This window comes from Sciurus vulgaris, assembly GCF_902686455.1.
Source record: "Sciurus vulgaris genome assembly, chromosome: 1".
NCBI lineage: Eukaryota > Metazoa > Chordata > Mammalia > Rodentia > Sciuridae > Sciurus > Sciurus vulgaris.
In genome coordinates this window covers 19,039,130-19,478,544 of record NC_136461.1, presented here as the reverse complement: position 1 = coordinate 19,478,544, position 439,415 = coordinate 19,039,130, and the positions used below count along the sequence as shown (strand labels likewise).

Below are 439,415 nucleotides of genomic sequence, written 5' to 3'. Positions count from 1 at the left end.
CAACATATCACATTTAATTTGACAACTTTCAATGCTTTCCCATTGCAATTAGTATAAAGCACAGTATTCTACCCTGGTTTACAAAGTCCTGCACCATCTGACCATGGCCCTTTCTTACTTGTTCCTTATGCTGCAGCTACTCTGCCATTTTTTCAGTTCCTTTTATGGGTCATGTTCTTTCATATCCAGGGACTTTGCACAGTTCCCCTCCTCCTGAAAGGCCCTTCCTACCCACTCAGACTTGATAACTTCCATTCTTCAAGTCCGTTAAATGTCACTTTCTGAGAGCTGGTCTGTGATCTCCCAATCAGAATTAGAAAGTCCTTCCTAATCTCCTCTGGAAATTCCTTTTCTTTATAGCACATTTGTAGCCATGTACTGCTCGCCTCCCCCACTGGAAACTCCTCCAGGGCAGAGTATATTTGGTTTGTTCACTTCTCGTAGAGTGGTAAGCACATGATATCTGTTTAATAAGTATTCATTAATCTTAAAAAATGGCAAAAACTTATAGGCTGCCATCACATGAGGGCAGGAACCTAGTTCGTCACCTGCTGTCACTTCATGCTCTGAAACTTTCTAAGGGGTTCCTGGAGTTGGTGGGCACAGAGCTCAGGCGCAGTTCTGATCAGAGCCTCGCTCCCTTTCCTAAGGCCTGCATCATCCTCCCTTTGGCCTGGGCAGGTGCAGAAGCAGGGGCATGAGGTTCAGGAAGCTGGAGGAAGAAACAGCTCCTTCTCTGGCCCTCCTGGGGCCTCTCCCAGGCTCATCCTCTCCCATAACCCATCCACAGGGTCCCTGCTCTCACACACATCACCTTGGTTCTCAGCCAGTGTGACGGCCTCCCTGGCCTGTGCCTTTGCTTCCTCTGCTTCCCTTTTCACCCATAGACAGATGGGAAACCTCCATCAAAGACTAAAACTGCCTTCCAGGCTCAGAGGATCACAGCAGGGGCCTGGAAGAAGCTCCTTTTACACAGAGAGCTTGGGTCAGGATTGATAGGGTTCAGAGCTTTCCCTCCCTCAACACGTATACCAACCGAAAATAGGAATGACCATCTGGATCCACTTACTGGGCTGGCTGGGGGAGAGAAAGATGGCAAAGAGGGAACTGTTAAGCTGGCAAACCTTTGAGAGAGAGATGCTGCTTGTTTGAAGGGTGAACTTCGGACACTTCTGTCTTGGGAGTCAGGGCACCCCCTCAATTGAACCCATATAGTAGTCCCCAGGGCTCACGCACCTCCTCTCTCAGGGCATCTGGCTCATCCTGGTATTCAGGGTTCCCCACGGGCTGGTCCCAAATTTCCTTTCCAGGCTCATCTCTGTCCCCCTCCAACTTACTTGGCGCTAACCTCCCTGGCCTATTTGCCCTTTAGAGAGCAGGCCCTGCACTTTGTACCACACGCCTTTGCTTACACCGTTCCTTAATTGAGGATGTCCTTCCCCGCCTCTTCCATACCATGTTCAAGGTTTCAGGCAAATGCTCCCTCTTTGCTCCCAGAGCACGAAGGCTGTTTCCACCTATTGAATATTCATGTGTACTTGCATTAGCATTAGTTGTTTACATGCCTGTCTCCCCCAGGAGACTGTGAACTCCTTGAGAAAGAAGACTAACTGGATCTACTGGTCACTGTAGTCAGCAGGGTATCTGGCAGACAGGAAGTGAACAGGGAATGTTTCTAGAGTTATTTGTTGACCATAGAGTCTCCTGAAGGAAAGAATTACCTCAACCATTTATCCTACAATGGTGAAACAGGGCTGAACCAGGTGCTGCCACAGCTACAGGATGGTGGAGCTGGTGGGCATGATGCCGTGTGAGGCGTGGGATAGGGCAGTATCTTCTCTTCTGCAGTCTTTCTGCTCAGCTCCATAATCACCCTCTCTGGCTCTGTGAGACCCGGTCTCTGTCTCTCTCTGCTTCATGGATCCAAAACTTTTCATGACTGCAGGGGAGGACCCAAGGGTCCAGCATAATGCAGGGTACCCTTTGATGACTGACTCTGACCCTTCACCAAACTACTTCCTTCTTCACTCCATTGTGTAGATGGGCAAACTTACCTAAGGTTATAGAAAGCACAGATAGGGATGGAATCTAATATGCTATTTTGGGGTGGGCAGTAAAGCATAAGGTCAGATGTGTGGACTCTGGAGTGGGCCAGCTGATCCAGTGTTTGAACCTTAGCTCTGTTGGTGACTGTCATGCCATCAAAATTAGCTGAACCTGTCAGGGCATCAGTTTCCTCATCTCTAAAGTAAGAAACAATAATCTGATCTTGTCTTTTGTGCAGCTTGACAGCTTCCACCTGAATCTGGTCAAAACACAGATTCAGCGCTAGCCCGTCGCACTCATAACCACACATCTCTGCTGTAGAACACGTAACTACTTCAAAGCACTTTGATGTGCGTGATCTCACTATGATTTGGAGCCTCCTTACAATGCAGTTAGATAACCAGAGCAGGTAGCAATACCCATTTTACCCATAATGAGAAGTATATTCAGAAGTTCAGTGACTGGACTGAAATCTAAGCATGTATTAGACAGAGTTGGGGTTCTGAATCCAATAGTTTTAGGGCCACCGGGGTGATGAGGTCTGACGAGTCTTAGTATTTATAAGTCAACGTAAAATAAGTATAAACTGTGGCTTCACTAGGACCAGGAACTCTTTTATTTAAGGAAAAGAAATACGTGGGAGTAGGAGGTAGAACCATTGAGTGGCACATGCCTGCCATCATGTTCTCATCAGAATGCCTTCCATCTGCCCGCCTTCCCTGCCAGACGTGTTTGTATCCCTAGGCCTGACAGAGCCTGGCATGTTGTTGGGCACTCAATGGTGGCAGGAAGCACTGGAGAGGACTCACGTTTCCCAGTGAAGTCCACCATTCAGAGATCATTCACAACCCAGTGTTTGTTTTCTCCGACTTCCAGATAATCTGGGGTCTCCAGGAGGTCAGGGACAGGGTTTCTTCTGTGCCTTTCCATTAAGCCAGTGCACGGTCCAATGCCAGGTACACAGAAGCTCAAAGAGTAGTCAGGCCTTAACTTACAGGAAAGTGGCTTTCTTCGTGGGTCACTGGATATTGAACTCAAAGCTCCACAAATGCTAAGAAATTTACTTTTAAAGAAACAGATTACAGCCTATTATGTGCAAGGCCCTGTGTTTGATTTCCCACCACTACCAGGAAAAAAGAAAGAAAAAGAAGAACTGGATTAGGAATCAGAGATCAGAGATTCTCATTCACTGGAGGTCCTGGGGCAAGCTATCCCCTTTTTGCCCCCTTTTGGAACTCAGTGTCCACATTTGTACAGTGTGGATAGGTCTAGTTCTCACTGATCTAGTTCTCAGTTCTAGCTGCACATTAGAATGAGTCTGGCATGCTTTAGAATAATGGATGGGTGCCTGGGTTCCACCTCAGACCAATTAATATCTCTGGGTGTAGGGCATGGGAAGTTTGCAAAACATGCTGGGTGATTCTGATCCACAGCCATTGCTGAGAACCTTTGAGATAGCTAACTTCTCACTGCCTTTTAAGTTCTATAACCACATTTTGGCATGCTCCTCAGCAAAGTGACTGGCAGCAGGCCTCTGGGGTCACACTTGCCTACCACAAACACAGACGTCCCAATTCCTAATGTCTGTTTTGCTATCCATTCATTGTGTGGGCTTATCTGAGCCCCAAGCTCTCTATCAGCAGGGCCCGTGAGTTTGGATGACTCATACATGCACAATGCTTTAAAAATGGAACAGCAGTGATCTTAGTAATCTCTATAGTTTTGCCTTTTCCAGAAAGTCATATAATTGAAATCGAAGAATACACACACACACTTCAGATTGGCTTCATTCACTAAGCAAGATGCATTTAAGTTTCCTCCATATCATGTATTTGGTTTGTTTTGGAGAAGTGAGTCTCACTATGCTGCCCAGGCTGGTCTTGAAGTCTTGAGTTCAAGTGACCCTTCTACCTTAGCCTCCCTAGTAGCTAGGAGGCCCTTGCTACTGCTCCCAGGTGCTGGGGATTGATTCCAGGGGCACTTTACCACTGAGCTACATCCCCTGCCCTTTTTATCTTTTGAGACAGGGTCTCACCAGGTTGTTTAAGGCCTCGCTGAATTGCTGAGGCTAGCCTTGAAGTCGCAACCTTCCTGCCTCAGCCTCCCAGAGTCCCTAGTTTACAGCCGTGCACCCCACGCCATGCAATTGTGTGTGTGTGTGTGTGTGTGTGTATAGGGATGGAACCCAGAGACTCCTGCATGCTAGGCAACTGCTCCATTGCAAGCTACAAGTCAACCTCCTGTTACCTTTTGTTGTCTTGATAGCCTATTTCTTTTAATCATAAATAGTCCATTGTAGGTTGCACCAGTTGATCCATTCATTTTTTGAAGAACATCTTGGTTACTTCCAGCTTTTGGTGATCAAGAAAAAAGATGCTATAAATATTCATGTACAGATTTTTGTGTGGATATAAGATTTCAACTCCTTTGGGTAAGTACCAGGGAGTGTAGCTGGATCATATAGTAAGACTATGTTTGGCTTCATAAGAAACTGCCAAACTGTCTTCGAAAGTGGCTGTACCATTTTGCATTTCCATTGGCAATGAATGAGAGTTCCTGTTGCTCCACATCCTTGGCAGCATTTGGTATCGTCATTAATTTTTTCTTTCATTTTTTTTGGGGACCATTCTAAGAGTTTGTATAGTGTTATTTCACTGTTTTTTATCTATCTATCTATCTATTTATTTATTTATTTTTTATTTGCAGTACTGGGGATTAAACCCAAGGATGCTCTACTACTGGGCTACATCCCAGCTGTTTTAATTTTTTAAGACAGAATCTTGCTAAGTTGCCCAGGCTTACCTTAAACTTGTGATCCTCCTGTCTCAGCTTCCCTAAGGAGCTGACATTACCAATGTGAGCCACTGTCCCCAGCTCATTGTTTTAATTTGCAATTTCCTAATGACATGTTGAATGCCTTCTCATATGCTATCATCGTTGGTAAGGAATCTGTTCTTTTTTTTTGGTACTGGGAATTTAACCCAGAGGCACTTTACTGGCTCTTTTTTATTTTGAGACAGGGTCTAAGTTGCTGAGGCTGGTCTTGAATTTACTATCCTCTCGTCTCAGCCTTCCAAGTAGCTGGGATTATGTGTGTGCCATAGCACCCAGCTTGTTCAGATCTTATGCCCATTTTCAAGTTAGGTTTTCAAACTGCTGAGCTTTGGGAGTTCTTTGTATATTTTAGATTCAAGACCTTTACCTGATATGTGTTTTGGAAATATTTCTGCAGAGTCCTTGGCTTGTCTTTTTCATTCTCTTAACAGTGTCTTTTGCTGAGAAGTTTTAATTTGAATGAAGTCCAACTTGTGAATCTTTCTTTCACGGATTATGCTTTTGGTGTTGTATCTAAAAGCTTATTACCAGATTCAAGGTCATCTAGCTTATTATTTTCTAGGAGTTTTATACTTTTTGTGTTTTACACTTTTTAAAAAATATATTTTTAGTTATAGGTGGACACAATACTTTTATTTTTATGTGGTGCTGAGGATGGAACCCAGGGCCTCACATATGCTAGGCAGGCGCTCCCCGACTGAGCCACAACCCCAGCCCCTGTTTTATATTATACATCATGAGTTCATTTTTGTGAGCTCTTTTGCATGTGGATGTCCAGTTGTTCCAGCATTATTTGCTGAGAAAGGATAGTCCTCTATTGAATTGCCTTTGCTCCTTTGTGTGGGTCAATTTCTGGATTCTTAGTCATTCCATTGGTCTCTATTCTTTTGCCAATACCACACTGAAGGCTGCAGCAGGAGGATAACAACAAGTTCAAAGCCAGCCTTGGCAATTTAGTAGACCCTGTCTCAAGATAAGAATAAAAAGGGCTGGGGATGTGGCTCAGTAGTTAAGTGTCCCTGGATTCAATCCCCAGTACAAAATAAAAACAACAAAAAAGAAAAGAAAAAGCTAATGAAATGAGGAATAGGAAACATGGATAATAGGGTCTGTTCTGATTAGAAGGTTTGACACAAAAACTTGTGTGCCCAACAGGTGCACAGATCCCATTAGTAATTGCAGTTATTTAAGAATATTATGTATACTATTTTTTAAGTAGCAACTAACTTGTTAGGACATAAACATGTGTTAAGTGATTTGGGCTTGACTATTAATAAATTGAACTGATAGGTATTTCTTTTGACTTAGGGGTTCCATGAAAACATTACTGGGCTGTTAATGGTGCTGTGAACTGAGACAGTTCGGAATCCTCTGGTCTTAAGAAATCATCTGATAATCCAGAACACATAAAACTGAAACAGAAACAAAAACAAAAACAAAAACCTTGCAGGTTTTGAAATCAATTTAGTGGATTACAACCAGTATTTTTTCCCTAACAAAATAGAAAGGTAAATAGAGCAAATTGCCTGTAGCAAGGGTAAGTAAAACTTTTTGGCTCATTATACACACACACACACACACACACACAAACACATATGCATATTTGTGTGTGTATGTGAGATATTAAAGTGTTTATATACACATACACAATACACACATACATATACACAAGTATGCATGTATTTCTTGGGTCACAGTATGAACTGTATATTTCTCATTTGAATATTTGAATTTTGCTTTTAAAAGTTTGAAAAACCACTAAGACTCCAAGCCCCTTATATTTCAGAAAAGAAAGCCAGACAAGGAAAACTGATTACTGCAAACTGCAGTCACCAGTGCTGGGCTTTGTGCTGGGCCCTGCTGGGCTGAATGGGCCCAGCTCATGGTGACCCTACAAGGCAGGCCTCATTCTGCCTGCTGGAGCAGTGGTTGCTCAAAGTCATGGAACCACAGAGAGGAGGCACCCTTACTTTTGTCCCAAGACCCATTGCACCCCACAAATGCACCAGCCACAGCTAGAACAAAACGGTTTAATCAATCGCGTCGCCCTCACTCTCCTGGGAGCGGAGCAACAAAAGGCTCGGCTCCTGCCCCAGAGGACAGTAAGGCTTATGTGTCCCTCCATACTGCAGGGCCCAGGCTGGGCAGGCAGGGCGGGAGGAAATGGCAGGTGGCTGGAACACAGGAAAGCAGAGGGGCCCTGGCCGGTTCTTGTGCCCTAGGGCCCAGCCCCAGCACTCCTGCTCCCTGCTCCGGGCTTGAGAAAGGTCGTGGAGAAGAGACAGGGGAGCAAGTCCCAGCAGCAGGAGAAGCAGCAGCAGCTGTTTCCTTCACCAATAAATATACTTCATTACCAAGCTAGAGAGAGGGGTGGGAAGCAGGACTGGGGTGGGCAGGAAGGGAAGAAGCTGCCACCTGTGTCGCTGGGATTAAAGCAATGAGATGGTGCCAGACCCCCCACCACTAGCCTCACCCCCCTCGTCGTCTTAAAACTGTGAAAAAGCTTTTAACATGGCCCTCCTGTCTCCAGGGCTGCTCTGAAGCCTGACTGAGAGGAGGCACCTGGCAGAGACAGGGGCTGAGTGAGGGAGAGGGAGGGAGGGAGGGCGGGAGAGAAGGGAGGCTGCTGCTCCCCAGAGGCTGCAGCTGGAGGGCTGGAGCCAAGGAAGCACCAAGGGTAAGGGAGAGGGAGAGAGGAGGGGGGAGAACCAACTACCCAGAGCAGCTCCAGAGAGGAGCCAAAGGGGCAAGGGAGCAGGGCTTGGTGGTGGGGTGACTGCTGCATCCAGTGTAAAGCTTGGGGCTGAGGAGAGAGGGGCTGAGTTAGGCATTTTCCCACCAACCTCCCCCCAGAGCAGCAGGGGACAGAGAGAAGCCATCACTTCTTTGGTCTTTGTGGCTGCTCAGCAGTGGGGTGGGAAGGAGGGCAGAAAGGGCAGAGCCAGGCCCTTAGCAGGAAGCGCCACCTCAGCAGAGTAGGCCCAGCTGGGAGCTCAGGCAAAAAGGTCACAGTGAGGCCAAGGAGCGCCCAAGAGGAGAGTGGCCATGGTGCAGAAGTGGCTGCACGGTGGGTGGGGTATGGTGCAGTGCCCCAGTTCCTGCCAGGTCCCTCAGGAAAGGCAGAGCCCCTGACGGTGAGCAGGCTCAGGGCCCAAGCCAGTGCCCAAGAGCAGACAAGGAGGCTCCACTGCCACCAGGGCAGGTGGCTTGGCCTTGCCCACTCCAGGGCTCCCATCCTTCCCTTTGCTTCCACCTTAACACTGGTGGCTGTGGAGGGAGGGTAGAACTCCATCCTTCTTCAGAACCTTCCCTGAAGACCACGGGGAGCAAGCCCTGCAGGCAGGAGAGCAAGAGTGGCAACGGACCAAGCTGGCCTTTACCACCAGCAGTTCCACTACCCTTTCTGCTGCCAACTGAAGGGCAGGGCAGTCTTGAAGACAGCGTCAGCCCTTGCCCTGCCACTGGAGGCAGAAAGGGTTTTGAGGCAGGCCAGAGCCCTCCATGGAAGTGGAAGCAGGAGATGTGGCATAGGGAGGGGTTTCCCCTCCTGCTCTTCTGCTCAGGGTTGGGGACAATCAAGGGACAATCAGCTCAAGAGTCTGAAAGCCAGCAAGTTGCAGCAACCCCCACCCCCAACGCCAAACTAACAAACAAAACAGGGGAAATGAAAAAATGGGGAGGTGGCGGTGGGAAGACAAACCAAAACAGAACCCCCTGGCCTCCTGCTCAGGGAAGAGGGTCCAGCCAGTAGCATGGGGCTAGGGGCCGGGGCTTGGAGTGTCTAGCTGGGCCGGCATTGCACCTGACCCTCAGAGCTGTCCTCATCATCAGAGGCCCCGGCGCCCCCGCTGCTCAGGCCTGTGATCCGGTAGCCCATGTTGAGCAGCATCACCTCCAAGGGGTCCGCATTCATGCGCCGCTGGTTGGCCTGAGAAGCACCCTCCATGTCTTCCACAACTCGGCCAGTGAGGTCCTCACTCTGTGGTGGAGGAGAGGGATGTGTGAGTGCACCCGGGGTCGGGGGACTCCAGGATACTGAAGGGGGCACTTGCACCAAGACACATGCATGGGGTGGCAGGGAGGGAAACAGACTGGACAACACAGGGCGGGGCTGCAGGTACCTGGAGACCTGTGCGGGGGCAGGACACATGTACCAGAATATATATATGGGGGAAACACACAGCAGGTGTGTACGAGGCAAACGGCACTACTGGGCTGTATCTGTATGGGACACACACATGCTGGGATGCACATCGGGGACACACCATGTCAGGAGAGCACACAGACTGGATCTGGGGAGAGGGCAGGTGTAGGTCCCTCCTGTTCCCTTCTGTCCTGTGCTCAAGCCCCGCCTTCATCCTTCCTTTCCCTCTGCTCCCCAGGGAGGCGCTTCACAAATGAGCTTGGGGTTGGGAGTGGAGGGACCACACTGGCCTCAGCCCCATGGGCTGGGCACCACAGGTACCACTTCCGAGTCCTCACAGTGACCTCTGGAGTGATGCTGTCATTCCCATTTCCAGTGTAGATGGTTAAGCTGCAGTGAGTGAAGGCCCACCACACACCAAATCCTGCACCCTTCCCTGTGGCTGAGGGACTGGTCTCTGAACTGCTGCTGGGCGGACACACCGGAGTATATAAGAGAAAGGATCCCTGGGAAATCCTTCTCATGAGGGTTGCGCTGGTCAATTCTCTCTGCCCTCCTGCACCTGTTCTTGATGAAGGGGCTTCTCATCTTTACAGCTAGCTCAAGGATATGCTCCAAGAAAGCAGGAGCCAACTCTTGCCCCCAGAAGTGCCCACTATATTTGGAGCTTCCAAGACCTGAGGGGTTCTTCCTGACACGGCCTGGGGCCCTAGGCTGAGCTGACTCACATGGGTAGCCTCTGTCTTCTGTGTGACTCTCTTTTTAGCTCTCACAGGCTCAGCTGGAGGCGTTGTACAGGGTCCCTCCACCCTCTTGCCTGTCTGCCTTTGGCCACGTTGCCTGTACCCTCACCTCTGGTCGGGGGTTCCAGAGTCGCACGACAGGATCGATGCCACTGGTGGCCAGGAAGCAGTAGCTGGGATGTGGCTGCAGGCAATTGACGATGGACTCATCCCCCTGGAGCACGCGCACTAGGTTGGTGGTCTCCTTTTCCCAGATGAAGAAGGAGCCATCGTCAGAGCCACTGACGATGTACTGAGCGTTGCTGGCGGGGGGCAAAGGGCAGGGAGGTCAGGTGGGGTACTGCCCTAAAGCCTCAAATAGAGGCCACATGGCTCAGGGCAAGAGGGAGCAGGGAAGTCTGTTGTCACCCAGTCTCCCCCTCTCGGGGGTCTGCCCTTGACTCAAAATTCCCCCACACGCAGGAATCTGTCCATGCTGCAGACCCTAGTCACTGTTCTCTTAAACCTAGGCTAGGCGACTGCCTAGGTTCCTCCAAGAGTCTCCTCCAAAGCACAATGTAACCCCAGTGATGCCAGGCTGGGCTGTCACACCCCTCAGGTCTCTAAGAACACCCTGGCCTAAGTCTTCCCTTGGCACTCACAGACGTCTCAGAACCAGACTCTCAGTCCACAGCACAGGCCCTCACATGCTGACATTTAGAGGCGGAGAGATTCTTGATTCATGTCCATGTGTCTCACCTACCCAAAGATTTAGTGTGAACCTCCACAAAGGAGGGTTGGGGTGATGGTATCTGAGATATGGGCTTTGTCCCTTAGTACCAGGGCACAGTTCTGAGCACACAATGGGCGTGCCACGATTCCCAGCCTCTGAGGGCTCTTGCCTCATCCTCCCCCAGCAGAGAGAAGCTGCAAGCAACCAGACAAAGAAAGCAAGTGTGTCAAATGTAGAGAGCGGGTGAGTTGGGGAGGAGGGATGGTCAGGCACTGGATGCTTCACTTGGATTATCTCGTTAGTCCTTGTTATGACCCCATGAGCAGATATGATATCCGCTCAAATGGTTTCATATCATAGGTGAAGAGACTGAGGCTGAAAGAGGTAAAGCCATGTGCCCATGGGTACAGAGAAGAGCTGGGAGCTGAGGCTCTTTTCTAAAAGCATTATGGCCCCAATGCCACCCCACCCCATTCCTGCTACCAACTAGGCTGTGCCCTCCTCCTGTTCAGGGCCTCGGACCTGCCAAAGAAATTGGCCTCCTTGATATCTGTTGTGGTGTTGCAGTGGCCACAGTAGCGGAACTGATAGTCATAGCTTCGCTCCCGCAGTACCATCTCATCTTCTGAGATGGAGTCCTTGCGGCTTGTGCTTCGGAGGCGGACTGGGCCTCCACCACCACCAGCTCCCTTCTTCTCTTCTGCGGGGAGAGAGCAAGGAAAGGTGAGAGTCCTGATCCTCCCTCCCTCCCTCCGCAGAGCTTTTCCCCACCTGGCCAGGTTTTCAGCCCAGTACTGACAATCGAGCGTTAACCTGCCTCCACCCTTACTCTGGAGAATTGGGAAAAGGTTGTGAGAAAGATGTATCTTTGGATCCTGCCATCTTTTGAGGATGTCTAAGAGGAGACCTTTGAAACCAGGAGAGTCTTGGTTCAGTTCCCTGAGCAAAGGAATAAAGGCCTGGAAGCTCTGCGAATGCACAGGCTCAAGGAACGTTTCTGTGGATAAGAGAGGCAGGGTAGGGTAGGGCAGGGCACTAGTAAAAAGAACCTGAATGGGTGACTTTCACAAAGACTTACAGCTCTTATAGCTCTTAAGGAACAAGCTTGTATACTCTGCATACTTGTATACTCTGGAAAACAAGTTTTTATGGATTCCAACCACAGTACTGATTGGTTAACAGGTAAAATCACACTGATTTTCTCAGTTTCCTAAAGGTGCCTCATTTCTACCTGCTCTGGGGCCTTCTTTGTATGTACTGGTTCCATGCGAAGGACTCCACACCTCCTAGACACCTGTATCCTCTGGACCCTCAGATCTTGGCTTCATCATCTGTTCCTGAAGAGCCCAGATTGCCTCGAGCCCTGCCCCATACACCTGGGCCACGCATGGCCCCAGGTACTCGTCATTCTCTTTGTCTCTTTTAGTGCTTGGTTCGTTTATGAAGCTACCAATTCTACCAACAGTGAAACCTCATTTGACAGGGTCACAGCTGTATTTCCCAGGTAGTTGTCTGTTAACTATTCATTGAACAAATTAAGCAATCCCATGGTTAGTAAATCACAAAGGAGAGAGGCAAGGTTCTGTTTTTTGCCTCAAGTGAGCTCAGCTTCCATGTTTGTAAACCACACTACCTGCCCAGCCCACTCTCCAATGCTAGCTAGCTAGTGAGGTGAGCTGGGCAGGGCTTCGTGAGCCCTCTGTGCAGGGGAGGCAGTGGTTCACAGGCTGTGCTGTACCCACAGCCACACAGTTACCACCTGGTAGAGCTCAGGTGGGAACCGAGGCATTTCTGTTGCTCTGTGCTGTGGTCTCTACTGCATTTACACAGACTGAAACAAAGGCAATGAGCAGCTCCTGCCTCTCTCTCAGCCCAGTGATGCTGCCAAGGCCCTGTCTGTGAGCAGGTGGGAAGGCCCAGCTGGAGACCACATGGCCTGACTGGGTTCAGCTTCCTCCTACGCAGGTGCTTTGAGCACGCTAGAGCCAATCCTCCACAGAAACCCTCAACGGGAGGTGCTAACATTTCCCTTCTTCAGGTGAGGAAACTGAGTCTCAGACTGAGAGACTGTTTCAAGGTCACATGGTTTCTGAATCAGCACCTGAGTTCAGGCCTCTCTAATTCCAGAAACATATTCTTTGCAAAAGGTCACACAGCCCCTCAAACAGGTGAGTGACAGCCACCCATCGACAGTGCCCACTCACCACCATCATTTTTGGAGAAGAGGGCGGCTGTGATGTCGCGGCCCAATGCATCACAGCGCTGCTATGGGCCTGCTCCGGGAACTTCCCTTTGAAAGTCGTCCAGGCACTCCAGGGCCTCAGCCACATACTTGAGCCAAAGAGGCAGCGGGCCAGGCGGAAGTGTGCCTTCGGTGGCATGGGTTTAGGGAGATGGCCTTCAGGCAGTCCCTCAGGGCATCATAGTGGTCACCGTCCCTGGAAGGCAGGGGAGTGTGGCTTGGAGGTGGTCTCCCGTGGTAAGCAAGGGTCAGTCTTACTCGTCTCCTCTGCTTCCTGTGGCCACCCTAGCCCACCTCTGATAAACCTGAAGGTGAGGGAGTTGGGGGTGAGGAGAATCCGGGCTCAGCACAGGTCTTCCTCCCTGAGAGACAGAGTATGTGAAGGAGCAAACTAGGAACCCTGAGGAGTTGGGGAGGTAGCAAAAAACCAGTGTTAGGCTGCCCTCTGCTGGGCACAGATTGCAACTGCACACTGCTTTCCCCCCAGGCACCCGCAGCTCTGCAGCAGAAGGCCTGGCATCCTGCCCACCTCAGGCTCCCCAAGCCCTCCTTCTCTCTTCCTTCATCCACCTCCTCAAATCCCCCTGCTGGCCTTCAAAGCCATGTCCAAGGCAGGGGGCCCTCAAGGACAGTTCTGTGGTCTAGGGAAGCCAGAAGTGCCAGGCTGGGGACTCGGGGTCTGACCAGCAGGCAGCAGCCCTCATCCAGACCCCCCTCTGTCCTGGCTGACTGATCCGCAGCAGCTGTGGCCTCTACCTCCTGGGGCTGGAGGATGGGGCCTGACTGTCTGGCACAGTCAGCTCTCTGGAAGCTGATGGCAAGGGGGCTGAGCATGCCAGGAGCTCCAAATTGTCCCCACTCACTTCTCCAACCTAGAGTATGGATGAAGGGAAGTGGGAGAGCTTTTTTGGAGGGGGGAGTAAGCAGACGGAGGTAAAAGGAGAAGTCCCTCCTCTCATCCTGTGCCAGAATATAGGAGGCATGCTGCCCTGGACCCCAGAGACCAGTCCTTGTCTCTCATCTGGAGAGCGAGACAGGTCACAAGAGCCAATTCCCCTTTCGAAGCATATTTTCTTTTCCTCTTGCTGCTGGGATGGGGTTGGTCTATTCAAGCAGTAAGCAGCGCTCCCTAGAGCTGATGGCCCCTCCACCAAGGGCACAGCTCACAGCCCTCCTGCACAGCCAAAGCAGGCCTGGCACTGGAAGGCTCCTTCTGATCCTTCTCTCCCTACAGCACTCCAGAGGGAGCACCAGTCCTGGAATAGCCACTCTCAGACCAGGAACCAGCAGCTCAGCAGTGTGAAGGGTAGGAGACAGAGCTGCTTTGATAGCATGGCCTGCGGTCAGAACCAGTGGGCTTATGACGAAGGAGCAGGCGCTATTTGGAAACCCAATTACTGCCTACAAGGTGCCCCTCCAGGCTCCTGGGGAGAGCCAGACCGGAGACCAGCCAGGAGCCAGAGGGTGGTCTACATCCAGGAGCAGATGGTAGCCCTGGGGAGACTGGCCTGGGACAGAATGTGACATTATAGGGGTCACTGATAGGCATGTGGGGATCGGGGGAGAGAGAGGCTGGCCCCAGGGCTCACCCATCCTAGTTGCACTGCCAGATCAATCTCCCTGAAAGGACAGCTCTCTGAGCATCCCTCTTTTGCACAAAACTCTCTAGTAGCTGCCCATCATGCACTGAATTGAGGCCAAACGCCACTGCTCTGCATTCCAAGCCCTTCCCAGGCCAGCCCCAGGCTACCTCACAGACTCATCTCCTGCCAGTCCCTTCCCGAACCCTCTGCTCCAGCCAAATGGATTGGCTGTTCTAAAGCAAGCTCTTCAGTCAATCCCCCACCCCCACACCTTTGTTCACACCATTTCATCTCCCTGGAATGTCCTTCCCCATGGTACCTTCCTCCCTTCATCTCCTGTCCACACTTCAAGTCCATACAGACATCAGGTCTTGTCTTTTCTTTTTTTTTTTTTTTTTTTGTGCTGTTGGGGAAGGAATCCAGGGCCTCATGCATGCTTGGCAAGCCCCATCTCTGGGCTATACCCCCAGCCCCAAACACCATGTCTTTCTGGTACTTCACTGATTACCAGCTAAAGTGACCATAACACTTTACCTGACCATTTACAAGACTTACTGCTTTCTGCTTCTTCAGTACTGAACTATGCCTGGAACTTTACTATTTGCCCAGAGGCTGGGGTCTTTGGAGCACAGGGCTACAGAAGGACAGAACTTTGTGTACCTAGCACATAGGAGAAGCTCAGAGAATAAGGACATTATTAATTCTCTTAGCAAGAATGTAGGTTTGAAGCTGAGCTCTCAGCCTAGAACCTGGATGAGGACTATCACACTGTATCAAACTCTTGGGACAGAGAGGTGACACACCTCAGGATAAAACCCAAAACAGTCCACTTGAGCCCTGGGAAAACTCCTGATGCCTGAGCTAGGCCTACAGGGGTAGCATCTTCCCTACCCCCACCAACATCCTGCTGACTTGGGTGGGTTTCTTAAGCTTCCCCAGGCCTGCCTAGTTTCAGCCAGACGATGGCACACCAGCTGGCCTGTCTGTCTGGGCAGAGCCGACGTATGCCAGACGGAGCAGAAATGGCTGTGGGCCCAGCTCTATCCATCTCCAGTTCTGGCCCTGGCTGGGGGATGGGGGTCTGCCTGTCTGCTTGCCTGCTGGTGCTGCAGGCAGAAGGGCTGGGGGCCCTGATGGTTTCCTCAAGATATGGACCACCATATCTTTACCACCAACCACTATACCCCAGCATGATCCACAGCTGGCCCCAGATCTCTGGAATTTTGTTTGCACTTGGTATAGTGGGTCTAAAAATATGGAAAGCAAGGCCCAGGGGCAAGGAGCTGCAGAACCACTTAAGATGATACCAAGTGAATTCATCAAACTCCTCATTTTCACCTAGAAAGATTCCACTGCTACTTCAAAGTCCAATTCAAGACCCAATTCTCCAACAGTTGGGACTAATCATTCTCTCAACTCCTACTTCCTCAGTGGCCACAGAACTTTATAACAAAGCATTATGTTGGAACTACTTGTGAATTTGTCCACTTAGCTTTGAGCTTCCTTGGTGTTTGAGACTTGGTTCACCTGCCTACTGTCAGCCTGGAGTGGGGAGGAGAGGCCTAGGCCTAGGTAGCAATGTTCCCTCCCTGGATGCCTTGGCAACTCGGCTCCATTAGGCCTGCTGCCTTTGTGGTCCAGCTGCTACATCCCTTGTTCTAGCCCAGGTCTCCTCTGCAGGCCCACTTACCACTTGCGCTTCATGTAGGCAGCAGCTCGGTTACCATAGAGCATAGCATTGTGAGGGGCCCTCTGCACAGCCTTGCTGTAAAGCTGAATGGCCTGGGTCCACTGCTGGCAGGCAAAAGCCTCATTGGCTTGCTGCTTCACGCGCTCCAGGTATGGGGGCAGCTCCACCTGGGGGCTGTAAGGGAAGCAGTGCCAAGTCAGAAAAGTCAAAGGTCAGAGCAGCCCTCCAGACATCTGTAGCACTGTTTGAGGGTCAGGCAGGCTTTCTCAGCCCCTGTGATCTGCACTACCATCTAGAAGAGGGGGCCACTCCTGTCCCTGATCTGGGTTATTACCTATTAACCTAAGAGGAAACAGGCACAATTCCAAAGCTGTGAGTCATTGAATAAAAGAGGCAGGAATGAATTCATCCTAAATGGCCTTAAGGCAGTTCCTTTTGCAGTACTGGGGGTTGAACCCAGGGACCCTCTATCACTAAGCTATATCCCCAGCCCTTTTTAATTTTTATTTTGAGACAGGGTCTTGCTAAGTTGCCCAGATGGACCTTGAACTTGTGATCGTCCTGCCTCAGCTTCCCAGAATTATAGGTGTGCACCACTGCACCTGGCTTAAGGTGATTTTTTTCTTTTTGTACCGGCGATTGAACCCAGGGTGCTTAGCCACTGAGCCACATCCCCAGTCCTTTTAAAAATTTTTTAAATTTCAAGACAGGGTCTCATTAAGTTTCGCAGGGCTTTGTTAAACTGCTGAGTGTGGTGTTTAACTTGCAATCCTCCTGCCTTAGCCTCCCCAGCAGCTGGAATTATAGCATGCCCCACTGCACCTGGCCCAGTTTAAGGCAATTTTTTTTTTTTTTTTTTTTTTGGTATTGGGTGTTGAACCCAGGGGCACTTAACCACTCAACCACATCTCCAGCCCTTTTTGGTATTTTATTTAGAGACAGTCTTACTGAGTTGTTTAGATCCTTGCTAAGTTGCTGAGGCTGACTTTGAACTCATGATTGTCTTGCCTCAGCCTCCCGAGCCACTGGGATTATGGGCATGAGCCACCACACTCAGCTTAAGGCAATTCTTTTTTTTTTTTTTTTTTTTTTTCACATGACTTTCCTTCCTTTCTGTTTTTATTTTATTTTATTTATTTATTTTTTTATTGTAAACAAATGGGATACATGTTGTTTCTCTGTTTGTACATGGCGTAAAGGCATACCATTTGTGTAATCTTAAGGCAATTCTTAATAAAACTCTTGGGCATGACAGTAACTGACACTACGTGACTCCATGCTAAGCTGAACCTTATGGCCACCCAAGTTCCTCAAATGAATGTCTCTATGGACAACTGCTTATCTGAATGGATAGAAAATTTGACCATGACGTACTCAAGCCAGCATAAGACCTGGCACAGAATAGAGGCAGGAATATGCTATAGGGCGGGGAATAATACAATGGGGGAAGATCATCTGTTTGGAACCTCAATTTGGAGGTAGCTTAGTGAGAGGCAGCTAGCCTGTGGGCCCTGACCCCCGCTACTGTCAAGGGACTGGAGCTTCAGTCTGAGCATCGCTGGTATCCTACTAGGTAGGAGAGGCCATGGGACCATCAGCCACCCTCCAAGAAGCTTTCTGCCTGTCTCTTCCCTCTGGGATGTGTGCCTGGGTGCAGGTCAGGGGTAAGATTTATAGGACATATTCTTCCCTCAAGTTCATAAGGTGTAACTGAGGCTTGGAGGACTGAATGGGTCTGCTGGCCTCACCTGATATGCCCCCTACTCTCTGGCAGTCGGAAGCCGTTGCTGTGAAGGTGCAGGCCATTAGACACACCGTTGGACACACCATTGGTAGACATCTTGCCGTTCTGGACTTCTGGCAGGATGGGGAGAAAGACAACTCAGGATGAGACCCTCGTTTCTTCTCTGCAGCCCTTCAGCTTCCATCACTGGGTCTGATGGTTCCACTGCAGGACTATTCTGCCAAGGTAAGACCCAGTCCCAGGGACCCAAATTTGGACAGATCAGCAGGCAAAGGCATAAAGAAAAGCCTGCACGCCCTCTGCTGGCTAGTAAGGGACACAGCTTCAGCATGTCATTTCCCTTAGCTGGAGACAGGGGAGATAGGGGTGAGAAGGTGCCTGTATCAACTGTAGGACCCAGAAAAAGTGATAAGCCAGGATGCAAAGAGGAAGGGCAACTACTCAGGTCCTCAAGAATCAAGCTGTGGGAAGAACCTGTTTTCAGAGGGAAGCAAAAGGGCTTTGATGCAAAGCCCTGGAACAGATCTCTGACCTACTGTTATCTTCCTTCTTCCTGTAGGACAGGATCAACGAAGACCTGCTTGCTTTTGGAATACTGTCGCCACAGTTCAGAGTAATGGCAGGCTTCCCGCAGAGGCAGCTGGTGTTCAAGCTACCCACCCCACTTCAGCAGAGATACCCTAGGAAGGACTTACCCCCTGATGAGTGGCATTTCTAGAGCAATAGGAAGTGTATGGCCGCTGCTTGTAAGTCAAGTCAAACAAATAGACCTAAAGTTGAGGGTCAAAAAAAGATATGAAGGCTATGAGGCATAGATGTGGTGGAACCACTCACAAGGCTACGGCGGTTCTCAAGAACCGGGACTTCAGGATACAGTGACTGCTGAGCACGGGAGTCATAGAGCTAGCCCAGGAAGTGAACTTCAGGCAGGAAAATCTTCCTCGTTCCTCCAGGTCCTTGGGAAGGGCTGTTCGATCTACCCAAAGCCCTAATTGAAACACTGTCATTAATTAGAATCAAGTGCTCAAATTGGAAAAGAGCTCAGAGGTCACAAAGCTAAATGTCTTGAGGTCACAAAGCTAAATGTCTTTGATAGGAAAAGTGAGGCTGCAGAAAGGAGAAGCAACTTGCTTAAAGTAACACGGCTAGTTACTTCTCTCAGTAGGTAAATATTATCTATTAACTTAACGCTTATTGAATGCTTACTTTTTCCAGAACTCTGCTAAGTATTTTTTTTAATATTGACTCATTTCATCCTAGAAACTACCACATGGAGAATACTATTATAATCATCCCTTTTGCAAATGAAAAAATACAGGTTCAAAATTTGAAATTTATCCAGGATCAAAGAAGCAGCACATGGCACAGCCAGGACTCAAACCCATGTCTGTCTGGCTCTGAAGCACTCCGCTAAGATAGCCTCCCCACTTACCCTTATGCCACCTTCAGGCCAGGTGATGCTTAGCTTTGTGAAGCCAGAGGACTATTCTGAACTCAGGTGCTCACCCATTCTCCAGCCCATTTCTTTGGTATATATTCATGCCTTGCCTGTAATGTCATCACAATTTCCTTGCCTTGTCTCCTGTCATCCTGAGGATGGATCATATTTGCATTGTCTCCCCTATATTTACTAGTATTCTGGTTCTGGGGATCCAACCCAAGGCCTCATGCATGCTATGTTTAAGAATACTCTAGTCCCACAATGAGTGCTCAGTAGAATAAAAAATTTATGGAAGACTAACTAAATACCCTGAAAGCACACAAACAGAAGGTTTAGCAACCTATTATCAAAGAACATTCTTAAAACTGGCCCTAAACCACAGCTTGACTGTGTGCTCTGAGGCCCAGGGATTTTCTCCTAAGAAAACAACAGATGAGGAAAACTGAGGCTCAGAAAAATAAAGGGACTTGCTCAAAGTCACAGTACACGGCTAGAAAAACAGTGGGCCATGATGGAGATAGATCTGTCAATTTCAAAGCCTGTACTCTTAACCAAAATCTCATACTATCATATTATCTACCTAGTTCATTAAAAAATAAGCCAGGTGAAGTGATGCACATTTGTAATCCCAGTGACTCAGGAGGTGAGGCAGAAGGATCACAGGTTGCCTGGCCTGGGCAATTTACCAAGAACCTGTTTCAAAATAAAAATAAAAGAGGCTGGGATGTAGCTCAGTGGCAAGAACACCCCTGGGTTCAATCCCAAGTATTGCAATTTAAAAAAAAAGAAAAAAGAAAGAAAGAAAAAGAAAATAGAAGGAGAGAAACACAGAGAGAGACTCAGCATTCTTATGATGCCACGTCACTCCCACATTGCACGGTAATGTCATTTGCAATGAGGCTGTTACTTCTGTCCACCTTAGGGTGGTGGGGGTAAGGTACACAGGCCTGGTTTGCTGGATATGGGATGGTGATGCAGTAGTGACATGAGGCAGCTGAACCTACCTGTTCCCCTCCCATGTTGACTAGCAGCTCCGTGCCATTGGGGCTAAAGGTCACATAGGTGGCAACCAGCACTCTAAGACGGTTGTTATAATCAGGCAGCTTCACTGGCAGGTGACCTGGAGGAAAGAGCCCCGTTACCCTAGAATTAGACTCTCAGTCCCCCTCGAAGGGGCAGGAGATTATGTGAAGATACCTGAATTGAAAACCTTAGCACCCAACTTCATCATAGAAGCAGCTATGAGTGTTGAGCCCTCTGATCAGCACTGGGCTGGCTGCTTTACATGCTTTATCTCATATATTTACAACCCCATTTTACAGAAAAGAAACTCATTAAGGTTAAGTAATTTGCTGAAGTTTAGCATGAGAGGATTAAAGATCTGTCTGACTCTAAAACCCTTGCTCTTGACTAGAATGGCATGTTGACCCACTGCACTGCCCCAGAGAGAGTCAGCATCCAGCCAAGAGTTTGGGGCCAGAGTCAGGCTGAACCCTACCTGCTACGTAATACTGGGCTGCACCATCAGGAAGGGGCTTCTGCCGATCACAGAAGGTGTGTACACCTGCTGATGGGCTCTGCTTCATGCTCTTTCTGGTGGGAAGGAAAAGATAGGCTGAAACTCTAAAAACAATAACAATGACAACAAAAAAACAATTACCCCCCCCCCCCAAAAAAAAAAAAAGACAACCAAAAAAAGAACAAGAAATTCTAGCACTGGCCCTGGCTAGACAGACCAGACTCCCCTAAAAGATGCCTAAGTTTGGGTCTCTGAGAAATAAAGGAGGCACCTTTCTTCCTTACCTAAGTGACTCTGAAGTCCATCTACTAGCCAGGTGTGGACACAGACATTACAGTGCTTTACCAAGGAGGTCCTGTCTGGACCTCAAGGCCACCTCATACCCCCCATTCTACAGATGTCAAAGCTAAGGCTCAAGGCCCACTCCGAGCCATGTAGTGTGGGAGGGACATCAGTGGTCACCCACACTCATGAATGAAAATAAAGCAGGCCAGGTATTGTTGCACCTGTCCCCCAAATCACAGAAAGCCATAGCCAGGGCAGGAGTCACTCAGGTTTAGGACTGCTGTGAGGATGGGGGTGCTGAGTATATTCTTACTTTTTTTTTTAAAGAATAAGATAAAACATAAGCACAAAGAAATTACATGCATAAAACTAACTGTACAATCATGTTAAAATAACTAGCAGAAAATACATACAGTGATTTCTTTCAGGTCATGGGATTTCAGGTAATTTGTTATATTTTCCATATTTTCCAAAATAAGCATATATTGATGTTTTAAATCACAAAGTTAAAAAAAAAAAAAAAAACAAAACTAAGAGGACATGGAAATGAAGGAACGAGATGGCCAGTTCCTAAGGCCTTGCACCAGGAGGCTGAGTGAACCGTACCTATGGTTATGGATCATGCGAATGTCGTAGAGCCTCACGAAGGGCCCACTGGCCCCTACTGCCAGGCAGTTGTTGTCCTGGGGATTGACTGTGAGGCACTTGGCTTCCACCAGCTGGCCACAGTACTCTGTCAGGTCAATCAGCACCTCTGAGTGTTTGCTGTTTTCCCGAAGGTCGTACTGGCTGTGAGAGAGGACAAAGTTAGGGGTAGGGGTCTTTGTGTGGAAAGCAAGGGAGAAGCAGAGTCCTTGTTGTGCATGGATTGGGAGGGCTTTGGACCCATATGTAAATAATAAGAATGCCAAAACCACTCTTCCATTTCTTAGTGCCCACTGTGTGCCAGGTTCCTGTAGTAGGCTTCTCGCACATTCTTTTTTATCCTAATGTAACTCCTTAGGGCATATACTACTGTATTTATTTTACAGATGTATTATTGTTACTATTATACTACCACTGATTACAATGCTTAGTGAAAACATGCTGTGTGTCTAGTATTGTCCCTAGGTGTAGAACAGGGCTGACTGGCCAAGGCTGGATTTAGACTATTCTGCTCTGCTCCTTCCTAGTCTAGTTTCTTTCAAGAAACAAGGGGATATAGATGGAAGAGAGAGAGGAGAGAGGGAGAGATGGAGGGAGGGAGGGAGGGGAGAGAGAGAGAGAGAGAGAGAGAGAGAGAGAGAGAGAGAGAGAGAGAGAGAGAGAGAGAGAGAGAGAGAGAGAGAGAGAGAGAGAATATGAATGAATCTGGGTATCGTCTAAGAGCTATCTAGAAAAACAATCCCAGCCACGTGGTGAAGGGGATGCCAACACATCCAGCAGCAGCACATTCCTACTCTCCAGCTTGGAGAACTTTTTTTTCTTATAATACAGTTACCTCCAAAGAGTTGGGAGGGACATCACCTATATGCTCACCTTCCTCTTGCCTAAACATCTACAACAATCTCTTTGCTGTTTGCCTTTATTAAGCCATCCTCACCAGAATGTTCTTCTGAAAATAGTTTTAGAGCACTCTCCTGTCCTCTGTCCCACAAAATGTATTCCTCAATACTTTGTTTTTACCAAATCCCACATTTTTTCTAAATGTGGGTCAATTATAACTATAGAATTCTCTATCCTATTCATGCCACTTTCATCCCTGCCTCTGTAAACTCTACTCATACTGAGGAAGCCACTCAGACTTTCCTGGATCATCCAAATCCCTCTGTTCTGGAAGCCCAGCTTAAGTTCACCTGCTGCTGTTGCACCTTTCCTGATTGAATTTGCCTCAGTCCCTAGGATCCTACCCAGTGCCCTAGATGCTCAGCTTCTACCAGCCATCCCTGGCAATCTGGTCAGTTAGGTTAAACAAGTGCACATGCCACTGATCAAGTACTTCCTAAGTACCATGCTAAAGTTTTACATGTACTATCTCAATTTTAATGCTCAGATCAACAAAGGAAATACTGAGATTATTCCCATTTTACATATAAGGAAACTGAGGTTCAGGGGTGAAGTGATCTTCTCCAAATGCTGAATGAGAAGTAGGATTTCACCCCGGTTCTGACTTCAATGGCCTGCTCATAACTCCTGTGTTATAGCTTACACATGACTTATAAAGACTTCTCTTCTGTAACAGTGAAGAGAGACAAAGTCCTATAGGAACTCAAGGGAGGCAGATTAAAGTAGGTTGGGGAGATATGAAACCATTATAAGGTCACATGTGCAGAAAGGGGTTAAAGAAGGGCAAGGAGAGCCGAGTGCTGCAGTGTGCACCTGGAATCCCAGCTACGTGGGAGGCTCAGATGGGAGGATCGTTTTAGTCTACAAGTCTGAGACCAGCCTGGGCAACATGATGAGACCCTATCTCAAAAAGGTATGGTTGCGGGGGATACTGGGAGTGTAACTCAGTGGTATAGTGCATGCCTGGCATGCAGGAGGCCCTAGGTTTAATCCTCAGTGCCACATTAAAAAAAAAGAAAGAAAGAAAGAAAGAAAGAAAGCAATACCATTTTAGGATGAAGGAAATACAGGGAAATGTGTAACAATATAGGGCACGAGAAAAGGGGAAAGTATTTTCCAGTTTCTGCTGGCTCTCCCTGTCCCAGGCATATGCTCAATGACAAAACTGATGAAGAGAAATGTGTCAAGTGTGCCAGGCACTGTTCTAGGGACACTACCAAGAATAAGATAGACATGGAGTTGCTCTAAGAGAATTTACTATTTTTTTCTTTTTTGGTGCTGGGTATTGAACCCAGGGCCTTGTGCTTGCAAGGCAAGCACTCTACCGACTGAGCTATCTCCCCAGCCCGAGAACTTACTATTCAAGTGTAGACACAGACAAAAATGTAAACCAACAAGCAAAAATAAAGTATAGATGGTGATTAAAGTTATAGAGGATGAAATTAGGGTTATGAAACAGAATAATGTCTATCTACTTTAAATGGATAGTCAGACAAGGTATTTCTAAAGAGGTGACTCAAGCTGAGAGTCAGACATGTAAAGAGCTGTGGACAGAGAATCGAGGAAGAAAAAACAGCAAGTATGAATACACAGAGATGGCAGAGACCTGGGCATCTGAGGTGGTGGGAGAAGGTCAGTGGGCCTGGGGGTAGTATGGAGGATGACAGAGACAGAGGATGGTGAAGGTGGGGTAAGCAAATGTTCCCGCCTGAGTTTGTACCAGCAACTGCCCTGGGCAGAAAAATGAGGCTGAACCTCTGCTGGAAGGAGGAACCAGGCCTATAGAAGGAACTACTGTGAGCAGATGGGATGGGGAATCACCACGCACGGGGAGCAGGGCAAGCACAGGCCACTCAGTGCCCAGACCCTTACCGGATAAGCCCATCCTCAGCAGCACTCCAGAACGTGTTGGGCCACATGGGTGCTGTGGCGATGCGCTTCACCCGGTTTGTGTGGTCTCCAAACATGTGGATAGTCTCCTTTACAGTCAGGTCGTGGACATGCACCTTGGAGTCAGCTGCTCCCGTGATCAAGATGCGGTCCCCAGCATGAGGCAGGAACTGCTCAGGAGAGATTGAAGAAGAGATTGGCAGGTGGTAGGGACAAAGCCAGCCATTGAAGGAGATGAGCCAGGATGTTAGCACCCCTGTTTCCTCTCCACATCAGGCAAGATAATAATTTCATCAAGACAATTCACATATATATGCATACACACGAACACACACACACACACACACACACACACACACACATACACACTCTCTCTCTCTCTCTCTCTCTCTCTTAGATATCAGATAGCAGCCTATTGGCCTAAAGGTCAAAATCAAGATACACACTTTAATTTTGCCAACATGGTCATGACCTATGCCAAGTTGAACTACTTGAGGAACCCTTTTCCTTTGATTCTTCCCCAAGTAAGAGTAAATGATAATCACAGTTATTACAATTTTCTAAAAATTTTCCATGTACTAGATACTAGGCAGGAACTTTATCTTACTCATACTTAAAAAGAACTCATTAAAAATAGGATTTGGGGCTGGGGATATAGCTCAGTTGGTAAAGTGCTTGCCTCACAAGCACAAGGCCCTGGGATTTGGGGGTTGGGATGTAACTCAGTGGTAGAGCACATGCTCAGCATATGAGAGATCCTGGGTTCAACCCCCAGCACCTAAATAAATAAATAAGTTTAAAAATTGAGTTTCAGTACTAATATGCAGCAGGACTGGGTTCAAACCCATCTGCCTGACTCCCACATGCCATACCACCTTATTTATTTACGTATTTATTGATGATGATGATGCATGCTAAGCATGTGCTCTACCACCGAACTATACCCCTAGTCCACCATGACTATTTAATAACTTAAGAATTAAGTAATGAATTAGTCCTAAGGAGAAAATAACTTTCAGGGAATTTTAAGGTAGTAGCTGTTTTAAATTGGTTCAACTGTTTCTGGAGAATAATCTGTCAATAGGTAACAAAGACAAAAAGCTGTTCCTATATTTTAACCTAAAACTTTCACTTCTAAGAAGTAATTTAAAAAGAAAAAGGGACATAGCAGAAATGTTCAGAGCTTCACTCCTTATAATAACAGTGAAAATGGCTCAAATGTAGGACCTTGGGAAAGGTCTGACTACCAAGAAATCCATCTCTATGTAACTAAGAATGAGTTCTGCGGCAGGGGGTGCAGCGCAGTGGAAGAGTGCTTACCTAATGCACATGAGGCCGTAAGTTTGATCCCCAGTATCCAAACAAAACAAAACAAGAGCCCCACTATAATGATGAAGTCAGGAATATCATAGTCTAGATGACATCTGGCAAGATCAAAAGAGTCACAAACACTGCTTCAAATAAGGGGAATAAAAGTAGGTCATTTTTATCACCTAACTTTGAGTTGCCTAACTTCTTTTGAGTTCAAAAGACTGAATTTTCTTTTTCAGCATTAGGGATTGAATCCAGGGCCTAACACATGCTAGGCAAGTGCTCTGCTACTGAGTTGCATCACAAACTTCTTACATTTTTTTTTTTTTTTTTTTTTTTTTTTTTTATTTTGAGACAGGGTTTCACTAAGTTGCTCAGGCTGCCTGGAATTTGTGATCCTCCAACTCCCCAAGTAGCTGGGGTTACAGGCATGTACCACCATACCAAACTTGCTTTTTTGCTTTTGAACTTCAAAGTTCATCCCAACCCATACTAAGGCTGAGCAGTAGTACTGAGGGGGGCATCATTCTGCATTTAAATAGCTGCAGTTCCTCTTGGCTCTAAATGTTTATGCAAGAGCAACAATCCACTTTTTCCATATATGCTTCTCCACTGGCGCATTAGACAGGGATGGATGAAATAGATAGAATTCAATCATCTTAGGGAAATCAGTAGTTTTTAATCCTGTCTGGTGATAGCATATACTCCATGCAGAGCAGAAATAAACAGGAAAGCCCGGGCCATGGCTATGGGCCTATACCTGCTACCAAACGTCATATAATAGTTGCCACTAGGGGGAAGGCATAGGTGAAATACTGTAAATATATCTAGTGTTTTGACTACCCCAAGACAGAATCCTTTTCTACACTTGTCTTTCTTTTTAAACAGAAGAGGAGGGTGATGAGCTATGTGTAAGTGACTTGCCTAAAGTCTTACCAAGAGGTTGTATTAAAAAGTCAACATTTTGTTCTCCATGATGTAAAATTGATGGCTCAGGTCCCCTTCCCCAAGTCTGAATGCACAAACTAAAACTTTGCAGGGGCAGGAAGCAGTCTCTGTTGGTCATGTAAGAGGTGAATTGTCATTGTTATGTCTCTAAAACAAATTCATCTGGAATTGGGCCCTAGAACAGGAGGTGAGAAATGAAACTTGGGAAAGAGCAAAATTTAAGGAAAGAAATATATACATATATATATATATATTTTTTTTTTCGGTGCTGGGGATCGAACCCAGGGCCTTGTGCTTGCAAGGCAAGCACTCTGCCGACTGAGCTATCTCCCCAGCCCCATATTTTGAGTTCTTAAATCTATGTTATAGTTTGGGCATATGGGAAATAAGTAGGTGTTGAGTTCTCTAATTTACTTTCTTTTCAGGTGTCTGATCACTGGTGTGTGTGTGTGTGCATGCGTGCATACGCATGCATGCTAGGGATTGAACCCAGGGCCTCAAGCTGGCTAGGCAATTGCTCTGCCACTGAACTACATTCTCAGTCTTTTAAAAAATTTTACTTTGGGACAGGGTTTCACTAAGTTGCCCAAACATGCTGTGAATCTGCAATCCTCCTGCCTCAGTCTCCCAAGTGGCTGGGATTATAGGCATGTACCACCACACCTAGCCTCTTTTTTAATAAAAAATCAATTATTTAATTGAATGGTAACATCGATTACTACTTCCTTTGTAAAAAATTGTTCAAGCTCAGAATCATCCCCCCACACTCAATGCTCAGATAATTATAAATCTATTTCGAGTTGGCTTCTTGGTTCTAAAAGACAAAGAAGGGCATGGAAAGAGATGAGGTTTCAGGCATCACCATCAAGTGCTCAAATCATGGTGGGGGAATCTGTGACCCCAGAAGGTACATGGAACCCACACATGCCAACAAGACCATGCCCAAAGTCCACCACCTTATCACTTGTTCTCTGGCTTGTCTGGCTCACCTTGACAGAGAAGATATTTGCAGTGTGTCCTGTGTGCATGGAGAGCAGCTTCTTGTGGTGCAGCGGGTCCCACACAATTGTGTGCTGGTCGTCGGAACCAGAGGCCAGCAAGCTGCAAGCAGAATGAGGGGTTTTGACCTCTCCTCAAATTCCCAGGCTCCCTCTTTCACATTCCCAGCTGATAAGGAGTTGGGCCACAAAAAAACTAAGAATTTCCCATTATCCTTGAATATACTGACTAGTTAAAACAAACAAACAAACAAACAAAACAAAAACCAGTTTGGATGGTCACCCACCTTTCCATCTAAGTGGATTAATGTTTAACCATGTTGAGAGTTATAGGCTAAACATAGGAAGAGAGTAGTTTTTTTCACTTAGATCCACTTGAAGGAAGGAAGGCCCCTTCTCTCAGCTTCTTACCCCTCCCCTTCAGAACTCTCTAGCTCATACTTACTCTCCTTTCTCATTCCACTCCAGACAGTTGACACATCCTGAGTGACCCTGGGGAGGCAAATGGCAAGGGACAAGAAGAGAGCCAGTTAGAGATTCTCCTGGGGAGCTGTGGAAGTGAGCAGAAAAACTTGCCTTTCTTTTTGTTTCGTTCTGCTGTTTTTGTGATATTGGGGATTGAACCAAGGCCTCATGCATGCTAGGCAAGTGCTTTACCACTGAGCTCTGTCCCCAGCATTGATGGGTCTTCTCATCTTCAGTGTTTTCTACAGTATGTGGGTGGACAGAATTGATACACTGCTTGGCATACTACCACGTATAAAGTGCTTTCATAATCACAACCTCACCTGATGCTGGGAACCTCTGAGCTACAAAGGGAAGGTTTCATTGATCCCATTTTCTAGAAAAGGCAACTAATGTTCAGATAGCAGCAAGAAGTAGATATGAGATCCAAAATATTTCTGCTTCTACCACCAGAAGGAATATGTCAATGGCCCCTCCAAAGGACAACCCCTCAGTCAAGAAAATTTGCCCAGAGGAGCATCGACCCAAGGGCAGTCAAATAACTAGAAGAATAATCTTTCATTTGTTTACTTATATTTATCAAGTATGTACTGCAAGCCAGATACTACTTTGGACACTGGGCATGACAGTATACCAAGTCTTTGTCGGTCTGAAAGTCTGGTGCAGTACACTGGGCTAGAGTCCTGATCCTAGGGATTCGAACTGAGAAATGCAGAGACGCTGAAGCTGAAAGGATGCACGAGAGAGAGAGAATGGCACGTTAGGGTTATGAGGACAGAGTATCCTTGAATAAGCAGAAGGTACAACTGAGTCTCACATGGTAGGAGAGAACAAGTCACTAGGCATTCCTACAAACATTCTTTGTTTCTTCACCTTCCGTTCTTTCCGAAGAACACCTGATTTACATTTCATTATTATCTCCCTGCCTCAAATCAGATGTTTTAGGAAGCAAAACTCATTGTTCTTGCCACAGTAATGGGTTTAGGAACTCAGGACTAAACCAAATAGGATGTGTCAGACACTTGGCCACAAGGAATGGCCTGTGAAATGAACCTGTGACCCCTATTGGACACAATGGGGAACAGGTGCTGGAACCTCTGAAATGGAGTTTTTCATTTTCAGGTGACAGTCTATGGAAAAGATGTCTGTCTTCCTCTGAATGCTTGGGGATACTGAATGACAACCTGAAACTTGCTGCATACATTTTGCCATCATGAGGGAAATTAGCTTGAGAGTAAAATAACCATGCAGAGGAAAGTTTAGCCAAGGGATCATTAAAAAATGGAGTGAGACCAAATCAGAAATAACCAACCCTGACACTGACTTACTCCTGTCCTTCCAGTTAAGTGAGTCAATCAGTTCACTATTTTTTAAGGTAATTTGAGTTGGGTTGTTACTTGTGACCCAAAGCTTCCTAACCAACTCATTCTTCAGGTCTCAGTTTACAGGTAGTTTCTTCCCTGTCCTGTGAAGTATGGAAGGAGAAAGTACATTCCCAAGGGCTCCTAATGTCATATTGTATTATGACTCAGTATTGATATGGTTGTTCTTTTTCCACCAGCCCTGAGAAAGCAGGCTTTATGGATTAGTTTACTGAATCCCCAAGCCCAGGCACAAGTGCCTGGCATGTATCTGTTGCCTAAATGACCAAGTGAGTCCAGTTAGTGGGACTAGTGGGAAAAATTGAGAGATATGGACAAGTCTAATCTCCCAGCTGCCTAGTCAAAAAAGGCTTTTCCTCTGCCTTCTCCTTCCCTTTTACTCCCTGCCTGTAAATATTCTCATCTGGATTGAAACCCATTTCCTCACAGGTTCTCCACTTGTGTACATGACTGACATATCTCTGTTCAAACTTGCCAGATCACTTGCTGACCTGAGGCCTTTTAGCCTTCCCATGACACTTAGGTAAAACCCACACATCTCATGTCACTCTGGGTCAGAATTATTTCTGTCCTTAGCTCTTTTCATTTACCCACCTGACTGTAAATTACTTGTGCCGAGGGCCAAAGCTTCACCCTCGGAATCTCACAGAGCACCAAGGGCTTTGAATGACTGACACTTACTGAGGGTTTACAAAGAGCTAGGAATGGTGCTAAACTGAGTACTTCTGGCAAACAAAAAAATGGACCCCTCAGCTGTGACACCTGCATCCTAATTCTCTAAAACTGATGGAATATGTAATTTTAGGTGGCAAAAGGGACTTTGCAGATGTGATTAAGGTTAAGGGCCTTGCAGATGTGATTAAGATTAAGGGCCTTGAATGTAGACTGCAGATTTGGCTGAAAGTCCAATATACTATCCACTGCGCCTGGAGTCAATTATTAAGGGCCTTGAGATAGGAGAGATTATACTGGATTATTCATATGAATCCTTAAAATCAGAGAAGCTTTCCTGGCTGCAGAGAACTAGAGAAATGGAGGTGTGAAAGGGACTGTACCCACTGTTGCTGACCCTAAAGTCAGAGGAAGGGTGACAAGAGCCAAGAAATGCAGCAGTCTCCAGAAGCTGGGAATAGCAAGAAAATGAATTCTATTCTACGGTTTGCAGAAGAAACACAGCACTGCCAACCCCTTGATTTTAGCATGGTGGGATCTGTATTAGACTTTTGATCTGTAGAACTGTAAGATGATAAACTTGTATTGTTTGAAGCCACTAAATTTGTTATGGTAGCAACATGAAACTAACACCCACTCTACATCCATCACCTCATTTAAGAGACCATTCATCATTACTCATATCAGGAATAGGAAAAGCAATGTTCAGAGAGGTTAGCAGCCTGCCTAAGGTGGTACAACTGATAGACACATGAAGGATTTTAAATCAGGAGTTCAGGCTTTCGGGTAACAAATGCATTAATGCTTCCAGAATGACTATATTTGAGAGCCGGGTATGGTGGCATGCATCTGTAATCCCAATGATTCAGGAGGCCAAGGCAGGAGGATTGCAAGTTCGAGGCCAGCCTCAGCAACTTAGCAAGGCCCCTAAGCAACTAGTGAGACCCTGCATCAAAATAAAGAATAAAGCACTGGGGAGATAGCTCAGTCGGTAGAGTACTTGCCTTGCAAGCACAAGGCCCTGGGTTCGATCCCCAGCACTGCAAAAATAAATAAATAAATAAATAAATAAATAAATAAATAAATAAATAAATAAATAAATAAAAAATAAAAAAGTAAAAAAATAATAATAATAATAAGGGCTAGAGATGTGGTTCAGTGGCTCAGTGGTTAAGCATCACTAGGTTCAATCCCTGATACCAAAAAACTCAAAGCAAAACAAAAACAAACAAAAATACCAACCAAAAAACAGAATGACTGTATTTGTCCTCAAATTAGTAGCCCATCCAAAGTGCAGAAGACAGGGGCTACAGTAGACAAATATGATACTTAGGATTCATCCTCACATGCTTAAAACTCTCTGAGGCAGGTAAACTGGAATAAGTATAGAAAGAAATTTCAAACCATTACAAAAATACAAAATAACTACAGTAAAAATAGTAATAAAGGCCTTTACAAGTTAGAACACACATTTTGGAACCTACCCTTCAAGGAACAGAATATTTAAGAGGAGTTATCTTGGTCTTGAGATAGGTTGACTTGGCGACAGGTATACAATCTATACTTGCATTGAAGAATAGGAGAAAATGTGCTCATGACATACCAGAGTTTAATAGTGAACAACAAAAATAAAGGGAGGGGCTAAGGACACAGCTCAGTGGTAGAGAGCTTGCCCAGTGCACACAAAGCCCTGGGTTTGTTTATTTATTTATTTATTTTAATACTGAGGAATGAACTCAGGGGCACTTAACCACTGAACAATATCACCAGCCCTTTTTACATTTTATTTAGAGGCAAAGTCTCACTAAGTTGCTTAGGCTGGCTTTGAACTCATGATCCTCCTGCCTCAGCCTCCCAAACTGCTGGGATTACAGGTGAACCCAGCTAAAGCCCTGAGTTTAATCCCCAGCATCACAAAGAAAAAAGTGGGTAGGGGTGAGAAAAAAAAACCTTTTTTTTTTTTTTTTTTTTGGGGGGGGGGGGGGGGGGGGGAGGTCTATACTGGGGATTGAACCCAGGGCGCTCCGCTGCTTTGCTGTGTCTTTAGCCTTTTTTTAAATTTTGAGACAGGGCCCCCCAAAAAGTCTTATTTCTACCCTCGCCTTAGAGAAATGTTTGGCAATTTCTTATAAGCTAAGCTTACTTACATCTACCCTATGACTCAGCAAGTCTCTGGTAGGTATTTACTTCAGAAAAATGAAAATTTTGTCCACACAAAAACTGGCATGAGGATATTTAGAGATGCTTGTTTTTAAAAGCTCCAAATTAGAAATAACCCAACAACAACAGGACAATACACAAACTATGGTATATCCATACAGTGACATGCTACTCGGCAATAAAAAGCTATGAACATGAGCTGGGGTTGTAGCTCAATGGTAGAGCACTTGCCTAGTACACATGAGGCACTGGGTTCGATCCTTGGCACCACATAAAAATAAATAAAATAAATGTATTATGCCAATTTACAACTAAAAAAAATTTTAAAAAGAGCAACGAACACAGAAACATTCAACATGCGTGAAACAAAAATAGTTATGTATAGCAAAAGGAGTCAGATATAAAAGAATACGGACTATAAAATTTCATTTACAGGAAGTATAAGGACAGGCAAAACGAGTCCATGGACAGAGAAGCCAGAAAGTGGTTGCTTTGAGGTAGGAAGGTGATTGGAAAGGGGTACCGTGGGAATGTCTTGGGTGATGGAAGCATTTTTTTTTTTTTTTTTTATCTTATTGTATGTGATAGTCACACAATTGTCAAAATTCATCTAAATGCTTGAAATGTACTTTACTTTAGGTAAATTATACCTTGATAATGAAAAAGAGAAAAAAAGATTTTAGCAATAGCAGCTAGAGCACACTGGGCACTGCCTCACCACATCAGACACAACACTGCGCCCTTCATACGTGCTTTATGGCTTACTACCTCATGAGGAAAACACTCTCACTATCCACACACACAGTTCAGATGAACACAAAATTTAATGAACCTGGCTTATCTAGAATGTGAATCCATCTTTGACAAAACTCCAGAGCTTGACTTTTAACCATGATGTCACGTTGCCTATTTTTTATTCAGAGTGTTCTCTCTTAAAACCTAAATGCTTGCTGTATGCCAGCATGGTACCGGCTCAGGAAGACACGACTGAATCAGACCGACGTACCTCCTATCCCCACAAAGCTGTTGAGATTGTTTTCTCACCCTCGTCTCCCAACCTACAACATTAGCTTTCTCCTCCTAAGCATCACTACAAATGATTATACAATATCCATGTCAAAGGTTAAACCCTATCTATTCATCTCTCCCTTAGTGTTGTACATTTCAACAAAAATAATTCACACTAGAAAGTTTCTCCTGAAACTAAGCATACATCTTCTGTCTCTCCAAGTTTTCTTTACTTATTCAATTTTTGAACACTTATCTGAGCACCTACTATGTACTAGGCATCTTATACATGAAAAAGCTACTGTGGTGAAAAAGGCAGAAAACTCTAGTGGGGTGGGGAGAGGAAAAATAAATAAGAGTCAGTCAGATGAGTACAGAGAGCAGTTAGGTGCTATGAAGAACATAAAACATGGTGGTCAGGACATGCTTTAGATGTACTTTAGTCAGGAACAGCTTCTCTGAGGAAGTGATACTTGAGAAGAAATCTGAATGTGGACAAGGAGTAAGATACAAAAAGATCTCAAAGCAAAGAATTCCATATGTAAGGAAGAAGAAGCACAGAGATAGGAAGAGGCTTGGTATGCTGTAGAAATAGAATGAAAACCAAAGTGGCCAGAGAATAGTGATGTAAGGGACAAAGTAAGATGAACAAAATGGGCTCAGGGACATAAACAGAGACCAGAATTTAAGGGAGTGTTGTAGGCCATGGCAAGGAGCTTCCAAGCGGCCAGGAACAGTGTTGGACTTATTTGCTGCTATATTCATCTCCCAATGTCTAGAACATTTCTGGCATATAGTGGGCACTTGTTATTTGCCTGAATGTATGAGTGAATTAATGAATGGCATGTCTAGAATGAATGGTCCTCTAGTGCTTCGAAGCATGCGTTTACTCCATTATCTAAAGTAGGGCTTGACAACTTTTTCTGTTAAAGGGCCAGATAGTAGATATTTTAGGCTTTGCACACCATATGGTCTGTGTCTGAACTACTCAATTCTACCATTGAATCACTAAAGCAGACAGACAATACATAAATGAATGAGTGTGGCTGTGTTCCAATAAAACTTTATTTATAAAAACAGGTGGCAGTAGACTTAAAATTTATATGGAAATTCAAAGGACCCAGAATAACCAAAAAAACAATCTTGAAAAAGAACAAAGTTAGAAGATTCATACTTCCCAATTTCAAAGCATGCTACAAAGTAGTACTGGAATAAGGATAGACATTTAGATCAATGGAATACAGCTAACTGCTAATAAAAGAATCCCATATTTTTATGGTCACTAGATTTATGATAAGAGTTCAAAACAATTCAATGGGTGGATAATCTGTGTCTGTGTGGATATGATACTGGGGATTGAACCCAAGGGAGTTCTACCACTGAGCTATATCTTTTTGTTTTTCATTTTGAGTCAGGGTCTCACTGAATTGCCCAGGCTGTCCTTAAACTTGCAATCCTCCTGCCTTGCCTCCCAAGTAGCTGGGTTATTGACATGCACCACCACACCCAGCATAGCAATGAATTCTTAGATGTAACATCAAAAGTAGGAGTGACAAAAGAAAAAAATTAAATTTGATTTCATTTAAATTAAAACTTTTGTGCATAAAAGGCACTATCAAGAAAAGATTGCAAGTTCAAGGCCATCCTGGGAAAGCTAGTGAGACCCTATCTCCAAATAAAACTTTTAAAAAAGAGGGGGCTCAGGATGTAGCTTCTGGGTTTGATCCCCACTACTAGAAAAATAAAAATAAAAAAGAAGGAAAGAAGACAACACAGAGAAAAAATTTTCAAATCATATATATAAAGAACACTTATGACTCATCAATAAAAAAGACAAATAATCTAATTACAAATGGACAAAGGATCTGAACACATTTACCCACAGAAAATAAACCAATATGGCCAATAAGCACATGAAAAGGACTGTCAATATCATTGGTCATTAGGGAAATGAAAATCAAAACTACAATTAGATACTACTTTATTCCTCCTAGGATAGTTATAATCAAAAAGATGGATAATAAGAACTGTTGATGGTGGATACAGTGGCACAAGCCTGTAATCCCAGTGACTTGGGAGGCTGAGGCAGGAGGATTGCAAGTTTGAGGCTAGCCTAGACAATTCAGTGAGACCCTGTCTTAAAATAAGAAAGTAAAAAAATAAGGGTTGGGATGTAGTTTGGTGGTAGAATGTCCCTAGTTCAATCTCTAGTACTGAAAAAAAAGTTGGCAATTACTCAAAAAGTTAAACATTTAATTACCATATAACTCAGCAATAACATCCTTAGGTACATACTGAAGAGAAATGAAAATAACAGTTACACAAAAACTTGCACATGAATTAAAAAAAAAATATATATATATATATTTTTTAGGGCTGGGGTTGTGGCTCAGTGGTAGAGTGCTTGCCTAGTGTGTGTGAGACACTGGGTTCAATCCCCAGCACAATAAAAAAAAAAAAAAAAACTAAACAAAATAAAGGCATTATTGGACAAAATAGCTACAACTATAAATATTAAAAATATATACATTAAAATATATACATATATTTTTAATTGTCAATGGATCTTTTGTTTAATTTTATTTATTTATGTGTGGTGCTCTGCAACTGAATCACAATTCCAGCCCCGCACATGAATTTTTATAGCAGCATTATTCATAATAACCCAAAAAGTAGAACAATCTGAATGTCTGTGAACTAATGAATGAATAGACAAAATATGGCAAATGTAACAATGCAATGTTATTTGGCCATAAAAAGGAACAAAGTATTGATTCATGTTACAACATGGATGAACCTCTAAAACATTATGCTAAGTGTAAAAAGTCAAACACAAAAAAGTCACATACTGTCTGATTCTATTTATATGAAATATCAAGAATAGGAAATTCTATTGTGATAGAAAATAGATTAGTGGTTGCTGGGATGCCACCGGGATGGGACGAGGGGAATGAGTGACTGCTAATTTGAGTAAGAGGTTCATTTTGGGGATGATGAAAATGTTCTGGAGTTAGCAAGCACTAATGATTGCATGACTTGGTGAATATACTTAAAAACCACTGAATTGTACACTTAAATAAAACACAAAATAAGCAAACAGGTAGCAGTCTGACTTTGGCCCACATATTATAATTTACTATCCTTTGAAATTTCTTATGAAATCAAATCTCCTCTCCATCTTTTTCTTTGAATGTGACTATTTGATGAACTTGGTACCAAGTTTACTTCTCCAAGATGATTAAAAAATAATAATATTAAATTGACAAGTGGTTAGGATCAGGTTACACTATGCCCATGGAACAGCTCTACCAATTCTATTGAAAAAGCATACTGATCTAGGTTATGATTTGCTTCCATAAAATTTGTAACGAGTTTATACATAAATTGTACAAGAAAAAATGGAAATAAAGAGCAATAAGAGCAGATTCCAGAGGTGAAATATATATAGTAGGATTCCTATATTGGTGGATTCCATATCTATGGATTCGACCAGTCATGGATCAAAAACAACTATGATGGCTGCATCTATGTGATGCAGACTTTTTTCTTATACTTATTCCTGAAACAATGTAACATTATGTTATGTAAATAAAACACATTTTATTAGGAATTTTGAGTAATCTACAGATGATTTAAAGTATTTGAGTATATGCATAAGTTATATGCAAATACCACACCATTTTATATAAGAGAATTGAGTATCTGAAGATTTGGAATCTGTGGGAAGTCCTGAAATAATCCCCCAAGGATACCAAGGGATGACTTGTATAGTATATGTAACTTGTTTAAGGGTAATACTAAGAAAACTAATAAGGCAAGAGAATAAATCCGCTAAGCAAAGAACTATTTAGTAAGTCCTTTTAGTAAGGAAGACACAATGATGAGGTGGAAAGAATATGAACTCTGGAGTATGACGGGACTGATATAAATCCCATTAATCTTATTTCCACACTCATTTGACCTTAAAGATGTTCAGTTTTATTCTCATTTGTAAAATGAGTTTTCTCTCTTCTCTTCTATACCATGTATCTAACCCAATGCCAAGAAATCCCATAGATGAATGAAATAGGAGGGATCAAAATGTGTCACAACCTCAATGTGAAAAAGTAAAATTTTGGTGATACAACGAAAAATGAAAGCAAGTGCCCCCTGCCCCATGATGACTGCAGAAAAGTCCAGATATTTGGCTCCTGTCCAGCTAGGAATAAAATTCACTGAGCCAAGATGACCTAACACACATAACTAAAAGGGGCTTGGGGAATTTTCAGCAAAGATGTCCAAAGAAAAAGGAAAAGTGATTTGGTTTTATATAACAGAACATCTTAGAATTAATTCTAATTAACATTAAATTCTCTAATCTCAATTTCCCTTCTGGCTCTCTTATTTGGTTGCTACTATAACAGTCCTTTGTATTTTCTCAATGAACATTTCTAACTTGCTATTTTGAAACAATTTCAAATGTATAAAAAGTTTCAAGAGTAGTAAAGAACGCAACTACGTTCAGATGGAAAGAACACCCATTCGTTCTTTCCATCTAATTTATTAACACCACCATAGTTTCTCTCCCTGTCTCCTGCTTTCTCTCTGTGGGTACAGAGAGACACACATGTGCAAGCACTTTCTTCCTGAACCACTGGATAATAATGTGCAGACTGCAAGACTCTCTCCACTTAACTGCATCATGTATTTTCTAAGAACTTGGTTGTTCTTTTATTTTTATTTATTTTAATTTCCTTTTTTAGATGTTGATGGACCTTTATTTTATTTATTCATTTATATGTGGTGCTGAGAATCAAACCCAGTGCCTCACACATGCTGGGCAAGCACTTTACCACTGAGCTGCAATTCCAGCCCTATTCTTTTATTTATATGGAGTTGTTTATCAAAACAGGAAATTTAATACTAACACGATACCAATATCTAATTATAATCCATATTCAGATTTTGACCACTGTCTCAATAATATCCTCTTTATTTTCCTGACCCAAGATCCAACTCAGGAGCACACACTACGTTTAGCTCTCACTTACTCTTTGGTCTTTAACCTCGGAATAGCTCCTCAGCATTTCTTTGTTAATGACATTGACATTTTTGAAGAATAAATCAGTTCTTCTGGTTAGTTTGGATTTGTCTCAGTATTTCCTCATTAGACTTAGCTACTGCATTTTGACAGATATACTACCTCAATGATTTTGTGTCCTTATTGCTTAATATCAGGTGGCACATATTGCCTGTTTGTCCTGGTCAAAGTACCCACCAGATTTCTCCACTATGTTAATATTTTCCCCTTTGTTATTTGTGAGGAAATACTTTACATTGTGCAAATAATCTTGTCCTCCATCAAATTTTCACACAATGGTTTCAATCACCCATTGATTATTCCTGCCTCAATCATTTATTAGTATGGTAATTATAAAAGGTTGATTTTCTAATTCTATCATTTCTTTATTTAATGGTTGGCATTCTATTAGAATGAACTACACCCCCCATAAGTGCAAACTCAGATTTTTTATCTGATGGGTTTTATTACTCTCATGATTCATCCCCATACTAAAATTGTTCCAGATTTGGCCAATAGCATGGCCTGCAAGTTGGCTCCAATGTCCTTACAATATATTTCTATCATTTTTAATGTGTTTCTTTACAAAATGTCATAGTTTCACCTTATACTTTCTCTGTCCAAGCCAATTATTTCTCCAGGGATACTGATTCCTTGCAGTAAGGAATGATATTTTAAAAATTGTAACTATTTATGAGACACTGGGAATTGAACCCAGGGGTGCTTTACCACTGAGTTACATCACTATCCCTTTTTATTTTGAGACAGTGTATTGCTAAGTTGCTGAGACTGGTCTCAAACTTGTGATCCTCCTTTCTCAGCCTCCTGAGTTGCATGTGCCACTAGATCCATTTACTAAAGAGTAACTGCTGAGGTATAATGCCTTTAGACCCTTTCAATGGACAAAAGTTGGAAATACACACACACACATTTTACATATATATTTTAAAAATCATGAGTTCATATTGATACTGCTAATATCAATCCAGTATTTCAGAGTTCTTTGCATTTTCCTATTCCCTATTCGAATATACCTTTTGCCACAGTGATAATTTTGGCTCTTCAAAACATTGTTATATTTATTAATTCATTCAATTCTACAACACATACAAAATAGTTACAAAATTGCTATAGCAATACCATCACCAATAACAAATCTACAAAGTATAATTCAGGATTTCTTTGAAGTTCAGATTGAGCATGGTGGCACCCACCCGTAATCCCAGAGACTCAGGAGGTTGAGGTAGGAGGATTCCAAGTTTGAGGCCGGACTCGGCAACTTAGTAAGACCCTGTCTCAAAATTTTAAAAAATCTAAAGGGTTAGAGATGCAGTGGTAGAGCTGCCCCTGGATTCAGTCCCTGGTTTAAAAAAAGAAAAATATTTCATTGAAGTTCATTGTAATCCCAGTGATTTAGGAGGCTGAGGGAGGAGGATTCCAAGTTCAAGGCTAACTTTAGCAATTGAAAGAGACCTTCAGGAACTCAGTGAAACCCTGTCTCAAAATAAAAAATAAAATAAAAAGATTGGGTATGTAGCTCAGTGGTAAAGTACCTCTGGTTTCCATCCCCAGTACCCCCATGCCAAAAATTACTTGAGTTAGTTGGCATCCACCTTCTAACCTTTCTTGATTTAGTCTTACTTTTTAGATATGTAAAATCTCAACATGATTCTTAAAGTAAAAATTATAAAAAGGAAAGTCCAGAGAGGAGTTACTTTCCTTTTTATTCCTCCACTATTGCCACCTCTACTCCTGGAGGTGACCAATTTCATTAGTTTCTGCTTATCCTTCCTGTGCTTCTGTGTGCCAAAAAATATGTGGAAACATATCAATTCTTATTCTCTCCTTTGTTACACAAAAAAATGGCAAAAATTATATTAAACAGCCCTCAAACATATGAAATGTATGGTCAACTTCATTCACAAGAGAAATGTAACTTACTCTGAGATAACATTTTTCTTTTGTTCAGATACTATTTTTTCACCTGTCAGAATGTTAAGAAAAAAGTCAAAAGCTTAACCACACAGTCCATTGGTAAGCTGTGGAAAACAGGCACTCTCATGTATTGCTGATGAGACGGCATATTATGCAACTCCCATGGTGGGAAATTTGGCAATATCTAACACATATGTTTGCCCTCTGACCAGCATTCCACTTCTAGTTTTTTACCCTAAAGATACATCTCCAGAAATACTAAAATAACATATATTCAAGGCTATTCACTATGATATTGCTATAATTGTAAATTATTAGAAACAATTCTAAGTACCCACAGTTGGGAAATTCATTAAATAAATAATGCTATACAAGAGCATACCACACATATAAAAGATAAGGAAGAACTCTATGGACTTATAAGGGATGATTTCTAAGATATATTGGTAAGTAGAATAAGCCAAGAACAAGATAATATGTTTTTATCTGTATACATCATGCTTTGGTAGTTCTTCATCTCAAAAGGACCTCCAAGCCCAGTCAGTCAACCTGTCTCCTCTCTCCTTCCCTATCCAGTCAAGCGTCCATGATTGAGACTAGCATGGTGGCACATGCCCAAAGTTCCAGCCACTAGGGAAGGTGAGGCGGGAGGATTACTTGAGCCCAAGATTTTGAGACCAGCCTAACAACATAGCAGGACACCCCTTCTCAAAGATACATCCATAACTCATTACCACAATAATCTCTCGCAACATACATCTGACAAAACCCACATTTTAGATCATTTTCTATATCTTCATTTTTTTCTTTCTCTACCAATTCTTTCTTCTAGAGATTAAACATGCTCAAATCTCTCTAACCTAAAAAAGTCCTTCCTTGGTAGCAAATCTGTGTCTACTTATGGCTTTCCATTTCTCTTCCCCTTCACAGCTGGGCTGAAATAGTAACCTGTACTTGGTATGCTCTTCCTTTCACTTCTCAATATCCACACCACACTCCAGAGACATGGCTTTTGCCAAAGTTACTATTGTAGCTTCCTTGCCCAAAATCAATGGATACCTTCTTGGTCTATATTGTACTTGACCTTTGGCAGTATTTGATGGTGTTGTCCATTTTCTCCTTAATAAAAGTTTCTTCAGAGTTCTGCAACATCATGCTCTCTGTTCTCCTTCCTATCCCTTTGGTTGTTTTGTTTGTTTGTTTTGGTTTTGATGGTACTGAAGACTGAACACAGAGCTTTGTGTATGCCAGAGAAGCACTTTATCAACCCCCAGTCCTTGGTTGTTACATACTCCTCTTCGTGTATCTGGTCCTTTAATGTTGGTCTTAATGGATTCATCTAGACTTCCTTCTTGCTGTACACAATGCCATCACAACTCACTTTCATGGCTTCAATCTATATGTTGCTCACTACTCCCAAATGACATCTTTAGTCTGTACCTCTATTCTGAGCTCAATCCAAATAGTTCAACTACCTGTCTAGATAGTGCTGATCTATCACCAGTCATCTTTCCCTCAAATCTGTTCATGTACCCCCCTGCTACTCAAGACAGAAACATGATCTTCATTCTTTACTCCTCTCTTCCTGTTTTCCCACATCCAATCACCAAGAATTCTGATAATTCTACCTCTTATACGTTTCAGATTCACTGACTTTTCTCCATCCAAATTACCACTTAGTTCAGGTAACCCACAATTCCTCCTGAGTCACTGTCACACTTCTAAACTAGTTTGGCTGTCTCCAGTTTAAATTTCTGCAATCTATTCTTCATTTTGAATGCCATTATTTTTTAAAATATTCTTATTTTGAGACATTGTCTAAGTTTCTTAAGGCATTCCTAAATGGCTGAGGCTGGCCTAGAACTTGCAATCCTCCCATATCAGTACCCTGAGTGACTGGGATTACAGGTGAGCACCACCAAGCCTGACCCCGACAAGATTGATTTTGTTTAAAGCATATTCTGACCATGTTGTTCCTATGTATAAGCCATTCAATGGCTCTCTACCTCCTAAGGATAAAGTCCATAGTCTTCAACATAGCTTACAGTGTTCATTATGTTCATTGTGAACAATTCATCCACACTCACCTCACCAGCCTCACCTGTCATCCCTCTTCTGTTTGTATTCTTTGACAGTTTGCTCTCTTGAACTGAATACCTTCTACTATCTCTTGTATCACTCACATGCTGTTCTGGAACATTCTTTCTCCCTACCACCCCACCCATCTGATTAGTTACTCCCATCCATCTTTCAGGTGTAAACTTAAAACACATTTTTCTGAGCAGAAGTTGCATGGAGATCTCTCTGGTTCATCATTTTGCACTTGTCTGTAAAATGTCTCAGAATGATGATGATCATATTGGTTTTGGGGAGAAAACAGTATTTATTGAGCATTATGTCTGATATAAGAGTGAAGGAGTATAATAGAAGTTTAAATTAGTACAAACTTGCCAGGCACAGTGGCTCTCACCAGTAATCCCAACAACTCAGGTGGCTGAGGATTGAATTTGAGGCCCAGTCTGGGAAACTTAGTGAAACCTTGTCTCGATAAAAAAAAAAAAAAAAAAAGGCTGGGGATGTAGCTTAGTTAGTGGTAGAGCATCCCTGGGTTCAATCCCCAGTACCTAAATTAATAGGTTAAAAACTCCATGGAAGGCAATTTTGGCAATATTTATCATATATTTCTTACCTATTAATCCCTCTCCAGGTATTTATCCTATAGATATATCCTCATATGTGCCAAGTGACATTGCAAGGAATAACGCTAAACATACAAAAGATTAGAATCAATCAACATGTCCACATTAGGGACAATGTAAATAAATTTTGGCATATTCATGTAACAGAACACTCTACAGTCATGAAAGAATTAAAAATATCTTTATCTATTGATAGAGTAAAATTATTAAGTGTGTTCCTAAATTTAAATACTAAGGTACAAAACAGTAAATATGTTAGGCTACAACTTGTGAGAAAAAGTGAGAATTTTACTCATAAAATCCGAAAGTATACTGATTGCAATAGTTGACTTCAAGTGAATGATAAGTAGCTGGGGAAAAAAGTGGCAAGGAGATCCTGAAAACTTTTTGAATTAGAACCATATGAATGTTGACCTACTAAAACAATAAGCAAACAAGAAAGGAAAGGGCACAAATAAGGTGCCATGTTAAAGAACATGTTTAGGAGTTATCATTCATGTGGTCCATCCAAACCTCCAGACCCGAGAAGACAGTGAAGTCCTCTAGGATTAAGACACAAGGAGGGGCTGGGGCTCAGTTGTTGGAGTGCTTGCCTAGCACAGGGCCCTAGGTTCACTCCCCAGCACCTCACACACACACACACACACACACACACACACACACACACACACACAGACACGATGAGGGGCTGGGGTTGTGGCTCAGTGGTAGAGCACTTGCCTAGCATGGGTGAGGCACTGGGCTCAATCCTCAGCACCACATAAAAATAAATCAAATATAGGTTGTGTCCATCTATAAAGAAAAAAAATTTTAAAAAGACACAATGAACACTTTTAGATCATGATTTAGTTTAAAAATCTACAGTGCCAGGATTTGAGAGTGCCAAGGATAATTTCCTAATACAAAAGAGGGAGGAATGCAATACAATAAATAAACTTCTTATTCAGAAGAAAGAACTAGGAGTCAGATGTGGTGGCACATACCTGTAATCCCAATGACTCAGGAGGCTAAGACAGGAGGATCACAAGTTTGAGGCCAGTCTCAGCAACTTAGCAAGGCCCTAAACAACTCAGTGAGACCCTGTCTCTAAATAAAATATAACAAAAGGGCTGGGGATGTGACTCAGTGGTTAAGTACCCCTGGTTTCAATCCCTTGTACAAAAAACTAACAACGACAAAAACAAAACACTAAATTTTCCAAGACAAAAATAATTTAATGAGAAGAGTGGCATTGTTTTACATTTTTGTAAACCTCTTTTAATATCTAGCTTAATGGCAGACCAATAGGTTTTCATCTGCTTTTGCACTCAGAGTGTTGCAATGTTATTTTAGTTGAAGTAATATGACAATAATCCAGCCTCACAAAGATAAGTAATTGGAAGAGGGAGAAGTATTTTAATAGCCTTTTCAGATAAATTGTGTATATCCTTCTTTGACACTATACCAAAATTTGATAAGTAATAGTTTCTTAAAGGTTAGATTAAAATTTGACAAGTAATAGTTTCTTAAAGGTTAGTCAGAATGTAGAATCTGGAATCTCATAAATAAATGAATGATTGGTCCCCTGCTACATTAAAATGAATTGGTGAGGGTCTGAAGATGTAGCTTCATGTAGAGCACATTCTGCATGTCCTTAGCATGAATGAGGCAGTGGGTTCAATCTCTAGCACCATAAAACCCAAATGCCAAAAACACATTGGTGTATTCTACACTGAATCTGTAAATGGGTCTACACATATATGATTTTGTTACATCATACATCGGTCAGTTTGAAATCAGTGACTCACTGAAATATGGAGATCTTTAAGTGTTAACACATTTTATTATATATATATATATATATATATATATATATATATATATATATATTGCTAACTTCCTCTGCCAAACCTGCAGTGCCCATACAATATTGCTAACATTTGTTAATATTACCAGAGATTCCATCAAAAAAGTCAATTAAAGTGTCAAAAAGTTATCAACCTTACGTGACAGATACAAGTTTTCCTATATTCTATTTTTTTCTTTTTGCTTAAAAACTCTAACTTTTTCCTTGGCAAAAAATACTGTCAGTTGTTTTCCATGAAGTGACAATTCACTTCATTCATTTCAAGAAAATGTCTGCCAAATACTCATTTTTGAATAATCATAGTTTTTGTCTGCTAGCCATTCTTTTTTTTTTAACATTAAAAAATTTTAATTTTTTGATTAAAAAATTGTACACAAATGGGGGACAACTTTTCATTTCTCTGGTTGTACACGAAGTAGTCACACTGTTTATGTAATCATATGTGTACATAGGGTAATGATGTTTGTCTCATTCCGTTATCTTTCCTTCTCCTCCCCTTCTCCCCATCCCTCATTTCCCGCTACACAATCCAATGTTCCTCCATTCTTCCCTAATCCCCTCCCCCTACTTATGTATCATCATCCACTTACAGGAGAAAACATTCAGCCTTTGGTTTTGGGGATTGGCTTATCTTACTTAGCATGATATTCTCCAACTCCATCCATTTACCTGCAAATGCTATAATTTTATCATTCTTTATGGCAGAGTAATATTCCATTGTATATATATACCACAGTTTCTTTATCCACTCATCAATTGAGGGACATCTAGGTTGGTTCCACAATCTAGTTATTGTGAATTGAGCTGCTATGAACATTGATGTGGCTGCATCACTGTAGTATGCTGATTTTAAGTCCTCTGGGAATAGACCAAGAAGTGGGATAGCTGGGTCAAATGGTGGTTCCATTCCAAGTTTTCTAAGGAATCTCCATACTGCTTTCCAGAGTGGCTACACTAATTTGCAATCCTACCAGCAATGTATAAGTGTACCTTTTCGTCCACATCCTCACCAACACCTATTATTGCTTGTATTCTTGATAATCGCCATTCTAATTGGGATGAGATGAAATTTTAAGATAGTTTTGATTTGCATTTCTCTTATTACTAGAGATGTTGAACATTTTTTCATATATCTATTGATTGCTTGAAATCTTCTGTGAAGTGTCTGCTCAGTTCCTTGGCCCATTCATTGATTGGGTTATTTATATTTTTGGTGTTAAGTTTTTTGAGTTCTTTATAAATTCTGGAGATTAGTGCCATCTCTGAAGTGTGTGTGGAAAAGATTTTCTCCCACTCTGTAGGCTCTCTCTTCACATTGTTGATTGTTTCCTTTGCTGATAAAAGCTTTTTAGTTTGAATCTATCCCATTTATTGATTCCTGCTGTATTTCTTGTGCTTTGGGAGTCCTGTTAAGGAAGTATGGTCCTAAGCTGACATGATGAAGATTTGGGCCTACTTTTTCTTCTATTTGGTGCAGGGTCTCTGGTCTAATTCCTAGGTCCTTGATTCATTTTGAGTTGAGTTTTGTTCAGGGTGATAGTTAGGGGTTTAATTTCATTTTGCTGCATATGGATTTCCAGTTTTCCCAGCACCATTTGTTGAAGAGGCTATCTTTTCCCCATTGTATGTTTTTGGCAGCTTTGTCTAATATGAGATAACTGCATTAATGTGGGTTTATCTCTGTGTCCTCTATTCTGTACCACTGGTCTACCTGTCTATTTTGATGCCAATACCATGCTGTTTTTGTTACTATTGCTCTGTAGTATAGTTGAAGGTCTGGTATGGTGATAACTCCTGTTACTCTTTCTGCTAAGGATTGCTTTGGCTATTCTGGGTCTCTTATTCTTCCTGCCAGTCATTCCTTTTGGTGGTATTCCATTAAAAGAAAAAAAGTTTACTTGAACTTGCACCTCAAGTAACTACACAAGTGTTTTCTTCAAGCCTACTATCATGCTTCAGAATGCAGCACAAGGAATCTGAGTACTTCACATCAATCATACAGAATGCCACAGATTGAACTTAAGGATTAAAATTTAATAAAATTAAAACCTTTTGCTGCTTAACACCCAGGGCATTTTAAGTAAAACTGGCTTTTCTGTTGTCACTACATGTGCATGAGAATGAATAATTAAAAGACAGTTTGAGCTGGGCATGGTGGCAATACAACTCCCCCACCCCTCTACCCCCCAAAAAAAAGACAGTCTGATGCCATTTGCCTTGATTCTTGCTAAGGCAGCAGTAGTTTTACTCACTACTTTCTTTCTTTCTTTTTTTTTTTTTTTTTTTTTTTGATGCTAGAAATTGAACCCAGGGCCTCAAGTGTGCTAAGCATGCATTCTATTGTTGAACTATTAGTACAGAATACCTCTATGACTCTCCAGGTTTTTTCTCTAGTCCATATGTATCTTTTGATCCTAGACTTCACTGGACCCTGTAACAATGACAGAATCGTCCTTGCTCCTCCTATCAAAAGCTACATCCTCTTCTTTTACTCTGAATCCTTCCCTATAGCCTTCCCCAGGACATTCCTGATTAGATATTCTGTCAATATCTTTCTCTCTCATCAACATACAAACACACTAATTTTTCTTCCCATTCTTACAAATTCTTCCTTTGATCCTATAGACCAGTTTGGTTATTGACCTGTTTCTCTGTTTCCTTTTGTTAAACAAAAAGAAGCTTAAGAGTTGTCTACATTTGCTGTTGTTGATCCCTCACTTCCCATTCACTAACCAGCCCCTCCAACGTAGCTTTTGTTCCCACTACTCCAAAAAAGCTGCTTAGGTCCCTAGGCATGGGTGTGCACACCTATAACCCCAGCAACTTGGGAAGCTGAGGCAGGAGGATCTCTAGTTCAAAGCCAGCCTTAGTAGCTTAGTAAGGCACTAAGCAACTTAGTGAGACCCTGTATCAAAATGGAATGTGGGAATGTGGCTCAGTGGTTAAGCACCCCTGGGATCAATCCTCAGTACCAAAAAATCAAAATAAAAAATAAACTTGGGATAACTTGTACAAAGCAATACCACTAAAAGTGGAAAAGACAGGATTAAAATTTTTTTCCTTTAATATCCAGTCTCTTAACTAGAATCCTGCTTCATAATACACAAAGTAATATACCAAATGTTATCAATGTTTACCTATAACTTGCAGAATTAAAATTATTTTGTTTCCTTCCCTGTATTTTTCTATCTAGTCCATATTTTCTACTATTACATTTATTACTTCTATAATCAGCAAAACATTAAGGAAAAATTATGATGACTACTTGGTAACATGGAAAAAAGGATTGTATGTTGACTTTAAAAAGACAAATTTCAATGTAAAGTAAGATTATAATTATGTGAAAATTTGCAAGAGATAAAAGGAGTTATTAAAATGCCATTAATAATTGTATTATTGAGGTGGGATTAAGAATGTGATTCCCTAGGCTACAGATGTAGCTTAGTGGTAGCATGCTTGCCTAGCATGTGCAAGGTTGTGGTTTCAATACCTGACAAAGCAAAAGTAATAAGAATAATAATAAAAAGGAAATAATTTCTCCATCTTTTCCATATTACTATTAATGTAATTATTGTTATCATTATTAATGTAATATTTTATAATAGATACAAGTTTAAGATTAAAAAGAAGCAAAAAAACCACCTATAATCTCATTACCTCAAGATTACACTGCTAACATTCAACAAAATTCTACTTCTTTTTCTAAGATCACTTATATATACTAACCTAAAGGAATCAAAGAGAATTCTTACTCAACCTACAGGTAACAATAAGTTGGATAGGACAGCTAAAATTTAGATTCAAATAGAATCATAAGTAAGAAAATGGAATTAGCATTATAGAATACCTCTATGTCAGACAAAATGAAGAAGATGAATTTTTAGACTAAAAGCCTGGCCCCTTCATGGATTTGTCAGACCAATCCTGGACAAGGTCTTGGCTTTCTAAAATGTTTTTTTTTTTTTTTTTTTTTTTTTTTTTTAATACCTATTTCCTATTTATCTCCCCAAATAATTGCTTTTAAGTTAAAATGAAAAATTGTGTGTGTGCATTTAAGTAAGCATTATGTGTATATATGTCTGAAAATACTTTGTAAATTCTAAATTTCTATATACAGGTAAGAATCATTACAGTCTACACTAATAGTAAAAAGAGTGCTATGGAATTCAACAAACTTTTTCTAAGCACACAGCAAATAACAAGTTCAAAGAAAATGATTTCTATGTGACCGTGTTGATCACTAAACTGGATTCAGATTTAGCTGCCTAATAAAACTGCCTAATAAAAGGAGAGGTAATATTTAAGAATGAACTGTCTTTGAGCAATACCAAGAGGATTCTCTGTAGTCTGAAATGAAGAGAAGGTCATATGTGTCAAGGGTGCAAACTGCACCTCTTACCTGCAGCTCTGCTTCCAGGCCTAGTCTCCGGATAAAGGGGTCAGTGACATGGTAGCGCCGTTCAAAGCTCAGGGCACCCCGCTCCTGGAAACAGAAACTCATGATTTCATTGATTCAATTCAACATGATTTAGTACATACCTAATTCTATATCCAGCCCTGTGCTGGGCATCACAGGAGCTATAAAAGATAAAGAGTTGGTGTACATGAGTTTGTGCTATTCCTGGGCAGACATTAGAATATAATAGAAGAGAATGTAAGTACTAAATTGAAAATTAAAATGAAGCAATAAATTGTGCTGTTGAGGTTTTTTTTTTTTTTTTGAGACAAAAAGTAAAAGAAAAAATGGAAACAACAAATACATAATTTTTTCATCTATTTAGGTTAGAGAGAATAGGCATCATCTTTAGGATATATATGTTGTAGAAGATACATAAAGATAAAAATGACCTACTGAGTTTGTACCTCTAAGTAATAAATAGTCTGTTCTTGAGGGCCACACCCAGTCTAATGACATCCCCCAAACCCCCACAAATAGACAAAGCTAGAAGGATTCAGGGATGCAGGGGGAAATATACAAAACATACAGGCTAACATGCGCCAAGTACATGCTCCTGCACAGACATGCACTGAATTCTTCTAGATGATGACCACAGTTTATGATAAATACTACTTAATTTAAAAACATATTTTAGTTTACATTTTTTTAGCACTTAAGATTTTCAAAGCACTTTCTCATGTTCTTTAAGACTTCATTCTCAAAATCATCTTGGAAGCAAACAGATATTATTATTTAACAACAGGAAAACAAGGCATGGTCTATGGCCACACCATTCTGAATGTGCCCAATCACACTTGATCTCAGAAGCTAAGCAGGGTCGGTTAGTAACTGGTTAGTACTTAGATGGGAAAAAAAGAACCAAGGCACAGTGACTAGTTACATAGGTAGTTAGTTTACTTAGGGCAGTGGTGAGAAGAAACTCCTGACTCCAGTTTGGGGTTCTTACTATAGAAATACATTATGCCTAGGTTGATTCTATTCCATTAAACCTGGATGGCTCATACGTTGCTGGTGGGACTGCAAATTGGTGCAACCACTCTGCAAAGTAGTATGGAGACTCTTCATAAAACTTGGAATGGAACTACTATTTGACCCAGCTATCCCACTCCTTGGCCTACACCCAAAGGCTTAAAATCAGCACACTACAGTGATGCAGCCACATCAATGTTTACAGCAGCTTAATTCACAATAGCTAAAATACGGAACCAGCCTAGATGCCCTTCAACAGATGAATGGATAAATAAAATGTGGTATTTATACACAATGGAATACTACTCAGCCATAAAGAGAAATGAAATTATGGCATTTGGCAGTAAGTGGATGGATCTGGAGATTATCATGCTAAGTAAAATAAGCCAATCCCAAAAACCAAAGGCCCAATGTTCTACTGATATGTAGATGCTAACTCACAATAAGGGGTGTGGGTAGGGAAGAATAGTAGTACTTTGGATTATACAAAAGGGAATGAAGGGAAGGGAGGGGGAATGGGAATAGGAAAGACAGTGGAATGAATTGGACATTACTTTCCTGTATGCATATATGATTACATGACAATTCATTTAATGAATCACACACACACACAAACAAACAAAAAACAGGGGTTGGGGATATAGCTCAGTTGGTAAAGTGTGTGCCTTGCATGCACAAGGCCCTGGGTTCAATCCCCAGGACCACAAAAAAAAAAAACCAAAAAACCAATAACAACAACAAAAACAGGATGGCCCCCTTAGTAAGGGCTTCCCTGACAAAGCCTGGAGCCATCTCACCAACTGAACTGGACTATCCAGTCTTCTGTTCATCTCACAGGTATCAGAGACTTGGCTTTAGTACAGATGACTCAAAAAAGAAGAAACAATCTAAGCGACACTGGGACTAAGATCCCCCCAGGTTCTACATAACATTTACAACTGAGTGGCTGTAGCAACATAAAGAAACCATGTTTACTCTTGTGTGTACTGCCCAACAATCGGATGTGCACACATGCACAACACATTGATGGTGTCCCTCCCTCACCACACTACATTAATCTCAGCAGCCCAAGCACAAACTCTTAGACACAGGACTCTCCATAAATTCCATGTTCTTGAATAAAAGAAGATAGGAAGGTGTGGGTGGCACATGCCTATAATCCCAGCAATTTAGGAGGCTGAGGCAGAAGGATTGCAGTTGGAGGTCAGCCTCAGCAATTTAGACCCTGTTTCAAAATAAGAAATCTTAAAAAGGTTGGTGAAATAGCTCAGTGGTAAAGCACCCTGGGTTCAATCCCCAGTACCAAAACATCAGCAACAACAACAACAAAAATTACATAGTCCTGGGTCATTATCAACTAGCTATGTGACTCTAGTCAAGTCACCAACTTTAGACCTCAGTTTTTTCATCTGTAAAATGAAGAAAGAACCTCATGCTCTGATTCAGAAGTCTGGAATGCTTACCTTGATCTGCCTACGGATGAGGTCCCTAGTTATGTTGACTTTTGCCATCTTCTCTTAATAGGTTCAACAGGAAGAAGCTATGGAAGGATCTTCAGGACTCTGGTGCATTCCAGCCAAGTCCAGGTCCGCAAGACACACATTTAATTCCCTGGGGAAAGAAATATCATAAAATTTGGAGGGTAGAGTAAGGTGACTTCTGGGCCCTGATTCAACAGCTAAAACAGTCCACCAGCCCACTCAGTGAACTATTTCCTGTGATTTGTGTCAGAGTGGGTTGGCCCTGATCTGTAGTGTTGAAGAACCTCTGGAATGGGTAAAGGCAGCAGGGAGGACAGAGGCTCAGAGGCACAGGAAACACTGGAATAAACGTATGCTTTACCAGAAAATTGTGGAGTGGGGGGGAGGGATGTGTGTACAAAAGAAGAGAGCCAGAACAAGGTGCAGAGCTAGACTTTTACTTGCTCAGTTTGCATGGGTAGCAGCCATCTGAACATTTAACTATGCTTCAAATCCCTGGCCCTCAGCTTGGCTCTCCCCAAAACCAAATCAGAATCAAACACAGAACCTCAGCTCTCTCACAGATTCACATAGTCAAACAGTGGAAAGAGGACTGTCCAGATAGCTGAACAAATGGAAGTTCCTGGAGGGTGGTTCCCTTCCTGTATGCCGTGCTCTATGCATCTCTTTACCTGTATCCTCTGTAATATCCTTAATAATAAACCTGAAATTTTATAAAAAAGTGACACAGAAATGTAATGGTGACCATGTCCAAGATTCAACTCGATAAAGAAATTCCTCTTTAACATCCTGATAGATCCACCTTTAGTCTCACCATATCTTTTTTTTTTTTTTTTTGGTACTGGGGATTGATCCCCAGCCATTTTTTATATTTTATTTAGAGACAGGATCTCGCAAGTTGCTTAGGGCTTTGCTATATTGCTAAGGCTGGTTTTGAACTCACAATCTTCCTGCCTCAGTCTCCAGAGCCTCTGGGATTACAGATGTGTGCCACCACGCCTGGCTACCATATCTTGAATATATCCCTGTGTTATACTGCCTGGATTAGAAAGAACAAGTAATCCCATTCCCGAGAATTCTGCACAGAAAAACTAAAAACATTAAAGAAAAAAGTTCCATACTTCAGCATATTCATCACAGATTTTTTTTAACAGAAAAAAAATTAAAGCCACAAGTTTCTAATAATATAGGAATGGCTAAATGATAGTCATAGGATATTATACATTACTAGAAGTGTGAAAAATGCTATGTCATCATAGTATGCTTCTTTTTCAACAAACACATCATAGCTGTTTTAAAAAGGAAATATAAAAAATAATAATAGCTGCTTTGGATAACAGTATGACTGATTTTTTCTTCAACTTTTCAAATGTTTTAAATTTTTTTTTTCCCCTAGAAAGACACGTTTTGTGTGTGTGTGTGTGTGTGACAGGAACTGACCTCAGGGGCACTCAATCACATCCCCAGCCCTTTTTATTTTTTATTTTGAGACAGGGTCTTACTAAGTTGCTTAGGGCCTTGCTAAATTGCTGAGGCTAGTGCTTGAACTTACCATCCTCCTCCCAGTTGTTGGATTACAGGCGTGTGCCACCACACTCAGCCCACCGACACTTTTTAAAGGAAGTTCTGTCTCTTGTTATTTCCATATTTTGGTCTTAGTTCCACCTCTGGGCCACACAGAAGTCTACTCTTTCTTCCCCATGACAGCCCTCTGTGCGATGAGAATGGTTCTGTAGCTCCCCCAGACATTAGGACCTCCCAAGACCATTTCTAGATTTTCCACTAACCACCTGCAGATTTCTAACAAACCTGCCTGAAATTACACCTTTTTTACCTGATCTGTGAGTAGCCTCCCTCCTTTCTTTTGGCATTTAACGCAAAAGGAAACTGTACTTCTAAACATTAGATCATTACAGTGTTCTCCCCTTTAATGCTAAAACTTGCTGCTTGGTTAGGTGTTCCCATTCAGTTTGAGTTCTTTGGGGCCAATGTCTCCATGATTGATTTTAGAATCAGAAACTGTTTAAAAAAAAAAAAAAAAAAAAAAAAAAAGGCAAGAAATTTCTCTTACAGCACCTGTAAGCACCAAGAACATCCAGGAATACCAGATGAAAACAACTACATTTTCAAGATGTCTTTTCCAGGGGTTGTTGGCTACCGGATTAATGTAAGCTACATAGTGGCTGCAACTGTGTTTATACTCTGATTTGTGGTATAATGATCAAACCCAAAACAAAAATATAATTTCATACAATCAACCAACAATGTGGGATAAACCTTATTAAAATGAAAATAACACCAAAGCTAGGACCAGTGTGTGACCTTGCTCAAGTCTCTTAATCTCTCACAGGCATAGGAACAAAACACTGAAGGGTCCATGTATATCACCAGAAAAAGGTTCATTCCTTGCCCCTAATATAGTTTTCTTTGGAGAACTGCCATAGGAGTCAAATAAAATAATGTAAATCAGAAGTTTTTTTTTTTGTTTTTTTTTTTTTTTTTCAGGTTAGTGGTATAGCTCAGTGGCAGAGGACTTGCCTAGCATATATGAAGCCCTGGATTCAATTCCTGACAGAAAGGGGAAAAAAATGTATTTTTCTGTTAACAATGTAAATGCTTTTATCTGCTAAGAATAGTAATTTGCCAAATATTATGTATTTACTATGTGCCAGGCATTATGCTAAGAGCTTTTTATTCATTCATTAACTCATTTATTTATTCATTTAAAAAATGCAAGAAGTTTCTACTATGTGCCAGGTACTGTTCCAGGCCCAGGAGACAGCAGTGAGCAAAACAGGCAAGGTTCTTGCTTTCATGGTACTTAAACTGTAACAGGAGGAGACAGACAATAAATAATAATATAAGGCAGGCTGGGGAGATAGCTTAGTCGGTAGAGTGCTTGCGTTGCAAGCACAAGTTCCTGGGTTTGATCTCCAGCACCGAAAAAAAAAAAAAAAATATATATATATATATATAAGGCTGGGGATGTAGCACAGTGGTAGAGTGCTTGCATAGCATACACACAAGTCCCTGGGTTTTGATTCCCAGTACCACAAAAAATGAACACAAAATACCCAATATATACACATACGTGCATGTACACATACACACAAATAAAAATAAGAAGATAGCCAACAGTGAAAAATGCTATGATGACAATAAAACAGGATGATGTGACAGTGACTCATGACCTATTTTTAGACTTGAGGTTGAAGATGATGTAGCAGTCATTTTTGGAATTGTCTAGCTGCTCAAAACCCTTTCCCATATTTTGGGAATTCCCCATCTAATGAGTCTGGTGGGAAGCAGAGCCCCTTCCCAGTACAAAGTGAGAATGATGGCCAGTGAGATTCTCTTTCTGAGACTCCCTTGTAGCTAGAATGTGCACATATGGTCCAGGCTCCACCAACTAGACCCATTATTCCTGGATCTTGAACTGGGTTCTCGTGTCACAGAGTCTGAGGACAGCAAAGAGTCCCCACTGGGGTACAGCAATGGGTGGCTATAGTGACCATCAAGGTCCAGAGCTGCTGGTGGTAGTGGTATACACTGTGTGCGTGGTGATAGCAACAGTGTCCTCACTGGACTGGTTCTGTGAATTACAGCCCAGATTTTCTTGTTCTAGCCCATTTTCAAGTCTGTCTCTGTAGCCTTCCCTGAGAGTGCAAAGGCAGAAGAGAAAGGTGGGGGAAGAGAGATTCAAAAATTTGTAAGATTCGAGCTCCTACCATCTCCATTCTACAGATAAGAAAACAGATTCATGGACATAAAACAATTTTCACAACATCACTCAGCTAATAACCTGGAGCTGGAGCAGAGATTCAAACCCAGGGCTATGAGTCCAAAGTCCATACTCTTAACCCCTATGGCATGTAATGTCCTACATTAATAAGCATTATGAAAATACCCCAAAAGAGTCAACTAAATTGTCTCTACTCATTAATTTTCTTACAAAATTAACTGAGTATTTACCAATCACCAAGCAATTTTTTGTTAGATGTGGGGAACACTGAGATGAAAGAGTACACGTACTGTCTAAGAGAGCTCATATACTAAGAGAGCTCAGAATCAAAGACAAGGAACTTCAACTAAAATTGGTATGTGGCTTAGATATACTAAAAGGGTCAAGAGAGCAAAAAACAAAACAAAACAAAACAAAACCAGACAAGCAGGAAACCACATTCAGGTAAAAGGTAAAATGGAACTGGGTGCGGTGGTGTGTGCTTGCAATTCCAGTGACTTTGGAAGCTGAGGCAGGAGGATCACAAAGTTCAAAGCCAGCCTCATCGACTTAGTGAGACACTGTCTCAAAATAATAAGTACTGGGAATGTAGTTCTGAGGTAAAGTGGCTCTGGGTTCCATTACTGACACACACACACACACACACACAAAAGTATAATGAAGCCAGGTGCAGTGCACCTGCAATACTAGCAATTCAGGAGGCTAAGGCAGGAGAACGGCAAATTCAAGGCCGTTCTTAGCAATTTTGTGAGACCCTCACTCAAAAGGGCTGGAGATGTATCTCAGAAATAGAGTACACCTAAGTGCAATCCCTAATACAGCAAAAATATACATATATGCAAAATGGAAATTAGGATTTATATCAGACTGGTAGGCAGAGGCTTGAAAAACTAAAGTGTGAAATTCATTACAACTAATACCTAGCTAGCATTCTGATGAACATTTTTTGCTCCCATGAGAAAAAAAGATAATGTAATAGCAGATAGCTCATACTGGACCATAGCCTACCTTATCCCTTCACAAGGAAACAGAAATTCAGTGCCTTTCCACAAACTTTTCCTAGCAGACAAACATAACTGAAAACACATCTAAGTGGATATTATTTAAAAGATTCACACCACAAAGAAATACACTTAAATCTAACAAAGGGGCACAATTAGTTTTCATACTTCAATCCGAGTCTCTCAAACACAAATAATTAGGTCAATAACTTAATGGTTACTTGATAAGAAGATTTAATTATGGTCAAATTTTAAAAACATAATTTAAAGGGGGGTTCTTGAAATAGTGAAAAACTTAGATATGGAATGAGAGATTTGGAATTGACATAAGGAGGTTACATATATGATTAAACACTAGAGAAAAGTACATCAAGGGGATTTCTAGCTCTGGTGTGGTATGTAAATTACATAATGTTCAATTCTACTGAGAGGTAAAAAGGCTGAAATTAGTGACTTTGAGAATTCCGAAAAGTTTTAAAGTGCTAGACTTTGAAAATATAGCTGACACTAGGTATAGTGGTTTATGCATGCAATTCTAGCTACTTGGGAGGCTGAGGCAGGAAGATGACAAGCTGGAGGCCAGCCTCAACAACTCGGCAAATCCTGTCTCAAAATAAAAAATGAAAAGCATGTGTGAGGTTCTGGGTTCAATTCCCAGCACTGAAAAAAACAAAACAAACAATAACAACAACAAAAACAAAGTGAGTGGTAGAGCTCTTGGCTAGTATGCTGGAGGCCCCGAGTGGAATCTCCAGTGTTGTATGGTGTACATACACACACACGCACAAAAGAAATAGAAAAAAAGGAAGGAAGGAGGGAAAATACAGCAGAGAACATGTCAAACACAGACCCTTCTCTTTAAGAGAACTCAGTATGGTGTCAGACGTACAGAGACATGGGAGGTTTGAGGCAGTGCCAGTCACAGCAACTTATGGAAGCCCTAACTAACTTCATGAGATCCTGTACCCCAGATTTTTAAAAATTAAAAAATAAAAAGGGTTGGGAATGTAGAGCAGTGATGAAGTGCCCCTGGGTTCAAACCCCAAGACCCCCCAAAAAAGAACACAATGTAGTTGTCCTTAAAAGAATATCAGTGGTAGCAATGCCATCACAATCAGAGCCATTGAAAGACTTTAGTCCCTTTTTCAAACAGGAAATTTAACTGAATTAACAACAGGAATAACAAAGACAGTAAATTCAGAAGGAATAACATGGAAAAAAATTAAATCTTGTTTATACTAATTTTTTCATATCTTAGAAGAAACTACAAAAATGACAGCAAGGAAACAAATTAAACATATGAGAGTAGAGCAAGACAACCAACCTGGAAGTTGCTAAAGGAAAATGGAAACCATGATAGGCCACAAGAAATGTTTAATGCATATTCTTCATTCTAAGGCAAACACAGTTAATTTCATATATCCTGATATTCACACTTAAAGTTCTAATAACACTGAGGGTTAATTTGTTTACAGAATATGAAAGTTCAACAAAAATTTCTTCAACTAGAGTACAAAGGTTCAAAAATGGCATCTTCAGAGCTAATTCTAGCAGGTTGGGAGGCTGAGGCAGGAGGATCTCCAGTTCGAAGCCAGTCTCAGCAACTTAGCGAGGCACTTAGAAACCCAGCAAGACCTGTCTCTAATAAAACATACAAAATATTTTTTTAAAAGGGGGTGGGGATGTGGCTCAGTGGTTGAGCACCCCTGGGTTCAAGTCCCAGCACCAAAAAAAAAAAAAAAAAAAGAAAAGAAAAAGAATGGCATCTTCTATATTTTAGGATACTGCAGGCCAGCTCTAATAGGTACTCAATGAAAAGCAGGAAGAAAGTCAGCGTCTGAGCTAAGAATGAAAAACATAAAAATACTATGGCACACAGGAAAATATATAATATTATAATAAAAATATGAGCTGCTATGCAGATGTTACGCCTCTGAAAAGGTATTCTATTCCTGGAGCTCTAATATGCCTAGCACTTAAGCCTCATCTTTTTTACAAACTTTCATTTTAAAACTGGAAAACTTTCTTCTATGAACATATCTTTGCTATTATAAAGAATGTTAATAACAATACAATATTCACCAGGCATAGTGGCACATGCCTAGAATCATATCTTCTTGGGAGGCTGAGAAAGAAGAAATGCAAGTTTAAGGCTAGCCTGAGCAACTCAGAAAGACTCTGTCTCAAAATAAATTAAACAAATAAAGGGCTAGAGAGATAGCTCAATGGGAAAGCACCCCTGGTTCAATCCCCAAGTACTGCAAAAAAAAAAAAAAAAATTCAACTAATAGCTTAACTTGGAGGAAGTGATCTACTCACAATGCAAAGGGCACCAATAATATAATAGCCTGAGGTTAATAAGCCTTAGAACAAAGTCCATCTGCAAAGATGACCTATCTGGAACCAAGAACTGAATGGTAATATTCCAACAAAAGGAACCATCTATGCCACATGTGTCATGGGGCTATCTGGATAATGTAACAGAAAGAGAATAGATTTAAAACACTGAAGTATCTGGGGGACCTGAATTCCAGCACTTTCAACATGCCAATTAGGCAGGCTATTTAAACTTTCTGAGTTTTAATTTCCTCATTTGTAAAGTGGGGATGCAAATACCTACTTCAATAGATTGTTATGAGAAATTATCTATGAAAGTGCATAATAGTACCTGGATCACAGTAGGTGCTCAAGAGATGTTAGCCAAATGTGAACTTTACTAAAACCTGATAACTCTTGTTATGTATGCTCAGTAGCATGGCTACATTTCTTCCTCATTTCCCTACCAGAGACAATGAGAATTCCATTGTAGTATTGGGCAGGGGGCAGCTGGGGCAGGGAGTATAGTATTTATCACCTCTGTTAGCTTTAAAATTTAAGATCAAAAGGAAAATGTGACTTGTTAAAAACAAAGGAATGTCACACAAAAATTTGTGCAAGAATGTTTATAGTAGCATTATTCATCATAACCAGAAGGTAGAAACAACTCAACTGCCTATCAAGAGATGACTAGATTTTTAAAATGTGTATATCCACATAAGAAATGTTATTTGACTGTAAAAAGTAATGAACTATTGATACATACTAAACATAGATGAACTTAGAAACATTATTCTAAGTGAAAGACTATATATTGTATGCTTCCATTAATATGAAATATTATTTGGGAGCATGGTGGTGCACACCTGTAATTCCAGTGGCTTGAGTGGCTGAGGCAGGAGGATAGCAAGTTCAAGGCCAGCCTTAGTGAGGCCCTAAGCAACTTAGCAAGACCCTGTCTTAAAATAAAAAACAAAAAGGACTGGTGATATAGCTCAATAGTTAAGCACCCCTGGGTTCAATCCCCAGTACGAAAAAAATACATATCTAGATTTGGGGGGTGGGTACCAGGCATTGAACTCCAGGGTGCTCTAGCAGTGAACTAAATCATCTTCCCTTTTATTATGAGACAGGTCTTGTTAAGTTGCTGAGGCTGGCCTTGAACTTGTGTTCCTCTAGCCTCAAGTGGCTGGAATTACAGATGTGCATGACTGTGCCCTGTTTAGGTTTTTTAAGTTATAGCCATCCTACCGAGTATAGCGTGGTATTTCACTGTGGTGAGAGGTTTTTGTTGAGGTGGCTTAAATGTTTTAAAACTATGGTGGTTGGGCATGGAGGCACATGCCTGAAATCCCAGTGACTCGAGAGGGTGAGGCAAGAGGATGGCAAATTTGAGGCCACCCTCAGCAACTTAGGTAGGTTCTAAGTTACTGTCTCAAAATAAAAAATAAAATAATAAGGGCTGGGATGTAGCTCAGTGGTTAAGCACCCTTGGGGGTTCAATCCCAAGTACCAAAATAAAGAAATAAAAAGCACACCTCAGGCTGGGGATGAGACTCAATGGCAGAATATGTGCCTAGCATGTGCAAAAGACCTGAGTTCTATCCCAAGCACATTAAATCTAAAAAAAAAAAGGGAAAGCCCACCTCAAAAGTTTATAGAGTTAATACACAACCTAGAAATCCCATTCCTTGGTATATACCCAAGACAACTGATAACAAATAGCCATACAAAGACTTGTGCAGGAATGTTCACAGTAGTGTTATTTATAATAGCCCCAAAATAGAAACAACCTAAATGCCCATTAACTTATGAATGGATAAATACAATGTGGTACAGTCACATAATGGAATATTATTTACATAAAAAGGAATGAAGTACTGATTCATACTACAATATGGATAACTGGAAACATTCTAATGAAGAGAGTCAGTCCCAAAGACCATGTGTTATATGATTACAAAATTTCAAGAACAGGAAAACCTATAGAGACAGAAAGTAAATTAGTGGTTGCCTAAGGCTGAAAGAGGAAATGGGGATGATTGGTGGACAGGTTGTAGTATCTCAAAAGTGTGTTTCTCAAATAAATGAAAAAATACTCAGCATCATTAGCAATTAGAGAAATGAAAATCAAAACTACACCGAGATTTCATCTCACACCAGTCAGAATGGCATCATCAAGAATACAAACAGTAATAAATGTTGGTGAAGATATGGGGGGGAAAGAACACTTTTACATTGTTAGTGGGATTGTAAGATATTGAAATCAGTATAGATGTTCCTCAAAACAGTACGACCCAGCTATAATGCTCCTTGTTATTTATCCTAAAGAATTAAAGTCAGCATGCTATAGCAATGCATGCAAACCCATGTTTATAGCAGCACAATTCACAATAGCCAAACTATGGAACCAGCCTAGATGTCCACTGACAGATGAATGGATAAAGAAAATGCAGTATATATACACAATGGAGTTTTATTCAGTCATAAAGAAAAATGAAAATTCATTCACAGGAAAATGGATAGAACTTGAGACCATTATGTTAAGGGAAATAAGCCAAACTCAGAAAGTCAAGGGACATATGTTTTCTCTTACATGTGGAAGCTAGAGAGGGAAAAAAAGGAAGGGGGGTGATTTCATGAAAAGCAAAGGGAGACCAGTAGGAATGGAGGAAGGGGATCAGAAGGTAGGAGGAGGGAAGTAGGGAGTGCTGGGGAGGGAAACTGGCCAAATTATACTATGGTATTGTGTGCATGTTCCAAAATGCAACAACAAATCCCACCATATATACAACTACAATGCACCATTAAGAAATGTGGAAGGGAAAAAACTCTTTTTTTGAGTGATAAAAAGGTTCTAAAATGAGATAGTGATAATGGCTGCACAGTTTTGTGACTACTGAAAACAGCTCACTGCAAACTTATTAAAAGTACATTTTATGTGAATTATGTATCCACTATTAAGTCCCAAATATTTTTTATTTTCTCTACATCAAAAATTACAACATATATATAAAAAGAAAAAAGAAAATTCAGTTCTTATCCTTTCCTCTGTCTGTATTCTACCTCAAGTTGGAAGAGTATGTGGCTTCTGTTCCTTAAAAGACAAAGCATCCTGAGGGTCAGCTCTTCATCTCATTCATCTATTTATCCTCCTAGGTCTCCCAGGACCTAGGAGGATAGGCTAGTGATGAATTGGCAGGTACTAAAAACATTACTGAACTGTTACTGAATGAATAACAGCATGATTACCTTGCATACAATGTTTTATACCTATCAAAGCGCTTTTGTTTATACTTTTAATTTGCTTCAGAACTATCCTGTGAGGAAGCTATAAAGCTGTTACTATCCCCACTTAATGATACCGAGGAAGAAGCACTGGACTGGGATCTGGAGTCTTGTGCTCCAAGCCATCCTCTGCCTTTAGCTGGCTGTATGACCCTTAGTGAGGCATTTCACTCTCTTTCTCCATCTGTAAAAATGCGAGGTTGACTCAGAGATGAGGTACAAAACCCCTTCCAATAACTCTCTCTTATGATTCTAAGGAGACATTGCTATTTAGCAGCAGACAGAAGAAAGAATTTAAATCATCTATATTCTCTTTCCTTTGGACATGTTGCCTCCAGCCAGGGTGACAACCAGACCCCCTCTCAACATTCTCATTTATGCAAAAGAGGTATGCAAATTTCCTTTAGTTCTATTTGTAGTGGTTTTCCTACTGGGGCAATCCTATAGAAAAGAAGAAAAATGCAACAAAGACCCAGCTATATTTTCAATGCATAAAGGTCACTGAAAGTAGCATAATAAGAGTTGAGTTGTGGACTCTAACAGATCTAAGGTTCAAAGCTCTGCCACTATTTTCTGTGTGACATTTCTAAATCTCAGTTTCCTAAACTAATAATACCCTCCTCTGCAGGGTGATAAGGAATGAAAGAACATATGTGTAAAATGCCTGATATCAAGCCTGTAAATGATATTTATTGAACATTCTAAACATTTTTGTTTTTGTTTTGGGGGGACTTTTTTGAGGAGGTATGGAGATTGAACTCAGGGGAACTCAACCACTAAGCCACATCCCCAGCCCTATTTGTATTTTATTTAGAGACAGAGTCTCACTGAGTTGCTTAGGTCCTTGCTAAGTTGCTGAGGCTGGCTTTGAACTCTCAATCCTCCTGCCTCGGCCTCCCAAGTCACTGGGATTATAGGCATGCGCCACCATGCCCAGTTTCTAAATGTTTTTATAAGTGCTATCTCATAGACTCCTCATAACAGCCCTATAAGACAGGTACTATTATCATCCTCATTTTGCAAATGCAGGATCTCAGGCACAGAAAGTTAACTTACCAAAGTTACATAGTTACTAAATGGAGTCAATCTAGATATTCTGACCCAGAGCCCAGGCCATTGACTACTAAAAATCACTACTATTACTATCTCTAATTGAACTACATCCAAGTCAAAATTTCCTTGTCTGGGGGTGTAGCTTAGTAGTGAACACCTGGTTAGCATGTGCAAAGACCACCTGGGTTTGTTCCCAGAACCAAAACCCACTCAACCAACCAAACTGCTGGTCTTAAACACAAACTTAGAATCCACTTCAGAGTCACAGACTAAGCTAGCACAAGGAGAGTTCCTAGAAAAGATGTGGCTGGTAGGAAGTCCCATTAGTAAAGCATCTTTGGAAATGTTCTTTACCATCTTTGAGGCTCCTGGCTCAAATGATCCTATTTGAAGCTTTCTCTATGGAAGCCCATCCTAAGAAATTCTTCACTTTCTGGAAGGCTTTGAATGAGAACTCACTTGGATGTCTCCACTGCCTGAATGGGCTCTATAGTGCCATTTGAGCTTTGTGAATATTTCTGAGAATGTTTTCAGAACCTTGTTTTTCAGTGATCATAGTTTACTTGCCTTCTTGTAGGCCCACAATTATCATAGGATAGCAGAAGGAAACAGAAAAAGGAACATATTTTGATGACACTGTCCTCTCTCAATATTTAATGAAGAGCATCTAGGCTTGGACTTTGCCTTTAATTTGCATCTTTCCAAATCATGCCCCAATTCAAAGCACCTCTTGGAGGGAAGTCCACCCTCTAACTTTATTTAGCAGAAAGGTCAAGGAAAAGTAAGCCAATCAATTTGGAAATGCTTCCTTCCTAACTTGGTTACATCTGTGCTACATCCAGATGTGTAACTCAAGAGGGAACCAGCTAAGAGAGCAGTCCCCCAACACTCGGGCCTCAACTGACAAAGGTGTCAGAAAAGGACTACCTGACTCAGCTTCAGAGAAATCGAAAGGCTCCTTGAAAGGTTCAGAAATAAGCAGTTTTACTTTTCCTGAAAATAGAAACTGGGGTTATGAATAGGACAGATATCTTACAAAGGTTCTGATCCTAACACTGCCCTTGAAAGCCCTGAATAGCTTCCTGGGCAAGGTCTTATCCTGCTTCCCCCTACAACCCCACCCCCAAGAAAATGGGGTTAATACCTCCCCAGATGGCTACAGGGAGGATTAAGGCTCATTATCCCTGGCATCCAGCTCTGGCACAGCTCTTGTATTTCTGACCTTGTTCATTGTAAAAGAAGATATTAAATATAAAAATGTAAACAGTGACCCCTGAATCTGGCTCTGAGTGGCTGAGAATTTGCTTTGCACTGAGACTGACACTGCCTCCTATATTCTGACCTGTTGGCTGCATCCTCCCCTTACTCAGGCTTCAAGTTTTTAGTATTAGTCACTATTGCCACAAAGCCCTTTGAAGAGTCTGCAGCTATTACTAATAGCACAAAGAATGAGACCCAGAACTCTGAGGGGTTCACTCAGGCCCAAATTCACCCTGAGGAAGCCAATAAAATGGTACTCCTTTACCCCCAAGCCCTGGCTCTCGAGGGCAATCAGTGAGGTCCAGTAAAAAGCACATATTATATCATTCAGTCCTCAAAAACCCACTATAAGGTAGGTACCATCATAAGCCTCACTTTATGAGAAAACTAGCTCAGAGATGACCTGGGACTTAGCCTAGGTCACCAAGCTAACAAGGAACAAACATGGGTTCAAATAGTATTCCTATCATTACTAGCTATGTAACCTCCAGCATATTTCTTTACTTTCTAGGGTCTCAGTTTCTTCATTTGGAGATATTTCTACCCCAGGATTTCTGAGGATTAAGTGAGATATTGTAAAAAAGTATCTAGCAAGTACCCAGAATATAGCAGATAATCAGTACATGTTAGTTTTTATGATCAAAAAGAAAGAGAGTTTGATATCATTTTCACAGAATCACACAGTCTAAAATACTGAAAGATCACTTAGTTCAATTATCTACCTAAGTATGGACCCTTCTATCATAGCTATGATATAATGCAGCAGATTCTGCTTGAACACCTCCAATGATGGGTGACTCACTCCCTCAGAAGGCAGTCCATTTTGTTTTTAGAAAGTCAAATTCTTTGCTAGGTAAGGTGTGATATGCTTAGGTATTTTAAATTATAGCCATCCTATTGAGTATAAAGTAGTATCTCATTGTGGTATGAGGTTTCTTTTTGAGGTGATTAAAGTGTGTTAAAACTATGGTGGTCAGACATGGTGGTGCATGCCTATAAAATCAGCTAATTGGGAGACTGAGGCACGAGGATCACAAGTTCAAGGCCATCATGGGGAACTTAGACCCATACCAAAATAAAAGGGCTGGGAATATAACTCAGACAGATGCTTGCATAGTATGTACAAGGTCCAGGGTTCAATTCCCAGACCACAAGAAAAAAAGAAAGAAAGAAAGAAAGAAAGTCAAATTTTCTATCAAACCAAAGACTACCCTCTTGGGATTTCTCTCCTTTAATCCTAGTGCTGCCATCTAGAATCACATAGAGAAAGTCCAGTTTCCTCTCTCCATGGCAATTCTTCAGGTATTTTCAGGCAGGTATCATGTTCCCTAGGCTCTCTCAACCTTGGTCTTTTCAGCCCTTTCTCATGTGTCATAGTCCCCAGAGGCAACTCAATATCACAAAGCAGACAGATCTGGGTTTGAATTCCAATCCTTCTTCTTACTAGCTGTGTGATTTTAAGCAAGTTTCTTAACTTCTCTGAATCTGTTTCTTCATCTGTATAATGGAGAAAATTATTCTCACTTCACAAGACAATCATGAATGTTAAATTAAATAAAGTAAGAACACTACCTAGTACCAAGCCCAACATATACCAGACCCTCAATAAATGTCAGTCACTTTTTAAGACATATGCCAACTGGTAAATATCTCTCAAAGTAAATTAGCCTGAATTAACTATAATAATGGCACTGGTTTCTAATGGCAACTTTCAGGACCTGGGTTTTTGAAGACATGACAGCAAAGAAGAAAACACAGCCTAAGAGTTCTAAGGCTGCAACAACTTTCAATGGCAGCCCAAAGACGTAGAGGAGAATCTGCAAAGGAGAGCATGAAAGAAGAAAGCAAACAGGACAGACTTTTTGCAGTTGTTGTTTTTTGTTTTTGTACTGAGGACTGAACCCAGAGGCACTATACCACTGAGCCATATCCCCAATCCTTATTTTTTTATTTTGAGAAGGGATCTATGTTGCTGAGGCTGGTCTTGAACTTTCAATCTTTTTGCCTCACCTTCCAGAGTTGCTGGGATTACAGGCATGCACCACTGTACCCAGTAATTGTTAAACTTAAAAGGCAAGTATCACCATCTAACATGTCGTCTATGACTTTCTCTGACACCCAGAACTGCATGTGTGGGCCACATGCCCTAATTTAAAAGGAGAGAAGAAAAATAAAAATAATTAAGAATGAGGCACAGTCTGAGTCTTTCTCAGAAGTTGGTACCTCACGATCCACAGATATTTGCAAATGGGCTTCAAGATCTTCAGTTCTTCTATATCCTGAAGGCCAGATGTGTGAAAACACCCTACAGAGGATGCTTGATGAATGACTCAATACTGAATTCCTTCCAGCTAGAAAAATTGCCACCTGTGTGACAATTCAAAACTGGCCAATAGTAGTTAACACTATCATCATAAGTATTACACATATTCTCTCTTTCCTTCAGTGACCACCAGGAAAGAAGTTCCAGGCAGAAATACAGATTATTGCTCAATTATTCTGCAGAGTTGATTCAAAAGCACTGTTTCTACAAGTTGAGATGTGACTTGAGTATAAGTGTTCCCAAAAAGGTCAAAAGGAAAAGGACCCCAGACTTCAAAACAGTATGATCACAAACTAACAGAAAAGTTTTTTTTTTTCCCTAGGCCTGCAAATGAAATACAACAATCTACAACAAAGAAACCAATTGTTAATCTCAGCCCTGTTATTCTTTGGTTTGTTTTAGAGGATCTGGGTATTATATTCAACAGTAAAATTCAATTCTATCTCTCTAAAGATACAAGAATTACAAGGAAGAATAAGTCAGAACTCAAACAAGAAATAGCCTTAAGCAGTTCCTTCATGGTGAGTAGAAACTGGCCACCCAGGGCTCTAAAGTACAAAACAAACAAACAAACAAACAAAAAACAAAAAACAAAAAAACCCAAACAAACTTATTGCAGACTACTGGGCATACCTGTGCCCTAGGTAGGGATTTCATAATGTCTCTGAACCAGATGGTATCCTCAGAATAGTTTTCCCCTCAAAACTGGATCAGGCTTATTTTAAAAAGGAACACTCAACTGTCACTTTGCCCTGATTATCCATCCCATCCTTGGAAAAAATGGGGACTATATCAGGTTCCTAAACTCAAAAACTTGAGAAAACTTTAAAGTCGCTTGACCACTACCTCAGGAAGTTAAAGAAAATCCGAGAAAAACTTTAGGGAAACAGTCATATTAGGCTATCAGACATTAGTCATAAGCCCCCATACCTCTTCTCTAGAAACCCTGGCAGGGGAGAATAAGCCAGAGGGCACCAAGCAAATCCAACCCGCCTGGCAAGGGGGCGTCCCACTGCAGCGTTCAGGAAGAATAGATCCTGCTGATTCGAAGTCTCTTCTATCTCCTCACTTCCTATTTACCCTTTGAAGTGGGTACTGAACGGCCCATATCCAAGCAGAGGTCCTTTGTACCGGGCGACTGATGGAAACACCTTGGCAAAGTTCAGTTTGGAGTCAGGACGGGCCACTGAAGGCATCTGCAGTTGCCAGAAGCCTACACACACACACACACACACACACACACACACACACACGGAAAGAGGGAGAGGGGGAGAGAGGGAGGGGGAGGGAGAGAGAACACACACGAACGAGAGAGCAGGTCAGGTCACTGCCCTCCTATAACTTCCACCTGCCCCCTTCTTCCTGAGACCGGTGCCAGATCAGATGTCAAAAACTCCGCAAAAAAGTCCCGTGATGGGACGACTTCCACCTCTCCCCCAGCAGAGCCTCCCGGGACACCCACAGCCTTCTCCTGGCTAGCACTCCGTCTCCACTCCGCCCCCGGCCCATTCTGCCCGCCGCCCCAAGCAGGCCCGTCCCTCTCGGGACACCCCGGGGCTCAGAGGCGGGCAGGCTCAGGCCCCCAGGCCGGCAGGGCTGGAGCCAGCCCAGAGCCGGCGGCCCGTGCGCCGGGGCTGCGAGAGCGGGTGTCCGCCTCGGCGCCCGCGGAGGGCAGGGGGCGGCGGCGACTCGTACCTGTCAGGTCTCTTCCTCGGACCAGCAGCCGCGCAACTTCAGGAGCCCATGTCCGTCCGGGGGGCCCGGCCCCTCTCCCGGGAGTGGGGGCGCGGATCCCGGGAAGGGGGCTGGGGGGCCCGGGCAGCTCTAGCCTCTTCCCATGCTCCCCGCCCGGCGCCTGGCCGGGGCCGGACAGCGCCTCCGCCCGCCCCTGCGCACCGCCTCACACCCGCGCTCACACACACTCACACTCCCTCGCGCGCTCTCACACACGCACTCCCCTCCCTCCTCCTGCTCTGTTTATCTCCTCCAGCTGTCTGGGGACCCAGGAGAAGCCCAACACTGCGCCTGCGCCACGCAGTCTCCGCGCCCGCCCAGCGCCTCGCAGCCCGCAGCTACGCTACGGAAACGGCGCCCGACAGTTTCCAGAATGGCGAGCTGGGGCCCCAGCTCCCCCCCCCGCGCCCGGTCAACGTCTGCTGCCGGCGGCGCCTACTAACCTGCTAGTGGGGGAGCCCCGCTCCGCCGTGGCCAATCCGCTTCGCCGCTCGCGGGACCGGCAGCCAGTGGGCGGGCGGGAAAGCCAGGTTAAGCCCTCGGGCATCCTGGGAGTCGTAGTTTTTCGCCGCAGAGGAGCCCAGGCAGAGCTGGCTCGCCCCGCCCGGTTGCCATTAGTTACCTGGACGCACCTCCTTTCCCACCACAAGGAAAAATGCTTCTTCACGCTGCTTTCGGGACCCTCCCACACACACTCGCCCATCCCCCCCAGAAGAGCACACCCGTTAAGAGCTCTTCAAGACTTATGAGCCCCTGAATTGCTGTATCCCACATGCTAGGGCCCAGGACCCCCAGAGCCAAGCCTCAGGCTACTACTTCCCTCTGCGGGGCAAGAGGTGGCTGTCGAAGTAATACATTCTTCACTCACGTTCCCGAGCCTGAAGGAAGAGATAAAAGGGAATTGCTCCAGCACTCAGTAGCCGGGAGGGCAGTCAGACACATCACTCTGGGAACCCTACGACTGATGGTAGGTCCAGCTAATACTAGTGCAGTCACTGCTGATCCCTCCTCCAGAGAGGCAGTTCCAATCTTATAGAGACACTCTCTCTAAGGAAGTCACCAAGATGATTAGGAAGGCACTAAGCCTAACTTTTTTTTTTTTTTTTTTCCGGTGGTGGTGGTGGTACTGGGGATTGAATCCAGAAGCACTTGACCACTATGCTACCCTTTTTATTTTTTAGAGACAGGGTCTCACTAAGTCACTGAGGATCTCACTAAATTACTGAGGCTGGTCTCGAACTTGCTATCCTCCTGTCTCAGCCTCCCCAGTTGCAGAGATTATAAGTGTGTACCATGGGGCTGGCTATACCTAACTTCTTAAGGCAGAGACACAAAGGCTCAAGTCAAAAAAGAAAGACACTGTCAACTTTTGAGAAGTTGACAGTACTCACCCGTAGGGTACGACTTGTCAGATAAAAACAACAATTTGCTTGTATTTTACTGTATTGTGTGTGCATAGTCCCTTAGATAGTATTCATTATCTGTGTTTTGCAGAGAGGAAGTTTGAAGCATAAAGAGAGTAAAGGGTCACCTGCCACGTTAGGAAGCAAGTTGGGATTCAAACCCATATCTGCCTGCCTAACTCCAGAATCTGAGCCTTTATATTTGCAATGCTCAGAATGGAACCCAGGGCTTCGCACATGCTAGGAAAGCACTCTACCACTGAACTACACCCACTAGCCTCTAAGAATCTGAATATTTAAACATTCCCTGTCCCTGCTGTGAAAACCAGGCAGCACCTACCCTCAGGAAAGACTGGACATATATATATATATATTCAGCATTTATAGTGTTTGTCTCATGTTTATCACTTTGTGAATTGCTTTTCCCCAATTCTACTTTCATTATTTATGTATATTAGTTTGTGAGCTCCCAAAGGGTAACTCCTCCCTATTTGAAGAGTAAAAACCTACCCTTGCAAATTCAGCTCACAAAGCCTTTCATGCCTTTCTCCTAAAAGTGTTTTGGTCATTCCTCCCGACCTTTTCCCCTCAGCTGTTCCACTGATTATAAAAGAATCATAGACTTTGGAACTAGAAGAAAACTATCATCTGTCAACTGCAGTTACGATTGATTATTTTCTATGAGAAGCACTTGTGTGCTCCATCCCCCGTGCTCTGTGAATGTCTATGCATATGTGTATATACATGTGTGTGTACCCATATACATTCACACATGCTAACTCATTTGGTCCTCACAACCACTTTATGAGTTAGGTATTCTTCTTCGTGTATGTGTGTGTGTGTGTGTGTGTGTGTGTGGTGCTGGGTATGGAACCCAGGGTCTTGTGCATGCAAGGCAAGCACTCTATCAACTGAGCTATATCCCCAGCCCTGTGATTATTTTTATTCCCATTTTACACAGAAGAAACAAGAGACTCAAAAGAAGGTTAGGGGTTGGGGATATATTTCAGTGGTAGAGCGCTTTGCCTAGCATGTGCTGGGTCCTGAGTTTGATCCCCAACCCTGCAAAGAAAATAAAGTTACATTCAAAATCAGATACTCCTCCCAGCCATAAGTGTATTCAGATTAACTGAAGAAGAGAACTTTCTAACCATAGAGCTGGACAACTTTGAGAGGTTATGAGTTTTTTCTCTCTGCTAATATTCAAGTAGAGGCTATATATTCACATGTCCAGGACACTCTAGAAACAATTATTGTATTAGGTAGATACTTAATTATTCCAATATTCTCTGATTTAGTTTTTGGAAGCAAAGGTTATTCAGATAACTATGGAAACTGGGCACAATGGTGCACACCTACAATCCCAGTGACTCAGAAGGCCGAGGCAGGAAGATTTAAGTTCAAGGCCAAGCTGGCTTGGTGACGCATGCCTGTAATCCCAGCAACTCTGGAGGCTGAGGCAGGAGGGTCTCGAGTTCAAAGCCAGTCTCAAAAACTTATAGAGGCACTTAGCAACTCAGAGAGATCCTGTCTCATATAAAATATTTTTAAAAGGCTAGGGAAGTGGCTCAGTGGTTAAGCAACCCTGGGTGTTAAATCCATAGTACAAAAAAAAAAAAAAAAAATTCAAGGCCGGCCTGGAAAACTTGGTGAGGCTCTGTCTCAAAATAAGTAAATAAACAAATTAATAAATAATAGAGCTTGGGCAGTCGCTCAGTATTAGAGCACCACTGGCTTTAATCGCCAGTACCACAAAAACAAACAAACAAATAAATAAATAAAGCCTATGGCAGTGAATGAAAAGAGCTGCCTTTTTCTCTTTTGGCATCAACTGAAGCTGGGCATAGTATAGGCCTGTAATCCCAGCAACTTGGGAGGCTAAGGCAGAAGAATCACAAGTTCAAGGCCAGCCTCAGTGATTTAGACTTAGTGAGGTCCTAAGCAATTTAGTGAGAACCTGTCTCAAAATAAAAAAGGGTTGGGGATGTAGCACAGTGATAAAATGCCTCTGGGTTCAATATCCAGTAGAGGAAGGAAGGAAGGAAGGAAGGAAGGAAGGAAGGAAGGAAGGAAGGGAGGGAGGGAGGGAGGGAGGGAGGGAAGAAAGAATTTCATTGTTTAAACAATATATGAGGGCTGGGGTTGTAGCTCAGTGGCAGCACTTGTGTAGTATGTGTGAAGCACTAGGTTCAATTCTCGACACCACATATAAGTAAATTAATTAAATAAAGGTCCATCAACAACTAAAAACATATTTGAAAAAAAAAAAAACAATAAATGAGGGGCTGTAGTTGTGCCTTAGTGGTAGAGCACTTGTCTAACACGTGTGAGGCACTGGGTTCGATTCTCAGCACCACATATAAATAAATGAATAAAATAAACCTCCATCAACATCTAAAACAATATTTTAAAAAAGAACAATAAATGAGGTAATACCTCTTTTAAAACGTCTAGTGGAAAAACTTTTGTTTGTTTGATACTGGGGATTGAATCCGGGGGCAATTCACCTCTGAGTTACATCCCTGGGCATTTTTATTTTTCATAGTGAGAGTCTTGTTAATCATGAGGCTGGCCTCGGACTCACAGTCCTCCTGCCTCCTTCTCCCAAGTTGCTGGGATTGCAGGCATGTACCACCACACCCAACTTGTACAGTCTTTTAGGGTACAACTTAGGTCACTGTGAGTAAAGGATGAGAGACTTATATTGTTTTCAGTTAGTGCCTTCATTTAACCAAGCTGGGGAGAGACTGTGGCCTAGAACAATGGTGATTTGCCTAAAGCCCCCAAATAGTCAAGGGTCCAGATTCTACACTCCAGTCCTGCTGGTCATTGTAGAGTATCTCATCTGATCTTGTGCGCATTGCAATTATGGTTTCTTCCCGTTGAAATCACCCTCTTCCCATTTATCTTACCAATTCATTTCCTTCTTGAAAATTCTACTTAGGCTACCAAAGAATTAGCCAATCTTACCCCCGAGACCTGAGTCTGAATCAGAGTCAAATGGGCCCTATTGGCTTCCCTTCTCAACTCCCCTTCATTCTTAAGAAGAAAACAAGCCGTTCGTCTCACAGGGCAACATGTTTTCTTGTTTGAACTATTCTGATCACTAGGTAGTTGGATTTTTTTTTTTTTTTTTTTGTACTGGGGATTTAACCCAGAATCTGCTGCATGATAGGCAAGAACTCCATTACTGAACTACACCCCGAGTCCTTTTTCTGTAGAGTCTCACTAAATTGCTCTGGCTTGCATGAATTTAGCAATCCTTCTGCCTCAGTCTTCTCTGTAGCTGGGATTATAGGCCTGTACCACCATACCTGGATCCTAGGTAGCTTTTAATAATATAGTTTTTATTTCCATTTGTTTGTCCCAACTCTGTTTTCTACGGCAACATAGGTTTTGTGTATTAAATGAGGGGTTGTTCTGTGGGGAATTTGTAAGAGTGGTTGTTACCTTTTGCTTTTAAACTTCAGATAACAAAGCTCTCCTGTCCCCACTGAGTTTTCTCTTTCCCAAGCTAAATATCTTTCAATCCAATCAAAAAAGATAAAGATTGCTACCAATGGGGAGTCAAGAGAATATGTAAAGGATTCCTGGGCATTTCGAAAAGAGGCATTCCAAAGATGTCTACGTAAATATGGCCCCCAGCTGACCAGGGTGTAGCTCTGTAGTAGAGTCTGTGCCCAGCATGCATAGGCCTTGTGTTCAATCCTGGGCACCAAAGATGGCCTCCCATAAAATAGTTAGGAGATCTGTTAAAATTTTTTTTCTTAAATGTTCAACATCTCTAGTAATAAGAGAAATGCAAATCAAAACCACCCTAAGATTCCATCTCACCCCAATTAGAATGGCAATTATCAAGAATACAAGCAACAACAGGTGTTGGCAAGGATGTGGGGAGAAAGGTACACTCATACATTGCTGGTGGGGCTGCAAATTAGTGCAGCCACTCTGGAAAGCAGTGTGGAGATTTCTTAGAAAACTTGGAATGGAACCACCATTTGACCCAGCTATCCCACTCCTTGGCCTATACCCAAAGGACTTAAAATCAGCATACTACAGAGATACAGCCACATCAATGTTCATAGCTGCTCAATTCACAATAGCCAGATTGTGGAACCAACCTAGATGCCCTTCAATTGATGAATGGATAAAGAAACAATATTCCATTGTGTATATATATACACAATGGAATATTACTCAGCCATAAAGAATGATAAAATTATGGCATTTGCAGGCAAATGGATGAAATTGGAGACTATCATGCTAAGTGAGATAAGCCAATCTCAAAAAACCAAAGGACGAATGATCTCACTGATAAGTGGATGATGACACATAATGGGGGGTGGGAGGGGTTAGTGTTAGGGTTAGAGTTAGGGTTAGGGAGCGGGGCAAGAATGGAGAAAGGAAGAACTGTATAGAGGGAAAAGAGGGATGGGAGGGGTGGGGGGAAGGCAAAAATAACAGAATGAATCAAACAACATTACCCTATGTAAATTTATGATTACACAAATGGTACGCCTTTACTCCATGTACAAACGGAGAAACAACATGTATCCCATTTGTTTACAAAAAAATAAAAAAGAAAAGAAAAGAAAGGAGGAGGAGGAGAAGGAAAAAAGCAAGAGGAGGGAGCTTCTTGGAGTTACAGTACAGTGTAAACATGAGTGCAAGAGTGATGTGCGATCCTCTTCTGAGGGATGCCACTGTGGTGATTACTCATTATAAAAAAACAGAAAGAAAGGAGAAATTAAGCACATTTGTGTGGCATGCAAGCACCTATTTTCTTGCAATCACTCTGCTGTCATGTAAGAACAGTGCATGGAAATGGTATTAGGATAATTTACTATTGCTTGTGAATAATAAATTAACAGGACTGCTTAAATTTTTTTTTCTTTTTTTCTTTTGGTACTGGGGGGTGAACCCAGGGACACTTTAACACTGAACTATATCCCCAGATCTTTTTATTTTTTAAATTTTGAAACAGGGTCTCGCAGAGTTGTTGAGGCTGACCTGGAACTTGTGTTTCTCCGGCCTCAGCCTCCCAGGTCAATGGGATTGCTGGCATGCACTATCACACCTGGCAGTAAAGAGTTTTTTCAGTTGCAAGTAACAAATAATATGATCAGTAGTGGCTTAAACACATGAGGTTAAGTTTTCTCACACAAGAAACCTTTAAATAGAAGATTGCTGTAATTTGTTCAGTTGGTCAACATAATTCATTTCTACATTTTTTCCTGTTCCAGAATCCTTAGTTTTCATTATCCCTATGGTGACAACATCGATGCTGCAGCACTATACATCATGGCAAGAAAAACAAAGGAAAAAATGTAACTACTTTTTATCAAAAAAAAAAAAAAAGTGAAAGTTTTTTGGGAGACCCCCAACAGATTCCTGTTTATGTCTCACTTGCCAGCAAAACACATCTTGCAATTATATCTGTCCACAAGGTAGGTCTGGAAACGTTCAGGAAAGTGATTCTTTTTTTTTTTTTTTTTTTTTTTTTTACCATTTCTAGCCTCTATATTGTAAGAGGAAGCAAAAGTAAAGAAACCAAGGTATGTATCTGGACTAACCAACCAGAATACCTGTCACAGAACATTTAAAGGTGATAATTTGGGACAGAACTCAAAATCCAAGACCCAAGCCTAGTTCTATGTAGTCAGACTCTTTAGCAATGTCCATCAGAATCAGGGTAGATGACATCTGCTGATCAAACTCCAGACAGAACAAGTAGAATTCCCATGTTTTAACACACAGGAGGAATAATCATTAACCTTGCTGACAATAGACCGAGTGTTGCTGACAATAGACTGAGTGTCTATTGTCACTCAGGGAGCAGGTTACTGCGCTCAGGCACTGAAACACCGAGACCATTACCTGTTGGACGAGCAGGTACTTTAGCCTCTTATTCCCTATACACAGGGAATGCCATACATCATCACCTACTTGACAAAAGTAATAAGTAGAAATTCACCACATGTTTGTAGGACATTTTGAAATTATGACATTCAAATTTTAAAACACCAATGAATTGGAGAACTGATACTACCCCACTTCAAGACTTATTATAAAGTTACAATAATCAAAACAGTGTGGTATTGGTGAAAGACTTGCCAAATAGATCAATGGAACCAAATAGAGAACTCAAATATAGTCAACTGATCTTTGACAAAATGGAAAAGGTAATTTGATGCAGAAAGGATAGTCATTTTAACAAATGGTGGTTGGATCAAATGGACATCCATATAAAGAATAAACCTAGGGGAATGGTCCGAATGTGCATGTCCCTCTCTCTCCTACTCATATAATGAAATTCTACTCTCCAAATTGGTGACATTAGGAAATAGGGGCATTTTAGAGGTGATTAGGTTGTGAGGGTGGATGGCTCCTGCATGGAATTAGTTCTCTGACGGAAGACACCCAGGAAGCTTGTTCATCCCCTTTCAGCATGCTGAGACAGAGCAAAAAACACATCTGTCTATAAACCAGGAAGTGGGATGTCACCGGACTCTAAATTTGTCAGTGCCTGGTCTTTGTACTTCCCAGCCTTTCAGTATTGTGAAAAAAATAAATTTCTGTTTTTGGGGTTTTTGTTTTTGTTTTTTGTCTTTGTTTTGGTATGGAGATTGAACCTAGGGACACTTTGTCATTAGGTGCCCAGCTCTTTTTAAATTATTATTATTATTTTTATTTTGAGACAGGGCGTCACTAAGTTGCTTAGGGCCTCACTAAGTTACTGATGTTATCCTTGAACTTGTGATCCTCCTGCCTCACCTTCCCCAGTTGCTGGGATTACAGATATATGCCATCATGCTTGACAAATTTCCGTTGTTTATAAACTATTCAGTTGATGATGTATTTTATTATAGCAGATCAAATAAACTAAGACATTGAGACACTGACCTTAAACTTTTTATAAAAATTAATTTGAAATGGATCATAGACCTAAATGTGACATGCAGAATTACAAAACTTCTGGAAGATTTTATAGGAGAAATAGTAGGTGACCTTAAGTTAATGTGTTTTTAGATCCATGAAAAGAAAATGGCAAGGTTATGGGGAAGAGAGCTGGAGAGAGGGTGGTTAATGGGGTACAAAAGGATAAGAGGAACTGGATACATAGCATAATTATGGTTGACAAAAATTAGTTAATATTTCAAAATAGGAAATAGAATTTTGAATGTTCCTAACACAAAGAAATGATATATCATTTCATATATTATTATGTCTGAGGTTTTTATATGCATATTATTAATTTTATACATGTATTTAAATGCCACACTGTGCAATATGTAAAATTACTGGGTCATTTAAAAATATATATTAATGGGACTGGGGTTGTGGCTCAATGGGACAGCACTTTCCTAGTATGCATGAGACCCTGGGTTCGATCCTCAGCACCACATAAAAATAAAATAAAGGTATTGTGTCCACCTACAACTAAAACAAAATATTATATATATATATATAAATTTAAAATGTGAAAATTTTTATGAAAAAGCAAACAACTTAACACACACACAAGTAAAAAATCATAAGTTGGACTTCATTAAATGAAAAACTTTTTTGCAAAAGATGTGAAAAGAATGAAGACCAACTACATACCGGAAAAAAATATTTATAAAACACTTATGAGATAAACAACTTGTAACCAAGATGTTCTTCAAAAGGCGAATGGACAAACAAACTGGAACAACTTTCCAGTGGAATATTATTCATGATAAAATGAGCTACCAGTCCACAAAAAGATATGGAGGACACTTAACTGTACATTGCTTTGTGAAAAAAGCCAGTCTGAAAAACCTGTAATAGTATAATGCCAACTATATGACTTTTGGAAAAAGCAAAATTATAAAGACAGTAAAAAGATCAGTGGTTGTCAGGAGTTTTGGGGAAAGAGGAAGGGAGCAATAAAAAGGATTTTTAGGCAGTGAAACTATATTATATGATATTGTAATGATAGCTATATGATATTATGCTTTTGTCAAAACCAAATTTCCACTGGGCACAGTGGCACAAGCCTGAAATCCCAATGATTCTCTAGGCTGATGCAGGAAGGTTGCAAGTTCAAGGCCAGCCTGGCATCCTTGTCTCAACATAAAAATTAAGAAGGACTTGAGAGGTAGTTCAGTGGTAAAGCACTCCTGGTTTTAATTCTTAGTACCAAACAAATAAATAAAAAACCATGTTGCTGTACAACATAGTGAACCATAACAACTATGGACTTTAGTTAATAATAATGTACTAGTATTGGTTCAATTGTAACAAATACGCCATACTAATGTGCGGGGGGGCGCCTGGCAACCCAACCAGTGCTTGACAAGGATCCACTGGGGGAATGATGTTTGCAAGGACTCATCATCCCGGGAGATGCCAGATGCTTGCCTCCGGGCTCTGGTCCTTTTTCTGCATTATGTTTCTAATATTATATTACTCATACTATTCCTTGGTAGTAATCACTGAGGGTGAAGGGAATACTACAGAGTTTCCCAAGAATATTAATAAAACATTAGGGACTATAACTCCTTCTCAGCCACAAGTAGTAAAAAATCTTTTACCACTGTGTGATGTGTCTTCTTCCTGGGGTGCTTGTTATGAACATGTAATGCAGTACATAAATTTGGCCACGGAATCGTCTGTCTTTCCAACCATGAGTATGCAAAAAGCACCTCCCACAGTAGCTACTAGAAATGGACTAGCTTATTTTATCAATGGCAAGCCCTGCTACCCCACTAAAGGCAAGTCCTTAGAGAAGGTAGATATAGATCTCCCCCTGTCTCCTACAGGGTGGTTTAATCCAGATGATGGTTTTGTTAATGTGTGGTGGTAAGGTAAAAAAATAAGGTTTTACAACATTCCTTCCTTCCTACAAAAAATGTCACCCCTATAATAAACGTTGGTACACAATAACCATTGGGACCGCTGCCCTCCTATAACCCTTAACTCAGCAATTTAGATATTAACCAGAAGGACCTAGTAGAGATGGTCACATGACATTATTTGTCTATCGCTTTACCACAAAAATAATAAAAATAGTCTTAGGTCATATAGAGTTTAGATATTAAGGAAATAAACATTGTATTAGCTCATTGACATAGTTAGATATTCTTAAAATAATTGTGATTAAGTAAGGATAATCTGTAAGGTTACTGTTTTCTCATAATCTTTCGGTAAAAACAATTTCTGCCTATGCTTTGGAAACTTCTTTGATTTTATTAATCATAAGCCTGTCATCATAGCCTGAAGAAAAATGTATATAAACCCAGCCTTCCCCAGAATAAAGTGGAATTGATTGCACCAGAACTAGAGTCTGTGTCTTTCATTCTCCATCCATCGCCGACGCTGTCTCCCCGCACCCCGTTTACCAGTGTGGAACCCATGGACTCCTGCTAGGGCTGGACCCCGGCACTAATGCAAGATATTACTAATAGGGTGGGGGGGCGTAGCTTAGTGGTAAAATGCTTGCTAGGATGTATGATACCATAATTTTAAACCCCAGTGTGTATACACAATCTCCCCAGCCCCCATGGAAACTATGAGGCAAGTAGAAATTGAGTATATGGGAACTTTCTTTGTACTATCAGCCCAGTTTTCTTCTCTTTCTTTTTTCTTTTTGTTTTGTTGTTGTTACCAGGTATTTAACCCACTGGTGCTTAACCACTGAACCACATCCCCAGGCACTTTTAATTTTTTATTTTGAGAGAAGATTTTGCTAAGTTGCTTAGGGCCTTGCTAAGTTGCTGAGGCTGGCTTTGAGCTTGCCATCCTCCTGCCTCAGCCTCCCTGGCCATTGGGATTACAGGTGTATACCACCATGCTCAGTTTCAGGTTTGGTTGTTGGGTTTTTTTTTGGTTTTTTTTTTTTTGTTTTTTTTTAATAATATCGAGAATTGAATCCAGGGCCACTACCACTAAGCTCCATCCCTAGCCTTTTTTATTGTTGCATTTTAAAAATTTGAGGCAGGGTCTTGCTAAGTTGCCCAGTCTGGCCTAGAACTTGTGATCCTCCCACCTCAGCCTCCAGAGTCATTGAGACTATAGGTGGACATCACTACACTCAGCAGTCTTTTGCTATTTTAATAAACAACGTTGCATTGGGATTGATTTTATATAACTTTCCAAATCAGGCAACTTCTCATAAATACATTAATTATTTACATAATGCATAGATAAGTATCATACCCCTTGAAAATTGCACCTGGTATCATGGTAATAGTTGGTTTCAGAAGTTCAGCTGATGGTCAGCAGCAAAAAGAAAGGCCTGGCAGTAGGGCAGCCTCTGACCGGCAGGCACTAACGAGGAGACTATCTTGGCTATAAATTTCCTGGGGATCAATTTGGGTAGGAGAGGTGAGGCCTAATGGAAAGAATTGGGAAGCCCAGATGAGAGATTGAGACTACATCCTCACAGGCACTGGGGAGTCTTTGAAAACGCTTGATCAAGGGAAATGCATTCAGTCTTCAGAGATTCACTGAAAACCCATACAGCATTGTGCACCAACTTGGCAGATATCAGGCATGGTTCTAGACAATCATAATATAGTGACATCCATGGTCAAAGCAATAAATTTGGTATGTTTCATAGAGGTTTATGTAGTTTGCCCACAGGAAAGAGCTGTGAACTCTGTTTTAGGGGAAGAGACCCAGAGAGGGGTTCAAAGTGAGCCTAGAGGTTGACAGTCAGAAGTTTAGTCATGACATGAAATCAGAAACCTAAAACTAACATTCAAAAAGTAGCTACTGGGCTGGGGTTTTGGCTCAGCAGTAGAGCATTCACCTAGCACATGTGAGACAATGGGTTCAATCCTCAGTACTACATAAAAGTAAATAAAAATAAAGGTGTCCACCTACAACTAAAAAAATATTTTTTTTAAAAAAGTAGCTACCAACAGGCATGGTGGTGCATGCCTAGAATCCCAGAGACTAGGGAGGCTTAGGCAGGAGGATCACAAGTTGGAGGTCAGTCTCAGCAATTTAGCGAGACTCTAAGCAACTTAGTAAGACCCTGTCTCAAAATAAAAGATAAAACTGACTGAGGATGTGGTTCAGTGGTTAAGTGACTCTGGGTTCAACCCCCAGTACAAAAAAAAAAAAAAAAAGAAAGAAAGAAAGACAAGAAAGGCACAACCTCCTAGATGAGGAACAGAGTGGCTCTGGGAGAGGGGAAGAAAGAGGTTAATTTACTTTTCACTTTGTACCTTTTGGTACTTTGGAATTTACCACATGCATCAGGACTTTTTCCAAAGTTCTGTTGCAAGGTGTGCGTAACTCTACTCCACACTCTTAATTATTGCACTAGGTCACCTCCCAAATAATTCCAGGCCTTGTCCCTTTGAAAGAGAAAAGACAGGTGATAAGATTTGGGCCTTCTATGGGTGAAGGAGACAGAGCTCAAACAGAATTCCTAGTTTTGAACCTGGGTCACTGGAGGAGGGTAATGCCAATGACCAACAGGGAAGGTCCATTAGTTTGAGGAGGAAGACAAAGAGTTTGTTTTTGGAAAGAGTAAAATTGAAATTTGGCAGAAATATGTAAACAAAGATATCTTGTAGACCAATTCCCAAGACCCTTTCAGGGGATCTGCAAATTCAAAACAATGTCCACCAACAAAAACATTAAAATAACTGGGCAGAGTGGTCAATGTCTGTAATCCCAGCAACTTGGGAGGCTGAGGCAGGAGGACCACAAATCTCAGGCAAACCTGGGAAATTTAGCAAGACCTGCCTCAAAATAAAAAATAAAAAGGTCTGGGGATATAGCTTAGTGGTAGAGTGCCCCTGTGTTCAATCCCCAGTGCCACAAGAGAAAAACAAACCAAAAAAAGCACCCAGTATTCTTAATTAGTACTAAAAAGTAAAAAGTTACCTTTTCTGTTGTTATTTTCTCACAAGGGTACAGTGTTTTCCAGAAGCTTCAAAACATGTAATGACAAATTCATTCTGTTAATTAATGACATATGTGCTTGCATATTCCTGTAATTTAAATTTTTGTTTTAATTTTATTGATTTGTTTATTTATGGAAATGAACCCAGGGCCTCACACATACAAGGCTGTCATTAGGCTGCATCCTTCAGCTCCCTTAATTTTAATTTCTAATATGGCAAATATCAAAAGATAAAACCTAAAAAAAAACAAAATTTGGGGGAGAATTCTCAATATTCTTTTAAAATTGTAAGGGGGTCTTAGGACCAAAAGTTTGAGATGCTCTGCTACACAATATTTTTTAAACTCTTTAACAAGGTGTGTTAGTCAACTTTTTTGCTGCTGTGATTAAATGACTGGACCAACACAATTATAGAGGAGGAAGAATTTCTTTGAAGGATCACAGTTTCAGAGGTTTCAATCCACAGCCAACTCCATTCCTCGAGACTTGAGGTGAGGCTGAACATCATGGCGGAAGAGTGTGGTAGAGGGAAGCAGCTCACATCATGAGGAAGCAGAGAGACTAAACTCTCCAGATACAAATATATATCCAAAGCCATCACCCAGTTCCAACCTCCCCCAGCCACACCCCACCACTTCAGGTACCACTCAGTTAATCCCTATGAGGGGATTATATCACTGATGGGGTTAAGACTTACAAGCCAATTATTTCTCCCCTGAACCTTCTTGCTTTGTCTCACACGTGAGCTTCTGGGGATACCTCACATCCAAACACATCACAAGGCCTAACAGCCAGAAACCCATTTTATATCATGACCCCCATATCTGCATGCATATGCAGATGTGTAATTGAATCAGACTCTCACAGGACAGTACTCTGGCTCTCTACTGGGGTTGAACCAGATGTTTTCTATTTCATTAAAAAAATTAAAATGCTGGTAACGGTTCATTAAATTGATTTCATGACCCACTAACAGATAATAACTGCAACTTGCAAACTGCTGCTCTGAGGTCTAGATCATGGGAAATGTGGAAGGAAGCTACAGCATTGGGAAGAGCCACTCACAACAGAAAGTGTCAAGTGTCATTAATATTAGTCAAGGAAGTGAATGGAGTGATCTTAATGGTCTTCGAGCCTCTAGTTCTTCAAGTGTGTAGCATTTGCCCAAAGTAAAGGGGTTGCAGGCTGAGCACATCCTTAGCATGCCTGAGGCCCTGGGTTCAGTGCCCAGCACCAAATAACAAAGAAACAAACAAAGGTCATTGTGAGGTTCAAGTAAGAAAATCTTGGTGAAGTCTTTCTATACCACAGAATAGGAAGGTTTTCTGGTAGAAGAAACTGAGGGAAAGGTATAAAGATCATTGGCTGCGGGCTGTGGCACATGCTTGTAATCCCAGCAGCTCAGGAGACTGAGGCAGGAGGATGGAGAGTTCAAAGCAGCCTTAGTAATTTAGTGAGGCCTTGTTACTCAGAGACCCTGTCTTTAAATAAAATATAAAAAGGGGCTAGGGATATGGCTCAGTGGTTAAGTACCTCTGGGTTCAATCCCTGGTACCTAAGATGGGGGAAGAGATCATTGTCTGCTACAGTTTTAATGTGTCCCCCAAAAGTTCACACATTAAGAACTTAGTTCCCAAATTCATATGTTGATGTTACTTACAGGTGTGGGCTTGTGGGAGATGATTAGGATTAGATGAGGTCATGAGGGAGAGACCTCTGGAATAGAATTAGTGGCTTTAGAAGGAAAAGAAGAGAGATTTGTTTGCTGCCCCCTCTTATCATGCGATGATGTCCAACAACTTAGCAAGAAGACAATCACCAGATGGAGCCCTTCTACCTCAGACTTCCAGCCTCTAGAACTATGACAAATTTCTTTTCTTTACAAATTACCCAGTCTCAGGTATTCTGTTATAACACAAAATGAACTAAGACACTGGCCTTAGGAAAATTTAGGTTTAAGTCCTAGCTCCTAGCTCCATGATTTGCTAACTCCATGACTTGGGCATCACTAACAATAACTGCTATTTGTTGCTTACTGTATGCTTCATATGATGCCAAACTTTAGTAAATATTTATCTCACATAATCCTTAAAATGACTTTATTCTCTGGGAACTGTTATATATTGTCTTCATTTTATATATATGGAAACAGGCTCAGAGAGCTGAATTTACAAGGTTATTTCATATAGCAGAATTTAAATTTCTGTTAGCTTATTTGCCTGTCCAGCATCTAATTCCTTTTCTTCTTCTCCCTCTCCTTCTTTTTTTGGTGCAGTGGAATTGAACACCGGACCTTGCACATGCTAGGCAAGAACTCTACTATTGATCTATAACCCTAGGCTGCTTTTCTTTGAAGAACATCTAGATCCTTGGGGAACCACTCTTCCTAGGTGAGGGATGTGACTCAGTGGTAGAGTGTTTGCCAGGCAGCCATGAAGCCCTGGGTTTGATCCCCAACACCCCAAGAACCATTCCTCCTACATCTCCCATCCATGTGAAAGAACCTGGCTCCACCATTTAGACTCAGAGCTGGCCAAGCAGCATAGCCCTCCCCATTAGTCACAGTGATTGGTCGAGGCGTGAGCATGTGATTCAAGTAAGGCCTGAAGAGAACTCAGGACTCTTCCTGCAACAATGGCCTGGAGGCACCTCTTATCTCTGGGGCTCTAACCCTGTAGCTGCAGCAGCCACCTTGCCAATATTGGGTGAGAGGTAGAACAGAGCTGAACTGATAAGAAGTTGGGGAAGAGGGAAGAAGAGGAGATGGGGAGTGGGGGTGGAGATAACCAGTGATATCACTGGTTATACACTTTCAGCCTGTTGGATCCAGCATGAATAGACACCCATTCATTTTTCAGTTACAAGAGCCAATATATTTGCTTCTGTTGTTAAGTCGTTAATTAACTTAACACTTAATCCTTAGCCAGTGTTTTTCAAACTCTCATTTATTACCCTCCTTTTTCACTATTACTGAAGTATAGACCTTATATCTACATTCATTTAATAATTTCCCTTATGTCCACCTTAAGTCAATTTACTTCTTTATTTATCCAGAGCTCCAATAGTAATTGAAATCATGAGTGTAATGTCATAGACATATTTTTTCTATGAAAAATGACATTAATGGTCAACATAGAGAATGTTTATCTGTGTGGCACCTGAAATCTGTATGAGGACTCCTGCCCCCTGCATCTCCTCTCACCTCAGCTCTCTGATGCTCAGTTTCTTCATTTGTAAAATGGGGTTATTAACGTTTCCTTCATGGGATTATTCTTTGAAACAAATGAGGAAATAGCTGAGACCTCATTTCGTGGCTTCTAAAGCACTCAAGCTGTTAAGATGATAAAGTCCGGGCTGGGGATGTAGCTCAGTGATTGAGTGCTTGCCTAGCATGCAAGAGACCCTGGGTTTGATCCCTAGCTCTGCAAATAACAAGATCCTACACTTCTCAGGCTGTGGGCGTAGCTCAGTGGTAAAGTGCTTGACTAGGTCCTGGATTGCATCACCAACACACGCAGACCCACAAAAGAAAAGCTAAAGGGAACGAATGAGGGATCTGGTTTTCAACCTCTTAAGTCTCATCTTCTACCAGCTTCTTCTCTTGGCTACATGCCAACCTTGTCAGGCTCCTTTAGCCCTGCCTTCTCCCACGGACACCTTCTTCCCACTGTGGCAGACTGTGTTTTCCAAAAATGGTCACAGCAATATTTCTGCTCTTTTAGAACTTTGCCACTCCTGGATCAAAACATGGAGTCTGTTTCCCTTTACCTTGAAATTGAGGGGTGGGCCTTTGGGCTGCTTCAACAATTGGAATGTAGTAGAAGTAGTGCCGAGTGACTTCTGAAGTTGGGTCATAGAAGGTGATAATGCTTCTACCTGGCACTCTTTCTTGGATTTTTTTTTTTTTTTTTTTTTTTTTTTTTTTTGGTACTGGGGTTTGTGCCAGGGGCACTTAATCATTGAGCCACATCCTCAGTCCTTTTTTGTATTTTATTTAGAGACACGGTCTTACTGAGTTGCTTAGGGCCTTGCTAAGTTTGAGGCTGGCTTTGAACTGGCGATCCTCCTGCCTCAGCCTCCTGAGCCACTAGGATTACAGGTGTGTACCACTGCACCCAGCTATTTGCACTTTTTTTTTTTTTAACACTTATCACACTTCTCATGATTTTTTCAGTGTGCTTTGCCATACAGTAAGCCCTGTGAAGACTGGGACCATATTTGCCTGCAGAATCCCCCGCAGCTAGCTTGGCAGATACCTGCACACAGGATGCTTTCAGTGAATGTGCACTGAGTGACACTTTTACGACTTTGATACAGTTTGAGTGTGTCCCTCAAGGGTTTCTATATTGAAGGCCTGGACCTCAATGTGGCAGTGTTGAGACAGTGGGTCTAAAGACTACCTTGTAGACACTACCTCTTAAAGGTTCTAATGCCTCCCAGGGGTGCTACCCTAAGAAACAATTATTTAATACACGAGTCTTTGGGGATATTGAAGACTAAAACCATAACAAGATGTTTTCCTTTTCATTTGTTTGCCATGCTGTGATGCAGCCAACCAAGCCCTCTCCAGAGGCCAAACAGATGGGGCCACCTGATCTTGGACTTTAAGTCACAAACCAAATAAACCACTTTTATAACTACAAAGGGAAACAAGTTTTTCAAAGATGTGATGGGCTGGGTATGGTGACATGTGCCTGTAAGCTCTTAGGGAGGCTAAGGCAGGAGGATCACAAATTCAAGGCCAACCTCAGCAACTTAATGAGGCCCTAAGCAACTTAGAGAGCCCCTCGAAATAAAAAATTAAAAAGGGCTGGGGAGATAGCTTAGTGGTAAAGTGTCCCTGGGTTTCAATCCCTGGTACCTGCCACCCCCCTCAAAAAAAAAAAAAAAAAAAAAGATGCAATAGGACACAAGCATGTCACCTTTGTTACAGCATAGGTAAATGTTGGCTACCGTCCAAGAGGGCAAGGAAAAACCAGGTGAAATTTTAACAAGATTTTAAAGATCAAGAGTGGTCAGATGGGGTGCACCTGTAATCTCAGCTACTTGGGAGGCTGAAGCAGGAGCACCTGAAGTTCGAGGCTAGCCCCAACAACTTAGTGAGGCACTGTCTCAGAGTAAAATTAAGAAAAATAAGGTCTGGGAATGTAGATCAGTGACAGATTGCTTGCTTAACTTGCTCAGTGTCCTGGGGATCGAGTCCCAGTGAATAGACAAAAAAGACACAAGGGGAGTTTGCATTTACTCCAAGCCCTTTACCATAGACCTCTAGCAGGTGCCTCAAGAAGGACTGGAGGCCAGGAAGGGGACCAGAGAGGGACAGAGCACTCTCAATGGCACAGGTCTGCAGGAGTTAATGAGCTGCTGCAAAGATGAGCATAGCATCCACAAGCTTTTCCAGGTTCTTCTTTCTTCCCAAAAGAAGGCATCTGGGATAGGAGAAGCAACCCCCCACCCCCCATGCTAGCTTTTAGCAAAAATTGTATTAATTCTAGCCAGGTGAAATGGTACATGCCTGTAATCCCAATGGCTCTGGAGGCCGAGGCAGGAGGATTCAAAGTTCAAAGCCACCCTCAGCAACTTAGCAAGACCCTGTCTCAAAATAAAAAATAAAAAAGGGCTGGGGATGTGGCTCACTGATTAAGCACCCCTGAGTTAAATCCCAGTACCAAGATAATAATAATAATGATGATGAAAGAAAAGAACTGCTCTTAAAAGATAGTAAGAGGTAGGGCTGGGGTTGTGACTCAGTGGTAGAGCATTCACCTAGCACATGTGAGGCCCTGCGTTTGATCCTCAGCACCACATAAAAATAAATGTATTGTGTCCACCTAAAATATACATATATATTTTTAAAAGATAGTATGAGGCTGGGCATTGTGGCACACTTCTGTAATTCCATTGACTCGGGAGGCAGGAGGATCTCAAGTTCAAGGCCAGCCTCAAGAACTTGTGTCAAAATGAAAAAATGAGCTGGGAATGTGGCTCAGTGGTAAGGCACTTCTGGGTTCAATCTCAAGTAACACAAAAACAAGAATTTTACCCCCCCCCCTTTTTAAATTTTCTTCTGTATTCTCTAGTGCTTGATATGGTTAAGAACTCAGGCTGGGGCTGGGGAGATAGCTCAGATGGTGGAGTGCTTGCCTTGCAAGCACAACGTCTTGGGTTCAATCCCCAGCACCGCAAAAAAAAAAAAAAAAAACTCAGGCTGAGGGGCTGCCATTGTGGCTCAGTGGTAGAGCACTTGCCTAGTATGTGTGAGGCAATGAGTTTGATCCTCAGCACCACATAAAAATAAAATTAAAATAAAGGTATTGTGTCCATCTACAACTAAAAAATAATAATAAAAAAGAACTCAGGCTGAGAACTGGAAGACCTTATACATTTAATACCACCCCCTCCAATGCTTGTACAGATATTCTTAGGATACCGAGGCTGGAAGAACATCCAATGTTGTCCAATACAACCATCTGCAATAGTGGAAGTGTTCTCTATTTATGCTGTTCAATATGAAGCTACTATCCACAATCATTTATTGAGTTCTTGAAATATGATGAATGTGACTAAGGACTGATTTTTTTTTTTGGTGGTGGTAGTGGTGTTGGGAATTGAACCCAGGGCCTTGTGCATGCTAGGCAAGCACTTTACCAACTGAGTTATATCTCCAGTCCCAGGACTGAATTTTTAATTTTAATTAGTTTTAAATATTTTAAATTCAAAAAGCCGCCATGTGGCTAGTGGCAACCATATTGACATTGCGGATCTAGACTAATCTTCTATTTTATGGACAGGAAGACTGAGGATCAGAAAGACATCAGATGTCTTTAACCAGCATTTAAGGTGCTCTATACCTAGACCTGGGTCTCCAGTACTGGCTTAGTCACAAAACCGGGCAACTTGGAAAAATTCTCTGGCCCACCCATCTCTTCTAGAAAAGGAAGAATTTACATTTCCTTGCTCTACAATCCCCTGTAGTTCTTCAGGTTGAGAGGTGGTAATAGGGTATTTGTGTGCCCTCCTCTCGTGGTGCCACCTAGTGGTTCGCTGTAAACCTTGCATCTTCTCCTGGATCAATTTCTTGGTGAGGGAGGATGGAAACCCTGAACTGACTACCCTTACTGCAAGTGACCTGGCCATTAGAACACACTCCAGCCTCCTTTCCTTTTCCTTACTTACTATGTGGGCGACAGTTCAGTCCTGACACTGCTCGAAGATGTCCCAGAGCTTTCCCTGACCACCTCCCACCCACTGTGTCCACAGAACCAGGGCTTTGTGACAGTGCTGAGTGCACTCATGCTCTCATTTCTTGTCCCTGGTATGACAGCCACCTCCTCTGCTACACTCCTCATCTGGACACGGCTCAGCTGAAGACCAAGAGAAGAGCCAGTAGGTGGAAAGCCACAAGCCTCTTAACATAAGCCTGGAGACAGGATCAGAAAGATTCCCAAGGCCCCTTTCCCTAAAGTCCCCAAAACTCCGTGACCTTGGACAAGTTATTTAATTTTCCTGAGTCTCAGGTTGCATAGTGAAGATTTTAAAAAATAGCTGTCTCTTGGGTAGTTTTGAGAATTAGAAATAATATATGTAAAGTGCTTAGTGCATAATAGGTGATCCATAAATAGTAGTTGGTCATAATCACAGTAATCACGTATACCTATTGCGAGGTACCAATCCCTGAAAGTTAGGGGATGCAGAACAGCCAGAGAAGGTTGATCCCAGCGGCTTCTATGCAGAGAATAGAGAGCAGATTAATGGAAGCAGGGTATGATGAAGTTCAGAGGACAAGTCATGGCCAGTGGGAGCTGTAGGAGCACAGGACCAGGGCCGAGAATCATCATCCTCGGGTCTACATAACAGAGCTTATGCTCTTCTTTAATGTTTGTAATTTTACTCATAACCGTCCCAAAGTGGATATTATTAATGTGATCATCTCCGTTTTAAATGGAACTGAGATTCTCAAAAAAAAAAGCACCATGCTCAAGGTCACATGACTAGAAATGGCAGAGGTGAGACTTGGGCTAATAACCTCCTGAGGATGCCTTCTTGTCACTCCCAGGTTTTCTGGACAACTCCACACTTGAGACAGGTCTTAAGGGATGAGAGGCATCAGAGAAGCAGAGGCGGCTGTTGAAACATCCCTTTGGAAAATGAAGAAGGGTAGAAAATTGCACTGGGAGCTCTCCAGGTTGGAAGAATTCCAATTCTTTTTTTTTTTTCTTTCTTTCTTCTTTTCTTTTTCTTTCTTTCTTTTTTTTTACTTAGTGCTAGGGATTGAACCCAAGGGTATTTTACCACTGAGCTCTATCCCCAGTCCTTTTTATTCTTGTTTTGAGACAGGTTCCCATTAAATTGCTGAGGCTGGCCTTGAACTTGCCATCTTCCTGCTTTAGCCTCCCGTGGGATTACAGGTGTGCACCACCCTTCCCTGCTTCCCTGATTCCATATATTAAGGATTCTTAACGCAGCCTGGCCAGACGAAGAGGTCGGGAATGACTTTCTGGAGAAAGTGACATTCAGGTTGAGGTCTGAATGATGAGCAGGAGTTAGCTAGAACTTCCAGGCAAAAGAAATAGCCTTAGGATATTTGGAGAACTACAAGTAGTTGAACCAGGCAGGAGGAGAGTGTGATTAAAAATGAGACTGTGGTCCGATTGGGAAGGGTTTTGTAAGCCTCATTGTGGACTTTGCCTTAGGCAACTGAGGACTCAATGGCATAGTCACCCAGGCAAGGAAAGCTATAAAGCCAGGTATAGTGGTGCATACCTGTGATCCCAGCTACTCGGGAGACTGAGGCAGAAGGATCACAAGTTGGAGGCCAGCCTCAGAAACTTAGGCCTTAAGCAACCCTGTCTCAAAATTTAAAATAAATAAATAAATAAGAGCTGGGGATGCAGCTTAGTGGTAAAATGTCCCAGGTTCAATCTCCAGTACCAACCAAACAAACAAACAAACAACAGAATTGGGGATGTAGCTCAATGTTTACCGAGGCCTAACTAAGTGCTTGTACAAAGCCCTGGGTTCAATTCACAATATCATAAGAGAGGGAAGTATAGATCTGTTACTCTTGATTCCTAGAATGGAGGCAAGGAAGCTAGTAAGGAAGCGGTTGCAGTAACTCAGGCAGGAGAGGAGGGTCACCTGTGAAGGGGCATAGCAGGGATTGGAAAACAATTAAGACAATTAAGAGGCAGGATGGGATGCTACAGAGGCAAATGCCTGTAATCCCAGCAACTTGGGAGGCTGAGGCAGGAAGATCGCAGTTTGAGTCCAGTTTCAGCAATTTAGCAAGGCCCTAGCAATTTAGTGAGACCCTGTCTCAAAATAAAAAATACAAAGGGCTGTGAATGTAGCTCAGTGCTAAAGTGCCCCTGGGTTCAATTCCCGGTACCAAAAACAAGAAAGAAACAAGAAACAAAAAGTAGGCCCGGATTTCTATCACATTGGCTTAGGATCAGACTTCCTTAACAAGACCCCCATCGCGCAAGAAATAAAAGCAAGAATCAATAAATGGGATAGATTCAAACTAAAAAGTTTTTTCTCAGCATAGGAAACAATCAAAAATGTGAGAAGAGAGCCTACAGAGTGGGAGAAAATCTTTTCCATACACACTTCAGACAGAGCACTCATCTCCAAAATTTATAAAGAACTTAAACTTTACACTCAAAATACAAAGAACCCAATCAATAAATGAGTTAAGGAAATGGGCAGACATTTCACAGAAGAAGTTATACAGGTGATCAACAAATATATGAAAAAGTGCTCATTATCCCTAGTAATTAGAGAAATGCAAATTAAAATCATCCTAAGATTTCATCTAACTCCAAATAGAATGACTACTATCAAGAACACAAGCAATAATTAAGTGTTGGTGTGGATGTGGGGAAAAAGGCACAGTCATACGTTGCTGGTGGAGTTGCAAATTGGTGCAGCCACTCTGGAAAGCAGTATGGAGATTCCTCAGAAAAGTTGGAATAGATCCACCATTTGACCCAGCTATCCCACTCCTTGGTTTATACCCAAAGGACTTAAAATCAGCATACTACAGTGATGCAGCCACAACAATGTTCATAGCAACTCAATTCACAATAGCTTGATTGTGGAACCAAACTAGATGCCCTTCAATTGACCAATGGATAAAGAAACTGTGGTATATATACACAATGGAATATTACTCAACCATAAAGAAGAATAAAATTATGGCATTTGCTGGTAAATGATGCAGTTGGAGAATGTCATGCTAAGTGAAATAGGCCAAGCCCCAAAAAACCAAAGGCCAAATGTTTTCTCTGATAAGTGCATGACAATATATAATGAGATGGGGGGTGGCAGGGGGAAGAGAAGAATGAAGGAACTTTGGATGGTGTAGAGGAAAAAGGGGTGGGAGGGGGTGGGGGACAGAAAGATAGTAGACTGAGACAGACAGTATTACCCTATGTATACGTATAATTACATGAGTGGTGTGAATCTACATTGTGTTCAACCTTAGAAATGAAAAGTTGTACCCCATTTGTGTACAATGAATCAAAATGCAGTCTGTAAAAATAAAAAAGATTTTAATTAAAAAAAAAGACCAAAAAAAAAAAAGAAAAGAAAAAAGGAAGGATTATGTGACTCAGATTGGTGGAAGGAACCATAAACAAGGTTTTAAGCTTACTCCAAGATGCAGGGATTCTTGACCCACAGTCATTTCTGCCTGCTGCTAAGTAAGGGACATCCTGTGTAGACCAGAGAACAGGGAAAAGCCAAATGCACTCAGGGCTTGCACTGTGAGTGCCAGCTGAGCAGTTTCAGCTTGGTCATCATAAAAAGAAGAGGCTATTCCTGCACTGACTGATACCACTGTGCATGGTCACTTGGGGCCCCAAAGAGTGAGCAGAATCTGCACATTTTTCAATATCTCTAAAGATGATGATGTGTGCCAATACACTGTCAGAAAGTCCTTAAAGAATATGAGAAACCCAGGGCTGAAGCACCCAAGATCCAGCCCCTTGTCATTTCACCTGTCCTGAGACATGTATTTGGCAGACTGCTCTGAAGAAACGGAATTTAGAAAAATAAGGAAGAGGCTGCAGAATATGATAAAATTTGGCAAAAAAAAAAAAAAAAAAGAAAGAGAGAGAGAGAAGAAAAGAAAAAAAGAAAATGCTAGGAAGAGATTGCCAAGTGACACAGGCTATTCTCTTAGAGAGATGCCACTTCTGAGTACAGTCGACATGGGAATTTTATAGAGTAACCCGCTGGGGGTATGGTATAGTGGTAGAGCACCTGGCTAACGTGAAAAGGGTCCAGTTTTGATTCTCGTCACCATGAAACAGAAAAAAAAAAAAAAAGAAAAGAAAAAAGAAACAGGGTTTGAGAATGATTTCTGGTTTCTAGCTGAAGTAGCCACATGAGTAGCAGTGTGGATCCCTTGTCTTGGGGAAGGTGTGTGAACAATGGTCTCTGCTGGGACAGCAAAGGACAAAGATACTTGGAAGCACAAGAGGGGTTTATTTAGAGGCTGATGGGGAGGCAGGGCCAAATACTTGGGAAGAATGATTAATTTTCCTTTCTTATTCTTTCAACACATATTTGATAGAGCACTACTATATGTCTGTCCATTATTCCAGGAACCAGGAATATATAAGTGATAAAATTAGACCTGCTCCTTGTCCTCATGGAGTTTACATTCTACTGGGTGAAGACTGATAATGAGTAAAGAAATAAGTCTATCAACAGGCCAAGGGGTGGGATGCTACAAAGGCAAATGAGACATTTTCAAACCCATGCAGTTTTCTAAAGACCTGAACCGGTTTTGCTCTCTCCTAGCTCTGGCACTTACCAGATATGTAATCTTGAGCAAGTCACATATCTTCTCCAAGTCTCAGTTATCTCATTTATAAAATGGATATACCAATAGCATTGCTGTGAGGACCAAATGAAATTATGCCTGACACAGAACAGATTGTTCAATAATGTTAGCCTTGCTGGGCACAATGACATAGGCAACTCAGGAGGCTAAGGCAGGAAGATTACAAGTTTGCAAATTTGAGGCTGGTCTGGATAATTTAATGAAACACTGTTTCAAAATAAAATAAAGAACCAGGAGTCATGGAGCACACCTGTAATACCAGCCACTTGGAAGGCTGAGGCAGGAGGATGGCAAGTTCAAGGCCAGCCTCAGCATTTTAGAGAGACCCATGCAATTTAGTGAGACCCTGTCTTACGATAGAAAATAAAAAGGGCTGGTGATGTGGCTTGGCAATTAAGCACCACTGGGTTAACTCCCTCACACCAAAAAAATTAAATAAGTAAAATAAAAAGGGCTGGGGATGTGGCTCAGTGGTAGAGTACTTAGAGACCCTGGGTTCAATCCCCAGTCTCCTCCCCCAGAGTTAGCCTTTTGTTTTTCCACAAAGGGATAAAAAAAGGATGCAGAAAACTGGTTTCATTCGGTAAGAGAGTCTGATTATTCTAGTACTGAACTCTCATTGGTATTATTGCTGGCAGTAAGAGAGTCTATTGATAACCCCCTTCACTCTCTTTTGTCTCCCACTTTTCCTTCCCCCAGTTTCTGACCTGAACATGTTTCTGGTTCCAAGCAGGTCTATCGAAGAGAGGCTGATAATGGACAATTTACCTTGTGTTGCCAGTACTTGGCTCAGTCTTGAAGCTTCTTCTGTCCCAGAACTTCTTTCCCCCACCACTAGACTGGATTCATTTCAAGGTGTGAGGAGGGAGTGAGCAGGGGATGTGGTAGAAGAAATGACTCAGTGTAAGACTTGTGGAATTTTATACAAATTTGCTCCACTGGCAACTCCCTCCCTACCCAGGGGTCTCTGTGTTGGGTGGGTTGAAAGGTGGCTCCACGCCTTACCAGGTGTGTCATGTGCAGACTCTAATGACAGCCAAACCTCGCTGGGGTGTGGGTAGGAGGATGGGCAGTGGAAGAGACCATCACTTAGCTCATTGAATGATTCAAGCCAGAGGTAGGCCTCTGGAGGCAAAGAAGGAAGAGCTGGTGGAAGGAAGGGGCATTGGGTGGAGGAGGGGCAGTGTAGGAGACCTCAGGAAGCTGAACTGTGTGAGTCTGGCTGAGTCACTAAGTAATCAGGCCACGCCCTTGCTGAACAGCCTCCCATGACTTTCCACTGCCTTAAGATAAAGTCCTGAAGACCCAACCTTCAATTTCAGTTGGGCCTGCTATGCTACCCCTTCCTTTCCCCTTACTTCTGGCAAAGCAGCCTCATCAGAGGAGTTACCTAAAAATTACAGGAGACCAGGACTGGGGATAGAATTCAGGGTAGAGCCTGTGCTTTGTAGGCCCAAGGCTCTGAATCCCAGCACTGGGGAAAAAAAAAAAAAAAAAAAAAAAAAATCGCAAGAGTTCATTATTTTGACTAAGCTCCCTGCACCAGGCTCTTATGGACTAGAGTAAAGATCAAAATAGAGGGACTAGGGACTGTAGCTCCATGGTAGAGTGCATACCTGCATACTTGAGGCCTTGGATTTAACCCCCAGGACCACCTAAAAATAAAAATCAAAATGGAGCAATTCATACTAAAAGTCAAATCACAACTAAGATGTTTCTGGGTGTAGTGGTGCATGACTATAATCCCAGCAACTCTGGAGGCTGAGGGAGGAGAATCGCAAGTTTGAGGCTAGGCTCAGAAACTTAGCAAGATTCTGTTTCAAAAAGTAAAAAAGGCTAGGAGTGTAGTTCCATGGTAAAGCATCCCTGACTTCAACCCCCAGTTGCAAAGTAAATAAATAAATAAAAATGTGTTATCTGATCTTCAAGAAAGGGGAAATGAGAGATAACAGGCAAACTTTCCAGAAAAGCTAGTTTCAATTCTTGTGATAATCAAGATTCCTCCATCTTTAATCCTTCCAGAGAGTAATATGTTGTTAATTAACCAAATCAGTTTTCTATTGCTCTGTCCTTGCTTTACAAAGTAACTTTGAAATGAACAATCCATTACTTATTTTTTCTGCAGTTTTTTTTAGGCTTTCTGTGTCTTGAGAGGCTGAGGCAGGAGGAACACAAGTTTAAGACCAGTCTGGGCAATTTAGTAACACCCTGTCTCAAAATAAAAATAAGGAAAAAAGGACTTGGGGTGTAGCTCAGTGGTGGCGCACTTGCCTAGCATTTCCAAGGCCCTGGGTTCAATCCCGCACTGTAAACCGCAACCCAAAACACCTACCCTCTCTGCTCAGCTCCTCAGGGCGCCCATTCTATTTTATGGAATTAAGTGCTGACTGATTCTAGAATTGAAAAATAAAGCCAATTAAGACCTTCAAGCAGGATGTGAGAGTGATCTGGCTGGGACATCTGTCACCCCATTGATCACCAGGCTGATCTGGCTGGCTAAGCCAGTGTCCCCTTCCTCCCTTACCAGGCCATGTGCATCCCTCCCAAAGTTGCACTTATGCTCTCAGTTGAAGAGGACGACCTTTCCTGATGACTTTTCTTGGATCAAGAGTATACAAGTAGCTGTGCTCCCCTGCTAGAACCTCTAAACAACCTCTCGAGACCTTTAAACTAAACTGCAATTTTGGCCTTTGACAAAGGTCTCTGTTTGGGATAAGCAAGACCTGCTTTCTCTCCTTTCTCTTTTTATATGCCTCTCCCCCCAGGTTTCTTTCTTCTTCCTCCCCTCTCCCCTTCTCCCTCTCCTCCTCCTCCTCCTCCTCCTCCTCCTCCTCCTCCTCCTCCTCTTCTTCTTCTTCTTCTCTTCTTTCTTTCTTTCTTTCTTTTTTTTTTTTTTGTACTGGGGATTGAACCCAGAACCCAGCTTTACCACTGAGGAACATCCCCTGCCCTTTTTATTTTGCATTTTGAGATAAGTTCTTGCTAAGTTACCGAGGCTGGCCTTGAACTTGCCATCCTTCTGCCTCAACCTCCTGACTCACTGGTATTACAGATGTGCACCACCATGCCCAGCTTCACCTGGGTTTCATATATTCTATAAACACATTGTGTATGAGTATTGTACACACACACACACACACACACACACTTTCACTTTAGAATAATTTTATATTTACAATAAATTTGCAAACATAGCATTCCAGAAAAACCTAGTCCTAGTATATAAGAACCAACTCTGTGGTGGTGTGAGATCAAAGAATGAGAGACACATCCAGAATTGCAGAGTGCAAATTTCTTTTGGTGGTGCTGGGAATTGAATTCAGGGCCTTGTGTATGCGAGGCAAGCACTCTATCAACTGAGCTACATCCCCAGCCCAGACAGTGCAGTTATTTATTGGGGGAACTTATTGATGGAGTGTGGTCCAAGGCAGCACCAAGACTAATTGGATCCCTGCAATTTGGATCAGAAGGAGGAATGCGTTGCTGGGTACAGTGGTGCATGCCTATAATTTTACCACTCGGGAAGCTGAGGCAGGAAGATCACAAGTTGAAGTCAGCCTGGATCCTATCTCAAAACAAAAAAGAAAAAGAACTAGGGATTTAGCTTGGTGGTAAAGTGCCTTGGATTCAATCCCCAGTGCCAAAAAATGAAGGAGGAGGAAAAAGAAGAGAAATCAGCATTGGTATGTTATCATTAGCTAAATTTTGGACTTTATCTTGATCTCATTCATTTACCCATTAATGTCCTTTTTCTGTTCCAGGGTTCCGTCCAGGATACTCTACTGCTTTTAGTCCTCAAGTCTCCTTAGTCTCCTCCGGTCTGTGACCATTTCTCAGTGTTTCCTTATTTCTATGACAAATACGGTCTTTTTTTTTTTTTTAATTTTAGATGGACACAATACCCTTATTTTATTTATTTTTATGTGGTGCTGAGAATTGGACCCAGTGCCTCACTTGTGCTAGGCAAGTACTTTACTACTGAGCTACAACCCCAGCTCCAATATAGTCTTAAGGAATACCGATCAGGTATTTTGGAGAATGTTGCTCAGTTTGGGTTTACTGATGTTTTTCTTTTGACTGGGTTATGGGCTTGAGGGAGGAATCCCCCCAAAATAGGATTCTTCTCTTCATATCATGTTAGGAGGTACATGCTACCTACACGCCTTATCATGGGCAAGGCTAACCTTGATTACTTGGTGATGTTTGCAGGGTTTCTCCACTGTAAAGTTACTCCCAGGATATCCACCTCCTTCTTCCTGACAAGGGAGGAATATAAGCATAAATTATTGGAATTTTTAATTTTTCTTATTTTGGTATTGGGGATTGAATCCAGGGTCGTTTTACCACAGAGTTACATTCCCAACCCCCTGCCCCTTTTTTTCAAAACAGGGTCTTGCTAAATTGCTGAGGCTGGTTTTGAGCTTGCAATCCTGCCTCGGCCTCTGGAGTAGCTGGAATTACAGGTGTGTACCACCTGTAAAGTGTTGCTTCTTCTCTCTTATTTAATTTATTCAATCATGTAGCTGTGTCAGTATGGACTCGTGCATGTTTACTTTATATTTTTGGTTATAATCCCATACTGTTATTTTTTTGTGCCTCAGCTCATCCCCACTTTGGTGATTGGGAGCTCTTTCAAGTTAACTCCTATGTCCCTGTGACATGTCCCCATCTTTCTTTTTTTTTTTTTTTTTTTTTTTTTTTTTAGCATTTCCTTACTTTCTGGTACTACACGATGCTCTGGACTTCTCTTGCCTTTTTCCCTGCCCAAGTCCTAGAATCCATCATTTTCTGAAATTCCTTTTATTGGAGAAGAATGGTTTTGGAAGCCAAGAGCTGAATGCCAGATCATTGCTCATTGCCAGTGGGAAATAGACCTGTGTTTTGAAACTGTGAAATATGTCATACGTAAAGAAGAGTACAGCAAGCGTATAAGTATGGTTTAAAGAATAATTACAAACTGAACACAATCAGTGTGTTTTTAGCATTAATTATACCCATTCCTCTGTATCTTCCTCCTGCAACCTTTCCCTGAACTGCAAAGCCAGGATTGGGTGCCCCTTTTAAGAGTGCTCATAGAACCTAGTACTTATTCCTTTCCTGATTGCATGTTGTATCATGTCTGTGGTGGGTGCAGTGGTGCAGCAACCTGGGGAACTAAGACAGGAGGATCACAGGTTCAAGGTCAGTCTCAGCCACTTAGTGATATCCTGACTCAAAATAAAAAATAAAAAGGGCTGGCGATGCAGCTCAGTGGTAAAGTGCCCCTGGGTTAAATCCCTGGTACCAAAAAATATATAAAATAAAATAAACCATGTCCATGATAAACAAGTGAGAAGGTGCAGAAGACTTTAAGGAAACCAAATCAGCCTTATTCTCCTGTCATATAAGGGAAAACTCAATCCACTAGAGGGGTCTGAGAATATAGTGTGCTTCCTCTATATTTCTGCTTCATTCATCAGCCTCCCGGGGCTAATGAGCACATGAAATAACCTGATCTGAACTAAAATTATTTAGTACTAGAAAAGAACATAAAAAAACTCATTAATAATTTTTGTAGGACTGGGTATGTTATTCAGTGATGAGAGTACTTGGCTAGCAGGAAGTTCTAGGTTTGCACCCTAGCACCACAAAAAAATTACTTTTTGTTTGATTACATATTGAAAGGATATTATTTGGAAATGCTGAGATAAATAAGATATAAAGAAATTTCACATGTTTATTTTTACTTTTTTGATAGTTACTAAAAATTTTAAAATTATATACATGGTTTGTGATGGACTTGTACCAGACAGGGGTGCTCTATAGAGTGAGTTTCCTATGACCGGAAGTTCTTAAACATTTAGTGGATTTGGGTGTGTGTGGGCAGGGGTGGTAGGAGTGGAAACTGGATTAGGTAATTTGTTTATTTTGTGAGCTCTAACCCCTGCCCTGCAGCATGCATGCTAAGCATGCCTTCTATCACTAAGCTATACACTCAGCCCAGATCTTTAAGGTGGAATTTAGCCTCTCAAGGGCTTATGATTCTGCCAGGCATGATAGCACACTCCCTGTAATTCCAGCAACTTGAGAGGCTGAGACAGGAGGATCACACACACCCAAGTTCAAGGTCAGCCTCAGCCACTAAGGGAGATCCTGTTTCAAAATAAAAAAATAATAAAAAGGGCTGGGATGTAGTTCAGTAATAAAGCTCCCCTGGGTTAAATCTCCAGTACCAAAACGTTAAAAAAAGTTTATGATTCTGAGGCTAGGGCCATAGCTCAGTGGTAGAATGCTTGCCTAACATGCACGAGGTTCTGGGTTCAATTGTACCCACCCCCACCACACACACAAAAGTTTTTGAAACTGCGAGGTATAGCAACTCAGGAGACCAAGACAGGAGGACAGAGAGTTCAAGGCTAGCCTGGGCAATTTAATGAGGTCTTGTCTCAAAATAAAAATAAAAAGGTCTAAGAATGTAGCTCAGTGGTAGAGCACTTGCCTGAAATGTAAAAAGGCCTGGGCTTGATCACCAGCACCCCCACACCCCAAAAAAGAGTTATATTCTCTGTTTTCATCTTTTTCTCCTACTCTGTCTATGCCTAAACCATTTCCCTCAAACCAGGTTTTTTTTTTTTTTTTTTTTTTTTTTTTTTTTTTTTTTTTTTGCTACTGGGGATTGAATCTCAGAGGCATTCTACCACTGAGCTACATCCCCAACCATTTTAAATATTTTGTATTACTTGGTGATGTTTGCAGGGATTCTCCACTGTAAAGTTACTTCCAGCCACAGACAGGGCTGGGGACCTAGCTCAGTGGTGGAGTGCCTGTGGAGTATGTATGAGGCCCTGGGTTTGATCCCCAACACTGCCAAGAGGGGAGGGCTGTATTGTTGGGGATCTAGCTCAGGGATAGAGCACTTGCCTACACACACACACACACACACACACACACACACAATCTTATTTCAAGATTTCGCTAAGTTGGCCCAACTGGCCTCAAGCTTGCAATCCTCCTACCTCAGCCTCCAGAGCTACTGGGATTACGGGTGTGCACAACCACACCAGGTTTGTTCTTATTTCCCAAAGATGCCTCTGGGTTCTTGTCTGTGTCTTTGTTCATGGGTTACACTCCATCTGGAATGCCCCTTCTGCTATTTCTTGTCAAAATCCTACCTAACCTGAAAACCAGCTCCCTTACCACCTGATCCATGAAACTTTTCCTGGTCCCCTACAGCCAGAGGTAAACTCTGAGTACCTCCAGTCCCTCAGTACATTTTGTCCTTTGGCAATTTGCTAACTTCTCTCCTTTAGTGAACTGAAAGTGTCTTGAGGACATGCTGCTTATGGATTCCTCGGTGGTGGAGTAGAAGTAGTGCCATGTGACCTGGGCATGTTAACATCACTGAAATTTTCTTTCTTTCTTTCTTTCTTTCTTCCTTCCTTCCTTCCTTCCTTCCTTCCTTCCTTCCTTCCTTCCTTCCTTTCTTCCTTTCCTTTCCTTTCCTTTCCTTTCCTTTCCTTTCCTTTCCTTTCCTTTCCTTTCCTTTCCTTTCCTTTCCTTCCTTCCTTCCTTCCTTCCTTTCTGTATTGGGGATTGAACCCAGGGTCACTTAACCACTAAGCCACATACCAGACCTTTTTTTGTCTTTTATTTAGAGACAGGGTCTCACTGACTTGCTTAGGGCCTTGCTAAGTTTCTGAGGCTGGCTTTGAACTGGCGATCCTCCTGCCTCAGACTCCCAAGCTGCTGGGATTACAGGTGTGTGCCACTGCACTCAACTGCTGCTTTATTTCTTTATACTTTGGTAAAATAGGGATTAGTGAGAACTATGCTTGGCACAGAGTAGGTCTGCTCTTTCCTAATGCATGTAAATGCACAGTAAGTGGAATGCATGAAGGGTAGCCTCCACCCTCAAAAGTTACAGTCCTGTAGGGCTGGGGATTTAGCTCAGAGGTAGAGCACTTGACTAGCATGCTCAAGGCCCTGGGTTCAATACCCCCCAGTACTGGGGAAAAAAAAAATATAGCCCTGTAAGGGAATGTGTGTGGGGTGAGATTGTACCATTCAGCAAAAAAAACTAGACCCATAGAGAAGGAGGAGGTCACTGAGTGCTGAAGAAGAGTGGACCTCGGGAGAGGAGTGAGAAGAAGGGGATGGAGGAGGTGAGAAGGAGCAGGCAGTTCTTTGGGGACTTAAGAAGCCCAACTTCCTGAGCAATTTGTTGTCAGGGGGACAAGTCGATGAAGGCACAGGAGGATTGATAGCCAATGATGAGCACTAGAGAACAGAGTATAGGTCCAGGGCTCTCTGCCCCCATGCCTTTATGTATTTTGGAGACCTGAGGCTGTACAGCTAGACCTTCTGGAAGTAGTACTTTGCTGCTAGCTTGAGGCCTGTAGGAAAACCTGTTTTTTTCTTTTTTCTTTTCTTCTCTCTCTCTCTCTCTCTCTCTCTCTCTCTCTCTCTCCCCCTCTCTCTCTTTCTTTTAAGAAGCAAACAGGTTTCTTCTGCCAGATTCAAGCCCTGTGTGATCCTCCATGTGATTAGGGTATGTGGGATCAGCCAAGTACACAGGAGAGGTGAGCACCAGCTTACCCGGTCCAGGTCCTGAGGGCCCTGAGTTCATGCTGACAATTTCAAGAAGTGAGGCCATGTCAACACTCTTTCTGGAACAATAAGGGAATAATAACTTGAGGGCTCCATCCTGCTAGAAAAATGCTGGACCACCAGTGAACAGAGTTGTTCTTGCTTGAAGGCTTACTTTGTATTTTTGTTTTACCTTCTGTCCTTAATTCTCAGGAATACTCATTCTGTCCACCCATTTCTTAGTGTCAAGTATTACCTGTCCTTCAAATGCTATTCGTTCACTCATTTATTCATGTCACCAGTGAACTGACCATTTCCTGAGGCTGCTGTGCCTCGGGTCCTTGCCAGTACTGGAAATTCCCTGGGAAACATGTTCAGCGTGGGAAACAGGAGCAGCAATTGAAGTGCAGGTGGTTGGTACCCAGCCAGAGGGGCCTAACTCTGCCTGAGAGGGTGGGTGGTGGGAGCCTTCTCTGACCCCGGTCTCTTTCTCCCATTGTGGGAGTTTCCTTCTATTGAAACTCCAAGGGCGTAGAGCATCTCTCTTTTGCATTGGTTTCCTGTGTTATTATCACATCTCCCTAGTCAGACCAGCAATATTCAGATTGTGGTTCATGAAGATTTTCCACAGGTGGCACAGATAACTCTCAAGTACACTAATCAAGACCCCAACCTCTATGTGTGCTCTTTCCTATGACCCATCTTCTAGACAATAGGTCCCACCTCTCTCTTCATGCTTTTACTTAGGAGGCTGAGGCAGGAGGATCACAAGTTAGACGCCAGTCTCAGCAACTTGGTGAGACCCTGTCTTGAAATAAAAAATAAAAAGAACTGGGGATGTGGCTTAGTGGTAGAGTGCACCTGGGTTCAGTCCCCAGCACCAAAAAGAAAAAAGAAAAACAAAGCTCTGAACTTTCCATGGCATTGCCCCAGGGTGGGGCAAGAGGTAAAACCCTCCAGGGCACCAATTAAAGTGAAGGGCCCTACATCCCTCCTCCTCCCCCACCCAGGGCTGGGCCTCTAACCCAGGATCTCATACATGTAGGGCAAGTGCTCTACCACTTAATTACATCCTCAGTTCTATTTTTAATTTTTATTAAATTTTTTTTTTTTTTTTTTTTTTTTTTTAGCAATTCTGGAGCTCAAACCCAGAGACTCACATATAGTAGGCAAGCACTCTGCCACTCTGCCATTGAACTACATCTCCAGGCCTTTATGTTTTGAAATGGGATTATTTTGTTTGGGTTATTTTTTGGTACAGGAGTTTGAACCCAGGGGCACTTTTACTACTGAGATACATCCCCAGCCCTTTTTGTTTTTTATTTTGACACAAGGCCTAAATTGCCCAGACGGATCTGGAACTCATGATCTTCCTGCCTCGACCTCCAATAGCCAAGATTACAGGCAAGCACCACCAAAACTGGGTGCAAAGTTCTTATTATGTAGCCTAGGCTGGCTTGAACCCCTGGCCTCAAGGAGTCCATCCACCTGCCTCAACTTCCTCAACAGCTGGAACTATGGACATGTGCCATTGCACCTGGTTTGAAGAGCCCTAATGACCATTAACAAGGACCTTTCCAGTTGTTTGCTTTCAACAAAGTTGCAAGAGGTTCTAATTGTGTGGTCATTAAAAACTAGTTTATGCAGGCACATACCTGTAATCCCAGTGGCTTGGGAGACTGAGGCAGGAGAATCACATGTTCGAAGTCAGCTTCAGTAAATTAGACTCCAAGCAACCTAGTGAGATCAACCTTAAAATAAAACATAACTGGGATGTAGCTCAGTGGGAAAGCACCCCTGGGTTCAATCTCCAGTAACAAAGAAGTCAACAAATCAAAAACCAACTAGTTTTTTGGCTGGTAATGTAGCTTACTAGTAGCGTGTTTGCCTATTATGTGTGAGACTCTGGGTTTCAAGCACTGAAAACAAAATAAAACGAAAAGCAGAAAACCACACACACAAGAAAAACTTCTGGTGGTAGATCACTATGTGGTTTTTGGCTTGTATCCAGAAAGAATTCGAATAACTAAGTGATGCTACTGTAACAAAGTTGCCTCGGTTCTCTATGGTTCCCTCCATTCTCTCTATTTAGGTAAATATTCTATCTATAAAAATGAAAATGAAAATTCTATCTATAAAAATGAAAAATGGAGAATTGATGCTGAGTCCAGGATCATTATAGCAAAAAGTGATATTTATCTATAAATACATAAATTAATTTAAAAAATGTTTCATTGAGATGTCCATCTCCCCCCAAAAAAGATTTATTTTCAATATGATGTACTTTTATTTTTATAATTACTTATCAAACTTATGTTTTATGTTGTTTTGATCAATTGATACTACTATGATAATAATTATATGTCATACTTCAATCCAGAAGGACATTTTGGAAGCATAGAGTCATTGTCAGAGCAAACTTAAAGTTATTTAAATTTCAAGAATTTTTTTAAAGTATTTTTTTGCTATTGTCAATGGACCTTTATTTTATTTATTTATATGTGGTGCTGAGAATCATACCCAGTGCTTCACACATGCTAGGCAAGTGCTCTACCTCTGAATCACAACTCCAGCCCAAATTTCAAGAATTTTTAAATCATAATTTTACATATAAATTTCTGTTGAGTATGAATTAGGTGAGCCATAGCAAACTTTCAAGTATAAACATGTTACATTAGGGTTGCATCCTGTGAGAACAACCAAAATGTAACTCTACATTCAAGAAGAAAAATAAGGATGCAGCATTTCTGACTGTGAAAGTAGAGCTTGTTCCAGTTGCTTCTTTAAATGAATGATAGTGGGTATCAAATCACATTGGTCCTTAGATTCAGTGGCGTAATGGAACAGTTTTATTTAAAATATTAATATTCACATTGTGGTAGGTAGTATGTCCTTGGCAATGATTTTTTTTTTTTTGGGGGGGGGGAGTGCTGGGGATCGAACCCAGGGCCTTGTGCTTACAAGGCAAGCACTCTACCAACTGAGCTATCTCCCTAGCCCCGATGATTTACTTTTTGTGTCTGTGTGACACAGGGGATTTGACCCAGGGGTGCTCTACCGCTGTGTTGCATTCCCAGCCCTTTTTATTTTTTATTTTGAGACAGAGTATCACTAAGTTACCCAAGTAGGCCTTGAACTTTCAATCCTCCTGCCTCACCTACCTAGTAGTAGCTGGTATCACTACATGTGTGCCACCATGTTTGGCTGACCTTTCTTTTTATTGCTGGGGAACTCCCAGCTTCCAGCATGCTAGGCAAGCTCTCTACCATTGATCTACCCCCATCCCTAGTAGATGAACATTTTATTTTGTTTTTTTTTGGTGGTGCTGGGGATTGAACCCAGGGCCTTGTTTATATGTGCAGGAAGCACTCTGCCAACTGAGTTATATCCCTAGCCCTAGATGAACATTTTAGCTGTTTATTTTAAAATGTGCCAGATATCCTGCATGTAACCCCAAAGGTCCATTCTCTGTCCTTCTGTACTCTGCCTCTCTCCCCTGGTGAGCTGAATTGGATGGTGGTCGTCCATAGCTCCTCTGTCCTCTGGCTTTGGCTTGGGTTTGGCCAGTAGGGAGTTCTGGAAAGAAAGTAGAGGGATGAGATTGAGGTCGAGATCTATTCCTTTGGTTTCTGCCCTGTAACATTGACTCAGGTTGGCCTTGGAAGTGGATCAGAAATGAGTGTCCCTTTTTTGGGTACTAGAGATTGAGCCCAGGGGCACTCAACCACCAAGCCACATCCCTTTTTATTTGAAGATAGGGTCTCGCTAAATTGCTTAGGGCCCTGCTAAGTTGCTGAGGTTGGCTTTGAACTTGCAATCCTCCTGCCTCAGCCTCCTGAGCCACTGAAGTTAGAGGTGTGCAACACTGTGCCTGGCTTAGCATCCCTCTTAAGGCTGAGGACTTGCCCTTTTAGGCCTAGTGTGCTAACAGCCTGGCCACAACGATTTCCAGCTTCCTGTATGATCTTCGTGATTTTCTTAGTCCTCTTTGTCCAAATTGGTCCTCCATGAATTGTCTTTTTTCCCGTGTACTCTGCAGATCGAATCCAGGGACTTGTGCATGCTAGGCAAGTGCTCTACCAGTGATCTGCCCCGCAGCCCTAATTGTCTTGTGTCACTTGTATCTTCTTGGACTCCTCACAGACATGGTGGGTGTGGCACAGAGTTTTACAGTTCTTCAGGGTCACAAAAGCAAAACTTCTGAAGACCACTGATCCAGGCTATGGCCTCATTCATTCAATTACTGCATTCATTCATTTACATTGGCTGCATTGAGCTCGGTGCGCCATTAAAGACAAATTAGATGGGGTCCCTCTTCAGTAACAACAGCCAACTTGGAGAGCCGGATACACAATTAAACAGGGCACTATAATAGAGTGCAAGATGTGCTTTAATAAAAATTTGGGCCAGGTGGGGTGGCACATACCTGTAATCCCAGCAGCTCAGGAGGCTGAGGCAGGAGGATCATGAATTCAAAGCCAGCCTCAGCAAAAGTGAGGTGCTAAGCAACTCAGTGAGACCCTGTCTCTAAATAAAATTAAAAAATGGGGTGGGTTTGTGGCTCAGTAGTTAAGTGCCCCTGAGTATAATCCCTGGTACCAAAAAAAAAAAAAAAAAAAAAAAATTGGACAGCAAGGTGCTGTGGTACCTTTAATCTCAGTGACTCAAGAGGTTGAGGCAGAAGGATAACAAGTTAGAGACAGACCTGGGCTATTTAGAGAGGCCCTGTTTAAAACAAAAAACAAAAAAAACAAAAACAAAAACCAGAAATATAGCTCATTGGTAAAGCACTGCTGGGTTCAATACCCAGTACTGAAAAAGAAACATTTTTGGACAATTTATTCAAATACTGTGGAAAGAACAACCAACTAATTCTATCTGGGGCCTTCGAGATGGCGTCACAGAGAAGATTTCCTTTGCTTTATGATGGTAAACATGAGAAGGAACTGGGCACAGCAGTGCACGCCTCTAATCCCAATGACTTGGGAGGCTGAATCAGGAGGATCGCAAGTTAGAGGCTAGCCTCATAATTTAGTGTGTCTCAAATAAATAAATTAATTCAAAGGGCTGGGGATGTAGTTCAGTGGCAAAATGTCCCTCTGTTCAATCCCTAGTACTGGAAAGAAAGGAAGGAAGGAAGGAAGGAAGGAAGGAAGGAAGGAAGGAAGGAAGGAAGGAAGGAAGGAAGGAAGGAAGGAAGGAAGGAAGGAAGGAAGAAAAGACAAGTCGGAGTTTGCCTGTAAGCGAAAGGGAGGAAGGACACTTGGCATTTGAGGCAACATGTCATGAGGATTGCTGGTTATTAGGGGATACTGAGTCATGGCTGGGTGTTCAAAAGGTTGTTCCAAAAGCACAAAGAATAAAGTTAAAACAATATTTAAACGTGACTAAATTAAAATTTAAAGCTGATAGACGGTGTGAGATTTTATAAACAAAATTAAAAAACTAAACGACTCCCTGGGAGAAGATAATTGGAACTGATATATAAATAACACCTAGAGAGCACTGAGAACGAAGGACAAGCAAACAAGTTGAAACATAGGCAAAAGACTGAGTAGGCAATTCCTGTAAGAAGGTTGCCCTACAGCCAATATCATGAAAAGGTGTTCAGCATCATGAGTAATCAGGGAAATGAAAATTAAAATGATTAGACACCACTTTCCGTGAACAGAGTACAGAAAGGGAAAACGTGGTAACTACAGTGGAGAAACCTGGAGACTTTCTGTTCATAAACAAGTAATCAAGTTAACATCACTAGTGATAAGTCATGGGGACAGCACATACCCCTGACATGATGTGAGGTGAAGGGACTTCACCTCTGAGAGATCCTTCCCCAAGTCCTGTAACCCCAGTTAAGTCAGGAGGAAAATATCAGGCAACCCATGTTGAGCAACATTGTGCAAAATACTCAATAAGTCTTTCTATCAAGAATATCCTGTCTAAGAAAATGATTGTCCTAGGAGCAAGGAAAGACAGAAATTGTCACAGACCACAGGAGGCTAAGGAGACATAAGAACTAAATGCAATATAGTATACTGGAACAGAAAAAGGAAATCAGTGAAATCTGAACACAGTTTGCCAATGTTAGCTTTCTCTTTTGGTACCAACTATTGAAACCAGGGATGTTTAACCACTGAGCAACATCCTCGGTCCTTTTTAGATTTTCTTTTGAGACAGAGTCTTGCCAAGTAGCTTAGGGCCTCACTAAAGCTGGCCTTGAACTTGAGATCCTCCTGCCTCAGCCTGAGTAAATATGTTTGTCCTGAGTAAGTGGGAAGATGAGGGGTTTTTTGTTGGAAGACGGTGGGAGAAACAGGTTTGGGGAGAGCGTGGGAAGGTCTGCAGTTCAATTTTGGAAATACTGAGTTTCAGGTGTCGTCTGTTAGACAACCAGGTAAGATGTTGACTATTCAGTTTGACATAAGAGTCTGGAGTTGAAAGCAGTGAACTGGACTAGAGATGTATACTTGTGAGCTGTCCTCATATGATAATGTTTGAAATCATGAGAAAAGATGAATTCACCAAGAAATGAATGTAGAGAGAGAAGGGAGAAGGTTGAGATCAAGCCCTGAGTGCCCTAAAATTTAGAGTTGTGCCTGGGGAGGAGGAAGAACAAGAGAAAGATTCAGCAAGGGGACACAGGAGAAGTGAGGGCAAAACCAGAAAGTTAACTGAAGAAAGCATTTCAAGAAGGATCACATGACCAGGTATGTCCCAGGCTGCTGATGAAGAAAGGCTCTGGTATGGTTTGAGTGTCTTCAAGTGTTGAAATTTAACCCCTGTGTAGTGAGGCATTAAGAGGGTGGGAACTTAATCTCCCTGTCTCATTAGAGGTGGGGTCTTGGAAAGTGATTACGATGAGATGAAGTCATCAGGGTGAAATTCCCGTCACCAAATCCTGGTGACTTTATAAAAAGAGGGAGAGAGACCACACAAACAGATACACGTGTTCATTATCTTTTGCTATGTGATGCTCTGTGCTACCTCGGGACTCTGACAACAAGAAGGCCATCATTGGATGATGATCCCTAGACCTGGCAACTCCAGAACTGTGCGCCAGAATGAATCTCTCTGTCTCTCTCTTTTTTTTTTTTTTTTTTTTTTTTTGGGGTGTTGGGGATCGAACTCAGGGCCTTGTGCTTGCGAGGCAAGCACTCTACCAGCTGAGCTATCTCCCCAGCCCATGAATCTCTTTAAAAAATAATAATAATAATAATAAAGTAGTCTCCTCCATTATTTCATGACAGGAATGAAAAGCTGACTAACAAGAGGACTAAGTTACCATTGGCTTGAACAACGCAGAGGCCGTTGGTGATGTTGGAGAGCAGGGTAGGTGTAGATTTCGGGGTGAAAGCCCAGTTGGACCATTCAAGAGAATGGGAGAAGGCAAATTTTGAGTTGTGGTCCTTGCTGGAGGAGGATGTGGGTGAAGAAATGTGTGTTAAAGTGTCAAAATGATACAAAACACTCATGAAGGAGGTTCCCTGGGGGCTGGAGGAAAGGAGGGAAATGTTATTGATGTTCAAAGGATTGTTAAAATTTGGTAAAACTGCACTAACATTTGTCAAACACAAAAGGAAAACATATTGAAAGCAAATATAACAATCTAAAAGAGCTGATCATTCTGAAGGTTGACGATTTGGGTGTTTATTATGATATGTTTAGGTTTTGAAAGTTTCTTACAAGTAATTAGGAAGAGGTTTGTAGGCTAAAAGCTGTGGAAGGCTCACCGCCATGCCAGGGCTGGGGCTCACGCCTTCACTCAGGGGACAGTAAAGAGCCCCTGAGTTCAATTTCTCGTATGATAAACAAAAAAGGTTTTCCTGGAGGGTGGGTAGGAATGATTCCGAGTTTACTTTAATGGTCTAGGCCAGAGATTCCCAAAGTATGGATTATGAATCATCCGCATCAGAATCTTTTAGGGATATGTAATCAAAGTGCAAGTTCTGGACCTGTCTCCTCAGGACATTAAATCCTAACCTCTCCAGCCAGGTGAGGTGGTGCACACCTGTAATCCCAGCAACTTGGGAAGCTGAGGCAGGAGGATTGCATGTTCAAAGCCAACCTTGGCGATTTAACAAGACCCTGTTGCAAAATAAAAAAATAAAAAGGGCTGGGGATGTATCTCAGTGGTAGAGTGTCCCTGAGTTCAAACCCTAGTACCTAGTACCACAAAAATAAATAAATAGGTAAATGATATCATAGGCATAAACCACTTTTCATTTATATGTATATATATGAATTGGATGGTGGTGGTAGCCACGTTACTGTTAAATAGGGTAACCACCTAGTAGCCCATGTTGTGAAGGGAGATGTGTGGAAAGGCTTTTTTCTTTCTTTCTTTCTTTTTTTTTTTGTATGGGGGATTGAACCCAGGGCTGCTTAGCGGCTGAACCACGTCCCCGGCCCTATTTATTTATTTATTGCGGTGCTGGGGATTGAACCCAGGGCCTTGTGCTTGCAAGGCAAGCCCTCTACTGACTGAGCTATCTCCCCAGCCCCCTTTTTATTTTTTATTTTCAGACAGGATCTCGCTAAGTTTACCAAGCTGGCTTCAAACTTGTAGTCCTCCTGCCTCAGCCTCCCCAGGAGTTGGGATTATGACCTGCACACTGCATCTGATTGTGGAAGGTCTTGAAGGAGGAAGGGAGTGAGCTGAGTGGCTGTCTGGGGAAGACCGTTCTAGGCAGAAGGAATAGCAAGTGTGAAGCCTCCGGGGCAGAAGTGTGTTTGACAAATGTCTGAGAAATAGCACAGAGACTAAGGTGATGTGGTTGGAGCCCAGTGAGTGAAGGGGAGATTGGAAGAAGGCCTGTGGGCCTGTGATATTATGACAAGAGAAAGAAGGAAATGAACTGGGCCAGGAACTGTGCCTGACATACACTGACCTTTTAATCCTTGCAGTAAACTTACAAGGCTGACCCCATCCAACTTTTTTATACCTGAACAAACTGAAGAACAGAAATCGGACAAGGTGAACCCACGATGCACAGCTCTTAAGTAACCAAGTTGGGGTCAGAGATACGGCTCAGCCCTAGGCCACTTGCTTAGCATATGCAGGTCCCTGGGTTCAATAGCTAGCACTACTGAAAATTAAAAAAATTATGACCTAGTGGATCTTTTCCCAGTGCCATGCATTATTGGGCATGCGTCTGTTGATATCATAGCTACAGCAATTCCATAACATTCTCAGTCCTTTTAGTGAAAATGTTACCAAGGAAAAAACTAAATAAACCCTGTAGCTTTACTTGCTTCTAATTAACTTTAAAAATCACTAATTTTGGAGGGCGTGTGACTAGGCAATACATTATCAGTCTCCCACTAACTATGCTGTAGACACCCCTCTGTTGAATGGGTTATGATGACAGTTGTCTAGGTTACTCTTCAGAGACCTGCAGGTTGCTTTTGTTGAAAACAATGACTCTTCACTTGGGTCTGCAGACATCCAATGACTGACCAGAATGGGAGGGGAAGACTTGGCCTCTATTGCTATTGTGTCTGTCTCCTTTGTTGCCTTAACCTTTGGATCAGATTCTACTCAGCACTGCATGTAAACATGTTGTTTATTTGAGATATTAACTAAACCTAGACTTGACAACTCACCCCCACCCTCCACCCCCACTTTAAAGATAAAGACACCTATCAGCCATCATGACCAGAAACACCAGACCATGCAAAGAGTGACAAGTGGTGGCATCCAAATTCCTTAAAGGGTTCCCCTTGTTCCCCTTCGCGGCCTCTCCGTCTCCCTCATCATTACTCTCCTAGTCTGGAACCCTTCTTTCCCTTGGAGTTGAGAAGCTGATTTGTGAGCAAAGCTCCTTCTTCTCCATTCCTTGGCTACTTATCTCTTGGATGCTGGTTGTTCCATGGGATGAGCCTCTGAACCTGGTTTAGTAACAAAATAATTCAATGAGAGGTTGGGGAGCAGACATGACCTCAGCAGGGGTTGATGGTGCCAAGGGCTAGGAATCTTGAGGCTGTCCTAGATCAACAGGAGGAAGAGTCTGTGGAGACATGGCCTCTATGAGTCAAGAACAGTGTGGGCATGGAACGGTTTAAAAGTGAGAATTTGCTTGGTGCATGCCTGTAATTCCAGCCAGCCTCAGCAACTTAGTGAGACCCTGTCTAAAAATAAAAAATAAAATGGACTGGGGATGTAGCTCAGTGGTTAAATAACTCTGGGTTCAATCTCTGATACATACATACATACATACATACATACATGAATAAATAAATATGAGGATATGCTGGAAAAGGTTACAAATACTGCAGTGATTTCATTTCTTATTTTACTTTGTTGCCAGGAATCATACCCAGGGCTCTATGCATGAGAGGCAAGTGTTCCACCCCTGAGTTACATTCCCAGTCTCTAGTGTATTTTATCTGACTACTTTTAACAACATAACTCATTTAACACGAACAACACACAACAATATAATTACTTCAAAGTGTTAAATTCGGTTGGGTGCAGTGGTGCATGCCTATAATTCCAGAGATTTGGGAGGCTGAGGCAGGAGGATTGCAAATTGGAAACCAGCTTCAGCAATTCAGTGAGATTCCCATCTCAAAATAAAAAGGACTGGGGATGTAGCTCAGTGGTAAATTGCCCTGCGTTAAAACCCCAGGACCCAGACGCCCCCCCAAAAGTAAACAGGCCCTCTGTACTTGCAAGCAAAGATAATGATGGCAAATACCCATGGAGTTTACTGGATGCTGCTCCAGAGATTGTGTTCATTGGTTAATATCTTCACCACAGCAGCACCAGTTGGCAGTTACTACTGTTCCCCATTATGAAGAAAGAAGCTGTGGAACAGAGACTGATTTATTCCACATCTGGTGAGTTGTGGTGCTGGGTCTGGACCCAGACAACGTGCCTAATGTGTCTTCATTAGGCAGCCCCTTTCACCACCCTGGGGCTGGGCCTTAACCACAGGTTATCTCAGGTGGTTTCTCCCAAGAACTATTTCCTGGTATTATCATATTTTTATAACCTTCTGCAGGCCATGGATCTCAAAGGTGGCATTTCCTTGTCCTCTGGGGATCAGCTACCTCCCAGGCTGGCCCCCATCAGACAGAATAATAAGAGTGCACCAAGTCCTTTCCTAGACTGGAAAGGACTGCAAGTCTCAGGGTTCTGGCCCCAGGACACCTCTGGAAAATTCTTCCATTAGCCCTACCCTCTCCCTCTTCTCTTTATTCTACCCTGAACCTGTGGTATTTTGATAGAGCAGTGGACTCAGATGTCAGAGGCCTGACTTAAACCCTAGATCAGCTTCCTAATTGCTGTGTGACCTTGAGAAAATGACTTTGTGTCTTTGAGCCTTGGTTTATCATCTGTAAAATGGGGATGAGAATCATCACCACTATACACTGACCCTGACTATGCAACAGGACTTGGATCGTTAATAAACCTGGGCGAATGACTGTGAACTATCAAGGGCTGAATAATTTTTAGGCGATATTGTCATTATTGTTTTTTATTTTTTTATTTTTTGATACTGGGGATTGAAACCAAGTGCATTTAACCATTGAGTCACATCCTCAGCCCTTTATTTATTTGTTTGTTTGTTTATTTATTTATAGACAGGATCTCAACAAGTTGCTGAGGCTGGCTTTGAACTTGTGATCCTTTTGCCTCAGCGTCCAGAGCCACTGGAATTACAGGCCTGCGCCACCATGCTCAGCAATATGGTCGTTATTCTGATCCTTGAACTAAACATTGTTCCTCTCTTTGGTTACTTCTACTATAGCTAATATTCCTTTTTTTTTATTGTAAACAAATGGGATACATGTTGTTTCTGTTTGTACATGGAGTAACAGCATACCATTTGTGTAATCATACATTTACATAGGGTAATAATGCTTGATTCATCCTGTTATTTTTTCCTTCCCCCCCCCACCCCTCCCACCCCTCTTTTCCCTCTATACAGTCCCTCCTTCTCCATTTTTGCTCCCCTCCCACCCCCCATTATGTGTCATCATCTGCTTATCAGTGAGATCATTCGCCTTTTGGATTTTTGAGATTGGCTCATCTCACTTAGCATGATATTCTCCAATTTCATCCATTTGCCTGCAAATGCCATAATTTTATTATTCTTTATAGCTGAGTAATATTCCATTGTATATATATATCACAGTTTCTTTATCCATTCAAAAGCTGATATTCTTTCATCTGCTTCTGTATAACACATCTACCCCTCCCCCTGGCCTTTTTTGAATGTGTTTCCCTCTCTTTATCATCTTCTAGATGACTGAAACTATATCTGAAAAATGTGAGGTGCAGAGAACCCAGTCTAATATTTTTTCCCATAATATCACTCTACTGTTATTTTAATATACCTTTTCGTGGAAGGATAGCATTAGCTAGAGAAAACATGCACTCTGCGTGTTCCATGAGTTATCACAGAACAACTACCTCTGTGCAATCTTGGTAACTATAACTCAGTAAAGAAACCAACTCAGAAGCCCTTGCTGTGTCCAATTTATTATCTTATGTCTTATATTTTGTGTTGCTAGAATCCAGCACAAATCCTGGTTAAGAAGCCCAGAAAACATTTATTAAACTACACTTACCCCCTCTGAGATTTCTGTGATCTTGAGTTCGTCACTTTGACTTTCTTTACCTTAATTTACTCTCCTATAAAATAGGACAGCAATTCAGTTATTCCACAAAACTTCTCAGCCTAGTTGCACATTAGAGACTTGGAAAAAACTTCACATGTGGGGGCACTACTGTGGAGCAACTGAACTTAAATCTGGGAAGGTGAGTCCCAGGTAATGGTATTTGGTAATTTTCTTGTGTGTGTGAACCCAGGGCGCCCTACCACTGATCACTTCCCCAGCCCTTTTGATTTTTTATTTTAATTTTCAGACAGGGCCTCACTAGGTTGCTGAGGCTGGCGTCCAATTTGCAGTCTTCCTGCCTTGGTAACCTGAGTAGCTGGGGTTACAGATGTCTGCCACCACTACTGGATAGTAATGGTATTTTAAAAAAGGCTTTCCAATGATTCCACCATTCCAGTACTATGTCCTTAGCAGGTTAGAAAGTTGTCAGAGTCCAAATAACTTGCTCAAGGTCACATGGTAACCAGATACATACGATAATGTATCCTTCACAGGTTTATTGGGAAGCCTTCATGCGACTTCGGATGTAGATGTGAAAGATCCTTATAAACAGAACGGAATTTTGCCCGTGTTAGAATCTGTAGGTTCTGAACTTTTTTTTTTTTTTTTTTTCCCCCATCCGATTCGGGTTCCTCTTCCTACGCAATACTTCCTTCCCTCGGCGACAGGGGCCGCTGCACCGAGCTGGCGCTGACAGGTCCCTCTAGCCCGCGGGCCGGCTGCTCTCTGGTGCCTATAAATTGCAGCGCCTGGCTTAGCCGGGCATCAGTTCGCTGCCGCCGGGGCTGAGGTCGGGGCTAGAGCTGGAGCCAGCGGTGGAAGGACTGCAACTGGGCCGGGGCGGAGCGCAGCGACGCGCGGGGGTCGCAAGGAGGGGCGTGTTGCTGCTGGCCCACAGCGAGCCGACCCCAGCCGGCGCCAAGGCACCTTCCCGCCAGGCCGCCTGCCTCCTCCTTCCGCCTCCCTCCGCCTCCCTCCATTTCCCCGGAATCTCAGCCGGGTGCTCCTGGACCCCGGCCCTCCCCTGGGTGGGGAAGCTCCCGGCCGCTTTCCCGCTGCTTCACTTTTTCTCGCAGGCTGGGCTTCCAGCCCTCTCTCTCCTTTCCTTGCACTGGGTCTCACCTTCTTCCTCCTCTTCCTTTAGCTCAGGTCCCCTACCCCTACCCCTAGCGGAGTCCCAGCGCCCCAGTCACTTTCCGCAGCCAGAGGTCCCCAGTTCCTTTCCTTTCCTTTCCCTTGCCCGGGGTCCAGCCTATCCTGCCCCTTCCTCCTTCTCTAGGGTGCAGTCCCTCCCATTCCCTTCTCCCTGGCCTGGAGTTCCAGACCTTTTGGTCTTCTGTGGTCCCTTCTGGGTCCTTGTCCCTCTTCCCACAGTTCGGAGTCCAGTTGCAAACCTCGCCCCCCTCCACCCTCAGAAGACGGCCTCTACGAAAATACTCTAAAACATGAACTTTTCCTAGAGACTGCTCCAGACGCTTCCCTCTCTGCAACCCATGCTCCAGGTCTTACTCTGACTTACTAAGGATTGAGGCCTGCTGGGCTGAGGGAGGAGCACGATGATTTGGTGGTCTGGCTTCTGGGGACCCTCTTCGCTTCGGATCTTCCCCTCCTTGCTGGTGGCGGTGGCTTTGGTGGGGCTACTACCTGTTCTCAGGAGCCATGCCAGCACCATCGGAGGGTCCGAGCCACCACAGGAACGCTCAATTGGGGATGTCACCACTGCCCCACCGGAGGCACCCCATCCAGAGAGCCGCCCTGTTAACCATTCTGTCACCGAACATGGCATGAAGCCGCGAAAGGCCTTTCCAGTCTTGGGCATTGACTACTCACATGTTCGCACGCCCTTTGAGATCTCTCTGTGGATCCTGCTGGCCTGCCTCATGAAGATAGGTAAGTCCAATTTGCTTGATGCTGCTGTTGCTGCCACTGCCACCGCCACCAGACAAGTGAGCTTCTTGCCCCAACTCTTACCATTTGAGACTGCCCAGGATTTACAGGTCCGAACTACTTCTGTAATGTAGGGAGCCTGCACCCTGCCATCTTGGTTTCTCTCAAACTCCAGCTCTGTGGCCTCTGTTCTGAGGCCTGTCAAGATTGGGACATACATCGTGCATGGGAGAGAGAGCAGGATTCAAGGATGGGACACTTTTGATACTAGGTACTTTCAGCAAAGCTTCCAGACCTGGCAGGTCTCCTCTGAATGAGCCAGACCAGAGAGGAGCCAGGCTTCCAGCTATGTGTGAGACATAGAGAAGTATCTTCCAGCAAGTGACACTTTTTGCTCTATCAACAGCATCCAGTACAATTTATTACCTGCTTCCTTGGAGGGTGTTCCAGGACGGAGTATGTTTCTACTTGGCCTGTCTGAGGAGTGTAGGTATAGCAGAGACCTGGGTGCAAGGATACATGGAAGTGTGGTAGAACATCAGGGGTTCCCATAGTCTCACCTTCCTTGATCCCCAGAATGTTATCTGTCAGTTTTGCCAGCCCAGGCTGGTCAGAAGCCCCTGAGTCAATTTCTGGTACAGTAGTGCCATCCTTTATACAGTTAGTGGGAATTTCCGAAGGCTGTTTTGGGGGTGGTAAGAGTCGGGGAGGTTGAGGCTTGGTCTGATCCCAGCTTACCCCAGGTTGGTGTCTGGTCCTGTCTCAAGGTGCTGCTGACTGGGCTGACATTGTCCACTTATTCATAGGAGAGGCAGAGGGAGAAGGGTTAGGGGTGTCCTGATCTGAAGAGACTTTGAAATATTCCCTCCCAGAGAATTGGGCTCACTGCCCAGTTTGAGCACCCTATTCTGCTGGGTGATTGGTGGAGCTCCCCAGAGCCTGTGTAGCCCAGAAATTCCTGGAAGAGGTGTCTAGAGGGGCTTTGCAAGCTGCCTTTGCTTCTTCAGCCCACCCCCAGCTAGCTATGGAAGGCATGAAGTCTGGGACTCTGCTCCCCTCTTTGCCTGATTTGGGGGCTTGGAGAGTTGTGGGACTTGGCAGGAAGCCTCACGGCTATCCCAAGGACATGCAGGAGCTGAGAGCTGATGCCAGGCTGGTGTGAGGCAGGCTCTGGGATGTGCTGCAGGAATGAACTGGTGCCTCTGTTTTGATAGATCCAGGAGCTGGCTTCCTGGTGCAGGGCTTTGGTGCTGAGCCAGTCACAGTGGTTGGGCCTGGCCATGGAGCTGGGCCATCAGCACCTATACTCTGATGGTCGCCAGCTTCCTGGAAAAACTCAAGGACTGGACAAGGGGAACCATGTGTACTGATTCTGACATAAATTCATGACCTTGAATAGCTTGGGCCTTTTCTGCAGGTTTCACTTGTGAAATGGGCGAGAATCTTAACTGCTCTCTGAACATATCAATTGAGTCATTAAACCTTGTGTCTGAATTTGTTGTAAGACACTAACGTGACCATGGTGTGTCATTTGCTTGTGTGAGACCAGGAAGAGACCTCACAAATGCTGTCTATAAATTGCCTCCTCCCTCTAATTCCCTCACCTTCCAACCACACTGGGCATTATATTGGGGCACTGGGGGCTGGCACTTAGACTAAGGGTCCCAGTGCCTGCTGGTGGGACAACAGCATGACCACAGAGATTCCACTCTAGGCAGTCTGAAGTTTCTGCCTGCAGGCCTGATGTGGCTTGACCTAATGGGGTCAGGCTGGTTTTGGCCTGCTTTGTCACCACCAGAGTGCTGGGCCCAGGACTCTGGGCAGCTGGAGAGCAGAGATGGTGCTGTGGCAAGGATATCAGACTAGAAGTCCGGAAACCCAGCTTCTCATTCATCTTCCCTTTGTGACCTTGGGCCAGTCATGCTTCCCACCAGGCAGATGATCTTTGTGACCCTTTCCAGGTCTGACATTTTTGCTGTTCCCCTGACAGTGAAACCCTGGCAAAGTCACTTAACCTTGGGCCTCAGTTTTCCCATTGTAAAATGAGGAGGATGGGCATGATCTCCTTTACAGTTCCAAAAGGCTGTGTCTTTGGCTTGGAAGGCATTTTTTTTTTCTGCCTCTGAAAACAGGAGCACTAACATCTGGCCATCTCAGTAAAGAGAGGGGAAGGAAAGATGGCCAGAAGATCCGAAGGGCTCCTGTTCAGATGTCTCCTCTCTTCCCCCTTTACCTTTGTGTTGCAGAACTGAGGTTTGAGTTGAGGTTGCAGGGTAGAATTCAGCTACCACTCTGCCACTTATGCTCTCTGAGCCTCAGTTTCCCCATGCATAAAATGGGAAATAAAGGCAGGGGGTGCATGTGCAAGGTCCTGGGTTCCAACTGCAGCACTGTGGGGGGAAAAAGGAATAATGATATCTAGCTGTAGTGCTACTGATGTGATGATGACATCAATTAATGCATGTAAAACTGACTTTGTACACACAGGGAGTGCTCAGTGAGCAGCGGCTGCCTCTTATAATATTTTACCCACTCAGGGCAGATGTGTCCCTGCCTCCTATAGTCTCCCTCCCAGGCAAGAGGATGACAAATCTCTCAACCCTAGGTTGCCACTGGATGTTCTTCCTAAAGGTTTCAAGGTTTTGGGTGTATCCAACTGACTATTCTTTCCTTTAAGCTGTCTTCCGGAGCTGGTCATGGGAGGAGGGGAGATGGTACCAACTGCCTTGGGGAATAGGGCTGGGGGCTGACACCATGCTCTCTGCACTGCCAGATACCCAGGAGCCTGTGAGCCTATTTCAGGGTCTTACCTGTTCTCTGTTCTCTCAACACCCCAGCGTGGGCAGGAGTTATGTGAAGCCCTCATTCTGTCAGCTTTGGCAGCTGCCTCCCTTGCAAGGAACCCCTCCTTTAAGAATGGAAAGTGCTGTGTGCAGTTTTCCTTCCTATCCTAATCATGGAGCAGAGTCTCAAGGAGACTCCTGCAGAGGCTGGTGTGGGAGGGGCAGGGTGAAATCTGCCATTCTAGAATAATAGATGCCTCTGGATTCTCTTCTAACTTGGACTCAAGGGGTGACATTAGGCAAATCACTTCCTTCTCTGGACCTTAAAAAAAAAAAAAACAAACAAACTCTAGGAGTCAGGGATACTTGCCTTTCCTCAGTGGGGAGGTGCTGGTGGCATGAGGGGGATTTAGACATTGGGAGAACTGTGAGAATTTCCCTAAGCCTTAAGGGGAGGGCCATTCCCCACCTGCTTCCCATACTGTGGTTTGGCTCCTGCATGGATTCTGCTTTGTCCCAGTTCATCTGACTCCTGGGGCAGTGCTTGTTCTGAGGGAGAGCCTCACCCAGCTCACCACTGGCAGCACCCCTGTTGTTTGCCCATATTCCTGACCTGGAACTCCTGGCTAGCAGAGGCCCAGAAGCCCATAAAGCAGGTATTCATCTCGTCTTCTGAACAGGGACAAAAAAGGCTTCTTTTGTCCCTTTACATCTTATAGCACTTTTGGTTTTGGTCTTTGTAAAATATATCCTGCCATTTCCTCCTTAGAAGAAGTCTGTGAGCAGGGGAAATAAGGTCATTGTTGCCCACTTCACATGCATGAATATCAGATCCAGCAACTGATTTCCAGTAAAAATGAGGCTGGAGCTTGCCTCTCCTACTTTGCAAAAGGAGAGAGGAAGTAACGACTTGAAGGTCACCTTGAAGTTGTCTCAAGAAGCCCAGATGGGCTGGGCACAATGGCATGCCTGTAATCCCAGCATGTTGGCAGGCTGAGGCAGGAAGATCCTGAGGTCGAGGCCAGCCTCAGCAATTTAGCAAGACCCTGCCCCAAGATTTAAAAAAAGGTAGGGCTGGAGATGAAGGGAGGTAGCTCAGTGGTAAAGCACCACTGTGTTTAAACCCCAGAACAAACGAAAGGAAACGAAACAAAACAAAACCCAACCCAGATGGGACTCAGTAAAAAGAAAGAAGCATCCTTTTTCTCTTTGGAAAAACAGTCACTTGACTGCAAGATGTTGGGAGGGATGGGCTGGGGCTGTAGCTCAGTGTTGGAGTGCTTGCTTAGTATGTATGAGGCACTGAGTCCGATTCTCAGCACCACATATAAATAAATAAAAGTCCATTGACAACTAAAACAATATTAAAAAAAAAAATGGTGGGAGGGAGGTCAGCTGAGGCTTGGGAGGAAGGGATCGTGTAGTGTGTATGTCTTTGAGAGAGCCAGGGCCCTTGGAGAGCCTTGCTTGGTCAGGTGGCCTGGACTTCATTCACCTGAGCACCCACAAGGTTTGCCTTTCCTCTTTCTCAGCCAACCCAGTCCATCCGGCTCTAGTATAAAGGAAAGATGTGGTCAGAAACCCTGGGCTATCTACCCCTGCCACTGCCTCTTGGTTCCTGTGTGACTGGGACTGTGGGGTTCACGTACCTCATTTCTTGAATTAGTAAGGTGAAGATGCTGTTTCCACTTTCTAAGACTGAGGTGGAGATAGATTTGAGTTTGCCCAGTTCACTGTAATGACTTTTAGGTCCCTTCACATTCCTTCCTGTGTTAATCAGCTTTCTGTCACTATACCAAAATACCTGAAATAATAGACTTATGAAGAAAAAAGTTTTGATTTTAGCTCATGGTTTTGGAGGTTCCAGTGCATGATCGGTTGGCCTCGTTGCTTTGGGCTAATGGTCATATAGCACATCATGGCATGAATGCATGGCGTACAATACTGCCTACCTCATAGTCAAGAAGAAAAAGAGGACTGGGCATGGTGGTGCACTCCTTTAATCCTAGCAACTTGGGAGACTGAGGCAGGAGGATCACAAATTTGAGGCCAGCCTCAGCAATTTAGTAAGGCCCTAAGCAACTTAATGGGACCATCTCAAAATAAAAAATAAAAAAGGGCTGGAGATATGGCTCAGTGGTAAAGCACTCCTGGGTTAAATCCTCAGTGCCAAAAAAAGAAAAAAGAAAAGAAAAAGAAGGAGGAGGAGGAGGAGGAAAAGAGGGCAAGGTGAGGGTAGAGGTCCCACAGTCCCTTTCAGGGGCACACCCCTAATGACCTAAAGACCTCCCACTAGGCCCTACCTCTTGAAGTTTCCACAGCTTGCCAATATCACCACTCTGGGGACCTTTAACACGTGGCCCCTTGGGCGACATTGAAGATTCAAACTGTAGCCCTCCCCTTTTGGGAGGTCCTGGCTGCCCACTCTAGCCTGCAGCAATTGCTTTTCCTTTCTCCTCAGAACCCTTCTCCCTTATTGTTTATCCACAGCTTTGGCATTAGGCCTAGCTTGTCCTGTGACATCTCCTCTGTTGGGGGTGGAGGGTTGTTTTTAATAATAATTACCATTTATTGAGTATCTACAGAGTAGTGTCAGGCACTTTGTAAGAGTAATCTCATTTAATCCCTACTAAAATCATAGGAGATAAAGGCTCTCTGTTTGGCAGACGAGGAAACAGCTCAGGGGTTAACTTCAGTGATGCTGAACTGCTGTTTATTTTCTGTTCGAGTATTGGCACAGCCTCCTGGAGGGGTGCAGCTGCATCTCCTGCCTCTCACATTGCCCTCAGCAGATGGACATGGCCCTGTGCCAAGTGGTACCCAGCCTAATGCACCTGCACTTGGGGACTGCAGGGCTCCCTCTGTGATGTGGGCAGATGTCCATAGTGGGAACCCTGTCCCTGCCTGAGAAAAGGTATAGGTGTTCTGCACCTGGCTTTGGGCCTGTCCTCTGTCACTGCATCTGTGTAGGTATGCACAAATCATGTGGTCAGGTTCTCTGCCTGCCACCTTTCTGCTGGTGGTGGCCTCTTAGCTGCCTAAGCAGCGCTTGCTTCTTCCTTTCTTGGGCAGGGGAGTGACAAAGTTGTGTGCGTGTGTTGGGGGGTGGGGGGCAAACCTTGTGACTATGACCTTTTATCCCTAAGCAGGAACAGTACTGGGCTGCTCTTGGTTACCCTCAGGGCCCAACAGAATTCCCTGAGAGCGCCTTTGTGTTGGGAGCAGGTGGCGCAACTTTCTTTAGCCCTATAAGCAGGGGAGTTTAGTAGCCGTTCTCATTAGTGCTATAATTTGTTTCTAAAACCCTTTCATGTGCAGGATTTAATTTTTTTTTTTTTTTTTTAAATATCTTAGGAGACAGTCTTGGACTGTGGCCTACCTGAGGTCACTTAGCAAGTAACTTGCGAAAGACACGATCCCTGGTTTTTAACCTAAGGTCTTATCCTTTTTCCTCCCTAGATAACATGGTGGGTTATTGTAAGGATCTAGGGTGCTGGGCATAGTGGCACATGCCTGTAATCTCAGCTGCTCAGGAGGCTGAGGCAGGAGGGTGGAAAGTTTGAGGACAGTGTGGGCAATTTAGTGAGACCCTGTCTCAAATAAGAAATTAAGAGGAGTGGGGATATAACTTAGTGGTAGGGTGCTCCTGCTTTCAATCCCCAGCACTATAAAAAGAAAGAAAGAAAGCATGTGTGTGGAGGGTTGGGGGCAGGAATCAAGGGGAACCAGAGATCCACAGGGGTTTGGTTGGTTTTTTATATTTTTGCTTTGTTTTTGTACCAGGGATTGAACCCAAGGGTGCTTAACCACTGAGCCACATCTCCAGCCCCTTTTATTTTTTATTTTGAGACAGGGTCTCACTAAGTTGCTGAGGCTGGCATTGAACTTGCCATCCTCTTGCCTCAGCTTCCTGAGCTGCTGAGATTACAAACATGCGCCTCTGTGCTCTGGCTTTTTTTCTTTCTTTCTTTTTTTTAAGTGGCTTGAACACAGGAACACTTTGCACTGAGCTGTATCCCTAGCTCTCTTATTTTTAAAAAAAATTTTTTGACCTTTTATTATTTATTTATATGTGGTGCTGAGAATTGAACCCAGTGCCTCACATATGCTAGGCAAGTGCTCTACCACTGAGCCACAACCCCAGCCCCTGTTTTTTTTATTTTGAGACAGGATCTCACCAAGTTGCTTATGACCTAAGGTGCTGAACCTGGCCTCAAATTTGCAATCCTTCTGCCTTGGACTCCCAAGTTGCTAGTATTACAGACATGTGCCCAGCCCAGGGGGGTTTGAGGAGAGTAGATGACCAGACATACCCACATTGGTAGCCTGGATGGTTGTCAGGAGGGACACCTCCTGTGGGAGGGAAGAACTGAAAGAGTTGGGTAGTCTGGAGCCCTGGCTGGATCAGCAGCAAGTTCTTAAACACGCTTCCTGTACACCTGCATTTTTGTGAAGAGTGAGGGCTGAAGTCACATGGAAAGGTCATTCTCATAGCTCTTGTTTTAAGTGGAGGGCTTTTTCTTTCCCTCCAAGTGTTGTAGGCTTTCTAGAAGAGACAGAAGAGGCAGGGGAAAATGAGTTACAATGGAAAACTTTCTGAATGGGAGGGGGAATTTGGGAGTGAGGAAGCAAGAGATCTGAGATTTTTTTTTTTTTTTTTTTTGGTACCAGGGGTTTGAACCCAGGGGCCTTAACCACTAATCCACATCCCCAGCCATCCCCCACTTTTTAAAAATATTTTTTATTTAGAGACATAGTATCTCTGAGTTGCTTGGGGCCTCACTAAGTTGCTGAGGCTGGCTTTGAACTCGAGATCCTCCTGCCTCAGCCTCCCAAGTTGCTGAGATTACAGGCATGTGCCGCCACTCCCAGCTTTTTTTTTTTTTTTTTTTTAACCCTGGGCCTCATATATGCTAATAAGCATGTGTTCTACCACTGAGCTACACCTCTAACCCTGATCTTAGCTCTTTTCTGCCCAGCTGTGTGATCTTAGGCAAAATACAACTTCTCTGAACTCCTTTTTCCTAACTTATAATATTTTTGTTTAGTATTTGTTTAAGGAAAAAAAGTTTTTTAGACAGTCTTGCTAAGTTTCCCAGGCTAATGTCAAACTCCTGGGTTCAGGTGATCCTCCCACCTCAGCCTCCCGAACAGCTGGGACTACAGGTATGTTCAGCCTCACCCAGCTTGTTAAATATTTGTTAATAACATTAGCTACCATTTATTAAGCTGTTTCAGAGATTGGGTCAGGTACTTGCACAGCTAGGAAATACTGGGGTTTAAGCCCAGATATGTCTGACTTTGGATCCTCCTTTCTTTTCATCATCATGCCATCATTCCAGTTTAGAAATTTAATTTTTCCTGTAATCATTCTAGAGGTTTACAGGTTTGGCCGTTTTCTGTTGATCACTTCTTGGGTTTGGGGAAAAAAATTGTGACCTACTTCAAGTCCTACAGTGACAAAATTTCCCATCTCAGAAGTAGTGGTATTCCTGAACACACAGGAGTATCAGAGATGTCACAGCTGTACACAGCTGGATGGCCTGCCACCTTCCCTCCTCTCCTCCTCCCGTTACCTGCCCCCCCACCCCCGCTTCGCCCCTTTCCTTCCTGGGCAGGCGAGAAGCCGTGCTCAGCAAGGCTGGGACCTGGGTTATTCCTGAGTCATCCATCGCCTGTGTGGGCCGCCTCTACAGCGCTCACCCCCCCTGCAAATGTCTGAGTCAGACGTGTCTCCCCAAGGTTGTCTGCACACACCACACTGGGCCAAACCGTCTCTTTAGATGCCAATAAACATCAACTGATACTTTAAGGCAGCTTGTGATTATATGTGGGTATTTTTAATCTTATGGGCTAATCTAATTTTAACTGAACTAAGTTTTAGGTTGGGTCTGGATCAGTGGGCTACCCCCCTTCCCTGGAATCGTGCTGCTTTCCTTTCCTTCCTTCTAAAACTCATCCAACATGCAGGGCCAGTTTTGGGCTTTATTAGACCAGACCTGAGCCATGAATTCTAATACTACTTGCCACAAATCTGGAGTTCCCCAGATTATCCCAGCAAGCTCTTTCCTGCAAAGGTGTGTCCTTAGGTAACACTGACTGTGATTCAGGGTGAGAGGGTTTTTCTTTCCCAGGCTCTTGGAGGATTCTTACCTATAAGCTGGACTGGGCCTTCCACCCAATGCTGAGCCTGTTTGAAATCAGGCCACTGGAGACGGAGGGGTGACATCACAGCTGTGAGGCAGATCCCACAAGTTCACCAGAACAGTAATAGCTAACACTTACATTGCACTTGCTGGGCACCAGGTAAAACCCAAGAAGACCCCGTCTTTGTGCTGGCCAACTGGGACTAAGCGGCCAAAAGCCAGGTTTGAGGAGGCGTGGCAACTGTAATCGGCAAGCTGGCAACAGCTTGTGGCCTTTGGGAACTAAGAGCGAAACTCAGGAGCTGCTCAGTAGGAGCTTCCAGTCTGCTTAGGACCAGACAAGATGAGACGAGTTGAGACAAGATGTGATCTGTGCTGAGGGCTAGGTGGACTCCTGGCAGAGGCATGGTTCAGAGGGAGCCAGCGGTCCCTGAGGGCTGGGGTGGTTAGAGAAAGGCCTCTTGGAGGAGGTGGCACCTGAGAGGGATCTTGAAGGAGGGAAGGGATTGGCTAAGAGGGCTATACTTAGTATCTAATTCCCATAAGAATGTAAACTCCTGGAAGACAGGGCCTTTGTGTTCCCTTTCTGGGGTGGTTTGTTTTGTTTGGTTTTCTTTTCTTTTTTTAAGGGTCTGGGGATGGAACCCAGGGTTGCCCATGCTAGGCCCTGACCTACATCCCAGCCCTGTGCATTCACTTTCTTATCTGTGTATGGCGCAGGGCAAGGGCTCTGCAAATATTTAGGAAGTGAATGAACGAAGGAGCACCTGACTGATGTCCGTGTGGAAGTGGGGTCCATGCAGAGATTGGGACAGAGAGGAAACCAGGTTGACTGCTCTGAGAGGAGGGAGAAATGGGTCCAGAGGCTCTCTGGCGCCAGGCCGAATTCCAGGCCAGGGAGTTTAACCCAAAGTGACATTCATAGACTGGTGCTTTAGGCGTTAGCTGGTGTCTAAGTGGTGCTGTGGTGGCCACCTCCCTCCTGGGCCTGGCTCTAATGGAGGGTCTGCAAGGGCATCCTCTTTGGGCTGGGTGGGGTCTCTCTGGGAAGATCTGAGTCTGTTTGGTCTGCCCTCAATCTGTGTAAGTAAAAGTGAGATACCAGAACTTCCTTAGGGAGTCGCTGAGAGGTCTAATTGAATTAAGCTCTTCCTGAGAAGATTTCTCAAGCCATAAACTGCACTGTGACCATGAATTCATGAGACCAGTGGCCATAAACTGTATAAGAAGGTAGTATTGTTAATTTATAGTTGTACCTGTACAGGTTTACTTATGGCTTGTCTTTGGGTTTTTTTTTTTTTTTTTTTTTTTTTTTTTGGAGGCGGGGTGGGGTGTATGCCAGGGATTGAACCCAGGGGCACTTAATCACTGAGCCACATCCCCAACCCTTTTTATTTTTATTTTGAGACAGGGTCTTGCTAAGTTGCCTAGGGCCTTACTAAATTGCTGAGGCTGGCTTTGAACTTGTGATCTTCCTGTCTCAGCCTCTTGAGTTGCTGGGATTATAGGTGTGCGACACTGTGCACAGTTTTGTCTTTGTTTTTTTTGTGTGTTATCAGTGTACTGGAGCCAGAATCTGTTTTATATGGTAGGGTTTTTTGTTTTTGAGGAACCCAGTGGCCCTCTACCACATTGACCACTGAGCTACTGCCTTTTTAATTTTTGAGACAGGGTCTCACCAAATTGCTCGTGATCCTCTTACCTCAGCCTCTTGACTTGAGTTGCTGAGATTACAGGTGTGCACCACCATGCCTAGCTGGTAGATTTATTTTTATATGAATAAATACAACTTGTAAAACAAAACAGCAGAGTAAAACCCAGCAACAGTACAGAGGGGAATTAAAGTGAAAAGAAAGTCTCCCTCTTTACCTCCTTCACTGTCCCCTCTGTTATACTCTCCAGATGTTACCATTGTTAACTTTCTCGTACATCTTTCTTTCTTTTTTTCTTTCTTTCTTTATTTTGCGGTGCTGGGAATTGAACCCGGGGCTTTGTGCTTGCAAGGCAAGCACTCTATCAACTGAGCTATATAGCCCCAGCCTTTCTTGTACATCTTTTTAGAAATTCTCCATGCATATTTGAGCATGTGAGTATGTGTTCTTGAGGGCAAATTTGGTTTTTATAAAGCCACTTGGGTAAAGGCAAAGAGCTCTAGGATGGGAATTCAGGACCTGGGACCTAGTCTCAGCTCTTCCTCTTTCCTGCATGTGGGCTATGGTCAGTTATCTTTCCTCCCTGGGTCTTAGTTCCCCTGCCTATGGATTTCACTGTGGAAAGCTCCGGGGGCTTTCCAGCAAGAAGCCTATCAGTCCAGGGGAGCCCCTGCTCTGTTGGGGCCTGGGCAGACTGGAGGCACTCGAGGGGAACTCCACAGTCTCGTTTCCTTTGAGGTTAGGCCTGGGCTGTCCTGGAGCCCTGGCTTCAGAGCACAGAATTCTTGAGTATAGGTTCATGGTCATCTCTAACTCCAACTCATGGTTACAGGTTTGGAGAAATGAGCCCACAGGGGAAGTAAGACAACACACAAGGGAGAAAGCACAAGTAGGTAATTGTGTGGTTCAGGCTGGGGTGGGGGAGGTCAGAGCAGAGGAGAGATGAGGGAAGCTTCTGGAAGGAGACAGTCTAGAGAAGTGGGCCAGGAGAGAAAAGGAGCATCACTCAGGAGTGGTTGCTAAGGGATTCTGGCCTAGATGGGAGAAGGGCCTGGACGACCTGCTGTTCTTTTGGCATCTACATTTCTAAGGTTGTTTGAGAGTCATGGTTCCTCCAGAAGAGTCGATTGTATATGTGGACTTTTGCCAGGGAGACAAGGCCCATAGTAGCCACAGGTTCTAAAGGTTAAGTTCTTCTGCCTTTTGTGCTGTGGGAAATTGAAGAAGGATAAAGGGATGGCCCCTTGGACAAAGTGTTTCTTGATCCTGGAATGAGTGGAATTTGCCTGAGAGACTGTGGAACACCTTCAGGGAAAGGGGAATGAGCCCCTCAGAATAAGCAGGCTGTGTCCTGAGGGAAGAGAAGTACAAATGACTCCCTACAGAAAACCTTTTCTGGGTTGGGGATCAAAGCTATGAGCAGGTTTCTCCTACCCTGTGCAAGAAGGTACCTGGTTTCCCTTCTGCCCCCTGGGGCAGCTGGGTTGTCACGGTGAATCAACTCGCACCCCAGGTGTGGCTCAGGTCTCCCTCCCTTTTTCTTAAAGTGCCTGGGGCCCAAACACACCTCCGAGTCCCTGTGAGGGGAACAGCCACCTTGGAGACAGCAGACTCAAGGGGCAGCCTCAGAAGGAGGGTAGGCTTGGGGTGGCAGGGTGTGCCCGAGGAAGCCCTGACTGGCCTCTGCAGTTTCCTGAACCAAGGATCCTACACTCTGCTCTCACCTTGCTTTTGGGAGTGAAAGTATAAAGTATTCTAATACTTCACTGGTAGAAAGAATCTTCTCCCAGCCTGTGGGCCCCAGGCCCAAAGGGAAAGTGGAGATGTTTTGATCCAGTCCTATCATTTTCCAGTTGAGGCCCAGAGAAGACTGGCCCTGGACCACACATGAACTAATGACAGAGGCAGGGCTCTTCTCTAACTCAGGGGTCTCTAGACATAGGACCTAGGCAGTGGACCAAGAGAAGGTGCTGTGGTCTTTGGCTTTATGAAGTGACCACTGAGATAGGTCATGAAGGATAGCTAGCGTGTCGATGAGAAGCTTGAAGGAGAGCTCCCTGGGCTGGTCAGAAGCTTCTACCTGGGGCAGAAGGGTCCCCCAGCAGTTCCAGCATGCTCACAAGCATGGTGGTTAGGAGCCCAGGCTTTGCAGCCCAAGAGACCTGGGTTCAAGCTCAGCACTACTGCTTTGAGGCAGTGACCTTAGAAAGTCACTTACCCTCATTGAGTCTCAGTTTGATCCATAACGTGGGATAACACAATAGGAAGGAATGTTGGAAGAATTCAGAGCACCTGTGTAAGATGGGTAGTACGAAGTTTGGCACATATAAAATAAATGGTGGCTTTTAGGATTAGGAAGAAGAGAAACACTGGCTTGTTTTCCCACCTACTGACTTCTTAGTGTCTTGTATATGCAGTGATGCTAAGCACGGGGTGAGGTGGCTATGGGTAAAGAATATTGATTCTTTTAATGAATACACCACTAAGATAGGTAGAGCACTTCCTTACATATCAGGAAACTCTTTTTTTTTGCAGGGGGAGGGGAGGGCGGTGCTGTTGATCGAGCCCAGTATCTTGCACATGCTAAGCATGTGCTCTTCCACTGAGCTATGTACCCAGGCCCTTGGGAAACCCTTTGAGGGAGATGCTATTATTGCCTTTTTTTTTTTTTTTTTTGATACTGGGAGTTGAACTCAGGGGCATTCAACCACTGAACAACATCCCATCCCTATTTTATATTTTATTTAGAGATAGGGTCTCACTGAGTTGCTTAGCATCTCGCTTTTACTTAGGCTTGCTTTGAACTCATGATTTTCCTGCCTCAGCCTCCCGAGCTGCTGGGATTGCAGGTGTGCACCACTGCATCCAGCTGTTATTCTTTTTTTTTTTTTTTTTTTTTTTTTAATTAATGAGGAAGCTGAGACTCAGGGGTTAGGTGGGTTAGGTGGGTTAGGGGAGGGTTAGGCGATGACAGCATAGCAGAAGCAAGAGCCAGGACTTCTCACTCCAAGTCCAGTGCTATTTCTGCCACATAGCAGTTATGTTACAGTACACCACCTAGCTGTAGTAGCAAGACTTATTGCCTAGAACATTTCATGAGTAAATACAGTAGTACATGACAACTCGATGTCTAGCTGTAAAAGCATTCAATTATGCAAAACAGATAATGGTTTTAAAAAATAGGCCCAGCTGCGGTAAGTGCCAAGCAAGCTGTGTCAGTTAAGGCAGGAGGTCCTGCCGCTTCCTAGCTGCGTCACCCTGCCTGAGCCTGTTTCCCTAGTCAAATGCGATAAGGTCTGTAAAGTCCTGAGCACTGTGAGGACTTAGCAGGAGCTGCCACACGGGCCTTCTTAAACTAAAGGAAGAGATGAGGGGAGAGTTGAAGTTTGTGAGCCGGAGGGCATTAGGGTAGGGCGAATATCACCAGTAGGTGGGGTGGGGGTACCAGTGGGGCCCGAGCTGAACTGTTTGATTTGGGTCTTTAGTTGCGGGAGGGGTGGAGACCTACACTCAGCAAACATTGATTTGAGCTGATAAATGTGCTGAAGATGGAAAGTGAACAAATATAATCCCAACCTCAAGGGAGAAGCTGACATGTAAACACGCATTCATGGTGTGCCGTGAAGCGCCACAGCAGGGGCCCACAGAGGGCTGGAGCTCTGGAGGGACTTGTGAGGCGTGGTTCAGGGAGGTCTTCCCAGAGCCCTGAGCAGGGTCCTGAAGGTTAAGCAGGAGTTTGCTCAGCTCACATGGAGAGAGAACTGGAGAGAGGCACAGAGAAAAGAACGTGCAGAGCAGAGGTTGCGCTGAAACTTTGCCCTTTGCTTTTGGAAACACATTGGGATATTTGTAGCCCGTCCACCGAACTCATCTCACCCACCTGCTTGGCTAGCAAAGAAAACAGAGGTGCTCAGCCACACTTGTAGTGCTGAGCAGTTGTGATGGATGTCACCCTATGTGGTCAGTGAGGAGGGAACTGCCACCAACTGAGCCCCTGCCAGTGACTGACCTTATGCTGAGGGCTCCACAGGGGGCATCAATGTCTCATTGTTATGACAACCCCGAGGATGCAAGGCATGGTGTCTGCCTTCATCCAGCTTACAGTTACCTTGGGAAAGTTAAGTTAGGGAATAATTAAGTGCTTGGTGTTTGCTGTGCTACTCTGCTTAAAGCACAGGAGGCCTCCAGGGACCAGCTAAATGTAGTTGAGATGAGCAGTAAGCAGATGCCGTGGTGCAGGAATCTTCACCAGATCCCATAAGAGGAGGGGAGGTGGCAGAGTGGGTGAGAGTCACAACAGCAGCTGAGTCTCAGAGCAGCCAGTGTGGGTGACCACCTGGAAGGACACCCAGCCAGCTGGGGCCAGGAGGGTGAGTTGAGGATCAGTGGGAAGCAAGATTGGGCAGGTGGGTTCAGCTGGATTGCTGAGCATCCAGACTCCAGCTAGAGGGGTGCGGCTGTGGCCAGGACTCCTCAGGCTGGTGAGAGCCTAGCCACATGAGTCGAAGGCTTGCCCCGTGCTGCATTTCCACCCCTGCTGTCCCTGTCCATGCCATGATCATCTCATGGTGACTCCCATGGCCACCTGAGTGGTCTCCCAGCTCCACTGCTGCCTGCAATAATCAACTCCACAGAGCAGCCAGAGGGAGTTTGTAGAAGTGTAAACCAGAACTTGGCGTTCCCTCTGAAGACCTTTCAGACGCTTCCTCATGAACATAGGATGAAAGCCAAGACAGATGTGGCCTGCACCTTTCTCGCTTCTCTCTGCCCTGAACCACGCCGACCTTCCCGTGTTCCTCTGACACAGTGTCCCTTGCCAGGCCCTTTCTTCCATGCAGCTGTGGCACTTACTTGTCCCCAGCCTGGAATACTGCCCATAGACTGCCTCAGGCTGGTGCTCTCATTCAGGCCTCGGGTCACATGTCCTGTCTTCAGAGTGGCCTCCCTGGTCACCCAGGCTAATATGAGCACACACCAGGCAGCTTCCTCTCTCCCAGTGCCAGACTCTATTCTGAATGATGAGAACACAGCCATGATCAAGACAGAAGAGGCTCCTGAGGCCAGGGGGCTCGCATGCCAGCATGGGGCAGTGGATGGACCTGACAACATCAGGCTGTGATAAGTATTCCAAAGGAAATTAGTGTGAGAGAGAAATGGGGGCTACTTTGGATGGTCAGCAGAAGCTCCGGAGGAGATGGCTGAATGGTGGAAGGATCCCACGTTCAGAGACCAGGCCCCTGAGGAGGGTGTGTTTGAGGAAGCTGGAGTGGGTAAGAGGGGCAGTGTGGTGTGAGAGTGGAGGGCAAGGCAGGGGCCAAATGGTAAGGGGCCTGTGGCTGTAGTGTGGGTGTTAGAGCCAATGCCATGTGCTGTGTGTAGTGCTCTTGGAGGATTTGGAGCAGTCTCACGTGGTCTGACCCAGCGTGGAGATAGCTGGGAGTCAGATGAGGAAGGAATTGGCTTGGGCTGTGGGCTGACCACAGGGTGATGAGCAAAGCAGGTCCCTGCCCACCAGCACCCCAGCCAAGCTTGTGAGAGAACAGCAAAGGTTCCAGGCATCTCTGGCCAGGCCAACAGTGGGGGCAGGAGCACCAGGCTAGGAGAGCTGCTCCCAAGGAGGCAAGAGGAAACTGGAGCAGAGATGGCGGCCACAAGGGCACATGGCTCGGTGGGGTGCCAGGCTCTACAAGACTCCTGCTGGCCATCCCTTCTCCTGCCCAGTCTCAGGGGGGTCAGCAGGTGGATGGTCATCAGACTTATGTGGGAGATGGGGCACCACAGAGCTCTAGGATCTGGACATGGCTTTCCCCAGCTGAACCCAATGGCATGACCTGGGCTTGTCGAGGTCAGGGAGGGCAGACCTAGAATCAGAGATCAGACGAGTGAGCCAAGAGGGATGCTAGTGTTAGCACAAAAAGACTGTTCCAGATGCAAACCTCACAAATCATCTCAGCTGTTTATTCAGGAACAAAGTTTCACACCCAAACAGGGGATGCAGGGAGGAAATGGTATCAGTGGACCCACTTTCCTAGTGGAAAATGACCCACTGAACAAAGAAAGGGGTGGTCTAGTGAATATATCCGTTTCCTTGGGTACTCGGGAATTTGAACTTTTTTGGGTAGGGGGGTCTGTGGGAAGTGTCTGGAGAGGATTTACTTTGAAGGAGATTAACACTTCCTAGAGACTATTACTTTAGGGGCGATAAAACACCTCCTCCCTGTCTGCAGCCAGCATCTGGAAAACATTTGTCTTGGGAGAAGGCTGTCACTGTATGGCCTTCTTCTCACTCCCTTTTCCCAGGCCGCATTATCTTGGGTTTTTTTTCATTTTCCATATCTATTACCTAGAGACAGTGTGCAGAGACCAGAAAGTGTAATGGAGGAGATGAGGGTTTGGGAACAGAAAGTCCTGGCCCTTGCATCTGTGGCCATGTGGACCCAAGCAGGTTACATGAGCTCGCTGAGGAGCGTACCAAGCAGGAAGGCCCATGAATGTTTGGTGAATGGTGACAGAGCCTGGCCCGCCCCCTCATCTTACAGAGGAGGAAGCAGAAGGCCTGAGCGGAAGTGACTTGCCCAAGGGCTGCAGCAGCTGGTAGCAGAGCCGGGGTTGTCAAACCCCAGCCTGGGCCCTTCTGCCATGATGCAAGTGGCCCTCCTCCCCCGACCCCATTCTCTCAGAAACGGTTCTGTTCCTTCTGGAGAGGATGGTGGCTTTCCCTGGTGTCCCACCTTTCCAGATTGCTTCTGAGCACCTACGATGCATCGGGCGCAGCTGTGGGAGTTGGTTCCCACCCTTGAGACACTCACACTTGTGTGGGAGACAGACATGTAAACAGCTAAAGTACAAGGCAGTCGAAATGGCACAGGGATGCAGCACAGTGTAGCGTGGGCCTGGTGGCAGACGGGTCTTGGTGATGCTGCTGCTTGGAATGTGTTGGTGACAAATCTGAACCTAGGTTAGAACCAATCAAGGAGGCCTTAGATTCAGTGCAGAGGAGCGTGGACTCCCCTGCAGATGCGGGGACTGCAGATGTTTTAGGGGGAGGCATGACTGACTGGCTGTGATTAGGACAGTGGCCATCCTGGCAGGTGAATGGACTAGACGAAGTTTTCTTCCAGTTTTCTTGGCTCTAAGAGTTTTCCGCCTCCTCCCTCCATGGATAATTATCCTTCCTAAGAAACTGATCAGATGGGAAGCTGCAGGAAATGGCTTGGGACAAGGATTGTGTAGGAGTTGGGGGGAGAGTGGAGAGGATGTAGCGGGAGAGGGGGATCTGTGCCAAGCAGCAGGAGGTGGCTCCCTTCAGAGAGGGGAAAGGAAAAAGGAGCAAACCCTGGGCAGGGCTGAGAATGCAAAGCAGGATGCAGGTGGCTTCGAGTCTGAGTCCCTCCAACTCCTCTGGTCTTGATCTCTGGTTAGGAGAAGGGTGAGGCCGACTGGCAGGATCTAGCTTTTCTGGATCAACAGGAGCCGAGGTCCTAATGGGAAAGTGTGAGGCTGTGTCGCCCAGAGGCCAGACTGTTGGGCCAGCTGTTGGAGCCAAGCCCAGGCCCGCTGTACTGCTTAGCTGTTACCTGACTTGAAGACCCTGGTCCTTCACATCTGAAATCTCGTTCATGTGACCAGGGCCTGTTTGTGAGTGATGGGCATGTCTGGGCACCCTCTCGTGGCACAGAGCAGCCCTCCTCCTGCCCCATGTCCCGCACACCCAAAGCTTTTTAGTGGGGGGCTGACTTTGGCTCCCATTTCGCCTCCCTGACTGAAGGGCAGCTCTCAGGGTGCTAAAGCTTCTGGGGAGCCTGGTTCCACTTAGGGCCTGAAGCACAGTGACCAGTGATTAGCTTACTGCAGGAGTAAGTGGCTCCCACATCTGAACCCGGGAGCACGGCGGCCTCCAGAGGGGCCTGCATGGCGCTGCAGGTGGAGATTCAAGGCACCCTCTGGGCAGTCAGGGCTCAATGTAGCCTGATAACTTAAGGTCATCAGAGTCCAATAGACCTGGCTTGAATCCCGGCTCCACTACCTGCCAACTCTGTGACCGCCGAGTGTCATTTTTCTGCAGGTAATTCTCTTTCCCATTAAAAAAAAAATTGTCCTTCCACCTATCTGTCTATCTATTTATCAATCATACTGGGGATCGAATAAATAGTGCACTCTACTGCACTCTTTATTTTTCATTTCGAGTCAGGGTCTCACTAGTTAGTTGCCAAGGCTGGCCTCTAAATTGTGATCCTCCTGCCTCAACCTCCCAAGTTGCTGAGATTACAGGCATACACCACCATACCCAGCTCCCCTCCATTTATTTGATTAATTACATACATACACATCATGTGTGCTAATCTTAGTGTGCAGCTCAGTGAATCTTTAAAATGTCTACATCCATGTTTGCCACCCAATCAAAATAAAGGACATCTATGTACCACCTGGGTTCCCACATGACCTTCCTAGTCTGCACCCCACACTCCCCTGGGTTAAACACTCTTCTGTCATCTATCACCATTAATTGGTTTTACCTGTTCTTGAACTTCATATAAATGGAATCATACAATAGGTACTCTTTTGTGTGTGCTTCTTTTGCTCAGCATATTTGTGAGATTTCTCTTTGTTGTTCCGTATACCAGAGGTTTTTTCTTTCTATTGCTGTTCCGTATTGCTTCAGATGAATGCAGCACAGTTGGCTGGTTCTCCTGTGGATAAGCATTTGAATTGGTTCCCTTTTTTGACAATTATGAAGAAAGCTGCTCTGAGTATTCTTATACTCTATAGGGTTTTTGTGAGAATTAAATGAGATAATCCATTATAGTAAAGTATTTAATACTGAATCATGACTCAGAGCAGGTGCTCAAAAAAATTTCTCCCAGGTTTTTTTTTTTTTTTTTTCCCCAGAGAAAGGAAGAAAACAATCCAAACATGACATAAGTGTTAAAGAAAAAAAGCAAATCCTATTCCTTTCACTCCCCTGCCCCTTGGGCTGAGGTCTCTTACTGTTTGTGTCTGACTGGACTTTTCTCTACAGTGGTGTGAACTTCTTTATAATTAAAAAAAAAAAAAAAAAAAAAAAAAAAAGTTGGCATAAAAACCAGCATGTTGTCCATACTCTTTTTTAAGAATATACTTTATTTTTAATTGGCACATATGACTGTACACATTTAGGGGAACAGTGTGACATTTCAGTACATGTATTCGACATATCCTGATCAGATCAGAGTAACAGGCATGTCTGTCACCTCATTTATCATTTCTTTGTGTTGGGAACATTCAGAATCCTCTCTACAGCTACTTGGAAATATTAAATGGGTTGCTGTCGACCATAGTCACCCCACCATGCTGTGGAGCACTAGACCGCTTCCCACTCCCAGCTGTACCCTGCCAGCCTTTCTACATCTCCCCCTCTTCCCACCCTTCCCTGCCTCTGGTACCCACTCCTATTCTTGACTTCTGTGAAATCAACTTTTTAATTTCTATGTCCATATTCTTTTCGAAACTGACTTTAAATTAAACCTGATATTTTAAAGAGTTCCCTTATTTGCCTCAAGGGAGCAGCTTCGGGAGGGAGAGGCTGGGATGAGCCTGGGAACCAGTCACTGGGGGCCTTCTACCCTGGGCCGGCTGCTCTCTCAGGCTTCCCTCCATGTGGAACCCAGGGTTGGGTTTCCAGAGACCTGGCAGCACATCCTGGCTGAGTGTATTCTTGGGTCTCGAGGCCCTGAGCTTTGTTCTCAGTGTTAATGTATAGAACCCATACCCACCTCGGATAGATGTCACAAGGTTTAATGAGATAAAGGCATATGAAAGTACAAAGCACAGTGGAAGCCATGCATGCGCACTAGTTATCATGTAAAAGCATGGGCTGCCAGAGCTGGAGGAGACCTCAGAAGTGAACCAGCCCTGTCGTCTTACACGGGAGGAAACGGAGGCTCAGGGAAGGCCACAGAACTGACAAGTAATCGAATCAGAACTGAACCACGGAGTCTGCTCTCCACCTCCTGGGAGATGGACCTCCCTGGAGACTTCCAGTCTTTGGGCCTCAATTTAGCTCTGGCCCACTTCTTTCTCATCCTGCTAGGGAGAAAGGGTGCTTTAGGAAGTCCCCGGGGCTGGGGCTGGGGATGTAGCTCAGTGGCAGAATGCCTGCCTAGCATGCATGAGGCCCATTACCACACACACATACACACAAAGAAAATGTCCAGGATGGGCTGGGGCTGTAGCTCAGAGGCAGAGCACTTGCCGGGCATGTGTGAGGCACTGGGTTCGATCCTTAGCACCACATAAAAATAAATAAACAAATAAAATAAAGGATTGTGTCCATCTACAACTACAAAAACTAAAAAAAAAAAAACAGGAAAATAAAATGTCCAAGGCTCCAGTCTCCCACCACACTCCACCTCCCGTCCCTCCCTGTCTTCTCAGGCGCCACCACAGGCCTGGATTTGAGTTGTTTCTTGAACCTCTGACTCCGTATTTGGATCTTCTGATCTTTTATTCTCACAGCTTCTGCAGGAGAATAGAGAGGGGTCCCCAGATCTTTGAGGTTGCAACCTAGGCTAAGTCAAGAAATCTGGAAACAAATTAGAACAAATTATATTCTATGTTTTGATGATTATGTTAAAATGAATCCTATTGTTATGAATAACTAAAAAGAATGACAACAACAACAAAAATTGGAAACACCTGACTGGTGTGGCTGGGGCCTTGGCCTCACTCACCTGCTCTGTCCCAGGAGGCATCTGGCATGGTGAGGGTTGCATAGTGCAGGCCCAAGTGGGCCCTCCTCTCCCAGGTGTTTAGCCACTGTGCTTGGTACCAGGTACAGTGGCTCCTGGTGCCCCAGGTCTTGCTCCCTCTTGGTGCTGCAGCCCAGTGTGAAAATATCAAGGCAGTGATAATCAGGGAGCCAGGCAGGGCCAGCTGGGCGTGCCCTGTTGGCCCAGGGCAGGGTCTGGGGAGAGCCCTGGTATCTGCTTCTCAGGGCGTGGGCTGGAAGTGATGCATGTTGTGGTGGCAGTGAGAGGCGATGAGAAAGTCCTGCGCCAGGAGAGGGAGGCACCATCCCCTCATGCTCCAGTGCTGGCCTTACCTGCTCCCCTGGGCCCCTTGCCTTCATGGTCGCAGATGGTCCTACCTGCCCCTGTGAGGACAGCAGAGTATTACCAATTTTAAAGGAGGCCCCTGAGGCCCAGAGAGGTCAACTAACTTACTAGGAAAGCCGTGAACCTGGATGACCTTGAATGCTAGGCCATCAGAGTGCAAAAGCCATTTGAGCTTGTTAGTCCCCTCTCTTCATTATACAGTTGAGCAGACAGGAGGCCCAGCGCGTCACTTACTGAAAGCATTAGGGCAGCGTGGGGACTGGTGTTCAGGAAGTGTTTTTTCCGTTCCACCAACAGCAGCCATCATGGTTACCATGCTGAGGCCTTGCCTGCTCCTGTGGGCCTTCTGAGACAGCTCTGCTTCTGTCCACCTTTGAAGCACTGAGAAAGTCGGCACCCAGATCATTTTCTCAGAGGTACAGATGAGGAACTGTTGAGAAACGCCCTGGAGGGTCAGCACTAACTGGCTCTTGAAGCAACTTTCTGAGCCTGAATCCAGCTTGGCCCCACCACTTACTAGCTAGGTCATCTCAAGCACCTCGCCTCTGTGAGCCTCAGTTTGCTCATCTGTGATATGGGTGCAACAGTGCCTAGCTCACTGGGTGGTTGTGAGTACTAAGAAGCCCTCAACAAGTGCAAGCTATCATTATCACCCACATCCCCATCTCACAAGTAAGCTGGGTGACTGAGCTGATGAGAAGAAGCCACCCAAGTTCCAGATCCTCTGTGTTCCTGCCCAGTGGTGGCTGCTTCCCCATTTCCAGCTGCCACAGGCATCTGCCCTGCCCTGCCGCAGGGAGGCACACACAGCCTGCCTCTGTGCCCTGTGCAGGACCACACAATGGGCCTGTGCAGACCCAGCAGCCAGCACCCGGCCAGGCGGAAGCAGGCACCAACAAAGGCTCCCTTATCTCCTTCCTGGGCCCTGTGCACTTGCTTCTGTGGGGTGGGCTAGCTGGCAGGCAAGTAGGCAGGCAGGCAGCCCCTCACCCTGCCTGGGACTCCTGGCCTTCCGCACCACGCTTCACTCAGGGGCTCCCAACCTCCAACCCTGGTCTCCTTCAGAACCTGTTCCCTGTTCTCTGCATCGACAGGAGGCAGTTACCAGGCCTGGTGTGAGGGCAGAGCGAGGCCTCTGGAGTCAAGCATTCCTGAACTCCAATACCAGTTTGGTTGCTTACTGCCTGTGTGTCATTTGAGCAAGTTTTTTTAAGCTGAGCCAGTTTCTCCACTGGAAAGTGGAAACAGTAATGTCTGCCTTGCACTGTGTCCCCAAGGCAATGCACACGGTGTGAAGCAGAGGCCTGCAGGCCAGATCCAGGCCTGAGAGGTGCTGCCAATAGAACCCCATTCCCCTTCGCTAAGGCCCCAGATAGCTCCTGCTTCTTTTCTTACAGGGCACACACAGAACCAGGGCCTGTTGATATTGCTCTGGGTCTTAGAGGGGCCAGAGGTAAAGAGATGGCAGTGAACCCTGCCTGGGCTTCTGCTACCCACACTCATTTGGTCCAGAGAAAAGATCGAGAGCTGCAGGCAGCATGGTAGGGGCCATGGCTCTGCAGTCAGAAAGACAGATTGTGGGGTCTGGGGTAAGTCCTTTTACCACTCTCTGCCTCAGTTTCTTCACCAGTAGAATGAGGAAGTTGACACTTAATCAGAGGGCTGTGAGGAGAATCATGATGTTAAGGTATACAGAAGTGAGGTGCTCAGAAAAAGGTAGTTAAAACAAAGTGCATGTGGTTTTGGGGTCAGCTTCGAGTTCTTCCTGAGAACCAGTTTTGAGGTAGATCATTGTGAGTGGAAGTCCCTGCTTTGCTACCACTTAGCTGTGTGACCTTGGCCAAGTCCCTGACCCTCTCCGGGCTTCACTTTTTTGCATCTGTGAAACAGGGGTTAAATTGGATGGTCTTGGAAGACCCTGCCTCTTCTAATCTCCTATGCCTTCTTCCTGCCCCCTCTTCTGCCCCAGGAGAGGCTTTGAGTCTTGGACCCACCTGGTTTGGGACCAAGGCCTGCTGCTGGCCATGTCCTCATCACTTCTCTGCAGTGTCCTCTAAAGGGCAGCCTTCTCTGAGCATGCTCAGCTCTCCCATCCATTCAGTACATCTCCTGGCTCCTAGAAGCATGAGTGACAAACCATCCCCAGTGTGGGGGAGAGGAGGCAGGGAGAGGCCCTCCCAGCATGCACTGTGTCCCCCACCTTCCTGGGGCTCAGCCAGCTGGACTGTCTTCAGAAGAAGCATGTGGGAGACTTTCAGGACCTCACCTGGAGATGGGTGCCTCAGCCCTGCCAACTTGCCTCAGGGACCCGGCTGCTTAGGGCTTCAGGGAACCTGCATGTACACGGGAGCGTTCAGCTTTTACAGAGCCTGGGCACACCTCACAGTCTATGAGGAGGTTTTCCAGATTTTACAGTTGACAAGGAGCATGTTTTATGGGGTTCCAAAGGGCTTCTGCTTCCCTCAGTTCCCTGGAGACTCTTTTGGTTAGACTCAGTCTGAAACTAAGATGACAGGGACAGGGTACCAAGCTCTGCTTTTGCAGGGGCCTCTGGCCGCTTCTCTGGCAGCTGTGTCCAGAAGCCAGTAGGCTGTCTGCAGGACTCTGGTGGGGGGATGCAGAGATGGGACAGCACCCTTGGCTGAGTGCTTTCTTTGGCTCCAAATTGAGGTCCATAATTTTTCTCCCCTGGTACTGGGGATTGAACCCAGGAGTGCTCTATCACTGAGCTACACCCCCAACCTTTTTAATTTTTTATTTTGAGATAGAATCTGGCTGAGTTTCAGAAGCTGGCCTTGAACTTGTGATCCTCCTACCTCAGCCTCCTGAGTAGCTAGGATTTTAGGCATGTGCCAGTATGTCTGGCTGAGGCATATAATCTTACCACTTGCTCAAAACAGCTCTTGCTTTTTTTGTTTTTGTAGACTTATCTTTTTGTTATTGTTTAATTATTGGTGCATAGTACTTATACATTACGGTGGGATTCATACATTACGGTGGGATTCATTGTGACGTATTCTTACATGACTTAGTATAATCTGGTCAGTTTCATCCCCTGGTCCCTCCTTGCCCTCCTCTCATCTCTCCCCTGGAATCCGTTTCTCTCTTCCACTGTTCTCCTTTCTATTTTCCTAAGACCCTTGACTTTCTGTGTCTAGCTTGCTTCTCTTAACATGATGTTCTCTAATTCCATCCATTTTCCTGTAGATGACATGATTTCATTCTTATAGTTGAATAATACTCCATTGTATATATATACACCACACTTTCTTACCCATACACTTGCATTTACACTGGTTTTCTAACTTGGCTGTTGTGAATTGTGCTGCTATAAACCTGGGTATGCATGTATCATTATAGTATGTTAACTTTTTAGTTCTTTGGATACATACTGAGAAATGGTATAGCTAGATCATATGGTGGTTCCAATCCTGGTCTTCTGAGAAACCTCCACATTGATTTCCATATGGCTCTACCAGTTTATGGTCTCACCAACTGTGTGTAAGAATTCCTTTCCCCGTCTCCTCTCCAGCATTTATCATTATTTGTATTCTTAACAATTGCCATTCTAACAGGAGTGAGATGAAATCTCATTGTAGTTTTGGTTGGTATTTCCCTAATTGCTAGAGATGTTGAACATTTTTTTCATATATTTGTTGTCTATTTTGTGCTTCTTTTGGGAAATGCCTATTTAGTTCACTTACCCATTTGTTGATGGAGTGTGTGTGTGTGTGTGTGTGTGTGTGTGTGTGTGTGTGTGGTAAGTGTTTTGTTTGTTTTGTTTTGGTTACTAGGGATTAAACCCAGGGGCACTTTACCATTGAGCTACATCCCCAGTCCTTTTTATTTTTTAAATTTGAGACAGGGTCTCGCGGGGTTGCCAAAGCTGGTCTGAACTTGGGATCCTTCTACCTCAGTCTCCTGTATTGCTGGGTTTACAGGTTTGTGCCACTGTACCTAGCTTGGTATTGTTTTCTGAGTTCTTTGTATATTCTGAGTATCAGTCCTCTGCCAGAGGAGCAGCTGGCGAAGGTTTTCTCTCATTCTGCAGGATCTCTCTTCATGTTATTAATTACAGAACAGCCCCTTGAGATGGAAATTGTTGGGCCACCCTTTTTAGATGAAGACAGTGAGGGCCAGAGGTTGAATACCTGCCAAGGAGCCGTGGCTGGTTGGCGGCAGGAGACCTGGCTGCCTGGTTCCATGGAACCCTCCTGCTTCCCTGACTGGTAGCTGAATCTGGGTTGAAACTCTGGACAGATCCCTAAGCTGACTTTCCACTTGTTCTTCTGATGCCTCCCTTCCCAGCCATCTTTCTCGGCATCTCCCAGCTTGAATGTGGGGTCCCTGTCCCTGTGCCATAAGCCCCAGAGTGCTGGATACCCAGTCCTAAGTAGAAGCTGCCTCTAGCATAGCCTACTGCCCTGGCCACTGGGTCCTCACCTAACTGGGACCTGGCTATGGGGTGGGCTGCACCCCCAGTGTGTGACAGGCAGTGAATAACCTCTGCTCCAGCAGAGGGCCCAACCCCCCTGCTTTTGTACCCCAGCTGTGCTGATGTTGAGCCCACATCAGGGCAGGCGGCAGCCACACGAGGCTACAGAGCATGCCAGCCCCCGAACAGACCTACCATGTCCCCTTGAGGAAGGAGAAGCTCCTTGACCTCCCACCACCATCCAAGGTGCTGTTGTCTACCCCTGCGTCTTTCTTGATTTTCTAGCGGGGAGCAGAGTTGGGGATCAACCTCAGGGCCTTGTACACTCTAGGCGAGCCCTCTACCCCTGGGATCTTATGCCCACAGCCTTGTGTCTTCCTTGAGAGCAGAGCTGTCGGCTGGACGTGGTGGTACACACCTCAATCCTAGCTACTCAGGTGGGCAACTTGGCAAGACCTGTTTCTAAATTTAAAACAAAAACAAGCAAACAAACAAAAAAGAACTGTCAATGATGGTTGTACTTCTCCAGGTGGCTGGTGGCTTTTGCTTTCTTTGGTGTGTTTCCACCTCCATTCCCTCTTCTTGGTCCCTGTAACCCTGTGCCCTGGGCATTTCTTATCCCAGTGAAGGAGGAATAAACTGAGCTCAGCACAGTAGGTGATTTGCCTTAGGCCACAGAGAAGTTAAGCTTCCAACTAGAGCAGACCCCGTTGGCAGGCCAGGGGTCCTTACGCTGCCCTGCCCCATGATCTTGCTGTGGCACCATCACTGGGCCCAGATGCTGCACTTGTTGGCAGAGACAGAGATGGTGAGCGTTGCAGAGCCTGGCTTTTTCCAGAAGCAGAGCTCCTCCATCAGATGCCAGAGCTCTCAAAAGCCTCTGGGGATGGAGAAACTGAGGCCGGAGATCTCCTGATCCCTAGCCTGGGCTCGACTCTGGCTCTTTTTTCCTTTTTTTCTCGTGGTACTGGGGATGGAAGTCAGGGCCTCATACATGTTAGGCAAGTGTGCTACCCCTGAACTGTACCCCAGCCTTTAAAAAACTTTTATTTTGAAACAGGGTCTCACTCAGTTGCCCAGGCTGGCCTTAAACTTGCAATCCTCCTGCCTCAGAGTAGCTGGGAATACAGATGTGGGCACTGTTCCCAGCCCCTTCCTCCCTCTGACCGTAGCCCTCTGGTGTCTGGAAGTTTTGGGAGGTTAGAGGGGGAGGTGTCATGCAGGAGGCAGTGCCAGCCATCCCTGGAACCTAGACTTAATGGCTGGGCCGTTGGACGCTCTGCACCCCCCAGGAGGAAGAGCTGGGTGGTCAGTGCCTCCCTTGATTTTCTCCCTGGGGTGTCTGGTTAGCTCCATCTGGTTCTTCAGGTTGATTAAGACTCTACCCCCAGCACCCCCGCAGCTTATTTCAGACCTTTCACCATCTGGCCTTAGGCGAGCACTGGACTGGAAGTCAGCAGTTCTGGAACTGTGACCTGCCTCCACTGCCACCGTGTGATCTTGGGTCTCTGGACCTCTCTGAACTTCTCTTTCCTTGTCTACTAGCCACTGTCCAGGGTCGTTGTGAGGGCCAGAGAAAAGACCGCTTTATGGCCGTGTAGGTGATGACTGCCTCTGCAGCTTTTGCTGCCTGTTGCTCCCAGTGGATCTCCTCTTCCTACACCTGCCTTCCCTCCTCCTGCCTTGCCAGGTGCTGCTGCGTACCTGCAAGGCCTTCACAGTGCCTCCCGACTCTTACCTCCTTCAAGGCGACGGCCAGTTCAGCGGCAGCTTAGCACCAACAGACTGGCATCAAATGCTGGAGAGGAAGAGAACAGGAATGTAGCCCTCAGTAGCCCCACAGGCTCAACTCGCAGGTCTCAATCCCTGCCCTACACTCTGCTCTGTGCGGGAGAGTCAGAGATGAACAGGACGGGGTCCTCACCTTGCTCCAGGTAGGATCTTGCCTGTGGTCTAGAAAGGGAGACAGAGCAGCCCAGTGCCCAGTGCAGTAGAGCCACGTGTCTGCTCTGCAGGACTCTGGGGCACAGGATATTACTAACTCAGCCCGACAGGGTCTCGTGCTCTGTGCTCTATGCTCTGCTCTCATGTGACCCCTCACTATAACCTGGGACAGTGATGAGACAGGAGATAACCATCTCTTCACCAGATATCAAGTGTGGGCTTACTGCATGCCAGGCACGAGTCTGGGTGCCAGGGACACGTCAGTGGTGGGGACAGAACCCAGCCGCACGATTGGTGGGAATCGTCAGTAAGCACTCACAGACGGTCTGGAAGTGATGAGTGCCATAGGAAAGATAAAGCAGGGTGAGAGGATAGAGAGGGTGGGGAGGACCTCCCTGAGGAGTGGCCTGGAGCAGGGACTTGAAGGGAGGAAGGGAGCCTGGCAAAGAGGTTTCAGACAGAGGGAACAGCAAGTGCAAAGGTCCTGAGGTGGAATCACATGTATGCTCAAAGAAAAGCAAGGCCAGGAGGGCTGGTGGGGAGTGAGTGGAGATTTAGGTGTGGTGAAAAGTCTCTGGCAGGTTCATTCTTGGCTGCTGTAGCAAGAGCCTGGGGGCTAGAGTGGACGCAGGAGGCGGATCAGTGCTGCGGCAGTGGGCTAGGTGAGTGGTCACGTGACGGGTCCAGTGTTAGCAGAGGAGGTGGAAGGGGGCCCAGTGGGCCACATCTAGAAGGAAGAGCCAGCACACTTGTCCATGGTCGGATGAGGAATGAGAAAGGCAGAAAGGGGTCAGGGTGAGTCCAGGGTTGGGGCCTAAGCAACTGAAGGAGGAGCAGGTTTGGGGATAGGTAAATGAGAATCACCTTGTGTCTTCACCACTCTGCAGATCCTCCTGTGCCCGCTGTTTGCACCCCTCCAGGAAGCTCCTTATCCTCTTGGTCTATGCCAAGCTTTGTCCTCTGAGAGTCACCAAGATGTCCATGATGAGGAGTGCTTCATCACTGCGCAGACACTGCAAAGCATGCAACAGACCTCCAAAAACTAGCTGAGCTATGAAGAACAGAAAGGTCCAGTCACCTCCCGGAGGTTGCTGTTGCCTGTCCCCTACCCAGCCAGTGCCACCTGACACTTGTTCTTCTATGCAACCCCCAGGCCCTGCCAAATAGCACTTGAGAGTTGGACATTGTGCCAGGCATCATGGCACACACCTGTAGTCCCCATAACTTGGGAGACTGAGACAGGAGGATCACAAGTTTGAGGCTAACCTTAGCAACTTAGCAAGACCCTGTCTCAAAAAATAAAAAGGGCTGGGGATGTGGCTCAGTGGCACAGCACCCTGTGTTCAATTCCTGGTACCAACCAAAAAGAAAAAAAAAGAAGGGAGGGAGGGAGGAAGGAAGGAAAAAAAGAAGAGAAAAGAAAAATTGGGGTGCTGTGATTGGGCTTTTTTCTAAGCAGTTGTCCTAGAAATTGTAGGAATTCTTTGTGTTGCTTTCTTCTGCCTCTCTATTTCCCATCACTATATCCAAGTATGACATTTCAAGCAAGTTCAAGTTATGTATAATAGATTTTATACAATTTAGTGCTTCTAAGCTAAATGACTTCAACCGGAAGGGACACTGGGAACAACAGGTATTTCATATGCCCAATTTAGGTTTTCTCCCAAATTTACATTTTGCACACGATACCCAATCCCCCACCCAAAAGAAGAGAAAAACCAGCTTTACCGTGGCTGTAAAGTTTCTAGAAATGGAACCTCTCGTTTCTCCTCTACCTCTGTCACAACTCAAGTGTGGGACAAACTGGCACTTGGAGCTCCTGGCTGTAAGTCCTGAGAGCAGCTCGAGAGACACAGACAGGCCAGCGACAGGTGGTCATGGGAGGGCCAGCCCAAGCTGGGGAGCCACACACCAAGGCCACCCAGCATTCTGTTTTTACTTCCCCCACCCTCCAAGGTTGAAATTTGGGAGCCTAAAACAGCCCCCTTTGCTGGGAATGTCATTTAGATTTTTCTAATGCCAGCAGTGCCACTGGGTTAGGTGACAGTAGAGATAAACCAGAAGCCAAGATTTCGCTGCCAGCAACACAGGCGAGGAAGGCCTGCACGGAGCTCCTGGAGGAAACTGCCTCTGCCCCCATGCACTGCGGGACCACTCAGCTTCCACAGCCCAGGCAAGGCAACACCGCGCGGGAGGTGGCTTCACAGGCAGGGGTGGAGAGGAGGGGTAGGGTCAGCTTCGCCTCAGGTGGCTCGGAACATTGCTGTGTAGCCCTGGCTGTGTGTTCTTGGGGCGAGTAGAAGTCATCCTCTGACCTTCTCTTTGTGTGTCTTAAAACAGGGATAACAACAGTACCCACTGCTTTAAAGCTGTTGAGAGAATTAAATGAGATACTGCTGTAAGTGTTTAGAGCAGTCTCTGCCCCACAGAAGGAGTTTGACTGTTTACATGTAATTTTTTAAATTATTTTTTTAGTTGTCGATGAATCTTAATTTTATTTATTTATATGTGGTACTGAGAATCAATCCCAGTGCCTCACACATGCTAGGCAAGCACTCTGCCACTGAGCCACAACCCCAGCCCTCATGTAATTTTTTAAATTAAATTTATTTTTAACTGATACAAAAAAATATCAAATTTGTGCATATCAGGGGCCAAGGGTGTAGCTCCATGGTCAAGCACTTGCCTAGCATGTGTGAGGTCCTGGATCTGACTCCCCAGCACCACAAAAAGAGAAAAAAATATTATACATTATTATTGGGGTACCATGTGACATTTCAAAATGTGCACATTGTGTAATGTTTAAAATAGATTAAGCATATACCTCCTCAAATATTCATCATTTCTCTATGGTGAAATCTTCCATTTACAAATGATTTTAAAACTAGAGATGCAGAAAAGTTTGAAACTTAATAGTGTGAATTGGCATAGGGCCTGGGATAGCAGGCTTAGGTAAAGGGGGAGAAGCACCAGATGTTTCTCCTACTGAAAAGCACTTATATATTGTTGGGAAAGATTTTTTTCAAATGACCATGGTTCTATTTAAAATCATCAAAGCAAGCCAGGCATGGTGGCTCACACCTGTAATCCTAGCAACTTGGGATGGCTGAGGCAGTTAGAAAGTTCAAGGTCAGCCCCAGAACCACAAAATGAATAGATAGCAACTGGCCAAAGAAACGTATTTTCATTTTGAAAAAGTCAGACCAGTGCGTATCACATGGTCACCTACCAATCCAGGGCCCAATCCAGCCCTGAGGGTCAGGAGCTAGAGGTTCTACCTGACCTGTCCCAAGTAAAACCCACCCCCTGAGCTGCCCCTACCCAGGTGACCTTCCTGCTGGCTGCGGGAGCCTCTCCCCTTGCCAGGCACTGTTGCTGCCTGTTGTTTTGTCTCCTGTCAACACACGCTGTTTATTGCTGTCCTGGTCCCTGTCCCTCCCCTCCCCCTGTGTGAGTCATCCTCCGCCTCACTGCGGGGGCACAGAATCTGCCGAGTGGAATTCATTCAATATGGTTTCGTGGAGAGCTTGGGACACCAAAGCATGCTGCTCGGGTGTGGGGTGAGATGAAGTGGGGGCTACTAAAATGGGTCTTTGAGCCCCAGGGCAGTAGAACCTGGCTGCAGGCTGGGACAGGCGCCTTCAGGGCCAGGCTTGTGGCCCAGCCCCAAGGTTGGGGGACCTTCAAGTCCTGTAGTGTCTGCCTGCTTCAGGACCACGTGTCAGCAGCTCCCTGTATTCAGCCTCATTTCCAGGTTGGCTGTAGGCCTCAGCAGCCTTCGGTGGCTTTGGAGGTTAACTCTGATCATTTGCACCCAGTCTTGTCCCATCCTCAAGACCAAGCTTTCGTCCCACGTGCTTCAGGAAGCGGCCAACATTCCCTTAAGCCACATTTCCTGGGCGTCACCTTTGCAGGGCCAAGAGCTGTGTGTTGGGGTGCCTCAGAGACCTGAGCACTAACTACAGAGCATCCAGCTCCTTGGTTTGTAGGAGCGCGAGACTCAGCCTATGGTGTGCAGGGAAGGCTTCTCAGAGGAGGCAACAGCTGACTGCCTTTTGAGAAGTGGGTAGAAGTTCAAGATGAAGTTTCCCACTGTATGCTGAGATGGGGTTGGGAAACTTCTGGTAATTGGAGTAGAAGAGTCCATGGAGACAGAAGGGTGAGAAGAGAGGGACTATAAATTGGGAGGGAGCTTGTCCCCAGGGCCAAGCTTCCGAGCCCCGGAATCTTTGATCACAGTGTCTGGCTCTGGAACAGCCTTTCTTGCTAGGCCAGAGGTGACTCCTGGTGACATCACTCTGCTTATTACTCAGCCCCCTCTGACCTGCCATGGCCCTTCTGTCCTTCCCTGTCTTTGATCAGCCACCTCTGTCACTTCACAGTGTATGAGGTGCTTGATTCTCACTTGCTGGCACATGAGGAAATTGAGGCCCTTCCACAGTGTAATGATTTGCCCAAAGCTCATGGCTACTGCAGGGAAGAGCCCAGCCTGGAACCTGGGTCTGGTCCCCTGGCTCAGCCTTCTTTTCTCCAGGCCTCAGGCGCCCAGCATTGCCACTTGTGTGTTCAGCGAGACTTTCAGCTCTTTCCCAACAAACGCTGATGTTCCTGGAGGGTGGGACCCTGTCTCCCCAGCCTAGCAGGACACCCTGAAATGTGGATTGACCTAAGAGGCGCTCTCTGGAAGAATGTTGGGAAAGGCACAGAGATTGACTGGGGATGGGAACCATTCCCGTACCTGGAATGTACAGACTTATTTATGGCTGTGTTTGTGGGGGAGGCACATTACAGACTTGAATCTCTTCCTGTGGATCCTGACAGGCTTGGTTTTCACAGTAGCAGCATGGCACAAGGAACTGGCAATTAGGAGCCCTGGTTTCTAATTATGACTGCCCTTCCCAGCTAGGGAGCCTTGGGCAAGTCACCTCACCTCTCTGACCCTCGGTCTCTTCACCTGTCACCTGGGGTCATGTATAAAGTGAAATGAGAGGAGGTGTGGAACAGCCCAGCACAGCACCGAGCCCAATACTGTGTGTGTCAGCATCTTTTCCTTCTTCCCGGTGCTGGGGGGCATGTCTTACAGTAGAACATAACACATGCAGCCCTACTGAATGGGCATTATTGGTTTACAATTTTTTTTAGGTGTTATTCATTGAGTGACTGCTGTGGGCTAGGAGTTCTAATTAAATGATCTCAGTGACACTTCCAGCCACTCTAGAGATGGCACCACCATCCCAGTTACAGAGAGCAAATGACACATGTACCAGGTATTGTGCTAAGTGCTTTAAAATACAGCCTCTCAATTCGTCTTCACAGCGCCCTCATGTTTGGATGTTGGCAGCAGCCTGGGGGCATCAACCTGCCTTCCTGTTGGCCTTCTTTCCTTGTTTTTCATTAATTCATTACGCATGTATCCATATGAAGGCTACTGTGTGCTAGGCTTTTTGGAGGATACCAACTGTTGCCCCCTTCCCCCCGCTTGTGTGTGCACCTGCGCGTGTGTGCGCACGTGCGCTCGTGTGTGGCATTAGGGACTGAACCCAGAGCCTGGTGCATGGTGGACAAGCGTTCTCCCACTGAGTGACATTCCCTACATCCCCAGCCCTTTTAAAATTTTTGAGATAGGGGTTGCTAAGTTGCCTAAGCTGGCCTTGAACTTGAGAGCCTCCTTCCTCAGCCTCCCAAGTAGCTGGGATTAGAGGTGTGTGCCACCATGCCCAGCCTGATCCTTCTCTTCAGGCATGCTTCTGTTGATTCTTCAAAGCCCTTCCAATGGCCCCTGCTCTGAAAACACCACCTACTCTTTTTTTTTTTTTTTTTTAACAACAACATCTACTCTTGAAAGCACATAGCCATCCCTTTATATCTAACAAATAAGTTTAATCTCAGTTTACAAAGTCAATGCCTACTCCATGCTAGAAGCTAGATACCCAGATGACTCTAGAAAGTTCCCACTGTCGGGGGCTTATAGCCCGGTGATGGATGCACATACACCAATAGGTCATATTATATGCATGTTATGCTCAGATTTTGAAGAAGATGACCGTCACCACTTTTGCTTACATTGAACAGCAGCATTGGCTGGCATTTTTTTTACCATTATTATCTCTTCTTGTGCTCCAAACACCCTCTGAAATAAGCTTTTGCACAGGGGAAAATTGACCACCCCACTAGTTGGTGGCTACACCCTGACTGGAGCTCAATTTGCTGGAGGTGGGAATACAGGGCAGGGTGGCTAATGCCACGTGTCTGTCTCCTCTGCCAGTCTGGCTGGGAACCTGCTGGGGCAGTGACTAAGTCACTTCCAATCTAGTTTATCTTTCTCCCTGCCCCACAGCCAGGCTTGGTGGGGGAAGAATCAACAGTCTGATAATTCCCACTCACTGCCCTGAGTTGATAGAAAAGACTGACCCCTCCCTGCTCAGTTAACTCCAGAAGGCTTCTGGGAGGGGCGCACTTCACAGGTGGAAGGACTGTACTCGGCTCCAAGAGAGGAAGGGGGGCAGTGGGGAGACGTCCCTGAAGAAGGGCTCACGGAAAGAAATGGCTACCTCTGAGCCTCTGGGAACTGTCTGCATCTCTAGTCCTGCGTGGACACTCCCCTTGGAAACAAAATAAGACTAAATCTAGGGATAATGTAGCAAGTGGCTAAGAATAATAGACTCCAGAGCCAGTGCACCTGGGTTTTGGATCCCAGCTGGCAGCTGTGTGACGCTGAGCAGGTTGTTTAATTTTTCTGTGCCTTCATTTCCTCACTTTAAAATTGGGACCTTCTGGAGCTGTGGTAAGGAGTAGACAAATGTAAAAAGTATCAGCGTGCCCTGCTCCAAACTGTAGAGTGCTGGGCTTTCATGGTGAGGTATTACCTTTCATTGCTGTAGTTGAGACTGGTTGCTGGGGCAGTTGAAGAGGGAGTTCAAGAAATGGAATCATTGTACAACTAGGAATCCCTGGGGACCTGGCCGAGTTGCAGCCCCAGAGCCGTCCTCAGGCCTGGAAGTAGGGCGGCAGAGCCCCCAGCCTGCCCCTGGGTCCCTGGTGACCTGGCACTCCAGTGGGCCTCAGAGACCCCTCTTCCCAGCACTCCCCTCTGATTTCCCAGGGATCAGAATATCTGGTCACCCTGGCAACTGAGGGTGACCTGGGGCAGCCTTGCCTGCTCCACTGTGCCGGTCTGAGCAGATGGGGATGATCTGAGAGAGGTAGATAAAACATTTTCGTAGCAAAGGACAGAGCAGCTGCAGAGTGGCTGGGAACCCATGCCAACCCCAGGTTTGATGATGTGTCTGCTGGCATGCCGTGTGTATGTGTGTGTGTGTGTGTGTGTTCAGACTAACACCTACACTGGATGGAATAAGAAACATTACTCGCCTATTCTCTTCAATGGGAGGCCAGACTTGAACATGACTGAGGGTTTGTCCCAGGGCTGGACGATGCTAAATTCCACACCTTCTGGCCTCTTTGCTCTGGGAGGACAGAATGTCTGGAAGGAGGCTGTGTGGCTTTGATGGATCACTGGACTTGGAACGTCACAACTCTGGTGGTGGAACTGGTCATGTGACCATGGACAGGTCACTGACTCTCTTTGAGTCTCCATTTCTCTATCTGCGTAATGGAGAATTAAATGCTCTCCAAGGTCTGTTCCAGCTCTCATGTCTCTGGATCTGATTCTAACTGCCTCTGCCCCACCCCGATTCCATCCTGGTGATGTCACCAGCGTCGTTAAGTTTGAGTGTTGGAAGTTTTGCCTCACTTCTTGGCCTCCTGGGATCTTTCCTCAATACTGGGCCCTTGTCAGGCTATCAGGGACACCATCCATTCTCTGTTGCCCCTTACACCCCACCTGGAGTCAGCAAGCTTCCAGTGCTTTGAGGAGACTCTTCAGGGATGCAGAATGGGAACATTGGGGAAATCAGAGCCTTGGGAGAGAGCAAACTAGAACAGGCCCCCATGCGCTCCTTCCCAGAGCCTGAAGGAGCCTCCTCCTCCTCCTGACGGGATCTGTCCTCCCCCAGTCCTGGAAGCCTTTCCAGTAATGTGCTGCCTGTGGTGGACAAGGAGCCAAGAGTGGATCCAGACCTTTCCCCGCTGACTGGACCTGGCCCTGCCCTAGGCCCAGAGCACTGGGCAGGGCCCAGAGCTCCTGCTGGTCACTGGGAGGCAGGACCAAACAGAAGACTGGGGAGGACTGCTCCAGGAACATGGCTCCCACGCCAGTTCCCTGGGGACTCGTACACAGAGGAAGTGCTCTGTCTCCTGGTCAGGGGCCTGGGACCCAGTCGTGGGTGGCCTAGCAGGGAATGTCCTGCCTCTTCTCGGAGCTTCAGTTCCTCCTCTGCCCCATAGAAATGCCAGCTGTGTTTACCTGGGGTGGCAGTCCCATGGTCCGGAAAGGCATGGCTGCCCCATGAGCTTCCTGTGAGGTACAGAGCCTGGGGAGCCACTGCACTGTCCCAAGTGCCCAGCCCAGCCTGGCTCAGGAGAATGACTGGTGCTTGAGCAGAGGACTAAGTAGTGTCCAGCTCCAGCACTGCGACACCTCGCTAAGGTGATGTTCCTCCTGCAGCTCCAGAGAACTTATACCACCTCACCGAGCCCACTGTGTCCTCTGCAAAATGGGGATAGTATCCACTCCACAAGGCTGCAGTGAGGGCCGGGTGGGATGGCACATGCCAAGCTCCGGCACAGTGCTGGCTTGTGGGACCTCTAGGAACGTGAGCATCCCTCATGTTACTGCTCTTGGCTTCCTTTACATGCCTTCTCCGGCCCAGGCAGGAGCTGTGGGCCTCCAGCTCCCTGGTATTTCCTAGGCCAGGAAAGCTCTGTGGTTTGGACCTACAGATGGCAGAAAGTGAGAGGCATTTTCCAGGCTTTCCTTGCTAGGTGGAGTTAGAAGCTGTCATCTGCCTGTCCCGGGCTGCCTCTTTAGACTCTGTCTCCTCCTAAGGCAGCTGTAGGTACTTTTTCCTGGGCTGGACCTGGGAGACTTGAGGAGGGTCCACTGGCTGGAGCTGGATTTCTGGCCTGGAAAAGCTGGTCTCTGGCCTGTGCCTCAAGACCTACTCCCCTAAGCCCCATGTCAGTCAGCTTTCTTGTGACTATAATGAAATACCTGAGATAATCAACTTACAAAGAGAAAACGTTTGTTTTGGCTCACAGTTTTTCAGGTTTTAGTCCATGATTGATTGACCCTTGGTTTGGGCCTGCAGTGAGGCAACACATCATGGCAGGAGCACATGGCAGATAAAAACCGCTTAAATCACCAGCCAGGGAGCAGAGAGCAAGGAGAGGCCAGAGTGTCCCCCAGTCCCCTTCAGGGCATGCCCCCATGACTGAAAGACTTCCTCTGGGCTCTACCTCTTAAAGATTCCTCCACCTCCCAATATTGCCACCCTTAGGACCAAGCCTTTAAAACATGGACCTTTGGGGGACATTTAAGATCCAAACTGTAGCAACCCCCACACCTTCCTGTCTCCCCTCGAGGGCAGCACAGGTCTGGGGTAGGGTGCCATGGTCCTGCTGCACTACTTCTACCTGGGCTATCTGACCTCAGTGGGTGCTGGGGTGAGAGGAACCTGGGTGAATTGGATTGAAGGTTGTGAGAGAGGAAAGTGTCAGAGAAGGACTCTTGGCCTGACTGGGGCATGGGTGGTCAGGAAACACTTTGGGGAGGAGGAGTCGCAGGCACGTGGTGCCAGCCACATGGTAGGGGTGGAAGTGCAGGAATGGTGTCTAGAGAGAGGAAGCGAACTAGGCAGAGGTTTGCAGGCAAAGAGGATGTGGCTATTTGGGGCAACTGCAAGGACTTTGGCAAGGCCGAAACGTAAGGGTTGACTGGGGCAAGACCAGCGGACAGAGGCAGTGCTGAACATTTGGGCTTTGTGCTCTGCAGCAAGACAGACTGGGACCGGCGTGACCTAGCCCTCCTCTGAGCTGAACGCTGGGTGTGAGCAGTGGACTCTAAAGACTGGGGAACTTTTCAACACAAAAGGTGACTTTTGGTCAACTCTGTTTTGAAATTAAGAAAATGTAAAAGGTAGTTTTGAGGTCCCTTCCCAACCTAGGATGGAGACGTGTCTTTTCCCAGCACATTCTGAGTGTCTGCTGGGAACGTGGCACCGTGTCAGGGTTCTGGGCCAGGATAGTGGTTTCAGTTGAGCCTTGACTTATAGCTATGTTACTGTTGCCCATCAATGACTGAGAGGAGCTGGGCCTTCGATTCCCCCTCCTGCCCAAGGAACTCAGGGCAATGAGAGCCAAGGTCTGGCCAGACAGGTTCTCCAGAATCATGTGGGTATGTCTCAGCCCTCTGCATTTTCCAATCAGCAGGTATTTGTTCAACATCTACTGTGTCCGCAGCCCTGGGCAAATAATAATGAACAGATATGAAATCTCCCTACTCAGAGCTTATAGCTATGAAGGGGAGGGAGGGAGCTTTCTCCTTGGGCACAGGGTCACACTCTCTGTGAGGGTTAGAGTACCCAACATGCAGCCGGATGCCCAAGTCTTCTCCACCCACCACCCTACCCAAAAACAAAGCAATCAAATAAGCAAAACCAAATAACTCGGGGAACTTGGGGCTCTGGCCAAGCCTGGCATTGAGAGAGGCCCTCTCTGGTGAGGATTTTTACTACCTCCCAGACCTGGGTTTGAACCCCCAGGTGGGCCACAAAAGAGTAGCATGTTGACGTTGGCCAGAACTGGCTTGGGGGAGTGGTTGGTGGGTCCCAAGCAGGGCAACATATGGAATCTCCATGGGACAGAAGGCTAGGAGAGCTTAGTTTAGAACTATGGAGTTTGATGCGCGCCTGGGAGTCAGACCTACGTTCCCTCTTGGTTCTGCTATGTATTTGCTCTGTGACTTTGGCCAAATCCCTTCCTCTTTCTGAGCCTCAATTTTCCCATCTTTAGAGTGGTTAAGATTGGGCTTTAGAATAGTGACCAGTAGATTAATCTCACACACTGAAGCTAACTGATCCCTGTTGGCTTCTTGGAGCCTGTCTCCAGCTGCCACCTGGCCTCCAAAGGAGAGCATGCCAGCCGCCTGCAAGGCTGGGATTAGAGCTCACTGCATGTGTTCTGCAGGTTTGCAGACCCCAGGCTGCAATGTCCCTGAGTTCCTTCCTGCACTGAAGTTCTTCTGTGCTTTCTTCTGTCTCCTAGATGCCACTTCATCATCTATTGTCTGCTTTTGGCTTAAATACCTCCATGACAGAGAACTTGCCACCTGCCTCAGACAGAATCGTTAGATTGCTATTCTTTGTGTGAAGCTCATGTCTGTCTGCCTCTCTGAACTTGTGTCTGGAAAGATGCCTTGGGTTCAGGCAGAGTTTATGGCCTTAGATACTTGGCGCCTTAGTAATCAATTTATTATTACTGCCTTCTGGAAGCATACAGAATTTCTGCTTTCTAATATTATATGACAGTGACAGAGAAAGCTTGGGAATATCATTTGAGAAAAGCACTTTTAAAACATGGCCACTGCTTTTATACTGCAACCCTGTGAAGCTGGTATTGTCCCTTCATCTTACAGGCGAGGAAGCCGAGGCTCAGAGTTAACAGAGCGGCCTTCTGAGACCAAGCCTGAGCACCTCCCACCAGCTGCCCTCCCGGTCCCCAGCCCTGTCCCCAACCTTCTGTTCTGGCTCCCCCGAAAGCCCATGGCCTCCCGTTCTCTCGCCCCCCGCAGGTTTCCATGTGATCCCCACCATCTCCAGCATCGTCCCAGAGAGCTGCCTGCTGATCGTGGTGGGGCTGCTGGTGGGGGGCCTGATCAAGGGCGTGGGCGAGACGCCCCCCTTCCTGCAGTCAGATGTCTTCTTCCTCTTCCTGCTGCCGCCCATCATCCTGGACGCGGGCTACTTCCTGCCACTGCGGCAGTTCACAGAGAACCTGGGCACCATCCTGATCTTCGCCGTGGTAGGCACGCTGTGGAACGCCTTCTTCCTGGGCGGCCTCATGTATGCCGTGTGCCTGGTGGGCGGCGAGCAGATCAACAACATCGGCCTCCTCGACACCCTGCTCTTCGGCAGCATCATCTCGGCCGTGGACCCAGTGGCCGTGCTGGCCGTCTTCGAGGAGATCCACATCAATGAGCTGCTACACATCCTTGTCTTCGGGGAGTCCCTGCTCAATGACGCCGTCACTGTGGTGAGGGGGCCGGGGGCCCTGCACACAGGGCACAGTCCTGAATCCGGGTCCAGGAGCCAGTCCCTCACCCGCCCGCTGATACCAATGATAAAAAGAGCCAAGTCACTTGGTGCTTGCTGTGGGCCAGGCACCATCTGAGCACTTTGACGTGGATTCTCTCGTTTCATCCTCAGGACAACCTGAGGAGAGACGCACTGTTCTCATTTTACAGAGGAAGAAACAGGCTCCAAGAAGTTAAATAGCTTGCTAGAATGTAATAGAACCAGTTTTGTGCTTGAACCAGGTCCGTCTCACTCCAGGGCCTGACTTCTTGCCTCACGAGGTCACGTGCTCCCTCCCTGACTTGTGTTTTGATGTTATCTTGGCTAAGTTATTTGTCCTCCTTGTTCCTCAGTTTCCTCTTTGTGGCCTATTTAATCTCTGAGGAGGTCTTTCAGCTTTTCCATAAGCTATTTAAGTTAGAATTTGGTATATGCAGAGTTTTGGGGTAGATTGTGAAAAAGGGCCTTGCCCCTCAAACTTGCAGAAGGTGATAAGTGAAATGGATTAGTCACTTACTTGCTGTGTGACCTTAAGCAAGTGACCCTACTTCTCTGGACCTCACCTTTGATAGATGCAAAGTGATTTTCTCCCAGGGCCTAGTGAGGACAGGCACCCAACACAGGAACTTCACATACCAACCAGCACTGCAGGCACCCTCCCAGCTAGTTTCCTCAGGAAACAGGCATGTGTGTGCACATTCATCACCCTCTCCTAAGCTGGACCCCTCAAAGAGGAACTGCTCATACAGGAAAACACACACTCACACACTCCCTGTTGCCCCAGCCCCTCAGGAAGCAACACCTCCAGGTGGAAACAGACTGTGGTGGCTAGTAGCCGGCAGCCTTAGCTTCCTCTTCCTGACTAGCCAGCTCCTCATGGGGCTGGGAAGATTAGCAAGTCTCTATCCTGGTCTAGCACCAGCTCTTGCCCCAGGTCACCACAGGAGCCTCAGCTTCCCCCTGTGATGCACCACCAGCCCATCATCCCCTTGGATGACAGGAATTCGGCTCACTAGTGTTTATGAAGCCAGTGAGTGCCATTCGGATCCGGGTGTGAGTTCAGGTTGGCACTACTGGGAGTGACTGCACTTGGGTCAAGTGGATAACTCTAACCTGGTCCCTTCAGACCCATGGCTGCATCCCCTGCAGGCGGTGGGGGAGGTGGTCCGAGTGCTTCCTGTCTGATCTGCACAGTAACTCCATGAGATTGACACTATTATTATTTCGGTTTTTCTAGATGAAGAATCAGGCACTGAGAGGTTATGTTCACTGATAAGTGATGCAGCCAGTACTCATGTCTACACAGTCTAGTCCAGCGCCCAAGCATGGGCTATGCCACCCTGCCTTTCTGTATGCCGCTGATGGTAGTACCAGGCCAGCAAGGAGGACCTTGCCCTCTATGCCTTGCCCCTTTTATCCAGGTGGTAGACCATGAGGACCCTAGTCCCTGTGGACCCGTGGTCCCTGCAGGCCAGGAGTGAGCTGAGGTAGCTCCGGGCTGAGGCGCACCTGCTGACAAGGTTGCCTGTGCTGGTCCCGCCCTGTCTCCCAGACAGCTGTGGTCCAGGCAGCACGAGGCCTGGCCAGTGCCCAACATCTGCCTTTCTCTGGGCATGAGTTTGAGTGTCCTGTTTCCCAGACAATAAGGCTGCTCCTGAGCTGCCTGGCATCAGGTCTGTGCCCTTGTGTAGGTCACTCCCCAAGTCCCACATCTCTGCCTCCAGAGACTGCCCAGGTGCTGAGGGTTTTGGAGAGTTCCCTCTCTTGGATTCTCAGGCCTGCCCCGCCTTCCCACCAGGCCTGGAAACTCCCCGACTGGTTCCTGGCAGAGCCGTCTATAACTGGGCTCATGTAGGCCTGGGAGCCACTGTGCCAGCCCCTGGGAAAGTGAGACTTCGAAGCTGAACCTCCTGGGGCAGCATCAGCCCACAGCCATCAGGGAAGGAGTTCTGGGCCCAGGCCTGCGGCTCCTGGCTGGAGCCCTCTGGCCTGTTGCTCCACCTCTCTGAGCCTCAGTTTCATTCCTTGGCATGCCTTCTAAGAAGTTGTTGAGTGTCCACTAGGATAAAGATCGTTCAAAGGGTTTTACAGTGTATAAAGTGCCACCCAGAATCCAACAATAGCGTAAGGGGCATTTATTTCCCTGTCCAGGAGATGGGAAGCCTTAGAGAACCTCCAATTCCACAGCATCTGAACCTGGGGAGCTTGTTAATAGAGATTTCTCAGGCTTGCCCAGAAAGCCTAAGTTAGGGGTGGCCTGGCCATGTGTCTATTCAGAGGTTAAGAAAACCTGTACTAAGCCCAGCACAGTGGCACATGCCTGTAATTTCAGCAACTCAGAAGGCTGAGGCAGGAGGATCATCCGTTTGAGGCTAGCCTCAGAAACTTACTGAGACCCTATCTCAATATAAAAAATATTTTTAAAGGACGGAGATATAGTTGAGTGTAAAGTGCCCTTGGGTTCAATCCTGGTGCCAAAAAGAAATGGAAAGAAACCGTTTTCCCTGCTTTGCCCTGAAAGAGACTGGCCTCCGAAGAAGAGTGTGATTGGCGTGAGGTCAGACGGCGAGGGAGAAGGCGTAAGAGTACCAGTGGCCGCTAACACTGCGCCAGGCGCTTCTGGGCACTTCCCTTTCCCAGCCCAGTCCTGCGGCAGCCCATTTCAAACCCACTGTAGATGGGAAACGAAAGCAGGGTGGCGCGCTGGCTGTGCACACGGCGAGGAGCAGAGGGCCATTCGACTTCAGTTTCGTGTGCAGGCCCCTCTGGCCCCTGGTCATGGAGCGCCTGCTTGGCACTAGGGTTTCTCTGCTACCACGTGGCCGCTTCTTGTGGCCGCAGTCCACTGAAGGGATGGAATCACCCGGGTGGACCCCCAGGGAGCCGAGGGCCCACCCTGCCCTCCTGCCCTACTGCCCACCAGCCTGCCCGTCTTCCCCAGGTCCTGTATCACCTCTTTGAGGAGTTTGCCAACTATGACCACGTGGGCATTGTGGACATCGTCCTCGGCTTCCTGAGCTTCTTCGTGGTGGCCCTGGGCGGGGTGTTTGTGGGCGTGGTCTACGGGGTCATCGCAGCCTTCACCTCGCGATTCACCTCCCACATCCGCGTCATCGAGCCGCTCTTCGTCTTCCTCTACAGTTATATGGCCTACCTGTCCGCTGAGCTCTTCCATCTGTCCGGGATCATGGCGTGAGTCTGGGCACAGCAGGCTGTGCGCTTCGTAGGGGAGGTCGCCAGGACCCAGCTCCAGGCATGAGACACGCTGCAGGCTCCAGGACTGCTTGGCAGCAGCTCATCAGAGGGTTCCTAGAAGAGGGCACTTTGGTGGGCTATGCAGGATTCAGGAACCTGGAGAGGACATTCTGACCTGTGTTAGAGTTAACCCAGGGTACAGGGCTGCCCTCGGAAAGTCTCTGCCCTGCCACTTCCTCCCTTTGTCTCCAAGGGAGTCCATAGTTGGAGCTGGACACCGGCCCTCATGCACCCCTGCTCTCAGTGGCCCCCGTGAGGGACTTACCGGGATCTTACCAGGTCTGAGTGACGGATGCTGTGGAGAGGCAGAGAGGAGCAGAGGGCTTCCCAGTGGGGAGAAAGGCAAAACGCTGAGGCTCCCAGGGACCGTGGGACATGCCTGGCACCCCAGCAACTCAGGAGGCTGAGGCAGGAGGATCGCAAGTTCCAGACCAACCTCAGCAACTTAGTGAGACCCTAAGAACGTAGCCGAGACCCTGTCTTAAAACATTTTTTAAAAGGGCAAACGACTGGGGATGCAGATCAGTGGTTAAGCGACCCTGAATTCAGTCCTCAGGGATTGAAAAAGAAAGAGAGAGAGAGAGAGAGAGAAGGAGGGAGGGAGGGAAGGAAGGAAGAAAAGAGGGAGGGAGGGAAGGAGGCAGGGAGGGAGGGAAGGAGAGAAGGAGGGAAAGAAGAACTGGGCGATTCGGGGTGTAGGGAGGAGGCCTGGGCAGCAGGAGCAGAGCCCACTGTGGATGCCAGGCTGAGAGGACTCTGGCTACTACCTAGAACAAAGCCCCTGTGGGGACCCCTGTGCATTGAGAGGAGGGGGCAAGTCACTCTTGGGAGAAAACCCAAGAAACCATGGAGTATGTTGTTGACTCTCCTTGGGCAGAAGCAGTGTGGCCTTGGGGAGAAGGCACAGAGTTCGGAATGGGACAGACCCTAGTGTGCCTCTCAGCCCTGCTGCTTGCTGAAGTGTGACAGTGGTCAGGGGACTTTCTCCAAAAGTCATGTCTTCACCTGAAAATGCAAGACCGTACCCAGCCCTGTGGGGCTTATGTGGGGATTGAGTGAGGACAGGTGCACAAAGCACCCCAGGGCGCCTGGCCCCTGACGGGTGCTGGGTAAACGGGCACCTTTCAACCCAGCGCCCTCAGCCACGGAGGGCACTGGGAAGGTGCGGCTCGCCCCTGAACCCGCTCTTCCCCCACCCCAGACTCATCGCCTCGGGAGTGGTGATGCGCCCCTACGTGGAGGCCAACATCTCCCACAAGTCCCACACCACCATCAAATATTTCCTGAAGATGTGGAGCAGCGTCAGCGAGACCCTCATCTTCATCTTCCTCGGCGTCTCCACCGTGGCCGGCTCCCACCACTGGAACTGGACCTTCGTCATCAGCACCCTGCTCTTCTGCCTCATCGCCCGGGTGCTGGGTGAGGGATGGGCCCAGGCCACGGGAGGAGGGAGTGAGCATGTGCGTGTGTGTGTGCGTGTGTGTGTGTCTTGGAGGGTCTCTGGGTGGCTTCTGGCTTCTCATGTTCCTTCTCCACAATGCCAATGCCATGATTGGCCCTTGAGGGGAGAGAAGCCCATGCTCACAGTGGGTGATGATCCCTGGAAATAGTCACTGTGTCAGGGTGAGGGGTCTTTGAGACCCTCCGACCCTGAGCCTTTTGGTTTTCTAAGGAGGGGCCGAGGCCCACAGACCCAGGTCTGTGGCTCTGGGCCAAGTGTTAGGTCATCACAGCATGGATGTCACAAGTACTTGCAGAGCTGCTCTGCCAGCCCCAGGTCACCTGTGGGTTCCACTCCCATGGGCCAAATGTGCCTCATCTCTGTGGCTAGGCCACTGTCCCTCTCTGGACCTCACTCACCTCCCTTGAAAGAAGGGCTAGGCTGTGTCCCTGAGCCTGCCAGGACTGCATTTACCTGGTTACTGTTTTAAGTCCCTGTTGCTCCTGATCCTTATTCTCCAGGAATTCTAGTTCTATGGATCGAGGTTGGACCCAGTCTGCACTTTAAAATAATATTGTATTAAGGTCAAATACATAGAAAAGTCAAGAGAATCGGATAATGATTCCCTGTGCCCTTTATACTTAACAAGTATCAACTTGTGACCAGACTTGCTTCATCTTTTCCCTTTCCTGCTCTTGACCTCCAGCCACTGGAGGCCTCTATGTTGTCTCCAAACCACACCCAATTGGAAACCCCCTGAAGGATCCACCCAGCTCTTGGATTGAGAGATTTGGAGTGGCCTGGGCGGAGGGACCCAGGAAATGAGTGAGCTGGGTGGCTTAGTGGTAGAGGCTTCCTGGATAAGCACTGAAGTCCCTGGTGCTGGGGACAGCCTGACCCCTCTTCCCACTCCCTGGCAGGTGTGCTGGGCCTGACCTGGTTCATCAACAAGTTCCGCATTGTGAAGCTGACCCCCAAGGACCAGTTCATCATCGCCTACGGGGGCCTGAGAGGGGCCATCGCCTTCTCCCTGGGCTACCTCCTGGATAAGAAACACTTCCCCATGTGTGACCTGTTCCTCACTGCCATCATCACCGTCATCTTCTTCACCGTCTTTGTGCAGGTGCTGAGCAGGCCCCAGCCTTGGAGACCCTGACTTCCTCTGGGAAGAGAAAAGTGTGTTACTCAGCATGGGGCCATGGGTTCTAGTCCAGACTCCAACGTTAACTTGCCTTGTGGCCTTGGGCAAGCCACTGCCCCTTTTGGGCCTTAAGTTTCCTCAGTTGCAAAGTGAAAACCGTGACACTGGGTCATTGTGAAGTGACTGATCAGAATATAAGGCGAGCAGAGAGCTGCCTCCCTCACTGTGGAACCACTGACATGGTGGGATAAAGTCAGCAGGCCCAAGATCTGATTCTGCCCCCAGCCTATTGCCAGGCTTCAGCAATTTAGTGTCTTGGAATCTTAGTTTCTGCAACTAGAAAATGGGAAGAGCAGCATAGCATAGGCAACTGGAGGAGGCCTGGAGTCAGCCCTGGCTCTGCTGCTGTGTGACCCTAGAAAAGACCCTCCCATCTCTGTCTCTGTTCCCCATTTGCGAAGTGAAAGAACTGAACTAGATGTTCCCCAAGAATCCTTCCATCCTGCTGGTTAGGGTTTCTTTCCTTTTTTTTTTTTTTTTTTTTTGTACTGGGCCTATTTTATTATTTATTTAGAGACGGTCTCACTAAGTTGTTTAGGATCTCTCTAAGTTGCTGAGGCTGGCTTTGAATTTGCAATCCTCCTGCCTCAGCAGGAGTTGAGCTGCTGGGATTACAGGCATGTGCCACTGCACCCAGCTGGTTAGGGGTTTCTGTACATTTCAATGACAGACCCCAAGGAAGCATAGCCTGGGATAATGCACATTGCTCTACCATACATGACTCTTGAGTGGCCTTGGGCAGGTGAGAAGCTCTCTGGGCCTCCATTTCTTTCCCATCCCTCCTGTCTTTCCTGGGCATTAATCTTCAGAAGTTCTAGATGGGACACATCTTTGTCTTCTCAAGAGAAAAAAAAATCACAGGGGAAACCAGGGACTGGGTATATTTTCTGTCCTTTTAAAGGCAAGAGGGGTTGGGCGAGTCATAGGTTCCAGGCCAGCCTGGGTAACTTAACAAGAACCTGTCTTAAAATAAAAAGGGCTGGGATGTAACTCAGAGGTAGAGCACTTGCCTAGCAGACACAAAGCCAAGTTCAAACTCCAGCACCACACACACATGAGCAAGGGGCTCTCTCTTTTGTCCTCTTGCCCTGCTTCTATCACTGAAAGTATTGTTTCACCTTGACTTTGCAGCTGTACATGCCAATGGTTTTCCAAGCCTATTTTCACTGAAGGCCACATTGGGGTGAAGACCCCCCTTGGAGCCATCCTGCTGGAGTTGTTGTTTTATTTAATTTTTTTCAATAACTTTATTTTGTTTATTTATTTTTATGAAGTGCTGAGGATGGAACCCAGTGCCTCACACATGCTACCACTGAGCCACAAACCCAGTCCCCTGCTGGAGTTTGAGTCTCAGCTCTGTTGTTCAGTGGGTCCTTAGGAAGTTGCTTATCCTCTTTTGAGCCTCAGTCTCTTCATTTGTGAAATGGCAGCAATGAAAGGGTGTTGTGCCCTTAGACTGTTGTAGGTATGGAAGAGCTAATGCTAGGAAGACACAACCTGTCTGTCACGAGGCGAGTGTGCAGTTCAGTTAGCTGCTGCTGTTATTTCTAGGTCCTCCCAGCAGCCTATGAGGGTGGCAGATCTCAGCCAGTTCCCCCGTCTGCCAGACCAGACTCCTTGGGCTGCAGAGCGAGTCTGTGATGGAGCCCACATTTGAACTCAGGCCCCAGCTAGATGACCAGTGTGAGGGTCATTTGGCTTTGGGCTGTCAGACCTCTGCCTGTGTCTCCCAGAAGAAGCACACCTCAAGCACCCACCTTTATCTAAGTGCTGCGGTGGAGATGGGGTGTTCTAACACCCTTGGGTCTTAGGAGATTGAGGCCCTACCTCAGAGCAGAGCAAAGTGCCTGATACCCACCTGCCCCCCTAGGGCATGACCATTCGGCCCTTGGTAGACCTGTTGGCTGTGAAGAAAAAGCAAGAAACGAAGCGCTCCATTAATGAAGAGATTCACACACAGGTACCAGAAGCTGAGGCTGTACTCTGGGTTACAGGAGGAGGCTCGGGGAGCTGGGGAGAAGCTAGGCCTCCACTGCCCTCACCTCTTCCTCCCTTATCCTGGTACTGGGGAGATCCAGCCGCTCCTGGAGGCTACCTGTCAGGGTTCAGCCATAGGGAAGTGTAGTGTGAGACGCTAGAAGCCACTTCTGCCTCTAGCTGAAACGTGCTCTAGGTGTTGGGTTCAGGTGGGTTCAGGATGGGGCTCTGCAGACCCCAGGAGTGAGGGTAGATACCAGGTTCACTGGACTTCAAGATGTGAGTGGTGGCTGCCACCTCCTGGCTGCTCCTGGAACTACAGGCTGTGTTGAGCAGGCCTGCAACTGGGGTGGAAAGTGGAGGCCTGGTCAGAGATCTGGGTAGGGAAGAAGCCCAATAGTGAGGCTTGACCTGGCCTTGGGCCTGTTTCAGTTCCTGGACCACCTTCTGACAGGCATTGAGGACATCTGTGGCCACTACGGCCACCACCACTGGAAGGACAAGTAGGTGACAGACTTGGTGGGCAGGGGGGTGGGAAGGGGCAGGCAGGGGTCTCCCAGGGCCTGGGCATCTCCCCATACCTAGGAGCTGGCTCCATCCATCTCCCTCTTCCTCCCCTCAGGCTCAATCGATTTAATAAGAAGTATGTGAAGAAGTGTCTGATCGCTGGCGAGCGCTCCAAGGAGCCGCAGCTCATTGCCTTCTACCACAAGATGGAGATGAAACAGGCCATCGAGCTCGTGGAAAGTGGGGGCATGGGCAAGATCCCCTCTGCCGTCTCCACCGTCTCCATGCAGTAAGTGCCAGTGGCTAATCTGGGCATCGTCTGCACCCCCATGCTGACCCATCATGCCCAGCCTGGGGCAACCATCCGGTGGGGGAGGTGCTCTGTTGTCCTGTCAGGGTGGGTGTGAGGTCCTCAGGATCTCACCAAGGGCCTGAGACGTTGGCCACCCACGCAGGCCATCCCCAGCATGATCTGCTTCTGGCCCAGCCCTACAGACTCCAGGATCATAAGAATGGGGTCCTAATGTGTGTGTGCCCTGTTGTCCCAGGAACATCCACCCCAAGTCCCTTCCTACTGAGCGCATCCTACCAGCATTGTCCAAGGACAAAGAGGAGGAAATTCGCAAAATCCTGAGGAACAACCTGCAGAAGACCAGGCAGCGGGTGAAGGCCTACCCCGACCGGAATGCCCCGGCCCTGTGGTCTCCTCTGCAGCCTTCCCCTGCATGTGCCCCTTGGCACCCTCTCCAGAGTTTCTGCCCAGCCTCCTGCACTGTGCCACATGTGGCCAGAGCCTCCTGAACCCTGGACATCCAGGGGGCCTGCCCTAACATCAGTTCCTCCTACAGCTGCGGTCCTACAACAGACACACGTTGGTAGCCGACCCCTATGAGGAGGCCTGGAACCAGATGCTGCTCCGGAGACAGAAGGCCCGACAGCTGGAGCAGAAGGTACGCCCCAGACTGAAACTGGCCCCACTGCCTCTCAGGGAATCTGGGTTCTTCCTGCACCCACACCCCTAGTGTTTCACCAAATCCCTCCAAAGAAATATGCCCATTCTAGAAACTAAGAGGAGTTTGAGGGGCCTTGTTGCTGGTGTCAAGGATTGGGCTTTATCCCAGGGGAGTGACATGCAGAGGAGATAAGTGTGGCCTGAGTTAGGGCCATTGAGAGAGGAAGGAAAGGGTAGATTTCAAGGACACTAAGGAAGATGGTGCATTGGTACACACCTATAATCTCAGCGTCTCAGGAGGCTGAGGCAGGAGGATCACAAGTTCAAGGCCAACCTCAGCAACTTAGCAGGACTGCCTCAAAATAAAAAGGGCTGGGGGTGTAGCTCAGTGGTAAAGTGCCCCTGGGTTAAATCTCCAGTTCCCCCATTCCAAAACAAGGACACTGAGGAAGTGGAACTAGCAAGATGTGGTCACCAGTTGGAGGTGGGGCTGAGGGAAGAGGAAAAGGGGTCTGGGTTGGATCCAGGCTCCAGCTGGATGCGTACAAGTGGCTGCCATGGGGATCCTGAGAAAGGAATGAGATTCTGAGGCATCGTCAGGGGCTGAGTTCAGTTGTGACGTGTTGAACTTAAGATAACTGGGGGCCAGCCGGGGCCCAGGTGTTTCCTCTCAAGTTGGCTTTTTGGTCTGGAACCTCAGGGGCAGGAGTGTTTAAGGCTGCCCAGGGGAATAAGCCTCCAAAAGCCCCCAGAGTGCCAGCGTGGGTCCCAGTATAGGCACAGTCGAGAGAGCCTCATGAGAGGACCCACCGCCTGCAGGTGCAGTCCAGCGGGCCTCGCTCCTGCCGTGCTGCCCAGCTCACCCTGACCCCTCTCTCTGTCAGATCAACAACTATCTCACGGTGCCGGCCCACAAGCTGGATTCGCCCACCATGTCGCGGGCCCGCATCGGCTCAGGTAAGGGCCTCGAGAGGCGCCTTCAGCTGGTCGCTCTGCACTAGTGCTGAGGTTCCAGCAGGAACAGGCGTCAGGGATCCCGTGGGGAGGACAGGCTTCTTCCAAGCCAGGAGCAGGCAGGGCTGGGGGAGGGCAGAGCAGGTAGGATGGCCCTGCCTTTATTCCCACACACAGAGGTGCTCCAGGTGGGCTCATGGTGAGGACCATGACAAGGGCTCATGGTGAGGACCATGACAAGGGTGGCAGAGTGGGTCTTGAGCCCGTGGGGGGATGAGGGCAGACCCTCTTGCAGGCCTGGCCTCTGGGACGGACCGTGACTCAGGAAGGAGGCTTAATTTTTGACCTGGGGAGGGACACCTGTGGAAGACCTTGATTTGAGGAGAACAGTCTGAGGGAAGCGAAGTTGGGGACAGAGGTGTCACTCAGGCCTGTATAGAGAGTTCTGAGGCCCATGGATGGCCGCACTCACAGGGAGGCTCTGGGAGTTACAGAGGCTGAGGGAGCCCTTCCTGCAGAGTGGCACCTGCTGGGCAGGACTGGGGGCAGAACCCAGCTGTCCTTGCTCTCGCTTCTCAGACCCCCTGGCCTACGAGCCGAAGGCAGACTTGCCGGTCATCACCATCGACCCGGCCTCCCCACAGTCTCCTGAGTCTGTGGACCTGGTGAATGAAGAGCTGAAGGGCAAGATCTTGGGGCTGAGCCGGGATCCAGCCAGGGTGGCTGAGGAGGACGAGGACGAGGACGGGGTCATTATGATGCGGACCAAGGAGCCTTCATCCCCAGGCACTGACGATGTCTTCACCCCTGCGCCAAGTGACAGCCCCAGCTCCCAGAGGATACAGCGCTGCCTTAGTGACCCAGGCCCCCACCCCGAGCCTGGGGAGGGGGAGCCCTTCATCCCCAAGGGGCAGTAGCACCAGGGCCGGGGCAGTGCCCATCCCACAGACTCTCCCACCAGAGCAGGACTGGGAAGCCGAGGGCTCCCCTCACCCTTCCTGACCTGGTCGGCCTTGCCCCTCCCCCACCGCATGGCAGCTGGGCCCACAGCCCCCACCGCAGCACGGCTTCCACCTGCCTCCTGGGAAGCGTCCCCCTCTCACTGGAACTGTCTTCCCAGTCATTTGGCAGAACTGCTGGGTGGTGAGGCAGGCCCCGCCCCTTCTCCAGATCCAGGCTGCCCCATACCCGGACCAGGGCCACAAGGCCACTAGTCTCCCAGGCCACAAGGCTCCTCTCTCCACTCCATTACCCTCCTTCAGACAAATCTTCATTTCTAACCAAAGAGCCTCTGGCTCCACTGTGGTCCTACCCAGGAAAAGAAGGAGCTGAGGCCTCCCTTGCCTTTGGCCAGGCCCTCCTTTATCAGGGGAGATGCCAGGGGCACAGACGTGGCTGGGGAGGGATCAACAGTCCCACCCCACTCCTGCCAGCCATGTCACCCTGGCCAGCCCTCTGAGCTGTCCTCACTCAGAACTGCAGGCCAGGGGCAGGTCTGAGCTTCTCTGTCTGGAGCTGGGGCGCTGTGGACTTGTCTGATGGGGACCATTAGGCTTTCTGCTGCCCGGGGAGGGACTGTCTAGGACTTCAGAAAGCGCTGCCATTTTTTGTTTTGTTTGTTCGCACTTCCACACACGATTCTATTTGCACAAAGGCACTCCTTTTTTTAGAACCTCTGAAGCCCCGTGGCCAGTCAGGCCTCTGCCCCTCTCACCCCTCGTCCTGCTCCAGAGTTCCCCCTCATTTGCCCCTGTCTCTCCCACACTCCCCGAACCCGTCTTCTGCCTGCTGGGCTCTTGACTTTTGCCCAAGGTCTGATTCCAGACGTGGCCCCAACCACGACCCTGTCATGATTCTCCAACCTCACAGGCGGGGTCCTCCTGGTGCCTGTCTTGCTCTTGGCCTGACCCTCAGTTCCTGCTGGCCTGTTCTTTCTTACTGCCCCCCAAGTCCCAGGAACCTCTCCTTCACATGTACACTCAACTTGCTGTGGAGCCCAGCCTGGGGAGAAGGCCACCCCTGAAGGTCTCCCACCCTGGCTGGGCTGCTTGGGTAGACAGAATCCTGGGACCCCAGAGGCCTTTGCTCACAGGCACATACTCCCTACCCCCACTGCCACCACGGCTGGGCGCAGGCTATGGGTGTCTGTACTCCCACTGGGCACTCCCTCCGCCAGGATCGTGCAATAGTCAGAGCACCCTCTCCTAGGGGACGGGGCCACGGGTGCTCGGCCCATCTGTCCATCTCCTCTCCATGCAAGTGCCGTTTGGGGCAGGAGTCGCCATGCAAAGTGACGTCGACAACCATGTACAAAGCCACCGCAGCTGCTGCAGCTCTGCCGCCTGTACAGAAGAAACTGAACCTTTTTCATATTCTAATAAATCAATGTGAGTTTTTGATAAGAGTCCAGGGCTGCTTCCTGGGGGTGAGGGACTTCAGAAGAGAGGGGCACCTGAGGTACTCCACTTAAAGGCTGGCACAGAAGTGCTTAGCCACCATCAGCTGCTGTTGTGGTCATTACCATGTGCCAGGCACCAGAGATACAGCAGTGTGAGCAGGACGTGGCTGCCCTTGGGAGGCAGCTTTGCACGGGAGAGCAGCGCTCATCAAACGTTCCGCAACGTGGAAAATTCCAGTGCACATTACATGAATAAAAGGCTGGGGAGGGGTGAATGAAGAGGACTATGTGCCGATTATGTGACATCCTAGAGGACTGACGCAGGCACCAATGTGACTAGGTAGAGAAGGTCTCAGGGAGGTCTCAAGTGAGACCTGCGTGTACAAAACCTGAAGTCTGAGAAATGCTCGCACAGCGGGGTCAGAGCGACAGCAGAGGAAGGATAGGATCCTGTAGTCCATGGTTACAGTCTTGGTCCTTAAACTAGGAAAGTCACTGAAGTCCTGTATTCTCACCTGTGAAATGGGGACAGTGACCCTTGGATGAGGTGCTCAGGTGCATGTAAACAGCTCAGCCAATCTTGGACTCCTGAGGTGCACTTCCAGGAACTGACCACCAGAGGGCAGTGGGGCCTTGGCTCACACCCCAGCTCCCCTTAAGACCTGAGCTGTCCAGAGAAGATCTTTGCCCAGCCTGGAACCTGAGTATGGAGCTAGTTTAACTCACAAAGCCTGAAGTAGGCAGTGCAAAAGGACTGTAGGGAGGGACCACCCTGCATATCTGTGCTGATGTCCCAGCAGGAAGCGGATAGCACACTCAGAGGGTGTAGGCAGGATTATGGGAACCTACCAGGGATGGGACCCAGTGGGGCTCACTACAGGAAGCTGTGACAATCCCCAGAACTGAAAGGGCACGAGGAAGGAGCTGAAACTCTAGGAAGAGTGGGAGGAGCTGCCTAGCTAGAACTGTAGCTGCAGGTAGCAAAACCCAGCCCCTGCCAGGGGTGGGCCAGGGGGCGAATGTTCTGGCTTCTTTGATCCCGATGGTGTCCCCATTGGCCAAATCCAACTGAGAGAAGGAGAGGAGCACAAGCTGAGTGAGCAAATTTAGACGGGAAACAGGACACCCAAACAGGCTCCCTGTGTCCCTCAGCAGCTACCCTGTCCTTTGGGTGAAAAACTCCAGTTCCTGTTGCTTGGTAGTGACAGAATTTGTTTAACATGAAAAAAAAAAGTTTAGGAAATAGATTGATGTACAACATTGTGAATGTAGTAAATGCCACTGAATTATTCACTTTAAAGTGGTTAATTTCATGTAAATTTCACTTCAATTTTTCTTTAATGGAAAAAAAAAAAAGACCCTCATCTCCAGCAGGGGAAACAATTTCACCAACACCATATCCTTGTCCTCTTTTGCTCATATTCACTTGAATATTGGAACGAATATTCAATATTCGTTGTCAGCCTGGCTCTTTAGAACAACGGAGGCACAAATAACAACAGAAAACTATAACAGCACCCGCTTTTCTAGTTGGTCTCAGGCCTGAGACAATAGCTCTGACATCCCGCTAACTCCCTCCATGTTCCTCCTACCATGGGCCAGCTAGAGTTTTTATCTAGTGGAATGTCCTACTTTTGGTGGGCAGCGGGTGGGGACAGAACGCAGGGCTTCACACATGCTTAGCAAAACCCCTGGCCCCATCCTAAAGCTTTGTTCATACAGTTAAGCTTCTAGCTGCTCTGATCCACTGGGCTGCCCAGTTTCCCATTGACATCCTTATTGGACCTGGCAGGACTGGGAGGCCTTTGGTGAATCTCCTGAATCCCAGTCATAGTCTTCCTGTCCCCTCTCCCCCGGATTATGTAGCAGAACTTGTTTACCTTCTGGTAATCCAAACTAATCGCCCTATTTTGTGCAGTTGACCTGCCTCTCAGCCTTTTGGTTAAGCAACAGATTAACAGGGGCCACTCCCAACTTGAACCTTATCTGTGTTCCTGGGAACCCATCCCACATTCGGGCATGAAGGACTTCAGGCACTCTGAACCACAAAGTCGAGGGGATAAAAGGCAAAAATCCCTCCAGGAAATGAGTTGGAATGATAGAAGGGGCACTGCCATGTCCGCCGCTTGGTCCCTGGGCCTGTGCATTTGGGCTGTGAGAGGTGGAGCCACATCCTGGCTGCTGACTTAAGCACATGCCACCTGCCACCATCAACCCAGCCTTACAGCCTGCTGTCCCCCTGCTGGTGCCCTCAGCTGCTGTGCACCCCTACCCCCGCAACATGGCACACCGTAAGGCCGGTGCAGTCCATGGCTGAGACCACTGCTGGATGTCCTTCACCATAAACAAAGGTAGGCGGGCAGTGTGGGGGGTGGCAGAGTGATGAATGGGACATGCTGTGGAGTCCAGAGGGGAGGGTGCTGCCAGAAGCAGTGAGGCGGGAAGGCCAGTCCAGATTGGGAACACACCTTTATTACCATAAAGGTAATGCATAACGGCTCCTTCATGAGGGAGGAAGGAGTTATCAGCCTCCTAATAGGTGGCTAGCTGTTCCCTCTAGGCCAGTGATTCTCGATGTTTTGATCTTAGGGGCCCATCACACTCAGAAATTATCGGGGCTCCCAAGGGGTTTTGTGGGGGCTATGTCTGTCCATCAGTTAAACTGGATTACAATTTATTATTGGTTTTAAAATAATAAAATAGTAATTTATTTTGATGAATTAACAGGTTAATATGAATATAACATTTTTCATGAAAAATAACTTTCAAAACAAGAATGACGAGATGAGGGACATTATTTGACGCAGTGAGGCTTAATAGAAAACAACTAAATTCTCAATTCTTTAGCATTTCATCTGTTGTATGCTCTGTAGCCTCTGGATGATTCATACGTGTATATATATATATGGGCACTGGAATTGAACTCAGGGACACTTTACCGCTGAAATATATCCCCAGTCCTTTATAAGTTGCTGAGAGCTCCACTGAATTGCTGAGACTGGCCTCAAACTTGTGATCCTCCTGCCTCAGCCTCCGGAGTCCTTAGGATTACTGATGTGTACCCTCTTGAAAGAATGGCAGTGTAAAAGCCAAATGATATCTTAGTACATATGAAATTAGAATTGATTTCATAGAACTGAAGAGACTTGGGCAGCCCAGGGAAGAGTGCCTTACAGGAAACTCAGTCTGGTCTTCCGCTATTGGCAACTGGGACACACAACGCCAGCTTGCCAGGTCAGAGTTGATAAGGGAAATGTATTGAGTCTCTGTGTTGTAGCTGCTATCCAATGAGCACAACGTTGGAAGTCAGACATCCGAACTGGTCTTATTGGCCTAAAATCAAGGTGTTGGCAAGTCTGCGTTCCTTTCTGGAGGCCCTAGTGGGGAATCCATTTTCTTGCCTTTTCCTGCTTCTAGAGGGCCCCTGCCAATTTTAAAGTCAGCAGTGGCTGGTCAAGTGTTTCACCGCACATGTCTCTCACACTGGTTTATCGGCTTCCTTCTTCCAAATTTTAAAACCCTGTGATTAAATTGGGTCCACCCAGAAAATTCGGGTTTATCTCCCTATCTTCTAAGTCAGTTGATTAGCAACCTTAATTCCATCTGTACCTTAGTCCACATGTTGTCATAGAGCATGTAATAAATTTGCAGGTCCCAAGGATTAAAGCATGAACATTTGGTTAGGAGGCTCTTACTCTGCTTACCATGCCATGCGTAGCCTCTGTCCCTGCCACCATGGCTTCTATGAATGAGGGCCCATTGAGCAAGAACCAGGGTAACCAGGGAAAGAAGTTGACCTCTTTCTTCAGGAGAGATTGTCTTGTCCACCCAATTACAGAGAGCCTCCCCCATCATGGCTGCCCTCCTAGAGCACCCAGTGGGTTAAAAATAGCTTCACCGCTTATGCCCAGGTCAAGCAGTCCATCCATAGATCTCCCCATCACACCTCTTCCTCATCTATCTCTCAGTCTGTGGCTTTCCTGCCCCAGATCAGTCAGCTCAGTCCTTAGCCACTGCTCATAAATCAGTGCAGATCTGTACTGTGGATCATCTCTCCTTCTATATGAAGTGGATCATCCATATGGCCAGAGATCTGCCACCAGGAAGCTCTCCCTTCAATACCGTCCTTCAGGGACACCCTGAGTGTGACGGTAAAGCAGCAGTTGTCTGCTGATGGTCCTGCTAGCTGGCCACATGGACTCATTTGGAAATCTTGTCTGTGCTTTTTCCTTTGTGTTAACAGATCACAGCAACTTCACCAAGTGTGGATTGAGGGAAGAGCTGCAAAGCAATGAGAGGAGGTCCCAGGGGAATTTGAGTCACCTGCTCGTGCAATTTCCTTGTGCCTTCTGGACTTGCTCAGACCTGATCTCATATGCACTACATAATAACAGAGCACCACCATGTGTGTCCAATTTTATGATGAGGTGGGGCAGAGACTCTCCAGTTCTGGTTGCACAGGTCACTTGGTGTCCCACAGTCAGGCATTCTGTCTCTACCACATCCAGTGTGAGCCAGGAGCTGTTTCTAAAATGGAGAATAGTTGTTGGCAGGAGAGGGCACAATTTAATCCAAAACCCTAAGGTTTTGTGCCGTGAGTCTTGGATTGGAGCTTGTCCATATGGCATCGTTTTCTGCCATGGTCACTTCCCAGTTATAACATCACATGACAGGCAGTGGGCTCTGCAGCCTGCACCTGCTCCAGAGCCTTCTCTTGCTCCAGGCCTCACTTAGAACTTACAGTCCTATGGGTTTTCCAGTAAATGGCTAAAACAACACAGCCGAATGTGCCATATGCTGCCTCAAGACCACAGTCCCATCTTTTGCCTCTTTCTTTCTAGTGGGAAGTATAAGGTTCAACAATTTGTCTCTCATTTTTTAAATTTATTTATTTATTTAATTTATATGTGGTGCTGTGAATCAAACCCAGTACCTCACACGTGCTAGGCAAACATTCCACCACTAAGCTACAACCTTAGCCCTCATCTCTCATTTTCAAAGAGCGATCCTGACATGTCTGAACCACTGGATCCCCTGGAAACTTCATTGATATGGAAGCCCCTGAAATGTTTTGTGGGATTTATCCCCCTTCCTTTGGCAAACATGTTTTTACAAGACTAGATTGTTTACAATGTCTTACTCATGTGGCCCAATTAACCATCATGTCAATGTAATGGGCTAGCATACCGTTCTGAACTGTCAACAAAGGCAATGGCCCTTTGGGCTATATTGTGATAGACATTGGGAGTGTAGGCAAAGCCCTGAGGTCAGAGTAACTGCTGTCCCTGTATTTATAACTATCTTTACTTTGTGGAATAGAGAGGAAAGCATTTGGGGTTTGGAGATGCACACAAACCCAGGGATTGTACTGACTTGTTCCAGTAAAAACTTCCTTGTCTGGCAGCAGGGCTGGGACTGGCAGCATTCCTAACTTTCCAGTCATCTGACACCATCCCAAGTCAACTGGTTTTTACACCAGTCAAATAGGTGCCTTACACTGGATCAGGACAGGAAGGGCTGCCTCTGTCTTTTGGATATTTAATGGCGGCACTAAGACCTAGGATGCCGTATTGTCTTTGGCTTGATATTTTGATGGTAAATTCGGGGACTTCCACTTGGCGCTTTCAAATGAAGATCAGTTTTTAGCCCTCTCTGTGAGTCAGGAAATCAGTGGAGGATTTGGCCACTTAATATCCAGAGGCAGAGTGAGTCTGGGGTCCCATTGCATGCACTGGGCTGAGACCTGACCTTCATAAGCCCCTTCTAACTGGTGGACTGTGTGGAGTTGAATCTCCAGTGGTCATGAACAGTTCAGAGCTAGGATTTTCCTCTTTCCCAAGGAGACTACAGGCCCTGCTGGAGACTGTAGCCACTTAGGGCAGCCTTGTGGCACCCTTCCTCCAGGGCTCCCTCAGTCAAGGGATTTGGAAAACTGGGTAAGAGGCTTACCCATCCGGAAAACTACAACCAGGTTTTTCCACCCACCAGACCTTGTAGAGTTTTTCCACATATTTAAGTTGAAAAAAAAAAAAAAAAAATTAGACGCTAGGCCTCCCACCCACTAGGCACCCATGATCAATTAGCCTTCACACCGATCCTAGTGAGTTAAAAACACTCATCAGGTGGCATTTTGGTAAGAAATGTAGCAAAAAGAAGTCCAGTTAACATTGTAACAATAACATTGAAAGAGTAACATTGTAGCCGCCACCGGCCACAGGGGGGCGTGCCAGGGAGGCGTCGCCGCACCCCTATCGGTCTCAGGGACCCCCCAGCTCGGAGCCCCATTAAACTACCAGAGAGAACAGGCGCCCAAGGACCCGCCCCAGCCCGGTCCACGTTCCTCCTAGGAAGCCAGGCTCTATGGGGCTGAACCCTGCGGAGCCTGAGCAGAACCTGGAGCCAGCCCGAACCCCTGAAGCTGGGGCCAGGGGCGCCTGGGGACCACCTAGCCCGTGGGCGCGCCGCCACCCGCCGAGCAACCGTGAGCGAGACAGTTATCTGTTCCAGCCGGGCTACTGTGATGCTTTATGACGATGGCAATGAGCGGTGGCCACCTGCCCGCACCGGTCCCCAGGCCTTCTGCCGTGTCCAGATCTACCACAGCCCCACGGCCAATCGATTCCTTCCAGGTTGTCGGAGGCAAGATGCAGCCCGGCCAGCAGGTGCTCAGCAACTGTGCCATCGTCCAGGGCGTCAAGTATAACCAGGCCACCCCCAACTTCCATCAGTGGCGAGACGCCCGCCAGGTCTGGGGGCTCAACTTTGGCAGCAAAGAAGATATGGTGCAGTTCGCGGCCGGCAGGGCCCGTGCTCTAGAGGCCTTGGAAGGAGGTGGGCCTCCTGCACCCCCAGCACCGCTTGCCTGGGCTCGCTCCACCCGGGAGGAGGTGGAGCCCCAGAAAAGGCAGGGGCCCAGCCAGCCCGAGCTTGTGGGGAGGAAGCGCTGGGTCGCCAACGCAGGAGGCCCACCCGGCCCCCCGGTGGGGGGACCACCCCAGCCTCCAGGACCTCCCTGTCCTCCGGGTCCCTCCCCACCAGGTCTGCCCCAGTCAGGGGTCCTGGCTTCAAGGCATGGAGCAGGAGGAGGCCCACCGGCTGCGCCCACTCTCTCTGCAACACAATGCCGGAATGACTGTGGGGCTCGAGCCCCTGGCTTGGCTGCAGCCATTTTGGGAGCCAAACTCAGGAAAGTCAGCAAGCAGGAGGAGGCCTCAGGAGGGTCCTTGGCCCCCAAAGCTGAGAACAGTGGAAGCACAGGTCCAGGGCTCATGGAGGAGATGAACGCCATGCTGGCCCGGAGAAGGAAAGCCACACAGGCTGGGGAGAAACCCAAAGAAGAATCTGCCAGTCTGCAGGAGTCAGAGGCCAGAAGCCCAGCCCAGAGTGAACCTGTGCAGAGACCCTGGGAGAAGAACAGCACGACCTTGCCAAGGATGAAGTCCTCATCTTCTGTGACCGCTTCCAAGGCCCAGCCTTCCAGGCACAGCTCTGGAGAAGAGTCAGACCTGGAGAGAGTGAAACGGGAGCTTCTGGAAGAGGTGAGGAAGGAATTACAGAAGATTAAAGAGGAGATCATTGAAGCCTTTGTCCAGGAGCTGAGGAAGCAGGGTTCCCCCTGACCACAGGAACCCCCGAAGCCCATTCCTCCTTTCCACACACCCCGCCTATAACCCTGCCTCTACTTGACATGGAATTGACTGAAGACTATACAGGAATGAACACCTTCTCCCCTCCTATCCCACTTAGAAATTCCAAGGGGTGTGGTTTCCCCCAGCACCATGCCCACATCTACACTGGCTTATTGATTAGCTGGGGAGGCCCCCACCCTTTGCTCCCTTTGATCCTTCCCCACTGCTGTCCCCTTGGGGCTGGTTCCTCCGCTGGAGATGTACCAATTAACCCCACAGTAAGGGGGAAGGAAGGAGGGAATTTCACATTCCCTTCTTCTGGATTCACCCTAATGCTTAATGTCTTTGAATTTTTGTGTTTTCTTTTTTAAGAAAAAAAATATATATATGTATACACACACATATACTTATTTGGGTTTTGGGGAAAAGGGAAATTTTGTTTTCCTCTTTGGTTTTGATAAAATGGGGTGTGGAAATGTTTAGATGCCATGTCCCCAGGCTAGCCCATTTGGGGCAGCTTTTTAAGGGTGGGTGGAAGCACCAGGTTGGGGTGCTTCCCCCCACTCCAGGGAACCACCCACTTTCCCTCTAGTTCCTTCCTTTTTCTATGAGGAATTTCTTAAACCTCAGTTTTTTTGGTTTTTTTGTTTGTTTGTTTGTTTGTTTTTATTAGGGTAGGTTTTGCGGTCCAGCCATTTTTACTCCTGGAGAGTAAGGGAGGGAGAAAGGGAGGAAGGAGAGGAAACTCCCCCTTAACCTCTAGCTTCTTGAGAATGGGCCCTTGCAGAATAAATCTGCAGCTTTCATTTAAAAACAACAAAACACTGACCACTATTCTTCCCTGGGCTTTATTATCAAAAAATCCCTTATCCCTGACTCGTTGTTGTCACCTGGCTTCTATCATCATGGGATCTTTTTCTCATTAGGGGCAGAAAACCAAGAAACCAAATTCCGTTTGGTGTCTCCTACATTCTCTCCAGTCTATAGAAGAAAACCAGCACAGAGCTTTCAGAAAAGAGCAGGGTGAGCAGCGTAGGCACATTCCCATCTCCCCCAGCCTTCCTCCACAGATTGCCAGGGAAGTCCTGGCTCCTCAGCCTCTTTGTTAGGCCATGATTGAATCCAGGTTCCAGTTAGTCAACTCAGACTGGTCAAGCTGACACAATTCCAGATTCTGGGCGAGATCACCCACACCAACCCGTGTGGCCCCATCTAAGATTTTGTCTTCCTTGTCTAGCACTCCAGGATGCTACCCAGACTCCTGCCAATGCAAATTGGTAGGATTCAGCAGCTCCTCCAATGCACAAACTACCTCCTCCTGGGTGGGCCTTGTACTTTTCTGATTGGATTATGCTGGGATATAATTGTCACTGTAGGCCTAGAGGTGAGGAGACATGCTGGGAGTCACCTGGGGGACTCCAAAGTCCCAACTGAAGTCACTGAGTGATTTTTGCGCGAGGACTGATTTCCTCCAATCAAAGGTGGTGTGGGGGTGTGCTGCCTTTGAAAGGGAGACTCAGTGGTATTGGTGTTCAAATGGGTCCAAACGGCCCGTGTAATGACTCTGAGATACTTAGGGTCAGACTGAAGTTAGTCCTCAGCCATATCCACCTGCGACAGGTAGAGATCAGATTCCTACCGCCAGGGGCAGGGGCACACACCTGTAATCCCAGTGACTCAGGAGCCTGAGGTAGGGAGATTGCAAGTTCAAGGCCAGCCTCAGCAATTTAGCCAGACCTTGTCTCAAAAAGGACTGGGGATGTAGCTCAATAGTAGAAAGCACCCTAGGGTTCAATTCTCAGTACCAAAAAAAAAAAAAAAAACCCATCCTGGTCCTTTCTGATTCTCTAACCTAGCACTAAACTGGGAATTCATGGCTTTCACGCTGTCCTGTTCTTTGTTTGTGTTTTGAGAGCAATCTGAAGCCCACACTACAGTCTTTGTCACTATTTCTTAGTTACTATTGTCACCATAGTGACTAAATGCCACAGTCACTTGATCTGCCAGCATCTTAACAGTCATCTCATGCCAATGCTGGTCGTAAAGTGAGTAACCATGACACTGTGTGCCACAGATTACCATGGTCCATTAGTCCCTGCCCAGTTTATTCATGCACTGATCAAGATGTGAGTGCAGCCCCATCCCAGCCTCCCGCCGAGGATCTGTTTCCCAGGGCCACTCCAGTACCCAGTACTCTAGCAGCCTGGCCCTGGGTGCAGACAGATGGCACACTCACAGGGGTGACTGGAAAAGGTTTGATGAAGAGACCCTTTCAGAGGGGGTGCAGAGTTAGAGACCAAAACAGGCTGGTGAAGCACTCAGGACTAGCAGCCGCAGTAGTTCTTTCCATCTGGAGTAAGGGAAGGTACCAGAACTTATAAGAGCTTTAAGCTTGGGAAAGGAGCCCAGTGCAGATGGAGAAAGAAGGGGGCCTGGACTGGCAATGAAAGCACAAGACGCAAGATCCGTTTTACAGACAGGAAAATTAAGGCTTAGCTGCCCCTGTGCCAAATAGACCCAGAGCGCCTGCCTGTGTGTGTGTGTGTGTGTGTGTGTGTGTGTGTGTGTGTGTGTAGAGCAGGGGACCCAGCAAGCTGCTGGGGCACATGATCATACTCAGTCTCATTTCCTCACCTCTAACAGGCCATTGAATTTCTGCCCACATCACAGGCCTAGTGAAAGGGTCATATGAGAGCCAGAAAAGCAATTTCTAGTCAAGACATCTGTTTTAAGGGCCACCGTGTGCTGTCTGTCCTCTGCTCTGGGAAAGGGAAAGGTTGAAGGGGGCACTGAGGCAGAGTTGAAGGTGCCCCTCAAGCCCCCAGGATGCCCAGAGAGGGACTTCAGGAAGGAGGGTCCAGAGAACAGAGCCCAGGAACTAGAGTCCAACTCCAAGGTGGAAAGCCTGGGGGCTGTGGAGAGAGGGTGGCCTGGTCATATCCCTGGGACTGTCCCTCTTTCTGCATCCAAGGGAGCATCTGTGTTCCGAGATGGGCCGAGGTGAACTGCTAGACTGGACATGTGCCCCAGGGGACATGATGCTGGGGTCCCATATCCCATCTACTGGACTCATTGACTCAGCAGCCACCTGCCCGGGGTCCCCTGGCTGACTCTCCAGGCCTCTGGGCCAGCCCCTCACCCCTAGTGCTGAGCCTGTCCTGCTGGTCTTCCTTTGCTGCAAGCCTGAATTTTTGCAGGTTGTGTGATGTCTGATGTCCATTGACTTAATCTCTGCTCCTATCAGAGAGTGCATTGCTGGGAGGTGGTGGGCCATAGGTCCTTACGGAGCTGGGAGAGCCATTCTCCAGGCCGGGTCACACGAGAGCATCAGAAATTTTTTTCTCCATTGACCGCAGATGCCATTCTAGTTAGCACACTGAACGTTAGAAACATGTCTCATTGGTAAAAAAAACAGTGGTGTTAAGATTAGTGGCCTGGCTGGGATATCACAGAGCCTCTCCACTGGGTGTAATAATCCAGCCAGTAACAGCAGGGCTCTAGGTTAACTGGAGGGAATTTCTGGTGATGGAGGTGTGTTCTGGATTTTTTTTTTTTTTTTTTTTTTTTTTTTTTTTAGTACTAGGAATTGAAGCCGGGGTGTTTAAACACTGAGCCACACCCTCAGCTCTTTTTATGTTTTAGAGACAGGCCTCACTAAGTTGCTGAGGCTTGTTTTGAACTTGTGATCCTCCTGCCTCAGCCTTCTGAGTCACTGGGATTACGGGCATGCACCACCGTGCATAGATCTTGGCTGGTGTGTTGCCAAAACTCTGGATTATATACTAAGAATCTGTACATTTTATTATAATCTTATCTCCATTTAAAAAATGATTTTAAAAAATCTAGTCACCAGTCTGGCGAATCCTGATGCTCCTGGGGGCTCTTCTGGGAGGTTGGCTGGTTGGATGTTGGTCCCACCCTTCAGCTGGAAGCTCTCTGCTCCTCTGGTCTGTGGCGGAAGATGGACAGTAAACAAAGGCACCTGGCATTCAGTGTGCAGAGTGCACCAAGGAGACAAGATGGAGAGGAGCAGGAGGGGACCAATAAGCCGAGCAGTGAAGGAGGCCTCTGAGAAGGTGCTGAAGAATAAGGAAACAGCCACAGAGTATCAGGGACGATGTCCTGGTTGGAGGGATGGGCGGGACTGTGGCATTTGGAGGAAGCTAAGGGAAGGTCTTTTGTGGCTAGGGTTTGGCAAGCAAACGGGAATGTCCCAGGAGAGGAAGCACTTGGTCACACCACACAGGCCTTCTTGACACACAAAGGGAAATTATGCATGTGATTTAAGAAGAGGAAGTATCTGATTTATGAGGATCATTTTGGGCTGCTGAGAACTGGTTGAAGGGGTCCGGAATGAAGTAGGGAGTCAGGAGCCTGGAGCAGAGGCCCAGGGAAGAGGAGATGGGGCCAGGTCGGAGGCGGAGGCTGGAGACATGTGGGCAGACACTGTGGCTTAGAGGAGGGATGACGGGTTGAATCTGGGGTGCAAGGGAATACTGGGGAGCCTGACTCCAATGACCAGGTGGGTGTGGGGCCACTGAGCTGAGGAAGAGGGCCAACAGACAAGGGGAGCGGGAGCCCCCACAGCCCCTCAGGGACAGGCAAGGTGGAGATGCTAGAGACAGTTGAGTGGACGGAATGAGGTCAGGGCTGTAGAGAAAATGCCCTGAGTCTCTCGGGGTCTAAGTGGCATTTGGAGCCACAGGACGGGAGGAGTTGACCCAGAGATAATGGATAAAAAGGAAAAAGGGACCCAGCCCAGAGCTTCAAGAAACTCAAGTTTCCAGGGCAGAAGGAAATGAGGAGAGCGTGGCATCCTCTGGATCCGGGGAGCAGAGGCTGCAAGGAGGAGACAGCCCAGTGTTCACGCTGCCTAGAAGGGGTGTCCAGTGGTAGCAGAAAAGGGCCCAGTGGACAGGGGAACATATTCAATGACACCACAGGGATTCAACCCGCCAAATCCAGAATGCAGGGAATTGTACACAAACCATGACTCCCTTTCTTCAAAAATTAAGTGATGAAGCAAACAAACAAAAAAGTGAATGAATTAAATGAAACTTAAGGAACAAGTCAGCCGAATGCAAATAATGGCTCTCATTTGGATTTTGATTCAGAATAACCCATTATAAAAATATGTATCGAGTAATCAAGGAAATGTGAAGACCGATGTCAGGCAATATTAAGGAATCATTGCTAAATTTTTAAGTTATAATCTACTTGGATCCTTTTTTCTTTGGCAGTCCTGGGATTGAACCGAAGGCCTCATGTATGCTAGGCAAGTACTCTGCACAGAGTTACACACTTAGTACAACTGAACTGTAGTCATATTTTAAAGAATTATTATTATCTCTTAGAAATTCACACCAAAATAGTAATTTATTCACTAATGCTGTAAATAACGGGATTCAGTCTTTCGGGGGAGAGAAGGTACTAGGGATTGAAACCAGGGGCACTCTGCCACTGAGCTACATTCCCAGCCCTTTTTTATTTTTATTTATTTATTTTTTTTATTTTGAGGCAGGGTCTTGCTAAGTGACTGAGGCTGGCCTCAAATTTGTGATCCTCCTGCCTCAGCCTCCCAAGTCACTGGGATTATAGGCCTGCACCTCCTCACCTGTCTTGTATTTGCTTTAAAATAACCCAGAAGAATAGAGGGGAAAGAAGTTGTGGGATGTGTATGAAATATTAGCTACATGTTGACTTCATTGAATCTGGGTGTTGGAGTTCATCTATGAGCATTAAATTTTAATTCTATTCTACTTGTTTCCATAATAAAAAAGTTTTTCCTCAGAAGAAAAAAATTGAAAGAAAAGTGCTTATTGGATTTGGCAAGAAGGGTGTAAGTCACTTGACAAGCAATCTCAGCAGATGGGAGCCAGACAAGTGAGTTGAGGAATGGAAGTGGAGTCTTACTGGCCCTGGTGAGGTTGCTGGGTCAGGGAGGAGGGACTCCAGACAGGAACTAGAGCAGAAGAGAATCAAGGGATGCTGAGGTAGGTAAAATTCTAAGTTGGCCCCCAAGATTTCTGCCTCTCGCTGTAGGTGACTTATATAACCCTATCCCCATGAGTAGAGGGAGAACCTGTAAGTAGATGGGATGTCACTGTGATTAGGTAACATTATATGACAAAGGTGAATTTTGCAGATGTAATTAAGGTCCTTAATGAGTTGGCTTAGAGAGGGAGGCTCTCTTGATGGGACTGACCTAATCAGGTGAAACCCTTAAAGTGATTCTACTGCTGACGTCCACGGAGCAAACTTCCCTATTGAGAGGAGTGTCACATGACTGAGAATAAATGGTGGCCTCTAGGAGTTAAGAATGACTCTCTTGGCAGCCAGCAAGAAAGCAAAAACCTCGGCTCAACAGAGCCAGGTACTGAATTCTGCCAACAACCAATAGAAGAGGATCCCCAGCCCCTGCTGAGGTCACAGCTTTGGCTAGCACCTTGATTTCAGCTTGGTGAGACGCTGAGCGGAGGACCCAGTGAAACCCCGCTGGTGGTTTCTCCTGACCCACAGAAACCACCATGCAAGACACTTGTGTTGTTTGAAGCCGCAGAATTTGTGATCAAGTGCTACACGTCACCAGATAACCAACACAGGTGTTTTGTTCTGGTGTGTGTGTGGGGGGGGGTTGGGGGGTTGGGGGGCTAGCTTAGAGACACTTTTGAGCTGTTGGAAAACGACCCAGTAGAGAAGGAAACATTTTGGGAATATGAAAGGTGTAAAGCCTCGGAATTAAGATGCCTTGGAGAGAGTGGAGGCCACTTTGCAGGGTGCTGCAGACCTGTTGGGTGGAGGAGCTGGGCGCGGGGTTGCTCACCTGAGAAGGAAGGGCCTGGGGATGTCGCTAAGTGAGGGCCTTGGGTTTGACTCCCAGGACCGCACAAAAAGAAAAGGCAAGATCACCAATTAAAATGAATCTAGAGAGGGAGACAGGAGATTTGAGGGAGGGGGAAGAGGAATGGAATAGTCATCTTGAGAGAGAGGAAAGGAAGGAAATTGTGCTTATTAGGAAAGCAGTAGAATTTTCCATGTTAAGTCGATTAGATGTTGGAAAATAGTGAAACCAGTTTGGCCTAACTGTATTTATTTTTCCCTAATTCTAGACACTTGAGTACCAGCACCATGTAGTATGGGCTTTGAGGGGCAAATAAGAGGAAGTGAAAGAGATGCTCAGCAGTTAGGAGCATTTGCAAGGATTTGGTTAGAATGATGAACCATAGAGTCTAGAAGAGGCCCAAAGAGAAGAGATGACTGGAGGAAGTTGCTAAGAACTAGAGCCAATGGACCGACACCTGCACGAGATGGAAGCATTCAATGTGTGTATTAGTTGGGAAAATGGCTAAGATATCTCCAAATACAGTAGCTTCACAGACATTAATTTTTTTTCTCAAGCAACTGTACTGAGCTAAGTGGTCCAGGGGGCCACTGTGTTCCCTGCAGTCATTCAATGGCCAAATCCCTTCCACCCTGTTACTCTGATTTCCACAAAGGTGTGAGCCTCGTCTTCATGGTCAAATGCCCATGTTTATCCTAAGGAAAGGAAATAGGCATGAAGAACATACCTTGTTGGCTGGGGCTGTAGCTCAGTGGCAGAGTGCTTGCCTAGCATGTGTGAGACACTGGGCTCCATCCTCAGCATCACATGAAAATAAATAAATAAAATAAAGGTATTGTGTCCATCTACAACTAAAAATATTTTTAAAAAGCAAACAAAACATACTCTGTGTAAGAAACACTCACCTTCCCAAATCCAAAGAATGGACTGGGAGACATGAGGTACAATGGGAGCGAGATTTTTCTGATGCTTTTGCAAGATCGGGTGTGTGGGTGAGCAGGCATCCTCAGAGATGTTACAATCAGCATTTTATCCCTCACCCCCGCCCCCCATTCCTCATGGGCTGAGTACTATGGGGTGTTGCCTAGGTTTTATTTTCTCCTGTGGGGTCTTTTAAAGAAATGTACCTTTGGTTGACTCCACCTCCCTTTGTTCTCTTGTGGTGGAAAGGCCTTTTGGGGGTGAGTACACTTTGGCATATACTCACTGTATCTCTGTTGGTCAGGCTGGCCCCTTCACCCACTTCCTGTTTGTATGTACTTTGAATCTGCCACATTCAGATGTTAACTGCTGGTAACCTTTGGCCGTTTTTCTTACATTCCCAATAATTTTACTTTTAAAGCTAAATCCTGTATTCTGAAAATGGACCACTGGACTTTCTATTTCTCACACCTTGGAAATGACACCTACCTCTTCCATTCACCTCCATTGAAAACAACTTCTCACATAGCCTCACCCAGCTGCAAGGGAGGCTGGGGAACATAGTCTCTAGGTGGGCTGCTAAATAGCCCTACTGTTGATACAAAGGAAGGAAAGATGCCAGGCATGGTGGTGTGTGATGCCAGCAACTCAGGAGACTGAGGCAGGAGGACTGCAATTTTGAGGCCAGCCTTGGTGACTTTCAGCAACTTAGCGAGACCCTATCTCAAAATAAAAAATAAAAAGGGCTGGGAATGTTGCACAGTGGTAAAATGTCCCTGGGTTCAATCCCCAGTCTAAAAGCCAAACAAAAAAAAAAAAAGGAAAGAGAGACTAGATTAGACGCCCAGCAGTCTGCCAGAGGGGATATTTCAGCAAATGAGCTTGGTAATTGTCATATGTGATCCCATAATTTACTTACTAATTCTGTCTTTGTCTTTGAACACATAAGTTGTTTTTACCTATTACAACTAGTTTGCCAATTAACATCCTACTCCATAAGTCTTCAGTAATGCAGTTTCTGGAAAACATCTTCCTACCAACATCTTCCTGGAAAGAGCGACAAGTTCATGATCTGGCAAACTGTTAACAATCCAGCTGAAACGAGAGTGAAAAGCCAAGGTCTAGATCTGCTTTCCCCTGATGCCAATTTGGTAAGCAGGTACACAGGGACTTCAGGTCAAAGGGCTCACAAAGTCCAGAACTTAACCAAGATAAGGAGTCTCACAGGAGACCTCAAAGGGTCACATCCCAACGTAAGGGTGAACCAGAAGAAACCAACCCCCACCCCAGGGACCTGTAAGGAAATGTGTCATCCTTCCAGAAAGAGTAGGAGGAAAAATCACGTCCCTGAGAAATCACATCCTGAAGGGTTCGGTGGGGAGAATTGCATTCCATGTTCGTATCACCTGTCATGGTCTACAAATCTTCAAACCATGGATTTGGTTTAAAATAATGCCCCCTCGCTCCTGACAGAAACAAACACAAATGCTCTCCAAGGAGTGCACTTGCCTTCTAAGCCTCAAGAATTCCAACAAATTGTGTTTTTAAAAATGTGAACTGTTTACCATGTATATGAGGGAACAAGGTACCAAAGGCAGGGAGCCAGGCACGGACAAAGACATAATACCTGAACACATGAATTTAATAAAGGAGTCCTATCCCAAATAAAGAACTCCTAGAGGCTGGGTACGGTGGTGTACGCCTGTAATCCCAGCAGCTCGGGAGGCTGAGGCAGGAGGATAGGGAGTTCAAAACCAGCCTCAGCAAAGCAAGGCCCAAAGCAACTCAATGAGACCCTGTCTCTAAAATACAAAATAGGGCTGAGGATGTGGTTCAGTGGTCGAGTGCCCCTGAGTTCAATCCTTGCAACCCCCCCAAAAAAAGAACTCCTAGCAATCAATAAGCAAAACACAAACCCACCAACAGAAAAATGGACAAATAAGTTGGATCCACACTTCACACAAAAACGAAATTCAAATCACTAATAAATATATGAAAAAGTGTTTTGCTCCAGGGAAATGCAAAACTACAGTGAAATACCACTATGCACATAGCAGGTAAAATTCAAAAGTCTCACGCCACCAAATAGTGATGGGATGTGCTACACCAGGAACTTCTGTACAGTGCTGGCGTGCAACTTGGGGAAAAGTTCAGCACTTCCTAAGAAAGTGAATTAAAACTCCTGCCTTGCAGGTGCAGGCAACACAACTGTGACCCAACAGGAGGATCACAAGTTCCAGGCCAGCCTCAGAATTTAGCAAGATCCTGTCTCAAAATAAAGAATAAAAAGGGGAGATAGCTTGGTTGGTAGAGTGCTTGCCTCAAAGGTCCTGGGTTCAATCCCCAGAACCACAAAAAAAAAAAAAAAAAAAAAAAGGACTGAGGATGTAACTCAGTGATAGGAGAAAAAAGAACAAAAACCTGAAACAAAAAAAAAAAACTCATGCCCTTAGGACCTAGCAACTCCACTACCAGAAAAATGCCCCAGGAAGTATGTGCACTATGGGCCAGGAGATATGTATAAAAATATTCAGAGTAGAAATGCTTATGTAGTCCCACACTGGCAACAACTCAAATGCCTGTTGATAGTAAAATGGATAAATAAATTTTTATAATCATACTATGGAATATTAAACAGCAATGAAAATAAATAAGCTAGAACTTTACAACAGATTGATGTTGTAAATCTAATACTAAGTTAAAAAAAAACCTTGAGATACACTGGGAATGATTCTATTTACATAAAGTTCAAAAACAGAAAAATCTAAATTATATTGTATTGCATGGATGAACTATAAAGAACCATAAAACTATAACAGTAGGCAGAGATTATCATAAAAACAGAAGCATGATTACCCTTGAGAGGAAAGGAGCTCACAGGGATTCCTGTGGTGCCAGCAATCTGCCATTTCTTGAGTTGGGTGGTGAATATACAGATGTTTATTTTATAATTACGCATCATACTATGCACTCATGTTCTATGCACCTTCCTATGTGTGAGTTATATTTTGCAATCTAGTTTTTAAATAGAAGATAAGAATAGCTTTGTGCCAAACATATTTGAAATTTTATGCAAAATGGACAAATTTCTAGAAAGCATTTACTTTCTAAAACTGAACCAAAAGAGTTAAAATACCTAAATAGTTTTATAACTAGCTGTATTAGTGACCTATCACTATGGAACAAATTACCACAAATCTAACAACATAGAAGCACACATGTGCTAGAGGAAACTGGATTCAATCCCCAGTACAAGACAAAAGGAATAAAGAAAGCAAAAGTAAAAACTGTAAACAAATAATGTTGAATCCTGGTCTATGTGTTTGTGCTGAAGTACTGAGGAGTGCAGTGTACTAATATCTGCAAATTACATTAAAAATAGCATGCACTGATTCAGGCATGGTGGCCCACGCCTGTAGTCCCAGCCACTCAGAAGTCTGAGACAGGAGGATTGCAAGTTAAGGCCAGCCTCACCACCCTCATAGTGTCTGTGGGTTAGGAGTCTGGGCTCGGCTTAGCTGGATGCTTGGCATCAAGGTCTCTCACAAGACTGCACTTGTCAGCCAGGGCTGGGGTCTCATTTGAAGGCTTGACTGGGGAAGGATCTACTTCCAAGTTTACACAACACTGGCAGAATCCAGTTCCTTAAGGGTCATTGGACTGAGGGTCTCAGTTCTTAGCAGGCTGTTGACCAGAGGCAACCCTCTCTTTCTGTCAGATGGACTTCTCCAACCAGCCACTTGCTTCACCAGAGTGCAAGCCACAAAGGCAATAGGGACCGTCTGCAGCAAGAAAGAAGTTATAATGGTCTAAAACCTAATCACGGAAGAGATATTTCACTACCTTTGCTATATTCTCCTAGTTAGAAGCAAATCACACGTCCCGCCCGTACTCAATAAAAGATTGAAAGCAGAAAGTAGATATCACTGACCATGTTCATGACTAAAGAAATTGAATGAGTCACATATCTTCCCATAAGCAAGCTCCAGCCATCCCCGCTCCTTATTAACCTAACCATTTGGATCTTGCATAGATCTTTGTACTCATTTATTTCCCTTTTTCTTTTTTGGTACTGAAAATTTAACCCAGGGGCAATTTACCACTGAGCCACATTCCCAGCACTTTTTATTTTTTAATTTTTGAAACAGTCTCATTAAGTTGCTTAGGGCCTTGCTGAGTTGCTAAGGCTGGCCTTAACTTGTAATCCTCCTGTCTCAGCCTTCTGAATGGCTGGAATTACAGGCGTGGGCCACCGTACCTGAATCAGTGCATGCTATTTTTAATGTAATTTGCAGATATCAGAACACTGCACTCTTCAGTACTTCAGTACAAGCAACATAGACTAGAATTCAATATTATTTGTTTACAGTTTTTATTTTTTGCTTTCTTTCTCCTTTTGTCTTGTACTGGGGATTGAACCCAGTTTCCTCTAGAAACTTTTTGGTTTTAGGTCTACATTTAACTTTGACACCAATTCATAAGAGTTAGATACTGTTTTCTCTCTTTAAAGGGGAGGAAACTGAGGCCACAGGAAGGCTAATAACCTTGCATTTGGGCATACATAGGCCAGCCACACCCCTAGTAAGCGTTCTGGAAAGAACCCAGGCGGTCAGCCTCAGACCCAAGCTCTGCCACACCATGGGGACCACCTCCACAGGTGCTGTGGGACCTTCCTCACAAGGGAATAGGGGTCCCTGAAGGGACCAGATCAGACTACAGTTAGATAAACTAAGTCTGTCCTTTCCTACTGGAGAGAGCTGGGCATCAGGGGCCAAAAAAAGGAGGGACAAGAGGCCACTAGGAAGGACTCAGGATCACAGGGGACTCCAAGAGGGACTGGACTGATCTGTGGCTCCTCCAACTGTCCCATTTTAGCTCCTGCCCCCTCCCAACCCACCCAGGGGCTTCAGGTCCTGTTGGTGGTCCTAGGCCATATTTCTCCAGCTCAACCTATTTTACATTCCTTTTGCCTGTGACCAGCACCACAGCTAAAGAATTCATGATTCAAACCTTTGTTCTTGAAGAATCTGAACCCTGGGGTGCTTTTTGCTCGTTTGCCCATATAGGGTAAAATGGCCTCATTGACTTTCACCACAGGACCTGCAGGAAAGAGGCTGCTCCGACCCCACACACCACCCCCACTCCTCTCTCTCCAGATGACTCCCTGGCTTTGCAGTAATGAGCAATATACATATTGATCTCTGCCCCCAGGTCCTGATACAGAGCTCCTAAACCCCTGAACTTCCCTGGATGGTAGGAGGTCTTTTGTTCTAACCAGATGACTCTGTGTGGGCTCCTGGATGGGGGCTGGGTGTCAGAAAGACCAAACCATGACTATTATAAGTCTGCAGTTTGCAGCCCCACCTGGTGCTCTGGGGAGGGAGGGGGCTGAAAACGGAGTTAATATCACACTGTTGGGATGGAGCCCCCCTAAAGATCCCTGAACTGTGGGGTCCGGAGAGTTCCCGAGGTGGCAAAGTTATCAGTTGCTGGGAGAGTGGGGCAGCCCGGCCCCACAGGGCGGGGCGGAAGCTCCTGTGCTCAGGACCCTCCAAGCCACCCCAGATGAAGTCTCCCCTCATCTGGCCGCTCACCTCTATCCTTTGTAACCTCCTTTAGCAATCTGACAAACTGGCAACCATTAAGTAGCATTTCCCTGAGTTCTGTGAGTCATCCTAGCGCATTAATCTAACCCAAGGACGGGGAGTGGGGCCCTGGTTTATAGCTGGTTGGTCAGAAATGAAAGTGACAACCTACTACTTGGAATTGGCCTCTGAGGTGGGGGCAGCCTTGCGGGGCTGAGCCCTTAACTGTGGGATCTGAGCGACTTGCTGGCATCCGAATTGGATTAAGAACTGGATTAAGTTATAGGGCAGCCAGCTGGGGTCCTCTAGATGGCACGTGAGGAACCCAGCAGCTGGGGTGTCAGAAGCCTTGTGCTTGAGGCCAACACCAAAGGACACCTTATTGTCTGTTTTCCCAGCGGTGACAGCAGTCTCAGTGTCCACTTCAGATGAGTCATTTTGGTGCCTCTTTATAGGGCTAGTCCTCCCCTGGACACTAAGTAGGTGCCACTCCTACCTTGTACCACTGGCTCCCAGACCCATGGATGTTGATTCTGGGAGAAGCTGCGACATCAGTTGTCCCCAGTTCAGAGCATGTACTGAGTTCTGCAGGTCAGTAGCCTCACAAGATGGTGTGTCTCCCTGCACACTGTGGCCAGGCCTGCTGCAGGGTATCCCACCATGCAGAAGGTCACCTAGTCTTGGGGACAGACACAAAGGAAGAGCAGTGAATGCCAGGACACAGGGCATTGAATTCCTCAGTGGGAGGCACAGCCATGCAGCGCACCATGCCAAGTTGGTGAGCAATGGTGCAGAGGGAGAGCAAATCCAATGCTATAACAAGGACCTGCTGCAGCTGGACAAATTGCTGCCTTGCATGAGGGGAGGCCTTGGTGTAGTCATGCAGACTTGCAGGTGCCTGGCTGAGCTTCAAGGGCATGGGTTTGGCACCAGAGGTGACGGTGGCCAGGCTGGCCTTGGTGGGGCAAGTTCATGCTGTAGAGGTTGAGCAGAGTCTCAGCACCCACCTCTGTGGTCCCTTTGCTCCTGGGCCCATTGACTGGGATTCAGACCAGCTGCTGCTTGTGAGAGCCGCTCAGCACCCAGGATGTCACCACGTAACAATTTGTCCTCCTCTTGGGAAGCAGATGGAATTAACAAGTGTGACTATTAAGCAAGTTATACCAGGAGATAAATTATACATATTGCAACAAGGGGAAAGAGAACATGTGACGTTGACAAAATCCTTAGGGGAATTTGTCCTTGTCCTGGAAAAAAAAATGCTACCTTGCTGTTCAACATTTCTATTAGAAGATTAAGGCTCTTTGTGTCTCAAATAAGGTAAGAAAGTCATGCTGGACACCCTGGTGCTGCCACAAATCAGGTAAGAGTCACGACCTCCTTACGACCAGGAGTAAGTCAAGCGTTGCTTAGCATTGTGAAATCAGGGTGAGGGGACAGGGACAGTCCCGTGAATGGCCTGGATGCATTGTTCTAAAAATTTAAGTCTCATTGCAGTTCGGAGGATGAAAGGTGAGGCCTAGTTGTGACTGAAAGATCTTGAATCTTGTCCAGACCCTAAAAATAGAGTTTGGGAAGATGGTGGCACCCACAGGGTCACCTGATCACTAACCTCCTCTAGAGGGATGACCTTTGGTGAACAGTCACAGGGGCAGGTGTTCTCTTACAACCGGGCCCCACTGTGAGTGTAGTCACATAGCGCCTCCCCAGCACCTATCACCAGCCCCCCACGCTCCCTCCTCCAAGGCCTTGCCTCTGGGCAAGACCACCAGCCACTGCCCAGGGCTGCCCATGCCTGACCTCAGACCACCTCTCTGTCCACACAAAATGGCCCACGCAGTGCAGCGCATGGCCTGGGTGGCCTCCTCCTCACTCTCGTGGTGCGGACAGGCTGCCAGCCCAGCAAGCGCCTCAGGCTGGGGCTGCCACTTGCGGGACCATCTGTTCACCGGCTGTGGAGAAGCTCAGCGCTGTCTGAGAAATGACCTCGAAGGCTCCTCCTGGGTTGCCTGGCAACTAGCAAGTGGGGACCAGTGGCTCCCTGGCTCTGCGGGGGACAGCGCCTGGGCTCTACTCCCCTGGGATGAGGGTGTGAGGGTAAGGTGAGATCAAGAGACCCAAGGCCACCTACACAGCTGACACATCAGTTCACACTGCGCAGCAACTGAGCACAAAACACTCAGGTGCCTAAGAGGACTCTGAGTTCAGCCAGCACCGAGTGTTCCCACCCACATTCCCTCGCTGTCAGCACAGCACAGGCCGAGCCTTTAATCCTCCCTAACTGAGCCTAGGGACCAGTGTCTAATGTTGGGTAGAGACGGGGGCAGATGGGAAGCCTGAGAAGGGACTCTGGGGACTAAACCACCTGCTCAGCAGCTCCCCTGGGCTTCAGGATGCGCCTGCGCTGTGTCCTCACCCATGTGTGTCCTCTCCCCTTGATGACAGATGCTGCAGGGCACACCTGACTTTGTGGCAAGGTCAGAGAGCGCTCAGCTCTTATTGCATTGTCCCCAGTTGCCTCGTCCAGCTTTTAGTCTCCCCACAGCCCACCAGATCACCAAAGGCGTGGACTGCTTCTCAGAAAGAGGTCGGTGCTCGAAGCGGGGCTCAGTGATGCACTGAAGCCTGGCTGGCTCCTGAACCGAGCTCCGCCTCCAGGGGCATTTCAATATGCTGTAGACACTCAGGCCTCAGATTCCAGCAGGCTTTGGAGAGACTGCTGCACGTGAGGACAGGATGTGGGGTGGCTGGTCACCTCCACCATCCAGGACCCCCGGAACAGAGCTGGTTTCTCAGGAGGGGCTGCTCCGTGCCTGGCTCAGGGCATGGGTGTAGATCACCCGAGGGCCTGGGCTCTTATGCCCACAGCCCTCCCAGTCCCCAAATGCCCAGAGTTCCTCCTGCGTTCACCTCACCCAAACCATTAGAGTGGACTTACAAGAGGAAATAAAATACAGAAAGTGTTCTTAAACTCTGGGTGGGAACTTGTTTAAAAGAGAACTGTCTGGGTTCCACATCTGGAGAGTCTAATTGAGCAGAGTTGAGGTGTCACCCTGGAATATCATTTTTATTTTATTTTTAATTAATTAATTTGTGATTTGGGGGATTAAAACCCAGGGCACTCTACCACTGAGCTATGTCTCCAGTCCTTTTTGCTTTCTATTTTGAGACAAGTTCTCACTAAATTACCTAGACTAATCTCAAACTTTCGATCCTTCTGCCTTGGTCTCCTGAGTAACTAGCATGACAGGTGTGTACCACCAAGCATGGCTGGTGTATGCTTTTTTAAATTTTGTACTAGGGATTTAACCAAGGGAACTTTACCACTGAACCACATCCCTTGACCTTTTTTATTTTTTATTTTGAGGCAGGACCTCACTAAGTTGCTTAGGGGCCTTGAACTTGTGATCCTCCTGTCTCAGCCTCCCAAGTTGCTGGGATTACAGGCACATGTCACTATGTGGAATATGCTTCCTACCCCATGGTTCTGATACAGGTAATTTGCCATCTAAACTCTGAGAAGTATTGGAGCAATATTCTAGGGTCAGGCAAGTCTGGATCCAGATCTAAGGGCTACTTATATATTAATTTGAATTCATTTCAGCTGTGAATGATGGACACCTGAAACAGCAGGGGCATAAATAACATAGAAATGTATTTCATTTAAATGTCTAGGGATACACTCAAGGGTGATAATACCACACTCATTAGGGACCCAGACTTTTTCTCTCTTCTTGTACCCAAATCCTTCACATTCCACTTTTACCTCATGGCCCAAAACAGCTGCTCTGTTTCCGACCATCATGCTTTCATTTCATGCAGCAGGAAAGAGAAAAGGAGAGGAGAGAACTTCCTGAAAGTTGCATTTACCATACTTCTTTATATTCCATTGGCCAGAATTTAATCATTTCAGCTAAATCTATAGCAAGGGAGGTGTGAAAGTGTAGTTTATCTGTTTGTAAATGGTGATTTAAGGCATAGAAAGTGTTCAAAGTAGCTGAGAGAAAGAGAGAAGGCGATGCAAGCTAAAGATAAAATCAGTTGCTAATATCAACCACACACTTAACTAAATGCCAGTTACTGTTCTAAGCACTTTCTGTGTAACCATGAATTTAATTCTTCCAACATTCCTGTAAGGGAGGTTTTACTATTCCAGAATAGGGATGCACACACCCCTAAACCACACCGATGGAGAGATTAGCTTTGCCTGGTTACTCCCTGAATAACATGGCGAGTTCTTTGCTGACAAAAGGGAAACCACACTTACTTTAGGCCAGATGTTGCTCAGACCAGACATTGTTCATTCCAGACCTGGGGATGTTGCCCTCAGCACCTTGACAGGGTCAGGCCCTGCCAGGTAGGAGGAAGGGGTTCATGTTGCCCTGATGGCTATCACCCAGGTGTCAGCAAGGGCACCCTGTGATCATGAGAAGACCTGTACATTCTCCGTACATTCCAGTTTGTTCTCTGGGCACTTCTTGTTCTGGTTTCTTGCTTCCGATAAATTCTTACGTCTGCAGATGTTTGGGACCTGGAAATACAGTTGCTGGGCTCTGGCACTTCCAGTGGGTCTGTGGTTAACACAGTGCCAGACACAAAGTGGATGTTCAATAGATGCTTGTTGAATGATAATGATAACCATCATTTAGCAAGTGCTTCCACGGGCCTGGCACTGTGCTAAGAGCTCTACATAGATAATGCCATTTGGCCCTGACTACTGCCACATCTTCATTTTACCATTACTGAAACAGACTCACAAAAGTTAGGGACTTGCTACAGCTGCGAGGGGGCAGACCCGGGCTTTGAAGCTGCTAGTTTGAACCGTAATGCTCAGGTGTCTACAGCCCTCCAGGGCAGCCCCATGCGCATGCGCAGCGCAGGAACCCGTAGCCTTGAGAAGTACAGACTTCGCAGGGTTTTATGGGCTGACACCACAAACAGGCCAAGGATTCAAACCACTGCCGGAAGTGCGTGTCCAGAGCCTTCTGGCTCCTGTCCCCAGCGACTGTGCAGTGCAGAACAGAGGCCACTTCCACTGTGGCAGAGGGAGGGCACTTGTGCCTTTTGACCAGTTGGAAATTAGGCACAATTTCCAGAAAAGCAGCAGAGAGCCCAGTAGAGAGACTGGATTGCATCCTGCCACTCCAGCTGTGTGGCCTCGGCCCATCTAGCAGGAATTCAAGTTCACACAGGTCACTACCAAGTTCTTAGGAAGTGGCCATTGCCCCCCATCACCCCAGCGCTAGCTGTAGATATGAGCTTGGAGCTAAGACTAACACAGTAGAGGCCAACCATCCTGGAGAGGGGTGTGTCCAGTCCCTTCTCCTTCTTATAAATAATAAAATTGACTTTTATCCAGCACGTGACATGTCAACTATAGAAAATATAAAAATTTAGATTTAAAAAAATCACCTAAGACTTGCCTAACCATATGCAAGGCCCTAAGTTTCATTCACAGTGCCGAAAAGAAAAAAAAAAAAAAAAAAAATCAAAAATCCCAAAGAAATCAGCTAGCCAGGTGTTCACACAGCTACTCAGGAGGCTGAGGCAGGAGGATCACTTGAACCCAAGAGTTCGAGGCCAGCCTGAGCAGTATGACAAGCCCTGTTTCAAAAATAATAGAAAAAAAGTTTTATTTATATTTATATTTATTTCTTTTTAAAATAAAAGAATCACCCACAATTCCAGTCTCCAAAGATCATTGTTTGAGTCTCTGTTTAATAGTATCATAGTGACTTGGCACTGTTTGTTTCTTTCTCAGAGGGTGACTGGGATTTGTGGCTCACTCACCCCATCAGCATCTGCCATTGAGTCACCCTAGTCCCTGTCACCGGGACTCTGGGTTTGCTAAGAGAGTGATGTCTCAGAAACCAGGAAAAGAGGCTGAAGAACAGGCCTCACAAGTACACTGGCCTTGTCCCCAACCTTGTGAACAAAGCATTTCAGAAACATTTAGAGATTCAGAGCTGCCACCCGCTGTCCAAAAACTTTCAACAGCTTCCTGTCATGCTTAGCAAAAGGTTGAGATCTCTAACCAGCCTGGCATGCCCACATCTGAGGTCTGAGCCTCTATATACTCTAAGATGTTGGTCATGGTAAATTATGGAAGCTGGCCTCAAACTCATGATCCTCCTGCCTCAGACTCCTGAGTAGCCGGGATGATAGGTGTGTGCCACCGAGTCCAACAAGGTGTATGACTTTGAATGTCTTATTGAAACCTGTCTGTGTCTCCGTGTCCTCATCTATAAAACTGGAATACCCAGACCTACCTCATAGGACTGTTACAAGGGTAAAATATGCTGTGAGGCACTTAGAACTGGCTTGACCTGAGGAAAGGCCTTGAAAAATATTAGCTGTTCTTACTATTATTATTGTGTCCCATTCATCTCCTTGCTCTCTACCCTAGGACACACATCCCAGCAGCCCCCACTTCTAAACCTGTGTTATGTGGCCTCTGATAGCACCCAAAGGCAGAGGACAAGGCAAAGCTTCTCCTCAGATGTCTTTCTTGTTATGAGGGGTGGGGATCATTCCAGAACCCCCTTCTGTCTCACAGACCAGAACAAGTTCAAGACCCGCTAGTCTGCCTCACATAAATAATTGGCAGAGATAAGGGAATGCCTTAGTTACACAACACGTGAACAAAATCGGGCTTCAGTTAGCAGGGACTAGTGGGTCTTGAACTGTAGGTGCATCAGAATCACCTGAGGGTTTGTTAAAATTTACAGATGTGTGAACTCCACCCTAGAAGCTCATTGAACAGGTCTGAGGGGGCGGGTCTTATATTCCCCACCTGTGTCCAGATAGTGCTGCTGCTGCTGGTCCAGGGACCATACTTTGAGAATCCGGGCATGGAAGGGGGCTAAGGTTATACCCAGGCTCCAGCTGTAGGCTCCACCCCTAGAGAGTGCAGTAAGGTGTGCCAACCCCAGGGGGACGGGGACAGCCATGGCCACTGAGGTCTCCACCAGCTCTCAGGGCTTGTGCTCTCAGGATTGTGTTCCTGCATTTGCTGGATTCTGGAAGCTGTTGCCTTTATGTCTGCCCTGGAGTTGACCCAAATGCAGACTGAGAACTGGAGAACATTTCTCCCTGATCCAGAGAAATCGCAGGTGCAAGGCTACAGGGTGAGCTGTAGCGTGAGCTGTGGCGTGAGCAGGATTTTACTCAAGACAACAGCACACAGGAGCAAAGAGCAGAAGACACACTGCGGCTCGAAAAGCCCTGAGGCCGCCCCAGCAGGCTCACATGCCCTTCACCCCCGCCCCTGCTTTCTCTCACACGCTCCCTCCTCTCTGCCCTGAGCAACCTGAACAACTCAGCTGCCTCCGCCCCCTCCTCTGCCTGTGGCCAAACCCTCTGGCACAGGGAGCAGGGCAGGAGAGTTGTGCTCCTGTTGAGGACAGTGGGGGAGACATGCTCTGAGCACAGGAGGTGTGGGAGTGCCTGGGGCCAGTGCCTGAGGGAAAGGGCATTGGCTGGGACTGACTGGGTTTCAGGCTGGTGCTATCCTGGTCCTGAGTCTAGAAAGGGTTAACAGTTTCTGCAAAAGAAGGCAGTTTCCTTCCAGTCTCCTTCAGCTCCCCAGAACCTCACACCAGGCTCCTAGAAGGAATCTGAGTATACTGAGCCTCTGGGGCCTGAAAGCCAGCTGGCCAGGCGAGGGAACCCCTCAGAGATTTCCAGAGGCACCAGTTTTGGGAACAGGAATTTTAAACTCAAGGAGGACAATTCCTTTCTAGTGCTATGAGATTCATCTTCTCTGGTTCTGCAAAAGGACTGTGTCCTTCTCTGTGACCCTCCCAGGGACTATGAGGGGCTAAACAGGCCCCACAGAGGTAGGGCCCCTTTGACTGCCTCTTATTCTGAAATTTGAATTTGCAGTGCTCCTAGAAGATTCCAGACAGTTGCTATTCACAACCAGAGTTTCCTCCTAAGGAAAGTAGATCCTGCTTTATTAAATAAAAGGTCCTTTTGTTCTAAGGCCCTGTTGGTTTTGGCCTGGCAAAGGCAGCCCGGCAGCGTGAGTTTGGGAGGGAAGGGAGGGCTGGCGAGAGCCCAATTGCTGGCATCACGTAAGAGCTGGAAGACCCCTGGGGGCATGGAGGTGGCCTGCAGAGGCTGAAGGGCAGAGGGAAAGTAGAAGAGCAGCCCGCAGAGGAGCCCATGGCTCTGCAGGGGTGGGTGCGGGATGAATGAGGAACCAGCTTTTAAGGACAGGGATGTCCTGATACATCCCTCAACTGTGTGCTGGGCACCCCTATATCTCTTCCTGAGACCTACAACTCTCCAGTGAAATTCTGCTCACAGAGCAGCCTAGTATTCATGGTTTCCTGGGAGAAGAAATGGCTGCATCCTGCGTGTGAGTCGATTCCAGCGCAGAAATAATGGGAACAGCTGCTAGAATTCAGCCAAAGCAGAAAGCCAGAGTCACACAATTGGAAGCCGGAGAAATTGCAGAAGTCTTGTGGAGAGTGAGGGATGGCGTCTGCGCCAACCTTATTTTATCCCCAGTGGGCTAGCGACTCTAGCTAACCCCTGCTTCCACCACGGGGGAGTATCTTTGCTTCCTTGCTAAAAAGAAGCCCATTCTGATCAGGTGAGAGGGCAACTATCCACCTCGCCTTGGGGCGGGGTTTGAGTGAGGGCTCCTCCTCCCCTCTGCCGGTGATTGGGTGGGAGGTAGACATGTGACCTGTTCTGGCCAATGAAACAGAAGCGGGCATCTGCTGGGGCTTCTGGGAAAGATTTTTCCTCTCTAATAAAAGGAGAGGCGCTTTAGAGTGAGCCCTGCCCTAGCCTTGTCTTCTGGTGGCGCTATGTGTGACAATAGAGCAGAGCAGTGCAAAGTTGGGGGGGGGGGGCTCCAGGGGGCTCCACAGCACACCCTCCGTTAAAATGTGCCCCTGCCTCTGATGTGCTGTTGTCTTATGCAAATTATCTGACCTTTCTGTACCTCGTTTTCCTCATCAGCAAAATGAATAATAATTGCATCCTTTTCATAGGGTTGCTGTGCAGATCGGATGAGTGACTATTCCTAAAGTGGTTAGATGGTTCTGGCACATAATATGCCCCTGCCAGGGGCCCAAAGCAGTGGGGTCATCTGTTCATAATATGCACTTGACAAAGAATAGCTGTTATTAGAATTTTGTTATCTGTGAGCATGATGCTGGGAGTCCCTGGAGCCATCTATGAGCCAGGAAGGAGGACTTCACACCGAATTGGAGGGCAGAAAAAAGAAAGGGAAATATGGATTCAAAGATGGTCTACTTCAAGACCTCTGAAGATAAAGCTCTGACTTTGTGTGTGGGTTTATGGTGCTGGGGATGGAGCCCAGGGGTGCTTTACCTCTCAGTTCCATCCCCAGCCCTATTTTTTTTTTTTTTTTTTTTTTTTTTTGTGACAGAGTCTATAATCCCAGCTATTCAGGACGCTCAGGCAGGAGGATCACAATTAGAGGCTAGCCTTAGCAACTCAGCAAGACCCTGTCTTAAAATTTAAAGGACTGGGGATGTATCTTAGTGGTAGAGCACCCTGGGTCCAATTCCCAGCAACACACACCTACATACACACAAACTGCTATATTTCAGCTGGATATGTGCTGGCTGGCTAGAAACTACATGCCCCAGTCATTTTGATACTAGGTGAAGCCATGTGCCCACATTTTAGCAAAAGAATGTGACTAGAAGTGATGTGTGGGCTCTGCCCTTGAAAGACTCTGCATGTCCTGACCTCATTCTCCTCTCTTCATGCTGGCAGAAAGATACAAGAGAGGGAGCACTCACCTTGGATCCAGAGAAGAGCCATTTTGAGTGTGCGCATAGCTGCTCCACAGTCCTGACCCACCCACCTATGACCTCCTATGTACAAGAAAAATAAGCAATTCTGTCTAAGCCACTGTATTTTTGGATTGCTTCACTACAACAAATTTATTTGAAGTTTGCTATGCTTTGGATGAGTGTTCCCCAGAAGTCCATGTGTTAAAGGCTGGTCCCCATGGTGGCATTATTGGGACAGGTAGAATCTTTAGTAGGTGGGGCCTAACGGGAGGTCCTTAGGTCGATGAGGACGTGCCCCCAAGCAGGATTGCTGTACTCCAGCCCTGTCCTCTCTCTTCTGCTTCCAGGCTCATGATATAAGCAGTTTTGTTTTGTATTTTTTGTTTGATTCTGGTACTGGGAATTGAACTCTACCACTCTACTATTGTGCTCTACCACTCACCTACATCACAGACCTTTTTCTTTTCCTTCCTTCCTTCCTTCCTTCCTTCTTCTCTCTCTCTCTTTCTTTCTTTCTTTTCTTTTCTTTTTCTATTTTTCTTTTTTCCCCAGACAGGGTCTTTTTAAGTTGCTGAGGCTGGCCTCAAATTTGCAATCCTTCTGCCTCAGCCTCCCAAGTTGCTGGCATTACAGGCATGTGCCATTGTGCCTGGCTGATGTAGCAGTTTTTGTTTCATCACGTGCTCCTGAGGTGATGTGTCGCCCTGCCAGGGGCCCAAAGCAATGGGGTCACCTGATCATGAACTGGAACCTCCAGAACTATGAGCCAAAATAAACATTTTCTCTTTACGAGTGAATTGCCTCAGGTAGTTCAAACAGCAATGGAAGCTAATACAAGGCTGCAGAATATCAGGCAGAAATAATGACACGGAAACACTGTTCTGTGATCATTACCTTGACCCTACATCAGCTGGATGCATAATAAACCACACAAAAGTTACGGCAAAAACAGCAATGATTTATTATTTCTCATGATTCTGTAGGTTGCCTATATTCTTCGACTGACTCTTCCAGGGCTTCTTTGTGTGGCTACATTCAGCTGAGGAATGAATGGCGGTAGACTGTGTCAGCTGGATTGGTGGGTGCTGTTGGAGCCCCCTCTCCATGTGAACTCTCATCCCCAAGGAAGGTAGTCTGGGCTAGATTTCTTCATGGTGGTTCCAAGAAAGCAAGCCCCAAGCAGAAGCATTTGCCAGATGCTTGTATTGTGGTCGCTGATATCCCACTGGTCAAAGTCACATGGCCAAGCCCAGAGTCAACGTGGGAGGGGCCTACAGAAGGGCTGGATACCAGGGGGCTTGATTCATGGGGCCATTTGAGTAACAATCAACCTCACCCTATTACACACCATGAATTTTGGAAGCTCATTAAGGATAATTAGAAATCCCAGTGCAATGCTCATTAGGCCCATCTGCACGGGGACTAATAACCCCTCGGATTAGGAGCAGTTGAAATTCATTCCCTTATTTGGTTATTCATCACCTAGCTACAAAAAGAAGTTTGGGGTTGTTTACGTAAATACAAGAGTTTTCAATGATGAAATTAAAAATAAGTGTTGGAGAGAATCAAAACAGAAAGAAAATGAAGGTAGGGAAACAAGAAGAGATGTATCAGGAGCAGTTAGAACAAGAGATGTGTCGGGGCCAGGCTCCTGTGAGGAGAGGGACATGGGGTCAATGGAGAGTGCTGGGATAGGCTAGGGAGAGGGTCAGGGGATGGTGAAGGGGGAAGGGGGCAGGACATGGCCTCCCAGAGAGCTCTGGTGCCTTGTGGAGCTCTGGGGGACTAAGATGAGGCCTCCTGCGAAACACTTCCAGGTTGTGCGCCTCCGCCTTTGCTGTACGCTAGGCTCACCCATGAGCAGGCTTAAGTACAGGTCTAGGCCTGATCCCGAGACCCTGTTTTGAACCTCCCAGGTGATTCTGAAGCAGGTGTTTTTTGAATTACATTTTATTTATTTATTTATTGTGGTACTGAGATTGAACCCAAGGGCACTTAACCACTGAACCACATCCCCAGTCTTTTAAAAAAATATTTTATTTAGAGACAGGGTCTCACTGAGTTGCTTAGGGCCTTGTTAAATTGCTGAGGCTGGCCCTGAACTTGCAATCCTCCTACCTCAGCCTCTTAAACTGCTGGGATTACAGGCACGTGCCACCTCGCCTGGCTAGAATTACATTTTGACTTTGAAATCCCTAAATGAGGGTCACAGTCTGGGAGGGATGTCCACAAAGAAAGAATAGAGAGGAAAGATTCTTGGGTTGAATGACTCTCAGAGTCCCAGGAAGATTCTAGAAAGAGATAGGGATAAGTGTTTTGAGTGGATTGAACTTTACCACTGAGCTACACCCCCAACTCTTTTTATCTTTTATTTCAAGACAGGGTTTTGCTAAATTGCCAAGGCTGTCCTTGAACTTGCGATGCTCCTGCCTCAGCCTCCCAAATCGCTGGGATTACAGGCATGCGTCACTGTGTTAAGCGAGAATGTGTTCTCGAAGCACCTTGATCTCTGATACTCCTTGGTGCACAGAACAAACCTCTTCCCTGAACCTCAGCAATATTTCCTGCCCTAGCACCTTCCCCCACCCCAGATACCACCATAGCTGGAGTTCCGCTCCTTCCTGGGCCATTGCTGATTGGACCAGTCTTGGGCACTGACCTCAGCAGGGCCAATTGCATTCTGCCAGGAACTTGGAGTACAGACAGGGGTCTTTGATGCCACATCCAGCTGTGTTCCCCAGGGAGAGCCGGTGAACCTCAGCTATCAGGTCGACAGCACTGCTCTGGTCCCTGCCCTTCCTGGATGTTGACTCTTCAACTTCCCTGTGACACCCTCTGGCATTCTTCCACTAAGTCCATTTTTAGCTGAGTTAGCTTCTGTCATGCTTCCAAAAGAACCTTCACTGCAGCAAGCTTGCAGAGTGAGATGAGAACAGAGTTAGTGAGTCTAAGTTTGTCCCTGGTGTCTCACACTGGGCTGTCCCTGAACCATGGGCCCATTTAGTCAATGTCTTGAGGAAACCATGAGATGCCAACAAAGGCTGTTTTTGGAACAGCTGTGGCACCTGGGAAGACACCTTTATGCTGCAGTTGGAACTTTGCTGAGACACGGGAAGTACAGATCAGCAAGGGGCAAAGAAGGAAGTGAGCCATGGAAGACTGGTGGGTTCTACACTGGGGTCCTCATCTCTCTTCAGAAGAGTCCATGATGGCATAGAATAGATGCTTAAGATCACTTGAATAGTTCCAGGAAGCAGGGAAACTGCAGGGTATGAAGTTCATATTTTCTGGAGATGTACCTAAAAGCTAGTGTGGTAGCCAGGTTCCAAGATGGCTCCAGCCATCCTACCTCCTAAAGGTCATGCCCCTGTGTGGTCTTCTGCACATTAGATAGTGTGGACCTGGACTGGGATGTGGCTTAGTGGTAGAGCCTTTGCCTGGCATGTGCAAGGCACAGTACCACAAAAAATAATATTAATGGGTAATATTAATGGGGCTGACCTCGGTGGCCAATAGGGTGCAGCAGGAATGAAGGCACAGGAATTTCAAGGCTAGGTCATGAAAGATATTGCTGTTTCAACCTGTGTCGCATCACCTTTAGGAGGAACCAGCCACCTTGCTGTGAGCATATACAAGCCTGAGGGGAAGCACACAAGGTGAGGAACTGAGGTCACCTGCCATAGACCAGCACCAGCACACCATGGGAGTGAGCCGCCTTGGATCAGCCCCAGCGAAGCCTTCAGATGAGAGTTATCCCACTGATAACCATGACTTCACAAGAGAACCTGAACCGCCCAGCTAAGCTGCTCCTGGATTCCTGCTCCACCAAAGCTGGGTGGGAGAATAATGTATATTGTTTTAGGCTGCACAGTTTGAGGTAGGTGGTGCCCTAGCAACAGAGAACAATACATCTGAGGATGACATGCTGAACTTGTGCCATCTCCAGAGAGTAGTCACAGAGAGCATGGTGGGATCAGGCTGTGTGGTCCAGACTTGCCTCAATGGACTTCAGCCATTGCAACATTGGGGAGAAGAGGAGGGGAGCCATTTTGGAATCTGAGGGAAGGAACCCAAACCACTGGAAAAAGTTGCTGACTTCCACGTCCTTGCTCGGTGTGTCCTACTTCATCATTTTGAGAGCTAAAATAAGTTCAGCATCTTTCTGGTATTCAAAATACTAGGATTCCTGAATGCCCATCCTACCGATGGTGAGAAGTCCACCTTTTCTTCTCCTGAGTAGGCCCAAGGACAATTCAAAGAAGCCATCTTGGTTGGTTTTTCCTGGAAAAGGGCAAAACTAGAAAATCTCCTCTAGACCACTGAGGGATCCAGTCTTCCTCAAAACCAGAAGTTCCAGCAATTTCTTAGCGCACATATTTAGGAAATAGAATATTGTCTTTGCAAAACACCCAGAGGACTTGTCCTGAAGGAATGACTCAGGGATGTCCTATTTGTTAGAAAAAAGCCAGGCCATGGTACAAGCTCTCTTTCAACTCATGAGCTACATCCTCAGTCCCTTTAAAGTTTTCTTGTTTTGTTTAGTTTTGAGACAAAGTCTCACTAAGTTACCCAGACTGTCCTCAAACTTGTGTGTCCTCAAACTTGTGATCCTCCTGCACCGCACCAGCTCAAGCTGTCCTTCAGGAGTGATGCATGAGTGGGCCGTGTGCTTCCTTGGGAAGAAAGGAGGCTCCTGGATGGACTGCCATTTCCCTGGGGGAAAGGTGGGCTCTGTGGTTTCATGAGTTCTTCGCCTGCCTCCCAATTTTCCACACGCTCTTCACCTCATTGCTCCAGGAACGCTGAACCTCCCTGCCCGCAGGTCCAAGGTGCTCAGAGACCAAGGGCCTTTCCCCCACCCGACGGCTCTACTCTTCTCTCAGCCATTCTCCTTTTGCATCTTGACGATAGCACTGTGGTGAATGCTGCTGGTCATGGGGTGAGGGTCAGAGACCCTTGTCCTCACACTCCCGCCTCCCATGATGGGGGGAAGGTTTTCCTCCCCCCCATGCCTCACAGTCCAACGCATCCGGAAGGGTGAAGGAGCCAGGGAAATCCTTCCCACTCCCAGTGGAACAGATGTATCCTCTGGGGACCCCAGGCCACTGCCTGCCCTCTACTCTTTGGATGCCCCAGCACCATCCTCACATCATGGTGGAGGTCCCTACCCCACCTGCCACCTCCGGCCCCTGGGCCAGCTGAGGAGGGAGGTGTGCCCACTCTAGCGCCCCCTACCGGTGGAGCTGCAGTACGACTGAGTTCTTCATTACCCTCACTTTACCCTTGTCAGAGCCCTGGGAAGGGCCAGGAAGGCTGCAGGACGCCTGAGTGTGAGCACAGAGAAGGACCAGGCGGGTGGTGAGGCCTGGGCGTGGCATTCCAGCCAGTCTCTGGTCTCAGCAATGTCTGTGCAGAAGGGAGGTGGAGCGGTGGCCTTCTGCACAGTCAGGACACCCTCAGAGGAGGAGCGGGGGAGCCTGCTTCACACCTGCAGGAATCTTTAGAGCTCGAGAGGAGATTATGGAAGTAAAGCCCTTTAGGCAGGTGATGTGGTGCACGCCTGTAATCCCAGCGACTCAGGAGGTGGAGAGGGGAGGATGGCAAGTTCAAGGCCAGCCTGGACAACTTAGCAAGACCCTGTCTCAAAATTTAAAAAGAACTGGGGATGTGGGGCTGGGGTCGTGGCTCAGTGGTAGAGCGCTCGCCTAGCATGTGTGAGGCACTGGGTTCGATTCTCGGCACCCCATATAAATAAATAAAAATAAAGGTCCATCAACAACCAAAAAAAAAAAAAAAAAAAAAGAACTGGGGATGTAGTTCAGTGGTAGAGCATCCCTGGGTTCGACCCCAGAAATACACACACACACATACACACACACACACACACACAAAGTAAAGCCCTTTATTCAACCTCGGATGAGGTGAGTTTCAGCCAGGCCTGTAATCCCAGTGGCTCGGGAGGCTGAGGCAAGAGGATCACAAGTTCAAAACCAGCCTCGGCAACTTAGCAAGTACCTAAGCAACTTAGAGAGACCCTGTCTCTAAATAAAATATTAAAACGGCTGGGGGTGCAGATCAGTAGTTAAGTGCCCCTGGGTTCAATCTCCAGTACCAAAAAAATAAAGATGAGCTGTGGACACGTGGGAGCAGGCAGGGATGGGCAGGGGCAAGACCAGGAGGGGGCAGAGTTCAGCCTCTGAGCTGAAAGGGAGAGGGAGCCGCAAGGCCAAGCAAGCCACGGCAAGGACCTTTTTGGACTCATGGCAATCCCTTTCTGGAGAGCTTGGAGTGGGATTTTGGGCCTGGACACACATCTATCAAAGTGACTGAATCAGTGACTGCCTGCCTGCACAGCCGTATATGAGCTAAGTTGAAATCCCGCCATCATAAAACCTGACTCTCGAAGGTCAGCAAGGGTCAAAAATTGGGCCCTGCCTTGCAGCTCTTAGCCCTGGAATTCTGTCTGGTGTGGCTGAGCTTTTGCCACAGAGCCACCTGCTGGCAGCACCGATTCCAGCCAGCTCCTGCCACAGTTGGGAATCTGTCACTTAGATGAGGAAGGGAATAATGGGAGAAGGGGGACTGGGCTGCCTTCAGATGAACTTTCTCCTCAGGTGCATCCCAGTCCTTCTGAGGATCAGTCAAGAAAACTTACGGAAGCCTTGGAAAGAACCAGAGATTCCTGGGAGTCTGTCCTTCAGGGGAGGGCTGGGCATCTGCTAGGTGACCTTCGATGATAAGCTGATTCTTTAGGGGCACGTGTTCTTTGTCATCTTTCACTGACTTCATAACTCTGTATGGATAGAGGCAACGAGGAGAAAACAGATCATAATGCAAACGATTCCTTTACATAACCACGCAAAGGAATGTTGTTCAGTAGAGAATGCAAATAAATTGTTTAAAATCTTGCTGGTTCCTGTTAATCAGTGAGTTCAAGAAAATCTTTGACATATTTTTTGTTAATTTGTTTCTGTCTGAGGGTCATGATTTTACCTTTTTGAAAATTATACTTGAGGCTGGGGGTGGTGGCTTCTCCTGCAGGCCTGTAATCCCAGCGGCTCAGGAGGCTGAGGCAGGAGGATCCTGGGTGCAAAGCCAACCCCAGCAATGGCAAGGTGCTAACAACGCAGTGAGACCCTGTCTCTAAATAAAATACCAAAAAGAGCTGGAGATGTGACTCGGTGGTTAAGCACCCCTGGGTTCAATCCCTAGTACCAAAAAGAAAAAAAAGAAAAAAAAGAAAATTATACTTGAGCAATTCTGTGGTCCCCAGGGAATCCACGGAGTCTCTCACAACTTCCTGCCCTAAACCTGTTCAGGTAAGATCAGCAAATGCATCCTCAGGGTCCCCAGTGACCAGACCCAGCCCTGTCCTCCTGACTACCTGCTCCTGAGGGCAAGGGTCAAGCCTGGTCCTCTCAGGAACTTCAGAGCTCCATAGATGCTGGGGAATGAATTTCCGAATATGCTGAATTTAGACCACACCTCACTAAGGACCGTAGAGCCACGTGGATGGGGGCGGGGGCAGTTCGTGCACACAGTGTGACGCTTCTGAGCCTGATCTCTGCCTCTGTGAAGAGATCGGTTCCAAAACCCAGATGGGAAGGAGGTTTCAAGTAGCTCCTGCTGTTCCCCGTCCTCTCTTTTAGTTTCTATCCCCACTCCTCACCCCACCCTCAGGAATCTGAGAACAGGACCAGGGTCGTTTCCGGTCCCCCCGGGAGGCCCGTGGGAAGTGTTCGGTTACGGACCCTGCCTGGCTCCTGACCCAGAAGGGGAGGAGAAAGGGCCTGCCGCACAAGGAATGGGGTCTGCTCAGCTTGGGTTCCAAGGCTGGGGGAGGTGTGGGGAGCTGGGTGCCTGAACTTGGACAGGGAAACCCGAGGAGACCGACTGAAGGGAGGGAGGGAGGCCCGAAGTACCTGGACTTCAAGCACATCCACGTCCCGCCTGGCCCAAGCTCCCTAGCCCAGGAGCCGCCTGCCGCCCTGGCCCCTGCTCCTCAGGCCTCTAAGCATCGCTGGCTGAGTCCCACATTACTGGGATTCAGGCGTCATCTTGTGGCCATTTCTGGAACTTCTCCCGCACTAGGCTGAGCTGGGACCAGAGGTTCAAGAGCAAGGGGAGCCAGGCCAGCACTTCTCCAGTGGTCCTGTCTTTCCTCCGTCTCTTCCCCACCTTCTCCTTTCCTTTCATATTTTTTCGGTGCTGGAGATTGAACTCAGGTCCTCATGCATGCTAGGTAAGCGGTCTGCTACTGAGCTACACCCTCAGACCTCCTTTCCATTTATTGAGCACTGACTGCATGTGCTTTAGTACATTTATTTCTTGGAACAGCCTTAAAGGTCTGGTAATACTCGCCAGGTGTGGTGGTGCATGTCCGAAATCCCAGCAACTCGGAAGGCTGAGGCAGGAGGATCACAAATTTGAGGCTGGCCTCAGCAAGTTGGTGAGGCCCTAAGCAATTTAGTGAGGTCCTGTCTCAAAATAAAAAAAATAAAAAGGACTGGAGATATAGCTCAGCACCCCTGGGTTTAATCCCCAGCACCATAAATAAATAAATAACCAGTAATACTTAATACCATTTACAGATGCAGAAAAGAAGACACAGGGAGATGAAAGAGATTTCCCAAGTCCTCACAACTGGGAAGTGAGCCAGAATAACTTCCCTGCACAGAAGAGGGACGTGAGGCAGTTGGTCATGCCCCTTAACAGCCAGCTGAGCTTGCGGCCATTCAGCTCAAATTCAAATGTTTTTGGTTCTGACCTTGTGATTCCCTGACCCTGTAATCCCATCTCAGTCCCCTCCACAGCACTTGCTACATGTAAACTGTCCTATAAAACATTGCAAACCATTCCCCCTAACTTCCCCTCTTTTCCATCTTTGGGAATTTTTTCAGGATTCATCCACCCGCTCCACCATATTGGTCCATGTGCTGCAGGAGCCTAGTCGGTGCCTAATAACCATTCGTTGGGAGGAAGGGGCGCCCATGTTTACATGGCCTTGTTAACTTGTTCAGTGTCTATCTCCCACCTTGCCTGTGTTCTTCACTGCTCTGACCCAAGAGTTCAAAATGCATTTCAGGAGACATAATAGGTGTTCAACAAACACATGCGAATGAACTAATAAATCAGTGAATGAATACAAGATATGAGGCATGTGGGGGTGCTGGCACAAGCCTGTCATTCCAGCTACTGGGGAGGCTGAGGTAGAGGATCACAGACTTGAGGTCAGCCTTGGTAATTTAGCAAGACCCTGCCTTGAAAATAAAATTTAAGTAAAGCGGAACTGGGGGTGTGGCTCAATGTTCGACTTGCCTAGCATGTGCAAGACCTGGGTTCAATCTCAGCACCTCAAAATTAATTCATTAATTTTTAAAATGAGAAAAGGGTCGCGGGTATAACGCAGTGGTAGAATACTTGCCTAATGTGCGGTTGGTTCCGTCCTCAGCACTGCAAAGCAGAGACAAACAAACAACAAGATGCAAGAAGCTCAGTCTAATGAAGGGGACAGATTGGTGCAGGGCAGATGTGGTTCCTGCCCCCACACACCTCCGCGGCCCTCAGTGTTTTGCAGGAGGGAAGGGCCCGGGTTTGGGGAGCCCTGAGACCTGGCCCAGGGCCTTCGGGGCAGGCTTGCTGGAGAAGACAACGCAGCAGAGCTGAGACCCCTGAAGAAAGGCAGGGGAGACACTCCAGGGAGAGGCCATGGCAGGAGCAGGTGCCTGCGGGGTAGACCTGCCCCGGGAGCTGAGGGATTCCGGAGCCTAGGGGGGAACAGAGACGTCCACGGGGACTCCCCAGGTGGGCCGTAAGAATCACATCCGTCCCTTGACTAGGCCTTGAGCTCCTCGTGCACAGATGGGACGACATGAGGGCGAGGTGAGGTGGAAACAAAGCACCTGATCCGGGCCTCCCACAGGAAACTGCGGCCCCCTAACCCGCCCACGCGTCCCGTGCGCTTCAGGAACAGGGCCACCAGGGGCCAGTAGTGGGCCCCAGGGAAAGGTGGGGACCTCAGCAGCCGGTGCCCAACAGCAGCCCCGGAGACTTGGGGGCTACTCACCCAACCCCCATGAGCTGGCAGAGCTTCCCCAGCTGCCTCAGGGCGGCTCAGCCAAGACCGATGAGCACCTGCAGCGCAGCTGCCTTGGAGGGCAGCTCCCCGTCGCCGGAACGCGCCCCTTCCTCCCAACGAATGGTTATTAGGCACCGACTAGGCTTCAGCAGCACATGGACCAATATGGTGGAGCGGGTGGATGAATCCTGAAAAAATTCCCAAAGATGGAAAAGAGGGGAAGTTAGGGGGAATGGTTTGCAATGTTTTATAGGACAGTCTGGGAAGACCTCCTTCAGAAAAGGCCTCTGACTAGAAACCAGACAATGTGGTGGAGCAAGACAAGAGGACCTCTGAGGGACGGTGAGTGCAAAGGCCCTGGGGCCAGACTCTGCCCACCCAAGATTCAAGGAGCAGAAGCCCAGGAGAGGACTGAGTCGGAGGAAGTGGGTCAGGGAGTTGTTTAGTAAAGCGAGGAGGGGGCCAGAGGGAGTGTAGCAGTATAGGCCACTCAATGCCCAAAAGAGGATGTGACATGTGGCGACAAAGATACACAATGGGAGAGAAGCACGGAACCGCTCATCAGACAACTCTAAATTTGTGCCTCATTACCCAGCCACACCTCCTACAGTGCACTATGAATTAATATTTTCTATAAATCCTGTAATTATCTTGTGAATAGCACAATTATATTGCACTGCTTTTTGCGTGTTAAAAGCATTCATTTGTTAAATGTAAACATTTAAAATGTACCATGTTTTCTGCAATCTTTATAACTTTTTATTTAATATACTGGAAACCTTAAATCAGAAGCAGCAGGAGCCTTTTCACTTCCAAGAGGCCCCGAGGGGAGGGGGGCTCCCTCACACACACTCACATACACACACTCACACTCACACCTACCCATCCACCACACCCAAACAGAGCCCAGGACTAGAAGGCAGAGACCTCCCTTGCCAAAGGCGGGTGACCTTGGGCAGGTCACTGAGCTCTTCCACTGCCCGGCCTCACCTTACCCAGCTCTTGCCAGTTCACACTCAGCACTTTGGTCCTCAGAGCCCTTACTACAAAAGGAGCAGGTTGGTACAGTGTGTCCATTTTACAGACAGGCAAACCGAGGCTCTGAGAAGTGCCTGCTCAAAGCTGCTGAGCCGGAATCTGGAGGAGACAGATTGAAGATGGGGAAGAGTCAGTAGTTTAAATAAGAGAGAGAAATGGGGTGTATCTCCGTGGTAGTGTTTGCCTAGCATGTGCCAGGCCCTGGGTTCGTTCCCCAGGACTGCAAAAATAAATAAAATAGAGAAGCAGGAGAGAGTCAGTGCTAACTCTGGTGAACTGGGACTTCAGACATCTGAGTTTAAATCTCTGCCCAACCATTTGTTTATCTTGAGTAAATTAACAAAGCTCCCTGAGCCCTGAGCCTCTACTTATCGGTCTTAGAATGGGAACAATGGTAGTTTTCACCTCGTGCATTTGTTGTGCACATTAAATGAGGTAGTAGGGATGAAACTGCTGTCCTGATTACTATGATGATTGTTATTTTTCGGTCTTACTGAGTCTCATGACCCTGCAGTGAGGGGTGGGGTAGGTGGGGCTGGTGGAGGCTGCTCAGATTATACCTTGCTGGGCCACATGGGGCTGAGGCTCTTACGCAGCGGCTTCCTCTGCCTGCGTAGACAGCAGTTATTTTACAATTATCACTGTCCCACCTGCCTGGTCACCAGGCCTTGCAGTTTACCGAGGGCTTTCATTTACTCACCCCCAGCCTGTTCATTCCTGCAGCTTTCCGAACTGGCACGGGTTTCTCCTGGCAAACAAGACAGGCACCATCCTTGCCCCCAGAGAGCTGGCGACACGGAGTAGGTGACCACACACGCACACACACAGAGGTAGTCAGAAGCTGGGGTGAGGGCTAGGAGAGGAAGACACGAGGGGAGGGTCGCAAGGGGCACCAGTTCAACCTCAGCAAACCTGCCCAGCCCAGTCAGGCATAACCCTCACCCAAGGCCTCGGAATCAAGAGGCCAGGCACAGTGACGCAGGATGAAGGAACTGACTCTCTGTCCTACCCAAGCTGGCCAGGAGAAGGAGGCCTCCGCCAAAGGGCCTCTCTCCCCACTGAGTCCTGCAAAAATGGCCGGGAAGGCAGCGAGCCTGCCTGAGTGCTATGTCCCCTCAACATCTCCTTAGTGTCCTCTAAGCCCAGGGGGTCTCAAGGGCAGTGGGACTGCCCCCCACCCCCGTGGGTACCAGCCCGAGCACTTTCTTCTTGGGCATAGCTGTTCCAAGCTTGGACTCCCCCTGGGCTCCGGGGAGCCAGGCTGTGAGTGGGGAGGCTTCTCTCCGGGGAGATCATGCCAAGTTGGCCTGGTCGTGTGCCCACCTTCCAGCAGAGTGGGCGAGAGGCTGGCCTGGCTCCAAGCTGAGTCTGGTAAGCCACTGCCTGCTAATCACCCCACGGCCACCAGCCCGTGGGCTCTGTTTGGCTACTAGCAAAGCCCTGGCCCAGCTCCTGTTCCTGGATCCTCTCTAAAAACCTGGCGAGAGAGGAGGCAGGAGCTAGCAGGCAGGGTTGGAGTTCCCACCGGGGCCACGTCCTACATTCAGTCCTGTAGCAAACATCCATGAAGCCTCCATGGCGTCCCAGGCAAGAGGCTAAACCCAGTGAGCTAAGGCAGACCAGGAAGAAATCAAGGAATCGCAGAGGAACGGGGGTCCAGTCTCAGGCCTGCACCGGCAGCATCTCTCCTCTGCACATCCCAGTCCGTCCACGGGCACCACCCACCTTCCACCTTTCACATCCAGCAGATTCGGCTCCACCCCACCATCAGCCATGGCTTCCAGGATGAGGCCCAGACACCCCACTGCAGACAGTTCTTTACACAGCCCAGGGGAAGTGTCTCCTCACCCCACACCGCCCTCCCTCTGGCTCACCATGACCTCCCGCCCTGCAGAATCAAATGCAAACTCCTGGGGACTGGAGAGGCCCTGGTGCTGGGCAACCGTGACCTCCCCACCTCATCCCCTGCCCCTGGCTCCTTCCACCCTAGACCCACCGTCTCCTTGTATCTCAAGTTCGCAGGCACACTGCTGCCTCACGGCCCTTTCCGCTTGCTATTCCCTCTGCCTGGAATGTTCCACGCGCGATGCCACCATGGTTTCCTCTCTCAGCTCAGACGGGCCTCCCCAGCCTTTTCCTCTCCACACAGCACCTTCCCTTCCTGCTGTCCCTTGCCCACCTCCCCGAGCGCCACCTCACATCATGTTCCGTATTTATGAGTCGTTGTCGGTCTCCTTGTCCAGAGCAGGGAAGCTTGCCCCTCTCCTTCTCTGCTCCGTTGGTGCCCATAACATGCTGGATAGAGGAGGCGCTCAATAAATATCGGAGGAGCAAACGAAGCAGTTATAAAAGGGACAAGGGTCGTGATTGACAGGCAGGAGGTCTCACTGAATGGGTGGTGAAGGCCAGAACGCAGAGGCTAGGATGCCTTTCAGAGCATGCAGGGCCAGGCCTTTCAACCTCCACACTGATCAGTCACAGGCTGTCCCTGGGAGAGGACACGACATTGTCCCTGAGAAGGAGACACTGGAGCTGAAATCTGAAGGATGTGAAAGAGCTGACTGAGCCTGGAAAAAAGCCCTGCTGTGACAAAGGTTGGCAGAGAAACCCGAAGGGGAGAGAGACCACTCAGAAAGCTGTGGTGACTCAGGTGGCCTCTGGTGGTGGCCTTGGAAATGCCGAGGCGGGAGGAGGAGGCAGTAAGTCAGACCCTCTGTGAAGCTCAAGGTGGTTGTCTCAGGCGCTGGGCCCTGGTTGCCAGCGCTCAGGGGGCTGGAGATTCTCACGCAGGGGTTCAGCAGGGTGCAGGGGCCACCCCGCAGGATGAGTGCCATGCAGAAGTTGCAGAGAGGCCGCAGCCATCCCGCAGGAGCTGTGGGGCTGAGACAGCTCTTCAGAGGTGATGCAAACTGAGGAGAGGACAGGCCTTGAACCTTTTGAAAACCTAGACTTGCTCAGAGCGGGAGGCCGAGACAGGAGGATCACAAGTTCCAGGCCGGCCTGGGTAATTTAGCAAGACCCTGTCTCAAAATGAAATTTTCAAAGTCTGGGGACGTAGCTCAGTCGTAGTGCATTCACCCGGCCTGTGCGAGGCCCTGGGTTCCATCCCCAATACCAAAAAAATGAAGAAGAAAGAAAACCTAGACTTCATGAAAAACTCCCTCCCTCCCCGTGTGGGGGCTGCGGGGTGTCACACGTCCTGGAAACCGCAGGACTCAGCCTCACCTCCCGGTTTTCTCTGTGGTTTGGGCCCTTGGCTGAGACAGAGGCTAAGCTGTCAAGAGAAGATGTATGTGGTGGGGGTGGACACGCCAGGGGTGTGGTGACACTGAGCTGTCCAGAGGAGGCCTAGTGCCAGACCCCCAGGAAGGAGGAAGGGAGGTAAGAGGAGACTGGAGGAGGGGAGCCCAAAAGAGGCTCAGGAACCTTGGCGCTGACATGAACGCGGGGAGGGAGCAGAGATGCGGACCAGGAAGAGTGCAGAGGGCGCTCACGTGCCTGGACTAGGGAAAGGCCCCAGGGCCAGGTGTCCCTGGCGCAGTCAAGCAGAGGTGAGCAAACCAGGGGCCAGGAGGTGACCAACAGGGCTTCCTGTTAGGAGTTAGGCCCCCACTCGGGTGCCCAGAAGCCCCCACTTCATTCTCCAAGAGCCCAGACTCAAGACTCAAGCCATTACCACCACATCTCCTGAGGCCCCTCTCACAAGACGTCCAGCCGAAGAGGTTCCTCCCTGGAAAGTGCTGCCTCCGCCCATATTCAAGTCAGACAACAGGAAGGACTTCCTGACTGGGAGGGATGGGAAACCTGGACAAGGTGAATGGGGGCATTTCTGTCCCAAGACAAGGGACTAGATGCAATGACTTCTAGAGGCCCTTTTCCCACCTGCTGGGCAAAAAGAGTGGTGGCTTCACCAACCTTGACAGTGCAAAGAAGGTAGATTTTTAAAACGGGCAGTGGGGGGGAGGTACTTGCTACCCAAGAACATGAGGTTAAGAGCTCAGGCTCTGGAGCTGCATCCCCTGTGTTAAAATCCCAGCCCCATCATTAGCTAGCTGTGTGACCTTGTGTAAACTACTTAACCTCTCTGAGCCTCAGTTTCCACATCTATAAAATGGGAGCAATAGTATTACCTGTCTCATAGAGCTCTTATGAGGTCTAAATGAATGAAATTTGTAGAGTGCTCAGAACAGTGCCTGGTATGATGTGTGCCCTATATAATTGTTTGACAAAAAAAGGAAAAGATAATAGTGGCTTCTATTTGAGAGCTTCCTGGATACTGGATACTGTGGCAGGTTCTTTTTGTTGTTGTTCTTTTTAATTATACATGACAGTAGAGTGTATTTGTTATGTCATACATACATGGAGAATAACTTCCCATTCTTGGTTGTACGCAATGTGGAATTTCACTGGTTGTGTATTTACATATGCACATAGGAAAGTTATGTCCAGTTTATTCTACTGTCTTTGCCATTCCCATCACCCTTCACTTCCCCCGATTCCCCCCACCCCCATCCAATCCAGTGAACCTCCATTCCTCCCTGCCCCCCACCTATTGTGAGTCAGTATATCAGAAAAAAACATTCAGCCTTTGGTTTTAGGGCATTGGCTTATTTCACTTAGCATGATAGTCTCTAGTTCCATCCATTTACCTGCAAATGCCATAATTTCATCCTTCTTTAAGACTGAGTACTATTCCATTTTGTATATATGTACCACATTTTCTTTATCCATTCATCTGTTGAAGAGCACCTAGGTTGGTTCCATAGCTTAGATATTGTGAATGAAGCTGCTGTAAACATTGATGTGGCTGCGTCACTGTAATATGCTGATTTTAAGTCCTTCAGGTATAAACCGAGGAGTGGGATAACGGGGTCAAATGGTGGTTCCATTCCAAGTTCTCTGAGGAATCTCCATACTGCTTTCCAGAGTGGCTGCACCAATTTGCAGTCCCACCAGCAACGTGTGAGTGCGCCTTTTCCCGCGTCTTCGCCCACACATTGTTGCTTGTGTTCTTGATCATGGCCATTCTGACTGGAATGCGGTGGAATCTCAGTGTGGTTTTAATCTGCATTTCTCTAGTTGCTAGAGGGGTTGAGCGTTTTTCCATGTGTTTGCTGACCTGTGGCAGGTCCTTGACTTCCCCCCAGGTCCCCATGCTGTCAGGTAACTCCTCCCTTTCCCTTTTTACAGATGAAGAAACTGGGGCCCAGCAAGGTCATGTCGCCTGCTGATCCCGACTATCCCACCAGCTTTCCTCCACCACAAAGGCGCAGCATCGGTGAGGCAGAGGGATGGACAAATGGCGTCCCAGAGGCTCTCCGGGACCCTCGCAGCCGCACTCGCAGCCAGAGCCCTCCTCGGCTTCCGAGCCTGGGAAGACTTCCTAGCAGTGCAGAGTCCCTTGCAAGCTCCGGCCATGGCCACGACATTAAGCAATTACCCTGGGAACACCGAGGCGAGGAGTGACCTCACTGCCATCTGGACACTTCCTGCCTCTGGGGAGGAACCTAATGGGGGTGATCATGACGGTGGTGGCAGTGACTCTAATGATGACGCTGTCAGCGATGGAAAAGGAGACAGCTCTGTCAGATCCTGATGCTGGGAGAGGAGGCGGCAAGGCTGGGAATGACTCGGTGGTGGTTCCGGGGATGGCTTGTAATGGTGGCAGATGGTAGTCTCGATGGAGAGGAGACAGTGGTAGTGATGTCACCGGGCAGGGACTGTGGCTTGGTGTGCTCAACCTGCTGGGGTGGTTGGCCAGGGAACAAGGACATCAGCTCTGCAGTGCGCGCCTCTGGAATCCAATTAGACTCACTGGAGTGGGACGCGGATGCTGGAGAGAGGCGCCCTCCATCCTGCTCTTCAGAAAGAGGGACAAGACGGCCAGCGCTGTGGAGGTGCTGCTTGTTGCTGTGACTTTGCTATTTCATCTTGTATTATTTCTTGCCCCCTTTTGGCCATTTTGCCAGCTAGCAAGGTCACAATGACATGCGGGTTTTCTGCAGCAGTCACCTGGTGTCAGGTCATCAGCATTTAGATCTCCAGCTTCCTGATTGCCCAGCAGCAGCTGCAGTGGTGACAGCAGAGCCGGCAACTTCTTAAACCCAGCTTCCTGGTCCCCAGAATGAAGATGCTCGGTCCCCTCCCCCTCTACCCCAGTGGAGAACAGAAAGCAGGCTTGACATTCTTTGTTTTTGAGTGGGCGGGTTCCTGGAGATTGAACCCAGAGGGCCTTAAACATTGAGCCACATATCCAGCCCTTTTTGTTTTTTATTTTGAGACAGGGCTTCACTAAGTTGCTGAGGCTGGCCTTGAACTTGCGATCCTCCTGCCTCAGCCTCCTGAGTCACTGAGATTACAGGCATGCGCCACCATGCACCGCAGGCCTGATATTCTAACAAGATGCTATCAATGGCCCGGGCAGGGCAAAGAGGAAATAGCATAGACATTTTTTCATTTATTCTACTGCCATTTGTTGGGCACCAGGCACAGCAGAGAATGAGTTTGCAATCTGGTGGGGAAGACAGGGATGCAAGTGATACAGGGAAGTGGCCAGGCACGGTGGCAAGCACCTGTAGTCCCAGCACTTGGGAGGCTGAGAAGAGAGGATTGCTTGAGCTCAGGAGTTCAAGATCCTGGACCCAAAACTAGTAACACATATAAACAAGGCGATGGTGGATAGGACTGGCGTGGGTGGGCAGAAACAGGGGTAATGTGGCAGAGAGTGACTGTGGGAGCCCCTACTAGAAGGGGGGTCAGGGAAGGCCTTGTTGAGCTGAGGCTGGGAGAAGGAGCGACCAGATAGCTGGAGAGCTGGGGACAGGTGTGTCCTTCCTGTCAGGGGAGCCAGGGGCAGGAGGAGGAGATGAGGGGAAAGTCAGCCGGGAAAAGAACTGAAAGAACTGGCCTTTTAGGGCTGGACCGGGGCTCAGTGGGAGAGGGCTTGCCTCACATGTATGAGGCCCTGGGTTTGAGCTTCAGCACCACATAAAAATAAATAAATAAATACAGGTAGGGGGCTGGGGATGTAGCTCAGTTGGTAGAGTGCCTGCCTCGCGTGCACAAGGCCCTGGGTTCAATCCCCAGCACCGCAAAAGAAAAGAAAAAGAAAAGAAAAAGTTATGGTGTCCATCTACAACTGGGAAAAAAAAAAAAAGAACTGGCATTTTATTCCCACCACCAGGAAGCCACTAAGGACTGTCCCTTGATAAGATCAAGGACTTGTCCTCAGGAATGACTTGGGGGGAGAGATGGGCATGGTGCAGGGAAGCACCTGGACTCAGGACAGCAAGGCGAGGCCTTGTCCCCAGCTAGGCCCTGAATGTGGCACGAGACCAGGTCCTCGCTGCACAGAGCAGGAGGGCAGAGTGGCAGTAGGTGAGGCACTTAGGCTATTTCAGCTGCCCAGGGTCTTCATGCTCTCGTTTGTTTGTTTCTGAGGGACAGAAACACTTCCTTGACTGTCCCCACCCCCATCACTGAGAGGAGACCAGTGACAGAAGACTCAGCCATCACAATCACAATGTCACCAAAGCCACAATCATAGTCACCTTCACACCAACAGGCACAAGGACAGGGCAAAGAACCCTTGGGGGAACCCTAACCTCGTGGGCCAACTGGACCCCAGTCCCTACTGGGCCCTGTGGAAGGCAAGGGGACTGTGCTCGGGCAGAGCCAGGGCACATCGGGACATAGCATTGGAAGTTGGCCATGGTGGGGGTTCCGGGGCTCACGGTTGCTTTTGTGGGGCAAGCCTGCTTCCTGGCATGCACGCCTCTACACAGAGCCCGGAGGACTATGCGAGAACCTGACCTCCAACCTGAGCTCGGCTGCCCCTCGGCAGAGCTGGCTGTGGCACCACGTGCCACTTGAGAGGACAAGTGAAAGGGGGTGAGCCACATGAGGGACCTGAGTGGCAACCGTTGAGCCACAGGCCCTGGGATATCACTTCAACCCGGGCCTCTGCTCCAGCCCTGGAGCCTAAGGCTGTGGGCCCCCACCGGCTCCTGGAGTGGGAATCCTGGGCTGGGTCTATCCTGGCAGGGACCAAGTCTGCTTCTCCCTGTTCCTGATCCTAGGATGAGCCCTGACCTTGGCCAGAAACTGAACCTGAGTCTGATGACAAAGCTCCCCACCAGGTCCAGACAGAGCTTCATCTCTTTGGGTTGGGCCTTGATGGGGCCGAATACACTTCTACCTCCATTGGTGACTGACACAGGCCAAAGTCAATCTTAGAATAGGGACGAAGTCATTCTAACAGGCCCCCAGCATGACCGGTGGAGTCGCTCCACTCTGTAGTCAGAGCTTGAGACTTCTGCCTAGGAAGAGAAACGGTGAAAAATAAAACCAAATTAAACCCCCACCCTCTCTCTCTCTTGCCTTAGTGGCACATCTTTGTGTTAGGAAATGAAACCTAAAGGTAAAGTATATTTTCTAAGGCATTAAATCTCCTTCCTTTTCCTACTAGGCTCCCTCTTTGATTCGATTCACTCTTGCCCTAAACCCCTCTCGCCCCATTGTACCAAAACACTTGCCCCAATAGCCAGGCAGGGTGGCACATGGCACCTGTAATTCCAGCAACTAGGGAGGCTGAGGCAGGAGGATCACAAGTTCCAGGCCAGCCTTAGCAATTTAGAAAGGCTGTAAGCAACTTAGTGAGACCCCGTCTCCAAAAATTAAAAAAGGGCTGGGGATGTAGCTCAGTGGCAAAGGATCCCTGGGTTCAATCCCCCCTAACCCATCACATGGTGGGGACGTGGAATAGGCTCTGGTCAAACACTGACCCCAGGTCCCAGGCAGCAGAGGGAGCTATGATAGTCCCAGAGACTTCATCTAAGAACCTAAGGAGCAGGACCAGAACCGCATCTGCCTTGTGAGCCACAAGACCCTTCCCCTCTCTGGACCTCAGTTTCCTCACAGTATAATGAGAGCTTTAGCTTTCCAGCTCTGGTATCCAGAGTTAAAGATCCTGATGGAAATTTAGAGCCCCGCTTGCAAGCCTTGGCAGGGTTGTACTTCCTGAATAATGCAGGCCCAGGACACCCGGACGCTTCTCTTGAAACGTGCAAGGCACAAGAGGTTCCAGTCCTGGGACATCCTCCAAACTCCGATACCTTGTTCAGAGGGTCAGTCTGGCCTGGCTTTCAATGGTGGGAGACTACCCCGGATCGTCCCTAGAACCCTGGCTCCTGCCAGAACCAGCAGTAGCCCTCCCTCCAAGAGCCTCTGGCCTCGTGGCAGGAACGGCTGGGTCCCCTTGGGCTGCCCACCGCCGGTGCCCAGCCCAGACTCTGGCAGAGGGAATGAGGGAGGAAAGGAGGGAGAGGCAAGAGAGTCCACGCACCAGGGCTTTCCAGACCCAAGCAGGGACAGGGAAGAGGGTGGGGCTGACAGGACAGGGGCAGCGGAGGCCCCGCCCCCTCGGGCTTCAATTCTCGGGGCGGGGCGGGGCCGGGCTTCCCTCCCTCCCCTCCGTCCCCTCCCTCCCCTCCCTGCCCCGAGGCCGGTTCCCCCGGCGGGCTCCTCCCGTGGGAACTGCTGTCTCGGCAGCGGCGCTCGCTCATGCCAGGAATGAGGCTGGGCGGCAGGGCGGCAGGGCGGGCCCGGGTCGGGGTTCCTCTTCACTTCGGCCCGGGACGGGGAGGCTCTGGGCGGTTGATCCCGCCGGGAACTGGGCACCCTGGCCTCCGAGGCCGCCCCCTCCGCAGACGGGGCGCTTTCCCTCCAGCCAGTGGAGCAGCAGCTGGGTGACACCAGGGAGCTGGTTGGAAACGCAGACTCTCAGCTCCTTCCCCAGCCTTGCTGGCTCAGAATCTGCATTTTAACTAGATGCCCAGGTGACTCATAGGCATGAATCTGACAAGCGCTGAGCTGCAGCAGTCTGCCGGAGGTTAAAAAGAGAGACAGTACAGGTTACTTTCCTTTTCTTTACATTTTGGTTAGTGTATTGACTTCCCCATCCCCCAAAATTAGGAGTCTTAGTTAAGAATTGAAAGCTATCACAATGAAAGAGGAAAGAGGCGTCACAATGTATTTGTTACAAAATGGGGCGTGGAATGGGCTAAGGACTGGAGACCCACTCCTGTTTGTGCCCTGAGAAGGTAGAAACGAGAGCAAGGCAACCCTTGAACGTCAGGAGGAGCAAGCAAGATGAGCCAAACGCAAACTGTGCTTTCCTGAGCCTCAGTTTCCTCACCCATGAAATGGACTTACTCACCTGTCATCTGAATGTGCCTCCCCATCACTTAGGATGGGCTGAATAGAGCCCATGGTGGAGGGGCCTTATGAGCTGCACTGCCCAGAGGAAAGGGAGATCTGAATCCAAGGGAGGCGGAAATCCTGCCCAGTTCACATCCAGTGGGCAGCTCGGGCCCCTCCCTGTCCTTCGGATCGCAGCCTTCTCTCAGGGCCTGTTTCCCACTCTTTGTCCATTTCTCTTCCCTCTTCCTTCTCTACCTACCTACCACCACCACCAATGACAATAAAAACCTGCACTCCAGTTCAAAATTTGCTCCAAATTAGCATTGTTTCTGGGGAGGAAAATCCTTGCGAGTTGGCTACATGCTGAACACTGCTCACACCCTGGGTCTCATACCAGCCAGGGAGGGAGGTCAGAATGCCCCAATGAGCGGATGAGGAAACTGAGCCTCAGAGAAGGGGTAGTAATTTGTACCCAGGTCACAGTGACCTCAGAGGCCATGATGGGATGAGAATTGGGATTCCACTACACCAGGATTCCTTGGCTGGGAAAATAGGAAGGAACTTTCAATGACCTTGGTCTACCACGCAGGTCCTGGCTAAGGCCACACTCCACCATCCCCTTCAAGATCTGGGTTTTTTGTTTGTTAAGTTTTTTTTTTTTTGTTTTTTGTTTTTTGGTACCAGGAATTGAACCCAGGGACCTTCAACCACTGATCCACATCACCAACCCTTTTTAATATTTTATTTAGAGACAGGGTCTCATTAAATTGCTTAGTGCCTCACTAAATTGCTGAGATTGGCTTTGAACATCCGATCCTCCTGCATCTGCCTCTGAGTCCCTGGGATTACAAGCATGCTCTACCATGCCCCACTAAGATCTGGTTATTTAAGAGGGCTCTTATCTCTCTTCCTCAAGCTCTTTCCATAATTATTGAACATCAACATCTTCCCAGGTGCTGGATTACACAGAAAACAAAATAGATAAAATCCCTGCCCTTCTGGAGAGGCAGCAGCCTGAACCCCGGAGATGGCAGTAGACTGGGAACCTGGGGGCGGGGGGCGGGGGTGGATGTGGGTGAGATGTGGTCCGATGCTGTCTGTTCTGAAGGAAAAGTCATCAGGACTTGCTGACCAACTAGAATGCAGGGTGCAAGAGAAAGAGGAGTAGGACTCAGGTGGTAGAGCCTGCCCTGGGTTCCACCCCCAGCACAGAAAAAAAAAGAAAGAGAAAAAGGATTGAAGAGCAGCTTCTAGTTTTCAGCCCCTAAGCTGGAAGTTGCCTTTTACTTGCTAGGGGAGGAGGAATTCAGTTCAAGAATTCAGCTCTGAATATGCAAAATTTGAGAAGATGATAAGCAGACAAGGAGAGATGTAGAATAAAATTAAATAAATGAGCTTGTAGTCCAGGAGAGAGTTCTGGACTGAAATATGTAAATTTGGGTCTGGCTGGTGCCAAGATGGCATTGAGAGCCCACCGAGACCAGACAGGGTTGCCAAGGAAGTGGCTGAACAGACAAGGGAGTGTGGGCTGGGGTGTTTCACTGTTGAGAGGTTGACCGATAAGGAGGAGCCACAAAGGAGGCGACCAGGACCAGGAGATGTTTTTTTTTTTTTTCTTTTCTTTTTTTTTTTGTTGCTAGGGATTTGAACCCAGGGCTTTGTGCTTATGAGGCAAGCACTCTACTAACTGAGCTGTATCCCCAGCCCATGAGATGTCTTAGAAACCAAGTGAAGAAAGTATTTCAAGAGGGAATGATCCCTCCTGCCACCTGAGTAATGAGCTAGGGGCGCAGCTCAATGGTACAGGATTTCCCCAACATGCATGAGGCCCTGCGTTCAATCCCTAGCACTGCAAAAAAGAAAGGAAGGAAGGAAGGAAGGGAGCAGAAAGGAAAAGGGAAAGGAAAGAAAGAAAGAAAAGGAAGGAAGGGGAAAAAATAAATGGAGAATAAAAATAAGATACCATTTCTTACCACTAGCATGGCTCCAATAAAAATGGACAGAAACTTAGCATGGTAATGCAGCTGTAATCCCAGCTACTTGGGAGGTTGAGGCGAGAGGATCTTGAGTTCAAGATTGGCCTAGGCAACATAGAAAGACTCCATCTCAAAAAAAAAAAAAAAAAAAAAAAAAAGTGGGAGCAGTCTGGAGGTATAGCTCATTAATAAAATGTGTGTCTTGTAGGTCTGAGGCCTTGGATTTATCCCCAACACCATAAAAAAAGAAAGACAGATAACAAGTGCTGGTGAGAACGAGAGGAATATGAATGCTTCATATTCCTGATGAGAATATAAACAGTAGAGCTGCTTTGGAAAACACTCTGGCAATTCCTCAAATCGCAAAACAAAAAATGATCTTAGGACCAGCAATTCTAGCCCTGAGCATATAGCCAAAAGAAATGAAAACACATATAAACACAAAACTTATATTTGAATGTTAGTGGCACATTCTTAAAAAGTAACCAAGAAGTGGAAACAATTCAAATATCCACCAGCTAATGAATGAATAAATAAAATGTGGTGTCTCATATATTCACAGAATATAGGTGGCAATAAACAAAAAATGGGACTTTGGGTATAGCTCTTAGCCCTGGGTCCAATCCCTACCACTAGGGAGAATTAAAAAAAAAAAAAGAAAGAAAGAAAGAAACAAGTGCTGATACAGCCCACAACACAAATGAACCTTGAAAACATTAAAACTAATATAAAAGAAACTAGTCATGAAAGACTACATATTATTTGACTCCATGTATATGAAATGTCCAGAATAGGCAAATCGACAGGGACAGAAGATAGATTAGTGGTGGCGTGGGGTTGGGAGCTGAGGACACTGGGGAAATGAGGAGAGACTGCTAAAGGGTGTGCAGCACTTTTCAGTGTGATGAAAACGTTCTAAAACTGATCATGGTGCTGGCTGCACAACTCCATGAGTATACTAAAAAACACTGGATTACACACTTACTGTGATTGTCTCCTCCTCCTCCTCCACCTTCTTCTTTTGATACCAGGGATTGAACCCAGTGGTGCTTAAACACTGAGCCACATCCCAGCCCTCTTTTATTTAGATACAGGGTCTCATTGAGTTGCTTTAGAACCTCACTAAGTTGCTGATGGTGGCTTTGAACTCGAAATCCTCCCTCAGCCTCCAGGTTCGCTGAAATTATAGGTATGCGCCACCACACTAGGCCTGTATGGTGGATTGTATGTCATGTGAATTTTAGCTCAATGAAGTTACAACCAACAGAAATTTGATGATTAGGCTTAGCAATGTGAAGGTCACTGATGACCTTGACAAAAGCAGCAGAGTGTTGAAGGGCGTTCAAGAGAGAACAGAAGCCAGGCTGGGTGGTGCACGCCTGTAATCCCAGTGGCTCGGGAGGCTGAGGCAGGAGGATTGCAAGTTCAAAGCCAGCCTCAGGAAAAGTGAGATGCTAAGCAACTCATTGAGACCCTGTCTCTAAATAAAATACAACATAGGGTTGGGGATGTGACTCAGTGGTCGAGTGCCCCAGTTCAATCCCCAGGACGAAAAAAAAAAAAGAGAGAGAGAGGGAGAACAGGGAACCCCCAAAGGCAGCATGTGTAGACATTTTCAGAATGTTGCTGTCAGAGGGTGGGTGGGGTGTTGAGAAATATTTTTTGCTTTCTTCTTGTGTGTTTTTGTTTTTGTTTTGAGATGCAAGAAGTTCTGTCTTAATGCTGATTGAAATGGTCCAGTCAGCAAGTGAGGAAAAGTGACTGGAGTCGAAGTCGTTGAGCAGGTGAGCAAGATGGACCTGCAGTGGTCTCAGGGAGGAGGGAGCAGGCTCACCCCATGTGGCAGGAGGGAGGCTGAACAGGAGGCACAGAGGAACCAGGTAGATGGGTAGAAAGGTGTTGAAAGGCCAGGGAAATGCTCTTTGGGTTGCTTCTGCTCTCTCAGTAGAGTAGAAAGCAAGGTCATCAATGGAGAGGAGGATGCCAGAGGAACTTCCAGGGACCAAAGAGAGAGAGGGTATGAACCTGTCCTTGAGGACTGTGGGAGAGTGAAGACGGAGTCATCTGGTAGGCTTCCCAGACAGCTCCAGGGGTGCCCTGCAGTGGTGGGCCTGAGAGTAAAGTGAGGTCAGTCAGGAGGCCTCCAGTTTCAGTCAGCTGTGTGGGATTAGCCAGGGTGTGGTTTTGCCAGGTGGATGCAATTTAATGAGAGGGGAGCAAGGGGTTCTGGGTATATGCAAGGAGGTAATTACAGCAATGGTCCATGGACTCCAAGTTAGTTAAGGAGGAAAGTCAGGACATGAGAGAGATAAGGAATAGAGACCAAAGTGGGAGGATCAGTAGATTAAAGGTCCTGGTGGGGGCTGGGAGTGGAGCTCTGTGGTAGAGCACTTGCCTCGCATGTGTGAGGACCTGGGTTTGGTCCTCAGCACCACATAAAAATAAATGAATAAAATAAAGGTATTGTGTCCATCTAGGACTAAAAATATTAAAAATAAAAATAAAAATAAATGTCCTGGTGGGTCAAGGAGCTGTTGGAGTTGGATTCTACAAGAAGTGAGCAGAAAAGACAGGAGGTGATGTTGATATTGAAATTATGCAGGGTGGGGTACAATTATCAGTAATGACAAGGTCCATTACTTTGGCCATGAGGACATGAGGTAAGGTGGAGGATAAGAACCATAGGAGGCAATGGGCGATCTCCATGGGGGAGGATCATCTGTGTGTTAATGAACTCCACCATCCTCATTGGCAAGGTTCTGGGTAGGGCCTGGGCTGGGATTCAGACAAACCTGGGTCTGAAGACTCTCTTTCCAACTCTGAGGCCCTTCACAAATTATTTAGTTTCTCTGAGCTTCAGCGTTTCCTCTCCTATAAAGTGAGAGATTGCTTCTCTCATAGAATTATGTTCTGAAAAATGTTTTTTCTTACGGGGTATGAACTCAAGGCTACTCTACCACTGAGCAACATCCCCCCCCCCTTTCTTTATTTCCTTTCTTTTCTTTTCTTTTTCTTTCTTTACTTTTTTATTTTGAGACCAAGTTGCCCAGGCTGGCCTCGAACCTGTGATCTTTCTGTCTCAGCCTCTGGAGTAGCTGGAATTATAGGCAAGTGCTAGACATCACCCAATGTTCTGAAAATCCAGTGAGACTGTGGAAAGCACCTGGTTGACTTCCAAGCACAGAATCTGCTCAGTGCTAAGGGCCTGTCGTGTAGCTGCACAGCAATTCCCAGAATGCTCTTGTGTCTGGGATCTCAAAGCTGAGGAGGAGCCACTGTAGGGACGAAGACCCTTTCCAGGACCTACCACCTCAAATCATAGAAGGAATGAATGGAAGATTCATTCCTATTTCACGCTGATTTTACAGAACAGGAAAATGATGTCCAGACAGGGAAATCACTTAGCTATATCATTAAGACTCGATTATCATAGAAAGTAAGCTCCTTTTCAATATCGGTTAGCATCATAATTAAGATGGGAATTTGGGATGGGGGTGGGGCAAAAACTCCTCTATAACGTTGGGATGCCAATTGAATTCATTAGGATATTCCTCAGTCAATGTTCCTCTCTGTTCAAGGGGACAATTAAAAGCTGGTCTTGGTGAAAATGAATGATTCTACTGGATATACGCCCATACTCTCTATCAACCTCCTATATCCCCAAGTGACCCCACCCCACTGGACAAGAATGGAAACCATCAGCTTTGGGAATGGACGAGTCAACAGAAGGGTGATTCACCTCATACACATCTGCTAATTGCTCTTCCTAGCTCAGACAGGAGGGAGGAGAGAGGAAAAGAGACCTCAGAGTTTCCTTAGAAAACTTGATTCAGGTGCATGGGGTGGACACAGCTTTAGCTGGCCCCCAGGAAGCCCTGTCCCCTGAACTAGTTAGGGTTTCCTGATTGTGAAAGGCCCTCCCAGCTGGGGCCTCCAGGGTCTAGGAATGGGAAGCCTTGTGAATTTTCTGGGGCCCTGGCTGTCTAGAGACAGGCACAGGGAGACGGGGCAGAAGTGGATCTGACAAACCCAATGGAAACCTCACCTTATACAGAGGTCTTCCATGATCACAGCATCCAGCAAAGTACATTGATATCCCTAGCTCTCTCTCTCTCCCTCCCTCACACATCATCTTGTTCTCTCTCCAGTGATCCTGTTCTATTTTCTTTTTAGCACTCTCTGAAATGTCTTATTTTTTTATTTCACTAATGTCTTTCTAGAAAGGGTCTGGGGAAAGAGTTCGGTGGCAGACCATTTGCCTACCTAGTATGTTCAAGGCCCTGGGTTCCACCCCAGCATGGCAAAAGTTGCAGGGAGGAGGGGAAGAAATGAAAAAAGAAAGATCTAGAAGGACAAGGGTTTTGCCTATCCTATCTCGTAGCCTAGCTCAGCACCCTGGTACCCAGTAGGTACCCAGTATATATATGTTGACTAAGGAATGAATAAATGGATGGATGGATCTTGTGGGCGGTGCCAGGGCAGTGCCACGCATGACTGTGATCTGTGCCAGCTCTTCTAAGAGGAGCAGTTGGAAAATAGGGCTCTGGAATCAGGAGACCTGAATTTGAGTCCCATACTGCCAATTAGTGATTGTTTGACCTTGGGCTTATCACTTGACTTCTCTAAGCCTCAGTTACGGCATCTGTAAATTGGGAATAATGATACCACATCCTGAGGTATACTTTAAAGAATTAGAAGTCATTATGTACAATGATCTGGATGTAGTAGGTATTTGGTAAATATTAGGTTTCCTTTTTCCCTTCTAGTGCTGTGGTTGAATCTCAAGCTTTTTTGTCAATAGCCTCAGACAGACTTGGCAGGTTTAGGGTTTGGAGTCTCTGGACTCAACCTAAGGAGATTTCTTATCTGTTGTTTATCTTTCAGAAGAAAGTAAAACAGGCTGGGCATGGTGGCACAGACCTATAAACCAGCTACTAGGGAAGCCAAGGCAGAAGTATCAAAAGTTTGAGGCTAGCCTGGGCAATTTAGTAAGACCTTGTCTTGGAATTTTAAAAGGCTCAGGGGATGGGGTGGGGTGCAGCTGGAGATTTAGCTCAGTGGTAGAATGCCCCTGGTTTCAATCCCCAGTACTAAAAGGAAAAAAAAAAAAAAAAAAAGTAAAACAGAATACAAGCAAGCAGCTGTATTGAGGAGAGTGAAAAGGACTTGCCCAAGGTCACATGGCCAAGCAGTGGAGTCACCTCTCTGAGGGCCAGGATGCCTTCAGGCTTCCAAGTTGGAGAGAGACAGGGGTAGCATCTTACTTGAACTGACTTCCATGGAGGTGACAAGGCTGCTCTGGTCTGAGTCAGGCTCCTGAGTTCTAGTCCCTGGTGCATCAAGTCAGGCTGGTAACCTTTGGATGTAGTTTACTGCTTCTAGGTCTTGGTTTCTCCTTCTGTAAATTGGTCATATTACTCTTTCCCAGCCTCCCTTACAGAATGGGAGAATGTTTGGAGAAAGATATTTAATTTGATATATTATTAGGACAATAATATTTAAGAAAAAATATTGCAGTGATGAATCAGGTAGACTCAATTTCTGAATTTTTGCCACAGTACCTATTATTTAAAATCAGAGGGAAAAAGTAATTCAAAAGTAACTATAACAGTAAGTCTTATAAAATGGAGAGAAAAACATGTAACAGTATCCATCCTCTTGCCCCAGAAAGGTCCTGGGTCTGCACAGATGCTGTGGAAAGAGGATCCTCTATAGATTCTATACCCTTGGACCAGGGCCACACTCACTTGCTGTGGGACTTTGGAGGAATCACTCCTCCAACCCGCCCCGCCCCCACCCTCGATTTACCTTACCTAAACTGGTTCATGAACGCTGTTCATGCTGTGGTTTGCAAGGACCATTCAAGAGGGTGAGCATTCGGCTCGTTATACACAGGGATGCACCTTTACTCTGGGAAAAGTTGGCGAGTAGGAGAGCTGTGTGAAGTTGAGCAAGCGGCGCGATCTCTTTGGGCTTCTGAATAGCGGATGATCAGGACCAGGCCAGGTGATTTCTCAATTTCTTCCAGCGCAGGAGGAAAACAAACAAACCAGCCTACCTCAGTGGTCTTGATTCTGCTGCAAAGTACTGATCACTTTTTCAGCCTTCTGTCCCTGGAGGGCGCGGTCCCTTTAAATGCAGGCCCGCCGGGTCCAATCACGTTTAACAGAAGTTCTTTGAGGACCAAAGGAGGGAATTCAGCCGGCGAGGATGGGCGGGGCAGCGGCGTGCCTTCCAACCAATCCGAATCTCCCCAAGGAATAGTGACTCACCTGCAAAGCTCCGTTGGCCAATGGCGGGGAGGTCTAAAGGCGGGGCGGCTCCCACTGTGTGACGGCTGCCCCGACCAATGAGCATGCGGCCCGCGGCCTATAAGAGTCCGCTGAGCCCCGGACCGCAGGCTCTAGGGTCGGTTAGTCGTCGCCTTCCGAGGTGTGCCCTGGGTTTGCCTCGCGGTCGCTGCCGCCCCGTCCCTGCACCCCCGCCCCAGTCTTGGCCCCAGCCCAGCGCTCTCCCTGCCCTCCTCCCCTTGACCACCCCCCGGTTTCTGCCGTCGGGGCCCGGGGCCGGGCGAATGATGCCGTCGGAGAGCGGAGCTGAGCGCCTGGAGGGGGCGGCTGCGCAGGTGGGGACGGCCGCGGCCTCGGCAGTGGCCACGGCTGCCCCGGCAGGCGGCGGCCCCGACCCGGAGGCCTCATCAACCTACCCCAGGCACCTGAGCAGGCTGGGCTGGCCACAGGTGAAGCGGCTGGACGCGCTCCTGAGCGAGCCGATTCCCATTCACGGGCGCGGCAACTTCCCCACGCTGAGCGTGCAGCCCCGGCAGATCGTGCAGGTGAGAGGGCGCTGGGCGGGGTCAAGCGGAGTCCATCTCTAGGCTCTCGGGGCACCGGGGGTCTGTCTGTTAGATTTGCTAGGACAGTTCGAGAAACAGAAACCGGAACAGGTGCTGTAACATTTGGACAGCACATTAATGCTCGTCCCTAATAAACCTCCCCCTGCTAGGATTTCCCGTCCCCCAGCCCCTGGGGAGCCTTGATTCCCCAGGGACCACTCTCCCAGGCCTAAGCTAGGAGAGGGGATGGAGGGACTCCCCACCCTCAAGGACTAGAGATGTCAGGCACTCTCCCCGCAGTAATGTGCAGGCTTGGGTCCAAAACAGCTTTTCCTCCTCCACCCTGCATCTCGGGGCCTCCTCCCCCTTCACTCTCTCAAGGTTCTGGGGGGCTCTGTCTTTGCACTCCCACGCCCTTGGCTAAAGAACTCCTGGCTAAGTAGAAAAGCCCAGAAATCCCAGCAGAGAATCCCTCGCTGTCACTGGGGTTGTGCTAGGAGGAGATTAATTAAGTACCAGGCCAGACCTGAGACTCCACCCCTGAGGGCAACTTGAAGTGTCTAGTTTATTTTAGATATTTTAGGTATTCCTTTTTCTTCCCAAGATTGGAAAGGATGTGCAGCCCAAATCTACCCCCATCTCTCTCCTGAAGAACAGAGGAGAGAATTGTGGCATCTCTCTCCTTCTGACTTCTTCCCTTTTCCTCACCCTCAATGACTCCAAAACTGCTCTTTCCTCTGCAGCCCAGGCATGGTTATGTTCTGAGCCACAAGAGGATGGTAATTATTGTACACAAGTTATAGCTGAGGAAACTGAGACCTCAAGAGAGTCAGTGAGCTATCTAAGGTTACCTAATGAGTGAAAATCAAACTCAGGGAATCCCGGACCTTCCCAGGAGCAGGTTGCTGCAGGTTCAAGGTTTTCCTCCTACTCCTCTGACTCTCAAGCTGAAGGTCTAGGACTATCAGGAGTCCTCTGATAGGGGGAGAAAAAAAAAAAAAATCCAGGGCTGATTCCCATGTGTCCTGACAGCTTTTCATACCGGCTAGGAAAAGCAGGCCAATCCCCGCCTCTTGCACCCTAGCCCCAACGGAGGGGGAGGGCGCCTGCTGGGGACTACCTTGCCTACCCCCCCTAGGAACCAGGAATGGAGCAGGAGGGGGCCGGGCAGATTTTCCTGGGCTGACTCACCCACAGCCCCATCGGAGCAGAGGCATTCCTCATGGCTCCCTGTCATCTGGGTGACTAGGAAACCAGCCAAGGCTTTTCTCTCCGGGATTCAGGGTCAACCCTGCCTGCGCCCCCACCCCCAGCCTCAAGGGTAACATCCCACTGTGACAGCTCCCCTGTACAAGTGTGATTCGAACTGCCCTTATTGGTGTCTGCTCTGTCCCCAAGCCCTGTGTGGGACACTAGGGGCACAAATATGACTAGGACTCAGTCTTCCTGCCTTCAGGTGCCCCTGGCCAGGTCAGGGAGACTGCAGGCAGCAGGAGCTGATGGTAGTGATACAGTGTCCCTCCCCAGACCAGGGTCAGAGGTATTACAGAACAGGAAGCTGTTGGATGCAGGGTGGAGATTTCAGAGCTGAACTGAGACTGAGGTTGGACATCTGGGTTCAGGGCCTGAACTTTTGTCATTTCCCTTTGCTGGGCTCAGTGCCCCGGTCTGTTCAATGGGGATGAATTGGACTACTTGCCAACACCCTTTCTGGTTCCAGACTCCAAAGGGAACAGGTGCTTTCACCTGGCCTGTTCAGCCACTTCCACAGGGAAGAAAGTCCATCTCCTGGCAAGAATCTGCAGCTGGCTGTTTCAGGAGCTGTCAGGGATGTAAGCAAGGGGTGGGGACATGGGGTAGGGAGGGAGGTGCTGGTCAAGACTTATCACTAGTGCTGAGTTGTCTTGTGGCTCAAGAACTGGAATTGCTCTCCCTCTGCACCTCACAGGCTTTGCTTATGCAGCAATCTGAGCAGTAGAGATGTGATCCTCACTTGTACCTGAGCTGAAGGGAACCCCTCTTGTAGGAGCTCCCCAGGCCCCCACCTATAGCTCTGGCAGACTTGGTTCTAGTTAAGTTCAACCACTTACTAGCTATGTGACCTTGGACAAGTCCTTTGCCTTCTCTGGGCACAGAGAATCAAACTAGACAGTCTAATCTCTCCAGCTGCAGCCAGAGGGCCTACATTAGGTGGCCCTGTTTGCAATTTTGTAAGCCTGCTGGCTGACAGCGCCTGTCAGTCTTACTGCAGGTCTCAGCAGCAGCCCTGGAGCAGAATGGTTCTGAGGGAGGGCCTTGACATAGGAGAAAGGAGGGCACAGTCACTGCCCCCTCTGTGGCTGGAAAGTTTGATTCAGGAGGCTCCAAGCTGCCCTGAAGTCCTTGGGTGTGGCAGTATCTAGGAACTGCCTGCCAAACTGGCTGTGGTCACACCTGGGAAAGAGACAACAGCTGCTGGCTGGCTGACACAGCTAGCCTCATGGCCCTGACGCAGGGGATTTAATGAGGGTACTGCTACCTACTCACCAGGCCAGATGCCATGCCCTTGGGTGGGCACCAGCCTGGGAACAGGAGCTGGCACTGAGTAAGGCCCAGTCAGCTCTAATGGGACTCAGGGAGGGGGCTAGTCTGCTCTGCAGGTCTGGCAGAGTCCTTTGACTGAAGTCTTTGGCCCTCTTCTCTCATTGGCTTGCCTGGGTGCAACTTCCAGGTGTGAGTTAGAAATCCCATAGGCTGGCTGCAGGGCCTAGCCCTGTCTGGACAAGGATCCCCCAAACCCCCTTCTTGTTCCGCAACTCTGGCTCTTGCTTCAGTGATTTCAGGTAGCTCTCACTTTGCAACTTGGGAAGGGAAGGAAGATTGGAACACTAGTTTCTAGTCTGCTCCTTCTGAATCCTGGGGCTTCAGGAGGAGGACAGGCTGGGTTGAGGGTGCAGCTCAGTAGTAGAACAAGTACTTAGCATGCAGAAGCCCTGGGTTCCATTCTAGCAGCAAATTATTTTTTAAAAAAGAGGGCAGTCTTTGCAGCAGCTTGGGAGGCTGAGGCAGGAGGATCACAACTTCAAAGCCAGCCTCAGCAAAAGTGAGGTGCTAAGCAACTCAGTGAGACCCTGTCTCTAAATAAAATACAAAATAGAGCTGGGGATGTGGCTCAGTGGTTGAGTGCCCCTGAGTTCAATCCCCGGTACCCTCCCCACTAAAAAAAATGGACAGTCTTTGGAGCCAGCCATACCTGGACTTGAAGGCACCTCCATGTGTTGGTGAGCAGGTGGCTTTGCTCCTGTCTATAACACAGATCATAAATATCTGTCCCCCATGGTGATTTGGTTTGGTTTTGTTTCCCCTATGCTGGGGGTTGAACGCAGGGCCCTGCACATGCTAAACATGTATTCCACCACTGACTGCATCCCTGGCTCCCCACAGATGCTAGTAAGGTCTAATGCCTGGCCCTCCTTAGGTATGTAATCACCCCAGCCCTGGCCCTGCATGCTCCTGATGGCCAGTTACTTACCCCCCGTTGCCATGACAACTCCCGGAAGCCTTCCTGGAGGGAGCCGCCCGCCTCAGATTGCCCCACTGCGGCTTGCCTCCTCAGCACTTAGGTGCATTCTTTGCAGTAATTCCCTGGGAGGCAGAACAACCGCCCAGAGCTGGGCGCTGACTTGGCAGCAAGGCGGGGTTGCAGAGTCACTCAGGACAGGAATGCTGCCTGGTCACTTTCGGGACGATGTGTGAAGTACTTTGGGTTGCTGAGAACACCAACCATCTGACCCCCAGCTTCTTTTCCCCGCCTGTTGCCTTGAACTGGGGAGATGCCCCAGCTGAAGGACGAGGTTCAAGCACACATGGAGGTTTGCTTGTCCTGTCTGTGCTGTCAACCCAGGGCTCTCAGATAGGGCCCTCCATCTCTTCCCAGTTGGCTTGGGAGGCTTCCAGAGGCTTGACCCCTCCCCTTTGTCCACAGTGAAAAGGATCTGGGCTTCCAGTCATGCTATGTCTGAAGGGCTTCTCCTTCAGCCTTCGGTGTTTCACCACATAGGCCTCAGTTTCCTCATCTGCAAAATGAATATAGTGTTTGCCTCTCTGGGTCCTTATAAGGACGAAATGAGTCAAAAGAACATGCATCACTTGGCAATCCAATTAGTCTGGGTTCTAATCTCAGCTCCTCTGTGACCTTGGACATGTTTCTTAACCTCTGTCTGCAAGTCCCCCATCTGTCAGTTGAAATAGTAATGCTAAACATAGGGTATCATGAGGCTGCATGCATGTGAACTGCTATCTATATTCCAGCATATTTGAGCAGTTAACACAATGCCTAGAACAATGCTAAGTTTTATTTTTTAGTTGTAGATGGACATAATACCTTTATTTTATTTATTTATCTTTATGTGGTGCCGAAGCTCAAACCCAGGGTCTCACACGTGCTAGGCAAGCGTTCCACCACTAAGCTACAACCCCAGCCCCGCAATGCTAAGGGTTTTATTTGCCGTTTTAGGTAAGTAGTTAAGACATGGACTCTCCTATTTTTGTGGCACTGGCGACTGAAGCCAGGGGAGCTCTACCACAGTTACATCCCAGTCCTTTCATTTTGAGTCAGGGTCTTACTAAGTTATTGAGACCAGTCTCAAACTTGCAATCCTCCTGCCTTAGTCTCCTTGGTACTGGGATTACAGGAGTGGAACACCACACCTGTCTCTATCTAAATTTAATTTCTAGCTTTGCACTCACCAATTGTATGACTTTGGGCAAAACCTAGTCTCTCTGTTCTTCTCCATCTGCAAAGTGAAATAATAGTACCTACCTCATGGGGTTATTGTGAAAATTAAGCAAATTTATATCTTAATGTACAAAGTGCTCTGATCAGGGCCTCATGCTTAGTAAATTCTATGCTTGTGTTTGCTGTTATTGCTGTTCCGAGTCATTCCTTTAAATGGTTCATTCTCCAGATAGGCAAATTGAGGCTGTCAGAAAGCTAAATGACTTTCCAAAGGCATGGCAGCTGGTACGTGGTCAAAGTAGACGATGTTACTGTCGTGATCACCTGAAAGTCCTGAGTGCCGATGTTGAGCCCAGGCTCCTGACGCCGCTCTCTGCCGCCCTTGCCTCTCTCTGCAGGTGGTCCGCAGCAGCCTGGAGGAACAAGGACTCCACGTGCACAGTGTGAGGCTGCACGGCTCAGCTGCCAGCCACGTGCTACACCCTGAAAGTGGCCTGGGCTACAAGGACCTGGACCTGGTGTTCAGGGTGGACCTGCGCAGCGAGGCCTCCTTCCAGCTGACCAAGGCAGTGGTGCTGGCCTGCCTGTTGGACTTCCTGCCGACCGGCGTGAGCCGGGCCAAGATCACACCACTGACACTCAAGGAAGCATACGTGCAGAAGCTGGTGAAAGTGTGCACAGACACAGACCGCTGGAGCCTCATCTCGCTGTCCAACAAGAGTGGCAAGAACGTGGAGCTCAAGTTCGTGGACTCTGTGAGGCGACAGTTCGAGTTCAGTGTTGATTCCTTCCAGATCGTCCTAGACTCCCTCCTGCTCTTTGGCCAGTGCTCATCCACACCCATGTCTGAGGCCTTCCACCCCACGGTGACAGGTGAAAGTCTGTATGGGGACTTTGCAGAGGCCCTGGAGCACCTGCGGCACCGTGTCATTGCCACACGCAGCCCTGAGGAGATCCGTGGCGGCGGCCTCCTCAAGTACTGTCACCTCCTGGTGCGTGGTTTCCGGCCACGGCCCAGCACTGATGTGCGTGCCCTACAACGGTACATGTGCTCCCGCTTCTTCATCGACTTTCCCGACCTGGCAGAGCAGCAGCGCACTCTGGAGCGCTACCTGGAGGCTCACTTTGGCGGGGCGGATGCAGCCCGCCGCTATGCCTGCTTGGTGACCCTGCACCAGGTGGTCAACGAGAGCACCGTGTGCCTCATGAACCATGAGCGCCGCCAGACACTGGACCTCATTGCCACGCTGGCACTCAAGGCACTGGCTGAGCAGGGCCCAGCTGCCGCTGCTGCTCTGGCCTGGCGCCCTCCAGGCCCTGATGGGATTGTGCCAGCCACTGTCAATTACTACGTGACCCCTGTGCAGCCTCTGCTGGCTCGAGCCCACTCATATCCCACCTGGCTGCCTTGTAACTGACTATGACCCTGGCCAGAAGGGACTGGGCCTCATGGGCCGGGGTGGGGTCACCAGTAATATGTGGAGGGAATGACCAGAGACAGGCAGGCTGTGCCAACCAGCCCAGCACTGCTGCAGGGTTGGGCCTTCAATTGGACACACCAGACTTCCCTAAAGGAGGCCTCCGTGGGCTTCAGGCCATGCCGGGTTCTTAGCAGGAGGTTACTTCACCACACTTTGGGACCAGCATGATTGTGGGGTGCAGGAGCTACTTGTCTTGAGGGTCAATTGCCTTAAAGCAAGTGTAGGTGGTAGCTCAATGCTCAGCACCCTGGGTTTATTTCCATGGCCTAGAAAGGATCTTTTTGACTAGGGCCAGCCAGCCCACAGACTGGTATGTGATGGGGGTGACTCACTTTGGATCAGGCTGGACCACTAGAGTCTGGGTGGTACAACCTGGCTAATCACTGGGGGGAGGGAAACTGAGGCATAAGGCAGATACCTGGGTTTGGGGAGGGAGGGTTTGGCCCAACCTCCTGAAACCCATACCCCAAGCTGTGAAGCCTTCCTCTTGAGGGGTGGGGTGTACAGTGGGCCAGAGGTGAGCAGCCAGAGGATGTAGCCCAGGCCCCTCCCAGTGTATCCTCCCTGCCCTTATGTGGTGAGAAACCCTGCTTGCCTGGGAGCATGTCCTTTGGAGCGTGCTGGGCCAAAGTTTTCACAGTCGAGTCCCCTGGCTTGGTTAGAGGACTCTTACCTGGTGGAGGAGCCCTATCCTCACCTCCTTTTCCACTCCTCTGGATTGGTTGCTATTTTGCACTCTTACCACCTGCCAATAAAAATCGTCTACACGGAGCCTTGGGAGGAGGATCCTCCCAGACTGAGTCTGGCTTCTCTCCCAGGAGGGGAGGTGGGGCCGAGTCTGGGTGGGGCAGCAGGATGACCCCGCCCTCCCTTTGCACCAGCCCCAGCCTGACAGCTGTCTACTAAAAGCTTGTGTCTCCCTAGTGTCCTGCACCTGCATGTTGCTGCAGTGAGTAGGAGTCTCTCACTAAAGATGAAATGTTTCAGTTGCCCCAGGTTTCCTACCTGGGGTCCTAGGAGCCCCAGACCTGGCCTCATACTCCAGTGCCCAGGCTGCTTAATTCCAGCTCTGCCCAGAGCAGGTGGGGAATGAAGGACCCTCCAGTAATGGCAGCTGAGACTGGGAAACTATTCTAGAGTCCCCTAGAGCCCAGGTAGGGCACACTATCTGGGAGAGGCTCCCTCAATCCAACAGCTTCCTCTCCACCTCCATGTGCTCTGAACAACATGTCCCCTGGATGGGCAGGGTCTCTCCTTTCTGAACCCAGCTGGGGCCAAGCCAGGTTGTCTGGGGGAGCTGTTCCCTCAGGGCATCAGCCACTCGCCCCTGGACGCTGCCCACTGTTTACCTCGTCTCTTTGATCCAGGGATTGCAAAGCCCTTAACATATTTTGCCTCATTAGGAGCCTCTGAAGTGGTGACTTTGATGGTTCCGCCAGGGTGGGGAAAACAAGGTCACAGAGGAGGCCTCGGGTCATCAAGGTGAGTTCAGCCACCTCACCTGCTCTGTGGGTTCCTGCTGGGTGCCCTAGCCCCTTCTGCTGGGCTCTAAGAGGCTGGCAGGCAATCAGAAAGGCTTTCCTGGCTTGATGACTGCAGTTCGCCAGGCCCATCCCAGCCAAGCTCATCCAGCTAAGATCCTGGGAGGGACAAAGTTTGTCCCACCTCCCAATTTGGCCATTTGAGGCTAGGCATGAAGGGGATGCAGTGTAAACAGCAGGTTCAGCTTTTGGGAGTGGGGTTCACCTGGATGTGTGTGTTTTAGGAAGTGAGAAAATCAGAACCCACGTGACACATTGTGTTTGCACTGCATCCAGCCTGCGTGTGCCAGTTACTGTTCCCAGTGTTGGGAATGCATCAGACGAGACAGACACCCCCGCCGTTGTGGAAATAGTCTAGTGAGGTAGACAAAATAAATCCTATGGTCTTAGGAGATCAGGGGTGCATACAAATATATATAGCAAAGTAAGGGATCGGAAGTGCTGGGGTTTGCAAATTCTAAGACACCAAGGTGCACCTCACTGAAAAAAATGACATTGGTTGGAGCAGACAAAGGAGACGGGAAGCGAACCGTGAGACTGCCTGGGAGAGTGTTCCAGGCAGAGGGAACCCGGGTGCACGCGTGCCTGCGCAGGCGCGTCTAGAGGAGGGCATGTGTGCCTGAGGGTGTCTAGCTGGCCCCAGGCAGCAGGTGTGCTCACTGGTGCCCATGTGCCTGCATGCACAGGCTTAGGGAGCCAGGGTGTGTGAGACAGGAGTCCACAGGAACAGCTGCCACCTGGCCTGCACTTTACTCCAGGCCAGGCACCAGGCCAGGCACTAGACTTGGACCTTCCCGATCATTCTCATTCATCCTTGTAACAACTTCACAAGAGAAGAGCCAGTATTTCTACTTTACAGATGAGAAAACTGAGGTCAATGAGGTCTGTCTGACTCCTGTCCCTACACTGTGATTTCATGCGGATGATCATGACTGTGTCTCCTGTACATATATGTGACAGTGTGTTTGACATTACTGTGACACTTGTCATTTTCTTAAGTATGACTGACATAGTGGTGTGCCAAGATGTACATTTTCTTGATGTGCATGTGACACCAACCATGGCTTGCGGTGACTGTCCTGGACCCACAGTGGCAACAGCATGCCTGTGGGTGTGTTTGGGAGTGGTGCAGCGTTTCCGGGTTTGAGAAAAACACTGACTCACTGGCTGAATTATTTCTCTGTGGACAATTCCTACAGCCACCTAAGATGTCAGGACAGGTGGGAGTCAGGAACTGGGAGTCAAAGCCAGTGAGGAGTTGAGGGAGGAAGGCCTGTCCCCCCGCCTTCCAACCTCTCTGGAGCAACGACCCACCCAGGCTTTCCAGAGGGAAGAAACAGTGCTTTGGTTTGGGGGAGGCTGATAAGTTGGCCCCTCCAGATCCACCCTCCACCCTCTCAGGCCTATGCCCTGGGAGGCTGCCATCTACCAAGGCATCAATGGCTCCCTTGTTGCCTGGCTTCCTGCTGCTTGACAGTGAGAGGCCCTGAGGAGACAGGAAGGAGGAAAAGCTTATTCTTCCGCTCCCTCCCCGCCAGGCTGTCATGTTGCTGCAGCAGCCCTCTTCCACAGTTGCCGCCCCTGCCCCTTCGGGCCCAGGCGCCTGAAGTCTTCCCGCTGTGGAGTTCCAAGAGATACACCACCTCTGGCTACTTTCTTTTCCTTCCCTGTTTATTTCCTATGCTGAGGATCGAACTCAGGGCCTCGTGCGTGCTAGGCAAGAACTCTACTATGGAGCTACAGTTAGTTTATTTGTTAGTTTCTTAACTAATAAGCCCAGCCCCCACTGGTGGAAAAAGTCCCTTGTTAAAACTTCCAAGTTCATGCCTTGTCTCTTCCAGGGACCCTGCCAGACAAGCAGGTCTATTCAGTCACTAACAACCCCCACAGGCTGTCACGCTGCCATGTTTTTACAAATGGGCATGACCTCCCCGCCATCACAATCTCACGCATTCCTGTCCCCGAGTTTCCACATCTGATCTTTGAGGAGACTTCGTGGGGAGGGTCAACCGTGAGCCAGGTCAAGAGAGGTATCAGACTCTGCCAAACTAAACAGAAGCTGCTCAAGGAACTGTCAACTAAAAGAGTAGTGACAGACACACACAAAGGAAAGGCAGCAAGGACACTTGCAAAGTGGACCTCAAAACCACATGCCTTGGCCTCAGATTACTGAAATTTATTCTTCCTGAATGTATCTGTCAGGGGACTGATTCCATATACACTTGCTTCGCAGAAGTTAACAAGTTCTGGGTTGTGTGTGAATATATGTGCCCCTTTCTTTAGTAGGATACTTGAATAAATGTATTTTCTTGTATTTAAAACATTGCTTTGGGAGTTTCATGTTGCCACTACCTCTTCCAGAGAAGGGGTGTGTCCCTTGGAGGCAGCAGTTGATTGTCTTAAGGGGCCCCAGGCACACCCTCATATGGGGAGAACAAGGACAGTGGGCAAGGAAACAGGCATTTCTCAGACCAGTGTTTTCCCTCAAACAGGCCTCCTAGTGCCATCAGACTCAGAAGCAACTGACATCTTCCAGATGGGGACTCCAGCTGTGCTGTGATGGCTCTACCTTTAAAAGAAGTCCATTTCATTGTCACATTGAAAATGTTTGCTACACTCTCAAATAGTCGGATTGCATCTCAGGGCCCTGTGGTAACATCTTCAATCACACAGTAAGCAGAGTCAAATGTGGTGCATGTAGAGAAATTCATATTCTGGACAATTCCCCAGAACCCAGCCCCTTGCCATGGTGAAGCAACAGCTCCAGACAGAGGGGCGTCGAGGTCAGGTATGGCCAATTTTCAAAGTCGTCCGGAAGGTGTCCAGGGAAGGAGCAGAATCCAGGAGTCCAGATCCACAGAGTGGAGCTCTAAGGAGCTAGGAGGAGCTGGAAAGAATAATTCCAAGAGTTTTAATCACCTCTTTCCCACAGCCACCCAACCCCACCCCAACACTTCAGCATCTACCTCCTGCACCAGCTTCCCACAATGGCCCCTCTTAAGGAGGGGTTCCTGGGGGAGCAGAGGTTCCCTTGGGCCTTTGTCCTTGGCTGGGATCCCCACTGGTCTGAGCAGCTAGAATGGAATGTTCCTGGGATGAAAAGCCTGCCCCTCCTCCACCTCTCCCCTTATGGAGTTCCCCAGGGCCCAGTGGAGGGGAGGGACGTTCCAGGGATTCCTGACATGGAGCTGCCCCGCAGACTAGAGGCTGTCCTGGCGACCTCTTCTGGCCTAGGCAGAGTGGCTCCATCCTTCACAGACCTCCACTATGTGCTAGGCACTTAGTGGGACTTCTCATTTAATATTCAGAAGTTAGCTCCTCCCTAGGCACCCCGGCCCAGTCAAAAACACAAGAAACTGACTCAGAAAAGAAAAGTCATTGCCCAAGATTCCCCAGCTGAGAAGTTTCAGGCCAGGACTGAATCTCAGGTCATTTTGTTTCACCGGGGCCCTTTCTGCCCACCGTGGAACATATCATCCTTGTCACCTGCAAGGGAAGAGCACAGTGAAACCCCTGGCAACGGAGGCCTCATTAGCATGGTGAATGAAGCACCACACAGCCTAATGTTTAAGCATTCATTTTTAGGTTCTATGTCTTTGGCTAAGTCATCTGCCCTTCCTGACCCTGGGCATCCTCACCTGTGGAAATGGGGGTAGCCTTTACTTTGCAGAGTGGTTGGGAGAAAAAAGAAAGAGATAATGGGTGTGAATGCTTAGCACAGTGCCTGTCATGGAGGAGGTGGTTAATTTACTATTCCAGACCCAAGGGTTCCCCACCCCCATCACTCCTGGCCAGGGTGTGGTCAGGGAATAATGAGAGAAGAAATAGGTTGGGAATCTCCGAGCTTTCCCAAATACTTCCTCCCTGGCAAGCCATAAAGCTGGGAGTCTCTCCTTCAGCTCTCAGATGCAGGGGTACCTGAGTTGTTCTCAACGGATCTGGCTGTAGGCACAGGCAAAGGAATCGTCCAGGTCACTGCTCACTGCAGGATTGGCCATGACCTGTCAGTTCAGCCTAATCTTTAGGCCACCTCTGTAGCTAGGTGGTGGCAGGACAGGAGTTCTGATCAGTTATCATTGTAACAAAATCTGTGAATAGGGCCAGGGGTGGTGGTGGCACACCACCCTGAATCCAGGGACTCAGGGATTGAGGCAAGAAGGATCCCAAGTTCAAGGTCAGTCTGTGAAATTAAGTGACCCTGTCTCAAAAAAAAAAAAAAAAAAAAAAAAAAAAGGATCCCTGGCTGGGGTTTCAGCTCAGTGGTGGAGCACTTGCCTTGCATGTGTGAGGCACTAGGTTCCATCCTCAGCAACCATAAAAAAATAAATAAAGTTAAAAAAAAAATGACTGGGTGCAACTCAGTGGTGGAGAGAGTGCCTCTAGATTCAGTCCCTAAGTACCCCAAAAATAAACAAAAAAACATAAATATGTGAATAGCGAAATGATTCCGAACTTTCTCAGACAGGTAACCTCTTTCCAGGACCTTCTTCCGGAAGCGCTGGACCACCTTTGCGCCTCTCCCCACCCCCCTTATAAAGGTCACAAGTTGAGTTTCCAGCCGCGGCCCCCCACGAAGCCATCACTGGAAATACACCCCGCCTCGGGCCGCGCGGACCGCCACCACTCGCTGATTCTGCACATCCTTATAGCTCAAAGTCAAGGAAACCCGGGCACCACAGGGAAGGGGACGGTGGGTGACCGCACCACTGGAGACCGAACCCGTTGCAGGCCACGCCCCCACGCCTCTAGAAGTAGCCCCACACTGCCCTCTAGTGGCAGCACCACATAAAACTGGGATCAGCCAAGAGAGGGAGGAGGCTCACCCTGGGGAGCGAGCGGCAGGTTCCATACTAGAACCCTGAACTGGTTGGTCTCCAAGCCCCAGGCTCCAACCTGAAGAAGGGCTCCTGTTTCCCTTCAGTCCTCAGGAGCCTAGATTCACAGGTAGACATCAGTGTCCTCAACGTCCAGGTTTCACAAGATTCCTGTACTCAGTCCAGTGGCCACTGAGAAAGTGTTCAGGAAGTCACCGGAGGAAGGGAATGGTCTGTCTCAGTGGAGGTCTAGAAAATAGCCTTCCAACACAAACTTGCAGACCCCAAGGGTCCTCTGGCATAGTGACAGCCAGGGAAGGTTTGCGGGGCAGAAGGCTGGAAAACAAGCTCTCAAAAGCAAAGACCTTCCAATTCAGGTCTCATTCTGAAACCCCTGGACTGACATCAATATTTGCTGATTGAGGGAAAAATGGAGGGGGGGGGGCGTGGGGGGCAGTGTCTACAGTGAGCCCTGGGAGGGAGGGAGGCATGGGTGGGAGGTGACTTTTATTAGTTGGTTGAGGAGTAGTGGACAGAACACTAACCAGGAGCTCAGGTTCCCAGCACTGAGCTCTTTGTGCCCTGGCCTAGGCCCTTGATGGTGAGCAGTGGGGCATCTGGAAGTGGAGGGAAGGGATAGAGAAATCTGTGACATCAGGCCCAATCACCACATACCACCCCCCACCTCTTTCTCCAGCAAGTGTCATCTCTAATTCTCTACCAATCTACCTACCTCACCCTCAAATCGGGATAAAGCTGATTACCAATAAATCCCAGAGAAATGCAAAACTGATGGCACAAAGCACTTTATGCCATTAGCTAAAAGCTCCTCTGGACCAACTGCCCCCTCTCTGGCAACCCAGAAACCAAACGGTCCTGGCTGCAGCCCAGCGCTGCTGCCTGAGCTCCCTCACTGTGTCACCTCCAGAAAGTCCTGTGCTCTCTAGCCTCTGGACCCCAAATGACCAGAGTGGCTTTGGAAGGTCCTGTTTCTCTGGGGAGACCAGAAGATGCCAAGGTTCCTCATTATTCCCCTGGTCCCCAAACTTTCTCAAGAGCTCTGAAACAGAGCTCTCCCCCAGCTAAGCAGGGGTTCAAGAAGACTGGGTTGTTAGCTGGGAAACCAGTCAAAAATTTGGTACCCAGGAAAAGGAAGAGCTGATGGGGAAAGGTCAGATGAGGGCCCCTGTCTATCACAATGGGCCTAACCTTTCACCACTCACAGTCAGATTCCTGAGACTGACATTATCATCACTTTCCTTCACTACAGTCTCAACCCCTCACACAAAAAAGAACAGTTATAGTCAGAGAGAAGGACACTGACCCAAAGTTGGGGCAGAGTTATTTTTGGTCACACTGTAGATGGTCCCTGAGGCCAGCTCTCCCTAGCCCCAGTATAGGATACTTTGAGAAACACACAGAGGACTGGGTCCTTGTTCTGTCCCTCCCTGTTAAGTGACCTTGAGAAAACCCCTCTCCATTCTGTAAAATGAGGACTTTAAATTAGCTTCTGGTTCCATGCGCAGAAGCAGTGTGAGGCTCTAGGTGTGATTTAAAAGAGCAGAATATCTTCTCGTGACTTACAGTGGAAGAAGACAGACAGTTCTTTGCCCTTAATTTCTGTACAGCCCTTCTGGGAGGTGGTGATACCCACCCGACAGACTAACAAGTGAAGCTGCAATTATCTGTGAGCAGAGAAGCAAGGCCCAGGCCACCACAGTTGAGTGGGGGTGGGGGACAGAGGAATGAGGGAACTGAAGGGCATCTGCACAGGAAGCAGCAGATCGTATTTCCAGTCTGGCCCTTTAAGGCCCCACCTTTCTGGAGGCTGATGCCATACCTGCCCCCTTGGGGCTGTTAAAGGATGTCACACCTGGCTCCATCACTGGCAGAGTCATCTTAGAGATGGGTATGGGGGTGGGGTGCTAGGTGAGTAGGTGCCAAACACCCCATCTTAATTATCTGAAGCTGCATGAAGCATGAAAACAGCTCTGTCTCCAAGAAGCAGAGGGTCTAAGTTAAAGTATGATGGAGCGAATCCTCAAATTCTCTGGCATTCTGTCTCCCGGAATGGTAGAGGGGCTCAGAGAACTCAGGCAGCTCTATGCCAGCCCCCACCCCATCCTAGGAGCTCATTATTCTGTCCTAATGATATGGAGCTGAAGTGCCAGAAAACAGCAGCCTCAAGGGCAAGACTTCTTACAGCCCCAAGGGACCCAGAAAAGGCAAAGAAAGTGGAGGTGAGAGTGGGGTGTTGCACCAGTGCAGCGGGCAGCAGCTGACAAAAGTTTGCCACCAAATAAATCCCAACTGGGAGTTGAGCACCCTCCATTTGTCCAACTCTGTAAGAGGAACTTGGTGCTGCCCCTTGCCCCCTGGTGGTCTGCGAGAGGCGGCCACGGAAAATGGACAGCCTTATTAAGGGCCCAGCAGACGCCAGAAGCCCCAGGGACGGAAGGTCCCGGGCCCTGCAGCCCCACCGCCCCTCGAAACCACCAGCCACTAACACCGCACCTCAGCCTCCTTTACTGGGCCCCCGGCCCCCCGTCTGTCTCTTCCTGTCGTGGGTCAGTCTGTCCATCAGCGTAGGTGACACCATCCATCCTGCCGGCATCCGCAATCCGTCGTTTGGCACCGCGGTGATGGCCTGTTCCGGGTGGCCAGGGGTCCGGGCGCCTGAGCTCAGCGCTGGGGAGAAGCGGGGCCGCGGGGCGGGCTGCGGCGGAAGGGCGAGTCGGGCTCCGGGCCGTGACCGCGCCGCAGTCGCCCGGCGCCCCAGGGCACGCAGCTCCCCAGACCGAGGGCTGAGGCCAGCAGCGCGGGCGGGCGGCCGCGGCGGCCGCGACGCGGACCCTTCTTGAGGCGCGACCCGTGCGCCGCCAGGTAGAGCTCGGCCTGCGCCACGCCGCCGCTCAGGCGGCTCAGGCTCTCTGCGCGGTGCGCCAGGCGCAGCTCGGCGGCCAGGAAGACTCGGTGCAGCTGCAGCACGCGGCTCTCCAGCTCCGACACCAGGCGCCGGCGGCCCTCCACCTCCAGCAGCCGCCGCCGCGCTTCGGCCAGCTCCAGCGCGCGGCCCCCCGCCCCCGCCGCAGCTCCGGAGCCGCCGCCGGCGCCCCCTGCCGCCCCGGTGACCCCGGCGCCCCCACTAGCGCCCTGGCGCCAGCGCTGCAGCTCCTGACCCTCGGCCTGCGCAGCCGACGCCTGGGCGGCCTCCGGCAGCTGCCGGGACGAAGCTGGGGTCGGGGTCAAGGTCGGAGTTGGGGGCGGGGGCTGAGGGGACGACAGGGGCTCCCGGGGCGGCGGCGGGGGAGACCCCGGTTCTGCCGTCCCTTCCTGAGCCCCTGGGCCGCAGGCGCTGATGCGGCAGCCCGGCATCCCCCGCCCCCCGGCGGCCTGCGGCTGTGGGTCCGCGGAGAGGACAGACGCCCGGCACGCGAGGAGAGAGAGGCGGCCGCAGTGCCCACGCCCGCGCCGCGCCCGCAGCCCGAGCGTCTTATAGAACACGGGGCGGAGCGATGGGCAGCACAGCCAATCAGAGACGGGTGTACCCTGAACCCTCCCCACCAGCCACGAGCGTTCAGGACCTTACCCAAACCCTTCACGTCCCCTGTTCTTCCCCCAGCTCTGCGCTGTTAGGGCATTAGGTTCCCACCCAGTTCACCTCGCATTTTGGGTGGAAAGTGGGCCATAATCTTCCCTGGCCCGGCCCCTCAGTCAAAAACTCTGGAGGCTGGGGCTTAGAAGTCAAAAAGTTCAGTGTCCACCTGGGGAAGGGGCCCCAGCGTCACAGTGAGAGCACGGACTAATACCCAGGCAGCTTGACTTACACCTTCCCATACGTCCTGCTGTCCCTTGGCCAAATCAGCTCTATCTGATTTGGGCCACAGTCTCGTCCATTATCCTCCCATCTCATTGGGGGTAATGGAGAAGGCGAGTGGCATCCCCCCGGATGGGTATCTGGCTGGATTGGTCCCATGCCAGACGGGCCGTTTGCTTGTAAAACAAACACCATAATCCTGCCACTGAACACGCAGATCTTGGTGCGTGGGCCCCAAGGTGTGCAAAATTATTCTCCTGTCCCTCCCCCTGTCGCTCGTGTGCTCCTTCCAGCAGGTGTCCCCACACCTTTTACACGTAAGGGAGACTTAGATGATGCCTAGGTGCCTTGCCCGGGATCATATTGCCGGCTGGTGGCTGAATCTGGACAGAAATGCACCAACTTTAGTTATCCATGCCCTCTAAGGGCTCAGATACCTAGGTCCCCTCCCTGTCGCAGAGGGACCCTCCATATTTGGGATTCAGTCACTGGCAAATTGAAAACAGTGAGCCTGCGGTTCCCCTTACAAATACCGGCCTATTCACCTTGGCCTTCCCTCGGTTTCCGTCAGATGGGAGGTGTCTGTGGTGGGAGGAGGCTGGGTCTGGAGGGCCAGAAGCCCGCTCTGAAACCAGACGGGAAGGGTGGTAGCGGACCTGGGCTGGCAAGGACCTAGGAAGCATGTGGCCAGCGTGAGGAGGAGGCTGCAGACGGAGCTGCACTGACTGGAGGAGAAGGAGGAGACTCAGCCCGTCCCTGTGTTCTCCAAGGGCTTACAGGTGCCTTCCGCTGAGTGATGGGGACTCGTGGGCGAGACAGCTTGGCTCCAGGGAAGCAACTCGGCAGAGCCTCCGAGGAGAGGGAGGAGCCAGTGGGGGAGCTGGGTCCACTGAAGACGTGGGAGAGGACTCCAAGGGATCAAGTGAGGGGGAGGTGCTCAGGGACTGAGGAGTGGAGGTTCCTGAGGGGAAGGGCAGGGCTTGGGAATGACTCAGTGACCCGGAGAGCGTTCGTTGAGGGCAAGAAGAGCCCTTTGAGGGCAGGCTAGGGATCTGCAAAAGAGGCTGACATTGAGTGGGCGCAAAGGTGCCGAAGGAGTCTCACAGCGGGGGAAGGGAGGCTCAGGGCCATAAGTAATCTGGGAACCAGAGGGGCTCAATGCGGATGAGGGAGGCTCAGGGTTACCGGGTTGCCCCCAGCAAGGATGAAGCTCCTCCAAATGGTGACATCCCTTTGAAGAGTCTCCTTTGCATCATCAACCCTGTGTCTTTCTCAGCGCAGAAGCCCCCCCACACACCTCCATCAGGGAGGGGAGATTGATAGGTGTCTTGCCTGAATCAATCAGGTCACTGCTCTTAGGGGATAAATCAAGGGAAGTAAGATCAGAACTTTCCTCCACTCCTGCCGTTGACCAGATCTAGAGAACCAGTTAGATCTGGGTACAAAACCCTCACACACTGTCCTTCCAGGTACCCTTGGACACGAATGTCTTTGGGAGTAGAGGCTCAATATTTACTGGGGGCTGAGGGAATCTCAGTGGCAAAGTGTGTGCTTAGCATGCACAAGGTCCTGGGTTCAATCCCCAGCACCACATAAATAAATAAGTAGTTGCTGAATGAATGTTGTCTAGATTAGCAGCCTTTCTTCCTAATGAAAACCCAAAGTCCCCCAAAGTTGCCTCTCACCTCCCTATTATTGTCCAACAACCAATCCCAGTTCCTATTCTCTATGGCATTTCCCACAATATATGTATTTGTTTATGTTTAGTTTTGTGGGTTTTTTCTTGGTGGGGGGGACAGCATACCAGGGTTTAAACCTAGGGACGCTTAACCACTGAGCCACATCCCAGCCCTTTTTATTTTTGAGACAGGGTCTTGCTTTGTTGCTGAGGCTGGCTTTGAACTTGAGATCCTCCTACCTCAGTCTCCCGAGCTGCTGGGATTACAGGTGTGTGCCACCACACCTGGCTTATTATTTAGTTTTTAGTAGTCTCCCTGCTAGAACCCCCTGGCTCTCAATAGAGGGCATTCAATACACTTTTTTCCCCCAGTGCTAGGGATGAAACCCTGGGTCTGTGCATCCTAGGAAAGAGCTCTACCACTGAGCTGCACCTCCAATCCAATAAAAATGTGCTTGAATTTTGCAATAATGCAAGGGTAGAGCTTGCTGAGAATGGAGAAGTCCCTTTCTCCATCCATCCATTTATTCATTCTTTCACTCATTCGACAACTCGTTCATTACCTCCACTCTGGGCTACCTGCCGAGTGGCCCAGCACTGATTAGATGGGCCCTATCTCTGTGAGTCCAGCAGGCACACACAGGTGACTGCAGGTGGGTGAGGTTCCTGCTGGATGGGGGAAGCACAAAGCTGCGGGAACAGAGCAGCACTAAGGCCAGCTGGGTGGGGAGAGAACACAGAGGGCTTTCTCAGGATGTGGCGTTTAAACGGAGACCTGAAGGATAAATCAAAGAGTGATGTAGAGATGGTGGGGATCCAGAGATGGAGGGAGACTCAGGATGCACACAACATGTGCAAAGGACCAGGGTCATGAGAGAGGTCTGGCATCCGATGGTTTTCTTGCCATCTGCCTTAACTGACCTGAGCTCTTCACTCCTAGGTGTGGACAGAGGCCACAGCCAACCACCTACCTGTTAGTGCTGTCTACCTGGAAAGCACATTTAGAATGAGGGAGTGTATTTTTAAACTATGATGATTATTATATTGTTCTGATCTTTATAAAAGGTATCCACTCTTTACATGGAAAATATTAAAAATAAATAAATGAATAAATAAATGAAATCGAGAGAGGAAAGGGACCTGAAATAAGAGACTTGTGTTTGGATCAAATCAAGGACTTTTGTCCTTTCCTAGCTGTGCAACCCCAAGAAAGGCACTTTTCTTCCCTGAACTTCACAGGCCTCATCTGAGAAATGGAACTGCTATTGCCTTTGGCATAGACAAGGACGTCAACAGATTAAAGGCTTTGCCCAATATCTCACAAGGTGGTCGTGTCTGCTAACTCCAAACCCGTGCTCTGAGTCTGAGTCTGGAATAGAAGAGGCAGCCCAGGCCTGACGCCCGAGGCCTGTCCAGCATGTACCCAGTCCCTCCCAGAGGACAGCCGGGGGCAAGAGAGGTTTGCAGAGGGGTTGACCAGTGTGGCTGTGGCCCCAGCCAGATCCCCACCATAGCTGAGAGTGGAGTGGGCAGGGGTCAAGGCCTGAGGAATCCACTTCCATGCCAGCCCAGAAGATTCAAGGCCTCGGCTGAGATCCAACCCCTCCCTTTCAGTATCTTCCTGGCAACCTGGCCTGGCATCCTCTACGATGCCATCTCAGTTTAATTATTTAGCAGATGCTGACAAAGATAGCATCTCTGAAAATAACCCAGCCAGGCCCCAGCCTCCACCTCCCCTCCCCCAGCAAATGACCCTGCCCTCCCCGCAAAGTCTCTAGTTACCCTGCACACCTGTCACGGCCCTTCCCTGCCAGTGGACACCTGAGGGGACACCTCCACATCCTCCTCTTGTCCTTCTCCATCTCCTCTTCACTTCCTCTTTTTCTCCATTCTTCTACTTTTTAAATCAATTAAGGCTTAAAGGAGTCTTGTCATAGACGCCAGTAGACTTGGGTTTCATTCACTGAGCATGAGCAGGTCCCTTCTCTCCCAGCCTCTGTACCTGCACTCGTAATAAGAGACCTCTAGATTCCTAAATGTCGTGGGTGTGTTGGGGAGCGAGTTGCTTGGACAGGAGACTGGATGTCTCCCCAGGAAGGCACAAGTGCAGGTCTCAGCCAACAGCACTCCAAGCCAGCCTGCCCCATGCAGAGAGCTCAGACTTTCTTTGTTTTTGATCTCTCCTGTGATGAAAATTTCGCCCTAGTTTTTATTCTGGGAATAAAAGGCTGTGACTTGTGTTCACAATGGAGGTAGCAGGTACCATGTGCTTTTGAGGCTTCATCTCACTTCTGACAAGTAGAAATTATGCTCTTTCCCCCTCTAAGTCTTGCTCAGATTACCCCACCTTTAGGGTCTCCGGTTTCTTGTGTTTGTTTACTTGAAGAAAAGCAACTTTATTAGGAAGACAAAAATTATTGTATGCTAACTTGAGCAACTAGGTTGTATAACAAAGTATCTGAGCTGGGCACGGTGGCACACGCCTATAATCACAGCAGCTCAGAAGGCTGAAACAGCAGGATTGCAAGTTGAAAGTCAGCCTCAGCAAAAGCAGAGTGCTAAGCAACTCAGTGAGACCCTGTCTAAATAAAATTCGGCTGGGGATGTGGCTCAGTGGTCGAGTACTGCTCAGTTCAATTCCTGGAACCAAAAAGAAAAGGAGAGAGAATCTCATAGCCCCCAAGACTTGGATCTTATTGTTTTTTGTTTGTTTGTAGTGCTGGGGATCGAACCCAGGGCCTTGTGCTTGCAAGGCAAGCACTCTACCGACTGAGCTGTCTCCCCAGCTCCCCCCCCCTTTTTTTTTTTTTTTATTTTGAATAGAGTCTTGCAAAGTTGCCCAGGCTGGCCTCGAATTTCTGATCCTCCTACCTCAGCCACCAGAGTTATTGGGATTACAGACATGCACCACCATTGCCTGACTTAGATTCCATTTATATGCGCCTTGTTTTTTCCTCAGACCTCTAACTTCAGTCTGGAGCTGAGCAAAGACCTGACTTACTTTCCTTCAAATCATTCCTGGGCTCCAGACAAGATGATGGATCTTTGAATCAATGAGTAGGTTACTGGCAATAGTGCCCCTTAATGCTGGAGAATTTTCGGTGGTATATAGGAATAAGCTGCTTCTGAATCAGGAAATCACTTAATTAGGAAAGGATCCAAAACAGCTAAAACTATTCTAGATATCATTGTTACTGGGCAGACCAAGAAAAACTAAGCAAATGCCATAGACATTTTCTGAACCTCAGTGTGGAACGTGCTCCCAGTTATCCCAGTGGGTTCACTGATATTAGCTCAGGGGCTAGCACAGGGGTAAGACAGGAAGGATGTTTGCTCCTCGTTGTTACTTGTTTTAGTCGTCGTTGTTGTTTGTTTGTTTCCAGTGCTTGTGATGGAACCCAGTGCATGCTGGGCAAGCACTCCACCACTGAGTGACATTCCCAACCAAGGTCTTAGTTTTCACATCTTTAAAATAGCCAGGTATTTAAAGGGCAAGTAGGACTGTAGGGCTGAGATTTCATGTTTTCATGCTTTCATTCAACAATCCATTTAAGCACCTGCTATAAATACTACAGTGACACAGCCACACCAATGTTTATAGCAGCTCAATTCACAATAACTAGGTTGTGGAGCCAACCTAGATGCCCTTCAATAGGTGTATGGATAAGGAAACTGTGGTATATAAACACAATGGAATATTATTCAGCCATGAAGAAGAATAAAATTATGACATTTGCAGGTAAATGGATGGAGTCGGAGAATACCACGCTAAGTGAAATAAGCCAGTCCCAATCCCAAAAAATCAAAGGCTAAATGTGTTCTCTGATAAGTGGGTGCTGATACATAACAGGGGAGGTGTTGGGAGGGGAGGGGGCAGGGGGAAGGAAAGATGGTGGAATGAGACAAACACCATTATCTTATGTACATGTATGATTACACAAATGGTGTGACTACGTCATGTACAACCAGAGAAGTGTAAAGTTGTACTCCATTTGTGTGCAATGAATCAAGATTCATTCTGCTGTCATGTATAACTAAATAGAACAAACAATAAAAGAAAGAAAGAAATCAAAATAATTAAATCCCAAGAGATGTGCCATGAAAGAATAACAAAGTATCTGGTAATATCTACTTAGTGCCAGGTACCAATACTACCAGGGACTATTTATAGCCTATTTTACAGATGAGGAAACTGAGGCATGGTCAAGAAGTGGTGAAACTATGCCCAGAGTTCACTGTCCAGGGAATCTGCCTCTGAGTGCTTCCCTAGAAATCACCAACAAGGAAGAAACTCGTGACAGGATAGAAAAGGGGGTTCAGGGAGGGCTTTCCTACCATGTGACATTTAAGCTAAGACCTGAAAGATGAACAGGAGTCAGAAATGTGGAATTGGGGAGAGACATTTTTCTCTCCCCCTAAAAAGCAGTGCAAAGGCCCTGAGACAGAAATATCAGTGTATTCAGTGACTGGTAAGCCTGCAGGAAAACGGGGAGGGCTAAGCTCAGAGATGTATCCCGGTCCTGAAGGCCAGGGAGAGGATTTCAGATTTTACTCTGAAAGGGGGCGTCTTTGAAGGGTTTATGTTGGGGATCAACATGATCTGATTTGTTTCTAAATGATCATGCTGTTTGATGTGCAGAGAGTACAAAGAATGGACTGCAAGGGAGTAGGAGGGAAATGATGGGGAGCAGTTAGGAGATTATTGCAATAATCCATCTGAAAGAGGACGCTCCCGAGGACTGGCTAGGGGTGGGAGGGGATGGATTTGAGTTTTATTTGGATGAACAAGGAGACCTGTGGGTGGATTAGTGTCAGGGTGAGGGACTGCCCTCTGGGTTTGTGGATGCAGCAGCAGGATGGCTTACGATGCCCTTGACTGAGAGAAGGAGGAACAGATTTGGTGGAAAAATCAAGGTCAAGATTTTTTTTCCCCTTTGTGATAATTACTTTATTCCAAAAAAAGAACAAACGGGTTTACAGTAATGGCCCATTATATGTTCTTCCTTTGTGAGGAGTGGGTGCTGGGGATGGAACCCAGGGCCTCATCTGTGCTAAGCACATGCTCTACCCATCTTCCTTTCTTAAAAAACCTAACTAGGAAATACCTAGTAGGGGGCGAAGATTCAGCCTCAAAGGTAGAATGGGATCAGGAATAACTGGTATTAACATGGCATCCAGATGAGATCGTTTGAGTTACTGTGCACTGAAAAATGAATGCTGCCAGGTGCAATGTGGCACACCTGTGATCCAGAGACTTGGGGGGCTGAGGCAGGAGGGTAGCAAATTTGAGACCAGCCTCAGCCCTAAGCAACATAGAAAGACCCTGTTTTGAAATAAAAAATAAAAAGGACTGGGGATGTGGCTCAGGGCTTAGGCACCCTTGGATTCCATCCCTGATACAAAAAAAAAAAAAAAAAACAAAAACAAAAAAACTGACTATAGACATAAAATCATGCTCATTATGAATTAGTCTGATGTGGAAAGGCAAAACTGAACAACAACAAAAACAATATGAAGAGGAAAATGTGTGTGTGTGTGTGTGTGTGTGTGTGTGTGTGTGTTTCTGGTAAAGATATACACAGGGGATAGATAAACATTTGGAAAAAACTTTGTTTTGGTCATCCAGGTTGGATATCCATGAGAAGCAGGCAGGTGTTTAGATGTTTCTGGAAGTCAGTAGTAGAGAGTCTGGGCTGGAGATTTAAATTCAGTGAGTCAACAATGTTTAGATGGCACTTTTTTTACTCAGGATTGAACCCAGGGTGCTTGTCCACTAAGCTACATCCCCAGTCCTTTGTATTTTTTATTTTGAGACAGGATCTTGCTAAGTGTGCTGAGGCTGGTCTCAGACTCGCAATTCTCCTGCTCCAACCTCCAGAGTCACTGGGATGCCAGGCATGCACCACCACACCCAGCTCTAGATGGCACTTAATAAGCCATAGGACAGGATGAGTGCCCTTGGGAGAAAGTGTAGTGAGGGCCAGGAACAAGCAAAAAGTCTGAGCAGGAAGGGCAACAAAGGAGGACACAGGAAAGTCACTAAGCGCACGTTTGTGTTGCCCACAGGAGTGACCTAGCGGAGAGGGAACTATCGATGCCTGGCACAAAATACCCTCAGGTGGAAGATTGCTTTGCTTTGGGTTTTTTGTTGTTGTTGTCATTGTTGGGTTTTTTTTTTTTTTTTGGTTTTGGTGTTTTGTTTTTTTTTTCTTTTTTTTTAACTTTTATTTATTTTCATTAACTTTTTTTGACAGTGATAATTTTTTTTTAGAAATTCTTTTCATACATGTATATAGGATGATAATGTCTATCTCACAGTGTACCATCCTTTCCCTCCCTAACCACTCCCCACTATGGATCAGTATCCACTTATCAAAGAAAACATGGAACTTTAGTTCTTTGGGACTGGCTTATTTCACATAGCATGATAGTCTCTAGTTCCATCCATTTACCTGCAAATGCCATAATTTCATTCTTCTTTATGGCTGAGTAGTATTCCATTGTGTATATATACCACATTTTCTTTATCCATTCCTCTGTTGAAGGGCATCTGGGTTGGTTCCATAGTTTCACTATTGTGAATTCACCATCTATAAATATGAATGTGGCTGCATCGCTATAGGTTGCTGATTTTAAGTCCTTTGAGTATAAACCGAGGAGTGGTGGTTCCATTCCAAGTTTTCTGAGGAACCTCCATCTGCTTTCCATAGTGGTTGCACCAATCTGCAGTCCCACCAGCAATGTATGAGTGCGCCGTTCCCCCCACATCCTCACCAACACTTATTATTGCTTGTGTTCTTGATCATGGCCATTCTGACTGGAGTGAGATGAAATCTTAGAGCAGCTTTGATTTGCATTTTTCTAATTGCAAGAGCTGATTTTTTGTTGTTGTTGTTTTTTGAGACAGGGTCTTGCTCAATTGATCAGGCTGGGCTGGAACTCAAGAGCCTCTTGCCTCAGCCTCCCAAGTAACTGAGAGAAACTGGGATCACAGGCATAGGTCACCATGCCTGGCAGGGGAGATTCTTAAAAAAGAAAGAGTGCCTGGCTCTCTAACAAGTTCATTCCTGCCACAGCCTTTATTAAGCACTTACTGGGTGCCAAATACTATTCCAAGTGCTGGGAATAGGAGAGTGATCAAGAAAAAGTCCTCTCAATTCAGAGGAAGAGAGGGAAGCCATAGTTTCTACCAATGAAACAAGAATCTTATATGCTATGAAGGAAGCGAACAGTGTGCGGGGTGCGGTGCTGAACACCTATGATCCCAGCCATTTGGGAGGCTAAGGCAGAGCATTGCAAGTTCAAGGCCAGCCTCCACAATTCAGCGAGGCCCTAAACTATTTAGTGAGACAACGTCTCGAAATAAAAAATTAAAAGGGCTGGAGATGTGGCTCAGTGATTCATCCCTGGGTTCAATTCCCGGTACCAAAGAAAAGAGAGCGCGGCGAAGGGGGAACAACGACACCTGCACCCGACAGGGAAGTCGGCCATGGTGGAGGGGGTGTCTGGGTTCTCGTATTCCCATCGCCCATGCGTCCCACTTTTGATAACAGCATCTTTGGACTTTGAGGGGAACCACCTCTCCTCATATGCAGTGCATATTTTGTGGGGTCGACCCCAGCCCTACCAATGAAATGACACTAGCATATTTACTGGAACTAAGGGGAAAGGGAAGCTCTCCTTGTTGTTGGCTGAACAGATTGTAAACCTCTGGCTGCAGGTACTACCTTCCTGCCACACGGGAAGCGAGTACCTGAGGATTAGCCTACCTGATAGGAGAGCCCAGAAACCAAGAGAGAGCCGAGGAGTGGTCAAATTTATGGAGCACCTGATGCCAGCTGTACCTGAAAGTAGTTCTATCTTTGGATTTTTCAGTTAGGTTAACCAAGAAAATGTCACTTACAATTGAACAGATCCCAACTGATGGAGAAGACTGGAAGGATGCCAAGGAACCAGGCTGGAAGTGCCGGGAGGAGCAATCCTGGTGGGAGGAAGAGGAAGTACAAAGACTCAGCGGAACAGCAAGAGAGTTTGAAGCACTTGGGGAACGCGAAGGCGGGAAGCGAAGCAGGAACAAGTGGAACTGTGGCGGAGAAACGAGATGGGACCGATGGGACCGAGCGGAGGAAGAGAGAGAGTGTCGGCCCATTTCCACAGATTGGCAGAAGAGGGAGGGGAAATCCCATGTGTAGCACTTTCAAAAGTAATGGCTCATTTAGAAAATTACCTTTTGCAAGGTTTTGATGCACTGACTAAAAAGTAAGAGGAATACGGGATCAGAGCATGGCTGAGGGTAGCTTAGCTGCACCTGCAAAGCCCTGGGTTCCATCCCCAGCACCGCAGAGAGCGAACTGAATGTGCCCAGACATCACACTAAACAGGAACGTGAGGGCCGGGCACACGCCGGTGACCCTAGAGACTCGGGAGGCTGAGGCAGGAGGATCCCAGGTTCGAGGTCAGTCTCAAGAACTTAGGGACACCCTGAGTCAAAATAAAAAATAAAAAGGGCTGGGGGTGTAACTCAGTGGTAAAGCGCCCCCGGTTCCGTCCCCATTGTTGGGGGCTGTGAATAAATCATGGGTTTGTCTGAGGCATCTCAAGGCAGGGGGTTGCTTTCCTGAGAACTCTTGTGACATTCCACCGATTGGAGCCTGCTCCGATGATGCTGACCCGGCTCAGACATCCCTAGCTTCCAACACAGCAGCCCTGAAGTAGATGAGGCAGCACAACCTGCTGAGCCCAGCCGGGTTGTCTTTGCCACCTTCTTCCTGCCTTCCTCAGGAAGTCCTTCACTGCATCCCACTGGCCTGCCTACCCGTCAAACAAGCGCACCGGCTGCATTTGTTAGATCCAGGCTGCCTCAGAGCTGGGTCACCCCACGTACCCCTGCGGTTCACTGATTTCCATGTCTTGTCTTTATTTCTTAAAGGTCTCATGCCTTTAATATTTCTAACCTGACTCACCACTCTAGTTCAGGGAAACTGAGTAAACATCACTCAAACAAATAAACAAGTGATGGGTACCCGGATGTTCATTGTATTTTTGCAATTTAACTGATGTCTGTGCTTCTATATAGACATGTTTGTATATTATTTGTATGTATAGATAAATGTATACATACACATACATACAGTCTTCTATAGGTATGAGATATTTCAAAATAAAGGTTCTAAAATGAGGCCGGGGCTATAGCTCAGTGGTAGAGCACTCGCATGGCATCTGCAAGGGCTTGGATTCCATCCCTGGCACTGCAAAAAAAAAAAATCTAAGATAAAGTGTTGTAAGGACCTGTCATGTGGGGCTGTATAGACCACAGCCCGCTGCAGATACGCCACTAGTTGCACAGATAAACCCTGAGTCATTTACTGACATCAGGTCGCCCCTGCCACATGGCTGAGGATCCAGCTTTGTCTGGCCCTCACCTCCACCAGGGTGGCTGGCGGAGATTCTGGGATCCTCCCTAGGCTTTCTGACAGGACCTAAAACCCCCAGGCCTAGAGGGACTGCTGGTTTGCTCCCAGTTGCTTGGTTATAGGATGCTAAGGGATATGGGCTCTACTAAGGGACAGATCCTCAGACCAGGGAGAGAGGACTGCATGGGGCTCCTAGGCACCACCATGGAAGGTTCCATCTCCAGCCTCTTAGGTGGGGTTGGCCATTCAGGCTCCTAGTTCTGGGGAGTGCATAGATGTAGCCCCTGTGTTCAAGGAGCCAAGCAAAGTCGAGAAGGCTGGAACCTACATGGGGTGAGTCCAGGGCACCAAAGACTGCATGCCCCAAGTGTTGTGGGCCAAACTCTGTGTGCCTTGACCAGACAACTCTGTTTTACCTTGAGACTCCATTTCATATAAGAAATGCTTCTCCCATGAGAAAACCCGTCTCTGCCACCTGCTAAGCACATGCATGTCCCTTGAAAAATGTTTCTGTTGGTCTTATACAATGGATTATTAAGAAATACACTAGGACCATGTTCTCTGTTTGTTCCCATTTTTCTCGGGCAGCACACTGTACCCTGCACTGGGTCATTCTGACCCACTTCCTACGTTGCTATGGTTTTGACGTACTGGTAGCTTGCAGCTTTGAGCTATAAAAGAGATACCCTACCTTCTGCAAGGGCTGGAAGGTTCAGAGGCGACTTGTTGCCTTTCCAACCTGCCGACACAAGCCCTGCTTCAAGACTGACCCGGTGACTCGTTTCGAATGTGCCACAAGCATGGCAGACAGTGAGTGGACCAGTCTTCAACCTGATGGAGTCAGGTGATTGGAGTGGCCTGGTGACCAGACTAAGGCCTGTGTTTCATGCCTGGTTCTATAACAACTCTGAGCTGCAGCCCAGCTGGGTGGGTTATGAGCAGAGAAAGCCCAACAATAATGCAGACTGGGTTTCCCACTAGTCAGATGGCATGAGGGCTCTGGACGGGTCATAACATAGAAATAGCCCATTTCTTGCCTAAGCGCGCACCAGTATCCGTCTATCCCTGCTTCTGCCTGTGCCTCTGTTTTGCCTCTTTCTGAATCTCTAGGTCTCTGTCTCCACCTCCCTCTGCAAGTCTTTCTAGGATCCTGCCCGTCCCTCCCCAGGGACCCTCCTCCATCCCCTCTGCCTCAGCCCCCTGTAGAGTGCTCGGATTCCAAAGACTATCAGATGCCACTTCCTCTCCTTCTCTCCTTCCATCCCCCCTCCCATATCTGAGGCCAGAATACCGCAGCTGCCCCTCACCCGCCCCCAGACCAGTGGAGGGGAGGGAACCGCAGGGCTGGGGTGGGTGTTGGATGTGGGGCTGCCTCTCCTTCCGCAGGAAGCCAGAGTATTATTGAATTCCTGTGCGGTGGGTACCCTGGGGAACAGCCTAGAAGAGTGGGATGAGCTCAAGGTTATTCAGACAGAGGCTGAGCTGGACCAGGTCTAAGCTCCCAACCTCCCTACTGACCTGAGCGCCCATAACTCTCTCTGGCAACGAACCTCCTTCCCCACTTGGAAGGGAACCTTACCCAGTCCTAGCCAGAGCTACTGCAAGTTCTCCCTGGTCCTGTCCTGTGACTTCTGACCTCCACCAGCTTCCCCTCTCTTGCCCCTGTGCTAAGGGCTTGGTCTCCAGGTGGCACTGCTGGGAGGTGGTGAAACTTGAAGAGGTGAGGCCTAGCGGGAGGTCTCCAGGTCTTGAGGGCACAACCTCAAAGGGGTTACCGGGACTTCAGTCCATCCCTCCTCCCTGTCCCCACTCCCACCTCACCCCAGTCTCACAAAAGGGACTTGTGTCTGCTGCTATTGGCTCTTCCAAGCCCACTGTCCTCCTCAGGGTCCAAATCAGGGGGTCCTGGACAGAACGTGCCTATCCAGCAAACTCTTTTATGCCCCATCTCATTTCGTCCACCTCCTAGGCCGCGCACCCAGCGGATATACTAAACCTTACTCGGTGGCCTCCAGTGAGCAGGCCTCTAGGTTTCTGTGCCCTTGTGTGGTCCCTTGCCTTGTGGGCTCAGGTCTTGGCTGTTGCTTTGGCCAATAGGACGTTCAGAAAGCGTGAAGCAAGCAGAGGCTCAATGAGCATTTGTACTCTGGGATTTGTCTTCTTGGGAGAAGCTGAGGAGCCGAAAAGGAGGAGGTGACCCAGACTTCTGAATGGTGAGAGGCTGAGGAGGAGGAGAAGCCCTCATGAAGCATCCAGGCCCAGCCAAGCTCCCGGCTGAATGAGGCCTGTGAGGGATCCCAGGTGAAACCAGTAGGACTACCCACCGAGCCCGGGGTGAAGCGCAGAATTGTTAGAAATAATGCATCATGATTGCTTTAACCCAGTAAGTTTGGGGGTAGTTTAGTTCTCAGCAACAGGAACTGAGACGAGGTATCTCAGTTCTCTCTTCAGACCCTGGCTTTCCACATCTAGTCCTGTGGGATCTGCTTCCAGAATACGCTGCGGATATGACCACTTCCCACCCTGTCCTGGACACTGTTATCTCTTGCCTGGATGACAGCAGCAGTCTCCTTACTGGACTCCCTGATTCTAGCCTCACCCCCTTTCAGTCACCACACAGTGGCCAGGGTACAGCTTTCAAGGGTTGGGTACCAGGGATTCAGCTCAGAGGTACTTAACCACTGATCCACATCCTTAGCCCTTTTCTGTATTTTATTTAGAGACAGGGTCTTGCTGAGTTTCTTAGGCCTTGCTAAATTGCTGAGGTTGGCTTTGAACTCATGATCCTCCTGCCTCCGCCTCCTGAGCTGCTGCTGAGGTTTTGATTAGATTAATCCACTGCTCTACTCAAGACCTTATCATACTGGGGTTGTGGCTCAGTGGAAGAGTGCTTGCCTAGCTGAGTTCGATCCTCAGCACCTCATAAAAATAAAATAAGGGTGTTGTGTCCACCTACAACTAAAACAAAAAAAAAATTTTTTTTAAAAAGACCCTTATCACTAAGGTCACAAGCCCAATTCCAGGGCCTTTGGAGCCCTGAGGGGTGCACTGCCCATCTCTCCATCCCCATCGCCAGCCTCCTTGCCTTGCTCAACATACTCCAGCAGCGCTACTGGTTCCCTTTCTGTTTCCTAAATATGTCAAGCTTATTCCCTACCTCAGGGCCTTTGCACTAGCTGTTTAACTCTGCCTGGAAGACTGACTATTCCTCTCAGTTTTTTCCATCTGAGTCTTTTAGTTTTCAGTTTAAATGTCTCCTCTCAAGAAGATTATTTACAGAAGACGAAACTGAGTTCAGAGAAGTGAGATCATTTCCCAAGATTGCAGAGTTAGGAAGAAGCTGGGCCAAAATTCCATCCTAGATCAATTTTGCCCCCACGCCAGGGCTTTTTCTGCCACATCAGAGGTTTGGGAGGTGGAGGTGGTGGTTGTGGGTTCCTGAGGAAAAAAGCCCATGACCACTCCTTCCACAAAGCTCCCAGCTGTAGCCTTTAGCCCTTCCCTGGGCTGGGCGATGGGGGCTCAGGGAAGGATGAGACCAGTCCTTACCCCCGGGGAGCTCCCATCTAGAGGCTGAAAGCAGCAGAGGAGATCAAGGTCATGCAGAGGTCGACAGCCTTCTGAATCAGCTCAGTGGAACAGCTGTCCAGCTGGGAGCCATCCAGAAAGATTTCAGAGGAAGAATGTGAAATTGGCTGGGGCGGGCAGAAAGCGAAGTGGGCGTTCAGGGAGGGCCAGTTTCCGATACCCCTGCGAGTAGCCAGAATGCTCAGGCGGGGTGTGGAGCTCAGCGGGAGAGCGCTTGCCCAGGAGACTAGGCGGAAGCCATTTGGATCCATGCCACTGTGTGGGAGCCAGGGAAGAGGACAGTGGGGGGCAGAGCGTGAGCAAGAGGAGGGCCAAGGCCCACCTTCACTGGGTCCCATTCCTTGTTCACTACGTGACCTCAAATAAGTCTGTTCCCCTCCTTGGCCACACTTGTTTTTCAGTAATTGAGGGGGTGGGAGGAGCATTCTTTCAAAACAATGACTGTGGGAAATAGTTCTAGGAGGGTTTGGAACGAAATTCAGAATCAAAGAAGCAGCCCTGCCTCCACCTGGTGCACGAAGGTTCCCCAGTCCGCAGCTCCCTCCAGGCCCAGCAGCTGGGGCAGCACAAGCTAAAGCTAGGGAGCCCCCAGTTTCAAGTGGACCTGCGGCTTCCCACCCAACAGTGCAACCAAGAATTCCAGAGGCTTCCACAGCCCAGTTCCTCAGAATTACAGAGTTCTCCCTGTACCTCTGTCCACTGCACCCACCCAGCACGGAGCCCAGCTCAGTGGCCCTCACCTCCCACGGTCACTGCCAGACTCCCCTGGTTCTCTCTAGCCTTCAGGATATGCCACGCTCTGGCCCAGTGATGCAATAGGGACAGGCAACTCTGAATGCCATTGGCCCATGGCATGACTTGCACAGGCAACCTGACCAATCAGAGAAGCTGGGACAGCCTCAATTCACACCTTCCCATTGGCCCCATCTTATGCTTTTCTGCTCAGGGCCACCCCACTGGGCTCCTCTTTCAGCTGGTTCCGTTCCATTTATTCCATTCAGAACTCCAGGAAATTCTATCTGGGAAAGGAGGAGAGGGACAGGCAAAATTGGAATCAGCTATAGTAGAGAATTCTTGAGGAAGAACCTTCCATTCTTCTGGGGCCTGGGGTAACCCCCGTCCAGGACCCAGTTCCTGGGGTACCCAGAGAAACCACTACAGAGAGCTCAGGCTCTGAATCCAAATAAACTGAGGCTTCATCCTGGACTCTGTCACTATCTGTAGGACTTGAACAGTGGCTTAAACCTCTGAGCTTCTGCTTCTTTTGCTATAAAATGGATGTCTGGGATCCATTCATTGGGTTTCTGTGAGGATTAAATAGAATAAGGCTTTTACCTAACAGGCAGCGATGGTCAGTAATAGTAATTTCTTCTCTTGCTTATTCTCGGAGAAAGTGGCTTGCCTTTGAGAGTTCTGGCCCCAGACTGGCTTAGGAGGGGAAGACAGAAGCGTTTAATATAAAATAGCTGTAAAAAATAAACATCTATTTAGCACTCACCATATTACGGTTTCTTCCCTTACCACCAAGACCCTCAAGGAAATGCCTGAAAGCTTGACTAGTACTGAACCCTTTGTAAACTATGTTTTTTCCTATACATACATTCCTATGATAAAGTTTAATTTACAAATTAGACAGTAAGAAATTGGCAATAACTAATAATAAAATAGAAAAAATATGACAATATCCTGTAATACAAGTGACATAAGTGTGGTCTCTCTCAATATATCTTATTATACTGTTAACTCTGAGCACCGCCGCACCTGTTCTCTCCTGAAGTAAAGAACTTTCTTTTTTTTAATGTTGATAGACCTTTATTTTATTCATTTATTCATATGTAGTGCTGAGAATCGAACCCAGTGCCTCACACACGCTAGGCAAGCGCTCTACCGCTGAGCCACAACGCCAGTCTGTGAAGAACTTTTATCTTTTTATTAAAAGAAACACTTTGTGGCTTCTGTCTGGCATATGTGAATTGCCAGCATTGCTACTCTTGTCCTTTGGGGTCATTATTAAGTAAAGAAGGGTGACTCGGGCAGAAACGCTGTGATACTGCAACATGGATTGATAACCGAGATGGTCCCCAAGTGACTAACAGGCACATAACGTACAGAGCAAGGATATGCTGCACGAAGGGATGATTTGCATCTTGCCCAGGCCAGGGCAGAACAGCACAGAATTTCATTATGCTAATCAAAATAGCACAAAACGTATGACATGCTTATTTCTGGAGCAAGTCTTGCCTGCCTGCCTGCCGGCCTTTCTTGCTTTCTATCTTCCTCAGCACCCAGGGGTGGTCTACCAGTGAGCAGCCTCTCCAGAACTTTTTATTTATTTATTTATTTACTTATTTTTGAGACAGGGTCTTGCCCAAAACTGGACTCAAACTTGTGTCTCAGCCTCCCAAGACACTGAGATTAGCCAGGCAGGGTGGCACAGCAGCTCAAGAGGCTGAAGCAGGAGGCTCATGAGTTCAAAGCCTCAGCAACTTAGCAAGGACCTAAACTACTTAATGAGACCCTGTCACTAAATGAAATATAAAAAGGGCTGGGGGCGTGGCTCAGTGGTTAAGCCCCCCTGAGTTCAATCCTTGGTACTAAAAACAAAAACAAAAACCAAGACATTGGGATTATAGGAGTGAGCTGCCAACCCCAGCTATTTCTGGAATTTTCTGTTAATATTTTTGGACTGAGATTGACTACCAGTAACCAAAATTGGAAAATGAAGCTGCAAACAGGGGAAAACTAGTGTGCTATCTCCACTTCACGAATTTCTGAGGCACAGGGAGTTCAATAACTTGGTCAAAGTTACATGGCCAGTAAGTGGAGCACAGTTTCAGGCCCTCTGGCTTTAGAGTCCACACTCTACACCATTGTACTACCCTGCCTCAATGGTAAACCCTTCCTTGATGAGAAATTCTGAGGTTCAAAGACTATGCATGGTGGTGCATACATAGAATCCCAGCTACTGAGTAGACTGAGGCAGGTGCAGCTGAAGTTCAAGGTCAGCCTGGGAAACTTAAAAACTAAAGAAAATCTTTTAAACTGTTAAAGGGTGGGGAGATAGGTCAGTGGTAGAGCCCAGCATGCATAAGTTTCAATCCCCAGTACCACAAAAAATTAAAAATAAAAACGACTATATTCTCACTGCAGCTGATTCGGGCACTAAGGACTTCAACTCTGATCCTGTGACCGAAAATTCTGGCCATTTCCACCGCTGTGTGCTGCCCCCTAGTGTCCCTTGGGTGAAGCACATGAGAGGCAAGTTCAGACACTAGAGGAAGGGCGTACTGGGAAGCTAGGCCCCCTGGCTCTGGCTCTGCACACCACCACCCAGGCTTCCTGACCACTGCCCCTCTCCAGCCCTAAAGCCAGGCTGCTGCAGCTTCTAAATAACACTCGAGTGTCATCCATACGTACGAGTGTGATGTGCTATCTCACAAGTTCTCAAATTCAACAGGTCTAACGCTGTGTGCATTCTTACACCCGAAATGTACTCCAAGGCATCTCTGTCCATCCAGTAACCCAAGCCAAAATCCACACTCATCCTCCACACCTCCCTCTTAACCTCAGTGGGTCACCAGCCCAAAAGCCTGCATGGTGGCTGAGGAAGGTGACCAGCAAAGTAAAAATCAAACGGGAGCATCACTGGTGAAAGCAGAGTCAGGACAATGGCCCCAGGTCAAGGCCAACAGGCACACTGAGCTTGGGAAACTCAGTTACAAAGGCAGGCTCCTAGCGGGGGTTGTGGTTCAGTGGCACGTGGGTGCATAGCATGCAGGGGACCCTGGGTTCACCCAAGGTGCCCCCCCCACACACAAAAAAGCAACTCTCCAGTCTGTCTAGAAAGCAGTTCAAGCACAGCCCAAAGGGCCTGGAGCAAGGAGCACTGGATAGAGAGCCAGGGGAAGGGGTTCTCACCTGCTCCACGACCCAGGCACTCACGGCCTTGGGTAAACAGCCTGACCTTGAAGGGCCTCAGTTTCCCGTCTGTAAAGTGCTGGCCCTCCCCACTGTTGTAAGGATCAAATAAAAGGTGGATCATTAATCTGGAACTTTCCTCCATCCTAGAAGACCTCCCTTTCCTTTGTTGTGCTGAATGCTGGATCAATGAGATGCTCTATTTTAGTTCCAAAGAGTGTGGTGTTTTTTGTTTGTTTTAATTGACAAGAAAAACTGTGTATATGATTTCGAGTTTTCATTTGTTTGGGCACTGGGGATCAAACTCAGGGCCTTGTGCATGCCAGACAAGTACTCTACCTCTGAGCAACACCCCTAATCTTTTTCTTTTCTTTTTTCTTTAGGCTAAAGGTTTTGCTAAATTGCCCCAGGCTGGCCTTGAACTTGTGGTCCTCCAGTCTCAGACTCCTAAGTAGCCAGAATTAGGCATGTGCTAGGATTGGGATTGAGGGAAGAGACTGACCACCATGTTAGCCTTGGTTTTTAAAATTATGGTATTTATATAAAACAAAGTTTGCCATTTAAGCCTTTTTTTTTTTTTTTTTTGGTGGTGCTGGGGATTTGAACCCAGGGCCTTGTGCTTGCAGGGCAAGCACTCTACCAACTGAGCTATATCCCCAGCCCCAATTTAAGCCATTTTTAAGTATAAATTCAACAGCATGAAATATACTCAAAATGTTGTGCAACTATCACCTCTATTTCAAAAACCTTTTCATCACCCCAAACAGAACTCTGTACCCATTAGGCAATAACTTCCCATTCCCCGCTTGCTTCAGCCTCTGATAACCTCTAATCTTTCTGGGTCTGTGAATCAACTCTTCTCAATACTTCATATAAATGAAATCATACAGCATTTGTCTTTGTGGTTTATTTCACTTAGCATAATGTCTTCAGGGTTCATTCATAGTATAGCATGCATTAGACCTCCATTCTTTTTTATGACTGAATAATATTCCACTGTGTGTGTATGACATATTTTTTATCCATCCACCTGTTAATGGACATGTGGGTTTTTCCACCTTTTGGCTATCGTGAATAATGCTGCAACAAACATTGGCATATATCTGTTTGGGTCCCTCCTTTCAATTCTTTTGGGTATGTGTCTAGATTATTGCTGGTTTTGACCATTTTTTAACATGTAGTGTGACAGGGGAGGGACCCTTGGAACAGGGCTCAGTATCTTTGAGTGTTCCACACTCAAAAGGGACAGGGGAAAAGATGGAAAGAAGTTGCAGTTGACTGTGATAAGAATAACAGCTACCAAGCTGGGTCCAGTGGCTCATGACTATAATCCCAGGGACTAGGGAGCTGAGGCAGAAGGATCACAAATTCAAGGCCAGCCTGGGCAACATAGTGAGGCATTAGGAAGCTTAGCAAGACCCTGTCTCCAAAAGGACTGGGAATGCAGCTCAGTGGTAAAGCACCACAGGTTCAATTCCCCAGTACAAAGAAGAAAAGCTGTTTGCCTACTGCATAACTAACACTGCATAACACTCCATAGGGGAAGTATTTCCCTGTTTTTATGAAGAGAAGGGAATGCTCCCCCAAAGCCACACAATGGTACTGGCTGGGCTGGAGCCCTAAAGGAAAGTTCCTTCACATGCCACGGAGGTAGCCTGTGATTCAGAGATGGAATGTTCCCCTTCCCTCCCTTCCTTTCTTCCTGTTTTTTTCTTTCTAGGTAAATAAAGTAGCTCTGAGCTGCTTCAGTTATAATCTTAATCTCCAGCATTTTAGGGACCACTGGATTAGAATTTTGTAGTGTAACTCTGCATTTTTATAATCGAACAAGTTCTAGAAAAACAAAACTATGGATACAGAAAAAAGATCAGCAGTTACCAAGGACTGGGGTTGAGGGGAGGGACTAATTAAAAAGGGGTGTGAAGAAATATTGGAGGGAGATGGAACTGATGTATCTTATTATTTGCCAGGGGTGGGATACCAGGGATTGAACCTAGGGGCGCTCAACCACTGAACTACATCCCATTTTTGTATTTTATTTAGAGACACGGTCTCAGTGAGTTGCTTAGAGCCTCCATAAGTTGCTAAGGCTGGCTTTGAACTGGCGATCCTCCTGCCTCAGCCTCCCAAGCCACTGGGATTACAGGCATGCTTCACCACACCTGGCCTGATATATATCTTGATTGTGGTTGAGCAATTGTATGCATTTTTTCAAAACTCATAGAACTGTACCCTAAAGATGGTGGATTTTACTCTGCAAATTATGCCTTAATTTTTTTTTTTTTTTTTTTTTTTTTTTTTTTTTTTGGCATGTTGCTGAGGATTGAACCCATGGCCTTCTGCATGCTAGGCAAATGCTCTACCACTGAGCTACATCTCTGGCCAATACCTTGATTTTTAAAGAAAAAGAAAGAATGAACATATAAATAAGTGTGGGGGGGGGGGGGGGCCTAAATGAGATTCTCAGAAGTTTGCTTCCCTAAAGAACTTTGCAAGCAATAGCATTCTTAATTACTTAGCACTAGAGCACAAATTTGTTTTCTTTCATTATAAAACAAAAACCCTTTAATCTACCACCCTACTCAAGGCCCAGACCATTACTAATAATGAAATCTATCTACAGGTTTCCTATCCTTGGCCTCTCTCCCACTCTACTCCTAAGTAATCATTATTCTTAGTCTTGAGTTCCTCATCCCCTTTTCTAATAGTTTTTTTTTTAACATGTAAATTAGACTGAACTATATGAATGTCACTTTTTTAGGTCAAATAACAGCAATTTCATGATTCAGCCTAATCATGCCTACACATAGCAGTTCTAGCTATTTTTGAATTGCATAAAGAGGATCCCATTCCATAAGCAATTTCCTGGGACTTGCCTTATTCCACTCTACATCTTGTTACCCCAATCCAGCCAGGTTGCTGTTTTTCATTCATTTTCTTCTGTGTCCTTTGCTTGATTTTTCCACATTAACCTCCTGTCAGCAGTATTGTGTGTTTTCCATGGAGGGCTACCATGGACAATGTTTCTGTCAACAATCTTTTACACATTTCCTCCTAGGGTCTGATTGCAAGAGATTTTCATGACTGTGCCTTAGAAATGGACTTTGTTGGGTCTTAGAGAACACAGATATGCACTGTCTATGTGTTCTCTGCTCCAAATGAGAATACAATGTGCCACTTGCCCGAGGAGGGAATGTGGATGAAATGTGTTGGGAGGGTTGCCATAGTCTTTGGTGGAAACTGCACACCTATGTCTAACTCAGCCCAGTGAACTTTTTGCATATCTTTTATCTCATCGTTCATCCGTTTTTTATTTCTCCCAGTTGGGGAGAGGTACCATTATCTCTCCACAGATGAGGCTGAGAGAAGGAAAGTGCCTGTTCAAAAGTCAAATAGTTTGTGCCAACCGCCTGAGCAAATAATTTCCCTTCTCTAGGACTTGGTTTTCACATCAGTAAAATGGGACTGATAATACCTGACTCCTCACAGATTAGCGGATTTAATACTATCCAAGTTAAGAGTTCAGCATGGATCCTGGAGATGCTCCTTAAGTTATTTATCCATCAGCACTATTGTTAGTAAGAGCACTTTGTCAAATCACCTCCTGTGCTTTGAGATCTTCATTTGTACATGAGATCAGAACCATCTTCAAGTTGCTCTTTGCATTACAAACAGCAGAGAAAGAGGCCCTCAGTCATAGCAGCCCTGTGAACCTGGCAGCTGTTATTACAGACCGATGTCCAGGCCCTTGTTTTGCTTCATCTGTATCTTGGGGAGCAGTTACAGTGGTGCTAATAGTTCCATGATTTGTTAAAAAAAAGGGGGGGGGGGGCAGGAACACAGAGTAGTGTGAATTCTGACTTCTTGGCACCCGATGGGGTTGCCTCCTGCAGGGACCCCCTTAATACCCTTGGAATGCAGTGGTTTTGGCTTGCTCTGCTGATCCAGGATGTGCCTTTCAGAGCTGCACAACCTGACACTCTTCTCCATCCGACTTGGGCAGCTCTGGAGCAGAGCTTCACCTGTAGATCTCCCCGAACAGATGAGAGGGTGAACTGACTACTGGGCAGAGAACTCGGGTCCCTGGTTCTGCCTCAGAGCAAACGAAGAACTCGGCGTCAAGCCATTCGTTCAGTGGAGTATTTGCTGAAAACGTAGAATGTGCCAGGCCCTGTGCAGGCCACCAGGAACATCGGGAAAGAAGATCAGACCTATCCTCAAGGTCAGAGCCTAAAAAGAGGGGAAAAGACAAGAAAACAACCTGCTGAGTATTTTGCGAGAAGTACCCGGAATTGTTCCACTTAACGGAAAACAGGCGGGCTCAGGGGTCAGGGAGGGCCCCCAGAGACAGGCCCTTAGAGCTGGACCTAGAGGCCTGGCAGGCGCTCGGGGGCTCCCGGGACGCAGGTCCACTGCCCGCAGGGGAGCCCGAGCCCGGCGCCCGCCTGCGCCGCGTGCCTGCGCCGGCGCCAGGCCCCACTCACCTGGCTAGGCCGGCGGAGCGCGGGGCCGCCGAGGCGCCCGCCCAGCGCCCCGGGGCGGGGCTTCGGCCCAGGTGAGCGGCGGCTGCACTTCGCGGAGGCAGGAAGTGTGTCCCCAGCGGCGGCCCGTGGAGCGCTCCCGCGAGACGCTCACCTGCGCCCCAGGTGAGCGGCGAGGGGGGCGGGGGAAGCGCTGAGCCGGAGGCGGCTCACCTGGCGGGACAGGTAAGCCCCGCGCGGGCCCGAGGGGGCGCGAACCGGGGCGGCGCCGGCGGAGGAGCCCCTCGAGGCTGCGCCAGCGTGGGGGAGGGTCCCAGGCCGCGGCCCCGGGGGCTCCCTCCCACTTCCGGGGTGCGCGGGCCGGGCCGGGAGCGGCCTGAGCGGCTGGGCAGGCGGAGCGGGGCGCGGGGGCCGCGCTCGCCCGAGGGCTGGGGCCGCGCCGGGGCGAGGGCCGGCTGCCTCGGGCGAACGGTGTCGGACCCCGAGCGGCCGCGTCGGCCGCGGGCGGAGGGCCGGTGCAGCCGCAGGGGTGGCACTCGCCCCGCGGCAGTGCTGGCCTGGAGGCTGCGCCCGTCGGGAGCAGAGCGGGGTCTGGTTCCCCTCGCCCAGGACCGGCGCCCGCGCACGGGCAGTCTGGGCTGCGCCCTGAGGCTGGGGCCGAGGGTGCACGGATGCCCCCCGCCCGCGCCGACGGCTGTTGGGTGAGCCGGGCTGCTCCTCCCGCTGGGCACAGGGGTGGGGCAGACGTTGTGTGGCCCGCCTGCCCCGGGGTCCTGGGCGAGGGCCCACTACTGGGGCGTACGTGTTCGTGGGACTGTGGCGAAAAGGCGAAGCCTCAGTGCGCAGTGGGCCGACCCGGGGGTCGTCTCTGCCTTGGAGTGCTCACTGACAGGCCCTCTGCTGACCCCGTGTACAGTTTCACTGACACTTGTAGGAAGACCGTGAAGGTACTAATCTTTCCCTTTTAAAAGATGAGGAAACTGAGGCCAGGAGTCTCGCCCCAGGCCAAAATAGAGGCCCCCTTCACTAAACCAAGAGAATGTTGTTAGGATTTGCAGGGGTGGGCAGCAAGGAGGGGAAGATGTAGCCTGGAAGAAATAGACTGTTTGACTTCGGGGGTGAGGGGGACTGAAGCCAGGCACTGATCCAGGTCTTGGACCCCGCTCCATCCTACCCCCCAATAGATATGCATGGCACGGAGCAAAATGCATGGGCTCCAGGGCCTGGCAGGCCATAGCGTAAATCCTGCTTCTTCCCCTGCCAGCTTGGTGTCTTGTGACAAGGCGCTTGACCTCTCTGAGCTTCAGGTTCCCAGTTTGAAAAGTGGGGCTCTACTACAGGGCAATTGTGAAAGTCCTGTTGAGCTAGAGCTGTTTCTGGACCATTCACTGCTATTTCCTCAGCATTTAATTTAGTACTAACAGTAAATGTTAATTAATTGAATCAACAGTAGCAAGTCCTAAAGCGTGGGAGGTGGGGAAGGAGACAGTGACCTAGCCATCACCAGCGACTCCTGATGCTCTTACAAATCCAGGCCTTCAGAGCCCAGTATGGTTGAACAGTGTAGATCATCCCACACTCCAGATCAAGGCCTGAGCCTGGCATGCTCAGGGATCCCCATGTTGACCTCCTGGGGCAGGACTGTCCGCAGACTTGGCAACTTTGCCCCTTTCCTCACAAGAAGCAATTGGGTGGGGTGGTGGATAAGAGCCCTCTTTTAAGAACTGGGGTGGGAGTGGATGACAGTCTGAGGACAGGCCAGTTGGGTACAAATAAATGTGTGGCTTTGGACAACTTATTTAACCTTTCTGTGCTTCTGTATAATAACACCATAAACAGGGTGACCAGAATTAATTGGATTATTACATAGAAAACACTTAGAACAATGCCAGCGACAATAATCACTTTCTCTAGAGTATAAACTCCTGAGGTAGGGAGTTTTTTCTGTTTCACCACTGTGTTCACAGAATTTGGAATGATGTCTGGCACATAGTAGGCCTTCAGTAAATATTTGTTAATTTAGTGAATGAGCTGGGCCTGGTGGTGCATACCTAGAATCCCAGCGGCTTGGGAGGTAGGGAGACTGCAAGTTCAAGACCAGCCTCATCAACTTAGCGAGGCCATAAGGACTAAGCAAGACCCTGTCTCAAAATAAAACATTGAAAAAGGGCTGAGGATGTGGCTCAGTGGTTAAGTGCCCGGGTTCAATCCCTGGTACAAAAAGAGAGAGAGAATAAATAACCCCACGTTGCTCAAACCAAGGCAAAGATTTAGTTGCTCCTGGGTTGTGAGAGACTTTAAAGTCACTTATTATAATTTCAGTTTACACACTTCAGAGATGAGATTTCACACACCCCCTCCTCTGGATTGTCATCCCACTCTGGTCAGCCTAGGTCCTTTTTCTTCTACCCAGTGGTCCTAGTTCTACCCTGATGCCACACAAAGTGTGTCTGGTCCCTGAAACACCTGGACCTGACCCTGCTCCACACTGAAACAGAAAGGAAGCCGGTGCAGCCCTTGCTCTTCCGGGTCTTGGTCCTGGGGGAGACAGCGGGCACAAGGCTGACCCAGCACACAGAGAGCCAGGTGACTGCTGTGGGGAGAGGGGCTTCCGCGTGCCTAGCGGTTCTCCAGGTCCTTGCGGGAGTGCTGAGGGACCTGTGCAGGGGGGAGTGGCAGAGCAGGAAGTCCCCGTCCTCCTCACCGCCAACTCTCCTCCCTCCTAGGTTTGTGTTGGTTGGTTGGTTTGAACCATTTGAGATCAGTTGCAGACGTGCCTCTAAACCCCGAAGTGCTTTAGTGTATGTTGCCTAAGAATAAGAGCAGTATCTTAAATGATCATAGCAATCAGATTCAGAAAGCTTAATGTTGACATATTACTATTAAATAACAGAGTTTGTTTTCTAATTCCAACAATTACTCACATTTCTAGTTTTCCACATTTTCCTCCTTTTCCCCAATCCTATCCAAGATCACACTGCATCTGTTGTCATGTCTCTCAAACTGGACTCGACATGTCCTCATGAGCCCATTCAGGCTGAGCAGGTGTGCTTCGTAATGGTGGATCCTTCCTAGCTCGTAGCACCAGAAGGCACTTGTTTCATCCCATCGTTGGTTATATTCACTTTGATCATTTGATTAGGGTGGTGTCTGCCAGATTTCTCCACTTTGTGGTTTTTCAAAGTTTTCATTGGCTGCAAGTAGTAGAGAATGGAGGTGGCTAGGATGGACGCCTTACTGGTACTTGGGTTAGAGATGATGGTGGCCCTGATCAGGGAGGTGGCATTGTTTTGCCCATGGCACACAACCATGGAGCTAGAACAAAGATACCTCAGTGCCCAGTCCTCTCTTCCTCACACTTCACCAGATTTTAGGACCCAAGTGTCATTAAGTCATGGACAAAAAGATAAAAAATAGTATCTCAGAAAATACAGGCTAAGGACATTTAGTGCCCAGTAAATCCTTATATGTGATCAAACCCCACCCCCCAAGGCCAGGCATGGAGGCATATGACTATAATCCCAGAGGCTCAGGAGGCTGAGGCAGGAGGATCACAAGTTCAAGGCCATCCTCAGCAATTTAATAAGGCCCTCAGCAAACTAGACCTTGTCTCAGAATTTTAAAATGAACTGAGCGCAGTGACACAAGCCTGTAATCCCAGCGGCTCAGGAGGCTGAGGCAAGAGGATCTCAAGTTCAAAGCCAGCCTCAGCAAAAGTGAGGCTCTAAGCAACTCAGTGAGACCTTGTCTCTAAATAAAATACAAAATAGGACTGGGGATGTGGCTCAGTGGTCTAGTGCCCCTGAATTCAATCCCCAGTACCACTGCCAAAAAAATAAAAAATGCACATGACTAGGCATATAGCTCAGTGATCAAGAGCCCCCAAGTTCAATCCACCATACTTCTCTCCCCTAAAACAAAGCCTTCCCAATACACCACTGCCTAATCTTCCTCAGGCAGCTACTTATTCCTATAATACCTCATATATCTTATATCTTCCACCTTAAAGACTTTTAGGAATCTGTTTTTCCTACAAAAACATGTGTGAATCAAGTACAGGATCTGTAGTTCATTAATCTTTAGTTCTACAGGGCCGGGCTTAGTGATTATGAGTGAATAAAGTCTTAGCTCTGAGCCTCCTAACAATCAAGTCAAAAAGGGAATGGAGATGTATTCTGTGTCTCCATTTCGTCTAATCAGAGGAAGCAAAACTGCTTGGTGTTAAGTGTTGCTAGGAGGGCAGTTCTGAGTCAGACTGAAGTATCGACGGGGACTATTGCATTGCCATGTCTGAAACGATGGACAAAAGGAAGGAAGGTGCAGTGGTGATGATCAGGTTCCATGGCACATGGATAGAAAGGCATTTCTTGAGCTCCTTCAGCCACCCTGCCAGGCGTACCAACAGCAGGAAGGATCTAGGCAGGCATTCCTCGTCAAGTGCCATCTGGGAGGTCTTTCTGCCTTGTGGTAAAATACACATTAAAATCAGCATTTTAATTCTTTTTTAAAACACTTTTAAGCTCACAGTTCTAAGGCATTAAGTATGTTCACATTGTTATACAACCATCACCACCATCCATCTCCAGAATTTCTTCAGCGCCCCCAGATGAAATTCAGGACCTATTCACAGTAGTTCACCATTTCCCTCTGCCCCAGCTCCTAGCAACCACCCTTCTCCTTCCTATCTCTATCAATTTAGCTGTTCAAGATATTAAGTAATTAATTAATTTTTATAATACTAAGGATTGAACCTAGGGATGTTCTACCACCAAACTGTAATTCCAACCCTTTTTATTTCTATTTTTTATTTTGAAACGGGGTCTCACTAAGTTACTGAGGTCGGCCTGGAATTTGTGATCATCTTGCCTCAGCCTTCCAAGTAGCTGGGATACAGGTATGCACCACTGTCCCCAACCTATTCTAGATGTATCATGTAAGTGGAGCAATACAATACTTATTCTTTCTTTTCTGGCTTATAGCATTTAGTATAATGTCTTCAATGGCTAACCATGTTATAGTATTATCAGAATTTCATTCCTTTTCAAGGCTGTATAATATTCCATTGTCTGCATAGACCATATTTTGTTTAGTCATTCATTCATTCATTAATGGGACATTTGGGTTGTTTTCACCTTATGGCTATTGTAAATAATGCTGTTGGGAACATTGATATACTGATAGATATTCAAGTCCATTTTCAATTCTTTTGGGTATATGCCCCAAACGAGTTGCTGGCTTATATGGTAATTCTGTGTTTTATAAAAAAAATATTTTTATCAGCCGGGCGTGGTGGTGCACGCCTGTAATCCCAGAGGTTTGGGAGGCTGAGACAGAAGGATGGAGAGTACAAAGCCAGCTTCAGCAAAAGGGAGGTGCTAAGCAATTCAGGGAGACCCTGTCTCTAAATAAAATACAAAATAGGGCTGGGGGTGTAACTCAGTGGTCAAGTGCCCCTGAGTTAATCCCCAGTACCAAAAAAAAAATGTTTTTTTCAGTGCCAGGGATGGAACCCAGGGCCTCATGAATGCTAGCTGGCATACTCTATCACTGGGCTCTGTCCCCAACCCTTGTGTTTGAGTTTTTAAGGAACTCCCACGGTTTCCCACCAGCAATACAAGGGGCTCTTCTCTACATCCTGCTAACACTTGTAGTTTTCGGGGGTTTTGTTGTTGTTTGTTTAAACAGTCATTCAGTGGGTACGAAGTCCCAGGAGATTTTGAAATCTGAGTCAGACCAAAGAAGTTTCTCTTTGGGAAGAGAAGGTCACAAACATGGTTAATGGGCACAATTGGCCTCTCAGCAGTCAGCAGTCAGTCAGTGCTCCTCAGGGCAGCCCCGAGCTTGTCCCTGACCTCCCGTTCCGACTTCTTCCCCACAGGTGCCTGGCTGCAGGAAACCATGCAGTGAGCCATGCCCCGGCCAGGACAGACGCGCCCATCATCTGGGCCACCACGCTTGGGACCCTGGGAGCAGCCAACAGAGCTATGCTTGGAGGCGTATAATGAGACACCCCAGCCCCCACCAGGCCGCCGCACACGCAGGCCAGACCCCAAGGACCCTGGCCACCATGGGCCAGAAAGCATTACCTTCATCTCCGGCTCCGCAGAGTCCGCCACAGAGCCCCCAGCCTGCTGCCTGCTCTGGCGCCCCTGGGGATGGGACTGGTGCCGGGCTGCTTTCTGCTTCCGCCGCTGCCGGGATTGCCTCCAGCGCTGCGGGGCCTGTGTGCGCGGCTGCAGCCCCTGCTTGCCTGCTGGGGACTCCACGGAGGAGGCTGCCGAAGCCAGCTGGGCCAAGGAGCACAATGGCGTGCCCCCCAGCCCCGACCGCGCGCCCCCCAGCCGCCGGGACGGCCAGCGGCTCAAGTCTGCTGTGGGCAGCAGCTTCAGCTACCCTGACGTCAAGCTCAAAGGCGTCCCTGTGTACCCCTACCGCACCACCTGCCCGGCCCCCGACTCGGACTCCTGCTGCAAGGAGCCGCTGGCCCAGCCCCCTCCCACGCGGCACAGCCTGCCGAGCACCCTGGCCAGCAGCCCCCGAGGCTCGGAGGAGTACTACTCATTCCACGAGTCGGACCTGGACCTGCCCGAAATGGGCAGCGGCTCCATGTCGAGCCGGGAGATCGACGTGCTCATTTTCAAGAAGCTGACCGAGCTGTTCAGCGTACACCAGATCGACGAGCTGGCCAAGTGCACGTCGGACACCGTGTTCCTGGAGAAGACCAGTAAGATCTCGGACCTGATCAGCAGCATCACGCAGGACTACCACCTGGACGAGCAGGACGCCGAGGGCCGCCTGGTGCGCGGCATCATTCGCATTAGCACCCGAAAGAGCCGCGCGCGCCCGCAGACCTCAGAGGGACGCTCCACCCGGGCTGCCGCCCCCGCGGCTGCCGCCCCTGACAGTGGCCATGAGACTATGGTGGGCTCAGGTCTCAGCCAGGATGGTAGGTGGGGCCAGGGGGGCACAGCAGGGAAGGCTGTGGCCAGAGGAAGGCTGGACGGGTCTGTGGGTCCTCCTAACTCCGCTGCGTTCCCCTCGCCAGCTCCCACTCTTGCCCTTCCCAGTGAGGTCTGAGAAAGGCTGGAGGAGCGTGCAGGCCGGCACGCTCTCCCCTCGCACTTCTGGGATGGTGCAGTGACCCGGTCAACAAGTTGACCTAACAAGCTCCTCCTCCCCTACTACTTGCTAGACTCGCTTCCAGACCTTGCCTGGGTAGCAGGGCCCCTGGGCCCCATGAACTTGAACCTCTAACCTAGCCTGGCCTAACCAAATGCCCATCTGCCGCTGCACCTGCACATGCGCACTTAACCGCGTCCTTGTGTTTAAGCATTATTGCTCTAGCCCTACCCAGGGATCACGGGACACCCCTCATTAGGCTGCAGATAGAAATGGGGGTGGGGATAAAAGGACATGATAACGACCACTGCTCCCTCCTCTTTCCTCCCTAGAACTGACAGTGCAGATCTCCCAGGAGACGACAGCAGATGCCATTGCCCGGAAGCTGAGGCCATATGGAGCCCCAGGTGTGGTCCTGACCCCATGAGGAGTGCAGAGGGTGGGGGACTATCCTTGGGGCCCCTCACATGCCCCTTTCCCAGCTACCTTTTGGGATGGGTATGGGTAGAATCAGAAGGGACAGGGCCTGAGCAGCCATAAACTCATCCCAGTCTTATAAACTGGCTTGAAACAAGAGGCAGGTGCATCTTTTCTAAGATGAGCTACAAGTGACCCAGTCCCAATCTCTCAGTCTGTCACTGAGGAAAACAGAAGGCAGCCTTCTGCTACAAAGGCGCCTGTGTGGGTTCTACTGTCTTCTGGCCCTTCACAACAACCCCCTGGGAGAGGGAGGCTAGGATTCAGAGGTTAAAAACACCCTGAGTGTGTTGCCCAAGCCTAATGACTGACCAGGCTCAAGCCCTGCTCTGTTCCCTCGGCAGGCTTCTCCCTGGCAGTGGGCCCTGGATGAACTCCTTCCCCTCTCTCAGCCCGTTTCCTCTTCCCACCAGGGTACCCAGCCAGCCATGACTCGGCCTTCCAGGGCACCGACACAGACTCCTCAGGGGCACCCCTGCTCCAGGTGTATTGCTAACGCCTGCTGGGTACAGCAGGCACACCCCTTCTGGGAGCAACACAGCCTACAAAATACAGGCACCAGGACCTCCTTTGAGGGAGGCTGGACTATGAGCCCAGAAGCAGTGCCCACTCTGGCTCCTCCTGCCTTCACTGACTGCTTCCTGGACCACGTGCATTTCACAGGGCCAAGGTGCCCGCATCCCCAGCTGGCCTGACCCCTGCCTGGGCCTGTTCCTTCCTGTGGATTGATCATGGAAAACAAGGACTTAGGAGTTACCTTCTGGAACTGAATCCCACTGAGCAATCATCGCAAACTTGGAGCATAAGTAGACTGGGTTATGGGTGGGCAGGGTCTCTGTGTAGAACTGTGGGCAGTGCCCACTTCACATGCTCTGTTGAGCAGTCTGTTCTAGCTCTTGGCTGATGTACATGCTACCAACCATAGTTGCCAGTACAAAGATAACGGACTCCTATCTGACCATCTGGGCTGCAATGTACTCCTTTTTGCCTTGCCTTGGTTGCTGCCCAGGAAACAGGACACAGGTATGAGGCTGGGTTGTGTGTTGGAGTTGAAGTCAGGACATGGGAGCAATACTGCCTGTGTTCTCAGAGATAAAGGGCCAAGAACAGTGTGGGTACCTGAAGAGTATTTGACAAATGGCTTTGGACTCGTAGTTCTAGGGATGCTTGTCTACACTGTCCCTGCCCCCCCCCCAGTCCAGTGCCTGCAGGCTGGCCTTTCAGCCATCCTGGTCTCCGCATATCCCTGGTCATTTGTCAGCAGCCCCCACCCAGCCTAAGCCTTCTGCTCCCCTCCCCCTCTCCCCTGTGCTAAGAGCACAGTGGTTTTCAGTTACCTTGACCTTTCTGGCAACCCTGGAGTGGAAGGGAACCTAGGGCTGAAAAGCCACGGAATCAGTGGGTCACACAGCTGGTAACTGTGGCTCTGGACCTGGAAGCTGACCTCCTTGGGGCAGCAGGAGGCTCCTTGCTTGGGCACCAGCATCTAGCCTAGCCTTCACTGCTCCTCAAAGCAGCCACGTGTTAGAATCCTTTCTGCAGAGACTGGAGAAGGTCCATCAACCCATCCCCAACTGAGAAACAAGCTGGAAGATGTTCATGGTCTTCCATCCTTACCCTTTACCTGCAGCCCTTTTTATTGTGTCCCGCATGGGCACCCTTTGGAAAGTGACTAGACAAACTGTACTTGTTTGTCCAGTTTCCTACTAGATACACAGGGTACTCCCCTAGGGCTATGACCACAGGGCCCAGCTGCAGCTCCTGCAATCTAACTGAACCCTTTCCTTAGGCCCTGCTGTCCCATCTAGGTCAAGGCCTCTAAGAACACAATAACCAGGCTGGGGGTGTAGCTCAGTGGTAGAACATGTGTCTGATTGTCATGAGGCCCTGCCGGGTTTGATTTCCTACATACAACTACAGAGCACCAGAGTAGGAGAGCGACACCAGTCCCCGGACACCAGCCTCGGCTGAAGGCACCATTTTCTAATAAACGGCCTTGTGAACGACCACTTGCATTCCCAAAAACAGGATATATCAAATTTGGGAAAGAGACAAAGATAGGCGCTGCAGTAAAGTCTACGGTGCCTGCATGACCTTTACCCTCTGGCAGAAGCAGGGCAGGGCCAGCTCAAGGTCCTGGGGCTACACAGAGGCAACATGTCCTCAGCTCTGGTGTTGCTGAGGGGCTGGATTTGAGGCCTAAAAACTGCAGAGGTCCAGATCAGAGATACAAAGGGTGAGGCCTCACTGGACTCTACCCTGTCCTCCAGGGCAGGTCCCTGAACCACAGAGCAGATCTGAGGCATGGGTGGTCCCATCATCTTCCTCACCAGAGCTAGGCAGGGTCACCCAGGCCTTGTTGCTCTTTTGCCCTGGGAAAGAGCCCATAGTTTGAAAACACTTGATTCAGAGCTGGGGGTAGTGGAAAGAGTTCTAGAGATGAAAATAAAATCAATGAAGTCCAGCGGGCCTTAATCTTTGCTTGTTCCTGGACCCCTTTGAGAATCTGAAATATGTCCTGCTCTCTACCAGAAAAGCTCACCTTTGCTCAGAACCATACAGACTAAAAAACCTGGTCCTAATCCTCCGAGTAATGAGAAATTGAGGCCCCACAAGGGGCAAGGACTTGCCCTATGTCACATGACAGAATCTGGGCTAGAAGCCAAAATTCTAGCTCCCGACAGCAGCCAAAAGAGGCTTGCCCAGGGGAAAAGCCAGAAGGAGGAGAGGACACAGGTGGAGCTGGGTGAACAGGTTTAATGTGTAACAGTAGGCCAGGTGGGGAGGACAAGACCCCAAGGCCCCAGCCCTTCTCCCATGATGCCCTGGGATCTGTGTGCCTGGGCCAATCCTGCCTCTGCCCCAACCCTGAGGCTCCCTAGTCCCAGGGAAGGGCGGGAAAGGAAGTTGGATGGCTGGGGGCTCAGCCCCAAGAGTTCAGGGAGGCAAACACAGGAGCTAGTTGAATTTGGCCTTGGAGAAATCCATCTCCGGATGCTGATCCATGAACCTGGAGAAGTGGAAGGAGAAAGTAAAACAGGCAGTCCTCCCTAAGCTAATGGTCTCCCAGTTTAGATATCACGTCTAACCTCTTTAGAACCCTAAGGAACCTGGAGGCAGGTTGGGAAGGAGAGGGGTCCCAGGTGCCTGAGGCCCACTCGAGCCCGTGGCTGGAAACAGGTGCCAACTCTGTAAAAACTTTTCCTGTAGGAGGCAATGACCGCCTGTAACCCCTTGCTTCCTACCCTGAGCCAGCCTTGCCCTAAGGGTGACCTCAGCAAGTGATTAGGGTAGGCAAGCCAAGGTCATAAAGCCATAAACTTGGCTGGCTCATGCTGGAAGGGGACAGATCAACTCCCAAGTCCTGCTGGGTGACCCTACTCGCTGCTGTCACCCAGGTCTGAGCCCTCAGGTACCCACCCTCCCCAAGTCCCCATCTCTTGAGTTGCTCACTTCTTTAGAATCTCCTGTTTCTTTTGCTCATCCGAGGTAGGCAGCCCCATGGACTTCTGTCTCTGGTCATACATCATTTTTTCCACCATGCTGCGTGTCTCACTGTCCAGGTCTGATAGCTACAGGCAGGCAAGGACAATGATGGGTCAATCTCTGAGACCACCTAGGTCCCTCATCTCCCTGCCGAAGCTCTCCCAACCAGTCAGGGCTCACCTTGGAGTTCTCAGGGTTAATCTTCTTGGTATTGATCTCAGGGTCACTGGATACCAAACGGCTCCACCATTCCATCTTATTTATCTGTAAAGAAGAGGACACCCAGTGGAAGGAGGCTGGGGGCCTTCACTCTGCTGCCCCAGCAATCACCCTTCAACCATTCCAGAACCAAATTCCCTCCCATCCACATCCTGCACCTGAGACTCCCATAAGCCTATGGTGGGACCAGAAATACAAAGGAGCCAGATCTCTGTTCTCCGAGCAGCTGGGGAGACAGACACAGAGGCCAACAGTAACAAATAGCATGATAAGGCAAAGAAAAAGCTAGCTATGCACAGTGGCGCACTTCTGTGATCCCAGTGGCGCAGGAGGGTCACAAGTTCAAAGCCAGCCTCAGCAAGTTAGCAAGGCCCTAAGCACTTAACGAGACCCTCCCTGTCTCAAAATTAAAACTAAACAGCGTTGCAAATGTGGCTCAGTGGTTAAGTGCCCCTGGGTTCCATCCCCATACCAAAAAGTAAAGAAAAGAAAAAAGTATGGAGGGAGACAGTCATCTAGGGTGGAGGGAAAGAAGCTAGAGAGTGGAACCAGGCTTCCTGGTGACACATGCTATAGTACCAGCTAAGCGGGAGGTTGAGGTAGAAGGATGGCAATTCAAGGTTGGCCTAGGCAACTCAGTGAAATGTTCTCTCAAAATAAAAAGGGCTAGTTAGTGGTACCTGCTTGCCTGGCCTGTGCAAGGCCCTGGGTTCAATCCCCAGTACTGTAAAAAGCATTTAAAATTTTAAAAAGAAGTTAGAGTGACACTTGAGCTAAGCCTAAGACACAAGCAGTACACCAGAAGGAAAAAAAGGGAAAAAACAAGGAAGGACACTCCACTGGGAGGAACAGCAGGCACAGAGGGTGACTGAGCAGCAGCCAAGGGCTGCCGGTAGGCTGGGCAGACCTTCTGGGCCAGGGGAAGCTGTCCTTGGACCCCCCGAGGCCTTGCAAGACCCCCTTTATTTACTGGTCTCTGTGTCTCAGCTCTCTAGAAAGGGAGTGAGGTAGAGAAGGTCAGCTTCCTGTAGGCGACTTTTCTACATTTTGTTCACTGTTCTCTCTCCAGTCTATAGAACAGCAAGCACATGCATATAGTAGGTGTTCAAGTATGTGTGGAACTGAACGCATGTGCAAACTTGACAGGAAGGCAGAGGCTTGGCACCGAACAGTGTTCAACTCTGACTCATCACAGCTCTTTCCTGATTCCAAAGCCCCCAGCATGGCCCAAGTGGGCCCACAGACCCCACCCCTCTTCCTGCAGCACCCATGCTAGGAAGCAAGGCCTCACGTACCTTCTCCAAATGCACTGTCACCACCTTGCCATCCTCAATGAGCCACGAGCTCTCCTCCACCTTCACTTCATTGTAGAGCTCTCCATCAATGACTGCTGGTTGTCCCTTGAGCCCCACCCTAAGGTGCCGCCGCTGGATATCCACCACCACGTCCTTCCCCTTCAGCCGGAAGTTGACATGAAAGGGCACCGCCAGCTGCATGGGTAAAGGCAGTCAGGAGAGGTCCCTAGGGGCTGCCAAGAACTCCAGGTTGCTTCCCTGACCTCCACCCCTGGCTCCCATCACTCACATCGAGCTCTGACAGGGTCTGGGTCCAGCGGTAGTTGGGCAGGTCAGCCCCATTGCCCAGGTTGGGCTTCAGTTTCCCTTTGTCCTTCTCATCCTCCTCCTCCTCCTCTTCCTCAGCTTCCTGCTCACAATCAGAGGTGCTCAGCTACTTATTTCACAGACAAAGACCAAATCCCACTGGGCATATAGCCACAAACAGACCTGGCCCCTGCCCACTTGGTACAGGGGTAGACAGACCCAACACCCTGGTCCACAGGAACCAGAGGTAAAATTGGTTCTGATCTCTAAGGGGAACTAAGACTATTATACCACGTGACAAAAGACGTGGCTGTGCCCACAGACCCCAGTCTACTTTGGATGGTGCCCTACACAGGCACTGCCCTCTCTGGTTCTTGGATTTCCACACAAGGACTAAGGCTAATGGGAGCATTTTTGTTTTGTTTTGTTTTTGAACCCACATCCATTTGTTCCACATCTGTGAATCGGATCTTGAAGTATGGGGAGGATTCCTGAAGCTGGGGGGTGGGAGAGTGACAAAGGAGGGCATTTCAGAGAGAGGAAGGCTGGTTCCTAAGTGCCACCAATCCATCTCACCTGCTTCCCTGGTGAGCCAAGGCTGCCATTCTTGAGCTGGGCCTCATGATTCTCTGCATCCTTTTTCTGTGGCAAAGGGTATAGCAGTTGGCAACAGAGCCCCCACTTTCCAGTGCCAATTAAAATCTAGGAGGATGAAGAGGGAAGCCCACCCTTACCTGGTCAATCTCCAGCTGCAGCCTCTCTGCTTCCTCGTCTGTCAGCTCCTTGATCTGTGGCCCAGGGGTCTCTGCTTTGGCTTCTTTGGCCAACCTGGCCGCCCTTTCTGCCTTCTCCCGTCGCTCAGTCTCCTGCCGTGCTCGCTTCTCCCGTCGAGCCTTCTGTGCCAGCTGGTTGTGGTGGTTAAAGGTCTGTGTGATAAGCTGGAAAATGCAGAGAAGACAGTAAGGTACCAGAGCAGGAGACAGTGTCCCAAGACCTAAGGTCCAAGTTCATCTCTACCTGCTGGGCACAGGGCAAAGCACTATACCCAGAACCCATTTCCTTGCCTGCAAAGTGGAGATAGTACACTTAGAGAGTAGTAATGAGAATACCTGCAGCCATACACCTGTAATCCAGCAACTTGGGAGGCTGAGACTGAAGAATCACAAGTTCAAGGCCAGTCTTAGCAACCTAGTACAGCCCTAAGCAATTTTGTGAGGCCCTGTATCAAAATAAAATAGGGCTGCAGGTATAGCTCAGTGGTTAAGGCACTTGGGTTCAATCCCTGGTACCAAAAAGAAAAGTGAAGCTGGAGTTAGGGGCATAGTTCAGTGGTACAGCACTTGCCTGAAGGCCCCGGGTTTGATCCTCAGTACCACAAGAAAAAAAAAAAAAAAAAAAAAACAGTAAAGCTGTTACAAGCAGAACTCAAACATCAGCCCCTTTAAGAAGCCCTTCCTGAGCTCTCAGCTCTATGCTTGTCGTTCCTCTACTTCTCTTACCCGTGTGTCCTGTCCCCAGAAGCAAAGCCCCATTGGGCAGCACCACACACAGAATAGCCATATTAGCAGAAGCCAGAGTTTTCCTAGGCGAGAGGTTAGTTTCCCTCTCCCTAACAGCAAGCAATCAGTTTCAATCCCTTCCTCTCCCACTAAGCTTTCCCAGGATGCATCCATTCCACAACCTGCTAAGTGACCTCTCTGCCACTAAAGTGCCCCCTGTTGTCACCTGTCACTATCTGGCTATGAGACTTCAGACAAGTGAACAAATGTGACTCTTTCTAAGCCTCAGTTTCCTTATCTGTCAGGAAGATTGAATATGAAAGCACCCATCCACCCCAGGTACAGTCAGTCCTTGCTTCATCAAAGTCACACATAAAGTACTGGTTTCCCACACCCCCTGGCTAGCTGGGGCTGTGCGTGCATAAACTGGAAGGACTGGGCTAAGCACCTTCACCAAGATAGAAAGACAATGGCAGGCCAGCAGCTCCCAGTGGGGCTCCCTGAATGACAGTCCCAGCATTGCCTGGAACCAATTAGCAATGCTAAATCTCAGGCTCCACTCCGGACCTCCTCAATCAGGAACCCAGGAGTGCAACCCTGAGGTCATCTCTGTGCCTCCCTAAAAGCTCCTGCCATGTTTCCCTAGAACGCCTTCATTCCCACTCCCAGGTTACCCGGCAAGCTCCTACTCGCTCTCCAAGACTAGCTCAAATGTCTCTTCACTTTCCCCTCCAGTCCTTTAGCAGGCACCACATACCCTCAGGAAACCCAATTCCCTGGCCACCAACACATGACACCCACCGAAGCACCTGACCTGGAGGCCTCACAGAATACCCACCATGTGATCAGTGTACATAAACCATCTTCCAAATACCCCTGAACCACACCAGGCGGAGGAGGGGGTCTGCGAGGGCTCAGGATGACAGAAGGCACTCATAGGCTGCCAGACTTGGGGTTCCGCCAAATGCCTGTGGACTCTCATTCATCTGTGCCCATTCCTCTGGCTACTCCCAATCCCCCAGCCACATGCCATACCATAGGAGTGCCACGCTCTGAAATGCTGACGGAGACCAAAACACCCCCAAAGCACGTGAGTTAATAAAACTATGGGGAGGGTGAGAAATGAGCCACCTGAGAGCCATTCTGTTGTCAAGAGGAACAACAGGTCATGAGACATGACATAGTAGACTGTTCCACCACAGGGCCTTGCCCAAGTCCCTAATCGGGGGGACCTTGAACTCAAGCCATTTGCCAACTAGTGGCCAAGGGGAGGAGTGAACAGGGCCCTCCCTCTCCCAGCTCTGTGAATCATGTCACATCCCATTTGTCCTATACCTTCCTGGAGGTTAAGTGAGGGCAGAGGTGAACCACTGTGCCAATCACAGTGGCCTCTGACCCCTCCTCCTCATCTCCTCCCACCAGAATGGCAGCCTCCCCAAAGGTGCCAACTCAGAGGTTGTTATGGAGTCAAGCTTCAGTCGCTGGACACACCTCTGGAAACCACAGCTCAGCAGGGTGGGAAATGATCGAGGGGGCTGGGCCTGCTGGGTGGGCACATGTGAGTACAGGCTTTCCCTGGCTGGTTGGAGGGATGAGGAATAGAGTAGTTCTCATCAGTCTGGCCAGGGCAGACCTCAAAGTCATTTAAACTGAACCTGAAGGCATGAGGTCCTGAACCCCACCGCCCTGGAGGGAGGGCACCCCAACACAGCGGAGGGAGAGGACACATTCTAATAGTAGACAACAGCGCTGACTCTGGTGGGGATTCTCAACAACGACCCTACCGAATTCCTCCCCACCTGAACAACTCTCCTGTCACCTAGCCCTGCCCTGCCCCACCTACCCTCCCCCCTTCCCACATACCAGAGCCAGGGCTGAACAGTGCACTCACCTCTGCCTCTCACCACTTCCTGGCTGCCCAACAGGGGCCCCTGGAGAAGGACTGAAAGGTGACAGCCGGGGGAAGCCTGGGGAGGCAGGTTCTCACCTAAAGCACAGATCCAAAGGTCCCCAACACTCCAAGTCCAGAACACCACTGGGGGCCACTGCTGTGATGCCCAGAGCCAACCTGTGGGTCAGCACCCACAATCCAGTGTCCTTGGCAACTCTCTCCTCCCCTAAGGCTCCCATCTTGAGAAGTGGAATTACCATTCGTGTGCCCAAGGACACAGCAGAGTAGTCTGTGAGCATCCAGCTGGTACCACTCTCACCAGACTTAACACTGCCATCCTGGCCCCCTCAGGCTGCGCGCCGTTGCTCTCCCTGCCTGGACTTTCAGCAAAGTGGAAACAGCTCCAGTGCAGGACCACCACAATTCCCATGGCCCACAGTGCGGCCCTAGCCCCTCAGCCTCTCTCTACCCAGGTCCTTCTGTCTGTTCTTTGTTGACCTTGACCTGCAAGTTCCTCTTCCTCCTCAGATCAGACCCAATTTGTGCGGGTCATAGGCACGTCCTCTCTTGCAGACTAAGAAATTCCCTCTAGGGCTGGGGTTGCGGCTCAGTGGCGGAGCACTTGCCTAGCGTGTGTGAGGACTGGGTTCAATCCCCAGCACCACATAAAAAACTAAACAAAATAAAGGTATTATGTCCATCTACAACTAAAAAAATAATTAAAAAAAAAAAAAAAAAAAAAAAGAATTGCCCTCTAGAATTTTTTTTCCTACCACAAGTTTCCCTGCCTGTGCATTTTCTCATGGTGTCTCCTGCACCTGGGACGCTGACCTGCTCCTCAGCTGTCCCAATCCCACCTCAGTTTTCACACCACTCAAGTGCTGCCTCCCCCCCAAAACCTTTCCTGGTTCTCATCAACGAAGTACCTTCTCTCTTCCTGAGGACGCCACAGCCCACCTCAACCCTTCTGAGAGCACCTTCCTCCTTGAGCTGAACTGCCTGAGACGCTGCCACAAGGCCCTTAGAAACACTACCCTGGCCTGATTAATCTTTCAACACCCCAAATACCTCAAACATTTTTCTGGGGGAAGAATTTTATGAAACAGTTCTTGCTAAAATGCTTATCCACTGAGAACAATACAAACATAGAAAATTTAAAGAACAATGTCACAAATCCTCGTATAGCCTCTACTGAGAGCCAAGGACGGACAGACACACAGAAATGAGACTCACTTAAAAGTAGGGACAAAGGATTTGAGAACTGTAGTATGGCATAACGGAGATGCAGCCTATGACAGTAATCCACACGGCATGCACAAGGAGTGGAGAGAGGGCCTGACTGGAGCTGGCAGAGTTTCATCTTATTATCAGGAGCCAAACTAGCCCGTGTCCTTTGACACAGATTTCTCTCTTGGCTTAACTCAGTAAGAACAAGTCCAAGTGCCTGAAACACAGTTTACTCAAATCCATGAGTTTATAACAACAATGGGGGAAAACCCACCTCACTGGTCACCTTTGGAACATGACTAGGAACCAAGTAATCATCCCAAAAGCTGTAAGGAAAGAGCTTTTCCTGTGTGTGCTCTGTCTGTGAGTCAGGTCTCAGGTAACCAAATGGTTGGTGAGGAAAGTGTTACCAAGGAAAAGAAGAATAAAAGTATCAGCACTTTGCAAACCTCAGGAATGAAATAGATGTAGGAATGATTAGTAAGTGTTAACATCACAAAAAGAGAAACAACCGAGGGGGATCAGACTGGGATCAGTGGTAAGTGCTGGCCTACCAGGGCCAGGCCCTGGGTTCAATCCCCAGTACCACGGAGAGAGGGAGAGGGAAACAACCAAACATTCTGTGCTTCCTCATAGAGAACACAAGACCATCTAAAAACTAACTCTGGGGAGAGGAAAAACAAAAATGAAACAAAACTCACCTGAAGCAAATCAAACCTTGAAATACACCTACCAACATACAGGAAACCCAAAGGACAAAAATACATAATAAAACACCGCAGGGATGCAGGATACAATCAGTAGTACAAACAGTACTCGGTCTTTGTCCCGGGTTCCTGTGCAGAGTTCCTGAATCCTTTGGAATTTCCTAGTAAAAAGAGCCTCTTTTATTCTAATGAGACTGTTCTTGTTAGGACTCTACAAGCATAACTTCAGGATGAAGACTAGTTGCCAATAAGACCAACCAGGATCAGAGGGTTGGATCTAGCAGACCCACTCCCCAACCCCCTAGTAAGAGAGAAGACATGGAGACTGAGTTGACTGACAATGGCCTGTGATATAATCAATCACACCTATGTAATGAAACTTCCATAAAAAAGCCTAACGCTGGGTGTGCTGGCACATGTACTAATCCCAGTGGCTCAGGAGGCTAAGGCAGGAAGATCACAAGTTCAAAGCCAGCCTCAACAACTTAGCGAGACCCTGTCTCTAAATAAAATATCAAAAAGCAGGGCTGGGGATGAGGCTCAGTGGTTAAGCACACCTGGGTTCAAACCCTGATATCAAACAAAACAAAACCCTAACGATGGGGTTTGGAGAATTTCCAGGTTTGTAGATACATCAAAGTGCTGAGAGGAAGTGAGAGTCCAGAAAGGGCAGAGTGGCTGTGCACCCCACACTTGCCCTATCATTATCTATTTGGCTGTTGTGAGTTGTGTCTTTCATAACACTCTGATAATGGTAAGCAGAGCAGTGAGGAAAGCACTGTCCCAAGTCCTATAAGGAGGATCACTCAAGACCAAGAGTTTGAGGTCAACCTGAGCAACACAGGCAGGTACAGCACTCACAATCCCAGCTACTTGGGACTCTGAGGTAGGAGGATTGCAAATTTAAGGCCTGCCTCAACAATTTATTAAGACCCTGTCTCAAAATAAAATAAAAAGAGCTGGGGTATAGCTCAGTGATAGAGTTGCCCTGGGTTCAACCCCCAGTACTGCAAAGAAATAAAAATATGTTTTGGCTCAATAGTAGAGCGTATGCTTAGCATATGTGAAGTCCTGAGTTCTATCCTGAGCACTATAAAAAATTTTTTTTGTAGTGCTAGGGATGGAACCCAGGGGACTTAACCACTGAGCCACATCCCCAGCCATTTTTATATTTTATTTTGAAATAGGGTCTTACTAAATTGCTGAGGCTGGCTTTGAACTAGCAATCCTCCTGACTCAGCCTCTCAAGTTGCTAGGATTATAGGCTTGTGCCACCACACCCAGTCACAAAAATATTTTTGAAAAGTCTCCCACACATGGAGCTAGGGTTGTAGCTCAGTGAGTGAGCACTTGCCTAGCATATGTGACGCCCTGGGTTCAATCCTCAGCACTGAATAAAAATAAATAAAATGCAGGTATTGTGTCCATCTACAACTAAAAAAATTTTTAAAAAAAGATCTCCTACAGACTTTTCTTGATCAGCTATTTAATTTACATATATGAGTAAAACAGATGGTACAATTTGGTTTTCTTACAAATAAATATCCAGTTCTAGCAACATGACTTATTAGAGGTCATCCTTTGCCTACTGAACTAAACTACCACACTGGCCTCATTCAACCCTCGTGCATACCAGACTTCATTTCTGGATTCTCCATTCTGCTTCACTGGTCCACTTCTCCCCTCAGACAATACTGCACTGATTTGATCACCATGGCTTAACTGAAGTCTGTAATTCCTAGCCCCAAAAGTTATTAAAAAATATTTTATATTTTTGGTTTGTGATATGTAGATATAGTCTTGATTACTCACACTTGGTATGAAGATTGATATAATTTCTCTATAGAAATATTAATGCATTTAATTAGAGGATGCTATTTCTGACCCCTGGATCAGGGTACCCTGAATGCAATATGCACAGTATATGCAATAATCTTGGCTCCCCGAAGTCCAAAGAATTCCAAATCCCAAACACATCTGGCCCCAAGGAGTTAGGAAAAAGAATTATGGTCTGTATTCTCATATGCTTGTCACTTCATCTATTACTGCCTTTTCTTTCTTTTTTTTTTTTTTTTTGGGGGGGGGGGGAGGTGTGCTGGGGATCGAACCCAGGGCCTTGTGCTTACAAGGCAAGCACTCTACCGACTGAGCTATCTCCCCAGCCCCAATTATTGCTTTTTCTTATCTTCTAAACAGCCCTCTGATATAAAGATCACCCCTCACAAGCAGGAAAATTAGGCTCGGACACTTAGTGGTCATGAGGCCACACAGTTGTGAAGTGGAAGGGATGAGGAGACAGGATCCAGAAACATCTGTCCAACTCCAGAGGCCACGCCCTTAATACCTGCACTTGGAAATGACGCATCTGGTGGCTCTGTGCATAGTATGTGGTCAACTGAACAGTTACCGTGCTATAAATGATGACCGAGTGGCAATGCTAGATAGGTTTCTGCCTCAAAATCTCACCAATCTCCTGGGAAAGAGTGATCGATCCCAAGAGAAGACAGCCTAGAAGCATGAAAACCTCTAAGAAGGGACCAGTAGGCATTTATTATACACTAGCTACCATCATCCCAGGGTAGTTCTGAAATACTACTTCTCAATGTCATTGAGGGCTGGAGTCGTGGCTCAGTGGTAGAGCACTTGCCTAGCATGTGTGAGGCACTGAGTTCAACTCTCAGCAACGCATGTAAATAAATTAATAAAAATCAATGTTACTGAATTCACCTCTCAAAAAAAAAAAAAAAAGATTCACCTCTCTCTCTTCTCCCAGCTACCTCCAACTCAGCCTTCACGAGTCAAATATCACTTCATCAGGAAATCTTTCCCAAACCCCAACCTAGGTTAGTCCCTAGGTTAGTCCTTGTTTTGTGTCTCCAGATCACCTGCCCTCCACTCACTACTTTCACACAGCAATTTTTTCTTTTTTTTTTTTTTTGGCTACAATATGAGGGCCATAAAAACAAAGACCAAGACTATATGCACCACTATAATCTTGAAGGGTGTGCCTTAAAACCTAACACAAAGTATTAAGAATTCAGTAAATATTCACTGAACAGCCAGGAGCAGTGGCACATGCCTGTAATCTCAGTGGCTTAGGAGGCTGAGGCAGGAGGATCTCAAGTTCAAAACCAGCCTTAGCAACTTAGTGAGACCCTGTCTCAAAACAGAAAATAAAAGGGTTGGAGAATATGGCTCAGTCATTAGTGGTTAAGCCCCTCTGGGTTTAATTCCTGGTATACCACACCCCCCGCCCCCAAATCACTGCAAGGTGTAGGAATATAGCTCAGTGGGAGAGCACTTCCCCAACATGATGACAGCCTAGGTTCAATCCCCACCACTGAAGGAAAAAAAAAAAAAAAAAAATCATTGGAAATAGGTCGATAAAGCACCCAGCAGGGCTTTAATGACAACCTGCTTCCCTTCTGTCAGGCTTCTGCTAAAAGGAGATCAGGTCACCTTTTCTTCTGAAGACAAACACCTGCCCAAGTAGGAGTCCCCAGCACTCACCTTCTCTGCCATTCCCTCTTCTCCTCCAATGAAAAAGTCTGTTTTGCGTCGAAGGAAGCTGAAGAAGGTGTTCACAAGCTGAAAGACACAGGAGGAAGACTTGGGACTGTGGGGTGCCGTGACGGGGGCCCTCAACTACACCTACGTTAACTTCTTACTCTAGGAGGAAACTTGGTTCCTGACCATTTCATCTCTGAGCCTCCCAAATGAGACATCTTCCCAACAAACCCCTTGGCCATTTGCACCAGGAAGCCTACCCTAACCTTATCTAAACCACCCGAAAGAGCATTCACATTTCCTACTTGTATCTGTGTGCCCACCTCACTTTCCTTGTAGTGCAGAAGCAGCCTGAGCCTATGGAACACTGTTCCTCTACATCCAGGCCTCACATGCCTGGGCCTAGCTTTTGTCTTCCGAAAGTATTTAAAAGAAAAAAAAAAAAAAAGTTTCATTGAGAATCTACTTAAGTAACTAGGACAGAGCCAAGAGGAGGGGAGCAAATGAAACCACTTCAAAAGTTAAGATGGACTAACTCCATTTGGGGTACCAAATAACCAAGTCATTAAGTGCATGGGTTTACACATTAAATTGATTCACTAGGTGACTTGGGGGAATTTTTTTTTTTTTTTTTTAAACTCTGTAACACTGCAGAACCTAGATCTAGATCCTTGGAGGATCAAATGAGGTAATGGAGGAGAGCAATGTCTCTCTTAACAAAACACCCCAATGACAGAGTGGGTAGGAACCATGAACCATGGCATATTCTTTCTACATCCATGACTCAGACATGGTGGTCCCCACCTTATGACAGTTCAACTTTACGATGACATGAAAGCAATTTGCATTCAGTACAAATCTAATTTTGAATTTTGACCTTTTCCTGGGCTAGGGATATGTGGTGTGATTCTCTTGCAATACTGGGTCATGATCCTCAGTTCCCAGTCATACACTCCATCATGAGGGGAAACAACCAGCAATCCACAGTGTACCGTGTTGCTAAGCTATGACATTCAGTAGGTTTGATGTATTAATGTATTTTCCACTCAGTATTTCCAACTTAGCTAGGTGTGGTGGCATATACCTGTAATCCCAATGATTTGGGAGAGTAAGGCAGGAGAATCCCCAGTTTGAGGCCAGCCTCGGCAACTAAGGGAGGTCCTGGGTAATTTAGCCAGACTCTGTCTCAAAACAAACAATAAAGGGCAGGGGAGATAGCTCAGTTGGTAGAGTGCTTGCCTCGCAAGTACAAGGCCCTGGGTTCAATCCCCAGCACCGCAAAAAAAATAATAATAATAATAAAAAATAAATAAAAAGGGCTGAGGATGTAGCTCAGTGATAATGTGCCCCTGGGTTAAATCCCCAGCACAAAAAAAAAAAGTATTTCCAATTTACAGTGGCTTCCTCAGGACACAACCCCATCGTAAATCAAAGAGCAACTGCACATGCTAGCCAGGCATAGTGGTGCATACCTGTAATCCCAGGGAGGCTGAGAGGACTGCAAGTTAGCCTCAACAATGTAGGGAAACCCTGTCTCAAGTAAAAATTTAACAATGACTGGAAATGTAGCTCAGTGGTAGAATGCTTGCCTAGCATGCAGGAAACTCCCTTTTTCCTTTGGTACTGGGGATTGAACCCACAGGCACTTAACCATTAGCCACATCCCTAACCCTTTTTATTTTTTATTTTGAGACAGGATCTCACTAAATTGCTTAGGGCTCACTAAATTACTGAAGTTAGCTTTGAATTTGTGATCCTCTTGTCTCAGCCTCTGGAGTCACTAGAATTACAGGTGTGCCCCACCTCCTCCAGCAGGAAAATTCCTTTTATTTGTCAAATGGCTCCAAATCAGATACTAGAACTTAACAGTTCCAATTCCTACTTTTAAACACTTTTTCTATTCATTCAAAAATGAACTCACTTCCAAATCTATTTTGTAAAAAAATAATAATAAAAAGACAAATCCAGGGCTGGGGAGATAGCTCAGTTGGTAAAGTGCTTGCCTTATAAGCACAGGGCCCTGGGTTCAATCCCCAGCATGGCAAAAAAAAAAAAAGACAAATCCATGGGGCTGGGATTGTGGCTCAGTGGTAGAGCACTTGTCCACCATGGGTGAGGCACTGGGTTGAATCCTCAGCATCACATAAAAATAAAATAAAGGTATTGTGTCCATCCACAACTTTAAAAAAAAAAAAAAAAATTAAATCCATTTTGTGTCAAAAATATAGGGAAACAGAAGTAGACTTTTTTTTTGGTACTGGAAATTGAACCAAAGGGCATTTAACCACTGAGTCACATCCCCAGCCCTTTTTGTATTTTACTTAGAGACAGGGTCTCACAGAGTTGCTGAGGGCCTCACTAAATTGATGAGGCTAGCTTTGAACTCACAATCCTCCTGCCTCAGCCTCCCAATCCACTGGGATTACAGACATAGGTGTAAATCCTGCAAGACTTTTCACACTTGCAAATTAGACTTCCCTTCCCAGTCCTGAGAATGGCACATGTCTGAAACCCAGCTACTCAGGAGGTTGAGGCAGGAGGATTCCAAGTTCCAGGACCACCTGAGCAATTTAGTGAGACTCTGTCCCCGAAATAAAAAGGGCTGATCACAAGTTTGAGGCCAGTTTTAGCAACTTTGGTAGGCCCTGAACAATTTTGTGGGAACCTATCTCAAAATTTAAAAATATTAACAAAACAGAACTGGAGATGTAGCTCAGTGACCACCTGAGTTGTTCAATCCCCAGCACCAAAGAAATTTTTTTTTAATATTAAAAATGGATGGGAATGCAGCTTAGGGGTACAGCATGTATGTGCCAAGTACACCTGACACCCTGGTTTAAATCCCTAGCACCACAAAACAAAAACAAAACCTTCCTCCTCAAAGGGTTTAGAAATACGTGGTTACCACAGGAACCTAATGGAAATGGAAAGCTCAGAGAAAACCTGTCCCCAGTGAGACACAAAATCAGCAATGGACTGTGGAAAGTACACTGGCCTAAGGAGCCTGGTCCTGCCTAAGTCAAGAGATTGGCAGATGATCTTACGACAAATCCCTATTACTCTCTGACCCTCATCTACATTATAGAACTCAGAGTTCTGCCCTGATTTCAATAGGCTTTTCTACCTCTTTCTGTTCAAAAAAAAAAAACCAGGTAGAGGACTGAATGTGTAGCTCAGTGCTGGGGTGGTTGCCCTAGCATGCACAAGGCCCTAGCTTTGATCCCAGCACGGGGGGGGGGGGGGGGGGGGGGGGGCAGAGACAGACAGAATCTGTACTAATTGATCCTTATCATTCATACACAATGTGTTATTGGGTCTGGTCAATTAACAGGAATTATGTGTTTGAAATGTTCTTTCTAAGTTCCTTGACGGTAAGACCAGGTTTCCACTCCTGTATCTATGGGATCCAGTCTCCGGAATGTCTAGCACACATTAACCACTCATGACAAATACTTGTTGAATGAACACGTCTTGTTACTGAGAACTCACTATCCTTCACTTCAAAACACAACTTTCCTCCAATTCAAGAAAACAGGGATTCGCAGTTCCATCTCACAAAGAACTGAAGATCGGACAAATGGTAAGGTCCCCAGTTGATAAGGTGGTGGAAACCAATTGTGAATACACGTTTCCTATTCCCCCAAAGCCTAAAAAGGACACGTGCTAACACCACTCTGTTAGCCCGCCCCCGCTACCCATACCCCGTACAGACTGGTAAGCTAGCGCCAAGTCTGGGTAGATGGAAAATCACAACGTCTGAGATAGTTCAAAGGATGCTCTTCGGCCATCCAGGAGGAAACGGGGCCAGAAGCGTGTGTAGTACCCAGGGAGGGATCCTACGGCTTTAGGGGAGACCCAGGGGCGAGCTCGAGGACGCCAGAATTTCTAAAATAGGAACTACCAACGAGCGCCGGAGGCCCGGGACTGATACCGGAGGGGTGAGCCCCCCACGGGGTGGCCCGACGGGAAGTTGGTACACGGCGAGAAAGTGCGGGAGATCCCACCGGCCCGCGAGCCCCAAGGGTCGATCTCGGCTCGCAAAGGCAAAGAAGGGCGGAGGGAGCGTGGCCAGGGCCGCTGGGCCAGGTGGGCCCACGCCGCGCGGGCCGTTACCTCCTGCACGCCGCCCTCGTGCTGCTGCGCCATGGCCAGCAACATGCCGTCGAACCGCTCCTCCTCCTGCTCCCCGCCCATTGCGCCGGCCCCGACACACGCTCCAAGCTCCGCACTTGCGTCCCGCGCTCTCTCGGCTCCTTCGAGTCGCGTCGGCCCAACGGCTCCACTAGTCCCCCTTCCGCAGAGGAGCCGGAAACACGCACGCGTCCGTCCGTCCAGGCCCGCCTTCCTCGTCTCTTCCCGCCTCCCTCCCGATCCGCGGCCATTGACCGCGCGGCAGATAGCCCGCTTGGCCGGCCATTGGTCGACGTGCTGAGCCAATCAACGAGTGCGTCCGTGGAGTGGTGGGCGGAGCCGAGGGCCCGGGAGTTTGGTTTTGAGTTGCTATAGTCACCGGATGCTTTGGAGCCTTCTAGAAAGCCCTGGGCTCAAATGTGGTGGAGATGGCAGTTACAAAAGGACAAACTTTGTTCCTCTACCTTGCTTGTGATCTCCCAGAACTTATAGAACAATGGAACTGAAAATGTCTTTTGTCATTTCTTCCAACTACGTGAAGAAATTGAGACCAGGTAGAAGGCAGTTGTGTAAGGGACAACCTATCTTCATCATTGTCATCACTCTTCATGGGCATTCAAACTGTAGTTGCACAGGACCCCAGGATTGGAAGGTTTTTACACTTGGTTTAATGCTTTTCCATTGCAGCCTTGAAGTTCTTAATAACTTTTTAATTAAAATTTTTTTGTCCAGATGAACCGAACTTATATGCGGAAAAAAAAAAAAAAAAGGAATTGCATTGGCCCCCACAAATTATGTGACATGTGCTGTTATTGACTTTCACTCCCGTTAATATGAGGGACAGATCCGAACTGTCCTCTTATGCAACGAACCTTATCATCTTAGTCTTAAGGAATTTTCCTATAACATGTTTCTGGATTACTCCCTTCAACTTACAGGCATGCTTTAATGTTACTTTTTTAATAATTCTGTGACCTCAGTTTCTTCTGTTATCTTCCTAATTTTCAGTGCATGTTCACAGCAAGACTTGAAGATGGCTGTTCCTGTTGTTCCACTTCCTCACCTTCCATCTCTCTCAATTTACTCAAACTGGGTTTTTTCCTTTGTTTTTGGATAAGGGTATTGAACTCAGGAGCACTTTACCACTGAGCTACATCCCCAATCCTTCCTATTTTTCTGTTTTGATACAGGGTCTCACAGAGTTGCTCAGGCCCTCACTAATTTGCTGAGGCTGACCCTGAACTTGTGATGTTCCTGCCTCAACCTCCCAAATTGCTTGGATTATAGGCATGCACCACTACACCTGGTTCAACTGTTCTTTTCCTTAAAAGACTCAAATAAGGTTACAGTGCTACATCAGCCAAAGCTAATAAACCACAGTTCTCTTACTAGACCTCTCAGCTGAGAACATGACCAACATTGATAACTCCTCCCCACCACATATAACAAATTAATTCCTCCCACAGTCTTCCCCATTGAGCTAAATGATCTCTTCAAGTCCCCCTTGGCCAAAGCCAAAACTTTCACCCATTCACTCATTTGCACAAGCTCAAATGTAGCTCATCTAATCTCTTAGTAAGTTGTCAGCACTTCATTCAAAATATACCTGGATTCTGTCCCCTTCTTACTGTGAAGAAAGGTGCCATTAGTACTCCCGTCTAAGCCAGGGTCACCTTTTCCTTGGGCAACCATACCTACAATTTCCTGGCTGATCTCCTTACCTCTTTTCTTTGTCCCTCTGCCGTCCATCCTACCCGGCAACCACAGCAGTCCTTCTGAAGTATAAGCTAGATCTTGTTCCACCCTTGCTTAAAATGAGCCCTTCCATGAATTGCCATTGCATTCAGGATAAATTCCAAACTTCCAGGCGTGACCCCCTAAGAAACAACACCATCAGGGCCCTGCCCACCTCTTCATCTTGTCCTGCTCTCCGTTTTACTCACCAGCCTCCTTCTCACAAGCTTCCTTTAGCTCCTCACATGTCCTGCCATAACTCGTAGGCCTTTCCCTGCCAAATCCTTCTCATCCATTAGGTCACAACCCAAATGCCACTTGTGTGAGGGCTTTACTGAACCTGATATACAGATGAAGTCTCCACTGCCATGATTTTTTGCTTTCAAAGTGCCCTCTGCTCAGTCAGGCGCCATGGTGCGTATCTGTAATCCCAGCAGCTCAGGAGGCTAAGCTGGGAGAATCACCAGCTTCAGCAATTGATCAAGGCCCTTAGCAACTAAGAGAGACTCTGTCTCAAAATAAAAAAGAGAAAGGACTGGAGCATGTGACTCAGTGGTTAAGTACTGATTAACCACTGGTTCAATCCCCAGTACCGGGAAAAAAAAAAAAAAAAAAAAAAAGTACGCCGTTCATTTTTTTTGTTACTTACTACAATTGAAATATATAATTAAGAAATTTTGGTTCCACATCCATTTCCCCTCACTAGAATATAAATTTCATAGAAGCTAGCACTTGTGTGATTCATCTAAGCATTTAGCTCAGAGCTCCAAACATTGTAGAACCTCAAAAAAATATTTGGAGGGCCAGGTACAGTGGCACACACCTGTAATCCAGTGGCTCAGGAGGCTGAGGCAGAAGGATTACAAGTTTAAAGCCAGCCTCAGCAATTTAGAGAGGCCCTAAGCAACTTAGCGAGACCCTGTTTCAAAAGAAAACATAACAAGGGCTGGGGTTAGGTGCCCTGGGTTCAATCCTAGGTACCCCCCCCCAAAAAAAAAATAGAGGAATGAATAAATGGTCTTTTCCCAATGTCATTGACTAATTGTATATAATATCAGTAAAGTTTACTGACTTCTTATTAAGTGTCCAGTACTGTACTAAATACTTATTTGGCTGAAAATCCCCTTACAGTGCTCCTATGTTATAAATACTGTTTTAAGTCTCATTTGAGAATGCAGTGGAGAGAAATGAAGTTATGTACCCAAGGTCACACAGCTGGAAGGGGAGAGACAGGATTCAACCCTGTCAGCCTGACTCCAGAATCCACTTCTTGCCACTTCACCTTAGGGTTCTACCTCCCTGAACTGACGTTCTGATTTTAGAGATCAGTCCCAGGCACTTCTATAGTGTGACTCCTCCCTAAGAGACCAAGGACTGATCTTAAGACTGGTGAATTCACCAAGATAATAGATGGTGCCCAAGAAACCCTCTCAGTGGAAAGTCTGGTGACCTCTGGCTCTATCTGCATTTGAACACTCCTCACAGCAGCAGGTAAGTGGGTGACCTTAACACTTAGTGACCCTCGCTGTGCAGGGCCAGAGATGTTATCCCAATATAAATGATTCCCAAGACACCTGAAATATGTGGGTGGTGGAGGAGAAAAAGTGTATGTGTGACGCAAGATACAAATCTTTGCAAAATTCTTTCAGGCATCACGTGTAAATTGTTGTTTCATATTGACGCCAACTCAAATAGGAAGTTCTCTCTTATAAAGAATATACAGGGGGGCTGGAGTTACAGCTCAGTAGTAGAGCACTTGCCTAGTATGCGTGAGGCTCTGGGTTGGATCCTCAGCACTACGTATAAATAAATGAATAAAATAAAGGTCTATCAACATCTAAAAATATTTTTAAAAAAGAATATGCAGGGCTGGAGTTGTAGTTCAGCGATAGGGTGTTTGCATGAGGCCCTGGTTTGATTCCCCTAGCACTACAAAAACAAAGACAAAACTAAAGACTATACAGCATATGTAATCATAGATGTTCCCCCAGTTGTTGTTGTTGTTGTTGTTGTTGTTGTTGTTTTATAGGAACAATACCAAATATCCAGGCAGTGGTGCACATTTGTAATTCCATCAACTTGGGAGGATGAGGCAGGAGGATCACAAATCGGAGGCCACCCTCAGCAATTTACCAAGATTATGTTGAAACAAAAACGGGTTGGGGGATGTAGGTCAGTGGTAGAGCACCCCTGGTTTCAATCCCCAATGCAGAGAAAAACAAAACAAAACAAAAACAAAAAGCAAAAACAAAGCCCTGTACTGTCCTTGCAACTTTTCTGTGTTTGCAAATGTTTCAAAATAAAAATAAAGAACCCGGCTTGGTGGCACACACCTGTAATCCCAGTGGCTCAGGAGGCTGAGACAAGAGGATCATGAGTTCAAAGCCAGCCTCAGTAACAGTGAGGCACTAAACAACTCAATGAGACCTTGTCTCTAAATAAAATACAAAATAGGGCTGGGATGTGACTCAGTGGTTGAGTGCCCCTGAATTCAATCCCCAGTCCCCAAAAATATAAAAAATTTAAAAAAGCAGATCATTGACCTACTTGTAAAGAGAAGAGCAAAGAATGTGCAGTTAAACCATGGAGGCAAATTTTTTCAGGCAATTGACCAGTTAAAGTGTTTTGTTATTCTGGATTGGTGATGCTTGTGGGGTTTTTATGTTGTGTGTGTGTGTGTGTGTGTGTGTGTGTGTGTGTGTGTGTGTGTATACGTGTACGTGTATGTGTTTTCTTGGTACTGGGGATTGAACCCAGGAGTACTTTACTACTGAGTCATATCCTCAACCATTTTTATTTTTAATTTTGAGACAGGGTCTCTCTAAGTTGCTTAGGACCTCACTAAATTGCTGAGACTGGCTTTGAATTTGCAATCCTCCTGCCTCAGCCTCCTATGTTGCTAGGATTAAAGCAACATGTCACTCTTAAATTTGAGGAATCCAGCTGGACATGGTGGCACATGCTAATAATCACAACAACTTGGGAACCTCAGGAAACCAAGCCACAGAAATAAAAATGGCTTATTCAAGTTCCCTTAGCTAAGGGAAGAAACAGGATTTGGATCTGGGCAGTCTGACTCCAGAATCTTTTTTGAGGGGAAACTGTGAAGCTTCTGTGAAATAAAAGGACATCACAGCAACTTTAAAAATATAGGGATTAAGCTGGTCATGGTGGACCATGTCTATAATCCCAGTTATGTGGAGGCTGAGGTAGGAGGATCACAAGCAAGTTCGAGAGTAGCCTCAGCAATTTAGTGAGACCCTGTCTTAAAAAGAAAAAGGCGCGGGGTGCTGAGGATGTAGCTCAGTGGTAAAATGCCCCTGGGTTCAATCTCCAGTATCCCCGGACACACACAAATCATCCATAAACAAATGAAAACGCACGTTTGCCAGTCTGCGGGTGTTTGGCCCCTTCGCTAGAGGAGAGTGGGAAGCTAAATCCCCCCACTCCATTTCAGAACTACTTGGAATTTGACATCCAGGACCTCGCTCTGTCCTCACACAGTCCTGCAGGAAGGCCTCAGGATCACGGATGGATGAACAAATGGACAGATGATCAAGGATCAGCCCAAAGTTACACAACTGGCTGAGAAGCAACGGAGCCATGAGCAAATACCAGCTCTGATGATGCCAGATCCTGTCTCCCCATCCAGGGCACCAGATTGCCCAAGCGTGTAGCAGCAGAAGGCCTGCCAGGCTGGACTGGCCGAGGCTCAAGGAAATGACACAACTAAGGACCTCCCAGTCCCCTTCCTCCCATGCCCTACTGTTTGAGACAGATGCCCAGGACAGAGGAGCCATGTGGCAGCGGAGCAACCTTTCTATCCAGGTCTCCAGTGGGCATCTGCAGACCAGGCAGCAGTCGGGGCAGAGGAGAGTGAGCAGCTAGCCACCAGAGATGGGCAACTCAGGTTGTGGGTGTGATCCAGGAGAACAAAAAAGAACTTTGGGTCAGACAGACTTGGGCTCTGTCCCCTTGTGTTGGAGTGCCCTTAGGCAAGGCATCTCACCTCTTTGAGTCTTACAAAGTATCTAGCCTCACAGGGAAGCTGTCAATATCAGTAGAGAGTAACTGACACATAGTAGGTGCTCAGTAAATGGCAACCATATTTCATGATCATTCTCCCAGGGTTTCCCAGCAGACGTAGCCTCTGGGGAGTTGGAGGAATCCAGACTTGCGACAGAGAATGCTGAAGGACCTTATTCCTGCAGGAGCCCAGAACTGGAGTCAAAGGAAGGGGACCTCTTCACCTGCACAGTGGACAAAGTCCTCCCAGTCCCCCAGGGTCCTGGCTGCTTTCCGTGCAACCTGCCCGTTCCTTGCCACAACAGGAGCAGGGCCCCAAGGTTACACAAACAAGTTAGTGATAAGGCACTTCCAGGGTGGCCCTTGCATTCAAGGCTTGTCCAGCCCTGTGGCTGGCTTCCTGGCTTTGCAAGAACCCTGGTCTTGTGTACTCGTAAGAGTGGGCACCAATAGAAACACCAGTCACAGCCACCTGCTGATTGTGCACCTGAGGCCTTGGTGCCCTGGTACAGCCTGGGTTAATGACCCTGTTTATCCACTTGAGTCATCCGATAAGGGGCAGCCAGGCCAGCAGGCCAGCAGCCCTGTGCCCTGCACCAGCCACTTCATTGACTGAAGCGATAGCAGTGCCACGTGGCGCTCCCCATGCCCCTCCCCCTCCACTTCCCCACCAGGCCTGCCAGGGTCAGCCGCGCATGTTTTTTTCAATGAACATGACTTCTGGAGTCAAGGTTGTGGGGCCATCCTCCCTCCCGCCCTTGGGCGGTATAAATAACACCAGCAACTCAGCATAGAGGGCCGGAGAGAGGGGAAGAGGTAGCAGCAGGTCCCTCACCATGAACTCCAGCCAACCAGAGGCCTGCCCATGCCAGGGCGCTGCAGGCCGCCCGGCCATCCTGTACGCCCTTCTGAGCCCCAGCCTCAGGCCCAGGCCCTCAGTGCCCCCATCCCCAAGCCGCTGCCTGTGCCTGCAGCACCGGCCTGTCCGCCTGTGTGCCCCTCACCGCACCTGCCGGGAGGCCCTGGATGTCCTGGCCAAAACAGTGGCCTTCCTCAGGAACCTGCCGTCCTTCTGCCAGCTCCCCCTGGAGGATCAGCGGCGGCTGTTGCAGGGCTGCTGGGGCTCTCTCTTCCTGCTTGGGTTGGCCCAAGACACAGTGACCTTTGAGGTGGCCGAGGCCCCAGTGCCAAGCATACTCAAGAAGATCCTGCTGGAGGAGCCCAGCAGCAGTGCTGGCGGGGGGCAGCTACCGGACAGGCCTCAGCCCTCCCTGGCTGCTGTGCAGTGGCTTCAGTGCTGCCTGGAGTCCTTCTGGAGTCTCAAGCTGGGCCCCAAAGAGTATGCCTACCTGAAAGGAACCATCCTCTTCAACCCAGGTGAGCGCCCAGACGCTCCTGGGAGGGGACCACCGTGGGATGGGGCCAGGGCCCAGCCAGGGAAGGACCTTCTAAGGGCTTGACAACCATTATCACTTTGGGTCCTCGGTATCATCAAATCGCCATCTCACACTGGAGGCACAGAGAAGCTAAGTGACTAACTGAAGGTCCCACGGCCAGGTAGGAGCAGAGCAGGGATGGGAACTCAGGTCTGTTCACTCCAGAGACTGGCCGTTGCCACTGTGCCTGAGAAATTTGCTACATGCCTTAGGAAATGTGGGGTGGGGGACACAGCACAGCTGTGTCTCTGTCACATCTTCAGGGGCAGACTGCATGGTGAAGTTCTGAAGGTTAAACTCCTGTATAGGTTCAGAAAGACCACAGAGAGGAGGGGAATGAAGTGGGGTGGGGACAGGGAGGATGCTCTGTGGAATCAGCCGGGAGAGCAACAGATGGAGCACGTTCTTTGTAGTGAGAGAGCATGAGGTGGGAGTTCCCCACCCAATGGCCTTTGTGGCATCTATAATGCATAGCAGCTAATTGTAGTAATAGTAGTGAACACTCGTATTACACATAGACCATATGTTAGGCCCCCATCTAAGGGTTTACATATACTGGCTCGTTTAAACCTCATAACCAGCCTAGTTGTTGTGTTTTTTTGTTTGTTTGTTTGTTTGTTTTTTCCAGTGCAGGGGATTGAACCCAGGGTGCTTAACCACTGGGATACACCTCCAGGTCTTTTGACTTTTATTTTGAGATGGGGTCTTGCTAAGCTGCTTAGGGTCTTGCTAAGTTGTTAAGGCTTGCCTCAAGCTTGGGATCTTCCTGCTTCAGCCTCCAGAGGAGCTGAGATTACAGATGTGTAATTACAGATGTGCCCCTGGCTGAGACAAGTACTTTTGCTATTCCCCCTTTACAGATGAAGAAACTGTAAGCTGGCATGTTAACGCACACCTGAAATCCCAGCTGCCTGGGAGGCTGAGGCAGCAGAGAGTGAGACTCTCTCAAAATAAAAAATAAAAATAGCTGGGAATGTGGCTCAGTGGTTAGAGTGGTTGCTTAGCATGCACAAAGCCCTGGGTTCAATCCCCAGTATTTAAAAAAAAGAAAAGAGAAAAAAAACAAGGCACAGATTAAGTAACTTGATTACTCAGCTCATCAGTGACACGCAGGCAGTCTGGTCCTTAACCACTATTACATTCTGCCTCTCCGTCAACGGATGGGTGAGTCAAATGATAAAATAAATCGTGGAGGTGCGAGAGTGGGGCCTGGAAGGCTGAGCAAAGGAGGCTGAGGGACGGGAGTGCCCGTCGGTGGGGGAGCCCTCCCTGGCATGCACAGTGCCCGGCTGCAATCCTAGCACCCTCCCTGCCTCCAAAGAAAAGAAAAACTACTTGAGCAACGTTCTTGGGAAGCTGAGTCTGGAGGATCACAAGTCTGAGGCCAACCTAGGCAACTTAGCAAGACCCCATCTCAAAATAAAAGATAAAAAGAGCAGGGGATGTGGCTCAGCGAGAGGCCACCCTGGCTTCCGTCCCCTGTACTGAAAGGAGCAGGGGTGGGGGAGGTGCAGAGGGGTGTTTGCTGGTGGCTCAGGTTTGGGCCAGCCTCATCTTGGTAGCTGGGAGCGTGGTGCTCACCACCCACTTCACCCTGTCCTCCTGCAGATGTGCCAGGCCTCCACGCCTCCTCCCACATTGGGCACCTGCAGCAGGAAGCTCACTGGGCGTTGTGTGAAGTCCTGGAGCCCTGGTACCCAGCGGGCCAAGGCCGCTTAGCACGGGTCCTCCTCACGGCCTCCACCCTTAAGAGCATTCCGTCCAGCCTTCTTGGGGATCTCTTCTTTCGCCCTATCATTGGAGATGTTGACATCACTGGACTCCTCGAGGACATGCTTTTGCTGAGGTGACCTGCAGAAGCTGGCAGTGCTGATTTGGCCTGGCTGTCCCCAATAGGGAGCCAATGCCCCTGGAGAGGAAAGCCTAATAGACAGCACTCAGCCCCCTAGGAGCAGCCTCTCATTCAGCCACACCCCAACTTGGACTTCCTCCGTTTGGACACAGTACTCCAGCCATCTGGTAGGCCCTTGGTGGTCCCCAGCCTCTGGGCCAAGAATGCTGATAGGTTGGAAATTTAGACTGCTCATTGGGGCAGAATTCCTCCTGACTTTGTACAGAGCTAAATTAAGTTATTGTTTTTTGTAATAAAAGGTGTGATGCTCTTGGAGCCTGACATTGTAGTTTGTGCATATGGAAGGGACCAGCTCACCTCTGGAGCCCCTTGCTCCCCCTATCAAAGGGACCCCAAGGGGAAGGAAACACAGGGGTGCAGGAGTCAAGCCTCAGAGAACTGGGGCATTAATTTTTCACCGGGATGGTGACTCCGCTTCTAGGGATGAGATTTATTTTGCATCTGGGTATGAATCCAGGAGATAGTATCAGTTCACAGTCCCTTTACCTCCGTGGAGGACAGGGTTTCTCTCCTATCCCCACGTCCTCCACTAAGCCCTCTGGGCTCCTGTTTCCTACCAGGCTCCCTCTTATCTGAGGGAAAGTAAGATCACAGCCAGTTGAGAAGCAGTCCCTGTGGCCTGGGGTGCAGCTCAGTGGTAAAACATGTGCTTGGCATGCAGAAGGCCAAGCACAGCAAAGAATGAAAGAGGGGTGGGGCAGAAAAAAGAAAAAACGGTAATGAAGGAAGCGCCCATTTCAAATTGAAATAGACAAGGTCACTACCGTTTCTGCAGTTTGGGAGTTTGGATCGCTCACATCCACCATTTCTGTAGCCATCACAAGAGACTCGTCCATTATTCTTCCAATGCAAGGGGACAAGGCACTCAGGTTGGCTTGGAAGCTGCTTGGAGGCTGAGACAGGCCAAGGTTTAGCTGGCCACAGTGGTACAATAGTGCGGTCGTTAAAGTTTGAAATATTTTCATGACAGTTGGTTCACAGTCACTGCTCTGAGTCCCCCTGAGTTCCCTTCCACTGCCTCTCTGCCCTGTCCCATCCTAGGATCCTCCTCTCAGACATTCCCATTATCTAGACACTCCAGAGGCTGGGCCATGGCCTCTAACACTGCTTCATTCAGAGCACAGCTTGGGGATGTCCTAATTGGTCAATATTTATTTCTCAATGTTTGTTAAATATTTTGACCTGGTCACCCTGGTCAGGGTGAATGACCTGAAGGGTGGACAGGAGGCAATGATAACAACACGCATGCCCATAGGACTTTTAGGCCTCCTCCTTTCTCCAGCAAAAAGGTCTGCCCTGACCAGACCCCACCTCCATCACCACCACAGTCTGGATTCTTCTCATGGGAACCAAGTTAATTATTGCTCAGCGAAAGGTTATTCTCTCATCATTCAGGACTCTTTCCTGTTTTTTGTTTCGTTTTGTACTGGGGATTGAGCCCAGAGTCACTCTACCACTGAGCTACATCCCCAGCCCTTTTTATTTTTTGAGACAGGGTCTGGCTAAGTTGCTGAGGCTGGTCTTGAACTTGTGATCCTCTTGCCTCAGTCTCCCAAGTCACTGAGATTGTAGACATGTACCACAGTGCCTGGCTCATTCTGACCTTTTTTGAAGGCCCTGGGTTAGGACCTTACTGAACTGGCCATGTCCTCACTGTGAGTACTCAATGAAAGTAATAAGGGCACCCCTGTCTCTTGCTCAGCGGCCGGTTCATAAGTCAGACACCAGAAAGAGACAGAAACACACAGCTCAGATCCCATAACAAAGATACATGCAAATCAGGTGTATAACTCAGACACGTCTTCACAGACATACAACTCCCTCTGTCTCTATGGTTCTCTCTGTCTCTCTTACACACACACAACCTGACACATACACAAAGATCTCCATCCGAAGCCCACACAGCACAGAAAAGCATGGCTCAGATATACTTGGTTAGCAACACGCTGCAGACCCAAACACATTCACACAACAAAAGATGTTCCTTTTCAAATTTCCTTCCTATCCCTCCATGGGGATGGGGAGCCACACTATTTTTTGTCCATATTGCTTGAGTCATTCCCTGTTCCCTAGCTAAGTCTTGTGCTAGGAACATGAGGGATATAACAAAACTCTAGAGACAAAAATGGAACAATATAATAAGGCAATATTGCTCTCTCCATAAGGCCAGAGGCTTTTCAAAGGTGGGGGACTGTGTCTCCATTATCAACCATCCTGAAGTGAGAGCTGTGTCTCACTTTCAGGGAGGGAAGAGAAGGAAACAGGTCCAGACAGGGTATGGAACTTACTCATGGTCTGGGCTGATCACTGTCTGTGCTGAGATTTCAGCTCAGACCCATGTGATTCTGGAGGCCAAGTTCTTGCCAACAGCATAGGCTGGCATGAGTCATGGCCAGGATCAGGCTGTCTGGAGCCAGCTTGGCCACAGCTTACTGACCGTTTACCTCTCAGCCACGATCCCTGTCCTGAGGCCCAACCAGGGCTGATTCACCGGAAAGCAGAACAGCGGCTGTGACTCTGGGTTAGCCTGTTACCATTTTATTGCCTCATTATCTCTATCCTCATTAGCCAAATCATTGAGTGCTTATTAAGCAGCCAGGCGGCTCACATGTGCTGTGCCCTCACTGACTCACCCTGCCCTTGGGCATGTGCATATCCTAGAAACAATGATGCCTGCAAAAAGTCAACACCCATTATGCATTCATCCATTCATTCGTCCTGTCATTCAAAGGCTCTTGACCTCCACTGTATCAGACCTTGTACCAGATGCCAGGAGTCAGCACACAATAAAGAAGATACAGTTCCTGCCCTCATGCAACATCCTACCCCTGGCAGAGGAAGAGTCATCACTAACTGTAACACAAAGGGATCTGAACCATGATAGAGGCACCAACAACGGGCAGCTGGAATAATTAAATGTGTCTAGAGGTAGGAAAAATGCTTCACTCAATTGGTGACTTTTGAGAATGAATAAGGGTTTGCAAGGATGGGCATTCTGAACAGAGGGAATGACATATGCAAAGGCACAGAGGTGTCAGAGAACAAAGGGTGCTCATGGTAGCACCCTAGGGAATGTGAGATCCAGAACAGCAGGCGATCAGCACACAGATGCTCACAGGGACTTCGTCACAGAATAAGACAGCAGAGAAAGGAAATTCCAACGAAACTGGTGGAGACCAGGCTCAGATCCCAGGGGAATCGAGATTAACAAAGGGGACCTCCTAATCCTGACAGGGAGTGGCCAGAGGAAAGCTCAGGCTGTGGCATCTTTAAAGAGTTGGGCTAGGGGCTGGGGTTGTGGCTCAGTGGTAGAGTGCTCACCCAGCATGTGTGAGGCACTGGGTTCCATCCTCAGCATCATATAAAACTAACTAAATAAAATGAAGGTATTGCATCCATCTAGAACTAAAATAATTTTTTTTTTTATAAAAGAGGGGATTCCAGCGAGTCTCTGGCCTGAGGTGCTGAGCCGTCTGTTCTAGGTTAAAGAAAGACGATTTTAAAAAAGATACATGGATTTTTCTGAAGATAGGGTCTTACTAAGTTGTTGAGACTGGCCTCAAACTTTCGATCTTCCTGCCTCAGCCTCCCAAGTTGCTGGAATGATAGGAAGAATTTCTCCTTGTGAGCCCAAGGGTACTTCTTTTGAGCAAGAAGAATATTAAACTTGACTTCGGCTGGGGAGATAGCTCAGCTGGTAGAGTGCTTGCCTCACAAGTACAAGGCCCTGAGTTTGATCCCTGGTACGGCAAAAAATAAATAAACAAACAAACAAACAAACAAACTTGACTTCAGATCATTTAGTTAATATGTTCTAATATGCAATAGGTTGTAGGCTTAGAAGTATTATTGGTAGTAGACTCTAGGGGTAAGTCACAGAAGGTTAAACAGGTATTTAAAGGCTGCCATTGGCATGCCAGGGTAGTGGAACCAAAAGCTAGTCAGTTTTGAAGTTCTTGGGGGAAGATTTCCACTGCTTACCAGGTCTTAAATGCTACAGAGCCAGGCCTTCCTAAAAGATATTACTTTGCCCACCACCTTTGTTTCTCCAAAGCTTAATGGAGTTTACAACAGTCCTAGCAAACCTAACAAAAGCTAAATGCCCCATCTGTTTGAAGCACTTGAAAAACTCAGTGACCATCAACTGTGGGCATAACTTCTATCTCTCCTGTATCAGTGTGTCCTGGAAGGATCTAGAGAATAGTTTCCCCTGTCCTTTTTGTCACTTTCTCTGTCCAGAAAGGAAATTCATGAACAATTACTAGCTGGGTAATTTGACTGTAATTGCTAAGCTACTCCCATTAAGAAGAAAGAAAAAGGAAAGAAAGTTTATGTGTGAGAAGCACAAACGAGTCTGACTTTTTTCTGCCAGAAAGACCTAGAGGTTTTATGTCCACAGTGCAGTTTCTCCACTAATCACAAGCATCACTACATTTGGCCCATAGAGAAGGCTGCCCTCTATCACAGGAAAAAATTGGAGTACGACATTGACCCATGGAAGCAGAGAGTGGAACAAATAGAAAAACTGATTAGTAGGCAAAGTAGAAAATTCCTGGAAGTGAAGAAAAAGGTAGAACATAGGAGAGAAGAAGTCAAGTCTGAATTTGGCAAATTGCATTGTTTCTTCAAAATGAGCATGAGGGAGCTGAAGAAATAGCTCCATCTAGAGAGCACTCACCTAGCATGTGCAAAAACCGAGGGTTCGAAACCCCGGCCCCTCAAGCGGGGGAAAAAAAAAGAGCATGAGATTGCTCTTAGGCAATTACAAGATGAAGGAATGGATAGTTCAGCAAAACTACAGGAAAACCGAATAAAGTTTTCAGACCAGGCCTCCTCATTAAAATATCTGTTGAAGGAGATGCAGAGCAAATATGTAAAATCAGAAGTGGAATTACCGGCAAATGTTAAGAGTATCTATCACAGATATAAAAACTGAAAATGTCCTGAACCTTTTTCATTCAAATTCAAAGATTATGTTTACCAGCTTCCTCCACAATGTTCTGGCCTAAACAGAATTATATTAAGCAATTTCAAGTAAATGTAGTTCTAGATCCTGAAACAGCCAATTGTAAACTTATTGTGTCTGAAGACAGAAAAAGTGTACAATATGGAAATATGCAAAAACCACCTCACAACTCCAGAAGAGTTTATCTTTGCCCAGCTGTTTTGGGCTCTGAGGGATATAATTTAGACAGGCAGTACTGGCAGGTAGAAGTGTAAGACAAGCCTAAATGGATCGTGAGTGTCTGTGAAGAGTCTCTTTCCAGGAGAAGGATGGATTATGGGGAATTGGGCAATGTAGTCAGACTAATTATGTTGCATTGGGTCTAAGAAAATTAATCTTCTCCCCAAAGTAATACCTAGCAAGATTGGTATTTTTTTAGACTCTGAAATGGGTAAGATTTCCTTTTATAATGTGGATGATAGAGCTCTTCTCAATACTTCTGATGATTATTTTACAGAAACGCTTTGGCCTTATTTCTACACTGGAACTGACTCAAAACCTCTTAAAATCTGTACTGTAACAGATTCTGAATGGTGATGTATTAGAAGATTCATTTTTTTTCTTGTAGTTAGTGGATATAACTGAGCAAGTGAATCTTGTTTGACAAGTCCCTTTTTAAAAAATGTTTTCACCATAAAAAACTATTATTTCATGTAAAAATTTCAGCAAGCTCATAAAAATGTAGTTGTAGTACCTGCTTTGTAGGCATATTGTGGGATCTGATTAGGAAATGCTTTAGAAATTTTTAGATACTGGGAAAAATTTATTACTTTCTAAATTGTATTACTTCATTGATTGTCAATAAAAGCAAATTAGATTTAAAAAAAGAAAAAAAGTTGGGCTAGCCTGGGTGTGGTAGCACACACCTATGATCCTAGTGACTCAGGAGGCTGTGGCAGGAGGATTGTGAGTTCAAAGCCAACCTTACAACTTAGCAAGGTCCTAAGTAACTCAGCGAAACCCTGTCTCTAATAAAATACAAAAAGGGGCTAGGGATGTGGCTCAGTGGTTAAGTGCCCTGGGGTTCAATACCCAGTACCAAAAGGAAAAAAAAAAAAAAAAGAATTGGGCTAAGGGTCACAGTTGCATCTCAGTAGTAGAGCAGTTTGTCTATCATGTTGGAGACCCTGGGTTTGGTCCCCAGCACCACAAAATAACAATAATAAAGAAAACAAAACAACAACAAAAAAGAAAACCCCAAGAATCAGGGATGATCAACTGAGGAACAAACAGTAACTAAACTCTTCCTCACCCCGCTATGAGGTGAAATGATGAGATATATGGTCTGTGTATTCTCCCAGGAAAGTGGCCCCACTTTACCTAGAGGGAGTTCATGGCCACACCCAGGGGCATATCCCCATGTTAGTGCCAGCAATATACATTCCATAAGTAATGATTTACTAGTACTGAGCATCATGCTAGGTCCAAGAAATTTAGTTCCACAAACCGCAATTATGAGTAATTGTAAGTGCACAATTATTATTTTGCTTTTTTAAACTACTTCTTTAGATGTTGATAAACCTCTCTTCTATTCGTTTATTTACATGTGGTGCTGAGAATCGAACCCAGTGTCTCCCTCATGCTAGGCAAGCGCTCTACCAGTGAGCCACAATCTCAGCCCAAGTGTTCATTTTTCCATTTCCATTTTTTTTGCAGTAGTGCAGATCAAACCCAGGGGCACTCTACCATTGAACTACAACCCCAGCCCTTTAAAAAAAAATTAATTTTGATACAGGGTCTCGCTGAGTTGCCAAGGCTGGCCTTGAATTTGTGTTCCTTCTGCCTCAGCCTCCTAAGTAGGTGGGATTACAGGTGTGCATCACCACACCTGGTCTATTTCCAGATTTTTAAAGGTAATAGTTACTTTGTGATGATCATATAGATACACACGTGATGAATAAAAAAATAAAGTTCTAAAGCTGTGTAATCCCACACCTGTAATCCCAGAGACTTGGAAGGCAAAGGCAGGAGAATTGCAAGTTTGAGGTCAACCAGTCTCAGCAATTTAGCTAGGCCCCGAGCAAGTTAGAGAGACCCCATCTCAAAATAAAAATAAAATATTAATAAAAAGGGGCTAGAGACATAGATCAGTGGTAGAATGCTTGCTTAGTATGTCTGAAGCCCTGGGTTCAATCTCTGGTACCTCCAAATCTCCCTCTCAAAAAAACAAAACAAAAACAAACAAACAAAAAACAAATCTAGATTCAATATGAGGCTTGGATTACTGCCAAGGAAGAAAGGCCTTATTGCAATTAGGGATAGGGGTATTTTTGCAGTAGGGACTCCAACCTTGACCATGAGATTGGTAAGGGTTAGGCAAACAGGGATTTTCTTTCATAGGAAGAGTAAATGAGGTTTGAAAGAATGGGTATGAGGAAGTGCGATGACCAGAAGCAGCACCATGGATCAGTAGATTAGAGAATGTTTAACCCTGAAGTCAGCCTATCTTCAGGAGGGGCTGTTAAGGGGGACTTGTGTGCTGGCTCAAACTGAGTTGGGCCACAGTTCAGGGACCTGGGGAAGGAGAGAAGTTAAACCAAAGTTGGTTAACAAGTATTTTGTTCTGATTGATCAGTGGGGACATGGAGTTCATCTAAACTTTTAAGAGGCAAAGAACTGGAATTTGGAATCTGTGTTTGGCTTTGTTATAGGTCAACACAGAGACATCCACAAATCTTCTCTAAGTCATATGCAGAAGGGTGATTCTTCCCAGGAATCTCTGTTCCAGAACACAGAAGAATAGGGGAGGGGAGGGGCAGGAGTCCTTAACTTCCATTGTTATCCAGGATCACAGGACTGTGGTCAAGTTGCACACTGTCATTACATCTCCTGATAAACATGTACAATTTCTTCGAAGTATATGCCTAGAAGTAGAATTGCTGGATCAAAAGATATTTAGTGAGGGGCTGGAGGTGCAGCTCATATAGCTTCACTTTATCAGGTAACTCCAAATTGTTTTCCGAAGTGGTTCTATCAATTTACACTTCCACCAACAGTGTATAATACCTCCAGTTGCACATCGTCGCTGATACCGAGTCTTAAAATTTTGCCAATGTGGTGGATGTGAAATGGGTCTCATTGCAGTTCCATTTGTATTGAGATTGTCTTTCATTAAAACTACAGGTGTGTTCCTTCTTTTATAAAGTATCTTTAGTCCATTTTCCTACTGCGTTATCTTTTTCTTACTAATAAATGGAAGTTCGTTAATGTTTTGGAAGACTGATGGACGGCTAATAAGATTCTGAAATGAATTAGACTGATAAGGGTTTGGGTGACACAACAGCTAAATATCTTTAAAATGACCTCTCCGGCAGGTCTTTTACTTGATCCACATTGGAGCTTTTTTTTTTTTTTTTTGAGGCGGGGGCGGGTACCAGGGATTGAACGCAGGGGCACTCTACCCCTGAGCCACTTCCGCGGCCCTATTTTGTATTTTATTTAGAGACAGGGTCTCACTGAGTTGCTTAGCACCTCGCTTTTGCTGAGGCTGGCTTTGAACTCGCCATTCTCCTATCTCAGCCTCCCAAGCCGGTGGGAATACAGACGTGCGTCACCGCGTCCCGCAGGAGCCTTTTTAGAGTTCTATAACTCCATTCTTCAGGTGAGTTTTTCCAAAAGTGCTGGTTCCCTGTGAGAAAGGGATGTGAACGACTTCTTTGGGTCCTTCCCAGCAACATCTCTCACATTCACCCGTCGGATTACGGGTTTCACAACCTCGCGACACGAAGGTCCAGCAAGTCTCACGGTGCTCTCGCGAGAGTTTGTTCCGGCAGATCATGTGACAATCCAAGATGGCGCTGCCCGGAGAGGCGGAGGAAGAGGCGGCAGTTTACCTGGTAGTGAGCGGTATCCCCTCTGGGCTACGCTCGGCCCAGCTACGGAGCTATTTTAGCCAGTTCCGGGAACAGCCGAGCGATGGCTTCCTCTGTTTCCACTACCGGCATCGGCCGGAGCGAGCCCCTCCCCAGGTCACTTCCGACTCTGTCCTCAGTTCTGCGGATCCTGTTGCTGAGGGTCAGGTTGTTGTCGCCCAGACTGCGGCCACCGATGCCCGAACTCTCTCCACTCGGAACTCTGCCCCCACCCAGACCCGCACCTGCTGCTGCGTCATCTCCGTACGGGGGTTGGCAAAAGCCCAGAGGTTTCTTCACATGTACTCAGGACGCCGGTGGCTGGATTCTCAAGGGACTTGGCTTCCGGGTCGCTGTCTCATCCACAGACTTAGGCTACCCACTGAGGCATCAGGTACAAGCATAAAAGATAATGTACTGGGCCTACAGGCTTAAAGACAAGGGCATCTTTCTCGAAGGGTGTTGAAGACAAGTCAGACCTCTCGTTACGACTCAGAGATTAGGTCATTTCTGGGCAGAGCTTCAGGCCCAACTTGAACCTTAATTTAACTTAGGAATTACTAACAACGGAGAGAGGCCTATTCAGATTATTATCCATTTTTCAATTTATTTTATCTTCTCTGAGATCCTTTTCTCTGAGAAGTGAATTTTGCACTGACACAGAAGGAAAAAAGGAAATCAGGTTTCTGTCAACCTGACATAAGCAGTAAAGAGACTGGCTCTTCAAATAAAAGAGTTTATTTGGGAGCAAAGAGGGATTGCAGTTGGCGATACTTATGTCATGGTGAACCTTGGGAGGGCCCTAAGTGTATCAGGGAGGCCGAGGTAGGCAAGGGCTTTTAAAGGCAAAATGTGGAAGGTTTCCTAAGTTGTTTTGAAACAATTATCCTTGCTTACAAGGATCGATAACAAGGGTGGAGCCAATTCAAGGTTGAACAGGCATTTGCTGGGTAGGTGTCCTCTTAGAAGTATTTTTGTTTAAGGTCATGGTGGCTTTTGTGCAAGGTTGTGGTTTGGCAGTATTTTGCAATAGTGCCTTTTATCAGGCAAATATGAGTGAAAACCTACTGTCTCTATTTTGTTAAGGTTTGGCATAAGTGACTCCATTTTGATCTGACAACTTTCTTTCTTTTTTTTCTTTTCTTTTGGGTACCAAGAATTGAACTCAGGGGCACTCAACCACTGAGCCACATCCCCAGCCCTAGTTTGTATTTTATTTAGAGACAGGGTCTCACTGAGTTGCTTAGGGCCTTGCTAAGTTGCTGAGGCTGGCTTCGAACTCACGATCCTCCTGCATCAGCCTCCTGAGTCTCTGGGATTACAGATGTGGGCCATCGTGCACAGCTAGAAAACTCATATGACTCTTTTATTATCTTTCTCTTTTGCACTCTCTTTGTGTTCCCCTTCCAATCTCTTTTCTCTGCATAGTTCCCACTTGCTTGGGAAATCATTTGGGGAAACAGGAAATACATTGCATAGTCCTCCCATTTATTCATTCAACAAATGACTGTATTTCTTTTTCTTTTTAATATTTTTTTAGTTGTCAGTGAACCTTTACTTTGTTTACATGTGAGGTTTTGAGAATTGAACCCAGTGCCCCACACATGCTAGGTAAGAACTCTACCACTGAGATACAACCCCAGCCCCACAAATAACTCTATTTCTAGAGCCACTGTGATACTTGCTGGTATGCAGAGAACAGTTGGACACAGTCTGTGCTCAGAATCCACAGAGAAAGATAGATTTAGAAAAAGTTAATTGTTGGAGATGTCAGTCTGATTATTAACTAACTGTCAGTGTGATTATTAATTAACTAACTACTGTACTAACTTAGTACAGTATTATGTACTGTACTAAGCCTTTCATTTTCTTACTTTGGGTATATGGCACTAGAGATTGAACATAGGTCTGCTGTGTTACTGAGCTACATTCCCACCCCATTTTATTTTATTTTTTTTAAATTTTGAGACAGAGTCTTGGTAAATTGCTCAGGCTGGTCTCAAACTTGTGATCCTCCTGCCTCAGCCTCCTCAATGGATGGTATTACTGGCATGCACCACTGGACCTGGATTTAAGAGAGTCATTAATGGGACGTGGTGACATACACCTGTGATTCCAGCGACTGAGGAGGCTGAAGCAGGCAGGAGGATCTCAAGTGTGAGGCCAACCTCAGCAACTTAGCAGAGCTCTAAGCAACTTAGTGAGACCCTGCCTTAAAAGAAAAATAAAAGGACCAGGGATGTGACAACAGTGGTAAAGCACCTCTGGGTTCAATTTCTAGTACCGAGAGAGAGAGAGAGAGAGAGAGAGAGAGAGACTGTCTCACTTTGCTGCCCACACTGAGGCAATCCTCCTGCCTCAACCAATTCTTTGACCCAAATTGCTACATTTATTTTTTTTAATGTATGCTGAGCCTTGGACCCCATCACTGAGTTACACTTCCAGCCCATCATTTTTTCTTTCTTTTCTTTTCTTTTTCCTTTCTATCACAGTATTAGGAATCCATTCCAGGGGCACTCTACTACTGAACTAAATCCCCAGTCTTTTTTTTTTTTTTTTTTTTTTTTTTTTTTTGTCCAGACAAGGTTTTACTAAGTTACTGAGTCTGGCCTGCAACCTGTGATCCTCCTTCTTCAACCTCCTAAATGACTGGGATTACAGGTATGCACCACCATGCTTGGCCAGCCTGTTATTTTCTTATTGACGTCTTACAACAATTCTGTGAGATAGAAACTATTGTTATTCTCATCTTATAGGTGAGGAAACTGAGGGATGCAGAGGTGATGTGACTTGCCCAAGGTTGTAGCGCTAATAAGTGTCAGAGCCAGAATATAAAGCTGGGCATTCTGCTGAAAAACCTGTTTCGTTTTGTTTTTTTAACAAGAGCTTACTGTATATTCTAGGCTGCCCTTTAACTCCTGGGCTTAGGTGATCCATCTGCCTCAGCCTCCTGAGTAGTCGGGGCTGTAGGTGCATACCGCCACCACACCTCACTAGAGCCTATGCTTCTTATCAAGTACTGTGAGATGACAGGAGGGAGGAACTGACTTCCTAGAGAGCTTAGGAATGTGGCTTTTAATCTGGATATTGAAAGATAAGTAGGAATTATTGGAAAGATTGGTGTTTGTAGTAAATGGCATTTGCAGACACAGAGATGAAAAATTCTGTGACACTTTCAGGGTATGTTAAATTGTTTGGTGTGGCTAGAACACTGGTCATGAGAGAGGGCAGGGGATGAGAGTTGAGTGATAGTTGAGACTCTGAAGGTCAGCATGAGGCTGGGGGTGTGGCTCAGTGGCATATTACATGCTTAGAATGTGCAAGGCCCTACAATTTCCAGCACCAAGAAAGAAAGTCTGGATGTAGGTGGTCCACACCTATAATTCCAGTGATTTGGGAGGCTGAAGTAGGAGGATTACAAATTCAAGGGCAGCCTCAGCAATTGAGCAAGACCCTAAGCAAGTTAGTGAGATCTTGTTTCAAAAAATAAAAAGGACTGGAGATATAGCCCAATGGTAAAGTGCCCCTGGGTTCGGTCCCCAGTATTTAAAAAAAAAAGGAGGAGGAAGAAAAAAAAGGTCAGCAGGAGCATCTTATGCTCAGCCAAGGTTATGAAACTACTAGGTGGTTCTGTCAGGAAGGTAGAGAGGGACTCCAGAGAAGTTTGAAAGGGAACATCATTAGGTTAATGGAATTAAACCTTGACTGATTTCTGGTTCAAGTATTGCTGGAAGCTTCTGGGTTTCAAAGTCCATTCTTCTTCCTTCGCAAGGTCTGGGCTCTTTTCCATTTAAGACCCGGAAAGAACTACAGAATCGGAAGGCCAAGAATGAAGTCTTCACCCTGGCTGACCTGAGGCAGCTGCCAGAAACTGAACCCACCAGTGCTGATGCCTAATGGAAACGTGGGGACTCCCCTACGTGTCTTTTTGGAGTTGATCCGGGCCTGCCGCCTCCCACCCCGAATCATCACCCAGCTGCAGCTCCAGTTCCCCAAGACGGGTTCCTCCCGGCGCTACGGCAACGTACCCTTTGAGTACGAGGACTCAGAGACTGTGGAACAAGAAGAGCATGTGTACACAGCTGAGGGTGAGGAAATACCCCAGGGAACCTGCCTGGCAGATGTACCAGCTGGTTCCCATGAAGAGCTGGAGGACAGAAAGGAAAAGGAGGAAGAAGAGGAGTCTCACTCAGATGATGTGAGTACAGAATGCCACCCTGTCCTTGTTTGCAGCTTGAAGAGGCCAGAGCATTAATAATATCGTGTTTCAGTCCTGTATTACAAGGGTTCTCAACCTGGGGTCCGCAGGAGGCTTCCAAGGAGTATGAGAACTCCCTGACGTTGACTGTAAAACTGGATTTGCATGTACATATATGTATGTGTATATTCACACACACTACACATATGCATGCAAATTCATAGGTGCATGCACATGTGTATATATACACACACACACATATATTTGTGTATGTATCTATATACGTATGTATGTATATATGTGTATATATATGTATGCATACATACATATATATGTTGCTAAGGCTGGCTTTGAACTCCTGATCTCCTGCCTCAGCCTCCCAAGCTGCTGGGATTACAGGCATGTGCCACCATGCCCAGCTCTAGGGATGGAACTTGAGGTCAGGAAGTTGTATGGGTAGGTCACCTCTTCCTGCTTTTTTCCAGGATGATGACCGGGGTGAGGAATGGGAACGACATGAAGCACTACATGAAGACGTGACCAGGCAGGAACGTACCACTGAACGGCTCTTTGAGGAGGAGATTGAGCTTAAATGGGAAAAGGGTGGCTCTGGCCTGGTATTCTACACAGATGCCCAGTTCTGGCAGGAGGAAGAAGGAGGTAAGGGGGTATTAGTCAGCTTCTTGTCACTATAACAAGCATCTGAGATATGAGCTTCTAGAGAGAAAAGGTTTATTTTGGCTCACAAGGTCAGTTGACCTTGTCATTTTTTTTGGAGGGGAGTGCTGTGGTGAGGCAGCACACTGACAGAGAAGCACATAGTGCAGCAAGCCCATTCACCTCATGGCTGGGATGCAAAGAAGAGACCAGGGTGTCTCAGTTCCCTTTGAGGGCACACCCCAGATAACCTAAAAACCTCTCACTAGGCCCCATTTCTTTTTTTTTTGAGATAGGGTTTCCCTGTGTTGCTAGGCTGGTCTCAATCTCCTGGGCTCAGGTGATCTCCCTGCCTCAGCCTCCTGTGTAGCTGTGACTATAGGCACATGCCACTGTGCCATAGGCCCTCTACCCTTACAAGTTTCCATCACCTTCCAGTAAGACCAAGCTGGGGATTGAGCTAATTTTCACACATGAGTTTTGGGGAGAGAAACAAGCTCCAAATTATAGGAGGCTGGTACCCAGGCAAGGGCATGGTGAGGACTATTTACTCTTTCAAGGTTCTTGGTTCCACTTGGTGGATTCCCTGATTGATCCCAAACAAAAAGCTAGGGAATAGACTTACTTTTATTGTGTATGAGAGAATCATCATCCCTTTTTGGAGAGAGGGATCAGTGGGATGGGCAGAAAAATGCCTCAACTCCAATTCTGAATTACCTTCCCAGAGGAGAGACCCGAAAATACAAACAAAAGCCCAGGTTCTAGAACATGTGTCTGACTCTAGGGTTAGCTCTCAACAGAACTGGCAGTCCTTAACTCACTGCTGAATGCTTTTCTATCTCTGCAGACTTTGATGAACAGACAGCTGACGATTGGGATGTGGACATGAGTGTGTACTATGACAGAGGTACGGGGCAAGGGGTGGCAAGGGAGGTGGAACTGTTGTCCTGGCCCTGGGGTGACACTTTGCCAGATGAGCTTAGCAGACTGAGACAGGAGACCAGCTCCCTTGTCCTTTGCTGTCCTCAAAGGGATTGGTTCCAGGATCCTCACAGATATCAAAATCTGCAGATACTCATGTCCCGTATGTACTAAAATGGCACAGTATTTGCTTACAGCCCACACACATCCTTTGGAATACTTTAAATTATCTCTTTAAAAAAACAAAGTCAGGGCTGGGGATATAGCTCAGTTGGCAGAGTGCTTGTCTTGCAAGCACAAGGCCCTGGTTCAATCCCCAGCACCGCAAAAAAAAAAAAAAAAAAAAAAAAAAAGTCATCTCCAGGTATCTTAATACTGAATACAATGTAAATGCTATATAAATATTATAATGTATTGTTTGGAAAATAACGACAAGGAAAAAGTCTGCGTGTGTTCAGTATAGATGCACTTTTTTTCCCCAGAGTATTTTCTTTTCTTTTTTTTTTTTTTGGGTGCTGGGGATCGAACCCAGGGCCTTGTGCTTGCAAGGCAAGCAAGCACTCTACCGACTGAGCTATCTCCCCAGCCCCCTCCCAGAGTATTTTCAATCCATGCTTGGTTGCATCCAGAGATGCAGAGGGCTGACTACACTTGCCATCTGTAGTTGAGTATATTAAGTGTTGGTTGTGATCAAATCCTTTTTTCTTTCTGTGTGAGGAGAAAGGACATGTGAGGACAGTCCTCAGGGAGGTCCAAGTGTGATGGTAGGTCCTGGTGGAGTGGGATAATCAGTTACTCAGGCCCTGGTCAGAGCATAGCTCTAGAGTGAAAATTGATCTGGGACTGGGGTGAGACCTGGGTTCTGATTTCATCTCTGTCTTATGTTGACTCTGTGAGTTTTCTGCTCCAAAGTTTCTTTATCTGTATGATGAGGAGAGCCATGGTTCCTACTCTTGGCAAGCTCCCTCTAATGAGAGAGAGAGAAGGAAATATATAGGATACCAAGAAAATACATCAATAAGTCTTGTGAGGGGATCCTAGAAACCTGCTCCCTCCCCTCCCCTCCACTGAGAAGGACCTTTCTGCAAACTCAGTTCTGGTTCCTCAGATGGTGGAGACAAGGACGCCCGAGACTCTGTGCGAATGCGTCTAGAACAGAGACTCCGAGATGGCCAGGAACATGGCTCTGTGACTGAACACCAGGTCGGCACCTTTGAGCGCCACACCAAGGTGAGTAAACACTGCCTGGTCCATTGGCCCTTCTCTTTTCCTTCTTTATCTCTATTCCTTCTCCCATCCCCAATCCCCATGCCCCAGGAAGGAGCCCCATTTCTTGAGTCTTGTCCCTTCCCTCTGCAGGGCATTGGCCGGAGGGTGATGGAGCGGCAGGGGTGGGCAGAGGGCCAGGGCCTGGGCAGCAGATGCTCGGGGGTACCTGAGGCCTTGGATGGTGATGGCCAGCATCCCAGATGCAAGCATGGATTGGGGTAAGTGTGGCTTGAGGACTTCCCAGGTACCCAGCCAGCAGCCTTCTGCTGTGACCTGGTTTTCCTCTTTCCAGTAGTTTTGGGATAGGTGCTGGGTACTCCTAGGGGATGAACTTCAAAGCAGAATTAGAAGGAAAAAGTGGATCTGGCCCTATTCATTTTTATTTTAGACCAAGCCCTATGTAGTCATTGATCCCCTGGGAGAGTTTTTCCTTTTAGTTTGAGTTTGGACTTGAGAACTTTAGGGAATCTGTAGTGATGTGATAGAAGGTTGCTGGCACCGACAGATCTGGAGGCTAGAGAGCAAAATTCCAGATTTAAAGTTCTGTCTTTAGGGCTGGATGTGGCTCAGTGGTAGAATGCTTGCCTGGCATGCACAAAGCTCTGGGTTGGATCCCCAGCACAGTGGGGCTGGGATTGTGGTTCAGTGGTAGAGCGCTTGCCTAGCATGTGTGAAGGAATGGGTTAGATTCTCAGCACCGCATATAATAAATGAATAAAATAAAGGTCCATGAACAAAAATATATTTATACACATATTTATATATATACACACACACATATATAAAATTAAAAAAAAAAAAGAATTAAGAGAACCCACTTAAAAAAAAAAAAGGCAATCTGTCTTTGACACAGATATGTAGTGGCGATTTCCCTCTCCTTTTCCAACCCCTTTCCTGAGTTTTCAGAGAGAGAGAGCCGCGCTCTTATTGAAAACTTTCCAGGTACCATGGAGAGAAGCTGCAGCCATTCGGACAACAGAAGAGGCCCCGTAGAACTGGCTTGGGACTCATCTCCACCATATATGATGAGCCTCTACCCCAGGACCAGAGGGAATCACTGCTCCGACGTCAGCCACCCACCAGCATGAAGTTTCGGACAGACATGGCCTTTGTGAGGGGTTCCACCTGTGCCTTGGAGAGCTCCTCAGAGCCTAAGTGAGAGTTGGAGACTTCCTTGCAGGATGACAGCCCTCTGCCTGGGCCTTGTCTACTACTGAAGCAGAAAGGAATCTGGGATCAGCAGCCCCCGGCTGCCTGCCGTTTCTCTACCTCAAGGGCATTTTTACAGCCCCCATTCCTTGGATATTAGGGCTTAATGACCTTTCCTCGTAAGTCTCCTACTCCTAGTCCCTGTTTGGGCTTGCTCAGTACCTTGCTCTGACTGCCTGAGACCATCAGCACAGTCTTCCCTGGGGGTCTGAAGGACGCCTCCTTGGAGGACAGAGAGCGGGCAAAAGGACGAAAAGGAGAGGATTTGTGGTTCCTGGAAGAGAAGGTCTTGGGCGGGACCCTTCACCGCCTGTGCCCTCTCTGGCTGCGGCCCAGCAACAGAGAGCCCGCGGGAGGTGGCCGGGCCTGCGACGTAAGGGGAGAATAAAGAGGTCTGTGACCGGACGACGCTTTCTCTCCTAATTCGGGCTGGGAAAAGTCGGAGGACCGGGACTGAGGCGGTCTGGCTGGTGGAGTCCCGAAGGAGTCCCACGCTTCCACGGAGAAAGGCCGTCCCGTGGCCACGCCCAGTCCGGTAGCGTCACTGCCGTGGGGCGGGACTTCCTCTCCCCGACCCGCTGCTTCTGACGCCATCCGGAAGTCGGGAGCTGGAGCCATCAATGCCGGCCCGTTTGGTTCCCTTTCCTGGCGCCGGTTTTCGGGTCGCGGTCGTCATCCCCTGCGAAAAGCACGCCGGTGGTCTCCCGCCCTTGTCGTCATCTCCCGTGCGGCTGTCCGCCCTGTTTTCCCGTTGGGCTCACCTGTTCGGTTCTGGTCCACGTTCTGCCCATGGCGGGAGCCGCTCCGGCCACGGCCTTCGGGCAGGCGGTGATCGGCCCTCCCGGCTCAGGAAAGACCACGTACTGCCTGGGCATGAGTGAGTTCCTGCGCGCGCTGGGCCGGCGCGTGGCAGTGGTGAACTTGGACCCGGCCAACGAAGGGCTGCCTTACGAGTGCGCTGTGGACGTGGGCGAGCTGGTGGGACTGGGCGATGTGATGGATGCGCTGAGGCTGGGACCCAACGGCGGCCTACTTTACTGCATGGAATACCTGGAGGCCAACTTGGACTGGCTGCGGGCCAAGCTTGACCCCCTCCGCGGCCACTACTTCCTCTTCGACTGCCCAGGCCAGGTGGAGCTCTGCACGCACCATGGCGCCCTTCGCAGCATCTTCTCTCAGATGGCTCAGTGGGACCTCAGGGTGCGTCTCGGGTTGGGCAGGTCCATTTTGCAGGTGGAGCAACTGAGACGGGGGACAGGTGTCACGCCCTCACGTCACACAGTGAGCCAGGGGCAGGTTGCTTTGGAAAAAAAACAGTTGTGAGTTCCAGTTTTGTCTCTGCCACTGACTTGCTGTGTGTTTTGGATATCATCTCTTTGAACTTCAGTTTTTTACCTGTAAAACCGATGTGTTACTATCCAGTTTGACACTTTGGGAAATATGGAAGGGGTTATGTATAAAGTGGCACGGTAACTGTCGCAAGTTGGTGGGCAAAAGAAAGTGAAAGTATGAAGTTAGATGTAGTGGGATTTGAATTTGTTGTCCACTTAGAGCTCTGTGCCAGGCATTTTATAAAGAAAAAAGACAGTCAAGGATGCCTGTAATCCCAGCCACTCACAAGGCTGAGGCAGGAAGATTGCAGGTTCAAGGCCAGACTCGAAACTTAGTGTGACCTTGTTCAAAAATCAATTAAAAGGACTGTGGGTGTAGCTCAGTGGCAAACCATCCCTGGGTTCAATCCCAATATTGCGAACAGAGAAAGAGAAAATGTGCCTCCATATCTTCTGGGAGAAGGACATGAGGATGGTTGTTAGAACAAAATGGAACCAGGAGGACACTATTGGAGAAGGCTTACAGTCTGTCCTCAAGCTTCTAATATGATGAGGGAACAGGCCAAAATGTTCCCTGCCTCCCTCGGTCACACCCTGTCTCTTCCCCTCCCAGCTGACAGCTGTCCATCTTGTGGATTCTCACTACTGCACAGACCCAGCCAAGTTCATCTCGGTACTGTGTACCTCTCTGGCCACCATGTTGCATGTGGAGCTGCCACACGTCAACCTCCTCTCCAAGATGGACCTCATCGAGCATTATGGGAAGCTGGGTAAGAGTTCCTATTTTGGGTTGGCAAGGAGTTGGGCAGCAACTGGGCTGGAGTGAGGAATAGATCTCAGCTGAAGGGCACTGCCTCCAGGACCATGCATAGTAGCAGCTGTAGCAGGTCCTGACACCTGCCCATTTTATCTTGTGCCACATGCTATTGTAGATTTTGGAGATAAGAGAGCTACACATGGTGATGTGTGAAGGAAACATGGTGATATGACAGGGAGTGGCTGGGAGTGAAGAATGCCTTAGTGCTCTTAGGCAGTGACATCTGAGCTGACACCTAAATGGTGAAGAGCCAACTGAAGGAGGACTGTTCTAGGCAGAGGGTCCAGTAGGGGTAAAGGCTTTGTCTTGGTTTGGGCTGCACTAACCAAAATACCATTAACCATGTGGTGTAAACAGCAAACATTTATTTCTCAGATTCGGAGGCTGAGATCCAAGGTTTGGTGAGAGCCTGCTCCTGGCTTGTGGATAGCCATGTTACGGTGTTATCCTCACATGGCAGAGACACAGGGGTGGAGGGACAGGCATGAGGTGGGGGAATTTGGAGGAGAAATAGATTGGTTCCAGGCAGTCTATTGTTTCGGGTCCTAAAGGCCAGCATTTTTCTCCTGCAAATTAGTGCTTTGTTGTACCTAAGGTGTTGGTTCTCTAAATAGCATCTCCAGCCATAAAGGAACTTACAGAAGAAAAGCTAAAATGATCAGTACATGATTAGGGAGGGAGGTTGTTGGGGAAGTGATAAGACATTGACTTCGTTCAGGGAAGCTAACTGCTACTTAAGACATGAAGGGATGTCAGCACCTGAGAGGAGCCACCTCATCTCACCTTAGGATAGTCTTGCCAAGGAGCGAGACTTTTCTGGGCAGAATGGGCAGTATAGGAAAACCTACTTTCCTTCTTTCAGTAGGAAGTTATTCATAGAGCCGAACCAGGGACCTCAGAGCATCTCCTCATTTTACATTAAGAAGGAACTGTCTTAGGGGCTGGGGCTGTAGCTCAGTGTTACAGCGCTTGCCTTGCACGTGTGGGGCACTGGGTTCAATCCTCAGCACCATGTAAAAATAAATATTTTGTTCATCTACAACTAAGAAAAAAATTTTAAAAATATAAATAAAAAAAAAAGAAAGAACTGTCTTAGAAAGGGAAGTGACTTACCCAAGAGGCCATGCTGCTAAAATGTAGCAGTAATTCAATTTGACCAGCACTTACAGAGTCCTTGCAGTATGTGTTCCAGGTCCTGGAGGTCCTACCTGGCTGAGCTTCATGAGGCAGGGATTGAGCATGGTTCTCAATACCTGTTTGAAATGGTCATTTATTTACTGCCATTAATCAGGCAGTTCTGTGTACCAGGTGCCGAGGCTTATAGCATTTAATCCTTGCAGTGGTCCCACAAGATGGCGACCTATCCATAGGAAATGGGAGAGCCAGCTGGTGAAACCAGGTATTTCTTATTAACTTCATTTTGCTGCAGCAACAAGTATTTGAAGAAAATATGTCTGTCCCAGTCCTCAGGGTTTTTTTTTTTCTTTTTTTTTTTTGGCAGTACTGGGATCAAGTCCAGAGCCTTGCACATGTTAGGCAAGAACACTATCCCTGAGCTACACTCACAGCCCATATATCATGACCTTTTTTTTTTTTTTTTGCCCCCATTGGGTGTTGGAACCCAGGGCCTCATGCTTACTAAATGCCTATTTTACCACCAAGCTACATCCTCAGCTTTCCAGTCCTCAGGTCTTTAGCCTGATGCTGGCTGCTCCTGAAACCTGGTTTCTCCCCTTAGCTTTCAACCTGGACTACTACACAGAGGTCCTTGACCTCTCCTATTTGCTTGACCACCTGGCTTCTGACCCTTTCTTCCGCCATTACCGCCAGCTCAACGAGAAACTGGTGCAGCTCATCGAAGACTACAGCCTGGTTTCCTTCATCCCTCTGAACATCCAGGTACTGGTACTTAGAGACCTCTCTTCCCCTTGGCCATAGGCTCTGACATGCCTGGGATTCATTAGCCAAGGGTGTATAAAGCTTTCAGAGCTTAAGCAGTGGTCTCTGTCCTGGGTCTATCTTTGGACTCACTTGCATTCTGTACCAGGGCCTGTATTGAGCAGGATTCCAGTAAAAAAGGCAGACTAAACTTTTGCCCTATCACTGGGATCCTCTACGTGTTTTCTCCTCAGTGTGAAAATGGATGAGTGCAGAAAGTTATCAACAAGGGACTTGACCAGGAACAAGCATGTTAGGCCCATTCATCTGGGTAACTATGTTGCAAAGCAGTATTCAACCCTTGTGCCTCTCACCTTGCCTTCTGCAAAGATACATAGGAGACACAGGTGCATGTTAGGTTCCTTTGCAGTTGGTAGACGTGAACTAACGTGTTTTTTCCTTTTTTTTTTTTTTTTTCTTGGTCGGGGGCGGTGTGTTTGTGATAGTTACTGGGGATTGAACCCAGGCCTCAGCTACATCACCAGTCCCTTTTATTTTTATTTTGAGACAAGGTCTTGCTAAGTTTCTGAGGGTCCTGCTAAACGGTTGAGGCTGACCTTAAACTTGCAAATCTCCTGCTTCCAGAATTACTGGGATTATAGGCATGTGCCATAGCACCTGGCTTCTTTTTTTTATTTTGAGACAGAGTCTTACTGAGTTGCTGAGGCTGGCCTCAAACTTGTGATCCTCCTGCCTCAGCCTCCCAGGTGACTGGAATAAACCCAGTGGACTGAGTGTGCAGAGGAGCTTATCTGTTCTGATCTGAGTAGGTTGGTAGTCAGGAAAGATGGGATTTAGACAGGTCTCTGGGACACACAGAACTACTCCAGGCCAAGGAAGCTACATGCACAAGGGCATTATGAGGTGGGAATGAGGAGGGTGTGTTTGGAGGTTGTAGGCAGTTTGGTGTAGCCTCAATTCTGCATACCTCTCTTTCACTGAGTTATTTATCCTCCCTGCTCAGGACAAGGACAGCATCCAGCGGGTCCTACAGGCTGTGGATAAGGCCAATGGCTACTGTTTTGGGATCCAAGAGCAGCGAAGCCTGGAGGCCATGATGTCTGCCGCAGTGGGAGCTGACTTCCATTTCTCCTCGTATCCTTGCTCCGTAGCCTCACCTGCTTCCTGGCTACGTCAGAGGGTAAAGCATGGGGTGCAGGAATGGTCACGGGGGGTGCCATCACCACCCTGGTGGTGACCAGTTGGCTCTCTGGTGACTCTCTTTCTTACATGCAAAGATTGGTCCCTAGAATGCTTCAGGGTTGGCTGTACTCAGAACAAGGGAGGACACTGACTGGAAGTGTGGCAGATACAGAGGCCTAGAAATGAAAGGGCACTTGATCAGTGGAGAAAAGTGCAAAAGGGTTCAGTGTGCCTGGTGTGTTGCATATGAAGTGGGGCAAGGGAGATGCTGGGGTGGGGGAGAGTGGTGGGCAGGACTGGCAGTGGAGGGCTTGAATATTCCACTAGAGTGTGGACTTCAGCTCAGGGCAGGGAGCCAGCATTCGGTTAGTACTGTTGAATAAGCTATGACCCATCAGATGCACCTTTTAGATAAGCTCCTCCAAGCATGGAAATGCAGTTAAGGGATGCGTTAAGGGATGCGATTATGGATAGGAGAGGTTTACAATCTTGCGAGGTGAGAGAAGGTGAAATATCCATAGTGAGAAGAGAAAGAAGGGTATGGATTGGAAAAATATGAGATAGGCTGTAAGAGTTGGACCCCCAAGTTTCTGGCTTAGACTGTAGGATGTGCTAGTTACTGAGATGAAGAGGAGGAGGAGGGTGGGTAGGTGTGGTGATGCACACCTGTAATCCAGCAACTTGGGAGGCTGAGGCAGGAGGACTGCCAGGTTCGAGGCAAGCCTGGGCAACTTAGCAAGACCCCATCTTAAAATTAAAAAATAAGGGTTGGGGATGTGGCTCAGAGATTCAGCACCTGTGGATTCACTTCCTAGTATCCCCACACACACAAAAGGAGGGGGCAAGTTTGTCATTTGAAGGGATGGGAGCTAGCAGATGTGCTGTGTTTGAGGGGACCATTGAATGTCCAGAGCTGTCTAAGAGACAGCTAGACCTTTGGAACTGGATTATTGTCCAGTGGGGATGTGCCCCAGGTCACAGAGGCCATGGTCTGAGAGATTCAGCATCTACATAGGATCCTAGAGACAAAGAGGGCTCCAGAGTTCATAGGTATAGAAGAAAGTAATTCTAGCCATCACTTATTGAGGCCATTTTACTTGTAGGAAACAAAACACAAGGGTAGATGAGTTATAAATGATGGCAGTAAGCTGGGCATAGTGCCACACACCAGTAAACCCAGCTACTTAGGAGATTAAGGCTGAAGGAATGCAAATTCAAGCCCAGCCCTGGCAACATTGTGAGACCCTGTCTCAAAAAATTCATTCATTCATTCATTATGGCAGTAAAGTGAGCAGTCCTTGATGACAGGACTAAGGAGCTGCTTCACGCATGCAGCCACTTTCTGCACCCAAGCAGAAATGCATCATTTTCTTTGAGCCGCCGTAAGTTCTTTTCCAGAAGTTTCCTAGGAACTTCATATTCACAGTCTCCATTTGATCCTCACAACAGCTTTCAAGGGATATTTTAAAGAGAAGAAAAGGGGAATGGCAAGGGCTGGGGTTGTGGCTCAGTGGCAGAGCACTGCTTGGCATGTGTGAGGCACTGGGTTCCATTCTCGGCACCACATAAAATTAATTAATTAAATAAATAAAAGATCCATTGACAACTAAAAGAAAAAAATATTTTTAAAAATTAAAAAAAAAAAAAAGGAAAAGGGAATGGCAGGAAATCAGGATTGTACCCCTCTCTCTTTGTACCCCTTCTCTCTGGCTGCGTAGTATGTGCCATAACAAAGCTGGAAGGTTAGCACTCTCTCGTTCTTTGATCTTTAGCTGATGTGGGGAAGAAGCAACTATAGACACTTTTACATCTGGATGTTTGGAGGCTTATCAGACACAATTGGTCCCTTTTACCTGTGACCTGATACTACATTATGAGGAGAGAGAGGGATGGGAGGAGTCTGCTAGACATGGTTGAGGGTGGGCACCAGTAGAGATTAGATGCTGCCCAGACCAGTCCTCTATCCTCTGCCTACTGTCAGCCTTGACTCACCCTTCCTCAGCACTCTGGGCATCCAGGAGAAGTACCCTGGCACCCTCAGACCAGTCAGTGGAACAAGAAGCCAATGCAGCTGTAACAACAAGTGGGCCCAGGATGCATGATCCAGTACTGGGGAAGCAGAGGTTCCTGGTAAGCAGCCGCGGACAGCTCAGCGGCTGCAGACCCAGGAGCAGGACCTCCCAGCTGGCAAGGGGACACTCAGCTCTACAGAGGACTTCTGGACAAAAAGCCAGCATGGCAAAGAGCAGAGCAACCTGCAGTGCCCTCATGTGATGCCCTGGAGCTCTGTGCCCTGCCACACCAGAAGTTACCACCAGGAAGCTGAGCACTGGCTCCACTTGGGCTGTGATGAAAAAATGCACTATAATGGATTCTGTTTTTCTACTTTTTGTGGCTTCCAAACTTTTCTTCAGTCCTTCAGGGGAATTGGGGGCAGAACAAGGACCCTCCAGCGGCTCCTCTTTTTTCATACCGGTCACGTGTTTCCCAGAGGATCTGTCACACTAGAGGACTGAGCACCTACTCCCCAGTCACATGCTTCAGTCAGTCTTCAGTTTTAACAGGCTCGCCACTCCAAACCCTCACAGGTGACACTTCCTGACTAGACCTTAATGTTTTTAATTTCCGTTGCATTTATTTCATGATTTTACTCTATTTTTGGCAAGGTTAGCTAGTCAAAGTTGAGGGGCTGGATTGTGGCTCAGTGGTAGAGCACTTGCCTTGCATGGGTGAGCACTGGGCTCAATTCTGAGCACCACATAAATAAGTAAATACATTGTGTCCATCTACTAAACTAAAAATTAAATAAATATTTTGTTCTCTAGACTAAAAAAATTTTTTTAAAGTTTGAAAGATTGTTTGCGTCAGATATGAAAATGTACGCAAAGCGAGTTGTTGAATAAAAATAATAGCCAGTGGCACACACCTGTAATCCCAGCAATTTTGGGAGGCTAAAGCGGGAGGATTGCAAGTTTTAGCCAGCCTCAGCAACTTAGCGAGACCCTATCTCAAAATTAAAAAAAAAAAACAAAACAACTCTGGGTATGCAACTCAGTGGTAAAGTGCCCCTGAGTTTAACGCCCCCAGTACAAAAAAAAAAAAATTGTTATGATGGCATATAAAAATTAAGATGGTTGGAAGCTAGGAAATAGTTTTGTGTGCTTCCTTTGCTATTCTTACTGCTGGCTGAGAATGCGATTCATGTTTTCAACCAGTAGGTGGCACCCAAGATTTTATTTTTGTGGTTGTAACCTGGAGGCTCGAGGGGACTCAGCCTAGGGAAGGTTGTACCAGAAGTCTCATTTGTAGGTCTTCAAGCTAGTTAACATCTATGAATAATTTGACATTTTACGAAGTGCTTCCACACACATTCTCCTGTGGTTCTCACGGCAATCCCTGGAGACTGACAAAGCAGGGACTCTCACTAAACCATTAACCCATTTTACAAGGAGAAAACAGAAGGATGAGCTGGAACTTCAGTCAGCCTTGCTGTCTTCCACTTTTCTGACTGAATTGTGTATGTCTCTCCTTCGATATTGATAGTTGCAAGCCTTTGAACTGGAACGTAAACTCAGTGGTAGAACACTTGCCTAGCATGTGTGAGGACCCATGTTCAATCCCCAGACTTCAAAGGGGACGAATAGATACCACTTATCTAATGGTTTTCGTGTTTGTGGCCAAACATGAAAAAGAATCTAAGCATCTATAAATGATTTAATACTGCTAAATCGAAAGTCAAGGAAAAGATAGGTCACTGGTGGTTTGAACAGTTGGATAATTCAGTTTAGGAAAATCTATTCTGAATTGGCATTAAAACAGGCAACTGATCTTGCCTTCCCAGTTTTGGTACCTAGAGCTGAAAGCAGAAGAGTGGGGGGCTATGAGGAGACTCCTGTAGCTGGAACAGTATGAAAGCAGAGCCTCAGCTCCCACGCCTGACCTTAGAGGGGTAATAACTAGGTGCTCCCTCCCTGGCCTCTTTCATCTGAGGAGTTCAAAGCACCTCACCTCTATTAATATCCTGCACAGTAGGTGGGGAGTACCAACAGAGCAAGTCAGGGAAACTGAGGCCAGGAGGCACAGCCTGCGGCTGACTATGAGTCACCTGTGGAGCCTAGAGCCCAGGAATTCTGACGCCCAGGCTGCTGGCAAGTCCTTCATCAGGGCATGAGGTGGGTGCTGTGTTTTTTAAACAGTACTAATAGTTGTGGTCATGGGTTTTAGTGCTTACCCATCAGAAGCCCCAGCTCCCTCCAAAACAAGCCAGGTGTGGGGGCTAAAAGGCGTCATTTACAACTTTATGGCCTCATATCCAAGTCCCTACACTTTTATTCTCTCTAGTCATGGAGAGAGATGGATGGAAATAATCCACAATCTTATTTTCAGGCCTCAGTATATCAGCAAGTATATTTTCTTCCTCAATAAATGTAGCTTCTAGGCTGGGGGTGCTTGCCTAGCATACATGAGACACTGGGTTTAATCCTCAGCACCACAAAAATAAAGACATTGTGTCCATCTACTACTAAAAAAATTTTCTTTAAAAAAAATGTAGTTCTGAGAAAAATGATTTTCAGTTCCTTGTACATGCACTGAGGAAATGGGGTAGGCAAAACAGGGTATGGAGAGGGAGAGGTGTCTGGGTGCCCAGTGAGGCTCATTCAGAGTGAAATGTGCAGGGATTTTTTTTTTTTTCCCTGATTGTGAAAAGTTAAAAAAAAAAAAAAAAAAAAAACTTGGAAAATGAAAAGAGAAAGTAAGTCACCCACAATCCTATTTCAGAAATAATCATTAGTATTTACAATTAATGATAAATTTTCTTTTTTCCTTTTTTGCCAGGGATTGTGCTGTGAATTGAACCCAGAGGCTCCCTACCACTGAACTACATCCCCAACCCTTTTTATTTTTTATTTTGAGACAGAGTTTGGCTAAGTTGCTGAGGCTTGCCTGGAACTTGCCTTCTTTCTGCGTCGGCCTCCCAGTAGCTGAAATTGCAGATACAGGTCACCTTGCCCAGCCATTAATAAACTTCTGATTCAAATGTTGTACATATTATATACTGTTTCAGTCTTATTTTACTATACATACATAAGGGTGATAACATATAAGTGGGATATTTTATAATTGCTTTGCTTGCTTGCTTGCTTGTTTGTTTTGGTACTGGGGATAAAACCCAGGGCCTGTGCAAGCTGAGGCAAGTGCTCTGCTACTGAGCTATATCCCCACACTTTTTATTTTGAGACAGGGTCTTGCTAAGTTGCCCAGGCTGGCCTGGGATTTCTAGTCCTCTCACCTCAGCTTCCTGAGTACCTGGGATTGCCACACCCAGTTGTATCCCACTTTTTTTGTGTTACACTATTCCATGTAATTAAAAAATATATAAAAACCTTGTAATGTGTATGTAATATTTGGTGGTATGGCTATAACTTGTTTACCTATCCAGACTTCCATGGTTAGCCTGTAAGTCACTACCAAGTATTATGCTGGGTATGAAGTATCTCCCAAGGATTATGGGTTGAAGGCTTGATCCCCATTGTAGTAGTGTTCAGAGGTGGGGCTTTTGGGAAGTGACTGAATTATGAGAACTCTGATCTCATCCATGGATTGGTCCATTTATGACTTCATAATTAAATGGACTTTTGGAAGGTGGTGGAAACTGTAGGAGTTGGCACCCAGTTGAAGGGAGTTCTTGGTGTGGGTTCTTGGTGTGGTTGCCCACGGGCCCCTTCCCTTTCTCTCTGCTTCCTGGCTTACCATGAGGGTAAACAGCTTTGCTCTGCCACACTCCTCTGCCATGATGTACTGCCTCATCACAGGCCCATGAACAGTGCAGGCAGCCAACCATGGACTAAAACCTCTGAAACCATAAGCCAAAGTAAATCTCAGAGTAGACTTTCTCAGGTATTTTGTCACAGCAACACAAGGCTAATATACCAAGTTTTTTGTTTCTGTGATTAACATCTTTGTATCCTGATCTTTGAGTTTCTGATTTTTAACTTATAATAAAGTCCTGCAAATAAAATAGCTCACATATTCCAGGTTCTGGATTCATATTACTGAAAATCCTTCCTAAGAGAGTGCCACTTTATGTCTCACTGACTAAGTCATCCTTCCTGATATCCCTGCTGACAATCGCCATTAGAATCTGTGCATTTCTTGACTCTGAAGTGGAGACTCCAATACTGCGAAGATAGTGTGAAATTTGGAAGAACTCACCAGGGATCATAGTCCTTGGAAAGGTTCCCAGTTTGACAAAGAGGCTTAGGAGGGAGGGAGTCCTAAAGCCCACAGTGCTGAAGCACACCCAGTCTGCACCAATTAACAAAATGCTCACCAACAGTTGGCTGATAATAGAAGTTTGATCCGGTGAAGGTCTGTGGGAAGAAGAAAGGGAAGGTAGATTTGAGGGGTTTTCTGTCCTTTTCTCAAGAATCCTGAGAGGGAGCCAGGTGGGGTGGTGCACACCTATAATCCTAGCTACTTGGAGAGACTGAAACAGGAGGATCACAAGTTTGAGGCCAGCCTGGGCAATTTACAAGACGCTGTCTCAAAATAAAAAGGGCCAGATGCATTCCTGTAATCCCAGCTACTTGGGAGGTTGAGGCAGGAGGATTGCAGGTTTCAAAGCCAGCCTCAGCAACCTAACCAGGCCATAAGTAACTTAGCAAGACCTTGTCTCAAAATATGAAAAAGGGCTGGGGATGTGACTCAGAGGTTAGGTACCCCTGAGTTCAATCCCCAGTACCAAAAAAATAAAAAGGGTTTGGGATGTAGTTCAGTGGTAAAGGGCCCCTGAGTTCAGTCCCCAGTGCCACCAAAAAAAAAAAAACAAAAAAAACAAAAAACCCTGATGGAGAGGGCATGACTTCAGACTCACCCAACACTGTTAAGTCCTCTACTGACTCCCTCCTCTCCTTTATCTTTTTTCTCTTCTCTTACCCCTGGCTATTAAGCCCTTACCCAGCCTGATCTGGGCTGGGCTGCCCACTCCCTCTTCCTGTCCTGTTTAGAAAAGAGAACCCCAGATTAGCATACATCTCCTGTGGCTTCATGCCTACCAGGATGAGGGAAGCCATGTGTCTCACTTCCCACCGGTTGTATCCCTTAATTTCCTGCCAGGGAACTAGCTCCAGACAGCTCCAGAGGCCCAAGTGTTCAGGTTGGCTAAGACTAAGGGTTCTGGATGGGCTGGGCATTCGGCACCTCTGAGGTCAAAAAAGATAAGTACTGATAAAATGCTCTGATGAGAATACACAGCAAGGTTTAGTTCTACCCTCATTCCAAAACTCCGAAGTAGTTGTGGAAGAGGGAAATAAGAGGCCCCTTAAAAAACATCCCAAAAAGAGCTGGCATGGTGGCACAAGCTTGTAGTCCCAACTACTTGGGAGGCTGAAGCAGAAGGATTGTTTGAGCCTGAGTTCAATGACAGTCCAGGTAACACAGCCAAACCCTGTCCCTGTCTTTCCCCCTTCTTCCCCAGTACTGGGGATTGAATCCAGGGTATGTTACCACTGAGTCACATCCCCAGCCCTTTTTATCTTTTGAGACAGGGTGTCACTAAGTTGCTTAGGGCCTTGCTTAGTTGCTGAGGCTGGTATTAAACTTGCAATCCTGCCTCAGCCTCCCAAGTCATTAGGAGTTATAGTCATGTGCCACTACACCCAGCTCAGACCATGTCTTTAAAAAATTTTTAAATAAAATTTTAAAAATCCCCAAATACAACATCATTCTCAAGAAATATCTCATGGTGCTTCTCTTTACACTAGATTGTCACCTCTAAATTCTTCCAGTATTTTAATTCTGGCACCTCCACACTGCTTTATGGAGTCACAGAAATAGCAAGGAAGGGAGATCAGGATGTGAGAAAGATTTCCCCCAATTTGTAAGTCACACCTGAGGTCAAATAATCTATTTTAGCTAAAAGTCAGTCCCCACTGTAGTCAGACCAAGGAGATTTCAGCTTCACTGTGGAGGATAAAAGAGAAAATATGCCTGCCTTCTTCCTATCTGCCTCCCTCCCTCTTTTCCTTTTCTTCTTTCCATCTTTCCATTCTTCCCTTATAATAAATGTTTATTGGATACCCTAATCTGATTTTTAAATGCTATGCCACTCAGATTGGAAGCCTCCGTGCTTTTGAGAGTCCATGATTTCCCTTATCTCTAGGCAAAGAGTTAAATTTCCCAGAGCTGTAAGAAGATTGGGTGGAGACGAGAAATGAATCATCTTCTGTGCACCCCCAGGGTGACATACTGTTTGCTGCCCCCACAGACATTCCTGGCTCCTGACTCAGTGAGTAGTGTGAGGCTGGGGGGTCCTAAGGGGAGGGGAACCTGCCCTGCAGAAACCTTCCTTCTCTACCCCATGCAAAGCAGGGATGTGGAGATGAGTGGGACCTGTGAACAGGGTGAAGCATTTAAAGGAACAGGAAATGGAAGCAGGCCAAGGAAACTTAAACTTGGTGAGAGAGCCAGAAAACTGGTACACTGCAAAATAATTTAAGACAATTTCTGCCAAGCTCTGGAGTGGAATTAGACTGAGAGTAGTATAAGAAAAAGGCTTTCTTGATTCTTAGAAAGTCCAAAACAGAAGCAGGGTATCACAGCATGATGTGGTTCTTTTCAAACTTATTTTTAACTCATGAAACTCCAATATACAAAACAGACATATGTGTGGCTATTTTAGCCAAAGTTGTGTGAAAATAGGAAACCCAGACAACCTGTGCTTCTGCCCCATGACAGCTTCTAGAGCGCTCTCTAAACAGTTTGAAAATAGCTGTAGTTGCTTAAAGATCATGAGGCTGAAGTCAGCCCCCTCCACCTCCCAGCACACCGTTTTGTGATCTTGATTATTAGGTGATTTAGCTGCTCTGAGCCTCAGTTTCTGGGAAGAAAACATGGTCATATACATTGCTGTGAAGATTAAGGTATAAACTGCTTGGCACATATAAATGATGCTAGCTGCTCTTATCTCTGATCTCTAGTAAAGAGCTGGAAGGGGCAGCTCTTTTTGATGGTCAAAAGAGCAATCTTGGTGCAAACATCTGAAATGTTTTCCTAAAAGCAAGGGATATTTGAATAGTGTGTGTGTGTGTGTGTGTGTGTGTGTGTGTGTGTGTGTGTGTGTGTGTTGGCAGTTGGGAGGAGTACCTTGCTTTTTCTGGAAGGAACCACAGTGGCCTGCCTGACCTCAGTGACTTGGCCTTACCTGAAGTACCTGCCTAGTTCTAAGAAGGCAGTGTTGGCATTCATCAACTATGCCTTTGGATCTACTGAGCCAGTTTGAATTTCTTTCTCTGAAGTAACTATATAGGAAGAGAAAAAATACTACCTTTGCTAGAGAATTTTAGATCGCATATTTTCCCTGTTACTTCTCAAATTCTTGGGTAGTAACAATTTCACAAGCCCTGGGTCTCAAATTTCTGGAGGGAATCTGGCAGTGTAGAAAGGATGGGCCTGGGGTTGCTTGAATCTTTGTGAGCCTGGTTCTGTCTAGACAGCCCTGTCTCATCTTAGGATCAGCACTATCTCTTTTTCCATAATAGAGGATCTGGCACTTACCCTGGCTTCCAGGCCTTAAGAGGGTTTTTAAATTCCAGCTCTGTCTTCTGTGTACAAATTTTGCTGGAGTCACTGTGGGAAGAAAGGAATAATGGGACACACTTACCATTTTTAGGGAACTCTCTAGGAGAGAAATAAACCCAGGACAGCTGCAAACCCAGAGGTAGAATCAGGTAGATGTGAAATTATAATTAAATAAATGCATCTACATAAATGTAAGGAGTTAGGGCTGAGGGTGTAGCTCAATGGCAGGGCACTTGTCTCATATGCATGAGACCCTGGGTTCAATTTTCAGTATGGTAAATAAGTACATAAATAAGTAATAATCATAATCATAATCATAATGTATTGTATTGGTAAAACAGCATATCCAAGTCTCTGTTATATGTTAATGGGAAAGGGAAGGTGGCTAGTCAAATTTTGATGTAACATGGTTTTGAAATTTGGAAAAGTTTTAAAAAAACATGATCAAGTGAAAGGAATGAATGGCCACCATGAAATTTCCAATGGAATGTGGCATCTTTATCTGTTTTACCTTCTAAGACAGATTTTTTTTTTTTAATTACTGCTGGGGATTGAGCCCAGGATTTGCACGTGGTAGGCAACACTCTACCCAGCTATACCTCTAGCCGCTAGACAGATTTTTCAATTAAGAAATAACTGACATACCATAAATTTCACCCCTTTACAGTGTTCAGCTCAGTTCATAATTCACAAAATTGTGCAACTATCCACAGTATTTAAATTAGGACATTTTATCACCCCCAAAAGAAACCCTGTATTGCCAGACATAGTGGTGCATGCCTATAATCTTTGCAACTCAGGAGACTTGAGGCAGTAGGATCACAAGTTCCAGACCAGCCTCAGCAATTTAGTGATGGCCCTAAGCAACTTAATGAGATCTTGTCTCAAAATTTAAAAAATAAAACAAAAAGGGCTGGGGATATGGCTTAGTGTTAAGCACCCCTGGGATCAATCCCCAGTATCAAACCAAACCAAAAACACTCTGCACCTATTAGCAGTGGGACTGAAGTTTTTATTTATTTATTATTTGTTGGTACCAGGAATTGAACTCCAGGGGTGCTATATCTCCAGCACTTTTTATTTTTTATAATTTTGAGGACAGGGTCTCACTAAGCTGCGTAGGGCCTAAGTTGCTGAGGCTAGTCTTGAACTTGTGATCCTCTTGCTTCAGCCTCCTAAATAGCTGGGATACAGGTATGTGCCATTATACGTGACTTGAAATTTTCAAAATGTCAAATATAGACCAGGAAAAGAAGGTAGTAAATCTTATTTTTGGTTTGGTTGAAGGTTTTTGGTGGTGGTGTTTAAATATGTCACACAGACAAGAGAGGTCTGACAACCATTGTAGATAGCCCTAGTAAGTGTCTGACTGGGTGATCCACAGCATCTGCTTTTGCTGTTTTTTGGAAAAAAAAAAAAAAAAAAAAAAATCCTTCAACAGCCACACACTACCTTAGGACAGCTCATTTCTTTCTTTCTTTTTGGTACCAGAGCTTCTGGGATTACAGGTGCGCACAACCACGCCTGACATCATTTCTTCCACATATATAGTGCACCATGAGTGGCCAGAGCCAAGATGAAAAGTCAGAGGCTGAGAGAAAAGAAGAAAGACGTTCCTTTCCCAGGACCTACAACCATTAAGAGACAGTCACCAGACCTGTCTGGTCAGAGAAATCAGGTCACCTCCAGCGCTAAGGGGAGTCACCTGCCCTAGCACCAGAGTCTCTGTCAGGTTTGGAACCTTGTGAAATTCAATACGCCACCAGGAAAGGAGGGGAGATAACAGGAAATCCCGAAGGTATCAATGTACCAAAGCATCCCCTGTAGAATTAGGGACTGTGACAAGAGCCTTTTAGATTGAGTCCCATGAATGTGGTCAAATTTGGACTCTGGGGAACCTGATGAGGCTGGACTGAGTTCCCTCATCCTGCCAGGCCTGTATTTCTGCGGGGTCCAGCAAGCAAGCAAGCAATCAGTCTACTTTGGATTAAAGCTGCTCTTCAGTGCTGGCCCTGGCTGATTATTCTGCTCTGGGCCCAGAAATGCTGCAGAAAGCCTAGACTCACTGATGTTGGAAGGATTAATAGCTAACATTTGTTGAGCACATATCCTGAGCTATTTACACACATTTCTTTTCTCAAACTTCACAGCAACTTTAAGAGTTTCGAAAGTACTGTTTTTTAATCACCACTCCCAACCCTTTACTAAAGAGGACCCAAAGGCAAGCGAGGTCAAGAGGCTTGGGCAAAGTGCGCTGGGAACCAAGCCCAGGCAACCTCACTCCAGAACCCCACATTTTCGCTTTTATCAGTTGGAGAGCCTTTAGTTCAAGCCTCTTATGATACAGAAGGGAAACTGAGGCCCACGGAAGCATAATGGCTTTTCCAAGGTGGCAAAGCCAGTCAGGGCCACAAGCTTCCAGGAGACTGGTACAGAGCTGCCTCTGAAGTGTGGTGGGGGCGTCTTGGTGGCTTTGTTCCAGTCGATCCTGCTGCCTAGCCTGGCCCAGGCACCGCCGGGTGAACGGGTGACTCAAAGGGCGGGGACTAGGTTTTGCGCTCGGCCTCGCCGGATCCCGCTGCTCTGAGGAAGCCGAGCTCTTGGTCCAGGCAGGTAGCAACTTGTCTAAGTGAAACCGGGAAAGTACCGCCCTTCGGCGCTCGGAGGGAGGTTGGGAAGCCGCTCGGTCAGTCAGCTCGTCGAGCGTCTGCCGAGCAGGAACCGCGGCTGAAGCACTAGCTGCTTGTGCTCCGCGGTTCACTCCCTGATTGGCCAGGAGGGTACCGGGGCGGGACCCTGGGCGGCTCCCTCCTGTGATTGGGTGGGAGCGGCCCCAGGGCCCCGCCTCCAGTCCACGGCTGCATAGGAGGGCGGGAGCTCGGTTGCAGCGGGTCTCGGCGTGTTGCTGCCTGCGGGGGCTAGGAGGCTGGGGGTTCCGCCCGCCGGGCTCCCCGCGGACCTTCCCACCCAGCTAGCCCTCGCGTTTTCTTTATCCCCAGCTCCATATGCTGGGTGCGTTCCCTTCTTAGATCTAGGTTTTTAATGGCACCATACCCCTGCCTCAGATCTGTGCATTGAGGGGACGGCTCCCTGCTTTCGAGTCTGGGGTGCGCAGCGCTGTCCTCACACCTCGCAACCTGGGACCTTTACTGGTTCCCGGTTTCTTCTAGATCTGAGCTTCTCTTTCCCCTGCCCCGCAGCACCCTTTCATCTTCTCAGCTGGGCAGAGGAGCCCTCAGCAGCGCTCACCTGACTCCCCAGACCAGACCAGTTCGGGGCCCCTCCGGTGAGAGCTGGACCCCCGCCTCTCACCTAGAGTCACCGGCCCCCCGTCTCTGTTCAGCGAGCCAGCCCCAATGGATGTCATGCCCTAACCAGAAGGGCCAAATCAGTCCTTCTCTCCAGCCCATTGGCCAATGACTAGAAAAGACAGGAGGAGTGTCACAGGACTTTATTGAGAGGAAACAGGGTCACACCCAGCAGACATGCTTTCTCTCTCTCTCTCTCTGTCTCTCTCTCTCTCGCGCTCTCGATCTCCAAATCACACACAGTCACACACTCTCTCTCCTCTCATCTCGGGCCTCTGCCACACAGTCCATTCTCAGCCAGGGGTGGGGTGGGACACTCCTCAATTCCTAAGAGACAGCGCGGGGTGGGGTAGCCCAGTCAGGGGTAGAGTCGGGAGGGAAAAGGGTGCAGAGAGCAGGGGTGGGGGGGACCACCAGCGGTTAGAAGCACCTGACAGCTGCATGAAGATGGATCCCCAGCCCACGGTGGGCTCCGCTCCACTGCTCCCTCCAAGGCTTTCTGAGTCGGGGCAGAGCACTGGAAAGGGTTGGAAGGGCAGGGCCTCCCGCCCCATACTGGTCGCCTTTTGGAGGGCTGGGGACTGGAGGGGCAGGGCTGCAGGTAGGTGGCAGGCAGGCTCAGCTCTGGGGCTCCTCGGGAGCCTCCACACCCTCTTCCCCGGCGTTGTCGGCTGTCCAGAGGGTCAAGTTGTCTCGCAGCAGCTGCATGATGAGGTGCTGTCTTGTAGGAGTCCTCGCTGAGGGTGTGCAGGTCAGCCATGGCTTCGTCAAAAGTGGTCTTGGCCAGAGTGATGGCTTCCTCGGGCTGTTGGGCAATCTCATAGTGAAGACGGAAAAGTTCAGGGCCAGGCCCCAGGCGGATGGGGTTGGTGGGCGGCATCTCCTTCTTGCTGATGTCCATGGCCCTCCTGGTAGGCTGACCGGGCAGAGTCCGATGATGCGTTTTTTATCGTCACCAGTGGCCACCTCAGCCAGTAGCGTAGTAGTCACCCTTCATCTTCAGGTAGAAAACCCGGCTCTTCGGCCTCCCCGGCCTCCTTGATAAGGTGGGAGTCCAGGCAGGCCCAGTACGGTGTCGCACACACCCCGGAGCTCGGTCTCCACCTTCTCCCGGTACTCCCGAACCTCAGGGCCCTTCTCTTCAGAGCCTTCCTCCGTGCCCTTCTGCTCAATGCTGGACAGGACCCTCCAGGCAGCCCTCTGGCCGCCCACCCGTTCTTGTAGGCCACAGAGATGCAGGGTTTCTCTCTTCGCAGGAGAGCTCCTCACCCTTTTCCACCGCGCCCGTCATGAAGGCTGCCATGTCTCTCATAGCGTTCGGCCTGCTCTGCCAGCTAGCCTTCTGGATCAGACTGGCTCTCTCCATGGCTCTGGGGACGACAGACTGGCGGCGGGTTAACTGGCTGCCTTGGGACCAATGATGGACTCTGTGCCTCTCCGACTCTCGGTCCTGCCTTTTGGCTGGGTGGCCTAGCCCAGGGTAGGGTGGGGAGGAGCAGGGGCGGGACTGGGGCGCAGGACCTGCCTCCTTCTCCATTTCTCCCCACACCCTTTCCGGCTCTTCCTTAAAGGTAAAAGGGCTGGGATGTGTGAGTGAGTCATCAGGACAGTCAGCAGGAGAAATGCAGGTGTGGGCCCCACCTGGGCAAGCACCTATGGGGGCTCCAGGCTGCCTCCTGCTGTTCGGGGTTGCAATGCAAGAGTGCCCACATTAGGAAGTGGCCTGCATTCCCGAATCAGATCCTCCTTCCCAGCATCCTTCTAGGGCTAAGAATGGCCTCAGCTACCTGCTAGTTCACTCTAGGAAGAGCCCCGTGAGCCAGAAGCAGGAGGATGCGGTTCCCTCCTTGATTCAGGTTAGATAGCTCATTTCCATAGAATTATAGTTTCCCCAGCACTTTCACATCCCCGATCTAACTTCATTCCCATAGTATCTGTCTATGTGCACAGGCCCACAGAGATGGGAACACTAAGTGCCAGAGAGGGGTGAAATTTGCTCAAGGTCACAAAGCTACCAACTCCCTAAGATGCTTCCCCCACACCCTTCTCGCTTTGACTTTTCTCCCATTGACGCCTCTGACCTGTGAGTGTCAGCCTCTACCTGAAAGTGAGATCCAGGCTTCTTCCTGAGTCTACCTGAAAATCATCCCATCCCCTGGTCCTCACTCTCTCTCAAGGTCCCCTCTGAGCTCCCAGAATGCATAGGTGGCAGCTTTCAGGTTGCCACTTAATGAAGTGTTTAACAAGTGGCCTCTGACGCTCCGGCCCAGCCTTTGTAATTAGTCACCCAGTAGGTTCCTTCAACACCTTCCCCATCACAGCACAATTTTCCCTTTCAAGTTGGTGGCCTGTTGCCACTTGTCTGAGGACTTACCCTCTGGCTCTCCACGCCAGGTCACCTGCCCCCTTGGAGCTGCCTACTATCATGTATCAGCCAGGCTCACCCAGGGTGGGGGCCCGGCTGGTTGGCTGTCCCACTTTCCTGCCTGACTCAGACTGCCTTCTGTCAGAGGCTGGGAAGCAGGCCACTGGGGTGCTCAGTCCAGTTTGGTCCCCCGGGGGGGACGCCAGCAACCTGGGGAGAGACAGCGCTGAGGAAAAGGAGATGGCAATGACACATATCATTTTGTTTTATGGGGCGGCAGTTCTAGCTGAGTGATGTCTCCCCACAGCTTATCTTCTAGAAGTTTCCCTGTCCCTTCTCTTTGACCATAGCCCTACCCCTGACCCCTTGAGAAAGGCAGAGAGGCCTTGGAGATGGAGACTCCTCTGTTGCCAACTTCTGTCATTGCAAGTCGGGGGCCTTGTCTTCAGGTTTCACCAAGAATCAACTAAGAGTGTGGCAGTGAGCCCATGAGAGTGGCTGCCGGCTTCTTCGCCCCGCCCTACCCAAGGCTCAGAGGGCTCCGAGGTGAAACTCCCCTCTCGGATCCAGCTAGTTTGATCCTTGAGCCAGGGTCACTTCACAGGCCTGTGTCTCCCCAGCTTCTCTGAGTGTCTGAGCACTCACTTTGCCCACCTGGAGGCCAGAATTCTGAGAATTGAAGCTGAGATCTGCCTCTTTGCCACAAGAAAAAGTAGGGACTTATGTGGGCTAATGTTATAGGGTTTACAAGAAAGCAGAAGGGATTTTAGGCCTGACACCCTGAAGGCTTTGCTCTAATCACAGCTCTGACAGAAAATGATAGGAAGGAATTACATTAGAATACCAACTTACAAAGAATGTCTTTAAGCAGGCAGACTCCCAGACTTTTTGATTTTTTATTATCTCCAAAGTATTAATATGTCCTGTTTTCCATGAGACAGAGGAAACTAGTATCTTTAGAATCAACTGCCCGAGTTAAATTCTCACAAGTCATGGTTACCTTGGCCAAATGACAACCTCTGAGTTTCAGTTCCCGCAGGTGTAAAATGAGGCTAGTAAGGATTAAATTAGTTAATGAAAAGCACTTAGTAGAGTGGATGGTAACTATTACTATGTGAAAAAGCCAGCCAACTTTATTATTACAAACATATACACACAAAGCACTAACCAAGAGCCAAGGTCTATGAAATGAGGAAGGGCCCCAAATCGGTCCTTAGTTGAAGACCAGATCCTGTCCAGGTGGGTGTCCAAAGCGGGAGGGCGGGGGGCAGTTTTCCCAGAGCCTTTCCTTTCCAGATCCATGCATGGTGAGGCCCTCAGCACTGCCTCCTTCCTATCCATCTAGGACACTCCTCTGGTCTCAGCAGGCCCTGGGCCCTTAAGGACCTTCTTTTGCACTATCATCCAGCCTGGGCTTCCCCAAGTTCTGGGGGAAACCTGGGGATCCCAGGACAGTGGGAGCCTGGCAGGCCTAGGAATTTCAGAGTTTCTTCTAAATCCAAGGAGGAAGCATTCCCTTCCCATGCTTCAGCCAGGGGGCCTGGTGGTCATAGCACAGGTTCCATGCCCTCAGTACACCCAAGCAGACAACAGGAAGCCCTCTCATCCCCCTTCTCCTCTGTTGAGGCTCAGGGATGAATCTGGGAGTCAGGCTGCCTGACACCTCCTGCCAGCTCTGGCCTGTCGATCCTGACTCAGTTCCTGTCTGTTACCTCCCTTTGCCTCCAGGCTTCCATTTCCCAAGTCCAGGAGCCCAGGCGGGCAGGAGGCAGCAGGCCCTACCTAGCAGGGCACAAAGCTCTACATCAGCTGCCTGAGTCAGCAGGACAGGAGCTGGGGCTGCAGCCCAAGTGGGCTCTCCTCATCCTGCCTGCCACCGTCCCACCCTTCTGGAGCATCCATCCTACCAGTATACTCAAGGCCCAGGTCCATATTCAACCAGTCCTTTCTTCGCTGGTAGGAACAGGCTTTGAAGAGCCGTGCTACTGAGAAAGCAGCAGCCAGTTGCTATCTACCTTCTCTGAGAACAGAGATGGAGTTTTCTGTTTGCAACTAGAGGGATTCTAGTTAGCTTCCAGAAAGAACTTCAAAGTAAATTTCTCAGTCTTTACAATAATCAAATTAAACAGGTGACCAGAGAAGGCTCTAACACCTTTTCCTGGTTAGTTGTGAATAAGAGTCCAGTTATGTAGGTAAGGGCTCTCTCTACTAGTTGCCTTTAGGAATGGATCCTAGATTGCTTTTAAGTGATTCAGCCGTCATGAGTCTTTTTCTCTTCAAGGTACTGTGGCTCAAAGTACCCCACATCTCCTGTCTGGTCTAGAGATAATGCGGAATTTATGGAAAGAGAATGGAATGAGGTCAGGGTGTTGGACTACATTCCAGCTCTGTTATAAGGCCTTGGACAGGTCCCTTCCTGCCCCTAGGCTTCAACTTTCCCATTAGTACAAGGAGGTGGCCCATACCAGCTCCAAACCCCAGTAGAGTTTAGGGCTTCTCCAAGACCCCATCTATTCCTGGGGTATGCAGAAGGGTTAGCATTTGGGGCAGAGACCAGGTTCCAAACCTGGATTTGGTGCTTTGCCAGCTGGGTGACCTTAAGCAGCTCCTGCACCTTCCTGGAGTCTCAGTTCCCTCACCTGTAAAAAGGCTGAAATCAGCTGGGCGCTGGTGGTACGCAACTATAATCCTAACTACTTGGAAGGCTGAGGCAGGTAGATCGAAAAGTTCAAGGCCAGCCTCAGCAACTTAATGAGTCTCTGTCTCAAAATGAAGTCAAATAAGGGCTGGGGATGTAGCTCAGTGGTAAAGCATCCCAGGGTTCAATCCTTAGTACTAAAGACAAACAGAACAAAGGCCGACATCTTCTTGGGTTACGGTGAGAAAATGGGACCTGGCACTTGGCAAGCCCTTGCTAAATGACAGCAGTAATTAGTTTGTAATTTAATTTGGTACTTGGGATTGAACCCAGGAGTGCTTTGCCACCAACCTACACCTCCAGCCCTTATTTTACTTTTTATTTGAGATAGGGCCTCACTAAGTTGCTGCTGAGGCAGACCTGTGATCCTCCTGTGAGTTGCTGGGATTACGAGACTGTGCCTGGTTTAGTAGTTTTCGGCTGTTGGTACGGTGTGCATGCCTGTGTCTCTCTCCATGTGGGATAGCAGCTGGGGAGAGGAAGGTTCCATGAGACTGTTTCACTGGGCTGGGCTCAGTTCAGGGGTGTGAGTTCCAGACCGGAGTTAACTCCTGTGTTGGTCTGGACTGGGGCCTTTCAGAGTTCAGAGGTCAGCTAAAGTTCCAAGGTCTCTGGAATTGTGATGAGTCTGGGGGATAGAGCAGAGGCTGTAGGCCACTTTTCCCACCTCCCTCCTGGTTTTGCTGTTTCCAGAGCACTGGGGACAGGTTGGAACAAAGCTGGAAGTAAGGGTCAGCCAAATGTTCTGCATTCCCCACAGCCCCAAAGTAAAAAGCAGCACAGTCGAGGGTATGGCAAGAAGAGGGGAATCTTTATTTTGGTTATAAAAGGTTGCAGACAAGCAGCCCCCAGCCCTGGGCTCAGCTGGTTTTCCTACACCTGGCCTGGTTTCCTTTAGGTCTTCTAAGGAACAGGGTGCTGTGCAGAGCCAGCTCCATCCCTCAGTGCCTGGGGCAAAGGATACAGGCTCCCTCCTTGCATCCTACCTACTGGGGGAGGGGATGGGGCCGTGGGAACAGTGTCAATCTGGTTGTGCTTAGAACAGTCACCAAACTTGTTCAGCAGCGTCATCAACACCCCAGACGGCTCCTTATGAAACCTGCTCAGCTTGACTATGGCTATGCCTGATTTGGTGGGGGGTGCAGGCTGTAAGGCAAGATTCCTGAAGAGTCTTGACACTTCACAAATCTGGGGAAGGGGAAGGAAGGGGCGGAAGGGAGGGAGTTTCAGCATCATGTTACAGGTATTGTGCTGACGGCTGCATTATGGCTTCCTACACTCTGGCCAGCATGGAGTGGGGGTGGGGCAGAGGCCAACCCCGCCCCGTCTTGGGGGCCCTAGAGAGCACACACTGTAGGGCAGGCGGGGGCAGAGCCTGTAGGCACAGATGGTGGCAGGTGGGCCACAGGTTAGGCAGGTGGAGGTGCCGGGTGCCTGGCTCCCCCCAGGCCACTCCTGGAGAGGCAGAGAGCAGCGGTCCTCAGGAGGTCCTTAAGCCCCTGCACACACTGGAGATCCCGGGCAGGACGGCAAAGAAGGAGAAGAGAGGGTTAGCAGGATGGGAGGAGAGAGGGGACCTAAGGGGCCCATGGTGGGGACAGGGGCTGCCACAGCGCCTGCCTCTCCATCAGAGAAGGGCCAGGGCTTGGGCAGCAGGCAACCAAGCAGGAGAGAAAACAGGCAGGTGAGAGAAAGCTCAGCAGGGACAGAAAGCCAGGACCAGCAGTGTTAGTGACCAAGGGCCCCTGTACACCAGGACACCACCGTGACAGGCCCAGGCACCTCAGAGAAGGTGCCGCATCCTCCCCAACCTCACCCTTCACCTCCTTGTCCAGCAGGACAGCTGCTCTGAGAAGTCACTTTCTCAGCCCAGCCCAGGGCAGGACTAAGATCCTTCCGCTCAAGGGGAGCCCTGGGGACCTGCCACCACCAGCACACACACCGCACCACACACGGACAGATGGATGGGCTCCATGGGGTTGGCGAGGCATGCGGTGAGGATGAATGGTGTGTGAGGGGAGCGGGCAGTGCTGGCCGCCGGCGAGATACGTCTTACCAGCTAACCCTCTGCAAAGAGGCCTGTTAGCTCCCCTCAGGCTGTGCAGGAGATGGCAAAATCCTGACAGGTGTCCTCCTGGGGGAGATACCAGAGAGGTGGGCCAGGGTTACGAGTTGTCTGGCTGGGCCCTACTGCCCAGGCGGGGGTTGGGGGGTGCCAGGGAGGCTCTGCTCACAAACTGGAATCCACCATCTCAAACATTTCCTTAGCATCTGAGGAGCATCTGAGGGCTCCAAGCCTCTGAGGCAGGGGAAGGGGGAGGGGGTGAAGAGGGGACAGGAGGGCTTCGCCACAGCCTCCTCTACTCTGCCTCCCACAGACAGAGCTCCATGAGGGGAACTTCAGTCAGACCTTTCTCTCTGTCTCCCCAGGGAAGACAAGAACGAACCCAGGGCTGCCAGCTGCCTGAGCAAAGGAAAAGCAAACAAAAACCAAACCAAAGCAAATCAACTCTTAAAAACAAAAAGTTTTATTACAAGCAGAAACAAAGAATACTGGCTTAAATAAAAGGCAGGTGGGAGCCCCATCCTCCAGCCAGCTTCCTCCCCACCTCCCAGGGTCACTGCATGAGGGCCCGGGTCCTGAGGCTGGGGCGAAGCTGGTTCTCCCAGAAGGGCCCTCTGCTGGGGGCCACTTTCCAGTTCTGTGACTCTGGCCTCTGGAGCAAGGAAGGACAAGATCCGGTGACTTCCTATGTCACTTTCCAAGGGCTTCAGCCCACTTGAAGGGCCAAGGAGGAGGCTAGGGGATAATTCTTTTTTCTTTTTTTGTGTGGTGCTAGGAATTGAACCCAGGGCCCTGTGCCTGCGAGGCAAGCACTATACCAACTGAGCTATATCCCCAGCTCTCAGTAATTCTCTATTTGATAAGAAACTACATTTTCCAGCAGGAGGGACATCCTCGGAGCTTCTGGCCCAGATTAGGTCACCCTTCACAGGCCTTTTGGCCCATCCTGCTCCTTCCTTCCTATTCTCTGGGTGGAAGCCCCCAGCTGGCAGAAACACCTTGTCCTCTCGTCCCTGGCACTGGGTCCCACACTTAGAGCTCTGAGGAGGGGGTGTGGCTTTAGGATGAATGGGGCCACTCCTCAAAGCCATCACCCCACCCACCACACCCAGCCTCAGCCTGTCTGGACAGGTCTTAGCTGGAAGCCTAACCTGGGGGCTGAGTGGCAAGAGATGGGTGGTAGAGTCCCCAGTCCCTGGCTGTCTGAAGTCCATAGAGGAGGAAAAGAGGATGGGGTCTGAGTCCCAGTGGGAGGACAGGGGTCTCCTGTGACCAATGCATGTTCCCTGTCCCATGGCTTAAGTTGCTCCTGAATCCAAGGGGGGAGCAAGGAAAAGGGGCAGCCCAGGGGATGTGGGAGTCAGCCACACTCATACAAGAGCACACAAGCACACGCACACACACATGCACTCACAGCCAGAAGGTCTCTTGTAATAAACTTATTAAAACCAACTAGCCTGCTGATACCCCTTCACCTGGCCACTACACAGATAGCAACATGACTGACTACTTTTTCCACTTAAAAAAGGCTATGTAGAAAAGAGGTCTATAAAATTGTGCAAAATACCCAGCAGTAATAAACCCATTTCAAGTATTGCCAGCATGAGAATAACCCGTCTACCCCCAGCCCTGACTTGGGAGACACATAGTAGGGGCAGCCTGGGACCCTTCAGAGAGACTCCACGGGCAGGGCAAGGGTCAGGACCCCCTTCCTACTGTGCTGCCCAGGACTCTACAGGAGCTGAGGTTCTGGCTGCCTGGCTGGCTGCCCCCCCATTTCCCACTGGAACCCCAGCCCCATCCTATTGGTCAACTCCAAAAACAAACAAACAAAAGACCGAAACCCCAATAGTAGAAAGAACAATGATCATCATAAAGAGAAGGCAGGAGCCCCACACCAAAGCAGCCCACTGATACCTCCTCTCTGTGGTCTCAGGTCCAGAGCTGCTGCTCAGTAGTCCTGTTTCACCTGAGGCCCCAGCTCAGCAAGGCCCAGGCAGTGGCCCACCTGGGAGGCTTCCCGTTCAGCTCACGCCCTCTCTCACACAGGCTCACCCTGGCACTGGCGGAGACTTCACATAGTCCCCTGTGGCCTCCTGAGGCTCTGGCTCTCCTATCATTCCTGTCACTGATCAGCTGAGACCTAGGGCCCAAGGCTGGTGGGAACCTGGGTTTGGGGAGCAGAGGGTTCAGCCAGGGAATGGTTCAGGAAAAGCCACGCAGAGTGGAAAATAAATACGAAAAGACTCCAGTCTTTGGCAGCTCTGTTTCCCTTGGATGGAATGGGGAGGTCCTGGCAGGTGTGGAGGGCGGCAGGCGAATACGGAGGGGTGGACAGGCCAGCAGGCACCAAGTACTGAGCCGCATTCAAGGGTGGGCCTCCTACCATGCTGGCATCTGGCTTGGCTCCACAGGCTGGCTCATCACTTCTGATGGGCGAGGGCAACACGGTGTCAGACTGCACGACATCCCCTCCGGTCAATCAGGCTTCCAAAACACAAGGGCACAATGATACATGAGGACTGCGTCCAATGCCAAAGCTCCAGGCCAGGAGCTAGATGGCAGCGTCAACGCTTGGCCAGGGAAAGACTGGTCCTAGCAAGGCTGAGGAAAGGGAAGCTGCTCTCTGTCTGGGGCTAAGGTGCTCCCTCTGAAAGGCCTCTCTGTCTCTGGACACCTAGTTTTGGCCACAACATTTATCCACTGTTAATTCAAACTCACCCACCTGTCTGATTGGCTAACAAGCCAAGCTGCAGGTGAGGGAAAAGCAAGGCATAAGCATCTGGAAATTGTGAAATTCCTGCTGTCCCTTCCCCACTATGCAGGACAGGTCACAGGAGTACTGGATGGGACCAAGCACTGCAAGGATGGGGGAGAAACAGAGGACCGTGCAGGCAGGTCTCGTCCTAGCAGTGTCCTCAGCAATTTCACTCCTGTTCTGGAGCTCTGGTGCCCCCTGGTGTCAAGATGGACAGGGGAACTTCCCAGCAGGGTAGACACCCCACCCAGTGCCACCTGGAAAGGCAGCAGTGTTCAAGTGTGGCCACAACAGTCCCTGTGATCATCCCTGAGGGTAGGAATTATATAGAATATCTAATAGTCCTTAATATTTGTACTTAATTTTTTCCTACAAAGAGTTCATGTGACCAAAAATGACAAAACTTGCACAAATTTCTTATGTGACAAATGTGGAATGCATTCTGCATGGGACAGTGGGCAGAGGGTGTCTAGTGTAGGGAGGGAGTCTGTCAAGGTCCAGAACCTCCGTGAGGACGTGGATCTGTGGACCTACACAGCCTCCCTCCACTGGGACCTCTCTCCTGCACCCTGGGCTTACCTGGGAGGTAGGGGCCCACAGAGCACAGCACAGCAGTTGGTGATAATACTTTTATGGCTGTAGGGGTTGACAGAGGCCCTCACCGCCCCTCTTGCTGGACCACGAGCCTTTGATCGCAAGCATGAAGGAGGCCTGGGTCAGCTCTACTTTTTTTTTTTTTTAAAACATGATGCTGGAGATTGAACCCAGGGCCTAGTGCATATTAAGCACACACTTTACCCTAGATTCCTACCCCTACCTTCCCCTCAACTCCAGTACTGGGTATTGGAGTCAGAGCCTCATGCATGCTAGGCAAGTGCTTTACCAGTGAGCTAAGCCCACAGCTATTTTTTGGGGGTCCATTTTTTCTTGCTTGCTTTTTTTTTTTTTTTTAATACTGGGGATTGAACCCAGGGGTGCTTTGTCACTAAACTACATTTCCCAGTCCTTTTATTTTTATTTTGAGATAAGCTCTCACTAAGTTGCTGAGGCTAGCCTTAAACTTGTGATCCTCCTTCCTCAGCATCCCAAGTAACTGAGATCACAGGTATGAATGTCTGGTTTTCTAGAAGCTGGGGAAAGTCTACCAACTGTGAAACCAGTTCTGGTTGAACTATTAGAGGGACATGTCTTTAACACAGATTATTCAATGACAATGTGGGAGACCACCAGATGTCAGGGGGTCCCCAGCAGAGATCAGAAGGCCTTAACCAGGACAGAAGACAATAGAACCAAAGAGAAGTCTCCAGAGGAAAGTCTATGGGTCAATCTCTCCCTCCCTCCTCTGGGTAAGTATTTTAATGCACAGGGGCTCAGGCTGACCTGGCTGTGAAACCCTGACCCCCGCCACTCACTAGCTACATAATCCTGGGCAGATCATTTCTCAGTCTGTCATCATTTGAAAAACAGGGACAATATTAATTCTAAGCTAATACTACTAATTCCTCAGACTAGTGAATCATTAGACCAAAATCTGGCCGATCTCTAACCCTGTGAAGTCTGCTATCAAAGGCACTGAGGGGTTTAGCAGTGAAGACCTGCCTAACTAAAAACCCAAATGGCCCTAAACTTATCGTGCTGTAGCACTTCCTTTTGCTTAAGCTGGAAATACCCTACAGAATCAGCACCCAGGAAACCACTCTGGGACATGCTGGGCTGATGTCATTTCTGCTCTTGCAAATCACCCAGCACAGGATCCGTCAATGCGTGTTGAATTTTGTTTCCCAGATGAGAGGCCGAGGTCATGGAATGTGTTTTCTTTGGATCATGGCCCTCTGATCAGTATCAGATGGTGAACCAGGGAGCACATGCTCTGGTTGCTTTTTATTGTTTGGAGGATGGGGAGGGGAAGCAGTCTGGAGCTGGGGGAGGGAGGGTCAGTGGAGCCCCACTGCCCTCTCTGCAGTTCTCAATATGAAAGCCTCAGGGAGCCACAGTCACAGCACTGCTGCCTGCAGGTGTAGGCATGGCAGAGGAGAGCAGGGCTGTGACTTCTGGGCACCCGACCCTGGCTCTGCCCTTTCGCAGCCGTGTGACCCTGAGGCACATCTCTCAGCCATCCAGTAGAGGAAAGGCATTCCTGCGGCTTCTGCATAGGCTAGGCAAAAGGACCTGAAGAGATGATGGGGACTTCAGGGATTCCATAAGCGGCCACGCACTGGCCAGCCATGAGTGCTGCCTCTGCGGGGCACTGAGCAGAACTTGGGGAAACTCAGGAGGCGGCTGCACTGAGGGGCCCAAAGCACGTGGGGATCCCAGGAGCTCGCATAGAGAGTTCCAGGCCGGGGAACAGGTCTGGCCACCCTTCACCTCACCCAGGCTGCCCCGGCGGTCTCTGCCAGGCAGGGCTGCCCTTGGCCACCCCAGGCTCCCTTGGCCCAGCTTCTGCCTTACTCACATCCTCGTTAGTTGTCAGGTTGGAGGCGACGAGGTAAGTGTGAAACCCTGAGAGGCCCAGAATGGACCAGATGGAGAAGAAGCAGATCACCAACTCCAGCACAGTGGGACAGTCAAGGACATCACGGAGGAGCGGGGTGGGAGCCTCCCTGGGCCTGGGAGCTTGCCACACTCCTCCTTTCTCAACATCCTTCTCTGGAGTTACTTCCCAGACAGGTGACAAGTTTTGGAAGCTTTCTGTGGCCCAGTCACCACTTCTCAGCAGGATCACTTGCTGGTCCCCAGGAGGGGTAGGGAGTTCCCTCCAGAACAAGACAAGAGTGGGATGATGGACAGCAGAGGAAACTGAGGATCCCAAATGTGGAGCCTCAGACATAACACAGCCCAGGGAGCTCAGTGTGCTTTCTTTCAGGTCCCTGAAGATGGGACAGAGCTTCCTGGGAGTTCTCAGTCAACTCAGCCCCCAAGCCACCCCATTTAGGATGGGCCCCAGCCTGGCATGAACAGAAGCAGCTGGTCCATGGGATTCTAGGGGTCAGATACAGACTCCACTGCTCCCTCCGGGGACCTGCTCCAGGGCAGGGGCCTTGGTTCCCACCCAGCTAACAAAGGATATCTTGCTGGTGTCTCCTTCAGAGTGGAGAGGAAGTTGCTTCTCTGAGAGCCTGGGAGAAGAAAAGAAGAAGACACAGCTCAGAGGGGCGGTGTCCCCAGGCCTTGACCCCACTGAGCTTGCCACTCAGCCCCTCCTGCTTCCCTCTGCCCTCCCTCCAACTCACGCAGAGTCAGGTGAGTGACCACGCAGGCGAAGATGAAGGCCGTCAGGAATGAGAGGGAGAGAATAAACGCATAGAAGAAGCGGTAGTTCCGTCTCCCCACACAGTTGCCCACCCAGGGGCAGTGATGGTCAAACCGCTCTGGAAAAGGCCAGGGGATGGGTTAGTGTGTCTGGCCTCCAGCAGCACGGGTGTCTAGAGTCCTCAACCCCTCCGCTCTCCATACCAGCAGGCTCCGTCCCTCAGACACGCCTGGCTTTGGGTCTGCCACGCACTGGTTCCCACTGCCTGCGAAGCCACTTCCTTAAAAAGTCCCCTGGGCCCCCAGATTAGGTGGAGGCCCCCTGTTGTCTGCTCCATTGCTCCTCTTCACAGCACTGGGCCCATGTGTGTTTAGATACTTAGTCATGATCACCAGACTGGCTAACTGGCCCTGCCTTGATTATAAGCCCTGAGAGGGGCTGTGGGACCCTCATACAGTGCTGAGTCCCCAGGGTCCATCACTGTCCTTGGGACAATGACCCTACAAAAAGTACAGGCTGCCTGACCTGCTACTTCAGCCACATGCCATCAGCCAATGACCCTGTCCCCTCTTCTAGGACTAGAGGTCCAGGGAGGGGCTGGGCCGCTATGTACCTCTCAGAGAGCAGGCATCTGGGCCAGGGCTGAGCTCACACCAGGGCTATGTCCCTGGGGTGGGCCACACCCAGACTGGTGAGGAAAGTCCCTGTGGGAATGTGGGTCACAAACCCGTTGCAAGGGCTTCAGGCCAAGACTAGTGCCCTTAGAGGAGGCGGGTGGGGCAGACTCTCAGGGGTGAGTGACGCCCACTGAGTCACCCCCTGTGCTGCCCGCCGTCTGGGTGTTCCCCACTGCTCTCTCCGCGTGGGACGGTGCTGAGCTGGCACAGTGAGCTCACTGCCCTGAGAACTGTGCACTGTCACCATGGCTCAGCTCAGCTCACCTGGGTCCTTGCACAGTGTTTCCCGTATGGCCCACTCCCAGGGGACCTCCTTGGGTCCCCATCAGAGCTGCACAGCCTCTGGAGAGCAGGGCAAGGAGACAAAGCAAGCACTAACGTGTGGGTCGGGGTGCAGTTTCCAGTCGCAGTTACATCCTCACCACTTCACCAGCTTGACCCTAGACCCTCCCCAACACTGGGAATCACAGCAAAGTCTACAGTACCGCTGGCCCTGGGCCGCTGGGTGGTAAACCATTCTCTTTCCGGTCCAAATGTATGAAGTGTGAGAAGCTGGATGACTGAGGACCAACCGAAGCCAGGAGAAATGTTCAAGGTCTCTGTCTGCCCCACACTTCAGAGCTGGGGGTTAAGGGACCTGCCAATCCTGATGCCACTGGTTACACTCAGAGCCAATCCTCCGTCAAGGCAAATCTGAGCAAACCAGACTTCCTGCCCCGCCCTGGATTTCAGACACTGCCCACCATGCCCTATGCATGACCTGCTGTCCCCAGGACTCAGTCTGTATCAGGCATCCCTGCATCCCTCCAAGGCCTCCCACTCACCCACACAGTTGTCGCAGACGCTGCAGTGTGAGGTCCGGGGCGGCCGAAACATCTTGCAGGTGAAGCAGTACTTGAGCTTCACCATCTGCCCATTGATCATCACCTCCCGCGTCCGAGGGGGCGGCCGGTATGTGAACTGCCTGTGTTGTCTGAGGGCAGTAAGAGAGAAAGGTAGAGGGTACCCAGGCAGCCCAGGGCAGGACCTGGCCAGATGGAAGCCCCTGCTGCCTGGCCACAACAGAAGCCTCAGGGAAACTGTCCCAGGAACAAATGGAGGTGTGTCTGTTCCTGGCCTAAGGCAGGGACAAATATGAAGAGCTGCTACCAGGTCCTGAGGCTTCTCATGCAGCAGGCACTCTGTTGACGCTTAACACAGCTCCTCACACTCCTGCTAGCCTTGCTCAACTCTGAGAAGGGCCACCAGAGATGGAGTCCCCAGGAAAGTTGAGTGAGATAAGTTCAGGCACATCCTATCAAGTGTGATCTAGGTCCCAGTTCACGGAAGGTTCAGGAGATAGAGGAACAAAGTAAACACCACGAGGAAACAATCAGATCTAAAACCAGACGCCTCACAGACCACTGGTCTGGTCTCTAACAAAAAGTCAATGTCACTTATAAAAAGAGGAGAGATGGTTCAACATTAAGAAAAGACACAGGGCTGGGGCTGGAGCTCAGTGGTAGAGCGCTTGTCTCCCACGTGCGAGGTACTGGGTTCCATCCTCAGCACCACATAAAAATAAAAAGAAAACAGATATTGTGTCCATCTACAACTAAAAAATATTTTTAAAAAAGACATAAATAAATGTAATACATGATCTTTGAGTGGATCTTGTTTGAGAAAAGAAACAAAACAAAAAGTCCAACAGCAACAAAAGGTATTTGGAGGGCAAGTAGGCAAATCTGACTGGGTTAAAAATTAGGGAATTATTAGCTGCGCACAGTGGTGGCCCCTGTAATCCCAGCAACTCAGGAAGCTGAGGCAGGAAGATAATAAATTCAAAGCCAGCCTCAACAACTTAGCAAGACCCTGTCTCAAACTAAAAAATTAAAAAAGGGCTTGAGGAGGGCTGGAGTTGTAGCTCAGTGATAAGCACCCCGGGTTCAATCCTTAGTACCAAAAAAAGGGAACTATTAATTTCCCTAGGTATGACAATGGAATAACGGGTTGTATAGGAGGTGCCTTAAATTTTGAAGATGTGTGTTGAAATACTTAAGAGTAAACTCTCTATGATATATTGGGAAATGGTTTAATAAAAATATACGGGGGCTGGGGTTGTGGCTCAGTGGTACAGCGCTTGCCTACCATGTGTGAGGCACTGGGTTCCATCCTCAGCAGCACATAAAAAAATAAACAAATAAAATAAAGGTACTGTGTCCGTCTATAACTAAAAAAGAAAAAGAATATATACATATGACATAAATAAGACATTATTAAGAATTACATCACTGGATCTAGATGGTTAATGCATAGGAATTTTTTTTATTTCTTTTTTTTTTTTTTTGGTGCTGGTGCTGGAGATTCGAACCCAGGGGTGTACACACCTCAGCCCTTTTTATTTTTTAGAGACAGAATCTCATTAAGATGCTGAGGCTAGCTTTGAACTTGTGATCCTCCTGCCTCAGCCTTTGGAGTCACTGGGATTATAGGCATGTGTCACCATGCCTAGCTCCAAGACCTTTTTATTTTTTTAATATTTTATTAATTTTTTTTTCTTTTGTACTAGGGACTGGTTCCAGGGGTGCTTCACCACTGAGCTGTAACCCCAGTCCCTTATTTTGAGATAGGGTCTCACTGAGTGGCTGAGGCTGGCTTCAAGCTTATGATGCTCGTGCTTCAGCCTCCTGAATAGCTGGGACCACAGTTGTGCACCACTGTGCCTGGCAAAAGCACTTTTAAGAATTTTTGTTCCTGGGTTGGGGTTGTGGCTCAGCAGTAGAGCACTTGCCTAGCATGTGTGAGATATTGGGTTTGATTCCCAGCATAACATAGATAAAGTAAAGGTCCACTGACAACTTAAAAAAAAAAAAAAGAAGAAGAAAAATGAATTTTGTTCCTTGAAGATATCATTAAAAGAATGAAATGGCAATTTCAGAGTAGGAGGAAATATTTATAAAATATTTATCTCATGAAGGACTTCTATCTAGATAGTATTCCAGTAAGTCAGTAAGAAAAGTCAGACAACAGAATACAAATGTGGAAAAACACATAAGCAGGCATTTCCTAAACAAGGTTGTTCTAATGGCCAATAAACACATAAAAAGGTGCTTATTATATTCATTAATCAGCAGGGAAATACAATTTTCAAACCATAATATGCTATTATTACACATGTACCAGAATGGCTAAAATGAAAAAAATTAAAAATACCGAGTATTGATAAAAAGGCGATTATCAAGAATACAAGCAACAATAGGTGTTGGAGAGGATGTGGGGAAAAAGGTACACTCATACATTGCTGGTGGGGCTGCAAATTAGTGCAGCCACTCTGGAAAGCAGTGTGGAGATTCCTTAGAAAACTTGGAATGGACCCACCATTTGACCCAGCTATCCCACTCCTCGGCCTATACCCAAAGGACTTAAAATCAGCATACTACAGAGATACAGCCACATCAATGTTCATAGCTGCTCAATTCACAATAGCCAGACTGTGGAACCAACCTAGATGTCCTTTAATTGATGAATGGATAAAGAAACTGTGGTATATATATACAATGGAATTATTACTCAGCTATAAAGAATAATAAAATTATGGCATTTGCAGGCAAATGGATGAAATTGGAAAATATCATGCTAAGTGAGATAAGCCAATCTCAAAAATCCAAAAGGCGAATGATCTCACTGATAAGCGAATGGTGACACATGATGGGGGGTGGGAGGGGGTGAGGAAGGAGGGACTGTATAGAGGGAAAAGAGGGGTGGGAGGGGGGGGGGGAAGGAAAAAATAACAGAATGAATCAAACATCATTACCCTATGTAAATGTATGATTCTGCAAATGGTATGCTGTTACTCCATGTACAAACAGAAACAACATGTATCCCATTTGTTTACAATATAAATAAATTTAAAAAAATAAATACAAATAAAGATAAAAGAAAGAAAGAAAGAAAATGTTCCAAAAAAAAAAGCAAAGCAACTTGACGTCTATGACTACTTTCCACTTTGGCAGATGCACTCATCTACTCTGCTCCATCCACCAAAAGGAAGTGTACATGAGGTGACAGGTGCCCAGGGATGTGTACAAGGGTGCTCACAGCAATAATTCACATCACAGGCAAACTCTGGAACTACCCAAATATCCCAACAGATTTTTTTTTTAAAGTATATTTACACAATAGAATTTTAAACAGCAATGAGAATGAATGATTCTCTATTACGTACAATATAAACAACTCTTATAAATATCACATAAAGAAACCAGACACTACACTGGGCATAGTAGTACACACCTGTAATCCCAGTCACTCAGGATGATGAGGCAGGAAGATCACAAGTTTAAAGCCAGCCTCAGCAAAAGCGAGGCACTAAGCAACTCTGTGAGACCCTGTCTCTAAATAAAATACAAAATAGGACTGGGGATGAGGCTCAGTGGTCAAGTGCCCCTGAGTTCAATCCCTGGCGTCCAAAATAAATAAATAAATAAATAAATAAATAAATAAAAATAAATAAATAAATAAATAAATAAATAAATAAATAGGGCTGGAGATGTATCTCAGTGATAAAGCACTCTAGGTTCAAATCACAAAAAAAGGGAAGAAACGGGACTCAGGTTGTGGCTGAGTGGTACAGCGTGTGCCTAGCAAGTGTGAGGCACTAGGTTCGATTCTCCACACCACATATAAATAAATGAATAAAATGAAAGGTTTATCAACAGCTAAAAAAAATTTTTTTTTTTAAAAGAAAGGGAAAGAACAGAAAGAACCAGACACCTCAAATCACAAAATGTTCAAAACAGGCAAAAGTAATCAGTATACTGATTAGAAATCAAGTTATCCTTGGGGGCGGGGACAGTAGTCCGAAAGGGACACAAAGGGGGCTCCTGAAATGGTGGTCATATACAGTGTTTTATTTTGGCACTGATCTCGTGTGTTCGGCTTGTGAACACACACGCACCCAAGAGAACACTTATAATTAGCAGACTTTTGGTAAACTCATTATACGTCCATAAAAAAATAAGAAAGAGAAAAACAAGAAAACAAGAAAAGCTGAAGCAACAGACTGGAGGTCCCACAGCCGGCGTATTAGCAGAGCAAGAATCTGAACCCAGGTCTGCCATGTGCAAAGTCCAAGGTTCTACCCATTAAGCCTCTAGGTACCTCAGGCCACAGAGGAACAAAGTCCCCAGAGCAGTGGCTCCTTCCCACACAGAAGCCTGAGAGTCACACGGGGCAGCCAGGGATTCCCAGCTCTCACTGTGCCCCCAGTCACCACTTCCCAGCCTTCAGTGTGGCGGCTTGCCTCCCATGATTACGCGCTGAGTGCCCACCAATGTGCCGGGCACCACTCTAAGTGCCCGGCATGCACTGGTGGCCCACAGAGACTCCAGTCTCACGCTGCCGGCTGCCGGACAGACTTCCGTGAGGTCACTTCACCAGCACTTACTATTTTTTTTGTACAAGGGATTGAACCCACAGATGTTTTACTACCGAGCCACATCCCCAGTCTTTTTTAGTGTTTCATTTTGACACAGGTTCTCACTTAGAGCCCCACTAAGTTGCTGAGGCAGGACTTGAACTTGCAATCCTCCTCCCTCAGCCTCCCGAGTCACTGGGATTACAGGTGTGTGTCACTGCTCCTGGCTAGTCACCACCACCTTGACCACGGCATGTTTAAAATGGAACCCAGCCTCTGTGCACCTCCTTAAAACCCGCAGCATGAGCCCGGCGTGGTGGGGGCACACTTGCAGTCCTAGTTGTGGGGAGGCTGAGGTGGGAGGATCACTTGAGTCCATAGTTTGAGGCCAGCCTGGGTAACAAAGCAATACCCTGTCTCAAAAACAAAAACAGCATGGTAGACGGCAGGGGTTAGAGGTCAATGGATACCCTCGGGAACCTGGTTTGGTCACTGACTGGTTATGTGAGGCTGAGTCAGGTGAGCATCTCTGTGCCTCCATTTCTCATCTGTAGAACAGGAATAAAAGGCAGAATGGTGTATGAATCCTGGTTCCACTTCTTACTGCCTGGGTTTCTCCTGATACTCGTGTGAGGAAATCATCTGGCCTCCCTGTACCCAATCGCTGAACTTCGCAGGGTTGTCACAAGGATTAAGTGTGGGTTACCACTGTCAGCTCTCAGAACGGCGGAGAGGAGGAAGGGAAGCGGCGCGGGAAAGGGACACTTCGCTGAGCGCTATGTGCAGAGCACTCTGCAGACATACCTCCTTCCCTCGGGAAAACATCCCCTCAAGGTAAGATCGTGCTCCTCATCTCCAGGTTACAGCTGACACTTGTTCAGTAAGGTCGAGTGGCGAGCCCAAGGCCACACAGCTAGTCCACAGCAGAACCCAGATGCAAACCAGTTTCAAAGTCTGGGTTTGTGGTCTTTCGGGAGACTGTAAAGTGTGTTGGAGGGTGCTATTTATCCCTGCCTGGTTCCTCATTTCTACCAATGGCACAATCCAAGAGCTGGCGGGGCTTTTAACACAGCCTCTGAGTATATACTTGGTAAACACCCCTTTGCTGACTTTTTTGTTTATTTGTTTTTAAACCTGGGGGCACTCTATCACTCACCTACATCCCCAGTCGTTTTTTTTTGAGATCAGGTCTCACTAGGTTGCTGAGGCTGGCCTGGAGTCTGCCATCCTCTTGCCTCTACTTCCCGAGTCTCTAGGATTATAGATGTGTACCACTGTGCTTGGCTCTTCTAACCTCTTCAGTTTAGAGCTGAAAAAACAGAGAGGTTAGGGTATTTGCCCAAGGTCGCATAGTGGCGGCAGCAGAAAGTCCAGTCTGGAGTCTCTTTGCAGACATCTTCTTTCTTCTCATCCCTACCTGACTAGTCTCCAGGTCTGGTTGTCATCTTCCTTCCTAATCTTTCACCCTCCGTTCCCAACACAAGTGCAGGCCCAGAATCACCCACAGATGCGCTGGAAGAATCTTTGCTTTGGATTTTTTTTCTTTTGGGATTCTGGATTATCTGCATTCCATAATGAGATCTCTGAGACATGGGACCCAAGTCTAAACATGAAATTCATTTATGTTTCATATGTCCCTTATACACACAGCCTCAAAGTAAGTTTACACAATATTTTTAGTGTGGTCAAGTGTGGAATTTTCCACCCTGGTTTCATGTCAGCCTCAAAACGTTTTGGATTTTGGATTTTCAGATTAGGAATGCCCAGCCTATAAATAGCAGCCATAATTTATTTTGAGACAGGGCCTCACTAAGTAGCCCAGGCTGGCCTCGAACTTGCATTCCTCCTGCCTCAGCTGCCCAAATGGTGGGATTACAGGAGTGTGCCTTGGGTTGGCTTAGCCATTACTCTTATTGTTCTTCTATGAAACTTTACATTCCACACATGGAGTCACGAGACCTTCAGACTACTACTTATCTGAGAGTGAAGGAAGCCACAGGCCCTCTTCAGCACTGAGAGAAGTTACCAGAATCCTCACTGGATTCCCAGTGGTCCTTCCCAGGAGAGAGGGGAGCCTGCGACTCTTCCCCAAGGGAGGCAGGGAGCTCTGACCAGCATGTTCTGGCCTCCAGCAACAAGGCCTCTTTCCATTTAAAACTCTGAGAAAGAGGAAGTAAAGCTCTACTCACACAACTGCCTTAGACGGTCCGGAGACAGGGAGGCAGAGCGCGGGTACCAGCCAGGTGGGGAACGGAGGTCGCTGGACCTGGGTCAAAGGAGGCTTTGCAGGAGCAGCTGTCCCGCTGCCTCATAGTTCCCACTTGCTTGGGAAATCATTTGGGAAAGGAAATACATTGCATAGTCCTCCCATTTATTCATTCAACAAATGACTGTATTTCTTTCTTTTTAATATTTTTTTAGTTGTCAGTGAACCTTTACTTTGTTTACATGTGAGGTTTTGAGAATTGAACCCAGTGCCCCACACATGCTAGGTAAGAACTCTACCACTGAGATACAACCCCAGCCCCACAAATACTCTATTTCTAGAGCCACTGTGATACTTGCTGGTATGCAGAGAACAGTTGGACACAGTCTGTGCTCAGAATCCACAGAGAAAGATAGATTTAGAAAAAGTTAATTGTTGGAGATGTCAGTCTGATTATAACTAACTGTCAGTGTGATTATTAATTAACTAACTACTGTACTAACTTAGTACAGTATTATGTACTGTACTAAGCCTTTCATTTTCTTACTTTGGGTATATGGCACTAGAGATTGAACATAGGTCTGCTGTGTTACTGAGCTACATTCCCACCCCATTTTATTTTATTTTTTAAATTTTGAGACAGAGTCTTGGTAAATTGCTCAGGCTGGTCTCAAACTTGTGATCCTCCTGCCTCAGCCTCCTCAATGGATGGTATTACTGGCATGCACCACTGGACCTGGATTTAAGAGAGTCATTAATGGGACGTGGTGACATACACCTGTGATTCCAGCGACTGAGGAGGCTGAAGCAGGCAGGAGGATCTCAAGTGTGAGGCCAACCTCAGCAACTTAGCAGAGCTCTAAGCAACTTAGTGAGACCCTGCCTTAAAAGAAAAATAAAAGGACCAGGGATGTGACAACAGTGGTAAAGCACCTCTGGGTTCAATTTCTAGTACCGAGAGAGAGAGAGAGAGAGAGAGAGAGAGAGAGAGAGAGACTGTCTCACTTTGCTGCCCACACTGAGGCAATCCTCCTGCCTCAACCAATTCTTTGACCCAAATTGCTACATTTATTTTTTTTTAATGTATGCTGAGCCTTGGACCCCATCACTGAGTTACACTTCCAGCCCATCATTTTTTCTTTCTTTTCTTTTCTTTTTCCTTTCTATCACAGTATTAGGAATCCATTCCAGGGGCACTCTACTACTGAACTAAATCCCCAGTCTTTTTTTTTTTTTTTTTTTTTTTTTTTTGTCCAGACAAGGTTTTACTAAGTTACTGAGTCTGGCCTGCAACCTGTGATCCTCCTTCTTCAACCTCCTAAATGACTGGGATTACAGGTATGCACCACCATGCTGGCCAGCCTGTTATTTTCTTATTGACGTCTTACAACAATTCTGTGAGATAGAAACTATTGTTATTCTCATCTTATAGGTGAGGAAACTGAGGGATGCAGAGGTGATGTGACTTGCCCAAGGTTGTAGCGCTAATAAGTGTCAGAGCCAGAATATAGCTGGGCATTCTGCTGAAAAACCTGTTTCGTTTTGTTTTTTTAACAAGAGCTTACTGTATATTCTAGGCTGCCCTTTAACTCCTGGGCTTAGGTGATCCATCTGCCTCAGCCTCCTGAGTAGTCGGGGCTGTAGGTGCATACCGCCACCACACCTCGCTAGAGCCTATGCTTCTTATCAAGTACTGTGAGATGACAGGAGGGAGGAACTGACTTCCTAGAGAGCTTAGGAATGTGGCTTTTAATCTGGATATTGAAAGATAAGTAGGAATTATTGGAAAGATTGGTGTTTGTAGTAAATGGCATTTGCAGACACAGAGATGAAAAATTCTGTGACACTTTCAGGGTATGTTAAATTGTTTGGTGTGGCTAGAACACTGGTCATGAGAGAGGGCAGGGGATGAGAGTTGAGTGATAGTTGAGACTCTGAAGGTCAGCATGAGGCTGGGGGTGTGGCTCAGTGGCATATTACATGCTTAGAATGTGCAAGGCCCTACAATTTCCAGCACCAAGAAAGAAAGTCTGGATGTAGGTGGTCCACACCTATAATTCCAGTGATTTGGGAGGCTGAAGTAGGAGGATTACAAATTCAAGGGCAGCCTCAGCAATTGAGCAAGACCCTAAGCAAGTTAGTGAGATCTTGTTTCAAAAAATAAAAAGGACTGGAGATATAGCCCAATGGTAAAGTGCCCCTGGGTTCGGTCCCCAGTATTTAAAAAAAAAAAGGAGGAGGAAGAAAAAAAAGGTCAGCAGGAGCATCTTATGCTCAGCCAAGGTTATGAAACTACTAGGTGGTTCTGTCAGGAAGGTAGAGAGGGACTCCAGAGAAGTTTGAAAGGGAACATCATTAGGTTAATGGAATTAAACCTTGACTGATTTCTGGTTCAAGTATTGCTGGAAGCTTCTGGGTTTCAAAGTCCATTCTTCTTCCTTCGCAAGGTCTGGGCTCTTTTCCATTTAAGACCCGGAAAGAACTACAGAATCGGAAGGCCAAGAATGAAGTCTTCACCCTGGCTGACCTGAGGCAGCTGCCAGAACTGAACCCACCAGTGCTGATGCCTAATGGAAACGTGGGGACTCCCCTACGTGTCTTTTTGGAGTTGATCCGGGCCTGCCGCCTCCCACCCCGAATCATCACCCAGCTGCAGCTCCAGTTCCCCAAGACGGGTTCCTCCCGGCGCTACGGCAACGTACCCTTTGAGTACGAGGACTCAGAGACTGTGGAACAAGAAGAGCATGTGTACACAGCTGAGGGTGAGGAAATACCCCAGGGAACCTGCCTGGCAGATGTACCAGCTGGTTCCCATGAAGAGCTGGAGGACAGAAAGGAAAAGGAGGAAGAAGAGGAGTCTCACTCAGATGATGAGTACAGAATGCCACCCTGTCCTTGTTTGCAGCTTGAAGAGGCCAGAGCATTAATAATATCGTGTTTCAGTCCTGTATTACAAGGGTTCTCAACCTGGGGTCCGCAGGAGGCTTCCAAGGAGTATGAGAACTCCCTGACGTTGACTGTAAACTGGATTTGCATGTACATATATGTATGTGTATATTCACACACACTACACATATGCATGCAAATTCATAGGTGCATGCACATGTGTATATATACACACACACACATATTTGTGTATGTATCTATATACGTATGTATGTATATATGTGTATATATGTATGCATACATACATATATTGTTGCTAAGGCTGGCTTTGAACTCCTGATCTCCTGCCTCAGCCTCCCAAGCTGCTGGGATTACAGGCATGTGCCACCATGCCCAGCTCTAGGGATGGAACTTGAGGTCAGGAAGTTGTATGGGTAGGTCACCTCTTCCTGCTTTTTTCCAGGATGATGACCGGGGTGAGGAATGGGAACGACATGAAGCACTACATGAAGACGTGACCAGGCAGGAACGTACCACTGAACGGCTCTTTGAGGAGGAGATTGAGCTTAAATGGGAAAAGGGTGGCTCTGGCCTGGTATTCTACACAGATGCCCAGTTCTGGCAGGAGAAGAAGGAGGTAAGGGGGTATTAGTCAGCTTCTTGTCACTATAACAAGCATCTGAGATATGAGCTTCTAGAGAGAAAAGGTTTATTTTGGCTCACAAGGTCAGTTGACCTTGTCATTTTTTTTGGAGGGGAGTGCTGTGGTGAGGCAGCACACTGACAGAGAAGCACATAGTGCAGCAAGCCCATTCACCTCATGGCTGGGATGCAAAGAAGAGACCAGGGTGTCTCAGTTCCCTTTGAGGGCACACCCCAGATAACCTAAAAACCTCTCACTAGGCCCCATTTCTTTTTTTTTTGAGATAGGGTTTCCCTGTGTTGCTAGGCTGGTCTCAATCTCCTGGGCTCAGGTGATCTCCCTGCCTCAGCCTCCTGTGTAGCTGTGACTATAGGCACATGCCACTGTGCCATAGGCCCTCTACCCTTACAAGTTTCCATCACCTTCCAGTAAGACCAAGCTGGGGATTGAGCTAATTTTCACACATGAGTTTTGGGGAGAGAAACAAGCTCCAAATTATAGGAGGCTGGTACCCAGGCAAGGGCATGGTGAGGACTATTTACTCTTTCAAGGTTCTTGGTTCCACTTGGTGGATTCCCTGATTGATCCCAAACAAAAAGCTAGGGAATAGACTTACTTTTATTGTGTATGAGAGAATCATCATCCCTTTTTGGAGAGGGGATCAGTGGGATGGGCAGAAAAATGCCTCAACTCCAATTCTGAATTACCTTCCCAGAGGAGAGACCCGAAAATACAAACAAAAGCCCAGGTTCTAGAACATGTGTCTGACTCTAGGGTTAGCTCTCAACAGAACTGGCAGTCCTTAACTCACTGCTGAATGCTTTTCTATCTCTGCAGACTTTGATGAACAGACAGCTGACGATTGGGATGTGGACATGAGTGTGTACTATGACAGAGGTACGGGGCAAGGGGTGGCAAGGGAGGTGGAACTGTTGTCCTGGCCCTGGGGTGACACTTTGCCAGATGAGCTTAGCAGACTGAGACAGGAGACCAGCTCCCTTGTCCTTTGCTGTCCTCAAAGGGATTGGTTCCAGGATCCTCACAGATATCAAAATCTGCAGATACTCATGTCCCGTATGTACTAAAATGGCACAGTATTTGCTTACAGCCCACACACATCCTTTGGAATACTTTAAATTATCTCTTTAAAAAAACAAAGTCAGGGCTGGGGATATAGCTCAGTTGGCAGAGTGCTTGTCTTGCAAGCACAAGGCCCTGGTTCAATCCCCAGCACCGCAAAAAAAAAAAAAAAAAAAAAAAAGTCATCTCCAGGTATCTTAATACTGAATACAATGTAAATGCTATATAAATATTATAATGTATTGTTTGGAAAATAACGACAAGGAAAAAGTCTGCGTGTGTTCAGTATAGATGCACTTTTTTTCCCCAGAGTATTTTCTTTTCTTTTTTTTTTTTTGGGTGCTGGGGATCGAACCCAGGGCCTTGTGCTTGCAAGGCAAGCAAGCACTCTACCGACTGAGCTATCTCCCCAGCCCCCTCCCAGAGTATTTTCAATCCATGCTTGGTTGCATCCAGAGATGCAGAGGGCTGACTACACTTGCCATCTGTAGTTGAGTATATTAAGTGTTGGTTGTGATCAAATCCTTTTTTCTTTCTGTGTGAGGAGAAAGGACATGTGAGGACAGTCCTCAGGGAGGTCCAAGTGTGATGGTAGGTCCTGGTGGAGTGGGATAATCAGTTACTCAGGCCCTGGTCAGAGCATAGCTCTAGAGTGAAAATTGATCTGGGACTGGGGTGAGACCTGGGTTCTGATTTCATCTCTGTCTTATGTTGACTCTGTGAGTTTTCTGCTCCAAAGTTTCTTTATCTGTATGATGAGGAGAGCCATGGTTCCTACTCTTGGCAAGCTCCCTCTAATGAGAGAGAGAGAAGGAAATATATAGGATACCAAGAAAATACATCAATAAGTCTTGTGAGGGGATCCTAGAAACCTGCTCCCTCCCCTCCCCTCCACTGAGAAGGACCTTTCTGCAAACTCAGTTCTGGTTCCTCAGATGGTGGAGACAAGGACGCCCGAGACTCTGTGCGAATGCGTCTAGAACAGAGACTCCGAGATGGCCAGGAACATGGCTCTGTGACTGAACACCAGGTCGGCACCTTTGAGCGCCACACCAAGGTGAGTAAACACTGCCTGGTCCATTGGCCCTTCTCTTTTCCTTCTTTATCTCTATTCCTTCTCCCATCCCCAATCCCCATGCCCCAGGAAGGAGCCCCATTTCTTGAGTCTTGTCCCTTCCCTCTGCAGGGCATTGGCCGGAGGGTGATGGAGCGGCAGGGGTGGGCAGAGGGCCAGGGCCTGGGCAGCAGATGCTCGGGGGTACCTGAGGCCTTGGATGGTGATGGCCAGCATCCCAGATGCAAGCATGGATTGGGGTAAGTGTGGCTTGAGGACTTCCCAGGTACCCAGCCAGCAGCCTTCTGCTGTGACCTGGTTTTCCTCTTTCCAGTAGTTTTGGGATAGGTGCTGGGTACTCCTAGGGGATGAACTTCAAAGCAGAATTAGAAGGAAAAAGTGGATCTGGCCCTATTCATTTTTATTTTAGACCAAGCCCTATGTAGTCATTGATCCCCTGGGAGAGTTTTTCCTTTTAGTTTGAGTTTGGACTTGAGAACTTTAGGGAATCTGTAGTGATGTGATAGAAGGTTGCTGGCACCGACAGATCTGGAGGCTAGAGAGCAAAATTCCAGATTTAAAGTTCTGTCTTTAGGGCTGGATGTGGCTCAGTGGTAGAATGCTTGCCTGGCATGCACAAAGCTCTGGGTTGGATCCCCAGCACAGTGGGGCTGGGATTGTGGTTCAGTGGTAGAGCGCTTGCCTAGCATGTGTGAAGGAATGGGTTAGATTCTCAGCACCGCATATAATAAATGAATAAAATAAAGGTCCATGAACAAAAATATATTTATACACATATTTATATATATACACACACACATATATAAAATTAAAAAAAAAAAAGAATTAAGAGAACCCACTTAAAAAAAAAAGGCAATCTGTCTTTGACACAGATATGTAGTGGCGATTTCCCTCTCCTTTTCCAACCCCTTTCCTGAGTTTTCAGAGAGAGAGAGCCGCGCTCTTATTGAAAACTTTCCAGGTACCATGGAGAGAAGCTGCAGCCATTCGGACAACAGAAGAGGCCCCGTAGAACTGGCTTGGGACTCATCTCCACCATATATGATGAGCCTCTACCCCAGGACCAGAGGGAATCACTGCTCCGACGTCAGCCACCCACCAGCATGAAGTTTCGGACAGACATGGCCTTTGTGAGGGGTTCCACCTGTGCCTTGGAGAGCTCCTCAGAGCCTAAGTGAGAGTTGGAGACTTCCTTGCAGGATGACAGCCCTCTGCCTGGGCCTTGTCTACTACTGAAGCAGAAAGGAATCTGGGATCAGCAGCCCCCGGCTGCCTGCCGTTTCTCTACCTCAAGGGCATTTTTACAGCCCCCATTCCTTGGATATTAGGGCTTAATGACCTTTCCTCGTAAGTCTCCTACTCCTAGTCCCTGTTTGGGCTTGCTCAGTACCTTGCTCTGACTGCCTGAGACCATCAGCACAGTCTTCCCTGGGGGTCTGAAGGACGCCTCCTTGGAGGACAGAGAGCGGGCAAAAGGACGAAAAGGAGAGGATTTGTGGTTCCTGGAAGAGAAGGTCTTGGGCGGGACCCTTCACCGCCTGTGCCCTCTCTGGCTGCGGCCCAGCAACAGAGAGCCCGCGGGAGGTGGCCGGGCCTGCGACGTAAGGGGAGAATAAAGAGGTCTGTGACCGGACGACGCTTTCTCTCCTAATTCGGGCTGGGAAAAGTCGGAGGACCGGGACTGAGGCGGTCTGGCTGGTGGAGTCCCGAAGGAGTCCCACGCTTCCACGGAGAAAGGCCGTCCCGTGGCCACGCCCAGTCCGGTAGCGTCACTGCCGTGGGGCGGGACTTCCTCTCCCCGACCCGCTGCTTCTGACGCCATCCGGAAGTCGGGAGCTGGAGCCATCAATGCCGGCCCGTTTGGTTCCCTTTCCTGGCGCCGGTTTTCGGGTCGCGGTCGTCATCCCCTGCGAAAAGCACGCCGGTGGTCTCCCCCCGTCGTCATCTCCCGTGCGGCTGTCCGCCCTGTTTTCCCGTTGGGCTCACCTGTTCGGTTCTGGTCCACGTTCTGCCCATGGCGGGAGCCGCTCCGGCCACGGCCTTCGGGCAGGCGGTGATCGGCCCTCCCGGCTCAGGAAAGACCACGTACTGCCTGGGCATGAGTGAGTTCCTGCGCGCGCTGGGCCGGCGCGTGGCAGTGGTGAACTTGGACCCGGCCAACGAAGGGCTGCCTTACGAGTGCGCTGTGGACGTGGGCGAGCTGGTGGGACTGGGCGATGTGATGGATGCGCTGAGGCTGGGACCCAACGGCGGCCTACTTTACTGCATGGAATACCTGGAGGCCAACTTGGACTGGCTGCGGGCCAAGCTTGACCCCCTCCGCGGCCACTACTTCCTCTTCGACTGCCCAGGCCAGGTGGAGCTCTGCACGCACCATGGCCGCCCTATCGCAGCATCTATCTCTCAGTGGCTCAGTGGGACCTCAGGGTGCGTCTCGGTTGGGCAGGTCCATTTTGCAGGTGAGCAACTGAGACGGGGGGACAGGTGTCACGCCCTCACGATCACACAGTGAGCCAGGGGCAGGTTTGCTTTGGAAAAAAAACAGTTGTGAGTTCCAGTTTTGTCTCTGCCACTGACTTGCTGTGTGTTTTGGATATCATCTCTTTGAACTTCAGTTTTTTTACCTGTAAAACCGATGTGTTACTATCCAGTTTGAACACTTTGGGAAATATGGAAGGGGTTATGTATAAAGTGGCACGGTAACTGTCGCAAGTTGGTGGGCAAAAGAAAAGTGAAAAGTATGAAGTTAGATGTAGTGGGATTTGAATTTGTTGTCCACTTAGAGCTCTGTGCCAGGCATTTTATAAAGAAAAAAGACAGTCAAGGATGCCTGTAATCCCAGCCACTCACAAGGCTGAGGCAGGAAGATTGCAGGTTCAAGGCCAGACTCGAAACTTAGTGTGACCTTGTTTCAAAATCAATTAAAAGGACTGTGGGTGTAGCTCAGTGGCAAACCATCCCTGGGTTCAATCCCAAATATTGCGAACAGAGAAAGAGAAAATGTGCCTCCATATCTTCTGGGAGAAGGACATGAGGATGGTTGTTAGAACAAAATGGGAACCAGGAGGACACTATTGGAGAAGGCTTACAGTCTGTCCTCAAGCTTCTAATATGATGAGGGAACAGGCCAAAATGTTCCCTGCCTCCCTCGGTCACACCCTGTCTCTTCCCCTCCCAGCTGACAGCTGTCCATCTTGTGGATTCTCACTACTGCACAGACCCAGCCAAGTTCATCTCGGTACTGTGTACCTCTCTGGCCACCATGTTGCATGTGGAGCTGCCACACGTCAACCTCCTCCTCCAAGATGGACCTCATCGAGCATTATGGGAAGCTGGGTAAGAGTTCCTATTTTGGGTTGGCAAGGAGTTGGGCAGCAACTGGGCTGGAGTGAGGAATAGATCTCAGCTGAAGGGCACTGCCTCCAGGACCAATGCATAGTAGCAGCTGTAGCAGGTCCTGACACCTGCCCATTTTATCTTGTGCCACATGCTATTGTAGATTTTGGAGATAAGAGAGCTACACATGGTGATGTGTGAAGGAACATGGTGATATGACAGGGAGTGGCTGGGAGTGAAGAATGCCTTAGTGCTCTTAGGCAGTGACATCTGAGCTGACACCTAAATGGTGAAGAGCCAACTGAAGGAGGACTGTTCTAGGCAGAGGGTCCAGTAGGGGTAAAGGCTTTGTCTTGGTTTGGGCTGCACTAACCAAAATACCATTAACCATGTGGTGTAAAACAGCAAACATTTATTTCTCAGATTCGGAGGCTGAGATCCAAGGTTTGGTGAGAGCCTGCTCCTGGCTTGTGGATAGCCATGTTACGGTGTTATCCTCACATGGCAGAGACACAGGGGGTGAGGGACAGGCATGAGGTGGGGGGAATTTGGACGGAGAAATAGATTGGTTCCAGGCAGTCTATTGTTTCGGGTCCTAAAGGCCAGCATTTTTCTCCTGCAAATTAGTGCTTTGTTGTACCTAAGGTGTTGGTTCTCTAAATAGCATCTCCAGCCATAAAGGAACTTACAGAAGAAAAGCTAAAATGATCAGTACATGATTAGGGAGGGAGGTTGTTGGGGTAGTGATAAGACATTGACTTCGTTCAGGGAAGCTAACTGCTACTTAAGACATGAAGGGATGTCAGCACCTGAGAGGAGCCACCTCATCTCACCTTAGGATAGTCCTTGCCAAGGAGCGAGACTTTTCTGGGCAGAATGGGCAGTATAGGAAAACCTACTTTCCTTCTTTCAGTAGGAAGTTATTCATAGAGCCGAACCAGGGACCTCAGAGCATCTCCTCATTTTACATTAAGAAGGAACTGTCTTAGGGGCTGGGGCTGTAGCTCATGTTACAGCGCTTGCCTTGCACGTGTGGGGCACTGGGTTCAATCCTCAGCACCATGTAAAAATAAATATTTTGTTCATCTACAACTAAGAAAAAAATTTTAAAAATATAAATAAAAAAAAAAAGAAAGAACTGTCTTAGAAAGGGAAGTGACTTACCCAAGAGGCCATGCTGCTAAAATGTAGCAGTAATTCAATTTGACCAGCACTTACAGAGTCCTTGCAGTATGTGTTCCAGGTCCTGGAGGTCCTACCTGGCTGAGCTTCATGAGGCAGGGATTGAGCATGGTTCTCAATACCTGTTTGAAATGGTCATTTATTTACTGCCATTAATCAGGCAGTTCTGTGTACCCAGGTGCCGAGGCTTATAGCATTTAATCCTTGCAGTGGTCCCACAAGATGGCGACCTATCCATAGGAAATGGGAGAGCCAGCTGGTGAAACCAGGTATTTCTTATTAACTTCATTTTGCTGCAGCAACAAGTATTTGAAGAAAAATATGTCTGTCCAGTCCTCAGGGTTTTTTTTTTCTTGTTTTTTTTTGGCAGTACTGGGATCAAGTCCAGAGCCTTGCACATGTTAGGCAAGAACACTATCCCTGAGCTACACTCACAGCCCATATATCATGACCTTTTTTTTTTTTTTTGCCCCCATTGGGTGTTGGAACCCAGGGCCTCATGCTTACTAAATGCCTATTTTACCACCAAGCTACATCCTCAGCTTTCCAGTCCTCAGGTCTTTAGCCTGATGCTGGCTGCTCCTTGAAACCTGGTTTCTTCTCCCTTAGCTTTCAACCTGGACTACTACACAGAGGTCCTTGACCTCTCCTATTTGCTTGACCACCTGGCTTCTGACCCTTTCTTCCGCCATTACCCGCCAGCTCAACGAGAAACTGGTGCAGCTCATCGAAGACTACAGCCTGGTTTCCTTCATCCCTCTGAACATCCAGGTACTGGTACTTAGAGACCTCTCTTCCCCTTGGCCATAGGCTCTGACATGCCTGGGATTCATTAGCCAAGGGTGTATAAAGCTTTCAGAGCTTAAGCAGTGGTCTCTGTCCTGGGTCTATCTTTGGACTCACTTGCATTCTGTACCAGGGCCTGTATTGAGCAGGATTCCAGTAAAAAAGGCAGACTAAAACTTTTGCCCTATCACTGGGATCCTCTACGTGTTTTCTCCTCAGTGTGAAAATGGATGAGTGCAGAAAGTTATCAACAAGGGACTTGACCAGGAACAAGCATGTTAGGCCCATTCATCTGGGTAACTATGTTGCAAAGCAGTATTCAACCCTTGTGCCTCTCACCTTGCCTTCTGCAAAGATACATAGGAGACACAGGTGCATGTTAGGTTCCTTTGCAGTTGGTAGACGTGAACTAACGTGTTTTTTCCTTTTTTTTTTTTTTTTCTTGGTCGGGGGCGGTGTGTTTGTGATAGTTACTGGGGATTGAACCCAGGCCTCAGCTACATCACCAGTCCCTTTTATTTTTATTTTGAGACAAGGTCTTGCTAAGTTTCTGAGGGTCCTGCTAAACGGTTGAGGCTGACCTTAAACTTGCAAATCTCCTGTTTCCAGAATTACTGGGGATTATAGCATGTGCCATAGCACCTGGCTTCTTTTTTTATTTTGGAGACAGAGTCTTACTGAGTTGCTGAGGCTGGCCTCAAACTTGTGATCCTCCTGCCTCAGCCTCCCAGGTGACTGGAATAAACCCAGTGGACTGAGTGTGCAGAGGAGCTTATCTGTTCTGATCTGAGTAGGTTGGTAGTCAGGAAAGATGGGATTTAGACAGGTCTCTGGGACACACAGAACTACTCCAGGCCAAGGAAGCTACATGCACAAGGGCATTATGAGGTGGGAATGAGGAGGGTGTGTTTGGAGGTTGTAGGCAGTTTGGTGTAGCCTCAATTCTGCATACCTCTCTTTCACTGAGTTATTTATCCTCCCTGCTCAGGACAAGGACAGCATCCAGCGGGTCCTACAGGCTGTGGATAAGGCCAATGGCTACTGTTTTGGGATCCAAGAGCAGCGAAGCCTGGAGGCCATGATGTCTGCCGCAGTGGGAGCTGACTTCCATTTCTCCTCGTATCCTTGCTCCGTAGCCTCACCTGCTTCCTGGCTACGTCAGAGGGTAAAGCATGGGGTGCAGGAATGGTCACGGGGGGGTGCCATCACCACCCTGGTGGTGACCAGTTGGCTCTCTGGTGACTCTCTTTCTTACATGCAAAGATTGGTCCCTAGAATGCTTCAGGGTTGGCTGTACTCAGAACAAGGGAGGACACTGACTGGAAGTGTGGCAGATACAGAGGCCTAGAAATGAAAGGGCACTTGATCAGTGGAGAAAAGTGCAAAAGGGTTCAGTGTGCCTGGTGTGTTGCATATGAAGTGGGGCAAGGGAGATGCTGGGGTGGGGGAGAGTGGTGGGCAGGACTGGCAGTGGAGGGCTTGAATATTCCACTAGAGTGTGGACTTCAGCTCAGGGCAGGGAGCCAGCATTCGGTTAGTACTGTTGAATAAGCTATGACCCATCAGATGCACCTTTTAGATAAGCTCCTCCAAGCATGGAAAATGCAGTTAAGGGATGCGTTAAGGGATGCGATTATGGATAGGAGAGGTTTTACAATCTTGCGAGGTGAGAGAAGGTGAAATATCCATAGTGAGAAGAGAAAGAAGGGTATGGATTGGAAAAATATGAGATAGGCTGTAAGAGTTGGACCCCCAAGTTTCTGGCTTAGACTGTAGGATGTGCTAGTTACTGAGATGAAGAGGAGGAGGAGGGTGGGTAGGTGTGGTGATGCACACCTGTAATCCAGCAACTTGGGAGGCTGAGGCAGGAGGACTGCCAGGTTCGAGGCAAGCCTGGGCAACTTAGCAAGACCCCATCTTAAAATTAAAAAATAAGGGTTGGGGATGTGGCTCAGAGATTCAGCACCTGTGGATTCACTTCCTAGTATCCCCACACACACAAAAGGAGGGGGCAAGTTTGTCATTTGAAGGGATGGGAGCTAGCAGATGTGCTGTGTTTGAGGGGACCATTGAATGTCCAGAGCTGTCTAAGAGACAGCTAGACCTTTGGAACTGGATTATTGTCCAGTGGGGATGTGCCCCAGGTCACAGAGGCCATGGTCTGAGAGATTCAGCATCTACATAGGATCCTAGAGACAAAGAGGGCTCCAGAGTTCATAGGTATAGAAGAAAGTAATTCTAGCCATCACTTATTGAGGCCATTTTACTTGTAGGAAACAAAACACAAGGGTAGATGAGTTATAAATGATGGCAGTAAGCTGGGCATAGTGCCACACACCAGTAAACCCAGCTACTTAGGAGATTAAGGCTGAAGGAATGCAAATTCAAGCCCAGCCCTGGCAACATTGTGAGACCCTGTCTCAAAAAATTCATTCATTCATTCATTATGGCAGTAAAGTGAGCAGTCCTTGATGACAGGACTAAGGAGCTGCTTCACGCATGCAGCCACTTTCTGCACCCAAGCAGAAATGCATCATTTTCTTTGAGCCGCCGTAAGTTCTTTTCCAGAAGTTTCCTAGGAACTTCATATTCACAGTCTCCATTTGATCCTCACAACAGCTTTCAAGGGATATTTTAAAGAGAAGAAAAGGGGAATGGCAAGGGCTGGGGTTGTGGCTCAGTGGCAGAGCACTTGCTTGGCATGTGTGAGGCACTGGGTTCCATTCTCGGCACCACATAAAAATTAATTAATTAAATAAATAAAAGATCCATTGACAACTAAAAGAAAAAAATATTTTAAAAATTAAAAAAAAAAAAAAGGAAAAGGGAATGGCAGAAATCAGGATTTGTACCCCTTCTCTCTTTGTACCCCTTCTCTCTGGCTGCGTAGTATGTGCCATAACAAAGCTGGAAGGTTAGCACTCTCTCGTTCTTTGATCTTTAGCTGTGTGGGGAAGAAGCAACTATAGACACTTTTACATCTGGATGTTTGGAGGCTTCTCAGACACAATTGGTCCCTTTTACCTGTGACCTGATACTACATTTATGAGGAGAGAGAGGGATGGGAGGAGTCTGCTAGACATGGTTGAGGGTGGGCACCAGTAGAGATTAGATGCTGCCCAGACCAGTCCTCTATCCTCTGCCTACTGTCAGCCTTGACTCACCCTTCCTCAGCACTCTGGGCATCCAGGAGAAGTACCTGGCACCCTCAGACCAGTCAGTGGAACAAGAAGCCATGCAGCTGTAACAACAAGTGGGCCCAGGATGCATGATCCAGTACTGGGGAAGCAGAGGTTCCTGGTAAGCAGCCGCGGACAGCTCAGCGGCTGCAGACCCAGGAGCAGGACCTCCCAGCTGGCAAGGGGACACTCAGCTCTACAGAGGACTTCTGGACAAAAAGCCAGCATGGCAAAGAGCAGAGCACCTGCAGTGCCCTCAGTGATGCCCTGGAGCTCTGTGCCCTGCCACACCAGAAGTTACCACCAGGAAGCTGAGCACTGGCTCCACTTGGGCTGTGATGAAAAATGCACTATAATGGATTCTGTTTTCTACTTTTTGTGGCTTCCAAACTTTTCTTCAGTCCTTCAGGGAATTGGGGCAGAACAAAGGACCCTCCAGAGGCTCCTCTTTTTTCATACCGGTCAGTGTTTCCCAGAGGATCTGTCACACTAGAGGACTGACACCTACTCCCCAGTCACATGCTTCAGTCAGTCTTCAGTTTTAACAGCCTCGCACTCAAACCCTCACAGGTGACACTTCCTGACTAGACCTTAATGTTTTTAATTTCCGTTGCATTTATTTCATGATTTTACTCTATTTTTGGCAAGTGTTAGCTAGTCAAAAGTTTGAGGGGCTGGGATTGTGGCTCAGTGGTAGAGCACTTGCCTTGCATGGGTAGAGCACTGGGCTCAATTCTGAGCACCACATAAATAAGTAAATACATTGTGTCCATCTACTAAACTAAAAAATTAAATAAAATATTTTGTTCATCTATAACTAAAAAAATTTTTTTAAAGTTTGAAAGATTGTTTGCTTCAGATATGAAAAATGTACGCAAAGCGAGTTGTTTAAATAAAAATAATAGCCAGTGGCACACACCTGTAATCCCAGCAATTTGGGAGGCTAAAGCGGGAGGATTGCAAGTTTTAGGCCAGCCTCAGCAACTTAGCGAGACCCTATCTCAAAATTAAAAAAAAAAAAACAAAACAACTCTGGGTATGCAACTCAGTGGTAAAGTGCCCCTGAGTTTAACGCCCCCAGTACAAAAAAAAAAAAAATTGTTATGATGGCATATAAAAATTAAGATGGTTGGAAGCTAGGAAATAGTTTTGTGTGCTTCCTTTGCTATTCTTACTGCTGGCTGAGAATGCGATTCATGTTTTCAACCAGTAGGTGGCACCCAAGATTTATTTTTGTGGTTGTAACCTGGAGGCTCGAGGGGACTCAGCCTAGGGAAGGTTGTACCAGAAGTCTCATTTGTAGGTCTTCAAGCTAGTTAACATCTATGAATAATTTGACATTTTACGAAGTGCTTCCACACACATTCTCCTGTGGTTCTCACGGCAATCCCTGGAGACTGACAAAGCAGGGACTCTCACTAAACCATTACCCATTTTACAAGGAGAAAACAGAAAGATGAGCTGGAACTTCAGTCAGCCTTGCTGTCTTCCACTTTTCTGACTGAATTGTGTATGTCTCTCCTTCGATATTGATAGTTGCAGCCTTTGAACTGGAACGTAACTCAGTGGTAGAACACTTGCCTAGCATGTGTGAGGACCCATGTTCAATCCCCAGACTTCAAAGGGGACGAATTAGATAACCACTTATCTAATGGTTTCGTGTTTGTGGCCAAACATGAAAAAGAATCTAAGCATCTATAAATGATTTAATACTGCTAAATCGAAAGTCAAGGAAAAGATAGGTCACTGGTGGTTTGAACAGTTGGATAATTCAGTTTAGGAAAATCTATTCTGAATTGGCATTAAAACAGGCAACTGATCTTGCCTTCCCAGTTTTGGTACCTAGAGCTGAAAGCAGAAGAGTGGGGGGCTATGAGGAGACTCCTGTAGCTGGAACAGTATGAAAGCAGAGCCTCAGCTCCCACGCCTGACCTTAGAGGGGTAATAACTAGGTGCTCCCTCCCTGGCCTCTTTCATCTGAGGAGTTCAAAGCACCTCACCTCTATTAATATCCTGCACAGTAGGTGGGGAGTACCAACAGAGCAAGTCAGGGAAACTGAGGCCAGGAGGCACAGCCTGCGGCTGACTATGAGTCACCTGTGGAGCCTAGAGCCCAGGAATTCTGACGCCCAGGCTGCTGGCAAGTCCTTCATCAGGGCATGAGGTGGGTGCTGTGTTTTTTAAACAGTACTAATAGTTGTGGTCATGGGTTTTAGTGCTTACCCATCAGAGCCCCAGCTCCCTCCAAAACAAGCCAGGGTGTGGGGGCTAAAAGGCGTCATTTACAACTTATGGCCTCATATCCAAGTCCCTACACTTTTATTCTCTCTAGTCATGGAGAGAGATGGATGGAAATAATCCACAATCTTATTTTCAGGCCTCAGTATATCAGCAAGTATATTTCTTCCTCAATAAATGTAGCTTCTAGGCTGGGGTGCTTGCCTAGCATACATGAGACACTGGGTTTAATCCTCAGCACCACAAAAATAAAGACATTGTGTCCATCTACTACTAAAAAAATTTTCTTTAAAAAAAATGTAGTTCTGAGAAAAATGATTTTCAGTTCCTTGTACATGCACTGAGGAAATGGGGTAGGCAAAACAGGGTATGGAGAGGGAGAGGTGTCTGGGTGCCCAGTGAGGCTCATTCAGAGTGAAATGTGCAGGGATTTTTTTTTTTTTCCCTGATTGTGAAAAGTTAAAAAAAAAAAAAAAAAAAAACTTGGAAAATGAAAAGAGAAAGTAAGTCACCCACAATCCTATTTCAGAAATAATCATTAGTATTTACAATTAATGATAAATTTTCTTTTTCCTTTTTTTGCCAGGGATTGTGCTGTGAATTGAACCCAGAGGCTCCCTACCACTGAACTACATCCCCAACCCTTTTTATTTTTTATTTTGAGACAGAGTTTGGCTAAGTTGCTGAGGCTTGCCTGGAACTTGCCTTCTTTCTGCGTCGGCCTCCCAAGTAGCTGAAATTGCAGATACAGGTCACCTTGCCCAGCCATTAATAAACTTCTGATTCAATGTTGTACATATTATATACTGTTTCAGTCTTATTTTACTATACATACATAAGGGTGATAACATATAAGTGGGATATTTTATAATTGCTTTGCTTGCTTGCTTGCTTGTTTGTTTTGGTACTGGGGATAAAACCCAGGGCCTGTGCAAGCTGAGGCAAGTGCTCTGCTACTGAGCTATATCCCCACACTTTTTTATTTTGAGACAGGGTCTTGCTAAGTTGCCCAGGCTGGCCTGGGATTTCTAGTCCTCTCACCTCAGCTTCCTGAGTACCTGGGATTGCCACACCCAGTTGTATCCCACTTTTTTGTGTTACACTATTCCATGTAATTAAAAAATATATAAAAACCTTTTTAATGTGTATGTAATATTTGGTGGTATGGCTATAACCTTGTTTACCTATCCAGACTTCCATGGTTAGCCTGTAAGTCACTACCAAGTATTATGCTGGGTATGAAGTATCTCCCAAAGGATTATGGGTTGAAGGCTTGATCCCCATTGTAGTAGTGTTCAGAGGTGGGGCTTTTGGGAAGTGACTGAATTATGAGAACTCTGATCTCATCCATGGATTGGTCCATTTATGACTTCATAATTTAAATGGACTTTTGGAAGGTGGTGGAAACTGTAGGAGTTGGCACCCAGTTGAAGGGAGTTCTTGGTGTGGGTTCTTGGTGTGGTTGCCCACGGGCCCCTTCCCTTTCTCTCTGCTTCCTGGCTACCATGAGGTAAACAGCTTTGCTCTGCCACACTCCTCTGCCATGATGTACTGCCTCATCACAGGCCCATGAACAGTGCAGGCAGCCAACCATGGACTAAAACCTCTGAAACCATAAGCCAAAGTAAATCTCAGAGTAGACTTTCTCAGGTATTTTGTCACAGCAACACAAGGCTAATATACCAAGTTTTTGTTTCTGTGATTAACATCTTTGTATCCTGATCTTTGAGTTTCTGATTTTTAACTTATAATAAAGTCCTGCAAATAAAATAGCTCACATATTCCAGGTTCTGGATTCATATTACTGAAATCCTTCCTAAGAGAGTGCCACTTTATGTCTCACTGACTAAGTCATCCTTCCTGATATCCCTGCTGACAATCGCCATTAGAATCTGTGCATTTCTTGACTCTGAAGTGGAGACTCCAATACTGCGAAGATAGTGTGAAATTTGGAAGAACTCACCAGGGATCATAGTCCTTGGAAAGGTTCCCAGTTTGACAAAGAGGCTTAGGAGGGAGGGAGTCCTAAAGCCCACAGTGCTGAAGCACACCCAGTCTGCACCAATTAACAAAATGCTCACCAACAGTTGGCTGATAATAGAAGTTTGATCCGGTGAAGGTCTGTGGGAAGAAGAAAGGGAAGGTAGATTTGAGGGGTTTTCTGTCCTTTTCTCAAGAATCCTGAGAGGGAGCCAGGTGGGGTGGTGCACACCTATAATCCTAGCTACTTGGAGAGACTGAAACAGGAGGATCACAAGTTTGAGGCCAGCCTGGGCAATTTACAAGACGCTGTCTCAAAATAAAAAGGGCCAGATGCATTCCTGTAATCCCAGCTACTTGGGAGGTTGAGGCAGGAGGATTGCAGGTTTCAAAGCCAGCCTCAGCAACCTAACCAGGCCATAAGTAACTTAGCAAGACCTTGTCTCAAAATATGAAAAAGGGCTGGGGATGTGACTCAGAGGTTAGGTACCCCTGAGTTCAATCCCCAGTACCAAAAAAATAAAAAGGGTTTGGGATGTAGTTCAGTGGTAAAGGGCCCCTGAGTTCAGTCCCCAGTGCCACCAAAAAAAAAAAAAAAAAAAAACAAAAAACCCTGATGGAGAGGGCATGACTTCAGACTCACCCAACACTGTTAAGTCCTCTACTGACTCCCTCCTCTCCTTTATCTTTTTTCTCTTCTCTTACCCCTGGCTATTAAGCCCTTACCCAGCCTGATCTGGGCTGGGCTGCCCACTCCCTCTTCCTGTCCTGTTTAGAAAAGAGAACCCCAGATTAGCATACATCTCCTGTGGCTTCATGCCTACCCAGGATGAGGGAAGCCATGTGTCTCACTTCCCACCGGTTGTATCCCTTAATTTCCTGCCAGGGAACTAGCTCCAGACAGCTCCAGAGGCCCAAGTGTTCAGGTTGGCTAAGACTAAGGGTTCTGGATGGGCTGGGCATTCGGCACCTCTGAGGTCAAAAAAGATAAGTACTGATAAAATGCTCTGATGAGAATACACAGCAAGGTTTAGTTCTACCCTCATTCCAAAACTCCGAAGTAGTTGTGGAAGAGGGAAATAAGAGGCCCCTTAAAAAACATCCCAAAAAGAGCTGGGCATGGTGGCACAAGCTTGTAGTCCCAACTACTTGGGAGGCTGAAGCAGAAGGATTGTTTGAGCCTGAGTTCAATGACAGTCCAGGTAACACAGCCAAACCCTGTCCCTGTCTTTCCCCCTTCTTCCCCAGTACTGGGGATTGAATCCAGGGTATGTTACCACTGAGTCACATCCCCAGCCCTTTTTATCTTTTGAGACAGGGTGTCACTAAGTTGCTTAGGGCCTTGCTTAGTTGCTGAGGCTGGTATTAAACTTGCAATCCTGCCTCAGCCTCCCAAGTCATTAGGAGTTATAGTCATGTGCCACTACACCCAGCTCAGACCATGTCTTTAAAAAATTTTTAAATAAAATTTTAAAATCCCAAATAAACATCAATTCTCAAGAAATATCTCATGGTGCTTCTCTTTACACTAGATTGTCACCTCTAAATTCTTCCAGTATTTTAATTCTGGCACCTCCACACTGCTTTATGGAGTCACAGAAATAGCAAGGAAGGGAGATCAGGATGTGAGAAAGATTTCCCCCAATTTGTAAGTCACACCTGAGGTCAAATAATCTATTTTAGCTAAAAGTCAGTCCCCACTGTAGTCAGACAAGGAGATTTCAGCTTCACTGTGGAGGATAAAAGAGAAAATATGCCTGCCTTCTTCCTATCTGCCTCCCTCCCTCTTTTCCTTTTCTTCTTTCCATCTTTCCATTCTTCCCTTATAATAAATGTTTATTGGATACCCTAATCTGATTTTTAAATGCTATGCCACTCAGATTGGAAGCCTCCGTGCTTTTGAGAGTCCATGATTTCCCTTATCTCTAGGCAAAGAGTTAAATTTCCCAGAGCTGTAAGAAGATTGGGTGGAGACGAGAAATGAATCATCTTCTGGCACCCCCAGGGTGACATACCTGTTTGCTGCCCCCACAGACATTCCTGGCTCCTGACTCAGTGAGTAGGTGAGGCTGGGGGGTCCTAAGGGGAGGGGAACCTGCCCTGCAGAAACCTTCCTTCTCTACCCCATGCAAAGCAGGGATGTGGAGATGAGTGGGACCTGTGAACAGGGTGAAGCATTTAAAGGAACAGGAAATGGAAGCAGGCCAAGGAAACTTAAACTTGGTGAGAGAGCCAGAAAACTGGTACACTGCAAAATAATTTAAGACAATTTCTGCCAAGCTCTGGAGTGGAATTAGACTGAGAGTAGTATAAGAAAAGGCTTTCTTGATTCTTAGAAAGTCCAAAACAGAAGCAGGGTATCACAGCATGATGTGGTTCTTTTCAAACTTATTTTTAACTCATGAAACTCCAATATACAAAACAGACATATGTGTGGCTATTTTAGCCAAAGTTGTGTGAAAATAGGAAACCCAGACAACCTGTGCTTCTGCCCCATGACAGCTTCTAGAGCGCTCTCTAAACAGTTTGAAAATAGCTGTAGTTGCTTAAAGATCATGAGGCTGAAGTCAGCCCCCTCCACCTCCCAGCACACCGTTTTGTGATCTTGATTATTAGGTGATTTAGCTGCTCTGAGCCTCAGTTTCTGGGAAGAAAACATGGTCATATACATTGCTGTGAAGATTAAGGTATAAACTGCTTGGCACATATAAATGATGCTAGCTGCTCTTATCTCTGATCTCTAGTAAAGAGCTGGAAAGGGGCAGCTCTTTTTGATGGTCAAAAGAGCAATCTTGGTGCAAACATCTGAAATGTTTTCCTAAAAAGCAAGGGATATTTGAATAGTGTGTGTGTGTGTGTGTGTGTGTGTGTGTGTGTGTGTGTGTGTGTGTGTTGGCAGTTGGGAGGAGTACCTTGCTTTTTCTGGAAGGAACCACAGTGGCCTGCCTGACCTCAGTGACTTGGCCTTACCTGAAGTACCTGCCTAGTTCTAAGAAGGCAGTGTTGGCATTCATCAACTATGCCTTTGGATCTACTGAGCCAGTTTGAATTTCTTTCTCTGAAGTAACTATATAGGAGAGAAAAAATACTACCTTTGCTAGAGAATTTTAGATCGCATATTTTCCCTGTTACTTCTCAAATTCTTGGGTAGTAACAATTTCACAAGCCCTGGGTCTCAAATTTCTGGAGGGAATCTGGCAGTGTAGAAAGGATGGGCCTGGGGTTGCTTGAATCTTTGTGAGCCTGGTTCTGTCTAGACAGCCCTGTCTCATCTTAGGATCAGCACTATCTCTTTTTCCATAATAGAGGATCTGGCACTTACCTGGCTCCAGGCCTTAAGAGGGTTTTAAATTCCAGCTCTGTCTTCTGTGTACAAATTTTGCTGGAGTCACTGTGGGAAGAAAGGAATAATGGGACACACTTACCATTTTTAGGGAACTCTCTAGGAGAGAAATAAACCCAGGACAGCTGCAAACCCAGAGGTAGAATCAGGTAGATGTGAAATTATAATTAAATAAATGCATCTACATAAATGTAAGGAGTTAGGGCTGAGGGTGTAGCTCAATGGCAGGGCACTTGTCTCATATGCATGAGACCCTGGGTTCAATTTTCAGTATGGTAAATAAGTACATAAATAAGTAATAATCATAATCATAATCATAATGTATTGTATTGGTAAAACAGCATATCCAAGTCTCTGTTTATATGTTAATGGGAAAGGGAAGGTGGCTAGTCAAATTTTGATGTAACATGGTTTTGAAATTTGGAAAAGTTTTTAAAAAAACATGATCAAGTGAAAGGAATGAATGGCCACCATGAAATTTCCAATGGAATGTGGCATCTTTATCTGTTTTACCTTCTAAGACAGATTTTTTTTTTTTAATTACTGCTGGGGATTGAGCCCAAGGATTTGCACGTGGTAGGCAACACTCTACCCAAGCTATACCTCTAGCCGCTAGACAGATTTTTCAATTAAGAAATAACTGACATACCATAAATTTCACCCTTTTACAGTGTTCAGCTCAGTTCATAATTCACAAAATTGTGCAACTATCCACAGTATTTAAAATTAGGACATTTTATCACCCCAAAAGAAACCCTGTATTGCCAGACATAGTGGTGCATGCCTATAATCTTTGCAACTCAGGAGACTTGAGGCAGTAGGATCACAAGTTCCAGACCAGCCTCAGCAATTTAGTGAGGCCCTAAGCAACTTAATGAGATCTTGTCTCAAAATTTAAAAATAAAACAAAAAGGGCTGGGGATATGGCTTAGTGTTAAGCACCCCTGGGATCAATCCCCAGTATCAAACCAAACCAAAAACACTCTGCACCTATTAGCAGTGGGACTGAAGTTTTTATTTATTTATTTATTTGTTGGTACCAGGAATTGAACCCAGGGGTGCTATATCTCCAGCACTTTTTATTTTTTTAATTTTGAGACAGGGTCTCACTAAGCTGCGTAGGGCCTAAGTTGCTGAGGCTAGTCTTGAACTTGTGATCCTCTTGCTTCAGCCTCCTAAATAGCTGGGATTACAGGTATGTGCCATTATACGTGACTTGAAATTTTCAAAATGTCAAATATAGACCAGGAAAAGAAGGTAGTAAATCTTATTTTTGGTTTGGTTGAGGTTTTGGTGGTGGTGTTTAAATATGTCACAGACAAAGAGGTCTGACACCATTGTAGATAGCCCTAGTAAGTGTCTGACTGGGTGATCCACAGCATCTGCTTTTGCTGTTTTTGGAAAAAAAAAAAAAAAAAATCCTTCAACAGCCACACACTACCTTAGGACAGCTCATTTCTTTCTTTCTTTTTGGTACCAGAGCTTCTGGGATTACAGGTGCGCACAACCACGCCTGACATCATTTCTTCCCACATATATAGTGCAACCATGAGTGGCCAGAGCCAAGATGAAAAGTCAGAGGCTGAGAGAAAAGAAGAAAGACGTTCCTTTCCCAGGACCTACACCATTAAGAGACAGTCACCAGACCTGTCTGGTCAGAGAAATCAGGTCACCTCCAGCGCTAAGGGGAGTCACCTGCCCTAGCACAGAGTCTCTGTCAGGTTTGGAACCTTGAAATTCAATACGCCACCAGGAAAGGAGGGGAGATAACAGGAAATCCAGAAGGTATCAATGTACCAAAGCATCCCCTGTAGAATTAGGGACTGTGACAAGAGCCTTTTAGATTTGAGTCCCATGAATGTGGTCAAATTTGGACTCTGGGGAACCTGATGAGGCTGGACTGAGTTCCCTCATCCTGCCAGGCCTGTATTTCTGCGGGGTCCAGCAAGCAAGCAAGCAATCAGTCTACTTTGGATTAAAGCTGCTCTTCAGTGCTGGCCCTGGCTGATTATTCTGCTCTGGGCCCAGAAATGCTGCAGAAAGCCTAGACTCACTGATGTTGGAAGGATTAATAGCTAACATTTGTTGAGCACATATCCTGAGCTATTTACACACATTTCTTTTCTCAAACTTCACAGCAACTTTAAGAGTTTCGAAAGTACTGTTTTTTAATCACCACTCCCAACCCTTTACTAAAGAGGACCCAAAGGCAAGCGAGGTCAAGAGGCTTGGGCAAAGTGCGCTGGGAACCAAGCCCAGGCAACCTCACTCCAGAACCCCACATTTTCGCTTTTATCAGTTGGAGAGCCTTTAGTTCAAGCCTCTTATGATACAGAAGGGAAACTGAGGCCCACGGAAGCATAATGGCTTTTCCAAGGTGGCAAAGCCAGTCAGGGCCACAAGCTTCCAGGAGACTGGTACAGAGCTGCCTCTGAAGTGTGGTGGGGCGTCTTGGTGGCTTTGTTCCAGTCGATCCTGCTGCCTAGCCCTGGCCCAGGCACCGCCGGGTGAACGGGTGACTCAAAGGGCGGGGACTAGGTTTTGCGCTCGGCCTCGCCGGATCCCGCTGCTCTGAGGAAGCCGAGCTCTTGGTCCAGGCAGGTAGCAACTTGTCTAAGTGAAACCGGGAAAGTACCGCCCTTCGGCGCTCGGAGGGAGGTTGGGAAGCCGCTCGGTCAGTCAGCTCGTCGAGCGTCTGCCGAGCAGGAACCGCGGCTGAAGCACTAGCTGCTTGTGCTCCGCGGTTCACTCCCTGATTGGCCAGGAGGGTACCGGGGCGGGACCCTGGGCGGCTCCCTCCTGTGATTGGGTGGGAGCGGCCCCAGGCCCCGCCTCCAGTCCACGGCTGCATAGGAGGGCGGGAGCTCGGTTGCAGCGGGTCTCGGCGTGTTGCTGCCTGCGGGGCTAGGAGGCTGGGGGTTCCGCCCGCCGGGCTCCCCGCGGACCTTCCCACCCAGCTAGCCCTCGCGTTTTCTTTTATCCCCAGCTCCATATGCTGGGTGCGTTCCCTTCTTAGATCTAGGTTTTTAATGGCACCATACCCCTGCCTCAGATCTGTGCATTGAGGGGACGGCTCCCTGCTTTCGAGTCTGGGGTGCGCAGCGCTGTCCTCACACCTCGCACCTGGGACCTTACTGGTTCCCGGTTCTTCTAGATCTGAGCTTCTCTTTCCCCTGCCCCGCAGCACCCTTTCATCTTCTCAGCTGGGCAGAGGAGCCTCAGCAGCGCTCACCTGACTCCCCAGACCAGACCAGTTCGGGGCCCCTCCGGTGAGAGCTGGACCCCCGCCTCTCACCTAGAGTCACCGGCCCCCGTCTCTGTTCAGCGAGCCAGCCCCAATGGATGTCATGCCCTAAACCAGAAGGCCAAAATCAGTCCTTCTCCCAGCCCATGGCCAATGACTAGAAAAGACAGGAGGAGTGTCACAGGAACTTTATTGAGAGGAAACAGGGTCACACCCAGCAGACATGCTTTCTCTCTCTCTCTCTCTGTCTCTCTCTCTCTCGCGCTCTCGCTCTCCAAATCACACACAGTCACACACTCTCTCTCCTCTCATCTCTGGCCTCTGCCACACAGTCCATTCTCAGCCAGGGGTGGGTGGGACACTCCTCAATTCCTAAGAGACAGCGCGGGTGGGGTAGCCCAGTCAGGGGTAGAGTCGGGAGGGAAAAGGGTGCAGAGAGCAGGGGTGGGGGGGACCACCAGCGGTTAGAAGCACCTGACAGCTGCATGAAGAGTGGATCCCCAGCCCACGGTGGGCTCCGCTCCACTGCTCCCTCCAAGGCTTTCTGAGTCGGGGCAGAGCACTGGAAAGGGTTTGGAAGGGCAGGGCCTCCCGCCCCATACTGGTCCTTTTGGAGGGCTGGGGACTGGAGGGCAGGGCTGCAGGTAGGTGGCAGGCAGGCTCAGCTCTGGGGCTCCTCGGGAGCCTCCACACCCTCTTCCCCGGCGTTGTCGGCTGTCCAGAGGGTCAAGTTGTCTCGCAGCAGCTGCATGATGAGGGTGCTGTCTTTGTAGGAGTCCTCGCTGAGGGTGTGCAGGTCAGCCATGGCTTCGTCAAAAGTGGTCTTGGCCAGAGTGATGGCTTCCTCGGGGCTGTTGGCAATCTCATAGTGGAAGACGGAAAAGTTCAGGGCCAGGCCCAGGCGGATGGGGTTGGTGGGCGGCATCTCCTTCTTGCTGATGTCCATGGCCTCCTGGTAGGCTGACCGGGCAGAGTCGATGATGCGTTTTTTATCGTCACCAGTGGCCACCTCAGCCAGGTAGCGGTAGTAGTCACCCTTCATCTTCAGGTAGAAAACCCGGCTCTCGGCCTCCCCGGCCTCCTTGATAAGGTGGGAGTCCAGCAGGCCCAGTACGGTGTCGCACACACCCCGGAGCTCGGTCTCCACCTTCTCCCGGTACTCCCGAACCTCAGGGCCCTTCTCTTCAGAGCCTTCCTCCGTGCCCTTCTGCTCAATGCTGGACAGGACCCTCCAGGCAGCCCTCTGGCCGCCCACCACGTTCTTGTAGGCCACAGAGAGCAGGTTTCTCTCTTCGCAGGAGAGCTCCTCACCCTTTTCCACCGCGCCCTTCATGAAGGCTGCCATGTCCTCATAGCGTTCGGCCTGCTCTGCCAGCTTAGCCTTCTGGATCAGACTGGCTCTCTCCATGGCTCTGGGGACAGACAGACTGGCGGCGGGTTAACTGGCTGCCTTGGGACCAATGCTGGACTCTGTGCCTCTCCGACTCTCGGTCTGCCTTTTGGCTGGGTGGCCTAGCCCAGGGTAGGGTGGGGAGGAGCAGGGGCGGGACTGGGGCGCAGGACCTGCCTCCTTCTCCATTTCTCCCCACACCCTTTCCGGCTCTTCCTTAAAGGTAAAAGGGCTGGGATGTGTGAGTGAGTCATCAGGACAGTCAGCAGGAGAAATGCAGGTGTGGGCCCCACCTGGGCAAGCACCTATGGGGGCTCCAGGCTGCCTCCTGCTGTTCGGGGTTGCAATGCAAGAGTGCCCACATTAGGAAGTGGCCTGCATTCCCGAATCAGATCCTCCTTCCCAGCATCCTTCTAGGGCTAAGAATGGCCTCAGCTACCTGCTAGTTCACTCTAGGAAGAGCCCCGTGAGCCAGAAGCAGGAGGATGCGGTTCCCTCCTTGATTCAGGTTAGATAGCTCATTTCCATAGAATTATAGTTTCCCCAGCACTTTCACATCCCCGATCTAACTTCATTCCCATAGTATCTGTCTATGTGCACAGGCCCACAGAGATGGGAACACTAAGTGCCAGAGAGGGGTGAAATTTGCTCAAGGTCACAAAGCTACCAACTCCCTAAGATGCTTCCCCCACACCCTTCTCGCTTTGACTTTTCTCCCATTGACGCCTCTGACCTGTGAGTGTCAGCCTCTACCTGAAAGTGAGATCCAGGCTTCTTCCTGAGTCTACCTGAAAATCATCCCATCCCCTGGTCCTCACTCTCTCTCAAGGTCCCCTCTGAGCTCCCAGAATGCATAGGTGGCAGCTTTCAGGTTGCCACTTAATGAAGTGTTTAACAAGTGGCCTCTGACGCTCCGGCCCAGCCTTTGTAATTAGTCACCCAGTAGGTTCCTTCAACACCTTCCCCATCACAGCACAATTTTTTCCCTTTCAAGTTGGTGGCCTGTTGCCACTTGTCTGAGGACTTACCCTCTGGCTCTCCACGCCAGGTCACCTGCCCCCTTGGAGCTGCCTACTATCATGTATCAGCCAGGCTCACCCAGGGTGGGGGGCCCGCTGGTTGGCTGTCCCACTTTCCTGCCTGACTCAGACTGCCTTCGGTCAGAGGCTGGGAAGCAGGCCACTGGGGTGCTCAGTCCAGTTGGTCCCCCGGGGGGACGCCAGCAACCTGGGGATGAGACAGCGCTGAGGAGAAAGGAGATGGCATGACACATATCATTTTGTTTTATGGGGCGCAGTTCTAGCTGAGTGATGTCGCCCCAACAGCTTATCTTCAGAAGTTTCCCTGTCCCTTCTCTTGACCATAGCCCTACCCTGACCCCTTGAGAAAGGCAGAGAGGCCTTGGAGATGGAGACTCCTCTTTGCCAACTTCTGTCATTGCAAGTCGGGGCCTTGTCTTCAGGTTTCACCAAGAATCAACTAAGAGTGTGGCAGTGATCCCATGAGAGTGGCTGCCGGCTTCTTCTTCGCCCCGCCCTACCCAAGCTCAGAGGTGCTCCGAGGTGAAAACTCCCCTCTCGGATCCAGCTAGTTTGATCCTTGAGCCAGGGTCACTTCACAGGCCTGTGTCTCCCCAGCTTCTCTGAGTGTCTGAGCACTCACTTTGCCCACCTGGAGGCCAGAATTCTGAGAATTGAGCTGAGATCTGCCTCTTTGCCACAAGAAAAAGTAGGGACTTATGTGGGCTAATGTTATAGGGTTTACAAGAAAGCAGAAGGGATTTAGGCCTGACACCCGGAAGGCTTTTGCTCTAATCACAGCTCTGGACAGAAAATGATAGAAAGGAATTACATTAGAATACAACTTACAAAGAATGTCTTTAAGCAGGCAGACTCCCAGACTTTTGATTTTTTATTATCTCCAAAGTATTAATATGTCCTGTTTTCCATGAGACAGAGGAAACTAGTATCTTTAGAATCAACTGCCCGAGTTAAATTCTCACAAGTCATGGTTACCTTGGCCAAATGACAACCTCTGAGTTTCAGTTCCCGCAGGTGTAAAATGAGGCTAGTAAGGATTAAATTAGTTAATGAAAAGCACTTAGTAGAGTGGATGGTAACTATTACTATGTGAAAAGCCAGCCAACTTTATTATTACAAACATATACACACAAGCACTACCAAGAGCCAAGGTCTATGAAATGAGGAAGGGCCCCAAATCGGTCCCTTAGTTGAAGACCAGATCCTGTCCAGGTGGGTGTCCAAAGCGGGAGTGCGGGGGGCAGTTTTCCCCAGAGCCTTTCCTTTCCAGATCCATGCATGGTGAGGCCCTCAGCACTGCCTCCTTCCTATCCATCTAGGACACTCCTCTGGTCTCAGCATGCCCTGGGCCCTTAAGGACCTTCTTTTGGCACTATCATCCAGCCTGGGCTTCCCCAAGTTCTGGGGGAAACCTGGGGATCCCAGGCACAGTGGGAGCCTGGCAGGCCTAGGAATTTCAGAGTTTCTTCTAAATCCAAGGAGGAAGCATTCCCTTCCCATGCTTCAGCCAGGGGGCCTGGTGGTCATAGCACAGGTTCCATGCCCTCAGTACACCCAAGCAGACAACAGGAAGCCCTCTCATCCCCCTTCTCCTCTGTTGAGGCTCAGGGATGAATCTGGGAGTCAGGCTGCCTGACACCTCCTGCCAGCTCTGGCCTGTCGATCCTGACTCAGGTTCCTGTCTGTTACCTCCCTTTGCCTCCAGCTTCCATTTCCCAAGTCCAAGGAGCCCAGGCGGGCAGGAGGCAGCAGGCCCTACCTAGCAGGCACAAAAGCTCTACATCAGCTGCCTGAAGTCAGCAGGACAGGAGCTGGGGCTGCAGCCCAAGTGGGCTCTCCTCATCCTGCCTGCCACCGTCCCACCCTTCTGGAGCATCCCATCCTACCAGTATACTCAAGGCCCAGGTCCATATTCACCAGTCCTTTCTTCGCTGGTAGGAACAGGCTTTGAAGAGCCGTGCTACTGAGAAAGCAGCAGCCAGTTGCTATCTACCTTCTCTGAGAACAGAGATGGAGTTTTCTGTTTGCAACTAGAGGGATTCTAGTTAGCTTCCAGAAAGAACTTCAAAGTAAATTTCTCAGTCTTTACAATAATCAAATTAAACAGGTGACCAGAGAAGGCTCTAACACCTTTTCCTGGTTAGTTGTGAATAAGAGTCCAGTTATGTAGGTAAGGGCTCTCTCTACTAGTTGCCTTTAGGAATGGATCCTAGATTGCTTTTAAGTGATTCAGCCGTCATGAGTCTTTTTCTCTTCAAGGTACTGTGGCTCAAAGTACCCCACATCTCCTGTCTGGTCTAGAGATAATGCGGAATTTATGGAAAGAGAATGGAATGAGGTCAGGGTGTTGGACTACATTCCAGCTCTGTTATAAGGCCTTGGACAGGTCCCTTCCTGCCCCTAGGCTTCAACTTTCCCATTAGTACAAGGAGGTGGCCCATACCAGCTCCAAACCCCAGTAGAGTTTAGGGCTTCTCCAAGACCCCATCTATTCCTGGGGTATGCAGAAGGGTTAGCATTTGGGGCAGAGACCAGGTTCCAAACCTGGATTTGGTGCTTTGCCAGCTGGGTGACCTTAAGCAGCTCCTGCACCTTCCTGGAGTCTCAGTTCCCTCACCTGTAAAAAGGCTGAAATCAGCTGGGCGCTGGTGGTACGCAACTATAATCCTAACTACTTGGAAGGCTGAGGCAGGTAGATCGAAAAGTTCAAGGCCAGCCTCAGCAACTTAATGAGTCTCTGTCTCAAAATGAAGTCAAATAAGGGCTGGGGATGTAGCTCAGTGGTAAAGCATCCCAGGGTTCAATCCTTAGTACTAAAGACAAACAGAACAAAGGCCGACATCTTCTTGGGTTACGGTGAGAAAATGGGACCTGGCACTTGGCAAGCCCTTGCTAAATGACAGCAGTAATTAGTTTGTAATTTAATTTGGTACTTGGGATTGAACCCAGGAGTGCTTTGCCACCAACCTACACCTCCAGCCCTTATTTTACTTTTTATTTTGAGATAGGGCCTCACTAAGTTGCTGCTGAGGCAGACCTGTGATCCTCCTGTGAGTTGCTGGGATTACGAGACTGTGCCTGGTTTAGTAGTTTTCGGCTGTTGGTACGGTGTGCATGCCTGTGTCTCTCTCCATGTGGGATAGCAGCTGGGGAGAGGAAGGTTCCATGAGACTGTTTCACTGGGCTGGGCTCAGTTCAGGGGGTGTGAGTTCCAGACCGGAGTTAACTCCTGTGTTGGTCTGGACTGGGGCCTTTCAGAGTTCAGAGGTCAGCTAAAGTTCCAAGGTCTCTGGAATTGTGATGAGTCTGGGGGATAGAGCAGAGGCTGTAGGCCACTTTTCCCACCTCCCTCCTGGTTTTGCTGTTTCCAGAGCACTGGGGACAGGTTGGAACAAAGCTGGAAGTAAGGGTCAGCCAAATGTTCTGCATTCCCCACAGCCCCAAAGTAAAAAGCAGCACAGTCGAGGGTATGGCAAGAAGAGGGGAATCTTTATTTTGGTTATAAAAGGTTGCAGACAAGCAGCCCCCAGCCCTGGGCTCAGCTGGTTTTCCTACACCTGGCCTGGTTTCCTTTAGGTCTTCTAAGGAACAGGGTGCTGTGCAGAGCCAGCTCCATCCCTCAGTGCCTGGGGCAAAGGATACAGGCTCCCTCCTTGCATCCTACCTACTGGGGGAGGGGATGGGGCCGTGGGAACAGTGTCAATCTGGTTGTGCTTAGAACAGTCACCAAACTTGTTCAGCAGCGTCATCAACACCCCAGACGGCTCCTTATGAAACCTGCTCAGCTTGACTATGGCTATGCCTGATTTGGTGGGGGGTGCAGGCTGTAAGGCAAGATTCCTGAAGAGTCTTGACACTTCACAAATCTGGGGAAGGGGAAGGAAGGGGCGGAAGGGAGGGAGTTTCAGCATCATGTTACAGGTATTGTGCTGACGGCTGCATTATGGCTTCCTACACTCTGGCCAGCATGGAGTGGGGGGTGGGGCAGAGGCCAACCCCGCCCCGTCTTGGGGGCCCTAGAGAGCACACACTGTAGGGCAGGCGGGGGCAGAGCCTGTAGGCACAGATGGTGGCAGGTGGGCCACAGGTTAGGCAGGTGGAGGTGCCGGGTGCCTGGCTCCCCCCAGGCCACTCCTGGAGAGGCAGAGAGCAGCGGTCCTCAGGAGGTCCTTAAGCCCCTGCACACACTGGAGATCCCGGGCAGGACGGCAAAGAAGGAGAAGAGAGAGGGTTAGCAGGATGGGAGGAGAGAGGGGACCTAAGGGGCCCATGGTGGGGACAGGGGCTGCCACAGCGCCTGCCTCTCCATCAGAGAAGGGCCAGGGCTTGGGCAGCAGGCAACCAAGCAGGAGAGAAAACAGGCAGGTGAGAGAAAGCTCAGCAGGGACAGAAAGCCAGGACCAGCAGTGTTAGTGACCAAGGGCCCCTGTACACCAGGACACCACCGTGACAGGCCCAGGCACCTCAGAGAAGGTGCCGCATCCTCCCCAACCTCACCCTTCACCTCCTTGTCCAGCAGGACAGCTGCTCTGAGAAGTCACTTTCTCAGCCCAGCCCAGGGCAGGACTAAGATCCTTCCGCTCAAGGGGAGCCCTGGGGACCTGCCACCACCAGCACACACACCGCACCACACACGGACAGATGGATGGGCTCCATGGGGTTGGCGAGGCATGCGGTGAGGATGAAATGGTGTGTGAGGGGAGCGGGCAGTGCTGGCCGCCGGCGAGATACGTCTTACCAGCTAACCCTCTGCAAAGAGGCCTGTTAGCTCCCCTCAGGCTGTGCAGGAGATGGCAAAATCCTGACAGGTGTCCTCCTGGGGGAGATACCAGAGAGGTGGGCCAGGGTTACGAGTTGTCTGGCTGGGCCCTACTGCCCAGGCGGGGGTTGGGGGGTGCCAGGGAGGCTCTGCTCACAAACTGGAATCCACCATCTCAAACATTTCCTTAGCATCTGAGGAGCATCTGAGGGCTCCAAGCCTCTGAGGCAGGGGAAGGGGGAGGGGGTGAAGAGGGGACAGGAGGGCTTCGCCACAGCCTCCTCTACTCTGCCTCCCACAGACAGAGCTCCATGAGGGGAACTTCAGTCAGACCTTTCTCTCTGTCTCCCCAGGGAAGACAAGAACGAACCCAGGGCTGCCAGCTGCCTGAGCAAAGGAAAAGCAAACAAAAACCAAACCAAAGCAAATCAACTCTTAAAAACAAAAGTTTTATTACAAGCAGAAACAAAGAATACTGGCTTAAATAAAAGGCAGGTGGGAGCCCCATCCTCCAGCCAGCTTCCTCCCCACCTCCCAGGGTCACTGCATGAGGGCCCGGGTCCTGAGGCTGGGGCGAAGCTGGTTCTCCCAGAAGGGCCCTCTGCTGGGGCCACTTTCCAGTTCTGTGACTCTGGCCTCTGGAGCAAGGAAGGACAAGATCCGGTGACTTCCTATGTCACTTTCCAAGGGCTTCAGCCCACTTGAAGGGCCAAGGAGGAGGCTAGGGGATAATTCTTTTTTCTTTTTTTGTGTGGTGCTAGGAATTGAACCCAGGGCCCTGTGCCTGCGAGGCAAGCACTATACCAACTGAGCTATATCCCCAGCTCTCAGTAATTCTCTATTTTGATAAGAAACTACATTTTCCAGCAGGAGGGACATCCTCGGAGCTTCTGGCCCAGATTTAGGTCACCCTTCACAGGCCTTTTGGCCCATCCTGCTCCTTCCTTCCTATTCTCTGGGTGGAAGCCCCCAGCTGGCAGAAACACCTTGTCCTCTCGTCCCTGGCACTGGGTCCCACACTTAGAGCTCTGAGGAGGGGGTGTGGCTTTAGGATGAATGGGGCCACTCCTCAAAGCCATCACCCCACCCACCACACCCAGCCTCAGCCTGTCTGGACAGGTCTTAGCTGGAAGCCTAACCTGGGGGCTGAGTGGCAAGAGATGGGTGGTAGAGTCCCCAGTCCCTGGCTGTCTGAAGTCCATAGAGGAGGAAAAGAGGATGGGGTCTGAGTCCCAGTGGGAGGACAGGGGTCTCCTGTGACCAATGCATGTTCCCTGTCCCATGGCTTAAGTTGCTCCTGAATCCAAGGGGGGAGCAAGGAAAAGGGGCAGCCCAGGGGATGTGGGAGTCAGCCACACTCATACAAGAGCACACAAGCACACGCACACACACATGCACTCACAGCCAGAAGGTCTCTTGTAATAAACTTATTAAAACCAACTAGCCTGCTGATACCCCTTCACCTGGCCACTACACAGATAGCAACATGACTGACTACTTTTTCCACTTAAAAAAGGCTATGTAGAAAAGAGGTCTATAAAATTGTGCAAAATACCCAGCAGTAATAAACCCATTTCAAGTATTGCCAGCATGAGAATAACCCGTCTACCCCCAGCCCTGACTTGGGAGACACATAGTAGGGCAGCCTGGGACCCTTCAGAGAGCCTCCACGGGCAGGGCAAGGGTCAGGACCCCCTTCCTACTGTGCTGCCCAGGACTCTACAGGAGCTGAGGTTCTGGCTGCCTGGCTGGCTGCCCCCCCATTTCCCACTGGAACCCCAGCCCCATCCTATTGGTCAACTCCAAACAAACAAACAAAAGACCGAAACCCCCAATAGTAGAAAGAACAATGATCATCATAAAGAGAAGGCAGGAGCCCCACACCAAAGCAGCCCACTGATACCTCCTCTCTGTGGTCTCAGGTCCAGAGCTGCTGCTCAGTAGTCCTGTTTCACCTGAGGCCCCAGCTCAGCAAGGCCCAGGCAGTGGCCCACCTGGGAGGCTTCCCGTTCAGCTCACGCCCTCTCTCACACAGGCTCACCCTGGCACTGGCGGAGACTTCACATAGTCCCCTGTGGCCTCCTGAGGCTCTGGCTCTCCTATCATTCCTGTCACTGATCAGCTGAGACCTAGGGCCCAAGGCTGTGGGAACCTGGGTTTGGGGAGCAGAGGGTTCAGCCAGGGAATGGTTCAGGAAAAGCCACGCAGAGTGGAAAATAAATACGAAAAGACTCCAGTCTTTGGCAGCTCTGTTTCCCTTGGATGGAATGGGGAGGGTCCTGGCAGGTGTGGAGGGCGGCAGGCGAATACGGAGGGGTGGACAGGCCAGCAGGCACCAAGTACTGAGCCGCATTCAAGGGTGGCCTCCTACCATGCTGGCATCTGGCTTGGCTCCACAGGCTGGCTCATCACTTCTGATGGGCGAGGGCAACACGGTGTCAGACTGCACGAATCCCCTCCGGTCAATCAGGCTTCCAAAACACAAGGGCACAATGATACATGAGGACTGCGTCCAATGCCAAAGCTCCAGGCCAGGAGCTAGATGGCAGCGTCAACGCTTGGCCAGGGAAAGACTGGTCCTAGCAAGGCTGAGGAAAGGGAAGCTGCTCTCTGTCTGGGGCTAAGGTGCTCCCTCTGAAAGGCCTCTCTGTCTCTGGACACCTAGTTTTGGCCACAACATTTATCCACTGTTAATTCAAACTCACCCACCTGTCTGATTGGCTAACAAGCCAAGCTGCAGGTGAGGGAAAAGCAAGGCATAAGCATCTGGAAATTGTGAAATTCCTGCTGTCCCTTCCCCACTATGCAGGACAGGTCACAGGAGTACTGGATGGGACCAAGCACTGCAAGGATGGGGGAGAACAGAGGACCGTGCAGGCAGGTCTCGTCCTAGCAGTGTCCTCAGCAATTTCACTCCTGTTCTGGAGCTCTGGTGCCCCCTGGTGTCAAGATGGACAGGGAACTTCCCAGCAGGGTAGACACCCCACCCAGTGCCACCTGGAAAGGCAGCATTGTTCAAGTGTGGCCACAACAGTCCCTGTGATCATCCCTGAGGGTAGGATTATATAGAATATCTAATAGTCCTTAATATTTTGTACTTAATTTTTTCCTACAAAGAGTTCATGTGACCAAAAATGACAAACTTGCACAAATTTCTTTATGTGACAAATGTGGAATGCATTCTGCATGGGACAGTGGGCAGAGGGTGTCTAGTGTAGGGAGGAGTCTGTCAAGGTCCAGAACCTCCGTGAGGACGTGGATCTGTGGACCTACACAGCCTCCCTCCACTGGGACCTCTCTCCTGCACCCTGGGCTTACCTGGGAGGTAGGGGCCCACAGAGCACAGCACAGCAGTTGGTGATAATACTTTTATGGCTGTAGGGGTTGACAGAGGCCTCACCGCCCCTCTTGCTGGACCACGAGCCTTTGATCTGCAAGCATGAAGGAGGCCTGGGTCAGCTCTACTTTTTTTTTTTTTAAAACATGATGCTGGAGATTGAACCCAGGGCCTAGTGCATATTAAGCACACACTTTACCCTAGATTCCTACCCCTACCTTCCCCCTCAACTCCAGTACTGGGTATTGGAGTCAGAGCCTCATGCATGCTAGGCAAGTGCTTTACCAGTGAGCTAAAGCCCACAGCTATTTTTTGGGGGTCCATTTTTTCTTGCTTGCTTTTTTTTTTTTTTTTTAATACTGGGGATTGAACCCAGGGGTGCTTTGTCACTAAACTACATTTCCCAGTCCTTTTATTTTTTATTTTGAGATAAGCTCTCACTAAGTTGCTGAGGCTAGCCTTAAACTTGTGATCCTCCTTCCTCAGCATCCCAAGTAACTGAGATCACAGGTATGAATGTCTGGTTTTCTAGAAGCTGGGGAAAGTCTACCAACTGTGAAACCAGTTCTGGTTGAACTATTAGAGGGACATGTCTTTAACACAGATTATTCAATGACAATGTGGGAGACCACCAGATGTCAGGGGTCCCCAGCAGAGATCAGAAGGCCTTAACCAGGACAGAAGACAATAGAACCAAAGAGAAGTCTCCAGAGGAAAGTCTATGGGTCAATCTCTCCCTCCTCTGGGTAGTATTTAATGCACAGGGCTCAGGCTGACCTGGCTGTGAACCCTGACCCCGCCACTCACTAGCTACATAATCCTGGGCAGATCATTTCTCAGTCTGTCATCATTTGAAAAACAGGGACAATATTAATTCTAAGCTAATACTACTAATTCTCAGACTAGTGAATCATTAGACAAAATCTGGCCGATCTCTAACCCTGTGAAGTCTGCTATCAAAGGCACTGAGGGGTTTAGCAGTGAAGACCTGCCTAACTAAAACCCAAATGGCCCTAAACTTATCGTGCTGTAGCACTTCCTTTTGCTTAAGCTGGAAATACCCTACAGAATCAGCACCCAGGAAACCACTCTGGGACATGCTGGCTGATGTCATTTCTGCTCTTGCCAATCACCCAGCACAGGATACCGTCATGCGTGTTGAATTTTGTTTCCCCAGATGAGAGGCCGAGGTCATGGAATGTGTTTTCTTTGGATCATGGCCTCTGATCAGTATCAGATGGTGAACCAGGGAGCACATGCTCTGGTTGCTTTTTATTGTTTGGAGGATGGGGAGGGGAGAGCAGGTCTGGAGCTGGGGAGGGAGGGTCAGTGGAGCCCCACTGCCCTCTCTGCAGTTCTCAATATGAAAGCCTCAGGGAGCCACAGTCACAGCACTGCTGCCTGCAGGTGTGGCATGGCAGAGGAGAGCAGGGCTGTGACTTCTGGGCACCGACCCTGGCTCTGCCCTTTCGCAGCCGTGTGACCCTGAGGCACATCTCTCAGCCATCCAGTAGAGGAAAGGCATTCCTGCGCTTCTGCATAGGCTAGGCAAAAGGACCTGAAGAGATGATGGGGACTTCAGGGATTCCATAAGCGGCCACGCACTGGCCAGCCATGAGTGCTGCCTCTGCGGGGCACTGAGCAGAACTTGGGGAACTCAGGAGGCTGCACTGAGGGGCCAAAGCACGTGGGGATCCCAGGAGCTCGCATAGAGAGTTCCAGGCCGGGGAACAGGTCTGGCCACCCTTCACCTCCACCCAGGCTGCCCCGGCGGTCTGCCAGGCAGGGCTGCCCTTGGCCACCCCAGGCTCCCTTGGCCCAGCTTCTGCCTTACTCACATCCTCGTTAGTTGTCAGGTTGGAGGCGACGAGGTAAGTGTGAAACCCTGAGAGGCCCAGAATGGACCAGATGGAGAAGAAGCAGATCACCAACTCCAGCACAGTGGGACAGTCAAGGACATCACGGAGGAGCGGGGTGGGAGCCTCCCTGGGCCTGGGAGCTTGCCACACTCCTCCTTTCTCAACATCCTTCTCTGGAGTTACTTCCCAGACAGGTGACAAGTTTTGGAAGCTTTCTGTGGCCCAGTCACCACTTCTCAGCAGGATCACTTGCTGGTCCCCAGGAGGGGTAGGGAGTTCCCTCCAGAACAAGACAAGAGTGGGATGATGGACAGCAGAGGAAACTGAGGATCCCAAATGTGGAGCCTCAGACATAACACAGCCCAGGGAGCTCAGTGTGCTTTCTTTCAGGTCCCTGAAGATGGGACAGAGCTTCCTGGGAGTTCTCAGTCAACTCAGCCCCCAAGCCACCCCATTTAGGATGGGCCCCAGCCTGGCATGAACAGAAGCAGCTGGTCCATGGGATTCTAGGGGTCAGATACAGACTCCACTGCTCCCTCCGGGGACCTGCTCCAGGGCAGGGGCCTTGGTTCCCACCCAGCTAACAAAGGATATCTTGCTGGTGTCTCCTTCAGAGTGGAGAGGAAGTTGCTTCTCTGAGAGCCTGGGAGAAGAAACAGAAGAAGACACAGCTCAGAGGGGCGGTGTCCCCAGGCCTTGACCCCACTGAGCTTGCCACTCAGCCCCTCCTGCTTCCCTCTGCCCTCCCTCCAACTCACGCAGAGTCAGGTGAGTGACCACGCAGGCGAAGATGAAGGCCGTCAGGAATGAGAGGGAGAGAATAAACGCATAGAAGAAGCGGTAGTTCCGTCTCCCCACACAGTTGCCCACCCAGGGGCAGTGATGGTCAAACCGCTCTGGAAAAGGCCAGGGGATGGGTTAGTGTGTCTGGCCTCCAGCAGCACGGGTGTCTAGAGTCCTCAACCCCTCCGCTCTCCATACCAGCAGGCTCCGTCCCTCAGACACGCCTGGCTTTGGGTCTGCCACGCACTGGTTCCCACTGCCTGCGAAGCCACTTCCTTAAAAAGTCCCCTGGGCCCCCAGATTAGGTGGAGGCCCCCTGTTGTCTGCTCCATTGCTCCTCTTCACAGCACTGGGCCCATGTGTGTTTAGATACTTAGTCATGATCACCAGACTGGCTAACTGGCCCTGCTTGATTATAAGCCCTGAGAGGGGCTGTGGGACCTCATACAGTGCTGAGTCCCCAGGGTCCATCACTGTCCTTGGGACAATGACCTACAAAAAGTACAGGCTGCCTGACCTGCTACTTCAGCCACATGCCATCAGCCAATGACCCTGTCCCCTCTTCTAGGACTAGAGGTCCAGGGAGGGGCTGGGCCGCTATGTACCTCTCAGAGAGCAGGCATCTGGGCCAGGGCTGAGCTCACACCAGGGCTATGTCCCTGGGGTGGGCCACACCCAGACTGGTGAGGAAAGTCCCTGTGGGAATGTGGGTCACAAACCCGTTGCAGGCTTCAGGCCAAGACTAGTGCCCTTAGAGGAGGCGGGTGGGGCAGACTCTCAGGGGTGAGTGACGCCCACTGAGTCACCCCCTGTGCTGCCTGCCGTCATGGGTGTTCCCCACTGCTCTCCCGCGTGGGACGTGCTGAGCTGGCACAGTGAGCTCACTGCCCTGAGAACTGTGCACTGTCACCATGGCTCAGCTCACCTGGGTCCTTGCACAGTGTTTCCCGTATGGCCCACTCCCAGGGGACCTCCTTGGGTCCCCATCAGAGCTGCACAGCCTCTGGAGAGCAGGGCAAGGAGACAAAGCAAGCACTAACGTGTGGGTCGGGGTGCAGTTTCCAGTCGCAGTTACATCCTCACCACTTCACCAGCTTGACCCTAGACCCTCCCCAACACTGGGAATCACAGCAAAGTCTACAGTACCGCTGGCCCTGGGCCGCTGGGTGGTAAACCATTCTCTTTCCGGTCCAAATGTATGAAGTGTGAGAAGCTGGATGACTGAGGACCAACCGAAGCCAGGAGAAATGTTCAAGGTCTCTGTCTGCCCCACACTTCAGAGCTGGGGGTTAAGGGACCTGCCAATCCTGATGCCACTGGTTACACTCAGAGCCAATCCTCCGTCAAGGCAAATCTGAGCAAACCAGACTTCCTGCCCCGCCCTGGATTTCAGACACTGCCCACCATGCCCTATGCATGACCTGCTGTCCCCAGGACTCAGTCTGTATCAGGCATCCCTGCATCCCTCCAAGGCCTCCCACTCACCCACACAGTTGTCGCAGACGCTGCAGTGTGAGGTCCGGGGCGGCCGAAACATCTTGCAGGTGAAGCAGTACTTGAGCTTCACCATCTGCCCATTGATCATCACCTCCCGCGTCCGAGGGGGCGGCCGGTATGTGGAACTGCCTGTGTTGTCTGAGGGCAGTAAGAGAGAAAGGTAGAGGGTACCCAGGCAGCCCAGGGCAGGACCTGGCCAGATGGAAGCCCCTGCTGCCTGGCCACAACAGAAGCCTCAGGGAAACTGTCCCAGGAACAAATGGAGGTGTGTCTGTTCCTGGCCTAAGGCAGGGACAAATATGAAGAGCTGCTACCAGGTCCTGAGGCTTCTCATGCAGCAGGCACTCTGTTGACGCTTAACACAGCTCCTCACACTCCTGCTAGCCTTGCTCAACTCTGAGAAGGGCCACCAGAGATGGAGTCCCCAGGAAAGTTGAGTGAGATAAGTTCAGGCACATCCTATCAAGTGTGATCTAGGTCCCAGTTCACGGAAGGTTCAGGAGATAGAGGAACAAAGTAAACACCACGAGGAAACAATCAGATCTAAAACCAGACGCCTCACAGACCACTGGTCTGGTCTCTAACAAAAAGTCAATGTCACTTATAAAAAGAGGAGAGATGGTTCAACATTAAGAAAAGACACAGGGCTGGGGCTGGAGCTCAGTGGTAGAGCGCTTGTCTCCCACGTGCGAGGTACTGGGTTCCATCCTCAGCACCACATAAAAATAAAAAGAAAACAGATATTGTGTCCATCTACAACTAAAAAATATTTTTAAAAAAGACATAAATAAATGTAATACATGATCTTTGAGTGGATCTTGTTTTGAGAAAAGAAACAAAACAAAAAGTCCAACAGCAACAAAAGGTATTTGGAGGGCAAGTAGGCAAATCTGACTGGGTTAAAAATTAGGGAATTATTAGCTGCGCACAGTGGTGGCCCCTGTAATCCCAGCAACTCAGGAAGCTGAGGCAGGAAGATAATAAATTCAAAGCCAGCCTCAACAACTTAGCAAGACCCTGTCTCAAACTAAAAAATTAAAAAAGGGCTTGAGGAGGGCTGGAGTTGTAGCTCAGTGATAAGCACCCCGGGTTCAATCCTTAGTACCAAAAAAAGGGAACTATTAATTTCCCTAGGTATGACAATGGAATAACGGGTTGTATAGGAGGTGCCTTAAATTTTGAAGATGTGTGTTGAAATACTTAAGAGTAAACTCTCTATGATATATTGGGAAATGGTTTAATAAAAATATACGGGGGCTGGGGTTGTGGCTCAGTGGTACAGCGCTTGCCTACCATGTGTGAGGCACTGGGTTCCATCCTCAGCAGCACATAAAAAAATAAACAAATAAAATAAAGGTACTGTGTCCGTCTATAACTAAAAAAGAAAAAGAATATATACATATGACATAAATAAGACATTATTAAGAATTACATCACTGGATCTAGATGGTTAATGCATAGGAATTTTTTTTATTTCTTTTTTTTTTTTTTTGGTGCTGGTGCTGGAGATTCGAACCCAGGGGTGTACACACCTCAGCCCTTTTTATTTTTTAGAGACAGAATCTCATTAAGATGCTGAGGCTAGCTTTGAACTTGTGATCCTCCTGCCTCAGCCTTTGGAGTCACTGGGATTATAGGCATGTGTCACCATGCCTAGCTCCAAGACCTTTTTATTTTTTTAATATTTTATTAATTTTTTTTTCTTTTGTACTAGGGACTGGTTCCAGGGGTGCTTCACCACTGAGCTGTAACCCCAGTCCCTTATTTTGAGATAGGGTCTCACTGAGTGGCTGAGGCTGGCTTCAAGCTTATGATGCTCGTGCTTCAGCCTCCTGAATAGCTGGGACCACAGTTGTGCACCACTGTGCCTGGCAAAAGCACTTTTAAGAATTTTTGTTCCTGGGTTGGGGTTGTGGCTCAGCAGTAGAGCACTTGCCTAGCATGTGTGAGATATTGGGTTTGATTCCCAGCATAACATAGATAAAGTAAAGGTCCACTGACAACTTAAAAAAAAAAAAAAAGAAGAAGAAAAATGAATTTTGTTCCTTGAAGATATCATTAAAAGAATGAAATGGCAATTTCAGAGTAGGAGGAAATATTTATAAAATATTTATCTCATGAAGGACTTCTATCTAGATAGTATTCCAGTAAGTCAGTAAGAAAAGTCAGACAACAGAATACAAATGTGGAAAAACACATAAGCAGGCATTTCCTAAACAAGGTTGTTCTAATGGCCAATAAACACATAAAAAGGTGCTTATTATATTCATTAATCAGCAGGGAAATACAATTTTCAAACCATAATATGCTATTATTACACATGTACCAGAATGGCTAAAATGAAAAAAATTAAAAATACCGAGTATTGATAAAAAGGCGATTATCAAGAATACAAGCAACAATAGGTGTTGGAGAGGATGTGGGGAAAAAGGTACACTCATACATTGCTGGTGGGGCTGCAAATTAGTGCAGCCACTCTGGAAAGCAGTGTGGAGATTCCTTAGAAAACTTGGAATGGACCCACCATTTGACCCAGCTATCCCACTCCTCGGCCTATACCCAAAGGACTTAAAATCAGCATACTACAGAGATACAGCCACATCAATGTTCATAGCTGCTCAATTCACAATAGCCAGACTGTGGAACCAACCTAGATGTCCTTTAATTGATGAATGGATAAAGAAACTGTGGTATATATATATACAATGGAATTATTACTCAGCTATAAAGAATAATAAAATTATGGCATTTGCAGGCAAATGGATGAAATTGGAAAATATCATGCTAAGTGAGATAAGCCAATCTCAAAAATCCAAAAGGCGAATGATCTCACTGATAAGCGAATGGTGACACATGATGGGGGGTGGGAGGGGGTGAGGAAGGAGGGACTGTATAGAGGGAAAAGAGGGGTGGGAGGGGTGGGGGGAAGGAAAAAATAACAGAATGAATCAAACATCATTACCCTATGTAAATGTATGATTCTGCAAATGGTATGCTGTTACTCCATGTACAAACAGAAACAACATGTATCCCATTTGTTTACAATATAAATAAATTTAAAAAAATAAATACAAATAAAGATAAAAAGAAAGAAAGAAAGAAAATGTTCCAAAAAAAAAAAGCAAAGCAACTTGACGTCTATGACTACTTTCCACTTTGGCAGATGCACTCATCTACTCTGCTCCATCCACCAAAAGGAAGTGTACATGAGGTGACAGGTGCCCAGGGATGTGTACAAGGGTGCTCACAGCAATAATTCACATCACAGGCAAACTCTGGAACTACCCAAATATCCCAACAGATTTTTTTTTTAAAGTATATTTACACAATAGAATTTTAAACAGCAATGAGAATGAATGATTCTCTATTACGTACAATATAAACAACTCTTATAAATATCACATAAAGAAACCAGACACTACACTGGGCATAGTAGTACACACCTGTAATCCCAGTCACTCAGGATGATGAGGCAGGAAGATCACAAGTTTAAAGCCAGCCTCAGCAAAAGCGAGGCACTAAGCAACTCTGTGAGACCCTGTCTCTAAATAAAATACAAAATAGGACTGGGGATGAGGCTCAGTGGTCAAGTGCCCCTGAGTTCAATCCCTGGCGTCCAAAATAAATAAATAAATAAATAAATAAATAAATAAATAAATAAATAAATAAATAAATAAATAAATAAATAAATAAATAAATAGGGCTGGAGATGTATCTCAGTGATAAAGCACTCTAGGTTCAAATCACAAAAAAAGGGAAGAAACGGGACTCAGGTTGTGGCTGAGTGGTACAGCGTGTGCCTAGCAAGTGTGAGGCACTAGGTTCGATTCTCCACACCACATATAAATAAATGAATAAAATGAAAGGTTTATCAACAGCTAAAAAAAATTTTTTTTTTTAAAAGAAAGGGAAAGAACAGAAAGAAACCAGACACCTCAAATCACAAAATGTTCAAAACAGGCAAAAGTAATCAGTATTACTGATTAGAAATCAAGTTATCCTTGGGGGCGGGGACAGTAGTCCGAAAGGGACACAAAGGGGGCTCCTGAAATGGTGGTCATATACAGTGTTTTATTTTGGCACTGATCTCGTGTGTTCGGCTTGTGAACACACACGCACCCAAGAGAACACTTATAATTAGCAGACTTTTGGTAAACTCATTATACGTCCATAAAAAAATAAGAAAGAGAAAAACAAGAAAACAAGAAAAGCTGAAGCAACAGACTGGAGGTCCCACAGCCGGCGTATTAGCAGAGCAAGAATCTGAACCCAGGTCTGCCATGTGCAAAGTCCAAGGTTCTACCCATTAAGCCTCTAGGTACCTCAGGCCACAGAGGAACAAAGTCCCCAGAGCAGTGGCTCCTTCCCACACAGAAGCCTGAGAGTCACACGGGGCAGCCAGGGATTCCCAGCTCTCACTGTGCCCCCAGTCACCACTTCCCAGCCTTCAGTGTGGCGGCTTGCCTCCCATGATTACGCGCTGAGTGCCCACCAATGTGCCGGGCACCACTCTAAGTGCCCGGCATGCACTGGTGGCCCACAGAGACTCCAGTCTCACGCTGCCGGCTGCCGGACAGACTTCCGTGAGGTCACTTCACCAGCACTTACTATTTTTTTTGTACAAGGGATTGAACCCACAGATGTTTTACTACCGAGCCACATCCCCAGTCTTTTTTAGTGTTTCATTTTGACACAGGTTCTCACTTAGAGCCCCACTAAGTTGCTGAGGCAGGACTTGAACTTGCAATCCTCCTCCCTCAGCCTCCCGAGTCACTGGGATTACAGGTGTGTGTCACTGCTCCTGGCTAGTCACCACCACCTTGACCACGGCATGTTTAAAATGGAACCCAGCCTCTGTGCACCTCCTTAAAACCCGCAGCATGAGCCCGGCGTGGTGGGGGCACACTTGCAGTCCTAGTTGTGGGGGAGGCTGAGGTGGGAGGATCACTTGAGTCCATAGTTTGAGGCCAGCCTGGGTAACAAAGCAATACCCTGTCTCAAAAACAAAAAACAGCATGGTAGACGGCAGGGGTTAGAGGTCAATGGATACCCTCGGGAACCTGGTTTGGTCACTGACTGGTTATGTGAGGCTGAGTCAGGTGAGCATCTCTGTGCCTCCATTTCTCATCTGTAGAACAGGAATAAAAGGCAGAATGGTGTATGAATCCTGGTTCCACTTCTTACTGCCTGGGTTTCTCCTGATACTCGTGTGAGGAAATCATCTGGCCTCCCTGTACCCAATCGCTGAACTTCGCAGGGTTGTCACAAGGATTAAGTGTGGGTTACCACTGTCAGCTCTCAGAACGGCGGAGAGGAGGAAGGGAAGCGGCGCGGGAAAGGGACACTTCGCTGAGCGCTATGTGCAGAGCACTCTGCAGACATACCTCCTTCCCTCGGGAAAACATCCCCTCAAGGTAAGATCGTGCTCCTCATCTCCAGGTTACAGCTGACACTTGTTCAGTAAGGTCGAGTGGCGAGCCCAAGGCCACACAGCTAGTCCACAGCAGAACCCAGATGCAAACCAGTTTCAAAGTCTGGGTTTGTGGTCTTTCGGGAGACTGTAAAGTGTGTTGGAGGGTGCTATTTATCCCTGCCTGGTTCCTCATTTCTACCAATGGCACAATCCAAGAGCTGGCGGGGCTTTTAACACAGCCTCTGAGTATATACTTGGTAAACACCCCTTTGCTGACTTTTTTGTTTATTTGTTTTTAAACCTGGGGGCACTCTATCACTCACCTACATCCCCAGTCGTTTTTATTTTGAGATCAGGTCTCACTAGGTTGCTGAGGCTGGCCTGGAGTCTGCCATCCTCTTGCCTCTACTTCCCGAGTCTCTAGGATTATAGATGTGTACCACTGTGCTTGGCTCTTCTAACCTCTTCAGTTTAGAGCTGAAAAAACAGAGAGGTTAGGGTATTTGCCCAAGGTCGCATAGTGGCGGCAGCAGAAAGTCCAGTCTGGAGTCTCTTTGCAGACATCTTCTTTCTTCTCATCCCTACCTGACTAGTCTCCAGGTCTGGTTGTCATCTTCCTTCCTAATCTTTCACCCTCCGTTCCCAACACAAGTGCAGGCCCAGAATCACCCACAGATGCGCTGGAAGAATCTTTGCTTTGGATTTTTTTTCTTTTGGGATTCTGGATTATCTGCATTCCATAATGAGATCTCTGAGACATGGGACCCAAGTCTAAACATGAAATTCATTTATGTTTCATATGTCCCTTATACACACAGCCTCAAAGTAAGTTTACACAATATTTTTAGTGTGGTCAAGTGTGGAATTTTCCACCCTGGTTTCATGTCAGCCTCAAAACGTTTTGGATTTTGGATTTTCAGATTAGGAATGCCCAGCCTATAAATAGCAGCCATAATTTATTTTGAGACAGGGCCTCACTAAGTAGCCCAGGCTGGCCTCGAACTTGCATTCCTCCTGCCTCAGCTGCCCAAATGGTGGGATTACAGGAGTGTGCCTTGGGTTGGCTTAGCCATTACTCTTATTGTTCTTCTATGAAACTTTACATTCCACACATGGAGTCACGAGACCTTCAGACTACTACTTATCTGAGAGTGAAGGAAGCCACAGGCCCTCTTCAGCACTGAGAGAAGTTACCAGAATCCTCACTGGATTCCCAGTGGTCCTTCCCAGGAGAGAGGGGAGCCTGCGACTCTTCCCCAAGGGAGGCAGGGAGCTCTGACCAGCATGTTCTGGCCTCCAGCAACAAGGCCTCTTTCCATTTAAAACTCTGAGAAAGAGGAAGTAAAGCTCTACTCACACAACTGCCTTAGACGGTCCGGAGACAGGGAGGCAGAGCGCGGGTACCAGCCAGGTGGGGAACGGAGGTCGCTGGACCTGGGTCAAAGGAGGCTTTGCAGGAGCAGCTGTCCCGCTGCCTGTTCTCAGGCCAAACAGTGCTGACCACTCACTGGCCCAGACTCAGCCTCACAATCCTCCTTCAGGGCCTCCTCCCAGCGGCTATGGCCAATGGCAGCTTATTAGCATCTGTAGCAAGTCCCTGGGCCATTCCTGACCAAAAGGCTGAGCCTCCTAATTTTCTTTCTTTTATTTCTTCCTCTTCTCTTCTCTTTCTCTTCTTCTCTCTTTCTTTCTTCTTTCTTTCTTTCTCTTCTTTCTTTTTTCTTTCTTTCTTTCTTTATTTCTTTCTTTCTTTCTTTCTTTCTTTCTTTCTTTATTCTTTCCTCTTTCTTTCTTTCTTTCTTTCTTTCTTTCTTTCTTTCTTTCTTTCTTTCTTTCTTTCTTTCTTTCTTTCTTTCTTTCTAATGATGCCATTTTTATTCTCAACAAATTGCTCATCAGTTTCTTTTGTAGTTTTCTCTTTTTCCAGTAGGATCATGGGGTTTTTTCCTGTTGCTGGTTCGTTTGTGTGTGTATAGGGTGCTGGGGATTGACATGCTAAGCAAGTGCTCTACCCCCCCCCCCCAAGTCTTGAGCTTTGATAGACAAACACAACTTCAAGGTGTACCAACATTCCCTGTTTCACTGGATCACAGAGAATGCTCTAGGCTAGGCAAGAGGACAAGTGCCCACATTCTGCTGACAGGAGAGTTCACTCCAGCAGAGTAAGGCAGTACTGAACTTAGAATCCCTGCCTCCCAAGGCATTTTTTGTTCATCTTTTAAACGTGAGTGCCCACTTTGTGCAAGCTACTGCGTAAGGCCTGGGTGTGACAGGTAAGGAGAAAGTACACAGAGATAAGTCAAAGATATCTGCTCACCCTGTGCCTGACTGGCACATGCAGGTATTCAAAAAAATATTTGTTCAAGGAGGAGGGACTGATCATGAGAGATGCTTTCCTGCACTAAGGAACCTAAGACCTGCTTGCTCCAGGGCTCCTTCTGCCATGTCAGGTTCTTCCCAGACCTCTCACCCCCCAAAAAGATGCTCTTGTGCTAGCAAGGCCCCCTGCCCCTTCTACAGGGGTATCTAAAGTGTCTGAGGATCTCATCACGCGGGAAGGGACTCATCCTCTCCTAGCGAATGGCTGTGAGATGCAGATGTATTTCCTCATACCTTTCTCCTGACAAGGGACATGCTGCAGGTCATGAATGGCTAAGGTTGTTATTAAAGCCCAGAGCTGGTGTGGAAGCCACTCGGGGCTGGCACTAGATTAATGGAAAGGATTTTTTTTTTTTTTTTTTTTTTCCAGTGCTGGGGATGGAACCATGGCCTCAGGCATGCTGGGTAAGCTGTCTACCACTCAGCTCCACCCCAACCCCTCAGGAGAAGGCTTAAGTGAGGGGAGCCCCTGACTGCCTACTGCCCCACTGTCACCACCTACGTGGTAACAGCTGCAGGGCTGGGGTCTCCCAGCTCCCAGAGCCAGCTCAAGGTCAGCCACAGTGCCCAGGTCTTAGGGCTGGGTCACTGTAATCCCCATAAGACCACTCTGTTCATTCCCAGAGCCCTGTCACCTACAAGTGAAGTGCTTGGCCTGGGGATACAGGAAGAGCTCGGCCTGAGGGCAGTCAGGTAGAGGAGTAGGCAGCAAGCACTGAGTCAACGCCCCACGCGGTGACTCTGGACCAGCCTCATCTCATGGTCTCCCCCTCATTTTGAAACCTGGTATGGCCAACTTGTCAGCCTGTGACTTTGAGGAAGCTGCTTAGCACCTGGAACCTCCGTATCAACCCCGTGAGACTTCACAGATTAGATGACATAACGCAAGGCCTAACCCACAACCAGTCAATTCCTGATGCTGCTGTCTACATGTGATGCCCTGAGAATACAGCAGGGAATAGCAGAGTGGAGACAGAGGCGGCGTGCAAGTCAACAGAAGTGGCGATTATGCTGGACCAGAGAGAACGAGGCCGCAGGCTCACTGGGGCGAGAGGGCATGAGAGCAGAGGGGGCGGCCTGAGCACAGGCAAAGCTGCGGGTACTGGGGAGTGGGAGGAAATGAGGGGCCGGGAGGGGTGCAGCTGGCTTCCTCCTGCTGGCTCCGCCCCTGCCAGCGAACATTCAGGAAGATGGATGATTTGTTTCCTGCCGGGACGCATGACGTGATGAGAAATTATTCCCTTCGTGACTCTTTCAAGCCTTAGACTCCATCAAGGGGAATACCTCCCCTCTTAATACCTGGCACCCTGAACCTCCTGCACTTCAAGGGATGGCTTTCCACAGACAACCACCAGGAAACCCCTAGCATTACGGCCTTTGCTTATGTGATTTATCTTCTATGGAAAGGAAGTTGAGTCTGGCTTTTCACCACTTAACAGGGGTGACAGACATTTTCCTTTCAAATATACAGCCCCATGCTGCCTGAGGACAGGGTTACATTCCAAGAAGTGTGTCACTGCATCACTAGGTGTGATTTCCTCGCTGTGAGAGCACCATCCCATGTACTTACACAAACAAAGAGGACCAAGACGTCATTAGACAATAGGACCTTATGGGACTACAGTCCTTTATAATATGTCACTGACGAAAACGATGGAATGCGGTGTGACTGTATTTAAAAGTCAGCCATTTAAAGGAAAATACTAGGGAAATGAAGGTACGTGTGGATGTAGTAAGGGCAGGAAACACGAAGGGCGAAGCCCATGACTGACAGGAAACAATGCTGAGAGCCCCAGGAGTCACCCACGAGCCCAGTTCAGGAGGGCCGGGGACAAATTTGGGTCTCTGAGAGACAATTGCAACTGAAGGGTGAGACCAGGATTGGGGGCCTGACCAGAAGAGCCTGGGCCAAGCCAGGAGGAAGGTGAGGGGGGCTGCCTTGGGAAGTGGCCTTCAGGACCAGACAGGGAGACGGACAGGATGGCTGTGAGCTGGCACGCAGGAGCACACAGGCAAGACCGCATCTGCCCACGAGTGCAGCTGGGTCTAGCTGGGTCTAGGTGTGCATCTGTCCCTCAAACTCAGATGTCTCTGCTGTTTCTCATCAGATCAGGAGCTTCTCGGGAATATTAGTCCCACACTCTACCTCTTCCAACTGTTCAGAGCCTGCAGGCTGATCCAGTGACATGGCCACCAGGTGACAAGTCCAGATTTCAGATTTGGGTGACCAGCTGCCCCTGTTTGCCTGGGATGATCTAGACTTTTGGTGCTAAAACATAACAGTCCTGGACAAACTAGAAGGAGCTGGTTACCCTAATGGATAGGTGCCCTGGACTTCTACAGGACAGAAGCTGCTGGTCTCTGGGGCAGAAGAAAGAACTTTATACTAGCTGGGTATGGTGGTACACACCTGTAATCCTAGCAGTTCAGGAGGCTGAGGCAGGAGGATCTCAAGTTCAAAGCCAGCCTCAACAATTTAGCCAGGCCCTGACTCAAAATTTAAAAAAAAAAGAAAAAGAAAAAAGAAAAAAAAAGGCTGGGGGTGTGACTCAGTGGTTAAGCACCCCTGGGTTTATCACTGGGAAAAACCTTTATACTGCTGCAAGGAATAGTAGTGCACACCTGTAATCCCAGCAACTTGGGAGGCTGAGGCAAGAAGATTGCAAGTTGGAGATCAACCTCAGTTGAGGCCCTTAGTGAGGCCCTAAGCAACTTAGTGAGATCCTGTCTTGAAATAAAATCTAAAAAGGGCTGGCATTGTAGCTCAGTCATAGAATGCCCTTGGGTTCAATTCTCAGGACTGCAAAACAAACTTAAAAATATGTAAATAAAAAGGGGCTAGAGAGTAGCTCAGGGGTGCAGGGTCCCTGAATTCAATCCCCAGTTTGGGGGAGGGGTGAGAGGAGGAGGAGGAGTTTGCACTGTCTGCGTGGGCCTCGGACCAGGAATCGGTGCATCTGTGACCACCGCCTCAGAGTAGATCCTCAGCCTCTCAGAAAGGTCCCACAGCCTTAATCCTTAGGAAGAAAACATTTCCACTTTGATCAGAAGCCTCCTGGCCACACCCCAAAATCTGGCTGCGGTTCTAGCTTAAGAACTCAAAGGTCCCAAAGATACTGTTTTCAGACTTGACTGTTCTCAAAAGCAAGCCTTGAGCTCCACAAGCTGATTCCACCCCATCCTTCCAACTGCAGTGTCCTCACCTGCTACGGTCTACACAGCCTGCTCAGTGACCCCGTCCCTCCTCCTTCCCACTCTTGTCCTCTCTTCTCTCTGTTCCATCTTCCTGGAGGCCCCTTCTCCTCCATCTTCCTGTGCTTGAATCCCACCCAAACTTCAAGGCTTGACTCAACTGTCAACCTCTCCAGGAAGCCACTCCAAGTCCTTCAGGTGGAAGATACATCTGATTCCTGCGATCCTCTCCCAAAACCTGACCTTGCCTGTGGTGGGCAGGCCTTCCACTGTGCACTGACCTACACTGGAAACCCCCAGCCAGGGCACACCTCAGATTCCTCACCCCTCTGCTGTAAGGAGGCAGCATGTAGAACTCCCACACAAAGGCACAAAGCCACAGTGCCTCTGTGGGAGACATGCCAACCATCTCTTGACCAGGCCCCGCGGGCAGCAAGAAGCATCTTCCTGGAGGCTCATTCTTAGTGGTTCATCCACCCTGTCAGCCAACATCACTGACCTTTCCACATGACAAGGTGAACAAGCCACTCGTGTATCTCACAGCATGTGGGAAGGTTGTGGATGGTCTGGCTTTGCCAGGGTCAGCGGGGCTCCCAAAGCACAGGACACCGGAGTGCAGAGGATGGAGGGAATGTGTCCCCACCTCCATGTCAGAAGACAAAGCAAGGGGCTCGGGGGTGAGGACACATTTCATCTCTGTTCCTTCACCCCCTGCCTTGTGATCACCTGCTCAATGTCCGTGTGGCACTCCTGGCCTACAGGGTCACCTTCATTGGATGTTGTGAAGAACTGTGTGGATAATGGAGGGAAAGCACTGAGCAAATGGTCACACTCTCCCCAAACACAGGGATTACTGTTGTCATTATCACCGGAGCAACTCACAGGAGGTCAGAGGATTCCAGGCAGTCAGACCTCTGAGTCCAGCTGAGTAGGACAATAATCCTGCCTTATGATTAGCCCTGACCTGCAGGAAAGGAGAAAGCAGGTGCTGGGCCTCCTGGCTGCCAGGTGCACCAGCAGGGGTCAGATCCAGTGATACTGAAGGAGCTGGATCTAGGAGACTGTGTGGCCAGTGGCTGGGGGTACAAAGGGAAGGAAGCTGGATGGAGATGACAGTCAGGCAGCAGCCCTGGGTGTGGCTGCAGACGGGCCTGGGCGAGGGAATGAGACAACAGACAAAAGTTGGAGAGAACACCCTCTCCCTGTGGCCCTCCCAAGCTGCTCCAGAGAATTAGTGAAATTATCTCCAGTGATGGGCGCAGCAGGGCTCTGATATTTACAGGCCACTAGATCTCTTCAGGGCCAGCTGGGCATTTAAAAGCCTGTGTGAATGCTACCCAGTGAGAGGAAGGAACCAGCCACAAACCGGAAACCCCCAAGGTGTGCAAACACCCACGTCACTTCTCAGCAGGAAGGAGGTGGGGTGAAGCAAGTTGAGATTAAGGCCCTGTCTCCAGGGCCTAGCAGTCCAGGGGAACCTGACAGCAGGCTAAGAGGAATCAAGGGCCTCATGAGGGGCCTGCTGTCCCTCACATCCACTCAGTTTGTTCACCCTCCTGGGTTTCTCCCTTCACTGTTTGAAGGTCCTCATACTCCTACCTAGAGGCCTCCTGACCCTCCCAAGCCCCACGTCCACTGTGCCCCTCCGCTGTCCTTTCACCAAGCCTTGTCTCCACAGGCCCATACCTCTGCTCAGCTGTCACCGCCTTCCCAGGGCCTCCCCTGAACACACTGTTTAAAACCCTGTGCCCGCCCCAGCTCTCGTCTTCTCTGCCTCCTCTCTCTGTCTGAATCCTGGACATTTAATTATTTGTTTACTGTCTTTCTCCTCCCCTGGAATGTCAGCTCCATGAGGACAAGGGTTAAGTCCACTGTAGCACCAGCATCTAGAAAGTGCCTGGCACACAGCAGGAGCTCAATAAATGTTTGATGAATGAATGAATGGATATGTGACTATTTAAGAGGAGGGCTGTAGCCGGACTCCCTGGGCTCTCAGTCCAACTCTCCCACTTGCTGTGTAATCCTGGACCATTTACTTAATCTATCTGTGACTCAATTTAACCAATCAGTAAAAGGGGAATAACAACAGTACATCTCATAGGATTATTGGGACATTCAATAAGATCATGCATGTGAAGAGATTAACATAGTGCCTGGGCCTGAGGAAGCACAGTTCCATGCTGGCTGACAACACAGTCTTTCTCGGCCAACATTTCTTTTGTTGCTGTTGTTGTTATTTATTTTTGGTACTGCGGATTAAACCCAGGGGCACTCAACCACTGAGCCACATCCCTAGCCTTGGCTAGCTAGCATTTCTTGCTTGTTAATCATCTGGCTCTTGCTACTCTAGTGTCCACACTCATCTGCCTTGCTTACTAATGTATCCCCAGTTCCTAGCAAAGTATTAGAAGAGAAACAGCCTCCTTCTGAGTCCAGGAACGTGGAGCTGGGGAAGACACAGATTCAGCTGGTAGCATAAATGAGCCTTACCAATCTGTTTCTCCAGGGCAGCTGCTTCACAGACAGTGGCCCGGGGCAGGATCCCGGGGTCAGTGAAACTTGTCTGCAGCAGGCAGCTCATGACAAAGAAGAAGAGGATGGCAGCAATGATGGGGATGGCCAGGGTCAGTTTGCGAGCCAGGTAGGGACAGCTAGAAAGAGAGATGGAGAGAGAGAGATCAGCAGATATCCCAAGGACTCCCTGGAGCACTAGGTATCACATTCTTGAATAGAGTTGAGGCTGAGGCTGAGGCATGGCTCCCGGGTGAGTGCAGCTATTCCCATATGAGTGCCCATAACAGACATCACTAATCGATTCTTGCACTTCCCCGCTGAGCTCATGCAACGTGATCAACAGATCCCAGCACCTTTTTATTTTTTCCCACTGACACAGGGTCTCATTACATTGCCCCACGTGGGCTTGAACTCCTGTCTAGGCTCCAGTGATGCCCCCACTATAGATGCTGGGTCTACAGTCATGCTACTACACCAAGCTCAGATCCCAGCACTCTGAACCCCTGTGCTTAGCTGCAGCCTCAGGATCCTTCAAAACACAGGGCTCCAGGCAGCATTAAGAATTAAGTGGACCATCACTTCTGATGAACTGCCCACGGCCATGTTCATTCATTCACCTCGTCACTCACTCCACAAATATTTACTGAGTCCTTCTTTGTGCCAGGCAACACTTTAATAAACAGCAGGAGTGATGGCCATAAATATGACAAGAGTCCCTATCCCATGAGGCTTATGGTCTAGTGGGAAAAAACACGTAAACAGGGAAAGGCCACCAGAGTGCCGTGTGTGCTAACAGGGGAAGGGAGAGGCTCCCTGAAGGATACCGAAGCTGAAACCAGAATGAGTAGACAGCTGGGGGCAACAGCACCGTCAGTCACGGCCACGGTCACCCAAGGGACAGTAACTCCAAGGGAACCTGTCAGGCCCCCCGACCCTAGTTGGCTCAAAACAACCCATCCCTGCTAGATGGACATGTTCCTCCTCCACCAGGCAGGAGGGCAAGCAGGAGGATGCTGAGGCAGGAGGATCACAAGTTCAAGGCCAGCCTCAGCAACTTAGCGAGATGTGGTCTCAAAGTAAAAAATAAAAAGGGTTGAGGATGTAGCTCAGTGGTACAGTACCCTTAGGTTCAATCCCCAGTACCAAACAAACAAACAGACATCTTTACAGTGACCCTCTGAAGTTATGCTTCTTACTTTACAGATGAAGAAACTAAAGCTCAAAGAACTTAGGTAACCTGTCTAGGTCACACAGCTCAGGCTAAATGAGGACCAAGTCAGAACTGACTGTGAGGCCCATAGTATATTAATCACTGTCATGTGCTGCTTTCCCTCCTAGAGACAGAGTGGACTAGTGGAGTGGGGAGCAACTATTTGGAAATGACTGGAGGCCTGAGGACAGCCAATGGTCCAGGAGCCGGCACAGAGGCAGGGAGCAAACTGTGGGCATCTGCACATGACTTCTGAAGCCTCTAGCATCAGGTGCTGTGGCTTCCCCAGAGGCCTTTCCCCTGAGGAGCAGGGACTGCCAAGGACATGGGCTCCAAGAGGCCCATGCGCTACTCCACAGATCTCAGTGCTCCCAGGTCTGATTCTCGAAAAGAACCAGCCAGACCCTCGGTGTCACCCACTTGGCAACTCATCCAGCTCATGCACAACCAGACTTCTCTGGGGGACGGAGAAGACGTGAGCTTGTAGAACCTTCAAGAAACAGGAAGTCCTAGCCTCTTGACTTTCTAGAGGGGGACTCCTGGGCCCACAGCTAGATTCAAGTTCACTCAGCCAGCCAGCAACAGACAGTTTCCGGGCTCCCAACAAATGATCTGCCCATTCATTCATTCAAGCCGTAGCTGCTGTGTTTAGTACCTGCCATATACCAGGCACTGGTCCTAGGCACTGAGGTCACACCAGTGAGACCTCTCATGTATAAAGACAGGCAGGACACTACCAAACAAGTATCCATCTAGTATGGATGACAGGCAAGGGTGTGGAAAGGCAAGTAAGTCACGAGGCTACCTGAAGGAAGGACACTCCAAGTGGTGTGAAGGACCCGAGGTGCCAGGATGGGAATGCACACCAGGGTAGTGCGGAAGAAGCAGACAGAAGGGGAGCAGGGACCAGAGCTCTGGCTCCTACCCAGAAAGCCAGGAGTCAAAGGGGCACTCCAGCTGCTAGGTCGGGGTGGGAAGTAGGCAGAAGCCAGGAGGCGGACACAACGATCCACCAAACCAAACAAGAAAGCACAACCATTCACAGCAGGAAAGACCCGAGATGGCCACCTGTACCTTTTCCCAGAGCAATGGGGGCGCTTGAGCATCTCCACATTCCTTCCCTGTCCTCACTAAGGGCACTTCTATCACTCCAGGTTCTTACTAAGGTTTCACTCTGGTCCAGACCCAGGTCCTCACCAAACTCTGCTGCCAAATCACCACCTCAAGTAAGGACAAGGACAAGCAGAGACAAAAGCCAAGATGATTCACAAGTGCTCTCTGAGTCTGGAAGTCCTTGCTTTCTCCCTGGCAGGGGACAAATAAGTCACCAGCAAAGCTACCCACTCAGCCAGCAAAGGTCCTGCTTCTGAACAACTGAATCTCACTGTAGGTCACAGGGCCAACCACAACAAGCACTGCTTCCTCCTGCCTGGGCCACGGCCCTGGGCAACAGCAAGGAGAGCAGCCCAGGGCTTCTGGAAAAGGCACTTTCATAGCATCCACATGTCTGGTCTAGAGAGCTAGATCTGAAATTCAGCCCAGGGGCCATTCTGTGGGTTGGAAATCCAGAGCTTCTGCTTCTAAATCATCCCTGAACTTTTATCCACAAAGACTCAAAAAGAAAGAACAGAGTGTTCAGTGGGTAAAAAGAAGAAGCCAATTTATAGGAAGTCTTCACCGTGCTTCAAGGGGCAATCTTGGGTTGCAGTTACATGATCTGGCAACTGGAAAAGGACCTGGGAACTGGCGTCTTTGTGACAGCTTCGCCATGGCCACATGCCCTCGGGAAGTGTTTTTCTGGTGAAGACAACAAATACTAACAGCAGCCAACATCAGATGTGTGTTCCTGGGCTAAAAGCCTGCATGTGTGACCTCAAGTCAATTTCATGCTCACTTTCTGGATGGGTACTATTAAAGTCCCCATTTTATAGATGAGGAAGCAGGGATTCTGAGAAGTGAAGTGACTGCCCTGAGGTCACCCAATTAGTGTGAGGTGGAGCTTCTGGCCCCAGAGACAGAGTTCTCAACAACACACTATATATATAATAAAGGAAGAGGACCACAAGAGATAAGGAGAGCTGGGGGGAAGGTGTGGCTCATGAAGTGGGTGTGCATGCATAGGACTCGACAAGGAATCAAGTGGCAGGTGGCTTCAGCTAGAGACTGAGGATGGGGTGGAAACTTCCGATCACATATGTGGTCCTGGTAAAGTTATAAACACCAACTCCTTCATCTATAAAACCGAGATCCTGTGCAGGACAATTCCGGGTCACTGGGGAGACAAAGAGGTCAAAAGCCCATGGGGCAAAAAGGACCTGTCACACCAAAGCACTCTGGATTCTTTCTTTAAAAAAATAACAAGGCACACAGCTGTTCCTGATGTGGAACAGACCAGAGGAATGCTCCAGAATGCAAGGAAGGGAAAGAAAGCCATGAGGTCAGGAATGGGGGCAGGGGCCTGGAAGACATCTGGGGGGTCCAGGGAGCTGAGGGAAGGACAGGAAGCTCTGGGGGAGCTAAGGGAAGAAAAGGGAGAAGGAAGGGGCAGACGGAGGGGCCCAAAGATGCTTGAGGGAGGATGCCTTGGGGTCTAGGGAGCATGACAGGGAAAGCAAAGAGGGAGGGGCCTGAAAGGAGAGGGGACCCCGGGAGTTGCTGCAGGGAGCAAGAAAGGAAATTCAGGGTGGTATGTACACGGCCAAAGGACACAGAAATGTAGAAGTTGTCTGGAAGGGTTAAAACGAAAAGATGCCTTGAGGGGTCAGAGAGAGCGAGGGCAAGGCAAGAGACGTCCAGGATGAGAGAGCAGGCTTACCGAAGGAACCACGGGGGCCTGGGGGGCTGGTCTGGGAGACTGGGGGCGGTGAAAGGACACAGGAGGGTGGTGTTCCTTCAGAGGCCGGCAAAGGCAGGGGACCAAGGCAGAGCGGGCGAGGGCAGTGGCTGACAAGCGGAGGGGGACCAAGGCGGGCAGACAAGAGATGAGCGGGAGCCAGGGGAGGCCTCGGGACGGGCTGGAGCGGAGCGGCGGCTGCCGGCAGGCTCAGGGGAGAGAGGCCGGTGGCCGGCGGGGCCGTGCAGGTGGGGCCGGGGCCGGGGGAGGAGGGGCGCGCGGCGGGGAGGGGGCGCGGCGGGCGCCGCCAACTCACTCGAAGACGAAGAAGAGGACCGTGGTGCTGAGGATGAGCAGCAGCGTGAGCGCAAAGACGCCGCCGTGACCCGCCAGCATGAGGCGGCCGCCGCAGTAGAAGCGGTTGCGGCCCGGGAACACCTCCCACTTGCGCCGCGGGCGGCGGCCCAGGCTCCCGCTGCCGCTGCCGCTGCCGCTGCCGCTCCAGCGCGGCGCGGCGGGCGCCGGCCCGGGGCCCGGGGCTGGGGGCGCGGCGGGGCCGGGGCGGCGCGCCCCGGGGGAGGCGGGCGGCGGGGCGGCCCCGGGGCTGATCTGCTGGTACTCGCAGTCCTTCATGCGGCCGGCCGCGGGCCTCGGCTCCGCGCCCCGCGGGCCGGCCGGGCCGCTCCGGGACCGGGCCGAGCAGCGGAGGTGGCGGCGGCGGCGCGCGCGGCGCTCGCTCGCTGGCTCGCTGGGGGCGGCCCCGCCGCCGCCCCGCCCCCGGCCCGCCGCCGCCGCCGCCGCCGCCGCCGCCGCCGCCGCGGCCTCCCGCCGCAGCGCCCCCTCCGCCGGGGCCCGGGATGGCGCGGCCGAGGCGGTCCCGGCACGCAGCTGGACCCCGGCGAGTCCTGCGCCCCTGCGCCGCCTTTTGCAGCTCTGCACCGGGAGCCATCAGCAGATGCGCTCTCGAGGGCTCTTTCTCTTCTTTGCAATCAAACCGTTTGTTAGGAGCCCACTGTGTGCCAGGCACCGTGCCAAGCGCCGAGATTCAGGTGGTGGCCCAACTGATAATTCCAGAGCCAGGCTTCGCCCATCCCTGAGGACTGACTGGAAGGCATTCCGGGGGTAGGCATGTTTGAGAGTGGGGGACACATCGAAAGTTCAAATGCCCTAATAGGCCCACTTTCTGGCTACCCTCACCCAGCTCTGTCCTGGGCCCGGACCCAGACGGAGGTTCCTAGGTTTCTCGCCCATAATGCAGGGGTCATGCCTGAGGGCCTCGGAGATTCACCTCCCCGCAGGAATTCTGGATATATTCGTGTTCTGCTGTGGACCAAATTACCACAAACTTAAACAACACACCGATCATCTCATGGGTTCCAGGTCAGGAACCCAGAAACAGTTGAGCTAAATCCTTTTCTTGGAGTCTCACACCGTTCCAATCCAGATGGAACCCAGAGCTCCGCGTGGTGGGCTGGCTGTAATCCCAGCTACTCGGGAGCTGAAGCAGGATCCCAAGTTCCAGGCCAATCTGGACAATTTAGCAAGATGTTGTCTCCAAATAAAAAATAAGAAGGGTTGGGGATGTAACTCAGTGGTAAAAAGTTTATCTATCTTGTATGAGGCCCTGGGTACAATCCCCAGTAACACACACACACAGGGGGGTGGGGAAGAATCCACTTGCAAGTCCATTCAAATTGTTGGCAGAATTAACATTTTGTCAGTGAGGGCCTGGGATTTTTGCTGGCTGTCAACGGGAGGCCTCTTCCCTCAAGTTCCACCTGGGGTTCCTGGAGAACACGTTTATTTTGCCATGTAGGCTTCTCCAACATGACCACTTAGTTCATGAAGCTAACAAGTAGGATCTCTAACTCCAGACCGGGTTTAGTTTTGTTTTGTTTTGCAGTATTGGGGATCAAATGCAGGACCTCATATACTAGGCAAGCTCTCTATCATTGAGCTACACCCTCAGCCCTGACACGCCTTATATATATGACAGGAATAACATGCCATTGTCTTTCCCTATTCTATGGTTAGAAGCAAGTCACAGGTTTCACTTGCACTCAAGAGGACGGGTTTATACAAAGATGTGAATATCAAGAGGCAGAAACCATTGGGGGTCACCTTAGGGTCTGTCCATCACACTAGAGTCACTCAATACCTAAGGAAAAGAATAATAAGAGAGCTGGGGACTAAGAGAGACTAAGAAAGGAAGGCAGAATACACACTGGGGACAGGTAGGAAGCCAACAGTGACCTCAAGGATTACTAATTTGTACATATGCCAAAGGCTGCCTGGCCACATCCCTGGTGCCAAAGGCTCTGGATTTGATAAGCCCCACCTTGAAGTGAACCACTTTGTATGAGCTTCCTCTCTTTCCACTCTTTGGCTGTGAAGCAAAGTCACAAAACTAGACTTTAGTGGTTGTAGTACAGCAGTTTTCTATTGTCCCACCTCAACTGGGTCCTCTTAACAACTCTAAACCTTTTCTTGCTCCTTGTCACTTTACAGAAGTCAAAGTTATCCTACTTGATTTTTAGTTTCCTCCTGTCTCAACATGTCTGTTTTTATCTGTTCTTCCCTCACAACTTGAAGGATGTGGGTCTGAGTTCAATCCCCAGAACAAAATAAAGAAAAGAAAGAGAGAAAGAAGGAAAGAAAGAAAGAAAAAGAGAGAGGAGGAAGGAAAGAAAGGAAGGAAGAAGGAAGGAAGAAAGCTGTCCACTGTCTTGTCATTTCTGAACTTTTTACAATATGGTCTCTGTCTACATCACTCCCCCAAAATTTCTACCTTCAACGTTAGCAATGATCCATTTGCTGTAGTAAAAAGTACTTGTTCTCACCACAGTTCCTAGACCCTGTCACCAATAGGTGTGGCCATGGTGATGAATTCTGGCTAGTGGAGGTGGTAGGTTCTACTCCCAGCCTGACCATAAAACTTCCAGGTGCTGATTTTTGCTTTCCATCCCCTCTGCTAGCAGAATCAAGAAGATTCCAAGAACCTAGAAGAGAGTGGAACCACAAGATTAAAGGAACCTGGGTCCCTGCATAACTGTGGAGAGCAGAGCTCTCCCTACAGGACTATTGAATTCTGATGTGAGCAAGACATAAACTTTTGTTGTATTAGTCACTGAATTTGGGAGGTTGTTTACCATAACAATTAACCAACCCCCCTTTTTTTGTAGTACCAGGGATTGAAACCAGGGGTGCTTTACCACAGAACTATACCACCAGCCCTTATTAGTTTTTTTTTTTTGTTGTTGTTGTTTTGCAGTGTTGGGGGTTGAACCCAGGACCTTGTGCTTGCAAGGCAAGCACTCTACCAACTGAGCTATATCCCCAACCCTTCTTATTAGTTTTTTATTTTGAGACAGAGTCTCACTAAGTTGCCCAGGTTGACATTAAACTTGTGATTCTCCTGCCTCAGACTCCTGAGTTGCTGGGATTACCTGGCCTAACTAGCTGACCCTTATAAGTATAGAAATTGGTACTGGGAGGTGGGTGCCGGTATAATAAAAGCAAAAATATATGACACTGCATTAATGTTGAGGCAGTGGACTACACGGAAACAGATCTAACAGGCTGGATGGAGGGAGAGTTCTGTGATGCTGTAGCAAAATATTTGGTGAGAGAGACAGCTCTGTAGTCTTCCCTAGTGCCCCCTATTGGCAAAGCACACAAATCCAGTTGGTAAAGCAGGATTGTCGTTTGTAGAGTCCCAGCTCCAGGATCTCAAAGCCAAGTACAGACAGGCTGGTTTGGAGCTGACAGGCAATAATTTAATATCAGGCACAGTCGACCTCTGTTGCTACTCGGCATCCATGTGTACTTGTATCCCTACTTTTAAACTTCCATACAAGACAACTCTGTTTTTCCACCTAACAAGGTACAATTATTTTTTGTACAAATATATCCTTACCCACTCCCCAAAATAAGGAGATGCAAAATCCTAACAATCACTCTATCTATATCTGGGCTATGTTAATAATTCCTCAAAGCCAGTCACATTTCTTCTTAAAAATTATGTTACCTATAAAGTGAATTGTATCATTAACTTTGAACAAAATCTGCATGAAATAATAAGAAGGCAAAGAGGAAAAATTATATGCATACTTTATTTATATGTGTAATTATAAATTATAATTACATTTATAATTATTATATTATTTATATATTATAATTATAATATTACGTAACAAATGGAAGAAAAGATGCATTGCTTTAACATTTCTTATTTCTGAAACAGGTCACAAGGCCATGGTTGATACTTAACAGCTTTATTTCTCTAATCTTCTTTTCATATTCTCTTTGCCCTCTGCTGGGATCTCGTTGTTGTTGTTGTTGTTGTTGTTGTTGTTGTTGTTTCACCTGGCAGGGAGATCCAGATCTTTCCTCAAGGATCTGGGTCTTCAGCAGGAGTTCACCACTGTCCTTCAGGGCCACCTGTGAGTGGAGCTGTCTTGGGTCAACCGTACACCTTCTTATGGTGCCAACATGTGGTGCCAAACCATCTGTGAACCAGGCTGTTATCCCAAGGAACTCCCCAGGAGGAGGCAGTGCAGCAGGCACTGAGGTCAAGGGAAAATTACCTGCCCATGCAGCTTATTTACGCCTCCAGATGTGCTTGAGCCTTATTTCTTATGTACCTTTCTCACCTGAAGAGAGATTGCTGCTGTGGATGCCCAACCTCATGGCTTGGTGGAGGAGATATATCAACCAACCCCTGATGGGGCACTCAGGTCTCATGGTTACTTGATAGCCTGTGTTTAGGCTTTCAGCCTCTACCAAGGCCCAGAAGCACAAAGAGAATGGTTATCTGGAGAAAAGGGTGTGGATTAACTCTAAGATCCTAGAGGTCTGTGCTGTGATTCACCTATCAGTGACTCCATGTAACAACTCTATTTGCCAAAGACTGAATTTCATTGAATCGACTGGTTCATAAAGTTCAAGTTCAAGCAGCTTGTACTATAGTTTGGGCTTATAGCATGTTGGACCACCAGATACTTCTCTGAAGTTATAGCTCCATGAATTTTAATGGTGTTTGTCATCCAGTCCTTTATTTATCATATTTGACTAAGATGTCTTAAGTCCTTGCTAATTCTAGTTTGTCAGACACAATCAGCAAAATGTCCTCAATGTAGTGATATTATATACAAGATCAAGATCAAGATGATGGAGATCTCTGTGGATTAGGGGCTAGGGGTGTAGTTCAGTGTTAGAGCACTTATCCAGTATGTGTAAAGACTGGTTAGCCTGTGTTACTGGGTTTGAGCCCCAGTGAAAACACACACACACACACACACACACACACACACACACACACACATACACACACACAATCTCTGTGGACTATATTATGACAGAGAACAGAAGACTTGATACAGCATTAACACACTATGCAGGTGTCCTTCAGGCCCTGGGAGGTAAAAGCAAACTTCTGGTGTTTCTTACAAATTATACAGAGGAAAACATCATTTGCCAGGTCAGTAGCTGAATACCAAATGCCAGTAGTACTACTGCAGCTGCGACAGCAGCTGCAATTGGAGGCATTGTCTGATACAATCCAGTTGCCTTGTCTACAGACCAACCATTTGGGGAGCCTAGGGGTGCTCTATTACTGAGCCACATCTCCAGTCCTTTTCATTTTTTTATTTTGAGACAGGGTCTCACTAAGTTGCTGAGGCTGACCTTGAAATTGCACTCCTTTTTCCTCAGCCTCCTGAGTAGCTGGGATTACACGCGGGTATCACTACACCTGTCTATATCATCTCTGATCTGACACTACTATCTGCACTTCCCCTGATGTATGAGTCAGCTTCTCTGTATTGGAGGCCAGAAGTCCAAGGTCAAGGTGCCAGCAGTCTTGGTTTCTGACGAGGCGTTCGTCTGGCCTGCAGATGGATGGCTTCTCGCTGTATCCTCATACCACCTTTTCTCCTATACACACACAATTGGATGTTTCTTCCTCTTCTCATAAGAATATCAGGTCTAGGACTGGGGATATAGCTCAGTTGGTAGAATGCTTGCCTCACATGCACAAGGCCTGGGTTCAATCCCTAACATGATAAAAAGAAAAAATGTCAGGACTATTGGATTAGGGTCCCATGCTTATTATCTCATTTAACCTTAACGATCTCCTTTAAGGCCTTTATTGATTGAAGGATTGGAACCTCAACTTATAAATTTGGGGCAGGGGGCGAAATTCAGTCCATAACACCTCAGTATTCAATTTACTTCTGGTTTGTTGTCCTCATAGAGAGAGGAAGTTCCAGAGGAATCCACTGGGCCCTTCCTGTCATAATGGTTCTTACTCAACAGATTAGTTGACTACATTAGTTGCAAAATTCAGTCATATATTGCTTAATGTTGGGGACACATTCTGAGAAATTTATCTTTGAGTGATTTTGCCATTGCATGAACATCATAGGGTATGTGCATTTATACAAACAAATGGAATAGCCTACTACACACCTAGGCTATTAACCTATTGCTTCTAGGCCACAAACCTGTATAGCATGTTACTGTACTGAATGCTGTAGATAAGTGTAAGTATTCATGTATCTAAACATAGAAAAATCCAGAATAAAAGATAAAAAAATGGTAGATTTATATAGGGTACTTATCATTAATGGAGAATGGAAACCTGGAAGTTGTTGTGGGTGAGTCACTGAGTGAGTGAATGTCAAGGTCTAGGACATGACTGTACACTACTGGGGATTTTATAAACAGTGTACACTTAGGCTATACTAATTTATTTATTTATTTTTTAGTACTGGGATTGAACCCAGGGGTGCTTAACCACTGAGCAACATTCCCAGTCTTTTTTGCATTTTATTTTGATACAGGGTCTTACTAAGTTGCTCAGGGCTTCACTAAGTTGCTGGGGCTGGCTTTGAACTCACACTCCTCCTGCCTCAGCCTTCCCAGCCACTGGGATTATAGGCATATGCCACGACACCTGGCAGGCTACACTAAGTTTTTTAAAAACATTTTATTTCTTCAATAATAAATTAATCTTAGCTTTTTTACTTTACATACTTTTAAATTTTCTTTAACTTTTTGACTCTGTAGCAATAACACTTCATTTAAAACAAACATATAGCCAGGTGCAGTGGCACATACCTGTAATCCCAGTGACTTGAGAGGCTGAGGCAGGAGGATTGCAAGGTCAAAGCCAGCTCAGCAACTTAGTGAGGTCCTAAGCACCTTAGACCCTGTCTCTAAAAAAATTATAAGAAGGGATGGGAATGTGGCTCAGTGATTAAGCACTCCTGGCTTCAATCCCCAGAACTAAAACATACATATGATGCAGTTTTACAAAATTGTTTTCTTTATGTCCTTATTCTGTAAGTTTTTTCAATTTTTTATTTCTTTACTTATAAAAATTTTCCATTAAAAATCAAGACATTAATATACATTAGCCTAGGCCAGGGTGAGAGTAATTAATATTCCTGCCTTCCATATCCACTTCTTATCCCACTGGAAGGTATACACTACTTGCATACCATATATATCTTGCATAAAATTGTCATCTCCTATGATTCTGGAATATCTCCAGAAGGACACAAGACTCTTCTTTTTTTTTTTTTGAGTACCGGGGATTGAACTCAGGGGCACTCAACCACTGAGCCACATCCACCGCCCTATTTTTGTATTTTATTTAGAGACAGGGTCTCACTGAGTTGCTTAGCTCCTCACTTTTGCTAAGGCTGGCTTTGAACTCACAATCCTGCCTCAGCTTCCCGAGCCACTGGGATTATAGGTGTGTGCCACTGTGCCCAGCCCCAAGGCTCTTCTTGAAGAAGTATCACTCTTTTTTTTTTTTTTTTTTTATTTTATTGCTCTGTTTGGAAGTATCACTCTTTATAAGTATGTCCAGGTGGTTGCTTCTTTCCTTCATCATAGATTTGATATAAACAAACAATATACAATGAACATTTCTCATCCCCTGGCCATGACCTCACATTGGGGATGGAACCCAGGGGGCACTCTTCCATTGAGTGACATCCCCAGCTCTCTTCATTTTGAGACAGATCTTATTTTTTTTATTTTAATTTATTTTTATTGTAAACAAATGGGATACATGTTGTTTCTGTTTGTACATGGAGTAACGGCATACCATTTGCGTAATCATACATTTACGTAGGGTAATGATGTTTGATTCATTCTCCCACCCCTCTTTTCCCTCTATACAGTCCCTCCTTTCTCCCTTCTTGCCCCCCTCCCATCCCCCATTATGTGTCATCATCCGCTTATCAGCGAGATCATTCGTCCTTTGGTTTTTTGAGACTGGCTTTTCTCACTTAGCATGATATTCTCCAATTTCATCCATTTGCCTGCAAATGCCATAATTTTATTATTCTTTATAGCTGAGTAATATTCCATTGTATATATGTACCACAGTTTCTTTATCCATTCATCAATTGAAGGGCATCTAGGTTGGTTCCACAGTCTGGCTATTGTGAATTGAGCAGCTATGAACATTGATGTGGCTGTATCTCTGTAGTGTGCTGATTTTAAGTCCTTTGGGTATAGGCCGAGGAGTGGGATAGCTGGGTCAAATGGTGGGTCCATTCCAAGTTTTCTAAGGAATCTCCACACTGCTTTCCAGAGTGGCTGCACTAATTTGCAGCCCCACCAGCAATGTATGAGTGTACCTTTTTCCCCACATCCTCTCCAACACCTATTGTTGCTTGTATTCTTGATAATCGCCATTGTAATTGGGGTGAGATGGAATCTTAGTGTAGTTTTGATTTGCATTTCTCTTATTACTAAAGATGGTGAACATTTTTTTCATGTTTGTTGATTGCTTGTAGATCTTCTTCTGTGAAGCGTCTGTTCATAGCCTTATCCCATTTGTTGATTTGGTTATTTGTAGTCTTCGTGTAGAGTTTTTTGAGTTCTTTATAGATTCTGGAAATTAGTGCTCTATCTGAAGTATGAGTGGCAAAGATATTCTCCCACTCTGTAGGCTCTTCAGATAGATCTTACTAAGTTGTTGAGGCTGACTTTGAACCTGCAATCCTTCTGTTTCAGTCTCCTGAGTTGCTGGGATTACAGGTGTGCACCACCATGCCCAGCCATGTTATTGAACTTTTTAAGGAGCTTGATGAAGTCTCCTAAAGCTTCCATGAGGGGAATGGGAGTATAGGTCGGTGGTAGAGCATTTGCCTAGCACACTCCAGGTCCTGGGTTTGATGCCTAGAACCAAAAAAAAATCTATATCTATATCTATATCTATATAATATTTATATATATTATATATGTATGTACACACACACACATATACATATATATATTTAAAACACCTCTACTAAATCCTTCACTGTGAATTCTTTTGGGGGGGGTCTTCTTAAATAGTTATGTTATGTTGGGTGTTTGTTTTTTGCAGTGATTGGGAATCAATCTCAGGGTTTCACACACGCTATGCTACACAAGCGTTCTTCCACTGAGCTACGTCTCCAGCCCCAGTTCTTCATCTTTATCATCTCCTGCAGTTTTCTTTTCTCTTGACTCTTCTTCAGCTGTGCTAAATGTGCAGTCACAACAATGCTTCATTAATCAATTCCTCAAGAACCACCTCTCTGCTGGCAGAGCGGTGCACTCCTGTAATCCCAGCAGCTCTGAGGCTGAGGCAGGAGGATTGCGAGTTCAAAGCCAGCCTCAGGACCTAAGCAACACAACAGGACCCTGTCTATAAATAAAATATAAAAAAGAGCTGAGGATGTGGCTCTGTGGTGTGATTAAGCACCCCTAGTTTCAATCCCCAGTACAAAAAAAAAAAAAAACAAAACTCTGGGATATCCTCAATGTCATGTTCATTGACACCTAAGTTAAAGTTGTTTGCCATCTCAACCACAACCTTGTTGATTTTTGCAACCTCCTCATTCTTGGCAAATCCTTTGAAGTCACAGATGAGTCTCTTGAGTGTCTTCTTCCAGATGCCAGTCCTTGGTAATATCATCCCAAGCCTAAGAGACTTTTTTGATTCAGTCATAGATGTTGTAATCCTTCCAGAATTACATCAGTGTCTGTTCAGTGCCTTCTTCAGTTGTAGCAATAGCCTGGGCAAAGGTCCTCTTTGGGTAATTGACCTTAAAAGTTGCTATAACGCCAATTGTTGAATCAGAGCGGTATTGTTTGTAGGAAGCACCATTTTGATACTGGGATGAAGATCACTAGTAAAAGGAGGATGTGCGGGAGCATATCAACAATGAGCAGAATCTACAAAGGTATTTTATTCTCCAAACAGTACTTTGCTGGGAGTGTAGCTCAGTGGTAGAGCATCTGCCTAGCATGTGCAAGGCCCTAGGGTCTTTGTTGTTGTTATTGCTGTTAGTTTGCTTATTTTGCAGTTACTGGGGATGGAACACAGAGCACCTCGTAAGAGCTCTACCACTGAGTTATATCCCCAGTCCCCAAGATCCTGGGCTTCATTCTCAGCACCGCCAACATTATTTCTTCATTTCACTGGCATAGCAATTCAGGAGGGCATCTCAGAAGAGGAGCTGGGTCTTCCATGACTTCTTGTTGCTCCTGAAGTACACTGGCAGTTTGTGCTTAGTGATAAACTTCAAAGTCCTGGAGTTCCCACCTTGCCAAAAAAGTTTCAGTGTTGCAATGCCTGAAATGTTACCCTCAAAGGAGACTATTATCCTGTCCTTGAAGTCCTGGAAACCTGGCTTAACCACCGAGCCACATCCCTAGCCCTTCTTAGTTTTTGAGACAGGGTCTCACTAAATTGCTGAGACTGGCTTTGAACTTGCAATTCTCCTGCCTCAGCCTCCTGAGTCGCTGGGATTACAGGCATGAGCTACCATGGCAGGCTTGTACTATACTTCTATAAAATTGGAAATACAATAGCTTTGTTTACACCAACATCACTACAAACAAGTACATAATGCTATGCGCTGCAATATTAAAATGGCTATGAAGTCACTCTGTGTCAGTGAAAACTTGCAATTATTCTAGTGTATAAGTTACTTTCTCATGAGTCAGATTTTGTATTTGTCACCTTGGAGAATGTTGAGATTTGACCTTAGCTGTGGGTCGATGGCAACAAAGGGTGACCCAGCTAGACCGTGAGGGGATCTTTGCAAGGCATGTCTTCGGCCCCAGAAAGGATATTACAGTTTTTAAGCAAAGGCAGGCTGGTCTCTAAGACACAAGCAGACAAGATGCTTCCTTGGCAAGGGAAACTCAGAGATAAATGGAATTGAAGGTTTTCAGTTTTGTCCAAGTCAAATCAGATGTTCCCATTCCAAGTTTTAGGATCTATTCCTTCTCATTCACAGGAAAAACAAGCTATGAATTCCACTGATATAATTCTTCAACACACACAATTTTGTGTTTTGTTCACAAGCAATAAAAGATTATTTTGGGCTGGGGTTATAGCTCAGTCGGTAGAGTGCTTGCCTCACAAGCACAAGGCCCTGGGTTCAATCCCCAGCACCCGCCTAGAAAAAAACAAAAAAGATTATTCTATGACATAGCATGTGTTATTGTTGAGATGTCCAGTTGAGGTCCAGGTTCTTGGTGTCCCGAACAAAGAGTTGAGCAGGACACACAGAAGTAACAGGCAAAGAACAAATTTATTGAAGGTGAAGGTGAAAGTAGCACTCCGCAAGGTAGAGCAGAGTAGCCAACTAGGTGAGAGAGGCTCAAGGCCCCATTGCTTGGAAGTTTAGCACTTGCGTACTGATCTGTGGGCCCTTCTCTTCCTGATTGAAGTCCTTACCCCATTTGCTCCCATTGGTTGCCTTATGAAACCTGAGTAGAATACTGCCCAATTTTCCCCCAATGGTTACTTTAGAATACCAAACCTGTGGTGGGAGTTATCATGGGCAATTAGTCCTCAGTGGTGGGAGTTGTCATGGTGATGGGACATACTGTAAACAGGGACGTGATGACTCATCTCCCTGTCTTGTCCTTCAGTTGCATTTTTCTTATACCTTGTTTCCACCATCTTGTCCCTGAGCTCCTACCTAACATTTCCCCCTAAGATACGTGATCCCCCAATTCTTTTTGGGTGGCTGAGGGGCTAGAGATCTCATCTTCTTATAGCTGCTTTAGGCTGGCAATGGACTGTTGTCCCTGCCTATTTGGGATTTCACGGAAATTTTGCCCTATCTGGTAAAGATCAAACAGCGGGGTGTTGGGGTCCATTTGTGGGATTCATTTGTAGACTGGCCTTGGTACCAAGTGGAGTTTGATGACCCAGATTTTTTTACAATTCTCTATCAGGTGAGACATGGACAGTTAAGGGCATTCAGCATCAGGAGAGTACAGAGGTCCATGGAGGCAGCAGGTGGGCAACTGGGTGAGGTGCACACAAAGCAGAGATCATGGTAGGACAACAACAAACAAGACAGCAAACATCCTTTCCTTGCAAACAATTAGCACAAAAGCAATATTATCGGTCAGTCTCTGAAAATCATCAAGACAGCCACTCATTAAAGTTTAAGGTGAGTCCAATGTGGTATTGGTTTGTGAGGCCATTTAAAGCTTTAGACACACATCAGCAGAGTTGTTAGAAACATGTAACAACATTTAGTTTTAAAATGTCACAAGTATCTCCTTGAGCTGTAGTTAAAATAGCTAATGCCATCTTATTTTTGTAAACTAGCTTTCTCATTGGCATTTCCTCTGTGTTAATAGAGGAATCCCTTAAACTGTGTCATTTAGGGCTCTCTTGGTAGTTAGTTAGGGCTTTTATGTGCCACATTGCATCTTTTAGATCAATCTGAGTGATAAATACAGAGGCTACATAATCATACCAGCAAAACACAGAAACACAGATCGAGCCCAACTATGTAGGAGATTAAGATTTGTAGGTCTCAAATTGACAAAACAAACAAACAAACTTGTGACTCCCACAGTCTTTTTGTGATACTTATCAAGCACTCCTGTCTAATAACCTTTTCTTTACAACCTCCAGCTTTACTTACTTTTGGTAGGGCTGATACAAGGGTGCATCTTTTTTTCCCCCCTTTTTTTCTGGTAGTGCTGGGGATTGAACTCAGGGCCTTAATGAATACTAGGCAAGCACTCTACCAACTGAGCCCCTAAGGGTAATCTTAAATTACATTAAAAGAGCAATTGAGCCAGTGTGGTGGCTCATGCCTATAACCTCAGTGGCTCAGGAGGCTGAGATAGGAGAATCCAAAGTTCGAGGCTAGCCTCTGCAACTTAGTGAGGCTCTCAGCAACTTAATGAGTCACTGCCTCAAAATAAAGAATGAAAAAGGAATGGGGATGTTGCTCAGTGGTTAAGTGGCCATGGGTTCAGTCCCCAGCACCAAGACACAAACAAAAGACCTCGTTGCTCTTTTTTTTTTTTGATACTAGGAATTGAGCCCAAGGACACTTTACCCTGAGCCATATCCCCAGAACTTTTTATCTTTTATTTACTTGTTAATTTATTTATGGTGTTGGGGATTGAACCTAGGGCCTTGTGCATGCGAGATAGGCACCCCACCAACTGAGCTACATCCCCAGCCCTTTTATTTCAAGACAGGCTTTCACTAAGTCGCTTAGGGCCTCGCCAAGTTGCTGAGGCTGGCTTTAAACTTGTGGTTTTCCTGCCTCAGCCTCCTGAGCTGCTGGGATTACAGGCATGTGCCATTGCTCCTGCTGATGATATTATTTTTATTCAGTTACAAAACATTAAAATAACATAAGTAAGTTTCTAACTAAATTTGATTTTTTTTTTTTTTTTTTTTTTTTGGTACTGAGGATTGAACCCCAGGGGTGCTTAACCACTGAGCAACATTCCCAGTCCTTTTTTATATTTTATTTACAAATAAGGTCTTGCTGAGTTACTTCGGCCTCACTAAGTTGCTGAGCCTGGCTTTGAATTCAGGATCCTCCTTCCTTAGTCTCCAAGATGCTGGGATTACAGGGGTGCACCACTGTACCCAGCTAACTTTGTTATTTTTATATGTCTGAAAAAAACTGTTGTTACAGACAACTTTAGTTTGAAGAAGACCAGCTTAACAAAGTGTTCTCCTAAGCTTTACATTTTAAAAAACTTGTATACTTGGAGGACATAAATACATCTAATACACAAAGAAGTCAGTAACAAGTGTCACATTTATATAGATGACCTTATATTAACAAAGTTTAACTTTTTTTTTTTATTTTTTTTTTGGCGGTGTTGGGGATTGAACCCAGCTTTGTGCTTGCAAGGCAAGCACTCTACCAACTGAGCTATATCCCCAGCCCCAAAGTATAACTTTTAAAGAAAAATTTAGAATCCATAGTGTAGGATAACTATAATCATAGGTCTGCACAGGTTAATAACACTGACAAAAATCAAAGGATAATATTAAATCTCTTAAATTCAGGAAACAATGTTAATGATTAGAAGTAGACTTAGTCAAAGCAAACAGATGCAAGCCAAAATTTCAAATGGCAGTGTGGCCCTTTTATGTCAGAGGCAATGTGTAAAAGAGAGTACTTATTGGTTACCTCGCCTGTATTAAACCTGCATAGCTTCCATCTTACAAGCTTAACATTCTTATATTTCCTTTGTCCAAGTCGCTGATTCTTTCTTAAATTTACATTATGAGTTGGGTATGGTGGCACACACCTGTAATTCCAGTGGCTCAAGAGTCTGAGACAGGAGGATCATGACTTCAAAGCCAGCCTCATTAGTAGTGAGGTGATAAACAATTCAGTGAGACCCTGTCTCTAAATAAAATACAAAAATAGGGCTGAGGATGCGTCTCAGTGGTCGAGTGCCCCTGAGTTCAATCCGTTCTACCAAAAAAAAAAAAAAAAAAGAAATTCACATTATGAAACAATCCTTATGAAATTTCTGAATTTAGACAAATTATTTCCTTTTAATAAGATGAAATATTTATGTATAGTACATTAATCAAAGCATAACTGAAACTTTTTTACTCTTTGCATACAGAATTACACCTGGTAGAATTTTAACTCTTAGTAAGCTTGCTTTTGCAGACCCCAAAACAAAGCAATCTTAAACTGTTATTTACCAACAGTTTATAAAAGCACACTTAATAGACCCAAATGTATGTTGTCTTATAGAATTTAAGAAGTTGATGTTTTAGTATTTTTCTCTTTGCAAATTTATTAAACGTCTCTTCTAACAAACATATTTATGAAGATTAATCCAAATTATGTTGTCCAATTTACCTGTTTTTAACTTAGGTTACCCATGAAAATCAAGCCTAGTTAACATTTTAAGTCATCCTTTTTTGCTGAAGAAAAAATTCTAAGAATATCTAAAAGCAATCAACAGATATATGAAAAAATGTTGAACATCTCTAGTAATAAGAGAAATGCATATCAAAACTACCCTAAGATTTCATCTTACCCCAATTAGAATGGCTATTATCAAGAATACAAGCAGAATCAAACAACATTACCCTATGTAAATGTATGATTACACAAATGGTATGCCTTTACTCCATGTACAGAGAATCAACATGTATCCCATTTGTTTACAATAATAATAAATATATAAAAATAAACAAAAATAAATTTAAAAAAAGAATACAAGTAATGATAGGTGTTGGCGAGGATGTGGGGAAAAAGGTACGCTCATACATTGCTGGTGGGGTTGCAAATTGGCGCAGCCACTCTGGAAAGCAGTATGGACATTCCTTAGAAAACTTGGAATGGAACCACCATTTGACCCAGCTATCCCACTCCTTGGCCTATACCCAAAAGACTTAAAATCAGCATACTACAGTAACGTAACCACATCAATATTTATAGCAGCTCAATTCACAATAGCTAGATTGTGGAACCAACCTAGATGCCCTTCAATAGATGAATAGATAAGGAAACTGTAACATATATATACAATGGAATATTATTCAGCCATAAAGAAGAATAAAATTATGGCATTTGCAGGTAAATGGATGGAGTTGGAGAATATCATGCTAAGTGAAATAAGCCAATCCCCTAAAACCAAAGGCCAAGTGATTTCTCTGACAAGTTGATGATGATACATAATGGGGGTGGGAGGTAAGGGAAGAATGGAGGAAGGATGGATTATATAGAGGGAAATGAGGGGTGGGGAGGGTGCAGGAGGAAGGAAAGATAATGGAATCAGACAAACATCAATACCCTATGTACATGTATGATTATGCAAACAGTGTACAACCAGAGAAATGAAAGTTGTACCCCACCGGTGTACAATGAATCAAAAAAATTTTTTTAAAAAGAAAGAAAAATCCTAGACTCAATGAACATTACACTTTAAACACTTTATAGAAACCAATGCTCTCTCAATTAGCTGACCTCCTAGAAAACCTGTGGGTTAATTTAAAGACATTTCTACTCTTATTTAACCAATTTAAGACCTGTGAACCAAAAGGCATTTGCATTCATTCCTTTTTAAAAAAATGTATGAGTGCTCATTTATCTTTATGCTAATTTTGGTACCATGTAAATGATATATAAACACAAGCACACATGTAGACATAACATATAATACACAGATGTGACAAATATACACAAAGCAGACAAGAAACAGGGATGTTATAGCTTTTTACCAGGTATTAAATTCCTACAGGTAGGAGACAAAAGAACTACTATCAGATTTAACCCTTTAGAAAATAAAATACAGCCAGCCTGTCACAGATTTTTACAGTATGACTCAGAAATAGGAAGGGCCTGTTCTTTGGGGAATGTCAGCAGTAGAGTCTGTCAGCCATGGTGGATGTTGAAATCAAAGGTTCAGGTGGCCATTCATCCTCCATGGGAGCAGATTTACTTCCACCATTACCACTGTTAATCTGCCTACTTAGGACTCTCCAAAGGGGAGCATCTCTTTCCTTTTCTAATGCATTTGAGAGTTAACCCTTGAATTACTGACCTCTGAAGAAAGACAAAAGGAAAATCAGAGGGGAAAAAAAAAAAAAAAAAACCTCCAGTCAGACAAAACATGACTGAGCAGAACAAAATATATTAATTTAGGTATGCAGGATGAAAAGTCAATTTATGCAAAAAAACATGAGTTCAGAAAAAGATAGAGGTTTTGAAAAAAAAGGATGCAGCTGCAATTACTCTTGTAAAGGATCACATGGAATGTCTATATCAGACCAAGGTGCACTTTTGGATCAGATTAGAGTCAGTCCAGATATTTAAAGAATATGGGAGCCCATGAGTTCCTCAGCAAAAAGTTCTCAAGGAAAAGGAAGACTTATACACACAGGCTCTTTCCATTATCTCTCCCTGTGCTTTAGCATTTAGGGAGGATTTTATTGAGAGAGCAGAATTTCAGAGTACAAGGACAGAGAAAATAGCCATTTATATCTCATGGCAACTTGAATTTAAAAGTGACACTCTTAAACTGGTTTTGGCCAATTGTCTGTGCAGCTTACATTCCAGATGCAAACCTTGGAGAGACAGATCCTGGCAGAAAGCTAAGGAGTAAGGAAAGTGGCCATTTTGAGCGTGAGAGGCAAGGAGCATTAACTAGGGCATCCTAGACCCAAAGAGCTAAAGGAGGCTGTCAGAGCGGTTCCCCTGAGAAACAGGAGGGTTATTTACTAATGGATCATCCAGGATGTGGTGATTTGGGCCAGTTGCCTTAGGAGCCCCTTGTGGGATCTTGTCATTGCATAGGAGTGGGTTTTGTATAGCGCCATGGAGGCTTGGGTGTAAGGGACTTCTGATCACTTGCTTTCTCTTCTGCAAAAGATGTCTAGTTACAGAATGGTATTGTAATTTTGACTTCCATTCAGAAGCCATCGATTTGAATCCCTTAGCTCATATTGGAGCAAGTATTAATACAATAAAAAGTCCTTTTTCCCCTCCAGTTGTCAGAATGGAAGTGTTTCCAGTGAAGGAGACTATATCCAAGTGGAGAGTCTTATAGAATGGAGGTAGTCCCGCCCTTGTCGGCTATTCTGGAAGTTATAGTTTAGATCCTATAATTAGGGCCCTGAATTCTGCCTGAGGCATCACTCTGAGGAATTGGGGACCTGGGGACTGCGTATTTCCCAGGCATCGGCATAGAAACCCCGCAATAACCTTTGTTGATGGATGTCTCTGACCCCTGTGGTCGGCGCATATCACTTCCTTTGAGTTCCTATGACCAGAACCATGAGCCACCTGTCTACCTGTGTTTGGGGACACAATTTGCCTCATTCCCTTTGGAATATAGGAATATAGTCTCTCTTTTTTTTTTTGGTTTGGCTCTTTTCCAGGGGCTGTGTAACCCCTGGATGTTTTCCACTGCTCCTAGCATCTCGGTAATTATTCTTTCTTTCCCGGTGGTATTTAGTCTTCCTACTCAAAGGCCAAAACGAATCCCTATTTGTGAAAGGCCACTCAATGGCATCCCAGTGGTCCCTATCCTACCTTTCCAGTCTCATTAAACCCAGAAAAAGAAAATACCAATTTAATCTTGGCCTATTATCTCTTGGTTGATGATAAATGATATGGGTGATGACCACAGCCAATAGGTCCCATCCTTTATAGGGAAGAATTTTGGATAAACCTTTCAAAAAAAAAGCCATAGATTTTTGGAGAAGGTGACAGCCACAAGCAAGAAGAATTGATTGACAGAAAAGGAACAAAAGCCCACAGGAGGTGGAAGAAGGCTGGGAATAGAGTGGGAACAGAGACAGCCAGCACCATGTTGAACTCTGATTCAGCAAATTTCCTTCAGGAGAAGCCACAGGATTGGGTAACTGGATGATTGGGTAATGTGCCTGCATTGGTGAGCTTTGTCTTGTGTCCAACACAGACTAAGTCTAACTGCAGCTCACTACCAGATTATCCTATCACGGGAGTCTTCAAGTGGTGGGTTCCCTAGTGGCATTTACCTGCCCAAACTGTGCCTACTGAGAGTGTGGCAAAGAACCAAGAGTCCTGACTTGACATTATGAGCAAGTGAAGTGGTTGAGAAGTGGAAGAAGAGCACAGAGGCTATCAGGAGGTTAAAAAACACAAAGAATGAAACTGAAAATCACCAACAAGTCCCCTGGTGGGGAGGCTGAGCAGTGCCTAGAGTTCAGTAAAGTCTTGGGTCTCCACCCTTCGAAGCCCCGAGAGACCATCGGTCGCTCCTCAGACTACGTGTAGTAGTATCCGAGAGCCTGATAGAAAAGAGAAGTCGACTTAGGTGGTTGCAATGTGGGGGTGCCTGAAGAAGGGCTTACCTCCTGGCTGACTCACTATTATCATTGGGGTATCCGGTTGGGGTTAGGTCCTTGGTGTCCAGAGCAAAGAACTGAGCAAGGCACACAGAAGTAACAGGCAAAGAACAAATTTATTGAAGGTGAAGGTGAAAGTAGCACCCTACAAGGTAGAGCAGAGTGGGCCGAGCAAGAGAGAGACTCAAGGCCCCGATGTCTGGAAATTGGTACCTTATACGCTGAACTGTGAGGCATTCTCTTCCCTATGCAGACCTGATTGAAGCCCTTACCCCATTTGCTCCCATTGGTTACCTTATGATACCTGATTAGAATACTTCCCAATTTTCCCCCAATGGTTACTTTGGAATGCCAAACCTGTGTTGGGAGTTATCATAGGCAATTAGTCCTCGATGGTAGGAGTTGTCATGGTGATGGGTCTTACTGTAAACAGGGCCATGATGACTCATCTCCTTTCTTGTCCTTCCTCAGCATTTTTCTTGTACCCTGCTTCCACCATCTAGGTGTCCCTGAACTCCTAATACATAGAAGCACTACAGTTCTCTGACCATGACGAGTTGAGAGTTTAAAGACCTAGGTTTGTCATTTTCTTTTTGCAAGAAACCTGACGTAGTCAGAAGAATCTGTCCCATACCATAGTCTTTATAGTCATTATCACTGCCATAATAGTCAAATATAACTACTTGGGTCCCCAAGGCACTTGTTTTGGTTGGCACTTCATTACAAATAATCACAGGTGTTAATTTGATTAATTGTAATGCCATAGCATGACACAAATTGATAGAATCACATTTTTCATTGACAAGGAGCTCAGCACATTCAAGTCTGGTGACCCAACCAAGACAGTTTTCTAATCTCATCTTTTGGGATTTATTTCCCGAGACCAATCCTAGTACTAATTTCTGTATCAATCATGATCTAGTCAATGCAACAGAAACCACACCAATTATTGACAAAGAGAATTTAAGATAAAGAATGGTTAACTATGCTGTGTGTGGTGGCCCAAATCTGTAATCCTAGCAACTCGGGAGGCTGAGGCAGGAGGATTGCAAGTTGGGGTCAGCATCAGCAATTTAGCAAGGTCTGTCTCAAAATAAAAGGGGCTGGAGATGTGACTCAGTAGTAGTAGAGAGTTCCTGGGTTAAATCCCCAATACCAGAGGTTGGGGGCAGTGTGGGTAGGGGAAGAATAGTTAACTAAATATAAAGTCATTAATTGTTAAAAAAAAAAAATCTGAATATCGTGGGTGCAGCAACAGACAGCAGGAACTGTAACTGCTAGGGCGAGGAGAACCAAGGGAAAGTTTTGAAATTACTAAAACTGGGAAACCTAGAGGGACTCTGCAGAGCTGACACTCAAACCTCAAAGTCTCCTGCTGGCATCTGGGATCTCAGCTTGGAAGAACCAGACACTACCCAGTTCATGCTGGTGTTTCTGAGCGGCGTGTTCCAGAGCTGATTCTGCAATCGCTAGAAAAAAACTTAAAA

The 439,415-nt window shown here is 47.4% G+C and overlaps 14 protein-coding genes, 1 long non-coding RNA gene and 3 pseudogenes across 26 annotated transcripts; 10 read left to right on the top strand and 8 right to left on the bottom strand.

Moving 5' to 3' along the window:
* Window positions 1-6,897: 6,897 nt before the first annotated feature.
* Window positions 6,898-68,811, bottom strand: WDTC1 (WD and tetratricopeptide repeats 1). Its single transcript, XM_079114610.1, is given in 20 exon segments — window positions 6,898-8,860; window positions 9,878-10,070; window positions 11,003-11,180; window positions 12,685-12,741; window positions 12,744-12,777; window positions 12,779-12,819; window positions 12,822-12,854; window positions 12,857-12,918; window positions 15,996-16,169; window positions 17,744-17,849; window positions 18,431-18,509; window positions 20,185-20,300; window positions 20,679-20,773; window positions 21,591-21,773; window positions 24,402-24,589; window positions 27,668-27,779; window positions 28,122-28,168; window positions 49,302-49,385; window positions 51,794-51,941; window positions 68,490-68,811. Coding segments are annotated over 19 exon segments (2,028 nt in total). The 5' UTR covers window positions 51,842-51,941; window positions 68,490-68,811; the 3' UTR covers window positions 6,898-8,662.
* A 43,346-nt stretch (window positions 68,812-112,157) lies between these two features.
* On the bottom strand, window positions 112,158-341,567 carry LOC306646602 (14-3-3 protein sigma-like; annotated as a pseudogene). The gene is made up of 2 exons (XR_013766820.1): window positions 340,370-341,567; window positions 112,158-112,169 (listed from the first exon to the last, which is right to left on the bottom strand). The product of XR_013766820.1 is annotated as a 14-3-3 protein sigma-like (transcript).
* Window positions 115,617-169,691, top strand: SLC9A1 (solute carrier family 9 member A1). Of its 2 annotated transcripts, XM_079109848.1 has the most exons (12): window positions 115,617-116,748; window positions 156,488-156,948; window positions 159,931-160,181; window positions 161,446-161,663; window positions 162,606-162,808; window positions 164,757-164,846; window positions 165,296-165,366; window positions 165,486-165,659; window positions 165,919-166,033; window positions 166,219-166,320; window positions 167,207-167,279; window positions 167,856-169,691. In XM_079109848.1, the coding sequence occupies exons 1-12, from the start codon at window positions 116,415-116,417 to the stop codon at window positions 168,191-168,193; spliced, it is 2,430 nt and encodes an 809-aa protein (XP_078965974.1). In that variant the 5' UTR covers window positions 115,617-116,414; the 3' UTR covers window positions 168,194-169,691. The 2 variants fall into 2 exon arrangements, with proteins under 2 accessions (XP_078965974.1, XP_078965975.1); XM_079109849.1 differs by lacking the exons at window positions 115,617-116,748; window positions 156,488-156,948 and adding an exon at window positions 156,978-157,231 and having other exon boundaries at window positions 167,856-169,689.
* LOC306664589 (vasodilator-stimulated phosphoprotein-like) lies at window positions 176,045-177,661 on the top strand (the record flags this gene model as incomplete). Its single annotated transcript, XM_079145567.1, is given in 2 exon segments — window positions 176,045-176,293; window positions 176,295-177,661. Coding segments are annotated over 2 exon segments (1,248 nt in total), but the record flags the coding sequence as incomplete, so codon positions are not given.
* LOC306660589 lies at window positions 226,119-230,096 on the bottom strand. The gene is made up of 5 exons (XR_013763688.1): window positions 229,993-230,096; window positions 229,779-229,894; window positions 229,534-229,696; window positions 228,985-229,149; window positions 226,119-226,267 (listed from the first exon to the last, which is right to left on the bottom strand). It is a non-coding gene; the product is annotated as an uncharacterized lncRNA (long non-coding RNA).
* TENT5B (terminal nucleotidyltransferase 5B) lies at window positions 229,938-237,524 on the top strand. The gene is made up of 2 exons (XM_079138943.1): window positions 229,938-230,555; window positions 235,671-237,524. Exons 1-2 carry the CDS (start codon window positions 230,070-230,072, stop codon window positions 236,688-236,690), a joined length of 1,506 nt encoding a protein of 501 aa, XP_078995069.1. The 5' UTR covers window positions 229,938-230,069; the 3' UTR covers window positions 236,691-237,524.
* On the bottom strand, window positions 240,455-246,582 carry TRNP1 (TMF1 regulated nuclear protein 1). The gene is made up of 2 exons (XM_079138951.1): window positions 245,623-246,582; window positions 240,455-241,181 (listed from the first exon to the last, which is right to left on the bottom strand). The coding sequence occupies exon 1, from the start codon at window positions 246,481-246,483 to the stop codon at window positions 245,791-245,793; it is 693 nt and encodes a 230-aa protein (XP_078995077.1). The 5' UTR covers window positions 246,484-246,582; the 3' UTR covers window positions 240,455-241,181; window positions 245,623-245,790.
* KDF1 (keratinocyte differentiation factor 1) lies at window positions 270,062-280,199 on the top strand. Of its 3 annotated transcripts, none has more exons than XM_079115029.1 (4): window positions 270,062-270,168; window positions 275,882-276,949; window positions 277,455-277,529; window positions 278,013-280,199. In XM_079115029.1, exons 2-4 carry the CDS (start codon window positions 275,914-275,916, stop codon window positions 278,093-278,095), a joined length of 1,194 nt encoding a protein of 397 aa, XP_078971155.1. In that variant the 5' UTR covers window positions 270,062-270,168; window positions 275,882-275,913; the 3' UTR covers window positions 278,096-280,199. The 3 variants fall into 3 exon arrangements, with proteins under 3 accessions (XP_078971155.1, XP_078971153.1, XP_078971154.1); XM_079115027.1 differs by having other exon boundaries at window positions 270,098-270,228; XM_079115028.1 differs by lacking the exon at window positions 270,062-270,168 and adding an exon at window positions 274,064-274,897.
* On the bottom strand, window positions 280,341-296,048 carry NUDC (nuclear distribution C, dynein complex regulator). The gene is made up of 9 exons (XM_079115096.1): window positions 295,850-296,048; window positions 291,740-291,817; window positions 283,640-283,843; window positions 283,482-283,547; window positions 282,889-283,008; window positions 282,600-282,794; window positions 281,266-281,349; window positions 281,053-281,171; window positions 280,341-280,609 (listed from the first exon to the last, which is right to left on the bottom strand). The coding sequence occupies exons 1-9, from the start codon at window positions 295,928-295,930 to the stop codon at window positions 280,558-280,560; spliced, it is 999 nt and encodes a 332-aa protein (XP_078971222.1). The 5' UTR covers window positions 295,931-296,048; the 3' UTR covers window positions 280,341-280,557.
* NR0B2 (nuclear receptor subfamily 0 group B member 2) lies at window positions 302,334-305,230 on the top strand. The gene is made up of 2 exons (XM_079148799.1): window positions 302,334-303,004; window positions 304,672-305,230. Exons 1-2 carry the CDS (start codon window positions 302,464-302,466, stop codon window positions 304,911-304,913), a joined length of 783 nt encoding a protein of 260 aa, XP_079004925.1. The 5' UTR covers window positions 302,334-302,463; the 3' UTR covers window positions 304,914-305,230.
* LOC306646336 (tripartite motif-containing protein 60-like) lies at window positions 308,839-311,695 on the top strand (annotated as a pseudogene). Its single transcript has 2 exons — window positions 308,839-309,660; window positions 309,734-311,695. The product of its transcript is annotated as a tripartite motif-containing protein 60-like (transcript).
* On the top strand, window positions 313,720-322,035 carry GPATCH3 (G-patch domain containing 3; the record flags this gene model as incomplete). Its single annotated transcript, XM_079114753.1, is given in 8 exon segments — window positions 313,720-314,225; window positions 317,604-317,701; window positions 317,703-318,029; window positions 318,515-318,689; window positions 319,534-319,593; window positions 320,716-320,837; window positions 320,967-321,094; window positions 321,819-322,035. Coding segments are annotated over 8 exon segments (1,581 nt in total). The 5' UTR covers window positions 313,720-313,771.
* On the top strand, window positions 322,875-329,431 carry LOC306646512 (GPN-loop GTPase 2-like; the record flags this gene model as incomplete). 2 transcript variants are annotated; one of them, XM_079115102.1, is made up of 5 exons in its annotated part: window positions 322,875-323,285; window positions 324,030-324,186; window positions 325,972-326,132; window positions 327,136-327,266; window positions 329,317-329,431. In XM_079115102.1, 5 exons carry the CDS (start codon window positions 322,875-322,877, stop codon window positions 329,414-329,416), a joined length of 960 nt encoding a protein of 319 aa, XP_078971228.1. In that variant the 3' UTR covers window positions 329,417-329,431. The 2 variants fall into 2 exon arrangements, with proteins under 2 accessions (XP_078971228.1, XP_078971227.1); XM_079115101.1 differs by lacking the exon at window positions 329,317-329,431 and having other exon boundaries at window positions 327,136-327,575.
* A 4,487-nt stretch (window positions 341,568-346,054) lies between the features above and the next one.
* LOC306664584 (palmitoyltransferase ZDHHC18-like) lies at window positions 346,055-361,724 on the bottom strand (annotated as a pseudogene). Its single transcript, XR_013766809.1, has 8 exons — window positions 361,649-361,724; window positions 354,842-354,990; window positions 353,321-353,458; window positions 353,158-353,206; window positions 352,543-352,645; window positions 350,667-350,780; window positions 349,716-349,816; window positions 346,055-346,772 (listed from the first exon to the last, which is right to left on the bottom strand). The product of XR_013766809.1 is annotated as a palmitoyltransferase ZDHHC18-like (transcript).
* A 2,277-nt stretch (window positions 361,725-364,001) lies between these two features.
* Window positions 364,002-368,480, top strand: LOC306664579 (G patch domain-containing protein 3-like; the record flags this gene model as incomplete). Its single annotated transcript, XM_079145542.1, is given in 7 exon segments — window positions 364,002-364,492; window positions 364,970-365,127; window positions 365,130-365,141; window positions 365,985-366,044; window positions 367,163-367,284; window positions 367,414-367,541; window positions 368,264-368,480. Coding segments are annotated over 7 exon segments (1,188 nt in total), but the record flags the coding sequence as incomplete, so codon positions are not given.
* An 829-nt stretch (window positions 368,481-369,309) lies between these two features.
* Window positions 369,310-379,160, top strand: LOC306646522 (GPN-loop GTPase 2-like). The gene is given in 8 exon segments (XM_079115126.1): window positions 369,310-369,682; window positions 369,685-369,729; window positions 370,481-370,600; window positions 370,602-370,638; window positions 372,430-372,515; window positions 372,517-372,591; window positions 373,595-373,725; window positions 375,781-379,160. Coding segments are annotated over 8 exon segments (933 nt in total). The 5' UTR covers window positions 369,310-369,316; the 3' UTR covers window positions 375,854-379,160.
* Window positions 379,161-386,816: 7,656 nt separating this feature from the next.
* SFN (stratifin) lies at window positions 386,817-388,837 on the bottom strand. The gene has a single exon (XM_079115237.1). It carries the CDS (start codon window positions 387,996-387,998, stop codon window positions 387,252-387,254), a length of 747 nt encoding a protein of 248 aa, XP_078971363.1. The 5' UTR covers window positions 387,999-388,837; the 3' UTR covers window positions 386,817-387,251.
* Window positions 388,838-392,488: 3,651 nt separating this feature from the next.
* On the bottom strand, window positions 392,489-419,986 carry ZDHHC18 (zDHHC palmitoyltransferase 18). Of its 5 annotated transcripts, XM_079114998.1 has the most exons (10): window positions 419,369-419,983; window positions 419,113-419,324; window positions 401,244-401,393; window positions 399,734-399,871; window positions 399,570-399,618; window positions 398,955-399,057; window positions 397,098-397,210; window positions 396,151-396,250; window positions 393,759-393,836; window positions 392,489-393,207 (listed from the first exon to the last, which is right to left on the bottom strand). In XM_079114998.1, exons 1-9 carry the CDS (start codon window positions 419,743-419,745, stop codon window positions 393,795-393,797), a joined length of 1,284 nt encoding a protein of 427 aa, XP_078971124.1. In that variant the 5' UTR covers window positions 419,746-419,983; the 3' UTR covers window positions 392,489-393,207; window positions 393,759-393,794. The 5 variants fall into 5 exon arrangements, with proteins under 5 accessions (XP_078971124.1, XP_078971123.1, XP_078971125.1 ...); XM_079114997.1 differs by lacking the exon at window positions 393,759-393,836 and having other exon boundaries at window positions 419,369-419,986; XM_079114999.1 differs by lacking the exon at window positions 393,759-393,836 and adding an exon at window positions 414,730-414,890 and having other exon boundaries at window positions 419,113-419,537.
* Window positions 419,987-439,415: the final 19,429 nt, after the last annotated feature.

Excerpts from the sequence above, each read along its gene's own strand:
- TENT5B (XM_079138943.1), top strand. The coding sequence starts at position 230,070 with ATGAGCATGCGGCCCGCGGCCTATAAGAGTCCGCTGAGCCCCGGACCG. Across the intron at positions 230,556-235,670 it reads AGCCCCGGCAGATCGTGCAG|GTGGTCCGCAGCAGCCTGGA; the intron begins GTGAGAGGGCGC and ends CTCTCTCTGCAG.
- ZDHHC18 (XM_079114997.1), bottom strand. The coding sequence starts at position 419,745 with ATGGCTCCCGGTGCAGAGCTGCAAAAGGCGGCGCAGGGGCGCAGGACT. Across the intron at positions 399,872-401,243 it reads CGTCTGCGACAACTGTGTGG|AGCGGTTTGACCATCACTGC; the intron begins GTGAGTGGGAGG and ends GGCCTTTTCCAG. Across the intron at positions 399,619-399,733 it reads GGTCACTCACCTGACTCTGC|GCTCTCAGAGAAGCAACTTC; the intron begins GTGAGTTGGAGG and ends TTCTTCTCCCAG.
- NUDC (XM_079115096.1), bottom strand. The coding sequence starts at position 295,930 with ATGGGCGGGGAGCAGGAGGAGGAGCGGTTCGACGGCATGTTGCTGGCC. Across the intron at positions 283,548-283,639 it reads TGCAGCTGGAGATTGACCAG|AAAAAGGATGCAGAGAATCA; the intron begins GTAAGGGTGGGC and ends CCTTTGCCACAG. Across the intron at positions 283,009-283,481 it reads TTGGCTCACCAGGGAAGCAG|GAAGCTGAGGAAGAGGAGGA; the intron begins GTGAGATGGATT and ends GATTGTGAGCAG.
- NR0B2 (XM_079148799.1), top strand. The coding sequence starts at position 302,464 with ATGAACTCCAGCCAACCAGAGGCCTGCCCATGCCAGGGCGCTGCAGGC. Across the intron at positions 303,005-304,671 it reads AACCATCCTCTTCAACCCAG|ATGTGCCAGGCCTCCACGCC; the intron begins GTGAGCGCCCAG and ends GTCCTCCTGCAG.
- TRNP1 (XM_079138951.1), bottom strand. The coding sequence starts at position 246,483 with ATGCCGGGCTGCCGCATCAGCGCCTGCGGCCCAGGGGCTCAGGAAGGG.
- SFN (XM_079115237.1), bottom strand. The coding sequence starts at position 387,998 with ATGGAGAGAGCCAGTCTGATCCAGAAGGCTAAGCTGGCAGAGCAGGCC.
- KDF1 (XM_079115029.1), top strand. The coding sequence starts at position 275,914 with ATGCCCCGGCCAGGACAGACGCGCCCATCATCTGGGCCACCACGCTTG. Across the intron at positions 276,950-277,454 it reads CTCAGGTCTCAGCCAGGATG|AACTGACAGTGCAGATCTCC; the intron begins GTAGGTGGGGCC and ends TTTCCTCCCTAG. Across the intron at positions 277,530-278,012 it reads GAGGCCATATGGAGCCCCAG|GGTACCCAGCCAGCCATGAC; the intron begins GTGTGGTCCTGA and ends TCTTCCCACCAG.
- SLC9A1 (XM_079109848.1), top strand. The coding sequence starts at position 116,415 with ATGATTTGGTGGTCTGGCTTCTGGGGACCCTCTTCGCTTCGGATCTTC. Across the intron at positions 160,182-161,445 it reads CATCTGTCCGGGATCATGGC|ACTCATCGCCTCGGGAGTGG; the intron begins GTGAGTCTGGGC and ends CCCCCACCCCAG. Across the intron at positions 165,660-165,918 it reads GTCTCCACCGTCTCCATGCA|GAACATCCACCCCAAGTCCC; the intron begins GTAAGTGCCAGT and ends CTGTTGTCCCAG.